Source organism: Indicator indicator, chromosome 18 (assembly GCF_027791375.1).
Source record: "Indicator indicator isolate 239-I01 chromosome 18, UM_Iind_1.1, whole genome shotgun sequence".
NCBI classification, from domain to species: Eukaryota; Metazoa; Chordata; class Aves; order Piciformes; family Indicatoridae; genus Indicator; species Indicator indicator.
The window spans coordinates 16,757,185-17,333,900 of record NC_072027.1 but is presented as its reverse complement, the minus strand read 5'-3'; the positions used below and the strand labels follow the sequence as shown (position 1 = coordinate 17,333,900).

The following is a 576,716-nucleotide window of genomic DNA, read 5'->3' as shown; positions in this document are numbered from 1 at the left end:
GCTGTTGTTTTCCAGGCTGGTTTTCCACCTAAGCTCCATCCTGGAGCTCTGCAATAGGTCTGGCCAGCTCTTTGGGTGCTCAAACACCCCCAAGGGTAAGGAAGTTGACTCCCGGGCAGATCTGGGAAGGATGTGGAGCTCTGCTGCTGTTTGGCATCAATGAGGCACCCTGGACCAGCCAGCTGGTCCTTATCATGCTGTCCCAAAGGAAGTGCTTGGGCTGCAGGTTGGTCCTGGATTTCAAAAGCACCACGGGAGATAAGCAGCTGCCTGGTTCTTGTGACACAGCTGCTCTACCTGTGCCCCATCTCCAACCAAGCCCTGGGCAGGTAGAGGAGCACTAGTCCAGGTGCTGGTGGGGTGTGTTGGGGTGATCCACCCCTTCCTCCCTGATCGCATTTGGGCTTTCTGTTTGCTCATTTTCCTTAAGGACTCACAGCCTGGCTCCTCTAGTAACAGTTCTGTCAATGTGTCTTCTCAGAGGTGAAGTTGTGACACCAAGGAAAGCCTGCAACTCTTGTTATCTCGGGGAAGGGGGTAGCAGGAGGGGATTGTTCTGCCCTGGCTCATCTTTTCCCATTACAAAGTGAACAAAGGAGTCACTTCCTCAGATGCAGATCACAGCTCACATGGCCCAGGAACCCTAGGGCCAGGACCAGGAGAGCCCCTGTGGTACTGCAGATGCCAGAGGCTGGGACCATCTTTGGGCCCATAAAGATGCTGTTCAATGCTGGTAGGTTTTTGTTTCAAGATTTCATCTGTGCTGTGCTTTCCTCTGAGAGAGAGGAACATGCTCTGACCACCATGTCTCTGGCTGCTCTTCCTGTTCAGCCCCCAACCACCACAACCAGAGCATCTGTTTAATCTGGACCTTGCTTTTTCTCCTTCATTGACTCCTTAGCACGAGTTCTGCTGGGACAGACCCAGCTTTTCTCTTAAAGAAAACCACTGAGGGGATGTGGTGGTGATGTCCTGTCGTGGCTCTGCTGTGTTGGGGCAGTTGAGATACACGAGATGCAGGGCTGCTCTTGTTGTTTTCTTCTGAAGAAGGATGGGCTGAAGTCACAGTTCTGAAACACACAGAGGTGTCCCTTGTGGCGTTGCTGGGGCTGGGTGGGAGAGCTGAGGGGTGTAGGAAACTGCTGTTTGTGGAGTTGGGCTGAGAAAGATGGGTGAGAGAAATGAACATCTTGCTTCCTGAATGTACTTTTCTTGGCTAACAGAGTGAGTTTCTAGAATGCTTCCACTGATGTTACCAAAAGAAAAGTGGTTTATAAACAGCCCAGAGCCAGCATAGAGGCAAAAACCAAGTCCACACAGAATCCCAGAATCACAGACTGGTTTGGCTTGGAAGGGACCTTAAAGACCATCTAGTTCCAACCCTCTGCCATGGGCAGGGACACCTCCTACTAGACCAGGTTGCTCAATGCCTGGCCGTGAACACTTCCAGACTTGGAGCCTCAACAATTTCTCTGGGCAATCTGTTCTACTATCTCACCACCCTCGAAGAGAAGAATTTCCTCCCAATGTTTAATCTAACCCAGCCTCTTCCAGTTTGAAGCCATCATCCTTGTCCTGTCACTCCATGCCCTTGTTAAAAGTCCTTCTCCAGCTCCCCTGTAGCCTGCTTCAAATACTGGAAGGCACAGGATGATCACAGCATATCACTTGGTCAACACTTGGACCCCTGGTGGGACTTCTCCTGAGGAAGGACCCTGGTTTAAGAGCTGTGGTGTGGGGAGTGTCAAAGAAATTCTTTCCAGTGAGGGTGGGGAGACACTGGAACAGGTTGCCCAGGGAGGCTGTGGATGCCTCCTCCCTGGAAGTGTTCAAGACCAAGGTGGATGAGGCCTTGAGCACCCTGGGCTAGTGGGAGGTGTCCCTGCCCATGGCAAGGGGTCGGAACTGGATGATCTTTAAGGTCCCTTCCAACCCAAACCATTCCATGAATATGGCTGCAAAGGTGTTTCCAACAGTGACTTTAGGGAAGGGGGTACCCATGGGTTTGTGTTCTTGATTTTCCTGCCAGAGATGCTTTTCACTTTGGAGAACTTTGATGGTTTTGAGAAGCCTACATTCAGCAATTCTGCTGTAATTACTTCCAAATTACAGCCACGAGCAATTACATTTTTCAGTAGCTTATTGAGTGCACTGAATCCTAAGAAATTACCAAATTTTCAAGGAGCAGATTTATTAATAGCAGCTGTAACTACAAATCTGGTCTAATTTTGATCAGCACCACAGAGAGAAGGGAGAAGAAGGCCTCCTGCTTCCATCTATTACCAACCTGACTGATAAAATTTGCAGGATCCATGCCAGGATAATTACAGCTGCGCTGCCTGTGCCGCAATAATTAATGAGCGCTGGCTCTTGTTTGCTTGTGCAGCTCCAACAGTCTGAAGAAATGTCTTGATCTCTGCCACTGCAGCTGATGTTCTTGAGCTGCTTGGGCTGTAAAAGCCATCAACCCTGAGGCAAATGGAGGCTTCAAAATACCATTTCTGAGAACCATTTCTGAAATTATAGGTTAGTGAAAAGCAGTCTCCTGCCATGGACACAAACACAGGTTTTGAAGAACCATGAGCTTGAAGTGATTTAGTGTTAAATTTGTCCTGGGTTGGTGGGGAGCCTCACTGCTCCAACCAACTGCAGCTCTTCACAGCTCTTCAAAACTCCTGGGTTTAGGGAGGGAATAGTCCTTAACCTAAATATAACTTGGGTTGGAGAGCCACTTGAGAGGAGACCTCATTGCTGCCTACAACTCCCTGAAAGGAGGTGGGGTTGGTCTCTTCTCCTTAGTATCAGGTGATAGAACAAGACAAAATGGCCTCAAGTTTTACCAGGGGAGGTTTAGGTTGGACATTAGAAGCAATTTCTTTCCTGCAGGAGTGGTCAGGCATTGGATCAGGATGCCCAGGGAGGTGGTGGAGTCCCCATCCTTGGAGGTGTTCAGGAAATGTGTGGACATGGCACTTGGTTTAATGGCCATGGTGGTGCTAGGTTGACAGTTGGACTTGATAATCTTAGAGGCCTTTTCCAACCAGAACATTTCTATGATTCTATGAAATATGTGGTAGCTGACTGTCATATACTTGTCTGTTTTTCCCTGGCTTGCTCACTGGGAAGCTGCTGACCCCATGGGATGGCAGGTTCCTGAGGCAGGTGTCAATGATAAGGGCTGGGCTGGCCACCATATGAGCGACAAGCACTCTCTGTGAGCCCCTCTGCTTCCCAAAGGAAAGAGAAAGGGAAGAAGGGAGTGAGAGTGATGGGGTGGGAAAGAAACTAAACCAGCTAGGATGGAAATGAGAACAATCCAAAGAAAGAGAGACAAAGAAACACAAACCAATATGGAAACCAACTTCTGATGGCAATGAAGTCACCATTGTCACCACTGATGCTGGGGGCAGGCACTGGGCAAGTCCCAGACTGGACTCAGCAGCAGATGGGAACTGGACTCAGGATCTGGATTCTGGTACTGATTTCAGGAACACATGGATCAAAGACAGAACAGACAGAGTCCTCCTGGGACACCAGCCAGTGACGGAGCAGCTTGACCCTGGGATCCCTCAGCTTTCTCCTGAAGATGCCATCCATGGGCTGCAATCCCTTGCTGGGCAGTTGAGGGTCACCTCTCCTGTCTGCTCCTCCCTGCAGGTGCCACCTCTGACTTCCTGCACCCCAAGGTGTGGCACAAGCTGTGGTAGTGCCCTTGGTCTGCAGAGGAGCAAGTCTCAGGCAGAGCCTTTCTGCAGTCCAACCCTTGGCAGGAACTCTCCCTATCAGCTTCTCCCTGCTAGAAGCAGCCCCTGGCTGTGCCAACCTGCCCTGAGCTGCAGAAAGTGCCTCCCTGAGCAGAGCCTGAGCTGGGAAGTCAAGTCTCTGAACAGAGTCAGTTCTGATCCAGCTCAAACCAGGACAGGCAGATCACCCTTTGCTGTATGAAAGAAGCACCAGCTTGGGCAGCTGCGCAGGACCCCACAGGAGATTTGTCCAGCACAAGATCAGCCTCAGAGACAGGGGTGAACTCCCCCTCCTTCAGAAAGTGTCCAGCAGAGGCAGCTTTACAGGAAATGTCTTCCATCAGCAGTGCCTGTCCTCCACCCTCACCACTTACAGTCAAAGCATGGGAGCTCATTAAGTGTTTCTAATTAATTTGTGAGTCGGCTGTTTCCTGTTCAGGCTGTCAGCTAAAGAGGCAGCTGAGCATCATTACTGGAGCATGTGGTGGCCTTGCTACCTCAGTGAGGAAAAGACTGCTGCCAGCAGAACTGTAACCCCCTCCTTGCCTGTGCTGTTACCAACACTTCCAGCTTAGGGACCACCATCCCTGTGCAATTATCACCACTTTCATGTCTGTGGGGTCTCTGGAACTCATCTCCACCCACAGTTAGTCAGTGCCAGCTACAGGCCAGACCCCTGGAGATGCTTCTGTAACTGCTGGTGATGTCCATCCAGGGGAGAGGCTTCTGCTGAGCTCTGCTCTCTTTTTTTTTTTTTTTGGTGATATTTTTACTGCCATTTTTAGTTGCAGATTCTTTGCCATTTCTGTGCACATCCTTTTTTCAGACCACATCTGGAAAAACCTCTGGGGTGGTTCCTGGTACCTCAAGGACTCCTTGACTGCAAGCCCACAAACTGTTTCCATGTCTCTTGGTACCTTCACAAAGGGCAGCACATTTGTAATACCCTCCTGGAGACAGACCCAATTAATAGCTCACAAACCAGCAACTACTACACCAGCTGTTTACACAAACTTCTACTGCAAAGGCAATTTCACCTTGGATAAAAGCAGCAGTGAAACCCAACTGTTTAAAGGCAATGTAGACCTCTATGGAAAGAATCTGCCCCCTGGCCAAAGCTGTGAGAGAAACATCAGTCACTAAAACAGTTTGGAAAATTCAGATGTTGAGAGATCTGCTAGTACCATCCATGGCTTTTAGCATACTGGTATGGCACTGAGAGCGGCACTGGGCACTGGTAAGGTTGCACCTCAAATACTGGGTTCAGTTTTGGGCCCCACACTACAAGTGCTGGAATGGGTCTAGGGAAGCTGGTGAAAGGTCTGGAGAACAGGGCTGGTCAGGTACAGCTGAGGGAACTGGGGTGGTTTAGTCTGGAGAAGGCTGAGGGGAGACCTCATTGCCTTCTACAACTCCCTGAAAGAAGGTTGGAGCCATGTGGGGATTGGTCTCCTCTCCCAAGTAACAAGTGATAGGACAAGAGGAAAGGGCTTCAAGTTGCACCAGGGCAGGTTTAGGTTGGACATGAGGAACAATTTCTTCATATAAAGTGTTGTCAAGCACTGGACGAGGCTGCCCAGAGCAGTGGTGGAGTCCCCATCCCTGGAGGGATTTCAAAGCCATGTAGATGTGGTGCTGAGGGACGTGGTTTAGCAGCAGACTGAACAATTGTGTTCCTCTTTTGAATGGAAATTGCAAATGTTTCCAGACACAGCTCTGCTGACACCCTGACAGCAGCCTCCATCACCTCTTTGGTATTTCGGACTGGGGAACGTTTGCATCTCAACTTTCACCTAGGTGGAACAAAATGTCTAAAAACCTAAAGAAATCATTTCTGCCTCAGAATTATCACTGCTGTCCTACCTGATTGGCCTTTTCCTGACTTATAAATTCCCAGTATCATTGTAAGAAGCCCAATAAAAGCAGCCCAGAGAAATGCCTTCCAGGTGGGGTAAGTGCTGGCAGGTGAGTGCTATCTGTGTGCCTAGGTGGCAGCTGGTTTTACTGGGCGGTGCTCTGGCCAACTTGCATCAGCACATGATTCATAGGACCATCTGACCTCCAGCCAGCTGCTCTTCTGCTTTGATTTCCTTTGCTTCCTACAAGTCACAGTAAAGGAAACTCTTCCTGTGCTGCGTACACAAGGCTTCCTTTCATTCAGGGAAGGCTGTCCATGGGTGCACTTTGAGCAGTTAAAAAACCAAAAAGTGCCATCATCTACCAGAAAAGCACAGGATGGAGCAATGCTTCCCTCTCCCCTCACATTTCCCCTGGCCGCCACCACAGAGACTCCAGGATTTGCTGTATTTTTAGTCATGTCCTCCCCTCATGAAATCCCTCCTAGGAGATGCTCAAAACCTTGGTGTGGAGTGACAGAGTTTGCAACAATGGTTCCTCCCCATGTGTGCTGGAAGCAGAAGTGAGCAGGTCTTCCAGGAGGAGTCTAACTGGTGGTGTTAGCTCAGCTCAGCTCCGTGCCCAGCAAGGCCTTTCCTCCCTGCTCTGCATTTCTGTCCTTCCCCTCCAACTAGGAAAGGATGGACATTGTCCCTGGAGGTCTTGGCTTTTTTGACGAATGAAGGTAAAAGAATTTTAGGGTCAGCAGGAGTATCTCAGCTGTCCACTGCAGGAGAGCTTCTGGGCTGTGGGAGGAGTATTGTGTCCACTTCTGACTTCCTCAGTTAAAGAGAGACAAGGAACTACTGGAGAGAGTCCAATGGAGGATGCAAATACGCTGAAGGGCCTGGAGCATCTCTGTGAGGAAGAAAAGCTGAGAGCCCTGGGGCTGTTGAGGCTGGAGAAGAGCAGCCCCAGAGGGGATTTGAGCAATGCTCAGGGGTGGGGGCAAGAGGATGGGGCCAGATTCTTGTCAGTAGTGCCCAGTGACAGGACAAGGAGCAAGAGGCACACACAGGAACCTGGGAAATTCCACTTCAACATGAGGAGAAACTTCTTTGGTGTGAGGGTCCTGGAGCCCTGGAGCAGGCTGCCCAGAGAGGTTGTGGAGTCTTCTTCTCTGGAGAGATTCCAAACTCACCTGGACATGGTGATCCTGGGCAACCTGCTATGGGTGCCCCTGCTTTAGCAGCAGGGTTGGACTGGGTGATGTCCAGAGGTCCCTTCCAACCCCTACCATGCTGGGATTCTGTGAAGAGGCCACTACAGGCTCTAGAACACTGCAGGGGATCAACATTCCCTGCCATGACATCCACCACGATACAGAATTAGTGTGAAGTTAGCAGGGCCTCTGGAAGGAGGGAAGGAAGGGAGGAAAACCACAGAGAGTGGAAGAAGAGTCATCTGCAGATCTTTTTCAAGTTAAAAATAGAGAGGATTTTGCCTGAAGAAGACAGTTTGTTCTGTTGTGCTGCTGACATCATGTGAGCAGGCCCTAGGCTTCCGCATTTGAAGGCTAAAAGTGACATGCTGAAAACAGGAACTTTCTGGATATTCTGCATGCCTGAGATTTAATGGTTTCAGCGAGCTGCTTGATATCATCTCATCCATATGGCTGTGCTTGGGTGGGGGAACTAAACATCTCATTAGCTCTGTAGGGTCATTAAAAGCCAGAGATCACAAGGAATAACAAGGACGTACGTCATCGTGCAAAGACAGATGATAAAAGCAACCACCTCTGACACCCAGCTTCCATGAGAGGGGACCCAGTTTGCCAGTGTGGGGGAGCTGAGCACTTGGTAACTCACTAATGCCAGCAGGAGCTGTTTGTTCTCTGCTCATCAGAGAAATCGGATCGACAGCATCAAAATGTGACTAAAAGCAGAGGGTGATACAGGGAATTTTGGCCTACATAGCTTTGCAATGAGTTCACTGAGCATTCCTGGCTCCCAGGCCTGAGCTGAGCCTGCTAAACTGTGCAACATTTCTTTGTAATCAAATTATAGTTTATAGCCACAGAGAGAAACACAAACACACACCTGGGTCCTCCTAGGGTGGAAAGCTGCTGTGGTGCTGCCTGAATGCTTGCACTAGGTTTGGCTACGAGAGCAATGCTCCTGGTTGCAAAGGACCCTAAGACAGACATCAGCAGCAAGAAAATGGTCAGAACTGTAAGTTTTCTCCAGCCTTGGTCTTGATTCAAAAGCTGTAATGGTTCTGGTAGGATTTCACAAATAAATAGCATGTATGTGGCTGCTTAAAGCAGGTGTTTACTCACAATTTCTTAATCTAGCCAGTAAAGAAAGTCTAGACTGGTGGCCTGTTATTTGGCAGCAGGGAGGTTGTTTGTTATTTCTCCACATGCTCGGAGAATTACTTCATTTACCTAAAAAGAAGAAGGACTGACATCCTATTTACTTTAATCTTTATCATATTTAAACTGGCTCCTCTCTGTAGGCATGCCCTGTTCTCTTACCAGCTCAACATTGTCAGCCAAAGGGTTGTCCACTTCCAAATGTCATGGATACAGGGAATGGTAATACTGAGTTATGCAAGTATCTGGCTCTTTGCCTCTGAAAATAGGTCCTCAGCAGAAAAATACAAACACCACCACTGCCTGTGCTCTCTGGGTTATAACAGGTCACAGCCACAAAATCCCCACTGCTTGTGAAATCGCAACTCAGAGTTGTACAACTTTAAACAGACCCCAAAAGTTAATGAAAGAGACATTACAATGGCAGCCAGCTGACAGCCAGCTGAACATGAACCAGTGCATGTCCAGGTGGCCAAGAAGGTAAACACCATCCTGGCCTGGATCAGCAATAGTGTGGCCAGCAGGACTAGGGCAGAGATCATCCCCCTGTGCTGGGCATGAGTGAGGCTGCACCTCAAACAGTGTGCTAAGTTTTGGCCTCCATGCTCCAAGAAGGACACTGAGGGGCTGGAGCAGGTTCAGGGAAGGGCAACAAAGCTGGTGAAGGGTCTCAAGAACAAGCCTTGTGAGGAGCACCTAAAGGAACTGCAGTTGTTTAGTCTGAAGGAGAAAAAGGAGGCTGAGGGGAGATCTCATTGCTCTCTACAACTCCCTGAAAGGAGGTTGGAGCCAGATGGGGATTGGTCTCCTCCCCCAAGTAACAAGTGACAGGGCAAGAGGAAAGCTATTTCAGGTTGCACCAGGGGAGGTTTAGGTTGGACATGAGGAACAATTTCTTCCCCCAGAGGGTTATCGAGCCCTGGGATGGGATGCCCAGGGCAGTGGTGGGGTCCCCATCCTTGAAGGGATTGAAAAGCCATGGAGGTGTGGTGCTTAGGGACACAGTTTAGCAGCAGATTTAGTAGTCTGGGTTAATTGTTGGACTTAATGATATTAAGGGTCTTTTCCAGGCTAAAGGATTCTATGATTCTAAATGTTTGGGGTAAGAGATGCTGAATTGGTTACTGATGCCAGATGACTGCGGGGGAGCTTCCCACAGCAAGAATGTTCTTTTTTTTTGGTTGGGGTTTCTTTGGCTTTGGGTTTTTTGTTGTTTTGTTGTTTGTTTTTTCTTTTTTCCCCCCCAAGTCTTCATCTTTCTCTGTGCCCAACTCATTCTTTTACCCACCTTCCTCTTTCCAATGGTTTTTGGCATGAGGTTTCTGTTGTGGTTTAGGCCCATTTCCTGTGACAAATGAAAAAATCTTCCATCTGAAGTTTAAACCTGATTATAACAACAAAGAAAATGCAAATGGGTAGTCACTAGACTCCAGATTGCCTCCTGTCAGGGCAGGTTTTCCCCCGCCACCCCCATCTTTCATTTTTTCAGGCTAGAGCTTGGACATCTGTATACTGTTGCTGGATACCTCCAATATCTAGACAGGTCCATATGCTCTTTTAGCTTGTGCCAACAAAGTGCTGGGGCTGGAATCAAGTATCTGTAGGTTGTGCATAGCAAAAATAAAGCAGAAGAAGACAGACAAACCACTTGATAAAAGCCTGGTTTAGACAGAACTGTTCCATTGCACAGTGTGTGTCTGTTTGGGGCTAGAACTTCTGCCTTTGAGCAAACTGGCTGTTTTTATTTTAGCTGGTATTTTATAACGATTTTGAATGTGTTTGTCAGTTTTTACTCTGTTTTATCAGACACTTGTGATAATGTTGTTGACTACACCATGCCTGGGGCAGACTGCATGATTTGGCAGGAGTTCTTCTACTCCAACTCCCTCTTGATGGAGCTTGGTGACTCTGCAGCAGGTTGGTGGCAGGCACAGGATGGACCTTTCCTCACCTCACTTGCACCTTTTGTGTCACTCATCAGCCAGCAAGGGAGAGGAATGTCCTTCTTGATAGTGTCTGTTCACATTTGGACACAGAAGGGAAATGAGGTAGATGAGGACATACACGTAAGTGTCACGGGGCAGCCAGCGCTGTTTCAACATAAAGAGCTTTCACTGTCCTCGCTTTCAGAGTCTCTATCAATGCACCTCTTTGTTTTCATAGCAAATGAAGAGTAAATAACCTAATTGGCTGTTTGCTTTAGCAGACTGCTTCTAACTTGGGAGCAAGGACTCCAGAAGTGAGCTGGTTGTGTGTAGCTGACTGAAATTACCCAACATGGTAGCCAGGGTGTGATGCTCCTAACCCCACTACACATCCTCGAGCGTGAAATATTTGTTAGTTCAGAATTTCCACCTGTCCCCCCATGAAGTCCTTGCCGTGGACATCCCATAAAGTGGCCTGAGTTGAGAGATGTTCCCTTCACTTGGGAGCTAAAGGTAAGGAATCGTTAATCTCTGCAGCCAGAGCTGTGGTTCAGTCTGCTCTAGGGAGCAGCTGGGGCTTGTCATCCTCCTCTCTCTGCCTGTTAATATAATCTTAAAACCTTTCAATCTTAAGGCTCACTGCATTCACAGCACATTCACACCAGCACTCAGCACATTAGAGACCATCAAAGATGTGTGACAGGGAACATGAAAAGCAAGGCAAATTGCCACTGAAGGTGAAGCAGGAGTAGAGAAAGCATCGCTTCCCGCATTGAAAAGGCTTCTCATTTGTTTCAGTCTTGTTGATTAAGGCTGAAAAATAAGAGGGTGACTGTCATGGTGACCTCTGTAATTGCTTGCAGACACGTGGCTTTCTTATTCTACCCTTCAGGAAAGGTCTCTGTGTGGAAGGACAGCCATGCTAGCCTTGAGCTAGAGAATAAAGATGGGGATTTACTTTTAAAAATTGCATTATGATAGAGCAGAAAGGTGAAGATGTCACAATTCACATGCTTCATGCCTGAATGTTACCACTCCTGAAGCTCTAGGAGTATGTGCAGTGGGGAGCTTTGCCTCAGAAGGAGAAAAATTAGTGGTACAAGACAAAACAACCACTTCCTTCTTGCTTCGAATTTGGTATTTCACATTTTCTGGTACTTAACTTCAGAAACTGAAATTTTCAGCTGCAAAATGCTGTTCTAGAGAGGAGATCAATGTTCTTATCTGGGTAGCTGATCAGTGTTGGGCCATTCACAGAATCACAGAATTATCATGGTTGGAAGGGACCTCAAGGATCACCCAGTTCCAACCCCCCTGCCATGGGCAGGGACACCTCCCACTAGATCAGGTTGCTCAGAGCCACATCCAGCCTGGCCTTAAACACCTCCAGGGATGAGGCTTCCACCACCTCCCTGGGCAACCTGTGCCAGTGTCTCACCACCCTCACGGTGAAGAACTTCTTCCTGTTGTCTAATCTCAGGCTACCCTCCAATAGCTTGGATACATGCCCCCCCCCCCCCCCGTCCTATCACTCCCTGACACCCTAAAAAGTCCCTCCCCAGCTTTCTTGTAGGCCCCCTTCAGATACTGGAAAGCCACCATAAGGTCTCCTCTGAGCCTTCTCTTCTCCAAACTGAACAATCACAACTCTATCAGCCTGTCCTCACAGGAGAGGAGCTCCAGCCGTCTGATCCTCCTCATGGCCCTTCTCTGGACACAAACATGTCATTTCCCTGCAAAAGGAAAACCTTCCCACTTGCAGAAAATGATTAATTATCCTTTTTTCCTCTCTGATTTCACACGTTTACTGAACCATCCCAAACATGTCCTGCTCGGGAAGTTAATCATCAGAATAAGCATATAAGGTAAAAGCCTGGAGAGTTTCTTCCCATTGAGGGATCCCAGAACATTCTGTTTCCCTCTAGCCAGGCAGAGAATTAGTTTGTGCATCTTCCCTGCGGCGTGCTAGCCACACACTTAGCTAGCAGTCGGTGCCAAAGACTTGAATGAGTCTATGAAGGGGATTTTTTTTTGCTAAGAAATCAAACCCAATAATGCAACAGTTCTATTGGAGAACAAGGGGAAGGAAATCACCAGGCTGCAATAAAACTCATAAGAATAAGAAATATATAGAATACATAAAATGCAAGTAAAAAGTATTTCAGTGGATGATGATTCTGTGTCATTCCCACTGGGAGGGGTGAGGAAGTTGAGTTTTACCCTGAAGAATCTGGGATGTGGACATGGTGGTGAAAGGCGTGAGATTAAAAGACATGTTTGGGAGTGTCAGTGAGGCAGAACAATTGAGGGAACATACCAGGAGGAGGAGATGCATTTTGTGCTTCATCTGATCTACTCCAATTCACGGATGTTTGAGGCAGCAACGTGTAATCTCCTGAGATTGCAGCTCAGCTGTATTAAAGCAAGGCACCTTCAGTTCTTCTATGTGAAACCACAGCTACTGCTATTTTTCAATAGCTAAAAAAACTAAGCAGTAAGTAATGATACTTTATTTGGGCAGAGTGTTACAATCCAGACAAAAAGGAAGCAAATTTTCCCCTCCTCACAGACAATAGGCATCCTGCTTGGCCACATCCTTTAATCCCAGCCCTGAAATTACTCACTTGTGAAAGCTTCTTAATTGTGTTTAACTACGTAGGCTTTACCACGGGGAGACACAGGCTGTAACGCCAGTGAGCAGTTAGGATCCTGACACTCGTTTCCATTGTTCTCCAGGTATTTGGGAAACTCAACCTGACAGCTAAAATCGCCCTTGGAATAATTGCAGCTATTAGAGCCACTACCTACTCAAATTCAGGTATTTTTGGAGTGAGGAAAGTCTTTTTTCAGGGGTCAGTTAAGACAAGCAATTAAATTGGATAACAACTTTGGTTCCTATTGAGGACCTCTGCTTACCTTCCTGTTCTATGTATGTCTACAGGCTGATGTACAAGAAATAATTTGTGTTCAAAAGAAAAAAGGAATTCTTAGGCTACTGATTTTATTTCCACGAAGAGTGCCCACTTCTGTGCAAGAATGCTGAACAGCAAGAACAGGTGGTAGAAAGAGTTACCTTCTAAAAAGTAAGATCAGGATTAAATGATTACAGATCCATGAGGACTGCCATAAGCACTGATTCCAGTTATGCTTTTTATTTTAGTCCTCTATTAAGTTTTTTTTCCTGCTCACCTCCACTTGGGGAGTGTCAACTACTCTTTTACATGATCTGTAGCTGTAAACTGAACCAATAAAGAAAAAAATACTTCACTGGCTATTACATCTCTAATAAAAAGCATGAAGGGAAAAATAATAAGAATCTCTTAATAAAGAAGTATTCATGTTTCAGTTCTTTTCTACTTGCTTCTCTTTAGATACTCAGGAGAAGTTTTTATCTGAGATGGGTTCCTGGCAAAGACTCTCAGAAGATTCCCACACTACTGGAAATAATATTTGATGTACTGAAGTTGAAGAAGGATAACATGTTCTGCCAAATAACCAGTACAAACTCCTGACCTTTGAAACAATAATAGACATAATATTTGGAAATGTTAATTTTATCACGGAAGTTCAAAATGAAGTAAAATAAATAAAATATTAAGACTTGATGGACTTTATGGGACTGAAACCGTCTCTTGATTGTATTTTTAAGGGCTTCTTACACTATCTCTCTAGTGGTTGCAGTGTGATGGCTTTTAAGATCCAGGCTATCCATGGCACTGTTGTTGTGCCTGCAATGTGATACTAGGCACAGAACCAAAAAGAGCCCTACAGCTGAGGAAATGTCAAATTTCCTCAGATTTTTCTTTGAAGGAAACACTAGAAATATTATAAACCAACTCGGAATGGCCAATAAAGTCCTTCAGGACAACAAAGACAATTGTGCCATATAAAGGGCAAGAAGAGAACAGGAAGGAATAGCTGGAGAAAGGGAAGAAACAAACTCACTCTTGTTTATTAGGAAGGAAAGAGAAAAAAAACCCACAACAACGAAGGACAAACACAAGTTGTGTGCCTGCAGAGCTTTGATCTCGTAGATTTACAGAACTGGACGTGGGGGAAGGAAGGAAGGAAATCTTCTGAGGCATGCTTGATACATGGCTGCTTCCTGATGTCCTTGAGGAGCCTGGAAATCCAGGTCCTGAGATGACTTGCGAACTGGCCCGGGTCCACTTTGTAAAAACCCCACAAGACTTCTGAGCCATCCAACTGCTTTTTGTTTAAGGCTAAGATATAAATTTGGTAGGTTGGGCTTTCCACCCTTGCTGGATGCTTGTGCTGCTGAAGCCTTCCTGAGCAAACCACAGATGGGGTCACACATCTGGGGGGGAGTCACACATCTGGGGGGGGGGTCACAACCCCACAGCTCTGGGCCTGACTTTTAGAAGCTCAAGAATGAAGAACGTAAATGTTTGATGGACTCTAATAGCGAGGGAAAGGTGAGAATACATGTGAAGTACAGGATTAACAGTGAAGAAACAACATCCTAATGTTTGATGTTACACAAGAAAGTTATCCCTGCTCATGGAAGCTCTAATCGGAGCAGTATAGAGTCATAGAATCATTCTGGTTGGAAAAGACCTTCAGGATCATTGAGTTCAACCATTAACCCAGCACTGCCAAGTCACCACTCAGCCGTGTCCCTCAGTACCACATCCACACAGCTTTGAATCCCCTCTGGGGCTGGGGACTCCACCACTGCCCTGGGCAGCCTAGGCCAGGTTTTTGACAACCCTTTTGGGGAAGAAACTGTTCTAGTTTTAGAATGTCCAACCTAAACTTCCCCTGGTGCATCTGAGGCCGTTTCCTCTTATCACATGTTACTTGGGAGAAGGAACCAATACCCTATCGAAACACAGTTCATGCTGAAAATGAGTTATTTCAGGTGTAAAGACAGACAAGAAGGCGTTTTTAGGACGTTGGCAGGTGATCTGTGGCTGGTAACAGCCCGTGCGGGGCCAGCATCTTGCGAGGAGATGTCATTTACCCAGCGCACAGTACTTCGTGAGCGTACAACTGTCTGCGAGGAGCCGGCCCCGTGTGACGCAGACTCTCCTATCACCACGCCTCCAGCCAGATGCCCCCCGCCGCCCACCCCACTCTCCCCCGCGCATGCGCGACCCCCTCCCAACCCTCGCGAGCCTTCCCTCCGCGCGGCTCCCTGGCCCCTCCCTCTCCCCACCCTACCCGCCCGGGGGGCGGAGCTCACGGCAGCCCTTCCCTCACTTTTGCCACGCCCCTCGCCGTGCTTGCCAATTTTCTGGGTTAAAGAGCCCGCGCTCGCACTTTTCTATCTTAGGGGGGATGTGGGGAAGACGACCGGGGTAGGGAACCGGGACGGTGGCAGTAGTTGCTGGAGGCTTGAAGGGAGAAGCGTGGCCAGGCTGCGGGTGCGGAGCGAGGTGAAGAATCCTCTGAAGCAGCGTCGCGAAACTCCTCACCCGCCCGCGTCGCTTTGTGCGGCCCCGGCGGGCGGAGCCGTTGGGTGCTGGGGCCGAGCGGGCGGGCGCAGGGAGTCCCGCTCCGGCCGGTAACTTCCCGCAGCCCGCCCGGACTTTCTCTGCACGGCGGGGCCGCTGCTGTCGCCGCCGGCTCCTGCGCGATGGGGAACGGCGCCGGCCGCCGGAGGAACGCGGCGGCGGGAGCCGGCGCCACCTGCCCCTCACGCCGCTGCTGAGCCGGCAGCCGGAGGCTCACTCCGAGCGCCGCGGAGGAGCCGCCCGCCTGGTGAGCAGCCAGCCCGGTGGCGGGCACCGCGCCCGCCCCGGCCCGGGGCCTGCCTTCCCCCGCCGGGCCCCGCTCCCCTTCTCCCGCCTCGGCCTTCTGCTTTCCACTCCCCTCCCCGCTGCCTGCCCCGCGGCGGCTGCGAGGCCACCAGGCCTTTTACCCGGTCCCCACCGGGCCCCCCGGCGTGGGGAAAGTTTCGGAACGCGTCCCCGGCCCGCCACGGGGGCAGCGGCGGGGCCGGGCCGGAGCTGCCGAGCGGGAGCCACGGCTGCTCGCTGTGTTGTTTTGCTCCTGGAGGCATCGCCCCCCGCCAGCGATTTCCCAGGAGTTGCGGAGCTGGAGGAGCAGGGCAATAGAATGAGCGCTCCTGTGGACCCCAAGATTAAACAGGCTTTGCGAAAGAAACCAGCAGAAAGGACTCCGGAGGTAAGGGGTGGAGGCTGCAGCTCACTCCCTGATGGGGGTTTTTTATTTCTATGTTAATTTTTCTTTGGTGTAAATTCGTATCCTGACAGGTTTTCTGCTCGGCGCTGGGGTTCGTGGTGTTTGCATGCTGCACAAACGCGCTGCTCGCTCACAAACTTCTGTTTAGCGTTTGGTTATTTCTCTCTTTCTTTCTCCTTTCCCAAGCTGGACCGCTGGAGACCAGCAGTATTTAAACTATAGGCATGGCTATAGACATGAGGCGCTTGAAGAACCCCTTCAGGCGGGCTGTAGGAAGCAGAGGAGGAGGCAGATGACTGAAAAGGAAAATTAGACATGTTTCAGTGATGCAAAACTTCTGGGAAAAGTTAGGGAGCTGAAAGACTTTCCTTACCTGCACAGTGATGCAGATTTAAACAAAACCAAGCTAATTATGCTTCCCCGACTTCATAAAGGGATGCTTCTCCAGTGAGTGGGAGGGTAGAAATGTGCAAGGCTGTGAGCTGCAATAAAACACATTTTCCAATGAGCTGCCTTCTCTGTCCCTTCCCCACGAGCCAGTCTGTGATCAGCCATGGATTTTTGGGAATGGAAATGGCATTGAGCATTAATTTAATAACAGAAAGTGATAGCATTTGCATTTCACTGATTGCAGTTTGTTTTCCTACTCTAGTCTTTTTTTTTTTGTTGTTTGTTTCCCTTACAGTGATTTTTGTGTACTCAAGAATTAGTGATATGAAATGATACACTCTTGAGTTTGTCCCTTTGAGGCTGGGAAACATCTGTTCTCCCTTGATACTTCTGGGAGAGCAGAATGTCCTGCCTGGTCTTCCTTATAAGTTAATTATCAAAGGGTTTCTCAGGGAAAGCTGCTCCAGAGGCTGCTCTAGAATAGTCCCAGCAGGACAGAGATCCCTGTTCCACTTCGGGTCAGCCCTGTAAGTGGCTGAAATGTACATCTTCAGTCCCAATGTTTACTTGCCTTGGGGCATGGGATACATTCCTCCTTGTCTCTCTGCTCCCTAAATTAATAATGAGGCAGTCTCTCTGTTCTTTCTGTTCTCTTACTTTTATTGCTTCTCTCATGCTTCAGACCTTTCTTTCTCTTCAGCTGTAGTCTTCAGTTAGCAAAATTCATTTACCAGTGTGGTTTGCAGTGTTGGGTAACTGGGTTCATCACAGAATTGTCATTCATGAGCTGGCATACCATGCTGGCTCGTCATGGGTTGGACTTTGGGGAGCAGGTAATGTGGCCTGGCCCAAACATCTACCCACTGCTGCTTCTTCCAGTGCTGACATCTCAGTCATCTGCAGGGCTTTTTCTTCACTTTTGGGGTTTCTAGGCATCCCCAGTTTTTCTCCCCAGCAGGTGCCATGTTGTCACCTGTATTTTGGCTAGAACTGCCTTAATATAAGTATTTCACTTAACCTTGTGGTATTAAACTGTCAGATGTTGTAAGGGGTTTGTGTGGGTCTGTGCACATTCCCATTGAGGCTGACGTCAGGGGTGTGTGCAGGCTGGAATTTGCCAGGGTATCTCAGTTGTGGAAAAAGAAAATCCAATCATTTCTAATCTAACAAATAGCATCTCTAAAGTGATTTAGGAAAAATAATCTTAATACCCTTGTTAATCTGGCCCTTTTTTGGCAGGCACTTAGAGACACTGCTCAGTGAGACTACTCGTGATTAAAGTTAAACCTATACTTAAAACTTGGCAGGATCAGGGCCTCTGTTCTTCTTGCCTGTTGCTGAGTGGATAATTACAGTCAAATCACTTTTGTTTTTTTTTTGGGGTACATTTGTTGTTATATATCTAGAAATTAACCTGATCAAGAAAAGCTTTTCCCTCTTTCAGTAGCAGGATGTATCCGGGGGTCCCCTCTGGATCTGTGCTACCTGTCCAGACACAAAATGAAAAGTTGAACCTCCCTGGCACAGCCAGATTCCCTAAGCATGTGCTCTAAGAGAGGTGATGACTGATGGATATAGAGATAAGGGAACCAGAGGAAGCAATCCCAGTGGTATTTATTTGATTTTATTTTTTAAACTCTGCTGAGCCTCCCAGCTCATCAACGTTCTTCTGTAGGCAGCAGGACTCATCTCAGGGAAGTCAAAACCTGCTCAGCACAGCCCTTAGGGTCAGACCCCAGTTTCAGGTGTCCCTGAGCTGGATGTATGAGCTGGTGACTCCTGTCTGGAATTACCCAGCTGTGCACAGACAAAAAGTGTGGCTTCGTTTCTCCACTCCTACTCTCCTAGAAAGGTATCATCAGCTCCTCCCACATGAAATCAGCTGCATGGGGCTGGTCCTGCCCTTTGACTGCATTTTTATACAGGAAACCCCCCAGAATTCCCCAAACTATGGCTGGTATGTTGTGATAAACCAAAGCTGCTTGACCAAATCATTTTCAGTCGTTTTCAGTCTCTTTCTGACCCCTTCTTTTTCTCCTCCAGCAGTTTATAGGAGCACTTTACCTGAGCATTACAAATTACAGGGTTGGGGCTGTGCTGATTTAGTAGCATCATCTGGTGCTTCATAACTATCATCTGTGTATTACACTGGAAAAATACAGATAAATAATACAGATTTCACTCACAAAAGATATAAATATCCACACTATTTATTTTTTTAATTTTAGGACTTTCTGTTGACAAAACATTTTAATTTGGAAGATCTGAGGAGCTAAGCAGGGAGCTATTTAAATGTTTCTTTAATTTACTTGTTTTGGAGAATTCTCTCTGGCTTGCAGAAGTAAAAATTCTCATTCTTGATGCTTCAAATATTTTTGTTTGGGGAAAAAAATATCTCTGTTAGGGCAAGTTTTCAGTGTTGTGGTAACATTCCAATGTGTGCTAATTGTTAGAGTGTATAAGTTATGCATATTAGACATGTACACACTTGATTATTTTTTTTGGTTGTTGTTGCTCAGATGCTTTATGTCTTTAAATATTTAGTTTGTTAGGTGGGGGGGGGGGAATTATTTTGATGAACTCATAGAGCTTATGGCTGTCATTTAATGATGTATATACATTTTTAGATAATTACCGTGCTCTTACTCAATTTAGAACCGTTCTTTGGTGCTATCCAAGTCTGGAAAATCTCCTGAATTTATTTCTTTATTGTGTTATCATAGAATAGAATCGTAAAGGTTAGAAAAAGCCTGCAACATGATCAAGTCCAACTGTTAACCCAGTGCTGCCAGGTCACCACTAAACCCTGTCCCTCAGCACGATGCTTTGAAGTTTTGAATGCTTCCAGGGATGGGGACTCCACCACTGCCCTGGGCAGCCTGTTCCAGAGCTTAACTTCTCTTTAAGTGATGAAGTTTTTCCTAATGCCCAACCTAAACCCCTCTGCTGCAATTTAGCCTGTTTCCTCTCATCCTGTTGCTTGTTTCCCTTCCTCTCTCTGCCCTGGTGCATCATAAAATTGGGCAGATAGATGATGCAAGCTGGCTTTTCTTGTGGGAAGTCTTTCAGAACGTTGGCTTATGGATTTGTGCCCATGTCTGTGGCAGGTTTGCCACTCCAGGATGCAAGTCCCACTTCAGTAAAACTTAGGACTCATTGGGTACATAAGTTGACTGTGACCATGTGCTGACAGTACGAATCTGTCTCTCAGGTTCAGCCTGAAAGTGCAGGATTTGCCAGAGTTCTCTCAGATCTTAGTTTGATAAGAGATTATCCTAACAAATCATCCCTTCTGCGTCCTGTCAGATGGAGGAAACCCTTGCAGTAATCGGACACTTAAGTGCTTTAAAACCCAGCAAATCAAACCCTCTATTTAAACTGTAGCATTTCATGCATTTGTTAAATATTTGCATTTGTCTTCCAGGGTTGTGCTGCTGTCTGTGTGGTGTTGAAGGTGTGAGGATTTGTACGTGGCAGTTCTTGCAGCTTGGGAGCATGGGGTTAATGTGTTTCCATGCAGTGTTTTAGGTTTGTCTTGCACATTGTCCTGCTTCTTTCTGCTGTGACAACTGGGGGTATTAAATTAGTAATATAGGAATATTTTAATAAAGGAAATACTTTGCCCAAAGCAGTAGGAGGGCAGGAGGAATGTTTATCCCACCGTGTGCACGCTCATTAAAGGTTTAATTTTTTGAGGCTCAGAATTCCTTATCAGATCCATACAAAACCTGTGATGTTAGTCTTTTGGGGAGTGGTTTCATGCCTACCACAGATAAGGTCTCAGTGGCTGATAGGGCAACATAGCAAATGATTGTGCTCCTTTTTCTTTCTCTTTATTACATTTTTTCCCCTTTCCCCCCCTGCTGTGAGCATGCTGTCTTCCATTTTTAATGGATCCTTTTCCCAGTGTTTTGGTTCTTCATGACTTTATTCTAGGCTCTATTTCCTTTCCATGCTTCAGAAAGCGTTGCCTTTGTAGCACTTCAAAGAATTAGGAGTTTCTGTTTATGCTCTAAGCTTTTTGTGTTTTCCTAACTTTGTCCCATTTCAGTAATTGTTGATTAATGTTAATTCAGCTTTATTTGGCAATTCTAACTCTTCCATCTCTTCCTGTTCCCTTTTTATTAATACAGTGGAAAGAGGGGGGGGAAACCCCTTGATTTTCACAATTGTGTCATACCAGGGTCTGCTCTTTGGAGTATGCATGTGCTGCTTCTGGATGGCTTCTACAGGGAGAAATAGATCTGCATGGATCTAAATCATGCACAAATAGTACATTGATGGGCATTATAAAATGGCTGTAATAAATAAAATAAATTATTGCTGACAGCATAACAAAGGCACACTTGTACTGTAGCACAGCTGAGCCAAACAGAGGAGAACATCTGCTTCTTGTTTCCAGAAATAACTGGTATTTTGAAGTGGGTTTTTTCATCCTTTTAATAATTTTCTGTAAACTCAGTAGGTGAAATAGGGGATTAGGCTTTGTTAAAATCCATCGTTTCTGCAGTGAGCTTTCAGCAGTGTTCATGTCACAGTGGTGTTGTTTTTGGATAGCCTCTTAACATTACAACTGCAGTATTGCTACCAAAAAAAAAAATCTCCATGCTTGCAATGATCTTAGGGCTGAAAAGAAAGAAATTTGTATTAAATGAAGTGGCAGATGCTGGTTTGTATTTAATAAAAATTCCTTACTGCTAGTATGTGGGCCTCCAAAACAGGGGAAAAGTGATGGAAACCTGACTCCTGCTATTATTTTCTGCTACCTAACCTCTGTCTTATATTTTCATTCTTTTTTTTTTTTTTGTGATAGGTTCTTTTCTAGCTGATATTTTATAAAAGTTCTGGAGCTCAGACTGAAGGTAACCAGCAGTTACCTGATGTAAAATACTCCAGGTTGTTATATAGCTGTGTGCTTTGGTGTCTTTGCCAGAGAACCTCCCCAAATTGTGTATGCAATATGAGCTGACCAATGCTATGGAACTTTCATCCCTTGCACTGCAGAGGTTTGGTTCTGTCTTTGCATGTGACTTGTGCTTGGGAGATGTTATTGGTTATCACTGGCTGATAACCAGAGTGATAGGGAGCACGTCCTGACGTGCCTGCAATTCACTACTAATAAATTCCTGCCTGGGTCATTGTGTACCTTATGCAGATTGCCTTTCTGTGGTCAGAGGACAGCAATTATTATTTACACTTACATGAGCATAAATCCTTATAATAATTCTGCGTGTTTTCTAAGATACCATAGAATCATGGAATGCTAGGGGATGGAAGGGAGCTGCAGAGATCACTGAGTCCAACCTCCCTGCAATGCAGGACCACTTAGGCAGCAAGTAGTTTTACTTTTCTTCTGTATGACTGGAAAAAAATCAAATGGAGAAAAATCAGTTGTTTTATTAGCAAAACTTTTGAGGAACTGCAGCTTTAAAGAAGGACTTGAGAGTGTGTACACTTGGTCCTCTGCACTGACACATGATGTTCTATCAGGGTTTTCCTAAACCTTGAGGTTTTCTTGAATATTAGATCAGTTGCTTTAAATAAAATGTGTTGCAAAGCTTTTTTCTTTACAGCCTTTCAGTAAAATTCAAGTTCAGAGTAGTGGTACCTGGTGAGTAACACAGTGGATATCATATGGGTGGCTGACCGTTCTGGAGTCTTAATTCAGCAGCAGAAAATAATTGTTAACAGAGGAGGGCTTGAAATTCTTTATTACTTTTAATGAAATAGTAATAAACCTTCTCCCTTCCTCCTGTGCTTCCCTGCTGCATAGCTTTCTGTTGAAGGTAAAACAAAACCACGTTTATTTATTTTCTAAGCTGCTCATTACATTAATGTGTTTAAGCTCATGATAAATACAGTGTTGACAATCCTGGAGGATTGTCCAGCATGCCTCAGAGCTTTGGGAGAGCTGCATCTCTTCAGCTGTCAGCTTGGTGCCATGAGGTTTTGAGTGCTTCCATTTTCCTCTGTTTTGTTCTATAAGGGTGCTTTGGGTGGGTAGTTCATGGAATCATTATATGATTTGTATGAGGAGGGACCTCTAAAGATCATCTAATCCAGCCCTGCTGCCCTAGAGGAGAGTGCTCAGAGCCCCAAACAACCTGACCTGGCATAGTTCCAGGGATAGGGCATCTCCCACCTCTCTGGGCAGCCTGGGCCAGAGCTTCACCACCCTCATTGTCAGAGATTTCTTCCTTCTCTCCAGTCTGAATCTCCCTCTTTTGGTTTAAATCATCTCCCCTTGTCCTGTCACAACAGGCCCTGCTAAAAAGTCTGTCCCCAGCTTTCTCATCAGCCCCTTTAAGCACTGAAAAGCCACCAGAGGGTCTCCCTGAAGCCTTCTCTTCTCCAAGGTGAACAATGTCAACTCTGTCTGGCCTCACAGCAGACAGTTTGCAGCCCTTGTAGTCTCTTCTGGACCTGCTGCAACAGGTTAATACCTTCTTGTGCTGAGGAGTCCAGAGCTAGCTGTCTCTTGCTATTCTGTTTCTTCCTCCAATATAGTGTCATGACTCTCCATCTCTATTAGCCCTGTGGTTTTCCTGTAATGAAGCAGCCAAGTATGCAAACTCCTGTACTGCCTCATGAAAATGTTTCTCGATTAATAATTTTTGTAGACTCTGCATTTGTACCTTCTTTTCTGAGATGATCAAGAATGATGCTCTTCAGTAGAGCTGTCTCAAACTTTTATTTCAAAAAATTCAATTAGATACCAGTTGAAGTGTGTTTGCTGGGCGTTGGTCAGGTCTATTCAACATCTTGGGAAACCAGTGTAGGGAAGATGTGGTGTCCCCTTCCCTGAGACTGAACAGAGGGATAATTGATCTCTTTTTGCATTATTCATAGGATCATGGAATGGCTTAGGTTGGAAAGGACTTTACAGATCATCTGCTCCAACCACCCCTGCTGTGGGTAGGGATGCCTCTCAACTAGACTTGGTTTCCCAAGGTCTCATCCCATCTGGTCTTAAATACCTCCAGGGAAGGGACATCCACAACCTCTCTGGGCAACTTATTTCAGAATCTCATTGAAGAGCTGCTCCTTCCTAAGATCCAGTCTAAACCTGCTCTCCCTCAGCTTAAAACCATTCCCCCTTGTCCTGTCACTAGACACCCTTGTGAAAAGTCCCTCTGCAGCCTTCCTGTAGGATTCCTTCAGGTACTGGAAGGCAGCTCTGAGGTTCCTCCAAAGTCTCTTCTCTAGGTTGAACAACCCCAGCTCCCTCAGCCTGCTCTCTTAGCAGAGGTGCTCCAGCCCTTGGATCATATTTGTGGCCCTCTTCTGGACTAGTTCAAACAATTCTGTGTCCTCCTTATGGTGGGGACACCAGAACTGGTCACAGTATTCAAGGTGGGGTCTTACCAGAACAGAGTAAAGGGGCAGAATCCCTTCCCCTGCCCTGCTGGCCATGCTCCTCTGGCTGCAGCCCAGGACATGATTTGCCTTTTGGGCTGCATGAGGGCACTTGCAGGCTCCTGGTGAGCTTCTCATCAATCAGCACCCCCCAAGACTCTCAGGGCTGCTCTCAACCCACTCTGCAGCCAGCCTGGATTTGTGCCTGGGGTTGGCTCAAACCAGATGCAGGGCCTTGCACTTTGACTTGCTGAACCTCATGCAGTTGTCACTGATGCACTTCTCAAGCCTGTCAAAATCTTTTCTGGATGGATCCCTTCTCTCAAGTGAGTCCCGCACACCAGAGAGCAATCTCAAGCTTCAGTTCACAAAGTCTTACTTAAGCAGTAGAATTTGGCTGCTCCAGTGCAGTTATTCTGATTCCCTTGAGGACCCATTGCTCTGCCTCTTTTCTTGGCCAGAAGTACTCAAGAACCTGAATTATTTGGGTGCTGAAACATATGCCAGATTATCACTAGTTGCAACCTTAAATCCAACACACTTTCTGAAGCTCCAATCAACCCTAAATTAGTTGCACTTGGAAAATAAAACCCATCTGTTGTTTCAAATGAATCAAAATACAATATTGGAGCATGTACCAGTTTTAAACTAAATATTAGTATGTAAATATTCAGCTGTACTTCAGTGTCTGTCTTAGGAGAAGTTTTAATTTATTTTTGTCTGGTTTTATGAGCTTGTTTTTGTTGTGCTTTCAGCAGGGAGACTTAAATGTGTTGCTCACATTAGTCTTTTTTTGATTATTTCTGTCTGAGAGACACAAATAATGTTATGTTGAGCCTTGGACAAGGTACCCTGTTTAGAGAGGAGAGCTTCTGGTTTGGCTGTTCTGCAGCTGTTGTCTGGCTTGGAATAGCTGGAAAGGAACTTCATTGATGGTTCATAGGAAGAAATATTTATATTTTTTTTTTCCCCCCAGCTTTTTTAACAGTTAAGTTCTGTTGACTTCAGTCAAATAGAGATTTATGGTTCCAACCAAATCAATCAGGTTTCAGAGCACTGTTTTAGCTTTGAATATATACACTGGTTTTAGTGAAGGGTTGTTAGCAAATAGACTTTTCTTTAAATTTAGAGTCTTGTCTAACAAAGTTTCCTTGTTGACAGAATTTAATATTAAACAAGTAGAGAAAATAGCATGATTGTTGCTGGCTGGGTGGGTTTTACTAGAGTCTGTGTCAGAGTCTGAGTCTGTCTCCTCCCCAGATTTGTGGGCAGGGATGTGGAAGGTTTTCCTGGAAAGGAAAATTTGGACAGGAGTGGAAGGAAAACTTAGACGGAAACAGGGAAACAGTGTGATGCTTAAAGTGTTCTGAAGTAAGTGTATGAATTCTCCTAATTAATTATTTTTTGGAAGAGCATTATGAACCAAAGCTGTAAAAGGGTTAAACCCAAACCCACCAAAAATCCCTCCCCCAAAACCATTTTCTTTGTCACATTTCAGGTTGAGTGAAATGCCAAAGAACTTGTAATAAAGCCTCAGAAAAATAGATTAGGCTGAACATTCGTTGTTCATCACCTAACTCAGTGCTAATGACCTGGGAGCACACTTACAGTTCTTCCCTCTAATGGCTCTGACTTCATGGTTTCTCATCTCCCTGGCAGCTGAGGTCAAACCAAGGCTTTTTCTTTGGTTAAGTAAGTGTCTGGTGCTTGAGTCATTAAGGTGTAAAGTCACCAGTGTTACTCCTGGAAATGTCCCAGTGGTTGGGCTTGGTATCATGTGTTAAAAGTCATTATGGTCACAATGGTTTCTAAAGCATCACTCTTAAATGTGGGTCTTTGAAGAGTTCTTGATGGTAGAATCATAGGAAAGGACCTTTGAAGGTTGTCTTGTGCAACCCCTTTCAGTCAGCAGGGACATCCCCAACTAGATCAGGTTGCTTAGAGCCCCATCAAGCCTGACTTTGAGTGTCTCCAAGTCTGTCCCAGGCATGGACAGAGCTGTGGATTTTTGTCTGTAGTGGCCACTCAGACCTGCTTCTCTAAACCAAACATCTCAGTACCTGCTGGTATGAATCTCAGCAGACTTTCTAACCTCCATCTGTGCTGATACTGTGCTGGGAGTGTCTTAACATCTGCACACCACCATAGATGTAGCCTCTATGACAAGTGATGTGTTTTGGTTTTGTGTGCAGAATTGTACTGAACTGACAAGCAGTGATGGTTTTAAGCTAAAGGAGGGGAGATTCAGACTGGATATGAGGAGGAAACTTTTAACAGTGAGGATGGTGAGAAACCTGGCACAGGTTCCCCATAGAAATAGGAGATGCCCCATCCCTGGAACTGGTCCAGGTCAGGTTGTCTGGGGCTCTGAGCAACCTGCTCTAGTTGCAGTTAGCCCTGCTGACTGCGGGAGGGTTGCACTAGATGACTTTTAAAGGTCTCCTCCAACCCAAACCAGTCTGGGATTCTATGAAATGGAAGGGTTAATATAAATTAGGCACCCTGGTGCTTTCCTCCTACCTGTTTTGCTCTGCTCAGTTGCCAGTGAGTTCATTCATTTTCAGTTCCCATCTCTTGGGTCATGACTAATGCAGATTCCTTATGTAGTGTACACTGCTGTGGACAACATGGATGTATTAAAGAGAAGATGAAGTTGCAGTGTGCTAATAGCTGTGGACAATGGCTGATGTCCATTGGCATTGTTTGCAGAAGGTTGAGGGTTTGTGTTGAGTGAGTCACACTCAGTTAGACATGATGAGGTAAAAAGCCATTCCACTGCCCTTGTTTGTCTCCTGGATGTAATTTCATTTCCAATTCTGATTCATTAAAATGAAGTGGTGAGTAGGAATGTGGTTGTTGTGCACTAGGAGTGAATGGGTATCTTCAAGCATGGTCTTGGCCTCTTGAAACCTGTAGTCCTATAGGAAAGGCTGAGAGCCCTGGGGCTGTTGAGCCTGGAGAAAAGCAGCCTGAGAGGGGATCTCAGCAATGCTCAGCAAGAGCTAAAGGGTGGGAGGCAAGAGGATGGGGCCAGGCTCTTGTCAGTGGTGACAAGGGCCGATGGACACAAACTGGAACCCAGGAGGTTCCATCTGAACAGCAGAAGAAACTTCTTTGGTGTGAGGGTGATGAAGCCCTGGAGCAGGCTGCCCAGAAAAGTTGTTGAGTCTCCTTCTCTGGAGAGATTCCAGAGGTCCCTTCCAGCCCCTCCCATACTGGGGTTCTGTGATCTCAAAGTGCTAGTCCAGCTGACTTGAAGAGTGCACAGGTAGGTCTAAGTGTGCTTGAGCTCCAATGAAACTGAGGGACACAGCTGTGTGCTGCCTGGTCTTGTAGCTTTGAGCACTTCTTGTGTCTGAAAAGTGGTGGAATTGCTGAACCTAAACATCCTAATCAGTCACACTGAACGTGTGGTATCTCTTGTGTGTGTAGCTGCACAGAAAAGTCAGAGTCTGTTGCCTCATCTTACTTTCTCCTGGTGGTAGGGAGTCATTCGAAGGAAGTAGGACCACAACAGAAGCAGGAACAAAATGTTTTGGCTTTGTAATTTGTGTGTCAATGTCAGTTTCTTTGAGTGGTCTGTGGCAGCATGTGCTTATGTGTAGGTGTCTAGAGCACATACTGTGTATGGGGTTTAGGTATCTTTCTGGAAGATATCTGTATATAAAATAAGGCTTTTAATGGAAATTATATTCCAGACTCTCTTACAGAATCATAGAACAGTGGGGGTTGGAAGGGACCTCCAGAGATTGAGTCCAATGCCCCAGCTAAAGCAGGGACTCCCACAGCAGCTTGCCCAGGATCACCATGTCCAGTTGGGTTTGGAATCTCTGCAGAGAAGGACGCTCCCCATCCGCTCTGGGCAGCCTGTTCCAGTGGTCTGTCACCTTCTCCCCTTCTCCTAAGTTCAGAAAGTGCAGTCAGGAGATTTGGTGTTGGAGCCTGAGCTCTGACAAGGGCTGGTTGTGTTTGGAGAAGCTGGTGCTGCTGCCCTTAATCACGGTGTGCAAAAATCTCTCACTGCCTCATGCTTATGGTGTATCTCAGCAGACCCCAGGAAGAGCTCCCACATCGTGGCTCACTTTGGCAGGGGATTCTGGTGGTCTATGGGAGCCCTGTCCTCCTGGGCTGCTCTTTCTGGCAGCCTTTGTTTTGACATGGGCTTTGACAACACTCATGTCTCAGCCTTGGGATGCCTTGGTGTGCAGCCCCTTTCTCTGCAGCAGAAAGTTTTCAGGGGGCCTGTCAGGATGTTCTGAAAGGGATGTACATCCTTCCTTTTCTATTTATTTTGTTGGTCCAAGAAACTGTCTTTAGAAGATGCAGTTGGTGGTTCTGGGGTTTACTGACCTGGCGGTTTAGTTGTCAACAAGGCTTTTGTGTCTGTGAGGTTACTGTGGAACAGAAACTCTGTTTTCACTGCAGGGTGGTCAGAGCATGCTGGAAGCTTACACAGATAGTATTTACAGATCCTTTTCAAGCTGTTGGCCAGTGTAACTAAAGAGCAGAGATCACAGCAGCTTGCTTCATGATAATCTTCACTGTAAATTCAGGATTTAGGGCTCAACAGATGTCATTTTGCAGATTAGGTCATATGTTATTGTCCATCAAATATTCCAAGGCATAATTCTCTAAACTGTGATGATGGGGTGGTGGTAAATTTGGCTTGTAAAGGTTGAAAAATGGCTCCTGTTTTGTCAGTGTTGCTGTCAGGGGAAGACTCTTCCTGGCCCAGGATGGCTGTGGGGATCTAGCACGCTGGTGAGTGTGCTGCTGTAGTCACTAGTGTGCAGCTAGTGACTGCAGTGTCTCTGTGTTCATGCTCCAGTCTAAGGTCAAGCTGGTGACCAGGTCATCCAGTAGCTGTGATTTGCAAATGCCAAGCTTGGTTTGTTTCTTTTCAGAAGGTAGTAAGACTTGTGCTTCATAAAAACCTTAAACCTTGTTCAAGGAGCAAGTCAAGTTGGTGGTGGTTTCCCAGTCACCTTCCAGGGAGTGTGCGAAGTGTTGTTACTCTAAGACTCCTTTTCCTATTCTTGCTTCCAATTACTCTTCCTGAAAAACTGGTTTTTCATTTCAGTGGCAGCTGTGACAGCGCTGAGAGTGAAACCAGGAATTATGGTAGAGTCCTGGAATTCTTTATTTGAATTTATTTCCTTTAGTAGATGCCTTTCTCCCATGCAGTGGGGTCATGCACTTAGTTTCATGGGCAGAGCTAAAGGTTTTCACTGATTAATATAAATGTACATATGTAATGTAACATTCTTGTCTAAAAATCCATTTCCTATTGCAATACTGTATTATTTTATATTATATTGTGGTAATACTGGATTGATTCTCTAGTGTATTTTTGAGGCCTTGAGCAATCTGGTCTAGGGGAAGGTACCCCTGCCTGTGGCAGAGGGGTTGGAATTAGATATCTTTTAAGATCCCTTCCAACCCAAACCAACCCAAATCATCTGGATTTAAACAGTGAATTTCAGGGGCTTCTTAATTATTAAGGGTGTGTTTTACAAAGTTATTTATCTGAGCTAAAAGACAAGCCCAGTGCCTTGTTACTGACCCTGCAATAGAAGCTCCTTGGAGATAGTAGAATAGTGAGGAAGGGTGTGGAGGGAGGTGGGGGAGAACTAGGAGTACACTTGGCATTCAGAAAAGATGCCAAATGGAAGAAAAACACATTTCTGCTTTTGTTCTCCAAAAACTGCAATGGGCAGAGTGCAAGCAGTCAAGATGTGTAGGTGTTAAATTCCTCATAGAAAGGGTGTTAAAGCCCAAAATACTTCGAGTGAATAGAAATAGTCACCATTGAAAACAAAACAAACACAAAACCAAACCAAGAATAATTTGTTGGAAAGAAAACCTCTTTTTTGTATAAGCTTTCCAGAGGAGTTTTTCTGTAATCCTGTTCTTGACAAACCTGATTTTTGTGTCACTCTGTGTGAAGAGAGCTGGGTGTCTGTTTGTGGCACAAATAGCAGGAAAAATAATACTCAGGCTTAACGGACTTGGGTGTATCTGGGCTGTGGGAGGAAACTGGGGTGAAAGTGCCCAGGTTTTGCCCACTTGTTGCCAGGCATCACTTCTGAGGAGCAGAAGGAAGGAAGCCAAGTATCTCTAAGCAGTTGTCTAAGTGTCCCTGAGGTGCTGCTGTTGCAAGCTTTGATGACGAGCTGCTGATGTTTGCTCCATGACGTGCCACCGTCTTGTGTCTCCTGTGTGCAACTGTGTACCTACTCTCATCAGAGGAGTAGAAAGAGCTGGCATTCTTCAGGTGGAAATGAGTCTCTTGGCATTAAAAGGTGGCTTGTACTGGTCTTCTTGATGGTCTTCTCAAAGCTTCATGCTTGTGAGGGCTGCGTTTTGGATCAATCTCCAGTTTGCAGGGTTTCTCCTTGCTCCCCCAACCATGTGCAGAGATTAGTTGTCATTGAGAAGTGTATTGGAGAACAGATCCCTGAAGATCCATGGACCAATACCTAAAAGGGTGGCTACCAGGAGGATGGAGTACAGGGAGTTCCATGGAAAAGACAAGGGGTGATGGGGACAAGTTACTGCTGGGGAGATTCTGATTGGAATCCAGAAGAAAATTGTTCCCTGTGAGAACAGTCAGACATTGGAATCATCTCCCAAGGGAAGCAGTGGATTGCCCTTCACTGGACAGTTTTAAGGCTCAGCCTGATAGGGTGCTGGGCTTTCTCATTTCAGTAGACTAGTACCTAGAAAGATTGGGCCAGATGGTCCTTGAGGTCCCTTCCAACCTGGCATTCTGTGAAGATGCCCAGAGCTCTCATGTCCTTCCTTGTGAAGAGCCCTGCTGTTGCCATGAAATAGTTTTTGCTCACACTTAGTGTTGCTAGACAAGCTGTGTCTAAAACTAGGAGATGGTCTTCTTCCAGTGACCTCAGGCTCAAAATGTAGAGGGTTTTCCTTTGTCTGCTGAAACCGTGCCACACCCTGCTTCCTCTTTTGATGATTTCAATACAGTATTTGGGAAATAGCCTCAGTTCAGGGATGCACAGGCAAATTATTTAGTGTTCTGCATCTGGTTTCTCTGGGTTCCTTAGCTCTGCTAGTTATTGGTCATCTTTTAGCATGTTAAGAGAGCCTAGCAAATTCTTGCTGTAGAGAATAAAAATAACTGCCTGAAGGGCTTCTCTTTGTAATCTTTTTTGTGCCTGATTAAAGCATTGACATTTAAGCAGTCTGCCCGCCAAAGACTGATGAATAACAAGCCTCAAATGTTGTCCCCTTTGGTCTGGAGGGAAAGAATTCTTGTGGTGGTGTGTTGTGTTGCAGGCACCCACAGTTTGGTCTTTTGGCCAAATATGAATTCCTGCAAAGAGATAGTTCCGGGGGTGGTGTAATGGGTTTCACCGGGACAATTTGCATTTGAAAGAGCTGGAGAGTGAGGTCTGCCTTTGGAAGCTCCATTGTGTGTTTAAGGTGATGACATCACTTCTGCTGCTGCACCTTCAGTCTGGGAGGGGTTTTAGGTACTTGTCACCAAGGGTTGTGCTTGTTGGTGGTCACTGAGTGTTGTGGGCTGTCTAGGGAGGATATTCCACTTACATCCAGTTTACTTTACTGTGTGTTCTCAGGGTTCTTCGTAACATTGGCCAGCCTACAGTAGCCTGGGTTGGTTTGGCTAAGTCAAAGTGGCCTTTGCAATGGTTTCAGAAGGAGTTTCTGTTCCTGTTTCCCATTTGAAGCGGGAGGGAAGCTGGCAGTCCTATGCTAAGTTGCTGACCTCGTGTCAAATACATTTGTGCTTCCATTTGTGTTGGATGCATCGTAAGGCCTCCTTCAGCAGACCCTCTCTTAGATGCCGTTATATGTGACTTAGAAGATGCTTGATGAAGTCTTCAGAATGTGCTGGTTCTTCCTAACAGATGGCCAGTTCTATTACAGGAATTAAGGGGCAGAACAGAGATGGTGTGAGCATTAAGACAGATCTCTTGGCTTGTGTGTCTGTGCTAAATTACTGTCGGCCTGTCTCCTGTGCTGTTGGGCTATGCTTTTGGGTAGAGTTCCCAGCTCGAGAGAGGAACTTTGTTTTGTTTTATTTTCCCCTCTGTCCACATTAGCTAAGAGGGGATTAGCTAAATCCCCTTCTTTTAGCTTATTAGCTAAATGAAATTGTGGAGTCTCCTTCCCTGGAGGCTTTCCAAACCTGCCTGGACGTTGTGATCCTGGGAAACTTGCTGTGGGTGACCTTAGGGGTCAGTAGTGTTGGATGAGATGATCTTCAAAGGTCCCTTCCAACCTTCACCATGCTGTGCTTATGGATTATAGCAGACCTATAGGTAACACATGCTATATAACCAGTCAGAGTCAATCACAACCATCTTCTTAAAAGCTGAGAATTTCCCTTGCCCATGCTTTGGGTCTCTCAAATCCAGCAAGTCAGCAGTTGAGGTGACATTCAAGATCCCTGCTCTAGAGTATTGTAAGCACCCATTTTCACATCTCTACCTGGCAGCTCTGCCTAGTAGGTACTAGGCTTATCTCAAACTGAGTACCATGTAGCTGAAGTACCATGTAGAGTTAGGTAATGGTTGGCTTTGATGAACTTAAAGGTCTTTTCCAACTGAAATGATTCTGTGATCCTGAGGAAAATGTGGCTACCCAGAATTCAGAGGCTGTGGAGTTCAGAGTTTAGTGGCATGAGAAGGGATGTTTGATTTTTCCCAAGCGCTAGTCAAAGTTTTGTAAATGTATCTTGATCTGAAATAGTTAGGTAACTCTGAACTGTGAATGCTGATGTAGTAAAGGGAGAGTAGATAACAGCTCTCCACTCCTTCTGACACATGTCCAGAGTACACCTAGTGAGTGGCACAGTGCAGCAGCTGCTGGAACGAGAGGCTGGTTCACTCTAAGCGTTCTGCTTTCTGAGGAGACCCAGCAGTGATGTCCTCATTTTCAGGATTATTGTGCAAAGTGTCTGAACTGCAATATCAGATCCTTCCCTGTCTCCTAGGAGGGGTGGTCTGGGACCTAGAATGTGTGTTCTCTGTAGTCACAAGCGTGACTGTCCAGAGATCATGGTGGTGTAATCTGTTGTTGCAGCATTCTGCTGCCAGGTCCAGACTTTGCCTTTCATCACCCTGCACCAATCTTTTAATGTCAGCTGATGAGTCAAAAGTCTGCGTCTTAATTCATTGCATTGCTGTTTATGAACCTGACTTTGATACTTAGATTAAGTGCTGTTTTAGGGCTTGGGTTTTTTAATCTTCAGTGAATAATGGTAGTCTTGCTGATTTGTTTAATAGTGGGTTTCCTACACCTTCATGAAGGCTGTGGTTGAATAACACTGGAAGAGTGAGGTGTTGGAGGAGTCTCTAGTGTGTTGCATTACAAAGCAGTGCCAATCGTGGTGTCACAGGAATGAGAAAGTTGAGATTACCTTGCAGTGCAAACCCAAGACAAGTCCATTACAGCCTCTAAAGGTTCTGGTGTCTTCTAAGAGATGGCTGGTTGGAGTAGAAAAGGTTTCCAGGTTGTCTCGTACCCTACAACCCAACTGTAGTGGCCCACATCTCATGTGGAATGGGTTAGTAGCTGTTTGATGCAGTATGGAGCTGGAGAAGGCAGTTGCTCTGCATCTTGTCTGTAATTCAGTGGATGTTAGGTGTGAGGTTTGTGGCACTTGGGGAAGCTGGGTGCCTGATGGGCAGGCTGCAGGATTTGGAGCTAGAAATTCCTGAGTAACAACCTTATCTCTGGTAGCTTCAGTCCCTGGCCATTCACTTGTCTGTTGTTCCTCCTAATGTTGAAGTTGTTAATTTTCTTATTTAGAAAGAGTCCTTTTATAACATGCATCAGTGATCAATTGTCAGTAGTAGGGGAGTGCACAGATACCTGTACCACTGATATTTCTGTTGGTTTCAGACTGGGAGCCTGCTACCCTAGATGTATGAATGTATGTATGGAACATTACTCCTGGGCTTGGATCTGTGAGCTTCTCTGTGGTTTATGGCACAGGTGGTGCTGAGAAAGGCAAAAGCAGATCTTTAAGCAATGGCAGAGTGTCAGCTGTTGAGTTTTGCTGTGGTGGGTTGTGCTCAAATGGAGCAGTAGGGCAAATCTGGCTTGGATTTTTGCTGGGAGTGAGGATGATGAGAGCTGCTAATTACACTTCTCTGCTTGGTGAGGGCCATGTGGTATGGACAGACATATAGAGGGCTGCCAGCGTTCCTCTGCATGTCAGGAGATGTTGTAGCTGTTGTGGCAGTAGGAGAATTTAACCGTGGGAGTCTGCATTGAGGTGACTTACAACTTCAGTGCCACAAAGAGGCTGAGGGCCCTGGAGCATATCTGTGAGGAGGAAAGGCTGGGAGCCCTGGGGCTGGGGAGCCTGGAGAAGAGCAGCCCCAGAGGGGATCCGAGCAATGCTCAGGAAGAGCTAAAGGGTGGGGGACAAGAGGCTGGGGCCAGACTCTTGACAGTGGTTCCCAGAGCCACAACAAGGAGCAAGGGGCACAAACTGGAACCCAGAAGGTTCCATCTGAAGATGAGGAGAAACCTTTTTGGTGTGAGGGTGCTGGAGCCTTGGAGCAGGCTGTCCAGAGAGGTTGTGAAGTTTCCTTCTCTGGAGAGATTCCAAATCCAGCTGGCCATTGTGATCCTGGGCAAGCTGCTGTGGGTGACCCTGCTTTAGTAGAGAGGTTAGACAGGATGATCTCCATAGGTCCCTTCCAACCCCTACCATTCTGGGATTCCCTAAGGGCTATAACCGTATTACAGCAACTTCCCTGGATGGCTCTGTTTGGTAGTGCTTGGCTACCCTCACACCAGAAAGCAGGAGGAGTTACCAGTAAAACATATTCCTATTGTCTTCTACAGGAATTCCTTTGTAGTTCATACTGACATGATTATGAGAATATTGTAACTGGACCTTGTTTGTGGGTTTTTTATTTGTTTGTTTTTTTCCCCAGTGGTTTTATTGAAAAATATCAGAAGAGAGCTTTTCTTCTTTTATTCTCCAATTATAATTTTCTCATTCCCATGTTTTTTTCTAATGTGCTGGTGCATTGCCATCGGGGATGAATGAAAACACAGCCTATTTTAGCTGGAAGCAGTGTGTGGCAACTGTAATACTTTATTGATGGACCAAAACATCTTGAGACATTTTGCAGGGCTGGGTGTGCAGTAGGTAACTGAAGTTGCAGTATTGATAGGACAACTCATTTGGCCTTCATGGTTACTTAGTAAGCAGCAAGCAGCGCTCAGTTTCCTGAGGCAGATGTGATCTTTGCTGAATTCACACAGAAATGTGGAGTTATGCACTGTAAAACCATAAATGTGTCGTTAAACTAACTATTCTAATCTGAGTAATGTGGTAGAAACTAAGTATAGTGTTACTATACTGTTAGTCTTTCTGTGCTTGAGATACTCACTGATCTAGAGCTGTAGTTGTGGGCCCTTAACTTGCTGCAAAGGTGTGTTGGCATGAGTGAGGAAATCCTTACCACAGTGGGTTTGCATGTTGAATGTGAAGCAGCAGTTGCTTGGTGTTTTACTAAGGAGGGGAAACAGGCAGAAATGGCTGTCAGATTACCACATCTTCCTGCCTTTGGGTGGTTTGGGGTGTCTTACCTACCTATCTTGTTGTATATAGCTCCTTCCACCCTTGCCATGGCTGTTGGGCCATTTTGTGTTGGGTAGAAGTTACCTCTGCCTCTGTGCCTTCTTGCAGCACCTGTCCTGGAGCTCATCTTTTACAACAGGAGCTCATTTAGAGGTAACAGGATTATGTTAATTCTGAATCTTCATTAGTAGTTTCTGGAGCTCCAGTGCAAGGAGGAGGAAAGAGAATGAAAAGTAGAGCATGGTCTACAGTAAGAGTCAAGTCATACATAGGTGATGAGCTCAGATGGTCAACATGTCTCAGTTGCTGCAGACAGACATACTTCTAAGTTGTCATTACTGATAAACATGGAATTGACCTTTGGATTTCATCCTCCACCTCCTCTCTCCTCATCTCCAAGTTTCAGTACCAAATTTCTTATTTACTAGTCTGTTTTTCCTAGTGTTTCAGTGTTCTGACCTTTCCTACCACATTTTTTTTTTTCCTTCCCTTCCCCTTCAACAGAGATTTCAGATGTCGGTACTGTCTTGTCTGCTGCTCTTAAAAGAGCAGGGATTTTGTGTGAATCAGGCAAACTGATGCTTTTGGAGTTCTGACACAAAAGGCTTAACCACAACATTGCTGTTTGATGGATGCTTGTCTTCTGGAAGGGGGATTAATTTTGGCAAGCAGTCAGCTGCTCGACTAGCAAAACGTTGATTGAACTGGAAGGCTGGAATTGCCCATTTTGCTTGTTGGATTTGGGTGATTTTTCAAGAGCTTGGGTAAAGAGACCAACTGCTTTTACAGTCTTTGAGCTCTTACTGAAAAATGTTTGATATAAAATTCTACTCTTCGAGAGACTGAGATGAATTTTGGTTGTTCTGAGCTTCTCATTCTGTTGAACTCTAGGAATTCAGTGTTTTCAAGGCAGCTTGCTTTTGGTTTCAGCACAAGTCTGGAAGATATTTTATAGCGAAGTAATGAGTGTCTGGGAACTTTATGGTAATGTTTTATTTGCAGATACTTCTTTATAGCTGCACTTCTGTTCTGAACCATGATAAGGGCTGAACTGTGCTTCAGATATTCAAAAGTCTCCATGAGCTGCTTGCTTTGAAGCAATGACATTTGATGTTCCTGTCTCTCCAGTTCAGGGCCCTTGGTATTTCACTCTGCAAAATCAGCTTTTCCAAAGGAAGTTTTTTCTCCTGTGAAATCAGGGTTCCAGAAGTGCTGACTTGGTGTGATGAAACAGCAGTAAAAATAATACAAAATTTCCCCTCCCTCATTCCTTTAAATGTTTTTCTTTCTATCAGAACCTTATATCAACATAGTCCAGGGTGCTTAGGTGGAAGGTGTTTATCTGTATTGGGTGTGGGGAGTTATTGGAGAGTTGAGGAGCTTTTTGTTTTGTTTTCCTTTGGAAATACTTTGCTTTTATTTTTTTCTTTTCAGGAGCATTCTGCTGAATGGAGGTACTTGCAGTCTGTAAATAAATTGTGCTAGTGGATCTAGGGCTTCTCTCCTTAAGTAAGATCTGGCTTTTTCAATTTTTATTGAGGATACTTCTGGTCCCAGGAGTAGAATATAATTCTCAAGTCTGTGCCTGTAGCCCTGTGTGCATGTTATAAGGAAATGCAAGGAAATAAGGAAACTGTATGAGTCCCATTGACAGACTTGCTACTTTTCCAGGGGAAAAAAAAGAGTAAAATCCCAAGTGTGTGAATATTACCTCTGACAGTCTGAGAAAACATAAGCCAGATTTTAGTTTCCTATTTGTGGCTGCACTGTTATTAACTGATGCTGTCAGTTGTAATTGCTTCCTGGATTTACAAGAGTGAAATGAAGTCCCTTTTAATCCCTTTTCTCTTGTATAAAGGTACTGTAGTAACTAGACTGGTGTGTTCTGAGTTGGGAAAAAACAGTAGCTGTCATCTAAATGGTAAATATCTTAATAGTTAAATATTAAAGATATAAATAATATATCAATATTATCAATAGCTAAAGGGTGGGGGGCAAGAGGATGGGGCCAGGCTTTTGACAGTGGTGCCCAGGGACAGGACAAGGGACAAGGGGCACAAACTGGAACCCAGAAGGTTCTGTCTGAACAGGAGGAAAAACTTTGTAGTGAGGGTGCTGGAGCCCTGGAGCAGGCTGCCCAGAGAGGTTACGGAGTCTTCTTCTCTGGAGATATTCCAAACCCACCTGGCCATTGTGATCCTGGGCAAGCTGCTGTGGGTGACTGTGCTTTAGCAGGGAGGTTAGACTGGATGATCTCCAGAGGTCCCTTTCAACCCCCACCATGCTGGGATTCTGTCAAATGCAAAGTTCAGAGAGGAGTCCTCTGCCATGGTCATAATATGCCCTGTAGCTGTCTAGTGGGACATGTGCATCAGGAGGCTGTGGGTGTACAAAAGATGAGAAATCTAAGACATCAAGTTCCTGGCCATTTGTAGCTGTCCAGTAGATCAGATGTAGTGATCCTCTGTTACAAAATTATCATAATTACCATTTTTAACAAAGTCCTAGGAAAACTTATCATTGCTCAAAATGCCTCCAGTGAGCAGTCTGGCCAGAAAACAATCACCTGTTACTGCAGAGAGAAGTTCTGTATGGAATATGGGTGATTTTTAAAATTCCGAATAATGGACTCTGGCTCCGAGGTAGTTGGACAAGTTTATTTTCTACAAATGTTACTGGGTGCAGTCTCAGGCAGGTATTGGAGATCATGCAGGAGGTGACTGCTTGTGTCTTCTATGAGAGGTACTTGAATTAGACTTCTTAAATTGGTGGTATGTGTGTGGCATGATAGAATCATAGAATGGTTTGGGTTAGAAGAGACCTCTAAAGCTCAGCTAGTCCAATTGCCCTGCACTCAGCAGGGACATCTGCAACCAGAGCAGGTTGCTCAGAGCTCCAGACAGCCTGACCTGGAATGGTTCCAGGGATGGGGTATCTCCCACCTCTCTGGGCAACCTGGGACAGCATCTCACCCCTCTCAGTAGAAAACGGTTTTTTTCCGTTCTCTTCAGTCTAAATCTTCCTCTTCTAGTTCAAACCATCACCCCTTGTCCTGTTGCAGCAGGCCCTGCTAAAAAGTCTGTCCCCAGTTTTCTTACTGGCCCCATTAAGTACTGACAGGCCACACAGATGATGACACCTGGTTCTTTATGAGGGCTACTTCAACTACGTTCTTCTTTGCAACATACTTCTGAGAACGTGTTTCATTCATCTGACTAATCCATCCTTTCTCCTCCCTGGTAGTGCCTCAGAGCTTGTATTTAAATGTTTGGGGGGGTTTGGTGTTTGTTTGGTTTATTTTGTTTTTTTTAAATGGCCTCCAGCTAGAAAAGGAGGATACTTTAAAGGGAATTTTTTCTTCTACATGGAGAATCCAGAGCTGATGTTCTTTTGCACCACTTGAACTTTTTATCAAGTCCAATGTTCATGCTGCTGACCAAGGCATGTGAATCATGAAGGTGGAGGAGTTGCTGTCTGGTTGTTCTCATCATCTTCCAGTCAAGAGACTGTGTGCTCTGCTCCACACATTGAAATGTAGGTGACTGCTCCTTCTGCAAACATCAGGGGTAGCTGATGGTGTGTGCCATCTGGCTCTGGCTGTGTGGGTTGGATTCCTTCAAGCAGCATCACTAAAGCTGGTGAATTTGTGCTGTAGGTACATGAATATGTGAAACACGGATGGGAGAATTTCAGCATGTTTCTGTGTTTTCATTTCTGGTATTACATGATCAGGAAAGAATTTGGGAGTACTATTTTTACAATTGGCCTTCAACAGAGGAGAAAGCAGCAGTGTGGATTCCAGGCTTCGATGAAGTAACAGGAAGGGAAGCAATGAAAACCATAAACCGTGCTGAGTAACATTTCCTCTCTCTTGCTACGCCCCCTGAAGGGTGACAAAGTCTTTATTGAGCCTGACAGGATTCCTAATAAAAGATGCATTCAGTCTGGGGAGGGAGCCTGCTGAATCACTGGGAGGCAAGGAATGGCAGTGGGCTGAAGGAAAGCCTCCTGCTTACAGCTTACACAACCTGCTCTCCATGCTCCAGAAATGACTTCTGTCTGCTTTACTGTGATCTAGGCAGGTTAACTCACAAATGAAACAGAGAAATCCAGCCCCTGTCCAGGAATGTGTTAAGATCCTTGTCCTGATCCCAAGTGAGTCCTTGAGTCTGCTGAAGCTTCACAGGATCACAGAACACCAGATCATCTGGTCCAACCTTTCTAGGTACTAGTCTAGTTGAAATGAGCTGGCCCAGCACCCTGTCAGGCTGAGTCTGAAAACTGTCCAACGGAGGGCTGCTTCCCTTGGGAGATGATTCCAATGTCTGACTGTTCTCATGGGGAAACATTTACTTCTGGAGTCCAGCAGGAATCTCCCCAGCAGCACCTTGTCGCCATCACCCCTTGTCTTTTCCATGGGACTTCTTGTGAAAAGGGAGTCTCCATCCTCCTGGTAGCCACCCTTTCTGTTCTGGTCCATGCTAATAAGGTCTCCCGCAAGCTGAACAAACCCAGCTCTCTCAGCCTCCCCTCATGACAAGTCTGTTTGTTTCCAGCCTTGTTTCCTGCTTGGTGCTTTCTGGTTGGAGCACAGAGGAGAAGGAAGCAGCTCTTTGTAAGCAACAGACAGGGAGGTTGTGGCAGCTTTTAACCGTGCAGCTTCCTCCCCTGGAAGATTTCCTACCTGATGGTCTTTTTGAGTCAGTGGAATTTGGGAAGCTGTTGCCATATGGTTTAACTGGTTTCAAAGGCAGAAATGAGTGCGTGTATCTTTTCAAGTGTTCTAGCTGTGATGCAGCTGAATCTGTAACAGATCTTTGGATGATACTGAGGTTTTTGTTTGCTCTGAAGGATATAAAATACACATCTTGGCAGCTGTCTTGTGTTACCTTGGAAAAAGCAGGGATGCAAACTCCTGTGGGCCACTTTTTGAGCTTCTGTACGAAGCAGGTCCTTGTACATGACCCAGGGAATCCTGGGTGGCTTGGCAGCCTGTGTGGGTGGGGTGTGGGGAGCCTCGAGTGAGCCAAGCATATGTTCCTGCAACAGGAATTTCATGTGTTTGGGGTGGAATCGAGAGACAGGTTTTGTGTAGCTCTTTGGGACAGGTTTGCATGTGAGAGCAATCTGTCTGGAACTTGCTGACACAGCTGCTTCTCCTGCGTGGCTTTGAAGTGCTGCTTCTGCTGTGCAAGTCTCTGCTCTTTTCTCATTCCCTGTGTGAAAAGGCTGCACTGACTGAATGCCTGCTGCTCTGCATTCTTGGTGAGACCCCTCACCTGAGGTGCAGTGTGGGTCTGGTGTATCTCTGAAGCCCAAGCTCCTGGAGATCTTGGAGATGGAAGGAGTCTACTGGAAAGCTACTCAGTGGATAAGGGCCTAGGAGTGCTGGTTGATAGCTGGACATGAGCCAGCGTGTGCCCAGGTGGCCAAGATGACCAACAGCATCCTGGTCTGTATAGTGGGGCCAATAGGACTAGGGAAGGGTTTTCCCCCCCTCTGCTCAGCAGTGGTGAGGCTGCACCATGAACACTGGGATCAGTCTTGGGCCAGGCACAAGTCTTGTGAGGATTAGCTGAGGGAACTGGGGTTGTTCAGCCTGGAGAAAAGGAGGCTGAGGGGAGACCTCGTTGCTCTCTACAACTCCATGAGCAAGGGTGGGAGTCAGTCTTTTCTCCCAAGGAACAAGTGATAGGATGAGAGGAAATAGCTGCAAGTTGCACCAAGGGAGGTTTAGGTTGGACATGAGGAAGAATTTCTTCCCCTTGGGGGTTATCAAGCCCTGGCCCAGGCTGCCCAGGGCAGTGGTGGAGTCCCCATCCCTGGAGGGGTTTCAAAGCCACGGAGATGTGGTGCTGAGGGACGTGGTTTAGTGGTGACCTGGAAGTGCTGGGTTAATGGCTGGACTTGGTGATCTTAAAGGTCTCTTCCAACCCAAATAATTTCATGATTCTATGATCTCTGATTCCCTGCCCCACTGCAGCGAGCTACTACCCTGTGGTCAGTGCAGGATGGCTGTGGCTGGATGCAGCTTGTGGGGACTTGGCTGCCTCTGCCCTTCCACCTGATGAGAAGCACATAACATACTGGGCAGTGTTAAAGGGACTCAGGGGGGATTTAACATTTCCTCAGCTTCCTAGATCCTCAGTGCAGTTGCTGAGGATGGGTTGTTGTGAGATGTATCAGAAGTTGCGGCTATGAGGTCATTTTGGAACTATTTATTTTCCTTAGAAATAGAACAGATTTCCTGCTTGGGGTATTACAATTATCCTGTGTCACTGGAACACCTGGCTGGGGTCACATCATTAAAGCATCAGGTTTTGATTTTTGTGTTTGCCAAGAGCAAAGTTGCTCTTGATGAGGTAGTAATTTAATCCTCATTCCAGAGCATCACACTGCTTTTGCACACATTGAGCACTGCAGGAGAATTTGTCTTGGACCTTACTGCAGTTGATGTGAATCTCATTTTTACTGGCTGGATGTGGTGGTGTTGGTTGGAAGACTTTGTATTGGGAACTCCATACTTGAGGTCATCTTTAGTCCACTGGATCTTGAATGCCAGGCTTTGTAAAGTTGCTCATTGGATTAAAAGCTTGTAGTGCTAGGATGAGGGGCAATGGTTTTGAGCTGGAAGAAGAGAGATTGAGACTGGAGATGAGGAAGAAATTCTTTCCAGTGAGGGTGGGGAGACACTGGAACAGCTTGTCCAGGGAGGTTATGAATGTCCCCTCCCTGGAGGTGTTCAAGGCCAGGCTGGTGGAAGCCTTGAGCAACCTGGGCTGGTGGAAGGTGTCACTGCCCATGGCAGTGGGGTTTGGAATGGGATGATCTTTAAGGTCTCTTCTAACTCAAAACTGTTTGATGATCTGGTTTGCTTTTATGGGGATGGGTTTTCAGTTGATGCTGCTTTTGTTTTCCCTTATGCTACAGTCATGGCATTTTGTGGTAACCTCAGAATCCCAGCATGGTGGAGGTTGGAGGGGACCTCTGGAGATAATCTATTCCAACCCCCACTGGTAAGGCAGGGTCAGCCACAGCAGGTTAGCATCAGGCAGGGAGAACAAGAGGTCGTCTGGTTGAGTGGCTCACATCATAGCTCAGTGAGGTGAGGAAAGCTGCTCTGTGTGGCCTGCTACTGAAATCTCCATGGTTTGACAGTGCCTTTGGTTTAGCAGCTGGTGAAGTTCTTTGTCAGAAGGATGTGAGTGTCGGGTGATAAAAGCTGCGGTTGGATGGAACCGGGGCTGCTGGTGTCGGCGCGGGGCCACGCTTGCCTGGTGGCCGGGTTCAGTGATAGCAGTGCCATCCCCAGAGAGAGCCCTTGGTTTCTGCTTAAGCACACATCACTTGATATAGTCTGTTCTTCCACCTGAGGAATGTGAAGAAACAGATGTCCTCTGCAGAACAGCTGAGAATACCTCCAGTCACGGACCTGCTGCTGTCAGAACTTCAGGCAAAGAAAATAAACCATCGTGGGCAGCTCTGTGCAGGATCACTGTGGTTGTGGTGTTCCTGTTTCATAGAATGGCAGAATGGTTTGGGTTGGAAGGGACCTTAAAGATCATCTATTTCCACCCCACACTGCCATGGACAGGGACATTTCCCACCAGACCTCATCCAGCCTGGCCTGGAACTCCTCCAGGGTGTCAGGTTGATGCTTCAGTGACCCTTTGGCTTCCAGCAGTCATCCCTTACAGGCTGTGGTGTTCAAGCAGGAGGTGTTTGGACTCCGATTCCTACCTGGTGCTCTTTGGTGTTTCACTAAGAAAATCAGGTTTGTGGCAAGTCACAGTTGGGGGGATTAAAATGAGATGGGACTGTGTGAAATGGGTGCTTTATGAATACCTGTGTTAAGAATCATGGAAAGCTACAAAGGAAGGGACTACAAGGGCTTGTAGTGATAGGATGAGAGGAAATGGATTGAATGTTGAGGAGGGGAGATGTAGACTGGACATTAGGGAGAAATTCTTTCCAGTAAGGGTGGGGAGACACTGGAACAGGTTGCCTAGAGAGTTGTGGATGCCCCCTCCATGGAGGTGTTCAAGGCCAGGCTGGATAAAAGCTTTGAGCTCATGGCAGGGGAGTTGCAACTAGATGATCCTTAAGGTCCTTTCCAACTCAAACTATTCTATGAATCTATGAATAACGACTTTACCAGAAAGAAGGCAGTTTTACTGGTTTTACATGGCCTGCTGTTCTGTCTGACCTTTCCTTTGCTGTCACACTCCATGGCCATTAGATTTCCAAACAGTGATGATGAAGCCAAAGAACTGAAGTCAATCCATTGTAGGTTCTGAGGCCAGCGTGCACATTGATTTATCTTTTGTAAACATGGTGTGAATGCAGCACTTGAAAATCCAGAACATATTTTCCCAGGCTGAGCTGGAGGGAGTGCTCAGAGGAACAGAATGATTTTGTTGTGCCTGCGTTGAATGCTAACAGCCCACCTGTTCAGGACAGAAAATGCCATGATGAATAGCCCCAGTGAGCTGTGCCCTGGCATGTGGTCTGCACCAGCAGCACAGATATTTTAGTGACTGAAGAGGATTCTGTGTAGTGAGGAGCTGGAACAGCTGTATCTGCTAATTACAGCTTGGGCAGCAAGTCCAGCTTTTAAAGTGAAATCTTCATGTTTTGTAGATGCTGTTTGCTTCTGTGGTTGCTAATGGGTGGCACTGATGTGCTGCTCAGTCTTAGAAGCTGGAGGTGGGAGACAAATTTAAAACTTCATTGTCTCCACAGGACAAGGGGCAGTGGAGTTGAAGTGGATGAGAACAGACTTAGATTGGACGTTGGGAAGAATCCCAGACTGGTTTGGGTTGGAAGGGACCTTGAAAGGTCATCTGTTCCAGTCCCCTGCAGTTAGCAGGGACGTCTGCAACTAGAATAGGTTGCTCAGAGCCCCAACAACCTGTCTTGGGATGGTTCCAAGCATGGGGCATCTCCCATGTCTCTGGGCAACCTGGGCCAGAGTCTTACCACCCTCAAAGCTTAAAACATTTCTTCCTTCCAGAGTCTTACCACCCTCAAAGCTTAAAACATTTCTTCCTTCTCTCTAGTCTGAGTCTCCTTTTAATTCCACTCCTTGTCCTGCCACAGCAGGTCCTGGTACAAAGTCTGTCCCCAGAGCTCTCTACTGTGAGGGTGCTGAGGCACTGGAATGGGTTGCCCAGGGAAGTTGTGGACTCCTCATTTAAGACCTGGTTGGATGAGGCCTTGGACAGCCTGGTCTGGTGGAAGGTGTCCCTGCCCATGGCAGGAGGTTGGAACCAGATGATCTTTAAGGTCCCTTCCAACTCAAGCCATTCTATGATTCCTTCTGGCCAAAGAATATTTTGGAGTGACTTGTCTTGTTGTCCTCCTGTCAAAGCCTGGACTAAGTTAAAAAGGCAGTAGGGTGGAGTAGAGTTTGTAGTAGTGCTACCGGCTGGATCTGAGGTAGACATGAAATAGCTTTTTCTCTCTAAACATAACACTTTTACTATGAAAAGATCCTGTGGTTCTCTGCACCATATATACTGGCTAGACTGTGGTTTAGGTTTTCACTAGGCTTCTGTGCTATTGCTGAACTACTCCTGCAGAATTTCCTCTTTAAAGAGGTGTTAGAAGGTTTCAGCCATTTTAGGACAGTCCTGTTCATCCAAGGTCAATCTGTTTTTTTCCACACATTGCTTGCTGCTGTATCCTTTCATGTAAATAATGTTTTAAGAGATGTTTTTAATGAACTTTTATTTCAGGTAAGTGTTTATGCATCACTTGAATTTCACTCTTTTCACTGCCACAGCTTAAGTGTGGACAGGGTTCTTCAAGCCAGCATGCATCCTGACCTAAGCTATCTACTCATGTGGGCTTTGTCTCTAGAACTATGTCTCCTAAGCCTGTGTAGCTTACTGTAGAAGCTGAGAAGGTAATGCTGAAGTGATTAGATTCTGTGGATGAAGTTGCTCATGTCTTTTTTTTTTTTTTTTCCTTTTTTCTTTTTTTTTTAGGACTTAAGTATTATCTACACTTTCCTTCATGGGCTGGACATACTCTCACACTTCAGGGAACATCAGCTAAGGTAAAGTAGAACCACATAATTGTTTCAGTTGGAAGAGACCTCTAAGATTGAGTCCAACCTTCAACCTAAGACCACAGCCACTAAACCATGTCCCCACATTTCTCCAACACCTGCAGGGATGGTGACTCTACCACCTCCCTGAGCAGCCTGTTCCAATGCCTGGCCACTCCTTCAGGAAAGAAATTTTTCCTAATATGCAAGCTAAACCTCTCCTGGTACAATTTCAGGCCATTTCCTCTCATTCTATTACCTGATACTAGGGACAAGAGACTAATCCCCACCTGGCTCCAACCTCTGCTTAGGGAGTTGTAGAGAGCAATAAGGTCTCCCCTCAGCCTTCTCTTCTCCAGGTTGAACAACCCCAGTTTCCTCAGCTGCTCCTCACCAGACCTGTTCTCCAGACCCTTCTGTGGAGTTGTTTAGTGTTGCTCAGCACAGTTGGTATCTGTGACTGTGCTTTTGGGGAGATGAGCAAAGCTTGTGTCTGCTCTCACTTCGAGGTGGCCAAGTCCATTGCTGAGTGCAGTCATTGCAATAATGTGGTGTGGAATCTGAACTAATTAGCTTTGCTGAGAACCAAGGCAGAGCTTGCTCCCATTTGTCTCCAGAGAGCTGTGTACACAGTGCCCTGTGTTAACTCCAGATTACAGAAGCTTTTTAATGTTTCAGAGGATCTCAGTAGACATAAAATGGAAGGGCAGCAAAGCACAAAAACAGTGTGTTGGAAGTGTCTGAGTTGCTTGAGTTCTGTTGCTATGGGTAATTCTAGCGTGTGGGAGTCATTTCAGCTTGCAGAGAACATGCTGTCTGCTATCTGTTTAGATAATGAAGAACACCATAATCATTTTAATTTTATGGTTAAGCACATCCTTTGTTTAGAGGGGAAAAAAAAAGTTGAATTTGAGGTCTTAGAGCCTTAAAGTGATTCTAGTGAAATGTGGTGATTAATGGCTTGTGGTCTTTGAAGATTAAAATTGAAATGAAACTTCTCCTCCTCCTTCAGAATAATGTCATCAAGTGCCCGCTATGAGAGGTACAAGGGCAACCAAGTTCTCTTTTGGTAAGTACACATCACCCCTTGGAGTTCTTGAGTAGAAGTGTAAACAAAGCCACTGTGTCGCATGTTGTAATCCAGCTCTTGTGTTTGCAGTTGTTGTAAATAGAAAGATTTACAGCGTGTGAGCTTGGCCAGGCTGGGTAAGAGCTCTGACAGGAGGTGGTTATAACAGTAGAACAGTGTGGACATTGGAGAGGTGCCTGTGAATTATCAGCACGGCTCCCACTGACAGCAGAGGTGTGTCTGTGCACACACAAGAGCAATGAAAAGGCAGGTTGTCACCTCTGCTGCCGGTGGGAGCTGTGCTGACAACTCAGTAGGTGGCACTCTTCCCCTGGAGCTGGCACCAGCTGCTTTGCAGGAGAATCCTGCATTGGAGGACTGATGGAGCTGACACCATCTCTTCTTTTCAAATTGCTGGAATTAGTATTTTAGCTCAGAGTTCCTTTTTAGGTCCTGCTGGGAGGCAAAGTGTACTTCTCTTTTTTTTCCCCTCATATGTCAGCATTACTTGTGGTGTATTTATCTTGTCAGAGCTAATCCCAGCTTTCTGTGTGAGGCACATCTTCCACTACGCCTCAGTCTCAACGAGATGCCACCTCTTACTTCATGTGGTGGGTATGTGTGACACCAACCTGCTGCAGCACCAGGCTGAAGTGTCCATTTGAGGTGGTGTGCTGGAGGAGGAAGAGGCTGTTGGGCTGTAGCTGGGACATGTCTGTGCAGCACTCTAGGAGCTCTGCTGCACTAAAACACAGTAACTGCTGTGCAGGGCTACAGGCTTGTGTCGGTGTGAGCTGAAATTCCCCCCCCACCAACAATAACCAGGCTAGCCCAGTCTGGAAGCAAATGAAAAGCTGTATTTACAAGCAGAGTCTAAGATCTACCATGAAATGCAACGAATATGTACAAATATACAAAAATTCACAACATTCACAAATACATACAGTCAACAGAAAAAGCACAATCGATCTCCCTTTGCTTCCCCCCAAGGGGACCCTCCCAAAGGGGGCCTCCCTCTCCCAGGAGCTTTCCCCCCCCGAACCCCCTGGACAGAGAAGCAGAGTTTAGTTAGAGCAGAAAGTTGTTAACTTAGCTGCCAAGGTCAGTGTGTTATCTTCAGCCAGAAGAGAAGAAGAAACAGCAGCCAGGACAGCCCAGCAACTGCCCCCACTGCCGAACGCAGAATGTGCAGAGTGCCTACTTTGTTTTGGGTAATAGTTCTTAAACATTTCTATCTATCCAATGGAAGTGTTTAGAACAATCGTTATTTTGCTTTCTTACACCCAGTAGTGACTTATTTACATTCTTTCACTTTCTCTGTTCTGAACTTTGCAAGGAAAAATTAAAAAGACAGTTTCAAACCACCACAAGGCTGAAATGTTGGCCCGTGTCCTGTCCGTCTGTCTAGGGTCAAATGGCAGAATGGGGAACAATCCTGCATCTGTCTGTGTTGCAAGTGCAGAGCTGGAGGAATGCAAGGCAGGAGTCAGATGTACAGGGCTCAGATTTTATCTGTAACATTTGACAGGTCCCTGCAGTGCTACTGCCCCTGTTGGATTGCACATCGACTTCAGCATGGAATGAAATCTTTCCTGCATTCCACTGCCACTGGAGTGAATTTTTTTTTTTTTTGCTGAAAATTAGTAGTCTCATTTTAATACGATAAATTTTTAAGTTGACTTAAATGTCAAATTGTAAAGGCAAGGAAACATTCTGGATGTGGATATTTTGAAGACAGTTCTTGGGAGTGTTCAATACAGTTCTTAGGTTTGCAGCTCACATAGCAAACTGGTAGAGTGATTATTAGACTGGTGATTATTTTACTCCAGTAACGTCTTGGATCTGTTATCTGTAGTATATTTGATATAGATTTCTCAGTGGCTGTAAGAAGACAATAGACAGCAATGATTTCTCTCCTTCCAGCTCTGAAACTATTGCAAGATGCTGGTATATATTGCTTTCTGGATCTGTGCTCATGAAGGATTCCATGTTTTTACCACCTTGCAGGTATGTACAGTTACTGTTATTTAAGGTAAGGCAAGATCTCTTTATTTTAATAATTGCTTTCTTGTAGGGTGATGTTACTGTCAATTTTTCACAATTTTTTTTTTGTTTTTCTGAAGTTTGATAGTGGAAGATGTCTTTGCTAATTTGATTTCAATTCCCTTTCACTTTTTCTGCATGTTGAAATCTCTGAAAAGCTGCACTTCTTGGGTTTTAAATCTCATTTGGCTTTTTAAGTTTATAAGAGAATTTGAAGTTAGCTTAACTTAGGGGCTCTTTGAGTGACTCCTGTTGGGTAACTTTATACAAAAGTTCTCTGTCTCAAATGCTGTGGCTGTGGATCAGGTAGCTTCTACCATTGGCTGGAGGCCGTATTTAATTGCAGGTATGATTTTTGTGTGAAGCAAGAAAAGAGAGGCCAGCATCACTGGTTAGAGACATGTGGCAGTTGAAGCACAGTGAATGTGATGTAACTGAAGCATACTGTGACTTGAGCTGGACCTTGCTCATGTAATACAATGAGTAGTCAGAGTAATTATCTGCTTCACCTTGTACTTCGTTCATTTAAAGTCATCCAGTCCAAACATTAACCCAGCCCTGCCAGGTCACTGCTAAACCAGTCCCTCAGCACCACATGTACACAGCTTTTCAGTCTCTCCGGGGGATGGGGACTCCACCACTGCCCTGGGCAGCCTGTTCCAGGACTTGACAATGCTTTGGGGAAGAAATTGTTCCTTGTGTCCAACCTAAACCTTCCCTGGTGCAACTTGAGGCCATTTCCTCTTGTCTTGTTTCTTGTTCCTTGGAAGAAGAGACCAACCCCTACCTGGCTCCAACCTCCTTTCAGGGAGTTGTAGAGAGCAATGAGGAGCTTCAGCCTCCTTTTGTGCAGGCTGAACAACCCCAGTTCCTTCAGCTGCTCCTCACAGACTTGTGCTTAGCTATAGGCTGGAAGTTAAATCTTAATGCTGGGGAGTGACTGAAGCTTAGCAATGCTGAAGTGAGGACATGGCAAGCTGATATTTGCATAGAACCTAACTAAAATCATTATTGTGCTAAACTTGAGGAATAAGTCACTTAAGAGCATCATTAAGGTTATTTGTGCTTTCATTTTACAAGAAAAAAAAAGACAGAGGCAAAATAGCTCTGTTATTGCTAGCTTGCAAGATTACAGCTGATTTTATTCTGGATAATGAGGAAAAATAGCTGCTAGAGGCTGAAAGGGTCACAGAGTTCTGTTAGATGAAATTACTGGCAGGTTGCAGTATGGATAGCGTGGTTCCTGGGGTGAGTTGCCCCTTATTTAGCAAGATCACATGAAAAGGAAGACAATTCCCTTCCCTGCTGGCTAGCCAGCTTGTTCCCTGTCCAGGTCTTCATTGCATTGGGGGAGAAAAAAAGAAAAATTCAAATGTCAGAGGAGCTTTGATGTGCTGAGAGTTTGAAGGGGAAATGCACCCATGTACAATTAGATAAGCTAAAATTGTTGCTAATTAGTTAGGAGTTAGGAAGTGCAAAAGAATGTTGAAAATCTTTGCACTTTTGTTTCCCCCCATGCTTTTGGCTCTGGGGCTACCTGTAAAGTTGTCCTCTCCTTTGCTTCCTCCCTGGGACCACACACATGGATGGAGCAGGGAGGATTCATGCTTGGACATGAGAACAGGTGAATCAAAATCATTTGTGTTGGAAAATACATTTAAGATCATCAAATCCAACCATTAACTCAGCAGTGCAGCAGTGCCAGGTCACCAGCAGCTCACTTCCCATTTTGTTCAAATGAACTTCACTCATTGTCAACCTCCAATTGGTAATTAAAAATATAATGCAATTTTCTCCTCTTCTTCTAAGTACCATGGGGTAAACTGAAGTTACTTTTCCAGGTCTGAATTCCTTATAGAACACATTTTTTTTATTCAAGGGAGCTATACTCCAGTCACTTAGAATTTTCATATGAAAGAGTGCCTTAGATAATTCAGTAATGTTCTTTCCTAATTGTAATTAGCACCATTTTAATTACATTTAAAGTAGTATTTAATGTTATGCATTATCCCTTGTCCCCAACTATGTTCCTGATTATGTGAGTCACTCTGAAAGGAGACTTAAATACCCATCTGGAAGGATGAGGCATTCTCAGTTCCTCAGGTTTTACAGAGCTGTTCCTTTTGATAAGAAACAAAAAGAAGCTGGTTATTGGAGAAGACTCTGGGAGGTCCTTAGAGCTGCTTTCCAGTACCTGAAGGAAACCTACAGGAAGGCTGGAGGACTCTTCATGAGGATGTCTGGCAATAGGACAAGAGGGAATGGTTTTAAGCTGAGGGAGAGCAGGTTTAGAGTGGATCTTAGGAAGAAGTTCTTCAGTATGAGGGTGATGGGACTCTGGTGGCCCAGGGAGATTGTAGATGTCCTCCCCTCCCCCTGGAGGTTAGGGCCAAGGCTGGATAAGCCCTTGAGCAACCAACTGTGGTTGAGAGGCATCCTTCAATTTATAAACAAGTTAGTTTTTAAACTACCTAGCAACTTTTGATCATTCTGTGAGAAGCTGCTGTTCCAACGGATTGTTAGTGAGATACTTTCAGCCTTTGTAAATAGACTGGAAGGTGATGATGATTTAATGGCTGTTTCCTGGTACCCCCTCACAGAACTTGTCCTTTCTGTCATCTGCCCCATGATTACCTTAGAGAGGAGGAGACTTGACTAGAATATTGCAAGTTTAACCTGGTTAAGGTGTTGGTTAAGCTCTCCTTTTGCATATTCTCCTTTTCCATACCTCATTTCATCCACTATCTACCATTTGGTAGTTTCAGAGTCACCAGAGCTTTTGAGAAGCTCTAATGGTCTTCTGCAGATCTTTTGGAAATAAAGTATTCTCTAGATTCAAACCTGAAAGAGGCATAGCCCCACAGAAGCATAAGAAGCTGGTCAAACACTGCTGTGTTGTAACTATTTGAGTGAGTAAAGGTATAAACTGTAGCTCACTGCACTTGGGAAGGGCTTTCTTTACAACCTGGATTAATTTGTATGCAAGAAATTGGCTTCAGAATTGGAGGGGTAAGACTTGCATCCAGGTACAATAAATCTGTTCAATATTCTGACACTGATAATCATGATGAGAAAAAGTCCTGTGTAAGATTTTCTTTTTTTTTTTTTTTTTTAAGGTAAGAAGCAGACCAATCCATACTACCAGGTACAAAGATGACCTCACCTTGCTTACTCTGAGAATGGATTTATCAATAGATTTGGCATAGTAGTAAAAGAATTTGCTTCTAACATGAAAGTGAAGGCTGGAACAAAAGAAGGGGATTGACAGATTTTTGTGGAGGGGAAAATCATGTCAGCAAGTTAGAGTCCTTGTGTTAACCTTGCTTGTTAATCAAGATAATTCATGTGAACAGGATATTTGAAGGAGATTACTCACAGCAAGATTAGCCATAGGAAATATATCAAGGGCCTGGAGGAACTTTTGAAGCCAATTATGTGGATGACAGCCTCCTACAGCTGTGAGAATTGAACCTTGGAGGGAAAAATACAAAGTCTTGAAACATTCAAAATGTAGTCTTGTTAAACACTTCTCTTTTCTGAGCTCTTCCAAGAAATTCAGGAGCAGCCCTTCCAAAGTCTCATGAGTAGAGAAAATGGGAATCATTGCCTTGCTCAGGTAGTGCATTTCCTGGCGAAAAACATTTACCACCACGAGTCTGTCTTGATTGAAGTGTTGTGGCATCTTTCATGAGTGGTGTAGATGCATCAAGGGCTCCAGAAGCCATTTCTCTTTCTCTTTTTGAGTAAAAGAAGGTGGCACAAGTGCTTGGATTGAGAAAATTATTGTAATGGAAGAACTATGGCTTGGGTTAAAATTATTTTAGCTCTTTGTGAATGACTGAGTTTCAAAATACACTTAAAAAATAAAAAAAGTATTTCAGTCTATTCTGTAGAATCATGGAATTGTTTAGTTTGGAAAAGAGCTTTAAGATCATGGAGTCCAACCATATGTGAAGTACCAGAAGCACAGAAAATTGTGCCTTTACAGACTGTTAGTGTTGGTAAAGGAGAATGCAGGCTTGGAGACCTGCAATTTGCAGGACTTAAATTCCTTGTGTTTTAAAACATCTTTGAATTTTGCTGGATGCAACTTTTTGTTTGCAAATATATTGATACCTCAAATATATAATCTAAAGTCAGATGAATTTTACTCCTAAAAGCTGCAATGCTGTTTTCTGCAAACTCTTGTGAATTTGTGCCATTCATTGAAAAATTAAATGAGCAGCTCAGAGTTGCTGCATTCCCCTTTTTTTTCATTTTTGTCCTTTTCCAGATTGAACTTCTTTAAATACTTTATGCCTGGACTGCACCTGCTGTAGCCATGCTCTGTCCCAGCACTCCAAGGTGTCCTGGGTTACCACAGCCCAATTTCACAAGCAAGCCCCCAGCCCCATACACAGACAGGAGGGAGTCATAGAATGGCTTAGGTTGGAAGGGACCTTAGAGATCATCTACTCCAACCTCCCTGCCATGAGCAGAGATGCCTCTCAATTAGACTCAGCTGCTCAAAGCCTCATCCAGCCTGTCACGGACACCCCCAGGGACATGAGAAACCCTCTGGGTTTAGAAAGAGTTTACTGAGCTCTCATGCTGTACTTTAGTGAAAGCAACAGCAGCAGAAGCCAGCAATAAAATGGTTCCCCCCACCCAAGCACACAGCAGCCTGCACAGCAGAAAAGACCAAACCCCCAAACCCAGGAACCAGAAGCAGCAACTGGAACAGGAAGCCTCTGATGATGCAGTCTGAACTTCCAGCCCCATGGTACTTTGCTCCAGCCAGCACTTCTGTTTCAGAGCTGGCATGAGGGCAGCAGCATGGTATTGAATATCAGCAGCAAATTCCGCTCAACCCGTGACACTGAGCCTCTGTTCTTCCTGTGCTTTCCATCTCCAACCTGGTGTCTGCAGTTTGAAGTCCTGCTGGCTGCAGTGTGAACGTTGCTTTCCTCCATCAGATGCCAAGCTCTAGACACATCTGTGTGCCTGGCATATGGTAAATGTAATTTTGGACAAGCTTGCAGTTGCCAGTAAGGTTTTGAATGCTGATACTGGTTGATACAATTGGTGAGACAGCGAAACAAGTTGCTCATCCCTGGAAGTGTTTACGACCAGGCTGGATGAGGCTTTGAGCAACCTGGTCTAGCAGGTGGTGTCCTTGCCCATGGCAGGAGGATTGAAACTAGATGATCTTTAAGGTCCCCTCCAAATCAAGCCATGCTACTATGACTTAAATTTCTATACTGTAGCTATAAACACCAGAGAGGTCTTAGGATGATATTCCATCAAGGCTTTGCTTCACATTTGAAGGCTCTTTGCAACTAACTGTTGTAGATTGTTTTTCTGCTTTCAGTAAGACAGCTCAAAGCTTACATCCCTCTGCTTATCCAGACTAGAGAGACTTTACACTCAGGGCTGGGTGAGAAGCAATGGTTCTTCAGTGCATTTGTGGCTCTAGATGAGGTGCTCTTTTTCCCTGGGTATTTCTCTAAGTGGTGCTCTAACTTGTAGCATCATTTGACAGCCAGCAAGTAAACTAACAACCTGGGAATGCTCCCAATAAGTGTATTTTTTAAAACTAATTAATTCAGACATGCTTGTTCATATTGAAATTTCTTCTGGCAGTGTTAGTGCTCTGATGGAAATACTCTGAGAAAAAAGGGAATGTGGCTGAGAAGAGTCACTGCATAGTGAGAGGCCATGTGTCCTGGTCTCCCGAAGGGCAGATCCTTGTGCTGGAGGTTCTGTTGTTAAGGAGTGCAGGCTAATAGCATGTCTTTCATATTTTGACATGAAACAGTCTTCTAAGAAAGCCAAAAGAATGAAGAAAGAGTGTATTTGTACTTGTCACAACTAAATCACCAAATAATCTTGTCCATAGTTCCCTCCACCCCAAAATTCCATTTTTTTCTCTATTTGTAGTTTCTTACAACAGCTACCTGTGGAGGTTTTCTAGGCTGCAAGGAATGCTGATGGCACCACAGACAAAATTATTTATTAGCTAAACTAAAAAAGTCTGAGAGAGATGCAACTGGAATCAAAGGGTAATGTGTGGTTCATTTATACCTAAAATACATTTTTGCTGAGGCTTAAGCACACAGCCTGGAAGGGTTGCAAAGCTTCACAAAAAGAGGTAGGTAAGATACAGGCTTCCTCAAAGCTTCATGGTGTTAAGAGCTTAAAGTAATTAGTGTGACATCTAAAGCTTGCAGCCTTGCAAATTGAGCAGCATGTTAGGCAGCCTCCAAAATCGTTCCCAATTAAAACTTTCAGCTGAAGAGATAAACCTGCTAAACGTTGTTGTTATTGAGAGCCACTGCCAAAAAAAAGGGGTTTTGATGACTGGGCATTAATTGCAGTGGGTGTTTTGCATCCAGCCATCTATCTTGTGGTTTCAGGTTTCCTTGAAACCATTTTCTGATGGAGTTAAGTGTTCTGATCTTTTCATAATTAAGTTACTTTGAAATGCCCATGACTTGTGCAGCATAAAGTATCATGAAAGCCCTGCTGCATGCATTGCTGAAACTCTTGGTCTGCTTTTCTTCCCCACCTCCCCCACTTCCTTAGTTTATCTTGCATTTAGGGGGTGATTTGGGCTGCTCAGTAGTTTGCAATGCAATGGGAAATACTGCAAAGGCTTCTGGTGGGACTGTGCTGACTGTGTGCTCTAGAAAGGCAACTGGGAGACTTCCCAGCAGCCCAGTTTGTCAGATGACCACAGAATCACAGAATGATTTGGTCTGGAAGGGACCTGAAAGCTCATCTAGTTCCAACCCCTCTGCAGGGACATCTCCTACTGGACCAGGTTGCTCAGGGCCCTGTCCAACCTGGCTTTGAACACTTTCAGACTTGGAGCCTTCACATCTGCTCTGGGCAACCTGTTCCAGTGCTTTGCCACCCTCATGGGCTTCCTAATGACTAATCTCAACCCAACTTCCTCCAATTTGAAGCCATCATCCTTCATCCTGTCACTCCATGCCTTTGTAACAAGCCCCTCCCCAGCTCTCCTGTAGGCCCATTGAAAAACTGGGAGGCTGCCCTAAGGTTTCTCTGGAGCCTTCTCTTCTGTAAGCTGAAGAGCCCCAACTTTCTCAGCCTGTCCTCATAGGGAAGGTGCTGCAGCCCTCTGATCATCTTCATGGCCTTCTCTGGACCTCCTCTGACAGTTCTATGTCCTTCTTGTGATGGGGGCTCCAGTGCTGGACACAGTACTACAGTACTCTGGGTGGGGTCTCATGTGAGCAGAGTAGAAGGGGAGAATGCCCCCCTTGACCTGCTGCCCATGCTTGTTGATGATGGCTGATCTGAGCAAAATCTAGAGAAATCAAGGCCTCAATGCAGATGCCCAGAAAATCAAATTATTCCCATGAGGATTTTAGTGTTGCTTACATTCCTTTGTCATGGCTGTCCTGTGCAACCTACTCTGGGTGAACCTGCTGTGACAGGGGAGTTGGGCTAGATGATGTCTAGAGGACCCTTCCAACCCCTACCATTCTGTGATTCTGTGACTGCAGTGCAAAAAGCTCAGATTCTGCCTTCTCCATCTGCAGTCAGTGTGTCTGTGTTCCTACCAGTAGTGCAGCTATGCAGGTTTTTCTCCCTCTTTGTCACTTCCCAGCCAATGACAAGGAGTTTAAGTGTAAAATTCCATTTTTAGAGTATTTAGATTGGGGTTTAATAATGCTGATGGCTGATCCAAGCTGTTAGTAATATACTTGTGTAGCACATTCAGTAGTAACTGAATGGATTTTATCCTGGAGCGGAGCAGCAGGTACAGAATCACAGAATTGTTTTGGTTGGAAATGACCTCTAAGATCATTGAGTCCAACCATAGATGTCCTGGGTGTTGCTGGAGCAGTTGTTCTTCAGAAGAGACACTTCTTGAGGAGAGGAAAAATGAAATGCTGTTCAAATGAAAAGTAAACCCTGACTTGGTGGGGAGAGGAAATCTCCCATTGTCATCTATTTAAAAACCCAAACAGCAAGTCCATTTCTTATGAAACTTGTCTCTGCCAGGCCAAGCTGTGCACAAAATGTTTTTTGCATTGGGGAAATGCAGCCAGGTTGCTGGATATGTGGAGGTCAGAGGGTTCTCTTTGCAGTGGCAAAAAAAAGTACAATTTGTCTTTATCTTTCTGTTCCTAAGAGCAGCCTGACAGGCAGACAGGCAGTTTGAGAGACAAGTGCATTCATAAGAACAAAAGATCTGAAAGGAATTGCAACCCTTTTGTTTGTTGTGCTGATAAACTGGTGTATCAGTGTCCCAGCCCAGTCCTACATCTGATCCAGCAGCAAGTACCTGCAGATAGCTTTATGGACAGTCACAGATCAAGAGGTGCATTATTGATACCAACTCATACAGTCAGAATAATATTCTGATTTGGTAGTTCCTGGAAAATACACAACAAACTGCCTGACATCTCCTCATTGAATCTTTGGTGCATGAAATATCTGAAAATATTGTTTCAGGGTATAATAGAAGACTGTAAATGTGAAGATGCCTGCTAATTAGTGTTCAAACAAATATGAAGTTAGCATTCAGTCTCAGTCTCCATCTGTTCGTAGGCTGAAAGCTCTTCAGGACAGGCTGTGTTTTTACCTTGGAAGTAAGGGCTGCATTTTGAGTATTGCATAAGGAGAAACCATCAGTGATGAGTAACTTCAGTGTGCTGGTATCAAGAACATCTCAAGTTAAATATGACTGCAATTCCTTGAATTTGTCAGTCTTGAAATCCCAGATGTATTCCAGCCCCAAATGGTGAGATTGAGTAACAGCTGGAGATGAAGCATCTCTAAACATTTGTGTTTAGAGAGCTGGGAGTGTTTGTGTACATCCTGTTTAAAGAACTACTTCACTATATTACAGACTCACAGAATCCCAGCATGGTGGGGGTAGGAAGGGACCTCTGGAGATCACCTACTCCAACCCCCATGCTAAAGCAGGGTCACCCACAGTAGCTTGCCCAGGCTTACAAATGCCCAGGTGGGTTTGGAATCTCTCCAGAGGAGGCTTCACAACCTCTCCGGGCAGCCTGCTCTAGGGCTCCAGCACCCTCAACACCAAGGAGGTTTCTCCTTGTTTTACAGAATCATGGATTGTATTTGGTTGGAAGAGACCTTCAAGATCATCCAGTCCAACCTTTGACCCAGCACTGAAATGTCAACACTAAGCCATGTCTGTAAGCGCCAGGTCCCCATGCCTCTTAAACACCTCCAGGGAAGGTGATTCCACCACTGCCCTGAATAGTAGGAAGAAATTCTTTACAGTGAGGGTGGTGGGACTCTGGGACAGGTTGAATTGTGGATGACACCTCCCTGGAGGTGTTCAGGACCCGGTTGGATGAGGCCTTGAGCAACCTGGGCTAGTGGAAGGTGTCCCTGCCCATAGCAGGGTACTTGAAATTAGATGATCTTAGCTGACCTTAAGGTCCCTTCCAACCTGACCCATTCTGTGATTCTATGATCCAGCCCCTCTGTCAGTGCATGTTTGAGATTCTGGACTCCAGCTCTGCAGTCAAGGATGGTTTTTTGTCTGCATTAGCAGATCAGACAGTGAAGAAGGGGCAGATGAACCAAGGGAAAGGGCTGACACAGAAGAGTGTTCTAGGAGCCATGGCCTTTTCCATTTCACTAGCTCTGGTGTGCTCCCCTGCCCTGAGCACCATTAGTGGTTGGTGTATGATACTGCTCCAGTTGAACTGACATTCCTTTCTCACATGATGAAATTGCTTAAGCATTTTTAATTGCCAGTAGCAGTGAATCAGGAGGAAGAGAAGGTTTCTTGCAAATGAGGCATCCATAAATCAAGGGTAAACAAAGGTGCCTTTGGTAAGTGGAAGATTTCCCCCCCCCCCCCCCCCCCCCCCATGACAGTGTTGCAAGCCAGTGAGTGAGTGTCTGTAAATTAATGATGCAGATGTAATAGATGAATATTAAGTGGCAAGAGCCTACAATAAAAAGACAAAAAAAAAAACCCTAACCCCAAACATAATGTACTTTAGAGCAGTGACTTTTCTGGGCATCCAGCAGCAGGGAGCTATAAAATAACAATGTTAAATTTAAGGCCCTGTTAAAACGTGATTAAATGTAGAGATTCAGCAGAACTGTAAGTGCTGGAGCATTCAGGACTTTATACCTTTGGTTGTATGTCCTTTGGCATATTTTTTCCTGTGAGTAGAACTGAATTTCCATTATTTTCATGTTTTCTCACACTTCAGATATTTCTATTAGTTAAAATTCTTAATTGGATTATTTTTCCCACTCTCTGCTTGAAAGCACTAAAGCACATGCGACATGCTGCACCTTAATGAGGTTTTCCTGCTTTAATTCCTTATCTTGCTGCCTACAACATCAAAAGGACTTGGCATTTAGGGATGTGTTGGGGTGAGAGAAGCTGCTGAGGTGGCTCATAAGCAGAGCTCCTGGTGAGAAGCTGAAATGGGCTTAGTGGGTCTGACCTCCCCAAGGTGCAAACCTGTCCCAGTGAACTGGCTCCCGTGGTCGTGGTATCACAGTGATGTGGTGGTTTGCTGAAGTGCTCAGTTAGGTGACCAATAATGGGATGCAGGTCTTGCAAACAACTCCACCACCACAAAGGATGGCTTAGTCCCAAAGAGAAGGTTGCCCTATCTCTTCCAGAATTAGCTGTGCAGCTCCTCAGCGCTCTCCTCTCTGAGAAGCAGCATGTTTTAGGTTTGGGTGGAAGTAAGCTGTCAGGAAATGCTCCTTCTCCTTTAGAAGAATGCTCTACACAAAAGCTTCCTCCTGTCTTCCCAAGCAGGATTTTATCTCCTCCATTTCCAAAGCTTTGTTCCAATTAACCTTTCCCTTTCCAAACGGCCTGTTAGGTTTTGATATTGCAATCAGTTAATCTCCTAAGCATTTTGATACCTTTGTAAATACTCTACTGTGTATTTCTTTTAATGTAAATATTTACTAGCTAGAAGATGGCAGGTTTCATACCAGACATGAATAGGTGACTCCAGAGCCTAATTATTCTCTTCTTTTACTGTCACAGTGCTTATTAATTAATTTAATGCTTGAAATAGTCTTTAAAAAAACCCAAACAGTAAGTGCTGATTACCTAAAATTCCCACAAAGACTTTAAACGATCACTTCAAAGCAGCTTTAGAAGATTCTGGGACTGTCACACTGATACTTACTCCTCCCCAAACTTCTCTCCTTGTTTCCCTCAGATGTGCACAGTCCCTGGTTCTGGCTGGTTTGAATGTCTCTTCACTTACTTTCCTGAACTTTAGTGTTGACTAATGGTCTGTAGTTCAAGTAACACCAACCCAAATTGTGACCAATGTTGTACATTTCCAGCTTTTTGGAGAGACAGGGAGTTACTGGGGAGAGTCCAGTGGAGACTGTGAAGATGCTGAGGGGACTGCAGCATCTCTGTGAGGTGGAAGGACTGAGAGTCCTGGGGCTGTTTAGCCTGGAGAAGAGCAGCCTGAGAAAGGGATCTGATCAGTGCTCTGCAAGAGCTAAAGGGTGGGGAGCAAGAGGCTGGGGCCAGACTCTTCTCAGTGGTGCCCAGTGACAGGACAAGGGGCAGTAGGCACAAACTGGAACCCAGGAGGTTCTGTTTGAAGAGAAGAAGAAAACTCTTTGGTATGTGGGTTCTAGAGCTCTGGAGCAGGCTGCTCAGAGAGGTTGTAGAGTCTCTTTATTTGGAGATATTCCAAACCCCCTGGCCATTGTGATCCTGGGCAAGCTGCTGTGGATGACCCTGCTTTAGCATGGGGTTTTGTGGTAGTTTGATCTCCAGAGACCCTTCCAGTCCATGCTCTTCACTGATTCCATTAGTTAGACCAACACGTGGTCTGTCTTTGCTGATGTGTTTCCTCATGGTATTTCCTTGTTGCCTGTTAGTAGTGTTAGTGGATGTTACTACTGAGGAAAATATTTTCCCTGATCAGTGATTCCAAGGCTCAGTTTGTTTATTCTAAACATTTCATTGTGCAATTTTACAGGACAATTAGGAATTAAAATGGTTCTAAAGCTTTGATTAAACTTGACAGATGAGTGAAATACACTGGTGTCAGCAAACTTCTGAACTGGCTGAGAAGCTACACATGTGTATTCTAAAGCAAAATATGGATTAAGGCATTAAGAAAGTTAAAAATCCATATTTCTAAAACACATTGGGTGTGTTAATTAAGAGGAATGCTAGAAAGTGGTGTTTTTAAAACACAATGATGGTTATGGCTGGGGAAAACCATATGATGCCTCGTGTTTTTAAAGGAGCTCTGTTGTGGTGTAATCAATAAAACATCCCATGATGTGCACCAGGAAATAATTAAACTTGACCTATTGACTTCTAAGTATGAGGAGTTTATTCTTTAAGGTGGGTTGTCTTTGCAACCTAATCCTTTGGTGAGTGTTGGGTTGTTGTAAAGTGCTTGATGGACCAGAAATGATAGTGCAAAGAGCTTGACCTTTGTTCCCAGTGCTGTTCTTTCCTTTGCATTACTGTTTAGTGCCATTACATAATTAGCAAATGTTGCAGCAGAAGCAGAGGGGAGCTTGGCAGTAGCTGAATTTCACAGATGTGTTTATGTAAAATAAAACAAAAAGGAAACAACCCTCCCTCAACCTCCAGTAGTTTGGTAAATTGTTGTTATGTAATGAAAACACTGGGCTGGAACAACCTGCAGCAGAACATTGTAGCTTAACTACTGGGGATATAGAAATAGTAGAATCCAAGCATGGTGAGGGTTGGAAGGGAGCTCTGGAGATCATCCAGTCCAACCCCACTGCTAAAGGCATCCACATCAGCTTGCAACATTCAGTTGCACCTAATTCCTTTAGAATTTAATTTGGGAATAATTACCCCCCACCCCCCCACCCCCTATTGTCTTTAATGAAGTAGAATTAGTGCTGCTTAATTTGCAAAGGATACCTTAGGAGGGTTGGTTTCACTTTGCTGTTTGCTTTCTGGAGAAATCATAACCCGGAATTTCAGTTCACCTCAAAGTTCAAGCATGTACTGAGCTGAGGTGAAAAAAAATGACATTTTTCTGTTTTCTGAACTAAATTAACTTTGTTGTAATAGTGGGAGTGTTTGGCTAATGTTTTTGATGTACTGCAAATACACCAGGCTGTCGTGCATGGGTCACATACAGTGTGGAAAAAGCACGAGAGGAAACGTGAGCACTTCAGCTATGAGTTGCTTACTATAGATGTGTGAAAACGCCAGTGTGAAACTTGTGCTGCTCTGGCCTGCTCTAGAATGGGGTGAGAAAATTTCAGCTGTCGTCTCTGACTCCATGGTAATCATATAAATTAAAGTTTATGGCTTTGTTTTCCAGTAGACCATTAGTAAAATCAGGACTTGGCAGTTTAAGCTGGCATGCTTGCTGTTTGCAATACTTTATCCTATCCTTTATCTGTGTTGGAATCATGGCTTGGGTTGGAAGGGACCCTTAAGATCATCCAGTTCCAACTCCCTGCCTTGGGCAGGGACACCTGCTACTAGCCCAGGGTGCTCAAGGCCTCATCCAACCTAGTTTTGAACACCTCCAAGGAAGAGGCATCCACAACCTCCTTGAGCAACTGTTCCAGTGTCTCACCACCCTCACTGGAAAGAATTTCTTCCTAATCTCCAGTCTCAATCTCCCTTCAATCCATTGCCCCTTGTCCTATCACTACAAGCCCTTGTAAAAAGTCCCTCCCCAGCATCCTTGTAGCCCCCTTCAGGTAATGGAAGGTTGCTTTAAGGTCTCCCTGGAGCCTTCTCTTTTCCAGGCTGAGCAAGCCCGATTCTCTCAGCCTGTTCTCGTAGGGAAGGCACTTCATGGTCCTCCTCTGAAGCTTCACTTGAATAACTTCACAGTTCAGTTGCTTAGATTTCTTCTCTGGAGTTGCACATAGCCTACACATTTTTTCTGCCCTCCCCTAGCATGTGTCTTGGAAATATTTTCTACAAAGCAGTCATGTTTCAGTGGATCTTTGCTGTTAAGATAACCATGTACATACCTCAAATGTTTTGTGTGGCTGAAGTTTGAGCTGTGTTTCCCAAACTTAACCTTAGAGAAAACAGATGGAGCTGACCCACTTTTTAGGATTTGTCTCCACACTTGTCTTTAACCTCCTCAAAATTCACACTTTACTCTCTGCTTTGAGTTAGCTGCTTCTGCAGTTATTTCACCTGCTGATAGGTGTTAAAATGTGATTGCTGCTGACAGTCTGAGCTTGTAACACAGCAGCTACAACTCCTGAACTGCTAACCCAGCCATGAGGTTGTTCATCACATTGGATTTCTTTTAATTTGAGGTGTGTATGGGATCACTTGAGTTTAAGCTCAGCTGAGTGTGGTGGGATGAGCACATCTAACTCAAGCTAGCCACTCTGTAGTGACCTCATTGCTGTCTACAGCTACCTGAAGGGAAGTTGTAGCCAGGTGGGGGTTGGTCTCTTCTCCCAGGCAACCAGCAGCAGAAGGAGGGGACACAGTCTCAAGTTGTGCTAGGGGAGGTACAGGCTGGATATTAGGAGGAAGTTCTTCATAGAGAGAGAGATTGCCCATTGGAATGTGCTGCCCAGGGAGGTGGCCAAGTAGCTGAGCCTGGAGGTGTTCAAGAGAAGCCTGGATGAGGCACTTGGTGCCATGGTCTGGTTGACTGGATAGGGCTGGGTGATAGGTTGGACTGGATGATCTCTGAGGTCTCTTCCAACCTGGTTGATTCTATGAATCATGGAATGGCTTAGGTTTAAAGGAACCTTAGAGATCATCTACTTCAACCTCCCTGCCACGGGCAGGAAAGCCTCTCAACTACACTTGGTTGCCCAAGGCCTCATCTGTCTTGGTCTTGAACACCTCCAGGGAGGGGGCATCCACCCTCATACTGAGGGACTTTTTCCTAAGATCCAGTCTAAACCTACTCTCCCTCAGATTCAAACCATTCCCTTTGCCCTATTGCCAGACACGCTTATGAAAAGTCCTTCAACCTTCCTGTAGGATCCCTTCAGGTATTGAGAGGCAGCTATAAGGTCCACCTGGAGTCTTATCTAGGCTGAACAACCTCAGCTCCCTCAGCCTATCCTTGCAGCAGAAGTGCTTCTCTGTGGCCTTGCTCTATGTCTTTCTTCTGATAGGGACACCAGAACTGGATGCAGTATTCAGGAGGAGGAGTCTCATGAAACCATTTTCACCTATTTGGAAGATCTTCCATTCCAGGCACTACTACAGTCACAAACTGATTGATTTAAGAGGCTATTGGTCTGTAACACTCTTCCAACAGCATCTAGTCAGTCTTTTTTTTTTTTTTTTTTTTTTTAGGTTATTCCAGCAATCTCAGACCTGCTTGCATTGTACCAGGGATTCCCCTAAAGTCACCTTTGTCCTTGGGTATCCTAAAGGTTGTGGCCTTTTTGGAGTCCCTCAGCTGAAGCATATCAGATTGCTTTTAGCCTCTTTCCTTAGCCACTGCATATGTGGTTTTTTTTTTTTTCATGTTTCTTCAACAGACCCTATCAGGATGATGTGCTCCTTGTGATGTTATAAGAAGCAGCATAAAGACAGAGGTCACAAGTTGAGGCTCAGATTTAGAATAGAGATTCTCTGTCCTCCCATTTCAGAGGATGAAGAGACAAGATGGAGTTGAGGAAACTCATTAAGCGTGCTGCATGTAAAGAAGTACTTTGTGGTTTTTGGAATTCATGTGTATTTGTTTTTACAGTGCTTAATTAAAACTTAGTAGTGTTTTCTTGTCATCACTGAAACACAGAATCACAGAATGGTAGAGGTTGGAAGGGACCTCCATAGATAATTGAGTTTAAGTCCCCCTACCAAAGCAGGATCACCTAGGGCAGGTCACACAGGAATGCATCCAGACGAGTCTTGAAAGTCTCCAGAGAGGGAGATTCCACAACCTCTTTGGGCAGCCTCCTTCAGAGCTCTGTCACCTTCAGTATAAAGTGTCTCCTTGTGCTGAGATGGAATCTTTTGTGTTCTAGCTTGAACCTGTTGTCCTGTCACTGGGCGCAACCAAAAAGAGCCTGGCCCCTTCATCTTGACACTCAGATATCACTCAGCTGAGGGCTCCCAACACAAGAGACATAAAATTGCTGGAATGGGTCTGGAGGAGGCCACAAAGATGATCAGAGAGCTGGAGCAACCTCTCCTCTGAAGACAGGCTGAAAGAGTTGGGGCTGTTCAGCCTGGAGAAAAGAAGACTCCAGGGAGACCTTATATCTGCCTTTCAATATCTGAAGGGGACCTACAGGAAGGCTGGGGAGGGCCTGTGGTGATAGGATGAGGGATAATGGTTTGAAACTGGAGCAGGGGAGATTTAGGTTGGACATCAGGAAAAAGTTCTTCACAACGAGAATGGTGAAATCTTGGGACTAGTTGCTCAGAGATGTGGTTGAGGCCCCATCCTGGAGACATGCAAGGTCAGACTTGATGTGGCCCTGGACAGCCTGATCTAGTTGGAGGTGTCCCTGGCTGACAGCAGGGGAATTGGCCAAGATGACCTTTGAGGGTCCCTTCCAACCCAATACAATCTGTGAATGTATGGTTTAGAGGATATACAAGTGATTTTACAGAAGAATATTCTTTGCATTTAGACTTTCCCTAGGCTCTGATGAGACATGCTGAGCAAATAAAAATCCAGATTGCTGATTTTTCGCACAATAGTTTTCATCAGTTCTTCTTTGTCCTTTTTTTTTTTGTTTTGTTTTTAAGGATATTGCCTTTGCCAATCATTTTTATTCCTGAAAAGGTAAAATAGGCTGCTCATCTCATGTTTGTTTTTTTTTTTTCATTTGCCTTTTTCTTTCCCCATCCCATTCTAGTTTTGGCAAGCAGTCTGGAGGAAAGCGAGGATGCGAATGTATCATATTGGAGCCTTCAGAAATGATCGTGGTAAGACAGATTATTAATTTTGGTTGGGGTTTTGTTTTGTTTGTTTGTTTGTTTTTCCCAAATGTATTTAAAACTATTGCTGCTTTCAGCAAATTCTTTCTGTTTTATAGCAGAAGGCACATTGTAAAGCATTCCATAAAACTGCAGCAGAATTGCCTTGATTTCAATTATACCTATGGCTGCTATTGGAGTGGCAATAGCTATGTAAATTTAATCTGGATGGGTAAATGATGATGATTAGGTCATTCTTTCTCAAATTATGCTTACTTGAGTTTCCAAAGCCAACCAGTTACGGCTGAGTTGAGCATTCTCAAGTCAGGAAACGATAGACTGTGAGCCTTAATATTTGATTTTCACCCCCATCACCCATTTCATTGTTTTTTACTGCCTGTGCCAGCCACGCTGGGTCTGGTGGGAAAGGCTTTCTTAACTCTTTGGCTTTGCACTTCCACATAGTGTGAAAGCTTTTAGGTGAGAGGAGAAGGACCATAAGAATGAAGGATCAGATTTTCAGCTCAGTTGTCGCCAAACTTTTCTATAGAATCATTCAGGTTGGAAAAGACCCTTGAGATCATCAGTTCCAACCATTACAGGACCACAGAACTGTCAGGGTTGGAAGGGACCTCAAAGATTATCCAGTTCCAACCCCCTTGACATGGGCAGGGACACCTCATGCTAGAGCAGGTTGCTCAGAGCTTCATCCAGCCTGGCCTTAAAAACCTCCAGGGATGAGGCTTCCACCACCTCCGTGGGCAACCTGTGCCAGTGTCTCACCAGCCTTATGGTGAAGAACTTCTTCCTAACATCCGATCTGAATCTACCCACTTCTAGTTTTGCTCCATTCCCCCCAGTCCTATCACTCCCTGACACCCTAAAAAGTCTCTCAGTAGCTTTCTTGTAGTCCCCTTCAGATACTGGAAGGCCACAGTAAGGTCTCCTGGGAGCCTCCTCTTCTCCAGACTGAACAACCCCAACTCTCTCATCCTGTGTCCATAGGAGAGGTGCTCCAGCCCATTAACCCTATCTACCAAGCTTACCACTGAACCATATTGCCAAGTGCTGCATTGCCTTCTGCTTCTTCAGAACATTTACTTATACCACCAAGTTCATAGAATCACAGGATGCACTGAGTTGAAAGGGATCTCTAGAGGTTATGTAGTCCAGCTTCTTCAATAAGCAGGGACATCCCCAGTTAGATCAGGTTGCTTAGAGCCCTATTAAGCATCAAGTGCTTGCAGATAATAAGTCAGTCCTTCCCAGGCTGATGTTCACATACTGTCAGCAGCTGGAATATTAGGGTTGCTTAGTGCCGACCAATATTGTGCTCTAGTAGTGTGGTTGGGGAGAGGAGGATGTCTTTCAACTTTGATCTTAGGAGATGTTGTTAATGGAGCTGGAACAGAAACAGTTGTGGTTCCAAGAAGCCATGTGTCTGTTAAGCAGGCTCAGATGTCTCTGCTATTGATTTGATTCTTTACATCTTGGTATGGTAGCATTAAAACTAGGATTTGGTGGTGTCTCTTCCTCATTGAGTGTGTGAATGTTCAGCTTCTATGAGCAATGTTTCTCACAATACAACAGCACTGAGAGTGTCAGGAATGTCCTGTAGTGAGTTAAGTTTGCTGTCCTTCGTGCCATTCTTTCTGTGCAGTGTCAGCCTGATTCTGCTCAGGGGCTTTGATAGCATCAGTAATATGCTTGTTGCTGCAGCAGATGTTTTAATCTACAGTCTCCTATGTCATGAAGGAAGCACAGGTAGGAGTGCAAGAAGCCTATCTCAGCCTTGCAGTGAGAGTTCATTTGTGTATTCCCAGTTATCCAGTCTCTTCTTAAAGCTGGAATTTTGTGGAGGAGATTTGTGTCTCGAGGGACACCACAAGACTGCTTGGGTGAGGAGATGTGCAGCCATGTTAGTGCCCCAGGCACTCTGCTTTGCCACCTCTGCTTTGCATTTTTACCTGTTTGCTGCTGCCAGGATTTGGTGTACTGAGCCCTTGGGTAATGGAGACTCTGAAGATGCTGAGGGGCCTGGAACATCTCTGTGAGGAGGAAAGGCTGAGGCACCTGGGTCTGTTCAGCCTGGAGATGAGCAGCCTGAGAGGGGCAAGGGAATAGGTCCAGGCTCTTTTCAGTGGTGCAGACCTGATTGTGTCCAGATGGGTTTGGAATCTCTGCAGAGAAGCAGACTCCACAACCTCTCTGGGCAGCCTGCTTCAGGGCTCCAGCACCCTCACATCAAACAAGTTTCTCCTGCTGTTTAGATGGAACCTTCTGGCTTCCAGTTTGTGCTCATTGTCCCTTTTCCTGTCCTGTCCCTGGGCACCACTGAGAAGAGTCTGGCCCCATACTCTACTTACCATACTCTACTACCCATACTGGCTTTTAAGATATTGGTAAGATCTCCATAAATAAAAGAGTAGCTTCTGTGCAGTCTGTGCTACCAGTGAGAAACTGACTTTATTTAAAAAGTGTGCGAAGAAATTAGAGCTTTGTGTGTGTGTGTTACACACAAGTTAATTGAGGAGCTACAACTATGTTGAAATTTTTTCAGAACACACTGTCACAGTCTTTGGAGAAGCCAATGTTGGTCAAGTCAGCAATATCAAACACTGCTGGGTTGTCCTTGCAGCTAACTCACAGCCTGGACAACTTTCCTCTGGATTTCAAACATCCTGAGTTTTTCTGTAATTGTAGTTAAATGCCAGTGAAAGTCACTTAAAAATGTTTTAAATCCTGTTCTGGAGCTTCAGTATATTTTTTTCTGTAGGAAAACCAGGGATTTAAAAGTGCAAGATTGCTTCTTCATTATTTTCATGTTCATGATTTATAGCTAAATGTAGCTGAAGGTACTATTACCTCTCCCTTTTCTAGGTAGGACTTCAAAGGGGGTGAGGAAAAAAGCATCAGTGAAGTGGTGTGCACCTTGCTAATGATTTACACTCACACAAGGTGTACTTGACTTTCATTTCCTTGATTAATTCTTATTAATTTATCTTAATTCTTTTATTTTCGCTCTTTTTAATTTGCAACATACTAATGAGGTTTAATACATAATGAATATTTATCTTCAAGCAAAAGAATTAGTTACTTTAGTGCAGTTAAAGAACACTATCCTTTTCTGCTACTGACTGATACTTTTCCTCCTTTTTTTCCCCACCCTTCCCCTTCTCCTTTCTGTTTCGAATATAAATCAGTTTTGTAGTGGGAACCCTCTGGGAACTGACCCGTTTTAAAGGCCATAAAATGTGGTCAACTTAAGTTAATGAGGATAACAGATAGTGTGTGAATGGGCATTGTAGCTTATATTTTTGGAGGCTGAGCAATCTGTTGAATTAATAATGGGTCCATTTATCACTGAAGAAAATGGCCCAGAGTTGCAGCATGTCTCAGTGTCCTTTCTGTTGTTCCTTGGTGCTTTTGTTTTCTTCTCGGATCTAAGTATAAGATTTCAGAAGAGCAGCATAATATTTAGAGGTGGAAAGTATTTTACTGCTGGCATGGGCTGCAGGCTGGAATTGAGGACAGTGCAGTGATCCTCCTTGATTTTTACGTGGCAGCAAGTGCTGTGGGTGAAGCAGTCTGTAGGGAAGCACCCTGCTGCTGACACTATTCCAGGGTTAATAAACCAAACACCTTTGGTTAGGAACCAACCGGTTAATCCTCTGCTCTGGGCTTCTTGTTACGGATTGGAAATTAAATAACAGGAAGAATTCTACAGAGCAGCAGTCTCCATCTGACCTGGTAGCCTGTGAGCATGTTTATCAGCCTGGTCCTCCCTGCTTCCTTAATGGTGCAGGGGATCATGGAATCATAGAACAGTTTGGACTGGAAGGGATTTTAAGATCACATCTGCATTCAGCAGGGACATCTTCAACTACAGCAGGTTGCTCAGAGCCCCAAACAACCTGACCTGGAATGATTCCAGGGATGACGCTTCTACCATCTCTTTGGGCAACCCCCATGCCTCATATGTTGCTTCAGGTCCATAGTCTGAAACTTAAGTATAGAATCTCAGACTGGAAGGGACCTTAAAGATGATCGAGTTCCAACTACCATACTATGGACCTCCTATACCTCCTACTAGACCAGATTGCTCAAAGCCTCATCCACCTTGACTTGGAACACTTCCAGGCTTAGAGCCTCCACAGCTTCTCTGGGCAACCACCCTCATGGGAAAGAATTTCCTCCTAATGTCTGGGTTAAATCCTTCTTCTTCCAATCTGAAGCCATCACGCCTCATCCTGTACTCCATGTCTTTGTAAAAAGTCCCTCTCCAGCTCTCCTGGTTTTACTTATTGTCCTGTGCCTTTACAAACAGGTAGTAAAGCTCTAGTGAAAACTGAGGTTGTCTTGCAGAGCTCTGCTTTTCTGCTATCTATTTTGACAGCCCTGTGGTGTGAGGTTCACTCTTTTTTTAACTGTTGTATCTTACGTTGTCAGTGTAGGTTTTTTGCTCTATGGAATTAAAAATAACCCACAAAGCAAGCCCAGGTGCTTGCACCTTCCTCTGACCTCAGACAGACTCGGATGCTTAGAAGAACTGTCATGGAAAGTAGATGTGATCTTGCTTTTGTGATGGTTTGGGTATTTTGGTTACTTTCTTGTTCCTGTCAGTTGAATCTTTCTGGTTTTCATTCCTTTATACCTTTTGAATTTTAGTTTTCACAGAATCCCAGCATGGTGGGATTGGAAGAGACCTCTGGAGGTCATCCAGTCCAAGCATCCTGCTAAACCAGGGTCACCCATGGCAGCTTGCTGCGGATCACAATATCCATGTTGGTTTGGAATCTCTCCAGAGAAGGAGACTCCACAACCTCTCTGGGAAGCCTGCTCCAGGGTTCCAGCAAAGAATTTTCTCCTCCTGTTCAATTGGAACCTCCTGGGTTCCAGTTTGTGCCTCTTGTCCCTTGTCCTGTCATTGGGCACCAGTGATGCAAGTCTGGCCCCATCTTCTTGCCCTCCACCATTTAGCTATTGATGGCATTGAGAAGATCTCCAATTGTTGAAATTACCCAAGTATGTGAAGTGGGGGCTGCATAAGACCACACAGAGGTGATTCTCCTGTTCCAGTACTCAAGTCTGGTGTGTAGGTTTATCAAGTGAAATATGGGTGGTGGAAAAAAAAAAATCATTGAGGTCAGCAGAAACTCTTGTACAGTAAATGTGGTGTAGTCTGCAGCCTGTTCAGATGCATGTCTGTTGTGCTTCCTGCTAGGAGGTATTTTTCCAAAACATCAGAAGGAAATGGGAAAGGACGAGACTGCTTTTTATAGAAACAAGGAATTGCTAGTAAGATAAAAAGGTTTCACGTTTGCTTTTCCTAACCAGATGGTTTCACCTTGTTTTGAGTATATAGTCAAAAATAGTATTTAACTTCAAGATAGGAATTAATTTCCAGCCGTGTCACTATAATCTGCTGGAAGTGAAAGAAGTCAGGGTTGCAAAGATGAGGAGGGGACTGGAACATCTCTTATGAGGAGAGACTGAGAGAATTGGGACTTTTTAGTCTGGAAAAAAGTCTTGATACCAGAAGTAAATTAGACTTTTTAAAGTCACACCAATACAAGCAGGCTCTGATTCAGTGCCTTGATCAGATTATGAACACTCAAAGAAATGTTAACTTCTGTGGTGAAGGTACAGTTGAAATGAGCGGGGTGACTGCTGCTGTGTGACCTGTGTGGGTGCAGCAGGGTTTCTGCTGGTGAGTGACATTGTTTAGAGGATATGTATGACTTTTTTTTTTTTTTTTTTTTTTAAACTTAAAGTCTGTTTCCTGGAAGGAAGCTGTGGCCTCCAGCTCATTGTAATAACGTAGTTCTGAGACTTGCAGCAGTGGTTCTCCGAAACGTCCGCGGCCGTTTTCTCAAGAAGGCTTTAACTGCTCTGAGCTGATGTTTGCTCCTTCCTCATGAGCTTCATTCGGCTCCATCGCCTGTCGGTGATATGGAAGAACTGGATGTTTAACCAGGAACCTGAACATGTCTTTCAGGTGGAGAACTCCAAAGACAACGAGGAAAACATCTTGCAAAGAGAAGTGCCTCTCAGGCAGTCCCGACGGAGGTTTAGGAAGATCAACCAGAGGGGCGAGCGTCAGACCATCACCGACAATGTGGATTCCAGCAGTTACATCTCGGTGAGTCTGCTCTGCCTGGGGCCAGCTCCTTGGCATCCTGGCATCTGGGTAGCTGCCTGGCATGTTAGTTTACTGAGAAGAGCTGGTGAGATGAAATAGTTCATGTTTGTGCTTTGGAGAACACTCTTTCCCTTGCTGAGGAGCAGTGGAGTGCTTTGTATTGGGACACTCTAGGTGGAAGGGGGAGATTTAGGTTAGAAAAGAGGATTTTTTTTTTCTTTGGTTTAGAGGTTCTCAGTTGAATACTATAAATGAATCTTAACGTGTTGGCTGGAGAGAGAAACGGTCATTCTTGGGGTTTGGTGGGGTTTTTTGGTAGCTTTTGGTGAGGGTTTTGGTGGCTCTTTAGTGGATTTTGTTGGATTTTGGTGTGGGGATTTTTGTGGATTTTTTTGATGGGATTTTCAGTGGATATTGGTGGGGTTTTTTGTGGATTTTTCGTGGATTTTGTTGGGGATTTTGGTGGATACTTTGGGTAGATCTTGGTGCGTATTTTGCTTGGTTTACCTAGAGTTCTTTTGGTAAAATGTAAGAATTGGTAGGGCTGGTTGTTTTGTTTTTTTTTTTGTGTTTTTTTTTTTTTTTTTTGTTGGTTTTTTTTTGGTTTTTTTTTTTTTGTTGGTTTTTTGTCCTTAACATCGTAAGTAAGGTTTGGAGTCAATCACAAATGCAATTCAGCAAAGTATTGACACTCTTGTGTTTGGTTTATCTACTTAAAAATAATAGACTGGTAATTGAGGCATCAAAAAGAGTAACAGTGACTAGTGCTAAGGCACGTAGAGCTGTGGTTTCGAGGCCACAATGCTTTTATGAAGGCTGCATTTTACCATTATTTTTCACCTACAGACTTCCTGCCTGGTAGCAGGATATCCATCTGATCTAGACAAATTATTTCATTGAAAATAATTGCTTTGGAAATTGAAGGTTAAAAACCAATGCAAACTTTGAAATACATAAACCTTGAGTAGTCTGCACAGAAAAGGAAACAACAAAATCTGTTTCCCCCCCTGCCCTTTTGTTTTCTTGTGCTGCTTTTCATTTCCACTAAAGGTACAAAGCTGCCTTTAGCTGGTACGCTTTAAAATATCTGTGTAGTTAGCTATAAATGAAAAGATTTCCTCCTTTTCAGAATAAACTACTGTTTTTCTTTCTGCTTATTGGCGGCCATTGGGTTGCAGGTGGTGATTTTAGACTCTTCACAACATTAACCTGTCTGTGAGCAGAGATTATTTCAGCATTTCTCTTGTAAGAAGAGCCCCTGTTGCTGTGACAGGAAGAGAAAACGCTGCTTGAAGTTTTAACGTCCTCCGCCACCTCATTTCGAGAACTGTCGGATGGGCTGGGTTTTATCATTAGGATGTCGTTGAATTAGTTACTGATGAAATGAGATGTTGGATGCTTGTGCTCTGGGCAGTCGTGCAGAAGGCTTTATTGGAAATTAAATTCCTATCTGTGCATGACAAAAATCTGTCTCTTTCTCTTTGCCGTTTGAAAATGAATGAGCAGGAAGAAAATAATTGTCAGACTTTATTGCTAGGAGGAAGAGAAGCTGGTGCTCGCTGTGCAGCTTGCCTGGAAGGGCATGAAGATGGACTCAGCACCTTTGGTCTAAGAAAGACCAAGTTTTACAGCTTCTTGAGGAGTTTCAGAGGTTACCAGTTAGTGTTGGAAGGAGCCAGTGTGATGCACTTACAAGGATGTAATCAGTCAAGAAGCGATGTGCTCACTATGATTTTTCTTCATGCTGCTTTACTTCTTTGTCACCCATGACACACAGCCCATGTGTATCTCTGCACCTAGAGCTTCTTGTTGCAAACCTGTTGGTTTCCTCAGATTTACAAATATATCTGTGCTTTCATGGAATCACAGAATGCCAGCTTGGAAGGGACCCTAAGGATCATCTGGTCCAACTTTTCTAGGTGAAGTGGGATGGCCCAGCACCTTGTCAAGCTGAGTCTCAAAACTGCCCAGTGTAAGGGAATCCACTGCTTCCTTTGGGAGATGATTCCAATGCCTGACTGTTCTCAGGGTAAATCTTGCTCAGTATTTGATGGGAAATGATACAAACTTCATCACTAAACAGCACATTGCTAAATCTGCCTTTATGGCAGTTAATTAGGAATAGATAAAAAGAGTCTTGTTAACGCTGCTAGGTGTTTCCTGGATGAGTGAGTGCTAAGTGGCAAGGAGTAAACAACCACCTCTCCGACAAAAAATCTGCAAGCTGTTGGGTTTTCAGCAGCCTGAATTGAAATACCAATCCTGGCTTTGGAAGACTGTGAGATCCTAATTGGGAAGTGTCATCCTCCCAGTACTTGGTGTAGCAGAAAGCAATTTGTAACTCAACATATGACTAAGAAATCAAAACACAATAAGCAGCTGCCTGTTTGACAAGTAAATAAAAATTGGGCGCTGATATTTTCCTGGATTTCCATCATAATCTGGTAAAAGAATGAATTTTTCTGAGGTATGGTTTGTTTTGTGCATAGGTTTAACTCTTACATGGATGAGTCTGATCATGCATGGCTGTTGGGCTTGAACCACAGACTTTATGGTATAACCCTTCATGGGCAGAATAAGGAGGAATTCAATTTCTATTTGACAAGAACTTGCAAGAACCTTGCTGCCGGAGTAGGAAACTGTTTACAAACTTGCTGGCAGATTTCCTCTCTGGCAAAAACCAAAGGAATAAGTTGTATTTCACTCTCCAGCCTGTTGCTGAATGCTCACTGACAGATGCTGAATGTAGCCTGATGGACCTTTTGTTAGCCCTGCGTGCTCAAGGAGGGCTCAGTGCTTCCCAGCCAGTCTTTGGGGACTTCAGGCTCCAGTGGTAGGGTATTGGAGTACTCAACATGGCACTGTTTCAAACTTCCAATCTCTCAGACAGGTAGTTTTCTGCTTTCTGAAGAAAACCAGCTGTTGAAATCGAGTATTGCTTTATCCCAGCTCAGATTTTTTTTTTCCTTTCACGATTAAATAGAAAATTTCTTGTGTTTGCTTTTAAGGGGAATTATCAGTGCAATCTCCATTAACTCCTTAAAATGTAAACCTCTGAGTATTAAATAGACTGTGATTAGTATTTATGATTAAGGTTAATATTTGGTTTTTTATAAAACATTACCCATGAGCTTCCATCTACTTCTCACACGGAGCTGTTTGCTTTGTTACTGCTGCAACTCATTCTGTAGAGATCCCTGTGATGGGCCAAGATCCATGTGCCATGTTAAATGATAGTTGCCATCTCTGAAGCTCATCTTTTCTTTTATGCCTTTTACTAAACTAAAGGAGTCCTAGTACTTAATTTAAGCCTATATCTTCAGGACAGTAGAGATTCAAATTATGGTGGGTACACTAATTTATTTTATTTTCCTGCCTTGAATGAAAAGATGTTAAAAATGAATTCTCTGCTTGCTTTCCCTGATGAAGAAGTTATCATTGAAACTCCTTTACTATATTTTTGTGGTTCATAGAGCAAAGTTGTTTCACAAGCACTGCTCTCCTGCAGTATAAATATCCAGAGATGGGAAGGAAAAGTGGTGGATGCTTATTTTTCCACTCTTTTTTCATTCTGCCTTTTTTTTTTTTTGTCCCCTCCTTAGACATTAAGGGTTGGAAAAGACTTTCAAGATCATCAAATCCAACCATCAACTTAATACCACCATGGCCCAGAGTCCCTTGTCCATACATTTCTTAAACACCTCCAGGGATGGTGACTCCACCACCTCCCTGGGCAGCCTGTTCCAACTCTTTCAGTAGAAAAATTGTTTTTGATATCCAACCTAAACCTCCCCTGGAGCAACTTGGGGCGATTTCTTCTTGTCCTATGGCTTGTTACTAGGAAGAAGAGACCAATCCCCACCTGGCTCCAACCTTCTTGCATGGAGTTGTAGAGAGCAATGAGGTCTCCCCTAAGCCTCCTCTTCTCCAGACTGAACATCCCCAGTTCCTTCAGCTGCTCCTCCCCAGCACTGTTCTCCAAACCCTTTATTGGCTTTGTTGTCCATCTCTGGACCTTTCTAACTTCATGGCTTAGATGCCATTGGTGTGCCATTGGTGTTAATTGTACCTGCTCTTCCTTCAGGTCTGATTTGTTGGTGTGAGTGTGGATCTCTTTGCAGATAAGCACTGCACATATTGCTGTCTGTAGCGCAGATAAGAATCCAGACAGGAACCAGTCTTGCAGTGAGGTATTGTCACGACTGAGATAAAAAGTAGTCTAGTTCTCAGCCCAATAAGTAATGCAACTGTAGTTCTTAATTACAGAAGAAATTAGTAGACAGAAATTCTTTCCAGGGAGGATGGTGAGACACTGGAACAGGTTGCCCAGGGAGGTTTGTGGATGCCCTCTCCCTGGAGGTGTTCACGACCAGGTTGGATGAGGGCTTGAGCAACCTGGGCTGGTGAAAAGTGTCCCTGCTCATGGCAGGAGGTTTGGAACCAGATGATCTTGAAGGTCCTTTCCAACTCAAACCACTCTATGAATCTTTGTTTGACTGTGTCCCAAACTTTTATGACTATCCATCAGGTGCTTGCAGCCTGACACCAGATGATTGTTTAATGTGGATGCTTTTAGGGAATAAAAAAGAAGGAAAAAAAAAAAAGGTAAATCTGGTGCTTTTATCAAAGTTAATTTGTCTTTTCATCTTGGATCAAAATCAGAAGTAAACCGTTCAAATATTTATCTTCACAGTAAAATCACAGAATCAGAGAGTCACAGAATGTTAGGGGTTGGAAGGGTCCTCTAGAAGTCGAGTCCAACCCTCCTGCCAAGGTAGCTAGGGCAGGCTGCACAGGAACTCATCCAGGGGGGGTTTGAAAGTCTCCACAACCTCTTTGGGCAGCCTGCTCCAGTGCTCTGTCATCCTCACCATAAAGAAATGTCTCCTTCTGTTGAGGTGGAACCTTCTGTGTTCTAGCTTGTACCTGTTGTTCCTTACCCTATCACTGAGCACCACCACAAAGAGCCTGGCACCTTCATCTTGACACCCACCCCTCAGGTATTTATAGACATTGATAAGAAGATTTCTATTTGCATTTCTTGCAGTGATGAAACCCACACTAGGTTGAACGATCTATTACCAATGTCCACACAGCCCTCAAGCCTGTAAACAAAAGTGTTGGGTTTTTTTTTCATTTATATAAGATGGATTTTTTTTTTTCCACTAATTCGTTATCTATGTACATTTTTGATTGTTCTTTCCATGTTTTTTCTTTTTTTGACTTGAAGAATGTTTCTGCTTCAGAAAATAGCCCATGTATGATGTAATGCATATTTCTTGTATGTTGCCCTGGAGTTGTGACAACCTTTTGAATTCTTTCAATTGTTGGTTCATTGTAGAACAGGATAAAGAAACCAGTAGCAAACTTTTAGTGGTAATCCCCTTTCTCAGAGATGCAAATGTACTTTTTTTTAAACACTTGTAAGAGGATGAGGAGCTTTAAAAGATTTATTATAATATTAGGTTTTATGGACAGTATCTTAATACTTGCATCATGTAAAAAAAATTTCCTGGAGCCTTGTAGGAGCATTTATCTTCAGAGAAGTCTGTCACTGAAGACTGCTTGAGTGGCAAGTTTCTTGTTCTTTGATCATTACTTAATGTAATCCTGTCAGAGGCTGGAGTTAGCACGGGGTAGCTCATGACTGTAGGATACTAAGTCCCATTTCAATATACTGGATCAAACCCATTAGGTTCTTTACCATCACTAATCCTTTCCCTTTTCAATCCTATAAAACACCATGGGTCTCTTAAGCTATTTTTGACTACCAGGTAAACTTGCTGAAGTGTTACCTTTTATTGATCTAAAAGAACTTAAGAGTGACTTCCAGCATGCCTCCAGGTGTCTTTTGTTAAACCTGGATGCAGCACCAGCTGGCATCTGTCTGTTTATATAACAAATTTATATATTTTTCCTCTATGTTTATTTATCTGACTCTGATTCTGTTTGGAATATTGGTAAATTCTAAAGGAGGCTGTGGCTGATCTGCAGGTGGTTTAAGTCACTTGGTCTTGCTGATTCTCTTTGCAGCTTGTTGCTTTTTAATGTGTTTATGTCCACACTTCCTCTTTTTGACACCTTTAAAAACTGCTTGACAGAATGGTTAGCTTTGTTAGCTAATGGATCAGAAGAAGTTTTGGTTCTTGCTGTAGTCCATGAGTCTTGCTGTGTGCGTGGTGGGTACAGAGTTCATGTTGTCAATAACTTTCTGGAGGTGCTGTGTGATGCAAAGAGAGAATGCAAGTTTCCCTCTTCCTTACACTGTTTTTACAACAAAAGGATTTTCTCTGTTATCTCCACCTCAGATTTTGCGTGGCTTAGGTCAGTTCCCACCTCACAAGTTGTGTTGCTCAAGAGCAGCAGTGTGTGCAGGAACCTTCTGGGCAGGATAGGACTTCTATAAAAACCTGTGTGTGCAGTCACTTGTTTGCAGCTCTGTTGAACTGCTGCCATTTCAAGTGTTTTTCCACTGTGAACAAAAAGAAGCTGCACCTGCAAAACGTTCACTTCCTGAGCAGACGACTTGCAGGGTTGTTGTTGTTGTGGCTGGCACCCAAAGACGAGCCTGCTGGGGTGCACGTAGGGGTAGCCACAGCACCCACCCGTGGGGGAGATGTGGGGAGGCACAAGGCTGGAGCCTCTGGCTTTCTGGAAATGAAAAGTACTGTCAGACTCCTCTTTGGGGATGAATCTTAGAATCACAGATCATTCAGGTTGGAAAAGAACTTTAAGATCACTCAGTCCAGCCATTCTCTAACTCTGCCAAGGCTAGTGCTAAACCGTGTCCCTCAGCACCACATCTCTGCCTCTTTGAAACATCTCCAGGGATGAGAATTCAACCACCTCCCCGGGCAGCCTATTCCAGTGTTTAAGAAGTGAAGAAGTTTCTTCTAATGTCCAACCTGACCCTGACCTGGTACAATCTAAGGCTGTTTCTTCTTGTCCTATCACTTCTAACTGGGGAGAAAAGACCAACCCCCACCTGGCTTCAACCTCCTTTTGGAGAGTTGTAGAGAGCAGTTTTAGTCTCTCCTTAACCTCCTTTGCTCCTGAAAGCTGAACAATGCCAGGTCCCTTAGCTGCTCTTCACCAGACTTGTCCATCAGACCCTTCACCAGCTTTATTGCCCTTCTCTGGAGCTACTTCAGCACCTCAATGCCCTTCTTGGAGTGAGGGGCCCAAAACTGAATCCGAGATTTGAGATGTGGCCTCACTGGTGCCAAGTACAGGGGTGTGATCATGTCCCTACATGGTCCTGGCCACACTCTTGCTGATGCAAGCCAGGATGCTGCAGGCCTCCTTGGCCACCTGCTGCTGGCTCATCTTCAGCCCACTATCAACGAGCCAGCTGAAGATGACGTTGCTGTTGAGCATCTGTGTTGCAGAATGATGTCAGAGATGTCTGCTTCCTGGCTCAGTGTTGCTTCACTGGTGGAGCTGGGAACAACCTCACTGCCATCCATCACAGGAAGCCATGCTCAGCATCTGGAGCTCACTCTGCTCTACCCAGACAGGTGCCCTCGGGCACGTCCCTTTGTGTTTTGAAGTGAGGGGGAGCAGTGCCAAATGCATGCTTGCTCATAATTTATTTTACATATTGATTTTTGTTTGCTCATTTTGTCAGCAGTGCTGCTGCTCTCAAGGACTCCTTGAAAGTCTGTTGCTGGTGATGGTGGTCATTAACAGAACACCAATCCTCAGGGTGCTGCACATTAAAAAGCTTCCAAGGAATTTCTATAGACCGCTGGTGCTTCCCAAGCTGATTGATTGAGCATCTGTAGTTTCCAAAGAGTAATCACTTGGGTAGGCTGTGCACAAAATAAGAAAATACTGCATATAGTGCCTGTTGGATAAAATTGGCTGTTTTTGACTGAAAATTTTACACTAACAACCTATGCAAGCTGTAAGCCCCAGTAAATCCCAATGTACAGATAATGGAAGTGGTTGTAGTTGTTCAAAACTTGCATTCAGGAGTTTCCCTGAAGATTTTACACACCTGACATGAGCAGTTACTGCAGAAACTGTGAATTACAGAAATCACATCTGCAGCTGCTGAACAGCATTTACAAGTGATGCACAAATGGAACTGCCCCAAACTGAAACTAGGGAGGATTTATTTTAAGTGAGCACCTGTGTTTAGTCAGATCTGGCTCAACTCTGGACTGGTTAGCCTGGAGAAGAGCAGCCTGAAAGGGCATCTTCAAAATGCTCAGCAAGTGCTAGAGGGAGGAGGGCAAGATGATAGAGCTAGACTCTTGTCAGTGGTGCCTAACAACAGGCATAAACTGGGACTCAGGAGGTTCCATCAGAACAGGAGGAGAAACTTCTTTACTATGGGGGTGTTGGAGCCCTGAAGCAGGCTGGCCGGAGAGGTTGTGGAGTCTCCTTCTCTAGAGAGATTCCAAACCCAGCTGGCCATTGTGATCCTGGGCAAGGTGCTGTGGGTGCCCTGCTTTGGCAGCAGGGTTGGACTGGATGATCTCCTTAGGACCCTTCAAACTCCCACTGTGCTGGGATTCTGTGAAACCTGGCTGCTGGCAGTAACATGCAGCCCTTATCATTGCCTGTGGAAAGCCTTTGGTGGTGAGCAATGGCAGCACGTTGGGCTGTGGGATGGACGGACAGAGATCTTCCTGCTCTGCCAGTTTTGGTCCTGGAGCAAGATTCTGAGTTGTTCTTGGGAGCTACATTGTGAGGCTGCTTGCCCATCTTTCTTCAGGGCTTCATCTTTCACCTTTATACAGCTGAAGCAGCAGCTAATTTTTGCCACGCGGACACACACATATTCTGCCAACTGCTTTAAAGAAATTTTTTGGTCTTTTTTTTTTTTTCCCTACTAGTTCTCAAAGTAATTCTCTGATTTTCTGTTCTTGGATCAGAGGGTTTTTTCAAAGCTTTCTGTATCTTGAGTAAGAGGAGCACTCAGTTGTACAGCTACTCCTTCCCCAGGTGTTTGGTGAAAGGTGGCCTGAGGATGGGTGCCATGACCCCACTCTGGTCCTCACAGCAGGTTGGTGTCCCCCCGCCCCTTGCTCAGCAGAATTCCACTTGTCTGGGGGATAATTCAAGAAATAAACGTGTGCATACTTCTACACTTATTTCCTGCTTGCAGTTCAAACACCTCAGTGTTTCTACAAGTGAGCACTTTCACCAGGAGATCTGAAAGTGTTTGGAAGGAGATCCTGAGCACAGTCCTTTGCAGGGACATGTCTCCATTCTGTAAGCTGGGACTGAACTAGAGAGTTGCTCAGACCCTGACCTAAGCTGGTGCTGCCAGTGCTGGGCACGAACTTGAACATAAGAAGTTGCATCTAAACATGAGGAAGAACTTCCCTAAGGGTGGCAGACCACTGGAACAGGCTGCCCAGAGAGGTGGTGGAGTCTCCATCTCTGGGAACATTCAAAACCCACCTGGATGTGTTCCTGTGTGACCGTCTTCAGGTGACCCTGCCCTGGCAGGGGGTTTGGATGGGGTGATCTCCAAAGGTCCCTTCCAACCCCTGTTATACTGTGATGTCCTGTGGTGCCTGTTGTTGCTTCATTGCAGCTTGTGGCAGAATAACCTTTCAGAAATTCGAGATATTTTGCAGATGAACATGCAGAAGCAGCAAAAATTCAGATCATTAATTATGTACCCTCCCCACAATAATCAGTTTTCTGTTCCTTCTTCCTCACCTCATAGACAAATTTACACAATGATGGAAATTAACTCAGTTCCTTGGAAGATGCCTGTAAAAATATTTTATGTTTAGAGAGTTAATCTCCATTTTGATGGACCCTAAGGGGTTGGGTGGCAGTTCCAAAGTCATTAATTGTTTATAAGCAGCCTCTTATGCAAACTAGATGGAGAATGATGTGGAAGAGTTGTGCTCACTGCTCCTGACGGTACTGTGGCACTCGGGTGGTTCACAGTAAACAGAGATTGCGGTCTTTTGGGGGACTTTTAAACCCAGACTGTTTGACTTCCAGTTCTTTGTCAGAGCCTTCTAACACAATTGTTTCAGGCTTTTGAAGTGGCATCTTGAATGGCTCCTTGTAGAAAACCAGCAGGGTAGTAGCCAGCAAGCTGGTTGCCTGCATGCAGGGAGATGGTAGCGTGCATGGAGCTGTGCTTTATTTCCTCTCTTCCATCTGCGCTGTTTGTGTTCAATATGCTCTTCCAAAGGCTAGCAGCCTGCTTGTGTTCTCGTTTGTAGGCTGCTCAACCTTTCACTTAGGCTTAGTTTTATCATTCCTCAAGGAGAAGCAGTTGTGTGGAGGGTCATTTTGTGGTTTAGCCTGAAGGGTTACAAGTTTTGAGTCGGAGTTGAATGTCATATAACACTGAAGGACTTTAAGGGCTGTTGTCTTCAGCTTTGTATCCAAGTTAAGATGGTTCCCTAATTTAGAGCGTAGAAATTTGCATCAACCCAGTGGAAGCCTTCTGGGGTCGAGTGAGGGACTGAGAATATCCTGAGGAATTTTCAGTTAAAAGCACCATCAGAAAATGTCAGTGCATAATGCAAGCATTTGGATGCCCTGTTTTCCTGGAGAAACTTGGCATGAAACCCACTGTCTGTGTGAGAGAGTAGCTAGGAGAGCATCTCTGGGTTTGGCATAGAGCTGATCGTTATCTAATGACATTTAACAGCATTTGTAATTTTACATTTGATATGTGGAAATTTTCTTAATAGGGATCTATTTGACAGATGAAATACTTGAAGTAGGTGATTCAACAAAGTCTCTGGCTAAGTGGGACCATCACTGGAGCTTAATTCCTTGTTGATACTCACTTTGTTCTTGCCAGGGTGGCCAAAAGAACAGGCCAGTGGTTGTGCCCCTGTACTGGGTGCTGGTGAGGTCACACCTTGAATACTGGGTTCAGTTTTGGACCCCTCACTCCAAGAAGGACATCGAGGGGCTGGAGCGTATCCAGAGAAAGGCAACAAAGCTGGTGAAGGGTCTGGAGAATATGGCTTGTGAGAAGCACCTGAGGGAACTGGAGGTGTTTAGTCTGGAGAAACAGAGGCTGAGTCAAGACCTCATTGCTCTCTACAAATTCCTGCAAGGAAGTTGGAGTGAAGTGGGGGTTGGTCCCTTCTCCTTAGCATCAGGTAATAGAACAAGAGGAAATGGCCTGAAATCCTGCCAGGGGAAGTTTGGGTTGGAGATTAGGAACAGTTCCTTTCCTGCAAGAGTGGTCTGGCATTGGAACGGGCTGCCCAGGGAGGTGGTGGAGGTGGAGGTCCCTAGAGGTGTTCAAGAAATGTGTGGCCATGGCAGCTGGGGACATAGTTTAGTGGCCATGGTGGTGTTAGGTCTGGATGGTTGGACTGGATGATCTTAGAGGTATTTTCCATTGAAAATGATTCTGTGATTCTAAGTCAAAGTTGATTTTTGACGCTGAATATTGAAATTTTGTGCTCTTACACAATTAATTTTTTGCTGGAGGTAGTGTAGACACAAAGTAGGTGCCTGTATTGTCTTTCTGGTTTTGTTTCCTGTAAAGTTTGGTTAACAGTTGTAGTTTGTCAATGTGGAGTGTGTGTGGCATCTGGCTTTATCTGTTCACACCAGTTTCTCAGATTGGGTGACAGTAACTGGGCTTTGCTGCTCTTTTGCTCTCAGTGAAGGCAGTGACCCTACATGATGCTTGGGAAATATTTTGAAGAGCATGCTCATCTTTCCAGTTTTCAAGGCAATAAGAGCTGGATCAATCCAGAAACTGAGGAAGCTTGGAAATTGCATGGAAATGTTTCATCATCAATGCTGTGAAAGGCCTTTTCCAAGCATGGTTCAATGGTTCTGTGATCTGCAGGGGGAAGCCCAGCAGAGCTGCTCAAGGCTATGTGCTGGGCTTCTCCAGCATGGCAAACACGGGGATCCGTGTATTGTGCAGTGGTCACCCTGCTGGCAAACCCCTTGGAAGCAATTCTGTGGGTGACTTACCCACCTTTTATCCCCATGGTCATGCTGTCACCAAGCTCAGGGTATGCTATGCCTGGCTGGTCCCAACCTCTGTCCAGGGACAGCTGAGATGGGTGTTACACCTGAGCCTAGGCAAGTCTGTAGGTGGACTGCCCATAGTGGCTCCAGACACTGGTCTGCTCTGGGAGAATGCCATGAGATGACACAACTGAGATGAGACTTGTGTCACATCCACTCTTGGAGCTGGCTGCCCTGACCACTGGTAAAGGAGAGCTGACTGTTCAAAATCACCCTTGCTTCGAGAGACATTTTGGTATTTGGGAGAAGAGTCAGGTCCCTCCTCTCTTGCTGCTTCCAGTTTAGAGTTAATCTTCAAGCAAAATGACAGAAGAAATATTGGAAGTGGCATTTTAATGATTTTTAACCTCATCTGTGGAGTTAATGCAGTATTCTCAAGGTCATCCTTGTGAGAGGTGTGCTGGTACCTTATGTTCTAAACAGTCAATCTGTTTGGTTTAACTTGAGGTAGCTTCTCTAAACCAGAGAGAAGCTCCTGGCTTTCACACCAACTTTTAAGGGGTGAAAATGAATATGTACAGCGGTGAGGTCTGCAGTTTCCAATCACGAGGCTCCAGCTGGCTTCTGAGGTGGGTGACTGCTGAGGAAATTACGGCCAGGTCTGTGTTAGGTTTGGGCTGTGATTTCACTTCTGAGATTAGATGAAGGTAATGTTTTAGTGAGCAAAATTCTGAGTGTGTTTGGGAAATTTTTGCTGTGGGATGTTACAAGTTTTTGTCCTTTCAGTACCTCTAGGTGGATTCAGTGCCACAAACTGTACCCTTCTGAGGTTGGTGTCTATTCCTCCTCCTCAGCAGGGATTTTTGGGTTGCAGACCTTCCCAAACTCCCCCACCTCTTGCTGAAATGAGATGTCAGGAAGGAAGGGAGGAGCATTATATGAATCATCTCGCTTCAAACTGTAGAAATGAACTTTTTTGAGTCTGGAGCAGAGGGGGCTTCCCCTTCCCCCCGTGCTGGTGTTGTCCCTGTTTGCGATGCTGATCATGCTGCTGCCTGATGCTGCAGAGAGCCTGTGCACCAACATACAGAGATCTGCAGGAGAGAGAGCTGTCATTTAGAAACATATTTAAGGGAGGATTATAAACCAGCTAAATCTGAATGGCTGCAAATAGGAGGTGACCTTTCCCTGCTTAACACAACAGCTGAAGAAAGATGGTCAGGGTAGCACAAAAGCGATGGAGAAATTGAATCCACGGTGCCTTTTTATTGTTCCTCCTGTATTGCTGGTGCTATATTTAGAAGCTTACATCACTTCAGGGATGATGACAGTCTCTGCCCTCCCTCTCCCTCCCTCTCCTCCCCTTAGGATGGATCATGTTTTCATACTACTTATGAGTCCTATAGATCTTTGGGTAGGGTTTTTCTGCATCCTGTTAGGAAGTGCTGCCATGGGAAGCGATGTGCGTGAGTTTGCAATGGCACCACATAATGTCACCCTGAAGGGGACTGGGAGCTCAGGGTGCTCCCTTCCCTGCTTCTGCTTCCTGAAAGGGTCAGGAACAGGGCTGTATTTTTCTCCCTTTTCTCCTTTAAGCAGGAATTCCTGAGAAGCCCTAATGAGGGGCTCTCCTTGTCATTAAAATACAATGATTAGTTTATGATGCTGATGTGAAATGGTGAGGAGAAGCCTTTGCCAGTGGCACTGAGGAAGCAATGCCAGCATAGCAGGGTCTGCATCCAGCTCGTGCTGCAGCTGGCTCTGCTTCCACCACCCCACGCTCCCCATCATCTGCCTCTCCAAAAGGATGGGGAGTGCTCAGATGGATTGAGATCACCTCTTGAGGCAGGTGCCCTTAATGCTAAAATATTTCTGCGTTCTGCTGCCGTGTTTGGCAATTCCTGCTCGCCAAACTGTATCAAAATGAATTATTTTAGCCTGAAACAGCTTTGCCCGAGCGTGTGCGCTGACAGATTGCTTCCCAAGCAGCTGGGCTCCTTCCCCAGCCCCCACCGTTGGCTTCCAGTCAGGATGCTGTGCTCAAAATGGGGGGAAGCAAAGGAAGGTACCTGCTCGTAGCTGAGCTCTGCCGCAGGGGACAGCGTGGCAGGGCACAGCGTGGCAGCGGTCGCCTGGCTCTGAGGACAAAAGGACAGAAGTCTTCGAGCCCAACCCTCAGAGCCAGGTTCCTCTCTGCCTTTTCAGACAGTGCCATGATGGCTTTGAGAGCAGGGCTCGTCCTCCCTGCCGGCTCTGCACAATGAGCTTTTTCTTTCTGTGATTGATCAGGGAAAAGTGTAGTGACAGGGACCTTCTGCTGTCAGCCACACAACTTCCATTTGTGGTGGCCTTAAATAAGGGAAGACTCCAATCCTGTCTAACTGAACGTGTGTTTAAATTATGAAAGGCCTCACTATCCTTTTAAAAACATCCCATTTTTCAGTGGCTGGCTCTTGTTAGACAATTAGAAGGTGCAGATTTATTTAACAGTCAGGAGGATTGAGGCAGTGTTGGTGGGGGGGGGGAGTGGATAAAGGGAACAATGCATAAAAATGTCTGGAGTGGTATTTCCAGCGTGGGAAGAAATCAGCATTAAGAAACAAAGACCACCTTTAATTCAGAGATTGAAGACTATAAAGGGATTCTTTTTTTCCTTAAAATTCTCTGAAAATTTGCAATCTGCCTTAAAATGAGTCCAGTGACTGACCGTGATGCTGCCTGCTGCTACAGTTCTCCACCAGTATTTTCATCATGATCACTATGGAGCAGCCTTTATATCAGGTTGTTTGTTTATTATTTTTTCCCCATCCCTGAGTTGCTCTGATTTTGAGATTTATCATCAAACAGGCAATTTATCAAAACTTACAGCCTTGTGCTGCAGGGAACCGGAGCTGCAGAAATGCAGCATTATAAAGAACCACCCCCCAAACAAAATGAAAAAGAGTAGAGGGAGGGAGGAGGGGGGGATGCCCCAAAAGCTGGGGTGTGGAAGTAGGTCAGGTTTCCCCCCCCCTGCTCCAGGGCTGTGCAGAGCTGGCTGCATCCCCCCCTCCTCCCGGGACCACCGCCACGCTCATTGGCAGGATGGCCAGAGCGATGATGTCATCTTCACTTAAAGGCAAAACTAGAAGGAAATAGAATTTGGTTCCCATTATTGAAGTGGTGTTTACAGGAGTTGTGAAATAATGGCATCCATGCCAAAATCCTGAGCGGGTTTGGATCTCCTGCACAATGCAGTGGGGTGAAAAGGCAACTGGGAGATGAATATCTGCCCAGTTAGCCCAGGGGTAGAGTTTGTTGCTATCGGTGTGCGTGCAGGCAGGGAGAGGTTTCCTTTAGCTGGGTGGTTTTTTTTTTTTTTTTTTTTCTCTCCTTGATAGAAATTGTGATGGTGAGAACTGAAATACAGGTAACACAGCATCAGGAAGTGTTTGGATGGTCATTGCTGCAGCAGATTTCTCAGGGTGGTGTTGGATTTAATGTTTAAGGTGTTTCTGAAGACAATTTTGGGGGTTATTAGAGAAGACGGAATGCAGTCAGATGCAAGGTGAAGCTGACAGCTCTCAGCCTATTGTTCAGTATTGAAGGAAACAGCTGTTTGTGTAGCTGGTGGTATGCTTTAAAAAAATCCAAAGTAATTAATCTGAATTCTGTCAGCTTTTAAAAATCCAATAGACTTTGTGGCTGCACATTTTGCACATGCAGGGGTGAAGTTCAGATTTCCCTTTACGTTTAAATACAAATTAAGTCCAGTGATATTTATGCATCCTGGTTGCAGCTGATATTATTTTCATTGCTGGGTAGAGGTTAAGTAATCAGACATCAATACCTTTTTTTTTTTTTTTTTGTTTCAAGACATTTTTGGAAGGTGCTAGGGGAATGTTTTTTATTAGTTAGGGGTACAGCTCCTGTCACGACTTGGAAAGAACTGTACTTCTGGATGACTGCTGGAAGGAGCTGTTGGGTTGAGATTGGGGTGGGGTGTTCTTGGGTTCCAAAAGATGAGATGAGGTGAGGTGGGATGAGATGTCCTGTTGGTGTGACTTGGCTTCCAAAAGGTGAGAATCTTCTTGCACATGCCCCTTGGCACAGTGGATGGAAAAGGGCCCTCTGCAGGTTGCCTCAAACCACCTGATTTCCTTAATCAAGAATAAGCAAGGAAACAAAATCTAAAGGGATTTTTGGCCCTCAGTGCCAGCACGTTGCTTTTGGAGTCTTCTCTTCTCAGCAGGAGCTTTGGCCACCATGGGCTAGTTCGGTTTTGGAGAACTGTGCTCAAGTTTGATGAAACTGGGAATACTGAGAGATAACGGCAATGAAAATTCTTTCCAAAGAGAGGAAGAGAGACGCAGTGAGTGCCCCTTCTTGCAGATGAAGTAAACGATCCAGGGTACTAAATGATGGTTTTAGCAGAGCCAGCACCTTCTGTCCCTCCCTTTTTCTTCATTCTTCCCTCCCTTCTTGCATAGGAGCAGAAGTCATTTGCCTTCTAGGAATTGAAAGTGTCACGGCAGTTCCAGCTCTAAGGTGTGGGATCTCGTAGGTGCTTCCCCAGAGCAGCTCTCCAGCAGGCTGGGCTGCCATCCAAGACACTGAGCAGCTTGCAAATATTTCAGGTTTTAGCTGCAAAAAGAAATGATAAAGCTAAATTGACTGCTGCAGAATTCAGGCAGTTTTGGTAAGAAACAGAATTGGTCTTGATTGCGGAGGGCTGGGGGGGAACCCCACCCACCAAAACTTTTCACTTGGTTTGAAAGCCTTTGAAATGCTGAGAATTCTGAACATGATGAGAAATTTATTTCTCATTCTAGACAGAAATCTCTTCATGAGTGTATGGGGGGGGGGGGGAAATGAAATGTTGAGGTTCTTGTGTGACAGACACAGAAAGGCAGAAATGATTTTATTGTGAAGTGATGCTGTGCATGCTCATGAATGCAGGTATTTAATTAGTCTCTTATAAATTCAGATGCAAAGAGGAGCAGTAATCCACCCAAATACTGCTGAAAGCCTTAATAGATACATGAAATTAATTTTTTAAAAAATAGTGGGGGAAAAAAAAAAGAAAGGATTCAGAGTTGCAGTGTATGGATGAAGAGATGAGCAAATGCTCTAAAGCATAACATGGAGCAGGGGTGTTTTGCTGAGCAGTTGTTGTAGCGAGATGTGTGTTTATATTAGGTCAATAAAGATGCTCTGCTGGCTGCATCTGCAGATACAGTAGCCAATTGATCTAATGCAGTTTCTAAAGGCTTTCTATCCAGGTGATGTCATCCTTTTAGCTCGCTTCCCCTCCCACTCTCTTTCCTCCTTATTAGATATTTCATCTTGCTGCGGAGCATCCAATCGATGGGAGCTTCTCCTGAGGGAGCTGCTGAGAAGCGAGCAAAGATAGTAGGAATTAGGACTCCAGCAGACAGCCTCGCTGTAGCCATGGACCTCCTGTTTTCTTGGGCATTACCAAAATGTTTTAATTGGAAAAGCTAAGGCATGGATTAAGCAGGGGGATCGGACTGATGCATTAGAATACCAAGCAACACTGCAGAGTTGTAAACTGCATTTAAAAAAAAAAAAAAAGGCAGGAAAAGGGGAGGGAGTGTGTGTGTGTGTGTATGTGCAAAAGAGAAAAGGGTTTGTATTGCAGAGGCTTTTAATGCATTCCACAGTGCAAACCTGTTAGAGCATATATCCTGGAGCTACAATCCGGATGCTAATTCAATTTTTGCAGTTATGATGGACAAGAGTATAAAGAAGAAACTTTAATATCCAGGGTGTGGGATTCCTGAATCATTGAAGATGCTGAAGAGCTTCTGCAAAATTTAATCTGCAACATGAATGGGAAGTTTCCAAAAAGTGGACTTGAAGATAAGCTGCTTGCAAATGCATTTTAGTGAAGAGGGAAAAAAAAAAAAGAATTTGAAGCATTGATACCTTACCCTTTAATGTATTGTTGCTTTAACCTGCAGTTCTAATCCATTTCAGAATTAATTCCAATTTTTAGCAGCACTTTTATTTGGGTCCATGCCTCTTGCCTGGGGAAACGTCTGGATATTTGTATCTGAAAAGCTAGGAAACATTTTTGATTTGAATTGATGTGCTTGTTAAAACTGGAACGTTTTGGTAGGGATTGCTGCTGCTGCTGCTAACTCACTGCAATACTGAAAAGTACTCAGAGAGGAAGCTGTAATCAAATTCAGTGTGAAATTCAAGCCTGAGAAGTTGCATCCGTGTACATTTGCTGCTTTGACTTAAGAATTTGTGAAGAGAATCCAGAAGGAATTTTCCTCCCTGTTTTTCTTCTGTGGCTATTACTTGAAAAGAAGGAAACTTTTCCCCCCCTATACTCAGCCTAAGAAATGGCTTTTCTTGTTCGCTGTTATGCCAACTGCCTGCAGCCCTGGGCCTCCAAAGTAAGTAAGATTTTGTCTGTGCTGCATTTCTCTGACAGCTATCGGTGGCCGCGGAGCCGTCTGAGCGTTCACTTCTCAGGCTCTGAGATGCTGGACTCTGGCTGTGCAGGGGCTCTTCTGGTGGAGTCATTTCCAGATGGGAAGGAGGGGAACTTTGAAATCTGGGAATGTGTTTTATATATGAATAGCTTAGAAATTAATGAGAAGTCTTTAAAAAAACGTCGTTTGCTTCTGAAAGGTGTGAATCTTGCTTGGTAGCCCTATTACCACTTCGGTGCTGCTGAGGTGTAACATTTATTTTGACTCCCTGCATATATTCTTAACATAAAAATGCTGCTCTAGAAACTGATGTTTGAATGTTGAGGCTGTAAGAAACTGCACTGCTTGTTTCCTTTGTGCAGCACTGTGGAATTGGTTAATTCTTTAGCTGAACTGTGTCATTGCAATTAAAGGACACAAATTATTTTGTCTTGCCTGAAGATGCAGCATGTTGGTGAAACTGGGGAGGGAAGGGGGGGATGAAATCTGGAACGTTCAAGCAAACCCACCTATTGAGATAAAAACCTTGAAAGGAACTAAAAAATACACTGTTTGTCAGACTCTTACTTTTTGATGTGCTCAGTCAGAAAATGATCAAGTTGCTGGTGTTTTATTAATGCTACTGCCAGGAAGTCACCTAAGATACAAGAATTGTTTTATAAATCCAAAGCCAGGCATAAATTTATTATTGTTTATTACAATTCTGTATTTATGTTGCAGCTCATGCAAAGATTCTGCAACTTTCTTGCCTGTGAAAGGCTGCGTGGTTTGGAGGCAGTCAGCAAAACCCTGCTGCTGATGACATCATGAGACACAATATTGACTTTGGAGCAAGAAATTTGCTCTTGACTTTGATTTTGAGAACTGTATAGAATCTGAGTGACATTGTGGTATGGAGAGGGACAAGGGAGGAACACAGTCCCTGCACAGGATGCTTTTCTTTCTTTGTTTTTTATTACTGATAAAAAGGAGAGGGAAGCTCATAGTGTGTGGGGGTGAAGAGTTTCTGTCTACAGATTCCCAAATCAATGTGGAAATTCATGGGTGTATATGTGGTGGAATTTGGGCTGCTTGATGTGCATTGATTCCATCCCATCACTGGGTGAAGGAGAGCTGCAGGTCCTCATTGCCTTGAAGGGCAGATGAGCTCCGAGTCCTCAACCAGGTAATTGTGGCTTCTCACCTTAGAGCTCCTACTGGCCATCACTGGCCTGATGTTATCATCATCCTTGTCTCCAGTGTTCACGTTGACTCTCTTGCTTTATCCCTTCCTGCTCTGCAGACATAAATACCACAGGATGAGTTTACTTCTCTCATCTTCCCTTCACCACTCTTGTTAAGGAGATCAGGACATGTAACAGTGCTTCAAACTGGGAATGCTTAGTCACCTTGGCACTTGAGCTGAGAGTGCTCTTTCCTTACAGAGTTTGGGCTGGAGTGAGAAACCACAAAAAAGAAACCCTGTGCTCAAATAAGGATAAAATAATAATCATAATATAAACCCAAAGAAATTGTGAAGGCTTTTGCCCCCCTTTGTCAGCTCTGTGGATGATACCCAGGGGATTGCTGCCATACCAGCCAAGCCATTTATTCTCTCATTTGCTATTCACAAGTGAGAGGATATAAAATGTTGGGTAGGGGGAGGTTTGGAGTTTGTTTCTTTGCTTTTTTTTTTTTTTTTAATGGTTGATGAAAACCAATTAACTGGTTTTACATTCCAATCCATAACTGCAAGTTCTTTTAAACCACAAAAGAAAAAGCATCTCTGGTCCCCTTGTGGAAAACCTCACAAAGCCTCCAAAACTCCTGCAACGCTCCCCTCCAAACTTTTAAACTGATCTTTTCATGATGTTCTGCCACTCTGAAGAAAAATGTACACAGAATTAAAGGCACCCATGAGCTGAGTTATCTCTGAGTTTGTTCCATTTTTCTTTTTACCTGAGTTTTGTGCCACAAAGCTGTTTCTGGTGTCTGGCAAGAAACAAAGCAAAATTGATGTCAGAATTTTAAATATGCAAGTTTATAACTTTTAACCTGAAAATGTCAAGTATTTTATGATACTGTTTTGAAACTAGAGCAGTTTCTTACCATGAAGTTGAAAACATCTGATTCTTATTTGCTTTCTTAGTGATTAAATTAAATATTTCTTAGATTTAAGCAGGTACCTGTCCCAGAACTTTACTAATTGGTTTCTTTTAAAGTGGTATAAAGTGGACAATAGTCTGCAAATGGGCTGTTGACTCAGTTGTAATTATAGCTGTTCTGAATGTGGCAGTGTATAATGATACATCTATTTAATCAGAGCAAAATGAAGTCATGTTTTGTGTGACTAATCAGAAAGGTAAACTTTCCTGAAGGTAGAATATCTCTGAAGGTCAACCTTAGCCTAAGGAGATTAATTTGTGTGGCTGCGGTGTGACCCTCAGGAGGAACCTTTAGGAGCTCCATCACCTCCCAGAAGATATTCCCTTTGTATAAGGGGGTGTCCACCCCTGTTTGCGTTGCACACATCCCTCATCTCCCAAAGGCTTTGTGGCTTTTGGCATCCAAAAGTAAAAGGGATGGAGTATGTGTCTGTGAATAATCAATGCAATCTATTTTCTTGTGTGAAGAACTGCTGGAAAGAGGAGAACTTGGAGCATCATGGGTTTCTGCAGTGCACCTGGAGATGAGCTGTAGGAGCCTTGCAGCCTGTCCATGCAGGCTCTGCTAGAGGTCAACACTATTCCTCAAGGCTCTACTGATAACTTGGCAATGTGTCCAAGAGAGATCACCAGCTCCTTGGCAGGAGGATGATGGTTGTTCCTCTGTCAGTTGTGTCTGAGGGTACCAGCACAGGGGCTGAATTGCACGTTGTAAGCAGTGGTCCCTGCCCTGGGGACTGGATGCTTTCTGGAACGACAGACTGCAGAAGATGAGATAAATAGATGCAGGCATCCTCACACAAACATGGTGGCTATGATAAGCAGTGTGGCAAACAGTGATCAAAGCAGAGCCAGCTGTCAGGCCACTGAGACTCTGGAGGAAGATGAAGGAAGGGGAGAAGACTTTGCTTGGGTTCTGTGGAGATCTGCTTCTGCAGACTGCTTGTATTTGTGAAAGTAAGAGGCATTCAACTTCCATGAAGTGAAATTCCTGTGATGCCAGTGCATATTATTTTGCATATTTTAGAGCAAAAAAAATTGTAAATAATTCAAAGGTATCTCAGCAAGCTTCTGATTGTCTTTGTGATTCTGATGACAGCTCTCTTGGTGTCTGTTAAATTGTCTGTAATGCACTTTGTGGTATTAGACTCTTAAACATGGATGGGTTATGAAGTCACTGAGAAAGAGAGCTCTAAACTGCACGATTTAGATGTAGATAGTTCTTCTCTAATAGAAATTTTATGTGCATCCTAACAATTTTCCAAGCCCAGAATCCATCCACAGTTACCCTGTTTGTGTAGCAGGAGGGGCTGATGGGGGAAAATAGGGAGTGATTGGGTAATGTATCCATAGAGGATATTTAAAAAGGGATGCTTTTGGAGATAATGTGCTTTTTTTATAGAAAATAAGAGGTTTTGAATTAACATTTAAGCTTCTAAAATGGTTTTTCCTGAAGGAAAACAGTTTCATTTAAGATCCCAGGTGTACGTTAAACTTGTCTTACAACAGTAGGCACTAATTTATTTTCTCCAGGCTTCTGTGTTCTTCTTATCTTTCTGCTGGTTAGATAAAATCTAATAATGCTGAGCATAATAACAGGATACACTGGCTCTGTAGAAGTTTGTGTTTGGGTTAGAGCAGAAGACTTGGAGTCATTTTTCAATCCCATTTCTATTTCTGCAGTTGTCTCCCAGGGATGTGATGTGTGTTTTAGCTCTCTGTAGCTAAACTCAGGGTAACATCATCTTCTGTTTCCAAGGGCCATCAGTTTAATTTCCAAGATCTTGAGTTGAAACATTCATGCAATTTAAAGATTTTTCTTTCAGCTCCTCAATAGAAAAAACAGCTTGGATAGCGTGTCCTTGATCTGATTCGATGTCATCCTTGTCTAGTTTGCTAATGCACTGATATGGAAAGTGGCCTTGGTAGTGTGAATTTTAAGTGTTTCCAGTGCAAATAGTGACTTTGCTTTGTTTTTCAGTCAGTTTTGACAGCATCTTTCTCTTCTTCTTGACCTTGACTCTCCCTCCAGTCTATCTCCATCGCTGTAGCTTGCAGCCCAGTTTCCAGCATTGTGGAGCTCCTGCCATGGCTCAGAGTGGCACCTGTGGGGTGCTCATTGCAGGCACAGGCATCAGGTGATTGCCCTGTCAGCTCCTCTCTTCTGGGTCCTGATGGTTCTCTTCCATCCTGTGAACTTTGGTTTGCATGGTTTAGTCCTCTTTTGATATGCTCCTCAAAAGAGTATTTCTGGTCTCTTCTGTTCTGTATTTCCTGATCTTTTTCCTCTTCATCACAGGGTGGGGACTGCCTTATTTCTGTGCTTAAATTGATCTGTAGGAGCACAGCCCTTTGATTACTCAGTACTCTGATCCCTGGGTGTTAGAGAGTGAATGCAAATTTTCCTTACAGAAGGAAAAAACTTCTTTGTTGTGAGGGTGTTGGAGCCCTGGAGCAGGCTGCCCAGAGAGGTTGTGGAGTTTCCTTCTCTTGGAGAGGTTCCAAATCCCTCTGGACATTGTGATCCTGGGCAAGCTGCTGTGGGTGACCCTGCAGAAATGATCCCAGAGTTCCAACCCCACCATTCTGGGATTCCTTATGGTTAGTTAAAAGTTCAGTTGTTTTCTAACAACAACTTGCAGGACACTTCCTGTCAAACTGTTTGAATGCACTTTTTGCTTGATAGTTTCTGGAGGGAAAAGTGCTGTAGTAAGAGCTGTGTGGCCAGGTACTCTAGAAAGCTTGGATTTTCGTCCTCTGTGATGGTATATGTTGAGGTTAAATGCAAGTACACATCATACTACTTTCCAACAGACAAAGCCATTTCCTGCACTATTGTTTTCAGGGGAAATTAGCAGGGAACAAGCAAATAAACACCTATCTGTTCCTTGATTTCCTCTTACACTGTGTTTGTTTGAAGCCTGCTTTGTTACAATCCTGCTTCCCGCCGCAGCCTTGCTCGGGACCACCCTGTTCTGCTCCTCTCACTTCCACGAATGCATTTCTTGATGAATACAGAAAGAAAATGTAGATGGGCGATTGGTGTTGCTTTGTGTTTTTCAGCACATACAGGATCTGAGGGCCTCATTACACAGCTCTTAGCTCAGAGGTGATGCATGGCTTGGCGCTGCTCGTGGCATTGTTGTGCTTACCCTCCTAGGTGCGTCCTTGAAGCCCTTCGGTGTGCATCCTCGAGGCCCTGCTAGGTGCATCCGTGGAGCTGATTGTCACTTGCATGTCATTAGAGTGAAGTGAGGTTGTAGCAGCCTGAGGATGTATGAAGAAGGACTGTCATCACCATGGTATTTTACCAATTGGTGTATGTAAGAGTTTATAAATTATTCAACCAGGATGGAACTCGAAGCAGATTTGGAATTTCGTGTGCCCTGCAGTGTTGTCTGGAGATGAGAGCTCCCCAAACGTCAGGCTGCTGTTGCCTGCCTGCCTGCTGGAGTGTTAATGACTTGTAGGAACTTCAGCCCAAACTCTATAAGGAAAGAGCACCTTCAGCTCAAGTGCCAAGGTGACTAAGCATTCCCAGTTTGAAGCACTGTTACATGTCCTGATCTCCTTAACAAGAGTGGTGAAGGGAAGATGAGAGAAGTAAACTCATCCTGTGGTATTTATGTCTGCAGAGCAGGAAGGGATAAAGCAAGAGAGTCAACGTGAACACTGGAGACAAGGATGATGATAACATCAGGCCAGTGATGGCCAGTAGGAGCTCTAAGGTGAGGAGCCACAATTACCTGGTTGAGGACACGAAGCTCATCTGCCCTTCAAGGCAATGAGGACCTGCAGCTCTGCTTCACCTGATGACAGGGTGGGCTCAACACACATGAAACAGCCAGAATTCCACCACACATACACCTATGTATTTCCACATTGATTCTGCCATCTACAGACAAGCCTGTCCAAGTCCCTCTGGATGGATCCCTTCCCTCCAGTGTGTCAGCCAGACCACACAGCTTGGTGTCACTCACAAACTTGCTCAGGGTGCCTCAGTCCCATTGTCCATATTGCTGACAAAGATCTTAAACAGCACTGGTCCCGGTACCGACCCCTGAGGGACACCACTTGTCACTGGTCTCCATTTGGACATTGAGCCACTGACCACAGCTCTCTGGTACAACACCAGCCCATTTTTTTCCACAGGTGAATTTCTGAAGCTGGGAAGTTTCCACTCCTTCTCCAAAGCAGAGATGTTTGCGTGTCAGGCGCTTAATGTTATCAGGAGTTAAGGCATGGCAGTAATCTATAATTTAGACCATAAGAAAGCCAAATTAAAATTGCATTACGTGTGTGGTTTAAGGCAACACCAGAATTTAGTTTGAAAGTCTGTCCTCGTGTCACCTTACTTTAACTAAGGCAACGTAGCACTTCAGAGGGTTTCATTTTCTATGCACGGGAGGAGCTGTGAAGACCCAGAAGCTCGTGGCTGCTGGAGGCATGCAACAACCCCTGGGGATTTTGAATTTTTTCAGACAGCTTTTTGTTGTGGGATTTTTTTGTGTTTTCTAGGGTTTTGTTGTAAGCCTGGAGCTGTTTTAGGAAGACTCAAGCATAGTTTCTGGTGCATTGCAAGGCTGGTGTGAATGGTGTCAGCTTGGTTCTTATTTCTTTGGGATCCTGGGTGTGGAACTAGGAATAGCTGGAGTTAAGTGTGTACTGCAGTGAGAGAATTGAGATAGGTTTGGAAATAAATATTGCCAGCAAGTCCATTTTTGGGACATATTAAGAAGGAAAATGATCTGAAGTTTGTATAGTTGGATTGGCAGCATTTTTCTTTGCATTGTGTTATTGGAGATTCAAGGTTAGGCTGCCCACTTCAAGAGGGACAGGGGAATACTGGATAGAGTCTGACAGAGGGCCATGAGGATGCTGAGGGGCCTGGAGCATCTCTGTGAGGAGGAAAGGCTGAGAGCCCTGGGGCTGTTGAGCCTGGAGAAGAGCAGCCCCAGAGGGGATCTGAGCAATATTCAGCAAGAGCTAAAGGGTGGGGGCCAAGAGACCGGGACCAGATTCTTCTCAGTGGTGTCCAGCAGCAGGACAAGGGGCAATAGGCACAAACTAAAACCCAGGAGGTTCCACCTGAAGATGAGGAGAAAATTCTTTGGTGTGAAGGTGCTGGAGCCCTGAAGTAGGCTGCCCAGAGAGGTTGTGGAGTCTCCTTCTCTGGAGAGATTCCAAACCCACCTGGGTGATCCTGAGCAACCTGCTATGAGTGCCCCTGCTGTAGCAGGGGAGTTGGACTGGATAATTTCCAGAGGTCCCTTCCAACCCCACTGTGCTGGGATTCTGGGATTTTAACCTGTTGGGAAAACATTTGATCCATCAGTTGGCTTCAAATACTAAAAGAAAAGGACCTGATTGCTGCTCTTTAAAAAAATCTTCTTTTGTGCCACTGGTGGAACATCTGTGGTCTTTAAGAAGGAAATGTGTTTGTTTGCATTAAGTTAGTTGAGGACTGATGTCAGCATAGGTAATTCACTGGGCTCATCTTACCCTCTCTGTGGATGCCTAAGTGGCCTCTTTCCATATCTCAGAGGAGCAACTTTCTCCTCTCCCATTAACACAGCTCTCAGTGTATTTTAAACATTTTTTTTTAAACTGGAGCAGAAAATGGCTTATATGTAAAAGGTGAAGATAAAGCAGGGTGAATTGATACCAACCCTGGGGAAAAGGGCTACAGAAAATTCTGCAGAAGAACTTCAGAGAACTGCAGTTGGTTTTAGTGGCTTCTCGTGGTTTTACTGACAGGATATGTAAGATAATGAAAATTATTTCCTTTCTGAGGCCAAGAAAAAAGTCAGGTTTTTTTTTTGTTTTTTGTGTTTTTTTGTTGTTCGTTTGGGGGTGGGTTCTGTTGTTGTTAGGTTTTTTGGTTGGATTTTTTTTGTGGGTTTTTTCCCTATTTTTCTTCTTAGATGGAGTGAATATGATGGGATCCATTATATTAGACGGAATGAATATGAAAGTGGGATCCAGAAGGGTTTACTTGGTGAGAGACTGACTGTGTGTCAGTAGGAGTAAGCATTGCTGCTCTTGTTTCAGTAGGTTGTAGAAAGACAAAATAGAGCTAATTAAAGAAATTAGTTATCTTGTGAAAATGAATGAGCCAAACAGTGCTGCTGAGCTGAGCAGAGTTTGTCAACTGCTTCTTGACAGTTGATACAGATCTTGGAAATGCCAGGTTTGAGGAATTTTTTTTCTACATTGAGACTTTCACAGAACCATTAAGTTTGGAAAAAACCTCTAAGATTAGCCATCAACCTAAGATGGGTTCCAGCTCAAAAGAGTGGAAACCTTGTAATGGAAAACCTCACACAATAAATAAAATACAAAATACGTGTGCCTTAAAATCGGGACTCTTGGAGTAGGGAAGCTGGTTGTAGAGGTGAGGAGCTTGCCTTGGTATAGAGGTGAGGAGCATACCTTGGTGTAGAGGTGAGGTGGTTTAGTGTGGAGTGGAGGTGAGATGGCTGGGTTGATGTAGAGGTAAGGTGTTTGGGGCTGGAGTAGAGGTGAGATGCTTATATTGGTGTCAAGATGAGGAAGTTAAATCTGGAGTAGAGATGGCTGGGGGAGAGGTGAGGTGGTGTGGGGCTGGGGGAGAGGTGAGGTGGTGTGGGGCTGGGGGAGAGGTGAGGTGGTGTGGGGCTGGGGGAGAAGTGAGGTGGTGTGGGGCTGGGGGAGAGGTGAGGTGGCGTGGGGTTGGGGGAGGGGTGAGGTGGCGTGGGGCTGGGGGAGAGGTGAGGTGGCGTGGGGCTGGGGGAGAGGTGAGGTGGCGTGGGGCTGGGGGAGAGGTGAGGGGGCCTGGGGCTGGGGGAGAGTTGAGGGGGCCTGGGGCTGGGGGAGAGTTGAGGGGGCCTGGGGCTGGGGGAGAGGTGAGGTGGTGGGGCTGGGGTGGAGGTGAGGGGGCTGGGGCTGGGGTGGAGGTGAGGTGGCGTGGGGCTGGGGTGGAGGTGAGGGGGCTGGGGCTGGGGTGGAGGTGAGGAGGCGTGGGGCTGGGGTGGAGGTGAGGAGGCGTGGGGCTGGGGTGGAGATGAGGTGAGGTGGCGTGGGGCTGGGGTGGAGATGAGGTGAGGAGGCGTGGGGCTGGGGTGGAGGTGAGGTGAGGAGGCGTGGGGCTGGGGTGGAGGTGAGGTGAGGAGGCGTGGGGCTGGGGTGGAGGTGAGGTGAGGAGGCGTGGGGCTGGGGCTGGGGTGGAGGTGAGGAGGCGTGGGGCTGGGGTGGAGGTGAGGAGGCGTGGGGCTGGGGTGGAGATGAGGTGAGGAGGCGTGGGGCTGGGGTGGAGGTGAGGTGAGGTGGCGTGAGGCTGGCAGAGACGCAGCAGCCGGTGGTTTTTTGCAGTGACACAGCAGAACGAGGTGGGCACCAACACTGCAGGGCTGTGGCGTGCTCACCCTGGGGTGTTGGATGGAAGTACACCCTGTGTTGTTTCTGAACGTTATTCTTGCTGGCAGCGTTTCAGGGAACTTCAGAAAAGCAAATAAGGGATAAGGTTACTGACAATCCGTAAAACCCAAGGACAGCAAATGTGCTTACCCAGCCTAGGAGAGGACAGGCTGTTCCCTCGGAGGCTGATGCTTCTACTGTGTCCAGACTGGATCGATGGATCGTAAACATCCAGGGACCTGGGAAAACTGATGAAAAACTTTGTTATCAAGGAGTATCAAATAAAGGAGGCCAAACTTCTGCTTCCTTATTGCCCGTTTTCTTTCCATTAATCTGAGTCTGTAATGGCCTTCATACACTGGGAGAATGATGTGGGCTGTGCTTCCTTCAGTAATTTGATGATGAGTCCTTTGGCTGCTGCACTCATTGCAGGATGTTTCTGAACGTGTTTATTAGTTATGCTATTCACTACAGCATGGAAGATCAGGGTGAAGCTTATTTTGCATGTAGGAAAAGGTAATTCATAAATCTTGTGTACCTCTGTGAAGAGTATTGTGCAAGATCATGTTGTCTGTGCCTTTGCAGGATGTGTTTCCCTGAGATCCAGACTCTACCAGGAAACACTGATATTTTCAAAACATGTGGCACAAAGCCACAGGTGTGGCATTTCCATAGGGGAGAGATACCAGCAAATCCCAAAGTCATGAAGAGCATGGTTCCTGTGCTGAAAGAGGTTCTTTTGGTTCCTTTCCCTGGAGAAAATGGGGAATAGAAAGACAAAAGCCTCAGTGTAGCCCTCCTATGACATAGCTTCCCTGATGACTTCTGTGCTTGTCTTTCTCTAAACTCTGCAGTGACTTTTCTATAGCCTTAATTTTTAGCAAGTCCCTCAGGAGCAGCTGGGGGAGCTGGGGTTGTTGAGTCTGGAGAAGAGGAGGTTGAAGGGGAGACCTCCTTGCTTTTTGCAGCTCCTGAATGGAGGTTGGAGTGAGATGAGTATTGATCTCCTAAGTAACAAGAGGACACAGCCTCAAGTTACACCAGAGGAGAGACATCAGGAAAAATTTCTTTCCTTCAGGAGTGCTCAGGCATTGGAACAGGCTGCCCAGGGAGTCTGCATCCCTGGAAGGGTTCAAAAAATGTGTAGATATGACACTTTGGGACATGGCTTAATGGCCATAGTAGTGTTGGGTTTATGGCTGGAGCCAATGATCTTTGAAGTCTTTTCCAGCCATACTGATTCTGTGATTCTATGCTAAGCGTTCTGGGGAGCACGTAAAGGAAAGTGACCCTCAGGCAGTCATCTCGTCAGAGATCACCTAACGTGCTCTGTTGTCCAGGGCATGTGCAATCTCAAAACTCTGTTGTACTAAAATGAGCTTCTAATTGAATTCCCCGGTGTCCTGTGTGACCTCACTGCTGAGAGTAAACGCTGCCTACGCAGGGTGGAGATGTCACTGCAGACTCACTCTGCTTGGGCCTGTGGAAGGCTCTGTTAGCTTGTGAGGTGCACCCCAGGCACAGAGTCACACACGGCACTGCGTTGGAAGGGACACCCAAAGGTCATCTTGTGCTGTAGGCAGCAGGGACACCTCCAGCTAGATCAGGCTGCCCAGGGTCACAGCAAGTCTGATCTTGAATGTCTCCAGGGATGGGGCCTCAACTACATGCATGGACAACCTGTTCCAGAAGTCCTGCAGTTTTTCCTCATGGAGTAGGTTCTTCAGCCCATTGAACATCTTTGTGGCCCTCCTTTGGACCATCTTCAAGCTGTCCACTTTGTGAACTGTAAGGACCACAGAATTGGTCATAGTACTCAAGATATGGCCTGACCAGCTCCGAGTTGGATGATCATGGCTCTATCTCTGCTGGTAAAGTCCTTGCAGATGCAACCCAAGATCTGATCTGCCTTCCTTGCTGCAGCAGCACACTCACACATTCGGTTTATTGTCCACCAGGACTCCTCAGCAAGGCTGCTCCTCAGTTACACAGATCCCAGCCTATACTGTGCTCTCTGGGTCTTCTCTCCCGGGGCCAGGACCTTACACTCATCTTTGGTAAACTTCCTGCAGTTCTTGCTAGGGAACAGTTGGTAACCTCAGCAGTCTCTGGGAGAAAGCAGCACATCATTGCTCTGCCCTTGTGTCCTAACTAGTGTTAGAAAGTTGGCAGTTCTGTATTAACCCAACATGTTTGGAGGTGGAGCTCCTCTGCTGTGAGGATAGGCTGAGAGAGTTGGGGTTGTTAACCAGGAGGAGCTTCTGGGAGACCTTCTGGTCACCTTTCAGGACTTCAAGGGGCTGATTAGAAAGCTGGAGACAGACCTTAGCAAGGCCTGTTCTGACAGGACAAAGGGTGATGGCTTAAAACTGAAAGAGAGACTGGAGGGAAGGAAAACATTTTTTTTTTCCAGTGAGGGTGGTGAGACCCTATCCCAGAGAGGTGGGAGATGCTGCATCCCTGGAACCATTCTGGGTCAGGTTGTTTGGGACTCTGAGCAACCTGCTCTCGTTGCACATGTCCCTGCTGACTGCAGGCAGGGTTGGACCTGTGAAGGTCCTTTTCAGCCCAAGTAATTCCATAATTCTATGTTCTGATTGCCCATTAAAAGGAAAACAGTCCTCAAATCAAATGCTCTTTGCAGGGACCTTGTTGAAAAGTGTAGAGATGGAGTGGTTTACCCCACCAGCCCTGTCGCTTTCAGGTGTAATCCTGAGTTATTGCTGCCAGTTTGCCACATACTGTTCCAGAATTCTTCTCATTCAGGCTGTTTACAGTCAATAAAAGAATCTGTTAATGTTCATTGCATGTTTTGCATCGTTAATTAGTAAGTCAATAATTTTAGAATATTGGATATACAATTTTTCCTGTATTTGACACATTTATTGGCTTTTGGAGGTTAAATTGCTCATGACTGAAGTTTGCAGGCTTTTTGCTGTATTGCTTGGTTTCAGCAATTCTTTGGTGGTTCTTTTCTCTTTATCTATTTTGATCTGGTAATTTTAGCTAACCAAAGAGTGTCTGTGCTGGTTCAGACCAGCGTGGTCCCATACGTGCCCCTTGGTGTCACACAGAGCACTGTTGGAGCAGTTTTCCCTGGGATACCTTTGGGCAGGGCTGGATGCTGTAGGATCTCTGTGCTCTTCTGGTTTCTCAGTTTTCATTCTGATTCTTCACCTCCCTGCATGTCATCTATTATCCCTGACATCCACTGGTTTTTCCACATTCTTCCCAAGGACCATCCTTTTTTCCAAGGATGCCCAAGGACAGATAAGAACAGAGATTCGTCTCTCCCACACTTAATTGCTTTCACAGTGTCCTGTTGCTGAGGTTTTATGTCCATCAGCTCCATTCAGCCATTAGGAGCAGCAGGGCTGCTCCCAACTCAGTCATTCCAGCTCTGTCTCTCCACTCAAACCAATAAATCAGCTTCTTGATGCAATTTATCTTCTGCAACATGTGAAAGTCATGAGTGTTCTTTCTGTCCAGATAGAACAAAAAGCTCTTCATGTTTGGATAATGTGAGAGGTTCTGCACTGTATTGAGCAGTAGGAGGAATGATATATGCTTGGGGCTTGTAGAAATTTTGGGGATTTCTCTGGTTTTGTTGGGTTTTTTTGAGGTTTGGGGGTGTCTTTGGTTTAGCAGCAGGAATGCTGCTCCCCTTGCTTCAGCACTGGGTGTCTGCACTCATGAAACCATGGCAGAACCCAAGTTCCTAGGGGACCATGTGGAGTCTTGACTTGCTGGGTGTTTTTAGGGTGCTTGTGGCTAGAGTTCAGGATTCTGTGGATATTATTTTTATTAACTGTTACTCAGAAATGGCTTTTATGTTCTCATGTCCTCTGTCCTCACATGATGAGCCAGCCCCAGCTGCATCCCAGCAAGTGGGACCACCTTCGGAAGTCTCACAGACCCTCAACAAAAGACAGTCCAGGCTGCTGTCACTTGAGGGGTTGTGTGACAAGACAGAGTGATTCTGTCTTTAAGATGAGTTTCTGGAGGATGCAGTGATTTTTCTTTCCTTTTTTCCTATTGCAGTTTCGAATATCTTTAAAAATTCCCTTCTTGATGCAGTTTTTTGTGTAATCACCAACTGTGTCTTCTGACTAGGTAGAGGGCAGAGCAGTAGGTGGCTGTGCAGACCATAACTTTTCTTTCCTGGGCTTTCTTTCACATCTAGTTCTGAACCACAGCATAGCATTCTGGAGTGGGTTTGGTGCTAAATATCCCTTTGTTGGGAAAGGTCAGTCACAAGGATGTGCTGGCACTGAGGTAGGGCCTGGCTGTGCCAGTGTGTCATGTTGGAATTGCAGATTATCCCCTTTTGTGAGAGAATGGAATTGTTCCAGTTTGAAGTGGCAAGAAAGTGAGCTACTGCTGTGGGGAGTGCTTAGCAGAAGTTCATGGATGTTCAAGGTTTTTTTGGCTGCAACTGCTGGGTCACACAGCTAGCCAGAAGACAATCCCAGAATCCCAGCATGGTGGGGGTAGGAAGGGATCTCTGGAGATCATCTAGTCCAAGCACCCTGCTAAAGCAGGACACCCACAGCAGCTCCAGGTGGGTTTGGAATCTCTGCAGAGAGGGAACCTCCGTAACCTCTCTGGGCAGCCTGATCTTGGGTTCCATTTTGTGCCCATTGCCCCTTGTCCTGTCACTGGGCGCCACTGACAAGAGTCTGGCCCCATCCTCTTGCCCCCTTTAGCTCTTGCTGAGCATTGATCAGATTGCCTTTCTCAGGCTGCTTTTCCAGCCTCAACAGCCCCAGGACTCAACCTTTCCTCCTCACAGAGATGTTCCAGGCATCCTTGTGGCTCTCTGTCAGACTCTCTCCAGTATTTCCCTGTCTCTCTTGAATTGGGAAGCCCAGAACTGGACCTCGTACTTCACATGTGGCCTCACTCAGATGATGTAGAGGGACAGAGAAGAGAACACCCCTCTCAACCTGCTGCTCACAGCCTTCTGAATACACCTCAGCAGACCATTTGCCTTCTTGTCCACAAAGGCACATTGCTGGCTCCCGTTGAACTTGTTGTCCATCAGCACTCCCAGGTCCTTCAGTTTTTCAAGATACTCCTGTGACTGAAGCCACAGTTCCTAAATTTTTCCCACAATAGATTTCATAAATGGGGACCATTACTGACTGATAGTGAAGGCAATGTTAGAGCACTTCAAACAACTTCACCTCCACATCCAGCAAGTCCTTCCCATGTTTGCTGTCTTGTTGTTAGAGAAACACCTTGTCCATGGATTGCTGCTTAGTGAGCTCTGAAAGAAAGAACAATCAGTTTGGGTCATAAAAACGACATCCATAAGACAGAAGCTGTGATTTATTTTGGGAGATTGAGTCAAGTGGCAAGCAGCACTTTAAAGGTCACTTGTCTCAAATAAACCTTATCTCTCTCTCAAATTTAAAGACATATTGCAGGGTTTCCTTGCATCTAACCTGCATTAAATGTCTTTTACAAGAACAGATTGCAGAGTCCACCAGGAGCATGGGACATGCCCATGTGCTTTAGAGGTGATGGAAATGAATGGGAATGCTGGCAGGGGGATGAAGCTCACTGGTAAATGATTAATGAGGTGATAGGAAATACTCCTTTGGGAAGGCTGGTGGTATTCTGAGTTGGGCTTCATTGTGTGGTTGGGAAAATGGCTCACAGAGGACAGCGTATTTTATCTTGACTTGTTCCGGCAGAACTTCTCAGCCTAGGTATAGGGAATGGTCTTTATCACAAGAACCTCAAACTCTAAACTAAATTAGTGAATAAAAACCGTGGCAGTGTGTATCTGTGTGTCTTTGCACCAGAACAGGCTTCAAGAGCACCACATTTTGGTGGAGAGCAAGCATCTGCCCTTGCTCTCCTGGTAATTCCCTCAAAGTCAGTTCTGCTTTTTTGTCCTTCTCAGTTCTTTCCTGGAGATTTTTGAAAGTTTGCAAATCATTGTGAATATGGATAACGGTGAGCTTAGATGAAATTTCCTTGTGTCTGTGTTATCACAGTCAGTGCAGGACTTGCTCACAGATAGAAAGAATCCCAGAATCTCAGCATGGTGAGGATTGGAAGGGGTCTCTGGAGATCATCCAGCCCAAACTGCTTGCTACAGCACAGTCATTCACAGCAGATTGCCCAGGATCACAATGGCCAGGGGGTTTGGAATCTCTCCAGAGAAAGAGATTTCACCACCTCTCTGGGCAGCCTGCTCCAGGGCTCTGGTACCTCCCAGCAAAGAATTTTCTCCTCCTGTTCAGATGGTACTAGTTTGTACCTTGTCCTGTCACTGGGCACCATTGAGAAGAGTCTGGTTCCATCCTCTTGATGCTGGTGAGCATTGAGAAGATCCCTTTTGAGGCTATTCTTCTCCAGGCTGAACAGCACCAGGGCTTAGTCTCTCCTCATCAGAAATATTCTCCATTCTCTTTTCTTAATCACTTTGTGAATTCCCTGTGTCTGTATTATCACAGCCAGCATGGAACTTCCTCAAGGATGGGAAGAAATCTGACTGCAGCTGAACATGGAGCTGGTTGGTTGGAACAGGAAGGTTATAAAAATGCAGACAGGCTGAGGGGCTTGCAGCAAACCCATGTTCTGGTTAGGTTGGGGTAATGAATCTGTATGGTTTGGTTTGTTCCCTAATTGACTAAAACTCCTGGTTTTGCAGTTCCACCTATCTCCAGCGTGTCAGGGGCTGCCAGCAGCCCTGCATAGTAATTAGCAAGTGCTGGGTCATGCTGGATGCTGTCCTCCTGGCAAACGCTACGCTGACCTTGCCGGGATGTGCCTCTCTCTCCTCTTGGATGTTAGCACTGCAGTGTGCTTGCAGAGGAGCTGCCTGATGTCTGGAGCTCCAGGAGCAGAGGAGCAGTGTCACCCTGCAGCACAGCCTGCTCCAGCCACTGCTTGGTGCTGGAATGGAGGAGGCAGATGGGGAGAAGCAGGCAGACAACCTCCATCAGCACCAGGGGCAGCAAAGTAGCAGTGGCTTAACTGATGTCCAAAGCGCTGCGGGCGAGAGGGAAGCTAATGTAGCACTTTCTGCCTGGTGTCCATTAGTGGATGGATAGTGATTTCTGAGCATGGCACAAAAACATGCCCTGTGCACCAGTTTATTGGGATTTTAACTGTAACCAGCTAGGGCTGCAGAGCAGAATTAATTCTCAACTTTGCTGCTTCCCTTCTCTACGTTTTTTTTTTTGCCATTGTTAAGTTTAAGAGGCTGCATCTGAAAGGGCTGCCAAACATTGGAAGGGTCTGCCCAGGGCAGTGATGGAGTCACCATCCCTGGAGGTGTTTAAGCAGTGTGGGGTTGTGGTGCTTAGGGACCTGGTTTAGTGGTGACCTTGCAGTGCTGGGCCAAAGGTTGGACTGGGTGATCTTGAAGGTCTCTTCCAACCAAAGCTGTTCTATGATCTCGGTATGTGTCAGCTCTTACCCCGTGTGCTGACACATAGCCACTGTACCTTTGGGCCACAGGATTCAATTCTGTCAGCTGAGTGCTTTGACCTTTTTTTTTTTTTTTTCTGTTCTTAAACCCTGAAAATAGAATTTTCTTTTTTTTCTTCTTTTCTTTTTCTTTTTAACCTGGTGGCTAAACATAGGCTTCAGAGTGTTGTGTTCTCTTGTGACTGGATCAAGTTTGCTATTTTATACCTCCTCCTTCCATGTTTTATTTTTATGGGACTTTATGAAAGTTTAGCAGTCTCTCACTTTTCACACTTTGTCCTTCTCCAGATCCACGTGAACACAGAGATTAATTTATGGGTTGGATGTTTTATACTTTGTGAGTAAAATGATAGACAAAGATAAAAAAATGTAAAGGTTAGGATGGTGGAAAATAGTTCTGTAGTCTTCAAATTCCAAGAGTTATTTTACAAGAGGGTGGTCAGGCTTGACTAGCAATTGGCAAAGAGAATGTCACTGAGAATTACAGGTGACACCACATCCCCCATAATAATTTTGATAATCAAAATCTCAGATTCATAGAATGGTTTGGGATGGAAAGGGCCTTAAAGATCATCTAGTTCTTAACCCCCCTGCCATTGGCAGAGACACCTTCCACTAGCCCAGGTTGCACAAGGCCTCATCCAACCTGGCTTTGAACACCTCCAGGGAGGAGGCATCCACAACCTGCTTGGGCAGTATCTCACCACCCTCACTGTAAAGAATTTCTTCCTAATCTCCAGTCTAAATCTCCCCTCTTCCAGCTCAAAGCTGTTGCCTCTCTTCTTAGCAATACCAACCCTTGTAAAAACTTTCTCCTCATGTTATCATTTAGAAATGAGGACTGCAGAGCTGGATGCTTCTCTTCTAGTATTCTATGTGTCTCTGATTCTTCAAAAGCCTGCTGCTGACTTTTTTTTGAGTATGAAGAACATGTTTGTGGGCTCTAATCCTGCACTAAGATTTGTATATCTACATATGTGTGTTCATTTCCAGACAGATTACTAAAACAGAAGTTGTACCTGCTTGGACCAAAACCGCACAACATTCTTTCTATGTACTCATTATCCTAAGGGAAACTCAAAGCATTTTGTAGTCCAAACCTTACTTCTTGTCTTAGATTAATGTTTTCTAAAGGCTATTCTTGAACTAAGACATGAATTTATAAACAAGAATCTTGCTTCACATGGGATTGCATCATGAGATGATGTTTAAGGCTGCAGGCCAGCATCATCAGTTTGTCGTTTTAGGTGCTCTTAATCCTGTTGGTGTGGATCCATTAGCTGCCCTGAAGGTCAGACCTGGCTTTCATGCATCGTTTTCTGTATAAAATCTGAAGGTGACTGGGGCAACCTTGGTCTGAATCAGCTTTTCCTCAAAATGTCCATCAAGCTACAGATTGCTGTTCAACTGTTTAACAAATGTTTTGTGAATGACTTTGTCTCCAGATCAGACTTACACATCGTGTTTTCCTTTCTTTTTCTTCCTTATCCCCAAATCCCATTTTATTTCCAGCTTCCAGCTGACCTTACCAAGATGCATCTTACGGACAATCCCCATCCTCAGGTGACTCACGTCCCCTCCAGCCAGTCAGGATGTAGCATTGCCAGTGATTCTGGGAGCAGCAGCCTCTCTGATATTTACCAGGTAAAACCGCATTTGGTCCTTATTTCTCCTTCCTTCTTTCATACTGTATCCAGTTCTGGGTTCCCTGGTTCAGAAGAGACCAGTATTCAGAAGGAGAATACTGGAGAGAGTCCAACAAAGGGCCATGAGGATGCCTGGAGCATCTCTGTGAGGAGGAAAGGCTGAGAGCCCTGGGGCTGTTGAGCCTGGGGAGGAGCAGCCCCAGTGGGGATCTGATCAAAGCTCAGCAAGAGCTAAAGGGTTGGGGACAAGAGGCTGGGGCCAGAGTCTTGTCAGTGATGCCCAGTGACAGGACAAGGAGCAGTGGGTACAAAGTGGAACCCAGGAGGTTCCATCTGAACAGGAGGAGAAACTTCTTTGGTGTGAAGGTGGTAGAGTCCTGGAACAGGCTGCCCAGGGAGAAATTCTCCTGAGAAATTCCAAACCCCCCTGGCCATTGTGATCCTGGGCAAGCTGCTGTGAATGCCCCTGCTTTAGCAGGGGGATTGGACTGGATGATTTCCAGAGGTCCCTTCCAACCCCTATGATTCTATAAACAAAACCAGTAGCCCTTTATCCAAGGGAAATCTTGATCTTCTTCATGTCCCTGTGATCTCATGTGACTTGCCACAGCCACACAGAAAGCTCTTTTTGTTGCTTTCCATGTCTTTATACACCAAGAAGCGTGTCGTGGCTCATAAGAGTCACATTTGATGATTTATGGGATCATTTTCCTTCTTTTTAAAACAAATTTCATGAATCATTCTTGTGTTTCAAATCCCGTCCTTGATTATTTGTATTTATTGTTCATAACAGATGTTCTGTTCTGCAAACAAAAGCACGGTAATAACCTCACTCCCTGCCCTAATTGACTGTGGAAATTCTAGTGCTGCTTGCAGAGAATAGAACTTGTCTGATATCCAGAGATAGCTTTCATTTGTTTACTGGTAATACAATTAATAAGTTACCTGTCTCATAGCAAATTGTAGAGGTGGGATGTTGTCATTCTGGTTGGTGAGGGTGCTCATCCAGGGTTTGTGTGGATCAGTAATTTCACAGCTTGTCCGCTGTCAAGTTGAAATCAGACTGGGAGACTGAGTATAGAACAAGTGTTGAACGTGGTCTAGCATTCTCGTGTCCCCAGCATAAGAAGGATATGGAACTACTGGGGCAGATTCAGAGGAGACAGGAAGATGATCAGAGGGCTGGAGCACCTCCCCTGTGAGGACAGGCTGTTAGAAAGCTAGGGATGTTCAACTTGGAGAAGAGAAGGCTCCAGGCAGACCTTAGAGCAGCCTTCCAGTATCTGAATGGGGCTATGGGAGAGCTGTGGAGAGACTTTTGGCAAGGGCTTGTGGTGATAGGGCAAGAAGGAATGGATGGAAGCTTGAGGAGGACAGATTTAGACTGGGTGTTAGGAAGAAATTCTTTACAGTGAAGGTGGAGAGACATTGGAACAGGTTGCCCAGGGAGGTTGTGGCTGCCCTCTCTCTGGCAGTGTGCAAGGCCGGGTTGGATGAAGCCTTGAGCAACCTGGGCTGGTGGGAGGTATCCCTGCCCATGGCAGGGAGTTGGAACTGGATGATCTTCGAGGTCCCTTCCAACCCAAACTGTTCTATGATATAGGGGTAACTCCTTTTTAGACTCCTGTTCCCTTTCCTTGGATACTGTCTGGGTACTATTTTCCACACTAGAAACAAATTAGTGCTGTAGCTATTTATAGCCAAGTAACTTTAGAAATAAGGCTTTAAAAGCAAAAATCCTTTCAGACCGTGAAGTGTCTCTATGCATTTTTTGTCCTATTTAATCTGTTATCTTCCTGCTTCTTCAGATTTGCTTGCTGCCAGCTAGGTCAGGAGTAGCATGTATTCCCTGAGAGAGTCTTTTCAAAGTCACAGAATTATTTTGGTTGGAAAAGACCTTTAAGATCATATACTCCAACTGTTAACCCAGCACTGCCAGGTCACTGATAAACCATGTCCCTCAGCACCACATCTACACAGCTATGAAACCTCTCCAAGGCTGGGGACTCGTTGGGCAGTCTGGTCCAGGGCTTGACAACCTTTCTGGGGGAGAAATTGTTTCTAATCATAGAACGGTTTGGATTGGAAGGGACCTTAAAGACCATCTAGCTCCAACCCCCCCTGCCATGGGCAGGGACATCTGAGCAAGACCAGGTTGCTCAAGGCCCCATCCAACCTGCCTTGAACACCTCCAGGAAGGGGACATCCATGACCTTCCCAGGCAACTAGTTCCAATGTCTTACAACCTTCACTGTGAAGAATTTCTTCCTAACGTCCAGTCTAAATCTCCCTTCTTCCAGCTCAAAGCCATTCCCCCTCTTCCTATCAATAAAGGCCCTCCCAAGCTTTCTTGTAGGCCTCCTTCAAGTAAGAAACTATCCAACTTTCAAGAAATATTCAACCTAAACCTCCTCTTGCATAACTTGGAGGCCTTTTTTTCTATCAACAAGATGCTCTGTGAATTCTCTGGTTTCTGAGAGGCAGTGCTGGCAGATGTTTTGTAATTTGACTTTTTCTTGTTTTTAAATTTATTTTTTAAAAAGTTTTCTAAGTCAATAGAATCGATTTAATTAGAGTCACAAGAACTAATCTGTGCATTGTATCTTAACATCTCATGTCTCAGGATGCTGATGGGCAGTTTTCCTGACCACTGTCTGCCTGCCCCTCTACCTGAGTAGTTTGGAAAGCTTGCCATGAGTGAAAAGCACTTAAAATATATTATTGATAACAAACATGAGTGAATACTCTTATCACATGTGGTTATTTGCATTTGAAATGCCAAAAGAGCATAATTGCTAAACAGACAAGAGTGATATAGGTAAAAGAAGTGATGGAATAGTGTATTTGTATACACTGGAGCAAATGAACCTTGGTGAAAGATATTTTTGTACCCTAAGGAATTAATAATTTATTCATGTGGAAATGATTTTCTATTAATTTTGAGGAGTGTGGACCTTTCAGGTAGCATTCTCCTTCTCAGTCACATTAGCCTGTCTGGTTTTGCATCCCAAAGGGAACACAGCTGACAGTTTCCTGGCTGGCCAGGATGATGTCTGGGGCAGGTCACCACTGTCAGACTCAGGAGAGATCCTCAGAGATGATACTGGAGCAATGTATGATCATAGCCATGGTGCCAGTAATCCTGAAAGAGGACAGTGGAGAATCCAGCATCTGATCAGCTGTGGGTGAAGATCACAGAGCAGGATCATAGAATTGTTTTGGTTCCCCAGAAATGTAAAATATTTTGCTTGGAAGAGTATTTTAGGGCTTTTTGTTGTTGCTTTTGTTTTGGTTGGTTGGTTTGTTTGTCTTTGGTTTGTTTGGTTGGTTTTTTTCTTCTCCGTTTTGTTTTTTTTCATTCAGCCCATTTCTTACAGCACCATTAGATTCAGAGCTATGGTGTTCAGACAGAAATAGGAGAAGCTCTGTGGTTACACATGGAGAAATTCCAAAGAGGGATTATGACTTCTGCAAACAACTGCTTTGACCTGTAATAGCTATCCTTAGGGAAAAGTAATTCAACAGGCATTAAAAAGTGAAAACATTTTTTTTTACCCTTCAGTGGGACAGGCTTTGAGGTGTCCAGCCAAGGGAACACAGATAATCCAGATGAGATCTCTGGATGTAGTTCTGCCCTGTATCAGCACTGCTGGTCTGCTAATGACCAACCAATTTAAGTCTATTTTTTTCCTCATCTGTTTGGTTCTGTCAGTGTTGACATTAAACTTTCTCTTCCCCCCCCCCCCCCTTTTTTTTTTTCTTTAAATCTTCATTTATCACTTTGTCAGTAAGTACTGGTTGTGGGCAGCAACATCATTCCCCAGCAGTAATTCCAGTTGTGGTTAGGGTTTTGATGTTAAAATGGATTATCTATAAAATCTATGTCAGGGATGTAGATTACCGAGTTGTTGTTTTATTTTTTTAATCAATTCTGGGAAAACAAAACAAAAAAAAAAAAGAAAAAGGAAGAAATAAAGGCTTGCATGTTTTTCTCTTGGTAGAATTGGCATGAGGAAAGGGGGGAAAAGCCCCCTTGCTTTGAAGAGCAGGTGGCATCAGAAGTGATGAGCACTGAAGTATGTGACCATACGGAGTCTGTGGCACAGGCAATCTTTGTGTGAGGTTCTTTTTCTGTCTGTATGTTTTTGGCACACATTCTAAAGCAGTAATTGCCATTAGCACCAGAACTTGGCCAGTTCTTACACCATTGACTTCTAAAAGCCTAGGCCAGCGTGCAGGATATCAGCATCTGGCAAATCTCATAAACGGGTTTGGGGTGGGAAGGACCTTCAACATCATCTAGTTCCAAGTCCACTGTCATAGGTAGGGACACTTTCCACTAGACCAGGTCCCATCCAGCCTGGCCCCAGGGAGGGGGCATCCACAACCTCCCTGGACAACCTGTTTCAGTGACTCACTGCCCTCACTGTAAAGAAATTCCTCCTAACTTCCAGTCTGAATCTGCCCTCTTCCAGCTTAAATATAGCTGAAGCACGCTGATGGGCAAAATTTGCAGTGCTCTTTATAGAGTGACAGTGGTGTGATTTTAAAAGAGCAAACAAATATTTTGCCAGAAATCTGGTGTGAGCTTTCCAGATGATCTGCATGACCCACACCCTTTGGTTCTGTTCCTGCTACTTTCCCAATAGATATCCTTGCCCTAGAGACCCAATCCTGAAAATCCCTATTTGTGTAAGATTTTTAAGGGTTACAGCTTCTGGTTTCATTTTGTAAATTAGTAAGTTCATAAGTGTTGCTGTTAAAAATGATTTGGATGTTTGATAGTGGAAACAGCTGGGACATCATGCTTGGGAAGAGCAGCTTCTTCTGCAGACAGCTTTATGAGCAAAGACCTTCCTGTTCCTTCCAGCACTGCCTGACCTGCCAATGCTTTGTTGACCATCTGCATGTGATCTTTGAAACTCAGTTTGAAGACCATCTCTTACTTCATAGCTTGATCAAATTATAACTTAGCAAGAAAAGAGAAGATCTTGTTTATTTTCCTGTCTAGGGCATACAATCATTTTTCTGTAGAACCCATAGCCTGAGTTTTGTTATCTTAGCTCGAGGTTATCAATTAGTACTGTAGTCTGTCTGCCCAAAAATTTGGATATAAATTGTGGTATTTAGATGAAGAAATGCTAGAAAAGTCCTTGAATAAAAGGCTGCACTGATCATGTGCTGCTGAGACTCTCCAAGCACAATTTGCACTTGGGCTTTATTCCAAAACTGTTAATGTGAGCTACATAAGCCAGTAAAATGATGTAATATAAAACCGATTTAACCCTCTATGTATTGTTATCCTGCTATGAAGGAAACATGTTAAGTCATTTAAGCCTGATTGATTAGTTTGGCTGGCTAATTACTGAAAGGAGGACAAGCTCAAGGGTCCAAGGTTATATCTACCCCAGTATTTTTCTGTCTGGTGAAAGAAGGAAATGCTTCTGGGCTGTCAAAGTGCTGGGGCTTGCATTAGCTGATCAACATGGAGTGTGTAGGAAGATGCAGGCAGAGCAGTCTGCTGGCATTAAATCACCTAAAACAAGGGGTGCTTTTTATGAAGCAAGGAAGGAGAACAGCATGGCTGAGTAAGGGCCTACTGGTCCAGCTGAGGCGTAAGAAGGAAATGCACACAGTGGAAAGAATTCTGGAATCTCAGCATGGAGTGGGTTGGAAAGGACCTATGGGGATCGTCCGGTCCAAGCCCCCTGCTAAAGCAGGGCACCCACAGCAGTTTGTTCAGGGTCACAATGTGCAGGTGGGTTTGGAATCTCTCCAGAGCAGGAGACTCCACAACCTCTCTGAGCAGCCTGCTCCAGGGCTCCAGCACCCTTCACACCAAAGAATGTTTTCAAAGGCAGCCTGCTGGGTTCCAGTTTGTGTCCCTTTTCCTGTCACTGGGTACCACTGAAAAGAGTTTGGCATCATCCTCTTGACACCTGCCTTAGACTGGATAGCGGGAAGAAAATTTTTTGCAGGGAGGGTGGTGAGATGCTGGAACCAGGTAGTACAGAGAAGTTATGGATGCCCCATGGATCAGAAGTTAGGTTGAACAGGACCCTCACCCTTTATTTTGGAGGGGTTTTTTTGAACACTCAGAGTATTTGGTGTGTTGGTTTGTACGGTGGCTTTGTCAAATCTCAAGGATTCCTTTTGAAGTGAGAGTAGTTATTGTGAATGTGTTCATTTAAAACAATCAGATCTCTATAGAATTGCTTTACACTTCTTGGTGACACATCTTGTTGTTCAAATTTCTGAATCTGAACAGAAAAATCATTTGCATGCTGGCTTAAACTAAAAAGTGCTTGAGCATCTACTGTGGCAATTGAAAATGTAAAACTTTTTTTTTTTTTTTGCTTCCATCTATTTGTAAAGTTATTTTCATGCAATTACATCATTTAAACTTTACACAAGGAATCATTTCCTCTGTGATTTTGCTTTTTGTTGCCAGTGTTGCATTCTCTTTCTTGGTTGCCTGGTGTGACTGCTCAGTGTGGTGTCTCTATTGCCATCTATTGATGACAGCAGAAATGAGTCTACAGGCATTGGGTAGCCAATGGTGTTATTGAATTACGTTTTTATGTTCTTAATAATACACACTCTGGAGTTGTGGAAAAAAACCCATTTGGTTTACATGAATTCACAAGAAGTAAATGCCATAAGTCAAAGAAAGAATAATCATCCTTATTCCCTCCCACCCCTAGTTAACATACTCCACCTGACACACTCTTTCTATGCCAGGATTAAAATCTGTGTTCTAATACTAACATTAAAGGTGAGCTCAGATCCCTTTCAGTTTAGCTGCTCAAACTGCTTTGGTTCTTCCTGTGTCACACTGCTAATATTGCCTGTATTTCACCTGTGGTGATCATCAAATCCAACCATTGACCTAACACCACCATGGCCACTAAACCATGTCCCCAAGTGCCACATCCACAGGTTTCTTGAACACCTCCAGGGATGGTGACTCCACCACCTCCCTGGGCAGCCTGTTCCAATGCTTGGCCACTCTTGCAGGAAAGAAATTGTTCCTAATCTCCAACCTAAACCTGCCCTGGGACAATTTCAGGCCATTTCCTCTCATACTATTGCCTGATACTAGGAAGAAGAGACCAAGCCCCACCTCGCTACAGTCTCCCTTCAGGGAGTTGTAGAGAACCAGAAGGTCTCCCCTCAGCCTCCTTCTCTCCAGACAAAACAACCCCACTACCCTCAGCTGCTCCTCACCAGCCCTGTACTCCAGACCCTTCAACAGCCCTGTTACCCTTCTCTGAACCTGCTCCAACACCTCGAGAACTTTCTTGTAGTGAGGGCCCAATGGCTAATGGTCTGTTTGTACCATCCTGTAGCTGTAGATTTCATTATAAGATGGTGTTTTCAGAGAGGGACCTGTAAGAAGTTCTGGTTTGAACTGTTGGTCACAATTTCTTGTGTTGTATGAGCTACCCAAGATAAGGCCATGAATCTTTAGCTGAAGACACTGAACTCTGTCTGATGAATGTTTTCTTTGCAGGCTACAGAAAGTGAGATGGGAGATGTTGATTTAACAGGTCTTCCAGAAGCACCTGTAGACTCTGAAGATGAAGAAGAGGAAGAGGATGAAGATATTGACAGAACTTCAGATCCACTTCTAGGGCGAGATGTTGTACGGGAGTGCCTTGAGAAAGAGCCTGCAGATAAAACTGATGATGATATTGGTGAGGAGAAAAAAAAATCCTAGTTGTCTGTACTTTGAGGGTGGAACCCTGGAACACGTTGCCCTGGGAGGTAGTGGAGGCCCCATCCCTGGAGACTCCCAAGGTCAGGCTTGATAGGGCTTTGAGCAACCTATCTAGTTGGGAATGTCCCTGCTTACTGCAGGGGGGTTGGACTGGATGACCTTCAAAGGTCCCTTTCAACCTAATGCATTCTATGATTCTCTGTAAAACCATCTCATACAACATCTGCAAGGGAAGCACATCTGAAAGCTGTTTAATGAGTTAATGCTAAATATACATCCTCATAATTATGAATGATGCCTTCCAGAGATGACTTCACTTTGGTGAGGCTGGTAATTGAATTATTTCTCCTCTTGCTATCTGAGAAAGTATTTGTTCTGAGAAACTAAGTACTTTAGAAAACAGCCTTGGAGATGCTTAAGATGTTAAGTGTGACAGTCATGGGATGTGTTGATAGAAGGGAGGGAAGAGGTAGCAAACTAATTTTGTCTGCCTGAAACTGCTGTATTAGTTCAGAAATGTCAAAGAGAACACACCATGACTGTGGTGTGGACCTGCAGCACATTTCAGATAAAAATCATTTACTGCAGGGTTTACCTAGAAGCTGCCATTAGTGTTAACAGTATGATGTGCATTGTGCTATGCTTGGCTTTATCATCTAAACACTGGAAAAATCATTCTGTGCTCCTGTCAAGCCTAGAATTCCTGAACCAGAAAGGTATTTTGAATTGTTCTAAATGTTTGAGGCTGAAGAGGTTTTGTACTCTAGCTAGACTGCTGCTGTGAATCAATCAGGACACAACCAGGACTGTAGATCCATGGGCTCTGATGGGGATGGTAACACCACGGAGTGACTTCTCCATGAGTGTGACTGAGGTTTGATACACCTGCAGGAGTGAGGTATCTAAGGAACCCCTGTGCCTTGCAATCTTCATACCACTGTTTCCTTTGTCTGACAGAGCAATTAATGGAATTCATGCATCAGCTCCCTGCCTTTGCAAACATGACTATGTCTGTGAGAAGAGAACTTTGCTCAGTGATGATATTTGAAGTTGTAGAGCAAGCGGGAGCCATCATACTTAAAGACGGCCAAGAAGTAAGTCACTGCTCACAGGCCAATCTGACTGCTGTAGGCAATGGGTTACCCAAGGGTGCCTGAGGGTGAAGGGCTGGAAAATGTTTCCCATCTTCACACCTGAAAGTTAGAGAGTTTTTCTCTCACTGTGACCCATATCCTTAGCTCGTCCCTTTGGCAGATTCTGCCTTGTTGAAGACTTCAGCACGGCCAAGTGTAGACACAAAGCAGCATTCAGTCTGTTGTGATCAGGGAAGTGCTGACATCTTGAGGAGTTTATTTCAAAGATTCTTTGTGACAAAGAAGAATGCCTCATCTCCACTGATGAAAACTTCTTGTAATGTAGGGGCTTTTAATTACTAATGTGGAGAGATAACTGTGCCCAGCAATGTAGGTATTACAACATAATACCTGATCTTGAATGTTTCCAGAGAGGTGGGAGATGCCCCATCCCTGGAACCATTCCAAATCAGGTTGCTTGGGACTCTGAGCAAACTGCTGTAGTTGCAGACTAGAACTGACGGAAAGGGGGTTGGACTAGATAACCTTTAAAGATCCCTTCCAACCCAAATCAGTCTGTGATTCTATAAATACCTAAATTAGGAGCAGTTTTCATACATAATCAGTGGGAGAAGAGAGATGTTCAAATCAGTCAGTGGTCAGGATCCCAGCATGGGTGCTCTGGATCACTATCTTGAAATCTTTCTCTGCCCTGGGATCAGGAATAGCCATAGCAGGTCACTCCTCCATGAAGACTAGGTGGACTTTTGCCTTTGGTTGTGACCAAATGGGAGTGTTCCTTCTCACTAAATGGCATAAATACGTTGTAGCAATTAGCCCACTGATTTAAAAAGCAATCTATTAATCAGCATTTCTCCCTGCTGAATTAGTGCTGAAATGAATGAAGAACACTGAAAAGGGTTCTTGCTTCGCTCATCTTCACTGCTGCTTGCCTGACAAGGCACATTTTTAGTGAATTGAACTGTGCTGGCAAAAAAATGTGGAGGCTTCAAGAATGAGCTTTGCTAAGAGCACTGGAAGAGCTTCTAAAAGCTGTTGAATTAGCTTCACTTCTTACATTTGTTTTTTACTTCCTCCAGCTTGATTCGTGGTATGTTATTTTAAATGGCACAGTGGAGATCAGCTATCCTGATGGGAAGAGTGAGAGCCTCTGCATGGGAAATAGCTTTGGGATTACTCCCTCTCTGGACAAACAGTACATGAATGGAGTGGTCAGAACAAAAGTGGATGATTGTCAGGTAGGATGACAATTCTGTATAAGCATCTCATGTTTTTAAGTATGGAATAAAACAGTCTGCTTTCATCTTAAGGTATGGTCATTATTCCAGGAGCAGAAAAAAGGAGACTGGTATTTTGTGGGTCAAGGGCTCTGCTGATGTTGGGTTGGTTGTACAGTCGTTAGCAGCTGAGATTTATTTCCCACTGCTGTTAGGTGAGGAACAGGAGCTTCTGCTTTGTGCTGAGATGTCAGTTTAGTCCACCCCAGTTGTGCTGTGTGTGTGTAAGAAGAGATAAATAGAAAATAAACAGTATATTTAACCCATTTAAACACCCTTTTTGGGAGGTCAGAAGTTGACCAGTTCTGTTTGTCTTCTATTTCAAACTTGCATGAAGTTGAGCAGAACAGAGTGGGATTGGTTTCAAATACTGTGCTATAAGGATTGTGTCAAAGCAGCCCGGAGGTGGGGCTACCTCCACCTGTGGGATATTTATTTACAATCCTGTGTTGTTTGGGATATTTATTTACAATCCTGTGTTGTTTGGGGACAGTTTGTCTGTATAGCCCAGCAAGACTACTGGAGGATTCTGAACCATGTGGAAAAAAACACTCACAAAGTAGAGGAGGAAGGAGAAATTGTTATGGTAAAGGAGCACAGAGAGCTGGATCGCAGCGGGACCAGGAAAGGACACATAGTTATCAAGGTGAATTTCTTTCTGTGCTTTCCATTGATCTTTTAAACCTTTCTTTATTAGTAAGTAAGTATGGGTTTGGCTTGATTTTAGAACACATGCTCAATTTTTTCTCTCAGTTCAAAAAAAACCACAACAGATTGGAAGGAATTGATATTATTTAACCAATGCACTTTCATTATCCCTTTCAGTAAAGTTAGAGCTGTTCAGCACATACATTGAGTCTTCCATTAGGAGCTCCCTTAGTGCATCCTTATGCAACAACCTGTGCTTTGTAAAGGGGACCTGAAACTCTGTAGTAAAAATAAAATGAAGGGAAGTTACTATTTGTTTTTGCCAGGTGTAACCTCTAGAAAACATTTGGGCTGTGAGAGAAGCATGAAGATTTGATTTAAAAACCCGTTGGTATATTGATGTAAAAAACACATTAGTATGTTTTCTCTTGAGTTTGCCACAACATAATTTTAAAAGAGACTGTACAGTTCACATGGGTTTATGTTAAGATGCTTTCCAGGGAGAAATGATGACAAGAGAGATCAGTTATTTTTGGTGTTTAATTTTGAAGGCAACACCCGAGCGACTCATCATGCACTTAATAGAAGAACATTCTATTGTGGATCCAACCTACATCGAGGATTTCCTTTTAACATACAGAACATTTCTCACCAGCCCTCTGGAAGTTGGAAATAAACTCTTGGAATGGTTCACAGTGGACAGCCTCAGGGATAAGGTTGGTCTGAGTCAAGAGAGATTAGTGTTTCTGGGGATGATGTGTCTATATTGATTCCTGTTTGTGTTGCTGATAAGCTGGGATCATGTTCCAGCTGTTTTATATCAACTAGTTTAAAGCAAAGTATTTTTCACTGGTATCAAGAAAGATTCTCCAGTGAGTTGTGGATGTGTGTAGTGAACTCTCCTAAATTAGGTCTGACACTGCTGCTCTTCTGGAGAAGGATAAATAGACCTTATAACTACACTTCCATATCTGAAGGGGACCTACAGAAAGGCTGGGGAGGGACTGTTTAGAAGGGCTTGTGGTGATAGGACCATGGGGAAATGGTTTGAAACTGGAGCAGTGGAGGTTTAGGTTGGACATAAAGAAGTTCTTTACAATGAGAATGGTAAAATCCCAGAACAGGCTGCCCAGGGATGTGGTTGAGGCCCCATCCCTGAAGACATTCGATGTCAGACTTGATGTGAGCAGCCTGATCTAGTTGGGGATGTCCCTGCTGAGTGCTGGGGGCTTGGACAAGATAACTTTTGAGGGTCCCTTGCAGCCTGATGCAATCTGTGAACCTGTAAATGCTGTTTTCTATTGAATTTAAAGGTGTAAATGGCAGTCTCTGAAATCCTGTTTTCCCAGAAGTGCAGGGAAATTGTGTTCATGGTCTCTTTATCTTCACAACAGCTTTGTGCTTATCTTCCATGACTTCCTACTGTAGAGCTTTCCAGTGGATGGAGCACGTTTTATTTCAGCCAATTATTACAAACTCAGTACTTAAAATAAACCCTGCTCAAGACAGGTGCAGTCCATAAAAATGCTTCCATAAATAGAATGAGGTTCCACTCAATGTATGCACATACACATGAAAAATGGTCATCCCCTGGCACTTGGATCCATGTCCAATTTGTTGCAAATTAGGGCAGTAAAATTCTTAGCCAGTGGTTTTATGTGTTCAGGCTTTGAGCTGTAGGAAACCCAACAGCCTCTCAACATCCTCTATTTTCTTGGCTAGGGGCTTTTGCTGTGGTTACTCCTTCTCTTGTTACCTTTCCCATGCTGTTCATTTTGGCAACTGCTGGCTTTCAAGAAAAGGAAAGTGAAAAAAAAAAACAACTGCCTCAGTGAATAAAAGAGGAAATTGTTTATTTTTAGGAGCGAAACTGCTATAAATTCACTTTCAACATGGATGGATAAAGTAGTTGTCAGACCAGCTTTATCCTGTATGGTACTAACTCTAGCAGCCTGAAGATTTAACTAAAAGTTCTTAAAATGAATCTTTTTATTATCACAACATGGTTCCTAGAACTTTAAGGATATCATAGAACCATAAAATGGTTTGGATTAGAAGGAACCTTAAAGATCATCTAGTTCCAATCTCTTGCCATGGACAGGGACACTTTCCACTAGACCAGGTTGCTTAAGGCCCCATCCAACCTGGCCATGAAGACTTCCAGGCTTGGAGCCTCCACAACTTCTCTGAGCAACCTGTTCCAGTGCTTCACCACCCTCATGGGGAAGAATTTCTTCCTGATGTCTCATCTAAATCAAACTTCTTCCACTTTGAAGCTGTCACCCTTACCTTGTCACTCCATGCCTTGGTCAAAGGTTCCTCTCTAGCTCTCCAGTAGCCCCCTTCAAATACTGAAAGGCTTCTCTAAGGTCTCCCTGGAGCCTTCTCTTCCCCAGGCTGAACAAGCCCAAATTTCTCTGTCTTCATAGCAGAGGTGCTCCAGCCCTTGGATCATCTTTATGGCCCTCCTTGATCATTAGGATGCTTTAAAGAGTGAAGTTTGATAAACAGCATAAGAAAGAGTTAACCAAAGATGGATTTGTGCAGCAGTCAGTACCAATGATGCGGGCAATTAAGTACAGATATGTTTGGCTTTTTATTTTTCATTTGTTTCCACAAATGAAAGAGAAGATGATTTCAAGTGTAAATGTCTTCTGGTCATGAACAGATGCAGGAGTCTGTCCTTTGTTGTTCTGCCATGTCCTTGTACCCTTCTTTGCTTGTAGATTAAAGTCTATAGGAGAAGAATTATATATAAACATAATTCTTCTGTTTGTTTTCCAGGTTACCAGAGTGGTCTTACTGTGGGTGAACAATCATTTTAATGACTTTGAAGGAGATCCTGCTATGACTCGATTTCTGGAAGAGTTTGAGAAGAACTTGGAAGACACGGTAGGAACAACAAAGGGCCTCTGTCAGACTTCCTCTTCTTGCACTTTTTCATTCTCCATTGTGTTACCAGTGACTTAACACACACATCTTCAACACCAGTGGCTAACACATTGTCATCTGTAAGTCTAACAGTTAATAGATGGCTTTTTAAGGTGGACATTTGTTCTTAAATAGATATAATTAGGTCTAAAGCCAATGCTAAATAGCACTTCTTGACCTTTCTGCATTGCTGCAAAAGAGAATGAGGTTTATTTAGAAGGTTTGGATACATGGCACCAATTTTTTTTTTCTCTCTGTCACTTGGGAGTTTTTTCACAACTATTTTTTTGTTATATTTCTGGTAAAAGAAACATTACACTCCATGTCATGTCTTCTGTCTTACAGAAAATGAAAGGGCATCTCAGACTGCTGAATATTGCCTGTGCTGCCAAAGCAAAATGGAGACAGATCACCCTGCAGAAGCCTTCTAGAGATTCACCACTGTTTTTCAGCCTCCTGGGAGGAAGTGACAAAGGGTTTGGTATATTTGTGGAGACTGTGGAAGTGGGCAGTAAAGCAGCAGAAGCTGGACTCAAGCGTGGTGATCAGGTAAAAAGAATAAAGTTCATTATTTTAATGAATTTTTATTCTGCTTCAACCAATTGTGCTGTCAACAAAAGATGATGCTGGTTACTAACAGCAAACAACCGGCTGCTATTCTGTTATGAATGCCACAGTTCAGCTTCACTTGACATGTGTTAAGTGAGTTTCTATTAAATAGCTGTAAAATATTTAAGTATTTCAAAACCAAATTGGGTAAAAAAAAAAAAAGTTATGGTTATTTAGGCAATTTTCTGATCAGAAATATGTTGGACTGAACAGGCTGCCCAGGGATGTCCCCTCCCTGGAGGTGTTCAAGGCCAGGTTGGATGAGACCTTGAGCAACCTGGGCTGGTGGAAGGTATCCCTGCCCAAGGCAGGGGGTGTGGAACTAGGTGGTCTTTAAGGTCTTTTCCAGCCCAAACCATTCCATGAATCTGTGATTCCCACCAAGTGTGAATCATTCCAGTTCACTGAGGCTGATGAAACAGTAGCAGTTCACATCAGCTGAAGATCCAGCCTTTGATGTAGTATCAGCTCTACTATGATCCACCACTTCTGGTTCACTTCTTGATGGCAAGAATGTTTTTTTAGCACAGAAAATAAGTTTGTTTAAATCCTTTGTCAGGTAGAGTGAAGGTCCTGGTATGTTTACAGGATATCTCTTCACTGACATGATTGAAGTAGATATTTTAGAGTGAATGCTTTCATTCTACAACTGCTCTGAAGGTGATGAGATAGAACTTTCCAGAAGTTTTCTGTTGCCTGTATTATCACCTTTGTATTTGTAAGTCTGTCAAACCAGGTGCTCTTCTAAGAGTCCCTTTTTTTATTTCTTCTTAAAGATAATGGAAGTAAATGGACAGAATTTTGAGAACATTACCTTTGCAAAAGCTCTGGAAATCCTGAGGAACAACACTCATCTCTCCATTACTGTAAAAACAAACATTTTTGGTGAGTAGGCTTTTTATGTATGATGTATTTAATGGATGTGAAGTAAAACTCCACTCTTTCTGGCTTTACAAGTGCAATAAAATCCCCCTCCTTGTTTTCCCCAACATGCACTAGGAGTGAAAATTGGTGCAGAAGTCCCCTTGTTGTGCCTCCATTTGCTCAGATAAGTCCCTGTGTGCCAAGGGCTGCATGCTGAGTGGCACCAGGCCAGCACAGGCAGCTCTTCACTCCCTGAGAAATCCTCAGATGACTGTTTAAGCAGCTTTAGTGTCCCTTCATGCAATATGGCTGATCCAGAGCCAAGGGAGCTGGGCCAAAACATTTTCTGCCAAGAAACAGCAAAAAATGTCAAACTGGGCTTGTGTAAAACTTTTTCTAATGGCTGTAAGAGCCATAGGATAAAATTGCCTCTATAGCTGATGCTGTAAAGGGGATATAAAACATGGAATGGCACATAAATGTTGGCTTTTAATTGTCAGAGTGAATATAAACGCATAAATGCCTCTTTAAAATCTCGGTCAAATCATCTGTTCATTTTCCATAATCCTGTTCAGGCAACAAAATAACCACAGCTACAGAAAGCATGAGACTGTGCATGAGACAGCTCCTTCCTCTGGAGCTGTGTCTGAGACCTTCTGAGGGTTTCCTCTTCTTACTTTCCTCCTCCAGTTGCCTGCCCTTGTTCACTATCGATTTGCTTTGCAGTCATCATTTTCTATTACCACTCTGCAGGTATTAAAGTTTCCAAGATCCTAGCAGCTGCTTAGCAGCATAATTCCCCAAAAGCATGAAGCCAGCCACACTTAATGGGTGGTCCAGCCTAATGTGAAATGACATGAAATAAAGCATAACTGTAGCTGAGACAGTGACAGATCATTCATTTGCATTATAAATGTAAGCAATGCACATTTACAAGGGGATCATAATCTCTTCCTGCTAGCTGATACAATTTCAAGGTGGTTTCTCTGTTGAATTTGAATAAATTCATGTCTGGAAGCTTCTTTTTTTTATTTTTTTCAAAGGTGATACTTATTATCCTGCCTTTTAATTGAGTGCTGAGAGTCTGGTGCTGACAATGACCCGTTCCCTTTCTCATATTTGAATCTATTTTGTGAAGGCTTGTAGCCTTAGAATTCATTATGCAACAGAAAAATGTAATTTGACTGGGTCTTTCTATACAGAAAGTCCTGGGTTACCTTGTTCATAGGGATAATCTTGGGCAATTTGCTCTGTATCTGAGTAATTTGCTTTGCATTTTCCCACTATCCCCATGTTTTCAGCAGAAAATACTGAAGTTTTCTGACTTGAGTGATTTAAGAAGATTTGAAAAAGTTTTTTAAAACCCTTTTAAAAAACTTTTTTTTCTTGATAAATCAATTGGAACAATTACTTTTCACCTTTTCTATGTGGGAAGAAACATAAAGAACACAAACACCCTCTTTTCCATGGAATTACATCTTTGGCAGTGACAGTGTTGGTAATAAACTGGCTCAGTTTGATAATTGCAATAGGAAATTCAATGCAGCTTCTGTTCAGTAATATTACTAAAAGCAAACAAAGGCACTTTTGGAAAATAGCAGTCTGTCTGGAAGTTATTTTTGAGGATGCAGCTGCACTCGATTACCTAAAAGATGCAGACAAAAAACTCAATAAATGCACAGAGCTGATGGCTATGAAAGCAATGTTTCACAGAATCCCAAAATGCCAGCATGGTGAGGGTTAGAAGGGAATCTGGAGATCATCCAATCCAATCCCCCTGCTAAAGCAGGGCACCCAAAGCAGCTTGCTCAGGATCACAATGTCCAGGTGGGTTTGGAATCTTTCCAGAGAAGGAGACTCCACAACCTCTCTGTTCAGCCTGCTCCATGGCTCCAGCACCCTTAGCACCAAAGAAGTTTCTCATCCTGTTCAGATGGAGCCTCCCGGGTTCCAGTTTGTGCCTTTTACCCTTTGTCTTGTCACTGGCAAGAGTCTTGCTCCCCACCTTTTACCTCTTGATGAGCATTTGTCAGATCCCCTCTGCTCTTCTCCAGGCTCCCCAGCCCCAGGGCTCTCAGCCTTTCCTCCTCACAGAGGTGCTCTAGCCCCTCAGCATCTTTGTAGCTTCCACTGGACTCTTTCCTGTAGTTCCCTTTCTCTGTTGAACTGGGAAGCCCAGATCCTTGTTCTGTATCCCATAATGGTAAGCTGGGTCTGTTATAGATGGGCTGTGATTTGTGCTAATTTCCACAGCAGGTGGGAGAACTTTGCTGTGCAGGATGTTTGATTGAACATTTGGGGGTTACCCTTTCTGCCAAGATAACCAAAAGTAAAACTGACATGGGATAAGCCCCAGTCTAAAACGCAATGTGTTGTCTGGTTTGGAACTCTTTGGTTCACTTTTCCAGCAGGAATGTGGGGAAGGAAAAGGCTTGAGAGGAAGGAAGAATTCACTGTAGGGTTTTAAGTGTGGAAAGATGAATCACAACAATTCTGCCTTCTCTTGCAGTGTTTAAGGAGCTGCTCTGCAGGATAGGGCAGGAGAAGAATGGAATTCCACATATTCCCAAGATTGCAGAGAAGAAAACCAACCGCTACTCCATCCCAGATATGCCTGGAGATGTGGAACAGATGTTTCCCCGTGAAAAAGGAAACAAGAAACTGAAAGCAAACACTGTGTCTGGTGGGAGAAACAGAATCAGGAAGATCTTAGACAAGACCCGATTCAGCATCTTGCCTCCAAAACTCTTCAGGTTTGTCAGACTCTGCTGTCCAGAAATTGTTGGTTCCTTAGTAAGTTGTCATGTTTTAGTTGCTTAGAATCCTCAGTCTTCATGTTGTTTATCTTGTTAGGAAAATGCAACAAGTCATAGAATCCTTCTGGTTGGAAAAGACCTTCAAGATTGAGTCCAACCAAATCTGACCCATAAGTGCAGAACAAGGCCAAAACATCTTTTCTCTCCCAAGAAATCCTTTCAAATCTGCTTTTTCATCTGTCCTTGTTTGAAAAGCCCATCTGCAACATGTGATTAAAACATCTGAGTGCCATCATATGATGACGATCAGAGGGCTTCGGCACTTCTCCTAGGACAGGCTGAAGGAGCTGTGTCCTAGAAGGCTCTGGGGAGACCTTAGAGCAGACTTCCAGTACATGAAGGAGGCTACAAGAGAGCTGGGGAGGGACTTTTTTTTGTAAGGGCCTGTGGTGACAGGACAAGTGACAGTGGTTTGGAACTAGAGCAGGGTAGATTTAGGTTGGGCATTAGGAAGGAATTCTTTGCTGTGAGGGTGGTGAGACACTAAAATGGGTTGCCTAGAGAGGTTGTGGATGTCTCATTCCTGGAATTTAAGACCAGGCTGGATGAGGGTTTGAGCAACCTGGGCTATAGTGGGAGGTGTCCTTGCCCATGGCAGGGGGGTGGAACTGGATGATCCTTAACATTCCTTCCACCCCAAGCCATTCTGTGTCGATTTGGCTTCGTTTCCCTCATCCAAGGAGCTCCATGCCCCGCACTGAAGCAGTCCTGTTTTGCAGTGACGGCAGCGTGAGCCAGTCGCAGGACGACAGCATCGTGGGGACGCGGCAGTGCCGGCACAGCCTGGCCATCATGCCCATCCCAGGCACGCTCTCCTCCAGCAGCCCAGACCTGCTGCAGCCCACAACCAGCATTCTGGATTTCTCTAATCCTTCAGGTAAGCCAGCAGCTTCAGCTTCATCTACAGGATGATGACAAGGGAGGAAAATCCCATCTTTTCCCAGTGTCAAATGTTCTGAGTGCAGTTCCCTGCTTATCTTGTGACTCTAACAGGGCCAAACTGGAGAGTCACTGAAAATCCAAACTGCCTGAACCTCTCTTCCCTGATTTTTGGAAATGTGACACTTAGCTTGTGTTTAGAAAGAGATGGATTTTTGCCACCTCTTTGATTTACTGGAGTTTACCAGAGCAGATTGTCTTCATCTGCACCTTCCTCTTGTCATCTCTTCCTAGTACCAATGCTTCTGGTGATTTGACTTCTCCATCCACCACCTTTGAACATACGTTTCAACCAGTGTTTTGGATAGACTAGGGCTGCCATGGTAGCAAGGCAGTGATACTGATGTTTAATATCTGACAAACATGTGCAATCAGCTGTATAGAAGAACTGAAAAAAGGTTTTGAGATGTGCAGTCTGCACTTTCCCTGCTGTTGCTGTAGGAATACGTTTCTGGGTGGCTGCAAGAGGCATTTGTTGTTATATGCAGCTGCCTGTAAACATGTCAAATCAGAGTCCTGGTTCTCCATTTCAAGTATAAGTTCAGTGCCTAATTACATGCTCTGTAAAGTGCCTTGTGGCTTATTTTTATGTAAACTTGCAGATTTCCCCTTTAAAAGGGATGCATACAGAGAGATCCTATCAACAGCAGAAGCATCCATAGCAGTAAGTTCCCTTTTTGCTGCAAAGCCAGGTTCTTGCTGCCTCCCTGAGAGCTGCACATGTGTTCTGTGAGAATCTTCATTTAATACTGTACCAGTTACTGCAGAATATGCAATGTTGGTAACTACTCCTTCTTACCTTTAAGTTCACTGTAACTAATCACGTGTCATTTGGAATGGCAGAGAAAGTCAAATTATTTATTCAGTGCACTGTGTACACTTGATAAGTTTTGTAAGCATCTAAATCTTGATTTGGTGTTGACAGAGTTGTGTTTTTTGTTTTCTTTTCTTTTTTATTTTTTTCCTGCTGGCAGCTGTTGGGTTTTACTGTAAGTATCCTGATGTATGGTATCTGTAGACCTTAATATTGCATGGCTTGCCTGTTAAACTTAACACTTCCATCCATTGCATCGATGTAATTATTACTGTTGAGGGCATTAAATAATTCTGTGCCCTATAATCTTCCCTTCAATGAACCAAATCCATCAGTTCTCTTCATGGGCACTGTGCTGCTGTGTGTTGCATTTTATTGCCACTTCTGCCACTGACACAGAATGACCTTTGGCAGGTTACTTTGCTTCTCTCTGACCTTGATTTAGAGGAATGAAGTTTCTTTTAGGTAGAAACTGAAAGTTTAAATTATAACATAGCCTGACATTTAGTTTCTTCTTCTGTTGAACTTTGGAACTAAAATTACGTGCATGCAGACTTGAAACATGCTTTATGGTGGCATCAGAAACTGAATAATCCATAAGAAAATATTGTAATTAATATTTACTTGCTTAAAAGCAAAGACCTGGAAGACACTCACGTGCTGTCACAAGATACCTGAATTTTGGTTGCATGGTGATTCTTTTGTTTTCTTTTTTTCCTCTCCTTTCTCCCCCCCCCACCCCCCCCAGGTTACATTTCAGTTTTTGGTTTTATACTTTGAATATGTTTTGATATTTAGGTATGTTGATATCAAAGTGTAGATGTTTGCCTCTTCTCTTGATCTGTTAGGATTTCATGAGTGCAAGCAATTCCCAAATTGCTCAGTGTTCACCACTTTTCACTCTGAAATAAGTACATAATATTTATTTTTAGCCTTTACTGCCCCCATTCCTATATACATGAAGCTTTTCCAGTTAAACTAGTCCCCAGCTATTCTGAGGAGCCCATTCTGGTAATGTGATGGTCATAATAATGACACTGTAAGAATAGTTTTCAAGCAGATTTTTTTTTTGAGCACCCTGTTTCCTCCCACCTTCCAATTCATTTGCATCTGATATTGAAGCTTTCTTTTTTTCCAACAAGCAAAAACTTCAGATGTTGGGTCATAAATAACCTGCTTACTGTTTGCTCTGACATTCCAATTGCTTGCCCCCCATTTCCTGATGCATTTCCTGATGCAAGGAAAAGTAACTCCCAGGTCACTGTTGTGTTAAAAGAGGTCTTAAGTTCTTCCTTAAACAGTGAGTTTTGAAAGAGAAAAATAAATGTATAGGTGATGGGGTAAGCAAAACATAAAAGGTGCTCCTGGAAGAAGCTGGATGCCCAGCTTAGCAGATGATTCCCGTTCACTCCCTCTCTGATCCCCAGTGCTCCAGGGGCTTTCCTGTGGTGGCAGGTCACAGCCCTCCATCCACAGGTTTGGCTCTTACTGCTGAGGCTGTCAAAGGCTGGTCAGGTAACAGTGAGAGAATTGAAGGGCTGCTGGGAGGTGGTTGTGCTGTAATAACAGCCCTCCATGCCTCTCACTGGGACTCTGGTATGGCAACTAATGGCATATCAACCTCTGAGGTGGCTTTCCAACAGCTTCAAGATCTGAAGAGGTGGCTGAGGGCTCAGTGAGATCCTCTCACCTCAGGACTGCAGAAAACTTGTGAGGTTTTAGTCTTTAGAGTTGAGGGAGAGGAAGAACTGTACTTTCCTGACTTTTAAATCAGGGAGCATTCTGGCTCTTGACTTTTCTCCCTCCCTCCCCCAGTCAGTTTTATTTTGAAAACCAAGCCTTCTGTAATAACTCATGCAGCAAATAATTTCCAATCATCAAGCTGTAGATTAAACGTGTGCTTCTTTAGATATTTATTTCCTGCTGTAGGCTACTTTGGATAAAGTTATTCTCTAGTGCATTTATAATACATAAAATGTGCTATAAATAAGTACAGTAGCCAAAGAATTAACTGCTGGCAGCAGCTTTGTTCCTTCAGGGCGACAGAGCAAGTGTAAAAGCTTAGGTCTACTTATGGGAGCAACCAAATCTTCTTTCTTCTTCACATCCTCCTACCCACAGCCTATCCAGGAATGTTTGCAGCTTCCTGTCCCCAGGAAGGGTGTCCTGGCACACAGCTTGAGTCTGGCTCTTGCAAAGACACAAGAGCCAAAGAAGGGATTGATGCTGCCCAAGTTTGAGACGTGCTGAGGAGGGCAGTGTACAGCTTAGCAATCACAGAGAATCACCAAATGGTAGGGGTTCAAAGAGACCTCTGGAGATTGAATCTAACCCCTCTACCAGAGCAGGATCACCTAGGGCAGGTCACACAGCAATGCATCCACACAGGTCTTGGAGGTCTCCAGAAAAGGAGACTGCCCACAACCAATCTGGGCAGCCTGCTCCAGCACCCTCACAGCAAAGAATTTTTTTCCTCATGTTGAGGTGGAACCTCCTGGGCTCCAGTTTGTGCCTATTGCCCCCAGTCCTATCACAGGACACCACTGAAAAGAGCCTGGCCCCTTCTTGATGGTCACCCTTCAGATATTTGTAGACATTAGTAAGATCCCCTCTCAGTCTTCTCTTCTGCAGATGAAACAGCCCCAGATCTCTCAGCCTCATAAGAGAAATGTTCCAGGCCCTTACTCAGTGTCTCAAGATATCTTGTACTTGGATTGTGGTGGTGGAACAAGTATCATCTGAAGTATAATGAGTATCAGTTCAACTGGGTTGTGGAAATGAAGAGAGGAGTCCTCTTTTTTCCTCTCAAACTTGAAATTAATGTTTTAATGGCTGCTTATCAAGTCCAGCATGGCTCTTTTTTTGTCTTGCCACCTGTTTTTTGTTTTCTGGCTCTCAAACAAGACAGTAAATGACGTTGTGCACGAAGCAATTAATCCCTGAAGGATGTTACTCTCTTATTGTAGATATTCCAGATCAAGTCATACGAGTTTTCAAAGCAGATCAGCAGAGCTGTTACATCATCATCAGCAAAGACACTACAGCAAAAGAAGTGGTGAGCCATGCTGTCCACGAGTTCAACCTGACAGGAGCCCCAGAGACCTACTCCTTGTGTGAGGTGTCTGTCAGCCCCGAGGGAGTCATCAAACAAAGGAGACTCCCAGATCAGTTCTCCAAACTGGCTGACAGGATCCAGCTCAATGGAAGGTAAATCCCATTTGTTGTGTTTTAGTTTGGATTGTTTGGCTTTTAGGAGTGAGACATCCAAAAGAATCATGAGAGAGGGATGTTTGAATTGAAGTAGATAGATGCCTATTAGAACTAGTGAGTATGTGTTAGTGACTTACAGAATCCCAGCATGGGGGAGGATGGAAGGGACCCCTGGAGATCATCCAGTCCAGCCCCACTCCTAAAGCAGGGCACCCACAGCAGCTTGCCCAGAATCACAGTGGCCGGGGGGGATGGAATCTCTCCAGATCAGGAGACTCCACAAGCTCTCTGGGCAGCCTGCTCCAGGGCTCCAGCACCCTCACCAACAAAGAAGTTTCTCCTCCTGTTTAGGTGGAACTTCCTGTATCTCTTGAACTGGGGAGCCCAGAACTGGACTCAGTACTCCAGCTGTTACCTCACTAGGGCAGAGTAAAGGAAGAGGAAAACCTGTCTTGACCCACTGGCAACACATTTCTTGGTGCACCCAGGGAGACACCATTGGTCTTCCTAGCCATGAGGGCACATTGTGAACTTGTCCACCAGCACTCCCAGAGTGCTTCCCAGCAGGTCACCCCTCACCTGTACTGGTGCAGGGGGTTCTTCCTCCACAGGTGCAGGACCCTACACTTCTCCTTGTTGAACTTCATGAGATTCCTCTCTCCCCAACTCTCCAGCCTGGCCAGGTCTCACTCAATGGCAGCACAGCCTGAGGGGGTGTCAGCCACTCCTCCCAGTCTGGTATCATCAGCAAACTGACTAAGAGTACACACTGTCCTTTATACAGATTGTAGATGAAGATGTTGAACAAGATGTTTTCCTTCTCCTCTTTTCTTCTTTGTCACCCTCTTCTTCTACACTCAAGAAAACCCTCCCCAAGACTACATCCAACTTGCTTGATGACAACTAAATTGAGCAGATCAGGTTAATTTACATAGTGGCTTACCCTTAGGAAGAAAAAAGTTGTATTTATTCTGACACTACTCACATACCTCAGGGCTACACCATACAATTAATTCCTTTCTCAACGATGTCACATTGCAGTGAACTGATGCTAACCTTTCATTTTTATGTAAAATGTTATGAATGTTTCTGAAATGTTAAGTGCTCCAGTTTTATTTGATGACCTGATCCATACCAGAAGGAAGTTTATTAAATAAAGAATTCTTTAGGCTTCTTTGCTAGGCGACAGAGGGAATTTATGAGGAATAAACTTGGGTATATCTGAAAGTGATCTGCTTGGGAACATGGAAATGAATTTTCCAGATACATTTTCATTTCCTGAATTCTCTGTGCTCTATGTAAATATTAATATGGCACACTTAAATATATGTAAGAATCCACACTAAGTTTGTGTAAGAAACGGAGAAATACATTAACAAGAGATTTCTCAGGACTAATGTGTATTTAAAATGTTATTTCACTGCTGGATTTACAAATGGAAAAGTAAGTGACCTTTTCCTGAAGGTGAAAGCTGCAGCGTGCTAGAGCTATAGAACAGAAGGTATTAGCAAAGAGATGGATTAAACCAGCTCTTGAAATGTTCTTCTACTTCATTAATGATGGTATTTTGTGCTAGCTGAAGTACAAGGTTATGCTGTCCTTTCTTTCTACTCTCTTTGCCTCTTCCTCTGTGTTGTCAACAGCAACGTGGCAATGTTCTCTCACAAACACCCCTCTGGTGTCACTAATGTCCACGTTGATTGGTGTAGTTCAATGTCTTCATGGTCACAAAGCCTCTGAAGAGCATCTCTAATGTTTCCTTGTAACTTAATTCTTCTCTAGGTATTATCTAAAAAACAACATGGAGACAGAGACCTTATGCTCAGATGAGGATGCTCAAGAGCTCCTGAGAGAAAGCCAAATTTCCCTCCTCCAGCTGAGTACCATCGAGGTGGCCACTCAGCTTTCCATGAGGGACTTTGAGTTATTTCGCAACATTGAGCCTACCGAGTACATCGATGACCTTTACAAGCTGGACTCCAAAACAGGGAACGCTCACCTGAAACAGTTTGAGGATGTCATAAATCAAGAGACGTTCTGGGTTGCTATGGAAATTTTAGCAGAGCCCAACCAGCTGAAGAGGATGAAGATTATTAAGCATTTCATTAAAATTGCCCTCCACTGCCGAGAATGCAAGAACTTCAACTCCATGTTCGCTGTCATAAGGTAAAACTCTTCCCAGCTGTCAGGTCTGCTTTGTGCTGCCAAAGGCAATTCTGGGAGTCAAAATGCAAAGAAAAAGCTGTACCCTGAAGGGATCACTCATGATTTGGGGGAATTGCCAAGCTTTTCAAAAAGCCAGGCTGTGTACAAAGAGCTGTGTTGTCACCACAACCTCCCTCAACCTCCCAAGTGCAGGCTGCGGTGATTGATGCGACCGCCTCTTCTTTACCCATTACCTAGCAGGGAAAGAGAAGATTAGGCCAAAACCACTGTTTGATTGTGAACCGGAGAAATCTGCTTGAACATTACTGTCATTTTCCATCATGATGGCACCCAATTTCCCTTCTTTTTTCAGTCCCTACTGCTTTTTTTTTTCAGTGTGCACTGAGTCATATCTGCGATGAGGAGATTACTGTATTTCTTCCTTTCATTGTAAGGACTTCCTCAAATCACTCTTGGTTTAGTTTATTTGTCCTTCTCATTCTTTCCTGTCACCTGCTTGCTTCTCTCCATTTTTTTTTTTTTTTAGAAGACTTTCTCTTCTGATTTATACCAGACACTGCTACTTTAACAGCATTACTTCAGCATTTTCTTTATTGGCAGTTTTCTTATACCCTGCTTTTATAGAGTCAGAATAGAATCACAGAGTAATTTTGGTTGGAAAAGATCTTTAAGATCATTGAGTCCAACCATTATCTAATTTGACCAAGTCTGGTGCTAAACCTTGTCCCTCAGCACCACATCTCTGAGTCTCTAAACCATGTCCCTCAGCACCACGTCTCCACAGCTTTTCAATCCCTTGATGGATGGGCATTTCACCACAGCCCTGGGCAGCCTGTTCCAGGGCTTGACAACCCTTTTGGGGAGAAGTTGTTCTTCATGTCCAACCTTAATCTCCCCTGGTGCAAGGGCTGTTTGCTTCTTGCCCTTTATTTCAAACCAAGAAAAGTGCTGGAATTCACGAGACAAAGATCTATATTCATGCTGTGTCCCAGCACTCTCTCAGAACATACTATTTCAGAGTATTTTCTTCCATGTCTAGGCAGTTAATCAAATGGTTTTGGCTCCTGTTTAGTCATACATTAAAGAATTCATGAATTCCCTTAAAGGATGCTGGGCAATTGCTGGGGCTGTGGCTCCTCATTACATGGTGAATACTGAAGCTAATTCCTATATTCTGCTCCCTATTTTCTCATGGTTTATTGGAGGTGGATGAAGAAACAGCTCTTCCTGCTTCTCAGTTTGGTCTAATCAGGCCATGTCTGGAGTAGTCAAAACAAAAGGCAAATAAATTAGCTTTTGTTTTACCCTTATTTCCAGGGGAATATGTTTTTGTGAGCATATGCCATGGGGATTCTCTTCCTTGCCTTGCCCTGCATTGCATATCAATAGGTGCCATATGTTCCATGAAATGGGAAGAGAAACCTTCCTAATGCAGCATATGAAAGAGGAGCTGTGGGGTGACATATGTTGAATTTTCCGTGTGAGAGAAGGCTTTGTTTGTGGTTTGACAATAGCATGGGGAGAGATCTGCATGAAAAAAGTAAAATAAAGACAAAATCAGTTTCTGAAGGTTTCCAAACGAGAAAAAATACCTTCTTAAACCAGCAAATTCAGTTATGGAGTGATTGGGGATTTACTGATGAATGCTGGAGAATATCACTTCCCAGTTCTGCAGCTACAAGGACTTTACAATCATTGCAGAATTTCTTGAACGAAGTTGATGACAAGTTATGACAGGGAGGATGGATTGATTCCATTTATTGTAATTTTTTTTTTTATTACATGCAACTGATTCTGGATAATGTTTACTTAATGAGAATGAGGGCACAAGAAGTTCTAGCCTATCTGCTGCTTCTATTTCTCAGCCTGTTGGTGCTAGTTTACAATTTCTCTAATAATCCTCCTCTGAAGTACAGCTACTTGTGCTTGGGATAAGCTCTGTGCTGTTCTCACTTCCTGCTGTCACCCATTAATTTTCAGATGGAATCTTCTGGATTGCAGTTTGTGCCTGTTTCCCCTTGTCTTGTCACTGGGCACCACTGAAAAAAGTGTCTGGGCCCATCCTCTTGCCCCCTATCCTTTAGCTCTTGCTGAGCATTGATCAGATCCCCTCTGGGGCTGCTCTTCTCCATGCTGAACAACCCCAGGGCTCTCAGCCTTTCCTCCTCACAGAGATGCTCCAGTTCCTGGAGCATCTTCCCAGCTTCCACTGGACTCTCTCCAGTAATTCTCTGTCCCTGTCTCTCTCAAAGTGGGGAGCCCAGAACTGGACCTCATCTTCCAGCTGTGTCCTCACTAAGGCAGAGTAGAGGGGATGGAGAACCTCCCTGGACCTGCTGGTTGGCCACACTTTTTTTAATGCACCCCCAGATACCAATGGCCTTCTTGGCCACTGGAGCTCGTGGCTGGCTCTTGGTGAACTTGTCCTCCAAGCTAACAATCCCATCTCTCTGCCTTCCAGTGGGTTAAACCTGGCTCCAGTAGCACGTCTCAGAGGCACGTGGGAAAAGCTCCCCAGCAAGTATGAAAAGCACCTCAGAGACCTTCAAGACCTTTTTGATCCATCTCGAAACATGGCAAAATACCGCAACATCCTCAGCAGCCAGAGCATGCAGCCACCAATTATTCCACTCTTCCCTGTTGTCAAGAAGGACATCACATTTCTGCATGAAGGTAATGACACAGAGAAATAAGAAACTCAACCTTGAAGGTGCTTTAGCTCTTTTTTTCATCACTCCATAATTCAACCAGTGTCTAAAAGGAGCTGCCACCAGTGGGATTCTTTTGATTTGTCCTTTGTTAGGAGTAAAATGAAGCAGAGCTCAGATTGTGTAATGGAAGAGACTGCTCCTAGACAAAAATCAAGAGTAAAAGGCATGGTTTGAATATTTTATAAGCAATGTTAAATCTCCCCTCAGCTGCCCTGAGGTTTAGGGTGGAGAGTAGGTGAGTGCTAACGGATAGTCACACTACTTCAAATGTGTTTGTCTTACAAAAACTTGTGGCTGGAATGTTTTGAGATTTTTGTTGTGGCTTTCAGACAGCTCTGATGCTGTCACACCTCCTACTCTTGCTTTTCAGTATTTTCAAGGGGTTTTGTTTAAGCATCTCCATTTTGTTCCTTTTACACAGAGCTCTCTTCACAATCCAAGTTAAAGTTAAGCATTCCCAAGAATGCCCAATTCTTCATTGTGATGTTTCAGAACTATTTGAACTCATTTCAGGATCATAGAATCAGAACTGTTGTGGTTGGAGAAGACCTCTAAGATCATTGAGTCCAATCATTGACCTAACATTTTGATGCCAGTTCTGTATTTGTGTTTTACCATCTCTGCCAGTGAACTTGGACATAGTTCACTTCTTCCCTTTTCCCCTACTAGTTACTTTAGGAATAAATTCACAGGAGCAATACTGGGCAGTCTGAGTGGATCTGACTTCTGGAAGTTTCCCATTTTCTTGCTGGTTTCTTAGAATCATAGAATGGTTTGGGTTGGAAGGGATCTTGAAGATCATTTAGTTCCACTGCCCTGCCATGGGCAGGGACACCTCCCACTAGCCAAGGTTGCTCAAGGCCTCATCCAACTTGGCCTTTAACACCTCCAGGGAGGGGGCATCCACAACCTCCCTGGGCAACCTGTTCCAATGTCTCACCACCCTCAGTATAAAGAATTTCTTCCTAATCTACAGTCTAAATCTGTCTTCCTCAAGCTTCAATCCATTCCCTCTTGTCCTGTCACTACAAGCCCTTGTAAAAAGCCCTGTCCCAGTTTTCTTGTAGGTCCCCTTCAGGTACTGGAAGGCCACTATAAAGCAGTTTTATGACTGGACGAGAGGAAGGAAGGATGCTGCTGGGGACCTAGAAACGCATTGCCTGCTGAAAATACTTCTGACTTTCTTTTTTCCCCCCTGTCTGTGTTTCCATTCTGCAGGAAATGACTCTAAAGTGGATGGCCTGGTGAATTTTGAGAAACTCAGAATGATTGCCAAAGAAATCCGCCAAGTTGTCAGGATGACCTCAGCAAACATGGACCCAGCTGTGATGTTCAGACAAAGGTCAGCAACTTAGCAAGCTGGTAGGATTGAAGGTGTCTCAGAGTGGGCAGGGATCTGGGTTTGTGTCTGCATCATTAATATTTCATTGTATAACTTCCCATTCATGTTTCCCATCAGAACCATCATCTTTATCAAATTAGGGCAATGCAATCAATGCTCCCAAATGCTGCTTTTAATGACAACTAAACCAATTTGTTGTCTTTAAACAGCAGTGAAGAATAGATTCTACTTTTGACTGTTCATGTTTTTGTTAAAAAAACATGTCAGTGCCAGTAGAGTTTTGAGAGAGCTGCAATATTAGGGAGAAAATCATATATAAACACACTTAAATCACCTGTATATAAATCTGAAATGTTGCTTCAAAACCAACTCAAACCATCCTAAACCCAAGCAAATTATTTTTGATTTGTTCTAGGCACAGCTTGCTCCACCTACAGAATGGTTGATATGTTCAGGCTGTGAGCAGGTGGAGGATGTTTTCTGGTTTTATTTTTTCATTGTGGTTTTTTTTTTCCCTGATGCATAATAGCATCAAGGTCTGTGTTAACTAACTGCAGAATAAAAACACCATGACTTGTAATCTGGTGCTGATGAGCTCTAGATTATATTTGGTGCAACTAAATAATTTCCTGCATCTGTTTGCTGAGCTAAAAGCATCAACAATTCTTTGTGTCCTTGCTGAGCCCTGGTGCTTGTAGATCCCTGCCAAGAAAGGGCTGTTGTGCTGCCCTTCCACCATCAGTTTGCCCCTTGAACTGGTGGGCCAGACAAAAAACCTTCAAGATTGAGTTCAGGGGGCAGTTGGTGACAAGATGATCATAGAATCATAAAATTGATTAGGTTGGAAGGGACCTTTAAAGGTCATCTAGTCCAACCCCCTGGCGTGATGTCCTGTGCTGAGTCACTACATGGTTTCTACTTCACAAAACAACAGAGCAGTCTCTTGAGCTGTCTTTTAGGTGTGTGTGTCAGCAGTGGAGGGCTCTCAGCACACCATGGAGTGAGCAGAGCACAGTGAGAGGGAGCTTAGTGGGCAGTTGCTTGGATGAGGTGTGCCTTCTACCAGCTCTGATTAAATCCCAGTTGATAGCTCAGCTGGGCATCTGGAAGTGTCTTGGATTTATGAATTCACAGAATCCCAGCATGGTGGGGGTTGGAAGGCACCTCTGGAGATCATCCAGTCCAACCCCCTGCTAAAGCACAGTCATCCAGAGTAGGTAGCCCAGGATCACAATGTCCATGTGGGTTTGGAATCTCTCCAGAGAAGGTGACTCTACGACCTGCTCCAGGGGTTCCAGCACCCTCACACCAAAGAAATTTCTCCTCATCTTCAGATAGAGCCTTCTTGGTTTGTGCCCTTTGTCCTATTGCTGGCCATCACTGAGAAGCATCTGGCCCCATCCTCTTGCCCTCCACCCTTTTTCTCTTGCTGAGCATTGCTCAGATCCCCTCTGGGGCTGCTCTTCTCCAGGCTCAACAGCCCCAGGGCTCTCAGCCTTTGCTCCTCACAGAGATGTTCCAGGCCCCTCAGCATCTTTGTAGCCTCCACTGGACTCTCTCCAGTTATTTCTGTTGGACTGGGGAACCCCAAACTGGACATAATACTCCAGCTGTGGCCTCACTAGGGCAGAGTAGAGGGGGAGAACCTGCCTGGACCTGCTGGTTGTTTATGTGTGTGCAGTGGAAGGAAATGATGTATGCAGGGCTATCTAAGTGTATATGAGAGTCTAGAGGGTTGGTTCCATGTAGTCTTCAGTGGTCAGGATTCTCAGACAGTCAAGAACGCTGTCTGGTTTTTGTTTTCAGGGCTGGGTATGCTCTTTGTTTTAGAATTAGTCTAATCTAGTTTTGAGACAAAAATAACAGCTGCCTTGTTTGTGTTATTTAAGGATGGATTCATTTCAAAGGGAGATTCACCTTCACACTGTTGGATTTGAATTCTCAGCATTTCTCTTTTAACATAAAGTTCTAACACTGCTTACTAAGAAGTGATGCTTGCTTGTCAGAAACATTGGCATTCTCAGACTAAATCAGTCTATAAATAAACTTCCCTGATGCCCCATGTGCTTTCTAAGACCTAATGAAGCTTGATCATTAAATGAATTTAAGAGTAAATAGTTACCTTTATGTTTTTCAGCATTACTGAACAGACTTTAATGACCATAATTTAAATTATACACACTGCCATAAAATGCTTAGGCATCTAATATTAGAGATAGTGCCAAAGATTAAAAGAAAACAATTCCCTCTTTTCACATCATTTATATTCATTTTCATTGCCCTCTGGTGTTTGATCTATCAGTTTGTGTTCTGAAGTACCACTAAATGCTTTTGAAGATGAAAAATGAACAAGAAAAGATGTTTGTTAGTAAGGACATGAGACTTGCTAGCAACTTCATTACCCATTAATGTAGAGCATCCAGTTCTTCAGCCTGTATTGGGCAACTAGCTTGTTTTCCAGCAGGAGATCTTTAACTTGAGTACTGATTTCTCATACGCTTGCTGCAGCCCTAATGCAAAGAATAAATTAATTGAATCACACTTGCTGCAAAATGAATACAATCCAAACTGAATTTGACCTCTGAGAAATACTTAGCAAGAAAATTTAACTTGAGTTTGATTTATAAAGTCAGAGGTTAGACTTAAAAATAAATAAAAAAACTGATAGATGTTCTTCCATACCCAAGTATCTGAGCAAGCCCTGCCCTTGCATTTCATTTAAACATTGTGTTATTGTTTGAGAATTGTGCTGTATAGAAAGTTTTTTCTTTTCTGTTCTTTCCTGTCTACATCTTTCTTCCTGACTCTCAACTGTTTTATTTTTTTCCTGTGCTTTTCTGTTCAAATACATGCTTCAATGTATATGGCTCTTGCTTACAGGAAGAAGAGGTGGAGAAGTTTGGGGTAAGTGTAGAGATGAATGCAACTAAGATAAATAAAGATTATGCAACTCTTAACATACTGCATCCTCCTCCTTAGTGCATGCATCTGAAATACAGCATGCATTTTATTAACCCTGCAATACCTATTTTTTGGACAGGAAAAAGGGGTTACAGTCAACATTATATTGCAGCTATACAAATCCTGAGTTGCTTTTTTGTGTACCAGATAAGATGTTTGAGTTTTGGCTTCATGCATTAAAAAAAAAATCCTGCTGTGCAGTTGTATTTGAAGGCAAAATATTTTTGGGAAATCAATGTAACAGAAAAGTTTAAGCCATTCTGTGTTTTAAAGCATAAAGACACTTTGATTTGTGGTAATGATACAGGGATTTCCCACTTGAAGTTTGAGTTCAAGCTTCAAAATATTTGGTTTTTAGTGTATATTTAAAATGTATCTCACGTTTCATACCCCAAAATCCTCAGTGATGTCACTGGGAGCCTTCAAAGGACTGAGGAATGAACTGACTATGAATGTGCTAGGACTGACTGACCCATAGCAGGGAGTTCCAGATGACATTGCAGCCATATTTTATGTCTTCTTATGTGTGCTTTTGCCTATAAACTGTTATCTTTGTGCCTGAGTCTTATGTGCTGGACCTGAGACTTCTGCTAGACAAATGGGACAGAGCAGGTTTGGCTACTGGTCCCTGATGGGAAAATGGCAACATAGAATCATAGATTGGTTTGGGTTGGGAGGGACCTTAAAGATCATCTAGTTCCAACCCCACTGCCATGGGCAAGGACACTCTCCTCCAGGCCAAGGCTCAAGGCCTTATCCAACCTGGCCAGCCAAGTTCATCAAGTTCAACATGTGGGTGTCCTTAGTGCAGGAGACTTTGCTTGATGACATTGGGTAGTTGATAATCAACCACTTGCAGTGCAGCTCGTGAGGAGAAATGCCTGGGACTCAGGGGGACCCACTGTAATTTCTAACCTTTGAGATTATCATGAGCATAGGTGGATAAGGATGAATCCTTCTTAAAGGAAGGGGCATTAAATTGTTTTAAAAAGCAAGTCCATAGTGGAAAGAAAAAGTGTGTAGATAAGCCATAAAGTATTTGTGTCATTAAAAATGAACATGATGTAGTTCTCTGTTTCATTACTTAGTAGCTGTTGGCTTAGTTCTTGCCTGGAGGAGACAGGAGAGGACATTCTATGCTTTGAGTAGATGTGAACCCATCGTGCCTTTTGCTGCTTCTTGCCTACAATAGCATTATTGTTTATTTAATTTAGCTAAAAATTTCTGCCACTTTTCAAGCTTTTGTTTTCTCTTTGATTTGTTTAACATCTGAAAACCTTGTGATTGGCTGTTTCCCACTCTTTCTTAGTATTCTAAGCTCAGTGTGCTCCATTCCCTAAACTTCCTCAAACAGTATGTTTCATTCTGACTCTTTTCTTTTTAGCTCTTCAGTGCTGGAGATTGTTTACTCTGCCACTTGTGATTCTGTAAATGCATCCAAGATCTTCATAAACATCTTTATAAATAATTTTAGCCTTTTAAACTAAAGTTAATCTTCTTGACTGTTTAAAGAACCCCACAAATAAACAGCTTTAAACAACTTTATTGACACTTTCCTTTAGAATTGACATGTAACATAAGTAGTGATCTCAATTAGTAAAGAATGGATTAGAAGTGGTGTGGCCATAGGACTTTGGAGAGTGGAAACCAAAGTGATGTGTGTATCTGAACTACTCCAAGATCAGTTGTTTGGTCTAGGAGTGGTTGTCAGGGAGGGTAACTGCTGTGCAAGAACCTTTTGGGGATTGTTTGGTTTTGTCTCAGCTGCTGGTAGAGTTGGCAGCTCAAAATTAGAAGTTTTGAGGAGCATCACCTTTCAGAGATGCAAGCCTGTACAAGTCTGGGCATCTGTATATTCTTTCTGCCTTCTGGACCTCTGCTGGGAGACGTTTTTTAATGAGCTGCTCTTCTGTGAATGTTTTAATGAAAGAAAGAATTTGAGTGCATAATAACAGGACTTGTCATACTGAATAAAATCTTCCCCTTACTTAAAGAAGGTCAGAAGCTCAGTTTTCGGAGAGGATTATACCAGGCCCTTCTGTGCTCAGCTGAGCTGCAGGAAGTTTCTGTTGCAAGGCTGATGCAAACTGGGCACCGAGTGCCTTAAAAGAGCAAAGCCATCCAGTTTGTCCTCTCTTACCATCTGCAGCTCAAGCAGCGTGGGGTCTGCAGCAGAAACCCATTCATGAGCAGAGCTAGATGGGTGTTCCCTGCAGCATTGTGCCTTGTTCCACACTTCCCTGTGCAATCCTTTAGAATTTCTAGACTCCAACTGCTGCTATCGATTACCAGAGTATTTTAAGACAAGTGTTGTTTTTACTGCTGTTCATCTCTTTAACTCATTTACATCAGCATGCACTAGCCCTAACTGAAGATGATTGGTATTAATCTGCTTTGCCATGTGCTACTGTAGCTCCTCGTTGCTGTCGAGAGCTAAAAACTGACCAGTTTGCTCTTCTCTTTTCTAGGTCCCTGAGCCAGGGCAGCACAAACTCCAACATGCTGGATGTACAGGGAGGTGCTCACAAGAAACGTGCCCGACGCAGCTCGCTGCTGAATGCCAAGAAGCTCTACGAGGACGCCCAGATGGCCAGGAAGGTGAAGCAGTACTTGTCCAACCTCAACGTAGAGACAGACGAAGAGAAGATCCAAATATTGTCACTTCAGTGTGAGCCTGCCTATAGCACTTGTGAGTACAGTGACATAAACCAGTGTCATGATCTAAGACATTTCTAAAGATCTCTTTTCTTTTCCCTAAAAGGACTCATTTAAGATCTTTCTCTTCACTTGTCAATAAAAAAATACTTTGCTAAGTGCTTGTTTGTCAGTTCATGTGCTAACAACTCCGGCAAACCAGCATTTATCTTCAGATCTTGGTTGAGCTCAGAAAACTTCAGTGGTGTTTTCTGTTTTGACCTTTAGTTCTGAAGCTGTGTGTCTTTTCATCAGTCTGGAAGGAAATTCAATAGTACATTAGCTCTGTTCTTGCCCTGCTGTCCTTGGACAGAATTAGGAAGGATAAAAGTAACGTTTACCATATGAAGAGCCAGAAAATGAAAAGAGACAAAATCAATACAGAAATGGCAATGGATTACAGCTTGGAATAAACGAAGATTGTGGAGAAGTTAGGTCAATATTGACTGATGGGATTGACATGGCTTGACAGTCAAAAATTGAGGGCTGCAGCAGGACAGTTTCCAGAATTTCAACTCCTGTGCAGCTGTCTCACTGAACAAACTGTTGCCTGACCAGCTGTCCTACACAGTCAGGAAATTCTTCTTCAAAAATGGGAACTGGTGATTGCAGTTGATTTTGATCCTTAGAAATTTTCACTTCATGAAAGGTAATTTGTTTCAAAATTCTTGGCACTGGTGAGGCCACACCTTGGATACTGGGTTCAGTTTTGGACCACTCACTCTGAGAAGGACAATGAGGTGCTGGAGTGTGTCCAGAAAAGGACAACAAAGCTGGTGAAGGGCCTGGAGAACAGGGCTGGTGAGGAGCAGTTGAGGCAGCTGGGGTTGTTCAGTCTGGAGGAAAGGAGGTTAAGGGGAGACCTTCTGTCTCTCTACAACTCCCTTAAAGAAGATTGGAGCCAGGTGGGAGTTGGTCTCTTCTCCCAAAGAACATGTGATAGGACAAGAGGAAGTAGTCTCAAGTTAAGAGACTGTTGTTACAATGTTGGCTTTCAGTTGTTTTAAATCATTTAAAATCTTGTTTGTATAGTGCTAGCCATCTCCAGGTTAAACAACTCCAGTTCCCTCATCTGCTCCTCATCAGCTTTGTTCTCCTGACCCTCCTTCACCAGCTTTGTTGCCCTTCTTTGGACATGCTCCAGCCCCTCGATGTCCTTCTTGGGGTGAGGGGCCCAAAACTGAATCAAATATTCGAGGTGCATCCTCACCAGTGCTCAGTGCACAGGGGTACAGTCATGTCCCTGGTCCTGTTGGCCACACTATTGCTGATCCAAACCAGGATCCTCTTAGCCTCCTTGGCCACCTGAGAAAGCACAGTGGTGCAGATAGGTTATGTTTTGCACATACCCAGAAAAGCAGGAGGTGCAGCCTCCACCCAGCCTGTTCTCAGCAGTTAAGATTCTCATGGCCTTGCTTGAAGGAGGAGTGAGTAATGCTGCAATCCCAACTTTTCCAGAGGGAATTTCAGGAGAAGTCAGGTGGCTTTAACTCCAGAATTTACTAATTGCTGGGTGATTAAAGTAGAAACCGACTCAGGGCTTCGTGTTTTAAATCAATTGTGCCACCTAGTGAAAGGCCTGATGCCAGCTGCAGAAAGCCTTCAGCTTTGGATGTCATGATGTCATTTTGAAGGAGATTCTGTTATGCTTTTGCACCTTTTGTACAGACCTTAATTGTGGCAGAAATAACATTTTTTTCTCTTTTGATAAACCTCTATGAAAGCTTTTTTAGTGCTACTTCATGTAAGAGCCTCTTCAGTGTAACAAGATGGGTGTGTTTGGAACAGAAATGATTTCAAATACATTTTCTCTGCTTCATGCCCTGGTTGCTTTGTCTGGTTGCTCAGAATGCCTGCAATAACCCTGCAATTCCAAGGTCAAGATATTTGTATTCAATTTTTCCGTAACAGTGACAAAGAATTTAAGTGAGCGAAGAGGAGGGAAATCCTCCGAAATGTCTCCGGTACCCATGAGATCAATCGGCCAGAGCACCAAATCCCATCAGCATCAACAAAACAGGATGAGTCAAGTTCTTCAGGTTCCAACTGTGAATTTATACCCCAGCAGGAAAAAGGGATTGACAAAGGATCATGTCACATTCAGTGAGTATCTGCAGCTCACCTGTCTGGAGAGTTTTGTAGAGGAGCTCCTAGGAGGGAGGAGCTGTTTGCAACCGGGTGGGTTATTGGGGATACTGTTGTGCTTCATTGACTTGATTCACTTGAAAACAGCTGAAGGCTATGGCTGTGGTTTTAGAGGCTGTGCTGGTTTTCTAGTAATTTTGCTCAATTTCTAATAACTTCTCTTAAAACAGCTAATTGTAATGTGCTGGCTCCAAATCTGCTCTTGCTTTAGTTTCATTCCTTGTAACAGCACTGTGGAAGGAGACTCTGCCCTGGGCAGCTTGCTCCAGGTCTCCAGAACCCTCACAGCAAAGAAGTTTCTCCTCCTGTTCACATGAAACCTCCTTGGTTCCAGTTTGTGCCCATTGCCTCTTGTCCTGTTCCTGGGCACCACTGCAAAGAGTCTGGGCCCCATCCTCTTGCCCTCTGTCCCTTAGGTATGATCTGTGTGTTTTAACACACATCAAGTGAGCAGCCAGCAGTAGAAGTGTCCACTTAGATGTGGGCTAAGTTTGAAACTGATACTACCTTCACATGCAGAATTCATCTGAGCACCTGCTCCTGTCTTTGCTGAACGCTCCAGTAGTTGACCAATGTGATGCTTATTTGTTGTTTAAAGAGATACCACTAACACCAGAGATGAATTATGAGCAGTAAATGATTCTGTTGGTTTTGTAGGTACAGGTTCCCCCCAGAAGTCATTAAGCTTGTCTGAGGAAGTAAGTAGTAAGAAACAAACAGATGACACTATGTCCATGGCATCTTCTTTGCACTCCAGTCCACCTGCTTCTCCTCAGGGCTCTCCACGCAAAGGTAGGTGTGAGGCGTGAACGTTCACCTTGCACATGTCAGCATCCATCCTGGGAACTGTCTTGTACCAAAACCGGGGAGGGGGCAGTGGCAGAAATCTTTGTTGGTGATGACATGAATCACTGTGGAGTATTTCTTGGTGATGACCAGTTCAGATTGAGGAGGCCACTTACATGAGTGGGATTCCCAAACCTGGGGATGTCTTGAAGACACCAACATTGTACAGAAACTGCAGCTGTTGAGACATCTGATGTTTTTACCTAAGGCAGCTGGAATATCAGGTTCTTAGATGGAGCTGGAAATAAAATGGTATTGTAGTTCTCCAGAACAGATGGTTTAGAGAGCTGCAAAAGTATTGAATCCATCTAAATCCTCAAGTCGCTGTTCATATTTGTTGTTCTTGTGCACAGGGCTTTGTATACACCCCTGTCTATCATGATGCCCTGAGAATCCCTTTATTTTTGATGTCTTCGTCTTAAAAGACCTGCATCACTTCATCATTAGTCAACCTTGGATGGGAATTCATTTGAAATCTCTTAACACCACTTTGTAGTCAGCCAGTGTGGTCAGTGTCCATCGGCGTAAGGATTTCCCTCCCTTCTGTGCTGCTTTTGACTCACAGCTCAAAGCCACTGGGGTTAGCATGGCATGGCACAGTGACCTACTGCATCTTCTCACCCTTCTCAGTGGGAGATCATGCTGGTCTATCCACTTCTGCCTTCACAAGATGCTGTTTCCTTTAGGAGAATGCCACTTATTTTACTTCAACACAGCATATACATATAAGCTGAATTACTTGGGTCACCAAACGTAGCTCCACTGAGAGAGGTTTTTGAGCATCGCTTCCAAACATGTTATTTTTGTTAAGTTTCAGCTGGTTCTTTGGGATTATTTCATTAATTCAACTTGCTTTCAGCATATTTTTAGCACTGATGTAATTCGATTGAGGTGCTCCATGCCCTGTTGTGCTAACAGCTCATGGGACTAAAATTAGGTGCTTCACAGACAGCAGCCAGACATGATTTGAGGCATGAACACCTTCCACTTAATCTTAGATGTCATTTTCTTTTCAGCTGTACCCAAGTGGTATGCAAATTGGATTGAATTAAAAAAAAAAAGAGGGTTTAAAATCAGGACATTGTATTTTTTTTGGCTGCTGTTTATCTCAGCACTTTTCAAGATCTGCCTCTGTGTTCTTGGTTGTAGTTGGCAACATCCAAAGGTCGGATAACTGCAGTCAGATGAATCTCTCTGGCTCATCCTCATCGCTCGCCAGTGAAACCAGCAACAAGAACAGTGGACAACGCAGCTATGGAATAGGTGGGGCTTACTTACAAAAGAAAATTTGGATGATTGTCAAAGCAAGAGACAGTTCTGACATAAAGGAGAAGGGAGAAAGAGAGGATGAGAGTGGAAAAGCAGAAGCTGAGCTTGAGCGCAGGAAAACGAAGGAGCCCCTGTTTAGAAGACTTAGGGAAAGGAGCTTCTCCAGGGAAAGAACAGCTTTTACTGCAAAAAGGGAAGCAGAGCACAGTGAAGCCTCAGAAGGGAGTGAAAAGCAAGAGGAGAAAGACAGTGATGCTCTGAGTACAGCAAGTATCTATAGCAACAGCAGCCTGCAGACACCTTACTGCCTGTGCATGAAGTCTAGAAGGAGAAGGAAGACCATATGATGTGTTTTGAGAAGAAAGACTGTTATGTCCACTTTGTGTCAGAGAGACTGATTTTTATCTAAGTTACTTCAGCCCTGTTCATTTACATGTTTAAGCTGTTTGATGTGCTTTCCTTCCAGATATTTGTGTCAGTTATTTATAGCTACCCACCCTTACAGTGCAGTGAAGGCAGTAATGAGAAGTTTAGAGAGCCAAGGAACAGGTACAGTGACAGTTCTGTTATTTAGTGTTTCCCAAATGCCAAACAAACAGTAAGTTCTGCAACTCTCTCTTCATTAGGCTCTAGGTAGTCCCTAATATGATGTAAACCAAAGGCTCACAGCATTGGTGTAGATCATGGAATCATAGAATTGTTTCAGTTGGGAAAGACCTCTAAGATGATTGAATCCAACCATCAGCCCAACATTAAACCATGTCCCCAAGTGCCATGTCCACAGGTTTCTTGAACACCTCCAGGAAGAGGTGGTGTTGAGCGTGTGTGGTTATGCACATTATTTGTGTTTCAAAGAAGTGATGTGAGGGTAGGGGTAAGCCAAGCAGAAAAAAACCCCCACATTATATATTTTGCTCTGAAAGTGGAGAGGTCTTCAGCTGTTTCCTTCTGCAGTACTGGCGTCTGGTCCAGCTCCTGCCAAAGCTCAATTTCCCACTTTTGCTTCCTTCTCTGTTAATTTTGGAACAGAGAGTAAAAATGAAAAAGACCATATGGCTAATCCCTGAGAGCTAATAGCTGGCTTTTACCTTAGTCAGCACCTCCTTGTCCACTGCCAAAGCCTTTTCTGAGTCTCACATGACATATAAGGCAGAGGGACAGTGAGAAATGCACAGCATTTCTGGTAGAAGGCGCAGCTCTTGGAAAACTGAAGAGACTTGATCTGTCCACCCACTTTTCATGCTGTTTATGTAGGTTTCACCTTCTGGTCTTGAGGAAAGGGGAGTTGCAAGTAGGTTACTGGTGTCACCAGACTTGCATTAATACATTGCAGAGCTAGGTGCTGATAGATGCTGAAAGCTTCAGTACCCTAAAAACGTCAGTGGCCTGATTGTGTGCAAACGTGGTGTGACTGAAGTTCCTTAAATGTGTGTGTCCACACTTCCTTGTCCTACCTAGTAAACTTCAATTGCTCTTTGACCAAGGTGTTCTTTTCTCCTTTCCTTCAGGCTATGCCCTCATACCTTCCACTAAATCTGATAACTTCTCAGACTCCAGTCACAGTGAGATTTCATCCCGGTCCAGCATCGTGAGCAACTGCTCGGTGGACTCTATGTCGGCGGCGCTGCAGGACGAGAGGAGTTTGTCCCAGTCTCTGATCGTGGTGGATTCAGCAGGGGCAGAGAGAAAAGAGCATCCTCAGCCTCTGTCTGATTATGGCCAGCCATGCCCAGGGTAAGACACAACTGGTTTGGATTTGGGTTGGACTTTGTGTCCTGGTGTCATAGAATAGTTTGGGTTGTAAGGGACGTTTCAAGTCCCTCATCTACTCCAATCCCCATGCAGTCAGCTGAGACATCTGTAACTAGAGCAGGTTGCCCAGAGTCCCAAGTAACCTCACCTTCAGTGGTTTCAGGGATGGGGCATCTACCACCTCTCTGGCCAACCTGGGCCACAGTCTTGCCACATCAGCGGAAAAAAATTCTTCATTCTCTCCCGTCTAAAATCTCCCTCTTATTTTAAACCATCCCCCCATGTCCTGTCCTTATAGTCCCTTCTCAAAAGTCTGTCCCCAGCTTTATGATTGGCCCCTTGAAGTACTAAAAGGCCACCAGAAGGTCTCACTGGAGCCCTCTCTTCTTCAGTCTGAACAACCCCAACTCTTTCAGCCTGGTCTCACAGCAGAGCTGTGATCATTTTTATGGCTTGCTTTAAACCTGCTCCCACACGTCCATGTGCCAGAAGGTGTAACGAAGCTTTGGGCAGTTATGAACTCTCCTGTGGTCATTAAGCTCTTGCCGGAAGCTGGAGAACTGGCTGCTCTGTATGAGAAGAGCCTGTTTTCTCAAGACGCTTCTTAGCTGGGTAGGCTGTTCCCATCAGTGGTGTTCAGATGGAAATCTCTTTCAGGAGACTGTGAATGTGTTAATAGCCAGGATGTTGTTTAACAAATCAGTGCAGTCGTGAGAGACAGCAGGACAGGAACAGGATATTCTCAGCTCTCTCTGAGTCAGCAGTGCCAATCACTTAATAGAATCTAATGTCATTTTAAAGGATTTTCCTTATTATCTTTTGCTGCCTGGGTGAACTGGAAGCTTTCTGCTGCTGTCTTTCTCAGAGCTTCGACACGCAAGGCCTTGTTGCTTTAGTGCAGTGAGAACGTGTCTGGAGGTGTCAGTCTGAATTGGAATTTTTTTTTTATTTGGTCTTACTGGACATTAAGTCGTTAAGGATTTCTTGAGATAATGTCCTCTGCTCTTAGTTATGTAGGTTCAAGTGAGTGGAGTTGCTCCTCACTCATTTTTGTAGCTCATGTCTAGAGCAGTGTAAGGGCTTTGTGACTGGACTCTGTGAAGAGCTGGATGTTGTTCTCTGTCACTGATGATGACTTACTAGTGTTCTGTGATGTTCTCTCCACTCCACAAAACCTTCTTGGGGTATGTTTAGCTGGAGTGCTGGAGCTCTTCAGCAATCGGTGATTCTGTTTATTTCGTTGGGTTAAAATGAGAATTTCAAGGTGTGTTTCATAAACACAAATCACTGCCTTTTGTAAAAAGCATAAACACACAGCTGAGGGTTTGATAGGGCAGTAGCAGCGTGCTGAGCAAAATGCCCCTTCATTGGCCATGAAAAGCCACCTTCAGTGGTACCTGTGGGTGCACCAAGGATCTCTGCTGCTCTCCAAACTCACCTTTGTCTGCGAATCACAAGCAGATTGTTCGTGTTTCATGGTTGTTCCTTTATGCCTTCCTTTCAGTGGAGGGAAGAAAGACATTTTTATGGTAGAATGCAGAGAAAATCAAGGAAAAAAAAAAAGTTGTTTTCACATTTCTAAGATGTGTTCCTCAATTTCACAACGTGTCAGTAAACTGCTGAGGGATAGTGTGGAATTTCAATGTGCTGCCCATGTGTCATAACCAGAAATAGTTAAGAGACTTGAATGATGTCTAGCAATCATAATTTCATGTATTTGAAATTCATACAAACCTGGCTTTATGGGGTTTTCCCCCCCTTAATTATGCACTGACAGTGATTAGAGCTTTCAGCAGCCCTTTCTTAAACAGGAAATTGTGTACCAGGGCTTTCAGAATCTGTCACTCCAGATCCTTTCCACAACTGTTATTTATGCCCAGTATTTCCAAGTGTTCTTGAAAAACAGTTACCTCCAGTCAGTCTAAACAGCTTTTTGGAATCATAGAATGACAGAATTGTTTTGGTTGGAAGAGACCTTTAAGATTGAGTCCAACCATTAACCCAGAACTCCTAGGTCACCACTAAACCATGTCCCTCAGCACCACGTTTATACAGCTTTGAAACCTCCCCACTGATGGGAACTCCACCACTGCCCTGGGCCTCTTGGTCCAGGCCCTGACAACCCGTTTGGGGAAGAAATTGTTCTTCATTTCCAACCTCACGTGGCACTGCCAGTTCTATTGCTGCCAGTGAAAGGTTTGTTTTCTTTGCTCTGTTTTTGTTGTTTCCGTTTATAAATGCAGAGAAAAAGGTAGTAGCAGCCTGAAACTAAAGGATTGCTCTTCCTCTGCTTCATTCCAGACACTGTCTCACTGTAGGTTATAGAGCACAGCTTCCCATGGACTGGATTTTTATGGATGTGGGATCAAACCAGCAAATACATGTGTACATGGCACTTCAGGACATGGTTTAATGGCCATGGTGGTGTTGGCTTGATGCTTGGCCTTGATGATCTTAGAGGTCTCTCCCAACTGAAACAATTCTGTGGTTCTGTACCTCTTGCAGACTTGTTGCTCCCTTGGGAATAACTTCCCTGCTGCCATGTGCCGTAATAACTTGGGAATAACAGTGTCTCTTGTCAGTGCTCCATGTGTCCTGACCTTGCTGCCTCCCTGTTTTAAAACCAGAGTTCCTGTGTCTTTCAAACCAGGTAGCTGTCTCTGACTATGTCACTTACGTTTTTTTTTCCTCTGCTTTGTGGTGTTTTCAAACACAGCTGGTCAATCACGAGGCCTGCTCTCATCAGAGGGATGGCCTTCACCTCCTCCATGAGCAGTGAGGAGATCTCCCATGAACACATCACGGTAGAGGCAGCAGATAGCGGCCGGGGAAGCTGGACTTCATGCTCAAGCAGTTCTCATGACAACTTCCAGAATATCCCAAACCAGAAGAGCTGGGATCTCCTCAATTCCTACCGCCACACGCAGCTGGACGGACCCATAGCTGAAGTTGACCCCACAAACTGTTACTCCGAGGAGGCTTATCTGTATTCTGAAGCCTTTGCCAAAGCCAACAGGCAGTCCAAAGGCAGCGCCGAGCTTGATCAGTCGCGGCAGAGCTGGGCCTCCTCCAGCTCACTCTCAGACACCTACGAAACAAACTATGGGACAATAAAGCGCAGGGGACTGGAGAACTCCACAGCGGAGCAGACGGAGGTTTTGGACTCTAAACCTGGCACTGATACGACTTACAAAACCGTCACTTCCAGTACGGAGAAAGGCCTGATAGGTAAGCCAAGCCAACAGCTGGGGCAGCTGCTCCAGCTGCTTTCATGGTGGTATTGGGTTGGTGAGAAATGACATCAGCAGGTCTGGGGGCTGGACAGCATGTTAAACTAGGCTTGACCTGTGGTTTTAGTCACAGCACTAAGCAGGCTCTGTGTTTTCAAGCCACTTGCATTTGCATTAGGACAATTGAAACAATAAAGCAACCCACATCCCAGTCACTTCATGGCTCTGCAAGAGAGCTGTTGTCAGGAAAATGCCAGGCAGCTCTTCTCTGAAGTATGATCTTTTATTGCTGTGGGTGCTCCTCTGGTAAGGAGCAATGAGCATGGCTTCTTGAAGTCCCTGTAATACAGATTTTCCGTGAACCCAAGAGGGAAGAGCATGACTGCTGCATGGTACTCAACTTTCCCACCTCCTTGGTCTCTGGAAGCTCAAGGGCAAGGCAGATTCTCTTCCTATCTTTGTTGAAGTGCCATTTATTCAGTTATACAGCTGCAGGTTGGCTATATTTGAAAGGAGAAAGACCAACACAATGACTTTTGAGAGAAGCATAGTTCTACCAAGCAAAATATGCCCCTGTCCTAGTAAGTTCAGCAGCCAAACCTAAAAGAATCTGGATTAGGAACAAGATGAAACAGAGTGCAAAGCTTTCTAGACTGCAAGTCAAGGGATGCAGCTGAAATGCTATTTAATTACTGACTAGATTGCTGGAGGGGTTTTTATTATCAAAGGTAATTGCCTGAATAAACATCACACATAGGGCAGAGGTCTTGGATTGCATTCCTCCTCCTTGGCTCTGCAGAAGAAAGGCAGCGTGGTGGAGCTTTGCAGAAAACTTGCTCAGAGCTCACTCTGTGCTTGTGCTCTGCCCTTGTAGCCTTCCAAAGCTGCTTGTGAGCCTCTGGGCTGGCTTAGGAGGTGGTGTGGTAGCTATTCAGTAGGTGCTGTTTTTCCTATAAATGAGCAATATGAATGTCTGCCTGAACCCACTGTATCTGCACCAACCTAGACTCTGTGAATTCAATGTTCTTTGTTTCCTATAAGCCCAAGCATGAACCATCAGGTGTGAACCAGCTCTTGTTCATGATACCAATACCAAGATCTCCCAAATCCACAACACAACAAGAAATACTCCTTTATTTTCACCCTTTCATGTAAGAACACAGTACAGTTGCTGCAATCAGTGACGCTGTGATGAACAGGCACCCAGAGGAAGAATGCAAATTCACTCAACTAACAGATGTTAAAAATCACCCTCACATTGAGACTCTCCTGTTGCAACATGTACATGGCAAAAGCCCAATTTAACATGCACGTGAGCCCCAGACCTGGGGGTGGGTGGGAGGGGAGGGAACCTAAAAGAAATCAAGCCTGGATTTGAGAGACTGGGACCTGAACTGCTGATGATGAAAGGGGCAGGAAACTATGGACATGGGACACCACTCTTTATTTGTTAAGAGAACACTCAATGCAGGCTCTCTGTACAGTTTGCCTCACAGGAGCAGATTTATGTGATGTGTTTTCTTCCCTTCTATAACATAGCTAGCTGGATGGTTTAATGTCTGATTACCCATCAGTTGTTACAGTGATACTGTGCTATAATGAATTTCTCTTAAGCCTCTGATGGGTGATGAAGGGGATGTTGTTGAAGTCAATCAACAGCTATCAGTCTCTAGCACACTGAACATAGAACTTGGGGCTTGTTGCCTTAATTTCTGGAGTTCTGGTATCCCAACCTGTAACAGCAGGAGCAGGCTCAGCCAGCAGCGCTGCCCTGCTGGCTCTCCATCCATACTACAGAGCAGGAGTCGAGACTATAATGAGTACTACAACTGCAGGCTGAATAAAGAGAAGGTTCTAGTCTGTTTCCACTCCAGCTGGCATCTTGCCTAATGAGTTCACAGGTGCTGCTGCTCCTCTGACTTCTTAAAATAAGTAGAAAACATACAATGAGAGGGTGAATGCCTGCTGCTGCCGTTATAACCAGTGTTTCTGCATTTGCATTTTGTTATCAGTTTCTGTTTTGCCATTGTAACATTTCATGATTTTTTTTAACGTTTTGTTTTCCTTTGTTTTTCTTCTTTTAACATTTCCATTGCTTATTTCTTGTGCCCAGTGTACTGTGTCACCTCACCTAAGAAGGACGATAGGTATAGGGAACCACCGCCCACCCCTCCAGGATATATGGGGATTTCTTTAGCGGACATAAAGGAAGGATCGCCCCACCACCCACACCTAAAACCTCCAGACTATAGTGTGGCAGTGCAGAGGTCAAAGATGCTGCACAGTGACCTCTCTAGACTTTCATCAGCATCTCTCAGTAGTGAACCTGTGGCCTGTATCTCATCGAGGATGCCTCAGTGGCATAGCCGGCAGCCGTCCAGCCCCAAGCTAGCAGATATGACTGACGCAGATAGTGAAGAGGATGGTATGTGCAACACCTGCCTCGGGAGATGTGAAGTGAACTTGCTGTGTGAATCTGCTCTCTGCCTTCCCAACCCATCTTCTGGGCTTTCTCTTGGTCATTCTTGGAGATTACAGCTTGGGTTAATCTCTAGAGATACAACTCTTGTTTGTATGGCTGTATGCACATGTATATGTGGATGTATGCATGGATATACACCTCTGAAAGCAGCAAAGAATGCCTTCCCTTCTTCCCTTTTAGAAAAGCATGTTGACACCCACCAGACTCTAAATTATAAAGAAATAAATCTATATATAAACATACATGAGATCTCCCAAAGCACAACTGAGACACTAGAGAGCATGTAGATACGATTTTTATTTTATTTATTTTTTTTATCTTTATAATCTGTCTCCTCTCAGTGGTGATGATGATTTTAAGGGACACTGCCAGGCTATAAGTCATGTATGAAAAAACTCACCCAGCCTCTCTGGGTTGATGAACTGATGTCCTGCTGGTTTAGGGTGATGACCTGGAAAGGAGTATTTTGGAACAAGTGGTGGATGCCACTTCCCTGGAGGTGCTCAAGGCCAGGTCGGATGAGGCCTCGAGCAACTTCGGCTAGTGGAAGGTGTCTCTGCCCATGGCAGGGGGTTTGGAACTAGGTGACCTTTAAGGTCCTTTCCAACCCAAGCCATTCAGTGAATTTGGATTTGGTGGGTGCTGCACAACTCTTATTCATTTCACATTTGTGCTCTCAGGTGTCAGCATTAAGCTGCCTCATTCTTCAACAGAGGCTTCTGGAGATGGAGTTTAGAAACACTGAACAATATCATAGTGGATTCCTGTTCTCTTGAAAAATGCATTTGCTAAAACCTGACTTCTCAGCCCCACTTAGCCTGACAGTGTCTCTCCCACTTAAATTTGTCATGCTTTTGTGTGAAGCAACAGCCAATGCTCTGAGCACGGCGTGCCCAAAATGCAAGAGATTGCTCTAAAATAGGCTGCTCTTACATTGTGTCAAAACTAACTCCAAGGCAGGAGAATTTTTACTGTTTATCTGCTGATTTGCTTTCAGTACCTGTGCACTGATGTGATCTTGCTATACCTTTTGCTAGTAAACTCAGTTTTTATTACTAGAATATCACGGTTGCTTCCTTCAATTTCAGTCTGGCTTCAACATGAGCGTGGATTTTAGATGAAAACCATTCCTGATGCAAAATGATCTTATCCTGAGCCTTTAAAACATGCAAGCAGCATTTAACAGATACATGAGTACTGCAGTTCAAAGAGCAAATCACAAAAGTTACCCAGCAGTAAATCACGTTGTGATATTAAGTGGTTTTCATGGAAAACCAAAGAATTCATTGCTCCAAATATTGTAATCCAAATTTTTCCTAATTCAGTTCTGATGTTAAGTGCTTTGAGGGGGACAAAAAAAAAAGAGGAACTAATTGCTTCAAACATTTTAATCCAAATTTATCTCAATTCAGTTCTGATATTAAGTGGTTTTGATAGGGGAAAAAAAAAAAGGAGTTCATTGCTTCAAACATTTTAATCTGATTTTTTTCTTAGTTCAGATATTTAAGTGGTTTTGATGGGGGGGGGGGGGGGGGGGAAGAAGTCATTGCTTCAAACATTTTAATCCAAATTTTTCTGAGCCAAATTTAGCCATACACTTTCAGACACACCTGTTTTCCTGTTTTTTTTCCAAATGCTTGTTTGATTTTATTTGGATTCCAATGCTCACTGCATGTTGGCAAGGGATTTACTGGCTTTTCTCCCAAATCTGTAGCGTGTGGGGTATTGGGAGCTGCATGCTGGTAATTTTTGGAGAATCTGGGATTGTTTTGCAATATTATCTTTATTGTATGACTACAATCCCTCAAGATGCTTGAGGATCTGATAAATGGTGGTAGTGGATACGGTGTGGTCAGTGATTGAGAGAGTGAAAACATCACGCTGAGCCTTTGCCATCAGCTAATGTGGTGCTGCTCTGCACCCCTGCATCCGAGGCAGGGTACTGATGCAAGAATTAACTGTCTGCTCTTTTTTTCTCTTGTTTTGCAGAAGATGAACAAGTATCAGCAGTTTAACCATTGGGTTATGGTGTCAGCCACCTCACACAGGGGATGTGGGGAGATGGACCACAGGATTCTGTTAGCCAACGCTAACAACTTGCTGCTGCTAACCTCAGACGTTGCGTTTGCCTCTGTCACGAGATGGAATGGGTTGGGTCACCTCTCTCTACCTTCCTTCACTCTGCCACCTCCTCAAAGCTATTTCTGCCCAGATACCCACCAGACTGGTATCTGGGGGTGGACCAGGCTTCATTCATTTAGGGAGGACCAGTTGTCACCACCACTTGGACACGTTCTTCTGTATGATACCATAGAATCCTTTGGTAGTTTTCCATCGTCGTCGTTTTCTACATGACCATTCTAAGAGTGTTATTTTATGAACTTTAAAAAAAGCAAACACAAAAATATATCAAAAATGTCAGCAAAAGCAAAGGACATTGCTGAAATAACTGAAAAATAATTTATTAATTTAATTTTTTTTTTCTTTTGATGGGAATTTCCTTTATTTGTGTCAGCAGTGCTCTGGTTGGCTAATGGAAATGCTTAATGGGTGTGATGGTAAATTAGCTCCACACAAACTGTTGTACTCTCAAAATAAACACACAAAACTAGAAATGGGACATTATCAGGTGCAGAAATAACCTGGATTTTAGGGTGACTTTAGATTAAATAGAGCACAAAGCCCTACAAAGCAGCATGTGTCATGTCCCCCACTCCCCTCCTACACACACATAGTAAGACCCTCCAGCCCTGAAGGATTTCTGGATGTGTTTTGGCTTCCAGCCAACTACGGCAATGGTTGGTCTTCTCCTCCCCTGTTAAGGAATTATTTGAAATGTGGAAGCTGTGGCTTGCAGGGAACTGTGGAGGGGGAGGTTTGATGCTTCCCCAAAAGAGCTTTCACCACCAGCTGTTGCCCTGCAGAGCTCTGCATGCAAAGCTGAGCCATTGCTAGAACCCAAAGCTTAAACCTGTGTGTTGTGGGCTTTAAGATCGTCCCACACGTCCTGGCCTTTTGCCAGAGCTGCACAGGATTTAAGTGCAAAGGTTATCTTAAAAGCAAATACTAAATTACTTCTAAATCCCCTCCCTTTCACAGTGAAATTAGTGGAACTGACTATGACATGACATGATGCTTCTGTAGGGGCTAACACATTTTACCATGGGTCAAAAAAACCCAAAACCCTGGTGTTTTCAGCTGGGAAATACAGATTGGGTTTAAATCCTAGGTAAAAAAATCCTGCTGGTGTTGATGTTTTGACTTGCAGCCAGCCAGTGTTAACATCTGAGCCTCTGCTTTGACTGTGGTCAAATAAATTGCTTGTTGGATTTTGCTTAGCCAGCCAGAGCACAGAGGGGGTAGAACTGGAAATACCTGAGGTTTCTTTTTTCTTCATTTTCTTTTTCTTTTTCCTTCTTCTTCCCCACCCCCCACCCCTATTTTTCTCCTTTCTTTTCTTTATATTTTCTTCTTTTTTCCCCTCTTCTTTTTCTTTTTTTCTTGTTCTCTTTCTCTTTTACTTTTTTCTTTTCTATTTTTCTTTTCCTTTTTCCCCTTCCCCCCTTTTCTTCCTTTTTCCTTTTCCCCTTTTTTCCCTTTCCCCCCTTTTCCCTGTTTATCTTTTCTTCACAAATTCTCTCTTTTTTCCTTGTTTCTCCTCTTTTTTTCACCTGTTTTTCCTCTCTCCCCCATTCCTCTTTTTCTCATTTGTGTTTTTTCTTTTCTTTCCTTCATTCCACACATGATGCCCCATCCCAGTGTTACAATTGGACATGAATGTGTGAATATGTATTTAAAACATTTAATTGTAAATCTCTGTTGTGATGTTTACAGCCTAAGCTAGAACGAAGATGTTTGTCCTTTTTCCAGTGCCTCAGAGATGATTTCTATATCCATAGTCGTGAAGAGCTTTAAGGATTTATTTTTATTTTCCTGTATGTGTGCAGGGGGTGCAAGGTGAATGCAACAACATCTTCTGAAAATGACACAGGTACCAAAAAGCAACCCAAAGCCTTTTGATGTGCTTACCCCACAGCAGCTTAGGACTGATGTGCAGAACCTGTGTCTGCACTCCCAGTGGTGCCAGGTTCAGTATTCCTGGGACTCATCCATATGGATTGGAATAAGTGACATAAATGAGCAGCAATGATGAGGGAGGGGTGCCTCAGTCAGAACTCATTGGCTGGCTGTAGGAATTATTTTGGCACAAATATCTGAGGAGAAAATGGTTGGAAAAAAAAATGTTAGGAATCAGTTGAGGTAAATCACAATAAATGCATTTTGCTTTTTTGAGGCCTTAATGAACATAATGAACCTGCACAGGCCTTAATGAGTGAAGGTTAATGTGTCAGAGCAAGGCAGGGCAGAGGGATGGCTTTCAGCACATGTAATGTTGATCATATAAGTGTTCAATTGATGTTTTTGTGGGATGTGACCCCCAAGTCCTCCCAGTCCCACTGTCAGCTGTAGTTGCTCGTTAGTGGAGTGTGTTCTGTCAGAAACTCCTCTTGTCTTGTCACCTGGCTCCCGTCACCTCCAGCTGTGGTTTTATTTCAGCCTGTTGAACAAAAAGTACAAGGGATGAGGGCTTGTTACTAAAGTGACTTCCTTTTCCCCCAAAACACTGATAGTGCTGTCTGGGAGGACATCCTAACGCTCCTCCAAGGAGCAGGGCTGGGGTCTCCCCCAGCAGCCATAGGAGCAATGAATCAATGGCCCATGGAAGTGTGGTGTTTGCACATCAACAGTGTTAGGACACTGAGAAGGTTTGGAAGTGAGTGAAAGTCTTGCTAATCCTATTTTCCTACTAGCCAGTGCAGCTGGTGTAAATAAATCATGCCTCAGCCATGGACACATGAGCTCCTCCTCTGCTTCTCCTGCCTCACACGGTGTGGTTTGCCTGCCCTGTCCTCGCTGGGCTCTTTCTTTCTTGCTTCGTTTTTAAATCAACCGATCACATTGATCGGGGCCGATAGCCAAATGTAGTGTGTCTGGTGTGGATTTGAAGAGACATTATCCCTTTTTTCAGGAATTCAGATGGGAGTAAGAAGGTGCTTGCTACCTGCTGTACTCCCACTTTCTTGAAGTGAGGTCTTCTGGATCGCAGAACCTGACTTGGTCCCTCCAGCAGGTTCCTCTGACTCGGGCTCTGATTTCGATGTCGGGTGAAAATCCCTCATGTCACGCTCTTCCACTGCCACACCTCAGTGTGCTCCTTGCTGCTGGTGAATCGCTCTTGACCTGCAGGTGAAAGCTGTATTTCAGCTATTTAACCACCCAGTATTTCCTTATCCTTTATCAATCTCAGACTTCCAAGGGATGCCCCAAAAATCTGTGAGGTTTTGTAAACCCTAATTGACCTCTCCAGTGGCAAAAAGGGGGTGAAAGGAGATCACGGAGCCTCTGAGTACTGCTTTTATCTCCCCAGTGCACAAGGAAATGGGAAGGCACTGCCTGCAGATGTTTGCAGCATGCACATGCAGGAGTGGGTGGATGTTTGCAACCTGTAGCTTCCTTATGTCCTTGGTTTTGCCTTTACTCTCACCAGGAATTTCACAGAGGTGAGTGATGCTTCCCTGGGAGATGGTCTGAGCCCACAGGTCAGGATGGAGTGCCCCAAAGGCTTCCTCCACCCATCAGAGGTGGAGGGACTCCCCAGTTCCCAAAGGCTTAACCTCCTTCAAGGAGCCTCATGGCATCAGTGCTGTTGCAAAACCTCTTCCAGCATCTCCCAAGTCATTTCATCGCAGGTAGTGGTGGAAGTAGGAACCTGCCAGTTTAAGTATTAATAAACCATGAGAAACTGAATATTATTTTTTAATGGATAAACTTATCAGTGCCCTTAAAGACAGCAGAAAAAAAGGGATACTCTCTCTTTAGAGAAGCTTTACACATTATATTTTAGAATGCTTGTACAGAGGGTAATCTACCTTGACTTCCCAACCCAGCTTTGGCTTCTGTTGTGCTTTTTATTGTTTCCTCTTTATTTTTGATATACCTGGAATGCAGTTTAGCTTGGTATTCATGAGATGCTAAATATGTGAGCATATTGGCAAAACTGCACAGATGTAATGATATTCCAATAGCAATTGTACTGCACAAGTCAGTGATTGTAAAGTATTCTGTAACAAGCAATGTTTGTCTCCTATTTTTTGATACCTCTTACACTTATGTCTTTTAGAAAGACAGTGCCTCTGTATGCTTTTTGTATTTTTACTGAGTGATTGTAAATATTTGTTATATTTTTGGTTAAGAGAATGTTTAAAAGTACTGTTTATTATCCAATCTATTAATATGTTGGAATCAATAAACAATCGACATATATTAATTGTTTGGAGCAGAGCTTTTCTGGCAGCCAGCAGAGGATGGGGGCTGAGGTGGTGCAGAGCTCCAAGCAAGAAGCAGCTACCAAGTGACTTTTTATTCTCACAATGAGCATGTCCTGAGAAAAGGCAGTGAAGCTGGTAAAGAGTGTAGGCACAAGTCTGGTGAGGAGCAGCTGAGGAAACTGGGATTGTCCAGCCTGGAGAAAAGGAGGCTGGGGGGAGACCTCCTGGCTCTCTACAATTCCCTCAAGGGAGGTTGGAGCAAGGTGGGGAGTTGGTCTCCCAAGGAACAAGCAACAAAACAAGAAGAAATGGCCTCATGTTACATGAGGGGATGTTTAAATTGGACATTAGGGACAATTTCTTTCCTGCAAGAGTGGTCAGGCGTTGGCACAGGCTGCCCAGGGAGGTCTTTGAGTCACCATCCCTGGAGGTGTTCGAGAAACCTGTGGCCATGGTACTCTGGGACTTGGTTTACTGGCCAGGGTGGTGCTAGGTTGATGGTTGGACTGGATGATCTTAGAGGTCTTTTCCAACCTTAGTGATTCTATGGCCACTAGGTTTTATCTGGTTCCCCCCAGATCAGCGTGCACCATCAGGGGAGCAGCTGGAAGAGCATCTCTTGCACACACATGGGTGTGGGTGTACCCCCATGGTGTCTGTCATGGGGGCACCCCCAAAAGAGACAGCAGCAGCCACCTGAAAACTCTGGATTTATTGCAATCAATCTGCTCTCCTGCTGCTGCAATGAACTTACAGAATGGGATGCCATTTGGGAGTCTAGGGAGAGAAGACCCAAAATGTGCTGCAGCCTTTCACTTGGAAAAGGAAAATTTCCCACTGGTGCCCAGGTATGTTCACCAAAGGGGGTGAGGACTCCTTGTAGGAGGTCCTGTTCTAAGGGGAGAAGATCTGACTGCCAGGCTGCTTCTATGTGGAGAGAACAAACCCAGCTCTCCATAGCAGGACTCCATTTATACCCTCGTTGAGTCTGACTGTGGTCAGTTTCTTCATTAGTTGAAGGGCTGAGTCGTCCAGGCAAGGAAAGGACATCTGGACTAGGAGGTGAGGCCTAGCTAATGTCTGGGGGTGTTGAGCTGATCTTTATCAGCTCCTAGGGGCACCTTGTGTTTGTGGGGAGGTGGTGGTACCTGCCACGGTGTCAGAGGCCCTGGCCACGCAGGGAGGGGGGCAGTGGGCATGGCAGCACTGGTGGCTCCTTGTCACAGCAGGCACTGTGCAGGGGCCAGCTGAGTTTGGTGTTTGTCTCCTGTGGCTGGGGCACTGGGCACACTGGGACAGCAGCCTGGTCCAGTGGGGAAGCAAGGGACAGCCAGCCCACTGGTCACAGAAACTTCCTTAGGTCAGAGAAATGGCCCATGGGTACCAGAAGGGATTCAAGGGAGGAGCTACTGCTGCAGCTTCAGAGCCTGAGCCCCCACTGCTTGTGGCAGACCCCATTGCTTGGTGTTCCATAGCTCTCCCCTGGTGCTCCATATTTCTCCCTGGTAGCTCACTATCCTCCTGCCTGTCCCACAACACTGGAGTAGCTTGTCCGTTGTCCTCCTGCCCTCTCCCTGCCTGTGTAGGTGCTCTGCAGGTAGCCCCTCCCCTCCAGGTTCTCTGTTCCCAGCTGCCATCCCTTCCCACCTGTTCAGCTCCATCCTTCCCAGTACCATGCTGGAGCTCTCACTAGGATGTGATGCAGAGCATCATCTCAGGGACAACAAAGGCTGTGTGGACTTCAGGAAGGCTCTGCTCACAGGGAACTCACATCTTCCCCCTTTTCCCCAGGTTCTGTGGTCCCCCCTCAGACTACAGAAGAGAAGACCTCTTGGCAGGGCAAGCGGATGGATGGGGTCAGACTCTCGTCAGTGGTGCCCAGTGACAGGACAAGGGACAATGGGCACAAGCTGCAACCCAGGAGGATCCGTCAGAACAGGAGGACAAACTTCTTTGCTGTGAAGTGTTGGAGCCCTGGAGCAAGCTGCCCAGAGAGGTTATGGAGTCTCCTTCTCCAGAGAGATTCCAAACCCAGCTGAACATTGTGCTCCTGGGCAAGCTGCTTTGGGTGCCCTGCTTTAGCAGGGGGTTGGACTGGATGATCTCCAGAGCTCCCTTCCAGCCCCGCTGTGCTGGGTCTCTGTGAAAGAACTTTTTTTCCTCCCCTTGTGCAGCTCCCTTCTCTGAAGCTGTAGCTGCAAACGCTTGCCAGATCAGATGGGGATTGAACTTCATCTCCTTCACCACCTGATTTCCCCTAGTGAGGCTTTGCAGGTTTGTTCTCAAGGATTTCAGGAACTTTCTGGGTGGTGTAAGGTTTCCTAGACTTTTTTTGAGTTTTTGAACAGGACCGTTCTCGAAAAAGGTGCAGAGAAAGAAGCGGCCACAAGAGGGCAGCATTGACTGGACTTCGACGGCTGCCTCTGTCCAATCCCTGGCGCAGAGCCCCGGCTGGTGCAGGTTGCTCTCTGCGATGCTCACCCAGCACCCTCGGGGTTGGCACTGCGGGCATCTCGGGTTTTGCCCATCGCTCTCCAGCCATGGGCTGCCCCTGGACCCTCAGTGGTGGCTGTGGGGACACAGCTCCTGCAGCTATGAAGTATGAGAGGAGAGTCTCAGTGCAGAATCATGGAATCATTAAGATCAGAAAAGACCTCGAAGATCATCAAGTCCAACCATCAACCCAGCACCACCATGCCCACTAAGCCATGTCCCAAAGTGCCACGTGTACACGGTGTTTGAACATCTCCAGGGACAGTGACTCCAACATCTCTCTGGGCAGCCTGTTTCAATGCCTGACCTAAAGCAGGTTATTTGGGATTTAGGACTCTCCAAGACTGGTACATGGTCTGGATTTCCCCCTCTCTTCTCTGTATGACCTGTTTTCATCCATAATACTTACGCCATGCCCTTTCCTCCACTCATCTCCATCTGGCTGCGATCCCTCGGCACGCTGTTTCAGGGTGGGAGGCCGTAAAGCTTTTCTTCCTTCAGATGTGTGCTGCAGGAACACCAGCAGGCTGGTGGGACAATCTGTGAAGGCAGCAGGTAGCACTCAGGTTTTATTGGGAAGTGCAGAGCCATTATGGCCATACCGCAGCGAGCAATTTGTGGTGTAAAATCAAATTAGGGAGAAGCAGTTCCATTAATGAGCCTTCCCACCTAATGAGTCATCTTGATTTCAGGCTTTCCTTCTACTTTTTATTTATTTTATTTTATTTTATTTTTATTTTTTTTCTCTTTTTAGTGGCTTTAAAAGCTCTTTAGCACAGCCCAGTTTGTGTGTGTGTATCTGAGATGACCTTGAACAGGTAAAGTGGGCACCTGGACCCCTGATTTGTTTTCAGCCTTGCCCAAGTCTGATGCTGTCCTGCTTTCAACCCTGTGCCTGAGGAGCGAGGATGTGCAAAACTTGGGCTGTGGGCAGAGTGTGGAAAAACCTCTTTAGCAACTGGCTGCAGTCATGAAATTACCATCCTCTATGCTGGGTTCAGTGTGAGGGAAGCATGGACCTGGTGGTGGAGGTGGCTGCGGGTGACCACCCATCTGAAATGGGCATTGAACCCGGAGAGGTTCATGGGACCTACATCTGGGATCTTCAGCCCCAACCTTCAGTCTGAGCTTCTGTGAAGGTTTCTATCCCCTGCTGTGGAATGTGAACACCCCACTGCAACTCTTTTCATCCTCACCTCTCCATTTCCAAGCCTTTGAATCAGACCTGCTAGTGAGGAGCTCCTGGCATTAACACAGAGCTTCACATCCAATGTGTGCTTGAGGTCTCCAGGTCACCTGAAAGAGCAGTTGGGGCATTACATAGCTGTTGACCTAAAGCTGAGTTGCATTCACTGAGGGCATTCAACCAATGTGTTTCTGTTCTGATTATTCTGCTGGAAAAGTGTCAACCAGATTGTATTGGGAAGAATTAGCAGCTGCCTGTCAGGTTGCAGTGATGCCAGGAATTACGTGCCTGAAGAGAAGTCAAGAGTTGTCACTCCAAAGTAAATATGAGAAGAGAGGTTGGTCCCATCCTGTGGCACAGCAGATTGCTCGTTTAGCAGGTGCTGCTGCTAGAAATCTGCTTTCTCTTCGCTCAAGGAGAAGTGAGGAGACCTGATGGTGGTGGAACCAGCAGCCTGAGCTGTCCCATCACCTGGAGGGTCATGCCATGGCAGTGGAGCTCTGCAGGCAGCATCAGTTTGATTTTGATGATTTCAGCTATTTGTCATTTCTCAGGAGAGGAAAATGTGCTGGAGAGGCTGTGTTTGAGAGCACCAGGAGTGCTGAAACCTGCCTCTGCACTGCTTTCTTCTTCTGTGTCAGGTTCCTGCACCTGTGAGGCTGAAGATAAAACATTCCTCATCCCACCTTGATTGAAGAAGAGAACTTAGAGCCTGTGATATTTTCACCATGTCCTTCAGGGGCTCTGCCATCAGCCTTTGTGGTTTGTCTCAGAATTTGCAGTAGTTTTAGCTTTCCTGAAGGTCCTGGAGGCACGTGATGACACAAACCAATGACATTCTGTGGGTAAGTAAAGAAACTCTTGTTGCTATGTAGAAAACCTTGAAAATGCAAACTCTGAAAGGTATTCTTCAAAAATAAGTGGCAAGGAAATGAAGATCCACAATTATTTAACCTCCTCCTAGGTCTTCTGGTGCTGCTAGCTCCCAGTTCTGGTTTCCCACAGCCCCACTGACCTAAAACCTCAACATTTTCCCCCAGAGTACTGTCGTAAGACTTTGGGAGGGTTGGGGTGAGCCAGCTTTACTGGAAGAACCAAGTTATTTGTTACAAGATGAATGTTAAATCAGCTCCACAAACATTCCTGCTCATTTCCTTGTGCTCATCAAAGGAGCAGAGTAATTACCAGTGTGACAGTGCCACCAGTCAGTCTTGGCTTTGGGAGAGATGAAGAAAAAGGGTGATAACTGAATTCCAAATGTAGATGTGGCTGCATTTCACACTTCTGAGCAGCAATAAAAGATGAAGGCTGTAATTGTGCCTGCAATTTCAAACTTCATGGCTTTGTTTTATCCACTCAAACATCTGGCTTAGGAGCTGAGCTGAGAGTATCAGATAATTAGTTTTTTTGGTGTTTGGTGGTGGGTTTTTTTTTTTTTTTTTTTTTTTTTTTTAGACCTATCAGTTAGGCCCCATCAAGTTTATTTGAAACTCATTTATTAGCAAACACAACTTGTGTTGATCAGGACCAGAGTGCAAGACTCCTGGGGATGGTAAGTGTGTACCTGAGTATAACTCATGGCTCCCCAGGGGTGGGGGTGGCTAGCTGCCCATCAGGAGAAGGTGCTGGTGTTTTACTTGCCCTCTGGGAATTCTGGGATCAGGGAAGGTTTCTGCGAACTATTGGGATTTTCTGGCTGGAGACCACCCCTGTGGAGAAGGACTTCTTGGTGCTGGGGGTGCAAAGCTGGACATGAGCCAGCACTGTGCACTCCCAGCTCAGTCCCAGCCATGTCCTGAGCTGATCCCCAGCAGTGTGGGCAGCAGGGGCAGGGAGGGGATTCTTCCCCTCTGCTGTGCTCTGCTCAGACCCCACCTGCAGTGCTGGGGCAGCTCTGGAGTCCTCAGCAGAGACATAGATCTGTTGGAGAGGGGTCAGCAATGACAGGAGGGCTGGAAGCTCTCTGCTGTGAGGCCAGGCTGAGAGAGGTGGAGTTGTTCAGCTGGAGGGGAGACCACCTGACTCTACAACTCCCTGAAAGGAGGTTGGAGACAGGTGGGGATCAGTCTCTTCTCCTTATTAAGAAGTGATAGGACAAGAGGAAAGAGCCTCAAGTTGCCCCAGGAAAGGTTTAGGTTGGACATAAGGAACAATTTCTTCTCCAAAAGGGTTGTGAAGGAGAATGAGAGGCTCTGCTCAGGTTGTTCCTTGAGGCACGAGGGTTAGTTTAGCTTTTTTTGGTGGAGTGTTTTCTTTCTCCTTTTACACAGATAAGCTCACCCAGGGAGTTTCCTCTGACCTTGGAGACGTTCTGACTGGCTTAGCAATCATCTCAGATTTTATTCAAGCTCTAAAAGTGAGCAGCAGTGTTTGCACAGCCATCACTGGGATATGGAGCTGGCTTCTGAGATGTTAGTCCTATAAAGTCTCTAATGACACTGTGCTGCTTTTACTACTGCTGCAAGGCTGCACCCTATCACAACCAACAGTCAGTAACAACTGTCATCTGCCAGCCCTACCCCATGCCTGAAGAGCTTCCTTCACCTTCACTTCCCTGCAATTAGAAAAAGCAGTATTAAAATTCCTCCCCAGACCTCTCCCTCTCAAAGACAACAATTTCAGGCTTCAAAACCACCAGCTGCTGTTAAAAGAAGAGAAACCAGAAAAACTCAAATGCAAAAGGCAAGAGAAGAAGCTCGTGGTGTTCATCAGGGTATCAGGCTCAGTCTTCTTCAGTATCTTCATCAGTGACCTGGTTGAAGGGACATAGTGGAGCCTCTGATGACAGCAAGCTGGGAGGAGTGAGTGACACCCCATCAGGCTGTGCTACCATTCAGTGAGACCTGGGTAGATGGAGAGCTGGGCACAGAGGAACATCATGAAGTTGGATGTTTGCAAGTGTAGAGTCTGCACCAGGTGAGGGGCTGACCTGCTGGAAAACAGCCCCATGGAGAAGGACCTGGCACATCTGGGGGACACCAAATCTACCACGAGCCAGTGATGTGGCTAAGAAAGACAATGGTTTCCTGGGCTGCATTCAGAAGAGTGTGGCCAGAGGTCGAGGAAGGTTCTTCCTTTCCCTCTACTCTGTCCTAGTGAGGCCACATCTGGAGCAGTGGGTCCAGTTTGGGGCTCCCCAGTTCAAGAGAGACAGGGAACTACTGGAGAGAGTCTAGTGAAGCCTACAAAGATGCTGAGGGCCCTGGAGCATCTCTGTGAGGAGGAAAGGCTGAGAGCCCTGGAGCTGTTGAGCCTGGAGAAGAGCAGCCCCAGAGGGGATCTGAGCAGTGCTCAGCAAGAGCTGAAGGGTGGGGGGCAAGAGGATGGGGCCAGATTCTTCTCAGTGGTGCCCAGTGACAGCACAAGGGCCAACAGGCACAAACTGGAATCCAGAAGATTCCATCTGAACAGGAGGAGAACCTTCTTTGGTGTGAGGGTGCTGGAGCCCTGGAACGGGCTGCCCGGAGAGGTTGTGGAGTTTCCTTTGGAGGGACCCCCCTGGATATCAGCTTCCTGGGCAAGCTGCTGTGGGTGACCCTGCTTTAGCAGAGGGCTTCAACTGGATGATCTGCAGAGATTCCTTCCAACCCCCACCATGCTGGGAGTCTGTGAAACTCAGGCTGCATCCAGAATTTAACCATTTCAGGTATCTCGCTTTTATTTGTTCTTTGGCTAGAAAAGTCAGAGATGTTTACTTGTTCAACACCTTTTAGAAGAGGCAGCATTTAAAAAGCAGCTCCACTGGATTAAATTCATGATCTGGAATCAAATCCAAAACAACTCCCCCCTAAGCTCTACACAAACTTTGTGCCACAGAAGCGTTTTGCTCAACTCGCTGCGCATCTGAATTTCATGAGCAGGAATGTGAGAGGTCTATCTTCTGGGGGATGAAAAACACCCCAGATAGAGATCAAATATTGTTCTGATGCATGGCAAACATCATCAGCCTAAGTGGAAAAGGAGCTTATGGTAGATCCTGTCCATAAGGCAAGCACATTCCCTGCAGCTCACAGATGTTGCAAAGTAAAAGATTGCATTCTCTATCCAGGGCTTATTTCTCTAGGAGGAGAACAGATACTCTTAATAGCTGCTGAGGTCCTCCACCACTTCCAGATTTCACATTTATAGCTCTTACTCCCATGACCACTGACAGCTAGAAGCAAGGAATGAAGAATAATAACATCTCAGCCCAGTACCAGCTTGTGGGAGCTCTCTGCCTCTTCATTGAAGGAAGCTTCTCTGCAGGCAGCAGATGCTGCTCACAAACCTCACCACTGAGCTACCAGGGCATCAGGCTCTTGTCTTTTAAAAAAAGGGCCTATTTAGAAAGAGAAACATGAAGAATGGGGTAACACATCTAAGTAGCTGTAAGAACCTCAATTCCCATCTGCAGACATGACTTCTTTTCAGACCAGAAGTGCTGAAGTGCCTTAGGATGCACAGAAGCAACAATACTGATGCAGAAATCACCATCCTCCCACCAAAGTCAAACCCGGCAGCTACCAAGACCAAAGGCATTCTGGAAATCCACTGTGTGCCCCAGAAGACCTGGGATCATGGCCATGGGGGCTCAAACACCATGGAGAAACTCAAGGACTTGTTGCCCTGGGAAATTCCTCAAGAACCTGACCCTTAATGACCATGCTCATGCGTCCCAGGAGATTGGCCAGGCTGGACACCACAGCACTGTCAGGTCAGTATTATTGCTCCCAGGTCCAAATTCTCCATCAAAAGATAGCAACAAGAAGGGCTTTCTCTTTTTGCTGTACCATTTATTGGCTTACCACCCTCCCTGGCTGAGGTCTGAAACTGAGACAACAAAATCAAAGTGGGGGGACACAACCCAAAACCCTGAGGTGTGTCAAACCAGATTTTACTTTGTCATTGAAGCAGCTGGGTTTTGTGAGAAGCAAGAAGAGGATTTAAGTGTTTCATAGTGTCCAGCTGCTCCAATTCTCCTTCACCACAGAGCTTCACAATCCTTTGGGGAAAGAAATTGTTCTTTGTGTCCAGCCTAAACCTCTCCTGGGGCAACCTGAGGCTGTTTCCTCTTGGAAGGAGGGAGAAGAGACTGACCCCTACCTGGCTCCAACAAGGAGAAGCAAAAGCAGGAACTTAGTGCCATGGTTTAGATGATTAGGTGGTGTTGGGTGATAGGTTGGTCTTGATGATCTCAAAGGTCTTTTCCAACTTGGTTAATTCTGTGACTTAAGTAATTTCATAGAATCATAGAATCAGACAGGGTTGGAAGGGACCACAAGGATCATCCAGTTCCAAGCCCCCTGCCATGGGCAGGGACACCTCACACTGCATCAGGCTGGCCAGAGCCTCATCCAGCCTGGCCTTAAACACCTCCAGGGATGGGGCCTCAACCACCTCCCTGCACAACCCATTCCAGGCTCTCACCACTCTCATGGGGAAGAACTTCTTCCTCACGTCCAGCCTGAATCTCCCCACTTCCAGCTTTATTCCATTCCCCCTAGTCCTATCACTCCCTGATATCCTAAAAAGTCCCTCCCCAGCTTTCTTGTAGGCCCCCTTCAGATACTGGAAGGCCACAATAAGGTCACCTCAGAGCCCTCCCTTCTCCAGACTGAACAGCCCCAACTCTTTCAGTCTGTCCTCATAGGAGAGGTGCTCCAGCCCTCTGATCATCCTGGTGGCCCTTCTCTGGACACATTCCAGCATCTCCAGATCCCTCTTATAATAGGGGCTCCAGAACTGGATGCAGTACTCCAGATGGGGTCTCACCAGAGCTGAGTAGAGGGGGAGAATCACCTCCCTTGACCTGCTGGCCACACTCTCATTCTCCTTCACAACCTAGCTTAATTAATGTTTGGGTTTGGGCCTGTATCCCTGTGGAATAGGAACCTCTGGATGAAGCTCAGCCATTGAAATGACTCTATTTAAATCTGTGTTGGCTTTTGTCCTTCAACTGTTGTGCCTTTAAGCTGTATCTGTAGGTATATCTATAGAATTCAATACATACTTATTTGTTTAGGCACTTGGGGGCCTTTTAATAGAAGTCATCTGCCTCTGAAGGGTGATTTTCCTTGGCACTGACTCTCTCCACCAGCAGCCTTTGCTGCTGACTAATCAAGATGTAGCTGTGTCCTGCCCTGGTAGCTGGAGGGGATTTTTGCAGCTCTGTAGGGTTTTGTCATTCATTGGGATGCTTTGGCAGCGTGTTGTGCACCTGCACAATGTCAAATACATATTGCCCACAGCAGCATTTAATACACTTCCTGATGTCAATGTAAAGTCAATAACTCGAGATCTTAATTGCAGGGCTTGTCTGGATCCTGCCTCACCTGCATTGCTTTTTTTTGTTGTTGTTTTTTTTTTTTCCCCTATTTTTATTTTCCATGTCAAATAACACCCAGCTCTTGGAACACAGCTAGAATGTTGTTTTCTCTGTGACCCTAGGAAACAAAACCAACACTGTGCAATGATTATTGGGCTGGAGCAAGCACTTCAAAGTGCGTTGTCTTCTCTGCCTGCTGAACGCTCACTGCAGTGTCCCAACAAGGCAGCTGTGTGCAATAAAAAAGGTCTTTATAGAACTGCTCTATTCTTTATAGAATCAAAAGGTTAAGGGTGGACCAGATGATCCTTGGGGTCCCCTCCAATATGGCATTCTGGAATTAAGGATCACAGAATCTCATCCTAGTGGGGGTTGGAAGGGACCTCTGGAGATCGTCTAGTCCAAACCTCTGCCCAAGCAGTTATTTGAAGGCTCTCATTTGTTAGACCACAAAGGTGCAGGCAATGTATAGGCAAAAATACTGTTTCTAAGCCACACTTAAGAGATTAATTCAAACTATCTCAGTATCATGTGCTGTGCTTTGGGAGCATAACCTTTTTATGTAGCTGATTATTGAGCTGCTACTACCCTTAATCAGTCAGCAATTGAACGTAGAGCTGAGGCTCAGATTCTCTCCCTTGATTTCCAAAGCCCTGCACTGGAATTAATCCTGGCAATTTATCAGCCCTGGCCTGAAAATGAGCAGTTTTAAACCCTCTGAAGCTGGTTTCTTGGTGCAGAGACCGTGAGGCATGGTAGATGCTCCTGTCAAATAGATGGCAAAGCACCTGGCTGGCTGGCAGGAGATCTATGACCTGGACAGGCTGGAGAGTTGGGTGGAGGGGAACCTCCTGAAGTTCAGCAAGGGCAGGTGCAGACATCTTCACCTGGGGAGGATCAACCCCCTGTACCAGTGCAGGGGAGGGGATGACCTGCTGGAAAACTTCTTTGCTGTGAGGGTGCTGGAGCCCTGGAGCAGGCTGCCCAGGGATCTTGTGGAGTCTCCTCCTCTGGAGAGATTCCGAACCCAGCTGGACATTGTGATCCTGGGCAAGCTGCTGTGGGTGACCCTGCTTTAGCAGAAGAGTTGGACTGGATGATCTCCAGAGGTCCCTTCCAACCCCCAGTCTGCTAGACATAGAGATGCTAACAACAGAGCTAATAGAGATAGAAAGGGAGAGGAACAATTTTGGTCTGTGATCTTTTGCCCCAAGCACTCGTAGACAGCTGTTAGTCTTTCCATTCTGCTCAGGAGCTGATGGAATTTGCCCTCTGGGTTTACATTGGGGTCTTAGCTATGTGAGATCCCAGGGAGAAAGTTTGCTGTCCCATGATTGCAGTGCTTTCTGAGCACATGAACACAGAAATGTCTAAGGTATGAGTTATGGATACAGCAGAGAGAATGAAGAGCAGAGCCCTGACCTCTGGGATGAATGTTCTTTGCTTTGCATATCTGCTGAATCCAGACATTTTTGGGCTTTTAGGAATAATCAGACTTTTTCAGACAGCACCAGCCAGACAGAAATGCAGCAGTTGAGGTGACAAGAGGTTTTGAGTGTCTTGACACCCAGCCAGGATGCTGGCAGAGCTGGAGAGCCCAAAAGATGGCACTATTTTCCTGCTGCACTGCACAGCAAATCCCTTCTCCAAAGCAGATTCGCTCACTATTGAGCATCTCTCAAAGGCATGCTTTTCTCAAGGCTTTACATACAGTGAAGTCCATTATTGTGAAGGCCAAATTGCTGCCAAGAAAAAAACAAAGGCAAAAAAGGGGAAAAAGAAAAAAAAAAGCCTTCAGCTAAAAAATATCTTTCTCTGAACTAATAACACATCATTCTGATGAAAAATCACATGTGTGCAGGGAAGGAGTTGTTCTCAGTTATTAATGGCTGTTTGTTATATTGTTGTGTTTAGTCCAAGAAGCCTTGATGGAAAGCAGCAGCTTTTCAACACCAATGGGACCTCAGCTGGTGTTTTAATGCATTCTACAAAGAGTCACCCCATCACAGGATGTTAGGGATTGCCACACAGGCTGTCAGAAGCTGGAAGGGACCTCCAGAGGTCATCCTGTCCAACCTCCCTGCCAAAGCAGGATCACCCGGGGAAGTATCCACAGGAACACATCCAGGGTGGGGGTTGAAAGTCTCCAGAGAAGGAAACTCCACAGCCTCTCCGGGCAGTCCGCTCCAGGGCTCCAGCACCCTCACCATCAGAACTGCCTGCACCTCCTGTTGAGGTGGAATCTCCTGTGTTCTAGCTTATACCCATTGTTCCTTGTCATACCACTGGGCACCACGGAAAAGACTCTGGTAGAATATTTAAAATTCCTGCTAAGAGTGAAGAAAGGAAGCTGCATGCTGTGAGAGAGGGATCAGACATGGGTACTGCCCTGCCCAGGCAAAGCTCAGAGTGTATTTGGGTGCTACCAGGGTGGGAGCATCCCCAGCATGCCCTCTGGTACTTTAGCATAAAGAAGTTCAGAAATTAGCTAAGATACACATTGCTGGAAGGAGAAGGCTTCTAACCCTATGGTCATTGTGAAAGGTTTTTCCCTTTCTGCAAAGGGAAAGTGTCTTCCTCAGAGCTGGGCACTGCACCTGTGGCAGCTCACCTCTTGGTTCTCCAGCTCTGAGTCTGATGAAATAGTCAGAAGAAGATTTAAGCACTTGATCACAGCATGTTACAGTTGTGTTTGCTGTTGTTTGGCTGCCCTTTTCCTTGCCATGGAAAAAGTCAAGATGTGGTGTCTGTCCAGAGTGGGAACTGCCTTGGACGTCTTTGTAGGGTAGATCCCCAGGAGGAGGATCCCATTTGAAGGCCACTTTCAAAAGAAGATTCAAAATACTTTATGTTGAATCTCTCAGACTGCCATTGATTGGTGGAATGCCTCTTCTGGATGCTTTTTTGCCAGCTTTGACTCTGCCCAGAATCTCTCTTCCCCTGACAGACAGGTCAGGACTTGTGCTGTCTGGTGGCTGGAGACCTTTGGAGGCTGGTGATGGTTGCTCCTGCATGGCTTAATGTTCCAGACCAAGCTCTGTGCTGTGCATACAGATCTCAGGTGGAGGACTGGGATGGTCTGGTTGTGGGGGTTATTTGGAGAAGCAGCTGTGCCATGCCATGAGTTTCCTGCAGACTGGTTGGGCTGGTGTTGCAGGGCTGTGAAAACTCCCCTGCCTTAGCCTCTGGCTGGGATAACTGATGGCAGTATTTCTGTCTGGGGTAAAATTCCTGTAACTGGCTGTGGCAACCCAAGGAATGAACACTGAAAGCTGGAGGGAGCAGAGACACCAGGCTGAGAGATCTAAAGGCACTTCTGTTCCCTGGGGAGCTCACTTAGCCCGATTGCTTAATTGTAGGTGATAATGCAGCCTTTGTTTGATCTGACAACGTCTGTACTGCAGCTCCAAATGGGCTGAAAAGCTCGAGAATAACTCAACAGGAGATGAAAGACCCCAGCAAAGATGATGGGATGAGAACAAAGTTATTTCATTAAGAAAATGCAGGAATAAAGGAATTGAGCTTTTCAGGCCAGCCTTGTTAGGAAGCTAGGCAAATGAGGTTTGGGTTTATTAAGCAGCATTATGTCCAGGAAAAAAAAAAACATCCTGCAGAATGCTTCCAAGAATGAAATGAAAAGAAAATCTAAGAGAAACTGTTTTATCACATACCTGCTGCCCTTTCATGCAATTCTGAGCTCTCTTGCTTTTAGCTTTTAAAAACCTGAGGCCATTTGTTTAAACAGCAACCTGGAACTGAGCTTCTCTGTGTTAAGTGTGTCCAGAGAAGGGCCACAAAGCTGGCAAAGGGTCTGAGGAACAGGTCTGGTGAGGAGCAGCTGAGGGAACTTGGGGATGTTCAGTCTGGAGAAGATGAGGCTGAAGGGAGACCTCATTGCTTTCTACAACTCCCTGAAAGGAGGTTGGAGTGAGGTGAGGGTCAGTCTTTTCTTCCAAGGAACAAGCAATAGGACAAAAATAATGGCCTCAAGTCAAACCAGGGGAGGTTTAAGTTGGATATTAGGAACAATTTCCTTCCTGCAAGAGTGGTCAGGTGTTGGAACAGGCTTTCCACAGAAGTGGTGGAGTCACTATCCTTGCAGGTGTTCAAGAAATGTGTGGATGTGGTACTTTGGGATATGGTTTAATGGTCATGGTGGTCAGGTTGACAGTTGAACTTGATGGTCTTGGAGGCCTACCCAGCCAAGACAATCCTATAATTGTACGATTCTATGAAATCTGCACCTTCCACCCAATGATCTTGGGTGCTCTGATAGCTTCAGAATAACAAAGTCAGTGACCATGCTTTCCAAGAGCCTCTGTGTGGGGAAGAGACTCACACACTGACTGTATTTTTCTTTCTGAAAGCTAATTTGCAGTGGTGCATGTGCAGGAGCATACCTGTGGATTTTACTAAGGACAATGAAGCATGTGCAAATTTGCCTGGGTGGAGACCAGTGGCTAGGGAAGGGAGGGTTAAGCACACTTAGCTTTTCTGTCCTTTCCAGGCTCAGGATTCTCTGCACATCCTGGCTGTGTGCCAGCCCTCTGATTGGGATGCAGGGCTCCTCACTGCCTCTCTTCTACCTCTAGCCTGTGACACACAGTGTGAGGAAGATGAGACAGAAATAAACATCTCTTGGTCAGCTGACTGGGATGCAAAGTCAGAGTCCTTTGACACAGGAGGCTCTGTGAGGCACGGATGCGGTGTCAACAATTAGCAAAGGGCTTGTGGATGCAGATGCCTCCTAAGAACAAAGCACATACCACAGAATGCCAGTATGGTGGGGGTTAGAAGGGGCCTCTGGAGATCACCCAGTTTAACTCTCTTTCTAAAGCAGTGGTACCCACAGCAGCTTGCCCAGATCACAATGTCCAGGCATGTTTGGAATCTCTCCAGAGAAGGAGACTCCACAGCCTCTCTGGGCAGCATGCTCCATAAGAAGCTTCTGCTGAAGTGTCTTCAAAGGTTTCCATTTTGCAGTGACAATGGCCTCTCAGGGCATGTCCTATAGAGATGATAACACCCCAGGACTTTATTGGACACCTGCCATGCTGATGTTTTTCCACGTTGTCCTCAGGCCACCTAGCTGAAGGATCAGCTCTAGCACCCAGGCTGTGCTGAACATGCAGGGACGTGGCTGTGTGTGAGTGCTGGACTGTCAGTGTTGGAACGTGATGGAGATATCAGTTGTGCTGCTGGCTGCTACAAAGCCCAAATGAGTTCTTACAGAGACTGACAAAAATAGCCTGGTTCCCATTCATTTCAAATCCCATGAGATGCCTGTCTTCATTTTTAGGCACCTAAATACTTCTGCACATCTCCCTCTGTGTGCTTCGTGAGCTGGGGACTGATCTGGCACATCAAACTTCAGCTCAGACGTTTCTAGATCTTAGCAGCTCCTAAAATGAGAAGCAGAACTTCTCAGACCCTATGATGAGGTCAAAATTGCTCATGCCAGCGAGAAAGCAATTTGTGGAGGTGTGCAGATTTTTTTCTTTCTTTTGAAAACATCTTGAACGGTTTTTGTTGTAGTTGCTTTGGTTTGTTGTATTTGGGTTTGGGTTTTATTTTTTTTTTCCCATTTATGCTAAAGTGAGAGGCAGGAGAGATTTCTATCAACACATAAAGCATATTGGGAATTGCTTGGGTCAAATAATTTTGCCCTTTTGTAAAATGATGCTTTAGGAATATTATCACAGCCATTGGTTGTATTAGCAATCTGTTTATCCAGGTAACTGAGAGGCAAATGTAGCCTGCTGGCTTCTCAGGAAGACAAAGACAGAGTGGAGGGGGTTTATACAATCCTGCATATAAATGACTTATTTATTTTGATAAGATTTTACTGGAATCCAAAAAAGAGATTGGACATATAGCTGTAAAATGCTTATCAGCATGAAATAATGCTACTTTCCCTGCCTCATGTGCTGTGGAGTTGGTAATGCTGATCTAGATGGATGGCTTTGGTGGAGAGAGAACCTGTATCAGAGTGGCACTGTGGTTAAATCCTGTGACCCCTCCACTCTGGGGAGGGGGTGAGGGTGTTCAGGGGGAGGGGAGCTCTCAGGTGCTATCACCTTGACCCAGCATCAATAGAAACATTCATTCGTGCCTTGATTTGCATCAGCACTGTAGAGGGGGATGCTTCTGCTCCACTCTCCCCAGGTGTTGGGGCTCTGCCTTACATGGCATTTAGCACTAGCAGAGCAGGTAGATGAACATCTGGCACCTTTCTCCAAGAGGAGGTTTGGGTGGATATGATAAATGGGCATGTCAGCATGCAGAAGGCAAGAAAAAGTGTGATAGGAGAGCCATGGTGGACTTACCCAGCCACCCCAGCAGGCTCCTGGGGTAGCCCTGTAGTGTTTGGCCATCTTCTTGTTGCTGGGGTTTTATCCTGTTTTGTCCAGCACTGTGATTGCTTTGCCCTTGAGGTGGGACCTGAGCTCAGAGACGTCTGATGGACTGAAGGGCTGGTTGTCCTTGCTGCAGGTCATTCCCATCCAGGTATCTCAGGCTGAAGGAGTTGGAGTTGTTCAGGATGGAGAAGGGAAGGCTCTGGGAAGACTTTTGAGCAACCTTCCAGTACCTGGAGAGGGCTACAGGAGAGCTGGGGAGGGACTTTTTATAGGAGCATGTGGTGACAGGACAAGGGTCAATGGACTGAAACTAGAGCAGGGTAGGTTTGGTTTGGACATCAGGATGAATTTTTTTGCCGTGAGAATGGTGAGACACTGGGACAGGTTGCCCAGAGAAGTTATGGATGCCTCATCCCTGGCTGGATGATTCTCTGAGCAACCTGAGCCAGTGGAAGGTGTCCCTGCCTGTGGCAGGGGGATTGGAACTAGATGATCCTTGAGGTCCCTTTGAATCCAAACCATTCTGGGATTCTATGATCTCCACTTTGGTGAGTACCACAGTGATGCTGGTAGAGACCTTCCCTTTCATTGTTACTGAGTGTTTTGGGTGGTGCTAGAAGCCATGCAGAACCAGGGTTATTAGGTTTGTCTAACTTAAACAGGAAAAAAAATATAAAAAGAGAAGGAAAGGAAAAAAACCTAATCTCCCTGAGAATGAAAAATTGCTTAGAATCTGCTGTCAAAACAGCAATGTTACAGTGGCACTTCTGCAATTACAGGGATTGTGCATGCAGGAGTGATGAGACTTGTACATATATGAGAAATGAGAAAAAGGTCTTTAAAATCACACTTCAGTTTTACTTCATAATTATGTGGATCCAGGACGATGCATCAGAGAGAGATCACGGTGCTGAAGTATGAAATTGTTTGAACATTTATTTTTATCCAGAGGCAGTGTCAGGAGGGATACTTCAGAACAGTCTGAATTGACTGGGATTCTATTAGTCATGTCTCTATTAAAAAAGGCAGTAATTAATTCAGGAGATTTAGAAGGTTTTGATTTTCATCTCTGCAAAGCTGGAGGTTCAAAACATGAATTAGGATGGCACGTAACAGTGCTGAAGATCCAGGCTCATTGTGTAAGTACTGATTGTGCTCCTGTGGTTTAGTAAACTGTTAATGTATGTTGTAAGGAAAGGAGAGTTTGTACACCTGGAAAGAGTGGTCATGGAATAAGTGTGGACAAATTGAGGAATGACATTATGATGATAAATGAAGGCTATACTGGGTTCAGTTTTGGGCCCTTTACTTCAAGAAGGACATTGAGGTGCTGGAGCTGGTCCAGAGAAGGGCAATGAAGCTGGTTAAAGGTCTGGAGAAATGTTCTGATGAGGAGCAGCTGAGGGAACTGGGGTTGTTTGGCCTGGAGAAAAGGAAGCTGAGGGGAAACCTCGTTGCTCTCTACAACTCCCTGAAAGGAGACTAGAGCCAGTTAGCTGTCAGTCTCTTCTCTCAGGCTGGAAGTGATAGGACAAGAATATAGGACCTCTAGTTGCCCCAGAGGAGGTTGAGGTTGGACATGGGGAACAATTTCTTCCCCAAAAGGGTTGTCAAGGTCTGGCCCAGGCTGCCCAGGGCAGTGGTGGATTCCCCATCCCTTGAGGGGTTTCAAAGCCATGGAGATTTGGTGCTCAGGGCTATGGTTTAGTGGTGACCTGGCAGTGCTGGGTTAAGAGTTGGACTGGATGGTCTTAAAGGTCTCTTCCAACCAAAATGATTCTATAACTCTATAATTTATAATGTTGTCATGGGAGCCTGAGCCACAATTTGGCATTGCAGTGTCTCACTACTGTGGGGACACCATTGCTATCCAAAGAGGTTGAACACAGCTTTTGCCTCACCTGTCTGTAAAGGAAAGGCAAAGTATCCTGTGAGAGGGACTTTTAAGAGCTGCTGTTTGCAAAACCCTTCAGATTCTTCCTAGGAAAAGTCCCGAACAGCATAAAGAGTGTCATTATTCTGCTTACCACTGTGCAAAAGCTGCAAATTGCCTTTTGTCTGGAGTGTAACAGGCTGTACTTAACCACTCACCCCTGCTGGCTGCTAAGACTCAACCCGAGCATCACTGTCCATAATGGAAATAATTAATCCCAGGGAAGAGGCATTCAGGTAAGCCTGAATTTCATGCGTTGTATGCAGTGGCACAAAGACTTGATAACCTTCAATAATAATTTTCTGTTGTTACTCCAAGGGGTAGGCTTGAAAAGTTTCAGGTGCTTGGTGGTGAGTGATTGGGCTCTTCAGAGCAGCCAGCGTGGTCACTCCTGGGCTGTGTGATCAGGAGCCCAACACCACATGCAGCATGGCACAGCCACACACATAGAATCACAGTCTGGTAGGGGTTGCAAGGGACCTCTGGAGATCATCAACTCCAACCCCCCTGCCAAGGCAGGCTTACCTGCAGAAGGTCACACAGGAACACATCCAGGCAGGTTTGGAATCTCTCCAGAGATGGAAACTCCACTGTCTCTCTGGGCAGCCTGCTCCAGTGCTTCATCACTCTTACATTACAGAAGCTCCTCCTCGTGTTTAGATGGACCTTCCATGTTTCAGTTTGTATCAGAAATCTTTTGTCTCTTGGGTTTCTTGCCACTTATCATGTTTGGTGGTTCAGCGTTTCTGGGGCAAGCACAGCAGATGTGGACTCTCACTGAAAGATGCTGATTTGGTTTCATTTTGATCTTGTGCAGCTCCTATGGTGTGCTAAAATAAGCAACGAGAGGTGTGCAGAGGAGAGTCAGGCACTGCTTTTTCTGGTGTGAGCAGGGGAGTGGGGATTTTGGGAAGTCAATATGTAGGCTGGAAGCTGTCCTGCTTGTTTTGGAAAATTCAGCTGTTGCTCATGCTGAAGGATGTGAAGCATCTCTCTCCAGATACAGCCTCTTCCCACTCTCCTCCTTGGCCCTTCTCAGATGTTCTCTTGCTCTTCCCAAGAGCATGGTCTACCTTTTCTACCTTCTCACCTATGGACTTATTAGCTCTTATCCATGGACTTCTTTGCTTTTCTGACACCAAGTGCAAGTTTGGGATGGAGGACAACCCACAACCTCCTGGCAGGCGGCACATGACAGTGGTCCCTCTGCCTCTTCCCTGGCCCCAGCAGCATCCAGAACAGAACACAGAGGAGCTGAGCAGCCCTATCCTTCACCCTAAGCTTCCTGACTCCATTTTCTCCAGTGGCACCTCTGCCAGAACCTGTAAGCATAGATGGAAACCCTCCATGACTCGTGGCTTGAAACAGTGTCAGGGGAGGTTTAGCTTGGATATTAGGATTTTTTTTTTTTTTTTATCTAAGAGTGGTCAGGGATTGGAACAGGCTGCCCAGGGAGGTGGTGGAGTCACCATCCCTGGAGGTGTTCAAGAAATGTGTGGATATGGCACTTTGGGGTATGGTTTAAAGGCCATGGTGGTCTTAGATTCACAGAATCACAGAATGTTGGGGGTTGGAAAGGATCTTGAAAGATCATCAAGTCCAACCCCTCTGCCAGAGCAGCATCACCCTGAGCAGGTCACACAGGAATGTGTCCAGGCAGGTTTTGGATGTCTCCAGAGAAGGAGACTCCACAACCTCTCTGGGCAGGTTGACGGTTGGACTCAATGATCTTAGAGGCCTTTTCACAGAATCACAGAATCAATAAGGTTGGAAAAGACCTCAAAGATCATCATAGTCCAACCTGTCACCCTACACCTCATGACTACTAAACCATGTCACCAAGTGCCACGTCCAGTCCCCTCTTGAACACCTCCAGGGATGGTGATTCCACCACCTCCCTGGGCAGCACATTCCAATGGCCAACCACTCTCTCCGTGAAGAACTTTCTCCTTTTCCGACTGAAACCCCTCTCTGATTCTGTGACTGAGACTGCTGCAGTAGATGTTCCCATTGTTTGTCCTCTCCTGGGCTCTGCTGACACAGAGATGTGAAGACAAGGGCATCTGAAAAGCACAGATTGCTTACTGTCACTATTGGATTGCTTGGTAACCATTTGCTTAGGGCAATTACCACTAATTATTTAACAGAATTGGAAAAGCAGAAAAATAATCTATAAAGGGTACCAGGGACACATTACTGTTGTGATAATGGGATTTTACAAGATAGCGAAAAAGTACCCAGCCCTAACTGTGTCTGTCTAGATGCACATTGCTACTTGTGCTATTTGATGACAAAGAAATAATAATAAATACTGCACCACATCACACAGGGCATGAGATGAAGGTTGGGCTGATATTTATTTATGGAGTGAGCTCTTCTTGATAATTAAGGAAGTACATAAAGTGCATCTAATTTTATTCCCCCTGATGCAGGCAGGAGGTTTTGCCTAAGCTGAAATTAGCAGGGGGGTGGGGGTGGGGTGGGGTGAGGGGGTGTTGTGGTTGTCTTTGGTTTTGTCTAGACCATCTGTAGATGTAATTTTGTCTTGCAGAGTTACATGCACACCCAATCACAGCATGTAATGACTTGAGCCTCTTGTCCCCTCTGAGGGAGCAGGAAGGAGAACCATTCCCATCTCAGAGCTTGCAATCAGACTTTTTTTTTTTTTTTCCTCCTCCTTGGTCAGGGTTTCTGCTTTCGACTCCAGCTGCCCTTCTGCCAAATGATCTAAGCTGAAGTCAGGCTTATGGGGACTTGTGACTTTATTTTATTGTCCTTGCACATTTCATCTGTAAAAGGAGTGTGATGAAACCCATTTAGATCTCACAGCTGTGAAGGTTATTAAATTAAAAGTGATTTTGGACTATTGGTTGAAAGAAAGTCCAAGTATTGACTACTGTTAGTCCTGGGTTTTACTCCATTTCTGAAATCAATGAAGATGACAGTTTTATATGGGACAGTGTTTGAGGGCCAGAGGAGGCCACAACAATGATGGGAGGGCTGGAAGCCCTCTGCTATGAGGACAGCCTGAGGGAGTTGGGGTTGTTCAGCCTGGAAAATAGAAGGCTCCAGGGAGACCTTCTGGTGGCCTTTCAAAGGGCCAGTCAGAAAGGTGGGGACAGACTTCTTAGGAGGGCCTCTTGTGACAGGACAGGGGGTGATGTTTTAAAATAAAAGATTCAGACTGGAGAGAAGGAACAAATATTTTACTCTGAGGGTGGTGAGACCCTGTCCCAGGTTGCCCAGAGAGGTGGTAGATGCCCCATCCCTGGAACCATTCCAGGTGAGGTTGCCTGGGGCTCTGAGCAACCTGCTGTGGTTGCAGATGTCCCTGCTGACTGCAGGGGATTGGGTTAGATGATCTCCAGAGGTCCCTGCCAAGCCCTGCCATTCTGTGGTGGCATTGCTTCTACTGGCTGCAGTCCCTTGGATGTGGAAAGCAAAGCAGAAAGGTTCAATCCAGTGAGGTGACCTAAAGAAGTGGTAGCTCTTCTGTGACTTTTAGGTAAGTCAGATTGCTCCCTTGCTTGAGAACTCCTTGACAGAGGGATTTAACAGTATAAATGTGAATTCTTTGTTTAAGTATCCTGTAATTAGAGATGTAATTCAATCAGTTGACAGTATCAGGTATTTCCTAGGCAGCACTGTCAGATGCTGTCACCAGTCAGCATATGGTCAGGATGCTGCTAGTCGCTTCAGAAAGTTATGCAAAACAACTGTGCTACCAAAAATAAGACAACTGAAATGTTAAAATACTGAGTTTGGGCTCAGCTCCCTGAGAGTGAGACTCTGAGATGCTTTTTATAACCTCCTGCTTCACTGTCTTCATATTGACTCACATGGTTATGCAAATGCCATAAATTGCAATAAAGTCAATTAAAGTGCTATCAAGCCTCATAAAAATGTGGAGCCATCAGTTTGCTGCTGAGGCACTGCCTCTGCCCTGCTTGCTTGCTTATGGCCAAGACACAGGAGAGGTGTGCAGTGTGGTGATGCCCACTGTGATCAGTGGGGCATCTTCTTTTCATAGTGCAAGAGTCTGGGTGGCCAACATCCTGCTTGCATCCTATGAGCAGACGTTGATCAGGGCACTGGTGGAGTCCCCATCCCTGGAGGAGTTTCAAAGCTGCGGAGATGTGGTGCTGAGGGCCATGGTTTAGTGGTGACCTGGCAGGGCTGGGTTAATGGCAAGATTCATAGAATCATTAAAGTTGGAAAAGATCTCTGAGACCATCAAGTCCAACTTTCAGTGAGCTTAAAGGACTTTTTATTCAATGACCCTAAAGGACTTTTTAAAACAAAATTCTGTGATTCTATGATCACCTGGGGTGGGCTTCTGTGCAGAACGCCTGGGAGTCCAAGGAAATGAGGAAAAGGGGATTTCAATCCCTGCTCCAAAGCCAACCATACAATCCAACCTTTTCTAACCATGAAACTGCACCTCGAGGAAGGGATCCAAAGCACCCATTACCAGCCATAGCTGGACAGAAAATATAGTCTGAGAAGTAAGTCTTTAATATTAGTGCTTTCTAACACTAATTGTAGCATGGCTCTGCTTAAGGGTTTGTTCTGATCCCCTTTGTGTGGTACCTTTGTCACAGAAATCCCTGATTAACTTTCTAGGCTGTTGTTAGGTTTTGGGTTTGTTCTGCCAGCTTTGCTAAAAAAAAAAAATTTCTACCTACAAAACAAGAGGGTTTCAGAGGGTGCTGAGCAGCATCTGGGTTCTGCATTGGTTAGGGGACCTCTTCTCTGGCCCCAAATATCCACTACCAGGCTGGGAAGGCTAACACCTTTTCCTGCAGATTACAAGATCTACATCACAACAGGATAAAAATGATGCAGCAAATCACTGCAGCTCTCTGCAGTGCAGAACTGGTGCCATTTTTTTCCTGTTCAAATTAGATTTTCATGGATCTAGCTGGTACCTGAGCTCGCAGAGATCCTGTGACTAACTCTTTATATCCAGTATTTTGGGGGAAAATTAGGGAACCTGGTTTTGTTCTAACATTATGAATATATAGAGATCAGGGGGTGTTAGGAGACACCACCCCAAATAAAAGGGGAAAAAATGGATGGTAAAAATCTTATTGAAGGGTAACAACAAAGGATAAAAAAATTATTGAAGGTAACTGTAAAGGAAAAAAAGAATATTTATTGCAGTCTTTAGGAAGGGTAAAGATTTTATTGCCATTTCTGGTGTTTGCATGATGATGGGAGTCAATATGAAGACAGTGAAGCAGGAGGTGATAAACTGGAAGGGTAAACTCTGCGTCTGGCCCTAAACTGAGAAGTGAATAATGCCCTTCTCAGAGTTCTGCTTTGAAGGAATTTTATTGAACACAATTTAGTGTAAAGCTGGGATATCTGCATTGATGGATACAGCTTTGGCTCCTTTGCCTTTAACAAGACCTTAATGGGAATGTCCGAGTCCTGACCCACCCGAAGGGGAGTTCAGGAGGAAGTGCAATTGCACTATAAATAATTCACTTCGGTGCCTCAGCCACCATTCAGTGCAGCCCTTTTAATACCCCATAAACTCAAATGTACCATGCTATTTCTCTCTGTTTCAAACTGCTCTCACAGGGCCAGCAAATGGAATAGCACCAGCAGACCATATGCTGTGGAGACCAGAGAGCAGATGAAATTGCAGCCCTGCCGACAACGTGCTTCGTTTCTCTGCTTGTAAAGTTCACGTGCTGAAATGCAGCTCATTCCTTTGGCTCTCTGTAATATGCTTTGAGAAAGCCTCAATGTGCCAGCCCCTACATGGGGTGCAATGTCATCTGGACCAAGAGAGTCTTTTGGTGAGCACAGACCATGCTGATGCTTGTCCTTTGTCCATAGCTGCTGTGAAATGGGGGGAGCCAATCCCACAGGATGGGCAGCTGTCCTTGGCTGAAGAACTTCTGCATGGTTATTTCTGAAGTACTGGTCTCACAGATCTGGCAGAAGTTTGGGGCAATCACAGAATGGTAGGGGTTGGAAGGGACCTCAGGAGATCACTGAGGATCACCTAGGACAAGTCACACAGGAATGCATCCAGGCAGGTCTTGAAAGTGTCTAGAGAAGGAGACTCCACAACCTCTGTGGGCAGCCTGCTCCAAGGATCCAGCATGAGGCCATTTCCTCTTATTCTGCCACTTGATCCTTGGGAGAAGAGACCAAACCCCACCTCACTCCAGCCTTCTTTCAGAGAGTTGTAGAGAGCCACAAGATCTCCCCTCAGCCTCCCTTTCTCCACATGAAACACCCCCAGTTCTCTCGGCTGCTCCTCACCAGACCTGTTTTCCAGACCCTTCACCAGCTTTGTTGCCCTTCTCTGGACACATTTCAGAACCAAAATGTCTTTCTTGTAGTGAGGGCCCCAAAACTGAACCTAGTACTCAAGGTATGACATCACCAGTGCTGAGCACAGGGTCACCCTCTCTGCAGACCCCCAAAGTTCTCACCATGACCTGGTTTCTCCTTATTTCTGCTTTCCCTTCCTCCATATAGGTTAGTGAAGGTATTTCAGGTTTGTGCCTATGTAAGGGAGGCATAAGGTTGAAGGTTCGTGGGCACCTTGAATTTACTGATAAAAATCCCAAGTTTTTCCCAAGTTATGAAACACTTGATACCTCTAAGGCTTTTGTCCCAGCTGGCAGGAGTGCTGGAATCTCCACTCTGCCTTGGACAAGTCTCCATTAAGCAGTGTGAAATTGGTCCATTTATAATTCATTTTAGGGGGTAAATCTCAGGATGGTGTTGAAATGACTTGAGCCTTCCTGGAAGGCAGCCAGGATTTGTCCTGCCCTTTTCTTGTTCCTGCAAGAAGAAACTTATTTCCAGCACAAAAACTCAGTTAGGACAGCCAAAGTGTGCTCGAGCCAGGGGGAAGGAACACTGCTCCTGGGCCATGACCTCTTCTCAAGTGTTTTGCAGATGAGAGGCTGGGCTTAGGGTCTGGTGTAGAGGGGACATCTTCAAGGATGAATTGGTTTCCAAATCCCAACTCCTTTCTAGTCTAGCCTGGTATTGCTGCTCCAAGTGTAAAGCGGCCTCCTTTATCTTAGTGTCTAATTAGTTCTTGTTTTCCCAGTTTCTCAATTTATTAATTATTGTTAAAATGAGGTGTGAGACCATGGCTCCACATGTGTTGTCTGATGGCAAATTCCAAGTTAAGTTGAAGAGTGACTTCCCACCTCAAGGAGTTCCCAAATACACCAGCAGCTTGGTTTCTTCAGTTTGGAATGATTTCAGTTCAAAGTTTCCCACTGCAGATGATTTTCCTCTGCTAATGTTTTAAGCAGCCTGCAAGTTCTTCCCCCAAACCCCTGAAAATCACATATGACACCTCCGAGTCCACTCCTCCCTCCAGTGCAGAACCTGCATTTAGTACAATCCTCTCCAGAGCTATTTGCCTTGGTTATGACTGAATAGAGCTCCCCTCACCACCAGCTGCTCCTGCTTTGGTTTTAGCCTGCAGAAGAGCAGCCTGAGAGGAGATCTTCTCAATGTTCAGCAAGAGCTAAAGGGTGGAGGTTGTGAGGATGGGGCAAGACACTTTTCTGTGGTGCTCAGTGATAAGACAAGGGGTACTAACTGGAACCCAGGAGGTTCCATCTGAAGATGAGGAGAAGTTTCGTGGGTGTGAGGGTGCAGGAGCCCTGGAGCAGGCTGCCCCGAGAGGCTGTGGAGTCTCCTTCTCTGGAGAGATTTCAGACCCCCCTGCCCATTGTGACCCTGGGCAATCTGCTCTGGGTGACCCTGCTTTAGCAGGGGGATTGGACAGGATGATCTCCAGAGGTGCCTTCCAACCCCCACCATGCTTGAGTTCTGTTCTGCCATTAACGACACTCCAAGCTTTGTAGTGCAGCTCCCATGATCTGTGGTGTGAAAGAAGAGAGATGGCAGCACCATTGACTGGAGCCAAGAGGGTTTGGGCACTTTGAAAGGGAAGTGTGTCTGTTTGCAGTCAGCCAGGTAACCAGAAAGGATGGGGATGAAAAAAGTTGGGGTTTTAATCGTTTTGTAGTAGGGGGCAGTATGGAAAAGTAAGTCTGTGCTCTGCTATGGGGTTGTGCTGCACATTCCACCACTGATATGGTCCCTGACAGCCCTCTGGCTGATGGTGTGGACATGACTGTCACCTCTGAGCAGTGAGTCCATGGGTGCCTGCACCAGGTTAGTCAGCTCATCTTGGGAGGCTGATACTTTTAAAGGAGAGCAGATCCTGGGATGAGTGCCATCCCTGTGGGGACACCTGAATTCTGCACACCACTCTGTCCTGCTTTCTAACTGCATCACTTTTTAGCACTTTGCTTGCTTTCCTGCAGCTTTCCTTTAAGTTTTGGGGTCAAACAGGTCCCAGATGTCCCTTGACCCAGCATGCTTCCTTCCACTTCTGTGTCAGAAGCCCTGAATGTCACATCCTTTTGTTGCAAAGTGATAAATCACTGTGGGGATGGAGGGAGGCAGGATTAATGTCCTGTCATTGCTGGATGGCAGCAGGTTTTTGGCATGTTGAGGGAAGCGAGTCCTGTAATGGCTTAATGCCCCTTTGCTCATAAGCTTAACATTAACCACATGCTTAACAAATTTGTTCTCTCAAAGGAGGGCCTGGAGTGAGTAACTGAGAGCTGGGCTTTTCTAGGCTCTGTACCTTCAGCAGCTTCCTGTGGAAAGTCATTTAAATGTCTCCAGTATGTAAGGTTACCCAGGTGTAAAATTGGGTATAATAAGGCTTGCTTACTTTACAGCTCAGGTTTAATTCAGTAGTGTTTGTTGTGTGGTGCCAGACCTTGTCTAGCAGGTGTAACAGGGAAGGGGTTGTAAATGGGCAGCAGGGAGGACTGGCCATTAGCAAAGTCATTGTTAGAAGACAAATCTGGCTGGAATGAAATGCAGAAATCAAACAGCCACTGACAGGATCAGATAATTATCTTTCCTGTAAAATGTAACCTTCCAGTAAGGAGATGAAGGTGTTAGGAAAGGAGGGGGTGCAGCAGAAGGACAAGTGCTGCCAGCTGCCTGGAGCTCTGCAGAGCTCTGCACACCAGGTACCACACCACCTCCCACCACCCATGGCTGTGTGCATGGCACCTGCCTGGCTGTTTGCTCTCTGCCTTTATCCCAACCAGTGTGGAGGGGAGATCTTGAAAGGCAGGATCACAGAATCATAAAGGATGGAAAAGGCCTCTCAGATTATCAAGTTCAACCAAACACCACCATTACACTAAACCATGTCCTGAAGTGCCAGGTCTACACATTTTCTTCAACACCTTCAGAGATGGTGACTCCACCACCTCCCTGGGCAGCCTGTTCCAATGCCTGACCACTCTTGCAGCAAAGAATTTTTTCCTCATGTCCAGCCTAAACCTTCTCTGGTGCAACTTGAAGCTATTTCCTTTTGTTCTACTGATTATTCCTTGGGAAAAAAGTCCAGCTCCCCTTGTGGCTCCAGCCTCCTTTCAGGGAGTTGTAGAGAGCCTTGAAGGTTTCCTCTCAGCCTCCTTTTCTCCTGAGTAAACAATCCCAGTTCCCTCAGTTGCTCCTCACAAGACTTGTGCTCTAGACCCTTCACCAGCGTCATTGCCCTTCTCTGGACCTGCTCCAGCACTTCAATGTCCTTCTTGTAGTGAGGACTGTAGGAAAAACAGTATTTGACATGTGGCCTCATCAGTTCTGAGTACAGGGAGAGAATCACTTCTCTGGTCCTGCTGGCCACACTATGCTGACCCTGGCCAGGATGCTGTTGGCCTTCTTGAACACCTGGGCACACACTGGCTCATGTTCAGACTGCTGTCAACCAGCACTTTCCCATCAGGGAGGTTCAAGCTACTCTGTCCCAAGCCTGGAATGTTATGGCCAAAGTGACACTTGACCTTGTTGAACCTCATACAAGTGGCCTCAGCTCAGCAATCCATCCAGACCAGATCCCTCTTCAGAGCCTTCCTACCCTCAAGCAGATCTTGTTTGGTGTCATCTGCAGAAATGGTAGAGCAGAAATGGAGCAGTGGGTTGGGAAACCCTGCTGCTATGCACTCATCTAGACCACAAGACCCCTGCCAATGCACTTATTTTAGCTTTGCTGCCCTCAGGCATCTTTGCTGTGCTGAACAGCCCCATTGAGCAGAGCATGTGTTTGCTTTTAAGTGCACACATTCATCACCTGCCTGGGTGATTTATCATGTGAAGCACATTCAAAGAATATGGGACGTGGCTTGTCCTGCCATGAGGGTTTTCGTTTGTGTTTCTTTTTTTTGCCTGCTTGTAGGCATGACATGAAGGGTCACTGGGGTATTTGTGGGCAGTGGGGTTTCACTGGAGGTTGTCGGGTTTCTATTATGTTAGAGGCTGTAGAATAGCCAACCTGGGCCACATCTGCTTGACATGTGGAAGAAGTCTTCGCCTCAAGGTGCTGAGAGTCCCAAAAGTGGTAGCAATGGGGTGATGAGAGACACATTGCTCCAGATACAGGGGAGAACAGAGAAATGTGAAGTGTGGACAGTGGGGGGAATTTGGCTGTGCCATTCCTAGACAGAATGACCTTACACTAATTTTTGCTTTCCAGCACAGCCAAGCAGTTGGGAGTAGCTAGTGACCAGCCATCCTTTTTTTCCTCCATCTCTAAGGTGAGGTCTTTAAAACTCACTGATGAAGAAGTCCATATGAAAGCCCAGTTTTGATTTCACCAGGGATAGCATGGAAGGAACACTGCCCAAATCACTGCCCAAGCCACCCAAGTTCCCCCCTGCCTGCAGAATGAACAGCTTTCTCAAAGTGTTTTAACCAAAGATGTTCTATCTCTAATTTGGTGAATAAGTTGGAGGTTGGACTAGATGACCTTTGAAGGTCCCTTCCTACCCAGTGCATTCTATGATATGGAAACCCTGAGACCAGGTAGGTCTTTTCATCCCTGAACACTTCGGTGGCTTTCCTGCCCTAAGCATTTTATTTCTTTGCCTGGTTTCCTCAAATTAATTCCTTGATCCAACAGAATATTTCATATTTGTGAGCCATGTGGTGTTTGAATCACTTGGTGTGAGTGGTAGTAATGTCCAGAAACTGCAGCTGTTTAAAATCACAAGTATCAGCTCAATCAGGAGGTCTGGAGGAGGCATTCCCAGAGGCATCCTTCCGGCTCTGCTTCTCCAAGGCTTTCAGTGGCTGCTTGCACTTACTGTATAGCATGCTGCTTCTTTTGAGTGCTAAATTTCATGCTTCCACTACAGAGCTCTTGTGTTAGGAAAATGTGGCCCACTTCTCAAAACTGAAGGGCTTCCAAGGACTTCAATTAAATCTGATTTATTAAAGAGTCTCCTCTGCTAAGGGTCGTGTCCTACGTTTTGCTTCTTCAGCCTTCATAGGTGGAGAGCTCTGCTGGGAAAGAGCAGCAGTGCTGACTGTGACAGCTCTCATTTTAACCCTTTAAAATGTCTCCTCCTTATAGCAGTCTTCCCATCACATGCTTATATAAGCTGGTGGCTGATATCATCCCAGGATGGAGAGGAAGGTCCCACCAGTGCCCTGTTTTTTGCAGTGCTGTGGTGGGGACAATGCAGAGTCCTGAAAGCTGCTGGCAGGCACATACTGCAGGGCTGGGCTTGGACAAGCTCAACAGCTCCTGAGTAAATGACCTTCAGCCAAACCTCCCTCTCATGTGTGCAGCCAGGTAGGAAAAAAACGATGGGGAATGGATAAGAAAGTGACAGAGTAAATAAGCAGACCTAAAGAACAAGTCTAAATTCAGGCAGGGCTCAGATTTCTATCTGTGAGCACAATGCATTTCATTGAGCAAAGGGCAAGGTAAAGAACAGGGCTGGTTTATTTTTGCAAGCGTAGCACACTGGATGTGGAAATCAGTCAGCAGCCTCTCCAGCATGAGAGCAGGGCTGGGTGAGCAGAGAGGCTTCCTCTGGGAAACAGGACAAGATTTTGTAGCTGGACCTCAGCTACAGGCTCCAGATTCTGGTGCTCACAGAGCCTTCTCTGCCCCATGGAGATGCTGCTGATGGCACAGTGAACAAGGAGCTTCAGCTATGCCCACAGGCATGGAAGCAAGCAGGGATGCCCAGCCAAGGTGATGCCCAAGAGATGGCTTAAAATCGAGGATAATGTAAAAGTTATGGACCTTGGGAATGGGCTGAATAATATTACAGACAAAGGGAAGAGCCAGGGAGCTCTGACCAATGCTTCCTTTCAGCGTTTCTCCCAACATATTGCCTAGAATCATAGAATGGTTTTGGTTGGAAGAGATCTTTAAGATCATCAAGTCCAACTATTAAGCTAGCACTGCCAGGTCACCACTAAACCATGTCCCTCAGTACCTACATGGTGTATAAACCCATCCAGGGATGGGGAATCCACCACTGCTCTGGGAAGCCTGTTCTAGGGCTTGACAACCCTTTTGGGGAAGAAATTGTTCCTCATGTCCAACCTAAACCTCCCCTGGAGCAACTTGAGGTCGTTTCCTCTTGCCCTGTTCCTTGTTATTTGAGAAGAAAGACCAACCCCCACCTGTCTCCAACCTCCTTTCAGGGAGTTGTAGAGAGCCAGAAGGTCTCCCCTCAGCCTCCTTTTCTCCAGTCTGTGCAACCACAGTTCCCTTCAGCTGCTCCTCAGGAGATCCTGCTTAAAGCTCTTGCTCTCCATGGTTTCTCCATCCTTATTTATTTTGCTTAATTATTTATTGCTTAATGTTCATCTTACTGTCCCACTGACTTTCCACTTCTCTGAATTTTGTTTGTCCTTCACAAGTGGCGTTTGCAAGCCCACTCCTACCTCCCAATCTGTCCATGCTGCTCATCTCATTTCCTGGAGCTTCCCAGAGCACTGCAGAACCTTTGGCCAGACTCAGCACCGTGTCACCAGCCCAGCAGGGACCACCAATGCCCAGGAACAGGTTGTCAGAGGTGAAACCCAAACTTTCATCCACTCTCTGTAAGTGTTAATGAACCTTGTAAAGCAAATGCTCACCCAAGTATGTCAATCCCCAGCTGTTCTCCCCAGGGATGATAACCTGCCAGAAACTGAACACTATGTGCTGAAGAATTCTCTGTTTTCTGGAGCTCCTGGAGATATACAGGAGGGAAGCTGCAAAGGGACAAGCTTGCAAGGAGATTGCTGCCTCTGGGGAATGTGACTCCTTCTAACACAGTGGTGTTCCCTTTACAAAATCTTTTCATTTTTCTTTTCCTTCTTTTTCTTTTTCTTTTTCTTTTTCTTTTTCTTTTTCTTTTTCTTTTCCTTTTCCTTTTCCTTTTCCTTTTCCTTTTCCTTTTCCTTTTCCTTTTCCTTTTCCTTTTCCTTTTCCTTTTCCTTTTCCTTTTCCTTTTCCTTTTTCCTTTTCCTTTTCCTTTCCCTTTTCCTTTCCCTTTCCCTTTCCCTTTCCCTTTCCCTTTCCCTTTTCCCTTTTCCCTTTTCCCTTTTCCCTTTTCCCTTTTCCCTTTTCCCTTTTCCCTTTTCCCTTTTCCCTTTTCCCTTTTCCCTTTTCCCTTTTTCCTTTTCCTTTTCCCTTTCTTTTTTCCTTTTTCCTTTTTCCTTTTCCTTCCCCCTTCTCCCTTCCCCACCATCATATCTGGACACTACACCTAATCCCTCTGCAGTTTTCTTTTTGATTTTCAGAACAGAGTTTTATCCAGAGCACCCATCAGAGAGGTGTCCTCCCCATCACCACATTCATGAATCACTTTGTGAGTCTTTACTGGGGCAGAAGCAGGTTTCCAGGAGTGAATCTCAGGTGCATTTCTGGAGAAATTCAGAATTTTTTTCTCTCCCTTGGTTCATCAGTGCTGACATAAACACCAGAGCTGGTGTTTCTGAAGTGGCTACAGAGAACACTTGGAGCTGAGCTGAGCTGAAGGCTGTGGATACCATCTATGGCAGCAGAAGTTTTGAGACTTTCACTACAGGTAAGACATTGAGATGCTGGAGTGAATCCAGAGAAGGTGAACAAAGTTGGTGAAGGGTCTGGAGAACAGGTCTGGTGAAGGCCAGCTGAAGGAACTGGGGTTATTTAGTTTGGAGAAAAGGAGGCTGAGGAAAGACCTCATTGCTCTCTACAATCCCCTGAAAGGAGGTTGGGGCCGGTGGGGGTTGGTGTCTTCTCCTGAGCAATAGGACAAGAGCAAACAGCCTCAAGTTGCAGCAGGGGAGGTTTAATTTGGATATTAGAGGAAATTTCTTCACCAAAACAGTTCTCAAGCACTGGAGGAGGCTCCCAGGGCAGTGGTTGAATCCCCATCCTTGGAAACATTTAAAAGCTGCAGAGCTGTGGTACTGAGTGACAAGGTTTAGCCTCAGCTTTGACAGAGTTAGATAATGGTTGGACTTGATGATCTTGGAGGTCATTTCCCACCAAAACGATTCTAGGATGCATTCACTTGCTAAGAGGTGTGGGTTGCAAATCCAATGGCAAAGGCAAACCCAAAGCTAGAGGAATGGGGTGAAACTGAAGAAAAACCTCTCTTGTTTGAAGCTGATCACTGAAATGCTGAGGGGAAGCAGTTAATATAGTTACTTATTACATTTATATTATTTATGCTTTCTTATGGTTACTAATAATCTACAAATTACATTAAAATCCCCATCGCTAGCCTGGCCACTCACAGCTGCCTTGGTGAGTATCTGTTGTGTAAGTTAAGATTCACAGATTCACAAATGGTACTGGGTTGGAAGGGACACTCAAAGCTCATCTTGTCCAACTCTCCTGCAGTCAGTAGGAACACCTCCAATTAGATCAGGCTGCCCAGGGCCATATCAGGTCTGACCTTGAATGTCTCCAGGGATGGGGCCTCAATCACGTTCCTGGGCAAACTGTTCCAGTATTTCACCACCTTCATAGTGAAGAACTTCCTCCTAGTGTCCAACCTAAATCTCCCCTGGCTCCAGTTTCAAACCATTGTCCCTCGTTTATCACCACAGACCCTTCTAAACAGTCCCCTTCAGATACTGAAATGTGCTCCTGGAGCCTTCTCTTCTCCAGCCTGAACAGTCCCAATTCTTTCAGCCTGTTCCCACAGGGGAGGTCCTCCAGCCCTCTGATCACCTTTGTGGCCCTTCTCTGGTCCATGGCTCCCTTGTGCTGAGGCTCCCGTAGCTGGACACAGTACTCCGAGTGAGATGGTCATCTTCATTTGGGGTTGTGCCATAGGAAAGGGTTGTGTCCATACAAGCCACCCACTAGTTTCACCCTTCAGCTGAATAATTCTCATGATTCACTGGAACACTTAAGGCAATGGGAAGCATTCTACTTCTCCGAGCAAAAACCGCTCCAGCTTTGTATTTCATTTTTCCTTTGGCATTACAAAAGATCTACTATCACCAGTGACTTACTCATAGCTATGCACTGCCTTTGTTGTCATCTTTACAGTGGGTATTGCTATAAAAAGTGAGGATGTGGCACTTGTTTGTGTGTTTGTTTTGTTTTAGCAAATTGCAAGCCGTGATTTAAGTTTCTGCATTCAGCTTCATTCCTGCCTCCCAGTAGGACAATGCACTCAGCAATACCTACTACCACTTCCAGTCTTAAGACAGGATGGATGAAGCAGCTCTCCTGTATGAAGTTAAATTAAATACATATTTTGAGTGTGGGTTTTTTTTTTTCTTTAGTAGCTAATGGATATTATTTAAAACCAGAACTCAAGATGAGAAATCCCGAAGGTGAGTTACTGATTGTGCAAATTCCCAGACAGAAAATTATTGAATGCCCTTTCAATGAGGCACATGCTAATCTTTCTCCTGTGGATGGAGTGCCCCTGGACTATTTGTGAGCCTGAAAAGGGCACTGAGCTCCTTTGTCTCAGGAAATCTGATGTAATATCTGACTGGGGATCACTAATGGGCTTTAACCCAGCTTGAATGCGTTTGATAGCTCAGATGTTTAAAATTTGCTCATGCAACCATATGCCGACAACTTCCCCAAATGCTCCTTTCTCTTCTTTTGGGGCTGTTTTGAAGCTGTAAGAAAATGACAGTCTCATGGTGTGACCCCCAACTACTCCAGACTGTGCCAAACATATTGCAGCCAGTTACTTGGTGGTGACCTGAAACACACAGAAAGAGTAGGAGTGAACACTAGCAGCAGAGAGAAACTTGGCAAGTGGCTGCAAGGAGAGAAGTGATGAAGAAAGGTGTTTGAGAGATGCTGTGACTCTTCTCTTTTAAGTGAAGTGCTTCTTTTCCTGTTATCATCACTGTTTCCTCATATTTTCTGAGCTGCTCCCTTTAGTGGGTATTCAAAGGAGCTAAGTCTTGGCTTAGTGAGGCTGGTTTTGTCTCTGCAGTCCTTGGAGGTTCTAAGTGGGGGATTCCCACTGGTCATACTTCAGTATAGAGGCTGGCTGAAAAGACTAGGGTATGGGACTAGTGTTGGCCTGAAGGACTGCCTGCCCTAATCCTTGTCTTCTTCAATTTCGCATCATCAGTCACAGCAGCCCCATGCAGCTCTCCAGGCTCAGGGCAAAGTGGCTGGAAAGACCTGGGAGTGTTGGTTGGCAGCTGGCTGAAGGTGAGTCAGCATGTACCCAGGTGGCCAGGAAGGCCACCAGCACCAGCAGGAGTAGGGCAGTGATTGTTCCTCTGTACTCAGCAGTGCTGAGGATGCAACTCAGATACTGGGTTTGGTTTTGGGTTCCTCACTAGGAGAAGGACATTGGGGTAGTGAAACAGGTTTGCATTTAGTTTTAGGCCCCTCACTACAAGAAAGACATTGAGGTGTTGGAGCAGGTCCAGAGAAGGGCATTGAAGCTGGTGAAGGGTCTAGAGAACAGGGCTGGTGAGGAGCAGCTGAGAGAACTTGGGTGGTTTAGCCTGGAGAAGAGCAGGCTGAGGGGAGACCTCACTCTCTGCCTGAAAGGAGGTTGGAATCAGGTGGGTGTTGGTGTCTTGTCCCAAGTAACAAGAGACAGGACAAGAGGAAATGGCCTCACCTATGTAAAAATCCCTTATGTAGCTGATAAAGAAGCTGGTGCAGTGTAGCTCCAGCTCCCAGTACTGTCAGCCCCTGGCAATAGGAACTGCTCAATATCTTAAAATAGATGCTTGGGCAGTCCCTGTCATGCCCAAAGCTTTTGTCACTTCAAGGTCTTCTTGCTCACATGTTGGCCTATCTGCTTCCCACCCATGTGCTTTATCAGTGGAGAGTTGCATTGCTGCTTCTGCAGGCAGGAACTTCTTATCAATCACTGCTCAGCACCAGAAGAAATGAAGTGGAGCAGAGACCTCTTGATTTTCCTTTTGGTTCTGGGCTAGTAGAATAGAGAAAATGTTCCCATAGCCTAGCAGAAGTGTGTGTCAGATGTATGGGTTCAGATTTCTGTGGTTTGTTCATTTTTTCCCCACACTTTTATTGTTTCGATAATGTCTTTTATGGGCTCAACTCAGAAAGTAGAAAAGTTGGGTTTTGGTAGTATGCAGACACTTTTCTCCAGCAAAATCAGGTCCCTGTTACTTTAAAATCATAAATTTGGAGGAGTTTATTGACTAAAATAAAGTAAATGAGCAGCTGTACTCAGATTTGAGTCCCTACAGCACAACTATTTTGTATCAGCCTGTTCTGAAGCTGGAGTAGCCCCTTGTAAGAGAATTTAGAGTTTTCATTTTCCTCATTACCAAGCCACTCAACCCTTCTCAAAGCAGGCTGTAACATGACTCTGCAGCACCAGCACCCTCCTTAGAACAGACTTGAGACCAGCTCTGTGGTTTTCCACCTTCCCACAGAGAGGTTAGTGCAGATATTTTTCATTTTCTATCACTAACTTGCTTGGAACAACCTAAAAATTTTACTTGCCAAGTTCACTTCCCTCAACCATTGGGAAAGTTCCTTTCCTCAGCCCTTTAAAGAAGTGAACCAAGATCTCTTTACCCTCATCTCTAGTTTTCCTTTCTTTTGTTCCTCTCCAAATTGCCTCACACTATCAGAGAAATGTTTATGCAGTCAGGGTAACACAGTGTTGGGTATTAGGCTCTGTTTGCAAATGTCTCAAAAAGGCTTTTTACCCCAAATAAAGTCATTCATAAGGGAAAAGTGAAACAGGTTATAAAGCAGAACTGTAGCCCATCCAACAAAGAGATTCCTTTCTCTTTTATTGGTAATAACTGGACAAGAATTTTCGTTCAAAAAAAAAAAATCCTGCCAGGAGGATATTTTAGTTGATAATCTCTCTGTACAAAATGTTGTGGATCATCAGCATAAACCCCTTTTCATATACACCACTCTCATTCTATATTTCCTTCTTTAGGGCTTGCTCCTGCCCTTGTAAGTATGAAATCTCCTTCTGTAGAAGTGTTTAGATGGTGGGCCTCTTTTACAGCTCTCACCTTCCTTTTGCACAAAGGAGATCTGATGTGAAACTCATGAATTATCAGTGGTCAGTCCCAAAGGGAATGTTCACTGGTGAGCCGTGCTGGACCAACTATAAGATCATAGAAGCATTATAGAATCATGAATGGCTTGGATTGGAAGGGACCTTAAAGGTCATCTAGTTCCAACCCCCCTGCCATGGGCCTCCCACTAGCCCAGGTTGCTCAAAGTGTCATCCAGCCTGGTCTTAAACAATTCCAGGGATGAGGCATCCACAACTACTCTGGGCAGCCTGTCTTGCCAGCCTCATAGTAAATAACTTCTTCCTAATGTCCAATTAAATCTACCCTGCTCTACTTTCAAACCATTGCCCCTTGACCTATCACCACATGCCCTTATAAAAAGTCCCTCTCCTGCTGTAGGCCAAATGATTATGGAGCCTCATAAGACTGTGATAAGATGAACAGATAATTAGGAGCTCCCTCCCACACCCACCTGTGTCTGCAGTGGGTTTCAAGAGCAATAGTTGAAGCTAAATGAACAATGGAAGGTGCAAAGCATGCTTTTCCTGCTCCATTTTCTGCTCAGGTTTACATTACCTGCTCTCATCTCCTGAAAACGTGATTCTCCTCATCTCTGTGCAAGTGCTAAGCAACTTTTGCTGGAGCTGAAAGGCAGCAATCCAACAGTGCACAAAGGAGATGGTTTTCTGGCCCCAAAGGTATCAGAATGAATGTATGTAACAATACAAAATGTCTAATCCCCCCATTGGTGCTGAGTCCTTAGTCTAAATGTTAAGTGGGAATGCCACAGCGAGGCACTGAGGCTGAGGACTCCAACCTGAGAGAGGGATTAGCCACCTGATACGGCAAAGAAAAATATCCAGAGTGATGAGAGCTAGCAGCAACAAAAACTCCCTCCTGCTTCTGAATTTAAAGCAGCGTTTCCCCAGGCCAGCAAACGCCTGCTCCTGTGGGCTTGTCCTCACCAGCTGGTGCAACGAGATGTGGTGCTGTGAGAGGATGAGCTGCCTTGTTCTGTGATGCATGGGCTCTGAACCTGTCTCCTGGAAGCTGGGGGAGCTTTCTAGGACAGAAGCATCCCACATTGACCTTTTTATATCTTGCTGATAAGGAGGGATTTTTTGTGTATGTGCTGAGGATAGAATAGAATCATAGAATGCATTGGGTTGGAAGGGGCACAATATCACAGGACATCAGAGGTTGGAAGGGACCTCAAGAGATCATTGAGTCCAACTGCCCTGTCAAAGCAGGATCACTTAGAGTTGTCAGCACAGGAATGCATCCAAGTGGGTTTTGAGAATCTTTAGAGAAGGAAACTCCACAACCTCTCTGGGCAGCCTGCTCCAGGGCTCTGTCACCCTCACAACAAAGAAGTTTCTCCTCATGTTGAGGTGAAATCTTCTATGTTCAAGCTTGAACCTGTTAATTTTTGTCCTATTAGTGCACACCACCAAAAAGAGATTGGCTTCCTCCACTTGCCCCCCACCCCTCAGATACTGATAGACATCGATTAGATCCCTCTCAGTCTTCTCTTCTGAAGACTAAACAGCCCCAGGGCTCTCAGTCTCTCTTCACAGGGAAGATGCTCAAGTCCCCAAATCATCCTCGTGGCTCTCCATTGGATTCTCTCAGCAGGTCTCTGTCTCTCTTGAACTGGGGAGCCCAAAAATAGAAACAGTATTCCAGGTCTGGTCTCACCAGGGCAGAGTAGAGAGGGAGAAGAACCTCCCTAGACCTGCTGGACACACTTTTCTTGATGCACCCCAGGTCATCTTGTCAAACATGCCCCCAACAAACCCCTACAGTGAGCAGAGACATCTTTATCTGTAGCAGGTGAATGGATAGTAAATCCCAGACTCCCAGACTCATAGGGATGGAAAGAGCTCTCTGGAGATCCTCGAGTCCACCCCCCTGCCAGAGTAGGGTCACCCAAAGCAGGTTGCACCAGGACAGTGTCCAGGCAGTTTGGGAATGACTCCAGAAATGGAGACTCCATCACTTCTCTGGGCAGCCTGTTCCAGTGCTCCATCACCCTTAAATTAAAGAAGTACCTCTTCATGTTTAGCTGACCTTCCTGTGTTCAGGTTTGTGCCTGGAAAAAGGCACCACTGGAAAAAGACTGGTCCCATCCTCCTGACACCCAGCCTTTAAGGATTTATAAGCATTCATAATTTGTCCTCTAAGTCTTCTCTAGGCTAAAAAGCTTCAAGCCCCTCAGCCAGGCCCAGGTTGCCCAGTGGTAGATGCCCCATCCCTGGAAGCATTCCAGGTCAGGTAGGATGGGACTCTGAGCAACCTGATCCAGTTCAACATCTTCAAGTTGCATCAGGGATAGTTCAGGCTGCATATTAGGAAAATATTCTTCACAGACTTATGAAGCACTGGAACAGGCTGCCCAGGGAGGTGGTGGAGTCACCATCCCTGGAGCTGTTTAAAAGACACATGGTTGTGGTGCTGAGGGACATGGTTTAGGGGCAGTGGCTTAGCAGTAGTGTGAGCTCTAGGTGAGCAGTTGGACTTGATGATCACAAAGGTCTCTTCCCAGCTCAACAGTTCTATGGTTCTATGTCCCTGCTGACCACAGGGAGGCTGAACTAGATGAATGTTAAAGGTCCCTTCCAACACAAACCATTCTACCATTCTATGATTCAGTGTGTTATGGTGATGGATCAGCTGGGGCAGCTTTCCCTGCTGGGAAAGGAGGGACTGCCTGATGCTAGGGGTGAATTCCAGATGTGTTTCTATCCACCCACAGGTTTCCATTTCTGCTGGTTGAATACAGCCATCGGTACAGCCCTGCCCTGTGTGCTCTCTGTGCTGACCCTCGCGAGCAAATCCTGTCTGACAAAGGCAGGCTGAAGGTAATTTTTCAGCAGTGATTTAGAGCTACCACAACATCATTACCAGACTGACTTTGACACCTCAAGGCTTCCCATGTGCTAAATGTTTTGCTGTTTTGCTGCCAGAAACAAAGTTAATGTCAAAATAAATTTTTTGATGCTCAGGCACGTTCCAAGAGCCCACCAGCAGCTGACTGCTGCATCTTAGCAAACAGAGGAAAGCCATTTATAGAGCTGTTAGCAGAGCTGTTTGGGAAACATGCTTCATCTGGTATTTCCTACAACAGAGAGAAGCTTTGCATGCTCTCCATCACACTGCTCTGTTCTGGCCACTCCGGGGCTGCCTGCCCAGGGCTTGTCTGCCTGATTCTGACAAAACTAAGAGGAAAGCTGCTTTTAAACCCAAATCTTTATTTATAATAGCTTTCTAGGAGGCTTTGGGGGACTGTTCTCTGGTTGGAGGCTTCAAAAAGCCCAGAATCAAATTACCCTCCATTTACTTCCATTAACATTAGTCAAACTATGTGAACGACATGGTTTAGTGTTGGTTTGGATTCTTACGCTGCAAAGACTCCATGCAGAAGTCTCTAGCAAAGAAAAAACTGTTTCAGCCTCTGCTGTAAGTGAGCATCTCTTCAGTACCTGCACCAGTACATGTGAGGGATTGACCTACTGGAAAGCAGCTCCACAGGGAAGGATCTGGGAGTGCTGGTGGACAAGTTCACCACGAGCTAATCATGTAGCCAGAAGGTCAAGGGAAGTTCTCCTTCCCCTCTACGCTGCCCTAGTGAGGCCATGTCTGAAGTATTGTGTCCACTTCTGGGCCCTTCACTTCAAGAGAGACAAGGAACTACTGGAGAGAGTCCAGTGGAGGCTGGATGATGAATGAGTAGCTGCAGGCTGGACCAGGCTGGTGGGAATCGTTTGAAGTGTGCTCTGCAATTGTTTTGCAAGTCTGAGCCATGAGGAAAACCCTCTCCCCTGGTGGGAAAGGCTGTGCAGGGCATCACACAATGGAATAAATATACATATTTTTGTGTAGCTCCTGAACATCACTTGACCCCAGGCAGAGTTTGAGCTGAGAACATCTCCCACAGGTAGTAAGTTTGATCTTACACCTTGGACATGCATCACAGCACAGCAGGAGCTCAGGAGGACCCAGAAGACATTTCTCAGCATCTACCCACCTTGAGGGCACATTGTGTGGGGCAGAGGTCTGCAGGTAGCTCTCACTCATGTGCCATGAGGTTTGCTTTGGAGCCCTCCCATTATGCACTTCCCTGCTTCATCCCTGCAAAGGCTGAAGTAAAGTCCTTTAATATCTCAGGCTCAGTTTACTCAGCCACAGGATATATCTAATGCCAATTTGAGGAGGTTAACACCCAGCATCAGGAGTAGTTTCTGCAGCACTCTGAGTTGAGAGGTGCCATGCAAGTGCCAAGTATTTTGATTATAAAGCATTATAAAGTAAATTGTACCTCTGGGAGGGGAGAAGCCAAGAATAACTCTTTGCAGTGGAGAGGGCACTTGGGTTTTTATTGCACTCACTGCTCAGTGAATACCCCAGAGAAGTGTTTGAAATGAGTGTGATAGCTTCCAGGGAGATCCATGTACTTCCAGAGGGATTTTGCTCAGAAACCTATGAAGCTTCTCTTCCTACAGCGTTTGATGGCTTATAGCCTTCTCTATTTCTGTCATAATCCTTCATTAGGCTTTGTCAAACTGTTCCAATTGCTATAGCAACTCTAATGAAATCTTGCTCCCTAAATAGCCATGCCAATTTCATCAGGTCAAAATCTGCCCTTTACAGCTAATTCCCTGCCTTTTGACTGTACTTTTTTTTGCCTCTGAGTAGAGACTTTGCTAGGAGAAGGAGCCCCAAATTATTAACTCAAATATTTCTGTTTCCCTTTTTCAGCTTAAACCAAAGGGTTTCTTTCTAAAATTGTGTGTGTGTGTGTGTGTGTTCAACTAATGTGTGTAGGAAAGGTGCAAGCTGGAAAGACAAACTCCTGGAGATGCAAGCTGGAAAGATCAACTCTCTTGAGGTGCAAGCTGAAGCCTGCCTCTTGATCCATTGGATGCTCCTCTTGGCTGACCTGTGTATTTAGAGCAAGGTAATGAAAGTTCATCACTGTCACAAAACAACAAGCATGAGATTCCTCTAAACAAGGGAAAATGGCCTCAAGTTGTGCCAGGAAAGGCTGAGGATGGGAATGAAGAACAATTTCTTCCCCAGAAGGGTTGTCAAGCCCTGGAACAGGCTACCTAGGGCAGTGGTTGAGTCCCTAGCTGTGGGACACAGTTTTGTAGTGGACTTGGTAGAGCTGGGTTAATGGTTGGACTTGATCTTAAAGATCTCTTCCAACCAAAATGATTTTATCATTCTAAATAATGTGTTGGGAGAAAATGGTGTAAGGAAGTCTCAGTCAGAGCTCTGTGGCTGTTCCCTTTGGTACTAAAGGTCTCTTCCAACCAGAATGGTTCTATGATTTCTTTCAAATGCCCTATAAATCTGGGGAGAGGATGTGGTGTGCATTTTTGTGATAAAATTTCTGCTGTTTCATTGCAGTGATCAGGCTTGAATTCAAGCCCCCAGCGAGCCAGTCCATATTCTATTTGCAGTCCCCCAAAGCACTCAATCTTCCCTTCTGCCCAGTGATCCAAGGCTGCATTTTCCAGCACCTTTGTTGGCATGTGAGTGGGTCTGCAATTGAATAGTCTCTTCTACCACATCCCTTCTGGAATAATATCTTCTCTGCAAGCAGGAAATATTCTTCTGGCTGTGGCCAGTGAATGAGTTCTGTAGGATGGTTATTTTAAAATAATTTGTTTAACTTTCTGAGTTGGAAGGATTAAGATGAATATCAAAGATGGGTGGCACGCTCTGCCCCGAGTCCCCAGCACTGTTGGATATTCCCCCACTGGACAGAGATGAAATTATTCTCTTTGGCTGGACAAAGGGGTTTTTGCTAAATGAATGGCTGAAGTCAAACCTATAAATGACAGTGCTCTAATCATAAAACCACCATATTTCACAAGTTTTGAGCAGAAAGTAAGGAAAAGCAGAACGAATTCAGCAGCTGAAATAGTCTTGCCCTGTGTGTATTAAGGTGCTTTGAAAGGGTATTGTGAAACTTCCATTATATCTTCCTACATTTTACATGAACTCAGACCTTCCTCTTGCCTAGCTTGTATATATCCTTCCACAAAAGGAAATGAAAAAAGCATTTTCCTTGCTATTGGAGAAAAATGGTTAACCCCCCCTCGAGGTAGCACATATGTCCCCAAATCAGAGAACTGCCTCATAAGCACAATGCTGTGGAGTCTGGAAAATGAATATTTTCCTTTTGCTTGCAGATCCTCATCAATTCCAGCACCTCAGTTTCATTAGGGATGGGATTTTTAAAGCTGTTTGAGCAGTGGAGAGGAGACAGACTGATGAATGTTGGTAATACTCAGTGCAAGTTTTGTGCTTAATGTTATTCTCTGTTGGATGTCATGCCATACTCCTGTAAGCCTTCCTCTGGCACCTTTGGTGGTACATTGTGTTTGAGTGTCCTCTTACCCTCTGTGCTGGGAGATGGTTCTCAGCATGATGGTTTTGAGAGTATTGGTAACAGCAGATCTTGCAAATGAGATCCAAGTCTCTCGGGACGATGCTTTCTGTGTGAGTTAACTACTAGAAAGGCAACAGAGGTCTTGCAACCTTTAGTTTGTGCCACCATTTACATTATCTTTGGCTTCTTCACAAGCCCAGAGGGTGACATAACCCAAAGGTTACTCCCATCCTCTGCAGAGTCTTGCTTTATGCTCCCAAGTAGCCACGAGGACTTTGGGAGGCAGGAAGAACAGAGCTTTATAATTATAAAGCCAGCAAGGATGTTTCTGTGCTAGACTTGGTAACAACTTCTGTTGGGTATGAGAAGTGTGGGAGTGCCAGTGACCTGATGGAAGTGGGGAATTTCACAGTGTGGCCACTTGATCTCTCTGGTCTAGTGGAAGATGTCCCTGTCCATGGCAAGAGGGGGTTGGAGCTGGATGATCTTTATGGCCCCTTCTGATCCAAACCATTCTGAATCTTGCCTGACTGCAAGGAAGCCCCTCAAACTGACCACTTGATAAAGGTGATCTTGGCAGGGCTCTGACTCACCAACAGCTATTCCCAACTCCTTGCACTGCCTGATGAGATTCACATCACCTGCCCACAGTCCCGTATGGCAATCACAAACTGAACCCACACTTTCTGGAGATGAAGCTTTTACCTCTTTGGGGGACACAGCAGGTAAATACCTCCCAGAAGCGAAGTCTCACTTCACACGACGTGGTGCCTTCAATAAGAAGATGATGCAGGTGAGCTCTTTGTGTTTTGTAGCAATCAACAGTGTGAGAATTGCTGAAAACAGTATTATTTTACATGGCAGGCTGGTAGCAGCCACATCAAACGAAACAGGAAGGCTGGAGGCAGGCATGCTGAGAGCTCTCTGAGAGGCAGCGGCTGCAGAGAACAAGGTCTGCAAGGCAAAGTCAGGAGGAGAGTGTCTGAAATCAAAGCAGGGTCTGATTAAAGTGGGAATATTATGATGCCAGGGGAATTGAAGTCTAGTAGATGACAGAAAGTCCAAAACCCCTCAGCTATCTCCAGAAGCAATGTACAGATTCAAATAGTGATACTTCAGTGGCTGGGAAACAACATCTGCAGTGGAAGAAGAGAGACTGGTTCCAACCTTGGCAGTATTGCAGTGCAGATAATCATTGCCTTGGTTAAGCCAAACTAAAATTCTTCTCAGAAATCAAAACACTCTCCTAAATTTCCCCCCACCCCCCTCCCCCTATACTCATGTGTTCAGTTAAATGCCTGTTTACTTTATAATAATCACTTCGTGATAATCTCATGTCACCTCTGAGTCTTACAGGAATATTCTGGTACTTAGGAACTTTGCTTCCCCCCATTACAGAATTTTGATTCCCTTTATCAGTTGCCTGAGCTCATTATGAATTTAATAAGCTGCTGTGGCCAGCCACATCGTCTCAGTTCTCTGCAGTTAGCAAATGCTGCTTTGCTTTAGCTTCTGCTAATCATGACAACCAACCTACTCACATTACTTAAATCACTAATCCCATGAAATAACTTTAGTGTCACTCTCTGGAGCAGATAAAGAACCAAAACAAAACTCTCATCTCAAATGGGAGTGTCAATCACAGAGAACAGCTACACATTAAATGTTAGCTGCGGGGAAAGAAAAAGCCCAAACCTCTCAATTTTTGTTCGTAACAAAAATCTCTTTAGTTTCAGCTTTTCACAAAATCTTGTCTAATTCAGTGCATTCACTAAATCAAATTGCCATTTACCTTTAACTCTCTCACTACCCATCATAAGGAAGGCCTCCTCATCCTATGCCAATCTCAGCTGGGAAGAGGCAGGTAGCAGTTCTTGATCTGTCAGCCAGAAAACAATCACTTCTTCCCCCACTATTTTTTGTTCTGAGAAAGATACCATAGAGGAATTGAGACATCTCCAGTATTGAAGACTACCTTAAACTAACCATTTTGCCAGCTAGCAGAATTCCCTGGATATTTTCTCCTTGCCAAATGCCACTTGCATTCCTAGCCCTATTTACCTAGCAACTTTCCCACATCTCTTCTGGGAAATCAAGGGTTCATATTCTTGAAGCTGTATTTCTGGAAGCAGCTTCCAAAACTAAGAACATCACCAGGAGGGAGGATTCTCTCTGCTGTGCACTACCCTTTCTCTTCAGGACTCCTTTGGGATGTAAAATCTCCCTGGGGGCAAGTTTCTCATCGGCAGCATTTCAAGGGACTGGTGTTTAGCTTCTTTTTTCTTCTTAAATGGCAGCAGCTGAGCACAGATGTCCGGACTGGCAACAATTATAAACCCAATTAACCCAGTTAATGGCACCACAGCCCTTTGTGAAGTGACAGATTATTGCAAGCAGAAGTGGTACAGCCACTCACCCCTGTCGTGTGCCCTTGTGTCACTGAGGAAATGAGTGGAGGTAGGAGCCACCAAGTGATTAGCCCTTCTAATCTTGTTAATTAAGCACCAGTAGGAAGTTTCCATCAAAACAGAACTAATCTTCTCCATCTATTTTCCATATCCTTTGGCACTGTTATCAGATCACATAAAATCCTCGTAGTCCAGTATCTGGGTAGCAGCTTCAGAAGAAAATGTGAGCTTGAAGCAAAGTGAGAGACTCAGGAGGTACAACCCTGCCAGGAAGTATTCATTGAAATGAATGAATGAAGCAAATTTGGATCAAACAACTGAATTTCAGTGAGATCACACATTGCTGCATCCCTCTGACAGGGTGTAGTGTGTGTCAGGTGAGAGAACAAGAGGAAATGGCCTGAAATTGTGCCAGGGAGGTTTAGGTTGGAGATTAGGAAAAAATTCTTTGCTGAAGGAGAGGTCAGGCATTGGAACAGACTGCCCAAGGAGGCCATGGAGTCACCATCCCTGGAGGTGTTCAAGAAACGTGTGGCCATGTCACTCTGGGACATGACTTAATGGCCAGGGTGGACTTAGGATGATGGTTGGACTCAATGAGCTTAGAGGTTTTTACCAATCAAAATAATTTTATGATTCTGTGACCAGGATGGCAAACAGGAGCAGCCAGGATGTGTAACCTGGCTGGGTGGCACGACTCAGGATATGCAAAGCTGCAAGCTTACAGGTACAACCTGCTTGTACAACCTCCTTTTGCAGAACACAAATGGTTTCTCAGCTTCACAACTGTGCAAAGTAAGTGAATGCTAAGAGCTCATTTTTAAGGTAGGTCATCCTGTGATCTCTTCTGTCTATTGTCTGGTTAAAAACAGCACCAGCTTGCATTTCTCACTGGTGAGTGTATTAAGATGGTGTGGGCCAACAGCTTTAGGGAGGTTTTACTGCCCATCTACTCTGCCCTAGTGAGGCCACATCTGCACTACTGGGTCCAGTTTAGGCTCCCCAGTTCAAGAGAAACAACTGGAGCGAATCCAGAGGAGGCTATGAAGATGCTGAGGGGCCTGGAGCATCTCTGTGAGGAGGAAGGGCTGAGAGCCCTGGGGCTGTTGAGCCTGGAGAAGAGCAGCCCCTGAGGGTATCTGCTCAATGCTCAGCAAGAGCTAAAGGGTGGGGGGCAAGAGGATGGGGCCAGATACTTCTCAGTGGTGCCCACTGACAGGACAGAGGACAGTGGGTACAAACTGGAACCCATGAGATTCCATCTGAACAGGAGGAGAAAACTCTTTGGAGCAGGCTGCCCAGAGAAGTTGTGGAGTCTCCTCCTCTGGAGAGATTCCAAACCCACCTGGACCCTGTGATCTTGGGCAATCTGCTGTGGGTGACCCTGCTTTAGCAGAGGAGTTGGATTGGATGACCTCCAGAAGTACCTTCCCACCCCTACCATGTTAGGATTCTGTGACTTTTGTGGATCTCACAATGTCTAACACAAGTGGTTTATATAATTTCCCCCTAATTACCCAGCTCAGGACTTTTGCCACCCAGTTCACCAGATCAGTTTCTCCTCTGAACTGAACTGTTTTTGTTTGGGCTCTGTCACAAGCTGTTTTTGCAGAGGGTTCAACCAAACAGCAGAAAGGGCACAGCTGGGGGGCAAAGCAGCCAGTGCAGAAGGAAAAGCTAAAGCTGTGTTTCAGGGGAGATTTTAAGAAAACTCCAGCTAATATCCTGTGCTGTGTTAGCCATTGAGATTAAAGTGAGTGTAATCCCTACCCCTATCACTACACCACTAAATGCATTGAAAAGCAGAGATTTATTTCCCCTCCTGTTATTCTTCCTGTCTCCTCTCTTGCACTCCATGCTGCTTAGGAGTTTAGGAACAAATAGTTTAGCATGAAACTTCTGCACTCTTCATCATTTCTGGGAAATTTCTGCATTAATGTTCATTTATTTCAAGGCTGTCTTCCTCCCCACTGCTATTATGATTCAGGACTTCAGGGATCCATTTCCTAGGCAGACTTTAAAGGTTACTCCTTTTAGTACCTTAATACCTCTTACTCTAAGGTTATTCTGCCATTTTTACCCTGAGAAGTCCTCAATTTTTGTTTTAAATGACAGATGTCTCTTCCTTTGGAAGACAGCTCCTTGTTTTGCACTGCTCTTCCAGCTCTTTGTCTTAACAGGTTCCATTTTTGACTGCAAATAACCACAGCAGTTCTCACAAATTCTCTGGCAATTTGCAGCCAGCAGTGAAGCTGTGGCCACAGCCAGCAGTGAAGAGGTGGCCACAGCCAGGGAATTGTAGGATCGTAGAGCCATAGACCCATAGAGCAATAGAATCATAGAGCCATAAAATCATAGAATCACAGAGCCATAGAATCATCATAGAGCCATAGAATCACAGAGCCATAGAATCATAGAGCAATAGAATCATCACAGAGCCATAGAATCTCAGAATCATAAAGCCATAGAATCATAGTGCCATAGAATCTCAGAATCATAAAGCCATAGAATCATAGTGCCATAGAATCTCAGAATCATAAAGCCATAGAATCATTACAGAGCCACAGAATCACAGAGCCATAGAATCACAGAATCATAAAGCCATAGAATCATAGAATCATCATAGAGCCATAGAACCATAGAATCACAGAGCCATAGAATCTCAGAATCATAAAGCCATAGAATCATAGTGCCATAGAATCATAGCATCACAGAGCCATAGAATCATCACAGAGCCATAGAATCACAGAGACGTAGAATCACAGAGCCATAGAATCATATAATAATCATAGAGCCATAGAATCATAGAATCATCACAGAGCCATAGAATCACAGAATCATAGAGCCATAGAATCATCATAGAGCCATAGAATCACAGAGCCATAGAATCACAGAGCCGTAGAATCATAGAGCCATAGAATCATATAATAATCATAGAGCCATAGAATCATATAATAATCATAGAGCCATAGAATCATAGAATCATCACAGAGCCATAGAATCACAGAATCATAAAGCCATAGAATCACAGAGCCATAGAATCATCACAGAGCCATAGAATCATCACAGAGCCATAGAATCTCCGAATCACAGAGCCATAGAATCACAGAGCCATAGAATCATCACAGAGCCATAGAATCTCCGAATCACAGAGCCATAGAATCACAGAGCCATAGAATCATCACAGAGCCATAGAATCTCCAAATCACAGAGCCATAGAATCATCACAGAGCCATAGAATCATCACAGAGCCATAGAATCATCACAGAGCCATAGAATCTCTGAATCACAGAGCCATAGAATCTCTGAATCACAGAGCCATAGAATCTCAGAATCACAGAGCCATAGAATCATCACAGAGCCATAGAATCATCACAGAGCCATAGAATCATCACAGAGCCATAGAATCTCAGAATCACAGAGCCATAGAATCACAGAGCCATAGAATCACAGAATCATAAAGCCATAGAATCACAGAGCCATAGAATCATCACAGAGCCATAGAATCTCCGAATCACAGAGCCATAGAATCATAGTGCCATAGAATCACAGAATCATAAAGCCATAGAATCATAGTGGCATAGAATCACGGAGCCATAGAATCACAGAATCATAAAGCCATAGAATCACAGAGCCATAGAATCATCACAGAGCCATAGAATCTCAGAATCACAGAGCCATAGAATCACAGAGCCATAGAATCACAGAATCATAAAGCCATAGAATCATAGTGGCATAGAATCACAGAGCCATAGAATCATAGTGGCATAGAATCACAGAATCATAAAGCCATAGAATCATAGTGGCATAGAATCACGGAGCCATAGAATCACAGAGCCATGGACTCATCAAATCAGAGAACCAGAGAACAATTTGTGTTGGAAGGGACCTGTTATGGAATTCCAATCCTGCTGCCATGGGGGTCTTTCTGCATTGTTGTCTGAATTCAAGAGCAAGTCTAGGCTTGACCTCATTCTCGGTATTCTGACTTATTTGGGGGAATAGGTGGGAAACTGAGCCTTGCCAGGATGATCATGCTCATTGTGCAAATTCCAGCTGGGACAAGGCAGTGTCATTTGGCTTTTGAGTTGACACGTTCCTCTGCTTCTCCAATTTCAGGACAACCTAACCCTGTGCTCCTGCTGAGCTGAGCTCTCTGTATCACTTATCACTGTCAAAAGGGCAGGATGTGATGAATTTATTATTTAAATCCCTGATTTGTTGCTTAGTTACTTATGTCATGAAGGAAAAGCAATAATGTGACATGATTTATATAACTAACTGGCAGTCCAAATCTGAAGGCCTGAACACTGAATATTCATACCATATTTATGCAGGTTATTATCTACAGGGGAGAAATGTCAGGAATAAACCCAACATCTTCTCTTGAACATTCTGAAGACAAATAAATGAAACATGACAAATAAATTATTGGCTAGGCTGAACACTTGGGTGAGTTTGACAATTACATCTCTTAAGTAGGGTTGTGCAGAGGGCAGCTCTGTCCACAATGGTGGACAGATTCTGCTCTTTACATCCTGCTGTAACACACTGTGTGTCTCCATGAAGGTCTGCACATGCTTCAGGAAGGGAAAGACTTAACTATTGAAGCATAATGTCTCCAGTTCCTCAGGGAGCCTCCAGTTCCTTTTCCAGAGGAGCATATATCTGAATAAGAAATGCCTTCCCCATGACAAATGTATAGCAGCATTTAAAAAGTGCTGTCTAGTGAAATAAGGAGATTTGCAGAGGAAAGAGTAAATGCACTCCCTCATTACTTTTGATGAAGAGGTACTAAGAGCTTCATTTTCAATTGAATGTGATAAATTCCTTCTCTTAAGAAATAATCTATAAATTTAAAAGATTTAGAAATTCCTCTAAAATGCACTTTGCCCTCTGTCCTGCCTTGAGCTGGATCAGAACTGATTCTGCTCAGTGCTGTCACTTCCCAGCTCAGGCTCTGCTCAGGGAGGCACTTTCTGCAGCTCAGGGCAGGTTTGCACAGCCAGAGGCTGCTTCTAGCAGGGAGAAGCTGATAGGGAGAGTCCCTGCCAGGGACTGGGCTGCAGAAGGGCTCTGCCTGAGACTTGCTCCTCTGCAGACCAAGGGCACTGCCACAACTTGTGCCCTAAGTTGAGGTGCAGGAAGTCAGAAGTGGCACCTGTGGGAAGGAGCAGACAGGAGAGGTGACCCTCAACTGCCCAGCAAGGGATTGCAGCCCATGGATGGCATCTTCAGGAGAAAGCTGAGGGATCATTAGGGTCAATCATCTTTCCATAGGATCATTCTTCCATTGCTAGTGTTCCAGGAGGCCTCTGTCCCTTCTGCCTTTGATCTTGATCCATGTGTTGTGGAATCCAGTTCCAGAATCCAGCTTCTGAATCTGGTTCCTTTCTGCCACTGAGTCCAGTCTGGGACTTGCCCAGAGCCTGTCCCCCAGCATCAGTGGTGTCAGTGGTGCCATCATTCATTGCCCCTAGGCTGGGTTCCACATTGGTTTCTATCTCTTTGCATCTATTTCATTGGATTGTTCTCATTTCCATCCCAGCTGGTTTAGTTTCTTTTCCACCCCATCAGTCTCTCTCTCTTCTTCCCTTTCTCCTCTCTTTGGGATGCAAAGGGGCTCACAGCAAGCCTCTAGCACTCATCTGGTGGCCAGCCCAGCCCTCATCCTTGGCTCTGTATGTCTGTTCTGATCAGTAATCAGAGATAGAAGGTGAGCTGCTCTTCCATGCCTGTTTTTGTACTCATACACCAGCAATAGTCCAAGGGTGTGATCCCACATCTAGTGAAGATAATTGGAACACTTCCCTGAAGTCTGTAGCAAGCCTTTAAACACTAAATACAGTCTCCAGAACTTTGGGCATTTCTTTTCATTAATTGTAGACTTGTTCTGTCCTGCATGTTGAGAAGGGATTTACACTAATCTGACAAGTACTGAGTGATCTGTTTTAAATTACTGGCTACTTCTGTTAGGTCTGGAAGGAAGACAAACCATGTCAGCATTGTTCTGTCATGGAATTCAGAGTCTGGAATTTAAGCAAAGTCCCACCACTTTTGTTGTGATTCTTCTGTGTTTGCAAAGGAAAATACAACCAGTGTCTGTCTGCAAATGTAGAGGGATACAGCACAAAAGCCTCTCTGAGTCAGGTCACCAACGAGATTTGCTTTGTTTGTATTGCAGGGTGATGCCTTGAGCTTTTTTGTGCATGAGCTGGAATGTGTGTTTTCAGCCAAATTTCGTTTGAAGAACTAAGTTCTGCAACAAAACTCAGAACAGGGAGGGAGGGAAGGAGGGAGAGAAGGAGGTAGGGATGGATGGATGGAGTGAGCAATGGTAGTTAGGGAACCATTCATGGCTTTGAATGGGCACAGTCTTCAAGCCTTGTGGGAGCAGTTCTGCTCCTTCATCCAGAGTTCACAGGGAGGCCTGAGGTCAAGTAGCAGCATCAAGGGTTTTTCAGAGATCAACTTGCCTGAAGAGTTAAGACCATAAGAATCAGACCTCATATTGACTTTGTGATAAACAGGACTCTGTCATGGGAGTGTAAACAATCTAGGAGCTGATTTGAACAGATGAGCTCCATCATGGCTCAGCAACAAGAAAATATACTTCACCTGTCAAAAGATATCTTTGCACAATTTATGAGCTAAGAGCATTCAGTATGAAGGAAGATAAACTTGTTATGGGGGCAATGATCTGCCCTCTGGGAGCCAGAGGAGCTGGGGCTGGTCTGCACTGCTCAGTCAAGCAGATCTTGAGCATGATCCATAGCTTTGCTGGAAGGGAACTGTGGAAAGGAGATGGGCTCTATTTACTGGTCTTATGGGGCAGGGAGGGAAAGGAGGGGTTGCCTCTGAACAGCAGGAGGTAGGGAGGACAAGCACTCTTTAGCTGGTGTAACTTGTGGTGGCAAGGTATAGTGGCAAGCAAAGTCCACCCCAAGAGACTCATTCACTCCCTGTCCATCTGAGGGCTATGGCTTAAGGCTTTGAATCAATGCAATCTCCTGTGAGGTTTCATTACATGGAACAGGTTTCAGCTAGATAGCCTTGAGCCTAGAGTGAAGAGATGAAGAAAGTGCAAGTTTACCCAAGATTTCCAGTCCATCCCTGAAAGAGCTGAAGTGGCTGTCATGCAGAAGAGTGTTCTGGGCACTGTCAATCAAAATGTTCAGCCTTTTCAGAGCACCTTTTCCTGTCCTCTCTTGAAATAATTGCTTGCAACAATGAAGATATCCATTAATTCTTCCTGTTGTGCAGCTATCTCTGTGCTCTGGATACAAGAGGATGCTTGATGCCGGTGTAATGATGAAGGAAGGTTCTTTAAGGATCATTTATAGTCATAATGCATCATGAAGAACATGTCTTCTTTAGCTGGAAGTGAAAGACCAGGCTGCCTTTGCTGTACTATTGTGAGATTCTGCTTTTTGTTTCTTACAGGGAAATTCACTGTCAGTCATGGGAGATGGAAACTGGCCTCTGTGGGATGTTCCTTAGACAGTTCAGTAAGTGTTTTATTCATGTGAATGAAAAAGCCAAGGTCCAGCTCCACAAAGGAAGTTTGTCATCATGAAGGGCTCCTTCACCTCTTGTGCTGGAGATAATGTTCGGCTCTATCTCCTCAGGGTTCAATTCTAGCTACTCAGAGCTATCTCAGGGGCACTCTAAACTAAAGGGGAAGAAAACATGCATCTGCATTTAGAAGATGATGCCATCTGGATCCCACATTTCTTGGGCTAAGTCGATGTGTTAAGTGCAGCACTTTCTTGTGGAGACAACAGAAATCCCTTTAAAGACTGCACTTGTGGAGCAGAAGCACAGCAGAAATTCTTCAGGAAGGAAGATCAGAGAAAAGATTCTTTACTTCACCAGTCTCCTGCCATACCAAAGGTGCTCCTGATGAAGAAGTGGTATTCAAAGCACATTTTTGTAGTGCCAATAAAATCTTTCCACCTAGGGAAGAAGTCTAACCATCTGCCTCCCCAGAACACAGCAAGACAACAGAAGACAAAGCATTTTAGTGTGTCAATAGCCATTGATGCATCCAAAATGAGGGGTTTGAATGGGACTTGGTAATGGATTTAGTACTCACAAGGTTTGTTCCGTGACCCATTGCTGTTCCAGGAAAGAATTGATCATTTTCACACATTAGAAATAGCTAAAATAGCTCTTGCTGCACTCTTCCATTAGCCATAAACATATTCAGCATACCTGATTTCATGAGGCTTTTCTCAGTGATAGCTCACCCATCACAAGAGTCTCTGTGATCAAGGTAATTAAACATCTCCATTCAGAGTGTTAGCCTCAAGTCCTTTTAAGGTGGCATGGATAGTCTACAGATTGTCTTCAAAAAGTGACTACTTTTATATTTTATTTCTTTTTTTGTATCTGGGAGGCAGAAGGGTGAGGTGGACTAATGGACTGGGCAGGGATTCATAATAAATGGTGGGTTTTCAGGGCTAGTTTGCACGTTGGTTTTTTCTTATAGAATCAGAGAATAATTTTGGTTGGAAAATACCTTTAACATCAGCAAGTCCAACCCTTACCTAACTCTGTGTGGCAGTTTAGGCTGCCACACAGCCTAAAAATAAAAAAATGTGTCAGTGTGAGCTGAATTTCTCCCCCCGTCGACAATAACCAGGCTAGCTCAGTCTGGAAGCAAATGCAAGCTGTACTTATAAGCAAAATCTACAACCTACGATGAAATGCAATGAATATGTACAAATATACAAAATTCACAACATTTACAAATATATACAATCAACAGAAAAGCACAACCAAGCTCCCTTTGCTTCCCCCCAAAGGGGAACCTTTCCCAAGGGGCCTCTCTCCCAGGGGCTGCCTTCCACAGACCCCTCTGGCAGAAAGCAGAGTTAGCTAAAGCAGAAAGTTGTTAACTTAGCTGCCAAGGTCAGTGTGTTATCTTCAGCCAGAAGAGAAGAAGAAACAGCAGCCAGACAGCCCAGCAACTGCCCCCACTGCAGAATGCAGAGTACCCACTTTGTTTTGAGTAGTAGTTCTTAAACATTTCTATCTATCTAATGGAAGTGTTTAGAACAGTCATTATTTTGCTTTCTTACACCCAATGGTGACTTATTTACACCCTTTCACTTTCTCTGCTTGAACTTTGCAAAGAAAAATTAAAAAGACATTTTCAAACCATCACACTCTGCCAGGTCAGATAATTGGTCTTGGCCCCTGTGTTTGTGTTCACTGTAGGAATGCATCATGGGTTTTTTTGAGAAGCTATTGCAGTCTAACCCATGGAATCCATGTGAGCGACTCGAGTTTGTAGCTTCAGTGTCCTGAGAAGCTTACTCCCATTTTTACTGCACTTGCAGGGTCTGCACTCTTTGTGCTAGTCTCTACCTTCTTGTCAAGAAAACCTCAAAGTTTCCTACACCTCACCAGCTGTGCTTTCCATTCCTAATGGTGCATTGCCTCACTCTCTTTGGGCTCCTGTTGAAGCTCCATTCCTTTATCTCACTCAACCGTTTGCTGCTCTCCCTCTTCCAGTGCTTGATTATCAGGGACTAAATTTGTGAAGTGTATTTAAATGTTTAAACCTTTTTTTCAAAGCACCTGTCTAACTATTTTTTCCCCTACTGTGATTAGCATATAGGCCTCAGTGATTAATCTGTCTTCTTGAATAATGACAAAAACGTTGCATCAGCATGAGAGGATCTAACCTTTGACAAATTCCCCCAGGAACATCCTTTTCTGCTGGGGATTTCACTGCCAGTCAGAGCAGTTAATAAAAAAGGGAAAGCCAATAACACTGCCAGAAGTTTTTGCCATATAAAAGTCAGAGAATCAGTTAGGTGCTGTCAGATGTAATGTATGACATTATTAATATGAAGGATTTCAGACCAAAATGGGACTTGCTGTCCCAGAGACTGGGTTGTGTGGAAGTGGCTGAGGAAAAGAGGAGTCTTCAAGTGGAACATCCAAAGGAGAGCACTTGGGCACACTTTGCAAAGTCATTTGTCTTTGTCTTTCAGGAAGATGAGAAGATAAGACAGAGCAGAAGAGATATCAAAACCCACCTGGATGTGTTCCTGTGCAGACTACTCTAAGTGCTCCTGCTTTGGCAGGGAGGTTGCACCCAGTGGTCTCTTGAATGTATTCTGGTACTGTGATAGAGCCTTTAGTCTCAGAGCTCTGCAAGATGTGGGGAGCCTTTCCTTCCTGGTGGGCAATGAATGCATGGACAACGGTGAGACATAAGGTAGGAGCTCACCCAGTTGCCCACCAATCATCTTGGCTGGTCAGAGAGTCCTGTTCTGGGCTCCCTAGTTCAAGAGGGACAGTGAACTGCTGGAGAGTATCTATTGGAAGTTACAAAGACACTGAGGGGCCTGGAGTATCTCTGTGAGGTGGAAAGGCTGAGAGCCCTGGGGCTGTTAAGCATGGAGAAAAGCAGCCTGAAAGGGGATCTGCTCAATGCTCAGCAAGAGCTAAAGGGTGGGGGGTAAGAGGATGGGGCCAGACTCTTGTCAGTGGCACACAACAGGACAAGGGGCAACAGGCACAAACTGGAACCCAGGAGGTTCCATCTGAACATGAGAAAAATTCTTTGGTGTGAGGGTGCTGGAGACCTGGAGCAGGCTGCCCAGAGAAGTTGTAGAGTCTCCTCCTCTGGAGAGACTCCAAACCCACCTGGACACTGTGACCCTGGGCAAGCTGCTGTGGGTGCCCTGCTTTAGCAGGGGGGTTGGACTGGATGATGCCCAGAAGTCCCTTCCAACCCTACCATGCTGGGATTCAGTGAGGCACTAGCACAACAAAAGGCAATCTTCTCAGACTTGCCCTAGTGCTTTTTTCTCATCATTTTTAAATGTCACACTCTGCAAACATCAGTCCAAGCCAAGCAGGAGCTCGCAGTGCCTGGGAAGAAATGATTATGCAGTCACCAAGTTTTCATAAAACCACAGGCTGTTTATTTGTTTAAATATTTGTCTCATTTGTTTCATGTAAATGATCACAACTCTGATTATCTAAACACACTATGTAAATTCCACTCACATCTAGTGGGACGCTGAGCTGGTACAGCTGGGTGGAAACCAGGGAGCTTGGAGAAATATTCATAAGGCATCCTGAGCCTACAAATGCTTTGGTAACCAACAGAAGCTTTTTAGCAGCTTCTGTCTGCGTGCATGATTTGTTTGACAAATCCCATCTTCCCTACTGCTTGTTAATTATCCATCCCAGAATTTGCTGGGTTTAAGCCTCCATTAGATTTAAATAATTCCTCAAAGCTGCATAGACTTTCTCATGGATACTTCGTTAGAAGGTATTTCTTTGAGTGAAGAGAGGACATGTTGGGCTTCTGGTAAAGATTCAATCCTCAAGTGACCGTAAGCCTTGGAAAGAAAACTTCTGCTGCATCCACTTGGCTGCAGAAATTTCTTTGCGTGAAGCTTTCACCCTAAAATGTCATTTCTTTGAGTGTATCTGTCCCTAAACAACTTTGCTCAAAACCTGACAGATAAGAAAGGCTATGAGGTTGCAGATGGTGCAGATTGTTGGGAGGTTGTAGAGAGGTGGGGGTTGGTCTCTTCTCCTTAGTATCAAGTGAGAGAGGAAATATCCTGAAGTTGTTCAAGAGGAGGTTTAGGTTGGATGTTAGCAAACAATTCATTCTTGAAACAGTGGGCTGGCATTTAACAGGCTGCTCAGGGAGGTGGTGGAGTTACCACCCCTCGAGGTGTTCAAGACCACCTGGGGACATAGTTTAATGGCCATGGTGGTCTCTGTTTGACACTTGGGCTTGATGATCTTAGAGGTCTTTTCCAACTGAAACAGTTCTATGAATCTGTGACAGACCTTGACTGAAAAGGTTCTCAAACAGTTGAATCCTATCCCTGGGGGTATTTAGGTTGGACTAGATGATCTTGAGGGTCTTTTCCAACCTGGTTAATTCTGTGATTTAAAAGAGGCAGAGATGTCATGCTGGGGGTCATGGTTTAGCACCAGCCTTGGTAAAGTTAGGAAATGGGTGTAATGGATGATCTTGAAGGTCTCTTCCATCCAAAACAATTCCATGATTCTATGACTCTAGGATGTTATATAGACAACCTCTCAGCAACTGATGGGTACTACTGTGGCCTGCATGTGCGTCTCAGACCATCTTCCTTAACCCTTTCCTTGGAAGGGATCATTTGTAAGATAAACAAGAAAACTTCCTTCTCCTGTAGGAAGGCTTCCCAGCTCCAGCTGATGAAGGTTTTTCCTCATTGCCTATCATCAGGTGTTCATCAGTTCCTGCCTGAACTGCAGAGTGATCTTGAAATGTGTCAGTGACTTGCAGGCAGCATGCCCTTGTATCAGGGGAAATCAGGGAGTATTTACTTGCTCAGATGCTTTCCCTCAAAATATAACTGTGGAGCTTTTTCAGAGAGGATTTCAAGCCACTTGTTGACACAGCAGGGAAGGTCTACTCTGCTTCTCATCCTGGTGGTGTTTAGTGTCTTTAGGGACCTCTGCATTCCTCTAAACATTCAAGCAGTGTGATTGTAAAGCTCTTTGCACAGACAATAATTGTCTTACAACACTATTAAAGAAGGTGAAGGTGAAACATTGTACCTGGGATGGGTTGTGCCTGGAAGATTGTGCCTGGAAGTTCTGCTAAGCAGCCAAAGTACAGCTGTCCTTCCTGGCGTAAGGACACAGACCCAAAGTTTGAGGTGGCATATTACACTAGATTTCCTCATGCAGCATGCTTTTTGTGATGTCTTCATTTCAGCAGCGTTAGAGCATCACAATATCACTGCCTGCTGATAGTCTGATAGGAAATAACCAAATTGCTTTGAGTGAGAGAATATGGAGTGCATGGAAATGTTCCTGTTTTCAGTAAACTCTGCTCATGATGGAAACACTAATTTGGGTACTTTAAACCTGCCTTGCACTTTTTGATTGCAGTGAGGCTCTGACAGATGACCTGCAAGGACCAACACAAGATACTTCAGAGGACTTAGGCTTATCTTTCAATTTATCTCTTGAAGTAATCTTTCTACAGACACCTGCCCCTGGCTTAGATATTTGATTTGCATAGAATTTTGAGTGCAGTGTTCTCACAGGAGTGGCTGAGGGGACTGGGGTTGTTCAGTGTGGAGAAAAGTGGCTTTCTACAACTCCCTGAAAGGGGTTTGAAGCCAGGTGGGGGTTGGTCTTTCCTCTCAAGTAACAACCAATAGGGCAAGAGGAAATGGCCTCAGGTTGCCCCAGGGGAGGCTTAGGTTGGACATGAGGAACAGTTTGTTCCCCAAAAGGGTTATCAAGGCCTGGACCATGCTGCCCAGGGCAGTAGTGGGGTTCCCATGCTTGGAAGGATTTAAAAGCCCTGTAGTTGTGCTGCTGAGGGATGTGTTTAGCAGCAGACTTGGTGGTACTTGATTAAAGGTTGAACTCAATGAGGTCTCTTCCAGACAAAACAATTTTATGAGCCTCTGACTCTGATTTGCTCATAGTTTTTCAGTTAAAACCAGACGAATCAGGATATTGTACTTCCAGTGTGCTGCACCACATAATACTTGTGTTATCTTCTTCAGAGAAAACACATGATGAGGATGATCCATATTTCTGACATCCTCATTCCAGGGAAAAGACTAAAGCCTAATTACTGATAGCATTAAAAAAAAAAATACATTTCACTTTTCCTAGTTTAGAAGTGAACATTTTGCTTCAGGCTCTGCTGTTTGTTGGTGTGTCTTGGCTCCAGCCAAAGCACAAGATGGCTCTCATGATGGGAATCCAGTCTCTTCAAGATCTCTGTCTGAGCTTTCACCTCTGGCAATGGCTTAGGTGCAGGACTGAGCTCATCTTCCTGCTTTGATGTCAAAATTATCTAGATGATGTATGAACACATTGGGTCAGCTCAGAGCTGTGTGTTAGCCTGGGATGGGAGAAAGGAGACCACCCCAGGATCTCAGCATCATGTGAAGAACCATGACTACAGATTTCTTCAGAAAAAGAGGTTGTCTGGAGCTCATGGACTGGGATCAGGTTAAAATTTTTATATTTTCTCAGCTCCTAGGTTGCTAGGTGTGGCTAAAGAACCATGAACATCCCTGTCTGAATGCTGTGCCCCCCATTGCTGTTCTGGAGGGTACATAAAGAAGGTTTTGAGCAGTAATGACCATGGTATGTGCAGGCACTGCATGACCTCAAAGGAAGAGCACTGTCTTTCCTAGTCATGTCTTCCTGTGGTGATACACAACATGAGATGTCAGACTGGGTACATTCAGCCTGCAACTGCTAAGAGCTGTGTTTAAAAGAGGGGGGTTGAAAAACAAGGATTGCTTGAGCTTCAAATAAATCTTGGAGCCATGGCAGGAGCAGTGCCTGAAAAATATCTATATAGTGTGACTTTGTGTAGCCAGAGGATGATGCTCAGAAAGCACAGGGATGCCTTTTTTGTTTTCATTGCTCTTCTTCCAGGTGTTGTGGAAAGCAGGACCAAGAAGCCCAGGATGGAGCAATTAAGGCTTTTGCAGATTATGGAGCTCTGCAGCAAAGGGATGGAGAGAAGCTCTTTTCATTCCTAACGTAGCACACCCTCAAAAGAAGGTAAAACCTGCCCTCTGAGCACAATGCTGAGGTCTGGATCTGTGTTGTTACACTCACAGCACTGCCCACCACTGCAGCAGGTGACAGGCATCCTCAGTTTGTCAGAAGAAGAGACAAATTGCAGGGTTTTTTCAAATCCTTCCAATACATCTGTGAGCATGAATGGCACTGCCTTTATCTCACTGGGTGTTAACAGCACTGCCTTTTTTTTTTTTTTTTTTTTTTTTGATCTCGTGGTTTTCAGCTGCATCTCTTCATCTGAGCAGAGAAATGTTTCCAACACACAGGTATGCAGAGATAAACCCTCTTGTTCTCAGTCCTGTGTGGATCCTGGAGGTCCTAAGAGGTGTTGCTGGGAGTCTTCTCTTCCTTCCTAATGTGCAAGCTGTATTTTCCTCTGAAGGTGACTATTTATATTGGATATTAGGAACAATTTCTTGCCCAAAAGGGTTGTCAAGTCCTATGACAGGTTGTACAGGGCACTGATGGAGTCTCCATCCCTTGGAGGGCTTTCAAAACTATGTACATGTGATGCTGAGAGCCATGGTTAAGTGGTGACCTGGTTGTTAATGGTTGAACTTGAGGATGTTAAAGGACTTTTCCAACCAAAACCATTCTATGATCGTATTTAGAAATCTGAATTAACATCTGCCATGCAGGCAATGAGCAGAGGAGGGAACAGAGTGGCCAGGAGGGCAATGGTAACCTGGGGTGTATCAGAGTGCCTAGGAGGTCTAGGGAGGCTCTCCTCCCCCTCTACTCTGCCCTGGTGAGACCACACCTGGAATGCTGTATCTAGTTTGGGCTCCCTAGTTCAAGAGAGACAGAGACCTGCACTAGAGAATCCAGTGGAGAGCTACAAGGATGACTAAGAGACTTGAACATCTCTCCTGTGAAGAAAGGCTGAGAGAACTGGAGCTGTTTAGTCTGGAGAGAAGGCTGAGAGGGGATCTGATCCATGACTGTATCTGAGGGGTAGGTGTCAAGATGAAGGTGCTACTCTCTTTTCAGTGGTGCCCAGTGACAGGACAAGGAACAATGGGTACAAGCTGGAACACAGCAAGTTCCACCTCAACGTGAGGAGAAACCTCTTTACTGTGAAGATGATGGAGCACTGGAGCAGGCTGTCCAGAGAGGCTGTGGAGTCTCCTCTCTAGAGAATCTCAGGACCCATTGGCATGCATTCCTGTGTGACCTGCCCCAGGTGTTCCTGTTTTGGCAGGAGATTGGGCTGGATGATCTCCAGAGGTCCCTTCCAACCCCTAACATTCTGTGATGCTATGAGTCTATGATTCTTCTCCTTGGAGGTAATGCCTCAGATTTTGGGAAGGGAGAAGCAATTGCACCCATGTCAATGGGAACTGGGACCCAGTGTGGTTTGGGGAAGAGGACTGATGATGAGGCTGATGTGAGTGGGCAGGGGACAGGAGTAAAGAATCTTCACTGTGGGCAGCTCCAAGGCACAGGCTTGGTTATAGGCTGGCCTGGTGGTCACCTTTTGATGACAAAATAGCAGGATTAAAAGAGGGAGCAGAATTAACTCCAGATCAAAATACCAGGCAGCAAATTAATCAAGGAAGCAAACAATCTGGATTGATTACACTGGGCATAGATTCTACCTGGCTGGAATTGCTGAAACCACATGAGGAAGTGGGTATGACTGGAATGCTAAAGCCACGTTCTTGATGATTTATTTAGCAAGTTCTGAACAGGCAAAAGGGGAGGGGGAGTGACACTGTCAGACATGTCATTCCTTGCTGGAGCTGGTGACAGCTCAGATAGAAGTGACCTTCTGGGACTACAGGTTAAAATATGAGCAGATGAAGTGCAGCATCAGGTACTTGTTAGAGCTGCTACTGACCCCAAATTATACCCTCAGAACAAGAGAAAAAAAGACCAGTCACATCCTCCTGACACCCACCTTTTAAGTATCAATAAGCACTGATGAGATCCTCCCTCTCTCCAGACTAAAAAGCCCCAATTCTCCCAGTCTTTCCTCATAAGACAGATGTTCTAATCCACTGATCATCTTTGTAGCCTTTTGCTGTACCCTCCCTGTCATTTTTAACACACCTGGAGAATTTGATCCTCAAACTGAAATTTGCCACTAGCTAAATATAAATTGTTGTAGTTTTGCCCCTTCAAAGCTGGAGTTTCTGGCATGAACACAAACCCAACAGCATACACACATGTGCATCTGCATTCAGAGCACACATCTGTACCATGGATACAGTGGCACACAGCACACACGTGTGCACACACACGGAATGCATTGGCAGAGCCAGACTCAAGCTGGAAATGACCAAACCAAATCAATGAGAAGGAATTTAAACCTCTCCAATTATCATCCTTCGCCTGCCTTTGATTTAAAACCCATTAGCAGTCACCAGGCAAGTAACAATTAGGTGTTAAAAGACTGAAGGCCAGGTTAATTTAGGAAGAAACAGGTTGATTTTCCAGCCAAAGATATCAATGGAATCTCATTTAATCCAGTTCAGACATTTCATTTTATTAGAGGGATATTTGCTATGGTACATATCTTCTATTAGCCCTATAAAAGCCACATTAGGGGCATTTTGCTGTTAACTCCCTAAGGGAGGATGAAATTGAGACTAAAATCCAGGAATGCCCTCTTGGAGTTGTTTCATAAATCCCAGATGTTAGATATGCCAGGAAGATTAGTTATTCACATGGCTATGAGGGATGCCCACACCTGATGGAGGCAAGCACTCAGGGAAGGTTTCAAGCCACGTGCTTTGGTTTTAAGTTAAGAGAAATGGAATGAAATTCAATAAGGGCAAAGGTAGAGTCCTGCATGTGGGGAAGAACAACCCCATGGACCAGTGTAGGTTGGGGGCTGATCTGTTGGTGGGCTGGGGGGGAAAGGACCTGAAAGTCCTGGTGGACCACAGGATGACCATGAACCAGCAATGTGTCCAAGAAGGCAAATTATATCCTGGGGTGCAGCAAGAATGTGGCCAACAGGTCAAGGGAGGTTCTCCTCTCCCTCTACTCTGCCCTGGTGCAGCTTCATTTGGAATACTGGGTCCAGTTCTGGGTTCCCCAGTTCAAGAATGGCAGGGAACTGCTTGAGAGGGTACAGCAAAGGGCTCCAAAGATGATGAGGGGACTGGAACATCTCTCATATGAAGAAAGGTGGAGAGAATTTGGGGGTTTTAGTCTGGAAAAGAGAAGACTGAGGGGGATCTTATCAATGCTTAGAAATACTTACAGAGTGGGAGTCAGGAGAATGGGACCAGGCTGTTTTTGAGTAGTGCCCAGTGACAGGACAAGGGGTAATGGGCACAAACTTGAACATGCATAGGAACTTTAATTTAAGGGTGGCAGAGCACTGGAACAAGCTCCCAAGAAAGGTGGTGGACTCTCCATCTCTGGAGACATTCAAACCCTACCTGGATGTGTTCCTGTCTAACCTTCTTTAGGTGAATCTGCCTTGGCATAGGTGTTGGACTGGATGATCTCCAGAGGTCCTTTCCAACCCCTGCCATTGTTTGTGATTCTCTGTGTGATCAGGAGATCGGGTGGGGAGAACATAGGGAAATACCTGTGTGTCCTCCTGGGGAATTCCTACATCTGGACACTCTCAGAAACTGTCTGAAAAAGGGAGATCTTGGATCTGATCTGAACATTTCTCCCTGGTCTCTATGCACATTGCCCACACTCAGGACAGAGTAAACAGTCTGCTGTGATATACTGCTGGGTCTTGGGCAGGGTCTGGGCTTAGGGGCTGATTGCTGGAGGATGCTGTAGGTCTTGGTGGTACCACTTTGACTCTCACCATGCAAATCAAGTAGAAAAGGTAATGAGGTTGGTTCTTTGGAGCTCACAAAGTGTCAGCTCTGGGTTATTTCTTCACAGACAGAACCAGATCTGGAGAGAAAAACATACTGCAGGGCCAATGGCAAAGGGCAGTGCTGAGCTTTACAGTTTCCTACAGGCTTTAGGAGGTTGGGGTTGTTTTTTTTTTTTTTTTCTTTTTGCTTCCCAATAACAATATCTTCATTTCCTGAAACATGTTTCTGCTCAGTGATCACAGCCAGCAGCGTGCTGCAGCAGTCAGGCTCTGGCAGCATTCCCTTCAGGTTATTGTTTCAGCCTGAGCAGGTTTGTGTCGACTCTGCTCACCTGGCCCAACAGCTTAATTGGATTTTTCTTATCATGCCTGTATCTGCTGCCAATACATGGGTGAAGATCATTTGTTCTTCAAAGTGGGATATTGTGTGGGAAAAACCTACAATAAATGCAGCTGCCTCAGCCCCAGGAAGGGCTAGAGAACCATAGAATAATTAAGGGTGGAAAAGACCTCTAAGATCATCAGGTCCAGCTGTCAGTCCAACACCACCATGCCCACTAAACTATGTCCTGAATCACTGGGATGGAAGGGAGAGAAAGGAAAGGGCTGAAGATGACGACAAATCCAGGAGCCTCGAGAGTCTCCTTGTAATAACATTTTATGGGCAAGGAGTCTGTAAAAGCATTGTGGCTGAAGGTGGTGAGGAGGAAGGTTCCATCCTCTTTTTGCCAAGTAAGGTTGGACAAGATGATCCTTGAGGCTCCTTCCAACCTGGTGTTTTATGTTCCTGTGGTTCTGTAATTCTATGATCTGCTCTGGCCCTTCTCCTGGGCTGGTGAGATCTTAGTTCTTCAGTATCTTTCCTGGCTCTGGAAGTTCTTGTTTCCAAGAAAAGTGTCTTAAGATCAGCCCATGCCTCCCATCACTGTAAGCTGGTGTCCTCACTTAAGAATTTCCAGCAGACAGATATCTCTGAATCATTCTGCAACCTGTGGAGGTGAGGAGGAGGTGCAGGATCAGACCTTGCCCCAGTTAGACCATGCAAGGGCTAGAAACTGGCTCTTCCAGAAGTAAGACTGATGGCAGCAGCTAATTCAAGGGTAGTTGCATGCCAGAAAAGAGTTGTCAAATCAGAATGAAACCAAAGCTGTGAGGTCTTCATTAGTTCCCATAGGTAGGAATACACAGAAAGGTGTATTTATTTTAAAAGGTCATATGTAAAAGGGGGGATGGATGGATGGATGGATGGATGGAGGGATGGATGGATGGAGGGATGGATGGATTGATGAATGGATGGATGGATAGATAGACAGACAGATAGATAGACAGATGGATAGAGAGACAGATGGATAGATAGAGAGACAGATAGAGATGAAAGAAAGGAAGGAAAGGAAGAAAGGGAGGAAGGAAGGAAGGAAGAATGGAAGGAAGGAAGAAAGGAAGGAAGGAAGGAAGAAAGAATGAAAGGAAGAATGGAAGGAAGGAAGAAAGGAAGGAAGGAAGGAAAAAAGGAAGGAAGAAAGAGAGAAAGAGAGAGATAAAGTTAGTTTTGTGATGTAATTGTGGTTCTCTGGCCAGTCCTACTCCCCCAGGTCCCACTGGTTCCCTGAACAAGCTGGATGTGATTACAGCCCTTGTGTTCAGTTCAGCCCCCCCCAGGGCTCAGCAATGGGAAATGTTCTCATGCACTCAAACTTGTATTTGATGTGACATTTATTTCAGTTGTTTGCTCTCGTTGTCCTGATTTTCATTAATGACTCCCCACACGAGCCCATGTACAGTTCTGTGCTGTGTTGCATCAAATGGGAGATGGCAACTTGGGGAGATAAAAGGCTTTCTAATGTGTTATCAGTTTCTTGAGCTGGCTATTCCTGTTTCTATCTTAAGCTTTAAATATTTGCATTAAGATCCAGATTGCAAGTAACTGCTCTCAGAATAGCCTATGAAACAGGAATTTTAAATGGAACTGTGGAATGGAGAAATGTGGCATTCTGGAGCTGGGCTTATCTGAGTGTGCAGCAAAGATGTGGCAGCTAAAGCAGCTCCCACCACTCAAAAGGACATTCAGCAGGGCAAGTCAGGTGCTTTTTTTTTTTTTCTTTTCCTTTCCTGATGTGAAAATGCAGGCTGCCTTCCTGCCATCTTTTTGTCATAATGCATTTTAATCAAGTCACAGGATGGAGAATTTGCAGTTGATCCAATCCAGGAATCTCTAATCTCATCCTGAATTACTTTATAAATAGAAACAGTTTAATACTTTTGTACAAATTTATGTCCACTCTGTGGTTTGGGTTTAACATGAAACATGTTTTCTGTGCAGCTGGATGCAAAGTGCATCAATAAAAGCTGTGGGAATGATTCAAGTTCTGCTTTCCTGGTCGTGCAGGGTGAGTTAGCCCTGTTGATTGCTGGTCATAGAGAAACCTCTTAACAAAGAGTTTTCTCTCACCTTATTCACAGCAAAATCCAGGAGTTGAAGCAGCTTGCACACATGTGGTGGTGTGTCATATATAGTGAGGAAAGAGAAGGGCATCAAAGCTGCTGAAGGGTCTGGAGAACAGGGCTGGATGACATCCTTGGAGATGTTCAAGGTCAGGCTTGATGGGTTCTGAGCAACCCAATCTAGGTGGGCATGTTACTTGCTTACTGCAGGGGGGTTGGATTAGATGACCTCTAGTGGCCCTCCCAACTCAAAGCATTCCATATTCTCTGATTCCATGATCATTTGATTCTCTGATTCCATGATCATTTGATTCTCTGATTCTAACACTGCTTCAGGTAGCCCTCCTCAGTGACAGCACCATGCTAGGGCTCAGTGGTTTGGTTGTACAGTGTGGTCCCTTGGTTAGGTCCTGCATGGGTTAAGTCACCTGGCTGGGAACTTCTCTTTGTGCTGGCTTTGGCAATGCAGTTCTCCAGAGGAAATCCCCAACCTGTCATTGCAAACAGCTCTGTGTTATCACAGAAGATAATATCCTTAGGTTTTATTTAACTGATTTAGGTTTTATTTAACTGTTTTCAGGTTGTATTTAACTGACTTTTTAAGTTTCATTTAACTGATCTGCTTATGTTTTGTCAAGTTTTCAACTGAAGAGATCATAGTTAGGATACACTGTTCCTTATGAATAGATAAGTAAACTTCCCATATCACAGCATCATGGAATGGTAGGGATTGGCAGGCACCTCTGATGACCATCTAGTCCAACCCCCCTGCATGTGTGGATGGATATCTTTATGCATGTGCATGCACACATTTAGGGAAGCTGTTTTGAAGTAGTACATAACACATTTTTTTTCCTGTAATTCATTTTTCTTAACAACACAACTCAGACTGTTACTGCAATCTAGTCGAAGACGTTCCTGCTCACTGCTGATGGCTTGGACTAGATGATCTTTAAAGGCCCCTGCCAACCCAAACCATTCTCTGATTCTGTGGTTCTCTGATTTTGTGTTTTCTTGATTCTGTGATTAAGGAAATTAATAACAGCAGGCAATAGGACAAGAGGAAATGGCCTCAGGTTGCACAAGGGGAGGTTGGGATTGGATATCAGGGAAAATTTCTTCTCCAGAAGGGTTGTCAAGCCCTGGAACAGGTTATCAGGGAAGTGATGGAATCCCCATCCCTGCAGGGGTTTCAAAGCCATGGAGATGTGGTGATGAGGGACATGGTTTGGTGGTGACCTGGCAGCATTGGGTTAATCATTGGACTTGATGATCTCAAAGGTCTGTTCCAACCAGAAGGATTCTATGAGTCCACTGTGGTCCATTCTGCTCTCTGGTTCACACTCTGTATTAGTAGATACTTTAGTAAATCAGGTATTGTGCTTGCTGTCAGAACATTTTGCAGTTAAAGATGCAGGAAGCCCAGTGAAAAAAGGCAGAGCTGTGCAGGGCTGCTCTTTGCCTTTCATGGTGTGTGGAGATACTTATTTGCTGAATGCAATGAAAGGGGAAAAAACCCAAAGCACCTAGAGTATGTAGGCAAAGCTGCATTTTTATTGAAAGCAAATACAATAGCAAAAGTTATATTCAGACTAAAAGGCAAGTGAGGAGGAGCATTTCTTTTCATCTGAAACACTGTAGAAGCCTGAGGACATCTTTTTGGAGGTTATGTCACCCTCCCCACATTTAATCAAGGATTTATGAAATGGAGCAGGGTTGGGGGCAGAGCTTTTGTTTCATGTCTTCATGTTGCCTCTTTTCATCCTTGTTCATGCTTCAGCAACCTCATTTTTATTTCATTTTCAGAGCAGTAAGAGACAGAACATGGATTAGAGCCCTGAGAGCAACTTTAAATGCAGCTGAAACCTGCACTTGGGCAGCTGCACTGAGAGTAGAAATGTTCTAATTGAGGAGATTAGTTGCAATCTAAGTAGACACCTGTGAAAAATGCACCTCTGGAGATGATAAATCAATATTGTAAACGTTGGTTAGTTTTAATTTAGGTCATTGGCCTTTCAAGGGCCCTTTGCTACCTAAAGTTGCAGGTTAGAAGGTAGTGCTAGATGGAGGAGGTGTGATTATGAATGAGGTTTGATTGTACGTGAGTTATGATATAGAAAAGTTTGAAAAAACATATCTAAGGTGCACTGATTTTCCGTTTTCTAACCAAAAATTGATATTCATGGTGAGATGCTTTCATTATTAAAATGATCTGTGTTTACCTCCATTTCCCATGATGTGGTTAAGGGTTCTGCAATGATGATGAAATTGTAGATACTTTCAAAGACAGCATTAATTCCCTGCCCAGTTAAAAAAAAAAAAAAAAAAAAAAAAGAGGAAAGAGATGCAGATCTTTGTAGTATGATTAGATTCTGGCTGGGTACATTTGCCTTTTCTATGGGGAAACACAGGGAATGCCATCATGGTATGGGTTGATAGGCACCTCTGAAGATCATCCAGTCTAACCCTGCTGCTAAAGCAGGGTCACCCATGGCAGCTTGCCCAGGGTCACAGTGGCCAGGTAGGTTTGGAATCTCTCCAGAGAAGGAGACTCCACAATCTCTTTGGGCAGCCTGCTCCAAGGCTCCAGCACCCTCACACCAAACGAGTTTCTCCTCATGTTTGGATGGAATCTCCTGGGTTACTCCTTGTCCTGTCACTGTCCATCACTGATGAGAGTCTAGCCACAACTTATTGCCTTCCCCTTTAGCTCTTGCAGAGCACTGATCAGATCCCCTCTGGGGCTGCTCTTCTCCAGGCTCAACACCCCCAGGGCTCTCAGACTTGCCTCCTCACAGAGATGCTCCAAGGCCCCTCAGCAGCTTTGTAGCCTCCACTGGACTCTCTCCAGTAATTTCCTGTCTCTCTGAGCCCCAGAACTGGACCCAGTACTGCAGATGTGGCCTCACTGTGATGGTCTCTCCAGAGCCTGCACAAATTACCTGCACCCAGGTTTGATAGCGAGTGCTGTTGTCAAGTAAATTAGGTTTGCAAATTTCTACCCTTTGATTTTTTTTAAGTCACTTCTCTTCATTATCTTCATCACCATCAGACCAACTACATTTGCATTTTGGCCTGGGAGTAAAATCTAGACATTTATTTTCATTAAGAGGATTATATTGTTCTTGTCCAAACCAACGCAGCAAAACATCACCATTGCTCCAAGGGAGCATTGTGAGTGTAGCCAACAATTAGTGACTCATTTGAGGGGAGGGGGCAGGAAAAACCCACCCCACTTGGGAAGCATGATAATCACCCATGTATTTCTTCAGGTCAAGAAGTCATGTTACATCAAATGTTAGATTTATTCTTCCATTTATGTCATTTTGAAGTAATTAAAAATTGTGTTGTGTGTCTGACTGAGCAGATCCTGAGTACCAAACCATACATCTAAATTAGGAGCTGGATGGAGCATTGCTAGCAAATGTGGGAACTGAAATATTTTTCTCACTTCTGAGAGGGAAAAAAAAAAAAGAGTAAATATGTATTTTCTACATCACCATACTTCAAAATAATTCTGTTTTGTTTCCATTTGTTTTTCCTATCTCTGAAAATGTGCTAAAATGAAAAGTGCTAAAATACAGCTCCAAACAATATTGGGAAGATTTCAGCATCTCTAGGTGTGCTCAAAGGTAATCATTCTGCCAGACACAGCCTTGACTGACTGTAGCACTGCATGAGGTTGAGGTTATTAATATTAATAGATATAATTTGATATTAATATCAAAGCAAGGCTGGATACCTATTGAGTGAGTGTTACCGAATATGTTTGGTCTCATACTGAGATTCTGTTGTACCAGAGAGCATCCAATCACTCTTGTGTCACTTCCATGAGTGTGAATTCTTAGGAGTAAACTGCTATGGAGGTTGGGAAAAATTTTCTTGTTGCAGAAGTGGGCAGGCTGCCCAGGGAGGTGGTAGAGTCACCATCCCTAAGGGAGCTCCAGAAAGGTGTGGACAGGGCACTTTGGGACATGGTTTGTTATTTGCCGTTGGGATGTGCTGTCCAGGGAGGTGATGGAGTCACCATCCCTAAGGGAGTTCCAGAAAGGTGTGGACAGGGCACTTTGGGACATGATTTGTTATTTGCCATTGGGATGTGCTGTCCAGGGAGGTGATGGAGTCACCATCCCTAAGGGAGTTCCAGAAAGGTGTTGACAGGGCACTTTGGGACATGATTTGTTATTTGCCGTTGGGATGTGCTGCCCAGGGAGGTGATGGAGTCACCGTCCCTGGAGGTGTTCAGAAAACAATTGGACGTGGCACTTGAAGCCATGGTTTAGTTAAGTCATGAGATGCTGGGTGAGAGGTTGGACTTGATGATCTCTGAGGTCTTTTCCAACCTTGTTGATTCTATGTTGCCACATTTCTGTATTTCCAAGGGGTAAGCCTGTGTTAAGATCAACAATATTTGGGGACAAAACCCCCAAATGCTTTTCAGACACTGCAAACTGAATAATAGAATCACTAAGGTTGGAAAAAACCTCTAAGATCATCAACCTAACACCTTCATGACCAGCAGACCCACAGGTCTACTGTTCCCAGGTGCCACATCTTCTCATTCTTTGAACACCTGTTGGCATTAATTTGACATCACCCTGGAACGTGTCCCATATTTCCTATATAAAGAAGAAGTTCTTTACTATGAGGGTGGTGGAGCACTGGACCATGTTGCCCAGGGAGGTGGTGGAGACACCCTGGAGACATCCAGGATCAGCAACCTGACCTAGTTGGGGAAGTCCCTACTGTCTGCAAGGGTTTTGGACTAGATGAGCTTGAAAGGTCTCTTGCAATCCAAACCAGTCTCTGATTCTATGATTTTCTTCTGTATTTGCTTCCTCCTCAATATACAGTGGATCATCAGAAGATGTTTCTATACAATATGTATTTTATTACTGGGTTACATCCAAAGAGCTGGAAGCAGCAGGTTTTTGTTTTGCACTGCTTCAGTGGAGCTGGTATCAGTAACATTAGCAGCAGAGAGCATGCAATAGTGTTTAGGGTATTGCAGTATTTAATTGCTGTTCAATGATAGCTAAAATCATTGGGATGGAAGAATTAGGGATTTGCAAGTGAAAAATATTACTTCAGGAATGAAAGAGAAGTTGAGAGGAATGTGGTTGTTCAAAAAGTGGTAATGTTGTGCAGAATTTGATAATTTCTCTAAGGATTGAAAATTATTTAAATTGCTGCTTGTAACGTGCATGTTGACAAGTACCATTGGTTGTGCTCCAGTGCACACTCTGGCTTCTTCCCTCAGTGCACACACAGCTTTAACACTGGAGATCTTTCCATGGAGCATGGGGAAAGGAGGTTTCTGCAGCCTCAGGGGCAGAGTCACCTTGAGGCAGCTTATCACTGGTTTTTCTCCTTTCGGTGAAAAACGGAATAATTTCCAAGATGTCTTGGTAATGAGAGGAGATCCAAAGGGTGGTGCAAGAATTGCAATGATTTAAAGGAGGTGAGCTGAGCTGTGGGAGCAGCAGAGTGCTTTATTGCTATTTATTGGCATGGAATCAAACTCACAGAATCACTGAAGTGGGAAAAGATCTCTAAGCTCCTCCACCCAAACCATTCTGCAATTCTGTGGTTCTATGGAATGATAATTTTTAAAAGTTTATATAATTCTATTGGTGGTTTTTAAACCCTAATGGATTTTCCTCCGTGTGTGGAACTGGCAGAAAAACATCTCCCTTGGGAAGCTGCAGCATGTCTCTGGAGCAGCAGATAAGAGGTCTCCAGGGATAACAGGTGCTGAGGGTGTCTGGGTCTGAGCTCAGCAGCCCCAGCAGCCTCCAAGTCAGGAACCTCAGCAGGACTTTTCTTCAAGATATCTGAGCTATCTTTTTCTGCTTTCCATGCCTGCATGGAAATCTTTTCTGCAGAGCACCAGATCTGTTTGCACGAAAGCCGTGGACAGGACTCACTCTGCAGCACTCAAACCTTACTGCTATTTTATTTCATTTTCTCTCTTTATTGTTGAGCAAAGCACATTTATTGCTCACAGAGAAAATATTGGTTCTGCCCAGAGAATGTCAGCACCTGGCAAAACGAGCAATATTTGCTGGGAGGTGATGAGAGGGGCATCTGTTGGACAAAGCCAGAGGAGCAATGGGATCATAGAATCACACGATGGTGGGGGTTGGACGGGATCTTAGGAGATCATCTTGTCCAACCCCCCTCCTAATGCAGGCACACCTAGATCAGATTGCACAGGAACGTGTCCAAGTAGGTTTTGAAAGTCTTCAGAGAAGGAGACTCCACAGTCTCTCTGATCAGCCTGCTCCAGGGCTCCAGCACCCTCACAGCAAAGAAGTTTCTGTTTATGCTTGGAGGGAAGGAGGGGCAGGAAAACAGCTTTAGCCATCATATTCACCCTGCCTTTTATGACCAAAAATCAAACCTATCTTCAGAACCTATCTTCAGAAGCTATTTTCAGAATTAATTTAAATTAGAGAAGATTTAGGCTGGAGGTCAGGAAGTTGTTCTTTGCTGTGAGGGTGACGGAACATTGGAACAGGTTGCCCAGGGAGGTAGTGGAGGTCCCATCCTTGGAGATATCCAAGGTCAGGCTCAATGGGGCTCTGGGCATCCTGATCTAGTGGAGGATGTCCCTGCTCACTGCAGGGGGATCAGACTAGATGAACTTTGGAGGTCCCTTCCAACCCAACCCATTCTATGATTCTCTACAATTCAGAAGACAAGCAAGAATCCAGGCAGAGGGATGGTGTGAAGAGAGGCAAAAGCCAGCACACCACTGCTGGTCAGCACAAGCCATCTACACATGTCCCCCCCACCAATGACCTCCCTGCTCCCAGGTGAAGTATTTTGAGGTTTGGTTGTTCTCTTTTTTCCCCCCAGTTTCTAGCAGTTCCACTGTTCTGCTCCTCCAGGATTTTTGCTGACAGGACAGAACTGCTGGTAGCAAACACATTATTCATTGTGATTGAGTGCCTAGTAATTACTTGATATATTTTTTCAGTCCTCAAATTAAAACCATTTACTAGTCAGAACAGATGTTAAATTCAGGACTCTTGTTGATTGTTAGTGTGACACACACATGAAATGTTTTAAACGAGAAGGCTGATTGAATTTTAAATATGCTGATCATACTGGTGGAAAGGAAAATAATTGAAACTGGGGATAACTGAAATGCTTCCAAGAAGAGAAGACAGGGGTGGGGCTTGGCTTTCAAAGCCCTGATTGCATAAATCATGGTAAATTCTGCAGACTAAATACAATAATTTGCTGTACGTTAGAGCAGCAAACAAGAGACTTGCAGGGCTGTTACTGCAAAATGTCAGGAAAAAAAGAATTGGAAAAAAATGAGGCAAAATCTGTTCTCAAATCAATACTTCAGATATTTTCCACACACTCCTGGGAGCTTGAATTTATTGTTTGCTTATTGAGTAAAAGTACATTTTTCAGGACACCTGACATTATTCCTTACCAAGGGATCATCAAGGCTGAGCAAATCTCTTGCAGTGCCATTGCCTGTAGAAAGCTCCATCTCACTTTCCCAACCTGGAGAAGGTGATGGTTACACTCTGTGGTAAAAAGAAGTGGGCATGCTGGTGATGGGTTGTGATTGGACTCAATGACCTTGAGGGTCTTTTCCAGTCAAAATGATTCTATTATTCTGTGCTAAATGATTCCAAAGCACTCAACAGAGGATCCAAATCTCCAGGTTGGAGCTAAGGCAAATGAATCACTGTCAAAACGAGGAAAACATTTTTTGTGTCTGTGCATGCATTTTGCATAAGAAAATAAACCCTCACCAATGTATTTATGAGAAAAATGTCTGCTTTAATTACAATGGAAGGCTTTGCAGTGCTCCATTTTCCAGTGCCCATGCTGGTGGCCAGGTGGGCATCTCTGGGATGTTCCCAGGGAGTGAGATGTGAGTTCTGCTCCCTGCTTGCTGTGTACCCATTTGGAGTCTGACACAAAATCTGCAGAGTCAGCTCAGCCAATCTATAAAGTGGATTGGTTTCCAGCTCTGTGAAGGAGTTGAGAGACTTAATTGCTGTCTGCAGGACACTTTCCTACACTTGAATGAGAGAATATGCATGTCTTGTAAGCAGAGTGGGTATATATATCTATATCTATATGAAAATCTATATCTGTATCTGTACCTATATCATCTATCTATATATCTATGTCTATATATCATGTATCTATATCTGTATCTCTCTCTATATATATTTAATAACTGGACTTTGCAGGACTTACAGCATACAAGGAATGAAAATTTACCCTTGGAAAGTAATATAGTCACAACTGCAATTAACCCCCACAGCTCCCAGGTATCCCCCCAGGGGGGTGGGTTTAAACCTTATGGCTTTTAATTAAGTTTAGTGGCCAGGTATTGCTTGTTCTAAACCCTTTTATTGGCACTTCTTCTGCAAGAAAACTCTTTAAAGCCTGACTGTTGTGCCAGCTTGACCCTGTGTGAACTGATGCCAAAAGGCAACGGTGCAGGGAGAGAAAAGACAGGTTGAAAAAAAGCAGTTTCTGAGCAGGTACAACTTTTATTTGTTATAAAACACTTTGGTGTGTATGCACTTTCCTCTTCTGTCTGATATAATTTACAGATTTATAACACTGGCTGAACTTCTCAAATTGAGAAAGCTCCCACCGAGGCAGTAAATTGTTGTTGCGTTGACTGATCCTTGACAATCTATTGTCACAATAGGTGCCACGTGAAAGCAGCCTGGCACTGGTGCTGGGGAAAGCCTCCTGACACACAGCCTCTTCTGGGGCTGTCATGCTTTATTACTCTCATGATCCATGAAGGAAAGGTTGCTAATAGCAGACATTGACCCACACGGGTGGTAATTGCTGTGAAAACATTATTGAAGCTGATTATGTTAATGACAGAAGGATGAGGTGCTTCCTAAGAAGTTAGCATGGCCTCATCCAGAGATGCTTTATTTATTTAGCTGATTGATCTTTTAAAGGTTTATAAAATGCCTTCTCTGGGTAATAACACAGCGTAATCATGTTCAGACAAATTAAACAACCCACAAAGCTGAAGGCAGAAGGGCTGTTGCAGAGCTGATTTTCATGTAAGAACTCAAGATTTTTATGGGCTTATTTACATAACAAGTCATGGTCTGGTCTCCTTTACCAGCCATGGAGTTGGCTTCAGCTGTAAATGTTAATGTTTTGCAGCTAGTGGAATGTAAGATAATGGTTTGCCTATTTTAGTGAGTTAAAACCCCCTTCTTTAATGGAAGAAGACAGTGTGGATTTCTTCCAGCAGAATGAGCGCTTCCCTAAAATCGTGCTGCTTGCACACTTTCCCAGGGCAAAGTTATGACTTTTCTCCTCCCAGACAGAGCCTGCAGCTTGCCTCCTCTGTGTGTGCTCTTCTCTCTACCAGAAACAAATCTACTGCATACCTCCAGGTCTGAGTATCCCTGATCCTCTGGAGCTGGGAGAAAGTAGAGCTCATCCTGCTCTCTCACTGGTTAAGACAACATAGTCAAAAATATCTTCACCATGACAATATGTAGGCCAGCCTTGTCCTACAGCTGGAAAAGCGCAGCAGAAATAATTTAAATGGTATCAGTTTCTCCATATAAATGGTCTGACCAAGGGATCCTCAAGGTCTCTACCAATTTTGATGACAGTGACCTCTAAACCAGCCATGGCTGAGCCCATGAGGAAATAACCAAGTGGAAGCTCCAAGACATAGCCTGAAGACTGATGGTGTTCTGTCAGCAGAGCAGGAGAGGTGGCCAGGAGCAAAATGATGGCCAAGGCTCCTCTGCTCTTCTGGATCAACCATCTGTATTTCCTCTAGGCTGAACCTTCAGGCTCTCAGCTCTCCTCACTTCACAATGACTTTACTTGGATTCAAGGGACAGTGATAGTAATTTCATTTGTGTCATCTTAAACTCATTTGCCCACAAGCAGCAAAATGGATTAATAGATGCTCCCATTCCGAAGAGGCCATTTCTCATTTAAGCCGTTTGTCTGCTGCTATCGAACGTCACATCGCTGGAATCTGCTTCAGGACTTGGTTTAATGGACATTTTAGTGCTAAGTCAATGGTTGGACTTGATGATCTTAGAGCTCTTTTCCAATTAAAACAATTGTATGATTCTATGAAATCTGACAAAGTAGCTAAATCCAAAGGTAGCTGAAGAATTCCTTCTCTCTTTCCTACCTTCCTGTGCAAAAAGATGCACTCCTGCTTCCTTTTGTTTTGCAACCTAGGGCAATTTTTGCACTTGCAGCCCATACCAGGCTGCATAGAGGATGCATCAAAAGACAGCCCCATTGGACAAGCTCCTGAACAGCACAGCCAAAATTTGCATTTGTCAGCCTGCATTAAATCAATCCTGTCTTAGCAGTTCTGATTTTGGACTTCTACATGAAACAGAAACACCAGCCCTTTACAGGAGAAGCACATAACAAAACCTTTGCTTAAACATCCTTCAGAGAAACCAGGGACTGCAAAAGGTCCCTGCTCACACTGATAGCTCATGTAGTACTAAAAAAAAAAGACAAAACCAGATGTTTGCTGTGTATTCAATGGCTGGAAGAGAGAGCAGGTTTACTACTCTGTTTTCCATCTTATTTTTCACTGGGTAATTCAAATTAGAGTGGAAACAAAAAAAGGGAAAAAAAAAAAAAAAGCACTACAAACCAGAAGTTAATGTTTTGACATACCTCAATTCTCACCACCTTCCCGGCATCTGTGAAACTCAGTAAAAAAGCAATCAGCTGGACTGATGAGTTTTCATGGCTCTTTTTGTTCTACAGACTGCAGGGGGTAACATCTGTTTCTGCTCACCCTTTTCCCTTCCTTGAATGGGAAATTAAATACAAATTACAAAATTAAAGTAACCTAAGAAATTAACTTAATTAAAACCAAGTTGGGGCTCGAGTGCCTTCACTCTCGTCCTTCGGAAGGTGATGCTGCTGGAGCTGAGCCGCTGGGATGCAGGTCCCCTTTGTGACCTCGCTGGCACCTGTCACTCTGGCTTTGCATCTCCAAAGCTATTCCAGGGCTGTCAGCTGCTGGTGCTTGAGCTGCTTTTGATATTGCTGCTGGTGGTTGATCGGTGCCAATCAACTTCATTGCTGGCTTGGAAAAGTCACTGGTATGGTTGCAGCTTCCCCAACCATTCCACTGCAGGAATACAGATAAAGACTCAGCTTAGGCAAGAGTCATTAAAAGAGCAGCTGAAATGTTACTAATTCAGGTATTTCTGGGGAGAATGTGCTGTTCTGAACATCCCCCTGTGAGCTTCTGATATTCAGAGCACACAAATCATCTCTCTGGATAGAAATTCAATAGCTCTCTCCAGAACTACCTGTTAAAATTCAGACAGTAGATTAAATATTTACTTGTTCCTTCTTAGGCACTTCTGGTTCACCAGGAGAATTTAGAGTGGTGCTAAATGCTGAGGAGCAGCAGAAGGGAGTCCAGGACTGGGGCTGTGGGCATGGTGGTAGTGATGGTCCTCAGGTGAGCACCAAAGGATCAAGGCATCCACATCCATGAAGCCAGTGGAGCATCCCCTCAGGCACTCTTTGTGCTTAGACATTGTAGATATTGCTTAGACCCTTTCCTGGGATTTGACACTACAGCCTGTGGATGTCCAGAAGTTCTGCTAAGAGCTGATTCAAGAAAGTGATGAAGCCTGTATCAGATTTCCCCTTAAAAAATCACTGCAGCATGAACAAATGCTTGGTGTTCAGGACATTACAGGGTCTTGACCATGAGTGGGTTTAGGTTTGAGGATGGAGATATACCTTGGGCTGAACTGCTTTGAATCACAGCCTGAATAGGTTGGGGTTTTTATATAGATTTGAGACATGAGCAGTGTGCTGGCAATTGAACTAGCAATTTTGCTATTTAAAGATTAAATGAACTAGGATTCCAGTCTTTCATGCTTTTCCTCACTTTATTCCTAAGTAACATCTGTGCAACCATTGGACTTGATGGTCTTAAAGGTTTTTTGCAACAAAAATGATTCTGTGATTCTATAATTCTACTTCATGATTTTATTATCTATTATTCCATGATTCTGTGTTTCCATAATTCCATGATTCCATAATTCTATGATTCTATGATATTTTGGTTTATTTCGTTTCATTAGGAACTGATGTAGCCAAAATTCTTCTGGTTTTTACTGTTGGTCCCCAGCTGATGTTTCCTTTTAGTTCATTATTCATTCCATTCCCTTGGCCTGCAATTGATGCTTGATTGTCATGCAAACTACTTTGCAAAAGCACTTCTGAACTGCAAAGATAGAGGAGCAGTGGGGACAATGTATTCCAGGGATGTCAGTCCAGATGACATGACAGGGTGGTTGTTAATGGGGTAGCTTTCAATGGGAACCCACTCAAGTGATGCTCTTTTTTTTGGTGTAACTTGTAAAGGTGGATTCTAAACACATCCAGCCACAGTTAAAAAAGCAATTTAGACACAATGATCTTATTTCACTGAACCATATGGACTTTATATCTCTCACATCCTTTATTCCACGTACAGTTTTTGTCTCTCCTGAATGGCTGCTTGTTCTAACAGCTGTGCAGGAGATGGGAAAGCCTGAAAGCTGAGCTAGGCAGTGCCCTGAACATGTATTTCCAAATAGATAGGAGTTTACTGCAGGAGCAAGGGATAATTGTTTTGAGTTTTGGAAAGGACTGGCAGAAGGTCAGTGAATATATGGAGAGGTAAAAGGAGAGAACTTTGGCAGATCTGCTTTGCAATTTGTACTTTTCACATATTCTATTTCATAAAAGACAGGAAAAAAAGTAAAAGGAGATTCAGTGCAATCTACTTGGGAAGTTAATTGGAGCAGACATCCAAGTCTTAAGTAAATCAGCTCTATATCATTTGACACACAACATTACTTCAATTAGTATGACTTTCACCATTATCTAGACAGAGGAAAAGATGTACATGCTAATCAGGATATTAAAGTGACACTAGCATTTATATATTATGAATATTTACTTAACAAATGAATGCATGATAAATGGGATTGGTCCCGAAATCTCTTTCAGTAGAGAAGACATTAATGTTTTTCCTCTCCCCCCCAGGAAATCTTTCTTGTATCTAATCCAGTCATCAAATTTTCAGTGCATCTTAAATTGATGCCTCCTTCCCCACACAGAGCAGTTTGTGCCACAGCTTGCACAGGGTTTTCTGTACATATGATATTCTCTGCAATTTTCTGAGTGGCCTATGAGGCTGAAAGCTATTTTGAGGAAGCTCTTTGACCTGTGTTCCTGTGCCAGTTAACCCAACCACTCATGATGGTTCCAAATCTGGAACAAGAAGCCACATACTCAACCTAATTTTCACAGCCAAAGCACTGTGATCACAAGGTTCAGAGGGTAGTATGTGGACTACCTAAAGCAGAGCAAGTTCCAGGTCCAATGTCAGTACAGATGGGTCTGTGCTTAGGCTTATGGACATACATCTTCTCTAACACTCTCCCAGTAAGACCCATGCATTCTTCAGGATGTTCCCTCGTGGTTATTTTTGGACCATTCAGGTGAAGCACAGATCAACATCTGTATGTAAGCCTCAGCACACAGCTGAGATGAAGAAAAGCTGAGAAAATTGGCTCCTGGGAGAACTTATTGTGGACTGTCAGTACTTAAAGGGACTGATCAGAAAGCTAAAGACAGAGTTTTGAGCAGTGCCTGTTGTGACAGGACACGGGGTGATGCTTTAAACTAAAAGAGGGAGAGTTAGACTGGATAGAAGGATGAAAATGTTTACCCTGAGGGTGGTGAGACCCTAGCCAAGGTTGCCCAGAGAGGTGGGAGGTGCCCCTGCCTGGAACTATTCCAGGTCAGGTAGTTTCAGGTGCTGAGCAACCTGCTCCAGGTGCAGATGTCCCTGCAGAATACAGGAGGTTGGACTGGATGACCTTGAAAGGTCCCTTCCAACCCAAACGATTCTGTGATTCTATGTGCACTGAACTTTAAAGTCATGGCCAGAGTCAAAGTGAATTGTGCACATTTCCTCCATCTCCTGTGACTAACTACCTGGAGAAGGACAAAGGACATGCAGACCCTTCCTATCTTCTGGCAAAGGGTAGAGAATATACAGTCCTGAAAGCCCTGGAAATGTTTAATATCTTCTCATCTAGGATAGAATAATCTTTAGGAAGTAAGAAAAGAGTATTTTTAAGATCTCTTTGCTGAATATAGCAATGAGGGGCTCTGGTACCTCAGGGATTCAGTGCTTCTTTTCCTGCTCTCTTGGACATCACAGGGCCTCCTGCTACCTGTTTAAGATGCATTTAGCTCCAAGGCTGGAGTACAGCAATTCACACAGTAACCTTGTACTTGCATTGTTATGATCATTTCTTGGCCATCCGTCATGCCACTATCTCTGTCCTTATGTAGAGCAGAGAAGGAACTTTGATTGCATCTTATCTAGAGCTCAGAAAGGAGGGTAGCTCTACAACAGCTCTGTCTGCTATCTTAGGAGGGGACTTTGTTGTGTAGGTGACTGTGATGTGGCTCCTGTGTTAATTTATTTTGCTTTATTTCATGGTGTTCAATTTAATTCTTCCCATTCTTCCCTCTTTCTGGAGGGAAGGTGTTGAAAGAAGAAGCCAAAAGCATTTACACAAACCAACCCTATGCTCCATGATCCTCACTGAGTCTTGTCCCAGACTCTAAAAAGAAGAAAAGGGTGAGTCTAAGAGCTTACAGCTGCTTGTGACAGTGCAGATATGACGGTCTTTCTTCCCAAAGAACCTGCCATGGGTCTCCCAGCAGTTTCACCCACATCAAGCACATGGATGACTCAGCCTTGTGCTGGTGCCAGGAGCTGGATGTCTTTCTCACCAAGACAGAGAAACTGTGCTTATTACCACACTCCTGTTCATTAATTCTACCTTGTTGACTTCTCCTTAAGCAGAGGAAGTCAGCAAGTACAAAAACTCCAGCAGCAAGCAAGGCTCTTTGGAGTGTGTGATGATCATTGACAGGGTTTGTATGTGTGACTGGCACAGTAGATTAATTTACAACAAAAAGCTGACTTCCACCCAAATGCCATCATGAGATCTCTTCAGTGCTATGCTCATCTGCCTGCAGGGACAGTGTGGTTTTCCATTACTGCTGAGATGCACAATAGCACTGCTCAGCTGGTTTGGTTTGATTTTTATCTTGTGCTGCCAGTTCAATTACAAACACAGAGAAGCTGCATCAATAGCAAGAGAACATCCATCTTCCAAAAACCCAGGTTCCTCTACCTGGAGCAGGATCCTCTACCTGGAGCAGGTTCCTATACAATGAAGCTATGAGGATGACTAAGGGACTGGAAGATCTGTCTTAGGGGGTCGTTTAGCCTGGGAAAGAGAAGACTGAGAGGAAATCTTATGAATGGTTACAACAATCTGAAGGGTAGGTGTCAAGAGAGTCCAGTCCCTTTGCAGTGGTGTTCTGTGATAGGACAAGGGGCAATGGATGCAAACTGGAACCCAGGAAGTTCCATCTCGATGTGAAGAAAAACTTCTTTACTGTAAGGATGCTGTAGCCCTGTAGCAGGATGCTCAGAGAGGATGTGGAGTCTCCCTCTCTGGAAACTTCCAAGACCTACCTGGATATGTTCCTGTGTGAGCTTCCCTAGGTGATCCTGCTTTGGCAGGACGGTTGGACTCAGTGATCTCTGGAGGCACCTTCCAGCCCCATTCCATGATTCTATGAAGTCACCAAACAAATCACTGGTCACTTTTGAAAGTGGGGCATCATTGTAACTTTGAAGACCAGAGTTGTTTGCATTGATATGGTGCCTTAAATATGTTCTTTTGCCCAGTTAAAATATGATTCTTGAACTTTCACAGCACTCTTCAGGTCTGGACTAGACAGGTTGTGTTGTAAATGCTGATTCTTTATCAAGAGCATCCCTTTCTGTCACTTCTATTTCCTCTCTTTGTTGACTTTACAGACCTTTGGAAAACTGCAGTTTGCACATACTCACTTGAGATAGCTGGGGTTTTTTAGAAGTCCTGTTAATTCAGGTTTTTGCCTCCACTGGGCAGCTGTGGCATGGGACAGTCCCACCAATTCTAACTCTGAAGGTAATTTATACTCATAGAAGACTTTATGATGAAACTGTTTGATTTTTTTTTAGGGGTTGATATGATCACAGAATCATTGAATCATAGTTAGTAAAGCACTCAAAGTGCATTGAGTCCAACTGTCAACCTAGCACCACCAGAAAGGCACTAAGCCATGCCCCAAAGTGCCACATCCACACATTTCTTAAACACCTCCAGGGATGGTGACTCCACCACCTCCCTGGGCAGCTTGTTCTAAAGCCTGGCCACTCTTGCAGGCAAGAAATTGTTCCTAATCTCCAACCTAAACCCCCCCCTGTGCAGTTTCAGGCCATTTCCTCTCATCTATCACCTGCTACTAGGGAGAAGAGACCAACCCCCACCTCACTGCAACCTCCTTTCAGGGACTTGTAGAGAGCAATGAGGTCTCCCCTCAGCCTCTCCTTCTCCAGGCTAAACGTTCCCAGGTCTCTGATGACCTTAATGATCCTCTTTTAACACAGCCTCTGCCTTTGGCCATGTGTGGGGGTGAAAAGATGTTTCCTTTGCCAGATGCAGAAGATGCAGACCTCACTCCCACAGTCCATCTCATCCTTTTTATTAACATTGTCTTGCCACGGGATGGGCTGAATGCAGGAGGAGCTGAGCACAGGTTGATTCTCCTGCTAGCTTAGTGTCTGCAGTACATAAATCTTGAAAAGTGTGCTTGGAATGGGAAAGGAAACCAACTTAATGATACATTTACTCTAACTATGGCAGGGTGTGCACAGCATCCTAATGCCTGCTGCAGACCCTGCATGGGAGCAGATGTTGCTCTCTGCTTATGAAGTAAGTTTATTGCATTAGCTGCCTGTAAGCAGTTTTCTCTCTAGAAGATTCATAAAGTAAATTAAAATTATCTAATTATTTGTTATCTAATTTAATAAAGAGATGGGCTTGATCTTCAGATATTACACATAGATTATTACATTACAAGCCAGGATGGCAGAGGTCCCTTTCTGAGCTCTGAACAGCTACTGAACATGAAGATAAACTTCTATGCCCATGCTTAGAGATGGGCTGCAAGAGCTTTACCAGGTGCAACTCCCTGGATTATGACTTTTATTTATAGATATTTTCCTAGGGATACTTGTCCCTCTGTCTGCTCACCTGTCACCTTGCAGAGTCCTGCTGCTCTTGGCAGCTTGCTCCATTGTTGAGATGACAGCTCTGCTGTGATGTTTCTGATTTGTCCCTTCTTGCAAGGTTCGTGTTCTGCTGGGTTCACTGTGGCACAGAGCAAAGAGGAATGCTCCAAGCAGACCACAGTACTGTGTAGACTTAGCTGATGACCAAAACAGTGTCTGTCTACTAATCCTTAGTTAATCCTTAGGCTCTGCTCAGTTGTGCCCTGTGACAGGACAAGGGCCAATGGATGTAAAGTACAGCACAGGAGGTTCCACCTCAATGTGAGGAGGAACTTCTTCACTGTGAGAGTCACAGAGCACCGGAGCAGCCTGCCCAGAGAGGTTGTGGAATCTCCTTCTCTGGAGGCTTTCAAGACCCATCTGGATGTGTGCCTGTGTGACCTGTGCTAGATTCAATGGTCCTACTCTGGCAGGGTAGTTCAACTTGAAGATCTCTGGTGGTCCCTTCCAACCCCTAACATCTTGTGCTCCTGTAATTCCCCTCTCCACACTTAAATGGTCATTTGGCTTCCAAACCTGATGAAATGTCACCTGCCTCCCTCTCTCTGAGCTCCTGGCTTCTTTTTTTCACTAGCACCTTTACCTCAGTTGTGATGACACTGTGGGCTTGCTGTACAAACTCTGGCTTGGCCCATTGCCTGGGTGTTTCATGTTCAGCATGGAATGAGAGGGTCTTGGTCTGGAGCTTGAAGGGGGGAAGTGAGTCCTGCTTTTATTGCAGTGCTGATCTGTATATTTTATGCTGTAATTTTATGAGCCATTATGACAAAGTGCTCATGCTGATGTCACTCATCTCCCCACAGATCTCTCAACTTCCAGCTCAGCATCTAGCAAGCCACAAATGGTATTTCAAAATGAAAAATCACAGGTGTTCTCTGGATGTCATCCAAAGAAAAAGAGGCATGGGCTTCAGGTAGAAAATAAAAACAGGCCACGTGGAAAGATCTCCCTGAATATCTCAGACAGTCAGCAGAATGCAGTTGTGATGGTGAGAGGCAGCCTTCTCACCTGGGAAACTCACGGCCAGGAGCAGCAGAAATATACATTTACATTAATCTTCTATAAAAAGCTTTCAAATAAGGAAGGGACGAAGCAGCAGCAGCAGTGCCACATTACAGACCAAGTGCTGGGGGAGATTCATAGAACTGTAAAATTGGAAGAGACCTTTAAGATCATCAAGCCCAGCTCCAAGGCCTTTAGGATCATGAAGTTTATACTGAAGGGCAAGATTCCCCCTCTGCTGTCCCTTTTTCTCTGCAGTGACTGCAGCTGAATTCCTGAGATCCATGTGTCAGCTGGGAAAGGAGTCACAGGGTGTCCTGGCTTTAATACTCTAAGAAGCACAGATCCTACATCTGTAGGAGAACACTTTGTGTTTGACTTGGCAAAAAAATAGCTGCAGGGGAGCTGTGGTGCTGGGTTTTAATGTACCATGTTGGTAATGATAACTATTTAGTATTTTACTTGCCTATTCCTTCGGGTTCAGTTAAGCAGCAGCTCTCCTAAGCACTGCAGAAAGACGTAAGATGATAAATCAGGCTAGGTCAAAGAGGAGAAATTATTTTAAATGAGTACAAACATCTAATTTGTCTGGACTTTTAATGAATTGAAACACCAGTGTTCCTAGGGATGACAGCCCTGCAAATCCTATTTATCTCTACTAACATTTCCTTATTTTTCTCCACTTTTTCTTCCTCTACTCATCCATCAAGTCAACAGAGTGAAACTTGCTCAACTAAACTGGAACCAGAAGTCACAGTTTCAAGTCCACCTTTGGGTAGTGCCTTATTGGTCCATACTGGAATTATGCAGACCATGGCACTGGAGAGCATGGTTGCCAAAGTGTTTACTGGATTTATTTACATTTACATAGGGCTATTTTTAACTGGGGATCCTGGACTGCCTCTCAAAGGGCATGACTCCAAGCAACCCAAAGATATGCCAAACAACCATAAAGTCTTTGCCTTTGAAGTAAAGGTGCAAGAGGAAGCATTTCTTGATATTTTGATAATCATAGGATGTCTTCCACACATTCTTAAGAGCATCAATTAATGCATGGGATCCATATGACTTCTCTGGTCTAGCAATACATGGTAGAGGCTGCTTGCATTGTCCTGTCATCAAATAATTAAATCATGTGATGACGCAATCAAAATTGTAACAAATAAAATCACAGAGTCATAGAATCAGAGAATGGGTTGGGTTGGAAGGGACCTTTAAAGGTCACCTAGTCAAATGTCAGCAGGGACATCTGCAACTAGAGCAGGTTTCTCACAGCCAAAGACATCCTGACCTGGGATGGGCATCTCCCACCTCTCTGGCCAATGTCTTGCCACCCTCACTCACAAATCATTTCTTCCTCCTGTCTAGTCTGAACCTCTCCCTTTTAGTTCAAACAGTCACTCCTTGTTCTGTCACAACAGGCTCTGTTCAGAAGTCTGTCCCCAGCTTTCTGATTGGACTCTTTAAGTACTAAAAGGCCACAATATGGTCTCCAAAATGGGAGAAGTGATTAAACAACTAAAAATTTGCCCTCTAAGACATTTAAAAAATTATTAGTTTGTGAATATTTATCATGGGAGTGATGAGTTTAATGAGGATTTAGACATCATCTGCACTGAACTGATGCTACTTAGCTGAATTACCTTCTCCTGGAGAAGGATGCTGCATGTAGCGACCATAAACTATCTTAACTCATGCTGGTTGAAATGGATTGGTTTGCAGTTAGCTGCAAACTGGTGCTGAGCTGATGAACTTTGGGCTCAGCAGCACTATCCAGGAACTGATCCACCTCTGAACCATCCAGGTCTTGGCTCATGGGGCACTGACACCGTCCAGGAGCAAGATGTTTGCATCACATCTGTGCAGGGATCTACCTAAGCTCCATCAGCTTCTCTTAGAAGAGAATTAAGGACATTAATCCCCTTATGCTGGATTGAAGCCATCAGTGCTCAGATAATTAATATTGCTAACAGCCATCTTAAGACTTGTAGGTAGAAATATCTGGTCTTTATGCTTCCATGTTGAAAGCAGCTTCACCTTTACCAGTACCAGAAATGTTGGCACATACAGGATTCCTGTTGATTGCTCCATGAGCAGACCTCTGCTCTTTCCATTGACTTTTTTTTTTTTTTTTTTTTTTTTTGCCAGTGCCGGTTAGGGCTCTGATCCTTTTTATCCTGGATGCTGCACAGAGAAGAGAAAGAAGATTCCTCCCATGAAACACTGCCCAGTGAGGCAGAAGGTGGAAGGACCTCTGTGCTTTGTACATGGAGCAGTTGGAGTGGCAGCTGCCAATCCTGCAATGAGCATCACTGCTGCTGCTTGTTTGCCTCACTTTTTCCTGAGGCTGTAGCAGGGATTAACTCCTCTTGTGCACTTTTTGCAGCAGAGGTATGACTTTGTCCCTCCTCCCACCCCACTGAAGTCACTCTGTGAGGTGTCATTACTCATGTCACCCTTGCCAGCCCAGTCAGCAAAGGGCTCTGATGGGTGTTTCTCACGTTTAGCACGTGGGGACACCTGCAGTGCTTCGCTGCATGTGGCAAGTTTTCTGCTGTAAGCCCTTTGAGGTTGAAACCTTCATTGTGTGTTGAGTTTCATCCTACAAACTTTCTTGTCTTCCATGAGCCATCTGGCACTTTGATTGAATCTAACTTCAAGAGCAAAAGTTAATAAGGGAACAAAAAAAGGGGGGTTGCTGCAGAAGCTGGCTGGAAACCAGGCAGTATGGTCTGGTCTGTTAAAGGATTATAATGAGGTTCTACTAGATTCTGATAGGATGAGAGGGAACAGCCTCAAATTGCCTCAGGGGAGCTTTAGGTTGGACATGAGGAACAATTTTTCCCCAAAAGGGTTGTCCAACCCTGGAGCAGGCTGCCCAGGGCAGTGGTGTAGTTCCCATCCCTGGAGGGGCTTCAGAGCCATGTAGATGTGGTACTGAGGGACATGGTTTAGTGGTGACCTGGCAGTGCTGGCTGAACTGTTGCACTTGATGATCTTAAAGATCTCTTCCATCCAAAACCATTCTATCATCCTTACAGCTCATCCTCTGTTCAGCACAGCCCTAGTGATTAGATGGTGTCCTGTCCCTGTCCCCTGTACAGTCCCATCCCAGGTGAACAGTGTGGTTCTGGGATCCCTGGAGAGGCTGTGCTCACTGCTGACACATGCAGAGCTGGGTCCTGGTTCCACCCTTGGTGCTGAGCTGCCTGCATGTCAGCCCCACTGGTGGGTGCTGCCAACACGTTCCCCCCCTTCTGCCCACTCCTGCACCAGAAGTCTCCTCACGCAGCCAAACAAACAATGCCAGTAAACAGTGAGCAAAAGGTGTCCAGCTGTGATGGACCATCAGACATAAACCACAGGGCAGCCCAGGCTGCTGGAGCCTCAGCTGCATGCAGCAGCCTCCAAAATTCCATCAGCTGAGGCTCCTGTGCTCCTCCAGCCCCCACCTCCAGCCTCAGCAGAGAGCTCACTTCAGCCATCCATCAGGTGCACCTAACAAATGTTTTCCCCTCTGACAAGAGGAAGGACAGCAGGTCCTTGAAGAGGACATATTCACTTTATTGAAGAGCTGGAAACCAGCAGCCTGCACCCAGGCCTGGGTGACCCGGGCTTGGCAGTGAGTTTTCAGCAATCTCACAGCACGTTCTGGCCCATCCCAGCCTTCCTGAGGAGGTGTGATAGTGATTGTAAATCTTCCCAGCTCTCACTCGCCCATCGATCGCCCGGCGCTTGGCAGCACTCTGAATGGCTTTGTGAACAATACCTGCTACACAACCACCATCCATTACCTGCCTCTCTCCTCCAACACCACAAATACATTATTTGCCCTTAGTGAACATCTCCTTCCAGCCTTGCATCAACACTGTTGCCACAGGAGCCCCTAATTTATTGGCCAGAGTGTGGTTTTTGAACCATATTTACAGCCTGCCTTAATGGCGTGTCTGGATTTTGTTTGCTGCAGGAGATAATTTAGGGATTTGTTTGGCTGCCTTATAGACACACTTTGCAACAACTGTCAGTGGGGTTGGTTTTAGTTTTGGAAGGATTTAAATAAAAACAAATTTAACATGTTCTGGATCATCCCTTGATGTTTTGTGAAGACTGGATCAGCATCCATCCTGAAAGGAGGTTGTAGTGAGGTGAGTGTTGGCCTCTTCTTTCTTTTATCAAGTGATAGAATGAGAAGAAATGGCCTCAAATTGTGCCTGCAGAGGTTTAGGTTGGATATTAGGATTTTTTTTTCTTCCTGCAGGAGTGCTCAGGCATTGGAACAGGCTGCCCAGAGAGGTGGTGGAGTCATCATTCCTGGAGGTCTTTAAGAAACTTGTGGCCATGGCACTTCAGAATACAGTCATAGAGGTGATGGCTGGACTTGATGATCTCAGAGGTCTTTTCAGCCTCAATGATTCTGTGTTTTGAAGGGTTGTTGGACATAAACCTGGTGATACCCCCCCAAGTCTGTGCCTTATCCAGTCCATTTTATAAGACACTATGGCCATTGGACTCTATGCCAGGAGACCTTTTCCTGATACTTTCACTCATAAGGTGTCAGAAGTTGCTGATCTGTGTAAGCTTGGTTATAAAAGACCTGACTTGCAGCTTATTGGCCAGTTCTGCTTTGAGGAGCACTGTAATTTTGATATGCCAGGTAGGTGCCCCTGCTAAGTGTCCTTTTTCCCCCCCTGTAATAATGACTTGGACAAGTGCATTTCTCTGGGCTTGCCTGGGCAGGTCCTGCAGAGCAGCTGGATTCACACAGCTCCCATTGCATCCTGAGAAACTGTGAGTGAGCAGCAGCAGGAGTTGGAATTCAGCCTGTAGTTGAATCATAGAATAGTTTTGGTGGAAAGACACCTGTAAGATCATCAGGGCCAACCATTAACCTACCATTCCCAGGTCACCACTAAATCATGTCCCTTAGCATCACATCTACATGGCTTCTGCACCCCTTCAGGGATGGGGACTCCACCACTGCCCTGGGCAGCCTGTTCCAACCCTCTTCTACCCTCATTCCTCCCACGCTTCCCCAAACTATCCTGCCTTGATTAAAATGTGTGTCTGGAAAACCAGTAGATGAGCTGCTGATGGATAAAGTGCTGTGCCTATTAATACTGACCCTTTTTTGTCCCTGCTGACTTCCAAACGTTGTCACACCAAGGAGCAGGAGCCTTAGGGTGTTTATTAGAGCATCCTTCAGTATCCCAGGCTGCTACACCCCAGGGTCTCTAGCAGTCAAGTCAAGCTGCCTTTGTTGACCGTAACACAAAATGACTGCTACTTGTGCTGATGTTCTCAGCATAATTCATGGCAGCTTGAACATGTTGAGTATCTGCATAATTTCTCCTTGACTAATTTTGCTGCCACGTGGGACACTGCGGACCTTGAGCTGCCGGCTCTGTGCGGAATCCCTCCATGCACTAACGAGTCTCACTAAACGAGTGCTGCACAGCAACCTCTGCATCCCTGGGAATGAGCCCATGGATTTGTCCTGCTTTAAGACCAGAACTAACTGTGCTGTGACTTCCCAGCTCAGCCTCTGCTCAGCGAGGCACTTTCTGCAGCTCAGGGCAGGTTTGCACAGCCAGGGGCTGCTGTTGGCAGAGAGGACTCTGATGGGGAGAGTCACTGCCAAGGGCTGAGCTGCAGAAAGGCTCTGCCTTAGACCTGCTCCTGTGCAGACCAAGGGCACTACCACAGCTTTTGCCCAAAATTGGGGTGCAGAAAGTCAGAGGTGGCCTCTACAGGCATGAGCAGACAGGACAGGTGAGCTTCACCTGACAAACAAGGGATTGCATCCTGTGGACAGCATCTTCAGTGAAAGGTGAGGGTCAAGTCTCTTCTTCCATGGTTGGTGTCCCAGGAAGGCTTTGTTCCTCCTGCCTTTGAACCTGATCCATGTGTTCCTGAATCCAGTTCCTATGTGCTGCTGAGTCCAGCCTGGGATTCCCTATTTCCTGCCCCCAGCATCAGTGGTGACAATGGTGATGTCATTGCCATTAGGGCTTGGGCTGGATATTGTTTTCTATGTCTGTGCCTCTCATTGGATTGGTCTCTTTTCCATCCCAGCTGGTTCAGTTTATTTCCCACCCAATCAGTCTCTCTCCCTTCTTCCCATTCCCTTCCCTTTGGGAAGCAGAGTGGCTCATAGAAAGCTTCTGTCACTTGTCTGGTGGCCAGCCCAGTCCTGACCCTTAACAGGTTTCTGCCGAGTGTCCAGTGCACTCTTGTCCAGCTGATATGGTTGCACAAGGGATGATTTGCTAACTCCCATCCTGGTTCAAGGAGCACTCAGAAGTGCTGACAGTCCTGCTGGCACTACAGACTGCACCACTACAGGATGTCAGGGCTTGCACGCCTTGGGGCAGAGCATGCAGATAATCTTTTTCTGGTGAAATGATTTTTTAGGGTGCAGAGAAGATTTTTAGCTTCCAAAGCTGTCAAGTTGGGGATTTTGATCAGCACTGATCTGAGCTTCTAAAGTAAAACAGTGTTCAAGAAAAATGGCCAGCTTAGCCTTGCTACACGGGAGAACTGCAGAAATTCCTCAGCATCTTCCTCTCCTTTTCCATTTAGCCTTTATGCAAAGCATAACCTCTGGCTGTATGTGCTGCAGTTAATACTCTTGACAAGCCAGGATGTCTTTCAGTGCAGACTTCATGTCTTAATTAAATGGGATTTGTTTCAGCAAATAATGCTTGTCAAAAAGTGGGGTTGTGTTTTGCCTTAGGACAATTACAAAGATGCTATTAGACACTTTGATAATCAGCCATCTGTGTCTCAGGGTTACAGTAGCTCCATGTAAAGACAGGCTCATTTTTCCCAGGCCAAAATTCCAATTATAAATTAAATACACAGCCATGGCAGGCTAATTCTCAATACAAACTCACAGAGCTGTACAACACTGTGCAGGAGAAAACCAGGAGATCACCTGTTCAGGAGTCTCAAACACCGGAACAGGCTCCCCTGGCAGGTGGTTGAATGCCCATCCCTGGAAGTATTTCAGAGTCACAGAGATGTGGTGCTGAGGGCCCTGGTTTAGCAGCAGACTTGGCAGAGTTAGAGAATGGTTGATCTAAAAGATCTTTTTCAACCAAAATGATTCTATGATTGTATTCCAGTCTTACTGCTTTTAGGACAAAGTCTGCTGCCACAACGCTCTGCAGAGGAGCCAGTGCCATGTACTTGGCTGTTCATTGCTCTCCCTGCAGTGTCAAGGATGAAGGCTCCTGGAGAAGTGTGTGGTAAGATGCACAATCAATCCAGAAAGACAGATTGGCATCTTTGAATCAATCAGCAAGGATGAAAGGCTGCCCTGGTTTGCACTCTTCACAATCCCATAAACTGATGAAGTATTGCACAGGGCTCGTGCTGAGTTTCGCAGTGTGAACACCCTAAAGTCATAGAATCCATTTGGTTGGAAGAGATGATCACAGAATGGTAGGGGTTGGAAGAGACCTCTGGAGATCTTTGAGTCCAACAACCCTGCCAGAGCAGGATCACCTAGGGCAGGTCACACAGGAACGCATCCATGGGTCTTGAAAGTCTCCAGAGAAGGAGACTCCACAAGCTCTCTGGGCAGCCTGCTCCAGAGCTCCAGCACCCTCACAGTAAAGAGGTTTTTTTTTTTTTTCCTATGTTGAGATGACCTTGCTGAGTTCCTGTTTGTATTTACTGTCCCTCATTCTATCACAGGAGACCCCTGAAAAGAGTCTGGTGCTTTCTTCTTGATACCCACCCTTCAATATTTGCTCAGATCTTTTCTCGGTCTTCTGATTTCCAGCCCAAGCAGCCCCAGGTCTTTAAGCTCATTGAGTCCAGCCATTAACTCAGCACTGCCAGGTCACTGCTAAACCTTGTCCCTCAGCACCACCACCACATCCCATTTAAACTACTGAGTAATCTGGGGCATGGGATAACCCATGGCATCTTGTGTGCCAACGGTTGGCTGCTAGAGCCAGCCAGCTTCAGAGCTGCAGTGGTGATTAACACAGAGCTGACTTTGTGCTGAGCAAGCCTGGGAACTGGAAAGCTGCCAAGGGAGCTGGGCTCACTGGTGCTTGCTGTCTGTGTCAGTCTGTGGTGTCTTCCTGCAGGGCTTCAGCTGCACTCCCCACAGCAGGGAATTATACTTGCATTATAACTAGATGTGGTCTGGATGAGGGGAATGGCCTGAAGCTTAGCTATCAGGTGGGATGTGCACCATTTCTAATCAGTCACTTGAAAGAAAGGGATGCTAGAGAAGGTAATTAATACGTATGCCAGTAGTTAGCTTCTGTTTGTGGTCCACCAATATTTTTGACACTACAGTTTAAGGGACTTCTCTCAGATTAGATGTAAAAATAAGCTGGGAGCCCAATGCAGTGCTCCAAATGCAGGTGAACATAGCTGCTCCTATTGAATTGTCTGCACAACAGGGTGTTCAGGGCTGATCTCAGGAAAATTCTGCAGTCCTAATGCTCAGAAACCTCTGAGAGCAGGTACAGTAGGTCCTGATCCACAGGGTGCAGCTGTGCTAAGCGATCAGGCAACCCTGATAGGAAGTAATGTGGTTGATTGAAAAGAAAGATTTCTAGCAGATGCCTTATTACTATTTTCTAACCTGGTTGGACCTGCCTAAAGAAAAGGGAGGTGAAATCACAGAATCACAGAATTATCAGGTTTGGAAGGAACTCCCAAGGGTCATCTAGTTCCAACCCCCCTGCCATGGGAAGGGACACTCTGGATATAAACTACAGCACATGGATATAAGCTACAGCACAGGAGGTTTCAACATGAGGAACTTCTTCACTGTGAGGGTCACAGAGCACTGGAACAGGCTGCCCAGAAAGGTTGTGGAATCTCCTTCTCTGGCACTTTCAAGCCCTGTCTGGATGCGTTCCTGTGTGACCTGTGCTGGATTCTCTGGTCCTGCTCTGGCAGGGGGGTTGGACTTGATCTCTGGAGGTCCCTTCCAACCCCTAACATCCTGTGAGCCTGTGACCCTCCACTAGATCAGGTTGCCAAGTCCAAGGTGCCAGCCTGGTCTCCCTGCCTGATACACTCAGCTCAGGCTTTGAAGACCCTTGAAGCAAAACCTCTGCAGAAATGATGCACTTTGCTATGCAGAGACTTTCTGGAAGTCAATTAACACTGGAGCCTTACATAAACCACTAACAGCTCTACCTCCACAATACTCCTTGTAGTGGAAAAGACTTCAGGTAATGCTCCACTCTGCTCTGCTGTGATTACAAGGTGGTTAAAGTGCCAGAATCATTACACCCTCTTGTTGTGAGTGAAAGGTTAACTGGAAAGCACATCCCTCTTGTGATGGGCATCTGATGGCCATGAAACCATGCACAGCACCACACACGTGCAGCTGTGGGGAGAAACCTTTGCTAGTGCAGGGATTTGAGTTTTATTCCTGGAAATACCAGTGCTCTGACCTTTGTAAACTGGGATGGGCTTCTTGTTTGATGTAGTGCTTGTCTTGTTCACCAGACACAGCTGGCTGGCTGCTCTCTGCTGCTCCGACTGCCTTCAGCTGATGGCTTTGGACAAGTGTCAAAGGCACCATAGAGCGCCAAGGGTTAGATGCTGAAGCACTTAATTAAACAAGCCCCTAAGCTGTGGCAATTTGCATGGGAGAAGCATCACAGTAGGGCTCTTTTTTTTTGTGGTGTTGTTTCAAGTTAGTATTGGGAACTGCCTAAAACCATAATGACTTTAATTTGGTCATGGGTTTTTTTTGCACTGCGACTACAAGGATTTGGAAAATATGCCCACAATCCCTCAGGTTTCCTGAATGAAGGTGGTGGAACACTTCCCCACTTTGCACAGAGAGGTGGCAGATGCCCCATCCCTGGAACTGTTGCAGGTCAGGTTGTTTGGGGCTCTGAGCAACCTACTGTAGTTGCAGAAGTCCCTGCTCACTGCAGTGGGTCTGGACTAGATGACCTTTAAAGGTCCCTTCCAACCCCAAACATTCTATGATTCTATGCAATGAAATCCTTGTTCAGCTTGGAGTTTTGTTCCACTAACAGAAGTTTTTGTTCCCTTTTCTTTTTTATTTTCTTACAGTAAGGGGCAAATAAAATTACAAGAAGGAAAATGATTAAAAGGAAAACAGAGATTCATTATCTGCCAGTGATGTCTGTGAGGGCTACAAGTCAGCCAAGCACTTCATGTGAAGGTGCTGAGGGTTATTAGCAGCAGTTTGCAAAGGCACTAGGCCATCTTCCAGCTAGGTAGGCTGTGTGGAGCTGGCCTTTGGTACCACACACACCACTGAACTGAGTTATGAGCACCAATTCAGCTGATGCAGAGAGTAGATTGGGCCAAGAACATTGCAAGTTGCACTGGTCATGCTCAAATCATCCTGACCCATTTGTATGGGCTATAAATCCCACCTCATCACACTGGGCAGCTGTGGGATTGCAGCACCTGAGGTATTTTAGATTAAATGGGATGAGCTGCCACAGCTATCTCATGTCACGTGAATGTTGAAGCTCTGGATTTGCAGTTCCTGTCATCAGGCAGCCTGGGCTGCAGCTCAGTCCCACCACTCAGTACAAGCCCTGAGCCAGCATCTTTGCATGTTGGGGGCATCCTGGTTTTTACCAAATGTGAGCAGAGGTGAGATTCCTGCCTGTCCTTTTCCCCTGTTTTCAGAGTAATTTAGAAAATTCTCAGAGCCTTGTGATTCCATTCCTTATTTTCAGATACTGGTGTTAAAAAAGAACAAACCCCCTTGTTAAAAAAAAAAAAAAAAAAGTGACATTTCAGGTGTCCTTTTCTTTCCCTAGCAGATGGGAGCATGACATTCCTGGGCTTGCTATGCCTGGCTGGGAATTTGTCCCATCTTCAGCACCAAGTATCATTGAAACTTCTCTTACCCAAAAGAAACACACAGGTTATTCCTAGTCTCTACCTGGAAATTTCCCTGTGATTTAAATGGTGTGGGTTGGAAGGGACCTGCAACCCCCCTGCAGTCAGGGGGGACATCTGCAACTAGAGCAGGTTGCTCACAGCCCCAAACAACCTGACCTTGAAAGGTTCCAGGAACTGGGAATCTCCTATCTCTCTAGGCAACCTGGACCAGGGTCTCACCACCCTCACTGGAAAAAATGTTCTCCTCATATCTAGTAGAAATCTCTAAGTTCTTTCCAGGAATGGGGATTCCATTCCTCCCCTGGGCAGCTTTTTCCAGGTCTTTACAACCCTTTTGAAGAAGACATTGTCCCTAATGTCCAACCTAAACTTCCCCTGGCACAACATGCAAAGCAGTGAGTTAGGCAACAAACACAGGTTTCAGAGGGAAGGCAGAGTGGGAGTTGTAATCCAGTACAGAAAGCAGGAACTGTGGGATGCAGGATTTACCTCCAGGTTTTCTATGAGAGAAGTGATCCAAGCATGAGGTGGTGAATCACAGGGTAGGAAACCCCTGGGGTTGAGTGTCCCATCCCATGGGTTAGATGAAGAGAAGTACCAACTATGCCAGGGATGCTCACTTAAAATTAAGCCCTGATGGGGAGGGACCAAGGCAGTCTTAAGAAAAAATAAACTATGCAGGCATCATGGCATGCCTGGATCTTTGATGAAAATCCAGGTTACTGCACTTATGCCAACTCTGACATCTGCTCCAGCCTCAGTCCTCACTTTCCTGTTCATTTTGTTGACCTGCTGTATGGTCATAGGAGGAATTGGCTGTTGCTTCCTTACAGATTGAGACCTTGGCCTCTTTATCTGTTTGATGCAGCACCTAACACACTGCCAGGCTCTGCAGTAATTAAGGCCTAATCATGATATAAATCAAGTAAATAAGTCCTTGTCAACAGGTCATCTGATTCGTGTCTCCTGGGCAAAGCTGTGTTCGTGCAGGTCACGGCACTGACTGGCCCAGCTCCCCCAAGGTGGGTGCAGTGTTTTCTGTTCCCCATTGCCAAGCCCCTTCTGCAAAGGTGACCCAGCAGCCCTGCCAGGTTTCCACCTCCCACCCACCCTCCAGGCAAGACCACATCTGCCTACTGAAGTCTCTTAGGACTTCTGTTCACAGAATCCCAGCATGGTGGGTGTTGGAACAGACCTCTGGGGATCACCCATTTTAACCCCCCTGCTAAAGCAGGGCACCCACAGCAGCCAGCCCAGGACTGCAATGCTCAGATGGGTTTGGAATCTCTCCAGAAAAGAAGATTCCACAACCTCTCTGAGCAGCCTGCTCCAGGGCTCCAGCTCCCTCACACTAAACAAGTTTCTCCTCATGCTGCGGTGGAGTTTCCTGTGGTCCAGTTTGCATCCATTGCCCCTTGTCCTGCCACAGGGCACCTGTGAAAAGAGACTGGCACCTTCCTCTTGACACCCACCCCTCAGATATTCATAAACATTAATAAGCTCTCCTCTCAGTCTTCTCCAGACTAAACAGCCCCAGGTCTCTCAGCCTTTCCTCATAAGAGAGATGTTCCAGTCCCTTAATCATCCTCACAGCCCTAACACAAAGGGAGTGGGGAAGAAACTGCAAAGAAGGAAACATTGACAGACTTGAATGGCAAAAATGAGTTGAAGCATTTTTTGAGTATCCATAAAATTTCCATGGCAGAAAAAAGTAAAATCAGAGTAACAAATGTGCAGCACTTTAATGTCAGGTTTGACTGTCATTGGAACTGTTCACAAGGAGTGCGGACAACCTAAGTTGCACTTCCATTTTTCTAAGTATGATATATAACCATTAGGATAATTTAGAAAACACATCACCAGAACTTGGGCTGAAGAGGGAAGAAGGGGAACATCTTTGGAAGGTTCCAAGTGGGGTTCTTCAAGTGAACACTATTCCAATGGTTTGCAACAAAGAGGAAGAAGTGAGGTCTGTTACACATCTTTCACAGCCTATATATAAACCAGCCTCAAGGATATTTACCTGAACAGATATATACACCTCTTTTTTAATACCCTTAAAAAAAAGTAATATTTGCTTGATCTATGACACAATGAACGTCTCTACAGGGAAACTTACCAGAGGCATAACAAAATATTCAAACAGTCATAAAAGAGAACAGGAGAGCAGTGTTTGGCCTTGGTAAAACACAGTTAGGATGGCTGCGATGGATGGACACAGAGTTGTTCAAGAAAGGAGTTGTGCATATTTAAAGGTACTTACAAAGCTGGTCTTCTCCTTTCCTTGATGTGGGTTATGTCTCCTAACCAAATGAGTAGAAAATCATGGACACCATGCATTGCTTAAAGCAAGGCTATGCCAATCCGTGTTGCAAGGATGGGATCGTCTCTTCTAACCCCTATGGCTCATAAGTGAAAGGAGATGGAGATTTAAGCCTATGGATGTGGAAGGGCAATTTCAAGGACTCCATGTTTCATGAATTCATAGGATTCAGCTCCCCTTCTTCGTCTGTCTGAATAGATCTGTATTATGTTCTTGACAGAACCAAAATGGTTTCAGTGACTTCAGGTCTACAGCCATGGCAAAATGCCACTCTTCTGGAAAAGTTTAGCATTTAAAGCAAAGATTACCAGTGTTAGTCTGCATCCTTCTCTCTCAACATCCCTCTGCGTGCCTTGTGAAAGGGGTGGCTGTGAGCATCCCTGCTGGAAAATAATGAATGTGCTACTTCATGTCATTGGACGCCTCCAGCAGCTGCTGTGGTACAAACCTTGGGCAATAAGGTCACTCACAAACAGAACTGGGTCTTCTGAAAGGCTGGTGGGTGGCTGGCTCTGATGCCAGAGATGTTTACCTTCAGAGAGAGTCTTCACCCATGCCAAGACCACATTTTCCAAGCAGTGTATGGGATCCAACTGCCCGGATGTACCCATTCAATGGTGGCAGTGGTGCTCACCTGGTTTGCATCAATCTAGGAGTCAAAGCTGTTCTTGCCCTGATTCCTTCCTGGTGATGGATGTAGAAAGTTACAGCTAGAAAAGTTTTTATCTCTTCCAAATGGATCTTTGTTTTTTTTATGGGAACTCAACTCAAATTTCTCCAGGCCAGCTGTTGCATTCTAGGGTAATTCAGCTGGTTTGACATGAATCTCTTTGCTCATAACTAAAAGATAATTGACTATAAACAAGTGAACTATAAACAGGAAGAAGAAAATGGCAAAGAAAAATTGTTTCCCAGGATGTCTGGAAAGAAACAGGGAAATTAAGGCTATGACTAGAAAATGAGTGAGTTTTCTATTAAAAACACCCTCTGTCGTTGTAGCTATTAGTTTATGAAGAACCAAGTGACTTCACTGCCACTAAATATTTCATGAGAGAAACCAAGTCTCTAGAAGTGTTGCTGTCTCCTATGGGAATAACCATACCGAATTCTTTGCCCCTGAAGAGCAGATTTTGCATATTGTGCCTGAGCTGACGGCACTCACAAGCTGCTGAAAGATACATGCCCCCTTCCCAACAACATTTTTACAAACTCTGAACACCCTTCCAAGTGTTTCCTGCCTTTACCCACTCTAATGGCCTGGATACTTCATGCCAAATTTCTCAAATGCAACCACACAAATACGCAAGAGAAGGGGAGGATGACTCAGAAAGTTGCCTTCAGTAGTACCCAGAGCAAAATGAGCGTAGAAGACAGCAAGCTGACAGTTACTATTTCTGCTGTGCCCTCCCTCCTGAAACCACAGCCCTGAATCCTCCCAAAGCCATCCTGCAGAAAAAACAGATCAGCTTTCATTACATCACTTTCCTCAGTTTCAGAGGGCTGAAAATTGCTGGCTGATCTTAGTTTCCCTCCTCATCCCAAGGTGGATTTAGCTGCGGTCCCCACTGCTGCAGTCCCTCTGGGTTGGGTAGTCAGCATAGCTAACAGGCAAGGTAAGGACAGGGGAGAAAACTGATGGCTTGAACAGAAAGTAAAAGCTCCTCAGGATGGAAACTCAAAATTTGGTTTGTTCTACAGGGTCACTAAGTTTCGTGGCTTCTACAGTATCTCAGTGGAGATATTATTCGCTTCCCAGTGTTTTTTTCCTCATATCCACATATCATCCCCACAAATAAAAAACATCCCTTCAAAACCACTTCCTATTAGCAGAGCACACCTTAGATTACAAAACTTGCAAGTAGACCAGTGTTGTACCATGAAGCCTATACAGGGGGTTTTGTTTCTTTTTTTTCTTTTTCTCCTTTTTTTTTTCCTTTTTTTTCCCTTTTTTTTTTTTTTTTTTGCTTGTTCTCAGTGTAAAAATATACAATGCTACTGCTTCTTTGCTGCAGTGGAAAGGTCCAAATGGTACTTGCCTGCTGAAGCCTCTGCTGCTCTTGCCTTTTCATACCTCTCCAACCCACACCACTGTGTTACCCCTCCTTATCCCCGACACCTCGCAGCGTAACGTATTTTGCCTCCCATTTATAACAAACAATGAATCTTTAGCTGGTGTAATGAGATACTGTCCAAATAATCCACTGTCTTTCATAATTCTGTTGTAGCTGCTCCAGGGCCAGTCTTTGGATGTGATAGGGTCCTTTAAATTCTTCAGTACGTTCATTTTCCCCGTCGACAACTCTACAAAAAGCACATCTGTTTGCAAATGTGAAGTGGCATATATATAGTACTGATTGCCTTCAGTGAAAGAGGGTTGAAATGTCAGATCAGATACGTGCACGTTTGTTTGTAAGTCATAAATCAACTTGATTTCCCCTCGGACAGTTAGAGCCTGGACTTTGATCCTGCCACTGTCTTCCTCCGTGCTGACCAAGTAGCGTCCGTCCGGCGAGACGTGAGGTGTGCCTGACACCTCCCCGTTGGGGCCGATGACAGCATCTGTGACACTGTCAATGATCAGCTGTGGGGACACAGCCATCGACCTGCTCCTCCTGCACTGGACAAAGAAGTAACCCCCCAGGTGGGTGTAGGCCATGGTCTGTGGGATGCAGCTATGGTTCTTGAAGCTGATAGTCTTGATGTGGGTCACAGTTTCCAGGTCGATTTTGTGAACTGCAGGTTTCGATTTGTTAAAGATGAAGCCGAACCTGAAATAGAAAACATGACACTGAAGTCATCTCCAGAGGCACCGTGATATGCTTGAGAAAAGACAAAAGCCAGCAGAACTGGGGAGCTCCAGGCTGATGCTTTCAGAAGTGTGTGCAATGATGCTGTCTGTTTTCTGTAAGAAATCTCTCCTTTTACCTTCTAAAAAGGTGCTAAAAGAGGTATAGCTTTCAGTTCAAATCAGCAACTTGATCCTGGAAGCTGGAATCATAGAATGGCTTGAGTTGGAAGGGACCTTAAAGATTGTCTAGCTCCAACTCCCATGGGGTGTGATTGGGTATTTGAATAACATTTTCAAGAGCTGAAGCCTTTTATTGGGAAGAACAGTTTACAATGGGAATAATATCATGTCTTAGGAAGCCCAATTTGCAATGGGAATGCCATCCAGCCTTGGGAAGACCAATTTACCACAGGAATGCAATCAGGTTTTGGGAAGACCAGTTTACAATAGGAATACCATAAAATCTTAGGAAGAGCAATTTACAAGAGGAATGACATCGAGGCTTGAGGTGTTCTGTAGCCTACTGTTGACCAGTTTGGTATTTAATCTGTTTCATGTCTAGAGAGATGGAATTCAATATTTAATCAAGACTTTTTCAAGTCCGAAACAGAAAACCATTCAAAATAACTCCCTGCCAGGTTGAAGCCAGATAACAACTTCAAGCTCTGTGTGTTATAACCACCGAGTGAAGGCCATGTCCAATCTCATCTCTTAAATTCTAGCATCAGGGGGGGATGCTAGAAGCTGTGATGTGTGTTTGCTACCCACAGAGCCTGAGGAGCACTGCAGGAGCCGGCAAGGCTGGTGTGGAGAGCAGACTTTGATAAGCACCACGCCACCAGCCCAGGGAAAGTGTAAATCATTTCTTGAGGAGCACAACCAGGCAGGATGCTCTGAAGAGTGGTCTTTGTTTTCTATCTTCAGAGAGGGCATACAGTGAGCAGAACATAAATGCTCTGTAAAAGATATATTCTGTAAAAGATATATACTGCAGCACATCTGACCTTTACTGAAGACAAGAAAAGGTCAAGAATAGCCAGAAAAGGTTTCTGCTTAATTTGAGAGGGAGCCCATAGAATCAGCCAGTTTGTGTTTCCCTGGATTCACAGGTCACTGATACTGACTTATGAAAACTCATCTCACATTGAGCACCTTTCCATCCATTCAATGCAGACAGAAGGAAACGAAGTGAGTGCTTAGTTCCAGACCTCTTCCCTGAACGATGCCAAATTGTTTTCTGCAACGCGGAGGACAAGGTGCTTTGAGTGCAGCTGATATGTATTTTGCTTAAAACACTGGCTTTATTGCTTTAGCCTTAATTCACCTGTCAATTGGACACTGAGCAATGACTTCATCTCTAAAGGAGCCAACGTAGTGTGTGATCCCATGAAAATCACTGGGCTAAGCCTTTCATTTTCCCATTACGCTCACATCCATTAGAGACTTGAGGAAATATCTGCAGCGGAGACTCATAGCACACCGTGTGTGTGGGAATTGGATGTGACACTTGGATTGCTCCTGGATGAATGCATTTTAAGTACACTTTCAAAAATGCTTTCCCTTACAGCATTTTTTTTTTTTTTGCCTAAGCCTTCCTTAATAATTGGCCAAATGCCTGAAGAAGTTAAAAAATGGTCCTTATCATCAGTTTAATTGAAAGAAGTGGGTCAGGATGGGTTTTATGTGCACGGGAGCTACAGAAAAGGAGCAGCGCTCGCACGAAATCTGTGATCTGCAATCTCAAAGAAAACCTTGCACTTGGAGAGGCTTTAATGGACAACAATCTACCCTGGGAACCAATAAAAATGGATATGTTCCTAGATATCCATCTGAAATAACAGGCAGCTGAAATGCATACGCGGGGACATTTGCATACAGATATTTTTTGGCTTGAGGAAGAGCTTGCTTAAACATTCCCCTTTCCTGGGCAATGCTGCTGTTGTCAGTTATTGCTTCTGAGTGGAGAATTTCCAACATGATCTCACTAAGCCTCATTAGACTGTGAGCAATTATTTTTCTGTGCAGAGGGTGAGAGAGAACAGACCAAGATCTGGCCCTGAACAAATGAAATAGGAAATTAGGTAGAGCAGTCTCTGCTCTGCACGTGGGAAACTGTAGGCAATTATCCACATTTAATATTTCTTAGGAAAGATCATCTGCACACAGTCAATTAATCACACTGAAGCAAAAAGACAATAAAACAACAACAAAAGAGTGTAATTGTTCCACCTTCCTGCCTTTGAACCCAGACCACACCTTCTCATCTCAGGCTTTCACAGCCTTGCCTCCTGCCACTACTATTAGTCACAGTGATACTTTGAAAGCAAAGGGGGAAAACGAGGTAGGGAAAAATTAAGAATAACAGCCCTGAAGTATGCCTCATTATTTTGTGGTTCAGGAAGCAAAGTTCTTTATTTTGGATCAGACTCAACACAGAATCATTTAAGTGTGACTCTCTCTGTCCTGGTTGCTCACTGCAGGGAACTTAAGATTAATGCAAGGAGTTATGTGAAGAATTTTGGAGTGTTTGACTTGGTTAAACTATACTGGGGACAGAAGATGGTTAAAGACTTGTTATGTTGTGGTAAGAATAAAGTGCTGTGCAATTATCAATTTTGATGATGTTAATGGGAGGCTTCCTGTGCCTGCTGGGAAGCAGTCAGTGTTACTCCACATTATTAGTACATTAGTGGTAAAACCTCATTAACCACTTCATCACATTAAGACTCAAACCTGATGGTTCACAGAGATGTTTTTTTTTAATATGCACTGCATCCCATTTTTCTGCTCCAACCATACACCTCACACAGAGATCCAGTCCTTGAACAAGTTGGAACCCTGTGGAACAGCCATGTGTTGTTCAGGCAGAATGAACTTTTACCCCTTCTGGCAATAAATCTTTGACACAGCATTCTGCCCAGATCCATAAAGTGATCTTGAGGTAGAGAAAGCACTTTCTGGCCACCAAATTCCCAGCACAAGCAGCCAGGCAGTGTGTCATACTTTGCTGACCAAGCTGGGGTTGGAATGCCCACACATAGTCTAAGGCAAGTCCAGGTTTGTTTCTTTCTGTCTCATTGCTTTGCTGAGAGATTTTCAGTAATTTGCTCAATTGACCACTCTTGCAGGAAAGAATTTTTTCCTCATCTCCAACCTAACCCTCCCCTGGCACAATTTCAGGCCATTTCCTCTCATTCTATCACCTGATACTAGGGAGAAGAGACCAACCCCCACCTCACTTCCACCTCCTTGCAGGTAGTTTTGGAGAGCAATGAGGTCTTCCCTCAGCCTCTGTTTTTCCAGACTAAACAATCCAAGTTCCCTCAGCTGCTCCTCAGATGACTTACTCTCTAGACCCTTCACCAGCTCCAGCAAGTCCATGTCCTCAATTTCTGCATTTCACACATGAAGATGGGCCTAAGAGTAGTTAGCTTGATCATGAATTGATTCATTCACATTTATAACATGTTGGAGGATGACTAGAAGGATGCCTGCTGGAAGAGAGCAGCATGGTCACAGAATCACAGTATGGTAGGGCTGGGAGGTCATATAGTCCAACCCTCTTGCCAGAGCAGATGACTGTTGCTATTTATTAAGACAATTTCTTACCTAACATGATTAATAATAAGATTTGTAGGTGGTATAAAAAAATCCTCCACTCCTTGGAAGGGTGTGCGGATCACACGCTGCTCCTCCCCAGTGCTTGCCTCTGGTATTACCTACAACAAATATACACAAGGTTGAGTAGAGGAAGAGCAGTGAGTCAGGCAGAGAGGTAAACACAGATTACACAGTCAGAACTGGCACACTGAGAGGCTTCTCCCAGGGATGTGGTAGACTCAGATTGACTACAAAATAGGGTTTGGTTTAGCTGCCTTGAAGAGGGTGTGCTAATAGACAGTGTTTGAGGCTTGACATTTGTAAAGTAAGTACACAACTTGGCTTTCATAAGATGTTTTTATCTCCAGGAAGAGCACTCATGCAGGAGCTGAAGCAGTGTGACAACGCTAACACCATAGTAATTTATTCCTCCCTGTCTAAAACAAACATTTATTTCATGGTCATATTTATTAATCTCACTTAAATGCACAGAGATAACTTGCCAACTTGAAGGATCAAACACTAACTCACAGCAGTTAATTATCACCTTGAAGGAGAAGAACTCTTCATCCATCCACTGCAATATGTAAAACTCGGGAAGAAACAAAGGAAGGCCCTTTGGTTGTCCCCCCAGGTGCTGTCCTCCAGCACAATACACATCTCCATGTGCATGGAAACTCAGCTGCTCCACTGCTCCCAAAAAGGAGAGGTGAAAATTCTCAACAATTAAATTGTTAAATATTCAATTTTGTTTTGTTGTTCACAGAATTCCAGCATGGTGGATGCTGGAAAGGACCTCTGGAGATCATCCAGTCCCACCCCCCTTGCTAAAGCAGGGTTACCCACAGCAGTCTGCCCAGGATCACAAGGTGGGCTTGGAATCATCCCAGAGGAGACTCCACAACCTCTCTGGGCAGCCTGCTCCATTGCTCTAGCACCCCTACTGCAAACAATTTTCTCCTCCTTATCTTCATGATGAACCTCCCAGTTCCAGTTTGTGCCCACTGCCTCTTGTCCTGTCCACTGGGCACCAGTGTGGAGAGTCTGGCCCCATCCTTTTGTCCCCCAGCCTTTACCTCCTGCTGAGCATTGATCAGAACCCCCTCTCAGGCTGCTCTTCTGCAGGCTAACCAGCCCCAGGGCTCTCACAGCCTTTTCTCCTCACAGAAATGCTCCAGTGCCCTCAGCATCTTTGTAGCCTACACTGGACTCTCTCCAGTAGTTTCCTGTCTCTCTTGAACTGGGGAGCCCAGAACTGGTCTCAGTACTCCAGATGTGGCCTCTCTAGGACCTTCCCTAGTGCAGGATTCTACTCTTGCCCTTGTTGAGCTTCATGAAGTTCACATCTGCCCAGCTCTCCAGCCTGTCCAGGTATCTCCGAAGAGCAACACAGCCTGACAGGGTGTCAGCCACTCCTCCCAGTTTGGTACCATCAGCAAACTGGCTGAGGGGCCGCTCTATTCCTTCACCCAGGCTGCTGATGAAGATGTTGAACAAGACTGAACTCAGTTCAAAATGACTTTAGTCCATTCATTATAAGCTTCTTCTGCCCTCATGTGCAACAGTAGCTGCTTCAAATTTACAGCTACATAATTCATTAAGGGAATGGTAAAATCCTACAAAGCTCAGTTCAGAGAACTCTTCTGGCCATGCCATTTAGATGTCTTCCAATTAGATCACTCAGGAAGGATGTCCGCTCTTGCAAGCTGCTTTCACAAGGACAAGCATTTGCTTCCCACAAGCCTGTAATGGCTAAATAACAGCATCCCATTAGTTGGCTGCTTGATAAATCCCTGACTTCCAGACAATGGCTGGAAATTCAGATCAACCTCTGCAGCTGCATCTATGTTCAAAGAGATGTTTTATTGCATATCTGCAACCAACCACCGCAGGCTGTAAGAATCAACTGTGCCAAATTAGTCATTGGCCACCTTTTGGGAAGGAAGGTCAGAGGAAAGCAAAGATCTGCTGATGATAATCTCCCTCCCTACATGTGTAGCTGCACTTCATAAAGATAACAAAAAGGACTATATCTGAGGGCTGGAGCATTATAAGAAGTCTCCAGCTGTGCAGATGGTGTCTTCTTCTTCATAATCACATGCTTGTGCCATCTCTCCTTTAATTACAGAAACCTCTCACAGTTGGAGGGCAGAAATTAAGTCAGAAAGGGTAAAGAGAGCCCATTTAGTCTCCTTATAGCCTGTACAGCAAACTGCTTGTCCCCAGGTGAGACAACCTGCCTCAGGAACCCTTGGTTGTTTGCCCCCATTCTGGTTTTGGCATTTATTCCTGAGAATGCCCAGGCAGAGCTGTCGTTTGTTGGTCCACCCCTGATCACTGAGTCTGCAAGCTGAAGCTGTTATCTTGGTTGGAGCATGTGCCTGGTGTGGATGGCTTGTGCCACCATCATAGAACAGCACTGCCAGTGAAGCCTTGGGCAACCCCATTACTAATGTGGCCACCAGATTTGTAGGTTTATAGGTCAGAAACCTAAAAGCCATGGCCACTCTTCCTCTCTGCCTGCTAGGGAGTGCTTCAATGTAAACTTAGAAGTAAACACTTGTGGTAGGAGTCCTCACATGACACCTGTGTTTCCAGAAGGGTTGGGCAGCAAGTGTCAGAAAATAACAGCTTGAGAAGGCTTTGTCTGGATGGATCAAATCAGCTTTAGTGTCAGCTCTGTTGTGTGATATACAGCAGCAGCAAAATGCCCAATTAGATGCCTGCACTTACTGTTTGTGTACCATCAACAAAGGAGTAAATCCTGCAGGGCAATCCAGAAATGGAAGCTAATTTAATTGTCCAAACTTTACTGTGCCCCAGAGAGCCCAGTATCACTGGGCATCTGATGCTGCTGAATGTGGTAGAAAAGCTCCAGGGACTTCACTGGCAGCCTTCCAATGAAGTCACTGGCACCCAGAAATTTGTCCCTGCAGTTTTACTTTTGCTGCTCACACTTTTATCATGCCCTAGAGAGCTCTTCTCTGCATTTTACTATGAAAGGATCATTCTACCACATTATCATAGAATCACAGAATGCTTTAGGTTGGAAGGGACCTTTAAAGCTCATCTAGTCCAAACTCCCTGCAGTCAGCAGGGACACCTGCAACTAGAGCAGGTTGCTCACAGCCTCAAACAACCTGACCTGGAATGGTTTCAGGGATGGGGCATCCAGAACTTCTCTGGGCAACCTGGGCCAGGGTCTCACTACTCTCACTATAAAAAATGTCTTTCTCATATCTAGTCTGAATCTCCCCCTTTTAGTTTAAGCCATCACCCTTGTCCTATCACAACAGGACCTGCTAAAAAGACTGTCTTCCATCATCATCCAAAAGGAGGATGAAGGCCTGTGAGACAGAAATGACAAAAAGGGTTTAAGGACAATAAGCAGGTATTGCTGCACTGGCTGAAAACCTGGATTTCTCCTTTGTGGAAGACAGGGAGAGGTAAATGACTTTAGCAAGCTGGAGAACAGGTTATTTTTGCTTGCTGCACAACAGTAATTCTGACAGTTAGGAACCTTGAGGCACAGCACAATTCATCCACCTTTTAATGCTTCTTTCATAGGCAATGTCCAAGTCTCAGTGCTTCAATGTCTTGGCCTCTCAATGGTTCAGTGCCTCAGCCTCTCCAAGTCTTTGCAGACAGAACAATTCCCAGGTCATCAACATCCCAGGAGGGTGTGCTGCAGCTCTGCACTGAACACACACTTAATCCCTACCTTAGGTTTATCCTTGAGTGTGTTGCTTGTCCTGACTTGCACCTCTGTTGAAACACCACCAATAAACTGAGGAGCAAGAGATCTCCACACAGAAAGGATGATCTCTGTGGCTGCTTTGAGCCCTCAATCAAGTTAAAAAGCTCACACAGGCTGTACAAATGTCCAGGAGCATCGCAGGCTCGTCCTGCTCACAGTCAGCTGCCAGCCCTTGCTGTATGACTTTATGACACTTGGCTCTGTCCTCAGCCTTAAAACAAACCAGAGCTTGGCAACAAAGCAGTCCTGCTGCCAGCCAACGGCACAGTCATTGCTCAAAACCAAATTAAACAGCAGGAAAAATATGTGAGGAGGGATGGAGGAGGGATGAATAAAACGTGCTGGATATGCAAATGGAAGAGCATCTTTATATCCAGACCATTAAATGCTGTTAATTACCTGCAACCAACCAGCCACCAGCTTGCTGCTGCTGCTGCCAAGCCAAGCAAAGGCAGAGGCTGAGGCAGGTAAGGACTTACCTGCAGCGTTGGGGAGGACTTCTGCATGTCACCCCAGCTAAGCACCCACACTTGGTCGTGGGACTTGTCGTAATGTAATTTAGTTGGCAAGGGGTCAACATCCAAGGTCTTAAAGAAAAGCAGAGGTGGGTATTTACACAGAGCCCCAAATGCACATTTGTCTCATTTATTGTAGACATTCCCACCACCACCATCACATCCCTTTGTGCAGCATTGCACAATAACCTTCAAATCGATCGGGACAGCAGAACCAGCATAGAAAAATCTGGCTGCTCAGTGCTGATTTCCAGCTGGAACACCACACCATCTCATGCTGTTACTTATAACCAGGAGATCAGGGGCCAATTTCTGCTTGAGTTATATCCACACCAGTTCATTCTTCCCAACCTGCTTGTAACAGAGGTCAGGCAGTGGCTCAATACGCCTAAGCCAGAAATTTGTTGTAGTTTTATTTTACCACGCTGGCTGCAAGCCTGGCTGCAGGTACAGCCCCAAGATGATGATAAATAGGCTGTAATAGAGTTTTTTCCCTGCCAGTGAGGTTATGAACAGTGTGACCCCATGGGTGAAAGCAACTCAGACCCAGATTTTTAGTGCGGTCAGCAAGTCCACTGGGCAAAGAGCTGTTTTGTCCCAGATCAAAGTCTTTTCCCCTTGTCAGTACCTGCATGGCTTTCTGAGTCTGGATATCAATTATCATTACTCTGTTCTGCTTAGGCTGTGTCACATAAATGTACTTGTCTCTGACATTGACTGCTGAAGCCCAGAGGCAGGACTGAGTGCCTTCACCTTCCACTCTAGGACAGATCTCTTCCTGAGGGAAAAAAAAAAAAAAGAAAAGAAAAAAGGACAAAAAGTTTAATTTCTACACATCCATGGTCTGAAGCAGCAAGAAGCTTAGCCTTGAAAACCAGAGAGAAAAAAATTCCAAGGGGAATCTATTACAATGATTTCTGCCCCCTTTCCCCCGCCCCCTTTTATTCCCTGGAAAACATGAAATCATTATTTCATCAGGTAGCACACTGCAGCCTGGCTCTAGCCAGTGACATTAAACAGCTGGACCTCCTGCACACTCACATGGAATTCAAATAACCACACAGGTTATGGATCTATCTTTCGAAGCACGCTGTGGTTCATCACTTGCAGTGCTGTCAGCATTCATTAGTGATAGAAATACCATTCTGTGCTTGGAAAAAACAGAGATTTACACTAATTGGATCACAGCTTTGTATTTTTAATAAAGTCTTCACTTTCAGTTCAGGAGAGCATGCTCTAAGATGCTTGTGCTCAGGGGAACAGTACAATCATAGAATTGTTTAGGTTGGAAGAGATCTTTAAGATCACCGAGCCCAACCTTCAACCTAAGACTACCATGACCACTAAACCATGTCCCCAAGTGCCATGGCCACAGGTTTCTCGAACACCTCCAGGGATGGTGACTCCACCACCTCCCTGGGCAGCCTGTTCCAATGCCCAGGAACCCTTGCAGGAAAGAAATTGTTCCTAATATCCAACCTGAACCTCCCCTGGCACAATTTCAGACCATTTCCTCTTGTTCTGTCACTTGATAGTAGGGAGAAGAGACTGACCTCCACATCACTCCAACCTCTTTTAAGCAAAACAAGTAGGGTCCTACAGTCTACTGTTCCAACGCAGAGTTTTCCTCCTGTTCCAAAGGAACCAAATCCTGCCTCTTTGCACCAAATTCTGTTTACAACTGTTTGATGCCATATTTTGCTTCTGATTCTCCACTCTCAGAGTGAACTTTGTGACAAATTGGTATTCACTTTAGCAGGATCTCCCTGGTACCCTGAATTTGAAGAGTCAGACATGATCTCACCAACAAGCCTCTGCATGTGGGCTACTCTTCATCACTTTTCCTTCTGTCAAGTTTCTTTAAGTGAAAGCATTTGTGTGGGACCAGGCTGTGGTGTGGAACAGAGGGGGAAGCTAAATTAACACAGTGAGCACAACTGAAGGTTTTACATCTTGTCCATACAACAGCTGGGACACTTTAAATAACAGTTCAACCTCCCTGAAGGAGAAAAAGATTCAAGCAGCAGAGCTTGTTCAGGCTAAGAGGAAACACAAGCAAAAGCAATACCAACACCAGCTCTGCATCAATGGTGGTCATAGATTAAAAGATTTCACCTCTTAGTAGCCCAGCACTTTGGTAGAGACCACATGTAAGGTTTGAAGATACAAGACTGAAGACCTTGGATTCATTTTCCTTTCTGGCCCTTCAGCTAAGATGGAGATCTATGCCACTGCAATCAAAAACATGGAATCAGAGAATTCTTTTGGATGGAAGAGACCTTTAAGATCAAGTCCAACTGTTAATCCAGCACTGCCAGGTCACCACTAAACCATATCCCTCAACAATATGTCTCCCTTGTTTTGAATCCCCCCTCCCACCAGGGATGGGGACTCCACCACTGCCCTGGGCAGCCTGTTTCAGGGCTTGACAACTATTTTGGGGAAGAAATTGTCCCTTGTGCCCAACCTAAATCTCCTCTAGCACAAATTGAATCCATTTCCTCTTGACTAACCCCCACCTCACTCCAACCTCCTTTCAGGAAGTCGTAGAGAGCAAAGCCTTCTCTTCTCCAGACTAAACAGACCCAGTTCCCTCAGCTGCTCCTCACCAGACCTGTTCTGCAGACCCTTCACCAGCTTTGTTTCCCTTCTCTGAACACGCTCTAGTATTTCCAATACACAGCACAAAATCCCAGCCTTGGGTTTCCAGCAGCTGCTCACACAGCCAAGCACCTGACAGTCTCCAAACTGCCTTCCTCATCCTCAGCTCTGTGCTCAGACTTGGCCTCTCACATCATGAATCTACTCAAACCAAGAGGAGCAGGGAAAGGTCATTGGCCTTTCTGCTACCATGCCCAGTTGCAGCTGCTCAATCTGCTTTTGTGTCCCCTAACAGCAAATAAGGAACCTTTACTGTTGAAACCTTCCTAGACTTGCAGGTGGTGTCACTGTCTATGTGGCAAACATTGCAAGTACTAAAAGGGAAAAAAGGAGGGAAAAAACAGTTAGTCCTCCCTATACCAAGGCAAAAAGCCCTATGATGTCCATAGGAAACCCTTCAGAGGTCTCCCTGAAAGGCAGCCAAGTAACAATGTTCAAAATCCCTTTTATGCCCACCACTGTGCTGACATTATTTCCTTAAGTGCCCTCTCTCTTTTGTTCTCTTCAAGCTGTTTCTCCAGAACCACCTCTTCAATATTTACACCTTTTTGAAAAAGAAACACAAGATTTCTGCCTGTGAGTAGCAACAGCTTAAGTGTGGCTTAATATTGAGTCCCAGTGAAGGAGAAGTCCTGGGTTGAGCATCAGTCTGGATTTCTACTACAGTATATTAAAATCCCATAGGAAAAAAACCAGACCAACCATTAAAGAGAAATTTACTGAGATTTAAAAAGATATGAACACATAAGATTCATAAGAAGCTCTTGACCCATGGCAGCAGAGTCTGACCCAGCCTGTGGGACTCATGACAGTGATTCTCCCAGTTTAGTCCTCCCCAGATTGAAAGTGAGACTGAGAAAGAAGCCACGTTCTCAGTTTGCTCTTTTAATAAAAACTAAATAAAGGAGTGGCTAAAAAAAAACATTTCTGGACATCTCTCAGCACCTGAGTTTCAAGAGCATATACATGGTCTATGTTACCACTCAGGAGTACACAACACATGCCACTGAAAACCTTGGTCTCACAGGACCTCCAGGCAAGTGTTACCCACTTGCCACATTGAGCTCCATGAGGTACAAGCCAGTGCTTTATGTTCACTGACACCTGGACAAATTTTCCTTGTGATTTCCTACAGCCAAGGTTAGGTAAACACAGTGCTGGCAGCAAATGACAGAGAGAAAACAAGAACAACACAGATTTCCTGTTCAGTGGCAGAAGATGCAGAGGATCAGTATGGCACAACCATCATCCATGCATTATTTGCCTCCCTGCTGGGGTTTAAACTAGGAAGCTATTTCTGAGGAGCAGAATGTAGCCCACTCTACTGTCTATGGAGTCATCAGTGAAAGGGGCCAGTTAGCACCAGTAAGTGATGTGATCACCTCTCTGCTGTTGAGTTTTGTACTCTCTCCTACAGCCCCTTACAACTTTTGAGCATGGATACAGAGCCAGTTCCACAAAGAGGACAAGTGGTAATCTTTGCCTCCATTTAGACGGGGTAAGTAGTCAAATTCTCTGCAGTGTATCAGTAATCCTCCATATCAATCTTAAAACTTCTGTAGCTCCCTAAGTTTTCAAGAGAAGATGATGATACACCTCAGGGATGCCACGTGAACCCCACCAAGCTCCAACATCACTGTGCCAAATGGGTCCTTTAGCAATAACAACCTTTGAAGAGATTAAGAGAAAGTTTCCCAGCTGTCAACTGTAGCTGCTGGGTTTAGGACTTACATAACTTGTGAAAATCCTTTCTTCAGGCCTGATGTGTCTCCGGATTTCACATTCGTTTGGCTGAAGGACTGTGATCCCATCATCAGAAAACACATAGAACATATTCCCAACACTCAAGCCTTGAAGGGGGATAAAGCAAAAGGAGTAGGAGTTTTAGTTGGTATGTACCCAGAGCTGTTAGGGCTTCTTTTAAGAACTCTCCCTCCTCCCCCAGCAAACAACATCTGCCTTACATAAAAGTTGGTCATTTGGATGCAGTCGGTGCATTCACAAAATCAAATCTCATGTCACAACAAGGGCTTCAAGGAGGGAAGAGGTACAAACACCTTCAAAAATGCATTGCCTTGGTGGCAGCAGTTGAGGGCAACGTCCAGGTCTGAACTCTTAGCTCCCTCAGCTTATGACTTTGGTTTTTCTGTGATTTCATTAAAGATAATTTAAGAACTGAGAAAGAACTTTAGTGAAAAGTAACATGAAGGTTGTTGTGTTAGAGGTGTCTTGAATTCTTGTAGCTGGGATGCAGAACAGAACTGTTTAACATCTGTTCCACAGATAAAAATATAAATATTTCTCTATTTTGTTCAAACTAGGTGGGTGAATGAACCATAGCCACCAAAACAAACACATTTTTGAAATCTTGCAAACTGTAATTCACAAATGTGGAGTAGTTCAGCATCGCAATAGCACTCATTTATCCAACTGGGGCATTCCAGGAGATTGGAAAAGTGGCTGGCTGGCATTGCTTTGCTGCGAGGAGGTTGTATTTTGTCATTTCTGTCATGCAGAAATGCCTCAAAACGCTGAGAATTTAGTTCTTCAGCTACATGCAATTGCAGTAACGAGCATCGTTAAGAAATGCTCAGGATCTTCTCCAGTGCTCTAGTCAGAAAGATCCAAGCATCATTTCATCTCTGTCATACCACCACCAGCACGTGTTTGCAATGACCACTGTCACCCCCAGTAATGTTGATAGTGTACTTATCTGCCAACCACATGGTGATGTGATAATTTGTAAGCTCTAATTAATGATATTTTACCCGTGGAGAAGTAAGGTCCTGGTTCTATAGATCTGAACAACGTTCAGCATGACAGTTCCCTCAGTAGCTGCTGTGGTGGCAGCTCAATGCTGCTCACATCTCGAGCTCCTCACATCTCTTAAGGGTTTGCAGGATGGAGGTCTAAATCATCACAAGACAACTTCACACAAGGAACATCTATAATTTGGATAAATGCAGTTTGGGAAAAATTTGTACAATATGGCATGTTTAGTAAAGCTAGAAGGGTTTTTTTGGTGCTAAAAACCCCTCTTTGGGTGCCAAAACAAGTGGCTTCAGAGTACAACTACTCAAGGCGTGGTGTTTGCTGTACAGACAACGTTCAGGTTGAGTCTCTCTAAACCATAGCACAGAAATACCCCAGTTAGGGCATCAAGTGGGTACAGGAGCTGTGATCCTTAAATGTGATGCCACGGTGAGAGAGATCATGCATGTAGGAACAAAAAAGCTTCCAAACTTTCAGAGGGAGCTACATTATCTCTACAGACTAAGGGCTGTTTTGAAGAGGATATTGTGAAAACATCTCATTGGGGCACTTCGGACCAAAATCTGCGCTCGCAGCACACACACAACTCCCACCTGCTCCAGTGGGATTTGAGTGATGACCTCGGAGGGCAGAGTTTGACCCTGGCTGGAATGAGTGCACATATTGTCATGAGGAAAAGGGGTTTAATCCTAAGAAGTGGAAACAGGCAGGCAACAAATTATGACTGTTGTGAAGATGCTTACTATTATTTTCATGCACGATAGCAGCGTGATTTTGTCTGATGATCCTACCACAATGAGGGTGTACTTCAGAACTTAAGTTTTTAATTAGTGGTAAAAATAGTGGTTTAGAGTTAGTGACTTGGCAGGTCCCACAGTTTATTTTACAGTAAAATGAGTTCAAGTATTTTTCTGCTAACTGGTTAAAATATGATGCAAACAACTAAGAGCATTCAGGCACTCTCTGTTTAAAAGCAAAGTTTACCAATTTAAATTAAAATGCTTCTTCAGAGAGTAATCTTCACACTGATTTTTGGACAAAGCAGGTTTTTTTACCAAAATTAGGTGCTTTAATGTGACTTATGAAGTATTTGCCAAGTCTTGATGAGGGTACACCTCTAAAACTCACATGGATTTTGGTAAAACAGACTCATTTGTGATTATATTGCTGCAACTCCTCAGTCTGGGTATTACTGCAGTGCAGAGGTGGGAATAGGGAATTTTACTCAGTTGTGTTATTTATATGAGTGAGGCAGGTACTAGACTGGGAACCAGGGGATTAATTGGGGGGGGGGGGGGGGGGTGTTCTTTTTCCCCTTTTTAAGTGAAGACATTTCAGGTTGGATGACACAACCAGATCAAAAACTAATTATAAAAGGCAATATACCTCATCTGTGTAACAAAAACTCCTAATATAACAAAACCTCCATTAAAAATGGGAAGGGTCTCCTAAATATAACAGTTCTTACCTAAACCATTCCAGATAAAGGTGACTCTAACATCTTAATTTTTTAAAAAATCTTCAGGAGGGCACCTGATGAAGACAGTCTCCATCTGAGCATACATTTGTATGTCCCTCCTTGGAGATCAAAGGGCAAACTTGTTATGGTGGAATACTCTGATCTGCTACTTGAATAAATTTCCTGAGTTTAATCTTAATGCCTAAAAGTATTTTAGAACTGGAATTTGATAAAGAAAAAGCTTTTTAAGTGCATACATTCATGTAGCTGATGACTGCCTGTTGGCATGACTTGCTCCCTTTATGCAGATATAAAGAAAGCAACTGGCACGAAACCAAGATCTCTGCCTCACATTTGTGCTACTTATAGTTCTCTCTGCAAAATTAAGAACTAGTTTTTACATGGAGTAAATATTGCATGTGGTTCCAGTTCATGGTTAACTGGCTGGTCATGCTATGTGCACTCATTTCTGGAGGTTCCACTGAAAGGTCTGAAAGGTTTTGAGGAGAGACTGATAGAGTGACTTTTAAAATGACCAGCTACTTGTGTTCAACCTTTGACTTGTTCTACACAATGTTCTGCCTAGGCATTTCCCCAACAGCTTCAGTTACTACAGACCTTGTTGGCAGGAGGATGTGATCATTTTAAAGGAGCTCAAGTCTACCAATCCATTTGTTGATGTCACTACTCACACATAAACTTTTGTTTTAATGGAACCGAAAGAACACATTAAAATGCAACCCCCCCAAATACAATTCCTCTCTTTTCCAGCTTTCTCTGGGCCAAGACTTCACAGTCTTAAGTATGTTGGATAGATTATTTTTGTCTAGAATGAATGTGCTGATCAAACACTATAGAACAGCACAGGCAGTGGAATAAACCTGCTCTGAAGACATTCAGTTGCTTAGGGACACTAACAGTAAATCTGCTTTTCTTGCCCATGTTTTCCCCTGTACACTGCTCATGCTTTTATTTCAAATGTGCAAGGCTGATAAGCTGTAAGCCCATATAGTTTAGCAGAATTAGAAGAAGACTTTCTGCGACCAACTTAGTAGTTCTTTAAATGCTCTACATCTGGTAGGGTTATCCAACTACCTACTTTAAAAAGGAGCATAAGGGATGCAGTATATAAACAGCCACATAGCATCACGCAGCTGATGCTGGACTGATGCAATGCACTAGAGATTTCACTTCTGAGCAGAAGGGAAATAGCAATTCTTAGTGCCCATAATGCCATTTATAGGAACATCAGCAGTAAAGAGGCACTTGCAGGTGGAACTGGGAATAAGTGCAGGAGAGCTTTCTCAGGTGACTGTGAATGTCTCATGATCTCCAGCAAGCTCCATTTGCTGTGTACATGTCTGCAGCCAACAGTGGATACTTTGAATGGTCACTAAGGGCTTGGCAATTTCCTTCTTCCCCTAAAATACTTTGGGCCAAGCCACAGCAATCCAGAAAGCTCCATTCCAAGGTCATGAAGATGACTGTTGTTTTGGGCCAGGAGCCCGGAGCTGAGAGGTTCCCCATCCATGCAACCTAGAGAAGCTGCTGGGCAACTTGCTCAGAAGCTCCTTGGGCCTCTGTACTATGTGTCTTCTTGTGAATCTGGGAAGTTGTGACAGCATAAGTGCACACAAAATCAAATTAATTATAATTTCAGGAACCTCCATAATATCTTTGAGTCAATTCACTCTTTAGGATGGTTTGGGTTTTGTTTTTGATTTGGTTTCCAAGATACAGAGATGCTGGCCTTGTGTAGGGCACACTATACATTTGATCAAACTGGAGATCTTAACTGCCAGTTACAACAAGGAGAAATGGGGAAACCTTTACCCTGCATTGATTGAAAGGATTGAGGGAAGCAAAACCTGTTGTGGGTGGGTTTTTTCTGCCTAACAGTCAAGAAGACAATTTTTGTTGCTCACCTAGTAAACATTGATATGTGCTGCTGAGGAGGAAGAGCTTGAATTGCTTGCTTAAAAATGCAGTGTATTGAATTTATGTCTGGCTTGGTCAATTATGGTAATTTGGGAGCACTTCTGACATTTGTTAATGCAGCATGAGAAGGTTGAGGCTGCTCACACTGGTGGCAGTTTATAGAAAATTCCCATTTTTATACATTTTATGTTCATCTATTATTTCATAGTGGGAAAATGTGAGAAGTTATAGGTACAATTTGTACTACGAGAGTGACATTTCTTATTTGAATAGTTCAGCTTTTAAATGCCTGGTCTGTCCTTAATCAGATAACTGTGAAAGTTGATAGAGTTAGTGGCAAGTCAGTGGAGAATGGCCCATCATGGAGTTATTAAAGCAGACAAGCACATTATCACTACACAAAAGAACTTTACTGCAGTACCTTCCTCTCGCCACAGTATGTTTGCAACTGCAGCACCAGAAAATTGGGGAAGCCAGAAAATAACCAGGAAAAGAAAACAAAACAAACACAACAAAACAATGTCAAAAACTTCCATTGTAGCAAGTCAGTGGATTAGCACTCATGTTTATATGAACTAATTGGTGAAAACCTTGTAACATTCATTCCAATGAAATATTAGGAAAGATAGATGGTTCTAAATGCATTTGCTCCTTCTGAATGCTGACATGGGAACTGTCCAACCTAAAACAAAGCAAATTCCATCTTGGGCAAAGACCAAAGGCTTACTAAAGAGAAGACATTACCTCCAAATGCAATTGAGTTATAGGAAAGACTATGATTTTCTCTCCAGGTTCAATCAGAAGCCTGAGACTTGCAGTTTAGTGCAGCCATAGATTGTGCTGCATTCCTTCTTGGAATTTCAGGCCACTACATTCACTTTCAGGGTTCCAATCCCTTTTGAAAGTGCATCTACATTTGAATTTCTTTTTAAGATACATCCAATTATTTCTCAACACTGTGCAATTTCCCTTGCTGAAGAATTCAAGGGAAAATTACCCATATTAACAAGAGTACATAAATCTGGTTAATGAGGAACAGAATATATTTTCCAAAGAATCTCCATGAGAGTACAGATTTATGGCTAACTTCCTTTTCGATTCTTGCTCTATATTAACAGCCAGAAAAGCAGCAAATAGCCCTTTTACACCTAGCCTTTCCCTATCACCATCTACCCATGCAGTCTTCAAGGTAGTTAAGACAGCAGATTTAGGAAGGATCAGGCTTCTGAGAGCTTTTCCACTTGGGCAACTGGTCACCTGCATCATTAACTGTGTTTTGGGGACACTGTGGTCAAGATAACACCACTGCTGTACCCTACAGGAGGCTGGAAGAAAATATGTCTTGGAAGCAAAAGATAATTTCACACTGAGGGAAATCCATATTGCTAACTAGTGATGTAAATACAGGTAAAGTAATTAATTCAGTCACTATTTTTCAAGCATCTACATATTTGAGAACTTCACCTCCTAACTGGCTTTAAAAGAAGTCTTGGATAAAAATCAGTGATATTTGTTTCCTAAACCCACATATAATTCAATAAAATATTAGATTTGGGATTCTTTGGTATCTAAAACTATCACAAAGTTGTAACTTTAGTAAAAATGTTACCTGTACCATATCCAGGACACTTCTGGCACACAGAATCATTTTGGTTGGAAAAGACCTTTAAGACCATAGAGTCCAACCATTCTCTAACTCCACCAAGTCTGGTGCCAAACCATGTCCCTCAGCACCACATCTCTGTACCTCTTAAAAGGCCACCTCTTCAGTGAAGAAGTTTCTTCTCGTGTCCAACTGAGGAGATGTTACCATCCTCACACGATTCCTTCACCGAATACTCAATAACCCTCTGATCAAAGTGCAGACCAAATTGTCATTACCTTAGGAGTAAGAGCCCAATACACCACATGAAGTGGACTAAACTACAGAATTCCACGTGTACCATGGGGATTTAAACCCTCTTCAAAGAAACAGATGGATGGAAAAGGAGACTTACGGGTCTTTCTTGCCGAATCTTCTATGAAAAGTGAAGAAATGTCCTCATCCACTCCCACTTCATTTTTAGCAATGCAGGTGTAGGCACCAGTGTCTTCATACCGCACACTACTGATATGAAGCTCACTTCCATTTGCTGTAAGAAAGACACCCACAGTGTTCCTCACCCCTGCTAATTGCTTTTCCTGCCCGTAATCACCTTCCATTGCAACGAAAGGGTGGCTTCACCACACATTGTTTCCCCAAACATAACTAGAGGTATTCGGGGGACTCTCACGAGAGCTGATGTTTTGCTTCTTTCCATTAGCACAGACATGCTCTGTGCCACAAAGAAACAAAGAACAATCCCAAGTGCAAACAATAAATTGCATTTCATTTAGTTCTTCTTGTTAAATAAATTGCTTCAGCTTTAGTGGAGAGAAAAATAACTCTGATTCTGCAAACAGTTTCTCATCAGATCACCAAAATCTTTGGGCTGGGAGGGGTCTTTCTACAGTTCCTCCTGGAATTTAACTTTTTCAGCTTTGCTGCCTAAGCCCTTTGGAAGCTTGGGAGATGTCACACCCAACCATGCAGGGATACCAACACTGCTTGAGGGCTGCAATACACCAAAGCCAGATTTTGGGACAGGTGGGGAGGTTTTGAGTAATATTACATAGAAAATATTTTTGCCTTTCATTGTGGCTGGTGCACCATCATTGGAACAAGGACCAAGATGAGTCAAGAGCTTGACTCCCTCTGCAAAGGTGGGTGTGAGGAGAGGTGAAACACAGTTTGATTCTCCACTGACCTGCATCCTGTGTAGTGCTTAGACCTGAACAAAACATTTAATAGAATCATAGAATTGTTTCAGTTGGAAAAGACCTCTAAGATCACTGACTTCAGCCATCAACCTATGACCACCATGCCCAAGAAACCATGTCCCAAAGTGCCATGCCCACATGGTTCTTGAACACCTCCAGGGATGGTGACTCCACCATCTCCCTGAGCTGCCCATTGCCTCTTCCTAATATGGAACCTAAACCTCCCCTTGTGCAACTTGAGGCCATTTCCTCTCATTCCATCACTTGACACCAGGGAGAAGAGACCAACCCCTACCTCACTTCTTCAATACAGCCACACCCAAGAGGCAGTGGAGACCCAGCCACGCTGTCTTTTAAGAGCCCACCATTACCATGATATCAATCAATACTGTATTTCCCTAGACACTCACAGGGGACAGAAAGCTCAGAAGACAGACCAGGGGGTTTTGTAACACGATTTCCAACAACCGCAGCTTAGTGCAAGAACTTCTGGTTTAAAGTGCAAAATAATCCCCCTTAATCCCCCACTACAATACTTTAATTAATCAGCATTCTGCTCTTACCTAGCAGCGTGAGTTGCTTGGAGAGTTTTGGCATGATATCAATGCCGTTCTTCAGCCAGCTAATCCGAGGATTAGGGATGCCTTCGGCGTGACATTTCAGGCTGGCCGACACGCCGGGCTCCTGCGCCTGCGTCTCGGGGTAGACGCGAATCACCGGCGGCACTGCGGAAACAAGGAAGGGGGGGCTTGAAACTCCCCTGGGAAACATGGAACTGGTGCCTTAAAATTCCCTGGGAAACAAGGAACTGTCAACTTAAAATTCCCTGGGAAACAAGGAATTGGTGCCTTGAAACTCCCCTGGGAAACAAGGAACTGTTGACTTAGAATTCCCTGGAAAACAAGGAATTGGTGACTTGAAACTCCCCTGGGAAAAACAAGGAACTGGTGCCTTCAAACTCCCCTGGGAAACAAGGAACTGTCAATTTAAAATTCCCTGGAAACAAGGAATTGGTGACTTGAAACTCCTCTGGGAAACAAGGAACTGGTGGCTTAAAATTCCTTGGAAAACAAGGAATTGGTGACTTGAAACTCCCCTGGCAAACAAGAATCGGTGCAAGTTGAGTATAAATTCCACTGAATCTAGTATGGAAAGAATAGGAGTTCTTACCCACTAGAAATAGCAGAATATTCAACATTTTAATTCAATATCCATCAGGACAGAGCCTGAACATTCACTGCCTGCTGCTCTGAACAATAAACTGTTTATATACTTATCAAGAGCTAAAGGCTGAGGAGCAAGAGGATGGGGCCAGATTCTTTTCAGCAGTGCCCAGTCAAAGGACAAGGGGCAACAGGCACAAACTGGAACCCAGGAGATTTCAATTCAACTTATGGAAAAACTTGTTTGGTGTGAGGGTGCTGGAGCCCTGGAGCAGGCTGCCCAGGGAGGTTGTGGAGTCTTCTTTGGAGAGATTCCAAAGCCAGCTGGACACTGTGATCCTGAGCAAGCTGCTGTGGGTGCCCTGCTTTAGCAGGGAGATTGGATTGGATGACCTTCAGATATCCCTTTCATCCCCCACTATGCTAGGATTCTGGGATTCTGTTTATAAATTCCTCCTCCATTTTTCTCTGTGGCTTTCAAAACGTGACTTACCATGCTTCAGGAAAGCCCCTCTGAACTATTTCACACACTCAATTGGCAGAACTACTCGTTACAGTACAATTACAGGCAAGTTAATTGATTTTCAATCATGTTGCCTTCATTACTCAAATCAACAAGGCTTAATATCACCTATTAGCTACTTCCTAAAAATTTACTCACATAACTTAGAGAAAATTGGCAATATTGCAACATCAGTAAAAACCCCCAGTGGCACCTTCCTTCCTTTCACCTCCAGGTGAAGGGAATAGAAGAAGTCCTCTCAAGGAAGGGACATAAATAAATGGAAGTGTGAAGGTATGCTGTATCATGACTGACAGTATTTGAAGAGTGGGCATAGACTGCTCTGTTTCAGAATCAAATGATCAACTTTTCCACCAGATGAGGAGATTTTGGGACTCATAATGTAACTGTTGAAAAGTGTAAAGCTTTGTAAAACCATGGTCAGAATCAGACCTGGATGATCTCTCAAGTAAAACACGAATAACCTCTGCTGACACTAGTGTAGGATTGAGGAAAATTTGTGTTTTCGTCCTTCAAGAAAGTCTGAAGGAATTAATAATAAACTTCTACTGGAATTCACCAGTTTAAGGTACCTAATCCACTACGGTGGTTTTATCTAGTCTGCCATTAGGTGGTCGCAGTGAGGTGGGGGTTAGTCTCTTCTCCCTAGTATCAGGTGATAGGATGAGGGGAAATGACCTTAAATTGTGCCAGGGGAGGTTTAGGTTAGAGATTAGGAACTACTTGTTTGCTGCAAGAGTGGTCAGTCACTGGAACAGGATGCCCAGGGAGGTGGTAGAGTCACAATCCCTGGTGGTCTTCAAGAAACCTGTGGACATGGTACTTTGGGACATGCTTTAGTGGCCATGGTGCTGTTAGGTTGACAGTTGGACTTGAAGATCTTAGAGGTCTTTTCCAACTGAAACAATTCTATTTTTCTGTGACAAGACTGGCAAAACTAAATTGTCTTAAAAGTTGCTTTAGAATAAAACGAAATCTGTGTTTGCAGCTTGCTTTCTGTCTGTAAATCCATATGGGAACAGTTTAAATAATTCCATTCACTAGCACAGACTTTCCATCCTTCTATTTTTTCATGGGCCTTACCAGAGAGAGATGGATTTTACTTCTGCCTTACCTACCAGCTGCCAAGCATAAACCAGAGCTGAGTCATCAGCTTGGAAGGAAATCAGCCACGACAGAAAGCCCTCAAGACTCCTTGCTTTTATAGCTTTAAAAGCATGAGATTCTTCAAGTGTAATGAGAGAGGAAATGCCAGGGGCAACTGGAGAGACAAAGAAATGGGAACTTCTAGCAAAGGAATGGTTTTAAACTACACCTTTGCACTGGACATGTTGCGGATTTATATCCTCATCTTCTATTCCCTTTACATGAGAAGAACAGAAAATGGGTTGTAAGATGTTGGAGAAAGTTCCTTACACTGAGGGTGGTGGAACAGTGGAACAGGCTGCTCAGTGAGGTGGTGGAGGCTCCATCCCTGGAGACATTCAAGGTCAGGCTTGATGGGACTCTGAGCAACCTGTTCCAGCTCAGGATGTCCCTGCTTACTGCAAAGGGAGTGGACTAGATGAGCTTTAAAGGTCCCTACCAACCCAGTGCATTCCATGAGTCTATTCTATGCAGGACAGCAAGTAAAAAAAACATCCAGCAGCTTTTTAACCAGGAGGTTACAAAGAAGACAAGGTTTGCTTTAGTAAATTGAGTTTTCAGATTCTCCATAGAAGCATTTACCAGCTTTTTATCTTCTCTTCCATCCATTACTGTTAGGGCTGGGGCTCCTCCTGACTTCAGGAGGTGCCAGATCAAGCAGAAGGCAAGCAAAGGGAGCTATCTGCTGTTGGAAAGGGCTGGCAGCTGTCAGAGCCATCCCTGGGTTTATTTAAGAGACAGTGCCCAAGCAATTCAGGGAATAAGGCTGAGAGTCAGGAGCTTCTCATTCCATTTGCACCTCAGAAAATTCATTTAAATTTCTCTGAGTCAGTGTTTCCAGGCACGATAGGATAAAGATAGTAATTTCTGTCCACTTTGACAGAATTCTATGAAGGTCCTGCACTCAGTGCTTGTCTCACCTATGATTTGCTTGCTACTAGCAACATTTTTAGAATGATTTACAAACTGAGGTCCATTGACAGCCTGTGTGATTTATTCTGACTCAGAGATGAGAGGTGGTTTGTCTCCTACAAATGCATAGGGACAAAAAGTAAAATACTCAAGAAGGTTAGATGCCCAAATCCTGGCAAGATCAGCTGACAGTGTGTCACTTATGACACTTAGTGTCATAAAATCACAGAATCTTTTTGGTTGGAAAGACCTCCAAAATGCCAGGTCACCACTAAACCCACATCCCCCAGCACCACATCTCCATGGCTTTGAAACCCCCACAGAGATGGGGACTGCCCTGGGCAGCCTATGCCATCCCTTGAAAACCCTTTTGGGGAAGAAATTGTTCCTTGTGTCCAACCTCAACCTTCCTTGGTGCAACTTGAGGCCATTTCCTCTTGTCCTATTGCTTGTTCCTTGGGAGGAGAAACCAGCACCCACCTGATTCCAACTTCCTTTCACGGAGTTGTAGAGAGACAGGAGGTCTCCCCTCAGCCTCCTTATCCCCAATCTGAACAACCCCAGTTGCCTCAGCTGCTTCTCAGCAGATTTGTGCTCTTAGACCCCTCACCAACATTGTTGCTCTTCTTTGGACCCACTCCAGCACCTCAAAGTCCCCGGGCACAAGCTGCCATCCCCTCGCTGGACTCAAGCCCTTCTCTAACACATCCTAAACGGACAAAAGCATCACAGCAATTTTACTCCAGGCTTAGTGGGTTTTTGTCACCCACCAGCTCTTAGAGGAGATAAAGCCTATCCCAGACATCTACCGTTTAAGGCTCCCAAAACCAGTGTGAGTTGATATTTTCTTATAATGGTTTGCTTCAGACTTTTCTCTTCCTCTGTGCACTCACATCAGCACTCCCAGTGCCTGCCACGACGACCATGCTCCCTAGAACAACTCCAGAGAGCAGAGTTTACTTGTATCTCTCAGCTTTTTGCCTCACCCCATGTTAATCTGCATGTGAGCAATCCCCATATTTTACCTGCAGGGCTGCAAGAACAAAAGATTTATTCTGCAGGAGGTAGCTCAAGGGTCCTAGACACTGAATCAATGTTCTGCATGAAAATTAGCTTAACATGAAATTATGGCAATGTGTCTTTTCAAGAGTGATTAATAAGGAAACTTTGTTTTCACCCACAAAAATATGTGTTGCACCTCCACTCTTGCTCTCTTATCATTTTCCTGCTCCTTCCATTTTTAAACTTTTTATTTCTCCTCCCTTGCACATAATTCATTGCACAGGTAAATTATTGCATGCAACTGCCTTGTGATCACAGGAAACTGCAGAATGCATTTTTATTGTCCTTGCTACAAATTAATACATTCCAAGTAAGCACATTTTACTTTACACTTGCAAAGGTTTCAGCTCCAAGACTTTGGAATATATGGATTATCCTTTGCTATTGCCCTTGGTGAATATATATCATTGCTACCCATTAATGTGCCTGCAGCCAAGGGCAATATAAAAATGCTATTATCTTAAGCAAAAGAGGAAAAAAGAGGCATTCAAACAAGTATGAGATGGGGTAGATTGCCTTCTACTGCATACTGAGCAGCACCTTCTTTGTGAGCAGACCAATTCATTCCAATATACCAGCTCAGGTGATAAAGCACAGATGGTGGAATCGAGCCCCAAAGACATACATTGCTGCCATAGGCCCTATATCCTCCAGAGCTTAGTGATGATTAATAGATTAATCATGTCCTTCAGATGTTTTCATCTTGCCATTTATGAGTTGAAAGCAGCTTGCAGCACTACAGCTTTTCTCTTGAAAAGCCACACTAACATAACATCTGTGTTTCAACCCTCTCTCTGTTACTGGGAAATGTGTCCTATTGGAGCCTTCTAATTGGGCTGAGAATTGAGCAGCTTTTAAACACCGTTCTCAAGGAATACAATATTCTGATTTATGCTGATGTTTTCCAGAGTGCAAGGACCAAGGAAAATGATGTCCTACACTCAGCAGTCTCTTGATTTCCACCTATCAATTTTCATAGTTGATTACGATTTTATGAGATTCTTTATCCTCAGCAACTCCTTTTCCTCTAGAAAGTGACAAATTGCTTTTCCTCCCTACAGTTAGCACATGCTGTACACATTTCCCAAGCAATATCCATAGGTAGGAGAACACATAATTTTCCTGCTGTTCTTGGCTTCTCCTGATCAAAGATACCAGCAAGATGAATTTTGTGTTCTTCAGCTTTGTGCTGCCTTTCAACATGTTCTTTTCCTCCAAAGACATTAAGGGCCAGCTGTACAAACACACTGACTTAAATTTTATCATGGCTGTGCATCCTAAGGCTGATGACCTCAACCCAAACCTACCATGTCAAGGGGTTGGAGAACAGGTCTTGCAAGGAGCAGCTGAGGAAACTGGGGTTGTTCAGTCTTTTTATCTGGTCCTGTCACTTGTTCCTTGGCAGAAGAGACTGATCTCCCACCTGGCTCCAGCCTCTTTTCAGGGAGTTGTAAAGAGCCGGAAGGTTTCCCCTCAGCTTCTTTTCCTCCAGACTGAACAACCCCAGTTCCCTCAGCTGCTCCTCTAGACCTTTCACCGTCTTTGTTGCTCTTCTTTGGACTATCAACTAATTGATGAGCTGTTATGGTCTAAAAAGAGACAAAGGAGAAAGCAAGATAAAGATAATATGTTGGATAAAAGTATATAAAGAGAGTGCACATAACTAGCAGCAGATTCTTTTAAGGAGAAAAAGGCAAGAAAAGGAAAATATTTTATAAGCTGGACTGACAGACCTCACTGGGAGCTGTAAACCATAGCCCAGGATTAGAGGACACTGGAAGAGTTACTGCAGCTTTGAAAACACTGAATTAACCGAAACGCAGTCTAAAACTTTGGACCTGCCTGTATGAAAACAGTGAGTCTGGGAAGGGTTGAGGATAAAGCCTTTTACTTTCAGTTGGTTCTTTTCTCCCTACTCTTTCCCAGTAGAGAAATTTGGAGGTCTGTCTATTAAAAGGTAAAGAAAAAAAGAAAACCAACACACAATTCTGATGGCTTTCATAGAATGAAGTTCTGTATTTTTGATGTTAGAAGTGTATCAGTGTCTCTCTGGAGGAGGCAGGTGAGCAGATACATCTGAGTTCTGGCTGACTCGGTTCTGTCACGTTCTCTTACCATTTTAGTTCAACACGGAAAAGCAATAGAAACCCTCCCATTCTGAAGATGGAGTTTTTAGTTTGACATAGACAGACAGAGACAATCCCCAGTGCTAAACAGAGCCCATCAACTGCACTTGGATTCTCGGCATGCTCACTCAATTCAGCTTTCTTCTCTCTACTTCTGTCAAGAGAAATTCCTCAATTTGTCCTTTAAGTTACTAGAAAACAAGAAGGATTTCCTGAGCAGGGGGAACCCCACCATGCAGGTGAAGGTAAGCAACGCTGACCTGTCATCAGTGCTGTAGCCCCAGCATCAGTTGCTGCAGGAAATCATGACACAGGCAGGAAAGGAGAAAATTCTGTGCTGTTTGCACACAGCCAGCCACGTCAAGAACTGCAAATACCCAGCCCTGCAAAGCCTAATGGCTCACAGGGGAGTATCAGATGCTGTAAGCAGAAGATTTCAAGACCCTGCAGTGTTTTCTACCAGGTCAGACTTGATACCAGAAGACAGGGAAAGAGAGGGAACTACTAAAGAGAGTCCATTAGAGGCTACAGAGATGCCGAGGGGTCTGGATCATCTGTGTGAGGAGGAAAGGCTGAGAGCCCTGGGGCTGTTGAGCCTGGAGAATAGCAGCCCCAGAGGGGATCTGAGCAACGCTCAGCAAGAGCTAAAGGGTAGAATGCAAGAGGACAGGGCTAGACTCTTTTCAGTCATGTCCAACAACAGGATAAGGGACAAAGGACACAAACTGGAAACTAGAAGGTTCCTTTTGAAGATGAGGAGAAAATTCTTTGGTGTGAGCCTGCTGGAGCAGGCTGCTCAGAGGAATTTGCCTGTAAGCCCAAATACTTTCAGAGCAGAGTGAATCAAAATCTACCTATAATGAGCAATGTTCCCTACTCTGGAGATACTGCTGGTCATATTAGCATGTGTAAATGTGGACAATTTAAAGCTGGAATTTCTCCTTCTCTGGAGAGATTCCAAACCCACCTGGACATTGTGATCCTGGGCAAGCTGCTATGGGTGACCTTGTTTTAGCAGGGACAGTTGGACTATATGATTTCCAGAGGTCCCTTCCAACCCCCACTGTGCTGGGATTTTGGGATTCTGTGACATGGCATTTTTTACAGTATTTAGTGACTATACAGCAAGATTAAAAAGCCAACACTGATGGTGAGGGGTTTTGCACGTTCTTCTGTTACTAAGAAAAACCACATACAGATGTGATGTGAAACTTCCATTTAAAAAGAAAATGGGATCTTTCAACAAGAAGTTCAATCTAAGTGGCAGGCATGAGTACAAAACAAATCACCCCCCTCTCCATGCTCCCTGTTGCTTTGCTTTCATTCTGGGTTTAGTTTCAAAGCCTTTGGGCCTTCTATTCTCAGTGATGATCAAGCCCGCATCGCTGTCTGCCAACTAAACTCCATTCAGACCTCATAATATATCACATAATATACACAGGATTAAGTTGTTAGCTCCCTTTTCTTTCAACTGCCATTCATCAAACAAATAGCACTTTGAGGAAGGAAACCTGTTTTCCCAGCTGCAGCACACACAATCTAGTTATCCACATTGCTGGGACTTTGCAGTTTACTGTCTCAAAAGATGACAAACTATTATGTAGAAACATTAAGTCACTTTTCCCTCAAATCAGCTGGATGCTTTGTGCTCTCCCCCAGGTACTTGCTGCAGGTGGGGAGCACTTAGGCATGTCCAGAAGACCTGAGCTGCAGTCAAACTTAAACCCCACATCCACCATGGCACTTCTTAAAGTGCATAAATCTCCCTTTTCATTCTTTCTCTTTGTGTCAGCCTCGGTCTGTTCAGCTCTGTGTAGTGATCTGCTCCTGCCAGCTGAAAGCTCTCATTTGTAGAGGTTGGTGTGAATCTAGAGAGAGAACTAAACATTAATTTTCCTTATAACACTTTGAAACATGAGCCAGCGTGTGCCCAGGTGGCCAAGGTAGCCAAGAGCATCCTGGCTGTATCAGCAACAGTGTGAGCAGCAGGAGCAGGGTTTGTGCTTCTGTACACAGCACTGGTGTGGCTGCATCTTGACTACTGGGTTCAGTTTTGGGCTCCTCACTCCAAGAAGGACATTGAGGTGCTGAAGCCTGTCCAGAGAAGGGCAACAAAGCTGGTGCAAGGTCTGGAGAATAGGTCTGTCGAGGAGTAGCTGAGGGAACTGGGGCTGTTCAGCCTGCAGAAAAGAAGGCTCAGAGGAGCCTTCATTGCTATCCACAACTCCCTCAAAGGAAGTTGGAGTTAGGTGGGGTTGGCCTCTTCTCCCTAGTAACAAGTGATAGGAGAAGAGGAAAGGGCCTCAAGTTGCACCACAGGAAGATTAAGTTGGCTATAGAAGAAACTTCTCCACTGGAAGAGTTCTCAACCACTGGAACAGGCTCCCTGGGGAGGTGGTTGAATTCCCATCCTTGGAGGGACTGAAAAGCTATGCAGATATGGTGCTGAGGGACATGGTAGTTGGATAATGGTTGGACTTGATGATTTTAAAGATATTTTCCAATCAAAACAATTCTATGATTCCATGATAATAGATCCCCTGTAATAAAACTAAGGGATTTGCCTGTAAACTCAAACACTTTCAGAGCAGAGTACATCAAAATCTACCTATAGTGAGCAATGTGTTACCCTGTTCCCTAGTCTGGAGATACTGCTGGTCATATTAGCATGGGTAAATATGGACAATTTAAAGCTGGACAATTTGCTGCTGAAGAGGTGGATGCTCTATGGGCTCATCCCTCCATAAAATGCCAGTTTAAGTTAATGCAATTTTCAACTAAATCCAGCTGACTGAGTTTGAGGTCAGAAGAAAGATAGCAAACACCTGAATATAAGTTCCACCAGGTGCAAATGTGGTCCAGAGGACAGAGGTGAATGAGAAGGCTGGAGTGTGGCCCATCTGATTCTCTCACCTGTAAAATGGTTTGGCTTCATTTTGCAAACCAGTGGGTCATATCTTCAGGCAGCATAAAGAGCCCTCAAGCAAACAAAGTGGACTACAACTGGGTAATAATCTCATATGCAGCTGGGAGTGAGGGAGCAGCCTTTGGAAACACTGTGCTCTATTTATTTAAATACCCGTGGCTATTTCATGCAACAGAAATCATTTTCTGGAGGAAGAAATTATTGAAGCGAGACTTCTATTGACAAAAGTAGTAATTAGTCTAAGAGATGCTTTGAAACATTGCTTTTAACTGGCTGGACATGGTGCTGACAGATTGCTCTCCAGTCAGGATACTTGCTGAAGCCCAGGTAATTATAAACATTCTCCCCTTGGTGCCTTCCTTTTTGCTTGCCTGTGTGATTGAATGAGTGAGCAAACCCTGAGCTCCACTCACACTCAGTATGGTCCAGTGTCTACCCATGGTGGAAGGGTTGGAACTAGATGATCTTTAAAGTCCCTTCCAACCCAAACCATTCTACAATTCTATGAATTCTATGGGTCTATGCATCTATGAATCATAGAATGGCAGAGGCTGGAGCTTACCTCTGGAGATCATCTAGTCCAACCCCTTGCTGACACAGGTTTGCTTAGATCAGGTTGCACAGGAACATGTCCAGGGGGGTTTGGAATCTCTCCAGAGAAGGAGACTCCACAACCTCCCTTGGCAGCCTGCTCCAGTGCTCCAGCACCCTCACAACAAAGAAGCTTCTCCTTAAGTTCAAAGGAAACCTCCTGTGGTCTACTTTGTACTCACTGTCCCTTGGCCACCACCAAGAAGAGTCAATCCTAATGACCTCCCCCCCTTAGATATTTACATACACTCATGCAGAGACACTTTGGTGTGTGGCTTTTCACATCTCTGTGCAAAAGAGATGAACACACAGCTTTGCTTACAGGAAGGTTTATGTGGATTGTCACACATGTCATTTACTAACCATTCACCTGAAGGATGTGGGTCTGATACAGCTCTTCATAGCCATAGGCATGACAGGTGTAATTGCCCATGTGAATAGTTGTTACCTTGGTGATGTAGAGGGAATCATCTTCTCCAAAATCCTGTATGTAACAAAAAGACAGGAAAGGTGCCTTATTAGTTAGCAAAAAATCCTTTTAAACACCCACCACATGAAGAAAGGCAACCTGCCCAGTGGTTCTGATAGCAGCACAGCTTGGGAACGCAGCTGGAATTGTGAACAGTCAGTTTTAAAGTGCAGAAATCGACATGCAGGGAGAAAATGAGCAGCAATTGGAAAGTAAAGCAAAGCAACTCATCTGAGAACATGAACTTTTGTGCTGGTTGCTAACAAGGTGCTCTCTGCACATAAAAAATAAAAGATGGCAATCTCCAGCTGTTTAATTTATGGGGGAATTTAACATCTACCTGTTAAACATAAAATGCTAACTTCTGGGAGGGTGATGGCTTCCTTTATCTAACCCAGCTCTTAGAAAATGCATTCTAACCTTCAGACTTGGTGGGAAAAAAAATGAAACTGTTTGTCACTTATCTCAGACAATATCCAAGGCAGGAGACAAGGAAGAAGACAAAAAGCTTTTTCTCAAAGAAACCTCTTTTGATCTGTAACTACTTGACAAGTATCTTCCTTCATCTTCCCACATCTGCTCTTGCATTACTTCAATTTTTGATTATAGGTGGGGAGAACAGGAGTTAGCAGAGAGCTTTTGGTACTTGAATATGCTATGCATGTGGCCTGCTTAGGAACTGATTTCAAATTGTAGTTAACAGACCCATGGCACTGATGGTGCACGAAGCAGCTTCTCTTGCTATTCTGTTAACATTCAGCCTTCTGCAGCTCCAGAATGTTTGTACTTCTATGCAAACCCAGAAGGATGCATATAAAAAAACAGTTTATGAGCTCAAAGAATGGTTTTTCTTTAATTAGCTCCATGCATGAAGCAAGCTAAACTAAGCTCCTTGCAGAAGTATGGTAAAATTCAATGTAGACTCAGGGTGGCACGTATCCAGTGCAACAAGGTGAGTTGTTCTGCTCATGAAAACCCCAAGATTTTGTTTCAGATTTCCAATGTGGAGGTAGACAGACAGGTGTGTAGGGAAAAAAAACCCCACAAAGCCATGGCTTCTGCCAGTCCTGTCCAGCAAGGCCACCAGCAGTAAAACTGGACATCCAGCACTGTAGTGCATTCAGGAGGTGAAAGCTCAGAGCCAGGGTCTTCCAGCACAACTTGATTGAACCTACCAGGGTGGATGGCAGGAAGGGAATCCACACACAGAGGTGGTGCTGCTGCTCCCTTTCCCTGCTGCATCCTGTTATCACCAACCCCCCTTCCAGCTGCTCAGAAATTACAAGCAGAAGTTGTTTGATCATAGGATGGGCTGCTTTCTAAACCAAAACCATTTGGGGCTCCTTACATCTCACATTTCCTGCCTCTTCAGGGTGCATCTGCTTTACAGTTTGAAGTTTTCCTTTCCAGCCACGACACTTTGAACATTTTCTGAAGGAAGCTGTGATACTGAAGCAGGCTGGCAATGCCAGCTGGCATCCTTCAAGAAAAGCACAAAGTAGCCCATCTCTAGCAGGATGGGATTGATCTGGCACTACTTTTGCTGGCTCTTAAAACTTCTCCAGTAACTTCTGTCTGGCACCAGAGAAATGTTATCATGCCTCTCCTCTCAGTGGCAGACCAGCACTGGCTGGAGGAAGGGAAGCTGAAGATCTTGCCTGGTTTCTAGACACGTTAAAAGGCAGATTGATATGAGAAATAGAGAGTTTACGGGCAGGACAACAACCCTTCCCGAAGCACAGACCTTGACCAGGCATAAACATAACCACCCTGGTTCTATCTGCTACTCTAAGGCATGTGCTGCCCCAGCATGCAAATCATAGAATCACAGAATGATTTTGGTGGGGAAGGACCTTAAGGATCACAGAATCACAGCATTATTGAGGCTGGAATAGACCTCTGAGATCATCAAGCCCAGCCTATGACCTAACACCACCACACTGATTACACCATTCACTAAATGCCACATCCAATCCTTCCTTAAATACCTCCAGGGACGGTGACTCCACCACCTCCCTGGGCAGTCCATTCCAGTGTCTAATTACCCTTTCCATGAGGAACTGCTTCCTAACATCCAACCTAAACCTCCCCAGGCACAGCTTCAGGCCATGCCCTCTTGTCCCATCACAAGTTGCATGGGAGAAGAGCCTGATCCCCACCTGACTACAACTTTCCTTCATGCAGTTGCAGAGTGTGATAAGGTCCCCCTTGAGTCTCCTCTTCTCCAGGCTCAACAGCCTAAGACTTCCCCTCCAGTCCCTTCACCAGGCTCCAGTGCCTCAATATCTTTCTTGAAATGAGGGGTCCAGAACTGCACACAGTGCTTGAGGTGAGGCCTCACCAGTGCTGAGTACAGGGACAGAATTACATCCCTAGTCCTGCTGGCCACACTATTCCTGATACAAGCCAAGATGCCATTGGCTTTCCTGGCACCTGGGCACACTGCTGGCTCATGTTCAGCCAGCTACCAGCCAGCACTGCCATGTCCCTCTCTGCCAGGCTGCTCTCCAGCCACTTAGTTCCAACCTCCCTAGCATGGGCAGGGCCATTTTCTACTACAGGTTGCTCAAGGCCCCATCCAATCTGACTTTGAACACTTCCAGGGTGCAAATGTATGAACAATTATAAAGAAGAAGAGTTAATCCATAGATTATACTGAAATGCATTATCTGTAATCAAAAGCAGCTCTGATAATACTGTCACCTTGGGCATCAGGCAGATTTGGCATCTACACTGTGGGATAAGGTGGTTAAGCTACCCAATACATGACAAATACCTGCTCAGAAACTCCCATGCCAAGCATTAGCCTGTTTTCTGGCCAGCTACATCTTTCCTGCCCCAAAGCACAGAGGCATGAGTAACTGCAAATGGAAAAGGTATCAACCCTGCTCAAATGATATTTGCATGAGATACAGAAAATGCTTGCAGTGGAAGGGACTTCATAACAGTTTTGAAAGTTAATCCCAAAGCAACTCAAATTGAGTTTAGATCAATAAAAGCAAGATGGTTACTTTTATGGAATGATTTACAAGAAGCTGTGGAAAAACAGGACAATAAAATCTTCTCTCTTTTAAGTATGATGCTTTCTTTAAGATATCTCAGGGAAAAAAAAATATTATGAATGCCTGGTTTGTGCTCTGTAATTGTCTTTTTATGGGCAATCTGTTTTTTTTCCAATGCATACAAATGTATTAATATAAGTAAAGCCCCTTGCAAAACCCAAACTGATGCAAGATTCTAGGATGATTCTCCTCCTCTCCAAAAGCATTTTTCTTGTAAAGAAAAGCTTATATTGGTAAAAGCATGGTTTATGACTTCTGAAAACTATTTTCTGGCTTCTAGCACTTACAGAAGAGTATCCCAGATAATTTAGGTTAACACCATATCACTTATGTCAGGCATAGAAGGAAATTATCCACCTTGTACTGAAACCTGTGCACACACAGTAAATTCACATCAGACTACAACATTTATTAGGAATGATGAGTATTGGATGTGGGAAGGAAAAAGGGATGATGACATTTAGATTCAGACTGATCCTTTTGTTGCTAGAGAAAGGATACTGAAATCTCGAACAAATGACTCTTGCTGTGTGTTTATGGCAGCTCCTGGCTTCTCCCTGTGTTTCCCTGCAGATATAATTAGGACATTAGGATTTCACAGTTACACTTTATCTATATGCCTACAGTGTTATGCACAAGCACTTTCCCTCTGTATTTTACAGGGGTGTGTTTGGAAGTGCTGTAAACCCCCAAGCCCTAGAGTATTAGGAAATGATGAGTCTTTGATTTAGAATAGAAGAGTTTAGAATAGAATCAAGAAGGTTGGAAGAGACCTCAAGGATCATCGAGTCCAACCTGTCACCCTACACCTCATGACTATCTAAACCATGGCACCAAGTGCCACGTCCAATCCCCTCTTGAACACCTCCTGGGATGGTGACTCCACCACCTCCCTGGGCAGCCCATTCCAATGGCCAACCACTCTCTCTATGAAGAACTTTCTCCTCACCTCCAGCCTAAACCTCCCCTGGCACAGCTTGAGACTGTGTCCTCTTGTTCTGGTGCTGGTTGCCTGGGAGAAGAGCCCAACCCCCTCCTGGCTACAACCTCCCTTCAGGTAGTTGTAGACAGCAATGAGGTCTCCCCTGAGCCTCCTCTTCTCCAGGCTAAACAGTCCCAGCTCCCTCAGCCTCTCCTCATAGGGCTGTGCTCAAGGCCTCTCCCCAGCCTCATTGCCCTTCTCTGGACATGCTCCAGCAATTCAACATCTTTCCTAAACTGAGGGGCCCGGAACTGGACACAGTACTCAAGGTGTGGCCTAACCAGTGCTGTGTACAGGGGTACAATAACCTCCCTGCTCCTGCTGGCCAAACTATGCCTGATGCAGGCCAGGATGCCATTGGCTCTCTTGGCCACCTGGGCACACTGCTGGCTCATGTTCAGGCGCCTGTCAACCAGTACCCCCAGGTCCCTTTCTTGATAGCTTCTAACCCTACATCTTAGACTCACACAATCCCAGCATGGTAGGGGTTGGAAGGGACCTCCATGGATCATCCAGTCCAACCCCCCTGCTAAAGTAGGGTCACCCACAGCAGCTTGCCCATGATCACAATGTCCAGCTGGGTCTGGAATCTCTCCAGGGAAAGAGAATCCACAACCTCTCTGGGCAGCCTGCTCCAGGGCTCCAGCACCCTCACACCAAGGAAGTTTCTCATCCCAGGCAAGTGTCCTGCAGCTGGGAAGCTGTCACAGGCAGGCAGTGGGCATCCTGGGATATCTGCACTGATTCCCTCCTTTGGGAGCTCTTGGGAGTTGCTTCAGTGCATGTCATGCCAAAAACATCTATCAGGCAAGTGGGAGATCTTTGAACAAAAGTTCTCAGAAACTGCTTAGTGCAGAACATTTTTAGAGACTTAAATTCTGAGCTCCATCCCTCCATCCAAACAGGCACACAACTGGAACAACTGGCAGGTGAGAGGGTGGGCTAGGAAGAGGGAACAGGAGCAATTCACAACGGAAAAGGGCAGAGGGAAACGTTTCATGTGCTTTGACTTCTTTCAGGTAGTTTTTGCTTGCAAAGCCAGGTTTCTAAATCATCATGAGCCTAAAATCAGAGGGAACCATAAACATCAGTAAAACTGATGCAAGGAGAAACTTTGTTGCTGTGAGGGTGCTGGAGCACTGGAGCAGGCTGCTCAGAGAAGTTCTGGAGTCTCCATCTCTGGAGAGATTCTAAACTTGGACTGGATTAAGGCCCCTGCCAACCTCTATCATGCTGGGATCCAGTGATTCTGCAACATAATTCTTCTCATCAACGGCCAACCATCACCTGGAAAAGGCATTTTCATTTGTCATCCCATGAAAAAGGACAAGCAACCAGAAGAGAGGCAAAAAAAGGTAACTTTTGAGACATGGTTTTCTTCATTTACCACTGAAGGTGAATTTTCTTGTGAAGAGGAAGCAGGAGAAGTGATGAAAAGTGAGGCAGAAACTTCTCTTCCCCACAAACTGATGAGCCTTGCATCAAAGTTGCCAGATAAGGACAGGGTGTTTATCACCTCTATTTTATATCATTAAAAAAATAATGTAATGCTTTTAGGAAAAAAAAAAATCCAGCCAGCTATGCTTATAATTTCCTGTAATTGATAAGGTTGACCAGCAGCAGATGATAAATTGACTTCACCAACACTTTGTCTCCTGTTTTCTCTCCCTTTTTCACATCAAAAGATCTCTGCCCTTCATGAGCTGTTTTTTTTACATCTTGCAGTTGCCCTTCAAATAAAGGACTGATTAAGTGACCTCAGAATGTGTTTTAACTTTTCCAGACTGAAATATGCACCATGTTGCATTTTAACCAGAGAAGAGCTCAATAACCTAACAAATAATAATGATAAAAAAGAAGTTGCCACCACAGCCTGCCAGCTCTAAAACATAACAAAGCAGATCCTGGAAAGCCTTTTTTTTTTGTGTGTGTTGTGTTTCCTTTCCATCACTACTGATTACTCAAGGCATTGCTCTTTCCAAAGAGCAGATTTTTCATATTTATTTATCCCATTTCTCCCTTTAATGCATTCCCTGGTCGTGCAGTCTGGAGACATCACGCTCAGAAACGTGTAAAACATTGCAGATTGCCTGTAAATCTCTTCCATGTTCTGTCTCAAGTGAAATCCAAGATGTGATAGGAACACCACAAATCTCCTGCTCTGACACCCATGGATGCATCTGATGTGAAGGGAGCCCATATTAACCTGGGGTGGTGCTGGATGGTGTGAGGCACCAGCTCCCCCCTTTTTTTACCCATTAATTAGATGATTTGGGACTAGAAAATCTGCCTTATGAAGAAAGGTTGAGAGACTTGGGGCTTTTTAGCCTGGAGAAGAGAAGACTGAGAGGTGATCTTCATAATGCATATAAATACTTAAAGTTTCAGGCACCCCAATTCAAGAGAGACAGCAAACTACTAAAGAGAGTCCAGGGGAGGCTACAAAGATGCTGAGGGGCCTGGAGCATCCCTGTGAGGAGCAAAGGCTGAGAGCTCTGGGGGTGGGGAGCCTGGAGAAGAGCAGCCCCAGAGGGGAGCTGAGCAATGCTCAGCAAGAGCTAAAGGGCCTGTGGGGGTCAAGCGGATGGGGCCAGGCTCATCTCAGTGGTGCCCAGTGACAGGACGAGGGGCAATGGGCACAAACTGGAACCCAGGAGGTTCCATCTGAAGATGAGGAATCAAAAATTCTTTGGTGTAAGGGTGCTGGAGCCCTGGAGCAGGCTTTCCATGAGAGGCTGTGGTGTCTCCTTATCTGGAGACTCTCAAAACCTGCCTGGATGCCTTCCCGTGGGACCTGCCTTCAGTGATGCTGGGGGGCAGGCCTGGATGATGTCCAGAAGTCCCTTCCTAGCCCCACTGTACAGAGATTCTGGGATTCTGTGAATGGAGAAGAAACTATTCTGGAAGAAAACACTGCCCAAGTGGTTTCTTCTCTTGGGAGAATCCTGCTGGTTGCTGGGAATTCTTCCTTAGTAACAACAACAACAACAATTTGCTGTTGCTGTTATTAATATCATTGTAATATTAACAACAATAACAATATTATCAACAGCAATAATAATACTGATAGTTGTAGTTATTGTTGTTGCTACTATTATGATTTCACTTCACTTTAGGATCCTTCTCTTTCAGCCCTTTCCACCAAGGGCAGCTGGGAGTCTTCCCCATGTAGTTGCCTACTGGCAAATCCAGTCTCAGCCCTTGGGCTAGCTGGTGTCACTGGTCAGAAAGACAACCATCATCACAATTTCATAGATACCAGCACACAAAAATGTATGAAGCAGTCCAGGTGAACAAAGCCTGCCTGGTCCTCAGAGTGGTAGAAATCTTTCTCTGGTGATATTTACAGGATTTTAAGACAAAATGTACTCAAGCATTTAATGAGATCATTATTATGCAGAATCTACAACAATGGCTATCACTTTGGAAATGATTTCTCCTCACTAATCAAATGTCTCTGCTCTTTTTTTTTTTCTTTTTTCTTTTTGTTTTACAATAGATTCATGAGTGATTCATATAAAAATAATAAAAACTAAATTAGTCATGGGCTCTTAAATCACTTTCTTTGGTGCTTTTAATAATTCATTTCCAGAGACAAGCTGAGAACTTATGCTTCATTAATATTATTTGTTCTGGGTTTTACACATCCTATCACTTTAGTGATTTACATGGAGAAAAACTCAGCCTTAAGCAAACACAACCTGATGGGGTGTTCATTTATCTTCTTTTTCTGCTCAGAGAATTCAGCACAACATTAAGACTTTGCTGGTGAGTCAAAAAATAAAAAGTTTGGGGCTTGAAAATGTGCAAATGTACTTTTTAGATGGTTGTGCAATTATAATATAGATAAAAATGGACGACTTTTGTACCCTGAGCGACTCAAGAGATAACACAACAAGGAAAATCAATGGGAGGTCTTTTGCTGGAGCTGTTGGAAAGGAAGAATTGGAATCATAGTATCACTGAATGTATCAGGATGGAAGGGACCCTCAAAGGTCATCTTGTCCAACCCCCCCTGCAGTGAGCATCCTCAACTAGAGCAGGTTGCTCACAGCCCCATCAAGTCTGATCTTGAATGTCTCCAGGGATGGGAACTCCACCACCTCTCTGGGCAACGTGTTCAGTAATTCACTACCCTCACTGTAAAGAACTTCCTCCTAATGTCCAAACTTCCTCTTAATGTCCAAGTCAAGATAACACAATAGACTGAATGAAATGTTTCCATTCCTCAATCTAAAGGACAATTCAGAGGGGCACATTGACCATGACTAAACAGGCAAGTACCTATCTTGGGAGGAAATTATATTCATAAACTCCAACTTTCCTTCTGCAGCACAGAGGGAGGTAACTGGGATTGGTCTGCAATTCAATTACCAGTTCCAGCAGCCAGAGCAGGTACAGGAGAGTACAGATGATTTCAGACCCTAATTCACCTCCTTCTCAAGTTCTTTTCTAACACATTTTGAAGTGTACCAGTGTACCTGAACACCCCACAGTAGGTGGGCTCACTCCTTTCTTCTTGCCCATTTGAGAAGATCCACACTGCATTCATAGTTCTGCTCTTCTGCTCTAACACCCAGACTGAGCACATGCAATTCATCTGCATCTAACACAGGTGGGGGTTGCACTCCAAGATCTCCAGAGGTCCTTGTCAACCTCTAACATCTTGTGATTGAATCACAGAATGGTTGGGGTCGGAAGGGACCTAGACCATCATCTCTTTCCAAGGGTAACACCTTCCTTCACAAAAACAGGCTGCTTAGGAAGATGAAGCCTTAAACCCCAGCAGCTATTTAGGACCAGGTGAACAGAGAGAAGATCTTACCAATATTTATCAATAGCTAAAGGGTAGGGGTCAACAGGATGGGGCCAGAGCTTTTTCAGTGATGCCCAGCAACAGGACAAGAGGCAACAGGCACAAACTGGACCCAGGATGTTCCACATGGGCATGAGGAAAAAAATTCTTTGCTGTGAGGGTGATGGAGGCCTGGAGCAGGCTGCCCAGAGAGGTTGTGGAATCTCCTTCTCTGTAGAGATTCCAAACCCAGCTGGACATTGTGATGCTGGGCAAGCTGCTGTGGTTGCCCCTGCTTTAGCAGATGTCCTGTCCAACCCCCACTATGCTGGGATTCTGGGATTCCATAGTATTTGTTTTCTTATGGTAATATTCCCTGTTGTCTGTGTAGGTTTTCACCACACTTCTGAAGGAATTACTGTTGTTTATAAATTTTCCTTACAAATTTATGTACATTTCTCAGGAGATAATGTCAAATCATGTGAAACAACATCCCATAAATATTGCATAAAGACATTTGACTCCATGAGGGGTTTATTCTATCTTCAAACTGAGGAATGTTTTCATAATCACATCTTTGGGAAAACAACCTGCCTGTTCCTAGGGGGCAAAAGTGTATTATTTTGAAAGATGACACATTTTAACCACTCCACTCTTTGTAGTCAGAAATCAATTTAGAGCTATCACAGTCTTACCAGTTGCAGCTACATTATAGTCATTTTCTGCATGAGAAAAGTTGAGGTGACTTTTGTAACGTGTAGCTGCCAAGGGACTTGTAATGGAGAAATAACATGGGGTAGGGTAATTTATGGATAAATAATATTTTTTGTGCTAAAAGCCATCTTAAATGTTTGGAAGAAAAATTGTTTAATTACATGTACCATTAAGATGGCTCTTTTGCAATAGCTATGTGACAACTCATTAACAGAGTCCTTCCCAGACAGGACAAGACAAATTATCACTGCGTTGCTTATGAAGGCATCTGATGAAGTGAGCAAGGAAAAATTATTAATATTTTGTTGCCAATCAAGATATCACATAAAAATTATTTAAATAACGCACTCAGACAACCAGGCTTTGCAGTAATCTCTGGCTTTTCAGCTCTGTGCAAATTTAGGATTATACAGCTTTTTGTGGACCATCTTTGTCACTTCCAGCATTAATCTGGGACACAATCAACCTTCTTACTGCGCATTTGTCACGACTTTGGAGAGAATAAAGCCATGAGTGGCTGAGAGAGCTGGGATTGTTTAGTCTGCAGAACAGAGTGCTGAAGAGAGACCTCACTGCTCTCTAACACTCCTTGAAAGGAGGTTAGAGTCAAGTGGGGGTTGGTCTCTTCTCTCAAGTAACAAGTGATTACATGATGGAATGGCCTCAAGTTGCACCAGAGGAGGTTTAGGTTAGATATTAGGAAAATTTTCTTCACTGAAGAGTGGTCAGGCATTGAAACAGGCTGCCTGGGGAGGTGGTAGAGTCACCATCCCTGGAGGTGTTCAAGAAACACATAGATGTGGTACTTCAGGACATGGTTTAGTGGTCATGGAAGTGTTGGACCTGATGATCTTAGCGGTCTTTTCCAACCTTGATGATTCTATGAAGAACTTTTCACAGGTACCTCTCCTGTGCTGCTCTCATACCTAGTTGGAAGGATTGTTTGCCTTTTTTTTTTTTTTTCCCAGAGCTGGACTTCTATTTTCATCTGATTCCCTAAATTAGCATTTAGAAGAGAAAGAGTTTAATTGAAATATAATACGAGGATTTTTCCAATCCTGTAGTTTTGTAGGTGATTACCATTGTGCCAGGAGCAGGGAGGATTTTCTGGAAGTTAAAAAGGTACAATTAATCTCCCGTTGCACTTCCAATTAGCCAAATTGCTAACCTTATTGTGAAAAGCAGAAATGCAATCGAGTTCCTGCTCGAGGCGCACAGAAAGAAAACTGAAGTAATTTAATTAACTGACTTCAAGTATATTAAGAATCACACTGCCTTCACTTTCCTGCTGTCAATGTCTTTAAATAGATTATTGGTTAATGTGAGTTTCTGCACATATGAAAAGCTGAAGCTTTGAACTGCCTGCTGCCTCCAACCCCACCCCATGCTGTGGAGACACGTGGCTGCAGGGATCTTCACACTGCACACCTCAACGTGAATGTTGATGCTCTCTCCATGCTACATACAAGCATCAAGCCCAAACACAAGTGTGCTCGTGTCTCAGGTGAACACGGCTCACACCCCACAAGACTTGAAAAACTTGTAATGAATCTAAACCAAAAGACTGGATTGAGCCCCTGAAGGCCCATCTCTTCCTCCCTGCTATGAACAAGTGCTTCACAGAACCATAGAATGGTTTGGGTTGAAAGGCACTTTTCAAGACCATCCAGTCCAACCTCCTGCAGTCTGCAGGAGCATCTGCAACTAGAGCAGGTTGCTCAGAGCCCCAAACAACTTGACCAGGAATGGTTCTAGGGATGGGGTATCTCTCACCTCTTTGGGCAACCTGCACCAGCATCTCACCACACTTACTGTGAAAATTTTCTTCCTTCTTTCCAGTCTAAATCTCCCTCTTTTAGTTTAAACCATCACCCTTTGTCCTGTCACAACAGGCTCTGCAAAAAGATCTGTCCCCAGCTTTCTGGCTGGCCCCTTTAAGCACTGAAAAGCCATCAGAAGGTCTCCCTGGGACATGTAGATGCCTGTCCTCAGTAGCCCTAGAGGAGAGACTCCTGAGCTCAAGAGTCCTACAGATTGCCTACAGTGGAAGAAGGAAAATAAAAAGATGGTAATCCCCAAACTGTGTGTCACCTCAAGTAACCAGACCAGGATACAGATGGCAGTGATACATCCAGAACATAAATAATTTAGTGTTTAATTAAAGATGAAAAAGGTGTGGAGGTGTTTATTAGATTAAAAAAACAGCTGATGAGTGCTAGTAGCATATGACAAGGTGATAGAATTCATAAAGTGACATGTGAAACATTGAAACTGAGGCAGAAACCCTGTTTTTCCTCCTTGTAAGAATCTCCTTTGTTACAGTTTCTCAGTGGTACACTAGTTCACACAGATCAAAAGGGGATGATTTTTTTTTCCCTGCTGTATTGCATGGTCCTGTCCTAAGGGGTGCTGAATCATTCAGGAGCCAGTCAGTCTGTGTGCAAGGACGTAACTCTTCTTCTTAACATTTAATAACCAATGAGAAAAGAGAATTACTTACAAGCAAACCAGAAATCCACTTAGGCCAGCACTAACTTAGGGAGGAATTGGAATTTCAGCCTGAAAATGTACTCCTCCAAAAATTCTATTTCAAATAGAAGGAGTTGCAGAGGAATCCTCAGAACCATGTGGTATATCTGTCCTTCAGGGGTGTGTTTCTACTCCAGAATCACAGAATGACTGGAAGTGACCTCTGGAGATCATCTAGTCCAATCCCCTTGCAATTTCTGGACTGGTTTTTTGTGTCCAGCTCACACACGAACTTTGATCTTTTAAGATGAAGGTGACCCTAACAAAATTTCATAAGGGCATGAGAAATATATGGAATTTTCATTATTTTTGCTGCCCCCCCCCAATATTATATGACCATTCTTGAGCCGTCAGAGTGTGTGAAAATAAAATTTCAGAAACTTGGTTCTAAGCCCACTTCAACACTGAGCCCAACAAAACTGACCCTAAAATCAGCATCTTGGAAGTACCCAAGGAGTAGAACTGCCAAAAGAAAAGGCTCTTTCTAGACTCTGGCCACACAAAGCTGTCGAATTTGCTCACTGCAGAGAAGGTGCAATTTTTACTAAGGTTAATCTGAGTCAACGAATAGAATCATAGAATCACAGGCTCATGGAATTGTGTCAGCTGGAAAAGACCTCTAAGATCGAGTCCAATGATTAACCTAACACCACCATGTTCAATAAACCAGGTCATAAAGTGCCATGTCTACACATTTCTTGAACACCACCAGGGATGGTGACTCCACCACCTCCCTGGGCAGCCTGTGCCAGTGCCTGACCACTCTTACAGGAAAGAAAATTTTCCTAATATCCAACCTAGCCCTCCCCTGGCACAATTTCAGGCCATTTCCTCTCATTCTATCACCTGATACTGGGGAGAAGAGACCAACCCCCACCTGACTCCAACCTCCTTTCAGGGAGTTGTAGAGAGCAATGAGGTCTTCCTTCAGCCTCCTCCTCTCCAGACTAAAATAGATAGAAGAATACAGAACATTTGCACAAGGTGGTTCAGGCAGCAAGCTGCCAGGTCAACCACCTGCCTGGCTCATCTGCCACACTCCTGCTACAGAAGGGGAACTGACTTTGTGCATCACAGCTTGGCAGCTTTCCCTGGATTTGTAGTTCCAGTGACCTGAAGGTCGTTATTCCAACCCTGTCTGTAAGAAATCTGGGCAGGTCCAGCAGCTTCAGGCTGGCTGTGCAATTCTGCACATCCCCATCATGCTTCCTGTGCCAGTCCGGCAGTGGGGTGCTTGCTGGTGCTGTGTCGCATTTCAATGTCATGCTCCAAATGGTAACAAAAAATGCACTTTAAAAGGGTAATGCTGGCTTTGATGGAAAGAAACAAGCATTTGGATGGTTCTAATTACTGAGTTTGTGCACACAGTCATCACCTATAGGCAATGCACACGATTTTGCAGCCAAGATAAGAGTCAACAAATCCCACACCAAGCTGCAGTGTGGATTTCTGTCCCGTGAGCAGTGATTTTCATGTGCTAATGCAGTGGAGTAAAACAAAGATAATTCACATTTCAGCAATCCTGGATGCACAACATTTTAGGGAGCACCAGTACTGACTGTAACAACCCTGAACTGAGTGCTTATCAAATTAACAGGTGCCCAACAGAAAAATGAATCGACTCTTGCTGTAGTGTAATTAAAATAAAACCTGATTTACTGTGTACTTCAGCGCAAAAAGAAATGAAATACAGACCATATTTTTGGTACACTATTTCCCACTCTCTCTGTAATTAAATGTTATTAAATCAATGAGTAAGTTTATACTATTATTCAGATATTGTCTTTACTACCAGCTATGAATCACACATCAGACCCAGTGCTGCGAATTAAAAGAGATTCATCTTCCTTCCAGTAAGGCATTGCCCCACCCTGCTGAACAGCCCCATATTTTACCCTGCTCAGAAGCAGCAGCTGAGGAATGAGAGATGAGAAGTGAAACAGGAGGAACTGAGATAAAAACCATATTATTTGATTTAGACAGAGGAGAGATTTCATTGCAAACCATAAATGTGTTGTTCCATGCTTTCAATGAACTGGTTTCTTTGTACCAGGGAAGAGATCCCTGAGGAATTAATGGTCCATAGAGCAGCTTTCTCCTGAGTTCCCAATATTCCAAATACCTTGCTCTCAGTTGCAGGGATGTTGCTTGGCTTTTCCTCCTGAGACATACCCACAGAAACCCAAAATATCACACCAGCTTCCAGTTTTCCCTGATAATAAGGCAGAAGTTTTTCCCTTCAAACCATCACCTGTTAAATGAAGTCATATTTGGTGCCCTCAAAAGAAAATGGCATGAGTAATTCAGGACTTACATTGATGTCTTCCAAGTCAAGGAAGTTGAGGATGACTCCGTTGCGCTTCCAGATGATGGGAGGTCGCAGTGCCCCACGGATGCTGCACGTCAGGACGGTGCTGAGGCCAACGGTGATGGTGGTAACACTGATCTTCTGCTCCTCAGGCAGGCTCAGCTGAACCACCTCTGCAAAAGGCAACAACACAGGAATAAACCCAAATACTACAGAAGGAAGCTGTTCCTCTTCTCCTCATTCTCCTTTCTTCCTCATTGCAGGAATAACTCTGAAGGATCAATGCTGATCAATACTCATCCCATGATCAGTCTTTTTTCAGTGGTGCCCAGCGACAGGGCAAGAGTTAAGGGGCACAAACTTGAACACAAGAAGTTCCATCTAAACATGAGGAGGAACTTCTTTACGTTGAGGGTCGCAGAGCACTGGAACAGGCTGCCCAGAGAGGTTGTGGAGTCTGCCTCTCTGGAGACCTTCAAAACCTGCCTGCACGCAGTCCTGTGCGACTTGCTCTGGGTGAACCTGCTCTGGCACGGGTGCTGGATCAGAGGATGCAGAGGCCCCTTCCAAACCCTAACATGCTGTGATCCTGACCAGGACATGGGTTACCTGTGCTATAAAACCTCCCTAAACAATAAAGTAAGAGACACAGACATAGGATCAGCCACAATCAAATTTGCTGCATCATTTCCTGAGGGATCTAGCAGTAGTTGTGGCATGAGAAGAATAGAATGGGTCCTCTGGCAAGCAATAGTTAAGTCGACAAAGCAGTCAGCAGCAGAAGGACAAGTAAAAGCTCTCCCTGCTTGACACCATCTGGGTTTATTTCTCTAGAGGATTCCTGACAAGGTCCTTTGAAAAGACACAAGAATGAGTCAGGTTCTTTCCTGGATAAAGCAAAATTAAGTTAAGACTGCTCTCGCTGAAATATAAATAAACTCAATTTTAAGTTGTCCCAATAGTGGAAGTCACCAAGCATGAAAATTCCTTTATGAAATGCAGCTACATACAGCATCAAAGATAGAGGTGTTGTAACAAGGACTGAGAGTCTTCTCATATTCTATTTAAACAGGAAAAAAAATCAGTTATTTTGAGTTAAATGTACCCCACAGAAGAAACACCTGAGGCAGCAGTCCTTACTGAAAACCACACCACCATCTCCCTGAATCCACACCACCATGGCCTGAAATGGCCTCAAGCTACATGAGAGGAGGTTTAGCTTGGATACTAAGAAAAATTTCTTTGCTGCAAGAGTGGTCAGGCATTAGAACAGCCTGCTCAGGGGAGGTGGTGGAGTCACCATCCCTGGAGATGTTCAAGAAATGTGTGGTCAGGGCATTTTAGGACATAGTTTAATGGGAATGGTGGTGTTAGGTTGATGTTTGGACCTGATGATCATCTTAGAGGTCTTTCCAACTGAAACAATCCTATGAGTCTATGTTTTCTTCTCTATGTTCCTTCTGGCCAGTGCCCACAGGATGTTGTGTGTGTATCTCACCACGTGTGGCCACACAGACAGGTAGGACATTTGATACCAGCATTACCAGGTGTGCAGCTTGTCATGATGAAGTGCTTCAGCAGCAGTGAGCCAGTGACAGGGCAATCAGGCCACGCTGCCAAAGCTGCTGCATTCACCATGGCATCATTCACATGATGGGTTTTGCTCACTCTCAGTCCCAGGCTCTGCAGCAAGAAAGCTCTGAGACTGTTACCTCTAAATGCTGAAAACTGCTCTGTCAAGGTAATGGCCCTTTGAGACCAATGTTCACAGCACTAGGGTCTTACATTGTGTCAAACACCTCCAAACATGGACTGGGGAATCATAGAATCATAAAGGTTGGAAGAGACCTCAAAGATCATCAAGTCCAACCTGTCACCCTACACCTCATGACTATCTAAACCATGGCACCAAGTGCCACGTCCAATCCCCTCTTGAACACCTCCAGGGATGGTGACTCCACCACCTCCCTGGGCAGCCCATTCCAATGGCCAACCACTCTCTCTGTGAAGAACTTTCTCCTCACCTCCAGCCTAAACCTCCCCTGGCACAGCTTGAGACTGTGTCCCCTTGTTCTGCTGCTGGTTGCCTGGGAGAAGAGACCAACCCCCTCCTGGCTACAACCTCCCTTCAGGCAGTTGTAGACAGCAATGAGGTCTCCCCTGAGCCTCCTCTTCTCCAGGCTAAACAGTCCCAGCTCCCTCAGCCTCTCCTCATAGGGCTTGTGCTCAAGGCCTCTCACCAGCCTCGTTGCCCTTTTCTGGCCATGCTCCAGCAATTCAACATCTTTCCTAAACTGAGGGGCCCAGAACTGGACAATGAATGAAACTGGAAATAAAACATCCTCTCCTGGCCCCAATCCCCCTCCTTCCCCATCACCACTGGAATTAACTGAGGTGCTAGAACATGTCCAAAAAAAGGACAAGGAAGCTGGTGAAGGGTCTGGAAAACAGCTGTTGTGAGGAGCAGCTGAGGGACTGGGGTTATTCAGCCTGCAGAAAAGGAGGCTGAGGGGAGACCTGGCTCTCTACAACTCCCTGAAAGGAGGTTGGAGCCAGGTGGGGGTTGGTCTCTTCTCCCAAGAAAATGTGATAGGACAATAGGAAACAGCCTCAGGTAGCACCAGGGGAGGTTTAGGTTGGACATGAGGAACAATTTCTTCCCCAAAAGGGCTGTCAAGGCCTGAAAGAGGCTGCCCAGGGCAGCGGTGGAGTCTCCATTCCTGGAGGGAATGAAAAGCTGTGTAGATGTGGTGCTGAGGGACACGGCTTAGTGGTGACCTGGTAGTGCTGGGTTAATGGTTGGACTTGATGATCTTAAAGGACTCTTCCAACAAAAACAATTCTCTGCCTGCTGGAGGATACCAGACATGACCACTCAGGACCAGTGGCCCATAGGAGTCCCATCCCACCATCCTCATCCAGCTGCCTGAGCATGGAACCAGCACCCAGGGGCTAACAGAGTTATTTTCTGCATAACAGAGAGCTCCTTTTAATGAATATAATATTTGGAGCACACTTGACAGGAAGAAGAACTGATAATTACAATAATTTGTAGCATGGAGCAGGGCTAATGAGGACATCTTTTCTTGAGGAGAAATGAAACAGAGTCATACATTTATGAGAGATTTGTTGTGGGTTTTGCTTTTTTTTTTCATCTTTCTGTTGTTTTTCTTAATTCCTTCTGCTGTTCCTCACACTGTCTTCAGTTCTCTGGCTCATGCTGGGCTCCCATTTTTTTTTTGAGTGTTTTGTTGCAGGCTTCCTACCCATCTTCCCAAGGACAGCTAAAGAGGTTTTGGTTTTAACCTTGCATAGCTGCCAGTCATGGATGTACAACATCAGGCCAAGACAAGAGTTTTTATACTAAAGCATGTAATTAGTGCAGACCACCTTAAATGCTCACTCTCCACTCTGCCCCAGTGAGGTCATATCTGGAGTATTGGGTCCACTTTTGGGCTTCCTAGTTCAAGAAAGACAGGGAACTACTGGAGGTTGTCCAAGAGAGCCTATGAAGATGCTGAGGGGCCTGGAGCACCTCTGTGAGCAGGAAAGCCTGAGAGCCCTGAGGCTGTTGAGCCTGGAGAAGAACAGCCTGAGAGGGCATCTGAACAATGCTCAGCAAGAGCTAAAGGGATGAGACCAAACTCTTGACGGTTGACAGGACAAGCGGCAATGGGCACAAACTAGAACCCTGGAGGTTCCACCTGAAGAAAAACCTCTGTGGAGTGAGGGTGCTGGAGCCCTAGAGCAGGCTACCCAGAGAGGTTGTGGAGTCTCCTTCTCTGGAGAGATTCTAAATCCACCTGGACATTGTGATCCTGGGCAAGCTGCCCCTGCTTTAGCAGGGAGGTTGGACTGGATGGCTGCCAGAGGTCCCTTCCAAATCCTACCATTCTGGGATTCTGTGAACACAGTTCTGAGTGTTTCTATGAAGTATATTTGAGGGCATTTTATTAACATCTAAAAGTCTTTTTACTAGTACAGGATTATTTTGTGGCTTTAGCTATTGCTATATTGTTACCAATAGAAAAGATTTCCTCACACAACCAGATGCATTGAGGAGGAGACAGAAACTCCCTAAAAGGATGCAAGGCCTGGGCTTAAAAAAAAAAAATCTTATAAATCCCTCAAAATCTTGCAGCTTAGACACAGTGATGCTACTTGGATTATATGTCCAAATTAATGAAGTCACCAGAATGTTTCTTGTGTACAGCCTCTATATTCAGTACTGAACCCTTCTCACTCGAGTTCTAAAAAGCTTGAGGAGATAAAAGGATTTTTACCACCCATGTAAAACTGAACAGAACAAATGGATAATACTCAAAGTGCACTCACTCCCAGAGCACAGCCTGCAAATGGAATCTGGTCCTAAAATTGAGCAATTTGGTGTTCATTTGGAAATTCTACAGGATGAGGTATGCAAAGCAACTTTCTATATTCGGTAGACTCAAGGAGTATCAGTCCTGGCTGATTGTATTTATCAAGTCATGTCAAACCTGGGACTCTTCTTGGGATTTCAGTGGAAAGATGACCTCTAGAGGTTCCTTCTAACCCAGTGTATTCTGTCAGTCTATGGTCCTATGATTCTTATGAATGGGATTCCTATGAATGGGATGCTGTCATTGTTGACTGAACTTGAAGCTGTTCAAGATGGGGGGCAAAGCTCCCATCAAGCGTACATTAGGTGTAACCATCGCCTTTAAGGAAGAATGGGGAGAGCTGTGTTGCTTTCTATCAGAGGTCCAGGAGTGGAATCATAGAATGCATTGAGTTGGAAGGCACTTTCAAGGTCATGTAGTCCAATCCTCCTGTAGTATGCAGGGACATCTGCAACTACATCAGGTTGTGCAGAGCCCCATTGAGCCTGACCTTGAATATCTCCAGGGATGGGGCCTCCATCACCTTCCCAGGCAACCTCTTTCACCTTCACAGTGAAGAACTTCTTCCTAATGTCCACAGTAATCTTTCATCAGCTACTGCACCAAATACAAACATGATCAAGCTCAGGACTGACTTTGGAAACCCTCCTTTCATGATGGGTGCTCCAGAAAACTGTGTGTCCCTTCAAGCCCATCTCCTCCATCCAGAGGTGAGGGGTCACTTCCTGTGTGCAATGCTTGGTGCCAGGAGGGTCTTGAGGGAAAGGATCTTTCTGCCCTGTGTCTCCCATCTTTTGTCTCTGCTGGTACATTCAGTCCAAGAGAGATCTGTGGGCCCTCGGTGACGCCGGTGTAGCCTTTCTGATGTTCTTACATTGAACTGCTTGCAATGCCAGGTCCCGCGGGCACACATTTGAGAATGTGAAGTCTGACTAATTCCTTCTCTTGTTAAAAATGTCAAGATCTTGTTGAACATTTTCCTCAGCCCCTCTGCTCCCATTTTCTCTTCTGAAGGCACTGAGCTGGCGTTGCTCTGCACCTTTGCAGGCTGTGAATACTAATACCAGCAGGTATTACTTGTTGTGCTGGTTTATCATGGAAATCTTCTCCTCTGCTGTCATTTGCAGCCTGCCAAAGGCAATCATAATTTCCCAGTGAAGACATGTATAATTGAGGTCATTACAGGGAGCAACCTGGAATGAGCATCTATGGAGAAAACCTCATTGATTTAGCACTGTGTGGAGATAATTTACATAGTAAATGTCGCTTGCCTGCCTGCCTTTGCTCATGCTACACTACCTACAGAAACAGATTTCACACTTTTTTAAAGGGCTTAATATCATTAATTAGATCTTTTCCCTTCAATCTAAAGAAAACATACTTTGCAGTATATTGTTGTTGCCACCCTTAATCATGGTTACATTTCTTCATGGATATCTTGCCTTGCTAAAACAGAGTATGGAGCAACTGGCTGTATTGCTTAAGGTTCTGCTTAGGGGATGAGGCAATACCTTTTTAATCATAGAATTATAGGTTACGGTTGGAAGAGAGCTTTAAGAACATCCAGTCCAGCACTGCCAGGTCACCACTAAACCATGGCCCTCAGCACCTCATCTACATAGCTTTGAAACCCCTCTAGGGATGGGGACTCCACCACTGCCCTGGGCCTCCTCTTCCAGGGTTTGACTTTTAAGGGAAGAAATTGTTCCTCATGTCCAAACTAAACCTCCCCTGAGGGCATCTCCCTGTAACTTGGTCTCTGTGGGGAGGCACTGAATCCAAATGTGGCCCTGGTTGAAGCAATGGGAGGATGACTTTCAAAGAAAGTCCAAAGCATGTGGGTTCTTGTCCTTAAATGAATGCTCCAAGGACTATTCATCACCCAGGCCTCAAAGACTATTCTTCACCCAACCCAAGGACTGTTCACCACCTAGCCCCACCCATCACCCACCTCCAAAGACTATTCATCATCCAGCCCCAGAGCTCCATTTTCTGAACACCAACTCAGAATTACAGGGAAGTCAGTCATGCTATTAAAAATGTTTATGTTATTAATTAACAACATTAGAGCTCTTAATGAACATGATTAAAACTGTTCACAATTAATTAACTCACAGTATTCCTACAGCTCCCACATCAGCTCAGAGCAGGATATTGGGAGGCTTCTGGCTTCATAACCTATGAAAAACACCATCAAGAGCTGGCTCTGCCTCTGTCCACCTTTGGTGTCACCCACTGCTGCCCAGCTGGCCTCCATGGGACATCTTAGGAGTCTGGTGTCCCTCAAAGAGAGGTACCACAATGTAGCATTCCTCTAAGGCTTGTAAGCTTAATTAATGTGAATAATAAAATTATTTTTAAAGCTAGGTAGAAATGTTCATCTCTCAGCTTTATTTTGTGACTGCAATAATTCAAGTTCTTAATGTAATTTATAAATCCTCAGGACCTTGAGCATGCTACTGCAGGAAATATTTTATTGTAAATTCCCTACTAAATTAATAATGCTGTTTTCTAAGTCATAAAAAGGCATAATGATATTTCTAGCAGTATGAAAGAATTTAGGACCTCAAGTCCTCTCCTGTCATTACTCTTGAAGGCCACAGGCTATGACTCCCTGAGGTAGGTCCCAACCTTGCAGTGAAAGCAGCTATTAAAATAACTAAAAATTTTAATGCCTTTTCTTCAGCATCTGAGACATTTTGTGCCCTCATAAGATACTATCACTGCTACACCACTACACAGGTCAGGTTGGAAGGGACCTTCATGGATCACCTAGCCCAACTCCCTGCCATGGGGCAGGCACATCTTTGACTACATCAGGTTGTTCAAAGTTGTTGATTACTTTGATCATGAGGATACACAGAATAAATCAAAGCTTAACTTGAAGGGAAAAAACCCAAACAACCTCATGTCAGAGTCTGATCCAGCATCTAAGTAAGAGGGATTAGGACTTCAAATGCAGACTGAGTTGCCCTTCATCCTGTAAACACCTCAGGACTCTCCTGAACTCCCTGGAAGAGTGAAGAATTGCCCTCAGGGAGGGTATTCTATAATGAGTGTCCTTCCCAGCTGCTGGATTTGAGAGCAGCCAAGGGCATTTCTTTCATCTCTGTGAGGATGGAATGAGATCTCAGCTTCAGAGCTCTGAAGGCTGGTACCACCTCAAAGCTGGTGCCTCAATCCTCTCCAGAGCCTGCACAGCATCCTGGGTCACCATGCTTGTCTTGGCCATGGTGTGGGGTGATTTAGTCCCAGGGAAGACCAATTCCTCACACTGACTATAGAGAAACTGCAGGTGAGTAGCTCCAACAGAGCCACCTGCATGGAAAACTCCACATCTGGCAAAACAAACTCTGCTCAAACAGCTGCTTAGATTTTTAGCTAAATTATGCATAAATTTCATTCAAAAATAATGCAAGAAGAGGAGCCCAGGTTTTCTGTATGAATTTGTCTCAGGAACATTCACATAACTCATAGAGTTGCTAAAAATCGCTTTTATTGACTTTTAACCAAAGGCCTCTTCTTTATGTACTGGAGTGTAAAGATCAATGCCTTGTCTGTTTCGTTTTGTTTGTTTTTAAAGAAAACAAGCAACTTTTTCCATCACAAAATCCCATCACTGCCCTCCTGTTACTAATCAGGAGAACATTTAGTTTGTGCAGAAAGGGATAATTCATTCATTCTTGGAAGTACATGAATAAATATAAGTTGTTCAGTGCTTAATTATCTAATCTCCTGAGGGTGATAAGTGATGGATTCATTATGTAAATAGGCATAAGTAGTCTATTTGAGAGAATAGTTTACATAAATGCTTTTGTTTTTGAAATTCCTATTTCCCACAGATTGAGAGCAATGTTGATATGATTCATTTTTGATACAATATTCCCATGTTGTGGCAACAGTGTCCTGCTTGCATTATGACAGCCACACATTTCCCCACACAACTTACACGTTTGAACAGTAAAATTTTTAATGGTCTAATTGGCTTTTCTAATTACTACTGGCAGTCATGCCAGTTAAACATGGGACTCAGAAGATCTGTCTCTCTTAAGAAGAGTCAAAACTGTACTCCCATTATCACAGAATCCCAAAATCTCAGCAAGGTGGGGCTGGAAGGGAGCTCTGAAGATCATCCAGTCCAAATCCTCTGCCAAAGCAGGGTCACCCACAGCAGCTTGCCCAGGAGCACAATGGCAATAGTTTGGAATCTCTCCAGAGAAGAAGACTCCACAACTTCTCTGGGCAGCCTGCTCCAGGGCTTCAGCAACCTCACACCAAAGAAGTTTCTCTTTATCCTCAACTGGATTCCAGTTTGTGCCCTTTGCCCCTTCTCCTGTCACTGGGCACCACTGACAGGAGTCTGGCCCCATCCTCTTTTCTTCCATCTTTTAGCTCTTGCTGAGCATTGATCAGATCCCTTCTCAGGCTGCCTTCTCCAGGCTAAACAGCTCTCAGCTTTCCTCCTCGCAGAGATGCTCCACGCCCTTCAGCATCTTTGCAGCCTCTCTTGGACTCTCTCCAGTAGTTCCTTGCATCTCTTCAACTGGGGAGCCCAGAAATGGTCCCAGTACACCAGATATGGCCTCACTAGGGCAGAGTAGAGGGGAAGGACAACCTCCCTTGACCTGTTGGCTAGACTGTTCTTCATGCACCCCAGGAGACAACTAGTCTTCTTGGCACCAGAGCATATTGCTGCCTTGTGGTGAACTTGTCCACCAGCACTCCCAGAGCTGCTTTCCAGCAGGTCATCCCCACGCCTGTACTAGGGCAGGGGTTACTCCTTCTCCTCCCCAGGTGCAGGACTCTATACTTGCCCTGGTTGAACTTGATGAGGTTCCCCAGTGCCCAACTGTCCAGGCTGTCCAGGTCAATGCACACTCCATGGATACTACACATACACACACTATACTACAGCACTATACTACAGTGTACGTACTTTTCAAACAGCTATGGGGGTATTAAAGTCTCTTACTGAACACACAGATGGGGTTTTGGGACAGATGTGAGGTGTTACAGCTGCTCCCTGTGTTTCCCACTCCCTATCCTATTGGAATGGAAAGAATTAGTTGTTCCACTGCCACAAAAGCAACGGTTGTCTCTTCTAAAAGGTTTCTTTCAGCATTTCTAGGACTTCAAAAGTTTTTCTGAAGGAAAATTCCTTAGCTTTGAAATGAAGAACTCTTCAGCATGGTTCTTTCAAAGCAATGAAACTTTGAAGAACTGTATTTCAAGTACTATATTTCAGAGTTTCTGAAGCCCCAAAATCCATATGAAACCCTAAACTATTTTTTTTTTTTTTTGGTAACTCCTGTAAGTTACATGAGCTGAAGTGATTTATACCTGATTTAAGGCAGAAAAAGATAGCTTCTGGTAGAGGCTCTGGCATGCCAAGTTTCTCCCTGGAGTGAATTTTTATGGCTGCTCTATAAACCCCTAGGGTTTATCATGGAAATGCTGTCAGACCATTAAGTCCAGCATGACTTGTGGGAACTGCTGTAATGTGTACGTAAATTATTTCAAAAATAGAGACAAGCCAGGCCATGGGGGTATTTGGGGTTCAAGGAGCATTCACATATAGTTTAAAACCACTGAGACATCAAAAAATGATTGCATCAAAGCACTCCAAGCCCTCACTCCCTGTTCATTTCACTTGGAGCTCCTGGCCAGCTTTATGCATTGAATGCAATGCACCGAAAAATGCATGAACCAGGAAACAAGGAGCTGAGAAGACAGCCCCACACTGCTCCTAAACCTCAGATTAAAGGTTTCAAAAGACACAATCCCAAGCATTTAAAATCAGGTGTATTTCTTTTTTTCATATTCCCACATTTGCTGCATTCATAACCCCCCAGCTGAGTGCCAGCACACCTTCTGAGCTGTAAATAAGCATTAGTAAGGCTTTTCATGGGGCTTTCATTCCTCTTTCTATGGATGACTGCAAATTTAGCTGTGGCAATTATATGGATTTTGCATCTTTTCTGACTGTAGCTACTCTCAGGATACTTAATAAATAGAAAGACTGTTTTCCTGCACTCAAACCATCCCAGGCCCTAAGCTATTCCATCCTCCACCTTCATCTTCCACTCCAGCCACTGCACAGTTGGGTTTTGCCTTGTTAAAGGTAGAGTTCAGCCTCTCTCCAAGGCTTTTTGGTGATTTTCCTTACAAACAACTTCCTGAGTCCCAGGCCAGCAGTCTCAAACCAGAATACATTTCATTTGTACATTAGAGTTATACAAGCAGGGGAAAACCAATGCAATAAGGCTCTAAGGCAGCTCCAGATACTCCTGCCGTGCAACCCTGGCTGGATGTTGGACTTGCATAACATCATTCCGCAATCATGGAATCACAGAGTGGTTTGGGTTGGAAGGGACCTTTCAAAGTCGTCTAGTCCAATGCCCCTGCAGTCAGCAGGGACATCTGCAACTAGAGCAGGTTGTTCAGACCCCCAGACAACTTGACCTGGAATGGTTGCAGGGATGGGGAATCTCCCACCTCCCTGGGCAACCTGGGCCAGGATCTCCTCACCCTCAAAGTAAATGAGTTCTTCCTTCTCCCTAGTGTAAATCTCTCTCTCTTAGTTCAAGCCATCACCCCTTGTCCTGTCACAACAGGCCCTGCTCAAAAGTCTATTCCCAGCTTTCTGATTGATCCCTTTAAGCATCGAAAGGCCACCAGAAGGTCTCCCTGAAGCCTTCTCTTCTCCAGGATGAACAGCCCAAACTTTCTGAGTCTGGCCTTACAGCAGAGGGCTTCAAATCCTTGGATCACTTTTGTGGTCTCTGCACTTGCTCCAGATGCTGCCTCCTGGACTACAAAGCAGGATTATGGATATAAATTCCAGTTACAGAATCACGGAATCATAGAAACACTGAACTGTTGAGTTTGGAAGAAACCTTTGAGATCATCCAGTCCATCCTAGAGCTCACAATGCCACTACTGCTAAGCTGCTACCATTAAACCATGTCCCCCAGCACCACATCCACACATCTTTTAAATACCTCCAGGGATGGTGACCCCACCACCTCCCTGGATGGCCCATTCCAATGCCTGACAACCCTATCTGTGAAGAAATTTCCCCTAATGCTGAGGCTCAGCTGAACATGCATCTTGGTGATGTATTTCCCAAGTGCTTCTTGTCCTGCCTTGGAGGGTGAGGCTTTGCACAGATCTGGAGAGGGTATGGAAAGTGCAAACTTGGGTGGGAGGGATCATGGGCATCAATATCTTAGAGGTCTTTTCCAACTAAAATAATTCTATGATTCTATGAAAGGTTACAGCAAGGCTGCTCTGCAGCAACATTTCTCCAGATAACATCTTGTATTTTAAAAATACATCAGTTGATAGAAACTTCTGCATCAGCACTCCTGGCCACGTCCTTCCCATATTCAAAACTACCTGAAGTTTAGGAGAAAGTCAGAAATGTGCCGAGGAGCAGCAGCAGAGAGAGAGACAAGTGAGCTGCAGTTCCTGCTGGAGAGGAGGGTGAAGGGAAGGCAGAAAGCAAAGAGCACTACCTAAAGCAAATCCCCTGGCTGGTGCTATCAGCACATCAATTGTTGTGGGCAGGTTTTCTGCTGGTTAAACCTTTTCAAGCCTAATCCCCTGCAGTTAAGAGCCTTTTAGAAAGGGTGCAGAAGGCGCTGGGTAATTCATCAGCACTCTGGCGTGGTGCCTGGCAGGCAGCTGGCACTTTGGAGTAAAATTTGGGATCAGCACTTCAAAGCTGGCATAGCTTGGTGCTTCTGTGGGTTTAGTCTCAGTGGGGAACTGCAGAATGGACAGCATAAGGATGGGAAGGAAGGATCAGGGAAGGGGTAAGTATGGGCTTCATAAGGCTGCCAAAGTGGCTTCTCTGGTGGACTGGAAACCTCTGCACGGAACTTCAGAGATGGGGACAAGCAATAGTGACAGCAGGAGAATCCCAGAATCCCAGCATGGTAAGGTTGGAAATGACCTCTGGAGATCATCTAGTCCAACCCTCCTGCTAAAGCAGGGTTACCCACAGCAGCTTGCCCAGGATCACAATGGCCAGGAGGGTTTAGAACCTCCCCAGAGAAGGAGACTCCACAACCTCTCTGGGCAGCCTGCTCCAGGGCTCCAGCACCCTCAAAACAAAGAGATTTCTCCTTAAGTGAAACCTCCTGGTTTTCAGTCTATACCCACTGCCCCTTGTTCTGTCACAGGGCACCACTGACAAGAGTCTGGCCCCATCTTCTTGACCCCCACCCTTTAGCTCTTGTTGAGCATTGATCAGATCCCCTCTGGGGCTGCTCTTCTCCAGGCTAAACAAGCCCCAGGGCTCTCAGTCTTTCCTCCTCACAGAGATGCTCCAAGCCCCTCAGAATCTTTGCAGCCTCTCTTAGACTCTCTCCAGTATTCCCCTGTCTCAAACTGGGAAACCTAGAACTGGACCCAGCCTCTCTTGAACTGGGGAGCAGATTTAAATCCTTGCCCAGAAGGACAGTGACTCCTACTGTGCCTCAGTTTCCCTCATGGGAAAAACATGTTGAGGTCATTCCACGAGTAACACATTTGAAAAGGTTTCTCAGTAGCCATGGAAATAGCAGGCCACACAAACACCCACAGGTGTGTTGTGTCTGTGGATTTCTAATTAGAAGCCCTCAGAGGCTCACAGATAAAATCCAGGTATAAAACCTGAAATTTAATTACACAAAACCACTTTGAAGCAGAGATTTGCCACTACTGCTGTGAGAAACTTAAATTCCAGTCCTACAAGAATGATAAATGCTGCATCCTTGAAAGTAACAGGAAAAACAAATCATCCAGACTATCATATTAAAAAGCATATTGAAAAGCAAGATATGCTGGCAAAATCCAAGAGGGCCAGCTGTACTTTGTGTACCTGCCGACGGTCGCTTCTCCAAACTTTTAAATCTGCAGAGCAGCATGATTTATAGAAGCTGTTCTTTATCATTCAGGCTTATAAGTCTTATGTCACATAAAACCCCTTGGCATTAGAAGAACGTTCAGCTTGCAAAGGGAAGCAGGAGAGGAGAGCAGAGCCTGCACCACTTGGGCTGCATGCACGCCCTTCTTCATTCCGTCAACACTGGGCTATTTTTGCACAGAGCAGACAGGACTTACTGAGAGAGTAGCTATCCAATGTTTTGTTCTTCTTATCTTATATCCTCAACCTGCTTTTCAGCCAGTCAAATGCAGCTCTGAAGGCAGAAATGATTCATTTCTCCCTCGATTTTCCTGTAACACCCTTCACTGTTAAATCGGCATCAGAAAGGCTGGTGAGCACCTCTGACGTGTGCTCAAAGTGAGGTATGTGGCCTTGGAGAGGGATTATTTGGCACAAAATACTTCTGAGCCCTTCTGGTCCCAGCTCCAACCTGTCTGAGACCACCTGTCCCTGCCAAGCTCCACTCATTCCATGCAGGGCTGGTCCCAGCCTCCCTCCCCCCATTAGAATCATAGGATCATTTTGGTTGGAAAAAGACATTTAAGATCATCAAGTCCAACCATCAACCCAGCAGTGTCAAGATCACTAAACCATGTGTCAACGTGCTACATCTACACGTTTTTTTGAACACTTCTAGGGATGGTGGCTCCACCAATTCCCTGGGCAGCCTGTTCCAATGCCTGACCACTCTTTCAGGAAAGAATTTTTTCCTAATATTCAACCTAAACCTCCTGAGGTGCAATTTAAGGCCATTTCCTCTTGTCCTATCACTAGTTATTTGGGAGAAGAGACCACACTTGCCACAGCACAGCTTTTTCCATCACCTACAGGTTCCACATCTGCCCTCTTCAAACCTCCCAGGTCTGTCGAAGGCTCATGGGGACAAAACGTGGCATGCTCCTGCTCCTGGCTCTGCAGGAATGGCCTCCACCACTGCTCACTGTACAGAATCACATAAAATCTGAGCATGGTGGGAGTTGGAAGGGACCTGTGGAGATCACCTAGTCAAACCCCACCACTAAAGCAGGGTCACCCACAAAAGGTTGCACAGGAACACATCCAGGCGAGTTTTAAAAGTCTCTGCCAAATCTCTGCAAACTGCACCTCAGATTGCATCTGAAGGCTCAGCCCCACTTGAGCTGCTCCTCACCCTACAGATCACCCCACCTCTGCTCTCCTGCCACATCAACCTGCTGCATTACATCCTCACTCAACCAACCCAATGGTAATTAAAGTAATGGGCACGTTTCCATTCCTTCTTCCAGTGAAAATGACCTTTCCCCTCCCCTGCTTTTTAATTGTTCCCCTCTCAGTTTCCACCCTCTCTTTGCACACAATGTTAAACGTCTCCGTGCTAGCCTCCACCTCCTCCCTCCGCTGGTGGTTACAGATCACACCTCAGAGATTTCTCTTGTGCTAATAGAACACAATCTCAGATATCACCATTTGGGTAATGGCTGTTAAATATTGACTTCTGGGGGGGCTGATGGCAGCAGGTACATGCCTTGTTTACGTCTAATGATCACAAATTAAAACCAGCTCAATAAACCGAAGATCTGAGGCACTCACGTTCCGCTACAGAGAAGGAATTATTGCTGCTCGAGTCTATAACTTAAACACAAGCTTTGAACATATATTTCATTTAAAACAGCTCAGAAATTGAGGGGGCCCAATGAAAGCTTGTTTAAGGCTAAATTATTTGCCAGCATGGCCACCATATGCCAAGCGCCACAAACAACAACATTCATCGCAATGAGAGTCTGGGGATAGTTTCTTTTTAAGATCTTCAGCACGCTGCTCATCACAAATATTATCAACCAGATGCTGCATTTCTAACCAGCAGTTCACTCTGAATGTGAACAAGAACTCCACAAATTCTCGCAGACTGCAAGTCCATGTGCACATCACAACCACCTCATCACAGAAATGGTTGAAGTCATTTCTCTCCTTCATAGATGGTTCCTCGTTCAACAAAAGCCTTCCTCACCTGCTGCAGGCAGACCTTCTTCCCCCTCAATTTTATGCAGCAGACACAGAAGCAACATCTGCAATGTATTCATTCACCCACTGAAGGTCAGGTATAAATTAGCAGATCATAAAAAGCCACTATCTCAAGCAGAGCATCAGCTCTGATGGCTCAATTGCTGCTGCTAATATCTTCCCTAAATAACATCAGTGTAAGGGGAAACCTGCAGAAAACAGGATGAAAATGCAGCTATGAGAGCATCTCTGTAAGGGGAGGCTGAGAGCCCTGGAGCTGTTGAGCCTGGAGAAGAGCAGCCTGAGAGGGGATCTTCTCAATACTCAGTAAGAGCTAAAGGGTGGGGGGGAGAGGATGAGGCCAGACTATTTCCAGGGGTGCCAAGTGACAGGAGAAGGGGCAATGGGCACAAACGAACCCAGGAGTTGCCATCTGAACAGGCAGAGAAACTTCTTTGGTGTGAGCAGACTGGCCAGAGAGATTGTGGATCCTCCTTCTCTGGACAGATTCCAAACCCACCTGGCCACTGTGATTCTGGGCAAGCTGCTGTGGGTGACTCTGCTTAGCAGTGGGGCTGGACTAGATGATCTCCAGAACTCCCTTCCAACCTCCACCGTTCTGTGATTTCATGATATTGCACACGATGGCAACACCAAAGTGAAAAGTTTTCAACTTAAAACCTTCACCCAGTATAAAAGTAAGATCAGCTGTTGGCTTGTCCAGGCCAGCGCCCACTATCCAGTGTGTAGATCAGAGCTTTGATAAGGAAAGGATTCTCACAAACCTAACAAGACAGTCACTCACCAAGACAGAACACATACCTGCAGGGCATTCACTGACAAGCTTCTGCACTGTCCTTTGTGGCTTTCACCCCTTCTAAGGAATCTCAAATTCTACAGCTTTAATTGGCTCAATTGTGTTATTATTAATTTGGGTAAACAATTGTTTTCAACCCACCACATTAACTATCATTTAGTTGGTGCCAACACTGTGGCAGCACAAGGCACGATGCCTGAGAAGGTTTGGTTTGGATTCTAGTGAGACAGAAGCCATCAAAAGATGGGGCCACACTCTTCTCAGTGTTGCCCACTGACAGGACAAGAGGTAATGAGCATGAACTTGAACACAGGAAGTCCCTTCTAAACATGAGAAGGAACTTCTGTACTTTGAGGATAGCACAGCACTGGAACTGGCTGCCCAGACAGGTGAGGGAATCTCCACCTCTGAAGACTTTCAAGGCCCATCTGGATGTGTTCCTAGGTGATCTGCCAGAGGTGACACTGCTCGGGCAGGGGGATGATGATGATGATCTTCAGAGTTCCCTTCCAACACCTAATATTCTGGGATTCTATGAAAAGGGCCCAATCACCTTAGAGGACACAGTCTCAAGTTGTGCCAGGGGAGGTATAGGCTGGATGTCAGGAGGAAGTTCTTCACAGAGAGGGTGATTGCCCATTGGAATATGCTGCCCAGGGAGGTGGTGGAGTCGCCATCACTGGAAACGTTCAAGAGGAGACTGGATGAGGCACTTGGTGCCATGGTCTGGTTGATTGCTTAGGCCTGGGTGATAAGTTGGACTGGATGAGCTTGGAGGTCTCTTCCAACCTGGTTGATTCTATGATTATGATTCTATCATAGTCAGGGATTCATGGGGCAAAGCTTAGTTCAAACATACACTACAAACCCCAGTTACTGCTCTAAGCAGGGATGATGGAAAGTATTGTGCCAGAAGATGGCATGGGAAACCAAAGCATAGTTAGACAACATGACTTGTGTCAAGCAGAGCAAACCTTGTCTCCCTACTCCTGAGTGGTAGTGCCAAACTCCCCCAAAGTGTCATAAATGACTGTGGGAAGAGTTGTTTGTATCTTATCCCTGAATTCTGATGTCAGATGTTTTCACTAAGATGTCCAGCTCAGCCACAAGTATTTGGGACTTCTGTGTCTCTGGCAAGCCCCCAGGTGCATGACTGAGTGTTTCTGGCAGTGATTAATCCTAGGTGGAAGGGATTTAATAACCATTAGCTAAATGATACCATTTGACCCAGGTGACATAGAAACTCTTTCAGTTCTTTTACAGTTACACTTCATCTTTTGCCAAATCTCTAATTTCTCCAGCTTTTCTCCTATTTTCTCCCTTCCCTTTAACTCAGGCAACATTGAGCAACTCAGCACAATGCCAATTTGTAGAATTGAGATCGCCTTTGCTCCTATAAAAAGAGCATCCCACAAATGAAAATGTCTCCAAGCAGTGCCAAAAGCCAGGAGACACCCTTCAGTCCAGGTCAGATCAAGGAGGATGGTAATTTTCCACCTCTGTTGCATTAAGAGCAGAGGACAGCACTGCTCAGCACTGTCATGAGCAAGGCAAAGCTCACTTCCAACCACAGGCAACATGAACTCTGCAGGAGAAGTCCCTCAGACCTGCAATGTGGTGATGGGTTGGCTCCTTTTATGGGCTTGCTGCACAACAAGGGCCATGAGTGATGAACCTCACCAAATAGGCTGGAGCAGATATATGGGATCAGGTCCTGTAACTATCCAAGCACTCTCTGCATTGAATCCTACTCATCTGTGCTTTGGCTGTTCTGCAGCAAGCCACTGACTGCACCTGAGAACAAAGAGCTTCAGTGGTGCTTCAAGGTGGGCACCAAGGACTGACTTGCACAGACACATCTCCATTCCTTGCCCCAATTTAAAGCTATGACTGTAATTTTTACCTCCCCCCCTCCTTGAAGGAAGGGCTATCTCATTACACTTCAAGCACTGCAAATCATTAACTCTCTGTTGAAATCAAGAGTGATGCTTATATAGAAATGTCAAGGATGAAGTACTGAAGTCAGGGCCACACTGTGAAAAAAGGCTCTTAATGACTCACAGTAATATATTTCAGATGTTTGAGCAAACAAAGCATTCATAAAGCACTGCAGAACAGCTCCTTTCAGACTGAATGGAGCCTTTATTCCCAAGCTACAGAAGGAAGGAGAAAAGCCAAGGACACAAAGCCAGGAAAAGCAGCGCTCCCCGACATGCTGCTGCATCCCCAGAGCGTGGGCAGCAGGGGCTGGAAGGGGATTTTGTCCCTCTGCTGAGACTCCACCTGCAGTGCTAGGGCCAGCTCTGGAGCCCACAGCACAGGCAGGGACCTGTTGGAACAGGACCAGAGGAGGCCACAGCAATGCTGGCAGGGCTGGAAGCCCTCTGCTGTGAGGCCAGGCTGAGAGAGTTGAGCTTGTTTAGCCTGGAGAAGAGAAGGCTCCAGGGAGACCTTCTGGCAGCCTTGCAGTGCTCAGAGGTGCTGATCAGAAAGCTCCCAAAAGAGAGATTCGTACTGGAGAGAAGAAAGTTTTTCCACTGGGGGTAGTAAGACACTTGCCCAGAGAGGTGGGAGATGCTCCATCCGTGGAACCATTCCAGGTCAGGTCGTTTGGGGCTCTGATCATCCTGCTGCATTTGCAGACGTGCCTGCTGACTGCAGGGGGTTTGGACTAGATGACCTTTAAAGGTCCCTTTCAACCCAAACTATTCGATGATTTTATGATTCTATGATATTTTCAAGCAAGGAGGCACAGAAATATTTCACATTGTTCTGCCTACTGCAGTGTGAAAGCCTGCTTAAACTCTTTTTTCCTAGCTTCTTCATTTAGTAACACCTGAGGGTATGGACTGCTCCTCAAAATTTATGCTACTTGTTGAAGGGGAAAGCATGCTATCTTCTGGAAGGTTACAGAGGTTGGAAGATAAAAGTCAGGACAGCTCTTCTTTTAAACTAGAGCAAGAGAGATTTAGGTTAGACATAAGGAGGAAGTTCTTCACAAGGAAGGTGGTGAAACACTAGAACAGGTTGCCCAGAGAGGTGGTGGAGGCCCCATCCCTGGAGACATTCAAGGTCAAATTTGACAGGGCCTTGAGCAACCTGATCTGGTTGGAGATGTTCCTGCTCACTGCAGGGGGGTTGGACTAGATGATCTTGTAGGGTGCCTTCCAACCTGCTGCATGTATGATTTTATGGTACCTCCTAGTCTCCCATGCAGACATGGCACAAAGGGTCTGCACACCAGCTGTGTATGTCCTTGAAGACCAGCCTCAGGAGAAGCCTGGCTGTCCTGCCTGCAAAAGCACTGTGAGTGCACTAGAGGAAAAACTTCATGGGATGCAGGCATAGTCTTGGGAAAACTTTAGGTCTGAAGTGGCCTCACTCCAGGACTATGTGGACCACACCAATGAAGCTTACAGTAAGCTGCAACTTGCAGTGGGAGATGCAAACCTGCACTTGAGGCAGCAAATGTCCAAGAAGGCAAAAGGGTATTTCATGACAGAGGAGGAAGTGAGTAGTTTATGTCTGATGACCACTACAGAGTGGGAGAAGCTGGCATTTGTCCAGAATGTCAAGGTTAACCACAGCCCCTCTATTACAATAAATGTTATGGGTGAATCTTAAATGACTACAGATGGTCAGGTGTTGATTTTGCATGTCCTTTGAAAGACAGTGCTGTCAGCAAAGCAGTGTCTTCTAACCAAATTTTGAAGTTCAATATGCTGTCAGCAGGAAGAGTGTTGGCTCTTTAACTGACTCATCAAAATGCTGCACTTTTAGTTGCCTCCAGTGACTTTCCATTCAAGCACTGCTCTGTGGCTGCTTCTCCAGGACAAGAATATCTGCACAATTCATAGTTGGTTGGGTTTTTTTCCCTCCCCAGTAATAGTCCTTTTATGGAAAGGATATAAACCCCTTTGCTTTACAGATGGTGAGCTGAAGCAGAGGCAGAGGTTATTTAGCTGCAGTTACACAGCATACCTGAACCAGAACCAGATACATGCCTGCTTTCCCAAGGTTACTCTTCCAGCCTCCTCCGAATTACTTTATAATCCCATTATGGGTAGAACAGCTCCATACACACAGCTGCCTTCTTGGAGAGCTGGTCTTAAAATGTGAGCAAGGTTTGAGTTCTCAGTGGTTATCATGCCTTGCTTTGACCTTGGCTTCTGCAAGGGTTTGCAGAAGGGCAGAGTGTGGACAGATTCACAGATTGCATTGGGTTGGAAGGGACCCTCAAAGGTCATCTTGTCCAGGACAAGAAGTTACTTTTTTTGTCTGTGCTGGCACTCTCCTTGCCTCTTTTCTACTTCAGCTAGAATCATAGAATGGGTTGCAAGGACTTTAAAGTTCATCTGATCCCAACTCCCCTGCAACAGGCTGGAACACCTTCCACTAAACCAGGTTGCTTAAGGCCTCATCCAGCCTGGTATTGAACACCTTCAGGGAGGGGGCATCCACAACCTCCCTAGGCAACCTGTTCCAGTGTCTTACCACCCTCACTGTAAAGAAACCTTTCTTCATCCCTTATTTCTGACAGAGAAGATGACCCCATGTCCTAGTCAGGGCTGGGGTGCTGGTCGTGGCTGCTGCAGGGTGCTCCCCTCCTTCCAAGTTCCCTCCCAGTCTCATCATCCCAACATTGCTGTCACATTTATCATCAGGCAATGCAGGCAAACAGAAAATACAATAGGCTAACTCATTTATTTCCACTTGTTATTGATGACCTTTCATGACTTTCATAACTCCGCCTCACTCCACCACTCATGAGTTATGAGGTCATCTGTAACTCAGGGAAATAAATGAAGTTTCCCATCAGCCTATTGTATATCCCCATTTATTACCTTTTTATTACCAACCTTTAAAGTTTTATCCCCTAGTATCTTGTTTTACAGTGGCATAATATTCAGATGCAGGGATGTAGATGAATCAGACCAATATCAGTTCGGTTTGTTGGGTTTCACTGGAGGAAGAGCTATGCTGACCCACAGATACAAATGCCATTTTTTTCCTAAGTCATCAGACCATGTCTGAGCCTCTACGATCAAATTCTCACAGAATCATAGAATCATAGCATGGTGGGGGGTTGGAAAGGGTCTTTGGGGAACATCTAGTCCAACCCCCCTGCTAAGCAGGGTCACCTACAGCAGCTTGCCCAGGAGCACAATGGCCAGGTGGGTTTGGAATCCTCCAGAGAAAGAGACTCCACCACCTCTCTGGGCAGCCTGCTCCACAGCTCCTGCTCCACACCTTCACAGCAAAGCAGTTTCTCCTCACGTTCAGGAGGAACCTACTGGGTTACAGTTTGTGCCCTTTGTCTCTTGTCCTGTCCCTGGGCACCACTGAAAAGATCACTCAGGATCTTGTGTTTGTACTAAATGAGGTACAGTATTTTCTTCTAATTCATGCTCACACCATTTGCCACAGAAAAAAGAAGATTTATCATAAGAATCATGGTCTCAGAGGTCTACAGAAGCTGTCTGAGGGCCTGCTGCTGGAGGGTATGATGGCTGTACAGCCTTGCATACAACAGGCTGAATAATGATCCTCTAAAAACCTCCAGCTGCAGCATTTCTGAGCAAGTGCCATGCTTAACGGAACCACTTTTGTCTGTGACCTGTCAGTAAAATGCCAGAAGAGTTCCATCAGACAGAACAGTGAGCCTCAAGGTAACACTAACATTCCCTGGCTGTATTTATTGCGGGAGCTCCTGAGCTCCACATGCTTTACTGACCGCTTTTGCAGGTCACAGCATCCTGTGCACACATCTCCACAGCCAGGCTGCTTCTCATGGAAGTGCTGCAGCTCCCTTGAGGGCCTCAGCTTCACTAATCATGAAATGAGCCATGACCACTGCTGCCCTGGGGACACCTCTCTGTGGGCAGGGGAGAAATCTGGAGCTCTGTGCTGGGGTTGGGGAAACTGTGGTGCCTTCTCATAGAGTCATAGAATTGTTTTGATTGGAAAAGACCTCTGAGGTCAAGTCCAACCACCAACCCAGCACCACCATCACCATTAAACCATGTCCCCAAGTGCCATGTCTGCATGGTTTTGAGCAGGGATGGCGACTCCACCACCAAACTGGGCAGCCTGTTCCAATGCATGACCACCCTTGCAGGAAAGAATTTTTTCCTAATGTCCAATCTAAGCCTCCCCTGGCACAATTTGAGGCCATTTCCTCTCATTCTATCACTTGATACTAGGGAGAAGAGATTGATCCCTACCTCACGGCAACCTCCTTTCAGGTTCCATGCAACAGAAAATCACAATGAGGCTTCCTGGAGTGTAGAAGTAGAGCAAACCACGAAGAAGGCTAGAATTGTCTCCCAGAAGTTTTGCACGACTCAGGAAAATGCAACAGGAGAAATCAGCTGCTGCTCAGCATAGACAAACATGAAATAATTATCCTATGAGCAGAGAACTTATTGAGGGAGCAGCTGCTAACTGCTGCAGGCATGTGCAACACTCAGCAGGACGTGAGCATTAATTTATTAATCTATTTATTTTGAACAGAAACCTTTGAGACCACCACAGAGTGCACAGCAAGAAAAGCAAAGCACAACTATCATGCCACCAGAAAACAAACAACCATCATCACTTCTTGCCTTGCTTACTAGACCTAGCTGGTTGTGGCAAGGAGTAAAGTGTCACTACCCTGTGAAAGGGCATCCTGCAGCCCAAGAACTGGCCCAAGACCAGAAAGGTTGAGGGTTGGGCATAAAGTCTTCTCTACTTTTAAGAGGAAAATATTGGGATTACTCATTGAAGCAAGAGGATTGGAGACTTGATAATAGCAACCTATTGCCACACTTGCAAGGAGTAAAAGAGTGGTATAAGGAAATGCAGGCAGGGTGGAGAACTCAGAGCAGCTTCATAACATAGACCAAACAGATCTTCAAAAATATTTCTCATGCAATTAACTGAAGTTAACATACAAGGAGTGCTGCTTGTTTTCAAAGTGAGGGCTAAAAAATAAATTCAAATCACAGAATTATTGAGGCTGGAAAAGACCTCTGAGATCATCAAGTCCAGCCTATGACCCAACACCACCACAGCAGCTAAACCATGCCACCAAATGCCACATCCAAGCTTTTCTTAAACACCTCCAGGGATGGTGACTCCACCACCTCCCTGGGCAGTCCATCCCAGTGCCTCATCAGCCTTGTCGTGAGGGAGTGCTTCCTAATATCCAACTTAAACCTTCAGGCAGCTTCAGGTTGCCCCAGGGGATGTTTAGGTTGGATATTAGGACATTAACATTGTCTCTGAAATGAATTCCATAGCTCACAGGACCATTTTTACTGACTCCCTACAAAGGAACCTGCTCTAAAAATACAAATCAAAATGTCTTTCCCTGCACCCAAAAGAAGATAGCCCTACTTAAATAGCAGGGAGTTTCCCAACCACAGTTCATGCTGAAGGGCTCAATCTCACAGCTCAGGAGATAAGGGAAAGAGGAGGCAGGAGACTTGTGCCAGCCCTGAACCATAGCTGGGAGCTGATCATAGACAAGGAACTGCAGAGCCATGGTGCCCTTCCTGAGAGGATGCTCAAAGCCATGCAAATCTGTTCTGGAGATGGAATAACCTACTTAATACACTGCTCTTGGGAAATAAGGAATATGACTCTCTGCTCTTCATAGAACAGTTTCCTGTTGCACATCACACTTGGTTTTATTTTTAATGGGATACCCAAGTATCCCTTCTTTCCATAACTCTTCCTTGTTTCATGAACCAGCACCTTCTCAAGTAACTTCTCTGCAGGTCCTGGTAAGAAGGGTGTGGAGGAGCCGAGCAGCAGAGTATACATCCTGCAGAAGACTTTATTGGCAGTAGGGTAGAAATCTTTCACAATCCTTTACAGGTGAATGGGGAAAACTCAACAATGTTCACTATCATTACTGAGTATAGTTATTAGCTTTGAAGGTTTGCTAAAATAAGCCTGTCATTAAGACAAACGTCTTGGTAATGGGAGGAATTTCCCAACTGGAGCATTAAAAAACTGCAGTGCCTGCATCATTAGCTGCCTCAGAAAGCTCCTCTGCTCACCCCAGCTCCATGTCACAACGGCCAGTGCCACCTTCTGCTTCGTCCAACCATCAACCCAACACCACCGTGGCCATTAAACCATGTCCCCAAGTGCCATGGCCACACAATTCTTGAACACCCCCTGGGATGGTGACTCCACCACCTCCCTGGGCAGCCTGTTCCAATGTCTGACCACTCTTGCAGGAAAGAAATCATTCCTAATCTCCAACCTAAACCTCCCCTGGTGCAACTTGAGGCCATTTCCTCTTGTCCTATCACTTGTTCCTTGGAGGAAAAAGACTATTCCCCATCTGGCTCCAACCTCCTTTCAGGGCATTTGTAGAGAGCAAGAAGGTCTCTCCTCAGCCTCCTCTTTTTCAGGCTGAAGAACCTCAGTTCCCTCAGATGCTCCTCACAAGATCTGTGCTCCCTTCACCAGTTTCATTGCCCACCTCTGGGCATGCTCCAGCAGAAGTACGGTTCAGATTCTGCTCTGACACCAGCATCTGGCACTATCAAAAATCACTCTGCACTTGAAATGACCTTGGCAAAGGGACTTCTATTGGAATAACTGAGCTTCCCCAGTCCTTCTCAAAATAATAGAAATACATCTTCTGTAATGTAATTTAAGAACCAGCTCCCAGGCTGAGGGCAGTTTTGATTTTATTGATATTAGTTTAGTGAACACTGTATATTGTAAAACTGATAGAGTGGGAAAATGACTTCACTAGATAGCAAATTTGATGGAGCTGACTGCAAACCTAAGTGTGGGAACCATCACCTGCAGAGGTAACTCAGTATTTCACTGTGGATTTTGCAATGTTTCATATTCAGACTAACCTAAAACAGTGGCCCTGAAAACAATAAAATATGCTTGTGCAAGGCTGCCATTTATGTGCTGTTCCACTTCATTATCCCTGTAATCTAACATGGTGGCTCAGAAAGGAGAACATGAACGTTTTCTGAGTGATTTAGCAGGATGCTTTAATGATCTATTGAAAATGAACATTGACCCTATGTAATAGGTGCTAAACTGACACTCTTAAAGCACTCCATCCGTTTCACTCAGGCTGCCTAGCCTTCTTAAATCATCCCTGTGTCACTTTTATGATGCAGACCCATCTATTGAGACTACAGGACTGTGAAATGTCATTAAAAAAAAAAAAGAGGCAATAAGGAAAAAAATAAAATTAAGTCACAGGTGGCAAGTATTAGCATTTCAAAACTGTTCTGTGGCATTACATTGTTGTTCCGTCTCTGTCAAGGGGCAACAAGATTCACTTCTCCCCTTAAAGAGCCTGCGCTGCTGAATGCATTAGTTCAGGGTGTGAGGAGCTCCTATGCCAACTGAAGGGCATTTCACAATAAAGGTGAATATTTAGACCTAAATTTGATAGGACACAAGGGCCAGCCTCCCCCTCGGATGACAAAGCCATGACTGCTTCTTTTCTTCTCCCTTGAGCTCCTACGCTCCAAGCCTTTTCACAAATAAAGGCATTGCAACTTTCTGCCTGCCAGAGGAGCTGAAATGAAAAGCAGGGAGGTGAGGGAGTTAATTGTAACCCCAAAAGGTCAGGCTCTCTGAGCTGGCAGTGTTTATGCAATGCAGCCTGAGCACATTGTGTTACATAAAACAGCATCAAAGTGGATCCCTTCAGCTTATTTCTAACTCTAGAGCTTTAGAATCAATCATAGAATGCTGGGTGTTCGAAGGGACATCTGGGGACCCTTTAGTCCAACCCCCTGCTTTAGCAGGTTCAGCTAGAGCAGGTTGCCCAGGATCATGTCCAGGAGGGTTTTGTGCCCCTACAGGGAATAAGACTTAGAATGTGTTTGGGTTATGGCACTTACTGAGACAAGGATATTGGAGTGGAATTGTGTTTTGGGGTACTGTGTGGGAATTTCTATGCTTTTGAAAATGCAGACAGGCTGCTCAGATCCCCTTTCTTCTTCTTCCCAGGGTACAGTAAATTGCTACTACAATTCATAAGGTGCTCATACAGAATCCCAGCATGGTAGGAGTTGGAAGGGAGCTCTGGGAACCAATGTCTAGGTGGGTTTGGAATCCTCCAGAGAACAAAATTCCACAACCTCTCTGGGCAGCCTGCTCCAGGACTCCAGCACTTTCACACCAAAGCAATTCCTCCTCCTGTTCAGACGGAACCTCCTGGGTTCCAGTTTGTGCCCACTGCCCCTTGTCCTGTCACTGGGCACCACGGAGTTCCTGTCTATAGGGATGCACATAGAGTTAAATCCCCACAAAGCACACTCCAGTGTACACGCTTCCCTCCAAACCCATTTCATTCCAAAATGGAACTGCACAAGAAATACTTTTTCTCTGACAAGCCTGATATTTGTGCAGTGAGAGGATTGGGAATGAATCACCCCTATGGTAAGGAATTTGTAAAACATATTCTAACTATTTACTGTATCAAGCAGTTTAAATGATGACTGCATTTTATCTTTCTGTTCACAGAAGGCTGGGTTTTTTCTTTACAGGCATCCATCTAATGGAATTCTGCCTGTGCCACTTTCCCCTGGGACTGGTAGCTGCAGTCTTCACTCAGCAGTTTCCTTCCTGCAATAGGTTTTATTTCAGTGGGTTCTGGAGTATGTGTTGCTCAGTAATAAATGCTAACCAAGCCGGCATGATTAAAGATCAATTAAGGCACAATAAATTTCATAATAGATTGTGGCAACAGAAGGTGGTTGTGCTCCTGCATCAAAAGCAGTGTGACCAGCAAGACAATTCAGGCAATTCTTACCCTCTACTCTGGTCTCCTGAGACCCCACCTGGAGCACTGTGTCCAGTCCTGGGGGCCCCAGCACAAGAAGGACATGGAACTGTTAGAGCAGGTCCAGAGCAGGCCATGAAGATGATCAGAGGGCTGGAGAGCCTCCTGCTATGAGGACAGGCTGAGAGAGTTGGGGCTGTTCAGACTGAAGAAAAAAAGGCTTCAGGCAGACCTTAGAGCAGCCTTCCAGTACCTGAAGGGAGCTACAGGAGAGCAGGGGAGGGACTTTCTACAAGGGCTTGTAGTGATAGGATGAGGACCAATGGACTGAAGTTTGAGGAGGGCACATTTAGACTGGAGATTAGGAAGAAATTCTTTCCAGTGAGGGTGGTGAGACACTGGAACAGGTTGCCCAGGGAAGTTGTGGATGTCCCCTCCCTGGAAGTATTCAAGACCAGGTTAGATAGGGTTTTGAGTGACCTGGTCTAGTAGAAGGTGTCCCTGCCCATATCAGGGGGGTTGGAATGAGATGATCATTAAGGTCCCTTCCACAACCCAAACCATCCTATAATTCTATATGATTCTATGATTCTCAGCCCAAGGACTGAACTTCATGGCACTGGAAAAACTAAATGAGGGACAGTTTCCCTGCTTTTCCAGGATTACTTGGGGGAATTTGATCTTTTTGGTTAAAGACTGGAGAGAATAGGGAAAGAAGGAAGGTGGAGGGTGGGAGGAAGCTGGGGTTCACCACGCCATGCCACCAGCAGGACTTTGTGTATTGTCCTTGAGTTACTTAAAGGATGGAGTTAAAGTTATGCTCTTTATGAGGGTAATGGTTTGAAACAGGAGCAGGATAGATTTAGGCTGGACATCAGGAGGAAGTTCTGCACAATGACAGTGGTGAAATACTGGAAGAGGTTGCCCAGAGATGTGGTGGAGGCCCCATCCCTTGACGCATTCAAGGGCAGGTTTGATGGGGATCTGAGCAACCTGATCTAGTTGGAGATGCCCCTGTGCACTGCAGGCTGGTTGGACAAGGTGACCTTTGAGGGTCCCTTCCAATCTAAATCATTCTATTCCTATGGAAGCTAAGCAGGAGAGTCCATGCAGGACTTCATCTGTATATATTTTACATGCACTTGGCTTTGCAGGCTGTTGCCTTTCTGCTGCCAAGAAGCAAGCTGACAGGGAACTAACACCAGGAAGGCTCTACAGGCCAGTGAGGTATTGTTTCCACCTGCAGCTTTCACAGTGAATGGTTTACTTACTAGCAATTAACCTGATGGGTGATGGGATTGGATGAGTTCTACAGAAGCATAGGATGGATCTGTTTAAGTGATTCATCAAATCTCCAGGCCAAATAAAAGTCATTTATATCACACTGGAGTCAACCTGCTCCCTGACCATGTGTCTCATGCATGGCATTTAGGAAAGCCACCCAGGGAGAGCCACCAATCCTCCAGGCATATGAACTAGCTTAACTAATTCACCAGCACCAAAACAAAGCCTCTGCACTTGCTTCAGAGGATTTTGGCTCCCACATCAAGTATCCAGTCCTCTCCCAGAAGAAATGGGGAAGGAGCTAAAGCTTTTTTTGCACACAACTATTGCCCACATATTCAGCTAGACATATGCAAAATAGATTCTAGCTTATGCTTGCACATAAGGGAGCTCCCTGGTACTGCTCTTGTTGGGATAAAACATTTAAAATGGACAACAAAGAGATCTCAAGCACACATCAGAGAGGAAATCTATGACACTTAAGAACCAAAACCCATCAAATTACTTGCCTGTTTTTGAAATTCAATGAGACATCATGTTCAGAGAAGGGCCACATGAAGAGGACTCAAGAAGTGCCATAAGAAGAAAAGCTGAGAGACTGGGGTTTGCTCAGCCTTGAGAAGAGAAGGCTAAGGGAAGACCTTATTACAATGCACCAGTATGTGAAGGGTGGCTACCCTTTTACCATGGAAAAGTCAAGGGGTGATGGGGACAAGTTACTGCTGGGGAGATTCCCATTAGACTCCAGAAGAAAATTTTTCAACATGAGAACAGTCAGACACTGGAATCATCACCCAAGGGAAGTGGTAGATGCCCCTACACTGGTCAGTTTTCAGACTCAGCTTGACAGGGTGCATCTCATTTCAAGTATTCTGTTACCTAGAAAGGCTGGACCAGATGATCCTTGAGGTCCCTTGCGACCTGGCATTCTGTGATTCTATGACCTATATACATCCTGTGCCTTTTACTCAGCATGGCATGTCAGCACTTCAGTTGGCTCAGGCTTTAAATATATTTTAATCATCCTAATATTCTTATTATTGTAATCTATTACTGGGATATTAGATTGCAATTCAATTAAAAAATGTCATCTGCAGAAAATTTATTCCATGGTCCTTATTAATGGAATCCTGTAGCCTTTCCATACAGTGACATAACTCGTTGTACTACTCCAGACAGAGATGAATTAGATTCCATCCCTTAACAGCCACTCAAAAAGGGAGTTAGATCTTGCTTTGCATTTTCTCCTCCTCACTGCTGGGGGCTACCTTTAGACAAGGTTTTGTCCGTGAAACCAGCATCACCTCTTGGCATAACTGGTGATGCACCCAGGATCAGCATAAAGGTGGAAGCAGAGTAGTTTACCACTGGGCTCTCTGCAGTCAACTCACATCCATCATGACCCGAGGGAACAGTATATGTAGGCGATAATAAGAATGTTAGGATGATTAAAAGGTATTTAAATATTAAATGCTTAAAAGCAGGGCTGGATAAAAGGCCCTCAGCAAGTTATTCCAAGATTTTCACAAGTCTTCTGGGTATAGAGTGAGCTGAGGGACAAAGTCTAAATTGAAGCTAGGTTCCTGCTAGGAGAAGTCTGCTGACAGGTCCAGCAATGATAAGCTAGAGCAGCAAATCTGCCTTGTCCAGATGCCATTTATAGGGGCATAAAATGAGCTTTGCTGCTCCAGCTTACACCAGCCCTCAATGAAACACCTGCCCCAGCAAAGCCCCCGTGTGCTGAGTCCAATGCACCGGGGTCATTTCAGGTATAAAAATATTACTGAAAGCCTTCCACCCCAGCAACCTTCTCCAGAGCAGCTCTGGGCTTGGAAGTGATCATGTTCTGCTGTGCAGAGCTGCAAAGCAAGAATCAGCACATGTCCACCTGGTAGGGGCATGTCTGAGCTCTGCCTCCCAGCCATGGCTGGGTCTGGCAGCCTCACATGGCAGACACAAACAAGGACACCTGCCACACTCACAAACTACTGCTTATTCCTCAGCAGAGCACAGATATGTTGCCAAAGTGCCCCTTGGCATGGCAGGTGGCTCTTAAAGAGGGAGTTAAAGAGGTGTGTGTGAGACTCTCTGCCCTCATCACACACAGGGATAAGGCAGAGCAGAGCTTAGTGTGAGAGGGGTCCCACATCTTCCTCATCCCACACCACTCCCTGGGTGCGACATCCATTGGATCCACCCTTTGCCTCTCCCAAAACAGGGAGTGGTGTCAAAAAGAAGTGCAAGCTTGGCTCATGTCCCACTCCACTGATCCCTTCAGTGCAGCTGATGTTCAGTTTGCTAAAGCACACTCTGGGGTATTTTTTTTTCCCTTGTAGTTATGTTGGCTGAAATAAATTAACAAATCAAATCCTGTTCCAGGAATCTCTCAAAATATTTAAAACCATACTGCCTCCTGCGCTTCCTTCCCATCTGAGCATCACTCAAGGCTGCTCTGCTCCCTCCAAATCCAAGTGGACACAGGAGTGCCATTTCAGGAGCTTGGATTTTGATCCCAGGTAAATGCTCAGCTGTGTGCTGGATACACAAGGATTTAAGGCACGTATTTTAATGCCTTCCTGAATTGAATTCAAAAGCTGTTTCCCTCCATGGTCTCCTGGATAACATCTATTTTAAATAGCTGTTCAAACCCCTGCTTTGACCTTAAGAAAGGATCTCCAGCAGCACTGCTGCTCTGTTCTGAAGTGAAAGCTTCTGCTTCTCTTTACGTGGGGAAGTCATTACCGACATGACTTCACCCACTGAAAAGAAAGAATTGGTGGTGAGCCAACCAACACTATGGTAAGCCTCTCTCTGCATGCATGAAGCCACAGAATCCCAGAATCCCAGCATGGTGAGGGTTGGAAAGGACCTCTGGAGCAGGGGCACCCACAGCAGTTTGTCCAGGATCACAATATCAAAGTGGGCTTGGAATCATTCTAGAAAAGGAGACTCCACAACCTCTCTGGGCAGCCTGCTCCAGGGCTCCAGCACTGTCATGGAAAAGAAGTTTTTCCTTATGTTCAGATGAAAGCAGAGGGCATGTCTGCAGCACAGGACACCATGAAGATGCTTCCATGACAAGATGCTGCATGATGCCACAGGCCATGCTTGCAGCAAGACACCTGCTCTTACTATCATTCTCACTTACTGCAACAAAAGCCAAACAGAACTAGTTCCTGTGCCTAAATGACTGCACAGCAATTACAGGTAGGAAGAAGCAAAGTGCTGTTTCTAATTCTCCTTGCAAGTCAGTGGCATCAAGGTCAGGATGGATGGGGGTCTGAGCATCTTGATCTAGTTGGGAATGTCCCTGATTACTGCAGGGCAGTTGGATTAGATGTCCTCTAGAAATCCTTCCAACCTAGTGCATTCCATGATTCTGCTGCAGTGTGTCACTCCACATTGGATATCAGGAAGAATTTCCGTCCTAAAAGAGTGGTCAGGGATTGGAACAGGCTGCCCAGAGAGGTGGTGGAGTTGCCATTCCAGGAGGTGTTCAAGAAACATGTGGCCAGGGCACTTCAGGACATGGTTTACTGGCCATGGTGGTGTTAGGCTGACAGTTGGACTCGATGACCTTAGAGGTGTTTTTCAACCAAAGCAATTCTATGATGACCTGCTGGTGGCCAGAGGGGAATAAAAATGTCTTTTACCTCCATGAGAATTTCAGCATTACAGTCACCCAAAATTTCCAGCACACACAACAGCAAGACAACTGCAACAGGCACCAGCAACACAAGCTGCCTCTTGTTCCTCTCACGCAACCACCATCTCAGTGGCATCAAAGCCTTAGGGAAAAGCAGAGAGCCTGGATTGCCCCACAGACCTTATGGGGACCACATTGATTTTAGAAGGATGGGGACATTTCCAGAGCTTGAGTAACACTTACTGTTTTTTAACTGATGAAGAAACTTCATGGTAATTTGCACTAAAAATTTACAAAACTGCATTTTAATGAGTTTCTGTTTGCTGGTAGCTGGCAGGTGTTGGGACAAAGTCAACCAGACTGAGCAGGAAAGTGTTATTTCTGCTGGTAGGGTATATAGGAGAGGTTAACCACCACCTCCCAGCTCATGGTGGTGACTGAGGGCCATTAGATTCCTTTGCTCTTTCCTAATTAGAGGCAGATAAACGCTGTGACAGTGACAAATGACATTGCACACAGTAAATTTAATATTACAACTATTACTGCATGGTTTTTTTTCCTGTGGTGTCAAAGCCCTTTCAAGCAAATTCTCAACACTTAGATTATGAAGGAAGGTTTTAGAGATTTTATTTTTTTCCCCTGTAAAAACCTCCACAAAACCCCCAGCCAAGGTTACTTCAAGGCTCAGAGATTTAATTAGCAGACTGCTGCTTGGGCAGAGCATGCCCTGAATTTTCTGGTTATGGGTCGTGCATAGTGTTCAAATTCCAGCAATATATGGAAAGCAGCAACCCAGCATTAATACTCTGCTGGATATTACAGCCTTATTTTCATTTAGTTTCTGTGAGTATAGAGAAACCCCCAATCCAGGAAGGAATACTGCACATTGCTTGGTAGGTAAATTACAGATTTTAGACATTTCCCCCCCCCCTCTATTTTTTTCCCCTCCTAATTGCAGTCTTGAATAAAATGGTTTTGTAACAGAAAGAGAACTAAGATCCCATAGTGTGAGGATAACACTGATGTTGCTGGTGTGTTGCACTGATGTTGTACACCGTATGGGATGTTTCCAAAAGATAAACTCAAAGCAGACAAGAAGGGCAGCAAAGCTGGTGAAGGGAGTGACACAGGGGACTGGACTGAGGGGGACCTTCTGTTTCTCTACAATTAGGGTGGAGTGAAGTGGGTGATGGTCTCTTCTCCCTAGTAAACAGTGATAGAGAAAGAAAAACCTTCTCCAGTTCCTAGGACACACACAAAAAAGTCAGACACAGGATTGCATAACCCAAAGAAGACTGGACAAAGTGCACATCAGAGTAAAAAGAAGCAAATCTCCAAGGTAACAGCAGGATATGGCACCCTGGGACATGGTTTAGTGGCCATGGTGGTGCTGGGTTTGATGGTTGGACTCAATGGTCTTAGAGGGCTTTTCCAACCAAAATGATTCTAGAATTCTATGGAACTATCACCAGGAGCTGTGCAGTATGGATGGGAAAGGGACATGGGGACAACGGTCACATAAGGAAATCACCTCAAAACCCTCCCTAGGATGTGGAAAACAGGATAAAAAATGGTGTTACTTCTACAGAGGCTTAAGACCCAAACTTCCACAGCAAGGATCAGTAATATTTTGTTAACTGTTCAGCATTAGAACTCCAGAATTATCAGTTAAGGCTTGCCTCTAAATCTGGGCAAAGTCATTCTCACAGGGTTACAACACTTTGCCCTGCTTGATGTTCCCAGCTCAGATCCTCACACTTAATATTGCTAAATATCCATTTTTCTAAAATCATTGGGTACTGGTGGACAAGAAGCTGAGCCAGTGAGGTGCACTTGCAGGCCAGAAGGCCAATGGCATTCTGGGCTGCATCAAAAGAAGCATGGCCAGCAGATGAGAGAGGTGATTCTGCCACTTTGCTCTGCTCACCTGGAGTACTGTGTCCAGCTACCGGGTCCCCAACACAAGAGAGACATGGACCCATTGGAGGGGCTCCAGAGGAGGCCACGAAGGTCATCAGAGGCTGGAGCACCTTCCCTCCAGGGACAGGTTGGGAGAGTTGGGGCTGCTCAGCCTGGAGAAGAGAAGGCTCCAGGGAGTCATTAGAGTACCCTTCCAATACCTGTAGGGAACCCACAGGAAGGCTGGGGAGGGAATATTTAGAAGGGCTTATGGTGATAGGATGAGGGGAAATGGTTTGAAACTGGAGCAGGGAGATTTAGGTTGGACATCAGGAGGAAGTTCTTCACAATGAGGGGGGTAAAATAGTGGAACAGGTTGCCCAGAGATGTGGTTGAGGCACTGCCCCTGGAGACATTCAAGGTCAGCCTTCATGTGACCCTGGGCAGCCTGATCTAGTTGGAGGTGTCCCTTCCAGCCCAATACCATCTGTGAATCTGTGAATCCCACCTGAGCACTGATTAGGGGAACAATTTACTCTTTTTGTACCACACTGTGCCACATATTAGACCCTGGGAAGAGTAAGGAAAGTTTGCTCAGCATGTCCTCAGACTCTGCAGATCCTAAATGCAATTTTGATTTCCGAGACCCTGAGCAGCTAATTTCCTCTGTCCAGGGCTTTCCACTAGGTTTAGCAGCAGACCCCTGAAGAGGTCTAATGAAGGATCAATAGAAAAACCCCATCAAATCTTAATGCTAATTTCCTTTCTCTCTGTAGTTACATGATTAGTGTCACACTCCTTGGAAAGGACCATAGATGCTACTTGAATGGACAAGTAATAAGGTAATGAAATTAAATTAACAGCTCTGTGTGTGGCTCTAATAGATTAGAGTAGTCTCATTTTAGATTATTATAATTTAATCTAGATGTCAACCAAGCAAGCATCACATTTTATAGGCATCACTTCACCTTCAATTACTGCCAGGTAACATGTGGAGATGTTAACCAGATGCTACATATAACAAAACATCTGGATAGAGGGAGGAAGGACCCCCTGTAGTGGTACAGTTTAGGGGCTGATCTGCTGGAAAGCAGCTCTGTAGAGAAGGACCTAAGGGTGCTGGTGGACAACAAATTCACAAATGAGCCAGTTATGTTGTGCCCTGGTGGGCAGAAGGCAGTACAAAGGGTGTGGGAGAGTCAAGGGAGGTTCTCTTCCCCCTCTTCTCTGCTCTACAGAGGCAACATCCTGGAATACTGGGCCCAGTTCTGGGCTCCCCAGTTCAAGAGAGACAGGGAACTACTGAAGAGAGTCCAGTGGAGGCTACAAAGATGCTGAGGGGCCTGGAGCATCTCTGTGAGAAGGAAAGGCTGAGAGCCCTGAGGCTGTTGAGCTTGGAGAAAAGCAGCCTGAAAGTGGGGAGCAAGAAGATAGGGCCAGACTCTTGTCAGCTGTGCCCAGTAATAGGGCAGGGAGCAATGGGTACAAACTGGAACCCAGGAGGTTCCATGTGAATAGGAGGAGAAACTTCTTTGGTGTGAGGGTGCTGGAGCCCTGGAACAGGCTGCTCAGAGAGGTCATGGAGTCTCCTTCTCTGGAGAAATTCCAAACTCACATGGCCATTGTGCTCCTGGGCAAGCTGCTGTGGGTGATTCAGCTTTTAGGAGGGCAGTTGGACCAGATGATCTCAGAAGGTCCCTTCCAATCCCTACCATGCTAGGATTCTGGGATGTGAATTACGGTTTGCGTTTAAAGATCTAACTAATTTCCCTGTTAAGTTATGCACATGTAAAACACACCAAAAAATATGGTTAGGCTTTTGGAATGCAAGACAGCAGTGCAATCAAATCGTGGCAAGAAAGCTAATGCAATTAAAAATAATGCCACATAATTTGTGTGGAAATTCAATATTCTATCCATGCCTTACTTCTTACTCCTCTGGAAGTGTTTTGGGGGTTTTTTTGTTTGTTTCTTTGAGGGTTTTTTTTGGTGGTTTTTTTGTTTGTTTGTTTTTTAAATTCAGATCCAGGTGGCAGGTTTATAAATAAGCCAAAACACCCAGCACTGGTATTCTGTTAAATAGCATGATACTGAAATACTGCTCTGGGACCGTTCTCAGTGTTGAAACAAGCTTATTAAATATTGGAGTTTCGTTAACATTTTCTAGAATGTGTTAACAATTTCAAGGTTGTCTGGGATTTTTACCTTTTTTTTTTGTGTTAACTACAGCTCTGCCATGAGGTAGATCATACACCTGGCCCCTGGTGAAGCCCCTGCCCAGCACAGAAAGATGCAGCATAGTTCATTCAGGATGGAATTTTCCTTATACTGCAAAAACAGCAGGATGGCCAGGAAGTTCTTCCCCATGAGGTATTGAGACATCAGAACAGGTTGCCCATGGAGGTGGTGGAAGCCTCATCCTTGGAGGTTTTTAAGGCCAGGCTGGATGTGGCTCTGAGCAACCTGATCAAGTGTGAGGTGTCCCTACCCATCGCAGGGGGGTTGGAACTGGGTGATCCTTGAGGTCCCTTTCAGCCCTGACAATTCTATGATTCTATGACCATCCTCAGACTTAGGTAACCTCTGGACAAGAGGTAATGGGCACAAATCTGAATATGGGAAATTCCATCTAAACATGAGGAGGAACTTCTTTACTTTGAAGGTGGGAGAGCACTGGAACAGGCTGCCCAGAGAGGTTATGGGCTCTCCATTTCCGGGTCATTCAAAAATCCACCTGGATGCTTTCCTGTGCAACGTGCTCTGGGTGAACCTGCTCTGGCAGGGTGGTTGCACTAGATGATCTCCAGAGGTCCCTTTCAACCCCTTTCATTCTGTGATCTCAACTCAGAGTGTCATTTTTCATCCCATCACTGACACTGGCAGAAGCTCTCTCAAGTTTATACCGTCTATACTGGTATAAAGATGATGGATACTGTTCCAACTTCTCTTCTTTCCAATGTTGCTAACTCATACCAATACGATTCTTCTAAGCCAGTGCCACTCCACTCTTTACTTCAAATATATACTTGAAGCAGCAGAAGTTTCTAGCAAAGCAAATTGCATCCAAAAAATGCATCAGGGCATGATGATATAAACAGCAAGAGAAAAAATTAAGTGCCATGATGTAATTTGAAGAAGTTTGATTACTACAAGCCAGATTTTACTCTGATTAAAAGAGATTTTTATGAACTGTACAGAGGAACCTTGACATGCTGGAGAAATGGGCCAAGAGGAACTCTACAAATGAACTGAGAAAAAGGAAATGCTCAAGATGGGCAAACCCATGTTCATTCTCTTTTGACAGCTTCAAGAAGATACAGCTCAGCTATGGGCTTACGGCAGCTGCCTACCAGCTCTGAGACCTTGTGTTCCTGTTCCTGCAGGCAGCTCTGCCCACATATGACCCCTCACTTCACCAGCAGAGAATGATGTTTTTGTCCAGGTTTCTAGTGAGCTCATCTGGTTTAAAAAAAGAGAGGACCTGATTCTGAATGTCTCTGCTTGCATTTCAGGCGTGCATTAAATCTCCCATCAGTGACTCCATCCATCTCTCACTTGCCATGGAGCACTGGGGATTGTTTACAGATAAATGAGAATGAAATGTAAACTCTTTTCAGATGAGGAAGACCTAAAGGCCGTGTCACCAGGGCTCTGCAACACACATTTATATCAAACAAGAGCCTGAGTGTGCATGGAAGAGCAGCTACTTCTATTTCATGGTGACACTCATCCCAGTCTGACACCGAAGTGTTATTACAACCAGCCCCAGCTGGAGCCCTTCATAAAGTGCAGGGGTTTATTTCAAGTGCTCCAGTCTAATTTCAGAGATGTACACATGAGTATATGAATTTCTGCAGAGGTGCAATGTGAGCCTGATGATAGTGTGTTTTATTAAAGAGAGGCTTGGAAATTGCAATTTCATTACTCCCATTTCTGCAGGAATGGCCACAAATTTTATCCACATGGCTGGAATCAGTCAGTTGATCTGGAGTTTTCTGCCAACTGAAGAATCAGGGAAGAAAATGAAAATGTGCATCCTCACCTCATCTGCTGGGTTATTGGGTCTCACCTGCTTAGCACCCACTTAGCACCACCAGATGAATGGACTGGGATGTGGGCAGCTCCAGGCACTGCTGTTTTTGGGGAGATAGGCCTGGAAAAACCTATGGGAGGAGAGTCAAGGCCAGGGAGTTCCTCATCAGAAAGCAGGATGCTGGGAGGGTGCCCAAAAAGGAAATGCTAGGATGACTGCAGGATGTTTCATGGCTGGGCTAAAGAGGATACTCTGAATTCATACAAAATTCATCAGGGATGAAGACAAGACTGTTCCTACAGTCCCACAGGATTTGGTTAACCTTACTGCATGCAAACTTGCACATGTGGAGATTGCCACAGAAACAACCACTGCCAGGTGGACTCCTCCTTGGATGGGGAGAGTTGAGGACGGCAATAAATTTTTCCTCCTACACTTTCCTGATAACATCATTCTGTTCCTCAAGACAGCTACGAGGGGCACGAAGAAGTGGAGCTCTCATGGCACATTTTCTCTGATCACAGAGAAAAAATGTAAAATGTAATGGTTTAGATTTTATGGGATCATCCAGTCTCCCCAAGCTCTCTCTCCTCTGCCATCCAAAGCTTTTACCACTGCTGATTCTCCATTCAGACAAGAGGATTTTTAGGCTTTCCAGTAAAGATCAACGTTCTTGAGCACAACTTCAATAATCAGCAGTCATGCTCTTCTCAGAACTTCTGAAGACAGACAGGCAGGGCACTAAATAACCACACTGCCATCTTCCCACTCTTAGTGTTGCAAATTGAGAGCTATCCAAGACAGCCCCATTATTAATGCTATAAATCTGTTACATATTTTATTCAAACATGCAGACAGGGATCCACGACCCTCTGACAGGTAATTTACTTTAAGGGACTTAGAGGAGAAACCTTGTAAATCAGTTTGCCGGTTTTTAAAAGGTAAAACTCTCAGCTTGAGATGAAATAACTTGAATTATTTTTCCTGCTGTGTAGGTTGGGGAAGAACCATGGGTTTAAGAAGTGTGTTAAGGTTTTACCTGGGGGTAAAAACAGCTGCTGGGTCTTACTTGAGTGCTTCCTCTGCTTTGTGAAAAAAAAAAAGATAGCTGAAATAATTTATCATCTGCAATGTTTGTACCAGGCATTTGTTCTCATTGATCCCTCTCTTGCACAAATGAAAAATAAAGATGTGAATGCATTTTTCTGACACGCACATTTTTTTTCCCTCCTATCCTTGAACAAAGAACTCTAATTCCTCTTTTCAGCCTGCAGAATAAGCCCCCTGAACACCCGGATTTCATGTCTGAAGATGACACGGCTCTTTATTACGGGCTGGGCGCAACCTCTGCCCATCTCTGGGTTTGTTCTCCCAGGTCCTACATTTGATTTGCAAACTCAATCAGTGAAAACACAGCCACACCTCTGGGCCCATCTCCAGGTGTGACACAGCAGAAGATCTCTATATTAAATCCTACGTTGGGTTATACAAATTTGCCACGATGGCTGAAAAATGGGCAGGCTTTTGTGCCTTCACTTGATGCAGAGTTATAAATCAGGATGGTCTCATCTTTCTTTTATTCTAGATTTGGCTGCTTATTCTCATTTGGTTATTTATTATAATTTATTCTTCATTTTTAAACATTGATTGAATTTTTAAATACTTGGACAAAAACCTTCTATGAACTTGAGGGATGGCGAAGCAAATCCTCACCTTTTACTGACAAGCCACTGAAAAATCTCTTCTCGTGCTTCTAAACTCTCACCACATGCTGATGTTGTTCACTGCTAAGTATTTTCATCCCCCAAACAACTCCCAAACACATCATCAGCCAGCACCTAAGGTCAGGATCTGTTGCAACAGGATGAGGGGTGATGGTTTAAATTAAGAGGAAGATTTAGACTAAGAGGGAAGAAATTTGTGACACTGAGGGTGGTGAGACCCTGTTGGAGGTTGCCCAGGGAAGTGGAAGATGCCCCATTCCTGGAACCATTCCAGGTCAGGATGTTTGGTGCTCTGAGCAACCTGCTCTGGTTGCAGACGTCCCTTCTGACTGCAGGGGGTTGGACTACATGACCTTTAAAGGTCCTTTCCCTCCCAAAGCATTCCATGTTTCTATGGTATCTTAGTTCACTAGAGACCATCCTTTTCCCCCCTGCTACATAAAACAGAAGGGGTAGGTACTCATCAGAATCTTAGTCAGAGACATCCAAAGCGTCTCACAGCAAATGAGAATAATTTTCATTTAATTCATTAATTTTGCATGTTTAAATAAAAAATGAAGAAGTGGAACCTGCCCTAAGTTGGTGTGTGCTAGCACAGCCCTGCTCTCTGCAATGTCATTTCACATTCATGAAATAAATGAAATATGTAATTGGAAAACTCAAAATTAATTTTAAGCCCATTAGCAACAGCATAGCATTTACCCCCAAATGACAACATTTCTCATGAGATAAGAAAAACACAAAGGGTGCTACAGCAGTTGTACTGTCCTAGAATCAATGAGTAGCCTCTTACCATCAGGGCTTGGACAAGAAGAAGAAAACAGCTTGCAATCCACACCTGGCAAAGAATTCTTACCAAATAAACTAACAATTTCTGCTACAAGTTCTACAGCAGTTAACTTATGAAATGACAATGCCACCAGACCATCAGAGAGGGCTTTGAGGAGAGTGTTTCAAGTGCACAGATCTTGCTTCTACAGCACCAGAGGTTTTCAATGGGGCAGAATTGGTTTAATTGGAAAAAATGCCAGAAAGCATCTTTCCTAAACCTCTAAATCCCATGTTTAGTCTCCTACTGAAAGCCACATGCTGAAGTTCTCCAAAAGCACTGTATAAATACCCTCATCTTCCAATACAAAAGTCTTCTGTGAACATCCTGTGAAGCATCTGGTTCCCTTTGAGGTCCCAGTGACACACAGGTATTGCTGAGTCCTTTCAGTGGATACACTGAGCATCCAGCTTCCCTCCTTCCCCTTCACCCTCGTAAATCCCTTCACAATTTGTGAAGAATATGCTCCTGCTGGGACTTCCACTAACCACCTTTTCTTATTCTTAGGAGATTTCTCACACTCTGCAAGCTACTGCCACAGCATTTATCTTCCACAATCATTAAAGTGTAAAAAAGGATGGTGTCATGTTGAACGAGCCAGGATTTGAATCTGTATCTGGTTTTCAGGTCTGATATATAAATCCTTCTAAGATTCCTTGCCTGTGGCTTCATAGCCATCTTCTTTCATGTAAAAATATTTGCACAAGAACCCCACTTGCTGCTTACTAAATATTATCCTCCACTGAATCAAGGCATTAAAATAAGCCTCGTGGTGTGTGCTGCATGGTCGCTGTGATCACCCGGCTCTGAAATAGCTTCCATTGTTGTCATCCAAGAAAGGAACTCACAATCCCACTACAGACCAACTACCTCGTTTAAAAATATCCACAGCTAAGCACTGTGGTGTCTTCTTTGATGGTCAGAAGGCCAGATCACCTGGGAAACAAGGGAGGATATCTTGGCACTTACTGGAAATGCTGGCATCACGCAGCTGGTGCTGAATCATAGAATAATTGTTTCCACTAGAAAAGACCTCTAAGACCCTCCAGTCCAACTGGCAACACAACACCACCATGGCCACTAAACCCTGTGCTGAACTGCCATGGCAATACATTTCTTGAACATCTCCAGGGATGGTGACTCCACCACATTCCTGGGCAGCCTGTTCCAATCCCTGACCACTCTTGCAGGAAAGAAATTGCTCCTAATCTCCAACCTAAACCTCCCCTGGCACAATTTCAGGCCATTTCCTCTCATTCTATCATCTGATACTTGGGAGAAGGGACCAACCCCCACCTCACTCCAACCTCTTTTCAGGGAGCTGTAGAGAGCCAGAAGGTCTCCCCTCAGCCTCCTTTTCTCCAGGCTGAACAACCCCAGTTTCCTCAGCAGCTCCTCACCAGACCTGCTCTCCAGACCCTTTGCCAGCTTTGTTGCCCTTTTCTGGACACGCTCCATCACCTCAATGTCTTAATAAAACACTGCACACTTAAAGCATGCCACTGGACCTGCCCCTCAGTATATCCCTCTACACACCAGCTCACACCATGAGAGGGAAGGTCTCCAAAAGGTGTGTGGAAGGATGAGTCAGCTCCAGCAATGCCAAGCAGCTGTTAATTGAGCTGTGTATCACAAACGACCCTGTACCACTTCATTACCAGCATCACAACCTGGAACTGGAGGAACCCTCAGCTCTGCCTTGCAGAAGTGAAAGGAGGATCAGTCTTTATGTGAGTCTTTAGGTGGCTATTAAGTCATGTAGAAATTACAGCTCTCTCTTCTGAAAAGAGCGTTGACCTTTTAGACTTAGAGGAAGTTTGGTTGTTTAGGATGGATGTAGAAATGAGGAGACACTAAGTGGATGTTTGGATTAAGAGATATGGATAGCAGAGAAAAAGGGAAAGGTTAACAGCCACATTTGTAAAAAGAAATGGTTCTTTTAATTAAAATATATATATTCATCTTCTAAATTAAATGTTTTATGGGTGATGGGCACTCAGTGATGTACACCCATATTAACAAATTATCTGCGATAATCACAGGATCGTTCAGACTGGAAAAGACCTCCAAGATCAGCAAGTCCAATTGTCAATGTAACACCACCATGGCCATTAAATCATGTCCCAAAGTGTCACATCTACAAGTTTTCGAACACCTCCATGCATGGGGACTCCACCACCTCCCTGGGCAGTCTGTTCCAATGCCTGACCACTCTTTCAGGAAAGAAATTGTTCCTAATATCCAACCTAAACCTCCTCTGGCACAATTTGAAGCCAGTTCCTCTTATCCTATCACTAGTTCCTTGAGAGAAGAGACCAACCCCCACACCTCACTCCAACCTCCTTTCAGGTTCAATGTTTGAAGGGAAGGAGGAACACACGTGCTCTGTGATTGGATCTGGGTTTCTAACGTTATTTGAGGCCAAATCAGTTGTATGTTTACAGCAATCGACTCTCTCCTGGAGGGACAGAAGTGTTCTGTTAAACTACACCTGACACACATAATGAACAATCTCATTTCTTGACAATTCAATAAACCATCATCTGAAGGGTGAAGTTCCTTACTGCTGACAGCTGCCAGGTGAGAAAGGAGATTTGTTTTTATTAAAGACACATAAAGAACCAACAGGTTTTAGTTTGCTAGGATGTAAGCAAATATATGTTGACAAGTTCAACAGTTTGGGGTTTTTTGTTGCTGTTGTTGCTAGTCTTTGATTATTATTTCTTTCTGTGAGGTTAGAAAATGCCTCTGTTGCTTCCAGTACTGAGCTGCTGTGCACGACAGATCTCATGGCATTTGCTACAGGTGTATGACTTGGTTCTCTCATATTTAATATTGTCTTAAAATGGAACTGTAGCCATTTCCACACAGGTAATCCCATTCCAGGTCTACATCAAGCAGTAATTTTATACAACCAGGAAACACATGCAAGCAGTAGAGTTTTCATATAACCATTTTGGTTGGAAAGGACCTCAAAGATCGAGTCCAACCATCGACCTAGCACCACCATGGCTATTAAACATGTCCCAAAGTGCCATGTCCACACTTTTTTTCAAATGCCTCCAGAGATGGTGACCCCACCACCTCCTTGGGCAGCCTGACCACTCTTTCACTATAGAAATTGTTCATGATTTTCAACCTAACCCCCACTGGAACAACTTGAGGCCATTTCTTCTCCTTCTATCACTTTATGCCAGGAAGAAGAGACCGACTCTCACCTTACTCCAACCTCGCTTCAGGGAATTGTAGAGAGTCAGAAGAGCTCCTCTCACCTCCTCTTCTCCAGACTAAACAATCCCAGTTCCCTCAGCAGACCTGTTCCCCATACCCTTCACCATCTTTGTTGCCCTTCTCTGGATACGCTCCAGGAACTCAATGTCCTTCAAAGATTTCCTTCACCTCAAACGGCTGAGCACATCCCTGCTGAGCCAGAGACCTGCCAGCTGTGCTGCTGCCAATACCCACAGCAAAGAAATAAACCACCATGGTGATGGGCAATGTTGAACTCTATTATGCTATTCTTAATGCTAAGTCTGTGACAAATCCATGAAGTCCTGTAAAGCTCTGTAAATGACTTGCCATGCTGGAAGTAAGAGCAGACCACAGGCCTGATACCTTGTGCAGTGATTTCTGCTCCTATGGAACAGATTTTGTTTTGTCTAAGTGCTCAGCTTGCAATGATGTAAACTGGGTGAGAAAAGAGTGGATGAGAAAATACACTATGTTCTGCCCATTTCAGAAGGACCAAAAATCATGTTTGTAAAGGTGTTCATCTCTAAGAGAGCAGACAGATCTTTCAAGAGCTCTCCAGCAAAAGCTGCTTTTACAGCAAATGAAAAAAGCCCCACAACCAACCAACACCAAAACACCACTTTGAAACTCTAAAGATGTAAGAGCTGGAAACTGGCCCTTCATCCTTTTACTCAAGATATTGCTGGACATCTGGAAGTTATTAGGTCCAGTAATAATGTCTGCTTTGCCTCCAGTCTGCATTTTTCCTCTGGGCCTCTTATGAAACATTTTAAATCCTGTAAAATAGAAAACTAAGCCAAAAAACATCGATTCCAGGTATTGGATACGGATAGAGAGCAGACCTGAGGAGAAGGACTTGAGGTGCTGGTGGGTGAAAACCTGGACACAAGCCAGCACTGAGCACAGCCAGTCCAGAGCCAGCCACATCCTGGGCTGATCCCCAGCAGTGTGGGCAGCAGGGGCAGGGAGGGGATTCTGCCCCTCTGATGCACACTGCTGAGACCCCACCAGCAGTGCTGGGGCAGAAGCCCCAAGATTCTAAGGACATGGAACTGTTAGAGCAGGTCAAGAGAAGGCCACAAAGATGATCAGAGGGCTGGCACCTTTCCCATGAAGAAAGGCTGAACGAGTTGAGGTTGTTCAGCCTGGAAAAGAGATGGCTCTGGGGAGACCTTAGAGCAGCCTGCCAGGATTTGAAGTGGGCTTCAGGAAAGCTGGAGAGGAACTTGTTACAAAGGCATGGAGTGACAGGTGTAATGGCTTTACACTGGAAGAAACTGGCTTTAGATCAGACATTAGGAAGACATTCTTTCCTGTGAGGATGGAACAAGTTGTCCAGAGAAGTTGTGAAGGCTCTAACCCTGGAAGTGTTCAAGGCCAGGTTGAATGGGGCCTTGAGCAACCTGGTCTAGTAGGAAGTGTCCCTCTCCATAGCAAGGAGTTGGAACCAGATGATGTTTAAGGTCCCTTCCAACTCAAACCAGTATCTGATTATATTACCTTTCTATTATTTGGATTTCAGGCTCCCTCTCAGCTGGGTTGATTGAGCTCAGATGAACAAAACATTGCCATTACCTATTTTTACCACCCCAAAAAATTAACTTGGTTGAATTATCACCCTTTAAACAAAATGGAGGTGACCTTTCCCAGTCACAGAAATACTTGTCAGAAGGTAAAAATTTAAAGGTTGGACTCACAAAGAAGTCCTAAGTCAGTTCTACTGTATCAACAGTGAATGAAAGGCAGGATATAATCTTCTGGATGAATGGAGAACTCAGGTAGTTCTCAATCAAGTGTAAATATTAAAATTCTCATAAATCTCTTCTCAGTCCAGGTATAAATTATGGCTACTTGGCCAAACTCCAGCTTAGTTAATTACAATCTCACATAGAATAATATCCTGTCCAATTTAATTGGAGTATGACATAATAGGGGATTTATATTAATCAGAAATTTCCTGAATAATAATTCATTTAAGGAGCAATTTTGTTACAGACATCTACCTATTAGAGTGAGTTTTCACTACAAATGTTAGCTGTAACCACCAGCTTAGTATATATCTGCAGTGATCTCTCTCAGGGTTTTATATGATTGGCATCATTGTAGTATGTGAGTATCTTCTGTGGGAAATCAATAGCAATATCAAAGCCCATAACGGGATAATGAAGTCTCTAACCTGACAATGGAGCTGAAATCCTCTTCTCTCCACCTTTGTCCTCCCATGCTGTCATTTTAATTTCAGGGTTCTGCTTGTAAGGATGGGTTTTGATGTTGGTGGTGTTTGTTTGTTTGTTTTTCTTTACAAGCACACAAACACTTGTAAAAGAACTTGCAGAATCCGACAGCAGATCTGACACCTGGAACGAGTTGGGATTTTCTGTCACAGAGTTTTCTACAAGTGGATCAGATCCTTAAACCAAGACTTAACCACTGAGCCTGAGAACAGAAGATGCTGGAGTAAGAGAAGAACAAACACTGATGACACAATACTGGAAATTAGCTCATGGCAGCAAAACCAATTTGTGCAAGAGGCTGTCTGGCATCACTGCCTGTGACAATGGTGGCTGTGGGGAGCACAGCAGCCCAGAGTTTCTTTTTAACCATAGACTGGCTCTACATAGCACTTTAAGTCATGGTTTAGTGAGCATGGTGCATTGGGTTCACAGCTGGACTTGATAATCTTAGAGGTTTTTTCCTACCTTAATGATTCTGTATTTCTGTGATTCTACATTAAAAACACTCTGCTAACTCCAGTAGTGTCACCAGTTTCACTGATGTGCAATGCTCCCTTTGCATTTCATCCTTTCAAAACAGCATCACTGCCATCAGTGGCAAATGATGCTCTTGGGCTGGAGGTCAAAGAGATGGACACCAGCCTCGCCACAGGGGCAGAGCCTGCCCAGACTATCTGACTCCCTGACATCCACTCTCCTGCTGAGCTGCACATAATACAACTAACACACACAACTGGGTCTCCAAGCTAGAACTCAGATGCAGGTTATTACAATATGTTACAAGATGTAATATTACAACATTACAATAACCTCTGATGGAGGTTATTACAATTAACTATACTTGGTTAGGAGGCACTAAGTGTTCTTGGGCAGTTTGGTTCTCACTGTGCTCAGCACTGCCCATGCAATCCAATCTGAATGCTGCATAAGCCACAAGCTGGGTAAGAAAATTTAAAATAGAATAGAATCAAAGAATTGGTTTGGATAGAAGAGATCTTTAAGATCATCAAGTCCAACCACTAACCCAGCACTGCTGAATCACCACTGAAACACATCCCTCAACACCTCACCTGCACAGCTTTCAAATGCCTCCAGGGACAGTGATTCCTGGGCAGTCTGTTCCATGTCCTAACAACCCTTTCCATGAAGAAACTGTTCCTCATGCCTAACCTAAACCTCTGCTCATGCAACTTGAGGTCATTTCCTTTTGTTCTAACTAACCCCTCCTTGGCTCCAACTTCCTTTCAGGGAGTTACAGAGATCCAGAAGGTCTCCCCTCAGCATCTGTTTCTTCAGACTGAACAACCCCAGTTGTGTGGCTCCTATAAATAAATGCAACCCAGAAGAAACTGCTGCCCCAGACAGCAAAGGTTATGGGAAGGTTAGAGGTGAAAGGAAAGCTGGGTGACAGCAGGTATCAGCAGGGAGCATGCTGGGAGTAGCACATCTCCCACCCCAGACACCCATCCTCCCCTTTTATTTAATACTGGGAAAATAAATTTTATCGTATCAAGAAGTTCAGATAATTTCTTCAGTGAAGCTAGATGCTTCTTTGACTATGCTGACTGCTCCCTCCAGCAATAATGCCTTAAATCTCCCTGGGCAGGGTTTGATGGCACAGTAATAAAAATGTCTGTGCCCTGTTTATACCTCAGCTGCTTCTCCTGCAGCAGCCATGATGAACAATTTGTTTGATTTCTCCTAGTATGGAAACACCCTTGCCTGTCATCCCTCTTTGCTCTCAGTTTCTCTCCTGTTTATTGCAAGAAAAAGCAGATTCCAAGTTTTCCTGGCATGTTTCAGAAGGTTTGCTCATCAGCCATCAGCACTTTTGGGTCACCTCTGCAATACTGGTTGCATTTTTGCTCACCTAAGGGCATTCAAATCATGGCTCTCCAGTGAAGAACCCTGAACATCATTTCTCCATCCTGATTACACAGCTCAAATGCCCATCTCATTCACATCAAGTGAGACAAGGGGCTTCTTGCCCACAGGGAGCACAGAGCCCTAATTTCATTTCATTTAGCCTGCAGTCACAAGACTACTTTTTCTGATGAATTATTAGTAGAAAGCTTTAAGATGTATGGCCTGCCAAATGTGTTTAAATGACTTTTTGGTCCCCATCAGCAGCAGGAGAAAGCTAACACGATCTGTCCAATCTATCTAAATAGAGATGGGAGGGAGCTGGGAGGAGAAGGTGGTATTTAGTGAAGCAGTAAAAGAACTGAGGCTTTCAAAAGTGATGATAGACCCTAAATAAGGGAATGGAGAATGGTAACAGTGGCTTGATAGCCTGTTTTCACCATATGCCTCTTCAAGAGAGTTGTATGTATTTATTGGCTCTGGTTTCTAGGCAGATACCAGTAATCCCTAAATGACGCAATCCTCTGACTGAAACGACAGCAAAAAAAAAGTATTAAAACCATAAAAATCCACAAACAAAGCTGCACAGGCCCATAGGCTGCTTGTTATCTGCCATCAGAGCAGAATGGCTCATCTAGGATGGAGGATCTGGCAAAAGGAATCCCACCTCAGCCTCAGGACATGTCACATCTGCAACACATTGTGCAGGTTTTCATTACCTTTTTCACCATCCCACAAATCTCACCCTGATGTCCAAGCACAACCAGTAAGTATTTACTTTACTTTTGGCAAAATGTATTCCTCAGATGATGAGTAAGGGCCAAAAACTTGTTTAGCCTGGAGAAAAGGAAGTTGAGGGGAGACCTCACTCTCATCACCTAAGAGGAAGTTGGGGCAAGGTAGGGATGGTCTTTTCTCCCTAGTAAATGGCCTCAGGTTGCACCTGGGGAGATTTAGGTTGGAACTTCTTCACTGAAAGGGTTCTCAAAGACTGGCACAGTCTCTCCAGGGAGCTGTTGAATCCCCATCCCTGGAGGTGTTTAAAAGACACAGAGATGTGGAAATGAGGGACATGGTTTAGCACCAGACTTGGCAGAGTTAGAGAATGGTTGGACTTGGTGATCTTAAAGGTCCTTTCCAACCAAAATGATTCTGTGATTCTAAAACCTAGCTGGGAAAGCTGTTACAGTTTTGGAAGGGATGTTTGGAAGAGGCACAAAAGATAGAGGAAATACTAATTCCTTAAGGTCTACCATTTATGGAATCCCTACAAGTGATGTAATCAAGAAGGAATATGGAAAATGTTCTTTTATTTTGATGTGAGACAGTGCTGCAGACTGCTCACATACCCATTTAGACAGACTGGGTGTACTCTTTACCAAAACATGGGCTGAGACCCTGTCCTTAGAAAAGGCAAGCATCCGAAAATGGATACCTGCAAAGGGGAGGGCACAGAGAGCTGCTTTACCTGAAATCATTCCCAAAGGCTGGGTTTAGGGAGAAAAAGAACTTCAAGCTGTGAGAACATACCACACTCTTACTCATCTATCATATTAACAAACCAAATAATTAAATGAGAACTGCATTATAATAATTTAGATGAATTCTTGCAGCCAGACAAAAATCTATCTGAAAGGTTCAAGGAACCAGATTCCAACTTGCAGACTTCTTTTTTTTCCTTTCTTCTTCTTTTTTTTTTTTAATGCAGAAATTGTAAATGCATTGCTAGAGACCACAAACAGTGAACAAATTTAGATGACTCAAAAATGCTTTGACTTCCAAGAATATAAGATAGCATCTGACTGCAACATAGAGTTTATCTGAACACCACAACATCCAAACCCAGCAGATTTTCCTAGGTCCAAACATCCTATACTCTACAGTTCTTGCCCCCAAGATCCTATGGTATGAAAGATCTTGCACCAATTTAACACAATTCTGTTTGGTTTGATTTTTCTACTGCTGTCTTTGAGAAGAGAAAAATATGGAAAACAGCATCAAGGAAAAAAAAGAGTCTGAATGGTATTTTTATGCAAATACAGTAAAGATAAACTTTGTGTCCTCTCTTAACATATTTCTGCTTTCCCATAGATGCAATAAAAAGCAGCCTACTGAAAGCTTTTCATCCCTCCAAGAAAAGAATAGTCTACAAGAAAAATGAGTACTGCAAACAATCCTAAGCAGTCAATTTGTTAAGCAACCATGCAAGTTACTTCTGCTTGGAGCAATGAAGCAACGCCAACAAGAGTTGCAAGCTGCCACGTGAGCTGCATCAGGATTAATTATTTGATATTGCAGTGTCTGCAAGGAAGGAGAGCAGAAAAATGAAATGGAATTTTATCTGTTTTCGGCCAGCAAGGAACTTGATTAGGCTTCTTAAAGGGAGATCAATCAAGCTGCTTCCCACCTTGCCAGATGCTGATTTAACCTCTTTGAATCTGAATGCTCAAGGAAGAACACAAAGCAGAGAGGAATGGTTTGAACTTGTTGTGGTGACAGAGGTTTAAACTGGGCTGGGTGAATTGCCTCAACTGTTACTTTTGAAAAACATTTATGAAATAAGAGATGAGCAGAGCTCAGGGATGTGATTTCCCCCTCTACTCAGCATTGGTGAGGCCATACATTGAATACTGGGTTCAGTTTGAGGCCCCTCACTACAAGGAGGACATTGAGACACTGGAGCATGTCCAGAGAAGAGCAATGAAAGCTGGTGAAGGGTCTTGACCAAGTCTTGCCTTGGCTGTGGAAACTGAGGCTGTTTAGTCATCAGAAGAGAAGGGTGAGAGAGGGTGAGACCTCATCACCCTCTACAACTACATCAAAGGAGGCTGCAGAGAGTTAGGAGTCAGCCTCTTCTCCCATGCAACAAGTGACAGGACAAGAGGAAGTGGCCCCAAGTTGTGCCAAGGGAGGTTCAGGTTGGATATTAGGAAAAGTTTCTTCACGAGAAGGGGTTAACTCTTTAGTGGCTGCAGTCAGCTACCAGATGTGCCTGGAGCAAGTTTCATTCCCAGCTCTCAATGGTGTGGTCCAGCTCTGATCCAACATGTTCCTGGTCAGCTGTAGAACCTAGAATCTGCTTCTTTGCCTTCCTCCACACAACCATCCTCTCCATGCTCCCATCCCTGTCTTGTATATGTCCCTTGCCCTACCTGGAAGGTTGGTTTGGGTTGGAAGGGACCTTTAAAGGTCACAGACTCACAAATTGCATAGGGTGGAAGGGATCCTCAAAGGTCATCCTGTCTGATGTCCCTCCAGTGAGCAGGGACACTTTCAACCATATCAGGCTACCCAGGGCCACATCAAATCTGACCTTGAATGTCTCCAGGGATGAGGTCTCAACCACATCTCTGGGCAGCCTCTAGTCCAAGCCCCTGCAGTGATCAAGGAGATTTTCACCAGGCTCAGAGCCCTGTTCAACCTGACCTTGATATCTGAAGGCAGCAACTTCCTTGTCCCCCTCAGCTTTCCTAATCAGAGAGACATGCCCTAACTCTTGGTATCCACCAGCCAGCACCAATCACTCCTTATATTTCTGCATGCTCAGGAAAATGGTAATAAATTTCATGTGTCCCCCTGCCAGTATCAGAGCTGCTCAAACTCAATACATGGTGAAGAGTTTATTCTTAACTATAGAAACGAAACAATATTTTGTTTTGGAAAAACTTTCTTTCCTGCTCCAGGGTCCTCTAATTTTAATGACCACAATTCAGTTATGTTTCTACACTACAGTGAAATGCTGGCCTTTAAACCATGGGAAAAGAGGGCATCTCTCTCCTATGGTTTCTTTCTGGTGAGAGGGGGGGACTTTGAATGAAACCACCTACAGCAAACACATCACTTTCAAACTCCAGAGCGTGATCCTTTACCCACGCTGCCAATCACACAATGTTGCAGTCAGCTCAGCTTTCAAGTGACTCCAGTCCTTGAGTATGATACACAAGGGTGGTTGTCTCAGACTGTTACACTTCAGAGAAAGATAAATAGTGGCTGGTGGCAGCGATTCCCCTGGACCTCCAGCTCACAGAACAAGAGCATCAGGTGCTGATGAGCGAGTGGTGATGGCAAGGTCATGTTCTGGGGAAAAGTCACCCTGAGGCATGTTGAAAATGAAGCAAAGGTAAGGTTTTCTTCAAAAGTTTCCATTTGAACTAGAAGGCAGTTGGGTTTTTTCTAAGAGGGGGGAAAAAAAAAGAGATGTTCAGCATGAAAACCCTTTGCAGCAGCAAGCAGCAATGTAGTTGTGTTTGCAAGGGCCATGTCCAGCACTGAGAAGTGTAGGCAAAGCTCTGGTACAAAGCTATCAAGATCTTCAGGCGCTGGTCTGGCTGCAGCTGTAATGTGAGAGTCCTAACAACCATCCACCTGATACTGGCTGTAGGAAAAGGGTCTTAAAAGACACAAAATACCTAGAAAAGTACATCTCTGGAGGGTAGAAAAAGCAAAAAGCTGATCACTATTAAAAAGCTCCACCCAAGAAATGAAATCTTAACAGAAAGAAATTCCAAGGAAGTCACCCAGGTAGGTCTTGCTTTTTCCAGTTCTTCAAACTCATTTCAATTTGTTTGCTCAACAAACTCAGCCTCTGACCAATTTTTTCAGTTGCTGGGTGAAGTCTGAGGAAATTTCCTGTCATTTTGATTTAACTAAAACACAGGGATCTGAGAAGATTATGATGTTGACATTGTAGCATTGTTCAAGCACACAAAATCGTGAATGCTTTTGCTAATCTATGGATGGTTCTCTCTTTTGCCTTGCAAAGGACACACACACACTGCTGGGGAACACCACTCCTACAGCTACAGCTCAATTAACACCCTGATAAGAGAGACCTCACTGGCCAAGCCCATTTCTACACAGGTACCACCGGTCCCCAGTCAGCACTGGACCCACCACCAAAGTCAGGAGAAGTTAAAAACAAAATGACAACATGAAATTTGGCTCTAGTTCTTGATTTACTGCTCTAGTTCATGATTTACTGCTCACCAACAGGAGAGATAAGAAACTCCTGGAGCACTATCATGGCAGGCACATGTTGTTCATCATGGACACTTCCCATCAGCATCCCTTCTTTGGTGTCTAGAGGACAAGTTCTATGAGGAGTGGCTGAGGGAACTGGGGTTTTTCAGCCTGGAGAACAGGAGGCTGAGGGGAGACCTTCTCTACAACTCCCTGAAAGGAGGTTGGAGGCAGATGAGGGTTGGCTTTTTCCCTCAAATAACAAGCAATGGGATGAGAGGAAATGGCCTCAAGTTTTGCTGGGGGAAATTTAGGCTGGACATGAGGAACAATTCTTCCCCAAAAGGGTTGTCAAGCCCTGGAACAGGCTGCCCAAGGCAGTGGTGGAGTCCCCATCCATGGAGGGGTTTCAAAGCTGTGTATATGTGGTGTTGAGGGATGTGGTTTAGTGGTGAAATGGAAGCGCAGGGTTAATAGTTGGACTTGATGATCTTAAAGGTCTCTTCCAACCAAAATTATTCTATATTCTAAACCAGCACAGCTTGCAATATCTAATTCTCTCAGAGTCACACCATTATTTCCACATCTCTGTCTGCTACAACAGGAAGAACTAATTGACATGTCCAAGAAGTTTGTAGCAGAGGAATGAGTAAACCTGCAACCTTTTTCATGTACACTACCAATGCATTTCATCCTACTCTGGAGAGGACAGAGACACTGGGGACTGCCCATCATGAGAGGAGGAGAAGGAGGAGGACATGGCAAGTCCTGCAACAGATTGGGTTAAAAAGGGTTTAAATGGTAAAAAAAAATGGTTTCTTTCTTACTCTGGCTAGCAATAGATCTGTGAGAAAAAATACACGTTATTTTTCCAAATTTTCAGTGCCTGTGAATTGAAAAAAGATGCAATAGCCCCTGACAGCTGAGACCCATCTGCTATTGACCCAGAATCATTTCTAAGCATAAAAAAAAAATTCTTTGGAACATCTCTTAGACACTGACAGTCAAATTTGTCAAGTGTTATGCATGAAGGAGGCTTAGAAATCCCTTGATTTGCCAGTGTGGGAATTGTTCATGTTCCTCTGGTGCCTTCATTTGAAAACCTTTCCCTTTATTCCTGCCAGTGTAGAAAGAGGCAGGTACAAAAAAAAAATGGACATAAGTGAGAAGAATTAATTAGCCAGGTGAGACAACAAGGTGGAGAGGCAGGTCACAACTGGGGGCAGCCACCTTCTCACACCCCTGGGGCTGCTGCAAACTGGGGAGGCAGCAGCAGAGCTGCGGTATGCAGCGCAACGACTCCTTGTTGCTGTGCTTTATTAGGCTGCTGAAAGCAGGGAGGGATTAAAAACAAGTAAATTAGCAGCTTCTGTTACTCCTCATGCTGTTTTCCCTCCCAGGCTGTCACTGGTTTATTTATTTACTTATTAATTTCTAAGGTGGGCTGCCCAGATGAGAGGTGTCTAGGTGATTTTATAGAGCGGGCAGAAGAAATGGATTGAAAAGAGGCTTCTTAGCACCTGAGGCTGCAAATATTTATGGCTAGGTGTGTTGTGACACATGGGCAATTCCACTTAAAGTAAATGAGCTTTTTAAAAAATGATTTAAATTTACAGGCATGTGCAAGGAGAATTGGATAGCCAGAGGCTGTACCATCTTAAAGCTGGAGCAGGCAAAGACCACTGGAGTATGCAGAATTTGCATTTCACACACAAACTTGATACAAGAGATAGCAGATTTACAAGAAATTGCACACTTTGAAGTTGGACACTGCTGGCTTTGCTGGAGACTGGGTGCTGGGCATGTCACAGAATCAGGCAGAACGACAGAATGGTGGGGGCTGGAAGGGACCTCCAGAAATCATCCAGTCCAATCCCCCTGACAGAGCACATTCACCTACATTGGCTTGCACAGGTCACAGCTGGGTGCAGCAGTGCAGCCCTGCGTAAGCTGGGGCTCACCCAGCCTCCAGGCAGCCAAACAACCTCAACAACTAACGAAAGAGCACTTCAGCACAGCAAAATCTTGGTTATTTTGACTGATTAGTAGGCAGTTCTCCACAAGCTGATTGTTAGAGAAGCAGTACCACTCAGATACCACTGATGCTATCTCCATCCAGCTGTTACAGCTCCTGTAACGTGTACTCGGCTCCTCCAGCACATCAAAACTAATCTGGTATTTCAAGTGACTTTAAATGGTTCTCATCTGACAACTTTTGAAGGTGGAATTTGAAATTAGCTGGGCCTCTGCAACCAGCTCCTGCGGGACACTCTCCACAAAAACTAATAACAACAACAAGAGCAGCAATAATAACTACAGGAAATCAAACATCCCCACCAGTGGTATAACTGCTTCATCTGATATTTCAGCCTCTTCTATGAGTGACTTGAGTCTAATCCTCAGAGCAAATTATCCAGTTCACCGACAAGGAACACCTAATGAAATTGCTTTGCCACTGGCCTTGTTGATTTCTTCAAAGTTTCTTTTATTATAGGAAATTAGGGAGATCAATTAACACTTATTGAAGTGTTTGTTCTTGGTTTTTTTTCATGGGCAGAAGAATGTGTGCAAAGCCTGATGGAAGATCTGTAACTTGGAGAGTTAAGGTTATGATTCAGTACCATGTGGTACCAAGCATGGTGTGGGTTGGAAGGGACCTCTGGATATCATCCAATCCAAACTCCCCTGCTAAAGCAGGTCACACACAAATGTTTCCAGGTGGGTTTGAAAGTCTTGAGAGGAGGCTCAACAACCTCTGTGAACAGCCTGCTTCAGGGTTTCAGCATGTTCAAAGCAAATAAATTTTTCCTCGTGTTGAGGTGGAACTTCCTGGGTTCCAGTTAGTATCCACTGCCCCTTGTCCTGTTATGGGACACCACTGTAAAGAGTTTGGCTCCATCCTCTTGCTCCCCACCCTTTAGCTCTTGCTGAGCATTGTGAAGATCCCCTGCCAGGTTGCTCTTCTCCAGGCTTAATAGCCCCAGGTCTCTCAGGCCTTCCTCCTCACAGAGATGTTCAATTCCTTTAATTATCCTTGTAGCCCTCCACTGGACTCTCTCCAGTAGTTCCCTGTCTCTCTTGAACTGGGAGGCCCAGAACTGAACACAACACTCCAGATGAGTGCCCCAGATTTCCTCTTCCCCTCCATCTTGCCTTCTCCTTAAAGGAAATTACACCTTTCAAGTCTTCCCTTGCCTAATGTTTAACAAAAGGAAAGCTGATCAACGATCACTCAGAGCTGCTGGGCTTCTCCCTGGAGCCAGAAGAATGAAGCTAATCTTGCCACTCTTTTTTTCCTTCTTTTTTTTTTTTTAACTTTTAAAGCTATTGGACATATGATGCCTATTGCAAGGGAAAAAAATCTCTTATTCCCCAATGTCCTCTGTTAAAGAGCTCTTACAGAGAAGGAATCCAACAGTTCATTACTTCTATCTGCTCCACACACTTTGGACATAATTGTATTAGTGCCTCAGCACAGGGCTTGAATGGTGAGAGCTGCAAAGCAGCTTTTTGCCATCCCTTTATTTATTTGCTGAAGCCTTGGCTCTGTGCTGGAATACAAACCACATTATTTGCACTTCATATAATTTGTTTAATGCTTTATGTTCAAGAGGCCACCTGTGCTAATGCATCACAGGAGTAAGTGGGTTACTCTCACTCCATTTAAGAAAGGAGAAAGCTCTTTGCTGAGCCAAATCCCCATCAATGCACTTGGCTTGCACCGAATTAAAGTCATTGAGATTGTGACGTAAGGGAAAGGTGGGAGGGGAGATCAGGAGGAGACACCAGCAGTGCTCACCTGGATGGTCCTACGCAGGTAAAGGGAGTTTTCCCTCCCCCTCTACTCTGTCCTGGTGAGGTCACAGATGGAGTGTTGTGACCAGTTCTAGGCTCCCCAGTTCAAAAGAGACAAGGAGCCACGGAACAGAGTCCAGGAGAGGCTGCAAAGATGTTGAGAGGTCTGAAGCATCTCTGCAAGGAGGAAAGGCTGAGAGCCCTGGGGCTGTTGAGCCTGGATTAGAGCAGTCTGAAAGGGGATCTGATCAATGCTTACAAATATCTGAAGGGTGGAGGTCATGAGGATGGGGCTTGGCTCTTTTCAGCGGTGGACAGTGAGGCACAAGGGGCTGCAATCACAAGCTAGAACAGAGAGGTGTCACTTGAACTTAAGGAGAAACTTGTTTGGTAAGAGGGGTACTGGAGCCCTGGAGCAAGCTGCCCAGAGAGGTCATGGAGTCTCCCTCTCTGGAGAGATTCCAAACTCACCTGGACACTGTGATCCTGAGCAACCTGCTGTGGGTGACCCTGCTTTAGCAAGGGATTGGACTAGATGATCTTCAGAGGTTCCTTTCAGTCCCTACCATGCTATGATTCCATGATCCTTCCCTGGATCTAGGCAACACTGGAGAGACATGCTTCTTTCTGGAGCAGTGACAGCACTGGCAGCCCCTGCAGCACCCACGGCTTTGTATTTCTGCCGTGTCCAAACTCCTGCCTGGCAAAGAAAATGCATTTCCATTCTCTTTGAAAGCCATTTGACTTGGTGGGTGTCCATGCAGCATTGCGAGATGAATGCCTGCTCTGCCCATTACAAATTGCTTTCATCTTCCATTCGGCTGCAGCCGCTGGATGTCAATGTATTAATTGCAACCCCCGCTGCCTGTTCATCACATTACTCTGAAGTATTCAATAAATTCCAATTAACAGATTGGAGTCTTTCCATGAATGTACCTTGCCTGACTTGGAGTGAATGGCTTCATAAAAGTACATCTTAAAACAAAAAAAAGGGGGATAATGGCAATTCTGTATCAAATTTAGACTCATGTATAGCTCATATTTTAGCACAGGATTGGTCAGTAAATGGCATTAAAAGCAAAACAAGTCTATTAGCCCTGCCAGGAGATGCATTGCACTTCACAGCAGACTCCAAACCTGTCTACCTAGTAGAGCAAAATATATTTGTAATGATTTTAATTGCACTGAATATATATATCAACAGTGTTAAAAAACAAAAACAAAACAAAAAAACCCCAAACCCAAACAACCCAGTAATAATTAGTGGTCAAATAAGTGGAGATGTGCTCTCTAAAACTGTCAGAACACAGGTCTGGTTTACACCTTCTTAAGCCCATAAATTACCACATGGGCTTGTTCCAGGGGCTGCAGATGATTTTGGTGGCTACCACAGTGTTACATGAATTAAAGATGGACAATGCAGTCTTTTACCCTGTTTACTGCAGAAGAATCAGACACAGAGCAATTCTTTTTGCTACAAAGAACTGCAGTGCCCTGAAGAGAAGAGACTGAAGGCAACCGCCTCTGATACCAGCAATGACCAAACACAACCCCTTGTTATCACTACTTCTGAAACAACTTTGCCTCCAGGCCCTACAGCAATATATATGTACTGGAACATGTCTAGAGAAGGGCAGCGAAGCTGGTGAGGGGCCTGGAACACAAGCCCTATGAGGAGAGGCTGAGGGAGCTGGGGGTGTTTAGCCTGGAGAAGAGGAGGCTCAGGGGTGACCTCATTGCTGTCTACAACTACCTGAAAGGAGGTTGTAGCCAGGTGGGGGTTGGTCTCTTCTCCCAGGCAACCAGCAGCAGAATGAGGGGACACAGCCTCAAGTTTTGCCAGGGGAGGTATAGGCTGGATAGTAGGAGGAAGTTCTTCACAGAGAGAGAGATTGCCCTTTGGAATGTGCTGCCCAGGGAAGTGGTGGAGTCACCGTCCCTGGAGATGTTCAGGAAAACACTGAATGAGGCACTTAGTGCTATGGCCTAGTTGACTGGATAGGGCTGGGTGATAGGTTGGACTGGATGATCTTGGAGGTCTCTTCCAACCTGGCTGATTCTATGATATACCCTATCTAGTGATGCTAGCATATAAGCTACAGATGTCAGGACTGCCACGCTCTTGCTGTTTTTTAGGGCAGCAAAAGGAGTTCTGAATCACAGAGTAGAATCACAGAAGGTTGGAGGTCTCTTCCAACTGGAACAGTTCTGTGATTCTATGAACTTTAAGATTACTGAGTCCAACCATCAACCCAACACGACCATGTCCATTAAACCATGTCCCAAAGTGCCACATCTCCAAGTTTTTTGAACTCCTCCAGGGATGGTGACTCCACCACCTCCCTGGGTAGCCTGTTCCAATGCCTGACCACTCTTTCAGCATTAAGGCTTACCTAGTATTCAATCTAAACCTCTTTGGGTGCAATTTGAGGCCACCTTTTGGTTCCATCTGGTTTGGTGTGATCATGAATCGGAGTTGCTCTGCTGCAAGAAGCCATGTAGGTTGGGAGGGTCCATGGCTTCCATCCCAGCCAGAATCTCTTCAAGAGGCAACCACAGTCCTTCGTTGAAGGACTAGCATGTTCAAGAAAAAGATGTAACTATTCCTCAGAAATGAGATGCCAAGAAACCCCAAGCTCTGGCAGCTGGCTCATTTTTAGCCTCATGGCTGTACACTGCAGGAAATTGTAACTTTACATGCAGACTTACACCTACAGATCAGCTGTCAGAGATCCCAGGCATGGAAACCACCAGGTTTTGGGGAAAATGCTGAGCAGTAGGCAACACACCATGGCCAATTTCATCACACAACCATTAGATTAGCAACTGCTTGTCCCCCAACCCCCTGTTTTACTAAGGAAACTCATGAGGGCCATGCTAATGAAGATAGGTGAGATCCTCAGAACAGTATTAAGCCTGGACCAGCACTATTAGTGCTGCATTTCCTCTCCTCAGATTGCCAAGGGCTCCATATGCAACTCCTGAATTTCCATGGCAGAAATGATTGATTTTTTTTTTTATTTTAACCCTCCCAGCAATGGGTTCCTTAGATCAATAGCCTATTGGAGGTGAGCAGAATATAAAAAGGAGACATCTGAGCAGCAAAATTTTTATGAGTCTGGCTGTAAGAGCTGTGAGATTGCGTATGAAAATGTGCACATAGTGACTCTGCTGTAAAAGCCAACAGTGCCCTGGCCCTGCCTGAACTTGCTCATATGTTGTTACAACTGGCAACAGGCTCTTGGGTCTTCACAGACCAGGGTCACACAATCATAGAAAACTTAAGGTTGGAAAAATCCTCCAAGATCATGGAGTCCAACTGTTAACACAACACTGCCAGGTCACTATTAAACCATGTCCTCAGCACCACATCCACATATTTGCTGAACACTTCCAGGGATAGTCATTCCACTATTGTCCTGGGCAGCCTGTTCTGGGGCTTAAACAATCTTTCAGTGGAGACATTGTTCTTAATGCCCAATCCAAACCTCTCCTGGCACCTGTCATATGGCTTGTTCCTTGGGAGAAGAGACCAGCCCCCATCTGACTCCAGTCTTCCTTCAGGGGGTTGTTGAGAGCCAGAAGGTCTTCCCCTCAGTCTCCCTTTCTCCAGACTGAACGGCTCCAGGTCCCTCAGTCACTGTTCACTAGATTTGTGCTCTAGATCCTTCACCAGCTTCATTGCCCTTCTCTGGACCTGCTTCAGCCACTCAGTGTCCTTCTTGGAGTGCACAGCCCAAAACTGAACTCAGCATTTCAAGTGTGGCCTCACTAGTGCTGTGTACAGGGGGACAATCTCTGCCCCCACTATTGCTGATGCTGTTTGCCTTCTTGGCTACCTCAGCTGTCGACCAACACCCCCAAATATTTCTCTGCTGGGCATCTTTCCAGCTACTGTTCCCAAAGCCTGGAGTGTTCACGGGGTTGTTGTGACTCAAGTGCAGAACCCAACACTTGGCCTTGTTAAACCTCATGCAACTGACCCCAGCCTATCCATCCAGCCTGTCTGGGTCCCACTGCAAAGCCTTCCTACCCAACTTGGTATCATCTGCAAACTTACTGAGGGCCAAACTAATCTTGATATTTTTTTATTTCCGTGTATGAACGCAGGACAGCAATCCAGGCTGCAGGTATGGCTTCAGCCAAGGGGCTGTCACGGACAGCTCTGCTTGGTGCTGGCACCAAATGCTGGAGAAAGCTGAATTTTTCCCACTACTAAAATAAAAGCATGAATGACATGAAGAATCAGGTTGCAGAGCCAGACAGAAGAACAAAACCATAGGAAAAGGCACCCTGGGCAGTGTCTTTCAGAAAAAAACTTCAAAATCAGTCTGTAGATGAAAGTGATTTCAGCAACAGCTCCATCAGGCTATCAGGCCTTGCACTGAAACTACATGAAAGCAGGTGGTGGGAAAACCCTGTGAAACACAGTTCATGCCATACACAGCCTGAAAGTGCATTTTGAGTGTTCCCCTGGTCTCCCATTTAGTCTCCTATTTAAAATGTACATATACATTAAGACATCACAAGTTGAGGATATTTTTCTTCTGTCTTTTCACCCTTCTCCTCTTTTTTTTGTGTGCTTTGCTATGAAATTCCTGCCATTCCCACTCCTTTTCCTGTCCCTCCCTGCCCTCCATCACTACTTCAGCAGGTTTTGGGGCTATGATGCACAGTGCAGCAAACTGATGCTGGGTTTCAGCAGGACACAAGAGCAATACAATGCTCCAAGTGTTTCAGTTTCCAGGAGGGTACCCATCACCTTTTCTAACACATTATTGAGGGCTGCATGATGAACAGATAACAGGTAGGACAAGTAGCAAGAAAAAAAGCTGCATATGTTTAGTATATTTCACAGGAGCACAGGATGTTAGGGGTTGGAAGGGACCTCCGGAGATCATCGAGTCGACTCCCCTTGCCTGAGCAGGACCACAGAATCCAGTGCAGGTCGCACACAAATGCACCCAGATGAGGCTTGAAAGTCTTCACAACCTCTCTGGGGAGTCTGTTCCAGTGCTCTGTGACCCTCACAGTGAAGAAGCTCCTGATGGTCACAAATCACTTCTCTAAGCAGCAAACTTCTAGTAACACTGCTGGGATGTCAGTGCCCAGACTGTGGGGGAAGTTAAAGGATCTAAGTGTGGCTTAAAGCCACAGTTCAGCAGGACCTGTGCTTATGGTTTGCAGAGAGAGAACCACACATTCTGCAGATGCACTTCATACACTGCAGAGGGAAAAGCTGACGGCAGAAGTGGTGCTTTGGAGACATGGCAGGCCTGAGCTGAGAGTTATTTATTTCTATTGATGGCTCTTGATGTTCTTCCTGAAGTTTTGATCATCAAGAAACTTGAGAATGAGCTTTTTATGATGGTGCTAAAGACAGGATTCGAGTTTCACCTCAAATCCTGGTGCCACTGAATCATCCCCAAAGCTTTTTACTTTTCTCTATAGACTAGCACCTCTTTTAATTCTTTTTGGAAGTATTAATGCAGAATCAACCTTTTCCAGCTTATTTAATTTCCCACTGCTCTCTCTCTCTTTTTTTTTTTTTTCCCCCCTCCAGTTTCTATCTGGACATCCTGGATTTGTCAAGGAGATTTTCTCTTACAAAGAACATGAAATAAAAACATCTCAGCTGTGGCTCTACATAAAGGGTATCATTGCACCAGGGAGATGTACTGTACTTGGTAATTTTCTGATGGCTGCTCTGGTACTTTGATTAAAAAAATCAGCACTGCAGCTCTCTAGTGCTGTACAATATCAATAAAGTACGTGCTAAATGACTTAAGCCCTGGCTGATGGACAGATCTAGAAGAGCATTTCTCAGAGGGGACTACTCAAATTGGGCTGTATCTAGTGGTGCTGCATGAAGAGTCATCCAGAGCCCAATATCTCTATTGAGATCTGGAATGGACACAGAAATCCCATCCCAGCATCTCCACTGAAATCCCAGCTGACACTACGAGCAGCAGAGAGCGATGATGTGGAAGACAGCAATGATGTGCTGAGCTTTTTGGGTTGGTTAGTAAGCTGCATCTGTGCACAATAAAGCATTTTGATATGACCACATATAGAATTCTATCTAAACAAATTGCCCACATGACCAGGGGTGAGGAATGCAGCACAGAGCTATAAAACGAAAATCAGATGAGGTAACTAATTCTGCTTCCACCATTAGCAGGGAAAAGTGTCATTAAGTGACAAAACACACAACAGTGGCCAAAGACCAGTGAGATATCCCAGCCTGGACGGTGTGGAAGGGTAATAAGGGAGAAGGGAGATTTTACTCTCTGCACTGACACTGGTGGTACTGAACCTAAAAGGCCCCCTCTGAATTACACAGGACAAATACAACATGAATCAGGAGCGGTAGCTGCAGTATACATATCTGAGACAGGTCTTAGATAAAGATGATCTGAGACATTAAAGGATTATTTTTTTGCCTTAAAAGCTATGAATCTGCTCAATGAAGGAAAATATGAAGAGCATGTAGACATGAAGAAGCAGGTCAAAGGGTTCATGAGATACCAGAAAGGGCAAAGAGAGAACATCCACAGCAGCTTTCTTTAGATGAAGGTAGGTTTCAAAAGAAAAACCCAGCAACTACCCACTAGGAAAAACAAGCAGAGATAACAAGGAACAAGAGGAAAACAGCAGCTAAGATGTTCTAGTCTGTATGTAATAAAACAAGATCTAGGAAAGTCTGCCCAGGACGCTACCACATGGCACCTTTGACTTCACATAGACTCCTGAACTCATTTTAACTCTGATCTCCCCCATTTTCAGTAAAGAGACATTTTTGTTTCATGACCATGCTGCATTTGCTTCACAAAATCCTCAGAAAAAGACTTTGACTGAAAAATAAAAGGAAATTTAGAAATTTTGGGTCCTATTTTCGGAACTGGCTTCTGTTTTTTCCAAGACCAGAAGTGAGCCTTAGGAAAGCCTGTGAGTCTGCATTGCCAGCTCACTGAAAATGCAGGTCATACTTTTCAGGTCATAGAATCATAGAATTATTTAGACTAGAAAAAAAACCAAACCTTTAAGATAATTGAGTGCAACCATTAACCAACACTACCAAGTCTGCCGCTAAACCATATCCCTCAGCACCCTATCTACAAATCTTATAAATCCCTCCAGGGATGGAGACCCCATCAGCACCCCGGGCTGCCTCTTTCAGGGCTTGACAAGCCTTTTAGTAAAGAAATTTTCCCCAAAGTCCAATCTAAACCTTCCCTGGTGCAACTGGAGGCCATTTCTTCTCACCCTGTCACTTGTTACTTGGAAGAAGAGGTCACCCATGGCCTGCCTCCAATCTCTTTTCCTCCATGATCTGAAGGTGTACATTAAATCTAGGACTAGCAGCCATTTTATGACCTCACCAATATTTGTGTTTATTGCTCACTGACGTAATTTTGTGTCTCCAAGCAGCTGAGAATACGATGATTCGTGCATGGGAAATTGCTTCAGTGAACATTGCTGCTACAGATCAAATAATTCTTTGAGAACTGGCATTTGCCTGGCTTAATGCACCAGTGAGTCACTCCTAAGTGCTTATAAATATTTAAAAATCCTACTGCTGCAAGAGTCTGTGTAGACATGTGATATGGGTTGTACTACATCACCTCTGAAGCACGACTCCACCTTGCAAATTCTTACATTTAAAACCAAGGTTAAGAAATCAATGCCCCCCAAGAAGCGATTGCAAACTCACCAGCACATTGTAGCCCAGTGAGTTTTCTCTGCAATTTGTAGACAATAGATTCCCAATAACAACTTGTAATTACTTCATTTTCTCTTACTCAGTCGTTATGTGTTAAGCCTGTTGACGTTTTGCAGACGGTATCTTTGGAAATCAGAGATCCCAGAATCCCAGCATGGTTGGGGGGTGAAAGGAGATCATCGAGTCTCAACCCCCCCCAGCCGAGGGGGGTTCACCTAGAGGAGGTCACACAGGAACAGATCCAAGCAGATTTTGAATGCCTCCAGAGATGGAGATTCCACCACCTCTCTGGGCAGTCTGTTTCAGTGCTCCATCACACTTAAAGCAGTTGCTTCTCAACTCTTATGTTCAAGTTTGTGCCCATTAGCCCTTGTCCTGTCACTGGGCACCACTGAAAAAGCACTAGTCCTATCCTCTTGCTCCCCACCCTTCAAGTATTTGTAAGCTTTATGAATTGTCCCCTAAGTCTTCTCTTTTCTAGACTTTCAAGCCCAAATTCTCTCAGCCTTTCTTTGTAAGAGAGATGTTGCAGTCTCCTCAGCATCTGATAAAACACTAGAGCAATGCAATTCACTCTCGAGTGCACAGGTTCTGGTGTGCAAATAAAGTATGTCAGAAAGAAACAGCAAAACCAGTGTCAGATAAAAAACCTGTGTATCACCCCTGGACAGCAGTTCTTGACTGAAAAGCAGGAAATCACACTCGTTTCAACCATGTCTACACTTGCCACTAATTCCACCAAAATTTTATTTCAGGAGACTCTTCTCATTTGAATCAAAAGACCAAAATACAGAAACTCAGCAGAGTACAAAACTGAACAGCGAATCTGATTAGATGAATTAATCATAAAATCTCAGAATGGTTTAGGTTGGAAGGACCTTTAAAGGTCAGCTAATCCAAACTCTCTCTGGAGACAGCAGGGATATCTGCAACTAAAGCAGGTTTCTCAGAGCCCCAAACAACCTGACCTGGAGTGGTTCCAGAGAGGGGGCATCTCTCAGCTCTCTGGGCAACCTGGGCCAGTGTCTCACCACCCTCACAGTGAAGAACTTCTTCCTTCTCTCCCTTTTTTTTAGTTCAAACCATCACCTCTTGTTGTGTCACAACAGGCCCTGCTAAAATCTGTCCCCAGCTTTCTTATAGGTCCCGTTAGGCTTGAAGCTCAGAAGATTTTCACAACGAGAAAACAACAATCAAAGCAAGAAAATCTTCCATATTCAAAAATCATCTGACCATTAAGGTGAAATAAGGATTAACTCATGTAGATATCCCCCTCTTAGGCATCCTACCAGTCAAACATTGTATTTCCAGGTACAACAGGATCATTCCTACTGCTCAAGCCAGGCACCTCACACTCCATTTATCACCAAGGCAAGGAGTCTGGTGCTTCTAAAAAGCCAAAAGATAGTGAGCAGGGAGTTCCCAAGACCTGATCAACAGCACCTCCAATTTAGAGCATGCGCCTGGAGCTCAGCCCTGTGCAGTCTCATGGACTTCAGCCTACACAGGGAGAGCCATGAGCACTGTATCTGTATCTCCAGTTTGCCAAGCTGCTGTGTCTACCTACAACTCCCCACTGCTGGCTTGGTCCAAACAAAAGCCTGAAAACTCAGTGCAGGACCATGGCTCTGGTCTGGAAAAGCTGTTAACTAAATGCTGCTGCAGTGACTTTGATGCTTTTCCTCTCATCCCTGCTCAGTCAGCCTGTATCTGCTCCAGAAATAAGTTGAAGAGTTTTAAATTTCTGATTTTTTTCCCCTTGACTTTTAACTTCTAGTTAAGTTTTGGCTATAAGATTGCACCATTTAATTAATCATTCCAGAAAACGCCCAATACCTTCATTTCACCCTCAGGAACAGGGCTACACATCACTCCTGAAGGCAAGTAGGAATGGGTTGCTTTGGCCAACTGAAGGAAACCTCATTTCTTTCCCCAGTAGTTCACATCACCTCTAACACTGCCTGGAACCAAAAGCAGAGGCTGGTGCTCCCCTGCTAGCTAAGACGTTTTTGAAGTTTAGATCTCACATTGCTCACAGGAGGGGCGAATCAATGTGGGTAAGCTAATGAATTATTTCCAAGTTTGTACCAATATCTGCAGCAACATGAAAGAAAAATCACATCCCAGGGAGATTAGAGCTGAAGAGGCAGAACGCAGTGCACAAATTGTCAATATTTTAGGGCTATGATTTGATCCTGTAGATAACTGTTGCTACAACATTGCTTAGGAGAACACCTCAAGCAAAAGCATTTTATCTCACAATGTAGTTGTCCAATATAATTAACTGGGCTTGACCAATCTAGCTGTAAGGCAGAAGTAACAAACACCCAATCCTACGTGTCATGCCATCAAGGAGAACAAACAGCTTTGTGAAGATGTGAGTAAACACCTCATCTGAACATGGAATTTACAGATGCAATTCCTGCTAGAACAGCTGCCTCAGGAGGCTTTGAGGAGCACATACATTATGGACATATTTTTCCCAACACAGGTATTCATTTACCTTTCACAGAATTTATTTATCACTTTCCTTAAGATGAGATAATCTACTCCTGAAAACTTCCTTCCTTGCTCTACAGGTCCCTCTCCCACTTGACCCAACAAACCCCTTTTTAGGTCTCATTCCATCTTCCTCAAGATGCTTTTCTGTGGTAAGCATAAATCACCACACTTCTGGGACAAAGTTCTGCCCTAAAAAAGTTTGCAGTGAGAATCAAAGACATGCAACACCTCAAAAATAAACCTGGTTTAGACTCCACACTTTCAAGAAGCCTTCAGAAGATGCATGGGGTGGTCAGGAGAGAATGACCTGCTCCTCTGCACCATGAGGTTGCATTTTCTGGTGGGGAATATAGCTACTAGAGACTGTAGGGTCAACTGCAGCCAATCTGGAGCCAGACCAATACCTTTCAATGCTTCCTCTCTTGCACTGGCAGTGATTTATCCAACATTCATGCCCAGCCCAGGCTCTCTGACACATTTTTTCACCCAGTTCATTCAAACTCATGCTTTTCTCTGGTTTCCCAGTCTGTAGTTGCAGATGGGAAAGCCTCAAGACTGCATGGGCTGGTACCATCCATCCTCCCTGGTTGCTACCCAGCATTTCCCTGATCTCCCACTGCAAGTGCATCTATGCCATTTTTGATAAATATTAAGGAAGAGTAAAAAAGGAAGATCTGAACTAAAACAGGATCAGAGAAGAAAGCAAACTCCTTTTAAAGAGTGTAACAGCATTCACAGGCTGTCCAGGGGTCTCCTGATTCCAAAGCCACCTGGACATTGTGATCCCGGGCAAGCTGCTGTGGGTGACCCTGCAATAGCGGGGGAGTCGGACTGGATGATCTCCAGAGGTCTCTTCCAACCCCACCATGTTGGGCTCCTGCAAGCAGCATTGTAAGAGGAAGTTTAAGAGAGGACCACTGGATCCTAAATCTCTTTTGCATTCATTCCTGCATGAAATATGCTCTTTCTGAAATATATTTGTGTTCTTTAGATAATCATACATCCAGAGATGACAACGTAATCTCTCGTCTCAGAGAAACACCAACTTTCTGTCTACACATAACATATATGCACAAATGCTTGGGAAATAACGACTGGACTGGAAAAATAACAATTCAGTATTTTCCTTTCAAACCTTTGTGGGTGGTTTTGATCCAGGTATGACACCGAGGATCTCAAAATGTCACCGCAGAGCCACTAAAAACTATGTGACACAGCAGCTTTGGAAAGACACATTGGGATGCACTGGGTATGCAAGGTCACCTCAGCAGGTCATGATGGCATCAAGAAGGGGAATTATTTGGGGTTTTAATTTCTAACCTGACCTAGCAAAACACTTCAGGCTTCAAACTGGTTTCTAAACCCAGTGTGACCCACTGGGAAGAGCTGCTGTGGGGTAGCAAAGTGCCTTCAAAACTGTAATGAAAAGTGAAGGCAAGCTGTAGGAAGATGATGTTGGTTAGGAGAGGGCTCTAATTGGCAATGAGCTAGAATTTAAGGGAACTTTATGGCAGGGTTAATAACTTCTTATTAGCTAAACAGTGTTGACAAGATGAAGCCATTATGATGGAGTGCATGTTTTCCCTCTCTTTGACATGTCTGCATTACAAATCGAACTGTCCACATTGATGATGACACAGATCTAGAGGATTACACTGATCTTTGGTTTTTTCCTCCCCTTCTTTCACATCTGCCAACCTGCTACTTTCCCATTAGGGAAGACAACAGGAATGCCAAAACTGACAGGCCTAATTCTAATGACCTCCAGTCAGATACAGTTCCAGAAGCTACATCCAAAACCCACTCATCTGAGCATATTTAAAGTCTGACTCATCTGGGTGATGTGCTTGCCAATTCACCAGGCTATCTCCATGCTGATTAATTAGATCCATGCCCTGCTTTAGCAATTTTGACAACTAAGCCTTTAATTTCTTACTCATTTATTGAATCCTTGTGACAATACAAAGAAAAGACAGCAGAGAGAGATACTTGCTAGTACTCTGCTTTTGGGATGTGAAAATCTTGAGATCTTCATCTTAATAATTATGCTTTTAATTATCATAGAATCATTTTGGTCGGAAAAGACCTTGAAGAGCATCGAGTCCCAAGCCTGCTTATCTAATAAAATTTTTTAGTGAGAAATCAGAAGACACCTACAAGTTGCTCTTCTCAGAGCTGCCAGGAGAGAATTTCATCCCTCTCATGTGTCACTTATATATGATTAAGGTGATTTGAAAAGTGGTACTTTAATCCCGTGTTAATAGATATCTCTATTCATCCTCAAACACACAAGCAAGCTTCTAAAAGTTCTATGCTTGGGATTCAGAAACAAAAAAACTCCAACTTTCAGAAAATAGGAAGAGAGATGATAGGGAGGACGGAGGCCACTGTTTCTGTCCATAACCCAAACCTGTGCATTAAGATACGTATTTGCATGATTAGAAATTATTATTAAAAATAGCACCTACTAGCTGCACACTTCAGAAAAGGTAAGAGCTTGGATTCAGCTTGGGGAAGAGAAACCTCCAAAGAGACCTAATTGCAGCCTTCCAGCACGGGAAGGGGGCCTACAGAATGGCTGCAGAGGGAGTGTTCACAAAGGTCTGCAGTGATAGAATGAGAGGCAATGGTTTGAAATCAGAGAAGAGCAGATTTAGATTGGCTGTTAGGAACAAGTTCTGCACCATGAGAGTAGTGGAACACTGGAACAGGTTGCTGAGGGAGGTAGTTGAGGCCCCACTCCTGGAGATACTCAAGGTCAGGCTGAGCAAGGCTCTGAGCAACCTGATCCAGTGGAGAATGTCCCTGCTGACTGCAGGGGAGTTGGGTTGAATGACCTTTGGAGGTCATTTACACCCAAACCATTCCATGATTCTATGATTTTTTTCATCCTCACACTTTTCATTTATTTACAGCTGATCAACATGGATAGGGACTAAAAATGCCCTTTGAATTTCTGTGGCCTTGTAGAGAGATGAGAGGTCAAGAGAAAGCAAGAGACACACATTGAGAGCAGGAGACCATTTGGTGGTCTGTAAGCTGCAGGAAGGTCATGAGACTCTTGAAAATGAAATGCAACTTCTAAAGCAGCACAGGAATGGCAAATTGTAAAACTCTTCACATTATCACATTTTCAAACCTTTGCACCACTATACCAGAGCACAGTGTACCAAAACAGGTGTAACTGTATTTGAGAAGCTAAATTAGGTTGAGACTTTTGATCGCACTGAGTTCTGGTAATGATGTTCCTCAGCTTGCTGATGAGCCATCCCCACAGCCTGCTGCCAGAATGCAATAATGAGTGGTCTGGGTGAATTTCAAGCAACAGAGGGATCATGTTAATGGGCTAAAAATATGAAAAACATGCAAGGATGTTGTAGTGTGAAACTATTACTGCAAGTCAAATTCTGACTCATAACAAAGCAGACATTTCTGAAACACTTAAGAACTGCAAGCCAAAGTGTGTGCTTAAGACAAGTGTCTGAAGTAGTTTTGAGATCTCTCTGATGAGAAAAGAATGAAAGACCTGGGACTGTTTAGCCTGGAGATGAGCAGCTTGAGAGGGAATCTGATCAATGCCCAGCAAGAGCTAAAGGGTGAGGGGCAAAAAGAACGGGCCAGACTCTTCTCAGTGGTTCCCAAGGGTAGGACAACAGTGTAATGGCCACATAGTGGAACCCAGGAGGTTCCATCTGAACAAGAAGAGAAAATTCTTTGGTGTGAGGGTGCTGAAGCCCTGGAGCAGGCTGCCCAGAGAGGTTGTGGAATCTCCTCTTGAGAGATTCCAAACCCAGCTCGGTATTGTGATCCTGGGCAAGCAGCTGTGGGTGCCCCTGCTTTAGTAGGAGGATTGGACTAAATGATGCCTGGAGGTCCCTTCCAAGCCCTACCATGCTGGGATTCTGGGATTTTTTTCCTACATCATGTGCATACTTTCACCAAGTACTAAAGTTCTCTTAGAGAGGCCACAAAACTTGGAAAGTAGCAAAAATGAACTTTGTTTTCAACTGAAAAGCTGATGAGCCATTGACTGCTCTTGATAAAAGCAGAGATTCAGGGAAAATTGAAAATGGACAAATCAGTCTGATTTTCAGCTTCAGATGGAGCACAATTCTCTTGATACAAAAAAACCCTTTTGACAGGCACTCACTGTTATGCCTTGGGTTTTGTTGCAGTATTGTTGCAGTTTATCGATTACTGTCTCTATTCAGCGGCTAATATTTTATACTTGTCTTATTTTCATTGTCTATTTAAAATTCACTGAACCAAAAACCTCAGACTCTTGGAACTTAGCTCTAAGTTGCTGTGACTTTGAGAACCTACTGATCCAAATATGCTCCCAACTAACCACGTGTCAAGGCTTTATAGTTGGGTTAATTCACTTTATGGGCTTCTTAATGTATGAGGTTTTTATGTTTTACTGTATATCTGCTGGTATGAGTCTGTTGTGTTGAATTAAAAGGCATAAGTGGTTCAAAAAGGTCCAAGGTGACAATTGGGGCTAATTTTAAAACACTTTAAACATTATTATCCAAAGTCAGTTTTTTTTTTAATGAGAAGCCAGAAGTCAAGAAAACAGAAATATTCTTCAGAGAAGAGGATATTTGGCAAACATAGAGGTTCTGAATTATCATCACAGCTTGCCAAAGACTATCAATGAGGCATGTGCTGGCACAGGGCACATGGTGACTTATGTGCACACCAAGTTCTTCCCACTGAGCAGGCACTGAAGCAGGGTGCGCTGGTTTAGAAAATTAAATAAGGATCTACTGAAATGATTTGTCTAGGAAATGCCATATGCAAAGATTTGAGAATCTGGATCAAGAGGTAAGGAGCTTGTTACCAGCCTTTTGCCTGCAACTCAACAGCACAATGCTTGAATCCTGCTTTTCTGTAAAGAGTATTAACCACACACAAGTACTCTGTATCTCACTACCCTGATTATTGAATAAACCCCTCTATTTCCTGCCTTTCTTCTCTCATATCCCAATGAGCCAGGCACCAATAAAACCATCATCCAGGTGAAGGAGATAATGTGAGCCCTTTCCAGGGAAGGATTTCAACAGAAGCTTGACTGCAAGCATGAACATAACATTATGATGACAAATGGAATAACACAAGCAGTTATTTCCTCACACTGTTTAAGTAGCTCACTCATCTAGGGATCCTTGCAAATGGTGCTGAGATGTGTATCGTGATTGCACACCATAATCCACTCACTAACAGAGAACCAAAGTGCAGAAAACATCACTCCCAGGAAGAATATTCATGAGAACACCATCCCCACAGCAAACTAATTCACATTACTATCATAGATTTAGCCAAGCCTCAAGTCTCTTTCCTCAGGGTTACTCAGAAACCATATACTCAGGGCTACAGACCTGGCCAGTACACCACCATCTCTCCACTGCCGTCAAGAAGAATCGAAACAAACCAGACAAGAGCACAACAAGCCCCACACACTTTTACAACCTCCTAAATTCACGCTCATCCTTTGGAGCACAGCAACCTTTAGAGAGAAGCCTTTCACTGTATTTTCATGACATTAAATACAAACAGGGATTATCTCTGCTGACCACACCTGGGAAGCCAGCATTGCCATCACAGACATCCAGGTGCTTTCGCTACCCAGAACAGACAAAACCATCAGGACTCACGGAAGGCTGTGTAGAGCTCCTGCAGGGTTAAGCGACCATCGTTGTTGTAATCATCAAAGCGGAGAAGGTCTTCTAGTGTGCATTCCAATAAATCATCTTTCAGGTCCTCCTTCTTCATTAGCTGCAGCAAAGAGGACAGGTGATCTTAGACAGAAAGTAAAGCTACAGACCGTGGTCCTGGCTCACCCAACATATTTTCCATTTCATGACCTTTGGGGAGATACACAGAGATGTATAGCCTCAAGCTGCACACGGGGAAGTTTAGGTTGGATATCAGGAAGAATGTCTTTGCTGAAAGAGTGGATGCCCAGGGAGGCTGTGGGTCACCAGCCCTGGAGGTGCTCACAAAACTAGTAGATGTGGTGCTTCAGGACATGGTCTAGTGGCCATGGTGGTGTTGGGTAGAAGGTTGGACTTGATCTCAGAGGTCTTTGTCAACCTTGATGATTTTATGATTCTATATACATCTATCATTCATGTTTGCTTTGTATCAAGATATAACTGATAGTCACACCCTTCAAGCTTCATGGCTTTCCTAATGAGGGTGAGGAGCCTCTACCTTCAAAAGCAGCACAGAAATGCATTTTCACTTGTCAAATGTATTGAAAAAATATTCAACAGGGAAAAAGGAAAGTTTCTTTTACCTTTCTCCTCTGTAGGTAAAAAGTAAATCATATTCCTTGCTTTTAGGACTAGAATGGGCAAGAGTAGATGGTGTTTCCATCACCAATGTGTTTTTCCACCCCCTGACAGTTTGTTCCTTATGGATTCTAAAACATTCCACATGTTCTACATTAAAAATTAAAAGAGCTTGAGAAGCCATTCATCCAAGTTAGTAAAGAGCCAAAAATCAGACCTAAGCATAATGAAAATGTTGAATTCCCTGAATTTATTGTAGAACACAAAGAAAACTGCTGAAATATTGCATCTTCCAGGCAAGAAGCTTTTTGCTGTAGTCCAGGGACTCTTTTATTTACTATTCTAGCCTTGGTCCATTATATTGGAGCAATTTGAAGTAATAATGCTAAAAAAATGACCCTTCACCTAGAAAGCAAAAATGTTCAATAAAAGTGAGATCAACCATAACTTCCAAAATCAATCTTCTAAAGATGGAAATTTCCTTTTGTCTACCATTGTATTGAAAATTGATTAACTTTTCATAAGACTGACAACTTTTTACTAGTCCTTTTGATTTAATGTCAGGGGAAAAAAAAAAAAAAACCAAAACCACAAACCCCCAAAGCCAACACAAAGCACTTCAGCTGCAACATATTCAGTAGATTTACGAATCTGACTTTAAAAACACATTAAAGTTTTAAATGAAAACAACATTCTAATTACGACCATTGTTAACTGACCTGCATACCCATGGCTGTAAAACCATGCAGGTATTTCATATAGCCAGATCTGGAGGGAAACGTTTACTAAGATCTGCCAGGAGGCAAAGCAGCTCCAAATAGGATGGTATGGGCCACCTGCTGCCACTTCTTTTGCTTAAAGTGATTTTGTTGTGGAGAATACACAAGTGGGCAAAGATCCTCACCATCTCTCACTGCTGGGTGCTGCCCTGGTGTAGGACTGTCCTGTCCAGAAGGACTCTACTTGCAGTTTCTCGTAGAGGGTGAATCCCTTTTCAATGAGCCTCCTGAAGATTATACAATCATAGAACAGTTTGGGTTGGAAGGGACCTTAAAGATCATCTAGTTCCAACCCTGCTGCCATTGGCATGGACACCTCCCACTAATCCAAGTAGCTCAAGGCCTCATCCAAGCTGGCCTTGAACACCTCCAGGGAGGGGGCATCCTGGACAACCTGTTCTCACCACCCTCACTGTCAAGAATTTCTTCCTAATATTCAGTCTACATCTACCCTATCAGGTACCCTTTGTACCCATCCTCCTTCAGGTCTTAAAAATGACTTTTTTTCCTGCAGCAATGCACATTACCTGCCTCAAGTTTTTCCTTGCAGACAAGGTTATAGTGCTCTAGAGACTACTCTTAAATAAAATAAAGAACATGCACAGCAGCAGCTCATCCAGCAGTCAGAGAAAACAAGACCCCACTGCATCACGTTTTCTACCCATGGGCAATGAAATTCTCATCTTTGGGGGAATTTTCAACTTCCAGAGAACTTCAAATTACAACAGTCAACAGACATCAATCACAAATCTACCTAACAAGGCAGAAAAAGTTGAGACTAAAATATGAACAACTAAAAATTGCTCATTACCTAAAAGAACCAATACCTTGAAAACTGGGTGAATAAACTGGCCGTGTAAGAGCACATCTGGTTGTTGGAGCTAACAAGAAAAATAAAGATTTGATATCCTACATGTAAATTGTGAATCCTGCCTCTGTGAAAGCACCAGAGCTGCCCTCCACACCTGTCTGGGACTTAAAATCAGCACCCCCCAGCCCAGGATTACAAGTGTTCAAGGATTATCTATATTCTGTATTAACTGGAACTATTTTGTCTTTTGAGAAGTGATTGTGCTGTGAAGTCAGCAAGGCTGGTGGGAAGTTTTTGCGGAGGTTTGGGTGAGAGGGCTCCTAGCTGAGGGCTGAACTTAGTCTGCTGGACGAAACTGAAGTGGGCTCCAGATGTACAAGCATGTTTACTGACCTTGATAACCTAAGAAGAATTAAAATAATTGTATGATTTTAATACTTATTACAGGTCATAGAATAGAATCACTTTGGTTGGAAGAAACCTTTAAAATCAAGTCCAACTGTTAACTCAGCACTCCCATGTCACCACATCTACATAGCTTTGAAACCCATCTAGTGATAAGGACTCCCTCACTGTTCTGGGCAGCCTGTTTCAGGACTTAACAACCCTTCTGAGGAAGACATTGTTCCTCATGTCCAATCTAAACCTTCCCTGGTGCAAACTGAGGCTGTTTCTTCCTGTCCTATCTTGATCAGGTCTATCTTTGCTCGTTAGAGAGAGACCTGGGCTCCAAGCATGTCTGCAAATGAGCCTGCAGTAACTTCACAGCAGACCTTAAAGCACTGAATCCTGCTCCTTTAAAACCCAGGTCACTGTTCCTTCCTAATTGTAATAGTGTGCAGGCTGCCAAACCTTTAATTTCATGTGAGCTGAGTTTTAATACCCTGACAGAATAAGTTTCATGTAAAAAGGAGGAAAAAATGGGAGAGTAGAACAGACACTCAGATGTCACTTTGCAAAAGCTGGCTTTGAATTCAGATAAAAGTGTTTTCTTATACCTACCATGTCTTTATAAAAAAATCATTGCAGTTAGGTGAAGTATTGTTGATATTCATAGCCCTGAGATCTGAGGGAATTTACTCTGACACTTTGCATTATGCAGAGAGGATCGTGCATCATGTCAACAGCCTGAGGATTAAAATTCAGTGCAGACTGTCCTATAGAGGAGTGAGCTTGGAGAGGAATGAGTTGGTGTCTGTCCTCCTGCTTGCTCACAGCTTGCACTGGCATGCTGGAACTGCAGCATGTTTCGTGTTCACTGAGATGTGTGAGCACAGAAGAGATGCTCCTGCAGAGCAAAGCGTGAAGGGCCAGCTTTGGAAACTGGAACAGGGCCCAGGCAGGCTCTTGGTGTTGGCTTCTAATTCTTCTCATGGATGATGCAATGAGATGGAAAAGATCTCCCCACACCTGGCACAATGTGTCCTCTCAGATTTACAGGACCTTACAAATGCTAATCAAAGGATGAAGGTCATGAGATGGCCAGTGACAGCAGAAGGGACAATGGGTAGATGTTTGGTTCACTTCACCCATCCGATGAATCCCACAGCACAGCATGGCCATAATTAGGAAAGTTTTTTCCAGGCTCTCGCCTTTTCCATGAAGTTCTGCTAATCAATATATCAGCATCTGCCTTGTGTTTTGGGAAAAACAAACCTGCTTAAAAATATCCCGACTTTGCTGTGAAGTTACCACATGCTAATTCATGGTTCAGAAGGCAGGGAGGAACTGAAAAGATTTCTCCTGAACTGACATACACCTAAAAAGTCCAGATTAATTCTCCCCCATCAGCCAGCTGCCCTTCCAGGGAAAAGCAACAAAGCTGGTGAAGAGTCTGGAGAATAGATCTGGTGAGAAGCAGATGAGGGAACTGGGGTTATTCAGCCTGGATAAAAGGAGGCTGAGGGGAGAACACATTGCTCTCCACAACTCCCTGAAAGGAGACTGGAATGAAGTCTTTTCTCTTTAGTATCAGGTGGTAGCATTAGAGGAAATGGCCTGAAATTGTGCCAGGGAAGGTTTAGGTTGTATGTTAGGAACATTTTCTTTCCTGCAAGACTGGTCAGGCATTAGAATATGCTGCCCAGGGAGGCGGGGGAGTCACCATCCTTGAAAGGGTTCAAGAAACATGGGCATGGCACTTTGGGATCTGGTTTAATGGCCATGGTGGTGTTAGGTCAATGGTTGGACTTGATGATCTTAGAGGGCTTTTCCAACCCAAACAATTCTATGATTCTATGAAATACTTCAGAAGATAATGTCTATCAGAGAGGATTACTATTCATCTTCAGAAGCATAGATGGGACTGGAAATCTGCCACATGTTTTGTTTGTACAGGAGCTTCAAATGTCTGAGACACCACCATCTCCCTGGAGATGGAGATACTCATGTCCTGCATTAGGTTTTCCTCCTTTACCTGCTGCCAGCTGGACAGTTACAAATGATTGTTCTCACCAGAGCACTGCTGCGTCACATTCAACTCACACTTCAGACGAAAAATGCAATCCACTTCATAATTCCATTTTCAGTGAACAATAAACCCACCTGAGCCACTTCAGAGCTGCTGAGATGCCCATCACTGTTTAGATCCAAGTGCTTAAAAAGATCTTCAACTAAGAAGCGCTTCTGGGATACCCTGTCCTCGGCCAGGCTGCTCGGTGAGCTCTGCCGATGAGCCTGCAGGTCCAGGAGGATGCTTTTGAGCCGGCTGTAGTCTGCCATCGTACAGGTATCACCTAAAAGATAAGAGCATTACTGCACCATGTACATCTGCCTTGTTTGTTTTTTTTTTTTTTTAAAGCACTGAGCTCCTAGAGGGAAAAATAAGGTACATCCAGAGACAGGTTGTCTGCATATACAACACCACTCAGCCCTGCGCTTGAGGAGCTCCTTAGTTGTTACCTTTTGTAATAGCTGGCAGATTTTCTAAAACCTGCTGTCAAGGATGCCCTTCAGCATGTTACCTCCCAGATTATACAGCTTCAGTTACAGACTTCCACACTCAGCTCCGTAATCCCCACCCACATTAAACTGCCTCCACGTTTTCCCAAAGATAAAATGAATTCATCTATAGAAAATAAAGCTGGGGAAGCTGATGTTCTGAAAGTGCCACAGCCATAAAGAAATGGCACCCCTGAGTGTCACCCTGGGCCAAACATGGGGCTGATCTTAAGGAACCTTTAAAGGCAGCCCAGGTGGTAGGATGCTTAGAGGGGAGACATGAAGGAGTCTCTGTCTGTTGGTGGTGCCTTGCACACTTCTCCCTGTTGCAGACTGACATCCATGCTTTCCTCAGTCCCTGACAAAGGAAAAAGCTTCTCAGCTCAGAAAAGCCCTCAAACCACTCACTCTGAAGTGGCACCAGCCTCGCTGGAAGAATCAGATTGAATCATCATGATCCTGAAAGCTCCTGCTCTGCTCACAGCAGCCAGCTTTTCTGTGGTTCTCCTTCAGGAAAAGCCTTGTTGTGATTTAAGCACCTTCCTTAGGATGCTTAAATCCTAGAGACAAAACCTATCCACATGCCCAAGGTGGTATCAGATGTTATGGCCCTTTTCTGCTCCACTGCTGTCTGGCAGAGCTTGGCAGAATGAAGGATGGCAACTTTGTCCACAAATCTGTCTGCTTCAATGCAGACCGCAGTGGCTGGTGCCTTGTGGGAACCCAGCTGACTCTGCCTTGGAGCAGACCCTGGAGCTCCCTCATGATGACCATCAACAGCATCAATGCATTTCTCTGTCCCTGCCAGGTGCCCCTTTCTCTGTTTTGTATTTCCTCTATAACACAGATGCCCTTAATCTCTGTAATGGTGGTTTTAAAACTCCTTTTGAAGTCCCATCACTAATCCCGCTGGACTAAATATAAAGCAAACTGGTCTGAACCCAGTTTAAGGGACAAAACTTTTGTAGATCAACTTCCCAAAGATTCCAAACATTACTCCTCTGAACAATAATAGAGGACTCTGGCATCCTGACAACTAGTGTTCCTGCCCTTTTCTTGCTGAACTGCAGCAGTTTTGGTCTTCTAGTCCCACTCCAACTGGAACCTAATTAAAACACCAGGTGCGAGGCACTTCCCTGACAGCAAACCCATCTACTGTCAAGATTTGTTCTCACCCTTTATACTTTGTGCTCACAACTTCAAAAGCACCATGACTTCAGAAGGTGAGAGAGGACACAGAGGTTGGGCATGAATTGACCATGCAGGTCAGTGCCCTACTGCTCCACAAGCAGTAACTGCAAGATGAATTTTATTTCCCATCCTGAACTCAGACCCTTCTAGTTTGCAGTTTCTCACAGCTCAGGGGTATTATGCAGCTGTTAAAGTTTTCTTTCTCTCTAAACAACCTCTAAAGAGCTCTTGTTCCCACATGGGATCCATTCTTTTATGGAAAAAATAAGGGTCCTCAGCTACTCTCAGGCTTGCTTATTATTTCTGCTTTTTCTCCCCCCAACCATCTCATTTGATGGCTATTGTGAAGGCAACATGAAGAAATTCCTTTCCCCAGTCATGTGCTTATTTAAGAGAAAAACTGATTGTGGTATCCTGTGTAATCAAGCAATTTCGCAATCCTGTTGTAAATACCATTTTAGCTACTGCAACAATAGTTACTCCTGAGCTGGAGTTCTCTCTTCAGTCAAATCTAAATCTCAGGAAAATGCATCTAAGGCTAATGAAGACAGGGAAATTTATTTGATTTACTGCCACCCTGTTTCTGCTTTGTGGTTTCCATTCATGAGCACAAGCCACACAGTGACCCCTTTCTATGGTCCTCCAGTGCCCAGGTCCATGTGTCCATCACAGCCATCAGATCCGCTCACCCTCATTGCACCCTTTTGACTTTTCACTTCTTCCTCTTACCACCCTTTGCCAAAGCAGCTCTTCCTTTACTCTCCAGACCTTGTCTTTTCTGCAGCTGGGTGTTTTTTTTCCAGCTAGTCCCCAGCTGCTGCCTGGGCACGGCTGTCCCAGCCTTCCTCCCTTGCTAGCCCCATTTGTACTGATGCAACTCGCTACAGAACTGGGACATTCTGTCATTAACTGGCAGATTTTGACTATCTGACATAGAATCATAGAACCTTTTCAGTTGGAAAAGACCTTTAGGATCATCAAGTCCATCTCTCCCAAGGCTGGTGCTAAACCATGTCCCTCAGCACCACATCTCTGCCTCTTTTGAACACCTCCAGGTCTGGGGATTTAACCACCTCCTTGGGCAGGCTGTTACAGTGTTTGAGAATCCTTTCAGTGAAGAAGTTTCTTCTAATGTCCAACCTAAACCTCCCCTAGTGCAACTTGAGGCCATCTCACCCTGTCTCTTGTTACTTGGGAGAAAAGACCAGCCCCCACCTGGCTCCAACCTCCTCTCAGGGAATAGTAGAGAACAATGAGATCTTCCCTCAGCCTCCCTCTTTGCAAGACTAAACAACCCCAGTTCCCTCAGCTGCTCCTCATCACGCCTGTTCTCCAGACTCTTCCCCAGTTTTGTTGACCTTCTCTGGACATGCTCCAGCACCTCAACATCCCTTATGGGGTGGGGGGGCCCAAAACTGAACTCAGTATTCAAGGTGTGGCCTCACCAGTGCTGAGTACAGGAGGAATCTCAGCTGAATTTTGGGGTGGCAGGTATTGTTCAGGAAGATTTAGCAAAAATCCAACTATTATTTCGCAAACCTTTTTAGGCCCTACAAGGGAGTAGTTCTGACCTCAACAAATTCTGGAGGAATAAGTAAATTATCAGATGTGGTAAATGCTTCCCTTTAATCTGTTGTGGTTGAATCAATTTAAGAATTTTCTGTGTGAAGTAGTTTAGTCCTTTTTACATTAGAAGTATTTTGTCCCTCCTTGTGCATGTTTTCCTCTTTAGAAGTTAACATTTTATAATTACAGTAATGCCCTTTAGGGTGTACCTTATGATCTGCTAATGAGATGCCCAAGAGCTCTCCTAATGATATCTGAACCACCACCACAGCACATCATTATTAGACCATTACACATCCTTAACAACAATAAATACTCCTGCTTGCTATAATCTTATCGTCCCTTAGTGCTTAGCAAGAGGACTGAGGAGACTTAGCAGTTCCACTGCAAGGTGGGGAAGAAATCAGCAGCTGCTTTGCATCAGGTTACTCTATGAATGTGTTTGATTGTGAGCATGTGGAATGACACACAGTATAGGGAGAATTATGGTGTTTTCTTCCTGCAGTTGGATTGAAAATGTCATGAGAACTCATTTCCAGCACAGAATCATAGAATTGTTTTGGTTGGAAAAGACCTCTAAGATTGAGTCCAACCATCAACCCATCTCCACCGCAGCCATTAAACCACATCCCAAAATGCCATGTCTACATGTATTGTGAATGTCTCCAGGGACAGTGACTCCACCTCCTCCCTGGGAAGCCTGTTCTAATGCCTGACCCCTTTTGCAGGAAAGAAAGTGTTCCTAACATCCAATATACATCTGAAAACATTTTATAAACAGTCATTTTTTTGGTTCAGTTACAGTTTTCACAGATGCTTTATCAGTCAAAGATCACAATTTCCTGAGCTTGATGTACCACCTGATGTAGAAAGTATTCCACTACTAAGTTTTTAAGCTTAATGTAGTTTAAGCATAGATAAATGCTTGTTAAAATGTATTTCAGAGGCTTAATAGTGTTTTCCTGTAGATAAAACCCACCTAGAAACTTGGGTGGTTTGACTGTGGATGCCTCCTCCCTGGAGATGTTCAAGATGGTCTAGTGGGAGGTGTCCCTGATGGTGGCAGGGTGGTTGGAACTAGATGATCTTTAAGGTCCCTTCCAACCCAAACCATTCTATGACTGTCTAAACCTCCCCTGGCAGAATTTGAGGCCATGTATGTGCATGTGCCCTCTGCCCTTCCTCTCTGAAGGAGGAGACATTAAGTTCCCACACTTTCTGAGCTGAGATGTCATTGATATATAACTTGAGGCAATGGCAGTCTCAGAATTGCTTAAAAACTGACTGTGGTAGAAGGTGAAGCTGTCCCAGGGCAGATCCTGTAATCTCATGATAAAAGTGTCTCCAAGAAGGCAGCAGGGAAAACTTTTTTACACAAACACCCAAGAAGAAAATGTCATGTTTTGAGTCCACCCATCCCCAAGGATGACATGCAGTAGCATTTATCATTCACACTGCTCTCCCTCCTGCCATGTGCACTTCATGGTACAAATAAACAACCAGACCATAAGAAGCAAAGTACTTTTACCAGGGAGTCAGATTCCCAGGATCCCTTGTATGGAGTGAGGGGGAAGTGCAGTGCATTGTTTGGAAAGGTGTTCCAGAGCACCAAAGCAGCAGTGAAATTTACATAAATGCCAGAAGGCTTTAGAGTTTATTAAAGCTTCCAAATATTACATTTGCTATCTAAAGGTATCCAATCAACCATTTAAAAGTGAGCACTGGTTACTTCCCAGAAGAATCCAAAAAATTTTGATTTCTCCAATAGGAATAAGGTAGAGGACTACAAAATGTCAAAATGTCAAACAGCAGATTGTTCAGCACCATCATCTGAAGCCGACAGAAGGAGCAAAGGCACCGTTTACCTAACAAAAGCTTGTTTGGTTTGGTTGATTTAAATTACAGGATGGTTGGGTTAAAGTTGTGATGAGATTTTCCACACAGAAATGAACACTATGAGGTGGCTGCTCTGAGAAGGTAGCTGGGGCTTTCTGGTCAACTGTGGACCAAGACTTTTCCTCATGGAAATACTGAAGAGTGAGCTAAGCTAATCATTGCTGTGTGGAAATTAACTCTTCCAGTTCAGGCATTGCAACAGGCTGCTCAAGGAAGTGGTGGAGTCACCGTCCCTGAAGGTGTTCAAGAAATGTGTGGAATTTGGGACATGGTTTAATGGCCACAGTGGTCTTAGGTTGATGGTTGGACTCGATGACCTTAGAGATCTTTTTTAACTGAAAATTCTATGATTCTACAACAAGTGGATGAGTCATAGTTGAGGGATAGCAACACCAGAGCAACAGGTGCCTGGGATGCACAATTTGATCCCAGACAGCATAGAATTGTAGAATGGTAGGGGTTGGAAGGGACTGCTGGAGATTGTCTAGTACAACCTCCCTGCTAACACAGGTACACCTAGATCAGGTTGTATGGATCACATGAATGGAGATGTCAGTCCTACACAGCAGGACTGCCTTTAATTACCTGAAATGAAACAGAAGTCAAAGTCCAGATTTGTGCAGAACATGCCTGTTTTGGGAACTCTGCCCAACCTGTACTACCCAGCAGCAGGACTTCTCATGGGTATTTTCCCTTTTTCTATTGTTGTTTCTTTGTTTTGATTTTCACACTGGAAGGTATAATAATATGAAACACCCTTTGTGGGCCAGGCTGAGCATGGCAGAGCCAGGCTCCCATGGGAGGGAAATCTCCTGTGTTCAGGAAGCAAACAGCTGCCTCAAAATCCCATGAGAAGTTTTCTGAGGTGCTTTGTTTCATGTTGCCTGAGCTCCTTCCCTGCTCTCCAGCCTCTTCAGGGAGCAAGTAAAAGGAAAAGAGGAAAAGGAGCCTTTCAGAACTCCCCGTTGCATCTAGACTTGTGTGAGACTAAAGGGTGGAAAAGTCATGAGGATGGGGCTAGGCTCTTTTCAGTTGGATACAAATTAGAACACAGAAGGTTTCACTTGACCTCAGGGGAAAAATTCTTTGGTGTGTGGGTGCTGGAGCCCTGGAGCAGAGCGCCCAGAGAGGTTGTGGAGTTTCCTTCTCTGGAGAGATTCCAAACTCCCATGGACATTGTGATCCTGGGCAACCTGCTGCGGGTGCCCTGCTTTAGCAGGGGAGTTGGACTACATCTCCGGAGGACCCTTCAAACCCTTACCATTCTGAGCTGATCAAAACACCTTGCCCTGCATTCCCTCTGAAGTGCCACAGACTGATCCACCCTCAGTATCTCAGGGAATTTGCTATTTGAGTCCAGCTGTCACCTCTCTGCCTTCTGTATTCCCCAAGGCGGCTGGCAGCCATGCACAATTTCATCCTCTAAGCCCATGCTCTTCAAAGGATGTGTGAGCAACATAGCCACTTAATTATCCACACAAGTGCTGACTGCTCTGCTCCCCTGTCAAACCTCCTGGGTTCCAGTTTGTGCCCATCGTCCCTTGTCCTGTTGCTGAAAAGAGTCTGGCCCCATCCTCTTGGCTCCCTCCCTTTAGTTCTTGCTGAGCATTGAGAAGAGCTCCTGTCAGGCTGCTCTTCTCCAGGCTCCACAACCCTAATGGCTCTCAGCCTTTCCTCCTCACACAGATGCTCCAGGCCCCTCTGCATATTTGTAGCCTCCACTGGACTCATTCCAGTAGTTCCCTGTCTCTGTTTAACTGGGGAGCCCAGAACTGACCCAGTACTCCAGAAGTGGCATCACTACAGAGTAGAGCAAAGGGGGAGGAGAACCTTCCTCAACCTGCTGACACCTCAGAAAATCATTTGCCTTCTTGGGCACAAGGGCACACTTCTGGCTCATGATGAACTTGTTGCTCACCAGCACTCCCAGATGCTTCTCTGCAGAGCTGTTTTCCAGCAGCTCAACCCCTCACCTGTATTGGTGCAGGGGGTAAGTCCTCCCCAGGTGCAGGATCCTATACTTAAACTTCATGAGGTTCACCTCTGCCCAACTCTCCATCCTGTCCAAGTCTCTCTAAATGGCAGCACAGCCTGATGGGATATCAACCACTCCTCCAAATTTGGTCTCATCAGCAAACTGGTTGAGTCCACTGTCCCTCCATCTGGATTATTGTGGAAGATACTGAACAAAACTGGACCCAGTGCTGACCCCTGGGGAACACCACCATCTCCAGGCTTCCTTCTTTCTCTTAGCCTTTACAAAAGCCTCACAATCTTCCCAGGCTACTTCAATAGAACGTTTCTCAAGAATCCAATCAATTCATTATGCTATGAATTTGTTTGGGGCTGGGATCTGAAGTAATTAGACATTCTTAAGCTGGTTTCGTTGTCACCGTTAACAACAGCTGTGTACGGTGCCTTTTCCTCTCCCGCTCCCACTCTGCAGCTTAGGATGCAGCATCACTCATTTAGCTTAATGGGTTTTGCAAAGGAAAACAATACAGTCTGAAGGCAAAATGTGATTTGGAGAGAGTATGCAAGAGGCACAGGGAGCTGCATGTGTGAGATGATGTCTTGTGTGGAGCGAAGGATTTGCAGCAGAGCAGGCTGTGCTGTGAATAAATGAATCACTGGACACAGGCAGTTGTCTGTTTGGGAATCATACATAATTAACCTGTCACTGCTGCTGTAGTGGTGTTCACACCAAAGCCTTTGAATGAGGAATATAAGGGTTGCTCATGAATGGTTTGCCACTGCCTGCCTGGTGTTCCTTCTTCAGCTGCTTTGATGTTCACTGCATTGTTTCTTCTCTCTGGTTTGACAAATATTTTTAATTTTTTAACATGAAAATAACAGCACTCAGCAGGCAGTGAGCAATAAAGCAGTGGTAGGAACAGCCTTGTTTGCTTGTGGTAGGGGGCTGTGTAGTTTGCAGATGAGAAGCCTGAGAGAGGATCTACTCAATGCTATAAATAGGTAAAGGGTGAGGGGCAAGAGAATAGGCACAGAGTCTTTTCAGCAGTGCCTAGCAACAGGGAAAGGGGCAATGGGCACAAACTGGAACCCAGGAGGTTCCATCTGAACAGGAGGAGAAGCTTTTTTGGTGTGAGGGTACTGGAGCCCTGGAGCAGGCCACCCACAGAGGTTGTGGAACCTCCTTCTCTGGAGAGATTCCAACCCCCCCTGGCCATTGTGCTCCTGGGCAAGCAGCTGTGGGTGCCCTGCTTTAGAGGGGGTGGTGGATTAGGTGATCTCCAGAGTTCCCTTCCAACCCCCAGCATACTGGGATTCTGTGTGGTTCTGCAGGATCACACAGAGAACTTTCCCAGCCCAGACACTGCTGTTAGTTATGTCTTATTTTATGCTAAATAATGTGTGGGAATGATGGCTGAGGGCATCTTTGTGAGACATGTCCTGGTGGGCTAAAAGAGATAAAATATTTAAAAATCTCTGTCTTGTGAATGGGTTCAGGATCTCTGTAGGGGGTGGAGAATCACTTCATAGTACCACAAAGTGTCTGAGCCAGCTCAGGTGGTGGGCACTGAATTACAGTAGAGCCACCGGCTGCCAGCTGGAAGCCAAAGGTTCTTGCAGATGTGGCTGTGGTTGGTTTATTGCCCATGGTGGGATGATAAAGTTCCCCAAAATGAGAAAAAAACCAAAACAAAACTAAACTGTCATTTAGAACAAAAGCTGCCTTAGTGAGAGCTCCTCATCAGCTCTCATCAGAGAGGACAGGAGATATGAGCAGAGCCCAGCCTCAGTGCAAACCTGGGAAGATCATAGAATCACAGAATGGTTTGGGTTGGAAGGGACATTAAAGATAACTTAGTTACAATCCCCCTGCCATGGGCAGGGACACCTTCCACTAGACCAGACTGCTCAATGCCTTGCTCAACCTAGCCTTGAACACCTCCAGGGAGGGGGCATCTACAACCTCCCTGGGCAACCTGTTCCAGTGTCTCACCACCCTCACTGGAAAGAATTTCTTCCTAACATCCAGTCTAAATCTTCCCTCTTCCACTTTAAAGCCATCCCTCCTCATCCAATCACTACAAGCCCTTGCAAACAGTCCCCTCCCCAAGATGACATGTGGGATATAAGATTTAGGGTTTGATGTATCAGATAAATGCAAAACAAAATTCAGTAGATGGAAATTGAAGCTAAACAAATTAAAAATAAAATATGTTTGCCCACTGAGACTAAGTAATCATGTGAAAAATTACTCTTCTGTGCTTAAATCAGAGCTGGAAGCCTTCCTAGGCTTCCTAGGAGGTGTGCTGTAGAGCAAACAAATTATGGAGCTGCTGCGGGGAAAATCTCATTGAATTCCGAGGAGGTCAGAGCATGCACATGATCCCTCCTGGCTCTAAAAATCCATAAATCTGTGGCACACTGCCTAGGAGGTGATAGGCACTTGATAAATTACATTGATCATGTGCTTTCCCACCTCAAGCTTCCTCCTGCCTCCCTCTTCTGGAACTTCTCTTACCATCTACTGTCTGTACCTCTGCCTGCTCCTTCACAGGAAGGAAACAGATCTAGAACTTGCTTTTGGACTTGGTAAACCAAGCTATAATTCCTGGGCTTCCACCCAAAAAAGGCTTCAAATCCACCCATCTCTTTTTCTCTGCACTTGGGGCTACGGTGGGAGTCATTCATTGAGGTTTGTGCAGTTTGGAAGGTAATTGTTGGAGGCAGAAACACATTTTTTTCATTTATAGAACAAGGAATTTCTATTCTGCACATTTTTAAATATATTTTAAGAGCTTGTAGAATAATATATGGGGGCTTTTTTTCTTGTAATAAAATGAAATACTGAAATAAATATCTGCTGAGGCAAGTTTTAACTCTTCCAGGTTGTAAATGTCTGCTGTTTAACAGTATCTACTTTGGAGCATATATTCCATTCCCTTCCTGGGATGTATTTGGTGAGCTCCCAGTCACTGCTAAAATTATGTATGGCTGTCTGATAAATGTACATCTTATTAACAAAACATATCCCTAAGATAAGCAAGTTAGTTTGGACTTTTATTGTTAATTGAATTTTGTCAGCAGCAGCAGATGAAGGTTTCCTAACATTCATGAATTTGCATGATGTTCAACATCTGCTCCCCAAGGCAGCAACTTTACCAGAGTTTCACTTCACTTGTAAACTCAAATCAGGACTAAAAGAGGTGCTCAGCCTTGGAGGGGTTTAGCCACATGTAAGGTAGGTGAGCAGGCAGCACTGCAATGGGAGCAGGGTGCAGCGAGCCCAGCCTAAATGTCAGGTCTGTGGGATGTGGTTTCCTCCATGGACAGCAATGGTGAAAATGATAGGACCACAGAATTGCTTAGGTTGGAAAAGACCTTTAAGATCATTGAGTTCAACCACCAATGCATCATAACCTTGTCTGCTGCTAAATCATGTCCTCAACACCACATCTACACGGCTTTTTAAATCCCTCCAGGGATGGGGACTCCACCACTGCCCTGGACAGCCTGGGCCAGGCCTTGACAACCCTTTTGGGGATCAAATTGTTCCTCATGTCCAATCTAAATGTCCCCTGGTACAGCCTGAGGCCATTTCCTCTTGTCTGGTTACTTACTACTTCGGCAAAGAAACCAACCCCCACCTAATTCAAACCTCCTTTCAGGCAGTTGTACAGAGCCAGGAGGTCTCCTCTCAGCCTCCTTTTCTCCAGGCTGAACAAACACAGTTCCTCTTCCATTTCAGATCCTTCACCAGCTGGACCTGCTCTAGCACCTCAATGCCCTTCTCGGGGTGAGGTGCCCAAAACTGAACCCAGCAGTGAAGGTGCAGTACCCATGGGGTGCAAGGGGAGATGGTCTCCGGTGGTGTTTGGAGACAGGGGAATGTTCCTTGTCTTACTATCAGACACGACAGGAACATTGCAGTGCAGTCACCTGCAGTGCAACTGCTGCCCAGCACTGCTGCTTTGCAGGAAGCTTTTTCTCTGAGTGATCAAGAGTCAAATGGTTGACACCATGACTTAGAGGTTAAGATTTAGGTTAACCTTTCTTCATCCATAATCAGTTTGTTCAACCCTAGTTCTTATAGCCTGTAAAAACCAAAGCAGGGCAAAAAAAAAAACCCTCACAGATGTCTCTAACTTGCAAGAAACCTCTGAATTTCTGGAGGCTTTCTCACTATTCCACTCTTTCTTACTACAGTGAGCAGCTATGCTTGCTCAGAGAAGTCTGTCCACACAACCTGTTGAGGAAAGCAGGGTTTCTCTTCTCATTTTTTTTCTCAACCACACAGGAGAAGTGGGTACAAAGTCCACCTAATCTCTCCATGGACATACAATTAAAGAAGAGGAAGATAGATAGGAAGAGACAGACAGAAAATTTGCATAGAGGAATGGGGATTTGCAATGAGACCCCGAAGAACCAAAGTCATCTTTAACTTTCTCATCCCTATGTCAACCTGCTCTGACAAGTCAAACGGACCACAAGGCCATGGATTATTGGTGTAAAGAGTTCACATAATCATTTCACTCCAGTTCAGCACTCTGATGTTCTGGGACCACACTTCTGAAGTTGAGGCATGCTAGAGCTTTCATTCTGCATGCATGGGAATGGGCTGTTACTGATAGGCAATTTAGCTGCAAACAGTACAAGAATTAAAGGAGCTGTGCTCATAAATAAATTTGTATCCCATGATGTTTCACTGTAGTCCTTTTCTGATGCTTCCAACTGTGCCAGATAGAGCCCAAGTGAAGCAGATGAAAGGATGGACTGTATGAATCACAGAACTCCAGAATCTCAGCATGGTTGGGATAGGAAGGTATGTCTGGAGATCAGCCAGTCCAAACCCCCTGCTGAAGCAGGGTCACCCACAGCAGCTAGCCCAGGATCACAATGTCCAGGTGAGTTTGGCATCTCTCCAGAGAAGGAGACTCCACAACCTCTCTGGGCAGCCTGCTCCAGGGCTCTGACACCCTCACAGGAAAGAATTGTAGAATTGTTTCAGTTGGAAAAGACCTCCAAGATCATTGAGTCCAACTGTCAACCTACCACCACCATGGCCGTTAAACCATGTCCCCAGTTGCCATGTTCACAGATTACTTGAACATCTAGGTGATCCTGCTTTGGCAGGGGGGTTGGACTCAATGGCCTCTGGAGGTTCCTTCCAACCTCTAAGGTTCTATGATTGTATGAATTAACATAAAACTTAAAATACCCAAACAAACTTCCTACTGCACACTCTACCTCACCAGCTGCAACATTCAGCAAAAAACCCTCCAGGGATGGTGACTCCACCACCTCCCCAGGCAGCCTGTTCCAGTGCCAGACTCCTCTTTCAGGAAAGAAATTTTTCCTAATATCCAACCTAAACCTCCCCTAGTATAATTTCCAGGGAGACAATTGCACAGTTTCAGCAACGAAGCTTCTCCTTAAGTTCAAGCAAAACCTCCTGGGTTGTAATTTATACCCATTGGCCCTTGTCCCTTTAGAAAACAAAACCTTCAAATCTGTTCGTTTTATCTGGCAATGTTATTTTTGGTAACCACATCTCTTTTGCCCTATGGAAAGGGACACAAAGACAAAGCTTACTGCTTCCATCTCCCACACTGAATTTCTTCCTGGAGCTAGAAAACAGCCACAGGAACAGCTGAAAATAACCAGCACAGTGTAAGTGGAACTGTCAAATAAAATGACAGCCCTGGTGCCTCCTGTCTTAGAAATGACACTCCTCAGCCTGCTCCAAACAGCTCTTTATTACCACATTTGGTGGTGCCTAAGGCTGCCATGAAAATTAGTGCTACTGGAGTTCACCTTTGGTGGTGGTTTATTTATACTGGGTTGTTATTATACCCTCCCATGGTGGCAGAGAGCAGAAGCATGGTCCTGCCATTGCAGATGATGTGTGGGATCCAGCTTGCTGGCAGCTCTGAGTGGGATGCCCAGTGGTAATGCCCTGAAGCCTGAAGGGACAGCACATTAAGTCTAATGCTGGGGTGAGATTGTTGGGATCAGCAGCATGACTGCATATTCTCAAGGCTGGAGCTCAGAGCATGTGGGCTGCCATGGGTAGCCAAAAGGCCAATGGTCTCCTGGGGTGCATTAAGAGTGTGACTAGCAGGACAAGGAAGATTCTCCTGTCCCTCTGCTCTGCCTTAGTGAGGCCAGCCTGGGCTCCCCAGTTCAAGAGAGACACAGAATTAGTGGACAGAGTCCAACGGAGGCCACATGGGTGATTAAGGAAATTAAAAAACCCTCTTATGAGGAAAGGCTGAGAGACCTGAGGCTGTTTAGTCTGGAGAAGAGAAGGCTGAAAGAGGATGCGATCAATACTTTCAGGTGGGTGTCTTTTAACTGGTGCCCAGTGACAGGACAAGAAGCAACAGGCACAAACTGGAAGCCAAGAGGTTCCATCTGAACAGAAGAAACTCCTTTGGTGTGAGGGTGCTGGAGCCCTGAGGTAGGCTGCCCAGAGAGGTTGTGGAGTCTCCTCCTTTGCAGAGATGCCAAACCCACCTGTACACTGTGATCCTGGGCAAGCTGCAGTGCGTGACCCTGCTAAAGTGGGGGGTGGACTGGGTGATCTCCAGAGCTCCCTTCCAACCCCCACCATGTGCTCAGGCATGAGAAGATGTCACCCAGGTGAACCTTCTCCAGAGGTATTTGGAGGGTCACAAGAATTTTGAATCTCTGTATTTACCTTCTGGTGTGGACAGTCACATACTCTGGTACGTAGCCTGGATGCTAGAGGTCTCAGCTTTTGTCACACAGCTGCATGGTGCAGCCCCTGCAGTTGTGGGGAAAACAGCTCTGTAACCACTGGGGCTCAAATCCCCTGAATGCTTCTGTATGTGTTTTGGTTCACACCTACTGCCAGGTTAGCTGTACAGCAAGGACTTCAGGACTGGTGCTGTGTGTGTGTTATCAGATCATTTCTGATATTTAAAGAGCTGTAATCCTTGCATTATAAGGCACCTTGCACAGCAGGGGTTTACAGGGAGAGCACTTTGCCCAGCAAAGCAAGCCCTGCACTTCCTCCCTTGTTTTTTATGATAACTGCACTCCTTTGAAGGACACTTAATCCCCAGATTTGCTGTTTCTCTGTTATCTGCATGGACTCAGAGGTGGATTGCAGATTGCTCAGGGATGTCACTATAAAAACCTGATACAATTCACAGGAATCAGGTGTAAAATTCTTACAGAGGGCAATTATTAAGGGAACTGGATTAATGATCTGTCATCACAATTTAGCCACATTCCCCACTGACCTTTCACAAAGAGGATGCTCGTGATAAATGTAGTTCATTACTGAGTTCTGACATGAAAACAGAATGGCTCTCTATGTTTCTTGGCAAGCTGATCAATATTTTAGCTGCCAAAGCATGCAGAAGTGCTAAACAGGTTGGATTCTGCAGCCACTGCAAAGCAGAGCAAGGACCAGCACTGCTCAGAGTGAGCAATCTTAATATGCTACCTTTTTTTTTTCTCTTCTGTTTTACTGTTTTTCTTTCATAGAATCATAGAATTGTTTCAGTTGGAAGAGACCTCTGAGATCACCAAGTCCAACTATCAACCTAACATTACCATGGCTATTAAACCATGTCTCCAAATGCCATGGCCACACATTTCTTGAACACCTCCAGGGATGGTGACTCCACCACATCCCTGGGCAGCCTGTTCCAGTGCCTCACCACTCTTTCAGGAAAGAAATTGTTCTTAATACAGAACCTAAACCTCCCCTGGCACAATTTCAGGCCATTTCCTCTTATTCTATCATCTGATACTACAGAGGATCTTTTCCTGTCTGTCAAGGCCGGTTTGTTGGTTTGTTTTTAACTTCACTGGCTTCACTGGTTTTGAATGTGCTGTAAATGGATAAAAAGAGCTCATTCCTGGTGTGGAGGGAGAAATCCTGGGCTTCCCTGGCTGGGATTTTACAGCATGGTTCCTCAGTTTGGCTACATCCTTCCTCATACAACCAGGGCCACTGCCGAAGCTGGGCTTGGGGATGGAGAAGCACTGCAGGCTGCTGCTGGAGGATGTACTTAATTGTCCATTTCTATTAAAGAAATTGCCAGAAATCCCTGTTTTTTGAACATGGCAAGTACATTCAAGTATTATCCAAAGAGCACAGGAGGGAGCTGCAACTCGTGTGAAGTTCCATAGAATGTATCAGGTTGGAAGGCACCCTCAAAGATCATCTTCTCCAACCACCTCTGCAGTGAGTACACATATCCTCAACTAGATCAGGTTGCTCAGGGCCACATCAAGTTTGACCTTGTGTGTCTCCAGGGATAGGGCCTCCACCACCTCTTTAGGCAACCTCTTCCAGTATTCCACTACCCTCATTGAAAATAACTTCCTCCTGATGTCCAAAACACTGGTGATTTTTCTTTGAAAGTCCCCACAGTTTTTTTCTTAGGCTACAAAGTGGAATGTCGAGGTCACTGGAAGGACACAAGGTGACTTCCAGCAGCAGGATGGGAACAAGGACATCTCAACTCAGAACACCCTACCACAGGACAAAACCCCATGCAGCTTTTCCTGTGGCAGGCTTTTGTTTGTTGTGCAAGGCACTGGTGCCATTAGGTTTGTGGCCATCTGCAGAAGTGATGGAGAGTCTCCTGAAATGGTGAAAGTGGCACTTTAAAATGTGGGGTATTTTATTAATGCCTGAGATTGAATACAAATATAGTGGTGTTATGTTATTAAAGTTCATATAAAAATAAAATCTCTCCTACAAGGGTAGGCTGAGAGAATCGGGATTGTTCAACTTGGAGAAGAGAAGGCTCCAGGGAGACCTTCTTGTATTTAAGGGGTTAGATAAGAAAGAGGGGGACCAACAGGACAAGGGCTGATGATTTAAACTAAGAGAGGGATATTTAGACTGGACAGAAGAAGAAATTGTTTACACTGAGGGTGGTAAGACCCTGGCCCAGGTTGCCCAGAAAGGTAGAAGATGCCCCATCCCTGGAACCATTCCAGGTCAGGTTGTTTGGGGCTCTGAGCAACCTGCTCTAGTTGTAGATGTCCCTGCTGACTGCAGGAGATTGGACTAGATGACCTTTAACAGTTCCTTCCCACACAAAGCATTCCCTGTTTCTGTCTTCCACTACACTTATATATTTATATGTGTATCTGTCACAATTTTAGTGCATTTTCCTTTCTCTCTTTTCATTCAGCCTTTAAAGAGACTGAAATTATTACTCACACCCCTGGGACAGAAGTTTCTTGTTTTCACTGGTGGCTTTGCACAGCACATGCTGCTCCTGTGTCACTGCAGCCCTCGCACGTCTCAGATGTCAGGGCACAGTGTGTGAGACCTGTGGAGCCTCACAACCACGCTGTGGAGAGATGCTGAGGGATCTGCTTCCAACAAAGCTGAAGAGAGTGGTTTTCTCCAGAGGGAAGTGAAGGGAATGAGGTTTTGGAGAAGTTTTGATGGAGGCTGAGAGCACCTTGTGACCTTCTGACTGTGGTGTGCGTTAGCAGCATGTGAAACCGAACTTAGTTGTTAAACAGGAGACATAATTGTCTCATTGCTGGGGTTTTTTTCTGTGCTGTGTACACAGTGGAATGACCTTATCCTGCCATGAAGGATGAGCCTCTGCTGGGGAGATGGTCCCTGATCCTGGCCACAGCAGCAGTGTGGTGAGGCAAAATGTATTGTGAGCTTATAGCAGGATTTGGGGATGGCTGCCAGAGGCTGTCACCAGCTCTGTCCTTCTCTGGTTTCCTTTATTTTACTCTTCATGCTCATCACATTTGTCTGGAGCCACAGCACAGCTCTGAGCCTTGGAATGTGCCAAAACGGGGATATCTACCTTGAGCTGTCTTGGAGCTCAGATCAGCGTGGGGAAAAGCAATTTTGTGGTGGCTTTGGTTTCAAAGCATGAAAGAATCAAGGAGGGTTGTGATGCAGAGAAAGGAGACTACAGTCTCCAGACTCATACCACACAATATGTCGAGAGCTAGGATGTGTCACTAGCAGGTGACCTGGACAGGTCCTCCACGTGCAGAAACAGAGATGCAATAGGTTGCACAGGGAGATGGTGGAGTAACCATCCCTGGAGGTGTTCAAGAAATGTGGGGACATGGCACTTCGAGATGTGGTTTAATGGCCATGTTGGTCTTAGGTTGATGGTTGGACTCAATGACCTTGGAGATCTCTTCCAACTGAAACAAGTCTATGATTCTATCTGCTCCTTGCACATATTGCTTATATTTTGCCATTTCAGTAACACAGTTCACACTGGAAGTTCTGTTTAAACATGCAGTTATGCTCCACACACAGCACACTCACCATGTGAGCTATCACACTCAGCTAATCCTCCCAGCAGGTGCCATGGTCTCAGACTGGTGCCAAAGGAGTTGTCAGTATTAGCTTAATAAAGTGAGAAGGGCTCGTGGAAGAGATGATGAGGCTTCAGAACTGCTTCAGGTCCTTTCCAGTTCTGCTTTTTGTGTTCAGAAAGAAGGTTAAGGCGAAGGTGAGTCAGAAGGCCACAGCTCTGGTTCCTAGTGCACCAACTCAACCACAACATTCAACCCAGCTAACACCTTTAGTACACCTTGACCTGCCCATACCGAGGCAGTTAAAGCATTACACCTCTCAAGGCTCCAACACAGCAAGAAAAACTCAAACACACCTCCTCTGACTTCCTATTTACAACTCAAACTCAAGACTGCCCTTCCTCCCACCAGAGCCCAGACAACAGAATCAATGAGATTTGTGTTTCTCCTTTAAATCTGTGTTATGAGGAGCAAATTCAGCAGACCAAGAAACAGAAAGAATAAATAAAAGTTTACTGATAAAACAGGCTGGATTTGGGGAATAAATTTCTCTCCTGTTTCTTCATTTCCTCCCCCCCCCCCTCCCCTTTCTCCTAAGTACCATAATGATAGATGATGAATGGGGCAGTCATCTAAGCACTGGAAGTGCTTTGGTGCTGACCAAGCAAATAACCTTTCTGCAGTTCAACGTAGCAGTTGTGGAGTAGATCTGCTGGAGGCCTGTCAAGACAACAATATCCCCACACTGAACCATCAGCAGTGGGATTTTTCATTATATATGTCACTAAAGTACAGAGAGAAGCTTCTTACTGCAGAAAGAAGGGGATAAAAAACATGTTTTTCCTCAACATTGTGAGCACTGGGAGTGACAAATATTCCAGGCTATGACAAATCACTGTGTTTTGATCCACAAGAGCACGACACTGAGCCTCTGGTGAGAGGGAATTAGCACAATTTAAAGGCTGGGACGCAGGCAGTGATGGCCCCGAGGGAGCTGCTTCCCGCCCAGGCACGGCTTGCTTGGTGCCAGCACTTCGGTTCTCATCCCACAAAGCTTCAGCTTGTGTTCTGCCCAGGCTCCCTGGAGACATCCCTAAAGAAAAAGGCTCCCCAGATTTCCATCTCATTTGGATGAGGATTGCCTTCCCCATGGCAAACCACCACACTGCCTATTTCAGCTGGAACACCCAAATCAAGGCTATGCTGAAGAGGATGGAGACAGCTCAGAGATGTCCCCAGCATCAGAGAGTGTTTGGGGGTAAAAAAATAAAAATAGCAGAGAAGAAAGAAAGAAAAATATTCTTTACAGTGAGGGTGGTGAGACACTGGAACAGGTTGCCTCAGGTTGTGAATGCCCCTTCCATAGAGGCTGGACAAAACCTTGAGTAAGCAGGTCTAGTGAAAGGTGTCCCTGCCCATGGCAGGGAAGTTGGAACTAGATGATTTTTGAGGTCCCTTCCAACCCAAACCATTCTATGATTCTCTCAAAGAAAGCACATAATCAGACTTTTCCAAAAGAAAGAGTTTAAGCCCTTTACAGCACAGCCTTCAGAACATCTCACCATCTTAACATCGTCCTGCCAAAACAGCACTAGAACAGAGAGCACCTACTACAGGGGTGAATTTGTTTCACACACCAAAAAAATCTCATTTCGTTCTCTGCCCCATATTCACAACCCTCACTATTCACTTCACATGCATTAACTACAAGTGACAGATACAAATGATGTATCTCTTGGTTCCCAGGGTGCTGCCACCTGATGAGCTGACACAACTCCACAGCAACCACAAAGTGTCACGACAGCTTGGGCTTACTCACGATTCACAGCCCGCCCTCATTCCCACAGAAACATGAGGATCAGCTGAGGGAACTGGGATTGCTCAGCCTGGAGAAAAGGGAGGCTGAAGGGAGACCTCATTGCTCTCTACAACTTCCTGAGAGGAGGTTGGGCTCAGGTGCATGTCGGGCTCTTTTCCCTAGGAAAAAAGTGATAGAAGAAGAAGAAATGGCCTCAAGTTGCACTAGGGGAGGTTTAGTTTGGACATTAGAAGAACATTCTTCACTGAAAGGGTTCTTAAGCACTGGAACAGGCTCCCTGGGGAGTGTTTAAAGGATGCAGAGATATGATGCTGAGGGACATGGCTTAGCACCAGGCTTAGTAGAGTTGGACTCCATGATCTCAAAGGTCTTTTCCTACCAAAGCAATTCTATGATTCTATGAAATCCTTGAAGTCCCACCTCGCTATGTCCAAACAACACAGGCCACAACTGAAACTCAAAGCAGCGAAGAGGATAAAGCTCTGAGGTTTATTACAGCTGGGAGATTACAATTCAATATTGCAGCAGGGAAGGATGTTACAACACTGCACAGATTTAGCTCCTCTTCACTCAGAGAGGCACTTTGATAACACTAAGTCTGGTTTAACATAGTTTTATTGACATAAATTCTATTTGTCAAGGGTTCTAAAGGAAGAAGCCATGCTCTTTTCTCACATTCCCAGCCACTAGGTACCCAAAGCGATTCTCTTTCTCTGGCAAGAGCCAGAGGGAGCTTAACCTGCAGCTCAAGGCATGAGCCATTCACCTCCCTACACATGCTGGGCATTACAGAGCGGTTGTGTGGGCACTGCAATAAGAGCAAAGGTCTGAATACTGAATGCTCTGAAGGAGGGATGTAATTAAGTTTTATCTAAGGAAGTCCTTCCAACACAGTAGGTTCCATAGGATAACAAGACTTGTGGATAACAGACCTGTTTCTCCAAGCAAAACCTTTTTCTAATAATTTCAGCATCATTGTAAACCCCCCTGCAAGCGTGCAAAGGCTCTGTGTTAATGAGAGTCAAATCAGTTTATACATGGTCCTACTTAAAATACTTTTCTCCTTGTTTTCAGCTTCACATAAATTACAACAGCCACAGCAAATGAGTGGAAGTTTCTGCTCTAGAAGGCAAGCCAAGGAATTTAACACCATTTATGAGAAGCAGGGTCAGGCCCTCAAGTCATGTCAGGTCCTACTCACATGCCGTGTGGCTTTGTGATGAACAAACTAAGAAGGCAGCACCACAGGTTTCTGTTAAACCAATTGAAATGCAAGAAAAAGCAAAAAGGGGATTCAGTGTTCAAGCTTTAATTAAAAATTTAGGCAAACCACGGGGCAGGAGATGAAAATAACTTGTACATCACAGCATCCCAGCAACCTCCTGCAGCCTCAAATACCTCAAACACCACAACCAAGCACATCACAACAGCACCAGAAGTCTGATGGGTCTTTATCACCTTAAAAGCAAAAGCAGAATAAAGAGAACATTTTTATGCTGCAATTACTGGGTGACTGCATTTTTCTCTCATGCATTGCCCTTTCTGCAGAGAATTACTCCCACTTATAGAATCATTAAGACTGGAAAAAACATCAACCCTAAGATCAACAAGTCATCATCCAACACCCAGCATCACCAACCAAACACCATGCCCACTTAACCATGTCCTGAAGTGCCATGCCTGCACATTTTTAAACACCTCCAGGAATGTTGACTCCACTACCTCCCTGAACAGCATGTGTCAACAATTAACCACTCTGCTCACCCCAGCTTCACAATGGGAACTATCGATGAGTTTGCAGGACTTAGCCTTCAGCAGTAGCACAGAAAAAAAAAGAAATCAAGATCTGTGCTTATTTAGTTCTGCATCTATTTTTAACCTGCAGCCAACAAATAAACAAATAAATAAATACACAAACAGACAGACAAATAAATACATGTATTTCCCATGTTTAATTTCCCACCCACGTAAAATACAAGCTTGGTTCTAGCAGGAGATGTTCCTACCCATAACAAGGGGTGTTGGAATTAGGTGACCTTTAAGGTCCCTCCAACCCAAACAATTCTGTAATCACAGAATCCCAGCATGGTGGGGATTAGAAGGGACCTTTGGAGATCATCTAAGTCCAACCTCCTGCTACAGCAAGTCTAAGCAAGACCCTAAACCAGAGCCTTTCTGCAGCCCAGCCCTTGCAGGAACTCTCCCCATCAGCATTCTCACTGCAAACCTGCCCTGAGCTGCAGAAAGTGCCACACTGAGCAGAGACTGAGCTGAGAAGTGACATCCCTGACCAGAATTGGCTCTGGTCTAGCTCAAACCAGGACATATAGTAGCAGGCAAACATCTGAAAACTTTCAAAACTGATATCCTAACATTTTATGCTTCACATGCCAGGAATTGTAATATCACCAAATGTTTGGGGTTGCGGTCAGTCAAGCGGAAAAACGTATCTATGGCTGGCAGATAAATTTAGTTTGAGCTGTGAAAAAATTATATTGCTATCTAACATAAGGCAGCATTCTGTCATCCCAAAGATACCAGTCAACAGCCTGCTGGCCTAATTCATGTTTCAGAGATACTGCAAGTGACCCAGGCACAAAATGTGATGGTGGCACCCATGAGTAGGTTTGTACCACAATGGAACCCTGTTGCTCTTTCAGAAAAGAAATGGAGGAAGATTGTGTATTTGGATGTCTGTTATGGGGTGCAGAAGGTCAGCAGTGACCCTTAAGATCATCAGTCCAACCATTCTCTAACTCTACCAAGTCTAGTGCTAAACCACCTCCCTCAGCCCCGCATCTTGTGTCTACCCATCCAAGAGATACAGAGAAACTAGAGAAATGTGGTTTCAAACAGTTGGTTCTTTGCAAATCACTGTGTCCAACATTTCTCACCTCCTGCATCCGTGTGGAAAACACAGCATATGCCAAGGCCCTGAGCAAACCACCAGACGTCAGCAGAGCTACATTGTTTTGTCATGCTCATTGAATTCTGATTATCATTTCCTACAACACATGAAGAACCAAGACTGTTCCCTGGCTGTGCCACACCCCAGCTCATCTTTAACCCAGGGGGTTTAAAACCTTATTTAGGGCTTTTGGCTTCCAGTTCATTCATTCCCTTCCAAAAGATTCTTTTGCTGTTCCCTCCATATACTCATTGGAATCCCAGAATTCCATCATGGTGGGGGCTGAAAGGGACCTCTGTAGATCATCCTGTCCAACCCCCCTGCTAAAGCAGAGAAGAACAATCTACAACCTCTCTGGGCAGCCTGCTCCAGCACCCTTATAGCAAAGAAATTTCTGCTGCTGTTCTGATGGAACCTCCTGGGTTCCAGTTTGTGCCTATTGGCCCTTGTCCTATCTCTGAGCACCACTGAGAAGAGTCTGGCCCCATCCTCTTGCCTCCCACCCTTTAGCAGTTGCTGAGCATTGAGAACAGCCCCTCTGAGACTGCTCTTCTCCAGGCTAAACAGCCCCAGGTCCCCTCAGCATCCTTATAGCCTCCTCTGGACTCTCTCCAGGAGTTTCTTGTCTTTCTTGAACTAGAGAGCTCAGAACTGGACACAGCACTGGAGATGTGGCCTCACTAGGGCAGAGTAGAGGGGAAGGGATACCTCCTTGATCTGCTGGAGCAAACCATTACAGGAAACCAAGCATTAGAAGCTCTGTGAGAAGCCAACATCATAGGTTTACAAGCCATGCAGTCTCCCAGCAAAGCCAGGCCCATCCCATCCTGCTAATGGACAGCCCTTCCCTGCAAGGCTGTCTCAGGATCTTTTGTCTTGTGAGCTCTGTGGCATGTTATGGCAGAACTACTTTCTTAGAGATATGCAAATGTCAAAACAGCTTCTCTGCTTCTATTCAGTTAGTCTTACAAAAAAAATTACATTTTCACGTCAGGTGGAAGATCTCCACAGTCTTTCAGGTTAAAAGACATTTTAAGGAAGCTAAGCCTGAACTTCAAGAAAAAAATATTTTAAAAAGTACACATTTGGGTAATTCCATATTCCCTGGTACTGCACTTCCCATATGGCTCACTTAGCAGTTAGGCTGCAAGGGAGGAACGCAACAAAGAGCAGAGAAGAACCTGAGATAAAACACGAATGGCACAGTTCAAGACGGTGATAATGGCACATTTTAAAATAACACCTGGCAGAACTATCTACAGATGGGACTCCTTCAAGTCATAAAAGGAAAGACTGCAGCTATGGCATTTCCTTCAAGGAGTGAAATGCTGAAAAATTATAATTGAAGAAGCCTTGGAGATAAGGAGGTTGACAGATTACAACCATTTCTAAGGAAGGATGCCATCAGCATTGTTCTCCATCATTCCACCATGATGGAGATGCTGTAAGACAGCATCAAACCTCGCAGAGATTGCAATAGTAAATAAAAAGCGGGAACAGTCCACACATCAAGGCAAACTTTCCCACACTACTATCCTCAACAAGGCAAGCTTCCCTACACTACTATCCTCAACAAGGCAAGCTTCCCTACACTACTATCCTCAACAAGGCAAGCTTCCCTACACTACTATCCTCAACAAGGCAAGCTTCCCTACACTACTATCCTCAACAAGGCAAGCTTCCCCACACTACTATCCTCAACAAGGCAAGCTTCCCCACACTACTATCCTCAACAAGGCAAGCTTCCCCACACTACTATCCTCAACAAGGCAAGCTTCCCTACACCACTATCATTTCCATGGGTTTGTTAACAATATCAGCATGTGTTATTAATGACTCTTGGCTTCAGAGTCAACAACTATTGCTCATCTGCACCTCTGCTTTTGTAATACACTATGAGCTTGAAATGTATCCAATTAATATCAAGGGCTTTGGGGAAGGAGGAAGAGAGAAAGCTTTGAGGTCACCTTCTAGTAGTACATTTCACAAGCTACTGTTAAAAATTCTTCCTAATTTCACAATCACAGCCATGAATGTCACCACACAGAATCACAGGAAAAGTTCTTTCCCCAGGGAGTGGACATCACCAGCAAGTCCTCCTCTTCCAACTCACCTCACATTATATTGATTGGAAAAAACCACGAGAAGTGTCTTTAGGAGACTGCAGTTGAAGGGTTTGATAACTAGCAGATTTATAAAAATGAAATAATCAGCTGCATCTGGTGGATGGAACCTGGAGAACACACTGATCTGAATGGGTAGGATTATTGCTACTCCTTACCAGTTCAAATACAGAGATTAATAAAAAGCCACTGAAATATATCTTGTGATTCAGGCTACGAGGACATTCAATGACATTGTTCCTCCTGTCAACGACGGCAGGATGTGAGTTTGGGCAGAATTCGAAATCAAGCAGTTCTTTAATCTAAACTCTCCTGAACTTGCTGCCCAAAATTCAGGCAGGTCAGCAGGGCACATATATCACATTGATACCTTTATATACATTTATGCATGATTGCACACATGAGGATATGGTGCAGCAAGAGTATGGGTCAGAGTTTCTGTGGGTCTGAGATAGGAGGGCAGAGAGAAGCTGCTTGCTGGCTAATTTAGTGCTGGCATCCTCACCACCATTAATTATGGCCTAAACTGTCTGAGCTGGCTGCTGCATCCATAACAGGTGTGAAGCTTCAGACACACATCTGTTTTTGCAGTGAACAATTCCTGCATGTCAAAGTTTAAGATCTCCGAAAAATCCATTCTAAATTATAAATCCTAGGAATGCAACTGTAATGTGAGGCTATGAATTTCTCTTCCCTTAGTGTTATAAGTCAGGCTGGGAAGGCAATAATAGTATTTTCTGCAGGGGAAAAAAAAAAAGTCATCTAAAGAGTCAAAGCCAACAGCTTACAAAATACCCTCAAATCACCTGTTTTGGACTTCCTTGCTTAATTATTTTCTTTTCCCTTTGCAATCTGTATATGGGGTTTTCATCAGGGATATATCTCTTTCCAGCTCATCCAAACATGATGCTCTATCATGCCATGGAGAGCTGGTCACACCATCACCCTTACAATTTAAAGCCATCCTAACCTAGCAAGAGGTGTCCCTGCCCATGGCAGGGGCATTGGAACTAGATGATCTTTAAGATCCCTTCTAACCCAAACCATTCTATGATTCTATGAATATTTAGATTCAGATCACAACAGATGGAGCACCCAGCTATGGGTGTTGCTTTCCTACATAGTCACCATGAAGGCCCCCAGACCAAGTGTTGTTGGCTGCTGGCTAGGCTTGTGGAAGTAGGTCGAGGGCAGAAAGAAGTGCCTGAGGGCACCTCATACTAGCTTGGGATAACTGACCTATTGCTTAGCATCAAAGGTTCTGTGGCCCTGGGCAGCCTGATCTAGTTGGAGGTGTCCCTGCTGCCTGCAGGGGGGTTGGACAAGATGACCTTTGAGATCCCTTCCAACCTGATGTGATCCGTGAATCTGTGAACCTCAGTGCTTCAATACCTGGCAATGAAAGTATCCTGGCAGAAGAACTTTTTACATTTACACTCATTATTCTAATGCAGAGCCAAAAGAAGTTTCCTTCTACTAAAACATGTAATTAGGGGTCCTTTTTATATGTGAGGGAGAAAAAGAAAAAGCCTGCCTTGTTGTACATGAAGAGTTTTTGCTACTTTTGACTTGAATCAAAATTATCTCTTTCAGCAATCTCCCACCAGGCTCATACATTAGCTGTTAAAAACATCTTGAAAGGTACAAAATGAAACAAATCACACCTGGCACCGATTTGGACATGTATTTGTTTTCTAAACAGTATTAAATCCAAATCAGTACTTGGAAATGATAATAGAAGCATGTTAAACGAGAGAAAAATACTGAGAAATGGCCTTACACACACCATGTTTACTGTCTCCATATTCTTACCAAAATAACCATGATCATACCTCCTAAATCACTCCATGAAGCTAACAGATCACTAAACCAGATCTAAATTAGAACTAAATATAAAAGTAAGTACGTCAGTGATTAGCTACCCAGCCTGCCAGACACCAATAGAATTGTTCTGGTTGTAAAAGACCTCTAAGATAAAGTCCAACCATCAACCCAACACCACCATGGCCACTAAACTATGTCCCCAAGTGCCATGTCCATGTATTTTTGGAACAACGCCAGGGACAGTGACTCCATCACCTCCCTGGGCAGCCTGTTTGAATGCCTGCACTCTTTCAGGAAAGAAATAGTTCCTAATCTCCAACCTAAACCTCCCCTGGCACAATTTCAGGCCATTTCCTCTCATTCTATCACCTGGTACCAGGGAGAAGAGACCAATGCCCACCTGTCTCCAACCTCCTTTCAGGGAGTTGTGGAGAGCAAGGAGGTCTCCCCCCTCAACCTCCTTTCTCCAGACTAAACAAACCCAGGTCCCTCAGCTGCTCTTCACCAGCCCTGTTCTCCAGACCCTTCACCAGCTTTGCTGCCATTCTCTGGACATGCTCCAGCACCTCAATGTCCTTCCCTGTATTGCTGTAAAATCTATAGGTTATTGATATTCCTTAGTGCAATTATTCAGAGACAGCAAACATGCAAGTCTGTAAAATCCACCCTGTGCAGACAGTTGTAGAGCTGTGCTTGTGGCCACAGGCTGAGCTCTGTTCACACAGCCCTCAAGCTTCACACATAAAAGAGTTGTTTATTTGATGCTGAGGGCAGCACAAAGGCAATGGCTCAGCAGGTGATGCCTGTCAGCGCTTCAGCATTACCATTCCCATCTCTGATGCTCAAGTCAGCAGGAATGTACATTGCTTCAGAACAACTCCACTCTCCTCCACACCATCCTTCTGAACAGGCTTACCTGTTCAGGCTCACGTACTGAGAAGTAGGAGGCTGCAGTTAGTGCCATGATAGAGCACTGAGACCTACCACCATGTTCGTGCCTATGTACACAGCCACTGCTTCCTCCAGCCTCAGCCTTGGGGCACCTTCAAACCACCAGAATTCCCTCAGAGAGCTGCTTTTGGTTGGAATCACAGAATCATTTGGAAAAGACCTTTAGGATCATCTAGTCCAACCATTCTCTAACACTATCAAGTCTGGTGTTTAAACCATGTCCCTCAGCACCACACCTACACACAGCTTTTCAATTCTTCCAGGGATGGGAACTCCATCACTGCCCTGGGCAGCCTGGTCCAGGGCTTGACAACACTTTTAGGGAAAAAGTTTCTTCTAATGTGCAACCAAAACCTCCCCTGGTGCAACTTGAGGCTTTTTCCTCTTGTCCTGTTTCTTGTTACTAGGGAGAAGAGACCAACACCCACCTCACTCCAACCTCTTTTCAGGGCACTGCAGAGAGCAATGAGGTCTCCCCTCAGCCTCTTTTACTCCAGGCTGAACAACTCCAGTTCCCTTAGCCACTCCTCAAAGACCTGCTCTCTAGACCCCAAAAGAAACCAATAGTAACCTCAAGAAGGGTAAAATTGCAGGTAAGATAAGAAGGTTTTCAAAAAGATGCCTGAGGCTGTAGGAAGAGACTCAACAGAAGTAGCTAATACACCAGTGGCACTGTCCAAGTTGACTGGACTGAGGTGTCCACCTCAGTGCTTTGTCCTGTCGTTCACAAATAGGATGTTAAATTAACAAGAAGAAAAAGACACAGTTCAATTAAATATCTGTTCACATAAATCCAGATAGTTAAGACTCATATGGATTCTAAAGATCGGTGTGGACCAAGACAAACTTTTCCCAGCACAGAAGCTCGAATGAAATTTATAAAGAGAATGCTCCAGTGTTTCCAAGTAATAAACTTCCAACAGTTTTCCTATAGAGACCTTTTTCTCCTTATTTTCCCCCAGGGATGTGAGGCTTTCTCTGGTACAACCAGCCACAATCAAAAGCTAGAGCATCCCCCCACCTAGCTCAACATCTGCCCACCTCTGTTGGCGGCACATTCCCACTAGAGCAGATGGTTTTACAGATGCCAGAAATGACAGAAAGGTTTTATTGACAGAAAGCAAGATCAGCAGGATCTAGTCCACTTACAAAAGAAATCTTCAGGAAACTCTGCTGTTCTCCCATGATTATTTCAGGGTCAAGCGTATTCCTTTTATCTGGACAATGAATAAGGAGCCACAGTAATTTGCAGCTGCCCTTTCTGACCTCTGAAAGAAATCAGCTATTAGGAAAGATCAGGTGGTGTCATCCAGGGTGCTCACTGGAAGGGGAAGCACAGAAAGGAAAACCCTGTTAGTGGATAAGTATGGAGGTCCCAGAACCTGGTAAGCTTTGAAACGAGCCCATCCTGCTGCAAGGAAGCTGCTGGCACTTGCAGCAATTCCCCCAGCAGGAGAGCAGCAAGGAGGAACCAAGGCAGGTAGTGTCACACACAGGTACTCCTGGTACCTCCATGCCAGCCTCACAGAAGCATGTTCCATGTACTTCTCAGAGGATCTGTAATCTCTTTCTTTCCTGGCATCAAAAAGTATTAGAAATATAGAATCTAAACCCACTCCCTCCACCCTTCCCCATTTCCATTTTCTAAATAAATTACTGAAGTGTGATGAAAGGAATGTTTCTCCAGGGCCCACATTTCTCAAACATGAATCAAGCAGATGACATCTCCCTCACGGGTAGATGATCACCTCATCAAAATAAACCCTAAAGAAGATAACTTCATTTTCAGAGGACACAGAGCAACATCCTCAATGTCATGAAGAATTGAAACTGGGCTGAAGGGAAGGTAACATATGCTGCTCTAATGCCTATTCATGGATGGCCAGATGAGCATGAGGCAGTGTGTGTCCAAGAGGCCAATGGCATCTTAGCTTTTATTAGGAATAGTGTGGCCAGCAGGTCTAGAGACGTGATTGTCCTCCTCTGCTTGGCACTGGTGAGGGCATACCTCGAATACTGGCTTCAGTTTTGAACACTGAGGTGCTGGAGTGAGTCCAGAGAAAGGCAGCTAAGCTGGTGAAGGGCCTTGAAATTAAGTCTTGTGAGGAACAGCTGAGTGAACTGGGGTTGTTTAGTCTGGAGGAGGCTGAGGGAAGATTTCGTTGCTCTCCACAATTGCTGCCACGATGCCAAATCTCCTCTACAAGATCCATAAGTCAGGAGCACAAGGGCTTAGACTTGGCCTCTGTCCATCCTTCAAACTTCTACCCATCACTCCCTTCTGTTTGCTGGGCTGGAAACCCAAACCTAACCCAACCAAGCAGCTACAGCATAAACTGGATCTGGTGACAGCAGGTCTCAAACATTCTTCTATAAGGACTTTCAAGAGGAGCAGAGCCACTCCATCCCCCTGCTTCTAAGCCCCAACAAAAAAGTGGGATGGTCCCTCCTGTGCAACTGCACAGAGAAGAAGTTTTCAGAGCACTGGGACTTACTGAGCTCACTTCCAGTATTTTCACACATAATGGCTCCCTCTTGTGTTGCTTCTCTAGTGTCTTTCACCAAGTTCAGCTTCAGCCTCCCGTGGCTAACTGCAGCAAGGTCTCAAATGTCATGAAAACCATCATCTACTGTTAAATTTGGTTGAAATTAGTCAGAAATTTGAAAGCACATCTGAGAGAAGAGGTAACTAGCAGAGTCATCCAGTGTCCAGTGGCAAACCAGTGTCCAGTTCTTGCAAACCAGCTTCCAGTCCACCATTTAGGAAGATACTGAGAATTGCCCTAAATCTGGTCATTGAGAAACTCCACCCCCCAAAGTCAAAACGCTCCAAGTCCCACCTCAGTGCATGGAGCAGGACTTATTAAGGGACTATTTCTTCCACGTTGTGGCTCGTGCAGGTATCTGCCTGGGGAAAGCAGTGAGATGAAAAGCCCTTGAGGAGATGCTTACTGGTTTCTGTATCAGTGTGTGCTTTACCCCTGTGTCTGCAAAGAGCCAGCTATTGCTTTGGCCTTCACTTAATCCAGAGATATCATCAATAGCTTCATCTATTTGTAGCATCAGAAAACAACAGAGGGTCAGCCAGGGCTAACACTGAGTCTCTGCCATTGATTATCTATTCATAGGATTGGGAAGGGAAAGCTGTGAGGATGGAGAAGAAAAAGCACTGCTCTGGGTTTGATTAGAAAAAGGCTATTTTCAAAGTGGCTACAAAACTCAGCAGCAAGAGCAGACCTCAATCAAAGAAATAAAAGCAATGCTCCTGTGGCCATTAGTTCAGTGTTTCAGATCTCATTTTATTCACTAGAGGCCATGGATTCTCCAGGGATTACACAGGCAAGCTTGCACAACTCAGATAATTAGACTCACAGAATGGTAGGGGTTGGAAGGGACCTCTGGAGATACATTAAGTGCCAAAGTATGATCGGCTAGGGCAGGTCACACAGGAATGCATCCAGACTAAAAGATCTGAAGAGATCTTCCTTAAAAATAAACCTGACCAGTTTTGCTTTATTCTGTGCTTTTTCTTCCAAAGCTTCACACCCACTGAAAGCAGCACACAAAAAGCTGCTGCCTCCACCCCACCAGCAGCACACTGCAGGCAAAGTTCCTGATGCAGCAAAGCTGAGTTATAACTGTGATTCTTGGAAGACAGAATCACAGAATCACTGAGGTTGGAAAAGACCTCTAAGATCATCAATCATCAACCCAACACCACCATGACTATTAACTCATGTCCTGAAGCACCATGTCGACAAGTTTCTTGAACACCTCCAGGGATGGTGACTCCACCACCTCCCTTGGCACCCTGTTCCAACATCTGACCACTCTTGCAGGGAAGAAATTTTCCCTGATATCCAACCTAAACCATCCTTGCATGCACCCACCCCTATTTTCACTCAGCATCAGCACTGGCATTCACTGAATTGCTGCACCCAAATCTCCTCAATAAAACTCCAAATGGGTGGTATTTACTTGAGGGGTGTTTTGCCTTTTTCTGAATGTTAATTTGTGTTTAGAAATGTGAGACACCTCTAAGGCAGAGCACAGCTAGAAACAAGGAGCTGTTCTGAGCAGACTCTGAATTTCCAATGAAGCATTTTAATTAACCCATGGGCAGTAATTCTCCTCAGAGTTGGTTTTTGTTTTGTTTTTTTCAAAGTGATAGCTTTTTGTGAGCAAGGTTACTATTTAAGAAATAAAGATATAATTAGACTTCTGACATATGCATGAATTTCACTAAACAAAAATGTGCAAATTAAAAAAAAAATAAAAATGGGAGGCAAAATCTCTAGCTGTAACAAAATATTTCACAAAGTCAAAGAAACTTCAAGTGCTCCACAACAGAAAACCCTTCTGAACTTTGCTTTACAAACAAAGGGAACATACTGAAATCATCTCCAGTCACACTGTCACTAAAACTAGGCAAGGTTTTACAGTCAAGACAAAGTGCATTTTTCCTCTTAAAAGCTACTGAAAACTGGGTTACCTCACTGTTCATAATTGCAGAACAAGCCAGCACAATCCAACTTTCCCCACCTTAACAAGCACCAAAGAAGGTATTAACAGTTTGGATGTTGATTAAAAACAACGAGAGACAAATGATCCAGATCATTCTGCTTATAAAAGTCTGTATCACAGAATCCCAGCATGAAGGGGGTTGGAAGGAAACTCGTAGGATCATCCAGACCAACCCCCCTGCTAAAGCAGGGTCACCCACAGCGGCTTCCCCAGGATCACAGTGTCCCGCTGGGTTTGGATTCTCTCCAGAGGAGACTCCACAACCTCTCTGGGCAGCCTGCTCCAGGGCTCCAGCACTCTCACACCGCATCTTCAGATGGAACCACCTGGGTTCTAGCTTGTGCCTGTTGACCCTTGTCCCGTTGCTGGGCATGACTGAGAAGAGCCTGGCCCCACCCTCTTCCCCCTCACCCTTTAGATCTTGCTGAGCATTGAGCAGATCCCCTTTCAGGCAGCTCTTCTCCAGGCTAAACAGCCCCAGGGCTCTCAGCCTTTCCTCCTCTCAGAGATGCTCCGGGTCCCTCAGCATCTTTGTAGCCTCCACTGGTCTCTCTCCAGTAGTTCCCTGTATCTTTCGAACTGGGGAGCCCAGAAGTGGGCACAATACTCCAAGATGTGTCCTCACTGAGCAGCACTGAGAAGAGTCTGCTACATACATGCTGCCTGCATGCCCACATATGCTGTAGAGCTTCGATGCCAGCTGGGAAGCTCAGGACTCTGTACCAACACAGAGCAGGGCAGACACCTCCCTACCCGAATCAATTCGGGTATCAATGCATAATCGATCCCCTGCAGCCCTCTAAAACAGCTTCCTAATTCTTTCACTTTGGGGTTATCATACTTCAAACGACAAAACTCTGCAGCAAACCAGCCTGCAGAGGCACTGCCCACAAGTACAAACCCATTTACTGAAGACACAGCATCGATCCTGCCAACAGCTCCCAGTCTGACATTCACGGCAGCTCCGCGCACCCGTCTCGCAGGGACCAGAGCATCACTGCTGCCCTTTTCATTTGGATAGGTTTTGATTCAATTAGACCTAAGAACCAAGGAACAACTTCATTTTTTTTTACTTGGTAATATGCTGAACACAGGGTATTTGCTCCAAGGCAGGCTGGGAGCCTTTCCCTGAGCAGAGCAGAGGGTAGGGATTATGTGCTAATTGCAGCTGCTCTCCCAGACACGCCGTAAGACAAATCTTTGTTACTAAAAGGGTTATTTTTGTTGGCAGCCTTGAGAGGGCTCATTATAAGTGATCACCAGATGTCACCAATTCTTCAGAAAAATACAACAGAAAGAATGTTTTTCCCAGGGAAAAAAAAGAAAAAAAAAAAAAAGAACCCACAACCATCAAAGTGTAACAAGAGCAATAAATACAGTGTTCTGGAGTATTTTTAGCTACAGCGTAGCTCCCCTTTTGCTGTTGTATATCCAAATCAACATCTACTGGAACAGGAATAAGGCATCCTGATAATGCCAGCACTAACAATGAGCTCAGCTAAGCCTCAGGGGAGGTTTAGGATGGATATTAGGAAAAAAAAAAACAACAACAACTTTCCTGAAAGACGGGTCAGGCATTGGAAAAGGCTGCCCAGGGAGGTGGTGCATCCTGGGACCATCCTGGGATGGTCACCATCCTGGGAGTTGTTGCAGTCACCATCCCCGGAGGTGTTCAAGAAACATGTGGCATAGCACTTGGAGACATGGTTTAATAGCCATGGTGTTTGAAGGTTGGAAACAATTACCTTAAGGGTCTCTGCCCCCTTGTGTGGGTTGGAAGGGACCAGACCTCTGGAGATGACCCAGTCCAGTCTCCCTGCTAAAGCAGGGCACCCACAACAGGTTGCCCAGGATCACAATGATCAGGTGAGTTTGGCATCTCTCCACAGAAGGAAACTCCACAACCTCTCTGGACAGCCTGCCCTAAGGCTCAGCACCCTCACAGGAGAGATTTCAACACATCGACGGCACAAAATACAGCTGGTTTTCAGCTCAAGCTTCCAGCACTCAAGAAGAAATTCCTGTCCATGGAAATAACCTGACACTGGAACCCAGCAAAGCAGGAAGACAGCTGGACCAGACAACACATTGTCATCTCTCTTTAAAGAAAACATACAAGAGTAGGGGCAAGAAAGGGATGGAAATCAAGTTTGTCACAGAAGGCAGTGAGTTTTGCCAAGAGAATTCCCGAAGATAGAGGTGTGTCACACTGGGGTAAATTAAAGACTGACTGCCCCTGAACTCTTGTAGGCATGCTGAAAGCTGCAGCCCTGCTTAGATCATAGAATCACTTGGATTGGGGAAGACCTTTACAATCACCAAGTCCGACTGTTAACCCAGCACTGCCATGTCCACCACAAATACCTGCATCGCTCACGCAAGGAGGGGAGTTAGGAGAAGACTGGGAGGTGTTTTCTATTGCAAACCTTCCCATGGAAATCCAAGTGAGAAGACTTCCAAAGGTAAACACTACCCTTCAGCTGCCATGTTGCTTCCCTCATTTTTAAAGCTCCAACCAAATGCAGTCACTTCGTTTTCATTATCAGCATAGAACAGTATCTGAGTGACTACCATCCAAAGTGTACTAGGAGGTGTCATTCATCCCTCATACAGAGACACCCTGGGTTTGCAATGTAGCACTCAGAGCATTTAATCTGCTTTTACCTCTGGGTTGCTGAGAATGAATAATATTCTCTGCACAGACTACACTTTGTAACTTGCAGATCTGTCACTTGTATTTATTTCACCAGCAGTTTAAGTCGCGACGTGAGCTGAGTTGCTGTAAGATTTTACTAGAAGCTATCAAAGTCTTAAGCAGACACCATCTATAACTCTTCACTTTCATCCTTGCACCCATCGACTCATGCTCCCAGTGCCAATGGAGAATACAACCCGAGCTTCAAAATTCCCCCAACTCCCTTCAGAGCCTTTTTTGGGTGCTCAGAGGAGCCCAGACTCATCAGGTGAATGTTCAACTCGTGATGTTCAGTGGGCAAACCCTGAAGGGAGCCTTTGCTCATTCTATACCATGAGACCACACAGGGAACACCTAGACCCAAACCCTTCCTCCACATGGCAGCCTGCCTCTGGGCTTACCTGTGCTTCACCAGTGAAAGTATTGAGGTCTCCACAAGATACTGAGAATATCTACAAGGACCCATGAGTGTTCTTGGAAGCCAACAGCTCCCAGATGACCTATTTCCTTCCAGGATGCCTTACTCCTGCCACATAATTCCATGTTACCAAAGGTTGATTTGGGATAAGCCAACATAATCAACCAGCAAAGCTTCATTTTTGTACTGAGGCTGAGGCTTAGAGAGCTATCAGGAATTATTACCTCTCTCTCTGAGCCCACTGTGCATAAAATATTGATTTTTGGGGCAGGGGGGTTGTGTGGGTATGGAGAAAAAAAGCACATCAGCTGGGTGGTTTGTTCGTTTGGTTGGGTTTTTTTCCGGGCTGTAGGCGACTCAGGGTGCAAAACATGGCTGCTTCTCCACAAGCTCCTGACCTGTCCTATATGAAACTTCAACATTGTCCACAGCTAGAGTTTTGCAGCAAACCTCAGCAGCTGTTGTCCTACCCCAAACAGAGGGAAAATACTTGGCAAATGTGTTTTGACTTAGGTTATGACCCACAGCCAGTATTTTGTGGTAGCAACAGGTCCTCAGAAGAATGAGGGAAAACTGCTTTCAGCTGTGGGATGTGAGTAATTAAAGCAGGATCCATTAAAATGACAAGGCATTAGATAGAGTGCATGACCCTGTAAAGTTACTTTGTATTAGGAATACATTTGGCTATTTCTATGTGAGAATCCAGGCCAAAGATGAATCTATTTAAAATTAAGGCATTTTTGTAGACAGTGTTTGAAAGCAGCCACTTAAAAATGTAAATTTGCCTACAAGATACCAGCACACACTTTACACAAATACACAAATTTGCATTTTGCTCATTTACAGTCACTTTTCCAGGTATTTATTACAGTGCAATTGTTGAAAGCCTCAACAATTAAAGCTTCATCCAGACACAAGAAAATGCAAAAGCAAAAAATTAAATCCCAACTTCAGCAAGAGTTGTGCGAGTTGGGCAAAAGCCCAAGTTCAATGAAAAACCTCCATCATCACAGAGTCCCAGCATGGTGAAGGTCAGAAGGGACCTCTGGAGATCCATTCCAATCTCCCTGCTAAAGCAGGGGCACCCCTACCAGCTTGCCCAGGATCACAATGGCCACGTGGGTTTGGAATCTCTTCAGAGAAGGAGGCTCCACAATCTCTCTGGGCAGCCTGCTCCAGGGCTCCAGCACCCTCGCAGCAATGAAGTTTTTCCTCATGCTCCTGTGTTTCAGCTTGTGCCCACTGACCACTGCCCTCTTGCTGGGCACCACTGACAAAGAGTCTGGCCCCATTCTATTAACCCTCAATTCTTTAGCTCTGGATCAGCACTGAAACATCTCTTCTCCAGGCTCAGCCCAGTTTTATTACAGTACATGAAAGTACATTTATCCATATCACCTTGCTCCCCTCACTCACATGCTCAAAACCAGCACCTGAGAGTCCTACAGGCATTGTAGAGATAAAATTTTGGGTGCAACCAGCTTGTGTGTGCCATAGGAGATGGACATAGAACAGAACCAGTCCTCCTGAAGAATTAAAGCATCATCTTCTGTGGTTTAGTGGTGACCTGGCAGTGCTGGGCTCAATGATCTTAAAGGTTTCTTCCAACCCAAATGATTGTGTGGTAACACCCTACTCTTGCCCCGTGCATCTCCTCATTTAACTTCAGCTGGCTTTGGGAAGTCAGCTCATCTTCTTCTTCCATGGTGTGCGTCCAGCCAAGACACTTCCCTTCTTTAGCATCATAGAAGACAGTCACAGAATGGTTTGGGTTGGAAGAGACCTCTAGAGGTCATGGGCATCCCCTACTAGATTAGGTTGCTCAGAGCCCCATCAAGCCTGACCTTGAATGTCTCCAGGGATAAGGCCTCCACCACCTCCCATGGCAAGCCATTCCAATGTTCCACCACCCTCATGGCATGGAACTTCTTTATAATGTTCAACCTAAATCTACCCTTCTCTAGTTTAAAACCACAGCCCCTTGTTTTATTGCTACATGCCTTAATAAACAGTCCCTCCCCAGCCTTCTTGTAGGCCCCCTTGATGTAGATGATCTCCCATAATACTGGGTTTAAAAAGATGTGACAAGAAGGAACCCAGCAGCAGCCTCCCCCTCCAGTATTTTAAAGTTCTGAGTCTAAACAAAACCTGTGCACTGTCACCAACACCAGAATGACTCTTCCCACAGCCCCTCTGCAAGAGGCAGAGCACACACCAGCTTCCTTCCACCCTGAGCAAACACCTTTTGCAAGACACAGGCAGAGTTTGATGTCTGAGCTCAACAGTCAGCACCCTGCAGATGAGCTCTGGATTTTCCTCCCTACACTGCTCCAGCTGCTACCACCCATCTCTCCTGAGGCTCCACACAGCCCTGGCTGACTGCTCCCAGCAGCAGTCAAACCTCCTCTGTTGCTTGCTGAGCACTGACAAATTTTGCTGTGGTGAGCTTGGCAAGGAGCTTTGCTTCCAGCTGAGAAGCCTTCAGCTCTTCTTCAGATCACAGATTGGATTTCCTGTTGCTCAAGAGTCAGCAAAGCTCATTGTTAAGCTTCCCCAGAAGAAAAAGCAGCCTCTTGAGTTTAAAAAAAAAAAAAAAAAAAGGGGGGCAAACTTTTTCTTTTTCTTAAACTTGCACAAAGGATCCTGCTGGCTTCACACTATCTGCTCCAACCAGTTCTATCACATAACCTCTGCTTCTCCATTTCATCCTCTGTGCTGTTTTCTTCATGGCTTTCTGATACAAACCCACCTGAATTCACCACAACTTCACAAGCACCTTCCTGTTCACAGACCTATGTACTCAAACAGTTACAGCAAGGTACACACAATGCTCTTTCCCATCTCTGTGTGCCCTGCCCACAAGAAAAATTAGCTCCCTCTTGCACTAATGCCCAAGAACTTGAGGCTACATTCATCACAGCAGTGTGGGACTATTTCTTTTCAGATGACAGCTTTACCAGGAAAAGCCTAGGACAAAGAGGAAATGATGCTCTAGGCTGGCTCATGTTCCTTCTCTACTCTAAGCATCTTGGATGAGTCTTCTGGTAGATGAAGTGATGGATGTAAGTCATTTCAGGATGTACAAGTAATCCCTGAGGGACCCAAAGTGACCTGAGATACTTGTACATGGCCTATGGGGCCACATGTGGGTTTGAATCACCTGGAAGTTGTCTCCCTCAGTAAGTAGTTGAGTAGTTGCACTCTATGGCACTACTCTGCACATATTCCCCACAGTACCATGATTTCCTACTTGGAAATGTTTTATAGAAGAGATGTGTTTGTCCTCTCTAAGGCTGATCCCAACAGATGGCAGAAACTTGGGCCAACTGCCAGTATTTTCTTTCCAAAGCCGGCTACTAAAGCTTCACAGCTATTAGCATCTTTGTTTGCAACTGTGGCATAAAGAAATTACAAAAAAGGTGCATCAAGGTGGTTACTGAAGCAAGCAAGCTTTCCATCTGATGGAGAAAGAAGTGCTTGTTAAAGAAGCGCTTGCTCCTCACAACAACAAATTGGACACATCTTGAGCAGTAAAATTCATGGGGTTGCTTTGCAGTGCTCCCCTGCAGCCTTTGTAAAGGCTTTTCACTGGCATGAAAGGAGATTTTGCCTCCTTCTCCCTCGCCAAAAACTTGAGGAAATTTCAATTTCTGCCCCAAGAAGAGGATCAATGCCAAAGGTCCCTGCTGGGCTGTAGATGCTGGAGCTCTTCCACCAAAGCACAAGATGCTAGGAAAGAACCAGTGGAAAAAAAAGAGATGAAAACCCCACAGAAAAGATGCAGCAAGAAGAGCAGGGCTTTTCCATGGCGAGCAGCACACACAGCATCCCACCTGCCCACCAAGCTGCTGAACACTTGCCACCTGTCTGCTTATATAAAGCTTCTTCTAGTTCAGAACAGCCAGCTCGAAAGCTGGTACAGAATATCAAACTCCAAACCAGCGCTGCACGCTGACAGACCATATGCCATCGTCTGCTTCCAGAGTCACCAAAAGCCTTAACAGCCATTATTTCAAAAATTATTACAGTTTATCCATGCAGAGAATCCCTTCTTCCAGCCACTCAGCTCCTCCAAGCTGATAATTTCTTTACAAGCTACATTCCCCCCACTAATTTTCAATCTTCTTTTACGCTCTTTAACAATTTGAATTTTATTCTGTTCTTCAACGACAGACTTGATTACTGAGGTATTAATTTTACTGTGGTGTTTGGAGGGGAAATTACTTCATGGAACTAAAATTAAAAGGTGTGAGCTACTCTCCTTCATAAACTTTTTCATTTTTTATGGCTTAAAAGGGATTTAATACTTTATTGAAATTCTGAACATCAGGACCTCACCTGAACACGGTCTCCCAGCACTAAATTCTCCTAAATGTTCCCTGTTTAGTTAAGGATTAAACTCCTTGTCTAATAGTAACAGCTCACCACAGTGTGCTTATGATCACCTCATATCAATTATTGATCAGGGCTGGGCTGCTTTCATCATTCCTGTGTTAATGCACAGGATTCAAAGAGCTTGGCCTTTTCCTTACAAAAACAAAAAAATAGCAGCAGACCAGCTAGAAGGACAAAAAAAAAAGTCTCAAGGAGTGGATGGAAATGTCTGAAGCTGACTGTAGATCTTCAAAGATGGGATTTGTCTTTTAGGAAACACAGCAGAGAGAGATAGGAAGAAATAAAAGAGATGATGCTCTTGGACACATTAATAGAAAAATGTGGCCATTCTGGAGGGAATTTTGCCTGCAAAATATGAGGATGAGTGGAGCTGGAAGAAGGCTCCAACAAGAGGAACTGCCAGAATAGGAATGAGGATGAACCACCTCTCCTCTCCTCTGAGACCCCACCAGCACTACTCTGTTCAGCTCTGGGGCCCAGCATCAGAACGACATGGATCTGATCAAGCATATTCAGAGTAAGCCAAGAAGATGATCCAAAGACTGGAATCTCTCTGCTGTGAGGACAGACTGAGAGAGTTAGGGTTACTCAGAAGAGGGAAGGCTCTGGGGAGCCCTTCTGTGCTTAAAAGGGTTGATAAGAAAGTTGAGGTGAGACTTTATCAGGGACTGTAGTGATAGAATGAAGGGTAACAGTTTCAAAATGAAAGAGCAGAGATTTAAATTAGACTTTAGGAAGAAATTCTTCATTGTGTGAGTGGTGAGGCACTGGAATAGGTTGACCAGAGAGATGGTGAATGTCCCATTCCTGGAAGAGTTCAAGGCCAGGTTGGATGGGTGTGGCAGTTTGGGCTGGGTGCCCCCTGCCACTGCCACATGAGATACACCTCTGGTGTCCTGGGTGCCCACCCACAGGGGTGGACACAGGAAACGACGTATTTCTACCCATAAATCCTGCGCCCTATAAAGCCATCTGCAAAGTCATTCTCTTCCTCTTTCTTCCCTCTCTGCTCCCACGGGAGATGTCCTCTCTTATCGGGTAATGCCGGGGGAGTATCCTCAAGGCCTCTTAGGCCTGTCTAGGCCTAATGCCAGGAGGAGAATGGAGGGGGGGGCAGTCTCAGACCTGGCCAGCCTGAGACTTGCCTAGCAGTGGGAGGTGGGGGGGGAAGGAAGAGCCCTGAGGGATTGCATAGACCCTCAGGTGGGAGGAAGGGAGGACTGGGAAGCTTTTGGGAATTCTGTGAGGGGGTTCTGTATGCTTTAGGATGTTCTTTTCCACTATGCTTTGTAGTTTGTAGTTTTCTGTAGCTTCACCAATTGCTTTTCCATTTAAACTTTTCCATCACTCTCCAATCCGTTTGCGTGTGTCATTCTTTTGTCCCTTTCGGGGCAAGAGATGTTCTGGCTGGCCTCAAACCAGCATAATGGGGCTTTAAGCAACCTGATCGAGTGGAAGGTGTCCCTGCCCATGGCTGGGGAGCTGGAACTGGATGATCTTCAAGGTACCTTCCAAGCCAAACCATTCTATGACTTTGGGAGACAGCATCATTGGCCGTAGAACATTCCTACATCCTGGGAAAGAGCCCAGCCAACACTTTCTCATCCAGCTCATCCTTGGGCCCTGCAGAACAGCAGCAATGCAAAAAGCAACTTTTAGAGGGAAGTTGAAGCTTTTTTTTTTTGTTATTATTGCAGATTTCATCACCCACTGCTGAACTCTGAAATACGTAAGCCCATAAAATATATTGAACAGAGTTCAGCTGAAGTACTCCAAGTATCTAAATTAATTTTTCACACTCAGAAGATAACCAGACAAGTTCTGTAACCCCAGCCTTCACTGAGAGCTTTCCCCTTCTCCTGCAGGCTAGCATTAACACCTAGAGCTGAGCAGCTGAAGTGCTTTGCACTGTGGGAGTCTGCAGGTGCAACCAAAACTGCTCTGAGATCACTGTTGGTCAGAGTTGCCCCTTTCTGCCACCTTCTCTACAGGCTTGCCCCAGACTGGATGTCTCTGCCCAGCTTCACTTGCCAGAACATGCAACATGGTCTGTCTTGAGGGGTTTGCAGGAAAGGGCACGGCAATATAGTGCTGCTGAGACCACAGAATTTAGTGATGGTTCCCTCTAAGACCTTATGCTTGTAAATGACCTCTGCAATATCCCTCCATCCCAGTCTCCAAAACCAATTCCCATTTCATCTGGGCTTGGTTTTCCTGGATCAGCCATTCAAACCCCTCGAGGTCAGCTCAAGGTCTTTTAAAACCCAAAATAGCTGTCAGCTTCTCTCTGAAGGGTGAATTTCATAGAGAGCACAAGGTGATCTTAGGAGTGCTACACAAGCTCCTTCTCCTGACCCAGCCTCTGACTGGCTGTCCACCCAAGCACAGCATCTTCTCAGTGTTTCCTTGGTCCAGCAAAACCAAGGATGCTCCATCCTGCCTCCTGGTACTGGTGACTGCTTAGAGCACCTCACCACCACACCTGGGAATAGCATCCACAGAAAACCAGTCATGGTACAACAGTCCCTAGGTGCCCTCAGGCTTTTCATCAGAGGACAACATGGACAAAAACCTGCACAGCAGAGCTGTTTTTAGCTCACTGTTAGGCTAAAGCAAGGCAATGCATGAAGGCTTGCAGCACTTGGCTCTGGAAAACTCTTTTTAAGTGGATGCAGATAAGTAGATTTATAAAGAAAAAAAAAATCATAGTTCATAAACCCACACTAAGAGCTGAAAATAAAATTAAGGGAGCAGAAGGCAGAGCCTGTTCCCATGGATTGTTTCCAGTGGTAGATGCAGACTTGGGAGGCTGCAATCAGCACCAATACAGGCTCTCCCCTGGATGAGAAGGTATAAATAAAGGAGAAGTAATTAATCAAGTAAAAAACTATTAACAGCTAATTAAAATACCCAATTAATCATAACTTTTCCAAAACAGTCTGCTAAATATGGACCAGTAACAGCCAGGCAGCAAATTAACAGCCTGGTTTGGGTTCAATTCGTGTCTTCTGCTGTATGGCCAATGCCACCTGCCAGACTGCTTGTCTCAGCTGGGTCCACAACATATCCCTGGACTGGATCTTGGATCCCTTGAATTGAAATCCAAGACTCCTTGGATCAAAACTGCTGAGAAGGTCCATTACTGCACAAACAATATACAAAATGTGTGTATCAGCCTGGAAAAAAAAGGGCAAGTCAATTCTCCTCCCTGTTTCACACTAACAAATCCACTTCTCCACACCTTATGCTGTATCCAGCAGCACAGAACAAAGGCTGGGGCAAAGGGACTTGTTGTAGAGTCAGTGTGAGCAGGGAGCTGTGATGTTAAGTGTCACTGGTTTCACAAACACCTGCTCAGGTCATCTGTCATCCTACAGCTCCTCACTGCTATGGAAATACAGGGAGAATTCATGCTACTAACAGACAAAGGAAATGAAAAACAAGCTTCTGACTTCTACCTGTTACAGATGCTAGATTCCTGCAAACAGCCCTTACTGACAACAGAATCACAGAACTTTTGGTTGGAAAAAGCCTTCAAGATGATCAAGTCTAATTGTTATCTTACTGTACTGATTCTGGTGCTAAACCATGACCCTCAGCACTACATCTCTGCCTCTTTGAAACACCTCCAGGGGTGGGGATTCCACCACCTGCCTGGGCAAGCTGTGCCAGTCTTTGAGAACCCTTTCAGAGAAGAAGTTTTTTCTAACATCCAACTCAAACCTCTCCTGGTGCAACTTGAGGTCATTTCCTCTTGTTTGTCGTTTGTTACTTGGAGGAAGAGACTGACCCCCACCTGGCTCCAACCTCCTTTCACAGAGAGTTATAGAGAGCCAGAAGACCTCCCCTCAGCCTCCTTTTCTCCAAACTAACCAATCCCAGTTCCCTCAGCAGCTCCTTACCAATTCAAAATTGGAATAATAAATAAATAGGGAAAACCACAGAAGTTAAAAAAAAAAGAAAGAAATAGGAATTTACATAGGAAACTTACACAAAGATTTTTTGTTCCCACATCAAAACACTTCATGAAGCATTTTGCAGACACAGCTCTAGGCTGTTTTCTGATCCAATGAACATTATGAGCTGATGTGAAGGAAATGTCAGTAAATACATTAAAGATATTTAGAGAAGCAGTAACTCTACCTGATTACTTTGAAATGTCAGAGATCTCCAGCTCCTTGCTGGGGATGATAGCTTTTTTTGGAGCCTTTCTGAGGCACAAGGAGACAAGATTTGGGGATTCAAGTCTGCTCTTTTCTGAAGTTAGGTTCCCACTGTCCCTCAACGTGCTAGTCACACGCTTCTTGAATGCACCCCCATTGGCCTTCTCTGAAAAAAGCACATTGCTGGCTCATGGGGAACTTCTTGTCCACCAACACTCTCAGGTCCTTCTCCACAGAGCTGCTTTCCAGCAGGTTACCTCTCATTTTTATTAGTGCAGAGGGTTCTTCCTCCCCAGGTGCAGGACCCTACACTTGTTGAACTTCATGAGGTTCCCCTCTGCACAACTCTTCAGCCTGTGCAGGTCCCTCTGAATGGCAGCACAGTGTGAGGGGCTGTCAGCCACTCCTCCAAATTTGGTATCATCAGTTAATTGGCTGAGGGTCCACTCTCTCCCTTCATCCAAGTCCGTGATGGAGACATCAAACAATATTTGGCACAGTGCTGACCCCTGGGGAACACTGTGAGAGGCTTTCAACTAGACTCTGCACCACTGATCACAACCTTCTGAGTTCTGTCTTTCAGCCACTTCTCAACCCACTTCACTGTCCACTCATCTAGCCCACACTTCCTAAGCTTCCCTAGGAGGATTAAGTCCCATGCGGAAAATAAAGGAAGACACCAATGTTCCTGAAAACACAAAAATTAACCCTTTAAAGAATTCCTACCCATTAGGAAATTGCTAGCAATTTAAGAAAGTGGTGAAAAATGACATAAATCTGCCAAAAATCCCTTCAGGCCAAAAAGAGGATGCAGCTGGGAGGACCAGAGTTCTGATGCCTGTATGGAGCTCACTGTGGCTGGAGCAGCCCCATGTGCAGTCCATGCCCACACCACCTCTCACAGAGGAAAACGAAGCTTTTCAGTTTTAAGAGAGCCAAAAGAATTAGCTATAAGTGATGAGCCCAAAATCTGCAACCTGCTCCCATTTCAGGAGTGAACCCAAAGTAACTGTATTCTGATTTCCACCACCTCATTATGTAAAATAAAAGCCAGCTGAAAGCCAATATGGGGCCACAAAATGCCTTCATTATCTTTCAGTCCTGTTCCAGTAAAAATGCAGCCAAAATCTCATGGGTTCAGCAGGGCTGAGGTTGTTGTCTTAATAGCCTTTTCCTTCCTCGACACTGTACAGCTTCAGCAAGATTTTCTGCCAGTTTGTTTGGACCTAACAAGCTGTTTTGCCATTAAAACAAAACACAATCTGTCTGGGACTATTAAACGTTTTCTTCAAAGCCCTGTTCTACAGTGACTCTAAGAATGACAATGCCAAATTATGGATCTGAGACAGATGTTTTCCAGATGAGCATCTCATGTATGTGTTGGATGTGGAGCTCTTCAAAACGCTACCTGAGTTGCACCTGCTGCCTTCAGATTAGTTGACCTCTGAGTTTCTGCTCTGGGAAACCATTCTTATGAATACTTTTCTCCAGAAAATGGCCCTGTCTCACATGCCTACAGCAGGGTGAAGAATAAAGTCTGATGATAACCACTGAATGGAACAAATCAGAGAAAAGGGAAGCTGTGGATGGTGAGATGCTGCACTGGGAGTGTGACTTCCCCACCACACCCCCCTGGCTCCAGGTCCCAGCCAGTTGAGCACATTGCATGAAAACCATCCAGCATCAGAAACCTGCAGCTGACCAAGGGCTGCAGCAGCCTGATGGCTTGTGAACACAGATTGCTCCTTCCTGGGCACTGCGAGGACATACACAGGAGGGTGATACCAGCCAAGAGGAGCAGGAGCAGCCCCACAGCACCAGCATGAACCTGTCCTTCAAACAAGGGCTGTGCTCCCTGGAGTGGATGAACAAAACCACTTGGCTCTCCTTTATATGTTCTCAATAGTAAATATGTCTTAATCCAACCTTTCTTCCCCTAATCAGTTATCCCAAGGGCTGACTCATCAATGGCATGAAGCCCATGGAAGAGCTCCCTCACTGTGATGCCTCTGTACAGCCTAAATCACACAGACTTTGGGACAGAGATGACCTGCTATGCTGACTGACCAAAAATCTCTACCCTTATATGCAGGAGCATCCTTGAAATTCCTGCCCAGAAGGACCTGAGCATGCAAAGCCCACTCCATGGTCCCACACTGCTCCAGGCATTTGCACAGCTCACAGTGAGTTCACAGAATCAGAAGGTTTTGTTTGGAAGGTACCATAAAGATCATCTAGTTCCAGCCCTCCTGCCATGGGTAAGGACACCTCCTATCAGACCAAGTTGCTCAAAGCCCTATCCAGCCTAGCTTTGCACAATTCCAGGCTTGGAACCTCCACAATTTCTCTGGGCAACCTGTTCCAGTGCCTCACCACCCTGATGGGGAAGAATTTCTTCCTCATCTTTAATCTCAATCCAGCTTCTTCCACTTTGAAGCCATCACCCCTCATCCTGTCACTACATAACTTTGTAAAATGCCTTTTCCCATCTCTCTTATAGCCCCTTTCAAATCCTGGAAGGCTGCTCTAAGGTCTCCCTAGAGCCTTCTCTTCTCCAGGTGAACAGCAAGTTCCCAGCACTTGGATCTCTTTAGCTAAGAGGGTTTTCATGGCACTTGATATTTTTTTTTTTTATGTTATTCTAGAATCCAAGTATAAATACTCCATCACTGGCCATACGAAGATAGCAACATGGCAATGCTCTTTTACACTGTTTTGTAGCTTGAGCCAGAGGAACACAGCAGAGCCCAGACTCCAGCTACCCTCCAAAACCTTTCACATTACATGGGCCAAGCAAAACAAAAATCCTTATTCCTAAATCTTTCCCTCAGAAGAGCCTGGGCACAGCCCTGAACCAAAAAAAACTCAGACTAAGTATTAGAAGTTCCTGCAAGCTCACAGGAGATTTTGCTATGGTTACCAGTTTACCTGCAAGGCACCCAGGTGCTGTGCAGAGGGGCAGCTCTCCACAGCTGGTCCAGGCTTCTGCCAGTCTTTGATTGAGTTGATTCATGGGCAGGTTCTGAGGATCACATTTCCAAACAAGATTTGCTTTAATTGGCCATGCTGGTCCTCCCAGAAGAGCACTAAGATGAGGCTTCTGCAGCAAGTAACTGCAAATACCAAGTTAAATCCCAGTTTTTTGTTGCAAATATTCAGGAACATTTGCTTCCTGGCAACATTACTGTTAGGAAACCAATTTGCTAAAATATTCATGAACAGCAAACTGAAGGGCGATAGATGCAGCCAAAGTGCTGACACACAAATAGACAACTGAATGTTCACCACAAATGCTTGCACCGTATTTGGCTTGCTCTAGATTGAACAAGAGAAAACCCCAAGCCTATACCAACACCTGGCACCATGGCTTCCACTGGAAAACCTCTGGTGGGGAGATCAGGCAGTGCTGGAGAAGGGTCCCCAGAAATGATCTGCACCTACACAGTCCTTGTAATGTCCTAACTCCCAAATACAGATTGGGGGTTGACAGGCTGGAATGCAGCTCTGCAAAGAAGGACCTTGGAGCCCTGGTGGACAGTAAGTTATCCATGAGACAGCAATGTACCCTTGAGGCCAAGAAGGCCAGTAGTACCCTGGGGCCAAGGAAAGTTCTACTCCCCCTCTACTCTGCCTTTGTGAGGACATCACCAGAGTATTGTGTCCAGTTCTAGGCTCCTCAGTTCAAGAGAAGCAAAGAAATACCAGAGAAAGGCCAGTGGAGGCTATAAAGAGGTTAAGGGGCCTGGAGCACCTCTGTGAGGAGGAATGGCTGAGAGCCCTGGGGCTGTTGAGGCTGGAGAAGAGCAGGCTGAGAGGGTACCTGATCAGTGCTCAGCAAGAGATAAAGGGTAGGGGGCAAGACGATGAGGCCAGACTCTCGTCAGTGGTGTCCAGTAACAGGATGAGGGGCAGTGAGCACAAACTAGAACCTGGAACCCTGGAGCAGGCTGCCCAGAGAGGTTATGGTCGTCTCTGTGGAGATTGCAAACCTGCCTGACCTTGTGATCCTGGGCAACCTGCTGTGAGTGCCCCTGCTTTAGCATGGGGGTTGGACTAGATGATCCCCAGAGGTCCCTCCCAGTCCCCACTACACTGGGACTCTGTGGTTTCGGTGGTCACTGTGCAGCCAGAGCTGGCTCGTTGAGTTGCAGGTCCCAACTGCCTGGCTGCTCCATTGGCATTAATGCCAACACTGCCACTGGCACCTCCCTGTGGTGTCTGATCTGCTGCTGGAGTGTTCATGTAAATCCCATTACCTCTAATTGAGTGGGGACCAATGACAAATTAAGGAGTAAGAGGAAGGTTTCCAGGTGAGATTTAAATAGGAGGCTTTTACTGATAATATTTTGCATTTTCCATCAAAGTGTCCTCGAATGTTTTACAAAGATTAATGAAGTAGACCTCACAACATCCCTGAATGCCAGGAAAACAGTAATCCAGCCATTAGAGAAGAGGAATTGCAGTCCAAGAGAGGGTCTGTAACTTTCTCAAGGTCACAGAAATGACTCTCAGAGCTTTTAGTAAACCATCCCAATTCAAGGCTCCATGGCCCTGTGAAATCCACTGGAATGTGCTGTTTTACCTGCACGTTTTGGAGGGGTTAAGGAGGGGCACAGCTGGGACTGCTGAATCCAGAATCTCTGTGACCAAGCAATTTTGCAACAGGCAGTGGTCAGTAAGCATGGAGTTGTGTGTCCATGGCATACAGGACAGCAGGTTTCGAAACCCATCCAGCTGCTGTACTTGCATAAAAGGTCACCCCATGTTCAGGTTGGGGGCCCAGGCAAGGAAAAGGGAAAATTGCAGTTTTGCAAATAAAATTGCAGCCTCCACATCTCATAATGATAAAATCATAGATGATCATCTTCATGAATGAAAAAAATCCCCATGGCAATGAACACACAATGGAGAAAACCACAGCTCACAGAATCACAGCATGTCAGGGATTGGAAGGGGCACACTGCTGGGTCATGGTGAACTTCTGTCTACCCCCACTCCCAGATCCTTCCCTACAGAGCTGCCTTCCAGCAGGGCAACCCCTTACCTGTAGTGATGCAGGGGGTTATTTCTCCCTAGAAGGAATCAACACTAGGTAAAGGCACAAATCCCACCACCACTGCAGTATCCATCCCTCTCAAGCAGTGCAACAGTTACACTTCTAATTAACTGCACTTGATGCTTCAAATTTCTCTCTGTGACTCAGCTTATTATCAAAAAAAGAGAAGTTTCTACTCAAAGAGGCTTTGAGTCATCAGCAGACAGACCCAATCCGCAGATCCTTCATCACCTCACCATGTCAAGTCTAAAGGTTCATGGGAAGAGCTTCATTTCACGTGGGCAAGGGAAGATCACCTAACCACCAGCACTCTGTGTGCCTCCAATGGGAAGACAGCTCCAATGCAACATGCAAAAAAGCATCCTGGGAATTACAAAGGGCTTTATCAGCACCTCATGCTGTGAAGCTCTGGCACAGTGCTTATTTTGAACAGTATTCCTCTGACTTCCCAGCACCTCTGATAGGATTCAGCCCTCTCAAGCATATTAGCTAAAAGTGCCTTGTGACATCCTCGAGCAGAGAGGCAGGAAGGGGGAAGCTCTACCAGCTTGTTCTCCTTGCAACCACTTAATTGAATCTGCAGCACCCAGCCTGTTGGTATTCCCCAGCACTCCAGATTTCAGTTTGTCCCATGGAATTTTTTTATACTGAGCACACAGGAAAATTAGCATTTGTGCTGAATAGCTTTAAATCAACTATTCTCCTGTATCAGTCCTTTTTATCTTTAAAGCACTTCTAAATCTCCCTGCCCAAGTTTCCCCACCCCTAACATTTATTCCATACATTTGTTTTCCTCCAGTTTCCAGCACCCTTCACCACAATCTAATCATCTTAATCTTTAATGCTCATCTCTGCCTTTTAACCTTCCCAGTCTGCTTTTTAAAGCAATCTCTTGGTTTCTTTCAGGGTTGTTTTGTTGTTTTTTTCCTTTTAATAATGGTTTTCCCTGGCTTCTGTATCAGCACAGAGCTGGAAATGTCCCACAAAGAGTCACCCTACACCAAAATGCAGGTTACCTCTCAAAAAGACAACTTGTGAGATCCTTAATTAAATCAGTAATTCTTCTCTGAACAGAATTTATGCAATTTTAGAGAAAATTAAGGCAACTTCAAGTTCTGTCACAAGTATATTGAAGAGCTCATGCATTTGATGCATAACAAATACTCCAAATTACTGTAGAAGCAACAGAAAAGTCAATAAAGACTCAAGGGAAGAGGGAAAAAATGTTGTTGGTTTTGTAGTGTTAGTACAACCACAGTGGTCTGAGAACTCAAATGTGCATGGGGTTTGCAGGAAAAAGCAATACCTGTTATTCATAGACTCACAGAATCCTTTTGGTTGGAAAACATCTTAAAGGTCACCAAGTCCAACCAATCTCTAGCTCTGCCAAGTCTGGTGCTGAATCATGTCCCTCAGCACCACGTCTCTGTGACTCAAACACTTCCAGGGATGGGGATTCAACCACGTCCCTTGGGAGCCTGTTCCAGTCTCTGAGTATCCTTCCAGTGAAGAAGTTTCTTCAAATATCTAACCTAAACCTCACCTGCTAGCTTAGATTAACATTAGACTAACCACATTTGGGAATAAAAGCAGGTAAACTTTTGAGCATTCAAGCTCTTTTCAGGACTTTAAGAGATTCAGCAATGCAGAGGCTCAGCAAATGTGTCACTTTTTAATCACGACTTCATAATATCATGCCCCATTTTGCTGGCATTTCTTCAGATTATTCACTACCTGGAGCAGTTTGGAAAACTGCTGATAGAACAGTGAGAGCAAATATTAAATTTAACAAAATAAAAAAGGGCAAAAGGTCACTTTAATGTTTCCTACATAGGGCTCTTCAATATTTAAGTGTGGTTTAAGCTTCTGAATTCATGTACAGTAACTATTCACCTGATGTGCAAGAGAAGAAAAGCAAAGTGGGCACAGTGAGTCCAGACTGTCTGAAATTGTGACAAGCCTAGGTCAGGTGCAAACAGAACACCAAAATAGGTAAAAATGAAGGACAAACATCCCCTGACTTGCTGCAGTAGCACCAAAGTTTGCACAGGAACTCCAGCCAGTGAATGCAAACCACATCCCTGTGTCTCTTCCACATCCTTCATTTGGATTCTCCATCCTCCTCTGTCCCCATCCTCTGCTTTCCTCCCCCATTGCATGAAAAGAAACTCTGCTAGAACCTCTCAGCTCTCCTGAAATGGCTGCAGTGAAGGTTTTGAGTCAGCTGAGCAGATGCCACCCTAAGGAGGGAGCTACATCTCATTTATTTGTCCTCAACAGCATCAGGCTGCAACTCTGGATGGTTTAACCTGAAACCATTTCATGCTACCAATGTCTTCCTCCACACCATGCAGTTTTAGGCTGAGTTTTTCTATTTTTGATGGATAAACACAGTCCCTTAAACTTCTTAATCACCTATCATACTTTCCTTTATGTCCATCATGCAGATCAGGGATTCCTAAATTGCTTGATGCTGGCATGGCCCTGCAGCAAGGTGGACAGGCTGCATCTTTCATCAACTTTGGGCTTTGGTGACTGCTGTTCAACCAGGTATACCCTAAGTTGTACAGGGAAATAAAATTAGAAGAATTCTGACTTTTAAGGTATGAATACTGCTGCTGAAATATGCTTTAATTCCTTTGTTCACCAGTTGATACAGAGCACAGAGCTGTTTGGTTTTATGGGAGATATTATGGCCATCCACATTAAGAGTGGCAAGTGGAGAAGATAACAGACTGGCCCTTAAATAAGATAAAACAGAAAACAGTCACTGAATAAAACTGTTCACAGGGACTCGAGTCATGAGCACTGTAAAACCCAAACTTTACACAATTTGATATTTAAAACAAAAGGCCACATTACAGTTACTCCTGCACTCCCCAGACAGCCATTGCCTCAAACTGGAGCTATAAACCTACCAACAACGCTGGATAGGGATCACTTCAGATAACATCACTTCTTGCACTAGCTTCACAGCCCAGGTACATTTTCCTCTATTTCAGCTTTACCAACCATCTCTGAGAACTGTCACCAGTCTATGAAGAGTTGCAGTATCAGGGGAACAGATGTGGTTTTGGTGAAGCAGAAGCAGGTGACACCACTGAGTGCTGAGTACAGGGGACAAGCACATCCCTAGACCTGCTTGCCACACTATTCTTAATGCAAGGCAGAATGCCATTGACTTCTTGGCCACCTGAGCATATTCAGCCAGCCACCAATCAACACCCTCAGGTCCTTCACTGAGGAGCTCTCCAGCCACCCTGCCCCAAGCCTGTAACGCTGCAGAGGGTTGTTGTGACCCAAGTGCGGCACTCAACACTTGACCTTGTTGAATGTCATAGTCTTAGCCTCAGCCCATCAATCCAGCCTATCCACATCTCTCTGCAGAGCCTTCCTGTCCTCCAGCAGATTGAAACACCCACCCAACTTGGTGTTGGAATCCCCTCAGTATTCAAATACTTCACTCTCCCTGAAGTATTCTGTGTAGCAAGAACCATATCAGCTCTGCTGAGAGCAAACACACACCTCCATTACATACAGCACTTATCTCTCTTTGTAACATTGGAAACTCCTGATATATTTACATTGGACACTGAAAGGATTATTATGGCCAGACCTCCAGGCCAAGGATCCTGGCCTCCATCCCAGTGGGATTAATTGCGTGTCTCCCAACAGCTCTCAATCCGTCGCACTGCCACCGAAGCAGCCTGTCAGCACTGCTGCAAAGTTAAATCAGCAAATATTAATTGCCAGCTGGGAAATGTACCATTAGTTCACACTCAGATTTATTCTCTTTTTTCCAGCTGGAAAGAGAAAGAGAGAGAGAGTGAGTGTTTAATGGAGCAGATTCCTTTGCAGTTTGCAAAGAAGCCAACTGGAGCAAGTTTGTCTGTTCTTGCAAGCACTAAATGAGCAAAACATTCAACACCTTCACAGAGATGTTTTGAAATGCTATTCCCCAGAACAAATTACTTCTGCAAGTAACAAAGCACTAAACTAACACATGGACAACAAATAAAGTACAGAGGAAATAAACCACCAGCACCACCTGAGGCTGAATTGATATCTACGTGAGATTACTGCAGTGATATTTTGCCAGTTATTACCCTGCTTGGGTTTTGTTTTGTTCCTCCAGGTTTGCAATTTATTTACATTCAAGCACAGAAAATGTTCTGTCAACATGCAGAGGATGATCGTTTCCCATAATTAGAAAGAAACTTTTTTAGAACAGGAAGACAGACAGATGAGAAGTTGAAAATGAAAGATGCCATTTTAGGCCATGAAATTGTAAAACTTTGATGAGGAGGGGGGTGGGAAGAGGTCTTGGCATTTAAACATTTAGTTCAGGGTCTGATCAGGTTGTTCAGGTCTTGAAAACTCCAGAGATGGAAGTGGCATGTGGGCAGCTTGCCCCACACTCAGCTACCCTCTTCTTACATCCAGCCTGAACCTCTTGTTTCAGCTTTTCTCTGTGTTCCTCATTCTTACCCCATGCAGAGCCAGGCTCCATTCTCTATGCTACATGTGCATGAATGCCAGGAGAGAAGTCCTTCTGGCTCTTTCAGCATGCAGACATGCTTGCACATGTATGTCTGCATGCAGCACAACCCAGCACATGGGCATGCATGCTCTGGAACACTATATCTACGTTTATGGCATGAAATACTGTTCTGAGCAACAGTGAAAGGCTCAAGTCCAGCAGTGTGACTGTGTGTGTCATGGAGGTGAGAAAGGCAGGTGGTTTTCCATAGGGATTTCCTCCCAAGTTCCCAAATAGAGATCAATATCTATACAAAAATATGATTCATGTTACAGGGTGAGAAGTGACCTTGCATGAGGAACAACACAGTTTTCATGCATTTGATAGAAAGAAATTTAAAAGGCAAATATTTTAAGCAATGGGACCAAATTATTGACAAAACTACCACTGACATTTTGGGAGAGACTGGAGGAAGGAAGACAATGGGATTGGAATCACAGAATAGTAGGGAGTGGAAGAAACCTCTGGAGATCATCCAGTCTGGCCCCTATGATGATGCAGGGGCACCCACAGCAGCTTGCCCAGCATCCACAGGTCTAGGTGGGTTTGGAATCTCTCCAGAGAAGGAGACTCCACAAGCTCTCTGGGCAGCCAGCTCCAGGGCTCCAGCACCCTCACAGCACAGCAGCTTTGCTTCATGTTCAGACAGAACCAAATACCAGACATGACTGTGCTTTTATAGCACCCCGTCTCTCCACAAAATGTTTTGTCAGCTCTCATAAAATTAGAGCTTGAGGAGACATTGGACTGAATGGACAAAATAAACAACAAAGAAACGAAGGGGCAGAGCTACAGTGCATTTACATAATGGAAAGGTCAGGAACTCAGACAGCTAAGTGGGATTGAATTAATGCCAGAGCACAAACTAAATCTGACCAGCTGCAGCACAAAGCTCCTACAGAGCCCAGTAAGAAAAGCTGAGCTTTTGATAAAAAACCCAATACACCTGGATAAAGGGAGGATGTCAGAACTGGAGAAAACACAGAATAAGATGAGGCAAGCAGCACTGCTGCCTTCATCTAGCAGGGGCTTGGCTGATGCAGGGCAGCTTTAGGATTGCTGATCCCACAGAAAAGAGCAGAAAGCGAAAGAAAGAGGGAATAAAATTACTCCTAAATCCTGAAAATGGAAAAGCATAACTCTAAACTGAAAGAGTTTCTTCGCTAATGTATGTATAGTGCTAGAGAAAGGCATTGCTCTGGTGTTTGTGGGGGAAGGAATGAGGTAAGGGAAGAAAAACTGTTTGGAGTGGTGTGTGTGCAGCTTTTACTGGCCAAAAATAACGTGAGAAAAATGAGTGAAGAGACCGAGTGGGTGTAAAAAGTCAAAAGGAAAGAAAAATGAGCAGAAGTAGAAAAAAAGGAGTACTCCTGCTTCTGCAAAGCATAGTCCAAATCACTGCACTAAAATGCTATAGCTGCAGGATCCAAGGCTTTTATCCAAACAGGGACATTTCCAGACCAACTGCTCATTTTGGACATCTGTGGGACAATTGTCATTATGGGCACAGATACCTTTCTGGTTTTCATGGATATTGGGAGCAATTTTGGGGAAGACAAACCTCTTAAGAAAAAGAAAAAGCATTTGATCCCCAGGCATCTTGTTAGTGGGTCAAAAATACCAACACTCCAGCCAAATGACTATGCAAACTGAAAAATCAAATATATAAACCCCCAAATCCTGTCACATAGTAGAGAAACCTTAAATAGCACATTTTCCTATGGGAAACTCAAACTGATTCATACCAGTGAAGACAAATCTCAGGAAGAATCTGAATAGTTATGAGCAGAAGTGACATTTCTCCTGAGACCTCTGCATGTAGGACTTCTGCTTTACAGTGTTTCCTTTTGGGGTCCATACTCAAAGGGAAGTTTTCCACCTATTTGTCATTTGCTTTGTCAGATGAGAAAAAAGGATGGCATATGTGGTTTTGTGCATGGCAGCAATGGGGAACTGTGTTGGAGTAGAGGGTGCAGAATGAAGCCTGGGGAGATCTTTCCTGCTGGGAATTCTCAATGTTTCACTCACATTTCCATGTGGAAATCATTCTGGATGTAATATGTCTAATCACCAGCCCAAGCCTTGGGCATGGTCACCAGCTCTGCACACCAAGGACTTAAACCCTCCACGAAACCTTTCACAGACACAAGGCTGAGGCAATCAACCTATGTTTGCTGATACCAGAGAGTTGATGTCTTCACAAAGCCCACCATCACCCAAGCAAGCCTAAGTGACTTTCCTGACTGTTCTCCGAGACATGTATTCATGTTATAGGGAAATCTGGATGTCTGAATGCACACAAGTTTGTTTTCAGCTTCTTGGGCTCCACGAGGGTGACGAGGCACTGGAACAGGTTGCCCAAAAAAAGTTGTGAAGGCCTCAAACCTGGAAGTGTTCAAAGCCAGGTTGGATGGGTCCTTGAGAAACCTGGTCTAGTAGAAGGTGTCCCTGCCCATGGCAGGGAGGCTGGAACCAGATATCTTTTGTATGCCTCTCAGGTTTTCAAGGAGCCATTTCATTCCAGGCTGGGCAAAGGAGAAACTGGTCATTTGCCTAGAGCCAAACTCTCTGCTGCTCTTCCCAGTACTGGTGGTAGTACAGAATGAGATGCAAGTGAGGTACCACAATCAAGCAATGCTTCTTTTCACACATGAGTATTTGCTATACACCAGTATTTACAAAGCACTCCACGTGATGACTATGTTACAAGACCAAAAAAAATCCTTTCCCAAAACACACAATCCCTCCCACCCCTCGCCAAGACCTTTGCTTTATTATCAGTTTACCGTGGGTAGACCTCACTCAGTCAAAGAGGAATCAGACTATCTAATCTCTGTCATACTTTAAGGCCTTCCAGTTTGTCAGTGATAACTGGGTAAACTGGCAGAGCACACAGATGCAATCTGAGGCATCCCTCAGCCCTGTGCAGGGATTTAGGTCTTAATTGAACAAGTCAGCTGGGATAAAAAAACCCACATGAAGCAGCCCACTCATCAGCCTAACTGCACTCAAACAATTAAGCTATCTACTCAACACAAACCAAACAGAAAGCACGTGCCTGCTGGCAGATATATCAGTTCAGCTGGGTATTAGTGGATGTTTTACACCTTTAGGATTTTCCTCCACTCATGAAGTCTTACATTTGATGTTAACTTTTACGACATTGCTTACGAACCTGCAGCTGAATTGCTTACTACAAAGTTCCACTGAAAAGAAAACACTATCATTGTTCACTGTGGGTGAGGAGTGGCTTGAGGAGCAGTCTTGAGGAGAAGGACTTGGGGGTGTCACCTGAGGAAAAACTCAGCACGACCCATCAATGTGAGCTTGCATCCCAGAGGGCAATTGTGTCCTGGGCTTCATCAAAAGCAGTGTGACCAGCAGGATTAGGAAGGTGATTCTCCCCCTCTGCTCTGGCGAGACTCCACCAGGAGTACTATGTCCAGTTCTGGGGCCCCCAATACAAGAAAGACATGGAACTGTTGGCTTCTGGATGAAGCCATGAAGATGATCAGCAAGCTGGAGCACCTCCCCTATGGGGACAGGTTGGGAGTGTTGGGGCTGTTCAGCCTGGAGAAAAGAAGGCTCTGTCGAAACTTTAGAGCAGCCCTCCAGTACCTGAAGGGGGCTACAAGAAAGCTAGGAAGGCACTTTTAACAAGAGCTTGTAGTGGTATAATGAGGGGCAATAACTTTAAGCTGGAAGAGGGAAGGTTCAGACTGGGGTATTAGGAAGAAATTCTTTACAGTGAGGGTGGTGAGACACTGGAACAGGTCTTGTGGATGCTCCCTCCTTGGCAGTGTTCAGGGTCAGGTTGGTCATGGCCGTGAGCAACCTGGTCTAGTGGAAGGTATCCCTGCCTGTGGCAGAGTTACTGGAACTAGAGGATCTTTAAGGTCCTTTCCAACCCAAATAATTCTATGATTTACGAATAAAATCCAAAGAAATGAAAAGACATACAGAAGGTTACTCAGAAACTGCATGGCAGAAACAAGGGTTGAAGCCAAATAATCCTCTGGAGCCCCCCCCTCTGTGGGATTATCCTCCCCTTCAGGTAAAGTCTTTTTCCTACATTTTATCTCTGCAGACAGTGGTGTGAAGCACTTTTTGATTTATTCATGCAGGAAGAGAAGAGAGTTTGTTTCTTTCTTCCCTGCCATAAAGCTGCTATTTTGCTGAAAAGCAGATTTAAGCAGGGTTCCACGGCAAGAGTTTAAGGGTTACTTTAAACTGGGACACAAAACTACCACTTTCTGACATCATTTCATGGTGTGTTCAGGGAAGTATTCAAGCGTGGCATTGTATCATTAGGTATAATACAAGCCATTGCAGAGGCACTGATTACTGCAATGAGAACTCATTTTCTTTAACACTGTATATGATAAGGAATGAATAAAACCCAGGCCAGGAGCACCATTGTAAAAAGGTGAGCTACTTACAGCAGGGAAAAAACTGAAGATGCTTTTTGGAGAGTTGGAGGAATAAAACATCAAGTGGGGTTCAGGGGTGCTGAGCACATCTGAAATTAAGATTTGCCCTTTCTTTAGATGTTTCTCATCCTGCAGCCCTATCTGCATCAGATTCAAAGATGAAGATAGTTTCCAGTTCTGATCAAACTCAGTACTCAGAGGCAGAAACATCATCACTAGGACCAAGGCACATGTATTCTTTTTAGACACTCTTTTTTAAATTGACAAGAAAAAAAACATTTTTCACCTTGACCTGCTCCAAGTATGCTTTTAGGTCACCCCTCTCCATGATTAAATTCATACAAGGTTTATTAGTCCTCAATTTAATGAGTTGCCTTGGTAAATTTAGAGCATGCCTGTGCCAAACCCAAGCCCAGCTGATGTTCACCAAGCTGATCTTTTCCCCAGCTCCCACATCCCATCCACAGCCAGACCTCCAGGACAAATGGGACTTTGCAATGCTATGCCAAGCAGTGCCTAGATAACTCCAGAAATGTTGGGCTCATCTCAGACTCCAGGCCTCCTCTGAAGCACAAGAGCAGTAACTTGACAATATATTAATATGACTCCGCAAATGGGCTCCTCTAGCATCATGTTAGTAAAGAAGAACCTATGATGGATAGCTCTGTACACATATCTCAAGGGCTCAAGTGCCCACTGAGCAGAATATAAAGGAATTATTTTCATATTTGATCATGTAAATATCACCAGATAGATTTGCACAACCCACTCAAATCTTCCTGTAGATACATGGAGTCACATCTGACAATCAGTTTTCAAAACATACTCAAGTGAGGCCTTTATAAACTTCTCATTAGAAGTACAACAATTTACAACTTCTTCCACCCCCTGGCATTTTATCACACGCCTCTGCTTCTGCAACCTCGCTTGATTTGTGACAGGACGCTACACAGCAAGCAAAGCATTAATGGCAAAGACACAGGACTCCAGCCCTTTGGTAATTTGGTGCAATGATGATAATGAAATTATGCTACTGAGCCAGTAAACCAGCTGAGGATGTACAGACCCTATTGGCAACCAGAGCTGTCTCTGCAGTTATTTAAAACTTTTCTGGCAGTGCACCTCCTGCTCTTCATAGTTAATCTAAGCAGCTCCTTTCCTTCATCCATGTCATTTGCCTAAACAGGTTTTTGTTCCTCATTTTTGCAACAAACTTTTTGTAATACCATATACTTTATCTTAATGTCTTTGTCTTGTTCAAAGCCTCCCCAAATGAATTGGGTTGTAAAAAGTTATTACAGTGGCAGTTGGAAGTACTGAGCAGCACAACTACAATGCATACAGCAATGTTAATTATTTACCAGTTCCCACTTTGATTACATTTTGAGTGATGACGATGCTCAGGGGCTTGATAGGCACGTAACACATTCGTGTTACATTCTACAGTGTCCTAGAATAAATCATCCTTAAAATATTTTGTCTGATAGAAATAGACCATAACATTCAGCAGGATTACAGTAAAATGAGTGATGCAATTTCTACAGAAGGATTGATTTGTCATGATCTCCTACCTTTGAAGAAACAGTCCTTGCTATGGATAATGTAGATTTTTTTCCTCTGCAGGCAGGAGGCTTGATGCAGCTGGCAATGATTCTCATAGAATTTGCCATCAGATCCACACACAGGCATGTAGCTGGACTTGCAATTTTCTATGCATCTGCACTCAGGCTGGTTGGTGTCCTTGTTCACCACACACTTACTACCCCGGCCACAGTACTTCTTCTCACATGATGCATGGAGGCCATCCTGCCCATAAAGCACTGGGGAGAGAAGAAAACATCAGAGTGAGCAACACATGCCTAATGACCCACACTTACCTGTTAGAGCAACACAGGCATTACACGAGCAGGATCTGCAATAGGACAAGAGGAAACAGCCTCGAGTTTCACCAGAAGAGATTTAGGTCAGATAACAGGAACAATTCCCATCACAGAAAGGGTTGTCGAGGCCTGGAACAGGCTGCCCGAGGCAGTGGTGGAGTCCCCATCCCTGGAGGAACTGAAAAACTATGTGGATGTGATGCTGACGAGCATGGTTTAGTGGTGACCTGGCAGTGCTGGGCTAACATTAGGACTTCATGATCTTAAAAGTTCTTTTCCACCCAAAACACTCACTGTGCATGGTTTCTGGGGTGAAAAGCGCATCCTTTGAACAGCAGCAGTTTGAAGAGTGCCTTCACATCTGTGCTCCCACACCTCCTCACAACACTAAGAATGTGCTTCAAAGAGTCTACTGAGAAACGGATGGATGTATGCCTGTTTCTTCTTTTAGCCCTTTGCAAAACTAGACCCTGGAATAAAACCCAGTGAGGGTATTTCTGTACCCAATTTTTGCCCACGAGCTACACTCAAGAAGCAATTCTGAAAACTTACACTCCTCCAGATGCTCCTCCAGAGCTTCATTTTGGGGCAGCAAAATGACCTAAGTACCAGATTTCAGCTTCTGCACCAGTGCATGCATTCAGAGTCTTCCACCCTGAGAGCCAGCAGCAGAAAATCCCCAAGGCTGAAGTTCACACAAGTTTCACCAAAAGCTCAGAGGGTAAGAGTTGCTGAGAGTTTTTGAAAAAAATAGCCCCCAAGGAAGAGTATCACAGAAGGGAAAGTTATGGGAAGATGCTTCTCACTGTAAAAGCGACCACCAGTATCTCTCCTTACCCTCTGAATTATGACATTTGATGAAAAAGAACTTACTACTACATTCAAGAATTTACTGGATGCAACGTTCAGAACATTATCCTGCTGTTTGATACTATTAAAAGGTTTAGGAAGTTGCCCTTGTGCTGTAACACCTTCTGCTTCTGAAGCTTCCTCACTTAAATGCTTGCACCAGCACATTATAGTAACTCATACAGGACAAGGTGCTTCCAAACAAGCCGCTACTCAGAGCGATAATTATCATTATACTCAGTCAAGAGAGTTCCAGGAAATTAGAGTATTCTCTGCTAATTGGAGTACACGAAATTGAGAATCACTGAGGGATGCTGCAAATGGCATAATTAAAGCAGGAATAAACATTTGGTGGTGCACACCCCCCTGCCAGCTTCGCACAGCCTTCCAACAGTGGCTGCCCCCAGCTGCACCATGCCAGGCACTCAGTCTGCACCAGCAAGTCCATGTGGAAGCAAATTCCTGCTGTCTACATTTACCACATGGAGGTTTGGCTCTCAGAAAAGTTTCCACTTTAAGAAAAAGCTCAAGTAGAAGCACTGCCCCAGGGGTGCTTCAGCATCCAATTGGACAAATCTTACAGCACCACATTAATCCTCCAAAATGCACTCAAAGATCACCTGAAATGATACCAGGGGAGGTTTAGGTTGGAGATTAGGAACAGTTTCTTTCCTGAAAGAGTAGTCAGGCATTGGCACAGGCTGCCCAGGGAGGTGGTGGAGTCACTATCCCTGGAAGCATTCAAGAAACCTGTGAACATGGCACTTGGAAACATGGCTTAGTGACCATGGTGATGCTAGGTTGGTCAGCCTCGATCTTGGAGATTTTTTTGAACCAAAACAATTCTATGATTCTACAATTAAAGCTTCTAGTTTTGGCTCCGGTCCTGATCTAACCTCTAAACTTCAGCAGTAGAACTGGATGTCCAGCTGCCTGCAGAAACTCACTGTTAGTTGAAGACAAACTGGCTTTTTACATGCAAATGCAGTAATTCCCATTCCTGCAGTGTAGAAGCAACTTTTTATGAGCAGAAATATGACAAAGCTACTTGGGTTTTGGTTTTGCTCTGTGTGATGGGTTCATCTGGTTGGTCTTAATTTAAGTCAGTGCTTGTCATGAACCCAGCCTACCCTTGAACTCTTTTAGAGTTTTGATACGGTAAGGAAGAAGGTTGCATTTGGGAGTACAGAAATAATCTGTGAGCCTTCATCCTATCTGTAACGTATTTAGTGGTGTGTAAAAGGTAAATGAGCTCTCTGTCTTTAAATTAATGAGCAGCCAGAGGACACACTCTCCAATGTGGCAATATCATCTTTATTTTCCTATTAAAGTCTTGCTTTGAGATGAAGGCAGCCTTTTAACAAGCCTTACAAAAGTTTCTGAACTGGGTGATTTTATTTGGTTTTCCACTGGAATCCCAAATTTCTCAAGGGTAGCCAGAAATCAGTTTGAGAAGTCAGGTGTTTCCTGGGTGTATGGGAATGGGCTTCCTCTCTCCATCCTCTGGCTTTAATACAATATAACGACTCAGACTCAAGTACCCAAAAGTGACTTGTTTTGGCAGATGATCACATTTTAACCCAAGGAAATGACACTTTGTCATTTTCATGCAATAGAGTGAGGCTTGTAAATAGTGTGAGCAGTTAGTTGGTAATTTCACTTGATTATCTTTTCCATTTTTGTTTTTAATTATCCTTGTAAGAGTATGGAATTCAGTCACTTTATTAATAACGTGACAAAAAAATTAGCAATGTCAGGTGTGTTTCAGGATGCTGAGATACACGTGGGTGTCCTTCAGGTGCCTGCCCACTGGATCAGCTGGAGCAAGTGCCTGGATTCAAAGAATCCCACCATGGTAGGGGTTGGAAAGGACCTCTAGAAATCATCCAATCCAACCCCACCCTGTTATAGCAGGGGCACCCACAGCAGCTTGCCCAGGATCACAATGCCCAGCTGGGTTTGGTATCTCTCCAAAGAAGACGACTCCACACCCTCTCTGGCAGCCTGCCTCCAGGGCTCTGACACCCTCACAGGAAAGAATCATACAATTGTTTCAGTTGGAAAAGACCACCAAGATCATTGAGTCCAGCTGTTAAACTAATGCCACCATGGGCTCCAGCAACTTCACAGGAAATCATTTTCTTCCAATGTTCAGATGGAACCCTCCTGGGTTCCAGTTTGTTCTTCTTACCCCTTGTCCTGTCACTTGGCACCACTGAAAAGTGTCTGGCCCCATCCTCTTGTCCCCCAGCCTTTAGCTCTTGCAGAGCACTGAGAAGATCCCTTCTCAGTCTTGTCTTCTTACCCTTTTACCCAACTTAGATGTGTTTAAACAGGAGTTCTCCATCTGGGAACATAAACCCAAACTGTAACAAAAGGAATGAAGCAAAAAGGCTTTCTGTGGCTTCTCCATAGTAACCAGAGTGGATCTGGAAAAGATTTTTATAAACTGGTGCTTAAAAAAAGCTTTGTTATCATTAAAACTCTTAGAATTTCCATGGCAGCAGGCACAGCCTTTGACTTCAGTAAGGCCAAATTCATATTAAAAATTGAAATACCAAAGTCTCCGGAGGCTCCAAGAGAGTTTTGGTTGCTGCTGGTACTTGTGGTAGGTCACATGTAGGCAGGATGCAGCTGTGTCCAAATGTGACGTGAGGCATTAAATCAAAGCATCCCACCATGACTGAAGAGGCTGGACTAAGCTTCAGTCAGATGCATGGTGCTGTCCTCAGCTGGTGCCAGCTCTGAGAGATTGATTCTGAGCCATCAAGACAGCACAGGAAGTACTATGATGCAGTTGTACTTGAACTACATTTATACAGACAATAATAGCTCCTGAATCCTGATTTTTTTTTCGGTATCTTTAGCATGAACAGCAGCTTTCAGAATAAGATAAATGTGGACATGGCACTTCAGGACATGCTTTAATGGCCATGGTGGTCTTAGGCTGATGGTTGGGCTCAATGATCTTGGAGATCTTTTCCAACTGAAACACTTCTATGATTCTGTGTTGTGATAGATAAGCCAAGTGCATGCAGAGGTGCAGATCCTGCCACTAAGAGAAGGAGGATGCTTGTCCAGGCCTTCCTTAAGCCCTAATCCTTCATGCTGCTCTGATCTACAGCAGACATCATAAATGCAGATGGCCTTGGCAGTGACATCTCCTGGAGATCATATAATGAACATTCCTAAGAACATTTTCCAGAAATTTGGGAACAATTAGTAAAGTAAATAAAGAACATTCAGATACTTCTTCCAGGGACTGCACTTTTTGCACTGCTCAGAGCTCCTTTGACCTTCTAGTTTATTACAAGTCAGGAAAAGTCAATATTTCTGAGCTTGCCAGGTTGGAGGAATTTTAATGAGTTATTGAGTCAAAGAGTTAACCCACCAATAAAAGATCTAACTTTTTTCCCCTTTCAGATTTACAGTGATAAAAACAAAGGTTTATCAGGGACCAGGAAAAATGAAGTTTTGTAGAGAGTTTTGCTTGACATTGTGCACACTCTTTAACCCCTTGATCACTGGTACTTGAAATATAGCTTCATAACTGGGACATTTCATATTGGCATGAAATGCTGGGCAGGCAGGAGCTCTGTTGGTGCTAGGGAGAAGTGATTAAAAAAAGGATTGAAATAGTGAATTCTGGTGCTCCTCTCATCTCTATTATATGTTATGAAGGAAAAGGCTTTGGAGGAGATCTGGTCTGCTCTCCTACACTGAACTGTCCTGCTACTTGAAAAATCATAGAAGCATAGAATTGTTTCAATGGAAAAAGCCTCTAGGATTATTGAGACCAACCACCAATATAAGACCACCATGGCCATTAAACCGTCTCCCCGAGGGCCATGTCCACACATCTCCTGAACACTTCCAGGGATAGTGACTCCACCACCTCCCTGGGCAGTCTGTTCCAATGCCTGACAACTCTTTCATGAAAGAAACTTTTCCTAATACTCTACCTAAGCCTCCCCAGCACAATTTAATAGGGCACTGGCGACCGGTATAACTGGGAGCTTCAGCATCAAGTCCTTCAAAAACACTGTTGCACATTACAAATATTCCAACAAAATTAAAATAACATCAAATCCTCTAAACCAGGATAAAAACAATCAGTCTCTAAATTTAGTTGTTGCTTCCATCAAGTAAATGGGTGAGGTAAACATGAGCCATTCTGCCAGCACCTTGACATCAGTTTTTCAGCATTCTTCCTCTCCTACATGAAATAATCTTCTATGCTCTAAAATATCAAACCTGTAACCACTGTTTATTGATGGCAAATATATGTTACCAGTACACACAACACGTACACACAGATATATCTGTCCCAGTGTGCATTTACACACAGATGATGCACATGTACACATGACCAGACATTCCCCACACACTTCACTTGCCATAACTTCACTTTGGCCAGAGATACAAAGTCAGAAGTTGCAGCACAGCACCTGAAACCTTCCACCCACAGCACAACTTTAATAACCAAGTCATGGTTGGAAATAACAAAAGTTCAGAGGCATGACTGCTGCACCTGGCTTCTGCTCACTAGCAAATTCGTGTGCTGTACACATTGTCAGTATGCAATAAGAAAAGAAACATAAAGCAGGGATTTTATAATCATCTGCTCTCTGAGTTCCTCGGGTTTTCATTGCATGCCTGTTATCAAAGTGGAGAGGGAGAAAAGCCACAGTAAATCACCTGGAATAGGGGCATGGCACCAGTGCATTCATTATCTTCATTACCAGCCTTTGGAGCTGCCATTTATTTATTTTTATAAAACAAAAGCGTTGACTTATCCTGAAAATAACAGAAAATGAGGTCTGCTTCAAGCGTAGGTTTTGCTGTGGATACAAAGCATTTTTTCAAGCTCCAGGAGATAACTCTAGGTGTGTATGTGTGTGCACATCTTTGAGCTGGATGGAGAGAGATACAGCAGCCTCAGAAGAGGAGGGCATAAAATCAGTCACTTTTACTGATGTAGATGCTCTACACAAAATAAAAGAGAGGATGACAATGGAAAGCCTCACAGAATCCCATCATGATGGGGTTTGGAAAGGACCTCTGGGGACTATTCAGTCCAAAGCCAGAGCAGCTTGCTCAGGATCACAATGTCCAGCTGGGTTTGGAATCTCTCCAGAAGAGGAGACTCCACAACCTCTGTGGGCAGCCTGCTCCAGGCCTCCAGAACCCTCACACCAAAGAAGTTTCTCTTCATTTTCAGATGGAACATCCCGTTTTCCAGTTTGTGCTCTTTGTCCCTTGTCCTGTTGCAGGGCACCACTGAAGAGAGTCTGGCCCCAGGCTCTTGTCTCCCCACCCTTTATCTCTTGCAGAGCACTGATCAGATCCCCTCTCAGGCTGCTCTTCTGCAGGCTAACAGCCCCAGGGCTCTCAGCCTTTTCTCCTCACTGAGATGTTCCAGGCCCTTCAGCACCTTCACAGCCTCCATTGCACTCTCACCAGTACTTTCCTCGCAAGAACAAAAACTAGCAAACCTTCCTAGCTGGACACATTATGTCAGGAGGATTCTTCCACAGTTTAAAAAACAATATAAACACTAGAAAAGAAATTAAAATCTGCTCTAGAAAGGAGTCTTGTGACAAATAGTTACATGGAGGACAACACCACAGGAGCAGCTTAATCTGTGTTTGGGGTTTAACAACAAATACAAAGTGGAATTGCTAAGCCAAAGTTCAGTAAAAAAGTGTAGCTGTTCTGCAAATATCACCAAGGAAGCAGTTAAAAAAAAAAAAACCAGGGGAAAATTTTCTACATAATTTTTTACATCCAAAAATGGGGATTAATGCTATTCACTCTGCTAGGACTATGAAACCCATTAGAGATGATAGCACAAAAAGGCATTCAAAAAATTCCAGTACCTATGCTGTCCTGGGTGTGATTAGCCTTATTTTAAGTCCTATTTCAAATCCATTTAACCATTATGAGATCAAAAGTTTCATTAAATATTATTTTTGGATGCTATCATGACATATGTGGGCACTAAATGAAGAAAGAGGCAACAGGCATGTACAAATCAAAACGTCCCAACTAAAGCACACAGGCAGATTACTGAGAAAGAAATTCCAGACAATATATGAGACCACGAAATTCTACCATGCACAATCTGCTTGATTGTTCTCTTCTTGGAAGAGCTACTAAAAGAGGAGATTCATAAAGTAGCTCTTTATTAAATATTTATCTAATGTTACCTATGACAGGTACTACGTAGTGAAGGTAATTTTAGTACATTACACAAAAATGATCCAAGAGCTGGAAGACCTCTGCTGTGAGGCCAGGCTGAGAGAGTTGGGGATGTTCAGCCTGGAGAAGGCTTCAGGAGAACATCTGATGGCCTTTCAGTGTTCAAAGGGCCTCTCAAGAAAGCTGGGGACAGAGTTTTTATCACAGCGTGTTGTGCCAGGACAAGGAGTAAAGGTTTAAACTAAAAGAGGGAGAATTAGACTGGAGAGAAGGAAGAAATTCTTCACTGTGAGGGTAATAGGTATTGCAATATTTGCAATCTTTCAAGAACAAAAGATGCTAAGTTTCTGAGAAGTATCCTGCAGTCTCACAGAAATCTCTCCTTTATTTTTGACTCATTAATTTGCAATAAGACCATTTATCAGAAAATAATTGCATTTGTTTGTTGTATGCCTCTTTTCCCCTCACCTACACACAACCCAAATGTTATTTTAGATTGCACAGAAAGATGCTTGCAGCACTACAGTTTACAAGGCTCACTGAGGAAAACCAACAGAAACAGCAAGCCAGCTCATCATCATGGTTGTCTTCAGGAAAGAACACTATTTTGATTATTTATTTGGGGTTGGAAGAGGAATAGATAACAAGCTTTTATAATTAACATCCATTCAGCTTCCTTATCACATTATTCCTGAATGCCTTTGTAAAAAAACAAAACAACAATCTGGCTTGCACCAAACTGTACAAGTGCCACTGCAGGAGGTTTGAAGGTGATTGATTGCAGAGACCTCAGCCTCATCACAGTGGTGCCTGGGTCAGCACTTCCATTAGCATTTCCTTTCCAGAGGTGCCCATTGCATGCTTGAGCCTTACAAATTAAGTCCCATGAAAAAGACATTTAAAGGTGTGTTAAAGCACAACCCCAAAATGTAACAGAGGTAGAACACCAGACTCTGACCTGTCTCCCTCACTCCTAGGAAAGGATGGAGGCTGGCACGGGGTATGACCTAAATATACACAAATTAAATACCACGTTTTCCAGTAACTTCCATAATCCATGTAGTGATTACTGTTACTTGGAAACACTTTGTCACTTCGAAGAATGGGCTTCATTCTGCTCCAGCAGCAGAAGCATTTAACTGTGCAAACAACAAGGGACAAACTCAAAATGTGAATATACAGCAGGGACACCTCAATGAGCCCCTACATGCAGCACATACCTCCTTCAGCAGCCAACAGCAAAGTTCTCAAGCCAGTCTCTTTCCCAAAGAAAAGCTCTTATTCTCAGAAGGAAACAAGCATGAACATGCAAATCCACCTCCATGAGCCAACTCACTTTGGGCTGTTAAGACAAAGTTGCTCACTACAACGCCCTGAAAGGAGGCTGGAGCCAGGTGGGGTTGGTCTTTTCACCCAACCACCAAGTGACAAGACAAGAGGAAATGGCCTCAAGTTCCACCAGGGGAGGTTTAGTTGGGCATTAGAAGAAACTTCTTCTCAAGCACAGGCTCCCCATGGAGGTGGTTGAGTACCCATCCCTGGAAGTGTTTAAAAGCTGCAGAAATGTGATGCTGAAGGACATGGTTTAGCCTCAAATTTGGTAAAGTTGAATAATGTTTGGACTTGATGATCCTAAAGGTCTTTTCCAACTGAAACATTTCTATGACTAATAAATCTATGGAGTCTTTTACTGTCCCTTTTTGCACATCCTTACTCCCAACTAGGTTAGTTTTCAAGCATCAAAGTTTCCAGAAGGAATCAGTAGCTGCATATCTGTACTACCTGCACCTCTACCATTCAGCACTAGCCATAAATGAAAGCAGACAGCTGGGTGAAAATTAGGGATTGGATTCATTTTGTAAGTCTATTTCCAAGCACTGATGTTTTCCTGTAAAAGCTGCATTTGCTGGGAATAAATGAAGAGGGGAAAAAAAAAAAGTATTAAAGCATTAAAGCTATTTAGTTGTAATGCAGTTTGTGTTAGTGCAGGTGGCTTGCATTTGGCTGTTTTTCACTTCTGCATGTTTGAATCATGGCTCCTTTCCTTGATGGAAGAGGATTAGTGCCATTCCTGCATCACCTCTAAAGCAGCATAAACCTCCAGCTGGAAACTGTTGAGGTTGCAAAGTGTCTTTTCACATTAGTTTTTTTCCCCACCCCAAGACATTTCATTTATGTTTCCCAAGTAGATGCCACAGAGCCTCATAGATTACAAGCACAGGAACATTACTGTATCACAGAATTGTGAGGCAAGAGCCAAAGAGGTCCATTATGGGGAGAATTACAATCAGGCAACCACTGAAGAAGGACGTATGACATCTGTGTCAGGATGCAGAAGAAAGAACATTTTTGTAAATCACTTTTGAGCCATTTTTCAGAAAAGTAAATAACTGGTGGAGGGACCTTCTTACTGACTCTGTGCCACCAAGTTGTTTGTCTGTATGTTCCCTCTTGTCACCTTTAATGAATCATTTCATAGAATCACAGAACGGTAGGGGATGGAAGGGACCTCTAGAGATCAAGCCCAACCCCCTGCCAAAGCAGAACCACCTAAGGCAACTCATGCAGGAGCACATCCAGGCAGGTCTTGCTCTCCAGGCAGCCTGCATCAGGGCTCCAGCACCCTCACAGTAAAGTTTTTCATCATGTTCAGGTGGAACTTCCTGTGTTCCAGTTTGCATCCATTGGCCCTTGTCCTATTACAGGACACTACTGAAAAGAGCCTGGCCCCTTCTTCTTGACACCACCCTTCAGATATCCGTAAACATTAATAAGATCTCCTCTCAGTCTTCTCTTTTCCAGACTAAACAGCCCCAGGTCTCTCTGCCTTTCCTTACAAGAGAAATATTCCAGTCTCTTCATCATCCTCATGGCTTCTCTTGGACTCATGCCTAGTATTTCTCTATCCCTCTTGAACTGTGGAGCCCAGAACTGGACCTGATACTCCAGATGTGGTCTCACTGGGACAGAGTAGAGCAAGAGGAGAACTTCCTTTAACCTGATGATCACACTCTTTTTAATGCAACCCATTTCATTTCAGGGCATCACAGAATTGTAGCATGCAAATGGTCTGAGGAGACAAAAGCCACAGAAGGAACCTGCAGCAATGGGTCAGCAGCAGCCCAGCTGCTGCCCTCACACTATCTCCCAGTCTTCCTCCATTGGTGGCTCAGCTTTGCAAAAAAAATTAGCAGGGAAAAGATGAAGCCCTGAGGAGTGTCAGTTTGAAGTCATCAGCCAGTACAGTGTAACAGAAGAGTTTCCTAGATGCTGTCTACAACCCTGCTGTGATCTCCAAAAGCATCACACCTGACCTGCCGACCACCCATGGTTCACAGCAGGATATTCTGCATATTTTATGTTTGACCTGGGTGCATGCTGCAGAGACTGAGCTGGTGAGTAAATTCCTTCTAAGGGAGAAAAGTAATTTTAGTATTTCCCATCTATGGTGGTCCCATGGAAGAAAACCTCATTCTTCTGAAAGGCCAGTGTCTCCTCACTTGAGACAGGGAAAAAGCAACGAGCATTTTCCAACCACCAGCTGTGCTGGCACAAGAGAGGGGAGCCAGGACAGTAGATGGGACACCAGCTACACATCCCACCAGATACCCCAGCTATGTCCTAACCATTTTCCAGGTGAAGCTTCTTTGAAGCTGCTGGAACCATCTCCTGGAATAAAACTATATGTGTTTTTTATTTTGATTTTTTTACAGACAACTACTGCCAGAAAGACCCAACCATTTCCAATCACATCATGAATCAAACCCCTCTCTGAATACAAAAGGTGGTGGAGCAAAGCTCTGCTCAAACCTGCACCCAACCAGGTGGTTTCACACAGAACTGAAACTATTTTTCACAGCCGCTCTAAGGCAGAAGAGAAACTTGAACTTCGAAGTGCAAAGTCCCAGCCTTACTCACCCACATCTCCTCTAAACTAGAGGTGAGATCATTTCTCCTCAACCTCCTTGTCAGGAGTCCTCCTGCCAAAAAAACCCACTGCAACAGAGAAATTAAATTTGTTGCATAAACAGGATTTCTGCTTCACTGCCTGCAACAAGCAGGGATGCACAGGAGATCAAGGCATCCTACATCTCTATCCCTATGTCCAGGATCGTGTCCCACCTTGGGAGAGACAAGAAGGCAAAGGGGGCAGAGGCAGAGAGCCAAAGCGTCACAGAGCCAGAATGCACCCCAGCTTATGCCAAACATTTCATTACTTGAAAACCTGCCCAGCTTTTTGAGCCCAAAGGGAAGCTTTCAAAATTAGCCAGTTGCTAGAAACTGTTTTAAAATTAGTGAGAACAGGCTGTAATCTTTAAAGTATTATTTTTGTACGTGTTATGCAACGCTTTTCAGACAGGGTTCATAAAATCCCTATCAGGAACAAAGTACAGTTGATTTAAAGTGATAGCAAATGAAAACTAAACCAACCCTGCCACTGCAATAGTCACAAAGGCAAATACACACACATTGCACTGAGACTGCAAATAACCTAAATGATCAACAATCTTCAGCGCTCAACAATCACAGAATCCCAGCATGGGAGGGTTGAAAGGGACCTCTGGAGGTCATGCAGTCCCAACCCCACTGCTAAAGCAGGGTCACCCACAGCAACTTCCCCAAGATCACAATGAGAGCTGGGTTTGGATGATCTCCAGAAAAGGAGACTCCAAAACCTCTGTGGGTGACCAGCTCCAGGCCTCTAGAACCCTCACACCAAAGAAGTTTCTCCTCATCTTCAGATGGACAGCATCACACTCCAGCCCTCCTGCATTTTGTGGACACACTGTTTGGTGTGTCTGCCTGCTGCATCTGGGGCCAATGTTAACACACAGAAACCTTCATCTTGTACAGGATACCACCTTGACATTTTGGTCCCTGGCAGTGAATGCATCCCCACAGTGAAGAACCTGTTGTTCATACCAAGCATTTGAGGATCTGTCCTGAGGGCATATCTGTTTCTCACCCCCCTTCTGAGCATTTTACTTTATCATCCATAAAAGAAATTACCCCAACTGTAATTGAGGATTTATCTCCTTAGAATGACAGAATCCTTCTGGTTGGAGGAGACCTTTCAGATCACTGAGTCCACCTACTAACCCAGCACTGCCAAGTCACCACTAAACCATGTCCCTTAAAAGACACAGTTCAGTGCTATCTCCTGGAAAGTCACTCCCATCTACTAACAGTTTGATTAACAATTGGGCTTTGAATATCAGATTGCAAGATCTCTTCTTTTCCTGAGATAAATATCCCCAATACACATCCAGTCCTGCCACATCGCCCCAACCTGCACCAAGCAGGGACATGGTTTAATGGGTGTGATGGTGTTAGGTCAATGGATGGACTCAGAAGTCTTTCACAATTGAAACTACTCTAAGATTCTATAAGCAGTTGGAAATACATGCATCCTAAATTAAATATATGCTCCTAAATTAAAGGCAATTTTTTATCCCCACTTACCCTCCAGCAGTTATTTCTCCCTCTGCTTCTTATACAAAGGAGGACAGCAGAATTAATACCATTTCTACTGCATTAGAAACCTTTTACTCCCTCTGTATTTGCTCTGTGCTGAAGGCAGCATTTTAACATGCATTTACCTGATGGAAGAGATACAGGCTATTGAAAGGATAACACAGTAAAATGAAAAAACCTACTAAAAAGCTACATTCAAAGTGAAAAGCCTTTACACTTCACATGCTGTTAAAACTGGCTCAGAGGGCATCATTGCAGAAATGGGGCATTGGTACTGAAACATCAACATCAGCTGCCTTTGGCTTTTTTTTTATTCTGAGCAGGAATATCACCAGTTTCTCAGGCTGAGAGTCACGACATGAAAAGATAAATCCAGGAGAGGTGAAAATAGATTCAGAGAATGGTTTGGGTTGGAAGGGGCCTTAAAGATCATCCAGTTCCAACCCCCCTGCCATGGGCAAGGACACTTTCCACTAGACTAAGTTGTTCAAGGCCTCTTGCTACCTGGCCGTGAAAGCTTGAAGGGAGGGGGCATCTACAACCTCCCTGGGGCAACCTGTTCCAGTGTCTCACCACTCTCACTGGAAAGAATTTCTTCCTCATCTCCAGTCTAAATCTGCCCTTCCTGAGCTTCAATCCATTCCCTCTTATCCTTTCACTGCAAGTTGTTGTAAAAAGTCCATTGTAAAAAAAGATAGAAATCAGTAAGGAAATCAAGGCTTCCTGCAGGGGATGTATTTTTGTTTCTAACCTTTTTAACATAATCTGAATTTTCTGACTTTGGAAGGCTGGGTATCTTTTTTGGCAAAACTGCCCAGTAGGACAAGGCTCTGCAGTGACCCACAAGGAGCTTTATCCCCTCAAATGGCATCAGTGCCATCCACAGCCACAGAATCCATCCATCCCACATGCACCCAGGGTGGTGGGAGCACTCCTCATTCATTCATGCCAGGAACACAAGCAGAAAGCCAAATCTGAAAGGGAAGATGTGAAATAAGAGAAGATGTATTCAGAGCCTTTCCTTTGAAAGAGCTTTGTATAAGAGAGAAAAACAAGCCAAAGCCGATAAAAATCAGCAAAAGACTGTTTCCTTCCAAATACAAAGGCAACAAATGAAAACAAGAGGGTCATGTTTAATAGCAGAAGAGGAAATGTTGGGGATAAAAAGCAGGAATAAGCCACAATCATCAGTCATCAACATCAGAGTATTCTGGGCAAAAGCAACATTATGGAGCTTTTCAGTCTTGTAAGAAAGAGAAGGGAATACAAAGCATTTTGGTGCAGGGCATACTTCACATATTTCACTGATCCACACAGATAAGGCAGAACTACACAGAGTATACTACAAGGTGTGCACAGACACCTCTGAGGCCAAGGCAGTGCTTACATCTCAACACAGTTAGACTAGCACCATGAATGCCCCAGAAAAACAGAGCCACCAGTTTAAAGACAAGACACCATATCAAGGTGACCCAGCACAAAGCTGGCAGCTTCAGTATTTCAAACTGAAAGCTTGGATTTGGCTTTTCTACCAGCTTTTATAGTTCAAACTCCTTCCCTGATCCCTTATTAAAACCACACAAGTCAAGTCATTCTAGAACTATGGGACAACACAAGAAACTCCCCAGTTTGTCTTCTCTGTCTCAGCAATTACAACCAGCTCCTTTGGATTAGCACATTCAGATCTCTGGCAGTTTTGAGGGAAGGATGTAGGGATGAACCACATCAAAAGAAACACAAGAAGTGTCATCTCTTCTCCAGTCACTTTGGACCACTGACCAGAAAGGTAAAAAGAAGCAAATGTCACTATATTGGACTCTCTAGGACCAGAGGGAGGTTAAGTAGGAACATTTCATGCTAAGAACACAGTCTTTTGCCCAACCATGTAGAACTCAAATCATAGACTTGTTTTGGTTGGAAAAGACCTTTCAGATCACCAAGTCCAACCATTAACCCAGCACTGCCAGATCAGTGCTAAACCACATCCCTCAGCACCTCATCTACATAGCTTTGAAACCCCTCCAGAGATGAGGACCCTACCACTGCCCTGGGCAGCCTGTGCCAGGGCTTGACAACTCCTTTGGGAAAGAAATTGTTCGTAATGTCCAACCTAAACCTCCCCAGCACAACTTGAGGCCCTTTGCTCTTGTCCTATCAATGTGGCACAGAGGGACATGGTTTAGCAGCAGACCTGGTAGCATTGGATTAATGGCTGGAGTCAATAATCTTCAAGGTCTTTTCTAGCTTAAATGATCCTATGATTCTAAGATTCCAATTGTCCTAATGATGAATTCATCAGTAGAGAAAAAATGGCACTCAAGTTCTCCTGCTCTGCAAGGTCCACACAGGACCCACTCTCACCTTCCCTTAAGTCTGGCATCCACCTACGTCTGGTGGAGGATCTGGAAGGTCAGTATTTTGAGCCAGGAGCTGATAGCATGCAAGGGAAATGCATGAGGGTCAAGAGAGGGATGGCTGCAATGGCCTGAGGTGAAGTTTACTTTCAGAAACATTTGCTTTGCAGACAAGAAATTGGAACAGCCTGCCCAGGGAGGTTGTGGAGTCACCATCCCTGGAGATGTCCAACAAACCTGTGGATGTGGCACTTCGGGATGTGGCTAAATGGCCATGGTAGTGTTAGGTTGAAGGTTGGACTCCATCTTAGAGGTCTCTTCCAACCAAACCAGTTCTATGATTCTATAAGAATTGTGTTCATTTACCACCAGCCTGGTCCCTTACATCACACCATGGCTCAGAAAGGCCTGACTGATAGCCCTCAGCCATGGCTGAACAGTGCAGCCCTCCTCAGACTTTTGTTTTCTCTACATGTGGTTCCATCTGATCAACTGCAGCACAAACTGACTTCAGCCAATTGGTAATGGGAGGACACATCCAGCAGGCAAAATCCAGCTGGCATTTTGTGCTCACAGCAAATAGGATTACCGGCAGCAGTGAAAAGTGCAGTCCTCCTCTGAACAACACACTGGGGATGGCAGCTGCTTTCCAGCCTTGGACTACAAATACCATCCTGCCAAAGCTTTCTGTACTAATGGGGACTATTTTCTCTATAGGAAGGGAAAAGGCAGGGAAGAATTCAGAGAGAATTCAATTTTTATGCTTCCAAGTCTCCTACTGACATGTGTGTGTTCAACTGCTCCCAGTCCTATTAATGCCCAGCATGGGGAGATCCAAACAGCTTCAGAGCTGCTACAAGCTGAGGCTGTCCAACAGATGGAGGAAATGCTTGAAATGACTTGGAATTTTTCTATGCTAAATAAGGTAGCACAGCTTTGTTAAGTCAAGAAAACCTGCACTTCTCCACAGAAATATTTGTCTCTAGCTAAAACACAAACCAGAGCTGCCAACTGGTCCAGTTCATAATCCTCACCAATGCCAATGGGAGCTACATTTGCAGAGCAGCTCTCCACAGGGACCCCAGAGCATGATTTACTGACTCCAACATGACTTGCAGGCACTAAATGGCTGCCTCCAGGTTACTCAGGTGGAAGAACACACACAGTGCCCATTTTGGGGGGGAAAAATGGTCCTGAAACTGTCAACGAAAAGAAATCCCTCAGGACTCACCATGAAATGGAGAGAATGACCTGCCAGTAAGGAGGGGAGATGGGAGGCAAAGGGAAAATGAGCAACAAACCAAATTACTCTGTGTGTGATGGCAAGAGTGATCCTGAACTTAAACAGTTTCCCAAAAGTTCACATTTCAAGTCGTAGCTATCTCAACAGCACCCACTGGAGTGGCAAAAACACATGAAAAATTTAAAGTTAGAAGATCTCTTCCCATGTAACTGCTTCTGCTATATGAACAGGGCTCACATTCCCAGGAACAGAGTTTAGAGATGAAAACAAGGATAAACCCATTTTTTATTTTCCAATGTGAAAACCCAAAGCACATCCCTGGACAGCAATGCAGGTGTGACTGCTCAGGCCAGGGGCAGCATCCCTAAGCTGGCACAGGCAGCTTTGTGGGCTAACAACCCCTTTAAGGGGGGCTCCAAAAGCGTGTGGGACTTTCTGTTGTGGTATTTGTTCTGCACGTGTGTTGGCAATTTCAGCTGGCTGATACTGCAGTATTTCTGTGGGATTAGCCAGCATCACGTGAGGCGCAGACGTACTCAACACCATTAGCAGTAAACACACAGTTATTAGACAGAAGAATGGGAGAATCTGAATTATTTAGGTTGGAAAAGATCTTCAAGATCAAGTCCAACCATTAACCCTAATCCACCAAGCCCACTACTAAGCCATATCCCCAAGAACCATACCTACACAGCTTTGAAATGCCTCCAGAAAGAACTCCAGCCTGTTCCAATGACTGACAACCCTTTCAGGGAATGTTTTTTTCCAAATGTCCAGCCTAAACCTCCCCTGATGCAACTGAGGCCTTTCTCTCGTTCTATTACTACTTATTTGCCAGAAGAGACCAACACCCACCTGCCTCTAATCTCCTTTCATGGAGCTGTAGTGACCCAAAAGGTCACAGAATCATAGAATCAACCAGGTTGGAAGAGACCTCCAAGATCATCCAGTCCAACCAATCACCAGCCCTAAGCAATCAACTAGACCATGGCACTGAGTCACCCCTCAGCCTCCTTTTCTCCAGGCTGAACAAGCCCAGTTCCTTAAGCTGCATCTCACCAAACCTCTTCTCCATAACCCTCATTAGCTTCATTGCCCTTTTCTGGACATGCTCCTCAATGTCCTTTGTAGGAAGGACAAAGAATTTTGCCAAAAGAACTGATTACTTTGACAGAATGAGAGGCAATGGCCTGAAATTGTGCCAGAAGAGGTTTGGGTTGGAGATTAGGAACAATTTCTTCCCTGAAAGAGTGGTCAGGCATCGGAACAGGCTGCCCGGGGAGGTGCTGGAGTCACTATCCCTGGACATGTTCAAGAAATGCGTGGACACAGCACTTGGGGACATGGTTAATGGCCATGATGGTGATGCATTGACAGTTGAACTTGATCTTAGATCCAACCAAAACAACTCTAGCATTCTGTTTGAGGTGTGGCCTCGAATGAAAGAATCCTAAGTCATCACTCTTGCTTAAAGCAAACACTGCATTTTGAAAGGGAAAGCAAGGATCTCGTTTCTTCCCTTCCTGGCATTTTTCCCCAGCACAACTACTTCATGCACTCCAACTAAATAAATGCCTGAATGTCTTTGAAGACATAAACTGGGATACAGCGAAGCAAGCTGCTAACACCAAGCTTTGTAGTGCACGGTCCAAAGGGAGTCCACGGCAGGGACAAGGCAGAATGCATTAAATCTCAATTAGATCATAGCACACAACAAAGCACACAACATTATCATCAGATTTGCTCACCCAAGGATTAAGTGGCTGCCTTCAGAGAGGTCTGTGCTTGCAAAGTCTCCTGGGGATTGAGCAGCTCTTTGTGGCAAAGAGCAGGCACCAGTCTGCACTCTTGTAATGAGCTGCACCCAGTAAATGCAGCTCAAAACACGGAATTTTACATGTCTGTGTGTCTAAGAGAGAGGCTGCAGGCTGTGAACAGACACAGCTCAATTTTGGAAGCACTTAAGTAATTTTAGCTAATTTATCTTACTGATGACTGGCTGGAGATGACTATCACAACCAAAACAGAAAAAGAAAGAAAATAGAAAACAAAGCTTAGATGGCACACTTCAAACAAGCACAACTCTGCTAAGGCAATGCTCCAGGTCTTTTTAAAGCAATCATGTAGGGAATGTTCTTTTTCCATGGAATCATTTCGGTTGGAAAAGATCTCTAAGATCATCCAGTCCAACCATCCTCTGGCTGTCCCAAGCCTGGAGCTTAACCATGTCCCTCAGCACCACATCTCTGCACCTTTTAAACAACTCCAGGGATGAGGATTCAACCACCTCTCTGGGGAGCCTGGTCCAGGGTTTGAGAAAACTTTCATGGAAGAAGTTTCTTCTAACATCCAACAAACCTCTCCTAGTGCAACTTGAGGCCATTTCCTTTGTTGCTTGTTACTTGGAAGAGTGCAACCCCCACCTCACTTGAATCTCCTTTCAGGAAGTTGTAGAAGGTCTCCCTATACACTTCTTTTCTCCAGGCTAAACAAACTTAGTTGCCCCAGCTGCTCTTCACAGACCTGTTCTCCAGACCCTTCACCAGCTTTGTTGCCTTTCTCTGGACCCACTCCAGCCCCTCAATGTCCTTCTTGGAGTGAGCACCCCAAAACTGAATCCAATATTTGAGGTGTGGCCTCATGATTGCTGGGTACAGAGGTCCAATCACTTATCTCATCCTGGCCACACTATGCTGATACAGACCAGGATGATGGTGGCCTTCTTGGCCACCTTGGCACAGGCTGGCTCATATTCAGCTGTCAATCAATATCCCTAGGTCTTTTTATACAGGGCAGCTTTCCAACCACTCTTCCTCAAGCCTGTTATTAGGCTCCAATCCTGGAAGAGTTCAAAGACAGGCTAGATGAGACCTTGAACAACCTGGTCTAATTGGAGGTGTCCCTACCCATGCCAGGTGGTTTGGAACTTGATGATCTTAAAGGACCCGTCCTGCACAAACCATTCCATGATTCTGTGATTATGAAATTGTTATTTGCAAATGTGTTTGCTATACAATGCTGAGTGTTAATAAGCCTTTATAATTAAGCACACAAACAGTTTACCTTCAGTATTATCAACACCAGCAGCTGAAGTGCAGCTGACAGCCAGGCATGCAGGGCAGGCAGGCAGCACCACCACCCAGCCTGGGTTCTTGCTGGCTTCTGGGTCAGTCCTGATGCACCAGCTGCTATGTCAGCACCTCCTACCACAGGACCTGCAGGACTTACTTGACCATTTGTAAAGATGTTTCAGCCCACCCCCACCTCCTCTAAGCCAAACTAAGGTTCATGGCCATACAACTTCATAGCCCTGAAAGACTTTTTCAACCAAATACTGTGTTTATTTCCCCATGCCAAAACACCTGAGCGTCCTCATTTCTTCCACCTAGTCACTTCTCCACTGCAAGAGTGGTGAGAGAGAAGAATCTGCCCAGGGAGACCATCCCTGAAAGTGTTCAAAAAACAAGTAGATGTGGCACTTTGGGACATGGTCTAATGGTCACAGAGATGTTGGGTAGAAGGTTGGACTTAATGATCTTAGAGGCTTTTCCAACCTTAATGATTCAGATTAAGGGTTATCCTGTTGGAAAACAGTTCCATGGAGAAAGACCTTGGAGTCCTACTGGACAGCAAGCTATCCATGGGACAGAAATTTGCCCTTGTGGCCCAGAGGCATCCTGGTGTGCATCAAGAAAAATGTATCCAGATGCTCAAGAGAGGTTCTCCTCCCCCTCTACTCTGCCCTGGTCAGACTACACCTGAAATATTGTACCCAGCCATGGACTCCCCAACTCAAGAGAGACAGATCCACTGGAGACAGCCCAACAGAGAGCTACAAGCAAGAACGGGGGGCTAGCACATCTGTCCTATGAAGAAAGAGTGAGAGAACTGAGGCTGTTTAGTCTTAAGAGAAGAAGACTGAGAGGGGATCTTATCAATGTCTATAAATACCTGAGGGGTGGGTGTCAAGATCAAGGTACCAGTCTCTTTTTGGTGGTGCCCAGTGATAGGACAAGGAACAATGGGTTTAAGCTGGAGCACAGAAGTTTCCCCCCTCCACATGGGGACAAACTTCTTTACTGTGAGGGTGCCAGAGCACTGGAGCAGGCTTCCCAGAGAAGTTGAAAGTCTCCAGAGAAGGAGACTCCACAAGACCCATCTGGATGCATTCCTGTGTGACCTGCCCTGGCTGATCCTGCTCTGGTAGAGGGGTTGGACTCAATGATCTCTGACGGTCCCTTCCAGCCCCTAACATTCTGTGATTCTATGACTGTATGATTCCACAGCTCTAACCTCTGCTGTCTCCACTCCAAGCACAACTTCTACCTAAAATCTTCCAGCACTGGGCATTTCAAGTACTATCAGCAGGGACAGACCTCACCAGCACAAACAGTTTGCACTTCACTCTTAAAGATCATTTAATGAAGTGCAAAACTCCAGGGCTGTTTGATTAAAGAGCTAACACTTGTAAAATCAATACTAGAGAGTGAAGCTTACTTCACATGACATGAAAAAAAAAAAAGAAAAAAAAAGTTTTACATTTGATGTAGAACCCAAATGCAACAATAGGAGCACAAACAGACTGACAGGGCCTGGTTTACAAACACCTGCTGCTACAACACACCTTAAACCACACATGATTCAATAAACGCTGCAGAAAATATCTTATAAGTGGCAGCACCTTGACTGCTGCCACACGCTGCATTAATGTCTTTTAAAAGATTCCCTTTACTGTGGAGCAACACAAGGAGTCAAAAATTACAGCCACACCAGCAGCTTCAGCAGGGGTCCAGTAGCTCTGGAGCATCAGACTTTAATTTGCACCAGTCAAATCGGTTTCCTGCCCACAGGAGAGTATTCAGTCAGCTAAGTGTGTGGCTTGATGAACACACTCCACTGCCACACAGACAGGCTGGAGAACCTCAAAGCAAGCCAATCATAATATTTTCATTAAAACCAGGAGCTATTATTCCTCCCCACAATAAAGCCTGAAAGACAGGCTCTAATCTCCACAGTGGAGTGCTCTCTTAAAAAGGGACATCATGTTGGCTTTCAAAAACCCACCTGGGACATGGAGTTCACAGCTACAAACCCTCCCAGCCTCAGTGAGTTGTGAGGGTTTTTTTATTGCACAAACCTGTCATCAAAGTACCCACCCTGCTCCAAAACAGCTCTGAGCTTCAGATGTTAGAACTCCCTCAATGGTTAGGATAGAAGCTACACGGTCACAGCCCAAATTCCATTTTGCATCCCCCTGACTGCACACTGTGAGATTATGACTGCTCAGTGCACTCAGCACACACACGCTCACAAGGGAACACTAAAAGCAAATCCTGGCCCTGTCTATCATCCATAATTCAAGAGAAATCAGGGTTAGAAAAAGTGCATGAGCAATTGACATAATTTATATGCTGCAAGAGGGAGAGAGTTGGCAGGCTCTCGCACCATAAAGTTTAAATAACAGTAGTTTAACACCAGATGTACCCGCAGCTGTCCTGAGCGTAACGCCATTAGCTCCATTACAGCACGGAGTAAACCTTTCCTTAGCTCCACACCCCCTGCCTTATCCCACCAGCAGCTTGCATAACACAGGATTTCACCAGGAATAACCAGCCAAGCACAAACTACTCAGTACTAACTGCATGACAAAAAGAAGGAACCAACAACAAAAAAACGCATCTTGAAGAAGCTCTCTACTGTGAGGGTAGTGAGACACTAGAACAGGTTGCCCAGAGAGGTTATGAATGCCTCATCCCTGGAAATGCTTGAGACCAGGCTGGATGAGGCTTTGAGCAACCTGGTCTAGTGGGAGGTGTCCCTGCCCACAGCAGGGGTGTTGGAACTAAATGATTTTTAAGGCCCCTACCAGCTCAAGCCATTCAATGATGGTTGGGACTTTTTACAAAGCCTTATATTGCTAGGACAAAGGACAATGACTTTGAGCTGGAAGAGGGGAGATTTAGACTGGAGATTAGGAAGAAATTCTTTACAGTGAGAATGGTGAGACACTGGAACAGGTTGCTCAGAGAGGTGGTGGATGTTCCCTCCATGGAGGTGTTCAAGGCCAGGCTGGATGAGGTTTTGAGCAACCTGGTCTAGTGAAACATGTCCCTGCCCATGGAAGAAGAGTTGACACTGGATGATCTTTAAGGTTCCTTCACTCCCAAACCATTCTATGATTCTATGATTTTGTGACACAACTGATTGTGAAACATGAGGAAAGGAAGGATAAAAAGCATTGGCATCTCTCTGAAAATACCACTGGTCTTCCAGCAATAGCACAAAGTTCTGGAGACACTGTTATGAATTTGCATTTTGATCGATCTGGTGACATTTACCTTTGGAGGATAGACTTTCTTCCCATTGTAAACTAACAAAAATTATTCTTCTTTCCACTGACTTTACACAAGGGATTATCAAATTAATTCCATGTGTGCACATGCTGAGGAGTATTAATTGATCGTTCAATCTAAACCAGCTTCCAGTCAATATTCCTTACTGAAACAAGAAAGCTGGAACAGGGACTGCTTCCTTCCACCATCCTCAGGTTCATCCACAACATATTATAGAATCACAAAATCTTTTAGGGTGGAAAAGACCTTTAATATTGAGTCCAAACATTAATCTAACACCACCATGACCGCTGCTAAAATACGTCCCTCAGCACCAGATCTACACAGCTTTTAAATCCCTCCAAGGATGAAGACTTCACCATTTCCTTTGGGAGCCTGTTCCTCAAGGCTTTACAACCCTTTTGGGAAAGAAATTGTTCCTCATGTCCAACCTAAATCTCCCCTGGCATAACCTGAGATTGTTTTCTCTTGTTATGTCACTTGCTGTTTGGGAGACCAATCACCACCTGGCTCCAACATCCTTTCAGGGAGTTGCGGAGAGCAATGAGGTCTCCCCTCAAGCCTCCTTTTCTCCAGGCTGAACTACCCCAGGTCCCTCAGCTGCTCCTAACCAAACCTGTTCTCCAGACCCTTCACCACCTTCCTTGCCCTTCTGTGAACCTCAATGCTCTCCTTGGAGTGAAGAGCCTAAAACTGAAGCCTCATGAATGGTGAGTTCAGGTGGCCAGCAGAAGTAAGAAGGTGATTGTCTGCACTATTGCTGATCCAGGACAGGATGCTGTTGGCTTTCTTGGCCATCTGGATCCATGCTGGCTCATAGTCAGACTACTGTCAATCAACACCTCCAAATCCTTTCCCACCAGGCAACTTTCCAGCCACTCTTGCCCAGCCTGGAGCTTTCCTGGGATCGTTGTGACCCAGGTGTAGGACCTGCCACTTGGCCTTGTTGAACCTCATACAACCAGCCTTGGCACATAGATCCAGTCTGTCCAGGTCCCTCTGTAAAGCCTTCCTACCCTCAAGAAGATTTTCAGTGGAAAACCTAGACGTCCCAGAAATCACGTCCCGATGAACCCAAGAACATGCCCAGGCACTGTGAATTGGCTGCCAAAAGTCCCACTTCTAAATTGGCTTTTTCAACTGATTCATTCTCTGCCTGATCAGTCCCTCTGCAATTAGTCATAGGCTGACTTAAAGAGGCAAAATATAACTGATATCACCCACAAATGCAGAACTATATTTGGTGAATGCCTAACCTTAAAAACCCAAGCCAAGCCTACAGCCTGGCAACAGTTCCTGCTCTGCAGGAACTCTGCCAAACTCTTGTAAGCCGAGGAATTCTGCAGAAATCCCATGAGAACTCAAAGACAGGGATCTCTTAACCAAAAAGAGTTAATAAAAACCATTATTATCCTCTTGATTTCATAGCTCTCTCTACTTATCAGGATGTCACCACACCAGTATTAGTCTAAACACCACTTTTCTGCAGTTAATGCTCTAATACCAGATTTGCAGAGGTTTATGTCCTTCCTTTGTGCTGTGCTCAACTGACAATTAGAGCTAAGCTGTGTTAAACAAAGTCAGCATCAGCACCGAGCCTGAATCTCTGGTCAGAAAGTCCCTTTTCAACATCTCATGTGCAGATTCAGCACTTCCACGGTACAGAGATGATGAGGCACTTCCTGATTTATTCTTAACACACCAAGCTTGGTGAGCACATAGCAACAAGAAAAGGTGTTTTTTTGCCTCCTCTGATTCAGCTAACAAGCCTAAGCAGCAAAGTAGAGCAGGTATGATGGGAACTGCAAACACTGGCCTAGGAAAAATGTCTTTATTGAGAGAGGTCAGGCATTAGAACAGGCTGCCCAGGGAGGTGGCAGAGTCACCATCCCCAGAGGTTTTCAAAGAACATGGAGACATGGCACTTTGGAGTATGGTTTAGTGAGCACAGTGGCAGGTTAATGGTTGGACTTGACCTTAGAAGTCTTTCCCAACCTATATGATTCTATAAAAATTAAGCCAAGAGTTGAAGCATCATAAACCAGTCAGCAGGGAGATGGTGGTGTCATTGTCCCTAGAGAAACATGTGGACAAAGCACACCACAGGACATGGTGTTCTTAGCTTGTAGGTTGGACTTGATGACATTAAAGGTCACTTCCAACCAAAATGATTCTATGATCCAATCAAATTAGCCAAAAAGGCCTCAATCCCTCTATTTTCACCCCCAGCAGCACCAGCACTTCCTAATTGTGGTGCTTCCATGGAGTTGGGTCTCCAGCCCCAGGTGTGCAGAGCAGTTCCCCATATTATCTGAGGGAACCAGGGCCCTGGAGCTGTGGAGGCTTCTTTTCCCCTGCTCCCTTCCTCTAGGTCGTGATCTAATATTCTTATCTGAGCTTGCAGAGCACAGAGTCTAGACAAACTGCTGGCTCTCTCCCCAAGTTGCACCCAGGAGCACACTTCTGTGTGGAAAATAAAAGGTGGAGGCTTGAAATATGGCCATGAGCATCCCTTTTAATGCAGCCACATGAGCTGCCAGTGCAAAGCGCTTCACAGGGGATTTACAACATGCATTTTTCTACTACATGAGATGGAGGGGAGGAGGCAAAACATAATTTAGGTTTATTTATGATTTATCTTCTTTCTTCCAGTAGCTGGAGAAGAATTTAAATTCGGTATTTCCAGCCTGTCTCTAAACAACTGAACCTCCACACACCCACAAAGTTCACTGAAAGCTCTGGACTCTGTTATCTTCTGACTAACGAAACACAATATATGGCATCATTGCTGCCACCTTATCCTGACATAGTGTTGAAATTAGTGGCACATCTGGAAGCAGCGAACATTTCGAGCAACTTAATAAGATGAGTGACTTGCTAAAATCTCTTTTTCTGAGCTAGATAGCCTACAGCTGAGGAATGAAAACACAGAGGGGAAAAAATCCACCAAAAATCCCATACCCTGACCTCAACAGCCAAATGCAGGACCTTCTGCAGCTTTATTTCTGCACCAAAGGGCATCTCTGCATGAAGGCTTGTCCCTTTGATTTCTTTCCAAATCATCTCACAGCCATGTGGATGAGCAGAGCAATGGGTGCCTCAAAGAAACAATCAACCTCAGCAAAACTAATCATCAGGGAAGTTTTATATTAGGGTCAGTGTAAGCAGCAGGGTCTGCAGTGTAAGCAGAAGGCCTTATCCAGTGCAGGGTTGATGCTGCTGCGATGATCTCTGCATGTTCTTAGGGGGCTCTGGATGGCAAAGAGTTATCCAAAAGCACATCCAGCAGAGAACAAAGCACCCCTGCCACAGAAGCATTTCTCTGCTGACCTGAAGGGAAAGAAGTCCCTCACTGCAAGTCACAATTACTCCTTGAAGTACTTTGATCACACTTAGATGTGCTCCCCTCAAGCACGTGCCTCACTTTCCTGATGAGAGCAGAGGAGCACAGCCCAGGGCATACAGCTGCTTCTCCAGCAGCTGGAATCATCCATCACCCAGCATGAACCTGCCCAAGGCTTATTTTGTTTTCTTACTTTATGAGGAGGAAGAATGATGTTTTCCAGCACAGGCATCCCACTTCTGTTTTCCTCTGCTGCCGTAGGAAGCCTCACACTCAGTCTGTCTCCTGGGTCACAGCACCAGCATACACTCAAGCCTACCCTGCCACACACTCTGGGGGAGCACCAGCACTCAGAAAGGACCACTCAGACCACACACCCAGCAAAGTCCTTCAGACACAATCTGGAGACAGCAGCCAGCACAAAAAGGACATCACTGCTCAGCAAGCATTGGCCAACTCGGTCAAGACTTCTCCAAACCTGGGAAGCTCAACAGAACTATCCCACAGCACTTGTGTCTCAGCTGGCCAACCTCCTCTCTCCCAAAAGCATCCAGATAGTGATAGGGAAGGAACCCTGAAGTTGAATCATGCCAAACATCAAAGCACATCAACAGTCTGGCCATTACTAGTCTAGCATTCCAGAGTTCGCTGACCTCGCACATCCATGTCTCCCTGGCATTTTGCCTCCTGCTCGTTATTCCCAGATCTCTTCCATGCTAGTCCTGTATGACTACACCAAGGAACAGCAAGGCAGCAACTGAAGGAAGCCTGGATTTATCAGGACTGAAGGTCCTCCTCAGCTGTAACCAATCAGCACCACCAGATGCAATGCATTAGCTCTCACCTATACCTGAGCCCCATCCTGTTCACACTCCTGGTTTCTGTTGCAAAAGGAGAAAGTGCAGTCAGGTTACAGGGCAGAAATAGATTTCTCACTTGAAATGAAGCACAAAGGAAAAAGAAACCTTAGATGTGTAGAAGTACATGTGGACAAAATTTCAGAATGTGACAAGAAGTGCAGGGCAATCATCCACCTCACCCAGAGACAATGCTACAACAATTAGAATAGAATAGAATCAAGAAGGCTGGAAGAGACCTCAAAGATCATCGAGTCCAACCTGTCACCCTAAACCTCATGACTATCTAAACCATGGCACCAAGTGCCACGTCCAATCCCCTCTTGAACACCTCCAGGGATGGTGACTCCACCACCTCCCTGGGCAGCACATTCCAATGGCCAACCACTCTCTCTGTGAAGAACTTTCTCCTCACCTCCAGCCTAAACCTCCCCTGGTGCAGCTTGAGACTGTGTCCTCTTGTTCTGGTGCTGGTTGCCTGGGAGAAGAGACCAACCCCCTCCTGGCTACAACCTCCCTTCAGGTAGTTGTAGACAGCAATGAGGTCTCCCCTGAGCCTGCTCTTCTCCAGGCTAAACAGTCCCAGCTCCCTCAGCCTCTCCTCATAGGGCTTGTGCTCAAGGCCTCTCCCCAGCCTCGTTGCCCTTCTCTGGACATGCTCCAGCAATTCAACATCTTTCCTAAACTGAGGGGCCCAGAACTGGACACAGTACTCAAGGTGTGGCCTAACCAGTGCTGTGTACAGGGGTACAATGACCTCCCTGCTCCTGCTGGCCACACTATTCCTGATGCAAGCCAGGATGCCATTGGCTCTCTTGGCCACCTGGGCACACTGCTGGCTCATGTTCAGCTGCTGTCAACCAGTCCCCCCAGGTCCCTTTCCACCTGGCTGCTCTCAGCCACTCTGACCCCAGCCTGTAGCTCTGCATGGGGTTGTTGTGGCCAAAGGGGAGCACCTGGCACTTGGATTTGTTGAATGCCATCCTGTTGGACTCTGCCCATCTGTCCAGCCTGTCAAGGTCCCTCTGCAGAGCCCTTCTACCTTCTAACAGATCAACACCTGCTCCCAGCTTGGTGTCATCTGCAAATTTACTGATGATGGACTCAATCCCCTCATCCAGATCATCAATAAAGATATTGAACAGGATGGGGCCCAGCACTGATCCCTGGGGGACACCACTAGTGACAGGCTGCCAGCTGGATGTGGCACCATTCACCACCACTCTCTGGGCTCTGCCCTCCAGCCAGTTCCTAACCCAGCGCAGAGTGCTGCTGTCCAAGCCACAGGCTGCCAGCTTGGCCAGGAGTTTGCTGTGGGGGACAGTGTCAAAGGCCTTGCTGAAGTCCAGGTAGACTACATCCACAGCCTTTCCCACATCCACCAGGCTGGTCACCTGATCATAGAAGGAGATCAGGTTGGTGAGGCAGGACCTGCCCTTCCTAAATCCATGTTGGCTGGGCCTGACTCCTTGGCCATCCTTCAGGTGCGCAGTGATTGCCCCCAAGACAACCTGCTCCATGATTTTCCCTGGCACTGAGGTCAGGCTGACAGGCCTGTAGTTCCCAGGTTCTTCTGTCCGTCCCTTCTTGTGGATGGGTGTCACATTGGCCAGTTTCCAGTCTTCTGGGAGCTCTCCAGTGAGCCAGGACTGGTGGAAAATGATGGACCACTTTCACAGGACTGCATTAATACCTCTGCTCATCCTCAGCTGCATTTTGCCTCACACTCAGTATTGCTGAAATTAATGAAAGTAGAGGTCAAAGTGTGAGTGCAGACAGCAGATGCTGTTTTTAACACTACCACAATGAAAGCAAAACTCAAAATCCCTTTTTATTTCCTGGAAGCACCATCAGGGTCCCACTCTAAAGAGCAGGGGGAGCTTTGCTGTTGATAGCAGTGGGAACAAGAACTCCTGGTTGTGTTTACTCCCTCCAGCCTGCCAAGCTACGTTTACATCCCTGTCCTCAACAGGAAGAAACTTAACCAACCTGGAAAACAACAAATCAATGCTACTTGCATTGTTTTTCATGTCTGACTACACATTAATATTGTGTCAGACACCATCAGCGTCAGAAGAGGCATCAGATTTTCCCAGAACTGTAGCATTTTCTGAATGGAAAAGGAAAAGAGAGAAGAGGAACAAAGAAAATTAGTAATTGTGCTGAATCTTCCCTGTGATTTGAGCAGGGCTCCTGCCCCTGGAAACAAGAACTGGGAGATATTCCCTGCTGAGAACAAGGCTTTCCTTACAGCACAACAGGTTAAGATGATCCTGAAGGCCGAGTTAGGTGACCCTGCTTTCTTCACTGAATCAAGAAGTTTCTAAGCAATAATATTGATCCAGAACTCAACATTGTACTGCTAGATAAAACTCTAATTCTTGTAAGAGCAGCAGGCACCTTCCCACCACCGTCAACAAACTGATAGCTTCTGGTATTTGTTTGCTACACTTTAATCACCTATGGTTAACAGGTGAAATTGTAACATTTTCATGTTCAGGTTCACAGAATCATCAAATGCTTCAGGTTGGAAAGGACCTTTAAAGCTGATCTAATCCAACCCCCCTGCAGTCAGCAGGGACATCTGCAACTAGAGCAGATTGCTCAGAGCAACAACCAACCTCATCCTGGAATGGTTCCAGGGATGAGGCATCTCCCACCTCTCTGGGCAACCTGCAACAGGTTCTCACCACACTCAGTGCAAAAAGATTTCTTCTTTGTATCCAGTCTAAATCTCCCTCTTTTAGTTTTAAACGTCAGCCCCTGTCCACAACAGGCCCTGCTAAAAAGTCCATCCCAGCTTTCTTCTTGGCCACTTCAAGCACTGAAAAGCCACCAGAAGGTCTCCCTGGAGCCTTCTCTTCTCCAGGCTGAACAACCCCAACTCTCTCAGCCTGGCCTCATGGCAGAGGGCTTCCAGCCCTCCCATTGTTGTTGGGGCCTCCTCTAGCTCTGCTCCATCAGGTCCATGTCTTTCCTGTGCTGAGAACTCCAGAGCTGCCCCCAGCACTGCTGGTGGTGTCTCAGCAAAGCACAGCAGAGGAGCAGAGTCCCCTCCATCTACGTGCTGCCCACACCACTGGGCATCAGCCCAGGGCAGTGTGGAGTCACCATCCCTGGAGGTGTTCAAGCAGTGTGTGGACCTGGCACTAGGGGACATGGTTTAGTGTTGACCCTTCACTGTTGAGTCGAGGCCTGGCCTGGATGATCTTTGAGGTCTCTTCCAACTGGATGTATTCTGTGATTCTGTGACACTGGGAGTGCCCAGTGCCAGCTCATGTCCAGCTTTCACCTATCAGTACCCCCAAGTCCTTCTCCTTAGAGCTGCTCGAAATCACATCATCCACCAGACTGGATTGATATTGGGATTGCTCCAACCCAAGTGACCTTGCTCTTGGCCTTGTTGAACCTCCTGAGGGTCACACAGGCCCACTTCTCAAGGTTAACTCATTTCAGAAGGAGACAGCTGCACTCACAAGCAACCCTCAAAAACACGCAGCAAAAATACACAGATTTGTGCCCATCTTTTCCTTATGCATTTAGCTGCATTTCAAACTGCTTCTAATTCATGATTCTATACAGCTCTATGTGCTGGTCACTGCTGGGCTCCCCAGGAACCCTTCAAACCAAAGGGACAAGGCAAAGTGTCACAGTCAAGTATTTAGAGACAGAAACCACGGAAGCCAGGTCAGTGGAAAGATTTAATTCCTTATCCCTGAATGCAAAATGGATATAGAAAAGGAGAAAATATATACAGCTGTATGCAAAGAGGGCTGAGCATGGAAAGGCTCCAAAACATTTGGTTAGCAAACCATATCCCACTGAAAGTCAGAAAAGTCAGTAAAATTGGTTTATGCCTTCCCCAATAAAACTTTAGAAGGACTACAGTAGGATATAAGGACTAAATTTAATCTCTTTTTTTTTTTTCCAAGAGGATATTTAAATTTATTTTACTACTAGAAGTTTGCACAGCTAAGAACTTCCAGCAAACACTGAAGCCTGTTCACAAAGCACTTAACATTACAGGAGACAATAAAAAGACAGGGGAGATTTGCAGACCAAGGCTGTCTGTCCTATTTAAATTAAAACATAAACCTCCAATAATGTATTCTCCCGGTTATCTCTCCTGAAACATGAACTGGGCTATACTGCCACAGGCTTTGCAGAGAGAAAGGGTCACATCTTTAAGGAAACAAAAATACATCTATTCAAGGACAGGAAGCTCATGGCTCTGTAAGACCCTTGAGATCCCTGATAAGCTTTCCTGCACATTGTAGATCTTAAAGATGCTGATATTTAATAATCCTTAAGGACCAACAATGTAAAAAAAAAAATCCTTTATTAAACTTATCAAAATGCCTTTTAGACACCCATAATCAATAAAAAGTCCTTGAGTTTCTCACAGGAGCAGTCCCATAGGTACAGCACATCAGCTTGGCTGTGAGCTAAGGGGAATCCCTCTGGCCATAACACAGAGGCCTATCCCAAAGTGATGCTCCCAGGTCCTTTTCACAGATTGAATTGGGTTGGAAGGGACCCTCAAAGGTCATATTGTCCACCCCCCTGCAGTCAGAAGGGACATCTCCAACTAGATCAGGCTGCCCAGGGCCACAACAAGGCTGATCCTGAATGTCTCAAGGGATGGAGCCTCAATCACATCCCTGGGCAACCTGTTCCAGTATTTCACCACTTTCATCATGAAAAACTTCCTCCTGATGTCCAACCTAACTCTCCCCTGCTCCAGTTTCAAACCATTGCCCCTCCTCCTGTCACTACAAAGCCTTCTAAACAGTCCCTTCCCAGCCTTCCTGGAGGTACCCTTCAGGTATTGAAATACAGCTCCAAGGTCTCCCCGGAGCCTTCTCTTCTCCAGGCTGAACAGCCACAATTCTTTCAGCCTGTCCTCACAGGGGAGGTACTCCAGCCTTACAATCATCTTTATGGCCTGCTCTAGACCCACTCCAGGAGGTCTATGTCCCTCTTTTGTTGGGAGTCCCATAGCTGAACCCAGTGTTCCAAGTGAGGTCTCACCAGAGCAGAGTGTTAGAATCACCTCTCTCAATCTGCTGGCCAACTCATCCTGCTGAAGAAGAGACCCAGCAGGAGCTGAATGCTGCAGCAGCAGCATCACTCATGCCACAGCAGGGAGGTGTTACAAGCTGGCTTGGAACTGCCCTGGCAGGCTGTAGGTCCCCATGGTGCCTGTTCATGCTAGCAGTGACACTGGCATTAGCACCACCCAGACTGTGCCAAAGCCCAGCTAAATCCAGCAACTGGGAATGTGTTTCAAATGGGTTAAGCTTTAATCATTTTCTTCATCAAAGCTTTGCAGCCCAGTCATGTTACAACAGTTTACAGACTATCAAAGCTCCACATCTGAGCTACATCATTAGAAGACTGAGAGCAGCCATTTCAGTAATTAATTTATTTTTGGGTGGCATTTTTTTTTACTTCTGCATATTTGAGCAAAGCTTTTTTTTTTTCCATCAGATATGGTTTTCTAGCTGGAAAAAATAACCCAAGTGCATTACAGCATCTTTAATCTTTGTTCACACGCAGCACTGAACTTCTTTGAAATATTCAGAGTTCAAGTGATTGATTTTGCTTCTGGCAAGTCTCACTTGCCTGTAGCTCTGCTGAGTGTGTGGACTCAGACTCAGAAATAACTACTCATCTACCTGATCTATTTACAGATCACTGCACCTTGAATACATAGTTCAGTTTTAAGGCCCCCACTCCAAGGACACTGAGAGGCTGGAGCAGGTCCAGAGAAGGGCAACAAAGCTGGTGAAGGGTCTGGAGAACAGGAGGAGCAGCTGAGGGAACTGGTGTTATTCAGCCTGGAGAAAAGGAGGATGAGAAGAGACCTCATTGCTTCCTACAACTCTCTGAAAGGAGAGGTGGTGAAGACAGGTGGGGTCAGTCTCTTCTCCCAAGAGACAAGTGATAGGACAAGAGAAAATGGCTTCAAGTTGCACCAGGGGAGGTTAAGGTTGGACATGAGGAACAATTTACTCCCCAAAAGGGTTGTCAAGGCCTGGAACAGGCTACCAAAGGCACTGGTAGAGTCCCCATCGCTGGAGGGATTTGAAAGCTGTGTTGATGTGGTGCTGAGAAACATGCTTTAGCAGCAGACATGGCAGTGTTGGGTTAATGGTTGGTCTGGATGATCTTAAAGGTCTTTTCCAGCCTAAAAAATTCTCTGACTCTACATAAGAACGAACAAACAGATCGACAATCCAGAAGACAAAGAACAAATGAGTATGAAGTAAAGAAGAACAGCTGACAGAAGAACCAGGGATGCAAAATGCTGATGCCCATCCACTTGCCTTGCAGGCCACAGCAAGGAGTGCTGAATTTTTGAGACAACGGACTTATCTCCCAGCCTGGTGCATAACCATCTTATCAAAATGCAGTGCTTAACAGAAAATAGAGTCTTGGCACAGTGAGGAGGTTAGAAACCACCACCAGAAGCACTACAGCTGGATTGCTTCTCCTCATCCCAAACCATTCCAGCACCCAGATTTCATATGCTCTTTACAGACAGAGAAAAGCACTCATGATCATAAGACTCAATGAAACCCTGTGCTGAAAGCACAGCTCCCCACACCTCATTTCTGCTAATTCTGTAAGATTCAGCTGTGTTTTTCCTGCCTTCCACTTCCATTCTGCCCAGTGACAGCAGACAGTATATATCACATAACTGACACGGCTGGGTCCTGCCACGGCAAAGCAAGATGGTCAGATTAAACCTTCTGCCAAAGGCATGCACAGCTTCCCCACTGGGTTTCTAGGAGATGATTGCTGAGGCAGAGCCTTCCCTGCTGCCTGGAGCTCAATGCACAGCCAGACCTCCTGTAGTACAGGTGCCATCCATCAGATTCGTGTCAGCAACCTTGGTGTAAAACCAGGACACGTGTCCACAGAGGGTACCACCACATCACAGGGTGTGGAAATGTTCAGGAAGGAAAAAGTATCAAAAAACCCCTAACATAATATTTGTTCTTTTTACTAAGGTCTTTAGAAGAAAAAAAAATGATATTTTTTCCTTAATAAAAACAGAGATGCATAAAGACATGAGGCAGCAGTATTCATATTTATGACACCTTAAACAGACCCTCAAGGTTTCCTGTCTTCAATCTAACTCAGACTCTAATAACCTATTAGCATGAAAATGACAGTTGAGTCAATGTAAGCTTAGATACCTTTTCACAATACAATTTCCTTTCACTCTGCAGAGGCTCTTCAAGTCAAGATGGAAAAAATAAACAAATAACCCAAGCCACCCCTTGAAGTGTTCTAGAACTTCCTAAAACAAAATACATCTTGGCACTTTCCTCTGAATGCAATTCATATTTTTCTCCTTCAATTACACATGTTGGTGCATATATTGAAGCATAAAATAATTAATCCTTGCATAGACTCTCTTTTTCTGAACTGTATTGGCTTTGCTTTGTTCCTCTGCCCTATCTTGTCACATTAAGCTTGCATTTCTGTCAGTAGGAGTTCTCCCTTCAGCTTCAATGACAGCAGTATTGACTTCAACATGGGCACCTCTTCCATCCCAGACTGGGTCCTGGGGGCTCCTGGTTACCCTGTGCTTTAGGTCCAACTTCCAGCACAGCCAGGTTCTGTGGATCCTCCCATCACAGCTTCATCCACTCATCCAGGGCTGCTGCTCTTCACAAGGTAGGAGGACACATGTGCCAGGAGCTGTTCACAAGCCTTTCTGCTGTGCTGGCATGTCCACTTCCCGATTCTCACTATTTTGATGCAGCTCCTGGAGCTTAAAAGGAAGTGATTCACAGCTCAATATATTGCAAGGTTCACAGCAGCAGTAATTTCTGTATCTCCTGAAAGGCTTTGAAATTGTGGTAGTTTTAAGCTGTACCTTTAAAATTTTCCACAGATCTTGAACGGAAGGTGGTAAATGTAAATAAATCGCTTGGGTGTAAAAAAGGAAATAATGAGAAGTTCTAAACACTCCATTGGACAGATATCTACCATAAGAATTAGTTTGGTAAACAATCTTTCTCTCTTCTGGCTTCTTCACTTTGGGAGATACGAACTTGCTTCTGCTTGACCTTGGCTGCGTTGTTTTGGCTAAGTTCTAACCTCTCTCTGCTCTTTCACTTGTCCCTTTGTGTCCAGGGAGGGTAAGGAGGGGTGCACGGAGTGGGAAGCTATTAGCAGCTCCACTGGTTTTTGGCCAGGGGGGTTCCTTTGCAGTTTGTAAACTATAAATACCTGTAGATATTTGTAAATACTGTATGCTTTGCACATATTCATTGCACTTCATTGTAGATTGCAGTTTTGCTTGTAAATACAGCTTCATTTCCTTCCAACTGGGCTGGCAAATTTAATGTTGGGAGGAATTTTCAACCCACCACAGAAATAAGCACGGTGTTCAAATGCTGATGGGTATGAACGGTCCTCATTTCTGGCAGAATTTGGATCCACTTTAGTAGTTGAACCAAAAACTTACAGAATTACCTTTTCCACAGCAATCAGCTGGCACTACTGCAACTTGTCATCCTTTTTGTCCCTGAAAGATGCAGCAGATGGAGAAGTTTATTTAATCCACACAGACACAGGCTTTGCCTTCAGGCATTTTGGCAAACTGTAAACCTTCACCAAGAAGCACCTGCTGAAGCTGCTTACAAGCTGCAGCTCTGTCAGCACCATGTGCAACAGATCTGCCAGACTTCTGGCATCACAAACACCTTTCCTTTTCAAGGGCACTGCTTCACATGGTAGATTTAGCCCTTAATTCATCACCTATATCAGGTACCACTAGGACATCTATCCTGGTTTGAGCTGGACCAGAACTGATTCTGGTTAGTACTGTGACTTCTCAGCTCTGTCTCTGCTCAGTGAGGCACTTTCTGCAGTTCAGGGCAGGTTTGCACAGCCAAGGACTGCCTCTAACAGGGAGAAGCTGATGGGAAGAGTTCCTGCCAAGGGCTGGGCTGCAAAAAGGCTCTGCTTTAGACTTGCTTCTTGCAGATTAAGAGCACTGCCACAACTTGTGCCACACCTTGGGGGAAGTAAGTCAGAGGTGGCCCCTGTGGGGAGGAGTGGACAGGACAGATGACCCTCAATTGACCCAACAAGGGATTGAATCCCATGGATGACATTCTTCAGGAGAAAGCTGAGGGATCACCAGAGTCAAGTTCTACTATTCTTCTTCAGTGCCCAGCATCTGAGAACTCTGTCCCTTCTGCCTTTGATCCTGATACATGTGTACTTAAATCCATTTCCAGAATCCAACTTCTTAATCCAGTTCCCATCTGCTGCCAAGTCCAGTCTTGGACTTGCCAGTGCCTGTCCTCAGCATCAGTGGTGACAATGGTGACATCATTGCCATCAGGGATTGGATATGTGTCTTTCTGCCTCCATTCCATTGCATTGGTCCTATTTCCATCCTAACTGGTTCAGTTTCTTTCCCACCGCATCAGCCTCTCTTTTATTCCCTTTTTCTTCCCTTTGGGAAGGAAGAGGGGCTGTTAGAGTGTGTCTATCACTCATTTGGTGGCTGGCCCAGCCCCAACCCTTGACAACATGCCTGACAAGTGAGGCCCAGAGAGCTTTTCTCACCAGATGAATCCACACAGTGGGCACATCTTTGGCAGAGTCTCATCACCACTGCATTTCCTAAGACGCACATCCAGACATCCTGCTGCACACACTGCAGTTTACTCTATCAAGATCTTGGATCTGTGCTTGAAACTCTTGACGTTATTAACGAGCAAGAAAACATCCACGAGCCAGCTTCTCTAATTATTTGGAGAGCTGGTGCTGTCTCTGATGGAGAGGGGGGGAAACCTGTACTTACCACCAAAGAGAATAAACGATACATTTTCAAGCATGACACCATCCCCTCTCAGCTCTTTGAATGCATTGCAAATTTAATTGCAATTTCCTCTGTGGTTCTGTTTTTGAGATTACAGACAGGTCCTCTGGGCCTGTGAGGAGCAATGCTGGGTATTTACCTAACAAGAACATTGGAATTCAGGGACTGAAGTAGCTTCATTAGTTTATTTCACGCTTTCCAAATGATCAAAGCAGATCTTAATTTTTCATGAAGAGGAAAATTGCACCTTTTTGCATGGTAGAGCAACTGGGTTAATTGTCAACATTAATGTTGCAGTTGTTTCTCAAGAAGCCACCAAGCCATTCTATCATAACCTAATAAATATGAATCAAGGCAGAGTCCCTTCAGAGAGCAAGGAGAGCTATGTTGGGTCCTTCCTTCAAGCACGTTCAGGCACCACGCAACTACTGTGGACTTGGCATTCAAGTCCTGCATTTTGTGATGCTCAACCTCCTACCTGCTCATTTTTGCATGGAGTGGGAAGCCTCAGAGCACTGCAAATATGAGAAGTTTTATTAGGAAGAGGCTGTCATCTGTTTTTCCACATTCAGCTTGCCTTTTTTTAGTGAAAATCAACTGTCTTCCTTTATAGCTAAAAACATACAGCATGTTTTAAACATTCCTGAAGCCTTTAATGAAGCCTGAATGTCCTCCTAAGAGTTTCCTTAGTAGTTCAGTAGCCTAAGGGTCATCACATTGATGCTCAGATTTGAAAAGACACTACAGAAATCATCAGGTGAAGTTTCACAGACTGGATTTAAGCAACATACATGACTAAAAAAAGCCTGCCACTGCAAATATCTGAATTTAACATCTGCCCTTGGTGAGGTGACATCCATGGAAATGGATGTCAAATGGAAGTCAAGGATGCTTTGACTCCACAAAACCCACTATTTTCAAGCTCAGCTGGCTGGTATCAGCCAAAATTGCTGATAGCTTTTCACCTGTGGAGTTTTAATCTTGACCTGAATCAACTTCTGCAGTGGAAGGGGACCATCAGACAATTTGCTGATGCCACCTATGTCTTTGTGAATCTACAACAGCAAGAAATAATGCAACCACCTCATTTCTCCAGACACCCTTCTCACTTGAGCAGAAGCGACAAGTTACATCTAAAAAGGGAACTTTCATGAACAGAAGTAAACTTCTAATGAAAGCAGTATTGATAAAAGGTCAAGTACACAGACTCTGCTCCCAACTCATTTAATTAAAAAAGGAGGCTGAAAGGAGACCTTATTCCTCTCTACAACTACCCGAAAGAAGACTGGAGCCAGGCAGGTGTTGGTCTCTTCTCCCAGGTAACAAGTGACTGAGGAGAGGAAATGGCCTCAAGTTGCACCAGGAGAGGTTTAGGTTGGTTGGATGGGAGAAGAAACTTCTTCACTGAAAAGGGTTTGCAAACCCTGGAACCACTCTAGGGAGCTGGTTGAACCCCCATCCCCAGAGGTGTTCAAAAGTCACAGAGATGTGGTGCTGGGGGACATGGTTTAGCATCATGCTTGTTAGAGTTCGAGAAGGGTTGGATTCCATGTCTTTTCCAAACAAAACAATTCCATGAAATACATACAGATGGAGGGAGAAACAAGCAGTTCCACTTCCCAGCTTCCTAAGGGGTGTGGTCTGCATCCCCTCAGGTCAGGGGAACAGCAAGAAGGGAGAGCAGAAAGAAATTAATTGCTGGGCACAAGATCTGTGCTCTGGAGCATGCAAAGTCATGTGGGACAGTTGAAGGTGCCTGCACAGGGACAGTGCAATGCTGCCACCTTCCTGGCAGGGACATCCACCTGGCAGCATCCTGCATGTTTCATGTCCAGAAAAAAAAATGGAAATAATAGAACAGATGAGTCTGGTTGCCACAGAAGAAGATGAAATGCCAGGAAAAGGCTGATAAAACCATGAGACTGAAGCAAAACACTGAGCTATTCAAAGCCCCATTAACACCATTACAGATGGGGACCTGCAGTGAGGGATTTTCATGTACTTATACCACAAAGCACACTTCAAGAGACTGGGCTCTTAATGGCCTCTGGTTTCATCTGTCTGTGTAGCATAGAAGTTGGTGTTCTAACCTCAACTCCTTTCCACCTTATTTTACGAAGAAAGTGCTCCAAAAGCACAAAGTCTGCACTGAGCAACTTGGTAAGTTCCTAACTCCAACACCCCTCCTATGAAAGCTGACTCCTATGATCCAGTTTGCATGCAATAAGAAACAGGGAAGGATTTTTCTGATGAACAAACTCTGTAGAGTTCATATGGGCTTCCCAAGATTTAGGCACTGGTCTGGTTTGGAAAGCAGCAAAGAAACATGAAGATACTGCTTTTATTTGCATTGGGAAAGGCAAGTGCATTCCAGAGTCACTGTAGCCTGAGCAGCTCCCCAGTGGGTACGCTGCAAGTGACAAGACAACCACAGTTTGTCCAAGGGGAACTGGAGTCTGAGCAGGACAGACTATATAGCCCTCAAAATACATTAAACAAAGGACAGAAAAAGGGAGGGGGGAATCTAAAAGGTGACAACTAAGCAGTTTGGCATGGTGGAGACAAGAAATAAACTACTGCAGCACAGCAGAAGTCTTTGGGCTGAGTTTTACCAGCTATTCAAAAATATACCTCCAACAGCCATGTGTCTTAGAGAAAACTTCCTCCCTGTGACACAGAAGGAATCCTCCTCCATTTCTGAATTCAGCAATTTTAAAATAAAACAGGAGAATGGAACAGAACCATATCAGCAAACATGGGAACAAGCCCAAGTGCAAGGTCTTACACCTGGGTGGAGGCAATCCTCAGTATCAATCCAGGCTGGGGGATGAAGGGATGGAAGGGATTCTGCCCCTCTGCTCTGCTGAGACTTCACCTGCAGTGCTGGGTCTAGCTCTGGAGTCCTCAGCACAGGAGAGACATGGACTCTGCTGTGAGGACAGGCTGAGAGAGTTGGGGTTGCCCAGCCCGGAAAAGAGAAGGCTCCAGGGAGACCTTTTGGTGGCTTTTCAGTGCTTGAAGTGGCCAAGAAGAAAGCTGGGGACAGACTTTTTGGCAGGGCCTCTTGTGACAGGACAAGAAGTGATGGTTTAAACTAAAAGAGGGAAATTCAGACTGAAGAGAAGGAAGAAACTGTTTACACTGAAACCCTGTTGCAGGTTGCCCAGAGAGGTGGGAGATGCCCCATCCTTGGAACTACTCTAGCTCAGGTTGGTTGGGGTTCTGAGCAACCTGCTCTAGTTGCAGATGTCCCTGCTGACTGCAGGGGGGGGGTTGAACTACAAGTGACCTATGAAGGTCACCTTCCAACCCAAATCATTCTACAACTTTATGAAAAGATATTTTGATGTTTTTACTGAAAATTTCAAAAGGACAAAAGAAGACATCCACAGAAAAAAATTTATTACCACCAAGACCAGAGTAGTTTGACATGGGTAACAACACACTCATCAATCCTTCCAATGCAAACTCTGCTTTTATTTTATAGAGCTGTGGGTATTAGCCAGTTTTCTCCTTATGAAATGCATTCTTCACTTGCAATGTTTTCACTGAAAATAAGCAGCAAAACAGCCCTGACAGAGGCTGTGTGAGGTGTTATGGCACTCAGATGTCCTTGAATCAATCTGAAAGCATTCACAGAGCTACTGAAACATTTATCAAAAGGACATAGTTAGAGATGCATTTTAGAGTCCTAACTGTGGTCTGCCAACACATTAATTTTCTGTTTTCATTGGCAGTGTTGTGATGTTTACAACACTCCTTCATTCAGTTTAATTAAATGTCTCCCATCGTATTTACTCCAATCACACCTTATTTAGAGATCAGTAAATAAATAGCTGGATCTGGTTATTTATGACTATGTTTAGTTTTACTCTAACCTCATCCCTGCATGTGTTTTACAGTCTTCTGTCTTACAAATTATCAAACATAACTGCTGCAATACTACAGACCAACTAAAATTAATACCCCCTTTTACTTCTGAGTCTTTTTTATTAACCACCAGGTTTTTAAGTTATCATCCAGACACTGTACAAATGCACAGCTTAACCTGCCTTTAATCACCTGTTCTGTGCTTTTATTGGGGGAAAAAACCAAATCCTCACGCTTCTCCTGACAAAATCCTAGAATTGTTTTGGTTGGAAGAGACCTCTAAGATCAGCATGTCCAACCATCAACCTAGCAGCATTAAACCATGTCCCAAAGTGCCATATCCACACATTTTTTGAACACCTCCATGGGATGATGACTCTACCACTGCCCTAGGTAACCTGTTTCAATGTCTGACCACTCTGCAATGTCACTAAGGGCACTGACTTGCCAGGTGAATTTTAAACCCTGCCTTCCCTTTGCTGCAGAGACTGCCAGATACACTCATTTCATGTTGCTATTGGTTTACAAAGCCTCTATTTGAATTTCTAGCAACATCCTCATTCCTTCCACAAGACATTTGGGTGCACAGAGGAGTTTAAGTCATTGATTTCAAATGCTCTTGATGAAAATGCTTGAAAGGGAAGAAATAGGCTAACAGGAATTCCTCTGTTTTAAAGAGCATTAAATCATTGAATCACTTCACACATTGTATGTGCCCAGAAAATTTTAACTTAGAAATTATTTGAAAGGGTTTCTAGAGGAGTGAACGGGCTCCACGTGGAGCTGCAGAGGTAGGCTATGGGCAGCAAGACTCAGCAATCACACCTCAAACCCTTCTTTCTCTGCAACTTGGGCATCTTCAAGTCCAAGTGAAGATTTGCAAACAGCACTATGGTGAAATTCTTACAAAAGAAACCCCCTGCTTCTCCAAGGCTGAACAGAGATACAGCTGCTCCAGCAGACTGCAAAACAGTTACTAATGCCTAGTGTTTAAACATCTGAGGAAAGAGAATGTTTCAGCCAATTCCACTGCAGGTGCCAATGAAGTCTATTAATAAAGTTTACCCTTGTAAAACACGTTTTGCAAGTGTACAAAAAGACTCTGCTTTTCTCATTTCTTACTTGTGAAAAAATAATTAAGTCATCAAGCTCACAGGCTGGTTGAACCCCTGCAAAGCCAGCAAACCTTAAAGAATCTTTCCAACAGGGGGGAAAACCTGAGGTGTCAAATTTGCTGAAATTATGAGTGAGTTTCTCTTTTCTGTCACTATTTTTGCTTGTGCTACTATTTCTACACCCCCCCCCCAAAAAAAAAAAAAAAAGACAATAAATCCTATGAAATCCTCACTAGCCTGATCTTTTCAGAGGGTTAAGAGGGGACTCATAAAAGACACAACGTTCAGGTAGGCTTGGAATCTCTCCAGAGAAGGAGACTCCACAACCTCTCTGGGCAGCCTGCTCCAGGGATCCAGCACCCTTACTCCAAACAAGTTTCTCCTGGAGCCTCCCAGGTTCCAGTTTGTGCCTGTCACCCCTTGACCTGTCAGTGGGCACCACTGAGAAGAGTCTGGCTTCATCCTCTTGCCACCCACTCTCTAGCTCTTGCTGAGCATTGAGAAGATCCCCTCTCAGGTTGCTCATCTGCAGGCTAAACAGCCCCAGGGCTCTCAGCCTTTCCTCCTTTGCAGCCCTCCGTTCAACTCTCTCCAGTCGTTCCTTGTGTCTCTTGAACTGAGGAGCCCAAAACTGGACACAATACTAGAGATGTGACCTCACTAGGGCAGAGCAGAAGTGGAGAAGAACCTCCCTTGACCTGCTGGTCACACTCTTCTTAATGCACCCCAGAAGACCATTGGCCTTGAGAGCACGTTGATAGCTCATAGTGAACCTTTCGTCCAACAAGACTCCCAGCTCCTTCTCATTTATATTCAAGCACTACATAATCTACACCTTCCTCCCTTTTTTTTATATTTGCCTTGCTGCTTCTCTAACAACTGCACTTTAAACTGTGACAATATCCCTGGGCCATCACACCCAGATCTTCTCCCAGCACTGTCAAAACCAGGAACCTTCTTTATAAAAGTTAGTATCAGGAGAGGGAATTGAGGTTATTGGAGAAATTAGGTCTTTACAAGCTTAAAATTTAGATGCTTTGGGTTTGCTTTTACTGGGGTTTATTCTAATAGCCCAGTTTAAGATCAGTTGTTGTCACAATAGCAAACAGCCCTATACTTTGACAATCCAAACCAGGATGAGCTGTTCTTATCAGTTAAAAACACTCTCACAGCAACTTCTCTCTGCACAATTTATCTTAAAATCCTATTGAGGAAGCTCTTCATGAAGCTAAATTTTCAGTCACCAAGACCACAGACTTTTTTTTTTTTTTCACATCTTACCCAAGGAATCAAGAGGTCAGAGCTGCTGCCTGGACAGCATGACCTGCTCTCAGGGGCTTAGAAGGGAATTTGGACAATCCTTTGATGAAAGTATCACTATATGTTTACTTTCCTATTTCATGTTGAAAATATCATTGATGCAAATCACTTCCTCAGGGGTTTTTGAGTCAGTGTGGTTATTCCCAAACTGATTGCACAAACAAGTACTTTGCTGCACCAGTAAACTCCTGCACGCGTTGTCAGACCATTTTTCAAATCAATCATGGGAATACCCTGTCATTTTCCAGCCATCTGAAGAGGACCTTCCCACAACATCACAGGGAAAAGGTAACACAGCCCCCCCCCACCCCCCCTAAAAGGATGCAGAATGAATAAGGGACATGCATAATTAAACAAACATTTGCAGGAATACACAATGGCAAACAACAGTAGCTAATCCCACAGAATCCTCCGAGAGAACAGGAAGATTTTTCACTCCCTGAAATGTGATAATGAAAAAAACAATTCCCAGCTGCTCCCACCAGATGAAATCATCTTGTTTGAAAGTTTATAATTATATATGTTAAATGCATCAGTCCACTTTCAAGATTAGCAATAATGATCTTACATTTTTAATAGAGCCCTTCTTCCCTGAGGATTCGTCAGGAGCTTACTTAGGCACTCCAGGACTGCTGCAGCTACCTCTGGCTTTGAGATGTGGCAGCTGTTTAATATCCCTGCACATGCTGTAAACAACCCAGCCTAGTACAGAATAAAAGGTATTTGTCAGAAGAAGGTGGTTACAGAAAAGCTTCCCTCAACAGTTCATTTAGAATCATAGAACTGTTGAAGTTGGAAGAGACCTTTCAAATGAAGTCCAACCGCTTGCCTGGAGCTCACAATCCCAGTACTACTGCTAAACTACTAAGACTAAACCACATCTCTCAGCACCACATCCACACCTCAAATGTGGTGACTTCAATACCTCCAGGGATGGTGACTCCACCACCTCCCTGGGCAGCCTGTTCCAGTGCCTGAGAACCCTTCCCATGAAAATTTTTTTCCTAATATCCAACCTGAACCTCACCTGGCACAACTTCAGGCCATTTCCTCTTGTCCTGTCACTTATTCTGTGGTAGAAGAGACTGACCTCTGCCTCGCTCCAGCCTCCTTTGAGGTAGTTGTAGAGGGTGATAAGGTCTCCTCTCCTGAAGACTAAACCCCAGCTCCCTGAGCCATTCCTCAAAAGACTGGTTTTCAAGACTTCTCCATAAAAGTGTTCAAGACCTCCACCTCTTAGAAGGCAGGAAAACCACAGGGACCTGCAGCATGTTATATCTGTTGGGAAGCACAACCTTTGAGGCATAGACATGAAATTGCAGCTGGCCAGACCCAGCACAATAACCACAATGCTGAGCAGAGCCCTCAGCCTTCGCTGGGTGGGCAGCAGCACTCTGGCCACCTGTGGCAGTTTAGGCTGGGTGCCCCCTGCCACTGCCGCATGAGATACACCTCTGGTGTCCTGGGTGCCCACCCACAGGGGTGGACACAGGAAACGACGTATTTCTACCCATAAATCCTGCACCCTATAAGGCCATCTGCAAAGTCATTCTCTTCCTCTTTCTTCCCTCTCTGCTCCCATGGGAGATGTCCTCTCTTATCGGGTAATGCCGGGGGAGTATCCTCAAGGCCTCTTAGGCCTGTCTAGGCCTAATGCCAGGAGGAGAATGGAGGGGGGGGCAGTCTCAGACCTGGCCAGCCTGAGACTTGCCTAGCAGTGGGAGAAACAGGGGGGAAGAAAAGAACCCTGGGGGTTTTGGGTAGGCCCTCAGGTGGGAGGAGGAAAGGATTGGGAAGCCTCTTGGGAAGAAGAGAAGAACTGGGAAGCTTTGGGAATTATGTAACGGGCTCTGTACGCTTTGGGATGTAATCTGCCACTATGCTGTGTAGTTTGTAGTTTTCTGTAGCTTCACCAATTGCTTTTCCATTTAAACTTTCCATCACTCTCCAATCCGTTTGTGTGATTCTCATTCTTTTGTCCCTTTCGGGGCAAGAGATGATCTGTCTGGCCCCAAACCAGCACACCACCACAACAGATCAGTCCCCAGACAGGTTTCGACCTGGAGTATGTTAAACTGGCTGAGTGCGAACCCAATGCCATCACCGTGATGGCCACCTGACAAGAGCCCCCAGCTTTGCACCATGTCAGCCTTCTTCACAGAAGGCTGTGATCAGAGAAGGTGCTGCAGGCCAAAGGAACTGGCATGGAAGACTTCAAGACGATTGTATGAGTATGTCATCAACATGGAGTGACCAATGAAAAGATTCGCAAGGCCCTGTCCACAACATGTGATAAGTTAAATGTTTCTGTAATGCAGTTCCAAAGGTGGAAAGACCACACAGCTATGGGCTCTACAACAGACCATACCCTGCCCATGAGCAGCAAACTGCATATTTACCTTGAACCCTCTCACTGATGCTATCCACCCCATCCACTGCTCAGATCAGAGCTGCACCATGGCAAATCTTCATGCCTTTAAAGATGGGCTCACCTCCTCTTCTTTTGAGCCCCTGCTTCACAGGGTCATGACAGGACAGCACCATGCTGATGTCAGACAAAATGCAAATTGTGCTACTGGGGTGTGAATGGAAAAGAAGGATCAGGCCCAGTTCCTCAAAAAACCCTCTTCAAATTGACCTTGAGCTCTAATTTACAAACAGAACACTCATCTTCTGCTCTCAAGTGTAGACCTGGAGTTTTCCTGCAGGTAACCAGAGCTGGTAGAAGAGAAGCTATTTAACCTCTCAGTCTTTTAAATCATGAACAGTCAGCAGAATGTAATGTCACAGAGAAAAGCTAGTAAGCCATTACTGGAGACATGGTATGAAATAAAGTGCAAGTGAAAGAGGAAACCTCCCAATTGATTTTAATAGGTTTTGAATTAAGCTTTTCAAATTGGAAAGCAGACCTTAAGAGATAGAGCCTTGCAGACCAAATTTCACCACTATGGATGTTATTACTAATCCACAACAAAAAAGTTTGTAGTAAAGGGCAAGCCTGAATGCTGTGATTGAGGTACAAAAGCAGGAGAAGGTATTGCAGTTTTCTTCTGCATCCTTTATTCTTTCCTATAAAGGAAAGCTCCAGCCACAGAAATCAAGGGACTTTGATCTTCCTTAGACACCTGCAAGTCTTCAACACACATTCCAATTACTCTAAGAAAAACCTACTTGAACTTGCTGCTAACTCTCCGGTCTGAGGGCTTAGCATGGCATCCAGCCACTCTTTCCCCAGTGCACAGTTTGAGGCCAAACTAATCAATAACAAGTTGTTAATGCCAATGAATTCCAACCAGCAGTTGGTTTTTAAAATGAAAAGTTACTGAAACAGAACTAAATATTGCCCAAATCAAACCAGCTGCAGGAGTAATAATTAAAGCAACGCACTAGTTCATAAATAGAGAACACAATGTAATTAATTCCCCAACTGCACAGAGTAATACCAATATTGGGGATGGAAAATGGGGAGCAAAGGTGCTTCTGCACCCACAGCCACACACAAGCAGCACAACGGCAAAATGATTGTGGGTATGTGTGTGTATATATATATATATATGTACACAAAAATCAAATCCTAGCAGTAATAAAGTACTTCGAAAGAACAGGGAGCTGTTGAGAGCCAGATAACTGTTTCAAGCAGGGAGACACGGCATATGTGAAATTCATTTTGCAAAGCTGAGGGCAAAGTAGGAAGGACAGAGCAGGATGAGTTATTTGATATAAAATCTTCACAAGCTCCAGATAAGGAGCTATGCTCATGATCTATTCCTGCTCTTGCTACCACATGCCCTTTCCTGTATTCTCCATGACCACAGACAAATCCATAAAGGCTTAACTTTTCTCTCACCTCTTACAGGTAAGCAACCAAGAGCTAAATCCTGTACAGGCAGTATTGGAAATGCTTTGGGGTTCTGCCATCTCTTCTTGGCTCAGGCATTACTGCACTTACACTAGGTGCAGAAGTGGGTAAGCTCCTGATCCCTGGCACACTACAGACTGGCTCCTGCACCCACAGCATTTGGAATCCCTTGGTTTAATGGGGGACAGGAATGGAACAGCACAGATGTCATGAAATGGTATCCTCTTTTTGTATCTGGATGTCCTCTTCAGAAGAAAAAAGCAAGTGTGCATACCCATCTTCTTTCACAAGTCTGCGTCACACTCCTCTGCTTTTCATAAAATCATTTTGGTTGGAAAAGACCTTCAAGATCATCCAGTCCAACCATTATTGAAGTCTACCAAGTCTGGTGCTAAACCACATCCCTCAGTGATGTCTATCAGGCAGAAGGGTGCTGGTCCTGGTTGAGATACTGAATTCTGTTGTTTTTCCTTTAAGCTTGCCCTTGCTCCAACAGAGCCTCTGTAACACAAACACCACAAAGGTTGCCTCTCAAACCTGGCTCAAGCAGTAACACGAAGTCAGCTCTAAATAATTATTCATTGCACACAAACCACATCCTTCTGTATGTTCTGCATGATCTCTCCAGCTGTCAACAAAGCAGGAGTCCAAGCAGCTAAAGGCCAAATTTGCAAACACAGCCAGGCACACAACTCCCACTGCTGCGGCCAGAGGCGAGACAGGGCAGCGAGCAGCACGGGCTGGGGGAAGCAGAGGCAGCTCCACCAGCAGGTCAGGCCCACAGTGACGCTGCAGGGTGACGGGAAGGAGACCAAGGCTTCCAGGTGACTTGGGGACAGAAGGACAGGTTTCCCATGCAGAAGTGAGGCTGGCAATACCCTACAGACCAGAGCACACAGCAGTCTTTCAGCTTTGAAGGGATGCCAACATCTACCACAGCATGCCCATGCTAATATGCCCTGGGCTGCCCTTCAGATTTGCTCTGAGGAGCACACCTAAAGAAGGCAAGCTGCTTATATTTGCAATAGCCAGAGTTCCTCAACAGGAAAACCACCTGCTCCAAATATGCACACAGAAAGAGCACTGGGAAGTGCCAATAAGCACCAGCAGCTGCCCAGTAAATAACTTCTGCAGAAAGCAAATCCGTCTCTTAGGTTCCTGGCCTCCCGCAGCCACTGCCTTACTTCCATGAATGACTCATACAATGAAGATTTAAATCAGTAATCCAGACTAGACCTGAGGCTTGCTTTCTTTCAAAGCATTTGGCTCTCTCTTGTTCCACTCCATCCTCCCTCTCACCCTAATTGCCACAGGACAGAAATTTTATCTCCGCAGCCCTCCTGCAGCTCCTGTCAGCTTTCCCTTTCCAGCAGCAGACAGGCTCCCTGGCAGCCTTTCCATTCTGCTGCTGCTCCTCTTCCACAAGTGATCCCACTCAACTTTCCTTCAGCCAGTAAATTTACTTTCAGAGAAGAAAGCCTTGAAGCTCTTTCTTGAAAGACTTGAACTCCTTCTCTGCCCATCCCCATGTGATTCAATATTGCAGTACAAACTCAGCAGGAACCAGCACTTAGGAAGGGTCAGGCTCTGCAAAAGATGGAGTACAGCTGAGGGCAGACCCTGCAAGTGGAAGTCTCTCTGCTCCAGCCTGGGTCAGATCCAAACAACCTCCAGAATCATTGATGGGTACAACACAAAGCCAGAAATAAACAGCTTCATTTTTCAATTCTAATTAGGTTCCCAAGGATCTAATGTCTCCATGCAATTTTGCATTTAATGTCTCTCAGTATCAGTCATACTGCAGAGCTACACCAAGGAAAAGAGCTCTGCTGGGTGAAAGACCAGAGGAGCACAGCAGATGATTGACCTCACTCAGTCCCCCAAATGCAGAGGTCCCTACAAGACAAGGAACCTCTCTCCTCCAGGCCTCTGATGGGCAAACCATGGTCCTGCCATGCATACTTCCTTCTGCACTTCCATCAGCAGGGGACAACAGTTGTAGCAAGAGCCCTCCCAGCCCCTCTTGTTCCCATAATTTAAATTCAAGAGAGGCATCCTCAAGATATCACAAGGGCTGCTGCTGCAGAACATTCAAACCTCACACATCCATGTCAGACAAATTCTGACTCAACCATCATGGTGGTCCCCAACTCACCAGTAATCGTAGCAGCTTGCTGCAACTGCCTCTATCTGTCAGTGACCCACAAAGTGTCATTTACTAAGCCTGGGCAGAAAGCTGCTGCTTGCCAGAGTGAAGTATATGGCTGGCACACATGCACATGGTTTCTTTCACAGCTTTATTTTCAAGGCAACAAACTACTTCAACCTCCCCACGCAATGTTTCTAAGTTTATTCACTGTTATCCCCATTTCACACACAAAAAGGAGAAAGGTAGCCTGCTGAGATTAAGATAATACAGCAGCTTTTAGGGTCAAAACCCAACAGTCAAAAAAAAGAAAAATCAATATCAAACACCAAAACCCATGCAAGAACATGTATATAAGCATTATAAAGATAGAAAAAATACTAATTAATTCCTGCTATTTTCAAAATTGTGTGAGGAGGAGTTAAATTATTTCCGAATCTGATACATTCAGCTCATCATAATCAAGATACATCTTAAGGTCTCCATAAGAACAAATGAGGTTTACTGTTTGGTGACAGCTTGACTTGGCACAGCAAAGCAACTTATCGATGAAGCAACAGACAAATCCAGTAAATCAGAATTTTCAGCACAAGCAGAAACTTAGAACCATTGGAAATGGCCTCAAGTTGCACCAAGGGAGGTTTAGGTTGGACATCAAAGGAAACTTCTTCACTGAAAGGGTTCTCAGAGTGGCACAGGCTCACCAGGGGTGTTTGAATCCCCGTCTCTGGTGTGGTTTAAAAGACACAGAGTTATGGTGCTGAGGGCCATGGTTTAGCACCAGACACGGTAGAATCAGTAAGTTAGGTTGGACTTGATGATCTTAAAGATCTTTTCCAACCAAAACAATTCTATAATTCTATGATTCTGAGTAGTGCTGATGCAGGACAAAGTGTTGGAGCACCAGCATCCCAGAGGAGCCAGCATCTCCAAAGCAGTGCCTGTTTTTCCAGGTACAACTTGTATTAGATCAATTGATGTTACTTTCCTTTCAAACCTGCCTCACTGAAATCATGACAAAGGCACAAAATAGCAACCGAATGAGGTCTGCACACAAAGTAAAGTGTAGCAAATCACTCAGACTAATATAGCTCTGGGAATCAATAGGGGTATTTTTAACTACTCCCATAAATTTCTCCTTTGCTCCTGCTACTGGAAGTACCAGAATAGATGAAGCCTCTCAGGCACCAATAGAGACTAATTCACAGTATTTTGGCTTGCATCCACAAAATCTCTAGGAAGATGGGGACAAGGTCACACTTCACACCCTCCAACGTATCTACTGGCCACTTGGCTGTGCCCTGGAGGTCTACAAGGCCAGGTTGGATGAGGCCTTGAGCAACATGGTCTAGTGAAATGTGCCCCTGCCTATGGCAGGGGCACTGGAACTAGATGACCTTTAAGGTCTCTTCCAACCCAAACCATTCTATGAATCTATAAATCATCTTCATCCTAAAACCGAAAAACAAACAGCAGCCACAAATGGTACTGGAAGCTCTTTTCTATGCATTTTCCACCCCCTGGAGATATACTGAAAGCATGCTACAGATTAGTCCCACCCAGGGAGAAGAGCTTTCATCACTCCATGTAAAAAGCCTTCCTTTTTTAGGCAAGTAATTACACAATTACACAACTAATTGGGGGCTGCATCTCTTGCTAATACAAGCCTGTCTCCCTCAGAGGCTCACATCTTTCATGCAAACTAAATGACCCCAATTACAGGGGAAAAGACTAAATGCTACACCCCAGTTTTGGGGAATATTCTGCTACTTAAGTCTCTTCCTTTTTTTCCCCTTAAAACACACACAATTTTAATTATTTGGAGATCAGAGTCAATAGGGTTGGATCAGCAATGCTAACAGACTGCCACTGGCAGGCAGTAACATAAACCCTAACCAAAACCTAAAGGATTCAGTACCACTCTGTAAGGAAAAAGTCATGTCATGACTATTGGATTATACAAGATTGACATTTCTGATTGTACGATGAAGTTAAATATTATGATAATTACTTTGGAGTTGATTTTATCTCAGAAATTGTAGCAGCTCTGGTGATGCTCACACTCCAGTGATCTGTATTTTCATGTGATTTTTTTCCCATCAAAGGATGCAGAAGAAAATCTTAAGGGAAAAATACCCAAGAGCATGGCTGCGGATTTTTTTTTTTTTTTTTTTTTTTTACTTTTTCCTATCAAAATTAATTCCTACTAAATCCTGAATGAGGTCTTGGGACAAGAAACAAGTAGAGAATTGTAGGTAAACCACTTGCAGCTGCACCCACCACATCTGTGGGCAAAGAGCTGGGATCTGTGGATGCAGCAACAGCCCCAGACAGACAGTTTCTGGTCTGAGTATCTGCTCTGTGAATTTTCAATTCTAACAGCCTAGCTCTCAGATCAGATCTAACTCTGGGTGAAATAACACCTCAGAGTGCTAATGCAGAGGTTGTGCTACACACTGGCTCTCAGCTGCAGCATTCACAAGTGGAGCAGCCCCGTTTTGTGTGACAGCAAGAAGTCAGCAGCACTTATGACTCCGTATGGCATACATCACCTACAGATAGGAACCCTGCCCCCATGCTCCAGAAAACAATATGAACTGATTCCTTGACCCTAGAGAACACTTAGGGCTCCTCCCAGCACACATCACCTATAACTAGGTGTGACAGATTCTCTCCCTCTACTCTGCTCTCATGAGATGTTGACCTGGAGTACTGTGTCCAGCTCCAGTGCCCCCAGCATAAGAGGGACAGCAAAGTGCTGGAATGAGTCCAGAGAAGGCCACAAAGATGAGACAGCTGGAACACCTTCCCCATGGAGATAGGCTGAGACAGTTGGGCTGTTCAGCCTGGAGAAAAGACATCTCCAGGGAGACCTTACAGCAGCTTTCTAGTACCTGAAGGGGGCCTACAAGAAAGCTGGGAAGGGACTTTTTACAAGGGCTTGCAGCGCAGGACAAGGGGGAATGGATTGAAGCTTAAGAGGAGGAGATTTAGACTGGATGTTAGGAAGAAATTCCTTACAGTGAGGGTGGTGGGACACTGGAACAGGTTGCCCAGGGGGGTTGTGGACATCCCCTCCCTGGAACTGTTTGGATGAGGCTTTGAGCAACTTAGTCTAGTGGGAAGTCTCCCTGCCCATGGCAGGGGGTTGAAACTATGGATGACCTTTAAGATCCCTTCCAACCTAAACCATTCTATGAATCTATAAACCCTGAGCCAATGTTCCAGAAGACAATATGAACTTATTCCACGGCCTTAAAGAAAACCCACAGCAGGGTGGCCCTGTCCATGCCACCAGTAAAACAAAATTTTTAAAATGCCAAGTCTAAATTCAAAAAACACAAAGTAAATAAAGCAGACTCCACTGATGTCCCACCATAACAGTACACCCACTTCCCAAAGCTTCTGCTGCCAGATCCCAATCTTATCTCTCTCCACCGAAGTCATATTTTTCACCCCAAAAGGAAAATCTTTTTTAAAAATAACACCCAAAAAAATTATAGACAAGGGAGATAAGGATGGGTGACCTGGAAAGCATTTTTATCACAATAGCTAGCAAATAAATATATTTTGATAATAAGAAAACTACTATGTTCATGGTAACTTTAAAATCAGCAAGTTCTGTTCAAGAACACAGGGAGTGAATTGAGTACCTGATGATTGTCATTAACATTCTAGACCTGACCAGCAGCTCCTGTGCTCCACGGATTCCCAGGCTTCCTTCTATCGCAGCTGGCCTAATAAAAGATTCTTTCTCCCTACAAACCTTTCATTTTCATCTTCTGGTGGCTAATAAAACACAGCAGAGAAAACACAGATTTTTATCTGAACTTAAAAAAGAAAAGTCTGTCTGTTCTCTCCCAGGGCTAACTGAATCTTGTTAAGCAAAATCCAGCCTTTTGGCTTTAGAAAACCTTGCCAATAGTTCATGGCTACATTGCTGGCTACCTCAGATCTCATTTTTGCCACATGGCATGCCTGAAAGGAAATTATGGTGGCACCAGCAATCCTTCCAGTTATTAAAAAGAATTACAGAATAGTCCAAGTCTGGAAAAGACCTTTGAGATTTATTGAGTTCTACTGTTAACCTGACACTACCAAGTCACCACTAAACCATGTTCCTCAGCAGCGCATCTACAGATGTTTTAAATCTCTCCAGGGATGGCGATTCCACCACTACCCTGAGCAACCTAGTCCCATGTTTGAGAACCCTTTCAACTTCTTATGTCCAACCTAAACCTCTCCTGGCACAACCTGAGGCTGTCTCCTCTTGTCCTGTCACTTGTTCCTTGGAAGAAGAGACCAATCCCCACCTCAATCCAGCCTTCTTTCAGGGAGCTGTAGAGAGCCAGGTCCCTCCTCAGCCTCCTTTTCTTCAGGCTTACCTAACCTCAGCTCAGCGTACCTCACCTTCCTCTCAAGCTACTCCTCACCAGACTTGTGCTCCAGACCCTTCACCAGCTTCATTGTCCTTCTATGGACCTGCTCCAACAGCTCAATATTCTTCTTGGAGTGAGGGGGCCCACAACTGTAGCCAATACCCAAGCTGTGGCCTCACCAGTACCAAGTACAACAGGACAAGCACTTACATGATCCTCTGGTCACACTATGCCTGATAGAGCCCAGGATGCTGTTTGCCTTCTTGGCCACCTGGGCACTCGCTAGCTCTGTTCAGCTAAGAAATACTCCGTTTGTTTTTACAGCAGCATGTGTAGCATCAAATGGTGTGGAATTTATTTCACTATGGATCTAGACAATGCTAAGCTTCATCTCTGTTCATGAAGAAGCAAAATCTTATCCCTTCTCATCAGAAATTAAAAATAACAGAACTTTACAGTATTTAAGTCACCAGAAATGTCAATTCTAATAGCTATTAGCTCCATTAGTTCATCTTAATGTTGCTTATATGGACTGTAGCTATAGTAAATCCACAGGGTGCCTCTTTACACATTGCAGACCAGATTTTGCAAGGATCAGCTGAAAACATCTTGGTTAGGGCTTGGTTTTGGCTTGTTTGTTTCTTTTTCCAATTGAAAAGTCAACAGAGCAGCTCTGACCACCTACCTTTAGCTACTTCGTGACCTAAAGCCCTCAGAGCCACCAAGGCCATGCAACCTCTTCCCCTCAGCAGTGAATTACAGGTCAGCAGGGCTTCAGGTGCAATCTCATAGACCCATCACCTTCTCCTCAGAGCCCTTTCCAAGTGAGAAGATTTGCAGACAAAAGCTCTGTCTCCAAAGCCGCAGAGGAAAATTTTAAGCTAGCAAAGGAGTGTTTGTTTGTGCCAAGAGAAAAAGATTTCATGTCTAAATTAAATAAGTGCACTATGCTCAGCTCCCAGTGGCAGAGTGGCTGGATATTAATGGCTCTCCTGCTGGAGCTGCCTCTCCCCAGGGAGCACCATTAACATCAGCCGCTTGCTGATGGGCACATCAGCAAAGGGGACACGCACACAGGGAGCCAAGCTCCCCCCTCCCTGCTCCCTGTTAGCTTCTCAAAAGGAACTGCATTGCTGTTTTGACAGGAATCCTGCTGTCCCGTGGGAAGACACTGAAAGAATGAGCAACAGCTTTGGTTTAAGGAAGGTCTGAAAATTACTGCCACAAACCCACCAAAGTTGAATAGAAAAACTCCACCATTAGAGAACTGAGTCAATATTAGTTTCTCCACACATAGGAAAAGAAATTGGATGTTTTTAATTATGTTCATCATGTTCCTATAGGTAAATAGGAAGTTGTTTTTTACTGTGAGGGTGATGAGACACTGGAACAGGTTGTCAAGAGAAATTGTAAAGGCTCTAAACCTGGAAATGTTTACGATCAGGCTGGATGAGGCTTTGAGCAACTTGGTCTAGAAACAGATGTCCCTGCCCATAGCAGGGGTCTTGAAACCAGATGATCCTCAGGGTCAATTACAACTCAAGCCATTCTATGAAATGAAGACAATAAAACGTGTTTTGCTTATGTCATTTCCACTATTAACTGTGATATCCAAATCCTTCAGAATTCCCAAACAGAGAAAAACCACAACAAAAGCCCATGTTTGAGCACAGGCATTTAGCAAGGCCAGCAGGACGGTCCCCACAACAAGACCAGTCTCTCACCCTCTCCTGAACAAATACCATCTTGTGAAATAACCACATTAGATCTTCTGCCTGATGAAAAGGCAGAGAGGTGAAAGAAAAGACAGAGGGTGGTAATTATTCTTCCAGGTTTAAAATACTAGAAGGTGCTCAGTTAAGGATGCCTGAAAGATGATGGTGTCATCTAATCAGTGGGAACACAGCTCAGCTCTAACAAACAAGCCCTGAGGAATGCCCTTCATTTGAAAGAACAACTGCAATGCCTGGCACAGAGCACCAAGGATTTGTTCTTCTGATGTTGGGTGAACATTAAAAGGTGACAAAAGAGTCCTTTCCAGCATTGTCTCACATTCAAACTTGAAGTTCACCCAAAGCCTGATTACTTCAACAGCAACTTCCTAGAGAAACATAAGGACATTTCAGTGATAATTGCAAACTCTGACTTACTGAAAATGCCTTTAACCTAACTGATCTGTTCTTAATATATTTAGAGGTGTTGTCCAAACGTGGGAAACATTTATTCCATTTCCAAAACAACAAGAGAAGGCTTTCTGCTGTCTGTGCTCTTTTACTGCTAACCTCCATGTGTGATTTCCCTCTAATTAAGATGCCTCAGAGTGTAGAGGAACAGTCAGGGCTTCTAGAATAATTTAACGTACCTAGAAGGGCTTTGACTTGTTCGCTGTGCTGTGCCCTACAGTAAGGAGTTGCTCCTGACTGGTTGTGAGACCAACAGACCACTGTAAGCTGTGACAGCACTATAACTAGCAGACATTCTGCAGCCCAGGGTGGACAGTTCACTCTGTCACAATGGCAGAAACAACTTCGTTTTTACAAGAGCAGCCTCAGCCTTCTCTCCAGCTTTTCTACGATTTTGGCTGCTCACTCCAGTTCCCAGTATCAGGAATCCATCACACCAGTCTAGCTCCCCTAAGGGGTGTGTAATGGAGCAGAGAAGAGGCTGTAGCCAAGAGGCAAACAGTATCCTGGGGTGCATTGAGAGCAATGTGACCAGCAGGTTGAGGAACACTGGACCAGGCTGCCAAAAGAGGTTATGGAGTCTCCTCTGAAGACCTTCAAAACCCACACTGCACTCCTGGGCAACCTGCTATGGGTGACCCTGCTTTAGCAAGGGGGTTTGGACCAAATGATCCCCAGAGGTCCCTTCCATGTCCCACCATTCTGTGAGCTCTCCCATCAGTCCCACTCATGGACTCATGCATTAATTCAGCTCAATTATTGGCTGCTGCAGAGGTTCACTGCATAGAGTCGTCGTATATTTAGGACAAAAGAGTTCTTCCTTGATTAATGATTTTTACAAGTCAAAATGTTACTTAGTTGAGACATAGCCTGGATCCTGACTCCTACAAGGCAAGTCCCATCACCATCACAGGGTGAAGACATGGTCACCTCACACATTCTGCACTACATCTGCTCTAACTGCAAGAACCCTCTGTTTGCACAAGTTGTTGTTTTCTGTACAAATGTCTCTGGCAATGGATCATCCCTCATTGACACGGGTGCCAACAGAGTTGAACGTGTTGATAACAGCCAAGAAGCTGCATAGGGCTGCTTCCAATTTTTGGCTTCACTGACTCTATTCCCAGGGAATAAGGTTTGCCACAATGGTGATTCTGCTAAAAGCAGCTAATGAAAGTCTGTATTTAATGGGCAATTGTCCTGGTTGGAGCTGGAACAGAACTAAATCTGTTCAGTGATGTCATTTCTCAGCTCAGTCTCTGCTCAGTGAGGCACTTTCTTAAGTTCAGGGCAGCTTTGCTCAGCCAGGGGCTGCTTCTATGCAGGGAGAAGCTGATGTGGAGAGTCACTGCCAAAGGCTAGGCTGCAGAAAGGCTCTGGCTGAGACTTGCTCTGGTACAGACCAAAGGTATTACCACAGCTTCTGCCCCAACTTGAGGGGCATGAAGTCAAAGTTAGCACCTGCAGGGAGGAGCAGACAGGACAGGTGACCCTCAACTACCCAACAAAGGATTCCATCCCACAGATGGCATCTTCAGGAGAAAGTTGAGGGATCACCAGGGTCAAGCCTCTTCTTCACTGTCATGTCCCAGGAGGACTCTGTCCCTTTTGCCATCTATCCCCATTCCTGTGTCCTGAATCCTTTTCCAGAATCCAGCTTCTGAATCCAGTTCCCATCTGTTGCTGAGTCCCTAACCCTGCTCCCAGGCACCAGTGGTGACAATGGTGATATCATTGCCATCAGGGGTTGGGTTCCATATTGGTTTGTCTGTCTCTGTTTCATTGGATTGTTCTTATTTCCATCCCAGGTGGTTTAGTTTCTTTGCCACCCCATAAGCCTCTCTTCTTCCCTTTCTGTTCCCCTTGGGAAGCAGAAGGGTTCATAGCCTCTGTCACTTATCTGGTGGCCAGCCCACCCTTAACCCTTGACAGCATTAGGAGTTAAATCTAAATACAACTATTACATAATTTAAGGAAACCTAATAATTTTGGAAAAGTAAATGTGGGTAAAGACAAAATGCTATGAAAAGCAAAACAGGAAAAGATGATTTTTAAAAATCTAACAAGTATGTTAGAGAAAAATTCTTTAAAACATTCAGATAAGAAAAAACCTATTCTAGGTAATTCACATCACAATTTCAGTGGGAGAAGCTAAACAAACAGGAGCAGGGGCTCTGCATGCCATTGTTACAAGCTTTGTCATTGCAACAAGAAACTAAATTGAAATCTTGTAAGAAGTGGCATTTTGAAAAACTTCCAATTCTGCAGATGAAAAACATGACATTTTTTTCCTTGTATTTTTTTCTTTTCCAAGCAAGGTCATACCTTTATGCCATTATCTGCTAGTTGCACACGGTGGATTTCAGCTATGGCCTTCCCACCAACTACTGCACACAACAAACCACAGGAACAGACACATATTAATAACCTTGACAAAGCTGGATCAATGTGCTGAATACATTTAAAAGCAAAAATCCAGGTTATAACTTTGGAAGGAAGAAGCTTTGAAGTCTTTAGGTCCAGAAGCACTTTTCACACATTTATTTTATCCTGGTAAAACATGCTACTAGATGAGTTCTGTGTGATCTAGTTGGAGATGTCCCTGCTTACTGCAAGGGAGTTGGACTACATGACCTCTAGGGGCCCTTCCCAACCCAGTACATTCTATGACTGTGTCCAACAGATTTACACTGAATTAAAAAAAGCATCTAGGTTGAGATGCAGCCCTACTGAAGGCAACATCTTCGGTGTTACCTCAGCAACCAGGGATCAGAAGCTCAGCAGAGAGAAGGCACATTTTAACCTCACCAAACCTGAAGGAATAAAAGGAGTGACAAAAAGGCATACTGTCTGTGAGGGACAAGAAAGGAGAAGACTGTCGTGCTACATTACAAACACATATAACACTTTGCTACATGCAAGCCAACAAACTTCTCTAGTATTCTTCAAAAGTTCTCATCAAACAACAAACAAGCAGCACAGCATGGATAAATAACTACTGCCTGGTGACAAACAAGGAAGTATTTATGGAAGGCTATTAAACTTGGATTACTTATCTCAGATACTGGAGCAGTTGCAGAGTCGCCAATCAGCTCTGCTGACTAAATACATATTTATAAATGTTTTTAGCTGGTTTATTTACCCAACGGACCTCAATGGCTTATTCATTCTGTTCTTGGTTTTATTTTGGTCTATCAAGTACAATAAATGTGCAGTTAGGTGCATAATAAAAACTCCTTTAGAAAAGTAATTACATTGCCTTACACACAGTAGGTTTTCGTTTCCCAAACAACAACTGAACCATTTCACAGGCTCCTAAGTTCTTATTAAAAAATATACTGACACACACTAATTGCTGAGCTGAGATCTCATTTGGAAATGTAAAGTGCAAAGGAAACATTTACGAACAGAACAGAGTCCCCTGGAAAACCACTAGAGAAAGTGGAGTATTTGCTATGGCAACAGCCAGGGACATGGATAGGGAACCAATCACCTGAAAACAGGATGAGAGGAGATGACCTCAAGTTGCAGCAGTGTAAATTTCAATTGGTTATTAGAAGCAACTCCTTCACTGAAAGAAAGGGTTTTCAAACACTGGAACAGGCTGCCCAGGGACGTGGTTGAATCACCATCCCTGGAAGTGTTTAAAAAGCTCAGCCATGTGGTGCTAAAAGGCATGGTTTAGCACCAGCTTGGCAGGGTTAGCTAATGGTTGGGCTTTATGATCTTGAAGGTCCAAGAATTATTCTACAATTCACCTCCTGTGGGCTTTGGTGTGAATTGGATGCAGCAGAAAACCAGCTGTGGGGGAAGAAGATAACTGACCTACAGGTAAGACCTGCAAGGACCACTGATTGCTGCCTCTTAGCCACCACCCTGAACAAGTGAGGCACCTCCAGAAGAAGACAAAAGAGCACTATTAGAGCCTTCTCTACCTTGAACCACAATGCTCCAGCTGGGCAGATCCAAGCAGGCAGCTCTACATGGTGTTTCATCACACGCAGAAACCACAGCCACCCAGTTTTAAGCGCCTGAACTGAGACAGCACAAAGAGCATAATTTGTCTTATTTTATCTCATATTTGGGCAGTGAGTTGAAGCTCTGAAAATATTAACCTAATAGCTCTGCCTTATGGTTAAAGCTCAGTTCAGGAAGAAGTGGCAGGTTGAAATCTAATTAGTCTCTAATTGAAAATACACCATGCTCTTACACATCAGGTGCACTTGCAGCACGTTCAAAAACCATGCTTCAAAATCCTGACTGAGCCCATCAATGATCCTGGACTCTTTTCTGCTAATGTCTGAGCCATGCTGGATGAACTGACTTGTTGGAGAGCATTTGCATATTACATTACCCTGCTATTATCAGAAACATCTGCTGCCAGTTTTTTACTCAGCCTTTACAAGTAAGTTTATTTTACAGCTGGTCTGAAAACTCTGGGCTTCCAATGCATTTGGCAGCCCTTCTGACTGAAAAAAAAAAAATCTCTCCTCCTCTAATTCTTAAAGACAGCTTGTCTTAACAGACCATGGAATCATCAAATGCTTCAGGTTAGAAGAGACCTTTAAAGGTCATCTAATCCAATACCCCTGCAATGAAGAGGGACACCTTTAACTAGAGCAGGTTGCTCAGAGCCCCACTCAACTGTATCACAGAATTGTGAGGGTCAGAAGGGACCTCAAGGATCATCCAGTTCCAACCCCCCTGCCATGGGCAGGGACACCTCACAGTAGATCAGGTGTGTATGGCTGCAGGAATGGGGCATCTACCACCTCTCTGGGAAACCTGTGCCAGTGTTTGCATCCAGTGTAAACCAGTCCTGCTTCGCTGCTCTGGGTCAGTGGAAACAACTTGTTTTGGAGGGTGAAGATGCAGACAAGACAAGGTATGTAGGACAAAGTGGTATCTTCCATTGAACTCTCCAGTTGAGCTGGAAAAAGAGAGTAGCTTGTGGAGTCAAGGGATGTTAGGAAAGGGAAAAACGTTAAAGTGGTTATCTCTTGGGGATAGACAGGTAATTTATAGGCTGTGGAGCACAGAGAGATTAAAGGAAGAAGTGAAAGAGAGAGGGAGAGACAGCCCTGTAGGATAAAACTAATCTCTCTATTAAGTCTTCATCAACATTTGGCATTCAAGTTGGCAAGGAGGTCATCCATCTCAGGCAGGAGCTGGCAGCAGCCAGTGCCACCTGCCCAACACACAACTTGTTGGGAATGATGCCCTCCTTGAAAGCAAGGAGAATGCCCTTGATGTGCCACACTGGGGGACAAGGGCATGGTGCAGACACTGACAGAAGCGCCCCAAGAGGCATAACTCTGGGACTGCACCAGAAAGGGAAAAAAAATAAAATCTCACTTTGACTCCAGAAAAATCTGCTCATCTCTATTACAGTGTCTCCAGACAACATGAACTGATGAGGAGGAATTTTCCTTCTAGGCTAGACACTACATGATTCCTTCTGCCTCCCTCAACATGGCTGCATCTTTTTTTCCATACTTTTGACTTAAAATTCTTGCATAGCCTGAAGCCAGAAGTCTGTTCAGTAAACTCTGCCTTGCTGTTAAGTGTTCCAAGAAGCTGAGCTGATGAAGTTGGCTTCATGGTGTGTATTTTGGTCACAAGCTTTAACTCAGTAATTCAAGGGTGATGTAATTGGTTGTGAAAATCCCTGAACATCAAGCAATGTAAGTTTCCTAGACATGAAGTAGCTCAAGGAGTCTTCTGGACCATGCCAGCCATTGCTGCAGGTCAGTGTAAGGTTTCACACTTATCTGCAGTAAATGAGCATCACTGAAGGACAATTCCAACATCTTCAACTATCCCACAGTGGAGCTACCCAGATCTTAGGATTTATACATGTCTGTTTTTAGGATCTGATACTGCTGTGCTATATCTACCCATGTATGCCAAATATAAGGAATGCAGGAGATGCCTTTGGGAATATCCAGACTCAGAACTTTGCACTGGGGATACCTATTTATGAAGTATGGTAGTTCAGAATGCAATATGTAGTATTTTTGTGTATCCCTACAAATCATCACAGTGTCTTGTCATTTTCTGGCTTATCTACATCTTTTCCCTCTTCCCACTCAGGGAATTGAAGCCTGGCTACTTCTCAAGCTTGCCCAGAAGTTTCTTCCTCAGACTTGCTGCTGGTAACAGCTGTCAAGTTTTGTGGTGCACAAGAAGTTTCTGCTGCACCTCCTTTGGGTCCACCAATCTGTTATTCTAACAAAGCCACATATTATTTACTGACTAAACATTCATGCCCATTCTGCCATGAACGGAATTCATCCCTCCTCCTGCCCCAAACTACCTAGTCACAGAAACTGATGTATCAATTTACAAGAGCCTTAAGCCTGAAAAACCCTTCTGCCCCCAGCAGTAAGAGAGCTGGGCTGCCTGCTTCCTATGTCAGCTGTTTCCTATGCCTGCTGGCAAAGCTGGGCTAAACCATGGCTGCATTCACATTTTCAGTAGTAATCCACCTGATTGAACAAAGGTATTTGGAAGCCAAACATGACCATCAGGACCACCATTTGGGTTAGAAAACCACTCAGAAACTCCCTGGCTGAGCTGTGATTCACTACTCAGTGTTTCCAGCTACTTGTCTGGAGTTCCACACATCTGTGTGATATCAACAGCTTTAATGAGTGTCTAGAAGTAGCCATATTGATGCTTAATTTATTACTGTGCCTAAGACTGGCTAATGAGTTATTTAGGGATCTTCCCCCTCCACATGGTTTTACTTCCTCTGTTAACTTCTGTCACTTCAAACCACAAAATATGTCAAGTTATAATCAAACACTTTTGCTGCTAGATACCTGGGAGTGATTCATTTTGCTCCTTTCCCCTCTCCAATTTGAGTTAGCCTGACTCTAAAATAAAATCCAAGCTCGAAAAAAAAAAAAATTCCCTTGGGCAGCTCCTTGAAAGTATTTTTACCTTCATTATTTCTGCCTAATCCTCTGCCAACACTGCAAAACCAGGCATCCCCACTGCAGCATGTGTTTGAAGAATAAATGATCACATGAGATGAGGTACCAAAAAAAAAAAGAAAATAAAATGCAGAAACTGCAATTTCCCAAACTCAGAAAAACAGGAGCCAAACACCAGATTAATATTCTGACCCAGTCAAAGATCCTTCCCTAGGTAACACATCACCACTTGCTGACAACATATGCCCTGAAAAAAAAAAAGAGATAATACAAACACCTGTGAAAACAAGGCAGCTAAAATGGACATAGACACAAACCTTGGGTTTAAGCAAAGACTGAGTAATCCAGTTAAAATCAGTATAGTAAGCATGGAAAATACTCCTACTGGTGATCCTACAAAATAGGGATTTTTAATATAAAACTCGTCCTCTAAAATTCTGAAGCATGCCCTGAGGACAGAGCTAGTATGTTTCTGAACATCCAGCCTGATACATACAGAGCATATACACACAGATGGTAGAATCAGAACTCTTGAGGTCGGAAGGGACCTTTGAGATCATCAAGTCCAACCGTTCGCCCACAGCTCACAATCCCACCACTACTGCTAAGCAACTGCCTCTAAACCACACCTCTCAGCACCACAGCCTCACATCTTTTAAATGCCTCCAGGGATGGTGACTCCACCATTGACCTGGAAATGTGTATTTATTGTATTGTACAATATAGTTGTCACTGGGATAACCACACAAAGATCCCGGAGGCACAGCTGCTTCTGAAGAACAACAGACACAGCTGTTTCTGGTGGGTTTTGACATAAGGAACAAACCACATTTCTTGGAATGTGGCAATAGAAGAACTGTTGGAGCAGGTCCAGATGTGGGCCAAGAAGATGATCAAAGGGCTGCAGCACCTTCCTTATGGGGTAGGCTGTGAGAGTTGGGGTTGTTCAGCCTGGAGGAGAGACGACCTTACAGCTGTCTTCCAATATCTGAAGGGGGCCTACAAGAAAGGTGGGGAGGGACTTTTACAAGGGCTTGTAATGAAAGGATGAAGGGCAACGGCTTTAAGCTGAAAGAGGGGAGATTCAGACTGACTATTAGGAAGAAATTCTTTCCAGTGCAGGTGGTAAGACACTAGAACAGGTTACCCACAGAGGTCATGGCTGCCCCCTCCCTGGAGGTGTTCAAGGCCAGGCTGGATGAGGCTTGAGCAGTCTGGTCTAGTCAAAGGTGTCAATGCCCATGGCAAGGTTATTGGAACTAGATGATCTTTAAGGTCCCTTCCAACCCAAACCATTCCATGCTTCTATGCAAATCAACAGGATGGGACATAAACAGGTGATGTAGTATGACAGTAGTTACAGCTGATTACTTCATTGTGTTCATGACAGGTCTGAGGAGAGTAACTTGTGATTCCTGTTCAGTTTTGCAAGCCTTTCATCTTCCATGCATAGGTGAACATTTCAAACATGCAAAAAGAAAGAATAGAATTTCTAAAGGGCATTATTGCTTTTCATCTAGGACATAAGAAGTGATAGCAAGGGGCAAGTCGTGAAATATTTCTTAGGCTTTTGGCTGGATCCTCCACCACCAACCAATGCAGCCCCAGAGTTTTTTTTCAGTAAAACTGTGGCAAATTAGGAAAGCTCTACATGTGCTGTATTCTAAGTGCTCCTCATTGTGATTAGGAACACACTGTAACAAGGAGGGTTGTGTATCCTTAATAAACACACACAAATATAAACAGAACATCCACAGTGCAGAGCTTGTGAATACTCCAGAGGGGTTTCAGCCTTTTAATGCAAAGCAGACAGCTAAAGTTCATATCTATATGGTAGTGTGATGTCATGTGTCTGAATAAATCTGGGGCTGCATCTCATTTAGCAAGATTATATTGGTCAAACAGAGTGGAAGCAATCTGCTCCAACATTTCTTGGCTGAATGGTTTCAAAAGCATCTTTTGACACTAATTCGTTGAATAGATGATAGAGAGCAACATAAAAACAAATTAAAAGTTTTAAGTGCTTGGGCTAGATTCCCAACTAGTAAAAAGAAAAGGTGGTGCATTAAATTCATAGAATCCCAGCATGGTGGGGGTTGGAAGGGACTACTAGAGACCATCTTATTCAAGCCCCTGCTAAAGCAGGGCACCCACAGCAGCCTGCCCAGCATCACAACAGCCAGGTGAGAAGATTCCACAACCTCTCTGGGCAGCCTGCTCCAGAGCTCCAGCACCCTCACACCAAAGAAGTTTCTCCTCACCTTCAGATGGAACCTCCCAGGTTCCAGTTTGTACCTGCTGCCCCTTGTCCTGTCATTAGGCACCACTGAGAAGAGTCTGGCCCCACCCTCGTCCCCAACCTTCAACCCTTGCTAAGCATTAAGATCCCCTCTCAGGCTGCTCTTCTCCAGGCTAACCAGCCTCAGTTTTCTCAGCATTTCCTCCTCACAGAGATTCTCCAGGCCCCTCAGCATCTTTGTAGACTCCATTGGACTCTCTCAAACAGTTTCCTGTCTCTCTTGAACTGGGGAGCCCAGTACTGGACCCAGTATTTCAGACGTGGCCTCACTAGGGCAGAGTAAAGGGAGAACAGCAGCAGATAAGTGTCACACTGTCAAGCCAAACACTTAGAGGTGCTCCCTTCAGAGCCTAATCCAGTAGTTCTTCCAATTTACCACAAACTTAATTGCCCCATTTTCTGCTGCATTCAATTCTCCATCCTTTTCACTACATGCCTGTTGTGTCCACCTCATCTGCACAAACAGGTTTTTCCTGGCTCTCTGCTCCTGTTTTGCTCTTCAGGGTCCTGGGCAGATGATGTAAATATGAAGGTTATGGACACTTTTGCTCAGTTTTCCTTTCCTGTGCAAGCAGTGAAAGGGAAGCAGCAACAATGCTAACACCTGAAATCGTATATAAATATACAGAATAAAATGGGAAAAGTATTTAGATAGAAATGGGAAAAAAACCAAAGATTGGATAAGTGAAAAAAAGGTCTGCTTACTCTATTTTAACCCCAAAATTTAATTTGAAAGAACAATATAAAGAGATGGTACTCAAATCCTGTGATTGCTTACCACATGCTGGGTTGTCTTGAGTGTGTTTTGGTTTGAGTTTCATTTAAAGCTAGCAACAAAATCTGGCACCTCATACCACATTCTTTCTCCTATTACACAGGCATAATATGGATTCAAGCAGCAGCAGATCATATGCACGACCCACTGAGAGCAAAATATCAATTTCATGGGTATAAACTGAGTGTGGGAAAATATTCTTCTAGCTTCTAGCAAGCACCATAATGAGGTGGGATGTTTTGTTGGGGTTTTTGTTTAAAAGATAATTTTTAGTCAAAAAGGGTAATATTTGAACACCAGTTAAACATCCTAGACCAAAATGGGTCTGCAGCCATTTCCATTTCAATTCAGAAGAAAAATCAGTCTTCATACATCATGGTAGAAGACAGCTGCCAGCTGCAGTCAGGGAAACATCTCCCCTCTGTACCACAGCAATTAAAAGATCATGTAATTATAGTTGATCTAGAGCCCACAAAAGTCAAAGGAAAGCCATTCATCGACCGTAATGGGCTTTGGAAGAGCTTCAACATTTCTCCAGCATATGTAACCCTGACTCTTTGGAAACCAAAAGCCTCCCAAGTCTAACTACACTCATCCACAGCTAAAATGACAAAAGTGTTTTAACATCTTTCATCTAATATAAACACAACCCAGCACAACTGACCATCAACTGTCCATTAAATGGACTGTTTGTTGAAGGAATTATGGCAAGTCAGGATTGACCCAGACCATTTGACAGCAATCAAAGCTTTGTTGCCTTTGAAAGAGAAGCCTCTGTTTTCAGTCTAAAGGATTCACTGCTTTTGTCCAAAAATAAAGACAAATTCTGTAAAGTCTAAGCCAGGATTGCCCCTCCTTTCAGCAAAAGCTCTTTTTTAATTACTCCAGTTCATCCACGAGCCTGGGATAATAAAAGCAGGCACAGAGCAAGTCTGCTGCAGCTCTCAACTTCGTGGTGGTTTCTATTAAATAATTTGAAATTTCAAAATTTTTCAGCTTTCCAACAGAAAGCCAAATCTTCCACCAAGAGAAAGGAACAAGCACAACCCCTCCACATCCTCAAACATTTTTCCAGTCATTGTTTCCCCCAGCAAAAACCATTATCCACACTACACCACACCATTTTAGGGGGTAAAAAAAAAGGCCTGAATCTTAAAATCAGATCAGACCACATCACAAAATTTGTAATACATCGTTCCATGTGCATAACAAACACTTTGACCCCCCCCCCCCATTATTTTTTTTCCTTAGCACTGAGTGGTATCTGCTCTGCACACATTTATTATTGAAGAGGTTTCTGAAGGAGACTTTTGTTGAATTATTTTATAGGTGCTATCAAAGACTAACTCCAGAGAGTAAGATACTTAATCATTGCTGAAAATCCCCAGGTAGCTCAGCAAATCCACAGGCTTTTGTGACCAAGATGTATTTACCATGTTTGTTAGCATTTCCTTGACTTCTGAGGAGTCTGCAGTTCTTTGGACACAAATACTAACAGATTGAATTGCTGGGCACAAGCCAAATTTATCCCAACTGCTGTCCCCTTCTCTCCCCTCCACCTATAGATGTAAGAAGGCTTCTCACAGAAGTTCATGATGTTGAACTCATTTCTGACAAAAAGGTATGGTTTCACTCCTCCAAATGGAAGTCAAGTCTTACCCACCCTACGGAGGCAAGAAGAAATCAGCCCAACTGAGCCTGGAAATTTGGTGTCTAGAAGCACTAGTCTCAACATCCAGTTACTGCTCTGAGGCAACATTTTCAAACCACCCACATGATCTATAAACTCAGTGCTGCCTTCAAAAAGCCCATCCAAAAGCCTTCCTCAGTTTGAGATCAACAAAAGCACAATAAAGGTGTAATTTTTTTCCTTGAAGAATGGCAAAATTTTGATCTTTAGCAACAGCCATATATACACATATGGTGAAGGGCCTTGAGCACAAGTCTTAGGAGGAATGGCTGAAGGAACTGGGGTTGTTTAGTCTTCAGAGGAAGAGGCTGAGGGGAGACCTCATCACCCTCTACGAATACCTCAAAAGAGGTTGGAACCAGGAGTTTGGTTTCTTCTCACATGCAACAAGTGACAGGACAAAAGGAAACTGCCTCAGGCAGTGCCAGGGGAAGTTCAAGCTGGATATTAGGGAAAATTTCTTCACTGGAAGGGTTACAAGCTGCCAAGGGCAGTGGAAGAGTTATCATCCCAGAAGGTACTTTAAAGATGTGTGGATGTGGTGATGAGGGACTTGGTTTAGAGGTGGTAGTTCAGCAAGCAGTGGTGGGACTGTGAGCTCTAGGTGAGCAGTTGGAGGTTCAAAGGTCTCTTCCCACCCCAACAGTTCTATGATCCTGTTTTTAATTTATTCAAGCCTTCCTGCTGACCAAAAAAAAAAAAAAAAAAAAATCAAGTTACCCTTGGACCTGACCTTTCCCATTTATGTAGCAAACCAGTGGCAGTTACCACCTCTTCCCCATACCAAGAATGCCTGAAGCAATTAAAGAAGCTGCTGAAACAGAACAGGGGAACACATTAAGCTGTGGAACAAGAGTACCACCCTCTTCACATTCTACCAAGACAGATGAGGCAAGCAACTGCCTGATCCAGAAAACATCTGCTGAACAAAATCAAAATTAATGATTACCAGAATGAGCTCTTTGATGGCCAATTCTCCTCCAGCTGCTGAGAACCATCAGCGAACCACTCACAGCAGCAGCCAATTAGTTACTAATGCAAGAGAGTTTACAGGAGCAGGATCTGAGCTCAGGGCACCACTACAACTCACATTTAATATTGCTGCACTTATAGATGGATTTGCAGTGTGCTGATGCATGGAAAGCCTTGTCTGGACCTTCTGAAATGTTCCAGGGTCAGAGTTTAGATCCTCTGCCAGCTCTAAACAAACCTTGACTTACATGCCCAATTCCATCATGCAGTTCTGTGCCAAAAGAGCAACTTTTCATGGAAAAAAAAACCCAAATAATCTACAATTGGCAACACTCAGAACTGTCAGGTGAGCATGAGGAGGCACTCTGGAATCCCACAGCAGCACACAGTGTGTAAATTCATGCTTGTTTTAAACAGCTACTGCAAGAATACTCAACACCAACACACACATTGAAAGAAAACTATTTTTTCCTACCTTTTCTTCTTGTAACTTCAAACCTTCTGGAGTCCTATAAGGGAAAAGAGAATTTTTTGTGTGTTTTTTTTTTCTTTTCATACAAGAATTGTTCAAAGGCAGCATGAACAGAAACCTCTAAAAACATTAGTCATTGTCCCAGAGAAGCATCTCTGAAGCTCTACACAGTAACTGAGCAGTAATTACAAGCATACATTTCAATTTGTCCACAGACATTTAATGGAACAATATAACACCTAAAATTATTCATCATGCTGTGATAAGTTACATGGTAGAGCACAACATCTCTAAAGTGGATTTTTTTCACCCCTCTATTGATGATAAAAGGAGCAGCTAGAAGGGTTATTTTACTGCACCAAGGATATAGGGTTGAGGAAGGAGGAGCCATTACAGATATTTTTAGCAAAGACTTGTTCAAACCATTGAATAATTTCAAAGCCACCATACTACTCATGCTTAGAGCTGAAGGCTCATTTCAATCATTGCACACCTACATCATTTGCCCTATTCCTTCCAAAGCATCACTATCATCTCTAATAAAGAAACTTCTAAAAAGACATTGCATCAAGTCTCAAAGGGTATTGCATTCCCAGACAACCCTATCCACTTATACTAATGGTGAGACTCCAGAAGAATAAATATTTAATTCCAAGCAGTAACATTATTTATGAGTTAATTAGATATAATTTCCATCCTTCCAGTTACCTAGAATCAGAGCATCATTTTGGTTGGAGGAGACCTTTAAGATCAAGTCTAACAGTTAACAGCACTGTCAAGTCACCGCTAATTCATGTCCCTCAGCACCATATCTATATAGCTTTTAAATACCTCGAGGGATCACCAGTGACCCCATCACTGCCCTAGCTAGCCTGTTCCAGTACCTCACAACACTTTCAGTGAAGAAATCTTTCCTAATGTCCAACCAGAACCTCTCCTTTTTGCTACCAGTATTAAAAAAATCATAGAAATGGTTGAAGTTCAATGGTGCAAACTGCCATCAGGCCCCAGCACTAGCTCCAGCATGGTACCCCCCCCACACACAGCACAGACACAGGGAAGAGGAGTAAGCTCTCCAGACCCCAGATAAAAGCTCCTAAGACAGGTATTTATTCTTGTGGATGTGCCTTGTTTAACCTCATTTCATTGCCTTAGTGCTCCCTGTCCTCAGATATTTGTTTATCAGAGAATGAAACAACAATGTTTGTTTCTCTCCTCCCTTTGATAGGAAAACAACACAAGGTCTCCCTAGACAGCTGAGCTTTCTGACCCACCTGATGCTTATTTTAGTTTTATTTGTGCTTTTCCACCTTTTAAAAATAATAAAGTCCCTCCCTGCAGACCCCATTTAGACAAAGAGAAGGATGGTGCTACACATCTAATGAAGGATCTCCACCATTTTCTACAGTACAGGGGAATTGAAAATACCAAAAGCTGCCACTGGAGCACACGATGAAAAAATACAGAGATTTTCAAAATGAAGAAAGATGGGAATAACAGAAGTGAAAAACACAAATCACCTCATGGAAGTATCAACAGTATCTGCTCAGCCATTCCTGAAGGCTTTACCTCCCTCACCTGAGTACATCAGACAGCATCACATAATTCAGCAGGTGGTGTTTTATTCAGTGTTGTAGCTATTCATCCACTGCCCACAGAAATGCTCCTTTCTGCTCTCATCCCTCTACCAAGACCCCAGTGAGGTCTTGGTATGGGTCATGGGGTGTTGGTAAACAGCCAGCTGAATACGAGCCAGCATATGCCCAGGCATCCAAGAAGGGCAAGAGCATCCTGACCTGTATCAGCAATAGTGTGGCCAGTGTGAGTAGGGCAGCGATTGTCTCCCTATACTCAGCACCAATGACACCACCACTCAAATCCTGGCTTCAGTTTTGGGTTCCTCACTCCAAGAAGGACAGAGAGGTCCTGGAGTAGGTCCAGAGAAGGGCAAAGCAGCTGGTAAAGGGTCTCAAGAACAGATCTGGTGAGGAGCAGCTGAGGGAACTGAGGTTGGTTGTTCAGCCTGGAGAAGAAGAGGCTGAGGGGAGACCTTCTACCTCTCTACACCTCCCTGAAAGGAAGTTGGAGCCAGATGGCAGTTCATTTCTGTTCTCCCAAGGAGCAAGTTACAGGACAAGAGGGAACGGCCTCAAGTTGAACCAGACTGGATATTACGAAAATTTTCTTTACTGAAAGACTGGTCAATCATTGGAACAAGATACCCAGGGAGATGGTGGGATCACCATCCCTGGAGGTGTTCCAATAACATGTAACTTTGGGACATGGTTCAATGGGCATAGAGGTGTTAGGTTTATGATTGGACTTGATGACCTTAGAGCTCTTTTCCAGCCTTAATCGAGTTTGTGATTAAGATTGAGTCATTCTTCCATCCCAAGGCACCACATCACACCACACATTTCCTGGCCCAGCTCCAAACCTGGTGACAGTTTATACTTTGTCCATGGTGAACAGTTTTGCAGGCAACAGACGCTGCTTCTTCCCATAAGCGACCAGCAAGCTTTCCCAAAATGAAAGGTTTCACCAAACCCAGAAAGGATCAGAGCACCACAAGTAGTCTCCTTGGCACCCTCCAAGTCAGCAGAGGGAGATAAACAAAAGAAAGAGTATTTGCTTTTAAAACTATGAAGTCATTATTCCCCACAGGATGCTACCTCAATGATCTTGATAAATATGTAAAATGGCATTTAGGATTAGTGCAGACTTCAAAGCCTTTATCCTTTTAGGCAGCAAAGCTGTGAGCTGTGCAGACAGTTATACTCCAGAGACCTCTCAGAGGTTTTCAAAATATTAGTTTGAGAGGTGGACCAGAGGATGAAAAAACCTTCAGATACAGCCTGCTATCATTAAGGTAGTGTTCATGTAATGTATGCAAAAGGGAAGAGTACTTTTAAAGTTCCCCTGGAGTCCCTCACTTTAACAAGCTGTTTGAATTCTCTGCAGTTCAAAAGCTTAGAAACACTAAAACTAATTACAACTATTACATTGATCAAATGAGAAAAGACAATCACACTCTTAAAAAAAAATTCAAGTGTCAGCTCACTTGTGTTAAACACCCTTTTGGTAGCTCCATGAAAGGAACTGCATTGACGTCGTCAAAAACAAAGGCTGGCCTTCAAAGTTTCACTTTTTCCCCTTATAATTATCAGCTCTAATGAATGTAAACTACCACAAAAAAACAGATGCAGGATTCAGAGGAAAAGCTTGTCAGAACTGCAGTACAAGAACGTGAGGTCAGGCTGCAAGTCACACAGAATTGTCAGGGACCTCAAGGATCATCCAGTTCCAACCCCCCGGCCACGGACAGGGACACCTCACACTAGAGCAGGCTGCTCAGAGCCACATCCAGCCTGGCCTTAAACACCTCCAGGGGTGAGGCTTCCACCACCTCCCCAGGCAGCCTGTTCGCAGGCTGGCACAGCACTTACAAGTCTTTGAAGGACCTCGAACTGCTGTGGTAGGCCCAGAGGAGGGGCAAGAAGATGACCATAGGACTCAAGCCTATGGAGGCTCCTTCCCCTCTGGAGACAGGCTGTGAGATTTGGGGCTGTTCAGCCTAGAGAACAGAGAGCACCAAGGGCACCTTATAGCAGCCTTCTAATACCTGAAGGGAGCCTACAAGAACGCTGAGGAGTGACTTTTTAGAAGGTCTTGTATGTGATAAGATGAGAGGGAATGGATTTAAGCTGGAAGAGAGGAGACAGACTGGAGATTAGGAAGAACTTCTGTATAGTGAGGGTGGTGTGACACTGGAACAGGTTGCCCAGGGATGTCATGGACACCCCCCCCACTGGTGGGATGTTCAAGGCCAGGCTGGATGAGGCTTTGAGCAACCTGGGCTAGTGGGAGGTGTCCCTGCCCATGGCAGGGGGGTTGCAACTAGATGATCTTTAAGGTCCCTTCCACCTCAAACCATCCTACAATTCAGCACTTCAGTGCCTGAGAGAATATAAGCACTTGGTATATTCTCCAAAACATCCCCATCCACAGTGAAAAGACCAACAGCATTGAGAATGCTCAACATTTGAAAAGAGCATACAGAAAAATGGGGAAAACACTTGCAACCTTGGCAGGGCTTAAAAAGCAGCAACAAAGAGACATCACCTCCAGATAGAAAACACAGTTGTGTCTCTGTCCCTCTGGTAAAGTGAAACAATGGCAAGGACTCATTTTTCTTAGTTTGTCTCAGACAAATAATTTCTTTCCTACAGCACAGAAAAGAAGAAATGATGCTAATTTTCCTCCAGGAGGGCATGTTGAACATAAGACCTTTCTATTAGTGATCTAATATAGCACACTAAGAGACTGTACCAGCAAGTCTGGCCACAGGCACAGCACCCTGCCACATGCTATGATCTGGGCAATCTCTTCACAACAAGAAGCAGTCACCCTTGCTTTGAAGTATAAGATACTGCTCTGTAGTAAAAAATAAAATAAAAGCACACAGAGCTTTTAGTAGTTTTACTACTAGAAAAACAAACTATTTTGACAAGAATGACACTGAAGTCCTCAGATGCATTGCCTGAGGAATCCTTTTCTGCAGAAGCCATAAAGCAGATGGTTATAAATGAGACTTATTTCATGGGCACCATTTAATGACTGCAAATTCCTTTAACTAAACATCTAATTTTATCAAAGCATAAATCATATGCTTTGAGGGGACAATTTTGTTTCAGATTTCTCATTCCTTCTCTAAAGCTCTTTCACCAATAGCATTTGCAATAGCATTTCATTAATGCAGTGCAACAGTTTTATTTGTCAAGGTTTGCTTTTAGAGCCTGTTTCCCTCCTTTCTAACATTAGTTAATTGAATGCAGAACAAAAGGTCCTTGTGTGCTGTATCTGAAGAGCCTAATCATTATTATGTGGAAATCAATGTAGCATGTTTGCTCCACTATTGCTTTTCAGCAGACACATAGCTACTGAAAAAACCACATCTCCAAAAAACCAATCAACCCAGCGTCGGTGCACGAGAGCAGACACAGCACTATCAAGTACGGTTACTAATCCTGCCTGGATTAGGAAGGACAAAACCAGAAATCAAAATCAGAAATACAGTTCACTCCCTGCTGTCACACAGCTCCACTCCCTGTAGCTGCCATGTGTTCACCTGCATGAACCTTACACAGTTTAACAACTGGTTTGCACAAAGCCCTTTTCCACTCCTACAAAAAGGGAATGCCAGTCTTTCAGCAGACAGCATCCAGATGTCCTGCCAAGACATAATAGCTGGTTGGTGTTATAAGGCTCCTGATTAATGCTGAATCATGGGTCCATGGATGAGCAGAACGCTTCTGGAATGAAGAATCAGATTCCATTCAGAGCAAACATGGAGGGAGGGGGAAAACTTCAGTGGGCAGAGTTAAAATGCAACTACATAGAGGGAATACACCATGTAGTACAGTGCTTGGTGGCCATCATGCTGCAAATAGATCTACTGACAGTCATTAGTGACAGATCCAAGCAGCAAAACCACTTTCAGGTTGTTTGGTAGCAGTGGAAATAAAATGGTGCTTTAAGCACCATTCAGCCTGGACTTGAACACTTCCAGGGATGGGGCAGCATATTCCAGAGCCTCACCAACCTTACACTGCCGAATTTATTACTAATATCTTACCTAAAGCAACCCTCTTTGTTTGAAACCATTACTCCTCATCCTATCACTGCAGCACTCTGATAAAGAGTCTCTTCCCATCTTTCCTGTAGCCCCCTTTTGTTACTGGAAGACCACTGTATGGCCTCCCCAGAGCCTTCTCTTCTCCAGGATGAAAAAACCACTCTCCCAGATTGTCCTCACAGCAGCAGTGTTCTGACCCTTTCATCATTTTCTGGCCCTCCTCTAGACCCACTCCAACAGGTCTATGTCTTCCTTAGTGTGGGCACCCCAGCCAGCCCTCTACTAAACCAGCCCATGGTTTGACAACAATCATAACCACATGTGGTTTGTCACACATGGTTCCCCAGTTCAGGGCTAGATGTACTTGTTCCCCACAAGGCAGCTGCACGAGAGCCCCAGCACTGCAAACCAGGCACAAGAGAGCATGGGAGCATGGCACAAGGATCCCTGCCCTAAAAGACTGCTCTGAAATGCATGGAGAGTAAAGCACTGTTCCGAACTCTGGTAGCTCCACAGCACCTTATACTTGGTTTGTAAGTGACATGGGATGCACACAGACAGGGAGAAGGGAAAAGGGACTGCTTCCTGATTTTTCTGTAACAGTTGTTTTTCCTTTTGTCCCTGCACATCCACATGTGGTCACATGCAATTTCCTACTCTTCACTCTAATGTGAAGAGAAAAGTGAGCATGCCTTGCAAGGCTAGTAATTAAACAGTAACAATTAGACTTGAAAACAAGAAAGACAAGTTGCTATCTGCTATTTCTTCCTGGTTTCTCCTTTGACTAAAGCCAAAGGATGAGTGCTTATAACCCAGACATGCTCAGAAACACATCGCAAGCAATACCTCAGTGTAGTATTTCAAGGTGTAAACCCTCACAGTACAGTGTCTCTTTCCCAACTTCCCCCATTTGCAGTCCAGTATTTAGAGAGATTTATATATGGCTGTGCACTTGTCATTCTCATTGTTAGCAACCTCTGACCCCACAAACATGATGCTTAACATGTATGATCACCAAGTTTGGTACCAAACAGGGACTAACTGCCTTTAAGCACAGCAATTCACAGGATAACCTTGCAGTGTCTTCAGCTTCCTGCCCTTTAATACTGATGTAGATTTAGTCAGCAGGGTTCCCTTTTTTATGGCCACAAGCAAAGATAAACATAGGGGACTTTGCCCAATAGAGCAGATGGAACAGGGAACACATCTCAGATGCACAAGCTGCCTGTATCGCTGGACTGTAGCAAGCCTCTTACAGATAGAGTGTGGAGGAGACTGCAGTGCTTGGGCAAAGGGATAAATCAAATTCAGCACATGCAGATGGGCTCACGCTGGGTCTATCACTAAATTAGATGTTACCTCTGCATGCATCAAGTCTCCACAGACCAGCTCTCAGGCTTGGCCTAACTGCTGTACAATTTCTAAATATTCAGCCCTGACTCCTTTAGCAAATTAATAAAGAAGTGACTGTGGCTATTAATAGATTATCATCACAGAGAATTTTCTCCCCTTCAGAGCATGCTCTTCCTTAGCTCAAGTGAAAGGTCAAAAAAATTACACTGACATCCAGTCTGTGGCTGTGTGAACATCCTGAATATGGTCTGGAGCATCACAGAATAATAGAATTCTTTTGAGGAATTGTACAAGAAGCAGCTGAGGGAACTGGGGCTGTTCAGCCTGGAGAAAAGGGAGGCTGAGGGGAGACCTTGTGGCTCTCTACAATTCCCTGAAAGGAGGCTGGAGCCAGGTGGGTGTTGGTCTCTTCTCCCTAGGATCAGGTGATAGAATGAGAGGAAATGTCCTGAAATTGTGCCAGAGAAGGTTTAGTTTGGAGATGAGGAAAAATTCCTTTCCTGCTAGAGCAGTCAGGCATTGGAATAGGCTGTCCAGGGGGATGGTGGAGTCACCATCCCTGGAGGTGTTCAAGAAATATGCAGACATGGCACTTGGAAACATGATTTAATGGCCATGGTGATGTCTGGTTGATGGTCAGACTTGATCTTGGAGCTTATTTGCAACAGCAAGAATTCCGATTCTAGGTTTTGCTTGGAAAAGCCCTCTAAGATCATCAAGTCCAGCTGTCAGGCTAAGACCACCACAACCATTAAACCATTTGCAGTGGTTATGACCAGTACACAGCTCAGTCTGACAATCAGGATTTTCTCTTTACAGCCATGAACACAGAATACTTTTCCAAAGAAAAAGAGATGCTGTTAATAAGGCACAGCATATGCACTTTGTATCTTGAGCAGGCACAAAACAAAAATAATTAAAAAAAAAATAAAGAACAGATCGCACACTAGTGTTTAGAGAAAGCTTGCTATCAGCACAGACACTGGCAACTGAGATTTGTCCTGTCTGGTATAAACACAGAGAAGCTCTGATGTCTCACATCACACAGTATCATCTGCTCACCCATACGGTAGCTAATTGAGGTAACTGCTGCATTTCTAATTTCACTCACTACTATTTCTGGACTTCATATGAGAAACTCAGGTATAGCTCCATAAATTTCCACCTTGTCATAAGGAAGCTCATGGGATGCCTGTTTTAGAAGCCCTGGATTTGCAGGCATGCCCTGTTCCTAATCTCAGCCACTGAGAATTCCCCTGCTTGATGATAGAAAGTACTTCAAATCAAAGTGTCTTCCTTGAAAAACTACTGCTACAGCCTTTTAAAGAGAGAATATGCTACATTTGGGGGAAAAAAAAAACAACCAACCAAACAACAAAAATCAGTCACTATTTTGTCAATTAGTCAATATTAGTCAACCTTAGACTTTAAAGGTTAAGCATCTTCTCAACAGATTATCAGAAAGCATAACCCTCTACCACATCACAGCACATCTTAAAATAGCCTTAGATTTCTTTTTATTTGCAAGGTGCTTTACTCTGATCTTATTCTCTGCTTGGGGAATATAGCAGCATTTCCCCACCCAGCTATGATTTTCACAGCTGCTCAACTGTGACATGAGAAAAACCTACTGAAATTTGATTCCTGCTGCCAGTTTGTGCAACAGCTCGGCACAGAGCCAGGCACCCTGAGTCCATGGTCCATTCACAGCATCCAAGCTCTAGCTACAACAAAATTCAAGATGGTTAGTATCTGAGGAACCACTTTCAACTGCAGGGAGGGCAGCCCTGCAGCAGCTGGGGGTCCTGCTTGCTGTGAGCTAGAAGGTGATAGCATGCAGCAGACTGGGCAGCGCAGGACCACCAAGAGGTATCACACACAGCATCTTATCAGAAGTTTAAAGGAGGCAGGATTTTTTTCATCTGTAAGGGACTGCATACAAGAGGGTTCCATCTTTAACTTCTGCTGCACGTGCATCTTAGAATCATAGAATCAGTCAGGGTTGGAAGGGACCACAAGGATCATCCAGTTCCAACCCCCCTGCCATGGGCAGGGACACCTCACACTACATCAGGCTGGCCAGAGCCTCATCCAGCCTGGCCTTAAACACCTCCAGGGATGGGGCCTCAACCACCTCCCTGGACAACCCATTCCAGGCTCTCACCACTCTCATGGTGAAGAGCTTCTTCCTCACGTCCAGCCTGAATCTCCCCACTTCCAGCTTTATTCCATTCCCCCTAGTCCTATCACTCCCTGATATCCTAAAAAGTCCCTCCCCAGCTTTCTTGTAGGCCCCCTTCAGATATTGAAAAGCCACAATAAGGTCACCTCAGAGCCTTCTCTTCTCCAGACTGAACAGCCCCAACTCTCTCAGTCTGTCCTCGGAGAGGTGCTCCAGCCCTCTGATCTTCCTGGTGGCCCTTCTCTGGACACCTTCCAGCATGTCCACATCCCTCTTGTAATAGGATATGCCTCTTGTAAATCTTGACAACTCCTGACACTGTCTCATATTAAAATGACTGCTTGCCATCATTCTTATCCAGTAGCTCCATGCCTGGAGACCTACTTGCATGATACAAGACAAGGACTTGGGTCTCTTTCTCCTCTGAAAGGATCTTCCAGCCAACTCCTTCCTGTAACTCCCAAATCATCAGGCCATAAACCACCTTGTGGGGGCAGAACCTTCTTCCAAGTAATTAGTGATAGGATGAGAGGAAACAGCCTCAAGTTGCACTAGGGGAGGTTTAGGTTGGATATTAGGAACAATTTCTTTCACATGAGAGAGATCAGGCATTGGAACAGGGAAGTGATGGAGTTACCATCCCTGGAGGTGTTCAAGAAATGTGTTGATGTGGCACCTGGGGACATGGTTAATGGCCATGGTGGTGCTGAGTTGACAGGTAGACTTGATGACCTTAAAGATCTTTTCCAGCTGGAACAATTCTATGATTCTATCCTGTCATCACAGTTAAATATCACTGTTAAATCATAACCATCCAATTAAAATAAGTAAAATTCTTCTAATTTTATGCCATTATTTGAGCATACAGTTTCTCTCTTGGCCCAAGGAACCCAACATTCACATTCTCTAGTACTTCAAGCATAATAGCAGCTCATAAGATACAGCATTTATTAAACCCTCTAGATACCATCCCATACGATACCGCATTCATTAAATCCCTGGGTACACGGAAAGGGATAGTTGGGGTTCAGGGATGCAGAAGAAGGACCCCAACATGTGTATCCAAATACTCTGAAAATATTCCACAGCACCTTGAACTCTGATTATCAGCACTGAGAGCAAAAGCTTCTCATCTCCACGGGGATAATAAAACTGGGTGAGATTTAGGATGGTCTACAAAGAGCAATTACAGCTTGTTAAGGATACCACATAAATGCCAGTAGCAAGGAGTGGATTATCAGTACATAGCAAAGTGATGGAAAAATAAATTTAAGTCTCATCTCCCTTTACTTTCATTAATACTTAAGAGGAGCAGGCTGCAGCCCAGCATAGATTTTAATTCAAATCTGATTCTTTCCTTCCTTTCTCCAAACTGACTTACAAGCAGGAAGAGCACACACATGGCAGAGAATACATTACTAATTCTTAAAATAAATATAGGGATATTAGATCTTCAACTGCAAACAAAATTGATACACTGTGCCTGTCTTAGTCCAAGCTCATGCTCTGAAATTATGCCTTTGTTGAAATTATAAGCAAAAGCTTTTCTCAAAAGCCTTTGCAATTTTGCACCTTACTTCCCTAAGTACTGCTTTAGTAGTCTGTCAGATCAGGAAATACGACTTTGCTTGGGGAAGGAGCAGAAAATCATCCCCATGACTCCTCTGCTGCTTGGAATAACCAACTGTGATCTTCAGTTGCAGCAGAAAGGGAAACAATACTTAAGAATCTGAGGATACTTAGGAATTTCAGCATTAATTGATACTGCTGGACAAGCACAGCTGAGGCTGTGAGTGGACTCGCATGGGATGCTTTAACCAGTGCAGGATGGCACTGAAGAGTTGGTATGAGACAGCTGTTTGGAGTCAAGGTGAAGTTTAAGGTAACATTCATTGGAGATTTTAAGCAGCTCAAGTGTCATGCAAGTGTAACTAATGAACAAGTCAAACGATGGATATCCTATACACTCAATATCTGCCAAGGAAGTTACAGCACCTTAAAGAAATTAGCATGTTTGCTACATTGATTAGTGCAAAAATGAGTGTGGTACAGCTACATGTGACACTTTCACAGAATCCCAGTGTGGTGAGGGGTGGAAGGGACCTCAAGATCATCTAATCCAGCTTCGCTGCTAAAGCAGGGCACCCACAGCAGCTTGCCCAGGGTCACAATGTCCAGGGAGGGTTGGAATCCCTCCAGAGAAGGAGACTCCACAACTTCCCTGGGCAGTCTGCTGTAGGGCTCCAGCTCCCTCACACCAAAGAATTTTCTCCTTGCCTTCAGAACCTCCCAGGTTCAAGTTCATGCCCTTTGAGGCTGGCAATATGATTTAAGAAGTAATCCAGATAAAGTAACAAAATACTGGGTAAAAAAAAATATCAAGAAACTGAAATAACATTGGCACAGCTTTACCCTCAAACTGCTGTCACAGTCCAAATTAGACACACCACTGCATTCCAGTTTCTTGTTCCTTACAGGGAACAAACAGTTAAGGTGCATTTGTGAGGTATGACCACCTTGCAGCATGCAGAGAGGGAAAGCAAATGTACCAATGCTCAGATCTGCAACAGCCACTGGTACTCGTGAGCACTCAGAGCATCACTTGTCAGCTCCACACTGGAGGAACCTCCCCAGGGACACAGCTCTTCTCACAGCAGTGTAGGGTGCTGTACACATGTTTCTGGTGTCTCATGAGACTTCTTACAGAGCAGGATAGGTGGCAAAAACAGAGCATGGCATGAACACCAAAGGAAAGCAGTTAAGTACTTCTACAAAAACCACAGAGCAGTGCTGGTTCTATAGCCCCAGAAGAGACATCAGGATGCCTGACAGTCTGTACTGTAACCACTCAGGAGCTATTGGTGACATCAAAATATTTACAAAACAACTCTACATGTACCACAACACAGGATTATTCTCCACTTTCACACTACCCAGCTAGGACAATTGGCTCAGGCTACCTGCCAGCAGTGCCCCAGAAAACACAATACAGAATTTAATTTCCAAGACACAGCACTGTGCCAACTTGTGTCTGAGGAGCTCCCTGCAGCAGATGGGAGAGAACCACCCCTGGAAGAGCTGAGGACAACCTGCAGCACTGCTCTGCTGTACCATGGATTAAGAAACTTGCCCCAGGAACCATGGCAAAACCGGGTTGGATTCAGCACATACACAAAAACAGTCTCTCAGAGAGTAAGGAACTATCAGTCTGAGCTACCAGTGTGGATTAGAGACTGTGGGGAGTATTACCAATGGCTCTCCATCAGAGTCTCCTGGCCAGGTTCTCCTTCAAGTCTGGACTCCTGGGTTACTTCAGATCCAGGTTATGTCTCTTCTGCTCTGCTCATGCTGGCAACTCCCTTCCCAACCACTGCCAATGACCTGAAGAGCTACATTTTCAATAATTCCTTTCAAGAAAGCAAAAATTACCCCAGATAATATCATGTGGTACTTCATGAGCAACTCCAAGTCTTTCTAATCCAGCACAGAGCTGCCTAGGAAATGTGTTCACTTCCAGAATGTCTGTCATTAGCATGGAAGCAGCCTTCCTGAAGGCAGAGGCAAAGCCTGTCCAAAACATGACCCCAGAGCAGCAGGTTCTATATATTTAGGTATTTTGGCATACTGCACTCCACAGAATTTAGTCCCATGATGGTTCAACACCAGGAAGTTGCACTTCCTAGCTCCAGAGAAGTCCACATGCAGCATTCAGAAGCTTCAAGAGCTTTCCTGTACTAACACTGTCCTTTTTAATTAGTTTTTCCATTTCAGTTCCTTCTACACCCATGGAATTTCAGACTGGAAGCACGTGTTTATTAACTACTCAGGATTAAATGTATGTCAGAAAAACTTCTTAGGAACATGGCCTATAAATGTGGGAAGTGAAAGCACAAGCATGGAGAAAACAAGCACTATGGCTTTGTTAAAGTTCACTTCTCACATAGAAGGCCTGTGTATTGCAGTCTACAGCCTCAAGACTTATTTTTCCTTTAAAAATGCTAAGCACAATTGCAATAATTCTACCACAGACCATGAAGAAATCGATTTAGCAATCTGAACATAAATTAAGCAATGTTTTTGACTCAGTAAACTCGTTCCTATGTAGATCAGAACAAGTACTAGTGAGGGTCAGTGACCCATACCCAAGTATTTGCTTTGATGAAGTTCATAGGAATTTTAAATCAGAACACACTTCAAATTATTTGACCTGTAAACCAACCCTTTACACTTTTTAAAAGCAATTTTAGTGAATTGCTGGGAGCCTTTCTGTTTGTGAGGGACGGGTTTCAACGTGTGTTAATAGAATTACACATTAATCAAATCACAAACTCGGTAACTAACAAACTGAACAAAGCCCAATGTCACCAGAAAAGAATTTCAGCTGATTTTTATTATTCAACAAGTATTGTGTCTAAACTGCTTTCCTGAAGGCAAAATAAACAACTTTGGAGAGAAAACAGCAGTTATCTCAGATTGCCTGACCTACCTAAAAGCTTGTTCAGGGCTTCCAGATTCAGCTTTGTGTTTGGTGCCACTGTATAAACACTATTTCTGTGGAGCAAGCTTTCTGTGCAATTACTTTTTTAAAAGACTGCATAATAACCAGCATCCCTTGAAGGTATTTAACTGCATTCTTCCTATATCCCAAATGTTAATATTCACCCCTGTTAAATTCTGCCCACATTTGCACAAATGCATCCCTAGCTTAGATCCTTTCACCTCAAGCAAAATCAAGCAATTGGTGCAATAACATCATGGGTTTTAGAGAAAGATCAAATGAATTAATGTCCTTCAAGTAGTAAAATAGTTCTGAAATGTGTGTTAAAGTAAATCATTTCAGTAATGAATTCAGTTCCTCAGAGAAACTTTTTTCAAAGAACCTAAACTAATGAATTAGTGAAGAATGAGCCTTCTGAATGCAAAAGCCTGCAAATATTTAATTATTCTTAATTAAAAAGCAAAAGAGATCTAAAATAACACAAGCAGGTATTACCAGAGTGCCAGTGTACTACCCAAGTCCACACAACAACAAAACAGTGGATGTGTGGAAGGAAACTCTTCATTTTCACAGAACTTTGTTTTGGGTAATAGTTCTTAAACATTTCTATCTATCCAATGGAAGTGTTTAGAACAATCATTATTTTGCTTTCTTACACCCAACAGTGACTTATTTACACTCTTTCACTTTCTCTGCTTGAACTTTGCAAAGAAAAATTAAAGAGACAGTTTCAAACCATCACAGATGGATACTTGAAGGAAAAAATACACCCAAGACAAAACTCAAAACTTCAGAATCTTCAGCTCCACTGCAATGATTCTTGAGTCCTAAGCATCAAAAAGCATCTTTTGAATTGGCTTCAGTTGCTTTATTGAAATCACACATGTAACTGGGGGTATTTGTAGATGGAATGTGACTGGCAGAAATGGGATTCTCCAACTAGAACAAAATCCTGAGGCTTAAATAGATCCAATTTCAGCTCATCATTAGCCTGGCACTGACTAATGTGGCTGCCAGCACATAAGTGTTCCAGGCAATGGCAGTTAAAAAATACCAAAGCCTCCTTCCCTTTGCCTCCCCTACCAGCTCCCACTTCTAGGCATTTGAGCAATCGTTTAGCAAGCCTGTGATAATCAGGAACTAATTAAGTAACTAAAATTGTTTCAACATTCATCATTTTATTTTCATGAAAGTCACATTTTTAGATTTTTATGGCTTTATTCTTATGTCTCAGACTCAGACATGAAAATCGGAGCCTACCCACAGCTGTGCAGCAAGTCACACTGAAAGCCCCTGTGTCCCTGCTGGGGAAGCCTGCACCTGATGGCTGGCTGCACCAATTGGGGACCTACTTAGAATCAGAGAAGCTTTCTGGTTGGAAGAGGTCTTTAAGATGAAATCTAGCAATTAACCCAGCTCTGCCAGGTCACCACTAAACCATGTCCCTCAGCACCTCATCTCCATGGCTTTTCAATACCTCCAAGGATGAGGACTCCACCACTGCCCTGGGCAGCCGGGTCCAGTGCTTGACATCCCTTCTACAGAAGAAATTATTCCTAATGTCCAACCTCAACCCCACCTGCTGCAGCTTAAGGCTCTTACCTCTTATGGCTTGTTCCTTGGGAGAAGAGACCAACCCCCACCTCACTCCAACCTCCTGTCAGGTAGCTGTAGAGAGACAGGTCTCCCCTCAGTCTCCTTTTCTGCAGGCTAAACAACCCCAGTTCCCTCAGCCACTCCTCACCAGACCTGTCCTCCAGACCCTTCACCAGCTTCATTGCCCTTCCCTGGACATACTCCAGCACCTCAATGTCCTTCTTCCAGTGAGGGGCCCAAAACTGAACCCAGTATTCAAGGTGCAGCCTCACCAGTGCTGGAGGAGGTGGGGATGATCACTGTCCTAGTCCTGCTTAATCCACATCACTGCAATGAAAGCCAGCACTGTCACCTTCAGCACTGAGAACAGGTTCATCTGCTCCTCCACTCCCACAAGCCCAGGGACTGAAGAGTGTGCTACCATCCTGCTTTATGTCGTGGGACACAAGGCCCACCTGCTCACCAAGCCTGGCACCAGGGATCATCTCCAGCTAGACAAAGATCACCACTCCTCACTACAGCCACCTTGCTCTATCTTTCCAACTACTTTGCACATCACAAGGGTTTTTCATCAGAAAACCTGGAGGGAATTGCTCTGGGCAGTAACTTTGCTGGTTCTCTCAGTACCACGTATGACTAAACCTTCCCTTCTTTTTTTAAAGGCAGCAAAAGGACATTTTCAGGTTTCACCTGAAGGTCCAATGACCCAAATGAAGAACAAGGACAAGTTTTGCTTATTAAATTTAGTTCTGTTGGTCCCAGCAGCCCCAGGACACAACATACCATAAAGCCTCTGGGGCAAAGACAGCATCTCCATGTCGGCCAGATTCAATCTGACTCCCAGAACACGTCAGTATACTTAAAGTGTGAGAGCTTCTGCTTCACTGGTTCTTCACTGACACCCTCAGCAGGTGTTTAATACAAATATACATATATACTTGTTTCCTCTTTTCACAGCATGGAGAGCCTGAACACAGAACAAAAATGAAATACAAGAGCTAGAGCAGCAGCTGGTGTACAGTACCTCTTGATGCAACCTCCCCACATCTGAATACAGCCTTCTGCTCCTGTCCACGTCCATCCATCCCCTCGTGACAGATGGGAAAACCCCAAGCAATACGAGAGACAACCAAAAGCTTCTTGATTTCATCATTTCAGGTCTGTGGAAAGCAAGAGAAGAGTCATGAAGCAATCGTTTCACAGCAAAAGCCAGCTCAGTTCCAAAACACAGCTGAAGGCACCCATCCACACTTGATCAGTGCTAGTGGAGTTGGCAGATTCCCACAGCACATGGACTACACAGATTTTCCTGCTTTGTCCCATCAGCATACAAGCAATGAATTCCCACACTGGAGCAGTTTTGTGAAACATTTACCATAAAACTACCCTCCACAGAACATGCTGTTACCAGTCTGCTCCCACACAGCACCTACAGTACCGGAGGCCTGGGATTTCTAAACCTAACTACTGAGGTCAAAAGCAAACCACATCCCAACACAGTATTATGATATGACAGAAGCAAAAGAGTGACTTCCATCTCAAAAGCCTAGCAGCACAGGGACACTCAGAGACTCACGCTTGTACCTTCAGCAGATCTTCAGGAAAGCCCTAGACACTTATGTTCAAATCTTTGGCCACTGAAGGCTTCCAGCAACATGACAGAAAAACATCATCGATCCACCCAATTCAGAGGATGGTTTTGCCTCAAGCAGATACATTCACTGCCACCCCCTTGAGCTACAATCAGGTTTGCAGGTCTGGCCAGCTAGGGTCTGACTGCTGACACCCAAAACAGTCACTGCTCCCCAAGATGGTCACCAAACCCACTAAAACTTGCAAGAGCAGCAACAAAATCTGTGATGAAGAGGGCTGATGTGTTTCTCCAACCACAGCACAGGTGAGCCCCATTGCTGAGCTACTCCTCCACTTATTTTTCTCTGACCCAAGCACAGACACTTCCAATCCCTCCCAGACTTACCCTACTCAACAGCAGCACCATCTTACTTCAGTGCCCCATCACAGCCCTGTATCAGCTGTGAACTGGGAAGATGCAGGTTCTTGCCTTGTGTGGTTTTTTGATTGATTTGGAAATAAAACCAATGCAGTTACTCAAAGCCTTGACAGATGGAGCTACCAGCTGTTTCATGCATGCATAGCCTGGTGCTGGTGTCCTGGAAACTCAACTAAGAGAGTTCTGTACCTCAATATGAACTTTTTTTGCTGTGAGACAGGCCATAAAATTGTGTCATTTCTTTTCACAATAAAAATACCAAAGGAGCCCTCAGACCTGGTAGCCTTTTGGTGACAGCTGAGGGGAGCTTTGACCTTTCAAGGGATGCTAACATGGACCTGTAATGAAGCATAACAACCACTTAATGAAGCAAGCAATGGCATTTCTACAGCACCCAAGTGACAGGCTGCTGCTTGGTTGGAGCAATACACATTAACGAGGCGAGATACCTGCTAATGGCAAAATTAAGCATACCTGAATTAAGTCCCCATGACATCCCTTGTCATGACAAGACTCACTTTGCAGTGTTTCCATGCCATGTTAATTGCTGCAGGGTACATCCAAGCCTTGGTTTAGAACTACAAATTTTAGAGCCATGACCATTTACACTAGCACTGACCTTTGGTCTCAGCTATGTCATCTGGGCTGCATCAAAACAAGTGTGACCAGCAGGACAAGTGAAGTGGTTCTCCCCCTCTATTCTGCTCTTGTGATAACCCACCTAGAGCATTATGTCTGGTTCTGGTGCCCCCAGCATAAGAACACTGAATTGCTGGAGCAGGTCCAGAGGAGGCCACAGAGATCAGAGAGCTGGAGCAGCTCCCTTAGGGGGACTGGCTGAGACAGCCTGGAAAAGAGAAGACTCTAAGAGACCTTAGAGAAATCTTCCAGTATCTGAGGGTGCCTACAAGAAAGCTGGGACACGACTTTTTACAAGGGCTTGTAGCGATGGAACAAGGGGCAATGGATTAAAGCTTGAGGAGGGCAGATCTAGACTAGAGATTAAGAAGAAATTCCTTACAGTGAAGGTGGTGAGACACAGGAACAGGTTGCCCAGCAATGTCATGAACATCCCCTCCCTGGAGGTGTTCAAAGCCAGGTTGGATGAGGCCTTGAGCAACCTGGGCTAGTGGGAGGTGTCCCTGTCCATGGCAAGGGGGCTGGAACTAGATGATCTTTAAGGTCCTTTCCAATCCAAACCATTTTATGAATCTCCCTGAAAACACCACGCACAGATGGGGCAGAGCCTCCAGCCACCACACCCCACGCAGTTCAGGCATTGCTGTTTCTCAGTGCTAATGTAAACACCCTGAATTAAGAGTGCTCAGGATGAAATCAAAATTTATTAGGCTTTCTAAATTCCAATTAGAAACCTCAGATGTAACATTACTGGGGCTACAAATAAATGTTTAATAAACCCAAGTCACTCTATCAATAAGTGACAAGTACACTGTTACCTTATGAATTGCTCCTGCACAGCAGTACTGTTCTTCATGTTTAATAGAGGTGTTTTGTATGCTCAGTTGATGCCATCACAGCAAATACAACTATTTCACTTTGCAGTTCTAGAGACCTCTGACTCATATGCTGCTTGAAATTGCAATCCTGGAGCAGAACAGGGGACTAGCCTGTTAATGTATATGTAGTGAATAACTAACTGCTAGAAGACTCGATGGTGTTTGGCTTAGAATGCCTTTAGCACTCCTCCACCTGCTAGAAACTGTTTGTTTTATAAATGCAATTTACAGAACATCTTTCTCTAGTCATTTCAGAAATTACTTATTTTTATTGCCTGCTGACTGACAGCACACTAATTACTTTTACTCAGTGAGAGGACACGCTATTACACATTATATATGTGAACAGCCCAAAGCAAGCAACAAATACACACCATAAATATCAAGTGAGGGTTAACTCTGAAGGTGTACAGCATTTTGGCATCCTAAACCATAGCCAAGCATTGCCTTACCCTGAGCTGAGTGGAAGGCTCCCTGCAGAATCTAATCTGCAGCTGCATCATGCAATACAGCTATGGATTGCAGGATAAAGTTCCCGGAAGTCAACAGAAAAATTTCCACCAACTGAATAGATCTGGACCAGTGCTGTAAACTCTGACAGGTTTTACTACCAATTTCCTTTCCTCACTGTAATGATGCACAGATTTGCAGCACGTGAGCCTGGAAGTCACAACCCAGACAAATTAAAATTGGTGCATGGAAATGTCAGCATAAAGCAAGCAATTGCACTCTGAAGAGAAAATAAATGAACAACATTTGTGGCTAAACACTTAGAAGTCTCTTGAGTTGGGGCTGGAGTTGAGAGGGTATCACAAGCCTGCTCTTAGTGTGATCAGAGAGGGAGATTTCAATTTACTCTATAATTCAGGAATTAATAATTGTAATGCAGAGACTGGAATTAAAGCAGACTGTTCTAAAGTAAACAAAGTTGAGCATCACATCTATCTGTGACACCTTTTCTTTGGTTCCAAGGGAACACCTTTGGAAGAAAGTTTGGTTCTTTATGTTAAAGATACTATGCAAAGCCTAAAAGTTTACCTAAAGGTTGTAGTTTCTCCCTCTGAGCTAGAGCAGCATTACCGCTTTCCCTTTCCCTCCCTAAAGCAGCTGGTCCTGCTTTACCAAGAGGTGATCCTGCTCTTGCAAGGGGGGTTGGACTTGATCTCCAGAGGTCCTTTCTAACCCCTTCCATTCTATGATTCTGTGAGATGCCTCTATGAGCAGAACACTAGGCACCATTATGTGAGGAAGCCCAGATGCAACAGCTGCTGTAGCACCTACACCAAGTTCAGAGAGGTATGTGCAGATCCCAACACACAGAAAGAACCTCAACTCACAAGGACACTGCTGAATGAAGAGCAGTAACAGCAACCAAATGCTAGCCAAAGATTCAGGGTACAAGTTTTAGGGTACAGGCTTTAGAATTGCTCAAACAAAACGGGTCACCTTGAAAAAGGAAAGAGACAAACCACATTGGCCATTTGAGAAGAGAACACTACAAATCATTTAAAGCTGTTCTGTGACCTGCAGTATGAGCTGTCAGACAGATTGGTGCCAGAGATCCTACAACTTTTTCCACCACAACACAAAAGCTTTAAGGATTCAATTTATGGTCACTGTAATAACATAAAACAATTTGCCCAAAGCAGCTACTGGGTTTGTTTTCAGGACTACTTCAATTGTGTGGGGGTTTTGGCACTGAGAAATTAACAATCCACAATAGCTTTTAATAATTTCCAACAAGATTCACATTAGAAAGGGAAAGGTTGAATTACCTGCAGCTATGACTGTTCCTATAGCAAAAGGAAAGCATTCAGACCAAACCCTTACATCGATATAAATTGGCTCATTTAACACCAGATAAGCATCTGGTCTTCAACTCCTCTACCATCAACTGTTTCAATTGCTTCAGCCTTATCTAAACAGCATTTCTGTGGCTGGCAAAATAATTTTGATGCCCACAATTTCTTGAGTACTACAAGTGTTATGAAATTAAGGAGAAATTTCCTTCTACGATAACCTTTCAGAAAGGCATAATGAAGCCAAATAATTTCAGCCACTACCTGCAGTATCTCCCATAAACACTTCAAGTTTTGAAGCATTAAGAGCTCCTGGGAATCAGCTGAAATGTTTAAGTACAAACCAGGCATTTCACTTGAGCAGAAGAATACTTATTTTGTTCAATCTTTAAATTCTCCCAAGATACTTCTACATCCTCAGGAGAAATCTGAGGAATGACCCCAGCAAGGCTGAAGGGCTGCCAAGAAGCTCCTAAACCCCATGCGTATTTAACCCTTGTTTTCAACCCTGTTCTAATTTCTTCAGCCTTATCTACACAGCATTTCTATGACTGGCAAAATAATTTTGATGTCCATAATTTCTGAAGTGCTACAAAATTTAGGAGAAATTTCCTTCTAAGGTAACCTTTCAGGGAGACAAAATGAAGCCAAATAATTTCAGATGTTACCTGCAGTATCTCCCATAAATACTTAAAACTTTTGATGCATTAACAACTCCTAGGAACCATCTGCAATGTTTAGGTACAAAACAGGCATTTTACTAGAGAAAAAAAATACTTCAGAATACCTTTAAGTTCTCCGAGGTATTTCCATTTTGCCAAAAGAAATTTGGGGAAAATCACTGCAGCAGGGCTGCAGGGCAGCCAAGAAACTCCTAAACCTCACAAATACTTAACCCTTGTTTTCAAGGCTGACTCCATTACCCTTTGGTATGTTTCAGCCACAGCTTTGCTCTGAGGATTCTGCTCAGAGAAGTCCCGAACCACCTCTTCCAGCATCCTCTGCTGAGCACCCCCCACTCAGCACCACCAATGCCGTTTTATTCCCACATGTAGAAGCGTTTCTGACAAGTCGGGAACGGAGCTTAGCAATAACACAAACCTCTCACTGCCAGCTGCAAACCCAATCAGCCCTTCGCAGCCTGAGACAACGGAGGCTGCAAGTTTCCCTCCGCGCTCCGTTCTCTCCACCCCACGGGAAGCACCGCGGGCAGCGGCGGGGCGCGACGGACGCTCCGCGGGGTCGGCAGCGGCCGCCGGCGCCACCTAGGGGCCGCGGGGGGACACACCGGCCCCACTCGCCATCGCGACCGCTCTGGCTCCGTTACCCACCGACGGCAGCAGCCCCGAAAGTCTGGTCCCGCCTGAAGGAGTGAGTGGTAGGCAGCCCACCAGCCCCATCTCCACCTCCTGCTTTCCGCCTTGTGGAACACGGGCGGGGAGAAACTGACACCATCCATCCCCGTCTCAACGCGCTGCGGGCGACCACCTGTTACCGCGCCCAACCTCAGGGCGCGGAGAGGGCGGACAAGGGTTCTCGGAAGGTGACGACGGCGGCAGCAGCAACCGGAAACTCCCGAGCCCCGTGGAGCGCACGCAGGACGGAGGGAAGCAGAGCGCTGGCGATGGCAGCGCGGAGCTGCTCCAGAACCGGGCGAGACGCGGGGCAGAGCGGAGCGCGGCGGACCACCCTCTCCCCCCCAGAACACTCACACACAGCGGTACGGGGCGGGGGGTTCCACTGCGGGACGCTCCTCGGCAGTACTCACCTGCGGCAGAACCCGGGGTGAGCTGAGAGGGCCCGGCCAGCAGCAGCGCTAACACAGTCCACGGAGCGGGCCGGGCCGCCCCTATTTCTGCTCTCTGGGGCCGGAGCCGCCTGACGTCACCGCCGCATTTGCATATTCCACCAATCGCCGCTACCTGTGCGGGCAGCGCGCCCCGCCCCCACGGTCCGACGGGGCCTTGGTGCGGGGCAGACAGCGGGGGGGGAGGGGGCCGCGACACCCCCACGGCAGCACCTACGGCTGTGGAGAGGGGAAGGGGCAGCGGGCCCGCCCCCTCGGGCACAGCAGGGTGTGAGCGGTGTAACATCTGGGAGGCAGCTGCCCTGAGGGGTGGTAGGAGCATGAGGCTGTTGGGGAGTCTGGAATGGGGGGCAGCGCTAGAGTGATGGGAGTGGTGATCCCCCGAAGGGTCGTCAAGCCCTGGAACAGACTGCCCAGAGCGATACGCTGTCCCTGCAGGGATTGAAAAGCCGTGTAGATGTGGTGCTGAGGGACATGGTTTAGTGGTGACCTGGTAGTGCTGGGTTAATGATTGGACTTGATATTAAAGCTTCCTTCCAACCAAAACCATTGAGTGATTCCATGATCTCCCCCAGTGACTGGGATGCAGCCTGTGCTGGAGCTGAGTGAGACAAGACCACCAAACCATTGTGATGTGTCTATAAATGAGGGGTGCCCTTAATACTCAGGTGCCAGGTGAAAGGAGGTTGGAGCCAGCTGGGGGTTGGTCAGTTCTCCAAGGAACAAGCAATAGGACAAGAGGAAGCGGCCCCAGCTTGCGCCAGGAGATGTTTAGGTTGGACATGATGAATAATTTCTTCCCCAAAAAATGTTGCCAAGCCCTGGAACAGGGAAATGATGGAGTCCCCGTCCCTGCAGAGGTTTCAAAGCCATGCAGATGTGGTGCTGAGGGACATAGTTTAATGGTGACCTGGCAGTGCTTGGTTAATGGTTGGACTTGATGATCTTAGAGGTCTTTTCCAACCAAAACGACTCTTCGATTCCATGGGGCACCAAATAGCCCCTGGTGGGACTCTAACCCACCATGAGCCTGCACTGCAAAACACAGGAGCATGCTGTTTTGTGAAGTGCTTCTATTTCCACTTACCCTACAGAAAGGGGAACATTGGAATTCATTCATTCTCCTCCTCACCATCACATCTGGTTTCAAAAAAAATCAATAGAACCATTTCTCATTTATTTTTTAAGAAGGGATGGATGTTTACAGGAGAAGGCACAACTGGGCTGTAGAGCAGAGAGGATTTATGGGGTTTGGTTTCAAAGGCTACGAGGAGGATTAGGTGCAAACTGGACACATCGTAACACCTGCAATTTACAACAGAAGGAGATGAGCAGTCTAAAAGACCTGATAAAACATGCCAGTTTAGGGGGTTCTTCCTATAAAGAACCTTACAGCTGGATCCTGCCAAATTAAATTGGCTTTGTCATTGGCTTTGGTGTGAAAAGGACAGACCCTCTAGTTCAGATGTTTAGAAACACACACAGGCTGCTCTTGAAAACTAGGTTTAAGTCTGGAAAAAAAACAACTTGCCTATTAAAGAATCATTCTGTAAAATTAGGCATGAAATAGCAGAAGAGGCTCTTTCCATCAATCAGCTTTTATTGTATTTTATTTTTTAATTTCCACTGCAGAAAGTTTGGGTTTGCAGATCTTTTCACAGAATCCCATTATGGTGGGGGTGGGAAGGGACCTCTGGGGATCATCCAGTGCAAGCCCCCTGTTAAAGCAGAGCACCCACAGTAGCTTGCCCAGGATCACAATGTCCAGGTGGGTTTGGAATCTGCAGAAAAGAAGACACCACAACCTCTCTGAGCAGCCTTCTCCAGGACTCCAGCACCCATATGCCAAAGAAGTTTCTCCTCCTGTTCAGGTGGAACATCCTGGGTTCCATTTTGTGCCCGCTGGCCCTTGTCCTGTCACTGGGCACCACTGACAAGAGTCTGGCCCCATCCTCTTGTGCCCCACCCTTTGCTGTTGATCGGCATTGAAAAGATTTCCCCTCAGGCTGCTCTTGTTCAGGTTAAACAGTCCCAGGTCTTTCAGCCTTGCAGAACACCTTTAGTTCTTGCCTGTTAAGTTCAACATCTCTGAAATATTTTCAGTATTTAGAAAATATGAATCTTATTGCATCCAAAGTGTGCATAAAGGCTTGTGGGGGCTCTTTTGTTTGCTTCCTTCCATACAAGTGAAATGATTCTAAAATTTCTGATTTAAGAATTGGATTAGTAAAGAAATCAGAAATTTAACAAAACAAAGAGTATCCACTACAAATTGTGCATGGGCAAGGTAAAAATGGTCTTTCAGAGTGTCCTAGAAGAAGAAATGAGTGCTTTTCATAGCTGGCCTATAGGTTTAAGAGGTCTGAGGGTTTAAAAAAATATATAAAGCTGAAATCTAATCAGAGACAAATACATTGTCTTCAGAAAGATCTTTTTCTCTTTCCTGAGGGAAAAGAAAATTGGAAATAATATCAGTGGAGACAACTCTTCCCCATTTCCTGAAGGGAAGGAAGAAAAGGCGTGCTGCTTACCCACATCATTTATTCTATGGAAACATGTCTGTGCTGCCAGTCTGAGGTGTTTAGTGATCTGTCCGTACCTCTTAAAGACAGACATAAACACAAGATGCATTAGCAGACATCTGAAGTACCTGCACAGCCCTGACTTATTTATATCCACACATGCTGCATGCTGGAGGATGCTGAGCAGGGAAGCAGTCGTGATTCTTCAGCACCAACAGCTTGCCTGGGTGATATTTGCCACCAGGCATTTGTCACTGCAGGCACATTTTTGCTCATTTGATATCACAGAATTGTTTTGTTTGGGAAAGACCTATAAGGTCATCAAGTCCAACTATTCTCTAACTCTACCAAGTCTGGTGCTAAACCATGTTCACCAGCACCACATCTCTGCCTCTTTTAAACACCTTCAGGGATGGGGATTCAACCACGTCCCTGGGGAGCCTGTGCCAGTCTTTGAGAACCCTTTCAGTGAAGAATTTTCTTCCAATGTCCAACCTAAACCTCCCCTGGTACAGCTTGAGGCTACTTTCTCTTGTCCTGTCACTTGTTACTTGGGGAAAAGAGACTAATCCCCACCTGGCTCCAACCTCCTTTCAGGGAGTTGTAGACACCAAGAATGCACAGGCTGGAGGGTTTCTGTGTGACACCGGTACCAAGACAAAGGGGAGAGCATGGTGTGGCAATGCCATAAGGCTGCTGCCACTTCCCTGTGCACAGCCTCCCCAGATCACAGTGAGGGGCTGCCTGGTCCTTGGTGAGTCCTTAAGGTTACCCACCTCTCACACCATCAACACTGGGTCCTGCTGCCTTCATGCCTGTGCCTAAACCCAGGCACCTTGCTCTTGACAGAATATTCACTCTCTGCACCAGATGTGTTGGCCAGTTTGGCTCATGTGAAGCCCATCTGCTCCTCCATCAGCTATCAGGTGCCAAAGATGACCATGTTCCTGACCCAGATATCTCAGAACACCCAAATTTCTCTTTCCCACCATTGACACAACAGTCATTTTTAGTGTCTTCTCTTGCACACACAGGTTCTATGCAATTCTCTCATATTTTGGTTCAAAATCTTTTGATGGTCTCCAGCCTTTTGAGAATATTATTGGTAAAGAGCAACTGGCAGACACCCTTCCTTGCACCTTCCACCTCCAGCCAGTTCTAACCCCCTCCTCTTCAAACACTTTATATCTGTCCTGAGACCTTCTAAAAGCCCCATGGAAGGCTGACTGCATCCCAAGGGGTGTTTTTGAAAGGATGCTGGGATAGGAGGATGCTCCCCCCTAGTTCTGGTTTACCCAGTCACAAAGGCTGGGCAAAGCAAACAGCTCTTACAGACCTGGAGAAATAAAATGCTGCTTGCTCCAGAGTGATGGAAAACTGATAAATTCTTCATCTTCAGGGCTGGATGAGTTTGAAGCAGAATAATTGTTGTTTTCTTTTGAACTGGGAATTGAAGAAGTCCAAAAAACAGTGATTGGAGTCAGAAGGAAAAGAAAAATGGATGATTTTAAAGACAAATTTGAGGAGGAGAAGATTCTTATGCATACAAAGGGGGAAAACAACTTTGGAATTTATTTTTTTTCCATGAAAACACAGGATAACCTGTTCATTGAAATGAGAAGTAAGCATTCTCTGCTTCCCTCAGTTAAGAAAAGAGAAGTTACAACCAGAAATCTCTGCAAGATTAGAGGAGCTGAAGCTGCAAGTGATACTATATTTAATATGAGATAGGCAAATACAAGGACTGTGAAGGAGGAGAGACCTGCACCAGTCCTGGTCTTGTGTACTTCAATGAGAGGAGCTGGAAATGTGCAACCTGTAGTCAGCTTTGACTGATGCTACTTCAGGACTCTGATGAGAAATTTTAAACAGCAGATTGGCAAGGCAGAGCTCTGTGTCACTGAAGGCATTCTGGGTCACTGATGGCATTCAAGGCTGACCATGGCAGTTAGTTTAAGGGAAAGAGTTTTGAAGAGCAGATGGTTTTTGGGGGTTTTTTTTTTGTTGTTTTTGTTGTTTTTTTTTTTTTTTTAATTCCAAAACCCACCACAACAGAGCAGTGCATACAGCCAAGACTCCCTGGTTTCTACCAGCAAAGGAATTAACTGGTAACCACCTGAGCCATCTGAAGTACTTCCAAAATCTAGTGAGTGAGGTGCAGAAGAGGAAGACAAGGTTTCCTCTATGAAAAGTCCAACTTTGAATGACAGCAGATCACCCACCACCCCCCTTGGCCAGTCCTGCTAGTTAAATGCAGTAATTAAAGATGAGTTTTTGAAAGAACATTGCATTCACTGGAAAAAAGATGCTGAAGAGGTAATAGGACAGCAAGATTCATGCTCATCACTTCTAGTTATTTGAACCAAGAGCCTAAATCAGACCTGATTAAGCCAGGAACTCAAAGCCCGATTCAAACAAACCCAGAGATATTAAACAAATACAAATGTGACAAGAGTCATGATTCAATTATTAGGAGTCCTTCTTTTAATTGTTTATTAAGATGACAGTGTGTATCTTTGCCTACATACACTTAGCAAAGCCTTTTCACTTTGACAGTGCATAAAATTATCCATGCCAACTGTATATCTCTTACTTTTTATGTCAGCTTCAGACTTGCCAGTTTTTCATTATCCTCTTGGTCACAAATTAATAAGGAGGAACAAATTTAATAGCAGCCTCAAATCTTCAGAGATTATGTCAGCCTTGTGTATCTGTGCCAGTTAAATTACCATTTATTTCTGCTTAAATTTAATGTGGTCATCTTCATACAAACACACACGGATTTAAAGCCTCTCAGGGTACAGCAGGAGAGGAAGGTACAGAGTACAGCTGGAGCAGGGCAACAAACCTGGTGAAGGGTCTGGAGAACTGGTGTTATGAGGAGCATCTGAAGGAAATGGGATTGTTTAATCTTGAGAAAAGGAGGCTGAGGGGAGACCTCATTGCCCTCTACAACTACCTGAAAGGAGGTTGGAGTGAGGTGGGGCTTGGTCTCCTCCCCAGTATCAGGAGACAAGAATGAGAGGAAATGGCCTGATATGGTGCCAGGGGAGGTTAGGGTTGGAGATGAGGAATAATTTCTTCACTGAAAGAGTGGTCAGGCATTGGAACAGGCTGCCCAGGGAGGTGGTGGAGTCACCATCCCTGCAGGTGTTCAAGAAATGTGGGGACCTGGCACTTGGAGACATAGCTTGATGGCTGTGGTTGTGATGTGTTGATGGTTGGACACAATGAGGGCTTTTCCAAGTGAAACAGTTCTGTGATTCTATGATCAGCACAGCAAGGGGTGCCCTGAACAGCTGATGTGAAGCTCAGGTTTGAACTCTTCTGACCACATCACTGCAGTTAAAACACAGCAAAAGGAAAGACCAAGGTCAAGAGGTGCACAAGATTTTCCTGGGCACCCTTCTGTGTCATTACCAGCCTGTGGATGAGCCTTCGCAGCAGTGGCATGCCCTTTAGGTGGTCAAAAAGGGTCAAGGTCCAGATGTAGGAAGGTGTTGCACTTGATGACTGTCCTTTTCTGTCTTCATCAGGTTTTAGTACATGATTGGTCTGTTTGGAAAGTGCCTTCAGATCACAGAATCACCGAATGGTGGGCATTGGAGGGGACTTCTAGGGATCATCCAGTTTAACCCCCACCCTGCTAAAGCAGGGTCTCCCACAGCAGGTGGCCCAGGATCACAATGTGCACATGGATTTTGAAAACTTCCTAAGAGAAGGAGATGCTGGCTGCTGGAACCCAGTGCCTTGCCCTTCTTTCAGAGCTGTAAGCCCCAAAATAATAAAAAAACTAAATTGTAAAAGATGTTTTATACCAGAGGAAATACTAAATGTAGAAACAGTGGTTTGATTCATTTCACAGCTGTAGTCTTTTTTGATTTGTTCGTAATTTTCTACACTACTGCTTCCAATTTGATAGTGTCTGGGGCTTGGATGACAATGAGAATGGGATAACAGATGATGAGCTCAAAATACTGAACACAATCATGCTTGCCCTACGTGTACCCACAATCAATATGTCACTGTGAGGAAGGAACCATCAGCCACTGGGCAAAGTTTGGAATAAGAAATGTCACAGGAACTCAAGGCACATTTAATTTTGCTTAGCAGTTGTCAGAGGAGCTGGCTGTGGAGGGGACATGTGGAGGGTTCAAAGAAATAGCCTCAGATATCTGAACTGAAATTGATGTGGCACCCTTCAGTGGCTCCCTCCTTCTCCATTGCCCTGAGACCTGAGGCTAACTGTAAGAATAGCAGTGGGACCAGCAGGAACATGTCCCATGGCCACTGACAGACCTTGGGAATGGCACCTGTTTTCCTCAATTCACCCATCCCTGAATATTGTGTATCTCTCTTTTCCCAGCTCCACAGGAAAGAAAGACAGTGGACAGTGTTTATCAAAGGACAAGACAGCATTTTGATCCATGGGCATGGATAATAATCATAGAACAGTTTGGGTTAGAAGGGACCTTAAAGATCATCCAGTTCCAACCTCTTGGACATCTTCAACTAAGTCAGGCTTTAATACTAACAAGGTGTTTAGATTTTTTTTCCTCAAGTTCCTTGGCTATTTGTATTTACAGTTGAGTCATTGGAAAGTCTTGGTGCACATTTTGGATTGTAGGGTGATCTTTCTTCCAAGCTTCTCTTCTAGAGGAGGTGCAAAGTGAGGAGCTCTAGCAGAGCTGATACACCAGGGGAGTAGGCAGTTGATCAGAGGTACTGGACTCCTGATCCACATCGTCCCCATGCTGGAGAGAAAGAGGCAGATAAATGAAAGAGATGAAGATGAAGGTGTATGCACCAAAGCAAAATACAAACCATCAAGAAACACGACCCTGCCTCATCTGAAACATTCAGAAATGTTTTTTAAGCCATCGTAGTGCTTTATCTCATCACTGAATAGCTTTGGCCTGTGCACATCCACACTGTATATCCTGTTCAAGACATGAACAAGGGTGAATTGGCTACAGATTCCTTAAATTGCCTCTGCAGACAGATGGCCAGCATGGCTGGGAGGAAGAGTACAAGCAAGAAGGACATTGTTCCTCAAGAAAAATTAAGAAATTTAAATGGCCCCATCAGTGCTAAGAAAGACAAACCCCTGCCAAGCATGAGCGGGGCTCAGTTCAACCACCAATTAAATGATTTAGAACGAGACTGTGATCATTTACAATTTTTAAAGGTGAAAGGTGTGATTTCGGTAATACCTTAAAATTAAAAGGCCAGCCACTCCATCTTTAAAAGGATGGTTTCTCTCCTGGAAGACGTATCTCATTGTCAGTCCATTAGCAGCCAGCCAGAACCCATCCATACAAAAATAATTGGCTATTGATATACGGTAATGCTGAAAAGTTATTCTTTTTTGTGTTCCTTGCTACAGAAAGATGTCCTCTCCAGCCCACACTTTCAATCATTATAAATGCTACCGTGAAAAACTAAAAACACTGCTCTGAGATAAAGATCTACTTCACAAATAAATATATTTTATCACTAAGAGAAGAGGCAAATGTCACTGGTACCGAGTGTTTTATACACAGTAGAGACCGCTTATACTGGAATTTTCTCCTCATGGGAAATTAATGTGACTGGCTATGCACAGTCCTCTCTGCAAGAGCAGGCTCCAGCTCAGGGGTTATATGTGCTGAACACACAGGAAGAATTGTCTCTGAACCACAACAGGAGCCTCTCCTTTTTCCTTGACTTGAGGTCCCATCTTCTCCTTTACTCTGGAAAAAATCCCAGAATCCCAGCATGATGGGGACTGAAAGGAATCTCTGTAAATCGTCCAGTCCAACTTCCCCTACTAAAGCAGGGTCACCCACAGCAGCTTGCCCAGCATCACAATGTCCAGGTGGGTTTGGAATGTCTCCAGAGGAGATTCCACAACCTCTCTGAGCAGCCTGCTCCAGGGCTCCATCACTGTCACCACAAAAAAAATTTATCTCCTCTTCAAATGGAACCTCCTGGGTTCCACTTTGTACCTGTCGTCCCTCGTCACTGGGGACCACTCAGAAGAGTCTGGCACCATCTCCTTGGCCCATGTCCTTTAGCTCTTGCTGAGCATTGAGCAGATCCCCCCTCAGGCTGCTCTTCTCCAGGCTAAGCAGCCCCAGGTCTCTCAGCCTTTCGTCCTCACAGAGATACCACAGACCCCTCAGCATCTTTGTAACCTTCACTGGACTCTCTCCAGTAGTTCCCTGTCCATCTTGAACTGGGAAACCCAGTACTGGACCCAGTACTCCACATGTGGCCTCACTAGGTCAGAACAGAGGACGAATAGAACCTCCTCAACCCGCTGGCCACGCTCTTCTTCATGCACCCCAAGAGACTGTTTGGCCTTCTTGGCCACAAGAGCATGTTGCTGGCTCAGGATCACATCCTGTACACTAGTGTGGATCCTGGAGGAGCCAGTATCCTGGGAACAGCAAACCCCACCACCAGCACCAGCTGTTGGGTCCCATAAAACGTTCCTTGTGCACAGACTGGGAAGTTTGTGCTCAGGCTGTTAATGCTGCAATGAGCCAGTGGCAGATGCTGCACTTGCCAGCTAAGCACCCCTCAAGAATAGCTAATAAAAGCAGAGGACATTAGACATGGTAATGCTGTATTTTAAAGCTAAAGAGTCTCTGCTTGGAATCATGTTAAAGTTTGTGCTTTCTTGTGAGCAGCTCTTTGGCTGGGCTGTGGCACAGTCTTGAGGTGACCTGGCAGAACAGGCTATAAAACCTTGTCGGGACCATACGCAGGGAGATGTGAATGAAGAAAGTGGGGAAATGAGTTTGACAGAGAACTTCTGGGACCAGAGTTTGAACCAGTAGCTGAAATTCCTCACACTGAAGGCTCAAATACACACCAGTGAGAAATCAAGGTGTTGAATGGCTTCAACAAATCTATCTGGGGACCATATGTAGACTGATTTTGGGTTGCTTTGCCTTATTTATGGTCATTCGCTTGTCAAAGTTGTTGATAAAATGTTTAAAGGAGTAAAAAATTAATTTTACATTTGCTTCATCTGCTCATGGAATTATTTTTCCTTACATATGGTTCGTGTGGTCAGTGGTCAGGCATTGGAACAGGTTGCCCAGGGAGGTGGAGTCATCCTGGAGGTGTTCAAGAAATGTGTGTACATGCAGCTGGGGACAAGGTTTAGTGGCCATGGGGGTGTTGGGTTGATGGTTGGACTCAATGCATTATCTTAGAGGGCTTTTCCAACTGAAACAATTCTATGACTCTGTAAATGTCTGCTGTAACTCTTCCAACACAAACAGTTTTGGTCACATTTGTGTTGCTGTTAAAAACATGTCACTCTCAGCAGCTACTCGTCTGAGTCTCTGTTCTCCCTTTAGCAAGTCTCTCCAGCAGTAAAAGGAAATGCTTTTTTCCCCTCTTGTCTCTTACTGTCCAGAATTACTCTTTGATATTAGAGTTGTCAATGTTTAGTATTAAATCATTTCCCTGCCAATTCCTTGTAATCAAATCTTCCACCAAGTCGATAGCAATAACATTTTTATAAGGCATTGTCTCTCTCAATCTATTAGGGGCTTTCAGATCTTTGAATTTTCCATTCTGAAAATAATAAACAGTGGCCTGGGAGAAAGCAGGAAATCTGTGAAAGTCACACCAGCAAACACATAATTGCTCACACCAATGAAACCTTCGGGTCAGAGCTTTGACTAGTTCCACAGCTCACTCAGTCACTTGAGTGACTTTTATTTCTTGTAGGAAAAAAATCAAATCAAAATAAATAAATGAGCTACTAGCCCCACTGGAACCAATACCAGCATTTCTGTGGTGTTTAATGGGAGCAGATGTTGGCTTTGCAGGATTATGTGTGGTGTTACACTGAGTACATCTGTGCTGCAATGCAAATGCCACCACAGCTCGCAGGGAGACACTGAAGGTGGTTTAAAGAGCTGCAAGCACTGCAGACCAGAGCAGAGGGTTGCAAAACCCAGCCCAGCCCTGAGAATTTATTTGCACTGTGAACTTGTGTGCTGTCCCAGTAAGAGTGTCTTTGACACCTGCGGTGTTGGCTTAGCAGTGGTGCAGGGACACCTGCGAGAGCACAGCTGAGGCTGCTGTAGATCCCACATCCCTCCTAGATGCACCACCCAAAGCAGTGGCTGCTCACAGTCCGTGGCAAGATACTGAGATACATCTTTGAATCACAGAATGGTGTGGGTTGGAATGAGCTTTAAAGCTCATCTAGCCCAACCCTGCTGTAGTCAAGCAGAGCCATCTGCAGCTAGATCAGGTTGCTCAGAGGCACAAACAACCTGATGGGTTCCAGGGATGGAGCATCTCCCACCTCTCTGGGCAACCTGGGCCAGGGTTTCACCACTCTCAGTGGAAAAAATGTTTTCCTTCTCTCCATTCTGAATCTCCCCCTTTTAGTTTCAAACTACTGGCCCTTGTCCTGCCACAAGAGGCCCTGCTAAAAAGCCTGTCCCAGCTTTCTGATTGGCTCCTTTAAATACTGAAAGGCCACCAGGTGGTATCCTGTGGTCTTCTCCAGGCTGAAGAACCCCAACTCTCTCAGCCTGGCCTCACACAGAGGGCTTCCAGCCCTTGCATCATTACTGTGGCCTCCTCTGGCCCTGTTCCAACAGGTCCCTGAGATAAATCCCACCTCCTTCAGCATCCTTCCTCTTGAAAAAAGCTTTCATCTGCCTCTTAATCAAGTCCTCAGGATAACCCTCAGTTTCATTTTCTTCTGTATTTAGGAGAGGCAGAATCACACTACTGGGGGTTTCTGTGGGCTAGAAGGAGTCAAAACAGGTCACAGAAAAAGCCAAAACATGACAGGCCACCTTAATTGCAAGTGTACAGCTTGCACTGAAGCCAACAGAAGTTTTGTGTGAAAGGAAATGGCACAATTATGGCTTCCTACCATAGCTATTTACAAACACAGATGGAGAAAAAATTACAATGAATGGAAAAAAACAGATTTCTCTATAGTTCTGCTGTGCTAATGACACTTGTTATGCTGTAACTCCATAAATGAAAGGACAAAAGCTTCTCTAAATGACTTTGTTGAGCCTTAAAAGGGAAAGTCTCAGGAGGGGACCTTGCTACTCTCAGCTACAGAGAAGGAGGGCAGTGAGATGAACCCAGATGCTCCTCATGGACACAGAGCACATGTACATGGCCAGGGGTGCAACAGAGTGTGCTTTGGTTAGATAGAAGGGTGGGAAAAAAATCACTCTGAGGGAAGTTAAAGACTCCAGCAGGTGCCCAGAGAGGTAGTGGGATTTTTTTTTCAGGATATTTAAATTTGACTGGATGAGGCTCTGAGCAACCTGCTCTAACACACCCTGCCTTGAGTGAGAGATTGGTTTGGTAACCTGCAGAGGTCCTGGCCCCCTAAACTAGTCTACAGTCCTGTGATTTTATAAATAGCTTTTGACATCAGCCTGTAGAAAAAGGAGCATCACTCAGTGAGTGCAAACAACTTATCCCAAGATGGCTTTCAGGCAGTCAGGCCAGTGTATGGATATTCTAAAGCTACTGAAAGTAACAAGTATCTAGCTGACTTCCAACTGGAAGAGCAAAGCAGAGGCTCAGACTCCAAATCAATAGTGAAAACTGAACTAGAGAAGGTTTTTTCTGCCTAGAAGCAGAAGTTCTGTTGAGAATCACACACAGGGAATCACGATGAACAGCTGCTGCTGTGATATTAAATAAACACATATAAAAAGTCTATATTTTCATTTCACCCTTATGAAGACTCCTGATGAGTTGAGTAGGGAGATCCTTCACTTATACTGGTGTCTGCACTGTTGTGGTCATTCATGTTCTGGCTCTATATGATTCCTGCTGTTTCAGGAGAGATTTCCAATATACCATCTCAGCATCTTCAAGAGCTTTCTCTCTTGAACGTGCAGCTCTTCAGCCTGAGGTTACTGGACTTGGCTTTAAATACCACTGGTGCTGCTGTGGAACTCCTGAATTGCTTCCACAACATAAGGCACACTCTCAGTATGTACATCCCTCTTCTGTGGATTGTATGGTACCAAAGGATCTCACAAAGTCAGGGAGCAGTTGGTCATTAGGTGACTTAGTCCTTCTTTCACTCACAACTCCAATCCTGCAGTCAGAGAACTATCAGCATCTGAACTAAACTACCTGAAAGTGAAGGTGGGCCAGGCAGAGCACAAGCTGTGAAGGAGCTGTGCTTTCTCAGGTTAACTTGAGCTTTGGGGAAGTTCAATATCCTCGGTGTCACTGAGACATCAGCACCACAACCCTTCAATTAACTTATTATTTTGTTTCCACCTGCAAAAGCAAAGCTGATTTTGAAGATACCTTAATTTGTCTAATCCTACAATACTGTAACAAATAGCAATGATCCCAAAGAGACCATTTACTGATGAGTGGGTTTCTCTCCAGAGTGCGTTGCACACCCTTACACATTCAAGAGATCATAGAATGGTTTGGGTTGAAAGGGACTTTAAAGATCATCTAGTTACAACCCTCCCACCATGGGCAGGCAGCCCTCTGACTATCTTTGTGGCCTCCTCTGGACACACTTCAGTAGTTCAATGTCCTTCTTGTGTTGGGTGCACCAGAACTGGATGCAGACGAGATGAAGCATGGAAGTACTCTGCAAGCACTTCTCATCTGCAAGGATGGGTGACAGGGCTACATCTGTGCAAACCACAGCCTGGAGTTTCATTGATTCTGGTGGATAATTTATTTCTGACTCTGCAAGGCAAACCCATAGAGGCCAGCAGTCGATACCAGTAGAAGAGGATTAGTACAATAACACATATTTCTGGGGTCAGTGGGTAGGCAGAATGGTTATTATTCCTATTAGCTCAGAGTCAGGTGGAAAAGGAAAAAGTTAGCATCAACTGCAGGCTGTATATATCTTATTTCTCCTTTTTCTTTGACAGGGCTATAAAATCTTCCCCTATTCCATTTTCCCCCCTTTTTCTTTTTTAATATTGATGCATTTTAAACAAGAAGAAACAGAGAACAGGGACATCTCTAGTCCCTATTCTCATCTCCCCTTCTTCGTGTGTTCTGCAATTCCCTAATGTGTGGGAACCTATTCAAAACTCCTCAATGTCAGCATGTTCACATCTCGAGGGACAGGCCCCACAGCTAATATTCAAGACAATGTGTTCCTCTCTATGAATAATATGAAGAGCTGAATCTTTTCTTTTTTCGCCTCTCACATGGCAATGAAGCTTTTGCAATCCTGTCTCCTCGGGGGCACATGGGGACCATTTAATATCTGCATTTAAACATTCCCTCCCAGCATCAAATCCCAAACTGAAATCTGAAAACCAGGAAATAGTTTGTTTCAGGCTTCCTGAGCAACATACAAACAAGGCTCTGCGAATAAGTAGAGCTTTAAACCTAAAACAACCTTTAAAACCTAAACAGGATAAAGAGGACCAAGTTTAGAGGTCTTTACACTTCTAGAGATACTGGAGTCAAGGCATAAACCTGATGAAACTTGAAATGAAAGACTTCTGCAACCAGGACAAGACCTATTTTTACAGCATCATTCCCATGGGAAGTGGATAAAATACCCCATTTTCCTCTTGCCCCACTTTTCATGCCCCAAATTTCTATTTGCCTCATATGAAAGATTATTCGCTCCATACTGGATGTATGTGAGCTTTATAGCAAGCTGTATTAGCTCCATGTGGAGAGGTCCTGAAAAGGGAGGAAGAGCTTTAGCTTAGCTCCCTCATTGTGCTCTCATTCATTTAAAGAAGTGACAACTCACCTTGAAATAATTTGACAATCTGGTGACTTCTGTGCTCCAAAGCCCACCTGGAATCTAGTTCTGAAGTTCCCACTGGAGAGTATGTGCAGCCCCCACACCAGCAGTGGTCAGTCTCCACATCTCAGATGGCCAAGTTCCCTCCAAAATGTTTCTGGACATTTTGATCATTCCTGCATCACCTAGAAAGCAAAGAAACAGCCTGTCCAGGATAGCTTGCATGGATGAGGCTTTATGTGGGGCAGCTGTTTTACTGGTGATACTATGGGAATTTAGAATCACAGAATGGTTTGGGTTGGAAAGGACCTCTAAAGCTCATCCAGTCCAACCCACCTGCTGTCAGCTGTGACATCTGCAACAACAGTAGGTTGCTCAGAGCTCCAAACAACCTGACCTGGAATGGTTCCAGGGATGAGGCATCTCCCACCTCTCTGGCCGACCTGTTAATTTGAGTTCTAAATTCTTGTTCAGATAAAACTCCCGATTTTTGTGGAAGTGAAAATGAACAACTAGAGCAAGATTTGGATGCTACTTGGACTGTCCAAACTGTGATTCCACACTAAGAGAGTAAAGCTGGCTGTAACAGAGCTGGTGTGATGAAAGGGAAAGTGGACGAGAATTACAGAGATACGCAGGAATGAATTAATCCTTTTCTCCTGTTATTAGGAAGGTGACAAATATTTAGAGTGATCATCAAAAAGCTCAAACTGGCCAGATGTGAAATGTTACTCCCCCACAAGTAGAAATCATAGTCGCAGAATTGGTTGGAATCATAGAATTGGTTGGAAAACCCTCCAAGATCCAGCGATCCAACCATCACCCTAAGGCCATCATGGCCATTGAACCATGTCCCAAAGTGCCATGTCCACATGTTTCTTAAACACCTGCGGAGATGGTGACTCCTCTACCTCCCTGGGCAGCCTGTGTCAGTGCCTGACAACAGTTTCAGTGAAGACATTTTTCCTCATCTCCAACCTAAACCTCCCCCAGCACAAGTTCAGGCCATTTCCTCTCAGTCTGTCACCTGATACTAGGGAGAAGAGACCGACCCCAGAGAGAGACCAGCCACTGGGGATCATCAAACACAGGAGTACTCAGAATGGGAAAACTGTAAAAAACCTAACTTGCTGTCTGACAATTTTTCATCCAAACAACTTGGTGAGCACTTCTAAACAAGAAATACAATAGCACTGTCTGGAGTTGGCTTAAAAATTATCCACAATTAATAAATTGACCAATCCTACTCACTGTGTTATTTTCCCTGACATTTTCTGAAGCTACAAATCTGATAATACAATTACATGACAAGTTCAATCACTTCTTTATTTCATGTATATGTATATTATAATATTTTATAGCTGTATTACAGCAAAGACTGTTTACTCACGTTGTGTCTTCCCTAGCATAACTCAAGAGCTTTGCTTGCCTAAGAAATTACTTGTCTGCATTTTGATTAAAAAAAAAAAAAGCAAACCCTCATTGTTCCCATGGCAAATGAATTCAGTCTTTAAATGAAACTCATTGTCACATCCTTTTCTGTGCAGGGAAAAAAAAAAAAAAAAAAGGCATTCAGCTCCTGGTTTTAACCTCTAGCACAGCACTTTTGTGTTTGTATCTGATCCAGCCATGATTCATTTTTCCAGAGCTTCATCAGTTGTTTGGGCTCTGCACTTAGTTCTCAATGAACTGGCCATAACGCAGTAGTTACAGCTCCCTGGAAAATGACACACAAGTAACTCTGTCAGGTTTTTTATTAGCTTGGATAGGTCTTTTATTTTAGCAAGGTCTTTTATTACCTTGGATAGCTTTGAACTGGTTCTGAAGGGGATGAATGAAGGCCCAGAGATCCAATTTTATATCAAGAGCCATTAATTCTTTTTAACCACAAGCCCTTGATTATTGATAGGCTTTTGTTCTGTGCTGTCACCATACAACACATTGTTTGGAGTGAATCAGAGTGCACAAACTTTCACAATTACTTACTGGGGTTTGGATGGGTCATGGCAACCAGCCAGCAGAAGTCCTTTGACTTTCAGGATGCAAAAAGCATCTGCTCTAGATCACAAACTGATGTGATCATTTTTGTTCCATAACGTGTCAGGAAGCATCACAAAAATGTTCTGGAGAAAGGAAGCATCTGTCAGTCTCAGGTGGTGGTGACTCTTTTGTCTGTTAATCCACATGTATACACAAAACCCATCTTAATTTGGAGTATTCAGCTTTCCACCTCAATAAATACATAAATCAAAGTGAACACCATTGAAATAAATGTGCATGGATGAGGCAGCGAGGCCAGGATCAAGCTGCAGAAGGGCATACACCTGAAAAAAAATTACAAATAAATAGAATATCATTGAAAATGTCAGTCTCAAAAGCTATATTCTTGCCAGAATACCATGTAATTCACCCCAATCTCCCTTCCTTTGAGTCTAATCACCATTCTTTTCATATGCACACTTTGAGTTACCCTTTTACGGCTTCAGCAATTGTTAAGTTTGAACTGATCCCATAATCTGGATTCCATGTCCAGAGAGAAATAATACATTATTTTAATTAATGTAAGTATCCAGATGTTGCTAACCACTTTCCTTGCTTGGGAGCAGAACTCACTGGTGTTTGGCAGGATTTGCCCCAGAGTGTATAGTACCTGTGACCACAAGACATGCTCATGGGTTTGCATTTAAATGGCAAGTTTGAGACATTTCCATTTTGCTTATAGACCCTGTTGTCAAGATCTCACAGAGAGATTAGACTGTGCTGCTAAGAAATTCATACCATAGGGATCAGCTAAAGTTCAATTTAAGAGGAATAGTGTGTTACCCTGGGATGAGGCTCATATTTCAAACAGATTGTTCACTGAGTAAGATCTCTCAGTGTGAGTAAAGACAGCGGAATAGGGACCAAAAGCACAATGCATCCAATGGGATGGAGAGGGGATGAAGAGCATCCCAGGAGCTGCAGATGCCCTGTGGGTGAGAATTTCCAAGGATAGCTCTTCCTCTGCTCCACTTAAAGGAAGAGAGGACAGATTGCTTTGGAAATGTTTTCAACAAAATATCCCTTAAAAAATATTGGAGGAAATTATAAAATGTGGAAAAAGAGTCTGGAGACTGGAAGGTTTCCATAGTGTTTCTGAAATAGGGCATTTTGTATGTGAGTTACAATGGGAAGGAAAAAAAAAATCCTTGTTCAATCCTTGATGATTCCATGTTCATTCTTATATCTAGTCTAAATCTACCCTCTTTTAGTTTCAGGCTAGATCTAAGGAAGAAATCTCTTACACTCTGGTCCAGATTGCCCAAAGAAGTAGGAGATATCCCATTCCTGCAGCCATTCCAGGCCAGGTTGTTTGGAGCTTTGATCGACCTGCTCTAGTTGCACATGTCCCTGCTGACTGCAGGGATGTTGGACTAGATAAAGTTTAGAGGTCCCTTCCAACCCGAACCAGTCTGGGATTTTATGACTCCCCTGGGTTGGGAAAGGAAGGACCAAAAATTCGTCTGTAGATATTGGTGCTGATTTACTTCTTCCAGTTTCTCCTATATTTGCCATCTGAGAACACCTAAACACCAGAGGGTTTTGGCCTCAGGTTAGAAAATGTTTGCAATTTATTTCTCAGAAGCGCTAATAAATTTCTTTGCAAAAGAAAGAAACAAAACAAAAAACCCAAACAAACCCACAAAGGAACAAACAGTGATTCAGCAAAGCCTTTGGAGATCAAAGAGAAATACAATGAATTTGATAAAGTGGGAAAACTACACTCAATACCCATTCACAAAGTTGTGTTTGACCTTCTGCATTTCTCTGCTGAGAGGACAAACTTTTCACTACACCAGCAGGATCTTCTCTGCCAAGAGAAGTGAAAACCCCACACCACAAAGTTCATGAGACTGTGGTTTATGACACTGTATAAGATAATGACCAAGTACCCGTGCTTGCCCCTGTGGCTTACTCACCAAATCTCATTTAACAGCAAAGGTTCTGACAACCACCATAAATAGATAAGGCAGAGGAGTGTCTTGCTCTGTGTGCTCCAAGGCTGTTCAGGGATACTTGGAACGGGAAGGAACTGCTCATCGTGGGGTGCATCAAGAAGAGTGTGACCAGCAGGTCAAAGGAGCTTCTCCTTCCCCTCTACTCTGCCCTGGTGAGGCCTCATCTAGAGTACAAGGTCCAGTTCTGGGCTCCCTGATTCAAGAAGCACTGGGAACTGCTTGGATGAATACAAAAAAGGGCTACAAAGATGAGTAAGGGACTAGACCATCTCTCTTACGAGGCTGAGGGACTTGGGGCTGTTTAGAGAAGACTAAGACGGGATGGCTTATAAATACTTAAAAGGGTGGATGTCAAGAGGATAGGACCAGCCTTTTTTCAGTGATTCCCAGCAACAGAACAAGAGGTCATAAGTACAAACTTGAACATAAGAAGTTCCATCCAAATGTAAGGAGGAAATGAGGGTGGTGGAGCAATGGAACAGGCTGCCCAGATAGATGGTGGAGTCTCTGTCGTCATTCAAAACCCATCTGGGTTTTGAAAAAAAAAAAAAACAACAGACCAAAAAACCAACCAAAACTGAGGTGATGTCCAATTTTGCAGATAATCAAGACAACTGATGTATAGGTGGGTATGTCACTTTGGCAAGACTTAGAATGGAAATAGGTGAAACAGGTTGTGTTAGTAATAGGAGATAGATTTTAGATATGACCACTGGATATATTCTATCTCATCAACAATTCAGTAAAAGCAGCAGCTAAAGATGTATTATGTTTGTTTTTAGGGAATTAACCTGGCAAATAAACTCAATTTAGTGCCTACAACACTGTGAGAGCTTTACAGTGAGACTCACAGTTTCTCTGTAGCTTGGTAACAGTGATATTAGCAAACAGATGTTCTGAAAATGGTTTAATATTGCTAAATTAATTATTTTTGTTGGTTTGCTCATCTTAATCCAAAGACAACTGGAAGCACAACAGAGTAAATTAGAAGTGAAATGCAACATTGTAGAAAGATCTGAGTGTATACAACAAACCTTTCAAAGACCATCAGTCCACACAAACGAAGCAGTGAGTTTTATGAGACCAGAAGCAAAGGGCAGAGCAAAGGAGAAGGCTTTTCTGTCCCAGAATCCCAGCTGCTAATTTCATTTTCCTTGTGACCTTAATGAGGAAAAAGTAGATCTGACCAGTATGGGGAATTCAGGGGAAGGAATTGGACACTTCATACATCCATCAGTATAAATAATAATAACACACCCACTAAATTAAAACCAAACCCAACCACTTATTTAGGTTTTAGATATCATAGAATGGTTTGGGTTGGAAGGAACCTAAATATCACCTAGTTCCAACCCCCCTGTCATGGGCAGGGACATCTTCCACCAGACCAGGTTGCTCAAGGCCTCATCAACCTAGCCTTGAACACTTCCAAGGAGAGGGTGTCTACAACTTCCCTTAATTATTAGATTAGAGCAGCTTTGCCCTCCTGAGTTTGCCAGAGCCTCTGAGAAAGTGGAGTGGTGATACATGTGTGGGAGCTCAACCCGCAACAAGTGTCATAATCCTGCATAATCCCACACCATCCAGCCTGGTGAGAGGCTGCTGTGTGCAACAACTCAAACTTGAGTACAGTTCCTTAGTCTGCATCATGGGTTCTCCTCAAACCCCCCAATTCATTCCCACTTCATTCCCAGTTAGCTGGCCCACTCTTCCTACCAACATCTCCTTCATTTTTGTGTTCATGCCTCACAACTTAACAAGGGACAGAGATATACTGAACTGTGTCTAACGGAGGGCTGTGAGGCTGACTAAGGGACTGAAACATCGCTCTTATGAGGAAATGCTGAGAGACCTGGGGCTGTTTAGCCTGGAAAAGAGAAGACTGAGAGGACATCTCATTGATTATAAATATCTAAGGGTGGGACTGAAGAAGAGGCCAGTCTCTTCTCAGTGGTGTCCTGTGAGAGGCCAAGGGGCAATGGATACAAACCGGAACACAGGAAGTTCCATCTCAACATGAAGAAAAACTTCATTATTGTAAAGGGTGCTGAAGCCCTGGAGCAGGCTTCCTGGAGAGGCTGTGGAGTCTCCTTCTCTAGAGAATTTCAAGCCCCATCTGAATGTGCTTCTGCGTGACCTGCTTTGGCAGGGGAGTTGGACTCAGTGATCTCTGGATGTCCCTTCCAGCCCCTACCATTCCATGACTCTATGAGTCTAAAGCTCACAGGCTGGTGAGATGCTAGTGTGAAAAATTCATCCAACAACCTGCAATGTCACCAATGCAAGCTGGAACTAAGCATGTCTGGGGAGACAAATTCCTTAACTGCTGGCTGCTGAAGGACAGGGCAGGTAACATTAACTTGTCTAATTGTTTACTTGCTTAGCTAATCTAACATAATCTGCCTTGATTAGATTTTGATTTCATGCTGGATGAGTATACTGCTTCGGTGTGCCGTTGGCTTAATTTGTGGACCGTACCAAAATGTCATTTTTATCACGCATTTAACACTCCAAAGCTACAAGGGAATGGTGGGGAGAGAGAAGGTGGCCAACTCTGCTGGTATTAAAAGGGTCATTAAACTCAGCAGGAGATAAAGGTCTTGTTTCGGGTTGCTTAATTAAAAATGAAGCGTAAGCAAAAGGCATTCCAGAGAAATATTCAGATGCAGTGTAGAGGCTCATGTATGGAACCAGATAGTGCTTATGGATGATGCTCCCTGTCTCTTCCTCAAGCTCCTTCCACCAGAAGTCTTTTGAGTTCACAAAAGCTCGGTTTGTGGGCTCCACACTCCAATGGCTTAAGGGGGAATAAATTCTAATGAGCATAACGGAACTGCCATTGGCTTGAGAAATTCTAAACGTTCACATGAGGAGAGCAGAGGCAATTTTAAGCCTAATGAAATGTTATAAATACATATTTTTTGATCACTTTTTAGGGTTTTATTGCCATGAGACCAGAAACTTTCCCCAGAGTTTATTTAAAGCATTTATTGCTTTGATTAGGAGAAGGAGAGGAGAAAAGCATTTGGCCTGAAGAAATTAAATCTCAAGTTTCATGGAGGTAGTTCCCTGAAATGCAGGATTTAATGCTGTGGAGTTTTTGCATATAAACAATACATTCTGCAGCACAGGAGTGCAGAAACACTGTTCTAGCTAAAGATGGAAAAGCTGGGATGGCTTCATGGGCCTTTAATAGGTAGCAAAGTTCACAGCCTTCACCTTGAAGTCTCCAGTTGAAATTTAGATTGATTGTGACTGAAAGTAATTTCTGTCTGACAGCTCATGTGAAGAGAGTTTCTTCATTTCATAACAAACGTGTGGCCAACAGCCTAAAACTTATTATCACCATTTAACAAGTCCATTGGCAGTCCCAGAGGCACCACGGACTGGTGGAAGTCAATCCTACCTGTCTGGGTCTCAGAGAAGCTGAGGTGGGGTAGGAAAAAAAATAAAAAAAAAACAAAACAGAAACAAATTATGAGCATTATAAGTCTTCTGTGGAAGAGTTCACGGATTTAATTGCTTGAGCATCTCTGTAGGAGCAAAACTCACCTGCTTCCTGAGACAAAGCTGCTACCTGGGTATTCTGTGGAGGGTTATTTTTTCCACAGAGCTGAGTCTTCTGGTGTGGGGAAAAGGAAATGGAACATCTTAGGACACCAACACTTGGGAAGGAGACAATAATATGCCATTTTCTGTCCTAGGAGGGAGACACACATCACAGGGTGATTCTGGCAAATGCCAAAACTGAGGTTCAGTTGCATGTCTCAGTTAAATCCCCAGCTCTGCAATACCAGGTCCAGTTCTGGGCTTCCCAGTTACAGGGAGACAAGGAACTACTGGAGAGAGTCCAGGGGAGGCTACAAAGATGCTGAGGGGACTGGAGCATCTCTGTGAAGAGGAAAGGCTGAGGGACCTGGGGCTGTTTAGCCTCAAGAGGGGATCTTCTCAATGCTCAGCAAGAGCTAAAGGGTGGAGGGCAAGAGGATGGGTGCAGACTCTTGTCAAGCCATGCCACAGATAGGTAAAGGGGCAACAGCCACAAACTGGAACTCAGGAGGTTCTGTGTGAATAGGAGAAGAAAATACTTTGGTGTGAGGGTGCTGGAGTCCTGGAGCAGGCTGCCCAGAGAGGCTGTGGAGTCTCCTTCTCTGGAGAGATTCCAAACCCACCTGCACATTGTGATTCTGGGAAGCTGCTGTGGGTGACCCTGCTTTAGGGGGGTGTGGACTAGATGATCTTCAGAGGTCTGTTCCACCCCCCCAGCACTCTGGGACTCTGTGAAAATTAGGTGGGATGAGCTAAGGCACATTGACTCAGCTTGCTCTTCTGCATCTGCTGCATGACAAAGACTTTTCAATACAGCTTCTATTATCTAATTCAATATACATTTTTCTATTTCAAATAAAACTGAAGAAGCAATGAAGCAAAGAAATAAGCCTATATTCTTTCAAATTTTAAATTATTTTTGCTCATACCTGAGGAAAGTTCACTGCCTTTCCTGGAGTAATTGACGTGTTTGTAGAAAAGGAATTTAGAGAATTGAGAAACCGTGCTCAGGAAATGTGGGTTTCAATTCTTCCTAAATAAATGTGCCAGGCAAAAACGTTTGCAAACATTCCCATTCAGGGGCCTGAAATGCAAAGTGATTTCTCTGACCAACCGCAGCTAGAAGTATTCCCACCATTAAGCAATAATAATCAGCCATTAAACTTAAATAATAATAATTAAGAAGTAGTCATTGCCTATTAGTGACAGTCCTAGGAAGAGCAAGTGAGGGTGAATTAAGGCTACTGGCAAAGGATGCATTCAGCTTTACTGTTTTAGTTAAATCTCATGGCACTGCCTCATGCATCTGTAGCAAACATACAGAATATGGGAGTTAATCAAATGAAGTCATGCTTGAAAACCTTTCTTTTACTGCTTGGGTTATTGTCGTTCATATCGTACAAAGGTCCCAACTGGATGACCTTTCATGGACAAAACCCAAGTCTTGATAAATCATAGAATCATTAAGGTTGGGAAAGACCTGTAAGATCATCAAGTGCAACCTTCTACCCACAATATCTCCATGACCACTAGACCATGTCCTGAAGTGCCACATCTACTCATTTCTTGAACACCTTCAGGGATGGTGATTCCATCTCCCTGGGATGCCCTACCACTCTTCCAGTAAAGAAATTTTTCCTAATATCACAGAATCACAGAATCACAGAATTTTAGGGGTTGGAAGGGACCTTGATCAAACCTAGACTTCCTCTGGTGCAACTGGAGGCAATTTTCTCTTGTCCTGTTGTTAGTTATTTGGGAGAGGAGGCCAACACTGGCCATACTCCAACCTCCTTTCAGGTAGATGTAAAGAGCAGTAAGGTTTCTCCTCAGCCTCCTCTTCTTCAGGCTAAACAATCCCAGCTCCCTCAGCCTCTCCTCATAAAACATGGTCTCCAAATCCCTCACAAGTTTTGTTGCCCTTCTCTGTACCTGCTCCAGCCACTCAATGACTTTCTTATGCCATGGTGGCCAAAACTGGACGCAGGTACAGTCTCACCACTGCTGAGTACAGGGACACAATCACTTCCTTATGCCTGATGGCCATGCCATTTCTGATACAGGCTAGGATGCTGTTGGCCTTCCTTCAAAGTAAATCATCACATTGACATGAAGATTTATATATATATATATATATATATTATATATATATATATATGTACACACACACATATGTGTATATGATAAGGGTCTATGGACTGATTTTTACCACAAACCAGAGAAATAGTTTTATGCTAAGGAGAAACTGCATCTAATTGAGGATTGAATTATTTATTATGTCTTAGGGCAGCTTTAAATTATGAACTTTTCATGCCTCATTTTTATGGCAGAGGAAATCATCTTTTTTCTCTCCATGCAAGTCTCATCCTTTCCTCATCAGCTCATTTTGTTTTCCAGGTGGTGGATGGGACAAGTTCTCTCCTTAGGTGAGGAAAGCAACATTGATTTCAGTGACAATTGTATATATCCAAGGACTATGTTTTGTTCTGTATGGAAAGACCACTCTCCCTGATTTATACTCTATATTTTCTAGAGTGCAATAACCTCATTGCATCATTTAAATCAGAAACATGTAAATTATCCAAAAAGCTGAGGTATGCAATTCCTGCAGGAGAGCAGAACACCTTTGATAGGTCAAGAAAAGTGATTATTTCCATGGCTACCAGCAACTCTTAATTGCCATAATAGGATCTTGTTCAGGGAGAAGTTGTTAGGTTGGCAAAATACAATAAATAAGAACTTTGTCACAAAACCTTTCACTACAGAGAGAAGTTTTCGAAGTACAACTGAAACATGGAACAAAACATGCTTAACATCTCCAAGAGTGGTGCACACAGTGTCCTCAGTCATCCATGTCTTCTGCAGTGAAAGCAGTGCAAACATCTTCTTAGAAATTTATTAATTCCCATAATCTTCTTGGTTGCCAATTCTATATAAATAGAATTATTAGGCTTCCAATTCCCTTCTTTTGATTCCTATTGATTTTTGCTAGTTTACTGCAACTCTTCCAGATTATCAACACCATATTATATAAAACCAAACCACTATTGCTGCTGATACACTCTACTGGGTCCCAGTTTGTCACCACTGGAAAGCTGTTCCATTGAGGACACATCAAAACAACAAATGTCTGAAACTGTGACACTGGAAAGAATGATAGCTGATCTTCATGATAAATAATGCAAAGCACAAACTCATTTGGCCTGCCCTAGATGATGATTCATTTGGAATCTTTCCCCTCCCAAGGCTAAAAGTATTGTAATTTTAGGTTAAATGCATTTTTATTAATTTATGTTTAGTGTTTTACAGTATTGAAGCAATGTCATCTATTGAAATGTGTTACCCGAGCAAAGCATTTTGATGGATGCTTGGTTTTGGTGGTCCCATTCTTATTGTTGATTGTAATGAACTAAAATGCAGCTATAAAGGTGAGAAATACTCAGAAAGGACTCACGTTGAAGAGGACTGCACCAGCATCCAAGTCAGGGCTGAGTTTGTCTGTAAGTTTGGAGAAGAGAAGACTCTGAGGAGACCTTAGAGCTGCCTTCCAGTACCTGAAGGGGCCTAAAAGAAAGCTGGGAAGGGACTTTTTACAAGGGCTTGTAGTGATAGGGTGAGAGGGAATGGTTTTAAGCAGGAAGAGGGTAGACTTAGACTGGATGTTAGGAAGAAATACTTGACAGTGAGGGTGGTGAGACACTGGAGTGGGTTACCCAGGGAGGCTGTGGATGCCCCTTCCATGGAGGTGCTCAAAGCCAGGTTGGATGAGGCCTTGAGCAACTTGGTCTAGAGGAAGGTGCCCCTGTCTATGACAGGGGAGGGCTGGAACTAGACAGTCTTTATTGTCTCTTCCAACCCAAACCTTTCTGTGATTCAGAACATTAGGGGTTGGAAGGGACCTCGAAAGGTCATTTAGTCCAATCTCTGAGACTCTTCCATGGCCAGTCCCAAACAGAGTCCCTGAAGCTGATCAAAGCTGATAACGTGTAACAAATACTGCAACAGAAGCACAGGCTGATTTGGTTTGGAAAGGATGCTTAAAGGTCTTCTAGTCCAACACCCTGCAGTAAGCAGAGGCAACTAGATCAGATTGCTCAATAAAAGCATCCACCTACTGCAGCTGTAAATATATGGAGAACATTTCATGAAAAGGCCAGTCAGTTATGGTAGTAATTAATGCAGTGATTTAAACCTGTGCTAGAAAGCCTTAGTTTCTCACCATAGGGCCAGCAGCTATCCACAAGGAGCTGTGGACCAGCCTTGGAAGCTCAAAGGAGAAGCTGATTTGCTTTAGCTAGCCAGACTGTGTGTTAGTGATTTATTTTTGTAAAGAAAATAGAGCTTTGAAGACTAAGAAGATACTGAGTTGTACAGAGAATCATAGCATTTGAAGACTGCATTCCATCATTCTTTTAAAAAATCCATAGGTTTATGTGAGATTATTGAAAAACACAGTTATGCTTCTAGCCTCAGCACAAAGCTGTCTTGTCCTTTTAGCCTGTGAGCTCATCAGAGCACCTGCTCTGCCACATCTGGAGGACTGTGTCCAGTTCTGGACTCCCCAGTGCAAGAGAGACAGGGAACTACTGGAGAGGGTCCAGCGGGGGCTACACTCTAAGCTGAGGGGCCTGGAGCATCTCTGTGAGGATGAAAGGCTGAGAGCCCTGGGGCTGTTTAACCTGGAGAAGAGCAGCCTGAGAAGGGAACTTCTCAATGCTCAGCAAGAGCTAAAGGGTGGCGGGCAAGAGGATGGAGCCCGACTCTTGCCAGTGGTGCCCAGTGACAGGACAAGGGCCAACAGGCATAAACTGGAACCCAGAAGGTTCCAACTGAACAGGAGGGAAAACTTCTTTGGTGTGAGGGTACTGGAGCCCTGGAGCAGGCTGCCTAGAAAGGTTGTGGAATTTCCTTCTCTGCAGAAATTCCAAACCTGATGGTAAAACAGTATGCTCCTGGGCAAGCTGCTGTGGGTGACCCTGCTTCATCAGGGAGGTTAGTCTGGATGATCTCTAAAGGTCCCTTCCAACTCCTAGTATTCTGTGATTTAATGTAGTTCCTGGTATAACACAGCCTAGTTTTTTGATAATTACCCAGGTTTTACCAAATTGAACAAATTGATAACTAGCAGCAGTGGGAGTTTTGTCTGTGAGGGTGGCAATTATAGTGAATGTTTCTGAGCTATTTACTTCTTTGGAAGGTCAGCTGCAGGTGGCAATGGCCAACTTGTATGTAACTACAAGCTTAAACTTTACACTTTCTCTATAACAAATTTCACACCACCAAGTGGCTTTAAAGGCAGGGTAAAAACAACAAAAACAACAAAACAGAGTAATTTTCATCATTGTGGAACAAAAGCACTAAAGCTCCTTGTGATTGTAATATAGAGAAAAGGTGTTATTGAGTCACACATCTGTCTCCAAGGTCTGGAAAGGAAATAGAATATGCTTTTACTTACCTAGTGCTCACTTCAGGCATTCAATCTAAACAGGCATTTTGAAGTTTTACAGAAGACAATACAAACTGCCATGCAATCATGGACAGCTTTTGATGACAAAAAGCAAGGAAGCAAGGAATCCTTCCACTGTAGCAAGCAGATAAAAGACCATCTTTGCATTTCTGAATGATACTCAAGGCTCAGGTGTTGCAGACCAAAATAACTCAATACTGCTTCTCTCCAATGCACTTTTACTTCTGGAGTTAGTTCACCTATATTGATTCACTGCTGGTGCTTATTCTCAATCAGCTTCACACACCCTTTTTGTATGAGGTCAGCACACAATATAAAAATAACACTAGACCTTGGAGGAAACAAAGTAAGGGTATTTATGAGACTAGACCTGAAATTGCCTCCATGCTTCAATTAGCCCTTTAAGAACAAGAAAGAGGTGTTCTTTCATGCCTTGTTTCCATTGTCTGTCCTGTCTGAGGACTTTTTTACCAAAGCAAATAAAACCCCACATCTGTTACCTTGACATTCTAATCAAGTACTCTGCATATTGGCTAGGGAAGAGGAGAAAATGGAGAAAAGTAAAAAAAAGAATAGAATCATAGAATTGGTTTGGTTGGAAGAGAACTTTAAGATCATAAAGTCCAACTGTTAACCAAGCACTGCCAGATCACCACTAAACCATGTCCCTCAGTATCATGTTTACACACCTTTTGAACCCCTCTAGGGACGGGGTCTCCACCACTGTGATGGGCAAGCTGTTGTATGGCTTGACAACACTTTGGGGAAGAAGCTGTTCCTAAAATCCCATCCAAAGCTCCACTGACAAAAACTGAGTCTGTTTCCTCTTGTCCTATCACTTGTTCCTTGGGAGAAGAGACCAACCCCCACCTCACTCCAAACTCCTTTCAAGATGCTCCTGTCCAAGGAGCCTTGTTTTATGCTGGATATATGTCAACTATTTCATTTCGTTGTAAGAAGCTGCTCAGACTGGCTGCTCAGACTGTGTGTGAAGAGCATCTCACAAGACCCATCATCATTCCTTCAGCCCAGGCTCTTGGACGTAAGAGAAAGGCATCTTTCAGGAGTGTGAAACAAGAGGAGACAAGTATGAGAAAATAGATCTGGTTTATAGAAAGACTTGAGTGCGTAAAGAATGAGACAAATATGCACTCAAAGTAGAACTCAATATTTCATTTTTAGCTAAAGGAATGTAAACATACCACCACAGGGTGACTTCAGCCATCTGGTTTTCAGTGGTTTTCCATAGCACCAGTGCTACTCTCTTGTTTGTAAATGCTCCTGCTCCTTGGACCTCCAGTGGAAAACAGCAGAAGCAGACCAGAAATTCCCCTTGAGCTGGGCACCCTGATACTAACTGGAGATTTTGGCCAAATATCTGCATACAGATGATAGACAAAGAAGTGCCTTGTAGATGTGCTGGAGATATGCAAGGTTAGGCTTGAGGGGCTTTGAGCAACCTGAACTAGTTGGGGACATATCTGCATACTGTAGGGGGTTGGACTAGATGACCTCTAGAGCTCTCAATGCATTCTGTGATTCTGTGGTTGTTCCTTCAGCTTTTACTTCCTCTTTCTCCTTTAAATGCCCACATTTTATAGGTTCTTTTTTCCTTTTTTATTCTCCACAAAACCACTTTCAGGCCAGCATAATTTTCCAGGCAAATTGCACACTTGTCAGATCACCTGATTAAGAGCCCGGTACTCATTACGATAAAAACCAACATGCTCGCTGAATCATTAAAAAGCAGATTGGTCAGTAATAATAATCAGTTTTCTGCTAATAAATACAGCTCAGCATGCCTAATTCTGTGTCCTACTCAAATACCAATGCTGAAGCATTCAACTTTTAAAAAGTACATTACTGACTGTAATATTAGTGCATTGGTCTTGGTAAGGAGCATTTCTTCTGTCTTTAAAGGGCAGTTAGTTCATGTATTAATTATTTCACTCAAGGAGTGCATTGATTTCTTGAAAATCTCTTCATGCATAAAAGCAATTTGAATATTGTGTATGGTTAAATCCTCTCAATCAACTTGGCTACAAAGAAAGACCCAAGTCATACTTGAATTCAAGAGCTAGCATCAGAAATGGAAGCACAGTGGAATGAGTTCAGTGTGGTAATCCTCACCACATACCAGTGTGACAAACACCCCTGGGGACACAGCAATCCTGACCACTTCTTAGCTGACCAGGAGGAAATATTTGAAATGAAGAAAGTGTGGGGCACAGAGCAAGACTGCAGAGAGATATTATGTGACAGCAGGATGCGTCCAGCTCTGGAGCCCCCAGCACAAAAAGGACATGGTGCTGTTGGAGAGAGTCCAAAGGCGATCAGAGGGCTGGAGCACCTATCCTATGAGGACAGGCTGAGGTCTGTTCAGCCTGGAGAAGGTTCCAGGGAGACCTTAGAGCAGCCTTCCAGTACCTGAAGGGAACTGAAGAGAAACTTTTTACAAGGGCATATGGTGATAGGACAAGGGGCAATGGTTCAAAACCAGACCAGATTTAGACTGGACATTAGGAAGAAGTTATTTAGTATGAGGGTGGTGAGATACTGGAACAGGTTGCCCAGAAAAGTTGTGGATGCATCATCCCTGGAATTGTTTATGAGGCTGATGCTCTCAGAAGTGCAGGAATGGGCTTTATAACTTGCTGGTCCATTTGCACCACTGTTCATAAAGAAACTGTTTTGTGTTCTCATTTTAGGGACCTAAATATTGAAATGGTCATCAGAGTGAAGTTCAGGACTCTAGGGACTTATATAGAATGGTTTGGTTGGAAGGGACCTTTAAAGGTCATCCAGTCCAACCTCCCTGCAGTAATCAGGGACATCTACCAGAGCAAGAGAGTAACCAAAACTCGACTCACAGCCATGAAACTACTGCTCTGGCCACCACAGCTCAGCCCCACCGACTCCTTCCACACTGGTAAAGTGTAGTAGTGAGGCCCTTGTTCATATCTATGGTTCAGAAAGCTCTTTGTGGTAAGGAAGACCCCAGAGAGGCCTTCAGCTTTTCATTCACATCCCTAATAGGTGTCTGCTGCTTCCCAAAGCCTCCCATTAGGTGCCTTTAGATGCACAGTAGATGTGGTGCTTAGTGATGATCTAGTGGTGTTAGGCTAACAGTTGGAATTGATGACCTTAAAGGTCTCTTCAAGCCAAAACAATTCTATGATTCTATTTCCTTTTGTAAGTCTGGTTTCAGTCTGTGGTCTGAAATTCTTTAGGAGATGTTCACTCCTTAGAAGTGGAGATCATTAACCCTCTTTGTTGATACGATGTGGCTGTCTGATCTGTGCTTGCTTCTGGGACATTATCCCTGCACTGCAAGGCAAACCTAAATGCATGACGTTAAGCGGCACAAGGAGCTTGTGGCATAGATGACAGGAGGCATTAGTAAGGCGGGCCAAAGACCTGACATGAACCAAGTAAAACAACACTTGTAGTGAGGCTGGATCTGCTGTTGATTTGCCTTCAACCCTCTTCATTTTACTGTCCTAAAACCACAGGAGTGCTGTGACTTATGACTTCAACAGTTTCTAATGAGCCATTTGGAAAAACATGTATTTTTTGTAAGTTCTAAAATAGTAAAATCCAAAAGAGATACTGAGTTAATTAGAGGCTTAAACCAGGGAGCAGAAAGACTGACAAAAACTGTCCTCTCATTAACAACACTGCACAACTCTGTTGTAGTTCTGATGCTGAGTATTTTTCACATAACTTCATAAAGAAGGTAGAATAGTGAGTTAATTCCCAATTACATTAATAATATCTTTTTGGCCAGCGTATTTATGACAATATGTTAGAACATTTGCACTGGGTAAGAAATCTCACATTAGAATCCCATACTTATCTAGACTGTTGTCATCTTTTGGTTGCTTCCTACACAAAATCTAGATCTGATTCTTTGATTCAACAAGAACTACTGGACATTAATTCTTCTTTCTAGTGCTTTCAACCTGATTTTTTTTAGCAGATAATTTAATTTTCCAGGCACAATCCTCCTGCCCTTGTGCAAGGAAAGCTCTGAATCCCGTAAAAATGTGTCCAAGGAAAGAGCTCTTCTGCTTTTCTGTTAAACTTCTATTTATACCACAATATCTACAGAGAAATCCATCTAAAATAATTTTGGATGGCACTCAATGAAGGTCAAGAGAATTTCAGGTTCTGGAAATAAAGAACTTCACAGTGGCAGAAGTTCAGCTGGAAGTACCTGGAGTTCAGGATCACTACCAACAACTATTCTGTGGAACAAGCATGCTCTGTGAAAACCCTTTGAAAAGGAAAAAGGTCAGGAAATCTGTCATTTTTCAAGGGTGGTCCTAGCAGTGCCTCAAGGAGTTCTCAAAATAGGAACTAACATCTGCTGAACAAAGCAATAGGAATATGATTATTGAAATGCTATCAATGTCTTAGAATTATTACAGAATCATTAAGGTTGGAAAAGACCTCTAAGATCATCACTTCTAACCATCAACCCAACAACACCATGCTCACTAAACCATGTACCAAAGTGCTGTGTGTACACATTTTTTTAACACCTTGAGGGATGGGGACTCCACCAACTCTGGGCAGCCTGCTCCAATGCCTGACCACTCTTGAAGGAAAGAAATTTTTTCTACTATTCAACCTAAACCTTCCCTGGTGCAACTTGAGGCCATTTTCTCTTGTCCTGTTGCTAGTTACTCGAGAGGAAGCTGACACCCACCTCACTCCAACCTCCTTTCAGGTGGTTGTAGAGAACAGTTGCTCATTATTGCCATAATGCAGATTATTTATTCAAAAGAAAAGTTCTTGTTTTGATTTGAAAGGTTTAAAGTGCTTTGCTCCACACTGTCATGAGTCCCTAACTCACAGGCTGCAGAAAATAAAAGGGAGAGGGAAGAAACCAGAGTTTATGGGTACACAGGGAAGAGTCTACCAAGCAAGGATTAGGGCTGAGAGTTCTGAGAGATAGTCTGAAATAGCAACATGGAGCTAAATCTGGGCTTGTAAACTAAGCAAAACCTCTGAAAAGGAAAAAAACCACCAAACTCTTAGTGCTAAAACACACTGCTCCAAGTAAATACTTTGATGAGGAATTTAACATTTGAAGCAGTGATTTGTTTGTCTCAGCCCAATTCATTAGCTCTGAACAAGTGCCAGAGTTAAGAATATAAATTTGGAGTGTTCTTTGTTTGTGATAGGTGCTGCCTGATGGCAGGAAGTCATTTCCTTGCTCAGAAGAAGCTCCTGGTTTCTGTGTGATTTAAAATGCCACCAGAAATAAAGGAATTATCAAGGCTTGGCCTTGATGTATGAGCCTATTTAAATCCCTGGGGTGAGACACTGAGGACTACTCTTCCAAAACAGCCTGAACAGGATCATTAAGCAGTGCAATAATAGCTTGGAATTGGTTCCTGCAGTATAAGGATGAAGCTGTAGCGGGTGTGCTGGAAAGAGCTGCTCAATTACAGGCAGCTGAATAGAAAGGCTAAATAGGACATGGGATACAGCAAACAGTTCAAGCTGCTGAAAGGCTGCAGGTGGAACCCAGTATGCACCAAACCCTCCTTCTTACAGATTCAGGTCAGGATGAAGGTTAGGGAACTTGACATGTGTTAAAGGAATTTGACTTCCTTTGAGGAGAGGTAATCCTCCTATAGCTGATAGTCATAGAACAATTAAGGTTGGAAAAGATCTCTAAGATCAAGTCCAGCCTTTGACCCAACACCATCACGCCCACAAAACCATGTCCCTAAGTACCATATCAAGATGGTTTTTAAAGCCTCTAGGGATGGTGACTCCACCACTGCCACAGGCAGCCTGTTCCAGGGTTGGCCACTCTTTCAGTAAAGGAGTTTTTCCTAATATCCAACCCAGTACAATCTGAGGACATTTCCTCCTGTCCTATCATTTGTTGCTTGGGAAAAGAGACTGATCCCTACCTGACTCCAACCTCCTTTCAGGTAGCTGTAGAGAGCAAGAAGGTCTCCCCTCAGCCTCATCTTCTCCAGGGTCCAAACTTGCATGTCTAAAGCCAGGGATCCCGGTCTATGATTGCTCTGTATCTCTGACTTCCACCTCTGGAAGGTCAGGAAATAGGGCAGGGGTTTTTGTTTGGTTGCTTTTGGGTGGGGTGTTTTTGTTTGTTTGTTCTTACCTACATGGAAATATAAAGGAGGAGAGTCTAGTTTGAGGGGCTGGGAAAGATGAACAATACTGGTCACTGCTGACTGCAGGGGGTTGGACTAGATGACCTTTAAAGGTCACTTCAAACCCAAACCAGTCTGTGTTTCTGTGATTCTATACCATAAAGCTGCTTTGTCCCTGGGAAAGGCCACTGCCTTCCAGGTGCTTATGTGTGCAGAAGCTGAGTAGCAAAAGGCAGAGTGGTGACACTGCTCTTCTAAACACACCGAACACTACTGCTGACCTACTCCAGAGCACTTGAAGACTGACAAATTATATATCAATGGGCAAAGGAGAGGAAAACCTTTCTATGTATATGTAGTGGCTAATTATTTTCATGCAACATTTTGCCATTTATTTTGTCCCTTTTTTGAGATTTCTAGTAAAATTCCCAGTATAAACCATGGCAAACTCAGCTTTGCCCTAAATCATCATAACTCGGGATTTTCTTTCCACAGTATCTCCTTATATTCAGACTCAAAAATCTTAGAGATCTTTTCCAGCTGAAACAATTCTATGATTCTCTAATTCCTTGGACTTGATCCTATGAGGCTGGCACTAATCACCCATACATCATTTGCTAGTTTCACTGTACAAATGCTGAAATCCACGGCCCCATCTTACAAACATACACATGGACTTGTTATTTTATCACAGGTACTGTGCTAATGTGACTGCCCAGGTGAGAAGAGGCAAGCAAGGTGATAAGGTATTGCAAAGCCTAGACTTGAATTTAAACAAGCCTATCTGATGAGAGAAACATCCAAAAGAAGGGATAGGAGAAGCACAAATGGCCACCTCAGTGTAACATTTGTTAGCTAGATTGCTGCTCTCACTGTGTCTGGTCTCAGGGGTGTCCTCTAATTTGCTCTGTTCTTCCACTGGACAGCTGAAACCTTTTAATAAAATAAATAGCTAATAAAAACTTGATAAATAACTAATGGTAAATATTGTACCTCTGCTTTGAATTCTTGGCTCATTTGGTATCCCACTGGTAACACTCATGGACAATTGCCCAAGACCTTGAGAAAACCTCTCTATCCAGCCCCACTAAAGACAGTGGATAACTCAGTCTGGTCTTCAACCATCTCCTCCATTTTATCTCCTAATACATGAAACCTACTGAATACTTTTTAAGAGATACCTCTTCTGATTGGTCTTTCTCTTCCTGAGCAATTACTGTGTAATAAACCCTTTTACTGGTTTTGCTTACATACTGTATTTCTGAAAACACAACAATAAATGGCTGCAAACCCAATAAAATGTACTAGGCTAGTGTTTTATTACAAACAAGCCAATACCATCCACTGCAGCATATTTTTCAGCTCAATGCACCAGGATTCTTATTGTCCAGGTGAACGTTCCTGGCTGTAAATCCCAGCACTATGGCTCTTTCTCAGTGCACTCTAAAACTTCTGTAGCTTGATGTGCCTTAAAACACTCCCAGTCCTTGGACAAATTTACGGGGAGGATAAAGCTTGGTGGGTTTATGCCAAGGCGTTTTTAACTTTGCTAGCCACCCTGGAAGTACTTGGAGGTGCTGCACTGGAAGCACAGACTGCAGAGTTCAGCTGTTGAAGTCCTTCAGTATCCTAGGTAGACCTTGCAGAAGCAGCCCTGGGCTGTCTGCAGCAACCTGGTGTGGGCAGCAATCCATCAGCTGTTGGACTATTTACTAACTGTGAGTGATGGTTCCCAAAGCAGGAACTCTGCATATCCTCCTGGCAATCATCATGCTTACCACAGATGTGAATAAGACTGATATTAAATAAAAAAGCCTTCAGTGAGCCTCCTCAGTATGGTTCCTCTAGCTTCTACTATTCGTGTTCTTCAGTCATCACTCACTGTCCCAGAAACAAACCTCTTTGGCAAGGACCTCTCTGAGTAGATATCCTACATATCTAGATGGAGTGCTTCTAATGGGGTCACAGTCAGGGTCACAGCCCTCTTCGTCTGCCAATTTGTCAGAAACAACTTCTTCACAAGGAGGGAGAGTCACCTAAGGCTGGTGGTTGAGGGCCTGAGACTCAGCTGTGTTCAGTTCTGCTCTGTGAGACTCACAGTGCAAACCAAAAGATGAGCACACAACTGAAATGATTTCTTAAAGATGCTCCCTTTTTTGTGAAAGGCTAGACCTGGACAAGTTAGTGTGCTGGGCAGAGAGGAACCTAAGGAAGCACAACAAAGACAAGTAGAGGGCCCTCCTCGGGAGGAATAACCTCCTCCACCAGTACAGGCCAGGAATTGAATTGTCTGAAAGTAGCTCTGCAGAGAAGCACCTGGGAGTCCTGATGGACAACACATTCATCATGAGTTACCAATATGTTCTCTCAGCCAAGAAAGTCAATAGCCTCCCTTGGTACACAAAGAAGAATGTGATGAGCGGATCAATAGAGGTTCTATTCCCTCTCTGCCCTGGTTAGACCACATCTGGAGTATTTGGCCCTGCTTTTGGGCTCCCCAATTCAAGAAAGACATGGAGCTACTGGAGAGAGTCAAACAAAGGTTAAAAAGGTGCTGAGGGGCCTGGAGCACCTCTGTGAGGAGAAAAGATTGAGAGCCCTGGGCTGTTTAGCCTGGAGAAGAGCAGCCCGAAGGGGGGTCTTTTCAATACTCAGCAAGAGCTAGGAGGTGGGGGGTATAGGATGGGGCCAGATTCTTCTCAGTGGTGCCCAATGACAGGACAAGGGGCAAAGGGCACAAACTGGAACTCAGGACGTTCCACCTAAACAGGAGGAGAAACTTCTTTGGTGTGAGGGTCCTGGATCAGGCTGCCCAGAGAGTTTGTGGAGTCTCTTTCTCTGGAGAGATTCCACACACACCTGGACACAGTGATCCTAGGCAACCCTAGGTGGACCCTACTTTAGCAGAGGGGTTGGACTAGATGATCTCCAGAGGTCCCTTCAACCCCCACCTTGCTGGAGTTCTGTGAACTCAATGTCAGTGTCTGTGAAATGGATAGAATATTAACATGCACACATACAGAAAGCAGCACGTCCATTAATTACAGCAATTTGCTTTTCTGACTGCTGAATGAAGCAAGTGGCTGGGGTTTGATGTTACACAGTATTAATGCAGATGTGATTTTTTGCTGAAGCAATCTCCAGTTCTCTGCAGTACACAAGGAGTAATATTAGATTACTGGAATACATTTCCTTAGTGACTGTCGGAATAATTTCACGCCCAGGAGAGAGAAGTTCTCCTAATACACCTTCAGTCTTGTCAGCAGCACTTTGAGCCAACAAGAGCTGCCTGTCACTCTTTGACAAGAGCAGCAGGGGAAGAAGAAGTTTAAAAGGATCCTATCCAGAACTGTGTGTCACCCTTTGTTGTGGTGGGATGCAATCCATCCTTTCCCTTGTCTGTTTGCCAAAGGGCTATTTTTTGGGCCCTCACCCCAAGAAGGACATTGAGGTGCTGGAGCAGGTCCAGAGAAAGCAATGGAGCTGGTGAAGGATGTGGAGAACGGGTCTGGTGAGGAGTGGCAGAAGGAACTGAGGTTGTTTAGTTTGGAGATAAGGAAGCTGAGAGAGACCTCATCATGCTCTACAACTCCCTGAGAGAGGACTGGAAGGAGGTTGGTCTCTTCTCCTTAGTATCGGGTGATAGAATTAGAAGAAACAGTCTGAAATTGTGCCAGGGGAGGCTTAGGTTGGAGATTAGGAAAAATTTCCTGCAAGAGTGGTCAGGCATTGGAGCAGGATGCCCAGGGAGGTGATGGAGTATCTGTCCCTGGAGGTGTTCAAGAAAATTGTGGACATGGCACTTGGGGACACAGTTTAATGTGGTCTTGATGGTTGGACTCAATGATCTTAGAGGTCTTTTCCAACAAAAACAGCTCTATGGTTCTACAAAGAGCTGATCATCTCCAAATAAGGAATTCTACCTATTTTCTTCTGACAATTGTCACTCAAAACAACCAATGACTAAAACAAACATTGTGTATAGAAGCCAAAATTACTTCAGTGTTGGAGAAGACCTTGGAGACCAGATACGGATACGACCTAAATCAATATTATAACCTATGCTGGAGGCATATTTCTTCCTCTTGCACTCTGCCACAAATCACTTCCCAATATATAACTGCTGCCTTGATAGCCCATGGCCAACCCAAGCTGCGAAGCCCTGGGTGTTCAGTTCCTGCTCCCACAACATCTTACATAAACACCCAGATGAACTCTAGAAAATGGGCTGCATGTTTTCAGGAAGGAAGTTCCATGAAGGGAATATATTTCTGGTATGAAATCTAGGCAATAATTTTCTTATCTTCTCTGAATCTCACCTTTCATTTTGGCTTCCTGTTCATAAAGGCTTAAGATCAAATCCAACGTGATCCTATTATACGGAAATCCATCATGGGCTTGCCAATGATCTCAGCAGAGGGCAATTAGGAAGACATCAACGTGATAATGAAGCTGTTACATCACATCTTTCTCATTTGATGCTCTATAAACTTACTTTACCCATCCATTTAATATGCTTTGATGTATGTCGATGTAGGAAGATGTATTTATCCCTTTACTTGGCCAATGTAGCAGGAATTGCTCCCTAGTCTTTTTTGGTTGTTCCCATCATCCACCCTATAGTTAAATCTCCACAGATACCACTCCAGCCAGCATGTCCTGAAAGCCAGAAAGGTTTTTTGAGGGAAACTTATTTCAGAGCTAAAAATTCTTCCCAGTTTCTATCATTGCCTTAACCTGGAAGGTCTGTCTGACTCCCCTTTGTCAAAAACTGCTACCGAGCATAAAAGGATGCCATGGACTCTCAAACATAGGAATCCCAGACCAGCTGAAGACTCTACAGCTTGACATCAGGTTTTTCTCCTACACAGACAGGCTGACAGAGGACGGAGTTGTTCAGGATGAAGAAAAGAAGATTCCACGGAGACCTTCTTGTGGCCTTTCATTACCTAAAAGGGGCAAATAAGAATGCTGGGGACAGAGTTTTGAGCAGGTCCTGTTGTGGCAGGACAAGAGATGTTGGTTTAAACTAAAAGGGAGAGATTCAGACTGAGGGGGGGTGTGATACAGGCCTGGGTTGCCCAGAGAGGTGGGAGATGCCCCATCTCTGGAACCATTCCAGGTCAGGTTGTTTGGGACTTTGAGCAACCTGCTCCAGTTGCAGATCACAGAATCATAAAATCATAGGATCACAGAATCATAGCCTGGGTTGGAAGGGACCTCTGAAGGTCATCTAGTCCATCCCCCAAGACGTCCTTCTGATGGCAGGCAGGTTGGGCTGGATGACTCTGAAAGGTCTCTCCCAACCCAAACCATTCTATGATTCTATGATCTAGTGGCCAGCAGAGAACTAGCTCAAATCTTGGGACACTTGTGACATTTACTGTCACTGGAAAAGCCCAGCTTGACTGATTCCTGCGCTGCTGATGGAAATGCAGCCCTGCAGTGGGAAGATCCTCCCTGCATAGCTCTTTACAAAACTTCAATTGAAGTGCACATAGTTCTGCAAAGGAGAGAAATCCTCAAGGGCAAAAATGTCACCAAAGTCAACTTAAATCATGAGTGATAACTCCACTTGGGAGAACAGCAGACATCAGTCATCAGAGTGCTTGCTTAATACCCCTGTTTTGGAATATTTCTCCTGTCAGTCATTTTGTTCATCTACTGGGCAGCCAGGAGGATGAACAGAATTACTCTTAGCAGACTAAAGCTACGGACCATTGCAAACAGTCTGTAACAAGAACACTTCACAAGCACCAGAGAATGATGATTCAGCATTTCCCCCACTTTTTATAGTTATCCTGGTTCAAGGTGCCAGATTAACCCTCCATCCCTCTCAGAGACACATCCTTCCAATGTTACCTGCCTCAAATCCACATTAAATCCCATATTCTTGTCTTTAAATAGGATATTGTTCATAACTTAGTCTTCAGCATAGCCAGCATATATGGCATCCTCCAGTGACTCCAGTGCCAAACTGATCCACAGGCATCAGCTCTTCACTCCCACATCCTTAGGATTTCTCTCACTTAACCTCTTGCATGTGGGGAGAAACCTCAACAAAACTCCAGCAACATTTGCTTGATCTTCCTTTAAAGTTTGCTCTAATATCTCTGCTATGATGGTTGGAAAGTCTAGTCCTGATCCTAGGTTCACAGTAACAAATTCTACTTCAGACCTATTTAAAAACCAGAAACAAACCCCAACTCTACCATCACTTCCACCTAAAATGGGGCAAACCAAACCCAGACTAGACCCATGCTACTCAAACAGTGACCAAACCAAGCAGATCCTCAACAGATTTCTGGTGAAGCATCTGTGAAGTTTAAACTGCTTTCTCTAAGCCCTGGAAAGAACTGCAGTAACTGGTGTTGATAAAAAGCAAGACCTCAAAACTGATACTTAATCTGGGTTTGTAGTTGAGCACACAATGCAACCATGGCCCAAAGGACACCGCCTGTGCTTGTTCAGGAGCATCCCCCTGAGAGCATCAGAATCCTGCAGTTCAGGGGCTCCATACAATCAGGTCATAACATCCTGATAAGTATCTGTTACAAAAGGAGGAAAAAAACCTGACACACTCCTGAATTAATATTGATTTTGTGTCAATTGCTTTATATTCCCACTTACTCAGACTGCAGGTCATTGATGGAGAGGATCCTTGGGAAGCAAAATTAAAAGGAACTGTCATCCAGGAGCAGCGAAAACAAAAGTTTCCCTAATAAGCAATAATGATTTAGAAGACTGCAGCATCTTTGGTTACTCTGTAGTGTGGCAGAAATAAAATTCTGTTTTTCTTTCTCTCAGCAGCTCATAAATCTAGCAGGGGCTACACTTAACTTGAAGATCAAACAATCAGCAGGTACTGGTAAACACTGAAGCATCTTCAAAGTTCATGATAAAACCCCAAACCTAGGCTAAAAGAGGCTTTTTTTTTTTTTTTTCCTCCTAGAACAATCAGGTGTTTGAAGTCTAATGGTAGATCTCCAGATTAGGTGGCTCTCATAATATTTCAAGCCCTATTTTTCTTATTTTCTTATATCCTACTATTAGTTGCCAATTGCTCTCTGAGTACAGCTTCCTCCCTCACACATACCTGCATCAACCACATCAAAGCTGGGTGCAACCCAGGAGAGCATCAAACCCAGCACACCAAGAGCACATTCAGCCATGCTTTTGTCTATCTGCACTGAACAAACTAATTTCACAACAGACAGAGCACTCTGAGGTCTTTTTTCCTTTATAGATGCAATTTTCATTATGGTTGTGCTCTCCATCCTGTCTTTGGGTCCTCTGTTCTTCTCATCCTGTATCCCCTCTATTTTTCTTTCTTCCCTACCTTTCTATTTTCCCTGAGCTCTGTCCCTGATTACCTTTACCCAACAGAGAGTGAGACTGCCTGTCTTGCTGCAGCTCAGACATGATCTCTCTGCCCTGGTTATAAATCAGATCAAGGTATAGTTTCACAGGTTGCTTTGGCTTCCTTATTTCCAAATACTCCAAACAGATTTCATTGTACTTAACTTTTTGGCATTTTTTCCCTTACACCTAAGTTCATTATCTCATCCCTCACCACACTCTCAAGCTAATAATCTGGAAAATAGGAGAAAAACAAGAAGATGCTTTGAGCATTCAAGTCATACCTCAGAGTTTCCTGATAAGCAGCCTTTGAGCAAGTGCATGTCTATCCAAAATCAAACAGAGGCTCACCTCTCAAAGTCTCTTTGACTAGTTGAGCTCAGCTACTGCTTTCTGAGCACCAGTCTGCACCACTGGAAATCATAGAACCATAGAACCATTAAGGCTGGAAAAGACCTTTAAGGTCATTGAGTTCAACCAAATATGACCATACTTCATGGGAAACACACAGCAGAACATGAGGAAATGTCCAGCTAAATGAGGCACAGCATTTGGGAGTAATTAATATGTCCAGGTTTGATAAAATGATTGACGTTAAAATTCAGAGCACTACTATTTGAGGAACCATCCTGTGCATGCAGAGGATAAAAGCACCTAAGTAGATCATTTTGAGTGGTAAATCCCTTGACTCTTCCAAATCTGGACTTAGAAATCAAATCCAAATTTCAATGTAGCTGAAACCCAGACACAACACAGGTATGTCTTCATATTCTGCTCAAGTAGGAAGGAAGAGATGAGCTGGCCATTGTGTTTGCAACTTCTCCTTTGCCCTCGTTAATGTTTTATGAATATTTCATATGACATGAAAGCAGATTTTCCTTTGGGCCTGGCATTAAATGCTGATCAATATGAATGTTTGATTCATATCTCTGAGAAAGGGACAGCAGGAGAGATCATGAGTGTGATTGGAGATACGATGGACATGAACTTGAGCCTCATGCACATGTGTTATGCTGGTGGCAAAGCTGTAGTAATATACTCAGGCACTGGGATGAAGGTCTGCTACTGCTCTGTGAAAGTGGACCTCCAGCAAGGCTTGCGGGGTGAGGTGATGTGCAAGCAGAGCAAGAGGTGGGATGGTGTCCATAAGGATATCTTGGAAAAGCAAAGAAAATTTGTGACATGAGGATGAGGAGGTGATACCTCAAGGGAGCAGTGACACTGCACAGCACCAAAAAACCCATGGTCTGACAATAAATAAAAGGCACCATATTACTTGCTTGATAATAGAACTGCATTTCAACACAGCAAAAGAACCAAGAAGCAAAACCCTTCTGCCAGCTGCCATAATGAAAACAGGACCTGGCCAGGGAGAGAAGACACCCAGAGAATTTATGGTCTGAACTGATTCTCAGTTTGCCCCTTTGTTTGCCACTAGCAGTAACCAAAGGAAGAGCTGTTCAAACAGCTGATACTTCTTGGTAAGTACCTTTAGATGTCTCTAACTGTTGCCAAACCCAGGAGTTACACAATCCCTCGAGCTCGAACAGATCAGCATATCTGTGCCAGCAAAGGGAAATGGATAAACAAGAGTGGGAGGTAAGAAATGTTCCGCAAGGCATTTTGCTCAGATATTATATGCCTGCTTGTAGCCTTTTATATAGCATTTTGCAGACTTGGTCTGGGTGATTTACTGGGTCAGACTGAAGCCTTGATGCCTTTTCTGCTCTGAAATATCCATGCTGGCTCTTTGGCTCCCAGATGCCCATTAAAGACAACAAGCACAGTAATACTAAAATCTCTCGAAGTTGGTGGCTCTACCCTCCTGACAATAGATTGGCATTATCTGACAAATTATTAGAGCTAAACTGTCTTGCAAAATGCAAATATGCCTATGCAGAAATGGAAAATTACCATAAAAATCTTTAGGACTGCAGGAAACTTCAAAGCCAATTTGTGCATTCAACTAAAACTTCAGTCTCCCTGTTAGCAGTGTCATGCTGCTCGTTAGTTATCCTTCTAATTAGAACAGCATGGACAGGGGCACATTGCAGATAACAGCTCAGATAACAAAATTACACAGGTTAGAGAACTGGTGTCTATCTGATCTAGGACAACTTTGATTTAGACTCTTCCTTGACTAGGCAAATCTCTGCAGTACCAGGAGAAGCCTTATTTGCTCTGTGTCAGGTTATTTTTCAGTTGCTTAACAGTTTGACTCCAGGCTGGGTACAGAATCATAGAATAATTTGAGATGGAAGGGACTTGAA

General features: G+C 44.6%; 2 protein-coding genes across 3 annotated transcripts; one reads left to right on the top strand and one right to left on the bottom strand.

The window, feature by feature from the left end:
- Positions 1-15,959: 15,959 nt before the first annotated feature.
- RAPGEF6 (Rap guanine nucleotide exchange factor 6) lies at positions 15,960-157,088 on the top strand. The gene is made up of 31 exons (XM_054389175.1): positions 15,960-16,028; positions 45,372-45,442; positions 46,446-46,502; positions 48,426-48,509; positions 65,346-65,415; positions 71,405-71,548; positions 108,420-108,551; positions 116,067-116,250; positions 117,231-117,367; positions 118,447-118,605; positions 119,138-119,290; positions 119,844-120,008; positions 122,077-122,184; positions 122,569-122,772; positions 123,609-123,717; positions 126,206-126,449; positions 127,232-127,389; positions 128,426-128,440; positions 131,232-131,472; positions 133,258-133,641; positions 136,103-136,314; positions 137,571-137,694; positions 140,575-140,598; positions 143,124-143,344; positions 145,261-145,452; positions 146,152-146,286; positions 147,490-147,603; positions 149,118-149,343; positions 152,078-152,589; positions 154,705-155,016; positions 157,063-157,088. Exons 1-31 carry the CDS (start codon positions 15,960-15,962, stop codon positions 157,086-157,088), a joined length of 4,986 nt encoding a protein of 1,661 aa, XP_054245150.1.
- Positions 157,089-261,116: 104,028 nt separating this feature from the next.
- LOC128973008 (follistatin-related protein 4-like) lies at positions 261,117-527,900 on the bottom strand. 2 transcript variants are annotated; one of them, XM_054389163.1, is made up of 16 exons: positions 527,809-527,900; positions 527,565-527,724; positions 511,280-511,313; positions 442,422-442,670; positions 383,692-383,882; positions 378,919-379,039; positions 306,655-306,821; positions 292,153-292,273; positions 281,904-282,065; positions 280,539-280,673; positions 278,963-278,989; positions 274,104-274,222; positions 270,340-270,489; positions 269,676-269,783; positions 265,449-265,558; positions 261,117-261,819 (listed from the first exon to the last, which is right to left on the bottom strand). In XM_054389163.1, exons 2-16 carry the CDS (start codon positions 527,691-527,693, stop codon positions 261,117-261,119), a joined length of 2,526 nt encoding a protein of 841 aa, XP_054245138.1. In that variant the 5' UTR covers positions 527,694-527,724; positions 527,809-527,900. The 2 variants fall into 2 exon arrangements, with proteins under 2 accessions (XP_054245138.1, XP_054245137.1); XM_054389162.1 differs by lacking the exons at positions 278,963-278,989; positions 527,809-527,900 and having other exon boundaries at positions 527,565-527,693.
- Between the last annotated feature and the right edge of the window lie 48,816 nt (positions 527,901-576,716).

What these genes read in the sequence shown, in the direction of transcription:
- RAPGEF6 (XM_054389175.1), top strand. Translation starts at nt 15,960, where the DNA reads ATGAGCGCTCCTGTGGACCCCAAGATTAAACAGGCTTTGCGAAAGAAA. An exon ending in TGTAAAAACAAACATTTTTG is followed by an intron (nt 123,718 to 126,205) that starts GTGAGTAGGCTT and finishes CTTCTCTTGCAG; the next exon opens with TGTTTAAGGAGCTGCTCTGC. An exon ending in AAGAGGTGGAGAAGTTTGGG is followed by an intron (nt 140,599 to 143,123) that starts GTAAGTGTAGAG and finishes TCTCTTTTCTAG; the next exon opens with GTCCCTGAGCCAGGGCAGCA.
- LOC128973008 (XM_054389163.1), bottom strand. Translation starts at nt 527,693, where the DNA reads ATGATGAAATCAAGAAGCTTTTGGTTGTCTCTCGTATTGCTTGGGGTT. An exon ending in TGGGGAGGTTGCATCAAGAG is followed by an intron (nt 511,314 to 527,564) that starts GTACTGTACACC and finishes TTTCCCTTATAG; the next exon opens with GACTCCAGAAGGTTTGAAGT. An exon ending in CCACATCCTTCAGGTGAATG is followed by an intron (nt 282,066 to 292,152) that starts GTTAGTAAATGA and finishes TTGTTTCCGCAG; the next exon opens with TGCCGCCGGTGATTCGCGTC.